This window comes from Podarcis melisellensis, assembly GCF_964234715.1.
Source record: "Podarcis melisellensis genome assembly, chromosome: 1".
Classification (NCBI taxonomy): Eukaryota; Metazoa; Chordata; class Lepidosauria; order Squamata; family Lacertidae; genus Podarcis; species Podarcis melisellensis.
Genome location: NC_138528.1, coordinates 126,991,672 through 127,534,319, shown reverse-complemented (window position 1 = coordinate 127,534,319; position 542,648 = coordinate 126,991,672). Strand labels below are relative to the sequence as shown.

The 542,648-nt window shown below is 46.0% G+C and overlaps 2 protein-coding genes, 1 long non-coding RNA gene and 1 pseudogene across 7 annotated transcripts in view; 2 read left to right on the top strand and 2 right to left on the bottom strand.

Moving 5' to 3' along the window:
- Positions 1–165,214: 165,214 nt before the first annotated feature.
- LOC309363394 lies at positions 165,215–169,595 on the top strand. The gene is made up of 2 exons (XR_014165320.1): positions 165,215–165,420; positions 167,815–169,595. It is a non-coding gene; the product is annotated as an uncharacterized lncRNA (long non-coding RNA).
- NRP2 (neuropilin 2) lies at positions 169,527–422,135 on the bottom strand. Of its 3 annotated transcripts, XM_081913720.1 has the most exons (17): positions 420,922–422,132; positions 377,670–377,847; positions 330,590–330,771; positions 319,748–319,978; positions 317,345–317,500; positions 315,535–315,704; positions 312,276–312,431; positions 290,603–290,747; positions 287,221–287,570; positions 283,409–283,553; positions 269,288–269,404; positions 263,567–263,719; positions 240,621–240,880; positions 237,109–237,205; positions 226,526–226,570; positions 177,901–177,969; positions 169,527–170,499 (listed from the first exon to the last, which is right to left on the bottom strand). In XM_081913720.1, exons 1-17 carry the CDS (start codon positions 420,992–420,994, stop codon positions 170,192–170,194), a joined length of 2,835 nt encoding a protein of 944 aa, XP_081769846.1. In that variant the 5' UTR covers positions 420,995–422,132; the 3' UTR covers positions 169,527–170,191. The 3 variants fall into 3 exon arrangements, with proteins under 3 accessions (XP_081769846.1, XP_081769847.1, XP_081769848.1); XM_081913721.1 differs by lacking the exon at positions 177,901–177,969 and having other exon boundaries at positions 420,922–422,135; XM_081913722.1 differs by lacking the exons at positions 169,527–170,499; positions 177,901–177,969 and adding an exon at positions 206,964–210,138 and having other exon boundaries at positions 420,922–422,134.
- A 59,771-nt stretch (positions 422,136–481,906) lies between these two features.
- Positions 481,907–482,810, top strand: LOC309378516 (transmembrane protein 11, mitochondrial pseudogene; annotated as a pseudogene). The gene is made up of 2 exons: positions 481,907–482,181; positions 482,578–482,810. The product of its transcript is annotated as a transmembrane protein 11, mitochondrial pseudogene (transcript).
- Positions 482,811–500,457: 17,647 nt separating this feature from the next.
- Positions 500,458–542,648, bottom strand: part of PARD3B (par-3 family cell polarity regulator beta) — a 582,358-nt gene continuing 540,167 nt past the window's right edge. For both annotated transcript variants that reach the window (XM_081906208.1, XM_081906209.1), the window contains one exon: positions 500,458–502,315. In XM_081906208.1, the coding sequence (XP_081762334.1) occupies positions 501,952–502,315 (364 nt within the window). In that variant the 3' untranslated portion in view covers positions 500,458–501,951. The remainder of the gene's footprint in view (positions 502,316–542,648) is intronic.

Sequence of the window (542,648 nt, the reverse complement as noted above, 5' to 3'; positions counted from 1 at the left end):
GTTTGAGGGGTTGCTGCCAGAAGGCAAAATGCACAGGCTGGGAGTGCAAAACAGACCAGTTGCAAAATTTGCAGCAAACCTTTCTGCTCCTTCTCAGTGATGTTCACAGCCTGTCTTTAAAAAGAAGCCAGCGTGGTTCTTGCTCACATTCAGGGCAAAGTCCTGCATGCATAACTTAACACAAAGACGCCAGCCTTCTGCATGTGACATAGTGGGAAAATGCACAAGGCTACAGCAGCTACACATCTAGGCGGAAGAGAGACTATAATCAAGTCAGATTTGGAAGCTCAGGTCCCTGTTTTGATCTCACAGCAGGATTTTACAGTTTCCATATTTCCCGTAAGGAAACACCATTGTTCGTATCAAAAGTGTCTTGCAGCAGATCCTGTTTCTCCATCGCATTTTCCTAATGCTGCTTACGTTACTAATCCTTCCCTTTCTAAACATCGCCCTTTTGTTCTCTCGTAGTTAAATTATGGGCCACAAATGTGCTGCATGGATAATTTCTTTATAATCTGTCTTGTTAAGAGGCTGGAATTTTCAGGGTTCCTAGCAAAATTCGGTTTAATTCGCTTTTAATTCACATCTCTTGTTCTTGTGAATTCGTTTTCTTTTAGGGAGTTTTGATCGTACCTAGTGTCATGACATGGTTTTCATTAATAGAGAACATGATGTTTCCATATGTGGTTAAGCAAGATGATGTGCGAGGATAAAATCCTCTAAAAGTAATTTCCCCGTAAAGTAGGAATGTCCCTCGGGGACATCATTTCAGAAAGTTTAATGAAATCGCTTGAAAAGAATGCCTGCTTAAGGTGTGGTGCTTGTATGAAACCCCTTTCCCCCCAAAAAAATCTTTATTCCAGGATGCTTAACTGTTTGTTGGTTCTCAATAAACCCTGCCTTATGAACAAAGACAAATAGTAACGTTTAACACACCTACTGTTTGTGTAAGCTAGTATTTTATGCATTAAGAAAAAGAAAGAGGTAGAATCGGTGGTTCTCTCCTCTTGATATCCAGGTCTGAAAGTAAGAACTTATTAACTTGCTTTATTTTATGTCTGTTGTAAACGGTCTGCTGCGTGAATCCTGTTGTTTTGGTTGTGTACATTGTAGATTTCCAGTTTAGAACTAAGAACACGTGATAACGCGTAAGAAAGGAACCAGCTTTGCATTGCCACTGGAGGGCAGCATAAGGAAAGTCTATAACACACAGTCTATAATTATGAAATATCTTTCCTAGAATGTGAGGGAACTAGAGTGAGAAAACTCAGGGCTGAAAAAAAGAGAAAAATAACAATTCAGTGCAACTCCTCCTTTCTAACCCCTTATAACACACATGCATGTATGTGTTCATGCGCGCGCACACACACAAATAAACACACTCTTAAATTGTATGAGCTGGATTAATACATTGAACTTGGTCTGCTGGTGTGTCTTCACTGTCTTGTTGGTTGGTGGGCCCCCAATTTTTTTAACCCCACAGTCATTGTCCCCAAATCTGTGTTGTCAAAAAGACAGTGCAGCTCACTCCTGGATTTTAGCATCTTAAAAGAAAACAAACTAGGAAATGGACCCAGCCTAGAAAAGATGGTCAGTTGTGTTATGCTAAGGAGTATCTCATTTCTGTTGAGGGAAGAGGGTTGAACCAGTTTCTCTGAATGGTGATTATCACTGTCCACTTTTGGGCATGTCTCAGGGATTCCTTGTGGAAATAAAGGCAGTTAAAATAAAAGTAGTTGCGAAGAAGAAATTTTTGCAGGAGAGCGTCATCAAAGCATGAACACCAGAAAGTGAATTCGTTTCTGGGTCTCATGGCCTGGTGGCTGTTCTCTTGTGGAAGCTGTGCTCAAGTCCACCGTACAAAATATTCCCCCAACCCATCCCATAATGCTTAGCTTTAAGCTTTTATTTAAGAACACCCCTTTCCCCTTCCTCCCTGCCTGCACCACGTGTGTTCAGAATACTTATTGTAGATTTTTAAGAGAAAAGGTATATTAATTTATGCTATTAACATCACCTCATAAATTATAAGTTTTATACTAAAAAGCTATTGAGTGTAATGAATTATGTTGCATATGTGTTTTAATAGCTATGAAATTATACACATTTTTTAAAAAAAGAACAATTTGCCCTTACCCTCAACGAAGCACCTTTTTACACTGGATATCTTTGCCGTGTCAAGGTGTACAGCTATTCTTTGCTACCTTGCAGATATAAATATATAAATAAAATCTAAAACATGTAAGGGGGAAATGGTCTCTCGCATCGACAAAACATAAAACCCTTCTTGACCCATATATTCTTCCTCTGAGGACGTTTGTTATTCTGCAATAATTTATCTGTGGTTTGTACCTAAGATGGTTAGGTGCTTTTAGTTACAGGGTAAGTAGATCAAATTTGAAATCCAATTACTGCAGCTGGGAATTGCGAACCAAGTTTGTAAGACTCCCTTCCCCTTCCCCTTCAGATAGATTCATTTCCAGTTAGCTCTGCAAGTTGGAAGTTCAAAGGTTGAAATGTTAAAATCTAGGGATCCACAGTGTCTTATTCAGGAAATCCCCCCCCCCTCCGTTCCTCTCAAAGGAATCCCCACTGTGACTTATAAATAGAACTTAGGTATCTTTTGTGCACGTATGTTTACTGTATACACACAAAATATGCATTGGGGGAACTGTATGTGTGATACATGAATGTGTATATTGTATGTAGGTTACGGGGCTTTTTTGTTTTTGTTTTGCTTTGTAAAGAGAAAAGTAGTTGAGGGGTGATAGAATATATCGTGGAAATGTGATCACTTAGTTGGGGCTCCTCTCGTGCTCACCGTTGTTCAAATAACCAAACTACGTATAATTTTCTGTTCCAAGGCTAACTCTGATATCATGTTGCTCGTTTGCTTGGTTTGTTTTCTAATCTCTGACTCCCAACTGCATTGAGCCCCGTTTAAATGACAGAAAATGCCATTTTTCCAAGACAGCCTTTTACAAATATTGATTAAATAAAGCGTGTGCTGATGAAGGAGAATTTAAAATGGATATATTTCTAGTGGGAATGTCAGCCATGGGAACCTGCTGTACTACTTCATGGTAGTCCTAGAGTTTTCTTCCTCCCGTTTTTAAACACTGTCCTTGTTATCAGATTATTTTGAACCTTCATGGTAGATGGGTTTTTGTCTCCATATTAGATGTTCACATCAAAGCTCTATATAGTGTATTTCAGAAGGAGATAAAGTGTCTGAAAAGTGCTTGGTTGGGGCTTTTATACAGGACTGATGCTACTTTCAATCCCAAAGAAACCCACTCTAATAACCATTTTAGTTACTGATATTTTGAGGGGACTGGAATTCTTACTTGGGCCAATGTGGGTGTAACTCTGGCTCCTTGCTAAGCATGGTTTGCAGAAGACTGTGCACATTTCTTTCCCCCTGACACATCCCATCGTGGAGAAAAGTTGCATTCCTCACCTCCTTTCATAGTATTTAAGCAGTTTGTCAGCACCAGTACTGATCCTGTTATTTATCCAGGTTCTCAAACTCACTTGGCACCCTTTCTAGTTTAAAGGAAACTGCAGATAGCCTTAACCACAAAAAGCATGTGGTTTGCACGCATCACTAAACACAAACATGTGGTTTGCGTGTCACACTAAACTGTAATTTAACATTTTGTGCATGATCTAGCTCTCTTCTCCTCCAGCACAGGCACAAGAAGGCTGGAAGCACCTGATTCCATTTTCAACTAACTGCAGTTTGTAAATCACCTGATTGGGATGATCATATCTTGACTTAATAAGCCAAGAAATGAACAGGCCTCTTGTACACAGATTTTTCATTCCACAGATTAAGCAACCGTACCAGGAAGGTTCTAATTAACCTCAGTTTCCTGTTTTGTCCAAACGGAGAAACTATTGTTAGCAGCTTCAGAACAAATGAGGAGCTTAAACCATGGTCTGGAGATGGTTTAGGACCCTGGCTTGTTCTGAAGCTAATAACCGTACTTTTTCCAGTTTGAATGAAGCAGGAAACTATGTTTAATTAGTCTTCCTGAAGAAAAAATTAATGGGGCTGTGGATGCAGACAAAAACATTCATATCTTGGCTTATCCAGATACAGACATCTGAACTGGGTCAATGACAAATCCCCAATAAATTGGAAGGGAAGAGCTACCATATGTGCCTGGGCAAAATACTTACTTATATCTTGACTTACTAAGCCAAGATAGGGTCATCCAAATATGGCCAATGTTCAAATCTGGAATGGTAGTAAGTATCATCTATTTAATCAAACCAGAATTATGAACCATCAAATTACAGAAATGTAGAATTGGAAGGGACCCCTCTGCCCCCTGCAATGCCGGAATCTCAGCTAAAGCATCGACAACAGATGGCCATCCAACCTCTGTCTGGAAACCTCCAAGGAAGGAGAGTCCACCATCCATCTTCCAAGGGAATCCATTACTCTTGTCAAAGAGCTCCTACTGCCAGAAAGTTATTCCTGATGTTTAGTTGGAATCTTCTTTCTTGTAACTTGAAGCCATTGTTCTGGGTCCTACCCTCTGAAACAACGGAAAACAAGCTTGCTCCATTCTCCATGTGACAGCCCTTTATATATCTGAAGATGGCTAAGTGCCCAATTCTCTTCCTTCCTTGTAAGGCTTGGTTTCAAACCCTTGATCATCTTGGTCACCCTCCTCTGCACACATTCCAGCTTGTCAGCATCCTTCTTAAATTGTGGTGCCCAGAATTGGACACAGTATTCCAAGTGTGGAGGCAGAAATGAGCAGAACTATTACTTCCCTTGATCTGGACACCACTGTCGATGCAGCCTAGAATAGTATTAGGGGTTTTTTTGCTGCTGCACCACACTGTTGACTCATGTTAAGCTTGTGGTCCCCTAAGGTCCCCTAGATCCTTTTCCTAAATAAGCCAGGTGTCCCCCATCTTATATGTGTGAGCTGCTTCTTCCTGCTTAAGTGTAGAACCTTACATTTGTCCCTATTGAAATCCCGATTCTGCCTTCAGCACGTTGGCTACCCCTCCCAGTTCGATGCCGTCTGGATATTGGTTGTACATCCCCTCAATTCCTCCATCCAAGCTGTTTCTAAAGATGTTGCAGAGCAGTGTGTCCAGGACAGTACTGTCCGGCACTGCGTTTGTCACTTTCCCCCAGGATGACGAGAAACGATTATTGAGCACGCTTTGGGTTCAGTCAGTCAACCAGCTACAAATCCACCTGAGTTACTTTGTCCAGTCCACATTTTACCAATGGCTCCACAAGAATATGGTCAGAAGTCTTACTGCAGTCAAGATAAACTACATCCACAGCATTCCCCTGATCTACCAAACATGCAACTCTATAAAAAAGAAATGACATTCGTCTGGCATGACTTGTTTTTGAGAAACCCATGCTGGGCCTTAGTAATCACAGAATACTTTTCTAAGTGCTCAAAGACTGTTCAATTATCTGTTCTGCAACCTTTCCTGGTATTGATGGCCAGCTCACTGGTTGGTAGTTTCCGGGGTCTTTTCCTGCCCCCTTTTTGAAGAACATTTGCCTGCTTCCAGTCTGCAGGGACCTCACCTGTTCTTTTCCTATCTCGGGCTGCAGCTCCCTCCTTACATCATTTATTCTGTTGTCACCAGGTTGGGCATCACTTTCCTTTTGGGTCAAGACAGGCAAAGTAGGTGTTGAGCAGTTCCGCCTTCTCTCTGTTACCCAACAGCATTTCTCCACCTTCTCCATGCAGAGGACCTACCACTTGCTTGTTCTTACTTTCAACATAGCCAAATAAATGTTATTTTTGTTATTTTTAACCTCTCTTGCAAGCCTGAGCTCATTCTGAGCCTGCGTGACATTCATCCTGTAACTCTTGGCGACTCATGTATGCTCCTTATTTGTGATTTCCCCTTTCTTCCGCTTCTTATATATGCCCTTCTTAAATCTATCATCTCTAAGCTCCTTATGCAGCCACACTGGTTTCTTTAGCTGCCTCCCACTTTTCCTTCTTGTTGGAATTGTCTGCCTTTGTGCCTTTAATATTTTCACCTTTAAGAAACTCCCATCCATATTGGACTCCCTTCTCTTTGAGTATTTCTGACCACAGGACTTCACCTCGTAGTTCCTTAAACTTTATGAAATCAGCCTTCTTAAAACTCCAGAGTCCATGTCCAACTACTTCAGACATTGTCTGAAACTGACTTGTTTCAATAAGCATTAACTATATGCTAACCGTGGTTTGTCCAGGTTCAGAAATGATGACAAATCACAGTTTGTTGAAAGTGGAATCAAATACTTCTGATCATTTTCTCTCAGCTGTGCCAGAAGGGGGAAAGGAAGTAGCCACGCCTGGGGATCAAAATGAATTATGGTCTAGTGTTTTGTGGAAACACAGCTTCTTTATGTGCTGACAGACAGCTTAAGTGCTGTAGAAGGCTGTAGAAGGTCACTCTAGGGAGATTGTGGGGAGGAAAAGTGTGTCCCAAGGCCCATTTTTGACATTGTTACTTTCACTTTGCAGGCAAGCCAATACAGTGGTACCTCTAGTTATGGACTCAATCCGTTCCGGGGTGCCGTTCGCACCCTGAAAAGTCCATAACTAGAGCGCCGCTTCTGCGCATGTGTGCGATAGAGCACTTCTGCGCGTGTGCGAAGCGTGCAGAACGCTTCTGTGCGCACGTTCCCAGTGAAACCCGAAAGTATACACTTCTGGGTTTGCCGAAAAGACGCAACATGAACCTAACGCAACACGAGGTATGACCGTACTGCATCTGCTCGGTCCTTAAAAATTGTGCTCAAGAGACCCAAACCATTTTCGCTCCGTCCCTTTCTCATTTGGATACACAAAACTGTAACACCCAAGCTGAAAACAGCTATGCCTTTTATGCTGCAAGTTTCTGGTGCTGTGAAAATCATGTCATTAAAACATCTCCATTCACCCAAATTACTCTTCATACACACATGTATATTACAGGGTTTCTGAGGACAGATTTCATTGCAAAACAGGAGATATATATTTCTTAAGCCTGATTCCCCCCCTTCCAATACCCCACCTCCCAATTATTTTTATGAACGCCATATTCTTTGTACATATGCATGCAGCGAAAAGAGGAAACGTGGGGTTGTTTATGGTCTTTGCTTCCTGTGAGTTGGGGAAGACGGGAAGTACCAGAGTAAATTTATTTATGGGGAAGTGTAGACCCCTTTTGTGTATACGTGTACAGAGAGTTGTATATCAGATGTGGCAGCACTTCGCTGAATGTGGAATTGCCCTTTCCATGTAGAAAAGATCATATGAATGTGAGACTTCTAGTTCTATAGATGTGTGCAGGTTTGTGTCCACATGCTAGATATACATGCGGCACACATATACAAGATATGTTACAATGAGTTATGTGTCTGGGATAAAGCTCTACGTGTAGAAAGCCGAAATTGTAGTTCCGTTTGAGGGGTTTGGGATGACTTAAAACTACTGCTTGATGGCCACTCCTTTTGTTAGCATGGACTTCTATTTTTGGATTTGCTTTTGTTTCTAAGATGAAAGCCTTCTAAGCTATTTTCCAGATTCCCCCCTCCTTTTCCATAGCTCTGGCCCTTCCCTCAGTGCCCCCTCTTTCATCTGGCCCTGTCCCAGTCCTGACAAACCAGACAGGAGCTTCCACTCAGTATAGTCCAAGTTACCGTATTTTTTGCTTTATAAGACGCACCAGACCACAAGACGCACCTAGTTTTTGGAGGAGGAAAACAAGAAAAAAAATATTCTGAATTTCAGAAGCCAGAACAGCAAGAGGGATCGCTGCGCAGTGAAAGCAGCAATCCCTCTTGCTGTTCTGGCTTCTGGGATAGCTGCGCAGCCTGCATTCGCTCCATAAGGCACACACACATTTCCCCTTACTTTTTAGGAGGGAAAAAAGTAAGCCTTATAGAGCAAAAAATACAGTAAGTCCAGTCTTGCTACTCCTTTCTTAAAGCAGCTAATTTTAAAGCCAGTCACTTTAACCAATCAACTTTTTTTATTTTCAAGACATATGTCTTGTTGGTTTATTATGCCGAAGCATAAATAAACCCAAATATATATATATTCAGATGTTTTTGTTTCTATATCCCCCTTTGTTTTCTTCAGGGCGTGCAAGAGGGCAGCCTTTTTCCTCTTAAAATTCCCAGTTCTTACAGTTACCTACTAAATACATTGCTTGGGATGTTGGAAATTGACCTGAAATTCCACCTTGAATGGAGGCAATATAAAGTCCGGGTCAATGATATTTAATATGGTTCAGTTTAGTTTTACACAGCTGCTTGTCTGCAAATATGTTCTTAAATTAGACCCTCTTGTGTTCGTTTTAAACTAAAGACCTGTTCGCATGGCCAAAAGGATAAAGCAGGACAGGGATGGTTCAAAATACATCATTACAGCGGGTCTCATCCTAGTGGTCCATGGCTTATCCATCTTTATTTTTCAGCACATGACAAAGGATTCATGCAGAAAAGAGAGCTCAGTTGTGTTGGCTGTCCAATGGACCACTTCCCTATGTTGCCAGATGTAATTCACCTTAAGCTTTAAATGTTGAGCCAAGCGGTCATGGAAAGATCACCTCTAAATTGGATTTCTGTAGTTCTCAATAGACGATCCAGCCCCTTCCAGAGCACATAAATCTCACTAAAATTCATAACCATTTCCGAAGTATAATTACCCCTTTACATTTTCTGGGCTTCAATGCTCAGGTCTTCCCATATAATCTGTATCCCACCCCCAGCACTAACAGTAACCTCTGGCCTCCGACATCCCATTGTGTCCATGCGCAACAAAAGAGTCAATATTGTAGGGCTAAATGTTTCTGTATATGTATATATAAAACACACACTATTTCAGGGCATAAATATATATGTATGCAATTCCCTCCCCCCCCCCCCAATCTCATTCTAAATTCACGAATACATGAGATTATAGCTATGTTTTATGTGGATTTTGGTCCAATTCTGACATTTAGCAAAATGCTGCCCCTTCTGGAGTAGCCAAGCTGCAGTTGCAGTTATATGTCATAAATGAAAGAAGAAAATATTTATGATTATCAAAAGCCATTTGAAATTGTCTCTTAACAAGGAATTTGATTTGTTAAATGCTGCCTGGTGTCAAAAGGGAAGGTGCCTGTTTCTTAGTGTGGGATCCCGTTGATTGTAATAAATTGCCTTTCATTTGAACCCTATTTTTAAAACTGTAAAGATTTGCATTTTGCTGTGAAGAATTTCCCTCCAAATTTTCCTACAACCGGCATGCTTCCATCAATGTATACCTTGCGCATTTATTAGCATTGGTTTCACTGAGGAGATGGTATATTTTGATGCTTCTACAGGAAAACAATATTGCCTCATTGTTTTACCGCAATTAACAACCCGTTCAAGGGTGCAGGTTTTTTTATTTTTTACAAAGAAATGTCCGGAAATGAGTCATACTTTTTATTCAGTCGGAAAGTTCTTCGGCGAGAACCGTTTCTAAGAATTTCTGGGCCCGTTTTCTACACCATCCTCTTATGTAGCTCTCTTTTCCTACGTCCAAACGGAACGAACTAGTGTGTTCAGGTACAAAATGATGGGAGGGGTGGGGATTTAAGAACGTATGCTTAAAGCACGGCCGGTTTGAGCCGTTCAAAGCCAAAATACCTTCACAATCCAGGTGAAGCTGGAATGGAGGAAGTCATCAAATAATTGGGCTGGCCAGAAAAGGGGAAGGGATGCTCTCGTCTTTTCTTAAGGTTGTCCTAGAAAAAGTGTGCATTTGTGTCATTTCAAAGCTAATGTCCTTAACAGCTTGATATCAGAAGAAGCCTCCTAAAACAAAAGCCACTTGTAATATGGAAGAAATTGCAGTGGGGAAAGCAAGGTGAGGTAGCAGCACCTTGTGGGTGGTGCAGCTTGCTAGCGCTAACATGTCCTCCAGAGTTAATTCCTGCACGGTAGCAAGGATTAGCAGCCTACGCCCATTGGTTCCCATCCCAGCACATGCTGATTTGTGTTTTTCTTAGCAACGAAAACCTTTAAGCAACTGTTTAAAGGGAGCCTACTCCGTTGACGTGGCACGCATTCACACACACACACAAAAACCGCAGATACGATGCCTAATCTAAATACGAGTGGATGGGGACAACAATCGAGAACAACACCTGTATCCCTGATAAAATTCCAGCGTGGCTAGAAATCCGCATTTTAACACAATTTCCAAGGCAGCATTCCAGAGGTGGATAACGAGGCTGCCCTTTGCGCTTTTTAAATTGGAAGAGCCACGTGTTCCTCTTACTTCTCAATGAATGTACTGTATTACCATTAAAAAGAGAAAAGAAAAAAAGAATCAATGAAATTATAAGATTGGTCTTTGGTTATCTGGTCCTTGTTTTAATTGGTTTAAGGGTTTTTGTATACAGAAGTTTACATTTTTATGTATATTCTTGTGTAAAAACGGATGTAATATGTGTATAAAACACTGGTATGTATTATCTGTATATAGTGTGAGAAAATGATTTTTCTTTCTTTCTTTCTTTCTTTTGGATGTATTAATAAATCTTGCTGTGAAGTAGCCTTGGTTTATTTTATTAGAGTGAAAACCTCACCTAAAGGATTTATAAGCTGCTACTTTGAAGGCCAGTCGTATTGCTCTGGTTGGCAGTGCTCAGAATATGCATAATGTACAAGGCATGCATTGGTAAGTGATTATATCAAAGAATCCTATGTATGTGGCCTCAAACTCCCTTGTGGGAGTCCTCACAGAATCCTGAGGATTTGGGGGTTTCATTATTTTCTTTTGTTTTTCTCCAAATTTCTAGCCCTCAGGAGAAGAAGCTGGAAAATGCATGGGCAAATTTTATGTTCTTGCACGAAGGGCTTACCTCAGGAGCATGTAATACAATGCAGATTAGCTATAGCAGTTCAAAGGAAGAGGCATATTTACTCCATGAGGGATTATAAAAGGCTGAAATGAACATTATTCCAGGTGAATAAAAGCACTTGAAACATTTATACACATTATGCAGCTCCTTCCCATTGCAGAACTTTAGCAGCCCCACATTTCTGGAATGATACTGAGCTGAAGTTTCAAAATGATCTTGAATTTCCAGTGGTCGCCCAGTTGCCATCCTCACCGCAACATATTCCAAAACTTTGAGAGCAATTTTGCCAGCTCCCCACAGCCTTTTGGTAGAATAAATAGTTCTACATCCGCACATGCCATAGCAAATATCTGGTATAGCTGTAGCCGCTGCCTCTGTTTATTCTGAAAGATAACTGGGTGTTGACCAATGATAGATCTATCTCTGTCATTCAGACATACAAGTCAATTGAGAGTTCCATGAGTTCTCCTAGAATGAAATTTCTAACTGCTGAAGTTCGTTCTGTAATATCATGGGCTCGTGCTGGTAGAAATCAAATTTTGAGGGGACTGGAAATCAAATTGCTGAATGGTGCAATCTTGAATGCTTCAATTTCTAGCTGGGACTAGAGTGCATCGTGCTCCAGTAGCAACAGTCATTCCAGATTGTCCCTCTTGTGCTTTTCAGTTTGGTGAGCTGAAAGTTCTCAGAAGACATGTTTCTGAGGAAACGTGTGGTTCTCTCTCCCCCCCCCTCAATCTGCTTAGAAAAAAGCCACTTTGTTCTCCTAATCACCTCCACCATTTATTTCATTTGCCAGGGAGGGGGAGTGGTGGCAGTGAGCTGCCATTTTCTTCCCAGAATGCTCTGGAGTGATGCTGGGTCCAGGCCAGTGTGGAGAATGCAAAATGGTGATGCTTGCAGCAGCAAAAACTCCCAAACCTTGGGGTGAAGGGAAGCTGTGTTGCTTCTAATAGCAAATTCCACCATCAGGAAACATGGACAGTTTTGCCTCCCCCCAGTGGCGTCGCAACGGGGGGTCATGGGGGCGGTACGCCCTGGGTTCCATGTCTGCGCGTGTGACAAGAAGTCACTCCGCGGGGGCTCGCGGCGGCGGGAGCAGCCATCGGCCGCCACAGCCTCCCCCTGTTCAGTGAACCAGTCTCTCCACATTCTCAGCCCACAAATAAGGTGGAGAATTTCCAGAGGTCATTTGTGAGAACATTCATTTTCGGATTCCTTCTCTAGGCCTCAGTCTGCACTCAAAGCTGCACTGCTCCATCTGGTACTTAATGAACATTTGAAGAGATTTCTTTTACCTGGTTCTGTTGTTTAGTTGTAGTCAGAAGTGAGGGAAGGGTGGTATTAATCCACCAGGACCTTCAAATTCTTTTTCATGCGGACATCAACAAACTTTTTGTCAAATGGGAAGTCAGTACAGAGCTGCGTGATGTTCCGAAACCAAGCAGGTGAAGGTGTTTCCTCTTTGAAGGAAAAACTTCAACTGCTAAATTTCTGCCAGCTGCTCTTAATGAGACAAAAGCAGAATCCATCATACAGTTGGTAATTAGATGATATAATGCCGGCCCCAAATCTATGTTCTTAATGGCAGTCTGAGATGCAAATATAAACTGAGGGGGATCTGCACACAGGCAAAAAAAGCTATAAATAAGTCAGAAATTATAACAAAGTAAAATTAAAAACCCTATGGGGAAAAAAGTATAAAATTTTCCTGCTCTCCGGCGCCATCTGGTGTTGCACGTTAATAGTAGTAGTAGTAGTAGTAGTAATAATAATAATAATAATAATAATAATAATAATAATAATAATAATAATAATATATTTATACCCCGCCCATCTGCCTGGGTCCCCCCAGCCACTCTGGGCGGCTTCCAACAAAACACTAAAATACAATAACCTATTAAACATTAAAAGCTTCCCTAAACAGGGCTGCCTTTAGATGTCTTCTAAAGGTTTGGTAGTTATTTTTCTCTTTGACATCTGGTGGGAGGGCATTCCACAGGGCGGGCGCCACTACTGAGAAGGCCCTCTGCCTGGTTCCCTGTAATTTGGCTTCTCGCAGTGAGGGAGCCGCCAGAAGGCCCTCAGAGCTGGACCTCAGTGTCCAGGCAGAATGATGGAGGTGGAGATGCTCCTTCAGGTATACTGGACTGAGGCCGTTTAGGACTTTAAAGGTCAGCACCAACACATTGAATTGTGCTCGGAAACGTACTGGGAGCCAGTGTAGGTCTTTCAAGACCGGTGTTATATGGTCTCAGCGGCCGCTCCCAGTCACCTGTCTAGCTGCTGCATTCTGGATTAATTGTAGTTTCCAGGTCACCTTCAAAGGTAGCCCCACGTAGAGCGCATTGCAGTAGTCCAAGCGAGAGATAACCAGAGGATGCACCACTCTGGTGAGAGTCCAAGCGAGAGATAACCACTCATGCACCACTCTGCACCACTATAGCACAATTAAATCGTTTCTTTACTAATGTATCTGAGTCCCAGCTTTTGCAAATGTTAATTTTTGTGCAAAAAGCTCTCCCTGCTTAAATTCTGTTTCACAGGCTACACCTGGAACCAAGGCCAGCACAAATGTTAGAAAACACGCCTCTTAAATATATTGCTGAATTGGCTCTGAGTGTGTTCTGCAAATAGGAGCAAACCACAACGTCGCTGAAGCCTGTGACGTAGGACTCCCAATTTAAGAGGTTCCAGGAAAAAAGGGGTGGGAGATGAACAATTAAGATGGAGGCAAGGAGGCAAGCATGTCACCTTGAAAAAGTACATATGCAGCCTGCCAGATGAGGAGAGAGATGGAGTTAGGATGGCAATAAGCAGCAGATGAGAGTGGGAAGGACCAGAATTCTAGCCATTCCCAGGACAGAGGAAACAGGACAGCTACAGAAACAATGCACCCGTTATTTGATGATGAGACTATTGGCTGTGATGGCTGTGCTGTGCCTATGGGGTTGGAAGAGTTGCTGGAAACTGCAGAAAGGGAGAGGGCTTTCATGCTTGGGTCCTGCTGCAGGCCGGCCCACCCCTGAGGCAAGGTAAGGCAACTGCCTCAGGCGGCAGAATCCACAGGGACAGCAGATCCCATTGTAGATCTTTATTCTTCCCTTGTTCATTCACCCCTTCCTCCATGGCAGGGAGGGAGGGAGGTGCCATTGCCTCAGGTGTCAAAATGTCTTGGGCTGGCCCTGGTTTCCCACCTGACAATCCAAATAGGCAAAGGTAAAGGGACCCCTGACCATTAGGTCCAGTCGTGACCGACTCTGAGGTTGCGGTGCTCATCTCGCTTTATTGGCCGAGGGAGCCGGCGTACAGCTTCCGGGTCATGTGGCCAGCATGACTAAGCCGCTTCTGGCGAACCAGAGCAGCGCATGGAAACGCCGTTTACCTTCCCGCCAGAGTGGTCCCTATTTATCTACTTGCACTTTTGGTGTGCTTTCAAACTGCTAGGTTGGCAGGAGCAGGGACCGAGCAACGGGAGCTCACTCCGTCGCAGGGATTTGAACCGCCAACCTTCTGATCGGCAGGTCCTAGGCTCTGTGGTTTAACCTACAACGCCAGCTGTGTCCCTGGAATTTAGGATAGTCCATGCCAAACAGTCCTCACCACAGATAGGGCTGAATTTATCAGTTTTGGTTTCTCTCAGTTTCTCAGTTTTCCAGGCTTAATTTCGGTTATCCTCATTTTCACATCAGTTTGCAATTAAAACAAACAAGCCAACCCTTGTGAAAATTCACCAGGATCTTAGAGTGAATTTTACTCCAACATGCACAATTTTATTCACAATTTTGCTTTACATATATGCATTTCTGTCAAGCAAGCTCCCCTGCTTTCCCCTTAAACATCCCAAATGTACGTTATTTCCACTAATATATGCATTTTCATGCACAGTTTCACTTGCATTGCCTGGCTGGGAATCTGCATTGCAAACTCCGTAGAAATGCTAAGATTGAGTGGTAGCTGTCCTTTGGTTTCCTGATTGTTTTGGAATGTTTGAATTAATGTAGCTTCGCCTTCAAACACAAACTGAATCAAATTTTCCCCCATCCCTACTCATAGGAAAGCCACAACATTGCGCTTGACAAGAAACGGCATCCCTAGAAATGTGTATATTTGTGTGTGTGTGTGTGTGTGTGTGTGTGTGAGAGAGAGAGAGAGAGAGAGAGAGAGAGAGAGAGAGAGAGAGAGAGAGAGAGAGAGAGAGAGATTTGAAAATAGTCCTGCAACGAGGAATTTCAAATGAGTGGCAGCATGAGAAGGAAAATGGTACTTTCAACTGTCACTTCTTGAATGGGCGTGCTAATGCTGTTTCTGTTATTTAAGCTCTCTAGCCTGTAATCATCCCATTTCTTGCCAGACAGAAAGTGTCTCCTGTTTTATTAATATTATTGCTGAATTTGTGGTTGTGAAAAGATGCTGAACTGACATCCTTGGGCACTGACTGGCTTTTATTAAATAAACAGAACGAATTTATTATAGCCCATAGACAGAGCTGTTGATATTCCAGCCATGGACACGAGCCAAAAAGAAAGAAAAAAAATGCCCCAGATTCTGCGTGGAGGAAGTTCGAATCCTGTCCTCAAAATAAATGGTGGAAACATGTTTCCTGCATGCAAGCGTGTTACCACCTTGTTCGGAACCTGATCCAGAGCAACTTTTACAACGTGTGTAATCTTTTTGGCAAGGAATGGGGTGGTGACTGTTATGTACTGAAGTTCTCACCTTGGGCCAGCAGGGGGATACTGTAGATAGTTTTCACTCAGGTCCACATATGCAAATAAGGGATCGAAAGTGACCTTCAGTGATTGGATAGTTACAGAAAGTTGTTACGGTTACGTTGTACTGGAGCTCTATATAAGCAGGCTGGCTGAACCCTTCAGTTCAGTTCTGTTCTGGCCTGTGAATAAACAAGAGCTGTTTGAAGAATTGCTGTGTCGTCTGATATGTTCACCCACAACTTAACAGTGACACTGGAAACGAACTGGTTCCAGAGAGTGGGGAGGCTGGGTATTTGCCAGACCAGCAGAGGAAGAACTGCTTTAACAGGGCTACCATGTTCACTTTTCACGAAGTGCCTACAAAGATCAGAAGCAGCCGAAGAGAAATCTCAGTCTGTTTGCCTCCAAATCCTGGAGCCAGCAGAGGAACGTGGCCAAAGCCCATGAGAGCAGAATCGACAGCTATGCGTAACGGAGGCCCTGGTGCTGTTTCGAAAATGATTTAGCAAAACGTCCTTCTCCTCCCCACCTCCAGCTGGGTTACTGTCCTCGCTGGTCCACTGATGGGCACTGATAGAGCGTGTTCTCATTCAAAGAGAGCACGTGTTGCGGTGGGAGCCAGCCAAGACACCCCTCTGTTGCCAGGCAGTTTGGGATGGGATGGCTTTGGCAGAGATTGGTAGCCTGAGTTGCTGGGTAATTTTGATGTTGCCAATTTGGGGGTGGGAACAGAGGTTTTTTAAACAGTGCTCACAGCAATCTGCTTTCTCTTACGCTGCGTGCACGGATCACCCGCCCTCCCTCCCTTAATTTGGGTCTTGTGCGTTGACCTTGCTATGCCTGTCATGGGGTCGTCGGCCGTTGGGGCAGGGGCCTGGTAGGAATTTTGCCCATTGGGCTGATTGACTGGTGCCATTTGGTTTTTGCCTACTGCGTAGCAAATCGTCACAACTTGTAAGGTTGCATTGGTTAAAAATGGTTGGAGGAGGGGTAAGGATTGGCTGTGCCTGCCCCTCCAATGCTGCTGCTGCTGCAAGGGAATTCCGTTAAAGGAATTCAGGGGCTCGCCATCCTTTCATCCAAACCCCTGGAATCGGGTTCGGGCCGCGTAAGCCCCTGGGAGCATGCGGGGAGAAGCTGAGGGCCTGTGGCGCAGCTCCAGTTTTCCCCAACATTGTTTCCCCTCCCTGACTTTCGCTGGAATCCGGAAGTCAGTTCTGTCCCCAGGCGGGGGTGCAGATAGTCCTAACCAATGCCTAAGCAACCACTCACATCCATGTATGTTAATAAAGCTGTGGCCAAAATTATGCCAAAAACCTTAAACAAAAATTCTGTGTGAAGTGTGTGTTATTGGGGTGGGGTGTCTTGGGGACCTCGACACGAACAAACCTTTCTTGCCAAGGAACAACTGGGAGACCCTTCTGATATCCGGTGATGGGCAGGTGGGCATGGCTTGAGGGAAACGGTCTCAGGGGTCAAATTGGGAGTCAGGCCAGGCGTGATTGGCAGACATGAGTGTGGCGATCACACAGGGTCCTCAGACGTTTCACCATCTATTGATCCCTCTGCCACCACTTTATTTCTCGCTGCCACCACCCAGGCCCTAACCTGGTACAATACTGATTCCAGTCAGGGTTAAATTGGAACATAAACTTCTGTTTATTTATTACAGTTTAACAAGCGTGTGGTTTCATAAACAGTATCGGTCAATTACATTCATGGGGTGCCTATCCAGACCTATAACTTCCGCTACCTGCTCTCACTCACTAAACCACCTCCCAGATATTTACTCGTCTTCCTAGCTCCTAACTGTTCCTGACTCAGCTTATTTCACTACACTAACTCAACCTACCCACAGACTCTATCCCAATTCACTCCCACTCCAACCAACCACCCATCTCCCAATGAACTCCTCAACGAACTCTTAACGAACACCCCCCTTTGCACCTCCCAGAGCTGGTTTTATAGTCCCACTGACTCCACCCCCCTGGGTCCTGACCAGGCAACCTGTTTACCTATTTCACCTCCAGCACTCTCTCATATGTTAACATCACAACGAGGAAATCCAAAAATAGTGTTTTCCACAAATCCAAAACCTGTATGGAATTACAGTAAAGGGGCTGCCCATTGTGTGGTGAGGCAGCGATATCTACTTAGGACACTTCTTGACTGTGGCTATTTTGGGGGTGGGATTCAGGCACATACAGGCAAATTCAGATTGTATTAAATTGTCGGGGATCACAGTAGCTTGATCTGATGTCATATATCACCTCTGTGCAAACAAGTAGGCCTGGACGCTCAGTGAAAAGGGATTGCTGTATATATAACCTCTCCACAAACTCTGTGCAAACGAAAAGCACATGCCTGCTTTTTGGGGGGAGAGCTGGTCTAGGGAAGGGGGAAGAAAAGTAACCAGAGGTGGCACTCCTTCAAAAATCCAAATGTGCCCATGGGTCTGAAAAGTTTGCTGTCCCCTGTGAGGCTTTCTGGGGCCAGATCAGTTCAATTGCCAAAAGACATCTGATTTTTTCATAATATTTTATGAAATGTGAGTTCTTGTTGGGTTTAATCATAACGCGAGTTGTTGTTGTGTTTGTTCAGATGCTAGTCTTTAAAACAGCATTAATTTCCCCAGTGCAAGGTTAGCCCAACTGTTGCCCTCCAGAAATGTTATTGGATTCTAGTTCCCACCAGTCCTAGCCAGCGTGGGATGAAGGGTAGGGTTACCAGACGTCCCCGGATTTGCAAATCTGTCCCCAGACAAATTCTGCCCCCGGAATGTCTCCAGATTTGCAAATCTGTCCCTGGGAAATGTGGCAGTGACAGCCTCAGCAGTCCAGAGCCACCCTGGTAGCGCAGTTGGCTCTGGCTGGCTTTAGGAGCTGCTGACTGCCGCCGCCGCCACTGCCCAAGGGGAACTGGGGACGTCCGGTGGTTCAGATCTCCTGCCCCCTTCCCCCTTTGTTTTGACAGATTGGGGGAGGCTCAGGAGTTGTGGGTGGGTGGCCGTTGCCCGGGGGGCGGGGCACAAGCTTTGCGGTTTCTCTGCCAGACAAGGTGCAAAGCCCTTCTTTCGCACCCTGTGAAACATAAATGTGCAGAGTTTTATAAAAACTGGGCAATGGCACATCACCTGCCCATGACTCCTGAGCCTCCCCCGATCTCCTGCCCCCTTCCCCCTTTGTTTTGACAGATTGGGGGAGGCTCAGGAGCTGTGGGCGGGCAGCCATTGCCCAGTTTTTTAAAAAACTCTGTTCATTTATGTTTCACAGAGTGCGAAAGAAGGGCTTTGCACCTTTATACCATATGCATGTGTGCTTGGGCCCAGGGTCTTTCGCCTCACCATCCCCACTACTGACTCCCTGTTGCTACTCAGCTTAAAAAAAAAGTGTCCCCGGATTCATTGAAAAAAAATCTGGTAACCACAATGAATGGTGCTGTAGTTCAGCAAATATGTGGAGGGACCCAATTCCTCCCTCCCCCCTTGCTGTCCTATGGTGCAACTCTGGCTTCTCTGCTCCATGGACAGCATTTCTGTTTCAGCGGCTGAATATGGCTGTCAAGAAAGCTACACAGGAGTCTTAAGAGAAGATCATTTTGCACCTCGAGTGTAAGGGGGATTTCTGAAGAGTTTGACACTGGTGCTCATTTTCGGAAGGAAGGAAGGAAGGAAGGAAGGAAGGAAGGAAGGAAGGAAGGAAGGAAGGAAGGTGTGGTGTTTGGCCTCCTAGGTGACATCATGCTGGGTCATAAGGAAAGGGTTAAATGAGTGTGAAGTGATTGGCCAGTGGGAACCCAAAGGGAGGAGTTAGGGTTAGAGTTGTTTAGGAGTCAGTCGGGTGTTAGAGAAGAGAGAGGGAGGATAAGTCTGTGGGTTGGGATAGTTTGTTGTGAGAGACTGAGAGAATCTGTTAAGAGGAGTCAGATAGACTGTTGGGATAATCAGTTAGAAGTTATTAGGAAGGTCTAGGCCGGTAAAGAAACTAAGATTAAGAAACTGACAAGAAAAATTATCTGAAACCATAAACTTGTTAATGCTTATAAAATAAACTTGTTTATTTGGTTTAATGTTAACAACTGTCTGGACTCAATGTGTAACTGAGAGAAACAGGTTGGTGGCAGCGAAAAAAGCAATCACAGTGGTGGCACAGGGATCAAACGTCCGGGGACCCTGTGTGATCGCCACAGTTGGTTTTGTGGATCAAGCCTTATTTGGCAAGCCCCTCTGCAGATCCCAGAGGATGCAAATGGGTGACCCACTTGTACGGGAAAGTCATATCGCAGATGCTCAAAGATAGGTTGCAGCATGACTTCTTTCCGTGCCAGTGTGGTGTAGTGGTTAAGAGCGGTGGACTCATAATCTGGTGAACTGGGTTCGCTTCCCCGCTCCTCCACCTGCAGCTGCTGGCTGACCTTGGGCTAGTCACACTTCCATGAAGTCTCTCAGCCCCACTCACCTCACAGAGTGTTTGTTGTGGGGGAGGAAGGGAAAGGAGAATGTTAGCCGCTTTGAGGCTCCTTCGGGTAGTGATAAAGCGGGATATCAAATCCAAACTCTTCTTCTTCTTCTAATGCAACCCCGCATGCACATTTGCAGGGGACGTGTGGCATGGTGGATTCAAGTCTTTTGGCCCAACGACAGCTCCTGTAGCAGCTGCAAGGGCTTGACCCCTCTCCCCACTCTGCTCAAGCCCCAAGAAGAAGATCTAACAGCTGAGGTGGCTTATCTGTCTCCCAGCACTTCGCTGAGCACAGAACCCACACGGCTTGGTCTGCCGCCCAGTGCCCTTGCCTCAGGATCCCATTTCCGATTGCTGTACGTTCAAGTTATTGACATGAGGCGGGTGCTGCCAATTGCTGGGAGCTTTGATTGGCGTCTTGGATGACTTTCAGCACATCCCGATCTTCCAACAATAAATATTCTCATGTTCCCACTAGCTGCCAACGCTTCCTTGCCTGCAGAAGGGACACCAAAGCTGCATTTACCATACCTTGAGGGTTATTTCTGGATTTCTTTCTTCTTCTTCAGAACTATTTTTACTCCAGTGTTTCCCCTGCCATATTCTTTCTCAGTTGATTCCGAACTTCTGTCTCACGTTTGCATATATCACTTTAACAGTGCTCACAGATGCACGCAAAGTGTGTTTGTGTAGTAGTTATTCACAGGCCTAGGTTCAAATCTCTGGATCACATGGATTTTGGGGTGACCTTGGGCCGGTTACAGTCTTCCTGCCTAACTGTATGGCTTGCTGCCCACATACAGTATTTGGGACCTGTCTCTTTCACTTCGTGTAATAAACCAAACTTTCTTTATTTCTCTGGTGTGCGAACTTCTTTAATGGCCACAAAGGGATAAGGGCAAATTCATAATGAATGTGTGTATTGACTCCAGCAAAAGATCCTAAATTTAGTACGATATCTGTAGATGGTCGACACGCTTGTAGGTTTGGATGTAACAAAGTCTAGACTGTTAAGTTGTGGGTGAACATATCAGACGACACAGCGATTCTTCAAACAGCTCTTGTTTATTCACAGGCCAGAACAGAACTGAACTGAAGGGTTTAGCCAGCCTTCTTATATAGCCCTCCAGTACAACGTAACTGTAACAACTTTCTGTAACTATCCAATCACTGAACGTCACTTTCGATCCCTTATTTGCATATGTGGACCTGAACTGTCTACAATATCCCCCTGCTGGCCCGGGGTGAGAACTTCAGTACATAACATAGGCCTGCGATTTCCCAGCCAAGTCACAATTCTGTACCACTTTTGCATGTCGAAAATACAAGTGATCAAAGGGACTCCTCCCATTTTTTCATTCTTGTGCTCCTTCAGATGCCTTTTCCTCAGTATTTATGTTTTTCCTGCCTAACAACAACTCTCCAAGTTGGCTTACAATGCATTGAAATGAAAACACAATGCATTGAAATGAAAACACAATATTTTTTTAAAAAAGAGCTGTTTTTCGTTAAAATTTTCAAAATAGCCCCCCTCCTTTCCCAAAGTGTGTTGCCTAGCAGCCAGAGTCACTGTACACCAGATTTTTTTGTTCCTCACCTGAGAATGCCTCACCTGCGCAGGTGAATACTCTGCAAAAACTTCTCCTTTTTTAAGCCCTCCACTCCAATTTGTTTTCAGTTGTTTCTGTTTCATACAAGGCCGGGTTAAGGTGGTTGGGGGTCCTGATGCAGTTCCAAAACTAAACCCCCATTCCCCAAAATAACACATGAGGTAAGGTACCACAAAGTAAAATATTTTAAAGGCTAGCATATTTATGTATTTATTATTAATTGATGGATGGATTGCCATTTAAGCTTTAAAAGTAGTTTAAAACTGCAAAGAGCCCCAACCACTAAAGATAGATGTAAAAGGCAGAGACCATTTCCTTCATTTATCAGATTAGTAGTATTCTCAAGGCTGCCCCAAGTGTAATAGGTAAAAGGTACAGATACCCCTGACTGTTAGGTCCAGTTGTGGACGACTCTGGGTGTGATGGCCTGGGAATCTGAATCAGAGGCTGAACCGGAGGAATCCCAGCCTGCACAGGAGTCCCTGCCTCCAGGGCCGGCTGAACTGGGGCAGGGCCTTGATTCTGAAGTGCCTGCACCTGTGCCGGATCCTCAGGAGCAGGCACCAGGTGGATCCACTCTGGCTCCGGAGGTGGAGCCCCTGGCCTCACAGAAGATAAAGGCCAGTTAGCCCAGTCCCAGGTTGCGGGAGCAACGTTGTTGAAGAGCTGTATCGGCCAGCACCCAGTCCTGTTCCCGCAGAGTTCCTGTCCTTGCCCGGCTCCTCGCTGTGGACCCCTCGTCGCCCATGGAGGACTGTCTGCCGACCCTCGACTCAGGTCCTGGACCTCGCCCCACGGTAGCCTCCCCCCTGGACCAGCACACTGGGGTTGCGGAGCCCATTTTGCTCTATAGGCCGAGGGAGCCGGCGTTTGTCCGCAGACAGCTTCCGGGTCATGTGGCCAGCATGACCAAGCCGCTTCTGGCGAACCAGAGCAGCGCATGGGAACGCCATTTACCTTCCTGCCAGAGCGGTACCCACCGTATTTTTTGTTCTATAGGACGCACTTTCCCCCCTCCCCAAATTAAGGGGAAATGTGTGTGCATCCTATGGAGCGAATGCAGGCTCCTTGGCTTCAGCAACAGCAACATGAAGCCTCCAAAGCACAGAGGGAGCGCTCCCTACGCGCTCCGGAGGCTTCGTGTTGCTTTCGCTGAAGCCTGGAGAGCAAGAGGGGTCGGTGCGCAGCGACCCCTCTCGCTCTCCAGGCTTCAGGGATAGCCGCCTGAAGCGAGTTCCCACTGTGATCCACAGGCTTCGGGTTCCTTTCGCTGAAGCCAGGAGAGCAAGACTCTCCTGGCTTCAGCAGAGACGGAGAGCTGCGCATCGCCCCTTCAGTCGGAGGAGAAATGGAAGGGGCTCCATTTCTCCTGCTGCTTCGCTGAAGGGGCGCTGAGCAGAGAGGGGGAGAATTTCCCCCCCTTGTTCTCTCCCTCTAAAACAAGGTGCGTCCTATGGTCCGGTGCGTCCTATAGAGCAAAAAATATGGTATTTATCTAGTTGCACTTTGTGCTTTCGAACTGCTAGGTTGGCAGGAGCAGGGACCGAGCAACGGGAGCTCATCCCGTCGCAAGGATTCGAACCGCCGACCTTCTGATTGGCAAGCCCTAGGCTCAGTGGTTTAGACCACAGCGCCACCCGTGTTCCTAAGTGTAATAGGATAAATCAATTTCTTTTGACGTGGGTTTCATAAAACAAAGCCAACTAAAAATAGGTTGAACCCCACCCCAAGTTAGGTTTAAATGTTTGCTATCGTGAAATTCGAGTGCCCATTCTCCTCACTCCTAACAATAAAAATGTGATGTGTTTTTGTGTGTGGTCCAGCTTAGTTGAATGGCTCTGCATGGGGCTTTGTATCTTCAGACTACCTCTATTTTAAATGGACGGAAAAGGCTCCTTTCTGAATTCTTGGAGACCCACTGCCAGTCTGTGCAGACTGAGCTGCATGATACAGGCAGCTTCCTATGTTCCTGTACATGACCCCCAAATGACCCGAGGACAGACGATAAGCAAAAGTTTCGCTATAGCCATGTCAAATGAGTCGCAATAACCTTGATATCCTTGGCCGTGTAAACAAGGCCTGCATGGAGTTTGTTCTGCTTTCAACCAGAGGAAAACAAAAATTGGTCCAAAATTCACATGCCTAACTATATTTTCCTTGGCAGTCGTATCAAAGGCTGAGAAAGGTCTGGGAACTGCATTTTGCTGCTGGCTATGGGTCAAACTCTGCTCCTGAGTTTACACTGCTGTTGCTGCAGAAAGCTGGCATGAGATAAGTTCAATCATTCCATAAAGCAATCTGCTTTGGTTTTTATCAACAGAGAGTCATCATGTATATTAATGAAGGTCATTCTGGGGAAAAGATGTTGCCTGTTAAAATTATTTTCAATTTTCTTCCTAACCTGCAGAATTAAACCTAACCGAGTACGAATGCCTTGAAAATTTGCCTGATTTGGTCCAAATTTCCTATGATGGAAGGCATACTTTGGACACAGTTTTTCAGCCCCTCTGGTGTGAAATATTTGAAAAGAGCTGTTCTGTTTTTATCATTGCTCTTGCCCAGGGCATTTCAGAAACATTTAATGTACATCCTTGTTTCCTATAGCCTGTTTTGGGCATTCTTTCCTGCTTCAGCTGACTGAATGTTGCCCTCATATGAAAAATTAGCTCAGCTTAATGATTTGTGTTGGTCTTCTTCCTTCTGTAACTGATCAGATTATTCCACACTGCCCCTGTTGTCCCTTGACTCTCTTCCTATATTTTATCATGATTATTATTGGATTGCTGAAAAAGAAATATTGACATATTTCATATTAGAGATCCCATCTTAAAGATATTTCTGTGAAGTGTGTTCTATTAACTTTGATGAAGATAACTTTCAATTAAGTACAGCTAGGTTTACACTGAAAGGGACACTGCGGGTTAAACCACAGAGCCTAGGACTTGCAGATCAGAAGGTTGGTGGTTCAAATCCCCGCGACGTGGTGAGCTCCCGTTGCTCGGTCCCTGCTCCTGCCAACCTAGCAGTTCGAAAGCATGCCAGTGCAAGTAGATAAATAGGTACCGCTCCGGCGGGAAGGTAAACAGCGTTTCCGTGCATTGCTCTGGTTCGCCAGAAGCGGCTTAGTCATGCTGGCCACATGACCCGGAAGCTGTATGCTGGCTTCCTCGGCCAATAAAGCAAGATGAGTGCTGCAACCACAGAGTCAGCCACGACTGGACCTAATGGTCAGAGGTCCCTTTACCTTTACCTAGGTTTACACCCTTATATCTACAGATAATAATGTGCTTCTGTGATTGCAAAGAGGGATTCTTTTTGTAGTCTTCCCTCCAACAGCACTTTTGCCCTCGGCCATTCTGAGAATTACACCGGACAAACGCCAGCTCCCTCGGCCCTGGCAGGGGAGACACCTTGATCATGAAAAGCGAGACGAGCGCCGCACCCCAGAGTCGCCATTGACTGGACTTAACCGTTCAGGGCGATAGCAAGACATACCCATCACATACCCTTTAACGTCATCCCTGATGTTGAAAAGCAAATGGCGCCTCTGACCCAACCCAGGTCAAGTTACATCGGGCGTAAGGCTGACCAGATTATTTTGGAGGGAAACGCCCAAAGCGCTTCTCCCTAGGCGTGAAATTACAACAGCACCAAACCAAAACAAATATCTAGCAATCTGCTACTGTATCATGACACCCAAAACCAGCACTGGCTCTCTCCAGATGTCTTGGACTCCTGCTTCCACTAGCCTCCTCCAGAGTTTGGACCCCAGCCAGGGATGATGGGAGTTGTAGTTCAAGACATCTGGAGGCTGATGGATTGAATAAGGCTGCTCTGTTTACCGGCAGGAATCAGGGCTGCCCCTGCCTGACTTCTGGTGACTTTGAACAAATCCTTTCCTTTCTGTTGGCTCCTTTTCAACTCTTCGAGTCGTTACAGCCCGAAAAATTCACTTTGGATTCTTCACCATGCTCTCAATGTCCTATTCCCCCCCACCCCAAGTCTCCTATTCTCTCGCAAACTTAGTGTGTGCCTTCTCTGCCCACCACGAAAGCTATTCCGCCCCCCAGTCTAGACTTTATTTTCTGAAAGGGCCTGATCAGTTTCTTTCACATTCCATTTCCCCCTCTTTTTAATAGCTTTTCATTATGTATCTAGGCTCAGAAACTATTGTCTGATGAATAATTCTTAAATCGAGCAAAAACTATACATAAAAAAGGGTTTCCTCCATCTTTTTTCTTTTTTTTTTGCATTATAAATCCTTCAGCGCCATAAAACACTCCCCCCCTCCAATATCATCCATAATTCAGTCCCATTCTGTCATCTTTCTTTCCCCATTAACTGCTCATGGTTTGATTTGCAGTGGAATGGTTTTATTTTGTTGATGTTTAGGGGTATACATACCAAAACAAGCAACATTGATCTCCTCTGCCTGGCAGTTTACATTTTATGTCCTTTCTAGGACTACAAAAGTAACACATCCAATATTATTTTCAGGGTTTTTTTGACGTTTCTGTCCGATTGCTTTCTTTCTTCACTTGATCCATCTGAAAGAAAATGTTTCCTCTGGTTTCAGTCCTGATGGGAAATTCTCTCGATATTATTTTGCTTTGGTGCATGTCGGAATTACTGTTTTATAGCTTCAATTTCTTGTGTGAAGTTGTCAGAGTGAGAAAGTGAGATCCTTTATTTTCCAGCAATGAATAATACATTCCAGAAGCTTGAATCGAACATGTGTGGCCAAACGGACCTGGACTCAGTTATTATACAGCTGCAAATAAAACGTTTTGAATGTGTTGTAAAGTGCAATGTACAAATGTGGCACTAGATGGCGAAAGTGAGCTACGCCACGTTTGATGTATTCTTCAAAACTTTTTTTAAAAAAGCATTTTCATAGCGTTTTTTTTATATGTGTGTAGATTCCACCCTGGATAGGCTCCTGTGAATCATAGACCACTGACACACTACTAACCTGACTGAATTTAGACTACAGAACTCAGTTAATCTATTGAGTGACTGACAGCACAATCCTACCCACCGATGTTGATATGGGGTGAGTAGGGGGAGTTGGCTTCCCCTGAAACAAGGTGTTTGGAGGCAGGGTACCAGAAGCCTAGAATCCACTGGATCCTGAGCCCTGTGGATCCCTCAGGGGCCTTAGCTTTCCCTAGCCTAATTTCAGCACCCTGTCTACCACACCACATCGCTCCTCAATCTAGCACCAGCTAGGAAGTTCTCTACCAGGCATAGGCAAACCCAGCCCTACAGATGTCTTGGACTACAACTCCCATCATCCCTGACCACTGGTCCTGTTAGCTAGGGTTGATGGGAGTTGTAGTCCCAAAACATCTGGAGGGCCGAGTTTGCCTATGCCTGTTCTCTACGGTTTTCTGGCACAGTGAATTTGGTAATTGAAATGGGACCCTGTACAGTGGTACCTGAGGTTACATACACTTCAGGTTGCATACGCTTCAGGTTACAGACTCTGCTAACTCAGAAGTCGTGCTTCGGTTTAAGAACTTTGCTTCAGGATGAGAACAGAAATCGTGCTCCGGCAGCAGGAGGCCCCATTAGCTAAAGTGGTGCTTCAGGTTAAGAACAGTTTCAGATTAAGTACGGACCTCCGGAACGAATTAGGTACTTAACCCGAGGTACCACTGTATTTGGTAATTTTATTTTCTCATCATCACAGCCTGGGGGTTAATGGCTTTATTTTGTTTTTTTAATGGACAAATTGTTTTTATTAAATGTATTTTTCTTTCCTATTAAGCTGGTTGCACATATCCTTTAAAAACAAACAAATAAATTCAGTTGGAAGCCGTCCCCAAATACTGCTACATCGTTTTTTTCCTTTTCTTTTTTCACTATTTGCAGTTGTAAATTGCAGGCACTGACTGTGATGCATCTAATTTAGCCTCGCAACTCGCTGTCCGTATTCATGGAGATGACCTTGCCAAAATTTGAGCAGAAACTATGAGCGTATCGTTTGTGCAGCCAGTGAAGTGCCGCGCCTCATGAACCAGTAGCTCCGTGGTTTTCAATCTGTGTTTACATTTCCCTGGGCTGAACAGTTATCAGAAGTCTTTGCAATGGATTTTTAAAATAAAAAACAAAACAAGATTTTGAATGGCAGTCCCTTGCCATCTAACAAACTGGGGAGCAAGCCTACCCTCCCCGCGTCCCCTGATCAGAGTGTCAGGGCCAGGTTCACAGCTCTGTGACACACACTGGCCAGGATGGAAGTGGGAGGCAGGTAGATTGAGGTAGGCACTGACTCAGCAATCAAGATTGGGTCCTGAGCTGGCTCAGCTACTCCCTTCCTTGCCCCAGTAAACTCTGCTGCGTGTTTGGTGGAAGGGAGGAGGAGCTGTCACAGAGTGAGTGTGCTGGTCCCGAGGGTTAACCGTGCGGTGAGGTCCGAGGTTGAGGGTGCAGTATGGAGGCTGTCCGTCAAAGCTGAAGCGGGGTCCAAGGCAGGGAGTCGGGTGAGGTCAGGAGCTCCGGCAGAAGAGCAGGACAGGGTGCAGGCAGGAACAGGCTACCAACAATGTTGCTCCCGCAACCTGGGACTGGGGCTAGCTGGCTTTTATCTGCCCCAAGGCATGGGGCGGCCACAGTCCACAGGTGACTCGCCTCTCCTGGCCTGGAGGCGAGCACTCCTCCTGCGGGAACTTAGTTCCCTCCGCCTCTCTGCCCTGAGCCTCTGCAGCTCAGGAGAGGCTGGAGGGTTACCGGACCCAGAGGCAACCTCCTCTTCCCCTGGCGGGGCTGAGAGTGGAGCATCTGCAGGCAATGGGTCCTCCATCACCTCAGGAGCCACAGCAGACTCAGCTGGTGTCTGCACCTGAGGATCCAGCACAGGTGAGGACCCTTCAGGCTCAAGCCCCAGCCCTGGCTCAGCTGGTTCTGGAGGAGGGGACTCCTGTGCAGGCTGGGATTCTTCAGGTTCAGCCTCTGAGTCCGAATCCCAGGCCATCACAGCCAGCAAATCATGCAGTTGAAGTTGGAGCTAACTCTTCATTTGCAAACACAGTATCTTCACAGACTTGGCAGAGTGTCAGGCCTAATTCAAAGTGTTGGTGCTGACCTTTAAAGCCCTAAACGGCCTCGGTCCAGTATACCTGAAGGAGCGTCTCCACTCCCATCATTCTGCCCGGACGCTGAGGTCCAGCGCCGAGGGCCTTCTGGCGGTTCCCTCATTGCGAGAAGCAAAGCTACAGGGAACCAGGCAGAGGGCCTTCTCGGTAGTGGCGCCCGCCCTGTGGAACACCCTCCCATCAGATGTCAAAGCGATAAACAACTACCTGACATTCAGAAGACATCTTAAGGCAGCCCTGTTCAGGGAAGTTTTTAACGTGTGATATTTTACTGTATTTTTGGTTTCTATGGAAGCCGCCCAGAGTGGCTGGGGAGGCCCAGCCAGATGGGCGGGGTATAAATAATAAATTATTATTATTATTATTATTATTATTATTATTATTATTAACCACAACAGTTTGTTTCCTGTAGGTCTTATTCAATGAAATCATTTGCTGAGACTAAAGGTCCCTGCCTCCCCACAGCCATCTGTCTCCTCCTCTCCAGGGCTTCTTCCAAGCAAGCAGAGACGGCACCTGCGTGCAGACGCCTCTGCTCCACCTCTTTCATGCCTCTCCTAGTCCTGGGAGTCAGGTGAGAAGGAAAGCTTGTCACAGCAAGACGGGGAGATAACCATGACTCTTCACCAGCCTGAATCATCGCTGCCTCTTGGCCTCCCTCCTTCTACTCGCTCAGTGTTGTTTTTCGAGAAAAATAGGTGCCAAAATTCACCATGAATGCCTCCCTTGTTCTCTTATAATGGCAATGGTGCCCACCTGAGAGGTGCCATAACTGAGTTCCGGTGAGTTCCAACTTTCCTGCGCTCTCCTGCTTCAGGTTCTGTCTCTGAATCTGCACTGTTGTCTGCCACAGACTCTCCCAGCTCACTAAGCCTTCAGCTCTTGACATCTTCCCTGCCTTCTCCCTCTAACCACTCATTATTGCCTCACCACCACTCCCCAGGCTGTCTGGAGCTCAGCAGGGCTGGGCAGATGGAGGCCTCCACCCAGTCGATCCCCAGCCCCATGCAAATAGGTTTTGGATCGCTCTGCTTGTTTTATTAATCAATCACCAGGCAGCCCAATCAATCACAGTAGGCTGCGGCAACGAAATCAAATGTTTCCACTATAATAAAAATGAATTTATTAAATCAAAATTATGTTTTGTCTTTACAAACCTCAGATGCCCCTTTGAGATGCTGAAGGAGGTAGAATATTTCTGACTGGTTAACAAACAAAATTGATCACTCATAGTCAGAAGGTAAGGCCAACCATCATATTTTCTTCCCGCTTTCCTAGTTTAGTATAATATGCCAGAACTAAAATAGCCTCAAAAAATAAACACGTCTACCCTTAATTTGCACCCTCATCAGTTAAAATGGGCTGCCACTAATTAATCAACTAGAGCTTTTGTTGATCAATCTGTCCATTAAACCAATTAACACTCTCAGCCCAGGAAATAGTTATAGTGACGGAGTTGTGGCAAAGCTGAAAGGAGGAGATAAGGAAATAGAAAAAGCCAGCCGGCGAAATATCTTTATTACTTTCTCAAAGAGTTGCCTGTGTTCATTTTTCATATTTGGTAGCATTTCCTGTCTTTGGTTGTGCTTTTTTGTTAGCTCCGAATTCCATCCAAGTACAGACTTCCTTTGCCTCCCTGTGGCAGGATTTGTTTTCCCGGTGGAATATTGCTGACAGTGTAAACACCACCGTGGAGAAGTCACACCTATCTCAGTCCATCTGGACTCTTTTCATCCTTCCTCTTCTGAATCTGCTGCTTCAGATTCCACCACCAACATCAAAACGAGGTTGCTTTTCCTCCGTGCCAGAGTGATGTATGTCACAATGTCTCACTAGAATCTCCCAATATGCAGGGAGCTCTGGAAAGAGAATATGCATTTCCCTCACTTTATCTCATTACTCTTTAGGAAATTGCTTCCCCCTCAATTATCTTGACAGCTTTTATTTTGATAGCTCTAACTTGCAGCAAAAGGTTCACTAGCAAGTAGGGAGTATCTCAAGTCTTTCACATCCATATTTTCCCTTTTTGTTCATTTGCATATGCTAAATTGCATGTATAGTTCTCTCAGGGCGAACTTAAGAATCACAGGATCATGTATTCATAGAATTTTGAGTTGAAGGGACCCCTAGAGTCATCTGGTCTTAATCTCTTGCGATGCAGGAATCTGAACCCATGACAGATGGCTATCCAACTTCTGCTTAAAAACCTCCAAGGAAGGAGAGTCCACCAGCTTCTGAGGGAGCCCGTTCCACAACTTTTATCATCAGAAATTTCTTCCTGATGATCAGCCAGAATCTCCTTTCTTGTAACTTGAATCCACTGGTTCAGGTTCTACCCTCCCAAGCAGGAGAAAACAAGCTTCCTCCATCCTCTATGTGACAACCCTTCAGATATTTGAAGATAGCTATCATATCTCCTCTCAGTCTCCTCTTTTCCAGGCTAAACCTTCAACCGTTCCTCCTTAAGGCTTGGTTTCCAGACCCTTGATCATCTTGGTTGACCTCCTCTGCCCACCTCCCAGCTTGTCAACATCCTTCTTAAACTGTGGCACCCAGAACTGGACACAGTATTCCAGATGTGCGTGTTCCTGTGGTCTGGCAATGTGAGAAAGTGCATAAATACTGGAGACAGCCTCTTTTTGAAAACAAAGAACAGGCCGTCCCTTGTCCGTTCTTCCCTCTGACAGTTGACAGGATGGCGGTTAGAAGTGGATAGAAGATGGAGTCACCCTCGTCCCTCACTGATGTCAATGGTAGTTCTGGTTTCCTTTCATTCATTCGCCTGGGGCACTCAAAGGGGGGAGGATGAACAGTGTGCTACAGTATTCCTCCTGGGATGTACAGAAACTGGGTTTGTACTGAGATTGTACTGACACACTGCCCAGTGGTGTTCACAGAAAGGGGGAGGATGTTAGTTTCTGTTTGCCACTGTGCAGTGCTTTGGAGTCACAAGACTCTGTTTACATTCCAGAGACATTCCAGGCTGTTGGAAGTCTCACGGAAGACAGGAGACGGATGTGACATTACTGGTTTCCTGTTCCTTCGTTTCCCCAGTTGCTCTCTGTTCTCACAGAGAGAGGGTGTATTTCTTTTCTGTCTGCGTAGCTGGAAAATAAAGCATAGCGATGTAGCCATAAATCTCATCACTTCTGCTGCTTTGATTCTCTATGTAATGGGAACTTGCCTGGAGGCCTCATCAGAGGCTCAGGTCGTTAATTATCACTGGAGGCGATTCCGGATGAGCTTTATCAGCTCGGTCGTTACAGAGATTCCGACACTCTTCTCTTTCAGATCAGATCTAGGGGCAGACGAAGAGTTATAGCATCTGGAACAGGTGGGCAAGGAACCTCCTGCCATATTGTTCTTCCCTCAGACATCTTGACTAGATGACAGAAGGAAGCACTTGGTGGTTTTAACCATCCTCCCATAGCAGTTCCCAAGTCTGTGTCCAACACTCTGTCCTCTGGATATGGAAGAAGTATCACTTCTTTTCTCGCCATCATTTTGCCACAGCTGAGAAGTCAAGGCACTGCTCCGTTTAAAAAGCAACCATTCTCCTCTGCAGTGGGTTTATCTTCTGTGTGTGCTTGTCAGTTCTTTGTACCATCCTGGTCAAAAGGTCCATCTTTTCCTTCCTTCCTTTCTTCCCTCGGACAATTGATCACATTGTGCAATGCAGGAAACAAACACTTTCAGGGGAATTGTACACTTGATTCTGCAGAACCTGATTTTGCAGTTTGGGGAATACGTGCAAAATGTCTTCTGAAATACTGTGGGCCTCTCCTTTTAGTTGATGCATGTAATATATTCTATAAAGAATATTTGTTCTTCTTTCTTATTCTGTTTCTCATAAACTAAAATAAGGAAAATAATAAGTTTCAGCAGTTTCAAGCCATCATACTGGAAGTATGTAAGAATCCAAAAAGCTTTGCTTCTTTTATGGTCAAAGAGCATGTCTTTGTGTGATGTGCTCTAGCCTTGGACTCAGAGTCGTAAATAATAGCTGGAATGTATTTGATGATGAAGTCTCTCCCGCCTCCCCCCGCCTCCGACAGGGCAGAGATGAGGTGGTTTCAAAATCCCTTTCATGTCTCTCCAGTTAGAGATCACATACTAGAAAATAACAGCAAACCTATAAATAATCTGACATTTTCCAAACTCTTTACCTTACTTAGAGATAGGACGAATGGATATTTTCATGGTTCACGTTTCTCTTTATCAAGATGTGGCTAGACACCCACAGATGGAATTGTAGATGTAAATGAATTTGTTTGCAACATCTTTGCAATTAAGCATGCAAGGAGTTCTTATCGTGGGACCAATTAGTACTTATGCTCCTAACTCTTCTCCCATGTATACACCTCTTCCCTGAGCATATTAAGGGCCAGAATTCGGAGCACTTGTCCAGATGTGCCTGCAAAAAGCAACTTTCAAAATCAAAAGTATAGTGGCTTAGATGAGTTCAAAAACCCCACTTTGGAAACTGAAGACTATGCTCTCATTAGCAGAGCAAATCAAAACGTGTCAGCATCTGCTGTCTCCCCCCTCCCCATCTGTTTCGCATGATTTCTCAAACACTGTATTGTTGTGACATGAAGACGAAGGCTGGAGGAGCGTGCAGAAGAGTAAAGGCTCCAGGAAGGGGTTGCGGTGCCAACCTTCGCCAGCCATGGCTCTCCGAAGCTTCAAGCCTGCTCTCTGATGCGTAAGCAGCTTCTACAGTGGGGAGCTTTTGATAGGGAAAGACTGGCTGGCGATAAATCCCTATGTGCATTTTGAGATGGCACAACTGAATGAGGGGGCCGTACCTCCCGAGCACTCCTGGGAATTGTGGTTCCTTAAGGATCTGGACCATAAAGAAGGCTCATCACCGAAGAATTGATGCTTTTGAATTATGGTCCTGGAGGAGACTCTTGAGAGTCCCATGGACTGCAAGAAGATCAAACCTATCCATTCTGAAGGAAATCAGGCCTGAGTGCTCATTGGAAGGACAGATCATGAAGCTGAGGCTCCAAGACTTTGGCCACCTCATGAGAAGAGAAGACTCCCTGGAAAAGACCCTGATGTTGGGAAAGATGGAGGGCACAAGGAGAAGGGGACGACAGAGGACGAGGTGGTTGGACAGTGTTCTCAAAGCTACCAGCATGAGTTTGACCGAACTGTGGGAGGCAGTGGAAGACAGAAGTGCCTGGCGTGCTCTGTTCCAAGGGGTCACGAAGAGTCAGACACGACTAAATGACTAAACAACAACAACAACTATAGCTCCGAGGGAGATAAACCACAGTTCCTAGGATTCTTAGAGTGGGGAGGCATGGACTTTAAATGTGACTGTGGCGTGTTGTCGTCATCTTTGGCGATCACTCGTAGCCGAGTAAGATTGTCTTCCATAAACACAGTTTTAGCAATGAGTCTGTAAGTGACTGTGGAGGCCAATTCTGGATCCACACGTCCTTCCACAATGGGGACATTGGTTTCCGGGTGGGAGTTGATCATGGTGAGGGTTTGCCAAGCCTGCCTTCCTCTTAGAACGTTTATCCTTTGCATACTGATTTCGAGTGTCTTCAAAGCCCATGGCGCCTTTGGTAAAGACTGTTCTCCAACTGGAGCGCTCTCAGGCAAGTGTTTCCCAATTGCTGGTGTTCATACTACATTTTTAAAGATTTCCTTGAGACAGTCTTTAAACCTCTTTTGTTGACCACCAGCATTATGCTTTCCATTTTTAAGTTCTGAATAGAGCAGTTGCTTTGGAAGATGATAATCAGGCATCTGCACAGCATGACCAGTCCAACAAAGTTGATGTTGAAGAATCATTGCTTCAACACTGGTGAACTTTGCTTCATCCAGCACACTGGATGTTCACCTGTCTTCCCAAGTGATGTGCAAAATTTTTCAGTGTGTACACAGTGTACACTGTGTGCAGTGTGTACACAGCCATCAGCGTTTCCCAACAATAATTCCTTATGTGCATTTTGAGGTGTCACAGTTTCTTGAGGGGTCCATGTCACTTGAGCACCTCCTTTGGGTGGATAAGACCCCAGGTTGAATCATCTCCACCTAAAAGGGTCTTCTTGGGCAACAGGAAAGACCTTTCTTTCCCTGAGATCACAGAGAGCTGTTGCCTGTTATTACAGGAAGTCCTGAAGGGTTGCTGGGCAGACTCAGTGGAAAGCAGGTTCATAGGCTCTCTTGAACCCCTGGATCAGCGCCTCTCTACAAAGTCCTGTTTGCCCTGCCGCCTCAGTACAGAGAGGAGCACAGGCTGCAACCCCTAAACCTCGCCGATAATTACACTAATTGACTCCATGAGTGGGGACAGGAAGGCGGAACAGAGAGTTCCCCGACCAACCTCTTTATCTCTGGACTCTCCAATTAGTAATCAGAGTCGGGATTTCAGTGAAACCTGTAATCAAGTTATCCAAGCCCATCCAAGTGCTCACGTCGCCAAATGAGAAATTATTGAACTCTTCTGACATACTCAGTAGTTGTTAGCGACACTCGTGCAATTTGTTGAGCACTTTCGGGGGGGGGGCATTACGTTTTGTACTTGCCTCTTGCTGCTGCGAAGAGACAAGTCAGAATTAGTGTGCTCATGTCATGATCACAGCGCCCGGCAACAATCGCAACGGCAGTCAGAAGTCTCTGGCTGGGATCTGTCCAGGGTTCTGGAGATCAGGAGACCATAGGACAGGGGTCAGCAAACTTTTCAGCAGGGGGCCGGTCCACTGTCCCTCAGACCTTGTGGGGGGCCAGACTATATTTTTTGGGGGATGAACCAATTCCTATGCTCCACAAATAACCCCGAGATGCATTTTAAATAAAAGCACATATTCTACTCATGTAAAAAACATGCTGATGCCCGGACCATCCTTGGGCCGAATTTAGAAGGCAATTGGGCTGGATCCGGTCCCTGGGCCTCAGTTTGCCTACCCATGCCATAGGAGGTCTGATCAGCTTCAGGTCAGAGGGTTGGTCCTTTAAGATCTCCACAAGGAGGCAGAGTCCAGGAGCGGTGGTCTGGTGGCGGAGACTCTAAAAGGCTCTGTTTGCTTTTAACGTTGGTTAGAGAAAGTTGCCCACTTTGGGTGGTATTGTGTCTCTAGACGTGCCTTGCTGTGAGATCATCATCGTCATCATTATCCTTTTTTTCTTCCCCCAATACATTTTTATTCAAGTTGCGCAAAAACAAAAAATATAACAATATAAATACATATGCAAACTAAAAATAAACGTAGATATACCAATAACTATATCAATATAGCAATAAATATAGATATAATTCATTTACATAAATTATTTTTTCCTTTCCCCAAACTATACAAAATAAAAATAAAAATAAAGAAGTCATAAAGGATCATAATGTTTTGGGCTCTAGCGAGCCTTGGACTCTCCTCCACCCTTTTGGTAAGTATCAAATAAATTCCACAATTACTTATTTGATTTCTAATCTTAAAATCAATCGCTGTTAGAATTGTTCTAACCCCACCAGTTCACTTTATAAGTTTGTTCCAATATATTTCCAATATTTACTCCAATTTTTCTGAAATTTCTGTTCATCTTGGTCTCGTATTCTACCTGTTAGTCTATCAAGCTCGGCGTAGTTTACCATTTTGACAACAACAACAGTTTTATTATTTGTACTCCAGCCACCTGACTTAGTTCTCTCCGCCTCTCTGCCCTGAGCCGCTGCAGCTCAGGAGAGGCTGGAGGGTTACTGGACCAAGAGGCAACCTCAGCTTCCCCTGACGGGGCTGAGAGTGGAGCACCTGCAGGCAATGGGTCCTCCATCACCTCAGGAGCCAGAGCAGACTCAGATGATGCCTGCACCTGAGGATCCAGCACAGGTGAGGACCCTTCAGGCTCAAGCCCCAGCCCCGGCTCAGCTGGTTCTGGAGGTGGGGAATCCTGTGCAGGCTAGGATCCCTCAGGTTCATCATCCAAGTCCAAATCCCAGGCCATCACAGATTGCATGGCTTTCTAAGCGGCTCCTTTGCACTGTCCTCCGTTAGATGCAAACCTAGTTTCCGTCAATGGTATTGGCTAGAACTAAGCAGAAATCAGCCAAGAGGGAACTGAGGCTTGTCTCCAACATTGTACATGGACAGAGGCAAGTAACTTAGTATAAATGATGCAAAGACATAATGGGTGCGCGACCCACTGACAGGTGCAATTAAAGCCTCAATGAATCAATGGAATGAAAGCCAACCGTGAAATGTTTGAGTCTCCTGGACTTCAGGGGAACGTAGAACTGGCTTACACTCTAAGCAGCAGCTATGTTTGCTGCCTGCAAACACCATATAGGGCAGGTTACTGTATCTAAGTATACTTGCCTGAGAAGCACAGCTTGCTGGTCAGTGTCTACCACATGCCTCTGAATATTTGTCAATGTGTACCTCTCCTTTTTTAAGGGACGTGGATGGCGCTGTGGGTTAAACCAGAGCCTAGGACTTGCCAATCAGAAGGTTGACGGTTCGAATTCCCAAAACGGGGTGAGGTCCCGTTGCTCGGTCCCTGCTCCTGCCAACCTAGCAGTTCGAAAGCACGTCAACATGCAAGTAGATAAATAGGTACCGCTCTGGCGGGAAGGTAAACAGCGGTTCCGTGCGCTGCTCTGGTTTGCCAAAAGCGGCTTAGCCATGCTGGCCACATGATCCAGAAGCTGTATGCTGGCTCCCTCGGCCAATAAAGCGAGATGAGCGCCGCAACCCCAGAGTCGACCACAACTGGACCTAATGGTCAGGGGCCCCTTTACCTTTAACAGCACTGAAAAAAATAGCACAGAAGAAATACGAGCTCACGTTACTTCCTGTATCATTGATAAAAATGTAATTGCATGACGAATACAATAAAGGGGTGCAAAATAAATATTGTTTACGGAAAGATTAACTGCTGAGAATGTTTGTGTCTAGGTTGTAACTTTGTCATCTGCAGCAATTATTATTACAGATTCAATCCTGTATACACTTCCCTGGGAGTAAGTCGGAACAAACCCAATGAGGCTTACTTCTGAGTAGGCATGCCTGGGATTGCACTCTTCAGGCTGTCACTTGATTGAGGACTTTTTGGCTGATTAATCACCTGTCCTTTAACTGATGAATTATTTCATTAAATTCAAATAAATTATCATATAATCAGAGCCTCAGCGAAGATGCCTTTTTGAGATGCTGATGGAGGCAGAGGAGGAGGAGGATTTGCAGTTTGATAAACTACCCACTGCTGCAAGAAAAGTCCATCTTTAATATGTGGTCTAAACCACTGAGCCTTGGGCTTGCCGATCAGAAGTTTGGCGGTTCAAATCCCCACGATGGGGTGAGGTCCCATTGCTTGGTTCCTGCTCCTGCCAACCTAGCAGTTAAAAAGCACATCAAAGTGCAAGTAGATAAATAGGTACCACTCTGGTGGGAAGGTAAACGGCGTTTCCGTGCGCTGCTCTGGTTTCACCAGAAGCGGCTTAGTCATGCTGGCCACATGACCTGGAAAAACTGTCCGTGGACAAACACCGGCTCCCTTGGCCAGTAAAGCGAGATGAGCGCTGCAACTACAGAGTCGTTCGCGACTGGACCTAACGGTCAGGGGTACCTTTACCTTTACCTTTTTACTCATTCCCTATTGCAGCAACAGACCAGAAGCAAAGAAGCTTGCAAAAGTGAACCATCCTTTGCTCCCATCGCTGCCAATTCCAATTCATCTTCAGCTAGGAATTCATTAATCTGAGATCGACTTGCCTGGCAACTGAAAACAATGGGGCTTACTTCTCCGTAGACATCCATAGGCCTTTCTGAGCTGGAGCTTGAATAAACTACCCAGATGTTTGGTATTTAACGTGTGCTTCCTTTAAGATGAACTCTGTTTTCTTTTTATTAAAACAAAACTAAGCTACTTGTGGGACCATAAAAAGCAGGTTGTAACACAAAGGGCCATTTACAACAATTAGGTATGGAAGGATCTGTAATGGTTATATGGGGTTGCTCGTGCGTAAGTTGCCGCCACTCCTGGCTAGGTAGCCTGGTTAAACCTTTCCTGGCTGGACAGCCCTTCACTTCGTGGCTGTTCAGTCGCTAGCAGAATCCGTCAGTGGGCGTTTCTTGAACTTCTTCCAGCAAAGAAGTTCTTTGATGCCAAGTCTATGCCTACTTTCCCTGCGCGGAAGTCTTCTGCACAGGGTGGGTGTGGGTAGCGGAGGACCTGTGCTCTCCCCGCTGGTCTCTCAGTTTCTCTTTCTTCCGATCTTAAATTCAGTTCTCCACATTTGTGATTATTTTTGAAAATCCTCATTAAAACTCATCAGCATTCAGTGTGAATTTCTCATTTTTATGTGTTTTGACTCAGGGACACATTTCCCCCTAGCGTAATGCATTTCTGTATGTTGTTTTCAAGAAGTTCTTTATTTTTATGCACACTTTCCTCTAGAAAATGTGTTTTAGTAAGCACTGGGTCAGATTCAACTAACCTGTTCTGAAGTCAGCACAATGACTCCTGCTAGTGTAAAGGGGTTTCCCTCCTCTCCCCCCCCGTGTGCCCACAAATCTCCCCCAAATCTGCTGGGGGGGGGAGGCAGTTTGGGAAACTCCCAGAACAGCACGCAGAGGAATAATCTGTCTATTTGACAAGCAGAAATTCCTCACAGAAGCATCCCCTTAGCACTATGTTCTAATCCACCCATGGTTTGGGTCGGAGAACTTCTTTGCAAAATTCAGGTAAGTGAAAATTTTGAAGGACGGCTCTGTTTCGGGCTTGCATATTGCTTGGGAAAGTGCCGATTTGGTAAATTTGGCTACCAATGCACAGTTTATCAAATTTCTTCTTCGTCCCTAAGAGCAATGCTGAGCAGTTTGTGTCTATATCTGGATGAAAGGGGCATGTGTTTGTGCAATTAGATTCCGCTCGTTTTCAAAAGCAAACCCACCTAATTTGCAGCTTCCGAAACAATATGCAAAACAAAACCCAGATATTCATTGAAATATCTTCCACAATGCACTTTCCAGCCCAGTAATGTATACTTTAGTCAAACTAATATACAAAAATCTGTTACGGGAGGGGAAATTGCTTTGCCAAAGTGTGCGCCTCAGGAGAAACTGTGTATAAATGTGTATATTGGGGAAGTGAAGACTGGAACAATGAGAAATTGAGAGATTTTTGACAGTTCTGCCCAGCCTTAGTTGCAAGGCAAATTCCCATTTACAGTAATGTTGAGAGGGGTGTGTGTGTGTGTGTGTGTGTGTGTGTGTGTGTGTGTGTGTGTATCTATCTTAAACATAGCTTCATTGGCAAATGCTGCAATAAATGGTTCTACAATAAATTGTAGAAGAAGGGGAAAGCCCACCCACCTATTGCTCCCTGAAAGCCAGGCTTCCTGTGTCTGCCAGTGTCTTACCTCATTCCCCTCACGGCATTTACACCCTCTGGTTGAGTGATTGCCCGAATCTCCTGCATCGATTTGCTTCTATGTGGCGCACTTGTCTCTGCTTTATCATTTCTGGGTCTTGGCTTAGTTCTGTGCCATGAAGCCTCTCTGGGACACTTGGTGTGAAAGATGGAGCGGAGGATAACATTTTGTGTCTTGCTTCCCCCTCTCCTTTCCCAATACCTCTCAGGAGTTGATTTACTCATTAATCCCATGGAAAAGAAAATTTCATCCCTGCTAGTTCAAGTGAATCACAAACTATTAGATGGGCTTTGTACTTGTCCCAAACTCTCTCTCTCTCCATCCCACCCCCGTTTTCTCTCACACACTGTGTTTGTATGCAGGTGTGTGTACATATGGATTTGAGTAGAATTTAATTGAGATTTGGCAGAGACTATCCTCATCTTCCATGTGCCGTTTTTACACCGGTTGAAAACCAGTGACTGGAGAAGGACTGTGGATGCTTTGAGGCGGGGGAACTATTTGCAAACGGGCTGTTTACTTATTTAGCAAGCTTTGTTTGCCAATATTATACCGCCTTGTGAATACGGATATTGTTTATATATTTTGTTACGTGAATTGTGTGACATGGTTTCATTGCAATTATTGCATAGAAAGAAGATAAAGATATAGATTGTGAACCGCATAATTATTATTATTTATTAAATTTGTCTACCACCCTACATTCGTAGATCTCGGGCTGGTTCACAACATAAGATAGCAAATGCATGCAGCCATAGATCAGCTGGTTGCTGATTCCTGGACCGCCCATAGGCCAGATTTAGAAGGCGATTGGGCCGCATCCGGCCCCCAGGCCTTAGGTTGTCTACCCCTGGGATAAACCATAATCTATGGCCCACTGTCCCTTTCTTTTATTATTTTTTCTTTTTAAATTTTATTAACATATAAAACACATACATAAACATTTACACAATATACAACACACTACCTCATTTTCATAACATAAAACATACCTACATTACTCTATATAATACCTACCTATACTGTACATATCAACATACCTACACACCTACCCCACACAGACACCCACCAAGTGACTTGACTTCCAGCCGTTCTTGTTACGCTACTTTATTTTTCCAACTAGCTTAAACGCATTTCATTATTTCTTTCATCTCTTCTTCTATCTTGACTTTACTCTCCTTTCACTGTCCCTTTCAAGAGACTCTGTCCATAATCTGACCTTATTCTATGTCATCCTTTCTGGGAGATCAACACAGCAGTGATTCCAGTTTGCCATTCAGGAAGGAAGGGAAAGAAAAGCAGATTTGAGTGTCATCTACTACACAACTGATGACAGAGATACAATTGTGATCAGAGAGGGCTATGTGTTGTCACCCTCTGACTGCTAGGTTAAGGCCATATAACTGAAGTGAGCTGAGTTCTCACCAAGTGCATTTTGTGAGTTATTATTTGATTTTGTTAATATAATGATTCACGTCACCTGTTCACAGTCTCTTAAGAGCCCACAATGAGATTGAGAAGTGGTTATCAGTTCACCAATTATCATCTATTAAGCTAGCCTCTTGTTCTATGTGATGATGCATAATGATACTTCAACCCTACATATGTGTTACACAGGAAAGCGAAATCTGTCGTACGCCATCTACTCAACAGCAATCAGATGTAGTAGGGCACACCCAAAACCACAGAACCGTTAATTTTGAGCAGGCGAAACCACCCTTCCCTTGTAGAAAATGATAGTTTTAAATTTGAAAAATATTTGTGATGACCAGACGATGTTTGTAGGTTTCCAAGAAGTTCTGTGAGGAATAACTTTAGAAATGTTGTAAAAATAGAGAAGGAGAGATGATAGATTAAGAGATGTGAAAGCAATATTAAGTTAGGAAATGCATAAGAAGTGATTAAGATGGAGGATTTATCAGAGTTGCTGATGGAAATCCAGTAAGAATGTATTTGTGATTAACTGTGTGGTATGTTTTATAATTTTGCATGTTAAAAACCAATAAAAATATTTTTAAAAAGAAAAAAAGAAAATGATAGTTTTAAAAAGGAATTTTCATTAATTTCAGTACATAAGAATATTCACTAGACTACAGCAGCACTCTGATTATCAAAGAAAAATGATTGTGGGAATCATTGTGTTTTAGACATTTTCACCAAAATTTGTACGGGGAGATTTTCATTACCCTGGCCTCTGAACCTGCAGCATCAAAGAATGGTTAATGAGTCTCAGCTGCAGCAATTTTTAAAAATGAATTTTCACCCAGATTGACATTGTGTTGGTTCCACACCACAGCCAGTGAGGGGACATACAGGCTTAACCCCCCCCCCTTCTCTGGGCGACTTCACCTAAAAACGTTCATGCGCACTGAGGCATTGGGCCTGAAGGACCCTGTTCTCCTCTACCCTTTCCCCTCAGCACACATCCTTGGGATTGGGAAGTCTTATCCTCACGCAACTCTTTATCTCGCATAGCACAACTTACTCAAATCATGCTCAAAGACGCCTCACCAGAGTCTTCCGGTTGAGCCTTATATGCAAATGCATATAACATAATGAAGTTCTGGCCGCTTTTGGCACTGCTGTGTGTGTGTGTGTGGATGAGAGGGGACCATTTTGTGGAGAAAAACGGCTGGCGGGGAAAGAGTCAAGCAGGGCCAGCCCAAGACATTTTGGCACCTGAGGCAAACCACAAAATGGCACCTCCCTTCCCAGTTGGAAAGAAAGAGTGAGTGAATACCCACTTCAGGAACAAGGGGTGGAATATAGATCTACATTGGGATCTGCTGCCAAGAGAGATTCTGCCACCTCAGACAGTTGCTTCACCTTGTCTCATGGGTGGGCTGGCCCTGGAGTTACCGTATTTTTCCGTGTATAAGACACCCTCATGTATAAGACAACCCCTATTTTTTTTTAACCCAAAATTAAGAAATTATGTTGTTTAGCTTTTGGGGTGGAGTGGGGGGGGGGTCACTTCTGCCAATGGCTCACCCACCCACCCACCACTGCTGATCGCTTGCCACAGCCACTGCCAATCACACACCTCACCGCAGCCGCCAATTGTCTACCCTCTCGCCGCCACCAACAGCCCACCTGCCCACTTGCTGCATCCGCCAGTCTCCTGCCCAATTGCCACAGCCAATTGCCAGCAGGCCTTGCCGCAGCCACCAATGACCCGCCCAATCACCGCTGCCAATCTCCTGCTTGCTGCAGCCATTAATCTGCATTCATAACAACAACAACAACAACAACAACAACAACAACAACATATTATTATTTATACCCCGCCCATCTGGCTGGGTTTCCCCAGCCACTCTGGGCAGCTTCCAACAAAACACTAAAATACAATAACCTATTAAACATTAAAAGCTTCCCTAAACAGGACTGCCTTCAGATGTCTTCTAAAAGTTTGGTAGTTATTTTTCTCTTTGACATCTGGTGGGAGGGCGTTCCACAGGGTGGGTGCCACTACCGAGAAGGCCCTCTGCCTGGTTCCCTGTAACTTGGCTTCTCGCAGTGAGGGAACTGCCAGAAGGCCCTCGGCACTGGATCTCAGTGTCCAGGCAGAACGATGGAGGTGGAGACGCTCCTTCAAATATACTGGATCGAGGCCGTTGAGGGCTTTAAAGGTCAGCACCAACACTTTGAATTGTGCTTGGAAACGTACTGAGAGCCAATGTAGGTCTTTCAAGACTGGTGTTATGTGGTCTCGGTGGCCGCCCCCAGTCACCAGTCTAGCTGCCGCATTCTGGATTAGTTGTAGTTTCTGGGTCACCTTCAAAGGTAGCCCCACGTAGAACGCATTGTAGTAGTCCCGGTGGGAGATAACCAGAGCATGCACCACTCTGGCGAGACAGTCTGCAGGCAGATAGGGTCTCAGCCTGCGTACCAGATGGAGCTGGTAGACAGCTGCCCTGGACACAGAATTGACCTGCGGCTCTGTGTTCAGCTGTGAGTCCAGAATGACTCCCAGGCTGCCCCTTTCTTCAGGGGCACAGTTACCCCATTCAGGACCAGGGAGTCCTCCATACCTGCCCGCCTCCTGTCCCCCAAAAACTTATGTCTTGTCAGGATTCAACCTCAATCTGTTAGCCGCCATCCATACTCCAACCGCCTCCAGACACTCACTATCCGTGTATAAGACAACACCCAATTTTTGCCTATTTTTTTTAACGCAAAAAAGCATTGTCTTATAGACAGAAAAACACGGTAAGCATTTTCTCGTTGCCACTTTTCTCCACCATTTTTGCCACCATTTTCTCCTCCAAGACCTGCTTTTCTCGAATTCCATTTAGCATTCGCTTCCTCCCTGTGGCACAGAGCCCTTATCAGAAGCCCCGTGATTTTAAAGCAGGCTATACATTTTGCTAAATAAATAATACTAATTGGTAGGGCCAACGTGAGAGGCTTCTCCTGCACGCTCCCCCCACTCTGTCAAGAGACTACGTAGCATCTTTAAGTACACAGAATATTGACATAATAATGAAACGTACCACATAGCTTAGTAAGTAGCATTTAATGATAACAAATTCATTAATAACCACGGATGCCAATATACTAGGCAGGCAAATCTACTATAATGGGATGCAAAAGGAATATCTTGCGATCCCAGCAAATTATGACTCATCATAGATCTATAAATATGATTTGCATTTATTAAAATTAAGAGCAGAAGTGATCAAATATTTGCATAATTCAAATAAGAAGCTCTTGAAATAATTAATGGATCATTTACTCACACATTTACTCCTACCTGAATTTATTCCTTTCTTGTTCAGTTGGATAGCTCAGTTGGTTCGAGGGTGCTGCTGATGATGCCAAGGTCACAGGTTCAATTCCCATATGGGATGGCTGCATATTCCTGCATTGCAATAGGTTGGATTAGATGAACCTCAGGCTTTCTTCCACACTACAGTTCTGTGATTCTATGATGTTGGTAAGCTTAATAACTAGAGAGTTCCAGAAAGACATCTGCTACATTGACTATGCAAAAGCCTTTGACTGTGTCGACCACAGCAAACTATGGCAAGTTCTTAAAGAAATGGGAGTGCATGATCACCTCATCTATCTCCTGAGAAATCTCTATGTGGGACAAGAAGCTACAGTTAGAACTGGATATGGAACAACTGATTGGTTCAAAATTGGGAAAGGAGTACGACAAGGCTGTATATTGTCTCCCTGCTTATGTAACTTATATGCAGAATTCATCATGTGTAAGGCTGGGCAGGATGAATCCCAAGCCGGAATTAAGATTGCCGGAAGAAATATCAACAACCTCAGATATGCAGATGACACAACCTTGATGGCAGAAAGTGAGGAGGAGGTTCTTACCTTTTAATGAGGGTGAAAGAGGAGAGCGCAAAATGTGGTCTGAAGCTCAACATCAAAAAACCTAAGATCATGGCCACTGGTCTCATCACCTCCTGGCAAACAGAAGGGGAAGAAATGGAGGCAGTGAGAGATTTTACTCTCTTGGGCTCCATGATCACTGCAGATGGTGACAGCAGTCACAAAATTAAAAGGCACCTGTTTCTTGGGAGAAAAACAATGACAAACCTAGACAGCATTTTAAAAAGCAGAGACATCACCTTGCCAACAAAGGTCCGTATAATTAAAGCTATGGTTTTCCCAGGAGTGATGTATGGAAGTGAGAGCTGGCCTATAAAGAAGGCTGATCGCTGAAGAATTGATGTTTTTGAATTATGGTGCTGGAGGAGACTCTTGAGAGTCCCATGGACTGCAAGAAGATCAAACCTATCCATTCTTAAGGAAATCAGCCCTGAGTGTTCACTGGAAGGAAAGATCGTGAAGCTGAGGCTCCAATACTTTGGCCACCTCATGAGAAGAGAAGACTCCCTGGAAAAGACCCTGATGTTAGGAAAGATGGAGGGCACAAGGAGAAGGGGACGACAGAGGACGAGATGGTTGGACAGTGTTCTTGAAGCTAACAGCATGAGTTTGACCAAACTGCGGGAGGCAGTGGAAGACAGGAGGGCCTGGCGTGCTCTGGTCCATGGGGTCACGAAGAGTTGGACACAAATAAATGGCTAAACAACAAATGTATTAGTGCCCATGTGCAAATGAAATCGAAATGAAGCTCCCTACCTTTAAAGCAAGCAAGCACACCAGAGGGAGCTGCCGAAGCTGCCAGGTGCTTCTCTCAGCCGCTCTGTGCAAAATGGCGGCAACTCGACTGCTCCTCTCCGTTCTCCTTCAACCCTTGTGCCAGGATTTTCTTTCTGGCTGCTCCCCAAGTCTCATCCCTTCCAGTGTCTGCCCTTCTCCCCCTTCCTCGGGGCTCACTTGGTGAGAACGCTCCCTTCTCCCACTATTTGATGGGGTGACCCAAGGGAGAAGGGCTGGCAGGACATTTCGCTGACTGAAGCGGAGCCCAAATGGTGACCCCCAACACAGTCGAGCCCCACCATCCCAATGGCAATTCCCTCTTTCGTCTACATCTCCCTCACGGTGCCCCTGAGGCAAGTCTCTTCACCTTGTTGTAGAGCAAGGCTGGCTCCGGAATGAAGAAGAAGAAGAGTTTGGATTTGATATCCCGCTTTATCACTACCCGAAGGAGTCTCAAAGTGGCTAACATTCTCCTTTCCCTTCCTCCCCCACAACAAACACTCTGTGAGGTGAGTGGGGCTGAGAGACTTCAAAGAAGTGTGACTGGCCCAAGGTCACCCAGCAGCTGCATGTGGAGGAGCAGGGAATCGAACCCAGTTCACCAGATTACGAGACTACCGCTCTTAACCACTACACCATGCTGGCTGCAGCAGGATTCTTCAAGGGCAAGGCTGGGGCTTCCAAACTGGGGCTGACGGTCTTTCTCCACCTCCCTCCCCTGACCCCTCTCTGCCATTGTTTGCTCGTTTAATTTTTAAAGTTTTATTAATGCGCTTCAACGAACAACAGCATAAATTACGTGCGAGAGAAAATACAACCACATACATAATAACCAGCCGCTCATTTTTGTAGTTCTTGGGCTTGGTACAATAATGTATCACCTTTACGTTAATTAATCTTATTTTCAAATTAATAACTGAATCATTTTTATACTCAATTTTTTTAAAAAAACAACAAACCCAAAGGCAAAACACCTCATCCCCTGTGGGAAAAGGCACATAAAAATCAAACAGACAATTAATTAAATTAAAGAGATGGATCACAGAAAATGGCATTTTACAGAAATGATCTCTGTAGTTTCGGGGCTGCTAAGGAGGTTAGATACTGCCTATCTTTCTCATTTGTGCATGAAATAAAGGCATGGAAATCTCTTGCCCTTCAACAGCCTCTCATTAATCAGATGTTATTTTTTTTCAGCCATTGTAGTTTTCCAAATGCCCCTTTACCACAGGGCTATGTTTAGCCATTGTGTTGAAAGTCAGGAGAAAATGGCCACATGTGAGTTCTTTAAAAACACACACACACAAAACAGCTCACGTGTCGCTGCAACTATGACATCCAATGGAAGCTGTGTGGCAGGATTCACTGGGCCAAAGATTTTTGGTATAATATACAGCTGAGTGATTGGGTAAAATTATGGGAGGAAGGTTTAAAATTGACTGCATGCAATGCCCTAAAAGAAAATGTGGTGAAAATGATGTATAGATGGTATATTACACCTGTCAAGTTAGCGAAAATGTATAAAGTCAGTAATAAATGTTGGAAATGTAAAGAAAAAGAGGGAACATTTTATCACATGTGGTGGGAATGTAAAAAGGTGAAATGCTTCTGGGAGATGATATATAATGAGTTGAAAAAAATGTTGAAATATACATTTATAAAGAAACCAGAAGCATTTTTATTGGGTGTTGTGGGGAGTGTCATTAATAGAAAGGAATGTAAGCTCTTTTTATATGCAATAACAGCAGCAAGAATATTATTGACCCAAAAATGGAAGCAAGAAGAGTTACCGACGATTGAAGAATGGAGGATGAAGTTAATGGACTATGCAGAATTAGATAAACTAACAGGAAGGATTTGAAACCGGCGAGACCAGAAATTCACGGAAGACTGGAATAAATTTACGGACTATTTGAAGACGGCGTTTGTAGGGTTGCAAGAAGTTTTGTGAGGAGTATTATTAGAAGTATTGTAAAAATGGACAAGGGGGAGGATGATTTGTTAAGAGATGTAAAGGCAAAGGCAATATAAAGTTAAGAAATGCATAAGAAGTGGTTAAAACGGTGGATCATCAGAGGTGCGGATGGAAGTCAAAAAAGACTGTATAAGCGATAAGTTTTGTGGTACATTTTATAATTTATATGTTAAAATTAATAAAAAATATTATAAAAAAGGAAGCTGTGTGACAGAGTGAGGTGCTGGATTTTGGCATCGCACAGGGCCAAGGTCTACCATTGCTGGCACCTGCAGGGTCTCCCTCCCCTCTGAAATTAGGCTCAAAAGAAGTGTTGTGCTGTAGCCAGTAGACTAGAATATATTGTGGTGTGTGCTTGGTTGAGGGGAAGGTACGATGTTTCACCTTTTTGCAAATGTGCCCACTGTCCCTCTCCAAAAATGTGGGCGAATCCATCGTCTGGATTCTCTGCCTTTACTGAGTAAACAAAATCAATTTCACCGAAAAGGGCTGGCGTAGCCAGGAGAAGAAAACAGCTGAGGTAAAATTTGAGGAATTTATTTGCTCTTGTTGCTGAGGTACCCTGACGTTTGGTACCCTGAATTATTGTGCCACCACATCCCAGATGGCGCTCAGTGGTCACACGTAGGCGGGAACCTGCATTTTGCGAGTTACAAAATGCAGCTTGAGTGTTAGGGGAAAGTGTGCAATAGAAACACAACCTGAAACGTAAGAGGAAATGTGTTCAGAGCATATAATTCTGCCAAGGAGCTGTGCGTCAAAATCCACTAAGGGACCTTTACATGCTATGCAACCATGAATCTGGATCTGCCACCACACATGAAATGGACAAGGAGCCCTCTGAAGGGCGCACTTTACTGAATCCTCTGACTACTCCATCACAGCATTGACACGTCATGCTTTTCAGTGTATACTTCAACAACTGTGCATTTTAGGGTGAACAATTGTAGCCTGAGGCCTGCATGCTGATGAGATGAATGATTTCTGGAAAGGCCGGAAAACTCACAGATTCCACTAGCCATCCTTTGGTGTTTTTCTATATAGAGTCCACTTGATGGAGCTCCAGGTTAACAGACTACAGATTCTCCAGTCCAGCTAATCAGCTCCACATCCTCTTGTTTTCTCCAGCTCTGGATAAAGCACAATGGCTGAATTATCGCCCATTCTTCCCGCTCAAGGCTTCATCACCATTTCTATTGATTACCACACACCACTGGAATGGAAGGCGCACATGCCCGTGTCAGTGAACCTGGTCCTCTAATTTTTGTGCTGATGACTAGCTAGCGTCATCGGTGGAATGGAGTGGAACATTTCAACAGGTATCCTGTTTTCCTTTAGCACGAAGGCAGCTCTCTTGTTGGGACTGGCCAGGTTTACATAAGGTAAAGGGACCCCTGACCATTAGATCCAGTTGTGGCCGACTCTGAGGTTGCAGCGCTCATCTCGCTTTATTGACGGAGGGAGCCGGCGTACAGCTTCCGGGTCATGTGGCCAGCATGACTAAACCGCTTCTGGCGAACCAGAGCAGCGGACAGAAATGCTGTTTACCTTCCCGCCGGAGCAGTACCTATTTATCTACTTGCACTTTGCTGTGCTTTCGAACTGCTAGGTTGGCAGGAGCAGGGACCGAGCAACGGGAGCTCACCCCATCGTGGGGATTCGAACCACCGACGTTCTGATCGGCAAGTCCTAGGCTCTGTGGTTTAACCCACAGCGCCACCCGCGTCCCGGCCAGGTTTGCATGCCTCACCTAAATGGTTTCCTGGGGGTGCAAGATTTAACGGTGATTCAGCTGCTGCTTTGTAGGTCAGGCTACCTGTTGCTTTTCAATATTTTACTTCCCACCATCTGCTCCTGACCTTCCCTTCCTGGATGTTAGGCACCGAGGAAATGGGACATTTATTTAAAATGCAGAAAACAATAAGCTCATATGTTTTAGAGGTACAAATCAATGGATGGTCGGGACAGCTAATAAAACGTCTTTGACAATTAAAGCGGGTTATAGATTGAAAGGATAACTTAATGGAAAACATTTCTCAACAGCCAAATCTCCCCCCCCCAAACCATCCTCCAGCCACATTCTGGCATGCCTGTTGCCCCCAAATTGGGGGGCCAGTTTTGTGGACTGGCCCCAGGCCTCCCTAGTTAACCAGCCCATCACAGGACAGATTGGCTTCTTGCCACCAAATGGGCCAACGGTGGCGGGGGTTAGGAGGCACTCCCCTGGGCGTGGGACCAGCCGACCAATTGTGACTGTTGGCGCCGTGCCCAGGGGAAGTTTAAATGCCTGGCCTGTGGGGCCTTTCTGTCTCTCTCTCGCTGTGGCAGTTCTCCTGTCCACCCTCCCTCAGATTAGGGTTTTTCTCGGACGGTATAACCTTGCTATGGACAATGTTGGTCGCCTAATTTTCAGGGGTCGGGCAGGAATTTTCCCCACTTGGCTAATTGGCACCACCATTTGGGTTTTCGCCTACCTCATAGCAATTGCCACAACTTGGGAAGGCGGATAGGCATTGGGTAAGCCTAGTCTTGGTTTGAGGTGAGGTTGTAGCCTCTGCCTGCCTCTCCACAGGTAAGGGGATCCTGTTAAAAGGATCTGGGAGGAGTGGCTCCTGTCCAATGTCCAGATGGGTGCCAGGGCCATACCACTCCTCCAATGAGGACTGCTTGGGGGATGCCCCGATTTGATGTAGGTCATAGGGTGTTTTCCCTCCACCAGCTTCACCCTTAGAAACACTCCCAGCGGGCGGAGGGGAGTGGCATGCGCCACTGCTTACCACAATGCCTATGGCCAAACCTCACATCTGTAACCAATAAAGTTGTGGCCTTATTTGATTCCCAAAACCAATATGCAGTGTGTTTTCTAGCTATTTGCATCTTGGGGAACAGGGTAGTCATGGGGCCTCGATACGCAAGTTTAGCTTTGAATGTTCTAATCACATTGCCATTGGTTTTCTTACATATTCCATTCTTACTCAATTCATAGCACCCTTGGTTTCCTTAATGGGCCTGATCTTCATGGCAGTATAAGCGCTGATGTCAGTCTTCCATTGGAATCTGGACGTTTTCCACAAGTTTCATCGCCCAATTTCACCATGAAGATTGGTGTAACGTGAAACACGAGCATGAAAACAGGCAAACATGCCATGCACACATACTTACATTTTAACAAGGCATGTTTGTATACAAGGAAGTTGCATAGGACTTTCAGCTATGCCTTCTCCCACATTGGTTCTCATTACACACTCACACACACCTTGTTAAGACACATTTATAGAGGGATTTAAACTTCGAACAGCTCCTGGAATTTTGTTAAATTTGGTGTTAGCATTTCATCTATTTAATGGCTCCATGCTCCTTCCCTGCCAGGTCTAAGAGATCCAAGTTTCTGTTGGAGAGGTCACTACTTTCCAGTATCGCTGGCAATTCTCTTTGCTCTTATGATCTCTTGCCCAACCAGTGTTTCCTCCTTCCTTTAATTCCTTAGTCAACACGAAGATCACTTAAATGAGCAAAAACTGATTTCAGCTTCATTAGTTCTGGAAAGGTGTCTTTGGTGGCTCTTAGCACCCCCAGGTACATGGCGTGATTTTGCAGGACTGTATGTGGGATGCATAGGGACGCAGGTGGCGATGTGGGTTAATCCACAGAGCCTAGGACTTGCAGATCAGAAGGTCGGCGGTTCCAATCCCCGCTACGGGGTGAGCTCCCGTTGCTCGGTCCCTGCTCCTGCCAACCTAGCAATAATAATAATAATAATAATAATTTATTATTTATACCCCGCCCATCTGGCTGAGTTTCCCCAGCCACTCTGGGCGGCTCCCAATCAGTGTTAAAAACAGTACAGCATTACAGTTTGAAAGCACATCAAAGTGCAAGTAGAAAAATAGGTACCACTCCGGTGGGAAGGTAAACGGCGTTTCCGTGCACTGCTCTGGTTCGCCAGAAGCGGCTTAGTCATGCTGGCCACATGACCCGGAAGCTGTACGCCGGCTCCCTTGGCTAATAAAGCGAGATGAGCGCTGCAACCCCAGAGTCAGTCACAACTGGTCCTAATGGTCAGGGGTCCCTTTACCTTTACTATGTGGGATGTATGGAGAACTCAGCTGACCAGCTTAGAGGGCAGGGAATGCATGGCTACTGACGTTCTTTTGGAGCTCATGAGCAAATGGAAACTTTCCTAAACAGTTTCAGGGAATGCCAAGTTAGCTGTTATATCTGACCTCTTTGTAGTACTTGTGGGAGGGAAGAGTTAAATTTCCCACAAGAAACTAGAGCCAGGAAGGAACAGGACCCACCACTGTTAGCGAACACAACAAAAGCCACTTTTACAAGGTAATCAACTGGTAGCTTTTGTAGATAAATCTCCAGAACATTATAGCATGCCCCTGTTCACTAAGACAGAAGTAGTTGTGGAAATAAATAGAAAAGCCTCACACATTCCTATCCCCTTATACAATTTAAACAAATGTCTGGCATCCAAAAATCGGTTGGCCCCCAGGATTTTACCTAGGGTGGGAGGGTCAAATTCAAACCTACCTTACAGTATTTATAATTTTCAAAATAGTACCCAAAGCAGAATGCAGCTTCTTTAGATTATGTGATGCAAGTCTCCAGTGCTCCTAAATGTGTACCAAAATGCATTTATTAGGAGAAAGTATGGATTGAAATGCATTTAGTAATGAAAAGGACATACAAACATGCGTTGCATTGGAGAAAAATGCTTGCAAAATTGCATATCGAAATGTGTGCATTAAGAGAAATGAGTGCTCAAATGCTGGCACATTTTTGCGACCGATTAAAACACACACAAACAAACAAATAAATAAATGGCAAACTGATGTGGAAATACTAAACAGAAAGCTTGGGAAAAGGAGGTGCTGAGAGAAAATGGAATTGACAAGAGGCGTCTGTTCCTAGTTCTGGCATAAGGAGCAATTTCAGAAGGCATGTAACTACAGACCCTTAATTATATATAAATGGCTGCAGGGATTTGCTGACACGAAGACTAATGACATGTTCACCAGTGTTTCTCAAACTTTACAAACCTAGAGCTCATTCCTGTAGTCCCTTTATTTTGGATAGACAGAGACTCAGCACCCATAATCTGTTCCACAGGTGATTAAGGGAGAGTCTCAGATGCAGTTGGCCGTATCCTGTTGCCTACTGCATGTGAGGTTCTGCAGACAGGGGTGCAAATCCAACATTGTCATGAGAAGAGAATAGCCTGCCCAGTAAGGGGGGGGGGAATAGAGAAAGGAACTCCAGTTGCTTGAAGAAAAACAGTATCTCCACCACCAACTCATTTCAAAACCACCCTTATGTAGGGGCATGGCCTGAGTACTGATTAGTGATACAGTGGTACCTTGGGTTACATACGCTTCAGGTTACAGGCTCCACTAACCCAGAAATAGTACCTCGGGTTAGGAATTTTGCTTCAGGATGAGAACTGCGGTGGCGCGGCAGCAGCAGGAGGCCTCATGAGCTAAAGTGGTGCTTCAGGTTAAGAACAGTTTCAGGTTAAGAACGGACCTCCGGAACGAATTAAGTATGTAACTAGAGGTACCACTGAAGTAGTGTGGTTTATGCACTTTGGGGAGAAAAAGCCATACCCAAGAGGAAGACTGATTCTGTTACTTTCCTAGTTTTGTGGTTGCTTCTCTGCCCTACCATTAGACAGAGTGAGGCAGTTGCTCTCCAGCAGCTGATCTGGGTGTCACGAAATAGCAACAAATGGTTGAGTTACTTCCTTTGACCAGGCTGCCATGCACCTCGGCTTGGAGGCCAGGTGCCATTGGCAGTGCTGCTTCAGGCAGCAAAATGTCTTGGGCTGCTTCTGATTGTGGAGCACCTTCTCAAGTATGTTCTTGGAGTTGAGTCTTGGTACATGAATGGCACAGTTAACGTGCCATGATTTGGGTTTGGTTGCTCATTCGGCTCTTTGTGATGAGGGTCAGATCTCTCCAGAAAGAAGGAGGCTGTTTCTAAGAATAACAACAAGGAGTCTTATGGCACCTTAAGGACTAACAAATGTAGTATATGGCATAAGTTTTCATGAACTACATGTTAAAGGTAAAGGTAAAGGGACCCCTGACCATTAGGTCCAGTCGTGACCGACTCTGGGGTTGCGACGCTCATCTCGCTTTACTGGCCGAGGGAGCCGGTGTACAGCTTCCGGGTCATGTGGCCAGCATGACTAAGCTGCTTCTGGTGAACTAGAGCAGGGCACGGAAATGTCGTTTACCTTCCCGCCAGAGCGGTACCTATTTATCTACTTGCACTGGCCTGCTTTCGAACTGCTAGGTTGGCAGGAGTAGGGACCGAGCAACGGAGCTCACCCCGTCGCGGGGATTTGAACCACCGACCTTCTGATCGGCAAGTCCTAGGCTCTGTGGTTTAACCCACAGCGCCACCCGCGTCCCGAACTACGTGTGTGTGTGTGTATATATATATAAATAATATGCCTTACACAAATAGTTGAATATAAATCTTTTTACCTGTCAGGCTGGCAACAATTGAACAACAAGCATTATTTACAGAATCACCAACCAACTCCAAACCGCCAGCTGTCAACTCCCAACTGCCAATTTCCAATTGCCACCTCCTTGCCCCAATACCATCTATTCTTTGTCAAATTTATTCCCAATGAGATTACATTACAAATACTAACACAACATTCCACTTGACCGAGTGCAAGTAGTAGTGGGGATGGCATTTGGGCTGATAGTTACATTTCCTGAAACAATATGCCATTTGTAGGGAAACTAAGGCCCGGGGGCCGGATCCGGCCCATTCGCCTTCTCAATCCGGCTTGCGGATGGTCCGGGAATCAGCGTGTTTTTACATGAGTAGAATGTGTCCTTTTATTTAAAAAGCATCTCTGGGTTATTTGTGGGGCATAGGAATTCGTTCATTTCCTCCCCAAAATATAGTTCCCCACAAGGTCTGAGGGACAGTGGACCGGCCCCCTGCTGAAAAAGTTTGCTGACCCTGCAAACAAAAATGCAGCAATCGTTGGAAGCTAGCACTTTTCGGAATGTGCGATGCAGTGTGTTAACCTAAAAGGTGTACACCAAAATACACATACTAGTGGGAAGTGTGCCAAAATGCATTTACATTATGGAAAATTGTATGCAAAAATACAAAAAACGTATGTATTAGGAGAAGTGCACTAAAATGCTGATATATTTTCATTACATCTTTTTTTTTTAATTGCAAACTGATGTTCACCTTTGAGAGGCTACAAGGCTCTTTGGTTGGCTTCGTTGCAACAGACTTGACACAGACAGCTCTCCCTCTGGGAGTTGTCTCCAAAATATATGGACACAAGCTGCTCGGAGCTTTAGAGTTCATGACCCGGACAACCAGTCTTTTGGACTGAGCCTTCTAAGGCTGCAGGAAGCCAAGTGCAGACTCTGGGAGCCAGAACCCCATCGCAATAGGTCCATGGTGGTCTGTCTCCTCCTTGAGAGCTACACTGATTGTAGTCTTCAAGTTGCCTTCAGTGCCAACCGCCGACATCAAGCAAATTATAGTCTTCAAGTCTCCGCCATCAATTGCCTTGGATCAAGTCATTTTCAAAAGGTTCCCTTTTTGATGGCGACACTTTCCCAGAAGCTTTTTGTAGGACTAAATGTTAAACCACATCTCTGACCGCCCCTACTTTTTCTAAAAGCAAAGCAATCTGACCCCCAGGGGCCAGGAGATGCTTTCTGAAAAGCGTATCCTTATTTGTACATCGTGCTGTTCCTCAAGGTAGGAAGGAATCACTAATGGAGATGCAGAAGGAGTTCCCGGGGTCGGCGCTGTGCGGGAAAGCGTTCCCTAAAAGCCACCAGTCGAATGCCACCAGACGGTTATCCTAAATCAAGCCTGAGTTCCCTTTATAGACATCTTCCAGCTGTGTTGATACATTATCAAGCTAGCCTGTTAAGTAGATCTATAGTCCTGGTAAGTGTTTTTACTTGTGTGTTACTTCTTCCCTCTCTCTCTCTCTCTCTCTCTCTCTCTCTCTCTCTCTCTCTCTCTCTCTCTCTCTCTCTCTCTCTCCCATTAATGCCTCCTAGGCTGCAACAGCAATCCATCACTCTTGCCTATCAAAGTTTGCAGTACTGGAACTAACACAGGTTTCTCCCACAGAGGAAGAAAAACAAGGAATGGAGAGAACACAGGAATAGGCTTCTGTGTTTCCTCCTGTGCATCACGGACCAGATCCTATGCAGATACAAAGCAGTGTTAACAACTCTGCCGCATTCGCTGCCCTGATTCACCCACCATAGTCCCGCCAGAACCCCCATTTAGGTTTTCTAGAAGTTAGACTTCCTTTTCTAAAGGAGGCGTTTTCCTTTAAAATCAAAACCTTTTCTTTTCACTAGCACTTCTCTCCGGGGACTTGTCAGCAGAGAGAGAGAGACCCAAATCTCCCGGCGATAATAAGTTTCCAAGTTATTATGCCAGCAGAAAAGAAATACAGAGATTTGAGCTTGGCCATTTTATTTCATTTTTATGGCGTTCCAGACCCGTTTTTTTAAACCCGAGTTTATGCAAACCTCAGTCCACAATCAGATATTTGGAACTGCGTGCGATGCTTCAGCGGTGGCAGACAGCCTCAATTACAGGGTTTGAATAAAGCGCTAAAGCTGACAAAGGATACACTTATTATAGCTGGGATTGAGGGATGTTGTACACAAATGCACACTCTACAAATGCACTGGGAGGGTGCCTGGTATAGTGGAAGGGTGATGGTTCACCCAAGAGCTGAATTCTGGCCACATCCCCGTTGCTTTGGCAAACGGCCTCACCTCTCGTTCCTTTCTTTCTTTCTGTCTTGCCTCTTTAGATTTTAGGCTCTTAAGGGGCAGAGCTGCTTCTTTTTGGCCAGGGTCTCTATATGCTGTGGCCAGACAAAGAGAGGCCAACCAGCAGGGGCCTTTAGGAGCTGCTCTCTGTGTTCAAAGTCATTCCTAGAAATGACAAGAACCTAAATCAGTTCTGCTTGGAGCCGTTAACTAGAGTGGTATGCTTTTCGGCGATTCAACGGAAATGCAGAAAAGCCACCCAATTTTGAAACAAGCACCCATTTTGGAATCCTGCAATATATCCTAGCACCGGCGGGAGCCCTTTCTCCAATTGCAGCCTGATAATTGGATAAGGGAGATGCAGGACTAATAAAAATGAAGCACCTTGCCAAGAACTGCCCAAAATTCCTTGCATAAATGGCAAGTTCTGCAAGAGGTTGGGATTGAAACACCTGTAGAAGCTGGACTCAGCCTAAGGGAAAGGGAAGATATTTATTCTCTGCTGATAGCCTGAATGATTTGCCCGTGCTGTGGCAATCTCAGCTAGGGAAATCCAAATTTACAACTAATTTTGAGAGGAAAGATTCACTGTGTTTCCAATTACGAGAAAAACAAGGTTCTTCAGCGGAGCTCTGTTCATTTTGCTTCTTTCGGCGCCGTGAAGTGCAACGGGCTGATTTTATTGAACACCTCATCAGCCCGAGTTGAGTGCTTAATCAGTGTTGCAAACTCTTCAGCAAGCTATGGAAGTGTATAGTATTGGAAAATAACTAGGCCTTTGTTTCAGCCTCTTAACTGTACTTAAGATGCTAAAGGAATTTTAACCCTTTGTACAGGGGGATCGGGCCAGGTGGCTGTTTTGTATTCAAACACATCTTGTTGGTTGTGTGTGGTGGTGTGGGGGATTGAGATGCTGTGAGGTTTTCCTCCATCAAACTCTCATTTGCAAGGGGGAGCAATACAGCAGCATTAATAAACCTGAGCTAAGGTTGCTCTGCAGGAGAGACCCCTATAGACTCCTAAATTACTAAGTAATTTCTTTTTGTTAACACACACATACACACACCACCACAAAAATAAAAATATAAAGCCAACTTCTGTTTATTGCAGTGGGCATCTTCATGCTCTTCTGTTCTCAATGTGTGGCATTTTGCTTAGAGCCTGGAATATGATAAATGCAGAATGCGTATCCCTGGGAATAACAAGCATCATTTATGAAGCATCTCAGAGTGTTCCAAGCGTGCCACATACACTAACTCAGTAAATCTTCCACAACCCCCTAAGCTAACTCTGCATTATTATCTCTCGGTTTCAGATTGGGGAGAGGCGCTGAAGCCAAGAGAGACTTTCAAAGGTAACCTGGCGAGCTCATAGCAGAGGTGGCATTGCATCTAGGGAATTCGTGGCTCATAGCTGACAGCATAGGCTACTAGATTGGAGGGGAAGGGCTAAGATTGGAGAGGAAGGGGGAGAGCATACACTTTAGATGCAGGAGATCCCAGGAGGAGATCTGGGAAAATCAGGGGACGGCACCTTCTGTGAGTGCAACTCTCTTTGGGGAACTTCCATGAAGAGGAGGCAGTGAGAAAGTTACCTTCCATTTTGAGGATTCTGAGGTCCAAGCCATTTTCTCTCTCTGCTTTTTATCCTTCAAGGTGCCAGAGGGCAACCCTGCTGCCCTGTCTTGAACTCAAGGTCAGGGATGACAGCTTCTAGGAGCTACAGGTGAGAGATGAGTGTGGGTTGGGGGCCAAAGGTGGACCAACTACCCCAGAAGGACCACAACGTGTCCTCCACCAGAGGTACTAAAAGGTAAAGGGACCCCTGACCATTAGGTCCAGTCGTGGCCGACTCTGGGGTTGCGGCGCTCATCTCGCTTTATTGGCCGAGGGAGCCGGCGTACAGCTTCTGGGTCATGTGGCCAGCATAACTAAGCCACTTCTGGTGAACCAGAGCAGTGCACAGAAATGCCATTTACCTTCCCGCCGGAGTGGTACCTATTTATCTACTTGCAGTGCTTTCGAACTGCTAGGTGGGCAGGAGCAGGGACCGAGCAACGGGAGCTCACCCTGTCGCGGGGATTCGAACCGCCGACTTTCTGATCAGCAAGTCCTAGGCTCTGTGGTTTAACCCACAGCGCCACCCGCGTCCCTCCAGGGGTACTACCTCTCCCCCAATGTCCCATACACAACCAGTGTATCAGCAGTGTTTTTGTACCCAGTGAACCAAAAGTGCTATAGGGAAGGGAGACTCAAGGTTAAGGACTAGCCTTCCAGCATCTTGTTTTTAGAAAGTGTTTGTTTTTTTAGTTATTTAAGTCTGGGGTTCACTGATGCTGCTGCTCTTGTTGTTGTTTTGCAGCAATTCTCCTGGTAGTCAGTGGATGTTTTATTACATTTTTCAGAGAAGGTGGCCAATAGATTTTGATTCGAATCAATATTACACTTTTGAAATAAATGCATGTGCAATTATGCACAATATGTGCATAAATCAAAGGCGTCTTTTCAGAGCTAATGAAGCAGAAATCTGTTTTTTGCTAATTTAAGTGATCTTCCTGTTGACTAAGGAATTAAGCAAGAAGAGAGAGAGAGAAAAGGAAAAAAAGGCGAGTTGTGGGGAGGGAGAGGGGAGAATTAAAAAGAACAAAAAGCATCGGTTGAAACAAACAAATGTATTAAGTTTTAGCCACTGCTTCTCAGCAGTGATTCTTACACCTCATCGACAATTTAGTTTAAAGGCAACTGAAGCTGTTTTGCTGAAATTTCGGTTTTGTTTGGAAGATAATCCACTTTTCTTTAAAACACATTAGGGCTGCAAATCATTAATGTTGGATAAAATCAATGTGCCAGATCCGCCATCTGAAAATGTTTGCTCATGGTGGTAAATATTTTGTATCATGCTGATCTAATTTGCATGCCACGGGGAGTCACAGGCTGTGTTAAAACAGTTTAGCAAGTCAGTATGCATATAACATTAAATTAAACCCTAGATGCACTGAGAAGTCTTCCCCCTTGGTCCTCAGAGGCTGCGGTCTACATCACTGGCACTAGGCCAGGATACACTCGTGGATAGTCTAACCTTCACCAGGCACCAGAGCCAGTGGATTCTGCACAAAGTTCTGCAGGCTGGCTCACGGAACTTCAAATCTCTGGGAAAATGAGTTCATGGGTACATACAGCCATTTTGTCTGTTCCACCGTGGTCGCTGGACAAACAGATAACATAGAATACCCTCCAACATTTCTCCGATGAAAGCAGGAATGCCTTATCATACCTCTGGTGAAAAATAGTCCATCCTAAGGAAAAGCGAGGGATGCGGGTGGCGTTGTGGGTTAAACCACAGAGCCTAGGACTTGGCGATCAGAAGGTTGGCAGTTCGAATCCCCGCGACGGGGTGAGTTCCTGTTGCTCTGTCCCTGCTCCTGCCAACCTAGCAGTTTGAAAGCACGTCAAAGTGCAAGTAGATAAATAGGTACCACTCCGGCGGGAAGGTAAACGGCATTTCCGTACACTGCTCTGGTTCGCCAGAAGCGGCTTGGTCATGCTGGCCACATGACCCGGAAGCTGTCTGCGGACAAACGCCGGCTCCCTCGGCTAATAAAGCGAGATGAGCACCACAACCCCAAAGTCGGCCATGACTGGACCTAAAGGTCAGGGGTCCCTTTACCTTTAAGGAAAAGCGGGACATTCCGGGATCAAATCAGAAACTGGGACAGCTGCTGTAAATCTGGGACAATCCCTGGAAAATAAGGACACTTGGAGGATCTGTAATAAGTTTAGGCTGAAGTAGCATACAAAACTACAAGAATTGTTATTAACTAAAAAGGTAAAGGGACCCCTGACTATTAGGTCCAGTCATGACCGACTCTGGGGTTGCAGCACTCATCTCACTTTATTGGCCGAGGGAGCCGGCGTACAGCTTCCGGGTCATGTGGCCAGCATGACTAAGCCACTTCTGGCGAACCAGAGCAGTGCACGGAAACGCTGTTTACCTTCCCACCAGAGTGGTACCTATTTATCTACTTGCGCTTTTACGTGCTTTCGAACTGCTAGGTTGGCAGGAGCAGGGACTGAGCAACAGGAGCTCACCCCATTGCGGGGATACGAACCACCGACCTTCTGAGCGCCAAGTCCTAGGCTCTGTGGTTTAACCCACAGCGCCACCCACATCCCTTTGTTTTACCTCTCAAAATGAGAGGGAGGGCAGAGGATGGTTACTGTGAGAGTTCCAGAGTGAAATATTCCTTTGCCCACCAACGCAGTGTGGGCCCCTCATGCCTTTGTGGGCCTAGGAGAAGGCATCACTGCCTGTTCCCAACCTCTGTGTTGGCCATGTTTCATCCCTTTTCAGATAAAACAGAAAGAATCCTTGGTTGGCCAGAAGACAATTCTGCAGTGGGAAGAAAGGCTTTTAAATAAAATAAAATAAATGAAGGAGCCCTCAAAGAAACATGGTCTTGGATTATCACCAAGTCTGGAACTCTTTTTACCTACGTTTTTCCCTCCGCAGAATGTCAGCAGCCTGTGAAAAGAGACGAAGAATGGATGTTTCGGTAATAATAACTTCCACTGCTACAGCGTTTGCGAGGAGGGAAAGTGCGGCAAGACTCACTTAACAACCTAGCAGCCTAGTTCATTGCTAACAGAACATAAAACAGATAGAGCTGTGGATGGGAAGCAGCTGGGGAAGCAATCTGTGAGCAAGTGGGCAGGAGAGCTTGTTTGCACCTGGGCTGCATTTGGGGGTCAAACAATGGGGATGCGCTTGTGTGTTGAGTGACAGTTAAAGGCCTTGGATATGGTATTGATGAAAATCCCGTTAAACCTCAACAGTTAATCGCCTAATTAATGAATGGGTGCTTTTAGAAGTAAGACCATCAGAAGAACTATACCGTGGTACCTCAGGTTACATACGCTTCAGGTTACATACGCTTCAGGTTACAGACTCCGCTAACCCAGAAATAGTGCTTCAGGTTAAGAACTTTGCTTCAGGATGAGAACAGAAATTGTGCTTCAGCGGTGTGGCAGCAGCAGGAAGCCCCATTAGCTAAAGTTGTGCTTCAGGTTAAGAACAGTTTCAGGTTAAGAACGGACCTCCGGAACGAATTAAGTACTTAACCCGAGGTACCACTGTATAAGGACTATATAAGAACTCCAGTGAAAACCAGAGGGGAAACCACTAATTTTCACTTATTTGCCCCATGTCCAGAACGGAAATCAACCCAGCAAATGCAACCAGCGTTTGCCATTGTTGTTGCTTCCCGTCTGCAAAACGATACCTAATTGATCACTCCTCCACACCTCATTTGCATTGCATTTCCTTTGCATCGAAATGGATGGGGTGAAACAGCATGCTGACAATGCAATTTCTGGAATTCATGTAATTAATTGCGTAAGTGAGGTAACTTCATCACGGCGGGCAGCGAGATGAATGGTGTGGTCTTTGGCTGAAGACAACCCGCAGCAGAATGGAAAGGGTTCTGCATGTGATACACAGGGAATGGAAAACAGGGCCCTATTGCATCCCCAGTTAGGATAGATCCAATTGCCCATCTATTCCAGCTAACTCGCCCTGCGTTAATTTGTCTCATTCCCCTTTAAAGCCATCTAAGATGGCGGCTTGGCCCTGAAGCACCACATTGAAGTAGCAATAGCAAGGTTAAAGCTATAATGACTTACTGTATTTTGGAGATCACTCAATAGCTCCAGTCAGAGTCTGGACCAAACCTGAACTGGTCATTTCAAGAGCAAACAGTTCAATCCTAACCATGTCTCCTCAGAATTAAGACCCATTGAAGTCCATTGGTCCTACTTCCTGATGAGTGGGTGAGGACATTCTGGCATCTTGGTGTGGCTGTCACAATCCTACTGTGGAATTAGTGGCAGTAGTAGCATAGAACTGTAGATCTGGAGCCACAGCAGCAAGAATTCTACTGGCCCAGAAATGGAAACAAGAAGAGATACCAACAATAGAAGATTGGAGACTGAAGCTGACTGATTATGCAGAGTTGGACAGATTAACCGGAAAAATTAGATATTTTCAAGACCAAAAGTTCATCGAGGACTGGGGGAAATTTGTTGAATATCTGAAAAGAACATGTGATGTGCAAACAACACTGGTGGGATTTCAAGAAGCACTGTGAAAACAGAGATATATTGTTAAAAAACAAACAGGAGTGGGAGGGAAGTTGAATGGCAATATAAACAGAGGAATGCGTAAACTGAGAAGTAATTATGGATGATTGCCAGAGAAGCTGAAGGAAGTCTAAAAAGAATCAATTTTGTGAAAATTTGGCATAATTGTATATTTGTGTTGGAAAATAATAAAAATTATTTTTTTTAAAAAAAGAACTGTAGATCTGGAAGGGACCCTGAGAATCATGTAGTTCAGCCCCCTGCAATGTAGGAATATGTATCTGTTCCTTATGGGGGATCAAACCTGGGCCTTATGAGTACCACACTCCGACTGACTGAGCTACGCAATCAAGGTTGTATTCACTTCACTCTTTTTCTCAATAACTCATCTTGAGGGACAAAAGTAAGTGTAGAAGAAGCAATTATGGGGCAGAAAGAAGTAGTAAAGGCCAGAATTTTGTTATACAGATGATAGAAGGTGCGTGTGTGGGGACTGTGGCAATAGATGGTCCTCAGTGTCCTTTGTTCCAGGGGAAGTAAGGTAAAGGTAAAGGGACCCCTGACCATTAGGTCCAGTCATGGCTGACTCTGGGGTTGCGGCGCTCATTTCGCTTTATTGGCCGAGAGAGCCGGCGTACAACTTCCGGGTCATGTGGCCAGCATGACTAAGCCGCTTCTGGTGAAGCAGAGCAGTGCATGGAAACACTGTTTACCTTCCAGCCGGAGTGGTACCTACCGTATTTTTCGCTCTATAAGACACACCAGACCACAAGACGCACCTAGTTTTTGGAGGAGGAAAACAAGAAAAAAATATTTCTGAATCTCAGAAGCCAGAACAGCAAGAGGGATCGCTGCACAGTGAAAGCAGCAATCCCTCTTGCTGTTCTGGCTTCTGGGATATCTGCGCAGCCTGCATTCGCTCCATAAGATGCACACACATTTCCCCTTACTTTTTAGGAGGGAAAAAGTGAGTCTTATAGAGCAAAAAATACGGTATTTATCGGTATTTAAGCCGTGTTCAGAAAGTGGTGGTGGGGGATGAGTGTTCAGACCCTTGGGCCCTCACTTGTGGGGTACCTCAGGGTTCCGTCCTCTCCCCCATGCTTTTTAACATCTATATGAAGCCGCTGGGAGAGATCATCAGGGGGTTTGGACTGGGTGTCCATCAATATGCAGATGATACCCAGCTCTACCTCTCTTTCAAATCAGAACCAGTGAAGGCGGTGAAGGTCCTGTGTGAGTGCCTGGAGGCGGTTGGAGGATGGATGGCGGCTAATGGATTGAGGCTGAATCCTGACAAGACAGAAGTACTGTTTTTGGGGGACAGGGGGCGGGCTGGTGTGGAGGACTCCCTGGTCCTGAATAGGGTAACTGTGCCCCTGAAGGACCAGGTGCGTAGCCTGGGAGTCATTTTGGACTCACAGCTGTCCATGGAGGCACAGGTCAATTCTGTATCCAGGGCAGCTGTCTACCAACTCCACCTGGTACGCAGGCTGAGACCCTACCTGCCCGCAGACTGTCTCGCCAGAGTAGTGCAGGCTCTAGTTATCTCCCGCTTGGACTACTGCAATGCGCTCTACGTGGGGCTACCTTTGAAGGTGACTCGGAAACTACAGCTAATCCAGAATGCGGCAGCTAGACTGGTGACTGGGGGCGGCCGCCGAGACCACATAACACCGGTCTTGAAAGACCTACATTGGCTCCCAGTACGTTTCCGAGCACAATTCAAAGTGTTGGTGTTGACCTTTAAAGCCCTAAACGGCCTCGGCCCAGTATACCTGAAGGAGCGTCTCCACCCCCATCGTTCTGCCCGGACGCTGAGGTCCAGTGCCGAGGGCCTTCTGGCGGTTCCCTCATTGCGAGAAGCAAAGCTACAGGGAACCAGGCAGAGGGCCTTTTCGGTAGTGGCGCCCGCCCTGTGGAACGCCCTCCCAGCAGATGTCAAAACGATAAACAACTACTTGACATTCAGAAAACATCTTAAGGCAGCCCTGTTCAGGGAAGTTTTTAATGTATGATATTTTAGTGTTTCCTGGTTTCTATGGAAGCCGCCCAGAGTGGCTGGGGGGGCCCAGCCAGATGGGCGGGGTATAAATAATAAATTATTATTATTATTATTATTACTTGCACTTTGAGGTGCTTTTGAACTGCAAGGTTGGCAGGAGCAGGGACCGAGCAACGGGAGCTCAGCCCGTCGCGGGGATTCGAACCGCCGACCTTCTGATCGGCAAGTCCTAGGCTCTGTGGTTTAACCCACAGCGCCACCCGCATCATGCCAGAGGAAGTAGCCTAAAGCAAATTTCAGGTCCCACCTCACCCCCATAGATCTCTGGGGCGAAACTTTGCTGCAGAGCTCTTGTTTAGTTATGGGGTTTTTCATGGGTAGCTCACAAACTTCACAGTGCTGGGGGAATTTCATGGACATTCTTATGCCAGCACTGCTTATGACGGCTTTATGTTTGGGAGCATCCTGCCCTGGCTATGCCATTGCAGATTCCTGAAGTCTCATGCTAGTCTGTTCTGTTAAGTGGGCCAGAGGAGAGAGGAATTTAAGCTGCACCCCAAAGGGTACTTACTAGGTACTTACCAGTAATCCCATTGAACTAGGTAGCACCTTCTCCCATGCAAACGTGTTTAGGATTGAAACATCAAACCAGGGTCTGCTAGGTCAAGAAATGGCTTGAAGACTTCACCTGAGGCTGCAAATTTGGGGCAGTGGGAGATGGCCAATAGCTGTTCACTCTCACCTCAGACATACAGTGGTACCTCGGGTTAAGTACTTAATTCGTTCCGGAGGTCCGTTCTTAACCTGAAACTGTTCTTAACCTGAACCACCACTTTAGTTAATGGGGCCTCCTGCTGCCGCCGCGCTGCCGGAGCATGATTTCTGTTCTCATTCTGAAGCAAAATTCTTAACCTGAAGCACTATTTTTGGGTTAGCGGAGTCTGTAACCTGAAGCGTATGTAACCTGAGGTACCACTGTAATTGCATAAACTCATATGAACAAAGAGAAGTCTACAGAGAAATCCTTTGAAGGGAAAATCTTGAAGGCTACGGACATGACTTGGCCCCAAATTAAGCCCGCTGATTTCAGTGGGGCATTTAAGCACCCAACAGGGTTCAACAGTGCTTAAGTCTGGCTGGATTGTGTCCTCTGTTTCCCATTCCCGAAGAGTTTCTTGTGAAATTAATCCAAGAGCGAAGCAAAACATGGAACTGTCAGGACGGATCCAGTTAATATGCTTATTTAAAGCCTTCCCCTTTCCGTCTCCTCCTTTTGACATCGGCAGAAAGAACTTATGCCAGATCCTGACAGCTTGGGAAGCAGAAAGCTATTTCTCCTGAAAGAGCTGGCCCTGATATGCTAAAGCACTAATGTCTGGCAAGGTTGGGGGAATTTGATGCCAATGTGTTTATTAAAATTCTGCTCTGTCTCTTATGCATGCAAAGGGGACCTGAAACCTAAACGAAGGTGTGTGGAGGCCTTTTACATCAGTTCAATGACCAGGATCCATGGCTTGCTCTGGATCAGAGGTTCTTGATTGGTGCTGCCTCAGAAAGGATGGAGATGTCCTCTGACCAAGAATAACTCGTGTGTGTGTGTGTGTGTGTGTGTGTGAGAGAGAGAGAGAGAGAGAGAGAGAGAGAGAGAGAGAGAGAGAGAGAGAGGGATTACAGTGGTACCTCGGGTTACATATGCTTCAGGTTACATGCGCTTCAGGTTACAGACTCCACTAACCCAGAAATAGTGCTTCAGGTTAAGAACTTTGCTTCAGGATGAGAACAGAAATTGTGCTCTGGCGGTGCAGCAGCAGCAGGAGGCCCCATTAGTGATGCTTCAGGTTAAGAATGGACCTCCGGAACGAATTAAGTACTTAACCTGAGGTACCACTGTATAGGGAAACCTCCTATTGCTGAACCCTCTGCCATGTTACCAAATTTCTCAGATTATACTTCTGTGAGTTTGTAGCCCTATAATTTATTCACTAGCGGAATCTGTCAGCTTCAGTGTCTCTTGGTTTCTCATTTTTTTTACAGTTCTTGTGATAATTTTTTTTAGACCTCATGAAAATTTGCGTTTTCTTTTTGCCGTGCAGTTTTGTCCGGCCATGCAAGTTACCCTAATATGTGATTGTCACTAATATATGCATAAATGCACGTGCACTTTCGTCTAATATATATATATTGTACACATTATTTAATTGGAGGACTACAGTGCAGAACTCAGAAAAGTGCAGATTATGAAGGGTGTCCGTGTTTGAGTTTGCGTATTGTTTCAGACAGTGCAAATTAGGTTGGTTCGCGCTGAAATCCTTACCGAACTGGATTTCTCCCCGTGACCAGTATTGTCAGATATTTGTTCTGCTGTAGATGTGCTGGAAGTCCTGTACTATGGCTGTGTATTGATGGATTGGCCTTAGCCAGGTGATAGCTTTCAAAATGTGTTCCTCGGGGGAAGCCTGGGATGGCCTCAGAATTTTATCAGGAGTCCTTCAGTGACAAAACCAGTAATAGCGGTCTTGTTTCCCTGTCAAGACAGCTTGTCTACTTCGACCAATCTTCTCCCGAACATGCAGCTACAGGGGAGACCTGGGTGTCTTACTGGACACACTCTTAATTCATGCCAGAAAGCCACTTCCAACATCAGGAGGAGGTGGGGTTGCGGGCTTCACGCCCCAACACACGCACGGAGGCTGTTTCCCACCCCTGCGCGATCAGGGGAATCCTCAGGCCACGTCATCCCCTGAGCCAGCCAATCAGCTGGCTCGGCGTGTGTGGCTTGCCTGATTTAATGCGAGCGTGGCCCTGGGATCTCCCTCTTTTGCCTGCACAGCTGCTCTTGTTTCGCACCCGCCCGTCCTTTAAGGTTTCTCTTTTGACCTTGCTATGGACCTCGGTTGGTCACTGTTAAGGGGCCTGGTAGGATTTTTTTCCACTTGGCATATTGGGACCGACCATTTGGTTTTTCGCCTACCTTGTAGCAAATCGTCACAACTCCTTTGGTTTTGGTGGTTAGGCATTGGTAGGGGTATTGTTATGTAGGGGTGATATGATAGCCATGTTCAAATATATAAAAGGATGTCACATAGAGGAGGGAGAAAGGTTGTTTTCTGCTGCTCCAGAGAAGCGGACACGGAGCAATGGATCCAAACTACAAGAAAGAAGATTCCACCTAAACATTAGGAAGAACTTCCTGACAGTAAGAGCTGTTCGACAGTGGAATTTGCTGCCAAGGAGTGTGGTGGAGTCTCCTTCTTTGGAGGTCTTTAAGCAGAGGCTTGACAACCATATGTCAGGAGTGCTCTGATGGTGTTTCCTGCTTGGCAGGGTGTTGGACTCAATGGCCCTTGTGGTCTCTTCCAACTCTATGATTCTATGATTCTAGATGTGTGTGTGGGGGGAGTGCCATCACCTCCCCCATATACTGAAGGGTAGTCCGGTAAAGGATTCCGGGGGGCGTTGCCTCATCCGAAGCCTATGGAGGTCAGGGCCTAAAGTGCCCCCCTGAGCGGTGACCCCGGGGGAGTACCTAGTTGATGTGCATCAGCAGGGCTCCCCCTGCTGGTGTTAACCCTTCCGGTCTTCAAGCAAACAGGCTTAAGCCGGATAGTCTGATAGGACCAATGCTTAAGCCAATACCACTCTTACCTGTAACCAATAAAGTTGTGGCCAATTTTAGCCCATTACCTAATACAATGTTGTCACATGTCTTTATTTCCATCGGGGGGAGGCGGGAACTCGTCACGCAATATGGCGAGGTTGAACAGTGGTCGCTTCCCTGCATCAGTGGAGTTTGCTCTCTAGAATGTTTCCCCAGAACACCCCAGCCCAAAACAAGGGTTCCTCTGCAGAAATGGCTGAGGTGGAACTGGTTCCTTGAAGGCAGGTTTCAAAACCAGAGAGACAGACTTCCTATATATCTACGGTCCCCTCAGAAGCAGCATGTAGTCTCTGTATACAGATGCAGTCACACGTGTTACTGTTGTGTAATAATTGCTATTGTCAGTTTAACGATCTGGCACAGTTATTACCTGTTGTCAAAAAGTACGTCATCATTAATTATTGCCTCTTACCATCTATGACATTTACCCAGCAGTGAGAAGTGGCACCTCTGACAGAGACCGATGATCACTTATGTGGACATATGTGCAAGTAATGAGGTAACAGATGGGGATGTATGGCAAGCCGAAGGAACAAGCAGTGTGCTTGCCGCTTACGCGAAAGAATACAGCATTCTTGCCCTGCTATAATAACAATGCATTCTGTGCACTGGTTTGTGGAATGAAGTAAGCCTTAAGTTGGATTTTCACAAAAGAAAACCCAGCTTAGGGGAGATAAATAACTCTCACATGTTATTTGTATAGGTGCGCTTGTGTGTGTGTGTGTCCTTCATGATTTCAGAGTGGCAACTTCTCCTAGAGGAGTTAAACACAAGGATTTTCATTTAAAAAGCAATATGTGGATACAAGCACTGGAAGAATTCATCTGAGGCAATAAAGATCAGGGCAGTTAATTGGTTACACTTCCGGGATGAGCAAATCCAACTGATCTCCATTCATGCCTCTGCCATGGGTCAAGTGGCCCAGTTGCTTGTAAGTATATTCGTGGTGCTCTGAAACAGTGTGCCCAGTGCTCCTAAAGCCAATTCAGTCATGGCCGCTCGAGTAATCCCTAGTAATCTCTTTGGGAATCATGGCTTTAGGACAGGGGTCAGCAAACTTACTGTGTCTCGGGCCGGTGTCTCCAGCGCCGATCACACGGTGGGCCTGAGGGCGGGGGAGCGTGTGCCCATATGCGTGTGCACACGCTGTTTCCAGCGCACTTCCAGGTCGGAGGAACACCAGAAATAGCTTGTGTGCATGTGCACGGGCCTCTTCCGACCCGGATGTGCACTGGAAATAATGCTTGCGCATGTGCAAATAATACTTGCGCATGTGCACAAGCTATTTTCGGTGCTCCTCTGACTGAGAAGTGGGCAGCCGCACAGCGCAGCACCGGTAAGAGTGGGTGGTGGCAGCGGGCGTCTCCGCAGGCCAGATAAACGAGTTCCTCGGGCCTTATCTGGCTCGGGGGCCTTAGTTTGGGGACCCCTGCTTTAGGAGATAGACCAGAAAGGGTATCTGAGAGACATGTATATTGAAACAATTATTCTGGGTCCCATGTTGCAAGTTGGGGTTAAATGTGGGCTCTGGGTCTGAACCGGTTGAAGACTTTTCGTACAGGGGGATCCGGGTTCTTGCTTAGCTTGCCCTGACCTCACAATGGCAGCAATGCTGTGCAGACATCAGCAAGAGAGTGTGCTGTTTCACAAGTGCTCAAGGCTCACAGAGAAAGGCCAGCATCATTCCATCTGGAGCTTGTGTCAATAGTCTGAGACTGAGTCAATAGACTGAGTTAGCAATTCAAGGCAAGAATCTATGGCAGAGTACCTGCAGGACCTTGGATAGCTCCCAGGGTCCTGTTAAGACAACCAAACATCTACAGGCAACTCTGGATCCGAACCCCTGTGTGCATATGCAAAATTGCGCAAAATGGAAAAGGAAAAAAACCAAAAACCCACCAATCAACTGTGTGAGATCTGTGCTGTCCCTCTGGCTCATGTGTGCAAGAGGAGGGACAGCTTGGCTCTCACACAGCTGACAGGGGGGCAAGAGGCTGCTGCTGCACTACCCCGCATGTCAGCTGTTAGGCAGGGAGGCCTCTTGTTCACAAGGAGACCCTCCTTACAGAGGATGTCCTCTTTGGGCTCTGGGAAGGGTCTCCTTGAGAGCTAGGAGTCCTCTCCAGAGTGCTCCCCATTTCTGGGATCCTGGCACTTTAAGGTAAAGGTAAGGTAAAGGAATGGACTGCAAGAAGATCAAACGTATCCATTCTGAAGGACATCAGCCCTGAGTGCTCACTGGAAGGACAGATCCTGAAGCTGAGGCTCCAATACTTTGGCCACCTCATGAGAAGAGAAGATTCCCTGGAAAAGACCCTGATGTTGGGAAAGACATAGGGCACAAGGAGAAGGGGGACGACAGAGGACGAGATGGTTGGACAGTGTTCTTGAAGCTACAAACATGAGTCTGACCAAACTGTGGGAAGCAGTGGAAGACAGGAGTGCCTGGCGTGCTCTGGTCCATGGGGTCATAAAGAGTCGGACACGACTAAACGACTAAACAGCAACAAAAGGTAAAGGACCCCTGGATGGTTAAGTTCAGTCAAAGATGACTATGGGGTTGTGGTGCTCATCTTGCTTTTCAGGCGGAGGGAGTTGGTGTTTGTCCACAGACAGCTTTCCGGGTCATGTGGCCAGCATGACTAAACTGCTTCTGGTGCAATGGACACCGTGATGAGTGCCAGAGAGCATGCAAATGCCATTTACCTTCCCGTCACATCTATTTACAATGGTACCTCTGGATACGAACCACCCCCTTTACGAACACTTCAGGCTACACACGCAGCAAACCCAGAAGTAAAGGAAAGGTTTCTGTCACCTGTGCCTGCGCAGAAGTGATCTACCACTGCCCACACCTGTGCAGAACAGCACGCCTCTGGATGCGAATGTTTCGGGGTAAGAACACACCCCTGGAATGAATTAAGTTCATATCCAGAGGTACCACTGTATCTACTCACACTGGTATACTTTGGAAATGCTAGGTTGGGACAGAGCAATAGGAGTTCACCCTGTCGTGTGGATTCGAACTGCTGACCTTCTGATTAGCAAGTGCAATTGGCTCAGTGGTTTAGACCACAGTGCCAACCGCTCTCCCAGCACTGTACTGTATCATGTCTGCAAACACCTAGACCCAACTGAAGCCCTATATGTGTTGACTGGGCCTGTAGGAGTTGGCTGGCTGTTAAAGAGTTCTCTCCTTATTTTGCAATCTTTGATTCTCAAGGGACTAGGGAGGCAAGGGAGAGTCCTCTACATCTGAGGACAGCAGGTCCATGTCCTCCAACTGGGGAAGTCCTGAGGAAGGTCTTGGTAGTTCTTCCCCTATGAATGGAATTGCAGTCTCGTCCCCCCCTTTTGCACAGGGCACAGATCATGGGTCATGACACTGGGTGTGAGGGGTCTGCTATGGGCTTGCAGGAGTCTAGAATACATTGGAATAGATCTGATGTATCTCTGACCATCTTCATTCATTGAGGGTTGGTGTGCCCTCGATGAAGCCCTTGTGTTATGCTGTGTTAACAATACATATGGGACACGCTTTTCATATATTGATCACGTAGCTATGACTAAGATAGCTTTGCAGCAAAGACCGGGTCTCCTTTCTTCTAAAAAAACACACACAAGGCTATAGGACTCTAACAGCCACAAGTCTGCTGAAATTTTGTTATCTGGCTACGTAGCGGATGAAGCTCACTGCTCTAGTCTTCACATAATGAGGAATTTCAAAAGATTAAAAATGAAAGAGAGCAAAGCTTATAATATTCAGACAGTCTTGGAGCAGGAATAAAGGGGAAAACTGTGCGGCTTAATAAAGAGCTTGGGCTGGATGAACAGATGTAAGTGCTGAATGGATGTGACATTGCTGTTTGGGGTTCTACATAATCGGAATGCAGTCAAAACTCATAAGGCCTCTATCCATCATGTAAGGAAATGCGTCTACAGCAACCTTGCTGGTACTTTATCCCCTTTGTTGGCCAAGGGCTTGTCATTTCAGAAGGACAAGAGTCACTTAGAACCTGTCTAGATGTTACATTTGCCCTGAATATCAGCACCCGCCTATGGCAATATTGCAGAAACGGGATGGAATGAACCACTAAATCAGGCATCGGCAAACTCGCCCCTGCAGATGTTTTGGCACTACAATTCCCATCATCCCTAGCTAACAGGACCAGTGGGCAGGGATGATGGGAATTGTAGTCTCAAAACATCTGGAGGCCCGGAGTTTGCTTATGCCTGCTCTAAGTAAATATAGTCGTACCTTGGAAGTCAAACGGAATCCATTTCGTTCAACTTCCAAAACGTTTGGAAACCAAAGTGCGGCTTCTGATTGGCTGCAGTATCTTGAAATGTTTTATACTGTGGTGCCAATAAAGGTATTTGATTTGAAGTGTGCCCTGTGTTGGACATGAAGGAGAAGGAGGTTTAACCTTAGGAGATGCAGATAGCTCTGGATTGAGTTAATGGATGAGGAAGCTTTTGTTATTCCCAGGGCTACTGGAGTCCAAACATAGGTATATTGGCAGTGAGCAAATGATCATGCACACATTTAGGCATTAGATTTTGCGCCTCTTGTTCCTACGAGGACAAACAATCTCTTTTTGGTGAGGGCAGACGGTTTATTCCAGAGGTCCTCTGCCCGTACAGTTACCTGCCGAATGAAAGCAAAAAAAAAAAACCTTCCAGTAGCACCTTAAAGACCAACTAAGTTAGTTCTTGGTATGAGCTTTCGTGTGCATGCACACTTCTTCAGATACACTGAAACAGAAGTTTCCAGACCCTTCTATATAGTGAGAAGGTGGGGAGGGGTATTGCTCAGAAGGGTGGTGGAAATGGGTGATTAGCAGATAGCTGTGATGAGCCTGTTGACAACTCTTAACGACTGCAATAGGCCTTACAGGAAAAAGCAAGGGGTGAGAAGGTGAAAAATGGCTTTGTCATGTATAATGAGATAAGAATCCAAGGTCTTTGTTCAGACCAGGACTCTCCATGGTTTTAAGTCTGCCGAATGAAGTTTAAAGGTCTCGGTCCAGTATACCTGAAGGAGCGTCTCCACCTCTATCGTTCTGCCCAGACACTGAGGTCCAGCGCCGAGGGCCTTCTGGCGGTTCCCTCACTGCGGGAAGCGAAGTTGCAGGGAACCAGGCAGAGGGCCTTCTCGGTAGTGGCACCCACCCTGTGGAACGCCCTCCCACCAGATGTCAAAGAGAAAAATAACTACCAAACTTTAAGAAGACATCTGAAGGCAGCCCTGTTTAGGGAAGCTTTTAATGTTTAATAGGTTATTGTATTTTAGTGTTTTGTTGGAAGCCGCCCAGAGTGGCTGGGGGGACCCAGCCAGATGGGCGGGGTATAAATAATAAATTATTATTATTATTATTATTATTATTATTATTATTATTATTATTATTATTTTGGGGCATGTGCAGAGTGTCTGATGACACGTGTACTTCTTGTGTTTGGGGGCCTTCCTGCTTATTTTGCTATGTTCCCTGCAATGCATTTTATAGGGAAGAGCTGGCGCATCTAGAACATACCCCATTAATCTTTCGTGAGAGAGGAAAGGGAACTCCATGGCAGAGGAATTGATGTGGGGAAAGGGGCCCTGAACATAAGATGCGTGAAGAGCCTTTATCCTAGCTTTACTCAAGCAGAGCTGCAGCAGCCTCTTACACTGGATGCCATCCATTTTACTGTTTTGCAAGGGCATCACTTTGCATAATGATATTGTAAGCCACTGGATTCCGCCTGCTGATTTTCAGTAGCAGTTGAGCCTTGCCACCGACATTCAAAAGCAAATAGAAACCAAAGAGAAGTGTTATGCGCTCAGCTGGGTGGTGAGCTAGGAAAACCAAGCGAAAAGCATGGAGAAGTGCCTGTTACATTTTCTGACACATACTTCTCCATAATTCGCCTGCTTCCTACAATGGAGCCACTTCTGAAAGGATAGTTCTTACACAGAGAGCTAAAAACTAGTCTTGACGATTTGTTTCCACTGACTTTAACTGGAAGAAGGAAAGAAATGTTTTGATAAGCAGCTCAGTATGAACTAGTCTCACATTAAAGACTAGGATAGTGGAACATCTTGTGCTAGAAGATATCCAGAGAAGTTCTAAGGGAGATCAGAAAATAAGAGTATATTTTAAAAGGCAGGCGACATATTCAACTCACGTTTAGGACCCATCACTTTGAAATTCTCAAGTTTTGTGACTTGAAAAATGTATGGCCTGAGAAAGGTACACAAAAACACACACACAATGCATTGCATTTGATGTTGTATCCAAAAAAGCAAGTATTTGCAGGAGCAGAGCATCTGAGACAAGGTTGATCTTGGAACCATGTAACACAAGTCACAGCTGGAGTCTCCTGCTGCATTTTCTTGTATTGTATTTCAAGACGGAGATGGAAATCAAAGAGACTTCAGAAGTGTGCAATAAAGGGTGTCAGATGGAAGGGGGTAGAAAGGGGTAGGGAATTTGTGGGCTCTTTGGATGCAATGGGACTCCAACTCCCACCAGCCCCAGGCAGCACAGCCAATGGGCAGGGATCGTAGAATCATAGAGTTGAAAGCGACCCTGGGTCATCTAGTCCAACCGTCTGCAATGCTGGAATCTTCACTAAAGCATCCATGGCAGATGGCCTTCCAACCTCTGCTTAAAAACCTCCAATGTGGAAGAGTCCACCACTTTCTGAGGGAGATGTTAGCTGAGAATCCTGTATTTTATTAGACCGTTCCACTGTAGAACAGCTCTTACTGTCAGGAAGTTCTTCCTGATGTCAGAATCTCCATTGTTGTAACTTTGAAGCCATTGGTTTGTGTCCTAACCCTCCAGTGCAGGAGAAAACAAGCTTGTTTCCTCTTCCACGTGACAGACCTTAAGAAATTTGAAGATGGCTCTCATGATGGGAGCTGCTGGAGGCCACAGGATTAGTCAAAACAAAACAAAATTCCTTCCAGTAGCACCTTAAAGACCAACTAAGTTAGTTCTTGGTATGAGCTTTTGTGTGCATGCACACTTCTTCAGATACACATACATGCACACGAAAGCTCATACCAAGAACTAACTTAGTTGGTCTTTAAGGTGCTACTGGAGGGAATTTTTTTTGTTTTGACTATGGCAGACCAACACGGCTACCTATCTGCCACAGGATTAGGTTTAAGTTTATTAAATTCCTCCAGCAAAGACTCGGAGCACTTTGCAGCAAGTAAAACACACAAATCACTCTCTCTGGTTTACTGATTGTCATGCTTAGTCTTGGCTAATCAAGACTGGGGGCTGGGAAAAGACCGTAATGGGGCTATCACCTCGTTATATGTGTAGAATCACACAATCTCACGTGTGACCAATCTGTCAGCTTGAGGTCTCTGGAACTGTGAAACCATAGTTAAGAGTCCCTACAAACTTCCAAACTCTTAGAAGAGAGGAGGGACTCTTTTCACAACTTTCTGCCAGATTGCTGGTCCCATTGTCAAGATAATCACTGCCCACATAATTTTTCTTTTCTTTTTTAAAAAAGCTTCTTGATGGAACATGACCTGCTTAGGGTTTCTCTAAATAATTTCTTACTTAGCAGAACAACATATATTACAACTAAGACATGCACCAATAGTCTGTTCTAATGCACCATTTGTCTTGTTTATAATTGATTCTTATGCAGGCCAAATACCCTGTAGATATTCATAGGGGACTTAAACTCTCCCAAACAGAATGACATCATCATCTTGTTTAACATGGTTCTTCTGAAGCCCAGTTGCTGATATACGGCCATCAGGGACAAAAAATTCTTTAGTCTCAAAGCAATTCTTGTTCCTCTCTCACTAGCTGTGGGATTACAGCAAAGCAAAGGTGGCTGCCATGTTATCAAATCCACATTTCTTGCACATACTGTCATGCTCCAGCCATGCTATAACTCAGTATTAAGCTATATTTAATTAAATCCATATCAAGAACGGCTGCTTCGGCCAAAAGGAAAGTATGTAACAATGCATACATATTGACTTTTGTTGTTGGTCAATGCCAAGATTTATGGTCTCTACTGGTAAATATTGAGTGAGGCAAACCCTTGCTCTATTATGTCTGTCTCAGTCAATAAATCCAGATGTTGACTTCAGTCGGACTCACCATCCATCTGTTATATTGCAGCCCATGCTAAATGATGCCATCTCATCAGTAATGGAGTCCTTGGTTAAACTGACACCATTTAGGCAGCATTGTTGACGCCGTTTAGACAGTGTTAGAACAACCAGGTTTTCTCATTACCCGCAATTCCTGTACAAGCTGTCAATTCCTTGTGCCGTCCAGTGCAAATTTAAAGGTTTACACCAGGTGTTGCTAAACAACATTAGGGATGATCCAAGGTTCTTTCAGGGGCTGTTGGAACAAGCTTGCTGTCTTGAATCATCAACTCTTGTTTACAAAGGCAAGAACTCCAGTTACTTCCAGCCAGAAATCATCTTGTTCTCATTATTATCAGTCCCCTCTGTGGGTCAGAACAGCATTGCAGAGAATCCTGAGCTCTGCTTTCCTTGTTTCGTATCTCCAAATAATGACCCAGCCATTGTTCTCACAGAGACCTATCCTGAAATGAAACAAGAGCAAGCAAGACCTCTCATTTCTTGGGAATCAGCGGTCGTCAGTGCTCACTGGGACAGCTATGGCAGGAGACAAGGAGACCACTGGTGGGTGGTGCTGGGGCCAATGACAGAGCTCATTAATTATAGTTTTGTCCTCATTTCTTTCCCTGTGGAGCACAAGAGGCAACACTGAGACAAAGGGGGATGAAGGGGGCTGGCAATTTCACCCCAGACTCTTGTAACAAGTGGGGGCCAGCTGAGGGCAGACTGGGTTTGATGGGCCCATCCCCCCCCAATGGACCAGTCTCCACTGCTGGGAATCTCTCGTTTCCATTAGACTAAAACAAATAACAACAAGGTATATGCTATACTATTAAACAGTGCCTACTAAACAGAGCCAGGTTCATCATCATCATCTTCTTCTTCTTCTTTGGTGATCACTCATAGCCGAGTAAGATTGTCTTCCATAGGCACGGTTTTGGGGTTTTGCATAGCTGTCAACTTTTCCCTTTTCTTGCGAGGAATCCTCTTCGGACTAAGGGAATTTCCTTTTAAAAAAAGGGGAAAGTTGACAGCTATGTGCCTGTGTGTGAATTTGTTTTATGTGTGTAGATCAGTGCACGCTGACCACCGCACATTCTTAACATTAGGGCTCTGTTCTGATGGCATGAAGTAGTCACGACAAACCAGTAGATTCCTTCTGCTGCAGCCTTCATCCGCCTTCACAGCCGTTGTAACATACTGCTTGTTGTCATCTGCCTGCTCTGCCATTGAGGACTTCTTGGATCATTCTTTGTCTAGCTCCTTCCCTTTGACCTTACCACCTTGGTTGACCCTGCTGGGAGTATAAGATTCCCGATGGCTTCGCTCACAAGGGTCACAGGAACATGCAAGCCCACTCACCACGACAAGGTGATGATCCAGCGAGAGGGAGCCTGGTTCATAATACTCTGCAAGCAGAGAGTCATAGAATCATAGGATCATAGAATCATAGGGTCATTGAGTCGAACCCCCTGCAATGCAGGAATCTCAGCTAAAGCATCCATGAAAGATGGCCATCTAACCATTGCTTCTGAACTGGGCCCGGGGGTAACCTGAGTAACGCGGTCCAGGTCCGATCCAGAATCCAAGGGTTCTGTGAGGAGTCCGTCCGACAGGGCCAAGGCAGGACACGAGGCAGGAAACCAGGCAAGCTCAGGCACAGGATCACAGGCAGGTTCTGACAAACAGCAACATAGCTCCCACAACCTGGGGCGGGGTCCAGCAGCCTTTTATCTCTGTCAGGGTAACGGCCGGTCCTGATCCCCCTGTGACTCACCTCCCTGTCTTGCCCAAAGGCAAGCACTCCTCCTGCAAGTACTCAGGTCTCTCCTTCATTCAGAACTCACTCTCTGCAGCTCGGGAGATGTCGGTGGGTTACTAGACCCAGAGGCCGCCTTAGCCTCCACTGACCCAACTGGTACCGGAGCAGCTGTAAGTGATGGCCCAGCTGGAGGCAACGAGGTAATCCCTGCATCTGGAGCCAGGGCAGGCTCAGGCCCCTGACTCGGCCCAGCTGGTGCTTGTTGCAGGGGAACCTGTGCAGACTGGGACTCTTCAGAATCAGGCCCCAGACTAGGTTCAGATGCCGCCTGAGGCAAAGGATCCGGTGCGGATTGAGACTCCTCTGGCTCTGAGTCCAAGCCCGAGTCTCAGGCCATCACAGCTTCAAAACTTCCAAGGAAGGATAGTCCACTACCTCCCGCTGTTGAACAGCTCTTACCTTCGGAAAGTTCTTCGTAATGTTTAGTTGGAACCTTCTTTCTTGTAACTTGAACCCATCGGTTAATGTCCTACCCTCCCGAGCAGGAGAAAACAAGCTTACTCCATCTTCCATGTGGCAGGCCCTCAGCTATTTGAAGATGGCTACCATATCTCCTCTCAGTCTCCTCTTTTGCAGGCTAATGTTGGACTGTGCCCAGTACCTCCACAACAAGGTATGCTCATTTAGTCACAGTTCCTCCAGATGGCTCCAGCAAAAAAACTGGAGTGTAGGTAACTGTACTTTAGAGAAGAAGAAGAGTTTGGATTTGATATCCTGCTTTATCACTACCCAAAGGAGTCTCAAAGCGGCTAACATTCTCCTTTCCCTTCCTCCCCCACAACAAACACTCTGTGAGGTGAGTGAGGCTGAGAGACTTCAGAGAAGTGTGACTGGCCCAAGGTCACCCAGCAGCTGCATGTGGAGGAGCGGAGACACGAACCCGGTTCACCAGATTACGAGACTACTGCTGTTAACCACCACAGCACACAGGCTCAAGGAAGACTTGAGTGTACTGTCACTTGAACCCCCTCACCTAATGTTCCTTCAGTGCAGGAGAGAGTTTTGGGATTGCACTAGTTATTCCCCCACCCAAATCTTGAGTGTGGAGGCATGCGACGCATGCACATCTGAAAGTGGCTACGATCTCTTCATATGGCTGCCAAGACATGCAGGTAGCCAGGTTTCTGTGAATGAAGAGGGCTCCCAAATGGAAGGAAGCCATCTTCATTCAAAACCTGTGGGGATGTTCAGGGATGCAGGAGAGGATATATTGTGAGATTATATCCTGATCCAACTTGTGTTAACAAGTTCCCAAAATATCAGCAGAGTAAAACATTCCCCTTTATTTAAGTTTGCAACGGCAGCGTGTGATCAGGCTTGCTTAAGCCTCTATAATAATCACTCTGGTAGTTTCCCCTTTATTCCCTCTTAAAACAGAAGACACGACACAGTCCTTTACAAAAGTATAAAAAGAGTTCACTCACATCCTGTTCACAATCGGATCCCAGAAGGCAGACTTAAACTTAGTGAAGTAATATACATTTGGATTCTATCTTATAAGAAGATAGTCCCTTTCTCCTCTCTTGGCTGGGAGCCAAGAGGGCATCTTTAGCTTAGGAGATGTTGTTTCTTTGATGGAAGAGAGGCAAGAGAGGTAAGAGAGTAAGAGAGAGATGGCTGCCCCTGCCTTGTGCTTTTATCATTACCTGCACAGGTGAGGCCACACCCACCTCTAGTCACATGCGGAGGAAGTCTGTCCCAGGAAGTTTACCTGCTGGCTGGACAAACATCCCTCCCCATGTCTAAACATGTGCACTCTAGGAATGTTGTAATTTACATCCCACAAAATCTTCACAACCTTTCAGAATAAAAAACCCCCAAGATTAAGGTAATGTCAAAAGGAAAGGTTGAAGGAACACAGTCAAATACACAACACAGCCAAAGCTCTTCTCAACTATCCGAAGAACCTGGATCATGCATGAGGGGCCAGGATAGGACACTCAAGGGTCTTAGAAAGTGGGAATGCCAGAGTTCCTCAGGAGAAAGGCAGCTCCGATATGCGGCAGAGATATTTGTTTACTCATTTATGGCATTTTATACACCACCCAATTAACCATGTCCTCTGGCTGATTGCCAAGTTAAAATCAATAAGACACAAATACAATCAACAATCAACTGCATTTATAGCTCAGCTGGTTAGAGCGTGGTGCTGATAATGCCATGGTTGCAGGTTCGAACCCTGTAAGATAGATAGATAGATAGATTCTTTATTGTCATTACACAAGTGCAACATTGCACAAGTGCAACGAAATTGGATGCCATCCCTTAAAAAACAAAACAAAAGCAAAACAACAACAACAACCAAACAAACCACATTCCACCCACACCCACACCCATCAAACTCCCAGGTCACACTATCGAGTTACAGCATTCAAAAAGGCCACAGCTCTTGGATAGAAACTATTTTTCAGTCTATTTGTCCTTGACTTGATGTTTCTATATCTCCTGCCAGAAGGCAGTAGTGCAAACAGACTGTATCCCGGGTGAGATGAATCCTGCAGGATGTTGTTTGCTTTCCTAAGACAACGGGAACCGTACAGTTCTTCCAAAGATGGGAGAGGATGACCAATAATCCTTTGGGCTGTGGTTATGACCTTCTGGAGCACCTTCCTCTCCCTAGCTGTACAACTGGAGAACCAAGCACAAATACAGTATGTGAGAATGCTCTCTATGGAGCCTCGGTAGAAGGACACCAGCAGTCTCTCACTCAGATTGTTCTTCTTTAAAAGTCTGAGGAAATAAATTCTCTGCTGGGCCTTCTTCACCAGAGCAGTGGTATTTGCGCTCCAAGTCATGCCCTGATCGATAGTCACTCCCAAAAACCTGAATTCCGCCACCCTCTCCACCCGTTCCCCGTTGATATACAAGGGCTGAATGTCCGCCTTTTTTTCCCTGTAATCCACCACCAATTCCTTGGTCTTAGCCGTATTAAGAGCCAGATTGTTCTCTCCACACCAAACACAGAGCCGCTCCACCTCGTCCCGATAGGCGGACTCATCCCCTCCTGAAATGAGCCCCACCACCGTAGTGTCATCAGCAAACTTGATGATTTTGTTGCTGGAATAGATGGCTGTACAGTCATACGTATAGAGAGTATAGAGCAGGGGACTCAACACACAACCCTGTGGTGAGCCGGTGTTAAGGCTAAAGGAAGATGTATATTCCTGCATTGCTGGAGGTTGTACTAGATGACCCTCAGGGTCCCCTCCCCTCCTCTTATCAGAAGCTGCACCTAGTACACAGACACACACACAAAAATAAAACAATAAGAAGCAGCATAAAACCAGCAAACGAACAGTAAAACCCAACACGAGGAAACACAATAGTTCTACAAGTTAAAATGCATCTAATACAGTGGTGCCTCGCAAGACGAAAAACCCGCTAGACGAAAGGGTTTTCCGTTTTTCGATGCGCTTCGCAAGACGAATTACCCTATGGGCTTGCTTCACAAGACGAAAATGTCTTGCGAGTGATTTTTTTCGCTTCCCCCCTTTTTCTAAGCCGCTAAGCCGCTAATAGCCTTTTAGCCGCTAAGCCAATAAGCCTTTAACAGCCGCTAAGCCGCTAATCCGCTAATAGCGCTAAGCCGCTAATAGGGTTGCTTCGCAAGACGAAAAAACCTCTAGACAAAGAGACTCACGGAACGGATTATTTTCGTCTTGTGAGGCACTACTGTATTGATCATTAAAAGGCCTGAGGGAACCAAAAGTTCTTCACCTGGCACCAAAAGGACCCCATCCCAGGCACAGGTGAACTTCTCTGGAGAAAGCGAATTCCCTAATAGGGGCACAGTACTGAAACGGCCCCTCTGCCTTGTCACCATCTGCTTCACCTCATTAGGTCCTAGGTCCTGGAGTTGTTTCACACAACTAAAGCTGAGGGCCTCTTCTTACATCACTTTTGAATACGGTGAGAGAGAAACGAGAGGCCTGTTTTTCAGACTGGGTGTACTCTGTAGCCAACACAGGCTCGACATTTGAAACGCAAAAGCTTAAGTGCCACTTGGTTTACAACAAAACGAGGATTAGGTTCAGGGCCAACTGAAACAAATATTGCCACTGTGGCATGGCAGCTGCCTTGGCACCGTTCCTCGTGTCTCTCCGGTCATGGAGGTAAACAAGCAGGCCATGGTTGGGGTGAGGTGGCAAGTTCCTAGACCGCCATCCTTTTGCTTCTCCCCCCCCCCCCAGTCAGAATTCACCGGAACTCAGTTCCATCACCTCTCAGGCGGGTGCCATTGCCATTCTAAGAGAATGAGGGAGGTGTACATGCTGAGTTCCAGCACCTCTTTTTTCTAGAAAAATAGCACTGGTCCCATCTACCCACACGGTGCTTGTTTACATGCATGACGGAGGGGCAGCACAGGACAAGACGATGCTGAAATAAATGGCAGCCACGCCCAAGGCAGGGGGAGACAACATGGTGCCCTCAGATGTTTTTGGATTTCAACTCTTATCCATGGTCAGCTCCCCCAGCTATAGAGGCTTTAAATCAGGCCGCACAACTGCTTCTGACAGGTCAGCGACATACCACATCCAATCCTTCGATTATCTGGTCAGGGAAATGCAAGCCCATGAATAACTCTGAGGGAGTGAAGGATACTGCCCAAATATGCCACACAAGTGTCATATTCTTCTCAAGCAATGCATTCCTTATTAAGACCGACTCAAAACCGTAAAACTCTTTATGAACCAAGCAGAGGGCCTTCTCGGTAGTGGCGCCTGCCCTGTGGAACGGCCTCCGGCCAGATGTCAAAGCAATAAATAACTATTTTACTTTTAAAAGACAACTGAAGGCAGCCCTCTTTAGGGAAGTTTTTAATGTCTAATGCTGTACTGTTTTTAACATTCAGTTGGAAGCCGCCCAGAGTGGCTGGGGAAACCCAGCCAGATGGGCGGAGTATAAATAATAAATTATTATTATTATTATTATTATTATTATTATTATTATTATTATTATTATTATTTGAGCCTGTTGCAGACCCTCCAAGTGTCCCTATTTTCCAGAGCTGCCCCTGATTTAGAGAATAATAATAATAATAAATGACAAAATTTTATTTATACCCCGCCTTCCCTGGCCAGCGCTGGGCTCAGGGCGGCTAACACCAAATATGAATTATAATAAAACGTAACTGAAAACAACAACAAACAATTAATTAAAATATGGCTTAAAATACAGCTTAAAATGCAGCCTCATTTTAGTAAGGTAAAGGTAAAGGGTAAACCATTAAGTCCAGTCGTGGCCGACACTGGGGTTGCGGCCCTCATCTCGCTTTACTGGCCGAGGGAGCCTGTGTACAGCTTCCGGGTCATGTGGCCAGCATGACTAAGCCGCTTCTGGTGAACCAGAGCAGTGCACGAAAAAGCCGTTTCCCTTCCCGCCAGAGTGGTACCTATTTATCTACTTGCACTTTGACGTGCTTTCGAACTGCTAGGTTGGTAGGAGTAGCCCATAAATCAAGACCATAAAGGGAGGGAACATCAGATATTCACCCGAGCCAGCTATTCACGCTGGTCCTACATGGGCCAGCAAAAAAGCCAAGGGAAAATTTATATACCAAATCCCATATAAGGGGTCAGAGTGAGTCTAAGCCGAAGTTGGGGTGAGTTGGGGTGAGAAGCCGCCCTGGTGTCTGATTTGATCTCAGAATGTCCCACTTTTCCTTAGGACGTCCCTATTTTCATTGGAGAAATGTTAGAGGGTATGGCATTATCCGACCCACAAGCTGTCTGAAGGCAATCCTGTATAGGGAAGGCTTTTTTTTTTTTTTAAAGGTTTAATGTTATATTATGTTTTTATATATGTTGGAAGCTGCCCAGGGTGGCTGAGGCCACCCAGTCAGATGTGTGGGGTATAAATACAGTGGTACCTCGGGTTACATACGCTTCAGGTTACAGACTCCGCTAACCCAGAAATAGTGCTTCAGGTTAAGAACTTTGCTTCAGGATAAGAACAGAAATTGTGCGGCGGCAGCAGGAGGCCCCATTAGCTAAAGTGGTGCTTCAGGTTAAGAACAGTTTCAGGTTAAGAACGGACCTCCGGAGCGAATTAAGTACTTAACCTGAGGTAAAGGTAATGGTACCCCTGCCCGTACGGGCCAGCCGTGACCGACTCTAGGGTTGCGCACTCATCTCGCTCAAGAGGCCAGGAGCCGGCGCCGTCCGAAGACACTTCCGGGTCACGTGGCCAGCATGACGAAGCTGCACTGGCGAGCCAGCACCAGTGCCGCACACGGAAACGCCGTTTACCTTCCCGCTGGAGCGGTACCTATTTATCTACTTGCACTTAAGGGTGCTTTCGAACTGCTAGGTGGGCAGGCGCTGGGACCGAACAATGGGAGCTCACCCCGCCACGGGGATTCGAACTGCCAACCTTACAATCAACAAGTCCTAGGCACTGAGGTTTTACCCACAGCGCCACGCGCGTCCCATTAACCCGAGGTACCACTGTACTAAAATTATCATTATAAGATGGGAAGTCCCTATTCTCATCAGAGAAATGTTGGAGGGGATGCTGTTGCAAAAAATGTACCCCCACCCCACTGAACAACTGGGTGAAGCAATGGGGGAGGAGTGTTTGTAGCATGGCAGCCCCAAGACGGAAAGTGCTAACATGTTCCACTGTCTGAAGTGGCAGCGATGGTTAAAGTGTCGCCAACTTCCACACCATGGTCCTGATCCAGACTGGGACCCTTGCACCTACAATTTATGTTTCCAAAAGCCCTGCAGGCTAGGGCTGACCACATCAGGACTAGCTTAAAAAGGTAAAGGGACTCCTGAGCATTAGGTCCAGTAGTGGCCGACTATGGGGTTGCGGCGCTCATCTCGCTTTATTGGCCGAGGGAGCCGGCATACAGCTTCTGGGTCATGTGGCCAGCATGACTAAGTTGCTTCTGGTGAACTAGAGCAGCACACGGAAACACCGTCTACCTTCCCGCCGGAGTGGTACCTATTTATCTACTTGCACTTTGACGTGCTTTCAAACTGCTAGGTTGGCAGGAGCAGGGACCGAGCAACGGGAGCTCACCCTGTCGCAGGGATTTGAACTGCCGACCTTCTGATCAGCAAGTCCTAGGCTCTGTGGTTTAACCCACAGTGCCACCCTTGTCCCCAGAACTAGCTTAGCTGTCACCTATTTATACTGTATATGATTTTACGAACACAACAAATTACCGCACAGGCCAAGTGCAGCTGCCGAGGCTTAGCAGTTGTGCAAACAGGAGCACGCACTTTTTTATGCAAAAGCTGTACGGAATTTTTAAAAACTCTAAATGAATGGGACGTTTGGCAGTGCCGTTCCATCAGCCGCTGCTGTAATGTTGTTGAGAGCTTCGATAGCATCTAAGTACTTTTATCGCGGTAATCCCTCTTGCCGTCTTGCAAGATAGGCTGGCGCTGTTAACATCCGCACATAATGCAGATGTGGGGTTGAGGGGTAGTGTGGATTGATTTATGGCTCTGGAACATGACACCTATTTACAGAACACGCAGCCTTGGTTTATTATCTCTGAGTGTCCATGTGTGCATATGGACTTCTCAGCCCATATGCTTAACCACCAACTCCAAAGGGAGAAGCGGCTTCTGCCGAAATTCTCTTTTGTCACGCTTAATCTGGCTACCTGAGGTTTTCGGGCAGACGTTGCGCAGGGAACAAGCCGGTGGAGGGCTTAACAGTGCGCATTAGGCTGACCCCCAGGTGGGGTGTGCTATTACAGACTCTTTGTGCCCCTTGCCAACTGTTTTTTCGCAGAAATGCCCTCTTTAGTCGCTCTCTGGGTAGGCGACTATGGAATGGCCAGGGGAGGGCAGATTGCTTGAATATTGTATCTGGCGCACAGTGCCTAGCTGGAATGCTCTTGGGTTACTATGGTGACCAAGAGGACGGTGTTCCTTGGAGTTCGCCACATAATTCTTCAGAAGAAGGGATTTGCAGAACAAAACATGGCGGGAGGCACCCAAACCTAATAAGTCTCTGGGCTGAAAGGAAGCCAGGTTTCTGTGAGGACACCACTGCGCTCGCTCGTTTTCGGGGCCTGGGAAACGTGCCAGTTTTGGGCCAGGCCTCTTCATTACAGCTTCGTTCGTTCGTTCAAAGAGCTCCCCCCCCCCCAAGCCAGCCAAATGACACCATTTTCTCACCTGGGTAGAAAACGCACCCGCTGCTATTTGAACAGGCAGATATAAGGGGAGGCTTCCCCCCCTCGCCTCCGCCCCCGCCCTGTTTAAACAACTTCCTTTTGTATCTGGTTTTTAATAACGCTGATGGAAAACAGCGTGAATATTGAACAAGATGCCAGAAAGAATCTTAAACTATCCCACAGTGTTTTTATCGAGCTGTGTGAATAGCAGCTGAAGAGATGGGCTCGTTAATCAAAGCAACAAGTGGCCAGAGGGAGAGAGGGGGGGAAAAGATGTTGTTCAAGGTTTTTTCTTCCCTCCCCTTCAGATGCATGATGTTTAAAAATAATTGTCTCTCCACTACCCGGCCAACAGGCACAGTTGTTTAAACTACCCTTGGATATATGAAATCAAACTTGCTTTCTTCAGGTCTCTATATCTGATTGCAAAAAAAAAGGGAGGAGGGAATTTTTTTTTTTTGTAGATCTTAGAACGGGGTGGGTGGGTGGGGGACTTATTTTTTTAAAAAAGAGAAAAAGCAATATTTCCTCCACAGCAACAAAACACAGCCTCTCTTTTAATGCACAGCACAGCAAAAATGAAACGTCTCATACAGAGATTGATTACACATGCTGCAATTGGCAGTTTGATCACATCTCATGGCAAGGAGGTTAGGTTAGGGTGGAATAATTTATCTGCAGACCAATTTGTTGCACGTCCTAAAGGCTACGATTGACATTGAGGCCCCACTTGGCTAGGTGGTAAATTTGAGGCTCGGGGCCACGCCACAGAGCACGAGACTCGACACCTAACACAAAATCTGTAAAAAGCTGAGCTCCCGTAGTGGCAGGGTTTTGTTCCTGTTTGGAAGGGCATGCTTCTAGCCCTTATTGTTGCAGAGTCAAATCTGGCACGAAGTGGGAAGCTTTGCGAATAACAGAAAGCGGGGAGATGAGAGTAGCAGAGGTCAGGGGAGATATTTCTACACGCGGCACAAATGTCTGCTTCGGTGCCCCTCTGCTTCACACAGAAATGGGCATGTCAGATACTGTACCACAATTTAAGAAGGATGTTGACAAGCTGGAACATGTGCAGAGGAGGGCAGCCAAGATGATCAAAGGTCTGGAAACCAAGCCTTATGAGGAACATCTGAGGGAGTTGGACATGTCTAGCCTGGAAAGGAGGAGACTGAGAGCAGATATGATAGTCATTTTCAAATATCTTAAGGGCTGCCATACGGAAGATGGGGCAAGCTTGTTTTCTCCTGCTCTGGAGAAACCAATGGCTTCAAGCTACAAGAAAGGAGATTGTGACTCAACATCAGGAAGAGCTTTCTGACAGTAAGAGCTGTTCAGTTGGGAGGTTCTGGTGCCTCCTTGGAGGTTTATATGAAAAAGTCGGATGGCCATCTGTCATGGACGATCTAGTTGAGATGCCTGCATAGTGGGGACTTGGGCTAGACGAACTCTGTGATCCCTTCCAATCCTACAATTCTATGATACTATAGCAAGTGTGGGTTTTAGATCTTTGCCCTTTTCAGTTTCTTTAATCATTTTCCTTCTTTAATCAGCAGAAGAGTTGACTCTCTGAATCTTCAAATGTGCAATGGATACCTGGTTGTCATGACCTGGCGCAGGAAGTACAGTGGCACCTCGGGTTAAGAACTTAATTCATTCTGGAGGTCCGTTCTTAACCTGAAACTGTTCTTAACCTGAGGTACCACTTTAGCTAATGGGGCCTTCCGCTGCCGCCGCATGATTTCTGTTCTCATCCTGAAGCAAAGTTCTTAACCCGAGGTACTATTTCTGGGTTAGCAGAGTCTGTAACCTGAAGCGTCTATAACCTGAAGCGTCTGTAACCCGAGGTACCACTGTAAGTCAGAACCCTATGCTCTCACCCTCTGTCACAGAACATGTTTTTGATACACAACTGCCCTCAGCCTGCTAAGTGTTGAGTTTGCATAAACACATTCTCACAGCCACAGCCACAACGTTATCTGTGCCATTGTCCTGTATGAAAGCAGATACCTAGCTAAGCAGAGATTTTTAATGCAATTGTTTTACACACTTAATGTCATGCTGATTAAGTCTCAAAGCTTGAAGTGCCCAGTATCATTCTGATCGTCTCTGTCAGTCGAGTAAAGGGAGGATTGAGACCCTGTTGTGTTCTTCCACTGTAGAGTCTGAATCATAGATTGGAGTTTTAAACTGTTTTTCTCTTCTCCATGCACACCCTCCCCCCATGAATAGAAGAAGCACTTTTGTCTTTTTGCTATCAAGCAGGACATCTCTCAGAACAATCACTCAGACTGACCATGTCATGTAACAGACAACCAAAACATTTTGCAGGAGACAGAAGAATGGATGGATTTACCGTATTTTTCATCCCATAGGACGCTCCGTCCCATAAGACACACCTAGTTTTTTTGGGGGGGAATAAAGGAAAATTCCCCCCCTTTATTCCCCCCCTCCAAAAGCAGGTTGGGGAAACCGAACCAGGTCGAGGAACAGCGGGATGACAGCGCTGCGCCTCCCTGCTGTCCCCCGAGCTTGTGGGGCTGGCCAATGTCTGCCCGGCGCGAGGGGCGCTCTGCTTCAGGGCGCCCTGCCCGCCAGGCGGCAGGCTGCTATATGCAGCATGGGGAGCCCTGCGGGGAACTCCTGCAGGGCTCCCCACGCTGCAGATGTCTGTCCGGCACGCGGGGTGCTCTGCTTCAGGATGACCCGCGTGCCGGGCGGCAGGCTGTTATCCGCAGCATGGGGACATCCCTGTGGGACCTTCTGCAGGGCTGCCTAGGCTGCTGATGTCTTCCTGAAGCCTGGAGAGCGAGAGGGGTCGGTGCGCACCGACCCCCCTCTCTCTCTCCAAGCTTCAGCAAAAGCCTGCATTCGCCCCATAGGACGCACACACATTTCCCCTTCATTGTTGGAGGGGGGAAAGTGCGTCTTATAGGGTGAAAAATACGGTATAACTTAGTTTGAAAACAATGTGCTGTTATGATAGTGTGTAGTTGGCAGAAGCATATTTTTGTTAGGGTTGCCATGGGTCCGGAATCTCCTGCACACATCCGGAATACTGTGATGATTGTCCTTAAAAACAGCTCAACAACTTTGCCCAAAGGGTGTTCACAGGTTGTCCACGTGCTTCGATGACCAATTGGAGCCATGGAAAGGATTGTTCACATAATGTTATAAAAGTGTCTTGAATTTTGTATTCGAGGTCCAGAATTTGGAGAAATCCTCTGCACCATTTTATGCTTTCCGCAGAGTGCAATAAATCTTATCTCTTTTCACAAAGATGTACCGTATTTTTCGCTCTATAAGACACACCAGACCACAAGACACACGTAGATTTTGGAGGAGGAAAACAAGAAAAAAAATATTCTGAATCTCAGAAGCCAGCAATCCCTCTTGCTGTTCTGGCTTCTGGGATAGCCGCGCAGCCTGCATTCGCTCCATAGGACGCACACACATTTCCCCTTACTTTTTGGGAGGGAAAAAGTGAGTCTTATAGAGCAAAAAAATACGGTATGTTTTTATTTGGTTAAAAGAACCAGCATCTTTGCAGACCCCTTTTGTAGGGTAACACAACAGAATAAAGCCATGATGGGGAATCTGTGGCCCTCCAGATGCTTTTAGGCTACTGGTCCCATCATCCCTCACCATTTCCATGCTGGCTGGTGCTGATGGGAGTTGGAGTCCAATGGCACAGGGTACCTGGAAAGGAATAGGACCTTCTTTTTAAAATTCTCCTAAGGCGGAAGTCTCATTTGATACAGGAGCAGCTGTGGAACAGTCAAAGCAGTTTGCATCCATGAGGATGGTGAGGGACCACATTTGCATTCAATTTATATTAGCGTGGAAGGCGATCTGTGTTCTCTATATAAGAGTTTTATAGTTTGCAACCTCGGGTCATTACAACAGCTCTTTGTGACACAGCGCACATCTTAAATTAGTAGATAAGGGGAGGCGGAGAAGAAACAACACCATTTTAAAGCATGTCGCATAGATGTTGGCACTTCCACTGTGGGTTTTTTTCCACAGGAACCAGCAATGACTTGTCGGTGAAGAGACTTCGAAGCAATCTGCCTTCTTGACTAATTAACAGGCTTAAGAATGTTCATTAGCCCTCCAGGAACTTGAAAAAAACCCGCACACACACAAGTCTGCAATGTCTATTTGGTCCTGCTGAGAGAGGAAGTGATTTGGGAAAGAATCCATAACCTTTGCTTTGCTCTTTCCTTTCGGCTGTAACTGAGGAGGAAACCATGTGTGATTGGCTATGTGGGAAAGTCTAGCCGGCAACTGAGTTAGAACTTAGGGACCAGTATAAAAACAGAGTGCCATCAAGGGCATATTAACTCTAGTGGAGCACTAGGGTTTTTTCTTCTGATTTTCTGTTTTTCATGCCTTATAATAGCAGTGGTGGAAGCCCTCAAGGCCCCTGTCAAATTTTAATCAAGGTGTGGTAAAAAGGTTGTCGATAGTTTCAGTCTTGTAAAAAAAGAATCTGCGGGCGACAGTTGTGAGAAACAGAGACCTCCTGCAGTTTAGATCTCTCTAGGTTTTGTTAAGCCCTTCTCAGGTTGCTTGGAAAATTGATTGAGGAAGGTGACCACCTTTGAGGGATCTGAGGTTGTGGTTCAAAACACACCTCAAGGCCCCGAAACACCATGTGAAGAACAGAGTATGTGGCTCCCCAGAATACAGACGTTTCCCACAGAGCCGTCTTTAACATATGTGCCACCGGGGTGCAAAGATCCGCCCAGTGCCCCCAAATTTAGCTTAGCCACCCCCAGATTTTTTTGGGGGGGGCAACTCAAAGTTTTTGAGCTTTTTTTGGGTAAAGACAGCCCTGGTTTCCCGTATAATATGGGGATAAAATAAAGGTAAAGGGACCCCTGATCGTTAGGTCCAGTCACAGACGACTTTGGGGTTGCGGCACTCATTTCGCTTTCCTGGCTGAGGGAGCCGGCGTACAGCTTCCGGGTCATGTGGCCAGCATGACTAAGCTGCTTCTGGTGAACCAGAGTAGCACACAGAAACGCCGTTTACCTTCCCACCGGAGTAGTACCTATTTATCTACTTGCACTTTGACGTGCTTTCAAACTGCTAGAATGGCAGGAGCAGGGACCGAACAACGGGAGCTCACCCCGTCACGGGGATTTGAACTGCCAACCTTCTGATCGGCTAGCCCTAGGCTCTGTGGTTTAGACCACAGCGCCACCCGGGATACCTGGGATACCAGGTATCATTGACCTATATGATGCTTTTCCATAAAGCTACCATATTTACTCAGATCTAATGCTCACCTTTTTTGGCCAAATTATGTTGCAAAAATTACGGTGCTACATTCAATCGCACATTTACATTTGCCAGCAAATAGTTGCTTTTGGTTTCAACGTTGTGAGGTGCGCATTAGATTTAATGGCCCATTAGACTCGAGTAAATACGGTATTTCAACTCAAATCAAACTGGGCGCCCTCAATGTCCTTTTTATTGCACATTCGCAATCATTCATGTTTGTGATGGTGTTTTGGGCAATTATACAGGATTCCATTTGCACCTGCAGAAGTTCTGGGGCCAGCATATTCCTTTATTTCCTGTTGGTGCCAACCTGATCTGCTGAAATCCTCTAACTGTTTATTCCAGTTCATTTTCTGTCCCGCTTTGGTTACACTAGAGCTCAAAAGCACCTCTCCAGACAGCAATCGCCGAACAACTAACAAAGCAGAATTATGTGTGGACGGTCCAGTATAAATCCATCATTGATGCACTATTGCGTGGACAGGCGGAGTCCCCAGGTCCCGAGCGCACCCCCGTCATGTGGAATAACGACTCAAGACAACGTGCTATGGGATTAAATTGGCCACAACTTTATTAAATTTCAAATGTGGGTAGACCTTGGCTCAGGCATTGGGCGTTCTCCCTCCCCAGTCCCCAGCCGGGGACCTAGGGAGCATCAGGGTTATCCAGTGTTTGTGTGGGGGATGGGCCGGCTCTGGAGAACATATGTTCAAGCAGAGGTAGCCGCCCCCGTTACGCCGCCGCCGCAGGGGAGAGCAATGACGACCTTTCGGCGTACGGTCAAAGCCTCCCTTCAGAAACCCCTTTAACAGGGAATCCTGGTATCGCCGCTGCAAGAGGAAGATGGACTAAAGGATTCTGCCCAAGCCCTGATCCCGCCAATTTTGACATTTTGCTACAGGAAAGGTGAAAAAATAAGGTACAGTGGTGCCCCGCTAGACGAATGCCTCGCAAGACGAAAAACCCGCAAGACGAAAGGGTTTTTCGGTTTTTGCGACGCTTCGCTAGACGATTTTCCCTATGGGCTTGCATCGCAAGACGAAAGCCCATAGGGAAATCTCGGGGACCTTTTTTTAAATGCTGGCGGTGGGGAGCAAAGCCTTCCCCCCCCTCCGGACTTCAGAAGAGGTCCAGGAAGGCCGGCGGGGGCGAAAGGCTTTGCTCCCCACCGCCAGCATTTTAAAAGCGGTCCGGGATAGCAGGGAAGCGCTTCCCGCTATCCCGGACGGCTTTTGAAGGCAGGCAGGGGGGGCAAAGACTTTTGCCCCCCCTGCCTGCCTAACCGGGGGCTTTTAAATCACCCCGGGACTGTCCGGGGCGATTTAAAAGCCCCCGGACGGCTTTTGAAGCCTCCCCCAGCCGCCCGGCTTCGGGGCATCGTCCCGATGCCGGGCGGTGGGGCAGGAAAGCCTCCCCCAGCCGCCCGGCATCGGAACGATGTCCCGAAGCCGGGCGGCCGGGCGGGAAAGCCTCCCCCCCCGCCCGGCTTCGGGGCATCGTCCCGATGCCGGGCGGTGGGGCAGGAACGCCTCCCCCAGCCGCCCGGCTTCGGGGCATCGTCCCGATGCCGGGCGGTGGGGCAGGAAAGCCTCCCCCAGCCGCCCGGCATCGGAACGATGTCCCGAAGCCGGGTGGCCGGGCGGGAAAGCCTCCCCCCCCCCGCCCGGCTTCGGGGCATCGTCCCGATGCCGGGCGGTGGGGCAGGAAAGCCTCCCCCAGCCGCCCGGCATCGGGGCATCGTCCCGATGCCGGGCGGTGGGGCAGGAACGCCTCCCCCAGCCGCCCGGCATCGGGGCATCGTCCCGATGCCGGGCGGTGGGGCAGGAAAGCCTCCCCCAGCCGCCCGGCATCGGAACGATGTCCCGAAGCCGGGCGGCCGGGCGGGAAAGCCTTTGTCCCCCCTGCCTGCCTTCCCAGGGGCTTTTAAATCACCCCGGACAGCGGAGAAGTCCTCCGCTGTCCCGGGCGATTTTAAAATGCCGCCCGCCAGAAGAGGTCGGGGGAAGGCTTTTTCCATAGGAACGCATTAATTGATTTTCAATGCATTCCTATGGAAAACCGTGCATCGCAAGACGAAAAACTCGCAAGACGAAGAGACTTGCGGAACGAATTAATTTCGTCTTGCGAGGCACCACTGTATTAACTGAGGGTGGGTAGGGTGGGAGAAGCTCTGGAGCCAAGTGAGGATTCCCAGGTAAGATCCTCCCTCTATTGTGTGGGCAGGTAATCCCTCCCCCACCTAGCCTGGTTTCCTTGGCAACGCTTCCCCCAGATGGGATTGGACAACTGACTGGGGTAGGCAGAGACCTCCAGGTATCCCACCTGAGGGAAGGCAAAGCCAAGCCTATGCTGAATGGAGCCGCTCCAAATCCAGGGGCCGCGTGAGATGCAACTGATGGACTATATGCAGCTGGCGGAGATGACTGGCAGAATCCGAGACCTGGGAGAAGAAAGGATGGAAGAGGACTGGAAGAAATTTAAGACTTATTTACAAAAATATTGTGATTTAATGGAATGTTAAAAAAGATGCTTGGTTATAAACAATTGGCCATCACTAAAATAGATCAGGAAATGATGACAAGAGAGATTAAGAGAAACAAAGTTGAAGGAGAATTATTTTAATGTATTTTATTGGTACACAAGTTGGAAATAAGATGATAGTTTGCTTGACAAAAATTCATTAACGATGTAAATGGGAGCGGGAGGCGTGAGGAAGTTTAAAGATGACAGGAAACTTTGTTAAAGCAAAACAATACTGTTTATTATTAATGTATTTTTTTCTTTTTTCTTTAAAAATCTTAATAAATATTTATAAAAAAAAAAACAAATCCAGGGGCCGCGTGCGTCCACGCAAAGGTCGCCCCCCGTTTTATGCGGGGAGCGGTCATTATTGCATCAAGGACATGTTGCAGAACATGCCTGCAAAACAAAGAAAGAAGCAAGCAAGCAAACATACAAACAAACAAACAAACAAGCAAACAAAAACTCACCAGTCTGGAAGGGCCCTATCTTGGGCTACAACTAAGAATGATCTATGCAAGAAGGGAGGGGCAGAGATGGAGAACTGTACACAATACTGACCTAGGTGGGTCACATGGCCTGGCTCAGTAAAAGACAGCTTCTTGTGAACATGTAGGTCTTAAACAAGCTTTCGTTCTTCCTCTGTGTCTTTTGTGCCGCACACCAATGAATGCTGCGAAGGAGCTGCCTGGTTGGTAGAGCAGCCCGTGGAAGTCGTACGCCTGCGTTACAGAGCAATCGAAAGCCAAAGGGGGTAAAAACGCCCTTACGACGCAGCCACGAGCTACTTGACCTAGGATCAGCCGCATGCACAATCGCTGGTTTTTAAAAAGCACTCTAAGCCATTCAAAGCTCTCTTTTTTAATATAAAGTGCCATGAGCTGAGTGAGAGTGATTAAAGCACTTGAAACGGTCACTTCCAAAAGACCAGCCAATTCCTGTGTGCCTCTGGGGTCAGATAAAAGGAAATTGGTGCAGAGCAGTGAGAAACCTGCCGGGTGTCTCCATGGACACAAGGCTGGTTGTGTCATAGCCACCTCACGCAAAGGCATACTCTCCATGCCTTTCAGAGCTGCACAACAGATAGAAATCCACAGGGCCTGTTAAATTAGCTAAGATTTATCATAAATGTGATAATCTATGCTGGAAATGTAAAGAAAAGGAAGGTACTTTTTATCATATGTGGTGGACCTGTCCCAAGGTAAAAGACTTCTGGGGAAAGATTTATAATGAATAAAAAAAAAATGATGAAATATACAATTATAAAGAAACCAGAGGCCTTTCTCCTTGGAATATTAGGTTCTGAATTGCCCAGAAAAGATGTAAAGGTATTTTTGTATGCCACAACTGCTGCATGAATCTTAATAGCCCCAAAATGGAAAACACAAGAATTATCAACCGTAGCAGAATGGCAGATAAAGATGATGGACTTTATGGAGCTGGTCACTGGGAGAATTTGTGACCAGAAAGAAGAGGAATATCAAGAAGACTGGAAGAAATTTAAAGATTATTTGAACAAATATTGTAACATTAAAGATCAGTAATTACTTGAAAGAACTAAATAGGCCTAGGATTAAATAAAGAAATGAGAAATAGAACGATAAGAAAAGTTTAGAAATTTGATCATAATTGGAATGTTGTTTTTTGAATAATGATATTGGAAAACTGCTACATTCAGTTACAAGGAAATTCAGATGGAAGAGATTAGAGGAAGTCAAGTAATATGTTTATGAAGTTGGAAGTTTAACTAATTAATTAAGTTTCATTGTAATTGTGTACATGGTCGTATTTTTGGTTTTATTGAAGTAATGTGTTTGTATGAAATTCAATAAATATTATTGGGGGGGGGAGAAAAAAGAAATCCACAGGGTCTTGCACTGCATCTCCATGCTAGAAAAGCTTCACCTGTTGACTGTAATCACACTATGCATCTGTTAAAGGCCTTGGCTTATTCAAATGCGGCAACCTCCTTTGCCACATGACCAGCCATAATAGCTCCCCATCAATCAAGCCAGCCATCCTCGTTGCGCTGCCAGAGCTGAGGGTTCTCAGGGCTCAGGGCTTAACCTGAACGTGAGTCTTCATTTCCTTCTCTTGGTGCTCACGAGAAACGCTTAAGTTTTATGGTTTCTGTTTGAAAGGGGAATTCTTGCTATCAGCTCTGCCTCTTTGTCCCCCGGGCTTTGAGTGACTCATTATGTGGACAGTCTTTTCCTTGCAGGGTTGTCCAGTCCAAGTTTAATTTAAAGGCCAATATGAAGGGAGAGCAGGAGGGACCTTGGGGGTTGCCCATCGACAGTGAGAACTTGGACAGAGCAGGCTGAGCCAGAACATAGATCACTTAGATACCATCTCTGTGTTGTCTTCTACTGTTTGCGTAGAAACTCACTATGTTGTTGTTGTTTAGTCGTTTAGTCGTGTCCGACTCTTCATGACCCCATGGACCAGAGCACACCAGGCACTTCTGTCTTCCACTGCCTCCAGCAGTTTGGTCAAACTCATGCTGGTAGCTTCGAGAACACTATCCAACCATCTCGTCCTCTGTCGTCCCCTTCTCCTTGTGCCCTCCATCTTTCCCAACATCAGGGTCTTTTCCAGGGAGTCTTCTCTTCTCATGAGGTGGCCAAAGTATTGGAGCCTCAGCTTCACAATCTGTCCTTCCAGTGAGCACTCAGGGCTGATTTCCTTCAGAATGGATAGGTTTGTTCTTCTTGCAGTCCACGGGACTCTCAAGAGTCTCCTCCAACACCATAATTCAAAAGCATCAATTCTTCGGCGATCCGCCTTCTTTATGGTCCAACTCTCATTTCCATACATCACTACTGGGAAAACCATAGCTTTTACTATACGGACCTTTGATGGCAAGGTGATGTCTCTACTTTTTAGAAACTCACTATAAGCTGAGCTAATGGTAGAACAAAACTTTGTTCTTGATGGAACCTAGGAGCCTTCAGAGAGCAGCAATAACTTCTCCAGCCGAGCTCTCCAGGCACACCACACCTCACAGCCAGCTCTCCAAATGTCAGATATTTAATTGATAACGCATCCTCTTAAAATATGCATCTCCAGATTTCTCAATATTTATCAGTCTCCAACATTTCCAAAAACTCATCTATACGTATAAATCAGCATATGCTCATTTTATGCAAATCTGTGTTTTCCCCAATTTTTTTTGCTTTACGAACTTTATTGGAGAATTTAAAAACAATGCCAAACACAAAGTGTTGTCTTCCAAGACAAATGCATGTACAGATGTTGAATCTTGTACACAGTCGTCCACGTGGCATCAAAACAAACTTGGAAAATCTCTTGCATTACGGATTCTGCTCACATCCGCAGGGTATATGCTTCAGTCTAAAGCATTAAGATAATTTCTCCACAGAGGCTGCTGCGATGGAGACAGAAGGGAGATTACTGTACTATTGTTAATAAATGATATAAATCAAAACCATATGGAGTCAAACCCATCTTTCTTTGCTTTCCCTCTTATCGCCCTCCAATGATGAGTTAAGCGCTCCATAAGTGCCATATTCCACACATCTTGGGTCCAAGTTTCCACGGTGGGAGGGGGTGTTTATTCTCAATTGGAAGCAACTATTTGTCTCGCTGCCGTCCAATTATTTATGCTCCACATCATTTCCCATTGACAAGAGGGCTAGCATGTGAGGGCAGAAAGTATTAGATGGAGGAAGATTGGCGAGGCTGGGAAAGCTGGTGACAGGCGTCCGCGGTCTGCTTTCCTGAAGGCACTGCCTAATGCCAGTCCCTGCTGAAAATCCAGCAAGGCAGAACCGTTCTCCTTTTTAATCTCCATTCAAAATAATAATAAATGTACTCCTGGCTATCCCAATCTTCCTGACCCCTCGGAGCCAGGACATGCCACCAGATGCTGCACTCTGAAAAGGAAAAGCTGAGCTCTTTGTTCAACCCTTTGGGAGAAGAAAAGCCATGCGGCGATATGGCTGGCTGGCTCAAAGGAGACACGGAGGAGCTCTCGCAAAAGCCACTTCTGATGGCCCAAATACTCTCTGATCCTGAAATAGGCTAGAGGATAAGAAGCAGGAAAGCGAAGGCTCCCAAACTGAATAATGCCTATTAGTTTGATGACTGCCCTGCTTTTTTTAGGATGGAACAGAGGGGTGGGAGGGTGGGATGAAGATTTCTGTGCTGGAAAGATCCCTCTAAAAAGTCTCTTTATCTGCTGGAGGATCAGGGGGACAGGAGAGAGGAACTCCACAGTTAGGGCTGCCACATTTTGAAGAGCATAAAAGAGGACATGTTTGCCGACTTCTCACTTTTAAACTATGGATCGCTATGACGACTCTACCCTTGAAAAAGAGGACATGTCTGGGGGAAAGAGGACATATGGCAACCCGACACAATATATAACCATGAGCTGGAATAGCTCAGTTGGTAGAGCATGAGACTCTTAATCTCAAGGTTGTGGGTTTGAGCCCCTTGTTGGGCGAAATGTTCCTGAATTGCAGGGGGTTGAACTAGATGACCCGTTCCAACTCTATGATTCTGTGTCTTGGTCGAGTTGGTTAATCCATTAGTCTTCTTCAGCTAATGGACCAGGACACTTTTAACACATGCATGCATTTATTTTACTTTGAATTTGTTGTGTTCATATTCCACCTTTTCCTCCAAGGAGCTCAAGGGGGCATATATGGTTCCCCTTCTCCCCATTTTATCCTCACAACAACCTGTGAGATAGGGTAGGCTAAGAGATGTTGAGTGGCCCTAGGTTACCCAGTGAGTTCACGGCTGAGAGGGAATTGAGGTCTCCTGATCTTAGTCCAACACTCTAAATCAGAGGTTTCCAACCTTTTTGAGTCCGTGGCTCACTTGACCAACTGCATTCTTTCTGCAGCACCCCTGTGGGGCTCAGGAGCCCAGTTATATCACCCCTTGCCTGCAGAGCCAGCAGCTCCTCGCCCCTTTTCGAACACCCTCCCTGGTTGAGTGTTCCCTCAACCTCTTCTCCTCTCCCCTCTCCTTAGGAGTCCTACAGGTAGCCACTGCAACCACCCCTGATCTCTGAGCTGCTCCCACCCGGGTAGTGGAATGCACATTTTTTTGATTGTCTGGATGGGTACCAGTGGAGGGTCCTTGAGAGAATGCTTCCATGCTTTCAATAAGAAGACTCCTGCCTTCCACTGCCTCTTCTCATAGTGGGCATGTGGTCAGGCATTTCTGGGTTTGTATGTGCACTTAAAAAAACAAACATAGGAAGCGTGCAATAGTGCAAGGCCAAAGATTGCCAGCCCTTAATGAAATGGGCACAATGGAGGCCTGTGGTTTTTTGGGCTGGGGGTTGGAGAAGACAGCATCCATGTTATTTGTTTTTTGGTGTTTGGGGACTTGCACGAAGCTGATGATTAGCTATACTGAAACTCCAATAAAGAGATCTTGCAGAAGACCTCTATCTCTCTCAACATTTTTCGAAAGTCCTGATAGATATATGCATTGCAATCAGGATCTCCAAGCTTCTTCAAACCGAGGTGCTGAAAATTCAGCAGGCCTTCAGCAATGCAGCAAACAGAAGATGGCATACAGGCCAGAAGCAAAATCTTTCAGTTGTGTTGTTGTTGTTGTTGCTAATACCCCACCTATCTGGCTGGGTTTCCCCAGCCACTCTTGTTGGCTCCCAACATAATAATAATAATAATAATAATAATAATAATAATAATAATAGAACATCAAACATTAAAAACTTCCCTAAACAGGGCTGCCTTCAGATGTCTTCTGAAAGCCAGATAGTTGTTTATTTACTTGACATCTGATGGGAGGTCGTTCCACAGGGTGGGTGCCACTACCACGAAGGCCTCTGCCTGGTTCCCTGTAACTTCGCTTCTTGCAGTGAGGGAAGTTCCAGAAGGCCCTTGGAACTGGACCTCAAGATGGGAACAACCAGAAGGAGGGTTGTGGGGACATAGATCACCCTCCAAAACATCACACACGACAAAACTGCCCCCCAAGTGCTAATGAGCTTCCACACCTACGGTGACTTCACTTGTGTTGTTGTTTAGTTGTTTAGTTGTGTCCGACTCTTCGTGACCCCATGGACCAGAGCACGCCAGGCACTCCTGTCTTCCACTGCCTCCCACAGTTTGGTCAAATACATCTTGGTAGCTTTGAGAACACTATCCAACCATCTCGTCCTCTGTTGTCCCCTTCTCCTTGTGCCCTCCATCTTTCCCAACAACAGGGTCTTTTCCAGGGAGTCTTCTCTTCTCATGAGGTGGCCCAAGTATTGGAGCCTCAGCTTCATGATCTGTCCTTCCAGTGAGCACTCAGGGCTGATTTCCTTCAGAATGGAAAGGTTTGATCTTCTTGCAGTCCATGGGACTCTCAAGTGTCTCCTCCAGCACCATAATTCAAAAGCATCAATTTTTCGGCGATCAGCCTTCTTTACGGTCCAGCTCTCACTTCCATACATCACTACTGGGAAAACCATAGCTTTAACTATACGGACCTTTGTTGCCAAGGTGATGTCTCTGCTTTTTAAGATGCTGTCTAGGTTTGGACTTCACATGTAGAACAAGTTAATCTTACTGAATGGTAACGAGGAAATCTAGATTAAAGGTAAGAAACCTCCACCCCATGGACTGGCATTGTGGCAACAGCAGGGTTGTGAGAATGCCGAGGAGTCCTTGTATGCACCAGCAGACCAATTCTACAATAAATCCTCATCTGGTAGTACCCTCTGTCTCTTGCCCTCGAGAGCCCCGTCTGCGCATGAAAAATGTGTTCTTTGACACAGCATGCAATCACAATTATCCTCGAAAGGGAAAAGTCAAATACTCTTTTCTTAAATCTCTTTTCTTAACCTCGTGCACTTTTTTCTTGATTTGTCTTATCCTCTGTATGTGTTTGTGTCATATTTTTTTTAATGCAAAACTTTTTTTTTTTTACACTGAAGTGAGTGAGGATTAATGAACTGCTGGAAGTGTCATGAAAAGAATCCTTAATGACAATGTTCACTTCATATGTGTGTGAGAGACAGTGGTTGATTTCAAGCTGCTTTTACTATTATGTGTTAGGAAGAGGGATTCATTAGATGTTGCCTGTGTACTTCAAGCTGTCCTAAACATCTCTGATCTGTGCCGATTTAGTCATTAGAGCTAAATACCACCCACATTTACGCTGGAGCATCCTGCCTCTTTTTTCCAGAGTATCCCTACAAAAGTCTCACTTATCTGAACACTTTGCTTTACAGTGCGCTCGTGTCAGAAATACACCTGGCATCCATCGGATGCAGAAGGTATATTCATATTCTTCACATTCAGTGTAGCAATTATATTTGCTGGGACTACACTGCTGGGACATCATTTTCCACTGAAGGCATATAATAGCAGACATGCACCCCTAAGCAACTGGGAGAATGTACCAGGGACCGCTGTTAGGGCTGGACTTTGGGAACAGGGCACAGGACCAAATTTGGCGCCCCCTTAAATATTTCTTTTTTTTTAAATGCTTTTTATTGGTTTTCACAAACAAAGAAAAAAAAGAACATGAAATGTAAATAAAAAAATATATAAAAAATAAAACAATCTTTTAAAGTCAACATTTTGTACCGTCTTCTTTACAAAGTGCATACTTCCCTCCTCCCCCACATCAGCTTTCTTAATACATATCTTCTCCTGCAGATTCTTATTCCCCTTCTATGCACATCACACGATTTATATCAAGCCCGCTACAGTTTTTAAGCTTCTGCAGTTTATCTTAATATACACAACAAACCCCTTAAATATTTCTTATTTTCATCATAATCCATTATTATTATTGTTAAGTTGTGGGTGAACATTTCAGACAACACAGCGATTCTTCAAACAGCTCTTGTTTATTCGCAGGCCAGAACAGAACTGAACTGAAGGGTTCAGCCAACCTGCTTATATAGAGCTCCAGTACAACATAACTGTAACAACTTACTGTAACTATCCAATCACTGAACGTCACTTTAAATCCCTTATTTGCATATGTGGACCTGAGTGAAAACTATCTACAGTATCCCCCTGCTGGCCCAGGGTGAGAACTTCAGTACATAACAATTATTATTATTATTATTATTATTATTATTATTATTATTATTATTATTCCCCTCTTGTTGGTAACCTGAGTGGGGAAGGCACCCACAGCCCCCAAAATCTGGTGCTGCCGCTGTGTTCAGTGCATATTTAGCAATGCACGCCTGCTGTTATTGCTGCAGCAAACACCAAGGTGGCCGAAGCAAACCCAACACATCATGGGAAATACAGCGTGGCTCTAAGAAGCGCTTAAGTGCTCTGTTTTCAGCAGTGCTTACAAATTGCACTTAAAAATAATGGGAAACACATGCACCTGGGATCATTGCCGGGGAGTTGGGGTTAGAACACGACTATATCAAGATGCTGCTTTTATAAAAAATAAAACGCTAACAGGGAAACAAATTTAGCTCAAAACCTTTGTTCTGCACAGACTTCCAAAAGAAAAATGGGAAACCCCAGTTTAGAGACAGGGAGGGGGAAACATAACAGCACATCTACTTGTCATGCGGTGACCTAGGCTGTGCAGGCAGATTTTGACAGGACTCGATAGCCCTTCCTCACAGCAACGGTTGGGCTCAATGACCTGTTGTCTCCTTCCAATTCTATGGGGCTTTTCCTGCGTCAAGTGTGCACCATCAAGCATGAACCGGAGATATTTCTACTTACTACAATATATCCTTATTCAGTGGCAATAGCCCAATATCTCCATTCCCATATAATAGGGGCAGGAGGAGAATAGCCTGCTGCTAGGGGATGTTGGCATCATGCATATAAATAATTATAAATGATAGCGTTGATGATACTAGTCACCATAAGATCCCAATGCCCTTCTTTACTGGGCACACTCAGTTTTCTGGTAAAAGGTAAAGGTAAAGGGACCCCTGACAATTAGAACCAGTCGTGGCTGACTCTGGCACTCATCTTGCTTTATTGGCCAAGGGAGCCGGCGTACAGCTTTTGGGTCATGTGGCCAGCATGACTAAGCCACTTCTGGCGAGCCAGAGCAGCAAACGGAAATGCCGTTTACCTTCCCACCGGAGTGGTACCTATTTATCTACTTGCACTTTGATGTGCTTTCAAACTGCTAGGTGGGCAGGAGCAGGGACCGAGCAACGGGAGCTCACCCCGTCGTGGGGATTCGAACCGCCGACCTTCTGATCGGCAAGTCCTAGGCTCTGTGGTTTAACCCACAGCGCCACCCACGTCCCCAGTTTTTGGTAAAGGCCCCTAATAAAGCACTGCCCCAATTTCCCTTTTCAGGGTCATCTTTTGGAGATGCCTTGTTAAAATGCTATTAGTGTGGCCTTTCATGCTTCAACCTTCATCCTCTGGTAGAAGGCGGTGGAGAGGTGCGTCTAGTTCGCATCCTGCACAGTGCCGAAAGTTGCATGGTCTCCAAGGTGGAAGTGGGATGGTTAAACCAGACTCAATTCTGGCCTCCTGAGGAAAAGGAGGCTGTCCTTCCCATCCCACTTTGAGCATGACACACTCATGTCAAGGCACACACATGAGCACTAAGGGACAAGCTACATGGCATGCTTACAGCTGTGAAATGTGGGGCAACATTCTGTTCTCTGACGGCTATTTGTGTTTGGTAAGAAAGCAGTGGCAACATCTCTCAAGTATGCAATTGTAAACACGCCCTTCAGCGCTGTGCAGTGCACAGCTTGCTATTTCACAAGTTGCAGAAAGCGCTGCCCCTGAGGAGATTTCACCCCTCCCATATCCAAGAATCTCCTGATGATCTCTGCTGACTCTCCAGAGAGGAGGAGCAGTGTTCTGCTCTCTACTTATTCTACTCCAGCACCAAGTCAGTCAGTCAGTCAGTCAGTCAGTCAGTCAGTCAGTCAGTCAGTCAGTGTGTCGGAGAGAGAGAGACTGAGTGTTACAGATCGTGTCTAGAGATAAGGTTGCTGCTAAGAGCAGCTGCAGACACTCAGTGTAGTGCAGCATTCATTTATGCTTAGAACCCATTTAGCTCTGTATATAGTTATATAATAGTTGTAGATAGAATAAAGAAGATATTCTACAGAGCTGCTCTCCGAGTCATTTATATACTCTGCTAGACTCTGCTATACTCTGCTGTGTGACGACTGTCTTTTTGTGGAAGTGAATCCGGTGCTCACAACTCTAAGCTGTGAGTCCACAGCACTTTGACCTGTTCCTGTCCAGAAGCTGGTCTCTGGAAGTGCTACCCAGCTCGCCTAGCCCAGTCGGGGCTGAAGTGGATGAGTCCAGTTGGTGGCACTGGCTCAAGGGCGATGCTGACAGCCCCACCCCAACTATATTGCTGAGTTGAATAAAGTGTGTTTTGGGGTGCCAATGTTGTGTCTTTGTGTGGCAGGGTGGCAAGATCCATTCAGTTCTCGTACTCAGAATAAATCCCTGGGCTCAGAATTCTTCAGTTCTAGATCCTTTCTGCCAGTAGGATTTCAGGTGGTAAATCTGCTGCATTTCTAGCAACAACAACAACAAAAAACCTGTTGAGAAAAAGAATGGTAGCAGGATCAGCACCAGCAGCTTTCTTTCCCCTTCGCGGCCTGTCAAATCCGCATGCCACAACAGAAGCCAGATAAACATAAGCTATTGTTTTGCCTTCCTGTTTCGAGACTGAAATGTTTTGCATCTCACGAAACGCCTCTTGTTCTAGTCTCGCGCCTGACAGTCTGGATTAGCAATTAGCTCTTTTTCAGCGTTGCATCCTTGAAAGGTCCCTTCCATGTATATTTCCAGGATCAAAGCGGCAAAAGATCAGATCCAACTGACCTGAGACCTGGGTGACCCAGGGCAAACGCCTGTCCTCACAACCTGTCCTCTGACACATGGGCGCCGCCACCGCAGCTGACCTAGGACTGCTCCGCGTTGGCCAGATGGCAAAGGCAGCCCAACCCACTTAACCCTGCCAGTGCCTCTGGTACAGCTGGCATGTCCGACAGCCTCTCCCACCCCCCGTGGCTTCCTGCTTATGGAAAACGTTGATGGACATGGCAAGGTAGACGCAGATGCCATCTGCAAGAGAGCAATTAACGTGGAATTGAAATCCTCCCTATTGGAAACATAACAAAATATGTCACGCTGGCACCAGCAGCCCCTCTGCTGCTTTCACGTAGGCACATATGCTGCTGTTAGCAAGTTAATTATTTGTACGGTGGCCAGAAGCACTCGTCACCCAGTGCCATCCCTTTCCCCCCAGGCTTTTTTATCTGGTTGCCTTAAATGGCGATTTATCCAGGGCGATAACAGGGCAAGGCAGCAGAGATGCTCTCCTCAGACAGCAAGGACAGCATGCCGGTCTTTTGGCTGGTGTGTGTGTTTCCCACAAAGAGTTGGCACGGAGGACTCGTTCCCCACTCCCAACCCTGGCGGGTTACGCTTTTGTCCGGACAAGAGGGAGGAGCACAGAAAAGGGCCCATCAGGCAGAACTGAGAGGGCACACTGTGCCTTGGCAGAAACTCCCTTGAGCAGATGGTTCCTGGGGAACAGTCACTGGCTGGTGTTTGGCAGCTGCCCCCCAGGGGCCCTTAAACGGGGATCGCGGTCCAGCCGCACCATCCTGCAGCAGGGGGAAGTGGCAATGGGCTTTCCAACCACCCAAACTGCCAGCCCACCTACTTTCTCCAAGCTGTGCCTCATATGTTTTGCAGCGTACGTCTCCTCCAGTTTCATTTTTATCGAACCTTGTCCCATATGGCAAGGCGAGGCAGGGCAAAATAATAATAATAATAATAATAATAATAATAATAATAATAATAATAATAATAATAATAATTTATTTGTACCCCGCCCATCTGGCTGGGTTTCCCAAAAATACACTAAAATATCACCAAAAATACACTAAAATATCACAGATTAAAAACTTCCCTGAAGTCTTCTGAATGTCAGGTAGTTATTTATCGCTTTAACATCTGATGGGAGGGCGTTCCACAGGGCGGGCACCACTACCGAGAAGGCCCTCTGCCTGGCTCCCTGTAGCTTTGCTTCTCGCAATGAGGGAACCGCCAAAAGGCCCTCGGCGCTGGGCCTCAGTGTCCGGGCAGAACGATGGGGGTGGAGACGCTCCTTCAGGTATATTGGACCGAGGCTGTTTAGGGCTTTAAAGGTCAACACCAGCACTTTGAATTGTGCTCAGAAACGTACTGGGAGCCAATGTAGGTCTTTCAAGACCGGTGTTATGTGGTCTCGGCGGCCACCCCCAGTCACCAGTCTAGCTGCCGCATTCTGGATTAGTTGTAGTTTCCGAGTCACCTTCAAACGTAGAGCGCATTGCAGTAGTCCAAGTGGGTCAGCAATTCCTATGCCCCACAAATAATCCAGAGATGCATTTTAAATAAAAGCACACATTCTACTCATGTAAAAACACGTTGATTGCCAGAACGTCTGTGGGCCGGATTGAGAAGGTGATTAGGTCGCATCCAGCCCACAGGCCTTAGGTTGCCTACCCCTGGCAAAAGGGGTTACATGGCGAGGTGCTCTGGAACTGAACAGCAAATTAAGTCAAGTCCTGATTTCATAGACTCATAGAATCATAGAGCTGCAAGGGACCCCCTGAAAGAGAACGCACGGTCCCCCATCTAATTTGAAACCATAGCAGACCCTGCTTAGCTTTGCAAATGTGCTAGCAGTTCACAATGCAGGGCAGAGGAGCAGAAAATTCCACATTGCCTTGATAGGAGGCTACAGGCAAGTTTTAGAGTCATGGTGGGCTGCTCTAGATCCTTCACCAGCACTGTTCAGTTGGGGCTGACCAGAAAGGACACCATGAGGGCCAGTGTCTTGGTCAGATTTGGTATGACAGGTGGCAAGTGTGTCTATTTAAGCTTTTTTTCCCTGGGTCACTAAGGGTCTTTTACATTATTGCCACACACAAGAAGGAATTAAACAAGCAATTTCTCCACCCCACATGCTTTTAATGGAAAGCTCCTGCCTGAACAGCACTCTAGATGGATAGCATGAGGCATAAATTTTGGGCAGCACCACCTCAGAATTTAAGGGGGAGTGTCTGGGTTCTCCTGTTATTAAAAAGCAAGCCAGCAAGCACGAGATGTAGCTTGCTCCCTGATAAATGGAGAGTTTTCCCAGGTCCACTAGTTTCCTTTATGTAGCAGTTCTTGTCCCCAGTCCTACCCCAGTTAGAGAGTATTTTAGTAGACAAATGGTCCTCCTGCAGGCTGAAGTGGTACAATCCAGAAGTAGTTCTTGTCATGTGTTGCAGGGACCCAATTAGCCACAGTTACTAAATCAGGATCCTTGAACGCTCAATGGCCCCTTTTTATTCACCACATCTTGATATTCACACATTCTCTCCGCTGGTCAAAATTGGGACACTCGTGGTTGTTTTTTTCTAGTCTCACCCTCTTGTTCATCTTTTGGTCTGACTCACACCACAGCAGGAGACCCCCACAATTGAACGCCTTTTCACCCAGCGCTTGCCTGCTGGTTCGTGCCAGAGTGGGAGACAAAAAAACACACGAGCACTTTTTGGTCCTGCGCTCTGGCGTGTGCCTGCTGACTTGCACGAGAGTGCTAGACAAAAGGGACATTCTGGGATCTAATCAGAAGCCGGGGTGGCTTTTGTAATTCTGGGGTGTCCCACTCAAACTGGGACTGTTGAGAGGTATGTTCCCAGCGACTGTTCCTTATTGGGCTCATCTTACTTTTGGAACCATCATTCTTGGGGCATATGTTTGCGGACCATCTAACAGGCAGCCAGAAGCGATGAACTTCAAGAAAGGCTGGCATAATTCTCCTCCTTTGTTGTTGTTGTTGAGTCGTTTAGTCGTGTCCGACTCTTCGTGACCCCATGGACCAGAGCACGCCAGGCACTCCTGTCTTCCACTGCCTCCCGCAGTTTGGTCAAACTCATCTTGGTACCTTCAAGAACACTGTCCAACCATCTCATCCTCTGTTGTCCCCTTCTCCTTGTGCCCTCCATCTTTCCCAACATCAGGGTCTTTTCCAGGGAGTCTTCTCTTCTCATGAGGTGGCCAAAGTACTGGAGCCTCAGCTTCACGATCTGTCCTTCTAGTGAGCACTCAGGGCTGATTTCCTTCAGAATGGATAGGTTTGATCTTCTTGCAGTCCATGGGACTCTCAAGAGTCCTCCTTTACCTAGATCTAAATACCTTCCTTCCCTCCTTTGCACCTTGGAGTCCCTGTTGCAGTTTGTACCAGAATTCCCTGGATATATTTTTTCTAAAATTATATTTGGATCAGTTCTACCCTGACAGACATTACCAAAAAGCCAGAGTCCTTCCAACACATGCAAAAGCTATACCTGTGATTTATTATGCAGTAGGCCCCTTTCAATCGGATTCTCCAGTATGCTGGCAAAGCCTTAGAACCAGAGCATCTGCTTCCTAATTAGTCATACTTGCGCAGGATTCTAGCCATGGGGTTGCTAGCCAGGACTTAGCATTTTGTCTCGGATTCGCCATGTCGCCGATAACTGACCCAGTGCGGTGGGTTCTCAAGTTACGAGGTCTGTGCCCTTGTAGATTTGCTCTGCCCGTGGCTCGCAGTTGAGCAAATTGGGCCAACCTGTCATCATTTGGATGAATTCCCTGCGCAGGTGTATTCACACGGTTCCCTTCCCTTGCGCCCTCCAATTGGTCCTCACTGAGAGCTGGCAGCATCTTGGGCTTTGCATAATGTCACAGAATGTGGTGCTTGATGAGTCATGCCCGCCCCCATCGCTTTGCGCAGCAGCACCCTGGCACGAGCCAAGATTTTGTACAGCATCGCAGACTGTACATAACCATTTGACATATGGCACCTGGGAAGGAGCCAGGGTTTTAAAAAAAATAGAAAATAGAAAATTCAGGTCACAGGATGCATTTTCGTGATTAATTATAAAGAACCTCGCAGGACTGAGAGAGAGTCCTGGCATGGCCCCAAATCTTTCTTCACCTACATTATGGGATTTGTGTGTATCAGTGGAGGGGGAGGGAAAAAACACTGGCAGTTCCCCACTGCTGATGACTCTACTTGTACAAATGTTTAACCTCACCAATGTCACCAGGAGATATTGATTATGCTAACAGTGGATCCATCCCGCTCCCCCACCTAAAGCTGGAATTCCCAAATATTTTCTCGTCCATGAAGCCACATTGCACAGCAACATTAAAAGCAACAGTGGAAACAAATAATATGTTTTCAAATCCCACAGAAGCCTTTGATTGGCGGGCGATAATTGTTTCCCTCCTCATGGTAGCTGTAGCAGCAACCAAGGCATGGAATCCGAATTTGGGGTTGATTCGTACATGCACATAATCGCTTGATTCATTTGACCTTGATTTCTGCCCAGTGATCTGGAGCCGAATGTATGAACTGATTCTACATGAGAGTTGTGTCCACAAGAACCAACTCCTAGGGGCTGAGGTCCTTTGGGCCCCTCTCCAATAAAATATTAGAGGGAGACAAGACACCCCCCCAAAAAAAAGTTAATGGGCATTGTCATCCAAATTGTGTGTGATCGATTATGTGGGATGGGACCTACCTGGGCCACCGCAATATTTTATTCAAGTTGGCACCCTTGGCTTTGTCTGAACTGTTAGATCTGTGATAGCTCATTCACACGTCACACATCAGCACTAGATGGTGTTGTTGTTGTTTAGTCATGTCCGACTCTTCATGACCCCATGGACCAGAGCACGCCAGGCACTTCTGTCTTCCACTGCCTCCTGCAGTTTGGTCAAACTCATGCTGGTAGCTTCGAGAACACTGTCCAACCATCTCGTCATCTGTCGTCCCCTTCTCCTTGTGCCCTCCATCTTTCCCAACATCAGGGTCTTTCCCAGGGAGTCTTCTCTTCTCATGAGGTGGCCAAAGTATTGGAGCCTCAGCTTCAGGATCTGTCCTTCCAGTGAGCACTCAGGGCTGATTTCCTTAAGAATGGATAGGTTTGATCTTCTTGCAGTCCATGGGACTCTCAAGAGTCTCCTCCAGCACCATAATTCAAAAGCATCAATTCTTCAGCTATCAGCCTTCTTCACTAGATGGTACAGCAACCCAATTATGACATGTGTTAGCCACCCGCTGGGTGTCATGGAAGGCAGTTCTTTTGAACTTGCAATGCATCGGGGGGGACACAGAGATGCACAGAACTATGTATTCTTTGAGCGTTCATCTTGCTCCTGCCAACATCATCTGAAACCAGGGACTCATCCTCCCAAGAAATATGGCTGCATTTTTAGAAATTCCACCTCAGACCCCATTGACCTTCATTCAGACATTGCTTTCTAAATCATTTTGATGCCTTTGAAATACTCCGGAGTGAAAGCACACTATGTAATGACTCAGCATATATAATCCAGCGCTTCGTCTTTCCTGTATTCCACTAATCAATTTAGAGCCTAACTACGTGCAATGCTAATTGTGTCGCTTGCAATCAAGTCTTCAGGTTTTTTTCTTTTCTTTATTTAATTACAGGTGTGAGGGGCAATTTTTATTGGGACACGGGTAAGGATTTAACCCTTCTCTCCCCGGCGGTAATCTAAAAAAATAAATCACAGTTATGGCCAGCAAAAAGACTTCCGTAGGTGCTAGTGGGAAGGCTATTTCTTTTTTAAAATGCCTAACTGCAGTGCAGTAAAGCCAATGAGGAGTAAACCATCCTTCTCTTTGCACTGCAGTCCCAATAAAAATTGCCCCTGTGCTTTTAAGGAAATAAAGAAAAAAATGACCATGCAGTTGCAAATGGAACGCCCTCCCTTCAGATGTCAACAACTACCTGACTTTTAGAAGATATCTGAAGGCAGCCCTGTTTAGGGAAGTTTTGAATGTTTGATGTTTTATTGTGTTTTCAATATTCTGTTGGGAGACAGCCAGAGTGGCTGGGGAATAAATAATAAATTGTTGTTGTTGTTGTTGTTGCTCTGTTCTATTATCTTTTCATTGGTAAGTGTCTCTCCTCTTGTTCCAAAGGAAGCAATACAGTGGTGCCTCGCAAGACGAAATTAATTCGTTCCCCAAGTCTTTTCGTCTTGCGAGTTTTTCGTCTTCCGAAGGCGGGCGGGGGGCAAAAGTCTTTGTCCCCCCTGCCTGCCTTCCCGGGGGCTTTTAAATTGCCCCCAAAATGTTCAAAAACCAAGGCACAGCTTCTGATCGGAGCAGGCGCCCCAGAAACAATAGCTGACAGCCGCATCGGATGTTTGGCTTCTGAAAAACGTTCGAACACTTACTTCCGGGTTTTCGGAGTTTGAGAACCAAGGCGTTTGTGAACCAAGGTACCACTGTACTTTTATTTCTCTTCCAAGATGGAGTTGAAAAGAGACAAACCCTTTGCATGTGATATACAGTTTCCCTTATTCTCATCCTCCCCATTCTTCACACCTCACATCTGCCGGATCGCTGGCACTCTCAACGTTCTTGTGCTGGAAACCAAATGACTGTCACTTAATTTCATATACAATGATATACAATGAATTGAAAAGGATTTTCAAAATAACTTTTATTAAAAAACCCCCAGAAACCTTTCTTTGGGGAATTATAGGGGGAAACTGCCTAAATTGCATAGAAATTGATTTATGTATGCTACTGCAGCAGCAAGAATGTTACTTGCCCCAAATTGGAGAGAAGAAGTCCCAGTAAAAGAAGAATGGATACAAAAACTTATGGAATATGCAGAAATGGCAAAACTTATCGGAACAATAAGAAATCAAGATAACAAACTTTTTATAAAAGAATGGAAATGGTTTATTGAATACAGATAAATTGTAAACAGATAAAAACATTAGCAGGATTGTTGTAATAACCTAAGTTTCACAAGAATATATATTTAAAGTAGATGAATAAATGAGCAAATTATGTATAGTAGATAATTAAATGAGCAGCGAGAATGAATTTGGATATGCAGAATATGTTTTTTAAAAACCGCAGAAAGAGGGGGAAGGAAGTCAAATTTTGAAATGTTAAAACGACTGTAAAACTAATGAAATGTATAAACTTGAAAAGTATAAATAAAAACTGTTTAAAAAAGAAAGAATGGCCTTTGCTTCCAGCAAGTCTGCAGGTCTGTGGAGCACAAGTCCATCGTTCTGGGTGACTGACATGGGCATTTTTGAAAAGCCTGATGTGTTTGGATTAAAGCAGCAACAAGAACAGCCTAGAGATCCTCTTTTCTTTGTTATACACCCACTCAAGTGCAACTCGTTCCGCTAACTCCTTCTGAACGATGGACTCATCAGTAGTTTAGATGAAAAGTAGGAACTGGCTGATGTCAACTGCACAAGCTCCTTCTTCGAAAGCTAATGAAAAGTCCTTACACTTGCTGATAATGCTCTGGTTGAGCGTTGGGGGGAATTCTGTGTGATTGTGAACTCGCCCTCTCCACTGCAGCTTGGAGAGATAATGATACTTTTTCAAAATTATTTGGAAATTTTACACTCGCCGCAACGTCAGCCGGCTTGATTGCCTGCCCTTTAAGGAGGCTGTGGCTCTGCCTGATGAATTATGTGAGTCTATAGTCCGCTCTGTTGCCTTTGTCCATGGAGTTTTCTTGGCAGGGATACTGGAGTGGCTTGCTGGTTCCTGCTCCAGGTGGATCAGGTTTGGTCAAAACTCTCCACTATGACCTGTCCATCTTGGGTGGCCCTGCACAGCATAGCTCATACCTTCTCTGAGTTATTCAAGCCCCTTCGCCACGGCAAGGCAGTGATCCATGAAGGGGAAGAAATGGAGGCAGTGAGAGATTTTACTTTCTTGGGCTCTATGATCACTGCAGATGGTGACAGCAGTCATGAAATTAAAAGACGCCTGCTCCTTGGGAGAAAGGCAATGGGAAACCTAGGCAGCATCTTAAAAAGCAGAGACATCACCTTGCCAACAAAGGTCCGTATAGTTAAAGCCATGGTTTTCCCAGTAGTGATGAATGGAAGTGAGAGCTGGACCATAAAGAAGGCTGATCGCTGAAGAATTGATGCTTTTGAATTATGGTGCTAGAGGAGACTCTTGAGAGTCCCATGGACTGCAAGAAGATCAAACCTATCCATTCTGAAGGAAAGCAGCCCAGAGTGCTCACTGGAAGGACTGATTGTGAAGCTGAGGCTCCAATATTTTGGCCACCTCATGAGAAGAGAAGACTCCCTGGAAAATACCCTGATGTTGGGAAAGATGGAGGGCAGAAGGAGAAGGGGACGACAGAGGACGAGATGGTTGGACAGTGTTCTCGAAGGTACCAAGATGAGTCTGACCAAACTGTGGGAGGCAGTGGAAGACAGAAGTGCCTGGCGTGCTCTGGTCCATGGGGTCATGAAGAGTCGGACATGACTAAACGACTAAACAACATAGTCCGCTCTCTTGTGTCAGAGCTGGTGTGGTGCAGAGCTGAGGTTGCTGGGCCATGAATCAGGAGGTCCCTGGTTCTACTCTTGCCCCGCTGTGAACTCACTAGGTGGCCTTAGGCAGGCGACTGCTCTCTTACCTTCTGCCAGTTGTCATTTAGGCTGCGATCCTAAGCATAGGGAGGCAGCAGGAGGCAGTTGCGTGGCAAGTCCCCCCAAGGACAAGTTATTTAAGGTTAATGGGCGTAAAAGGCCACAACTTTATTGATTGCAGGAATTGAGTGGTATTGGCTTAGGCATTGGTCCTATCAACTAACCGGGTTCAGCCCAATTGCATGAAGGTCGGTAAGGGTTAACCAATAGTGGGTGAGTCCTGCTGATGTACATCAACTAGGATCTCCCCCAGGGTCACCGCTCGGGGGCGTGCCTTTGGCCCACACCTCCATAGGCTTCGGAAAGGGTAACGCCGCCCGGAATTCTTTACCGGACTACCCTTTGCTTTGGGGGAAGGTGATGGCGCTTCCTTCCCCCCTTTATTTGCATAACAATACCCCTACCAATGCCTAACCGCCAATGCCGAGAAAGTTGTGACGGTTTGCTACAAGGTAGGTGAAAAACCAAATGGCTGGTGCCAATTTGCCAAGTGGAAAAAATTCCTACCAGGCCCCTTGACAGCGACCAACCGAAGTCCATAGCAAGGTCAGAGAGCTAAACCTAATTTCCCCATTTCTGGGAAATGATATATAATGAAATGAAAAAGGTATTTAAATATACCTTCCTGAAGAAACCAGAGGCCTTTCTCCTGGGCATGGTCGGCCAATTGGTGCCAAAGACGGATAGAACATTCTTTATGTATGCTACAACAGCAGCAAGAATACTCATCGCAAAGTATTGGAAGACACAAGATATACCCACCTTGGAAGCATGGCAGATGAAGGTGATAGACTATATGGGACTGGCAGAAATGACTGGCAGAATCCGAGACCAGGGGAGAGAGACAGCGGAAGAAGATTGGAAGAAATTTAAGGATTATCATAGGAAACATTGCAAAATTAATGAATGTTAGAATGTTGTTGGTTTAGAAATTAAGTGGTTTTCAGCTGTAATGATTAAATAAAAAGAAAAGAAAGGCTAAAAATTAAATGAAAATTAAGGGAGAGGATTTGCTGAACTAATAATCAGAAACTGGAATACAGAAAGGGGAGGTATGAGGAGGTCGGGGAAGTAAGTTATAAGAAAATAAGGGATTGAAATTATACTTGTTTTTGTTTTTGTTTTATTTGTATTATTGTTTTGTTTTTATATAATTTTTGAAACTTCAATAAATATCTTTTTTTTAAAAAAAACCTAAGGGAGGGCGGGGTGGGAAACCGGAGCAGCTGGAACGGGAAAGAGAGGAAAATCCTCGGGCACGCCAGCCTTAAATAGCCCAGGCCACCCCTCCCCAGCCAGCTGATTGGCTGGTCGGGGCGATGATGCACCTGAGGATTCTCTCACTCTCACGGGGGCTGTGAGCCAGCCCCCGTGTGCATGGGGAGGGTGTGGGCACGCAATCGAACCTCCTCTATAGTTCGGAAGTGGCTTTGTCGTGCTTCCTTCACTTTTTGCGGCGCTTCCATACAGTCCCATCATCCAATCCACTATTTTGCCTGCAGTTCCTCTATCTTTCCTTGGACTGCAGAGGATGCCTCTCGATGGGAGCTTTATATTGCAACAAATGGGGTGTCCAGATCTGGTTTTTCTGTGTGCCCAGTTGGCATGCGAACGGCCACACATTCCATTCTTTTCCATCACAGGTTATTTATAGCTATTCTTCTGCTTGCTACCCATACCAGTGGGAAGAGCTTGATGAAATACATCCATGTTCAGTGGTGATGGTGTCTTTTGTCCTTTCTCTCAATTGCTTTCCCCCCAATATCTGCTACTTTCCCCCCATTCTGGGCATACATGCTGGTATTTCTACTCCTATGTGCACACATTTGTTAAAATATTTCTCCACCATCACCGTTGAAAGAGGTATGCAAGATTATTTTATTTATTTTATTCTATCTATATACCACCCTATACCCGCAAGTCTCAGGGCGGTTCACAGAATAAAATCAGAACATGTAACCACAAAATGCATAATCACAATAAAAACAACCGCAGCCCAAGAGCAAACATCTTTAGTTATGTTTTGCAGCAGGAAAAATAAAGGCTTTCGTGTTTTGTGGACATGGGCAATATCCATTTCCTTAAAAAAAATAAAAAATACTGAGGTCTTGAGCAACGGTGATATTTAGTTATATTGATCTGCTCTTTGATTTGCTGTCCGGATCTGAGATGAGTGGCAATATGCAAAAGATTGCCCCCCAAACCATTAACAGCTCAATGATGCATTCTCCCCACCAATAGAACCACAACACCAATGGAATACTAAAGTTATTTACAAAAACCTCCTCAGGATTATTATTATTTTTAAAAGTCCGATCTGTTTATTGTGATCACGGGCTCCAAGGTAATCATCCATGTTTACTCTGTAGAGATCTTGAGAAAATAACTCCTCTGAACTGGTTCGTTAGAATCTGGGCATACCATTAAAGGTAAAGGGAGTCCTGACCATTAGGTCCTGTCATGACCGACTCTGGGGTTACGGCGCTCATCTCGCTTTATTGGCCGAGGGAGCCGGCGTACAGCTTCCGGGTCATGTGGCCAGCATGATTAAGCTGCTTCTGGCGAACCAGAGCAGCGCACGGAAACGCTGTTTACCTTCCCGCCGGAGTGGTACCTATTTATCTACTTGCACTTTGACGTGCTTTCGAACTGCTAGGTTGGCAGGAGCAGGGACCGAGCAACGGGAGCTCACCCTGTCACGGGGATTCGAACCGCCGACCTTCTGATCGGCAAGTCCTAGGCTCTGTGGTTTAACCCACAGCGCCACCCGCGTCCCTCTGGGCATACCTTTAGTGTATGTCAATTGGTAAAAAACAGGTGTTTTCCATTTAGTATTATGGGCCCCCAAGAAAAAATTGGCTCGGTTGAAACTAGAGGAGGAAGTGAGAGGTGGTGATAGCACCTGCTTACTCAAACATCACCACACAAGTGACCAACTGCCTATCCGCCTACAATGTATTAATGAGTTTCCATGCCAGAGGTAACTGCAGATTTATAGCAGGTTGTTGTGACTTATTAAATTGTTTGAGGTAAGGGGAAATCTGATTTAAAGATTTGGAAAGTACAGGCTGGCCTGTAGTTGCGTGGAAGCTGCAAAAACAAAACAAAGCCTTGCATGCATTAGCAAGGCTGATTCCAAACTGAACTCTCATCTGCAAACAACCCAGAATGTTTGGCTTTTTTCAGAAAAAAATATCTACGCATTTGAAAGACCTACATTGGCTCCCAGTACATTTCCGAGCACAATTCAAAGTGTTGGTGTTGACCTTTAAAGCCCTAAATGGCCTCGGCCCAGTATACCTGAAGGAGCGTCTCCACCCCCAACATTCTACCCGGACGCTGAGGTCCAGCGCCGAGGGCCTTCTGGCTGTTCCCTCATTGCGAGAAGCAAAGCTACAGGGAACCAGGCAGAGAGCCTTCTCGGTAGTGGCTCCCGCCCTGTGGAACGCCCTTCCAACAGATATCAAAGTGATAAACAACTACCTGACATTCAGAAGACATCTTAAGGCAGCCCTGTTCAGGGAAGTTTTAAATGTGTGATATTTTAGTGTATTTTTGGTCTCTGTGGAAGCCACCCAGAGTGGCTGGGGAAACCCAGCCAAATCGGCGGGGTACAAATAATAAATTATTATTATTATTACGCAATCACGGCAGCTCAAGATGCCTTCAGAATTGTTCTGCTTCTCAACCAGTGGCCGGCAGCTCTTGAGGTTGTGGAGGCTGATTCAAAGCTGAGATGTCTGGAGCTCTGGGGCTCAAAGTGGTCCTCTTTCTGCTCCAGAACAATGAACTGCATGTGATGAGGATGAAGGCCAAAGGATATAAAGACCGTAAAACATTCTGGAAAACTAGACATGCTGAATAAGTTTCTGGTAACAGGAACTGTGCTCTAATTCCCTGGTGTAGCCTTTTGGCTGCCATGGACCCATACAGGAAAGGAAAAAACAGCCCTGCCTTAGGACGAGAGGTCTTCGCAATGAACTTTCCACGTTTTGCCTCGTGCAGCCCGTTTCAGTTTTGGCTGACCTCGGACTCTTCTGATCCAGCTCCCACTCGCCGCCACCAGCATTCCAGACATTCTAGAATGTTTGAGAACTTTCTTTTCCATTTGAAAGGCTCTGCTTTCTAACTCTCTCTCCCCCCCCCCCGACTGCATGACATTGCTCACATTGACCATGCCATAGCTAAAAGTGTGCAAAGAATGCATCACGAGAAACACAGTACGCCATCAAGGCAGCCTCCAAATGCTGGACCAGAATTCCCCATCAGCCCTGACTGCTTGTTGTATTTTATATGCGCTGTTTTAATTTGTATAATCCACCTTGAGTCCCAGTCTGGGGGAAAGGTGTGATATAAAGATAATAATAATAATAATAATAATAATAATAATAATAATAATAATAATGGTGATTTATTGGATTTATATAATGCCCCATACCTGGAGGTCTCGGGGCAGGTCACAGAATAGAATCAAAATATAAAACATCAAAATGTTGTTGTTCTTTAGTCGTTTAGTCATGTCTGACTCTTCATGACCCCATGGACCAGAGCACGCTAGGCAAAAACATCAAAATACATAATCAAAATAAAAACAACAACCGAAGAACGCCCCCCAAACCACATTTTAAAAGGGTGTAGGGTCTTCACGAGGTTGGCAGTTCGAATCCCCGCGACGGGGTGAGCTCCTGTTGCTCGGTGTTATTCTAAAGCACCAAAGCTGCAGCAAGCAAAGGCTATAGCAGCCAAGACTGCTGCTTGTGGCTGGAAAGCCAAACAGGAAGTTTGTGACTGTTGCCATGGGAACAAAGGGGCTGTCCAATCTGTACTGAGCACCGGATGTTAGCTCAGTGGGTTTGTCATATGACCTGTACAGGATGTGCATGAGTGGAGTTTATTCTAACTGCTGATGAGTGCAGACATGTTTTCTCTGTACTGAAGTAAAAGACAGGAATAAAAGATGTAAATAGATTTCTGTCTGCTTCTTTCCCCTCCCTGGGGACACCAAAGGGGAGAGAGGAGCAGTTGGTGTGTTTTCCTCACAGCCTGAGGAAAATCGCCGGAACGGACCTCGCGTATGTTTTATCCTGCCGGGAGTCGCCGGAGGGAGGTCTAAAGAATTCAGCCGGTGCCTGAACAGATAGGCACATACCTCAAGACGGGCTAGAATTCCAACAGTGGTAGCAGAGGATGGTTGCTGTTTTCATCGACCTCTGCATCAAGAAGTGGCCTCCATGGACGCCTGAGGTGAGAAGGCTGATTCTCTGCAGCCAGAAGCTGACCAGAAGAATCTGAAAGCCAAGCAACGGAGCCCAGGTATGAGATTTTCGGGCTTAGAAGAGTGAAAGCAGATTGAGTTATTCTCTGCTTCACGGGGAGCAGCGTTTGGGTAAAACAGCTCCAGTCAAAAGAGAAACCGCATTCCAAACATTCCTGTGGTTAATCCTGTTCAAGGGAAGGAATGCTGTTGCTTAGCAACGAAGGCCATGCCTCAGAGAGGAGAAGTGAAAGTTAAAATGGAATGTTTTGACTACACAGTCTGAAGAGCTCTTGGAAAATTCCAACGCAGCTAGCGTTGAGAGCTGCCAGGTGCACAGAGTGTAAACAAGCCAGCTATTGGATTTTAGAGGCTTGTGTTTGAGAGTCAATGCAAGGACTCAAAATGGATGCCAAGAAGGGCAGTTTGCCTTCTCCGCCCCTTCTGACCAGTGACAATTATGCATCTTGGTCTATTAAGATGAAGGCCCTGCTGCAGAATCAGAGACTGTTTGGGGTGATTGAAAATCCCATTCCAGCAGCACCAACGCGTGCTTGGGAGTCACAGGATGTGAAGGCCAGAACTGCTATACTTCTGTGCGTGTCAGATTCGCAGTTGATCCACATACAAGATTTAGACCACGCGAAACATGTTTGGGACACGCTGAGAAGGACACATCAGAGAGATGCAGGTTCTTCAGCGTTGCTATATTTTGAGAAGCTGACCAACCTGAGGCTTGCGCCTGATGGAGATGTTCAAGCGCACCTGACGGAAATGAAATTTCTGCGTCAACAGATGGTGGAACGTAACTTCCGTCTGGATGAGGAAGTGTTTTGCTTCATGGTGATCAACAGCCTGAATCGGACTTACAAAACGGTTGCCAGTCAGCTGGGGTCTCTCCCAGCAGCGGATCTCACTTCGGAGAGGGTCTTTGCCGTGGTTCTGAATGAACATGACAGACTTTCCGCCCTGGAAGTGAAGGGCAGGGGGAGACAAGAACGGAGTTCTAACGCCCCTACTGCTGTTGCTACTGGAGGAGATGCTGTAGCTTTAAACGTTGTCCGATGCTACAATTGTGACCAAACTGGGCATCTTCAGCGGTACTGCAAGAAGCCACGTAAGAACAGAGGAGCTAAGGCGAGCTCCGCAAAGTCTGAGGCGTCAGACAAAGGTCACACCATCCCAAAGGCAAAGACTGCAAAGGCTTTGATGTCGCTAAAAGCCACACCAGAGGTGGGAAACTTCTTTGTCCTAGACACGGGCGCGACGGTTCACATGACAGGACACAGAGGACTATTTTCTACGTTTGAGAAGCAAAGCTTCGTGGTGCAACTAGCCAACGGTCAAAAGCTGGAAGCGACCGGAATTGGAACTGTGTATCTTAAAAGTCTGAACTTGACTATAAGCAATGTTTATTTGGTTCCAGAGTTGAAGTTTAATCTGCTCAGCGTTTCGCAGATTGCCAAGAAGGGACTAAAACTGTCCTATGATGATGAGAAATGCGAGATCTACAAAGATGGAGAGTTGTATCTTTCTGCCAAAGAGAAAGATGGACTGTATTTGCTGACTTTTGATCAAAGTGATTACATGAAATGTAATTCTTGTGATTCTAACATGATCTCTTTTACAGGTGTAGCCAAGAAGAACACCAAGCAGGTGACCTCGAGGGTCGACAAGGCTTTTCAGCGGGTGTATGCTGATGTGATTGGTCCTTTAGCACCATCTAGAGGCAATGCAAAGTATTACCTAATATGTGTTGATTCTTTCACAGGTTTTGTCTGGATTTATCTTTTGGAGAGACCGAAAGAAGCCTTAGAAAGGTTTAAAGACTTTTGTGACAAGGTTAAAAATATGCATGATGCTGACATAGATTGTCTTTGCACAGATGAGAAGCCAATTTTTCTTTTACAGGAGTTCCAGAGGTTCCTGAAGAAGAAAGGGATAAGACACAAAATTGCTAGTTCCGAAGAAGCTTGGAACAAATGTGTCTGTAGTAGGGTGAACAAAGAATTGCAAAAGGGAATGGAAGCGCAATTGCTTAGTTCATATCTGCCACATGAGTACTGGGCTGAGTCGCTAATGTCATTCTGTTACACGTGGTTGAGAAAGTTTTCAAAAGAGTTGGGATGTTCTCCTTTTGAGAAACTGTTCCACAGAAAACCTTCTGTTGCCCATTTCAAGGTTTTTGGGTCTCATGTGAGAACAGAAGCTCCAGGTGGAGTAAAGAATGCCAGAGGCATTTTTGTGGGTTATGAAAAGGGTCTCTACAGAGTAATTTTGTCTGAATCTGGTCAAGTGATTCTCACAAAATTTCTAGAGAGTGCTCCTGAACAGGAGAAAGTGATTGTTCCAACATTTCCCACAGGTGATGATGATTCTGATGATGATGAGTTTGATCTTATTGAGTTCAGTAGTACTGATGATGACAGCGATAGCTCAGACAGCTCAGTTGTCACAGTCATTGAGAGGAAATCTCAGATAATGACTAGACCCTCAGAAGAGGAGGATGAACCACTGATTAAGCTTAGTACTGGTTCTCCAGAGAGTTCAAAGGCTGAACCAGAAAGCAAAGAAGAGCAGCACCTCTTACGTAGGTCTGAGAGAGCAACGAAGGGTGTACCACCCAAGAGGTATTCACAAGAGTTTGCTAACTTAGCTGTTGCTGTTGTAAACGACCAAGGTCAGATTGAAACTGTGTCTGAGTCAGAGACAAAGGCACAACAGAGAGTTGTTAACCAAGGTAATGCAGAAGCACTCATTCCTTGGAAGTCACACAACCAGAGAGGTACATTGGTAAAACCAGTGGCGGGTAGTTCCAAGGGTGGAACTGAAACAACAGGGGAATGTTATAAGTATAACAACTGTTTGTTTTCTTCTCTGGATGACGCTTTGCTCGCAGCACGCATTGATACTTTAGGGGGAGTATGTTATTCTAAAGCACCAAAGCTGCAGCAAGCAAAGGCTATAGCAGCCAAGACTGCTGCTTGTGGCTGGAAAGCCAAACAGGAAGTTTGTGACTGTTGCCATGGGAACAAAGGGGCAGTCCAATCTGTACTGAGCACCGGATGTTAGCTCAGTGGGTTTGTCATATGACCTGTACAGGATGTGCATGAGTGGAGTTTATTCTAACTGCTGATGAGTGCAGACATGTTTTCTCTGTACTGAAGTAAAAGACAGGAATAAAAGATGTAAATAGATTTCTGTCTGCTTCTTTCCCCTCCCTGGGGACACCAAAGGGGAGAGAGGAGCAGTTGGTGTGTTTTCCTCACAGCCTGAGGAAAATCGCCGGAACGGACCTCGCGTATGTTTTATCCTGCCGGGAGTCGCCGGAGGGAGGTCTAAAGAATTCAGCCGGTGCCTGAACAGATAGGCACATACCTCAAGACGGGCTAGAATTCCAACATCATCATCATCATAATAATAATAATAATAATAATAATAATAATAATAATAATAATGGTGATTTATTGGATTTATATAATGCCCCATACCTGGAGGTCTCGGGGCAGGTCACAGAATAGAATCAAAATATAAAACATCAAAATGTTGTTGTTCTTTAGTCGTTTAGTCATGTCTGACTCTTCATGACCCCATGGACCAGAGCACGCTAGGCAAAAACATCAAAATACATAATCAAAATAAAAACAACAACCGAAGAACGCCCCCCAAACCACATTTTAAAAGGGTGTAGGGTCTTCACGAGGTTGGCAGTTCGAATCCCCGCGACGGGGTGAGCTCCTGTTGCTCGGTCCCTGCTCCTGCCAACCTAGCAGTTCAAAAGCACATCAAAGTGCAAGTAGATAAATAGGTACCGCTCCGGCGGGAAGGTAAACAGCGTTTCCGTGCGCTGCTCTGGTTCGCCAGAAGCGGCTTAGTCATGCTGGCCACATGACCCGGAAGCTGTACACCGGCTCCCTCGGCCAATAAAGCGAGATGAGCGTCGCAACCCCAGAGTCGGCCACAACTGGACCTAATGGTCTTGGGTCTCTTTATCTTTACCTTAGGGTACTCACGACATTTAAAGTAGGACAATTAAGAAACCTGGACAAGAGCCACTCGTCGGAAAGACCATGACCTCAGAAATGTTTGCAGCAATATTTATTGGCAACCGAATTGGCCAGATTGATGATGATGATGATGGAATGAATAACAGTCATGCCCCCAGGCATCTGGGAAACTGAGCCTTTAAAGTGCCACAAGAAACTTGATTGTTGCTTTCTCGCAGCAATAACCTAAGGTTAGGCCCATATTAGCACCCTAAGATGCAGGAAGGTCGTCCCTCCACTCCCTGCCCCCCCCACTGCATTTCAAGCCTTCTTTGCAAGGTGTTGTCACATTGGAGTCTGAGAGATGTCTTCACCCATCAGCCATGACCTTTTTGGTTTCCCTGCCCCTGCAACACCACCCCTGAACTCCAAACCATCCATGAACTTGCACATGAGTAAGGTCTGTCTCTGAGGCACAAATTGCCACTTACTCCACATGACTAAATGACTGGTTTTCTAGATGGATTGTAACTGGGTGGGGGTTTTGTGGTGGGGGGAGGGTTAAATGTCAAACAGCAGTATTTGCCAAGAAACGACAAGCTCAACTCTGAATGCGTGTGAATGCAGCTGTAAAAAACCAGCTGTGGTGTTATGTACTGAGTTGTATAGGATCCAGAATGCAGTAGTCTGATTGGTCCTAGAACAATAGGATTCAGAATGCAGCAATCTGATTGGTCCTAGAACAATAGGATTCAGAACACAGCAGTCTGATTGGTCCACAGGAGCCACCCAATCCAGCTACAAGTGGAAGGGAATCCGCAACCTGATTGGCCTACAGGAGAATCCCGGAATTAGCCAATCACGTGGGGCCCATTGTGTAAATAATGTATATAAGGCAGACATTCTGGGGGAACTTCCATTCCTCCTCACCATGGGAATGACTAGGTGCAGAGTTAAGGGTTAATGAGAGCAAACTCTAAAACTACAATCCTACTCAAACTTGCTTGGGAGAAAGCCCCATGCAACTCAGCAAAAAACGCAATAGATTCATCTGCTTGGCTTGAATGTTACGGACATTTCAATGGGGAAAGCTCGGTTGACCGTAGCAGGACTTACCCTAGAGAGGACATGCATAGGCTTGGCCTGCACCGTGACTATCCTTTAGGAAAGAAACAATGCAAACCCACAAATAAATGCCTTTGGAAAAGCATTGAGAACATTCCCTTTCGTTCATGAATACATGAAACCCTGGCCTCATCTCCCTCAACGACTTCTGAGCCCTCATTGTGCTGCCAAACCTCAACACACACACACACACACACACACACACAGGAAGTTGCCTTGCAATTTTAAACCTACTCCTTAAATGGCAATAAGCTGTCCAGTTTTCAGAGCAAGAATGTCGCAAGGCAAACGAGCTCTTCAACAATTTAATTATTAGAGGTGCATTCCAACAGCTTGTTCAAAAACTCTATCAGGGCTGTCCCTCGCTATTGCCTTGCAATATTTGCGACTTTTCACCCTCCTCAGCTTTACAAATCGACGATAGCAATATAATCAGCACCCCTGATGCCGGTAGAAGAGTGTTATCTGATTTCTGCAAGAGTCCAGATTTTGGAAAGGAAAGGAAAGGGAGGAAGGGTCCAGGAGGGCTGACCAAAGTGGGGGGGGGGAGACTGTGACCCTGCAGATGTTGCTAGACTACATGCCATGTCGTGCACACATCTCAGGGGGAGGCCTCCTTTGCCCCCACAACCTATGGGGGGGGTCACCCCTGCTAATAAATATTGAGGGGGCGGAGGGCAGCTTGGCCCTATAGAGTTGAGGGCAGTGTCACCATTCTACGCACACTTACTCAGAAACAAGTCGTAGCACCCTTCTTTTTGCCTGCGAAAACCCACTCTTTAAAGCTGAATCAGAGCAAACAGCCATCCATGGGGGAAAAAACAAATTGCCATTCGTTGCTTCTCAGCTTTAAAGAGCGGGTTTTCACAGGGAAAGGGTGCTCGGAGAAGGAGCTTTAAAGTGCAGACCATGCCTGGAAAGTACGGGGGAAAGCTCTGGGTCGAAGGGGGAGGCGGGGAATTGGACATGGAACTGCACTTGGAAAGAGCAGGGCAAAAAGTCAGCTTGGATAAGCCCTTGGCAAACGCACTGGGACTCACCTAAGCGTGTTTCAATAGGACCAAGCCATTCGCTGCCTGCCTGCATCAGAATCATAGCTGTCAGATTTGAAAATAAGGGACCAGCAGCCTTGAAAATAAGAGATCAGCAGCCAAAATAAGGGATCAGCAGCTATTTCCCAAGCACAGATATGTTCGACTTCTGAGCCGCACTGAGCCAAAGGCAGAAAGCGCAGCCAAACGAAGCCTCAAGCTGTGGTTCCCACAGCGCAGCAACCCGGCAAAGGGATACAGCAAGGAAAACCACCGTCACCTCTCCGCTGGGAAGCGCTGAGCAAAGGCGAGTCCCCAGGCAATGCGGCCGATTTGATTGGCACAAAGCATGCAAGCTCCACCCCCAGTTGTTCTTGGACTCCTTATTGGGTGAGTAACGCAGCCAAGCAACACAGTTGGAGCCTCCTTCCTCCCTGGCTGGCAGGGAGGGAGGGAGAGGAGCTGCTTCCTTTGAAACCTGGGAAATTTAAGGGACATCATCAATAAGGGACAGCAGTGGGAAATGGCACTAGAATAAAGGACTTTCCCACCAAATAAGGGATGGTTGACAGCTATGATCAGAATAGTGATCAGAAGTCTGGCTTTTATATGCACAGACATTTCCAGCTGTAAGTTTTGACCCCTTAACAATGGGGAGGGCACATCATATAGCACCTGAGGTATCTTTCGGCAGCCTAGCGGCTCCTCAGAGGCTATGTTGACAACATGTTTTTGTTTAAATGAAGCATCCATAATATGGGAGGCGATAGCTAATCCATGGTGGGCTTCTCTCCTTGCTGGTGGGCTGCCATTATGAGGTTGTTGCCTGAGGTGATAAAGAAACAGGGCCCCCATAACGACTGGCCATTATTATGTGATTGGGATGGGAGCAGGACGCAGCAGGGAGAACAGGTTTCTTGGAAAGAGCTGCTCTAGACCGGATCACCTCAGTATTGTCTACGCCGACTGACAGCAGCTTCTATGGGCTTTCAGACGTCCTGCTTAGAGCTGCTGGGGATTGAACCAGCAACAATTTCCAAGTTTTGCCTCTGAGCTACAGCCCATCCCTCTGTCCTGCTTGTGGGGTTTCCAGAAGAGTCTGTGAGGCAAAGGAGGCCGAGTTAGATAGGCCTCAGGTCTGATCCAGCAAGACTCTTCTGAAGTTTTGGGTGAAGATTGGCACCTGAGGCTCTGTGAGGTTGAATGAGTGGCTCTCCTTGACGCAGCCTTTTCGGTGGTGGCACCAAGATTGCAGAATTACCTCCCCTTGAAGAACTGTTCAGCTTGTCTTTTAGCATTTAGATGTTAAATGTCTTGCCTCAGCAAGCCTTTAGTTCTTGAATACAGTGGTGCCTCGCAAGACGAAAAGAATCCGTTCCGCGATTCTCTTCATCTAGCGGTTTTTTCGTCTTGCGAAGCAAGCCCATTGACAGCTTAGCGGATTAGTGCTATTAGCGGTTTAGCGGCTTTTAGCGATCAGCTGTTAAGCGGCTTATCAGCGGATCAGCTGTTAAGTGGCTTAGCGGCTTAGGAAAAGGGGGGGAAAGCGAAAAAAACCCCGCGGGAACTCGCAAGATTTTTTCGTCTTGCGAGGCAACCCCATAGGGAAATTCGTTTTGCGAAGCGCCTCCAAAACGGAAAACCCTTTCGTCTAGCGGGTTTTCCGTCTTGCGAGGCGTTCATCTTGCGGGGCAACACTGTATCTCTAATTTTCCTGCTTGGCTTCTCAACTTGCTTTTTAAAATAATCATTTTGAATTTCCGATGTGGTTTTTCTCTGCTGCCACCCCAAACTGATATTTTTAAATAATGATTGTTGGTTATTTTTGCTTTCTCAGTTATAAGCTTGTAAGTTGTTTTGGATGTCCATAGTTATATCCAAGGGTGCTAAAAATAATAAATCAACTTAAACAGAATCAGGATTCTTCTTCCAGCTCTGACTTCAGAGTGGGGGCAGGCAACTCTGTCAGTTTCACTTTCTCTTCTTTTCTTACCCCCCCCCCACATTTAAGAAGTCTAATTCTCCACATTCCTACATCAGTCCTCCTGAAAATTCACCAGCATTTTAGTGCAAATTTCTCATAATATGCACGTTTGTATGCATCTTTGCTTAAGATACATATTTTTGCAAAGCAAATTTCCCTAATATAATGCAATTTTTGCATGTTATTTTCAGTAATATTTGCATTTTTATGCACTGTACCCTAGGATATGCAACTTAGTACACACAACTTGTTTGAAGGACTGCATTGCAAAATTCAGAGAAGTGTAAATTTTGAAGGATGGCAGTGCTACGGTTTTGTGCTGGTCCTGGGGGGGTTACTGTGCGGTGTGGCCCATGTCCGGTATGAGGCTGAAGCAGGGTCCAAGGCAGGGAGTCGGGCGTGGTCAGGAACTCTGACAGAAAGCAGGACAGGGTGCCGGCAGGAACAGGTAACCAACGATGTTGCTCCCGCAACCTGGGACTGGGCGGGCTGGCCTTTATCTCCTCTGAGGCATAGGGCGGCCCCGGTCCACAGGTGACTCGCCTCTCCTGGCCTGGAGGCGAGCACTCCTACTGCGAAAACTTCCCTCCACTTCTCTGCCCTGAGCCTCTGCAGCTCAGGAGAGGCTGGAGGGTTACTGGACCCAGAGGCAGCCTCACCTTCCCCTGACAGGGCTGAGAGTGGAGCACCTGCAGGCAATGGGTCCTCCATCACCTCCGGAGCCAGAGCGGATTCAGCTGGTGTCTGCTCCTGAGGATCCGGCACAGGTGAGGGCCCTTCAGGTTCAAGCCCCTGCCCCAGCTCAGCCTGCCCTGGAGGCGGGGACTCCTGTGCAGGCTGGGATTCCTCAGGTTCAGCCTCTGAATCCAATTCCCAGGCCATCACAGGTTTGCATGTTGTTTCTTAAAGTTCTAATCATGCAGGGCCACCTTTAAATATGAACTGAATTGGATATCTTCCCCATCCCTACTTCAGAAACACCCTTCAGCATTTTACCTGAACGAAACCTTATATAAATGGTACTGTCACGGATTATAACAATAAACCCCTTTGAGTACTGATACTGGCTAAAATGTGAGGTATAAATATAACAATAACTTGATGTATGAAGAAAATGTGTGCACATTTTCTTCTCATCGAACACCTCCAGTCGCAGGTATCAGTGTTGGGGTAAAAAATGTTTGTATCTATCCCAAATAATTGGAACCTTATGCATTAGTTGCCAGGAAACAAACTGTCAGCATGAGGGATATAGTATATCTAAGTAAGATTTGGAATCATTGCCCTCAAATACTCTTTGATTCACAAGACCCTGCTGAGGTTTACTGGGTACCTAGTAGACAATGAATCACCTTGAAGGAATTGTTTTCTTACATTCCCAGATTGCTGACTAGTCTGTGATGAGCTTTGTGAGAGACAGAAAAATCAGAAGAGGGTAATATTGATACATACTCTGCATAAATCAATGTGGGTATTGATTCAGCATTTTCTCCCCTTAGAAATTTGCAACTATAACCTTGAAAGACAGCAGTCAATCTGGCGGTAGTGTGTAAATTTAGGGTGTGTTTCTTATGCGAGTAACATCGACGCTACAACTTCCACAAATAACCTAATGGCTAAGAATTGCTCTCTTGAATTAAGATCAGTGGCTCGTCCTCCTGGGGTTATTTTAAAGAATGCAATCCATATCTGTCTAGTTCCAGGGAATAAGGCCTGATTTGGTTGCAGGATACCTTGTGGTGCAATTGTGAGAGGAGACAAGTGCTTTTGTTTGCGTCTCCCAGGTTCTGCCTCCCTGGAAAAAAGCAAAACAACCTAAGTGTGCTTTTTAAGGATCAATTCGTAGTCTTTTCCTTTTGTGTTTCAGTCCACATGTCATTATTTTCCAGCAGGCACATTTTTCTCTGGCCAGTTGACCGGTTTCTTTGAGTTGCTGTTACAAATATTGGCACCATTTCAGATTTAGGGAGCAATGATTTGTACCAGCTCTTTGCTTTATTAAGAATTACAGCAAAATGTGTGGGGTGTTTTTCTAAGCTCGTTGTGGTTTTCCTTTCTTTCTACCTCTCATCTAATTACCATAGCATGTTATCTATCCTGCTCAATTAATTACCCCCTACACTTCCACCTTTTTAAAGTATCCTACCCTCAAAGGTTCATTTACTCGTTCAAAACAGAATTTCCCCCAATATTTAGAGCCAGGCACAGATAAAGGTGCTCCTGGAGGATGACGACGACGACAACAACAATTTATTATTTATACCCCAGCCACTCTGGGCGGCTTCCAATCGTGTGTTAAAAACAATACAACATGAACATACATGAAAACCAACAATAATTACATGAACATACATGGAAACCAACAACTGCTCTTCCACTCAATGGGACTGACTGCCAAGAGAATATGTTTAGGGTTGCAACATTCAACAATCCAGCCCCGTATAAGTATATCATCCTGAAAGCACAGCATTTGCTACTGTTGGAATTTACAGGAGTGGCAAGGCTTTCACAGAAACAGAGTATGTGCAACCTAAGTCAGGAGGAGACACATTAATTCGACCTGACCAACTGGCTGATGTTTGTATAAATTTCATTTTCTGCTCTGGGGAAAAGCAGGATCAGCAGAAATTAAATCAAGTGTATATTGATGATGGCTTCTTCTTCTTCTTCTTCTTTTCCATTTGCAGAGTATAGTATCGGTGACAGATGACTTTGCAGCTGACAGCTTTTCACCCAAACCTGGCATAAACAAGCTGTATCCGAGGATGGCAGTGGGCGCATCTTCAAGCTCTATATGTCCATTCTGCCTGGAGGAGTATTGAAATGTATTCTGCTCGGACCATTGCTAGCATAGATTTAGGTTCCTGTGTGTGTGTGTGCAGGTGTGGTCCAAAACCAAAACAAAATGCCCTTATTGTTCAGTCGTGCACAAAACATCTAATGAAATATATGCAGTAAGACACTAAACATTTTGCTAAGTGTAACAGAAAAGGGACGCGGGTGGCGCTGTGGGTTAAACCACAGAGCCTAGGACTCGCCAATCAGAAGGTCGGCGGTTCGAATCCCCGTGACGGGGTGAGCTCCCGTTGCTCGGTCCCTGCTCCTGCCAACCTAGCAGTTCGAAAGCATGTCAAAGTGCAAGTAGATAAATAGGTACCACTCCGGCGGGAAGGTAAACGGCGTTTCCGTGCACTGCTCTGGTTCGCCAGAAGGGGCTTAGTCATGCTGGCCACGCCCCAGAAGCTGTACGCTGGCTCCCTTGGCCAATAAAGCGAGATGAGCACTGCAGCCCCAGAGTCGGCCACAACTGGACCTAATGGTCAGGGGTCCCTTTACCTTTAAGTGTAACAGAGACGCCAAAAAATGTGCTAATCATAGCGGCAGGCAATTTCATGTCAGAACAACTTTAACAATGGAACGGCAGACATCTGTTTATCCCCAGGAAAGTTCCTCCTCTTGAGGCTTCCATCTCCTGTTACAACAATGTGGAATCAGGGCACCATTTAGGCAAATCTTTCACAAGGGTTCCAATAAAGAGTGCCTGGAAATCTATTTTTAAATTTGGTGTATTAAATTTGTTGCCCCTGTTCAACACTTCGAGTTCTTCCAGTTTGTGAATTCTGACCTCTGCATGGAATGCTACCAAGGAAAACTACCGCAGAGGCAACAAGACTGGTTAACTTAAAAATAAATGTTTCGTGCAGAATCTGTAGATAAGCTAGCATAATAACTCCTCAGTAGTGGGAGGCTGAGAAATAGTGATTTCCTGGTACATGATAGCATTGCTTACTAAGGTGTTACATCAAACAGGTTTCTTAAGGATAAATGAATGCTCATAAATTCCATGGTCTTGTTCTCTTTTCCCTCGTGTTCTAACAATGGGCCAGTTCATACAGCTATGTACATCCCTTGAGAAGTTCCAGGTGGACATTTGGGCTGACTATGAAAGGAATGCCATTGATATGACATTCTGGGAGCTGAACGCTCGATGTAGCGTTGGCTCTGTAATGTCTTATTCATGCCTGCTAGTCATTGCTTGGTTTTGCAGTTGTCAGATGATGAACACACCTGCTCCTTTTGGCCTAGTTTGTTCAAGCCATCTACACGTCTGTCAGGTCTGGGACATAGGGAGCAGTCTGAAATCAAGGGATAAGGCCAGGCCAGAGAGCAGCAAGAAGGACACACAGGAGCATGACAAGGGTCACAAAGACTTCATTGCTCAGGCAAGGCTCAGCTGGAACATCTCGATCGCGAGGAAGATCTGTTTGCGAACATGAGCCCATGTGCAGCAGCGGACAAAGCCTTTGGTGAGTGCCACCTGGCATTTTGTCACCTCCCTCAGTGGTGACACCCGGGGTGGCCCACACCCACCACACACCCCTTTCTCCACCCTTGCCCATGTGTTAGGCATTCACAACTTGTGGTTCTTGAAAGAAGAAGTTGCTTCTCCAGAGTCAACACTCCTTAAGTTCTACGAGGGACTAATGTATGACATAAGGCTACAGTTGCGACATAAGCAACCACGGAATATTTGGGTGTGTGTGTGAATTTAACATTAAGCACTGATGATGCAAAAGGCCATCAGAGATTGGATGGCCATCTGTTATGGACGCTTTAGCTGAGATTCCTGCACTGCAGTGGGTTAGACTAGATGACCCTCAGGGTCCCTTTCAACTCTACAATTCTACGATTCTATGACTTTCCACCCCCTTGCATGCCTATTCCACTCTATTAGGTTTTCTCTCCTGCACTTTTATTTAAGCTTCTGTGGTATTATGGGAGCATAGTTGTCAACTGTCCCTTATTTGGCGGGACAGTCCCTTATCCCAGCGCTGTGTTCCGCTGCTGTCCCGGATTGATAATGTCCCTTAAATTTCCCAGGTTTCAAAAGAAGCAGCTCCCTCCCTGCCGGCCAGGAAGGAGGGAGGCTCCAGCTGTGTTGGGGCGCACGCCCATAAGCACTCCAGGAGTTTGGCGGCGGTGTGACATGTCGGAGGGAGACCCTCTGCCGCCCCCTCTCTTTTGCAAGAGATGAGCGCGGCTCCCCACCACGTGACCTCGCCTCTGCCCAGACAGGGTCTCTCTCTTCTCTGCTCCCATCCCCGTCCAGTTTCTGGGCTGCGGGCAGCTCGAGCCCCGCCAACGTGGCTGGGGCCTCATGCCGGCTCTGCTGCTCTCCTCTAGCTTCCTGTCTCACGCCGGTGGCTCCGGCAAGCTGTGAAGGTCAAGCTCAATATTGCATAGATTTGCAAAAAAAAGAGACAAGTGGCGCAAGCGGGGCCCTAGCGGGCAGCAGGGTGCAAAGGGCGGGAGGTAGCAACTTTGGCAACGAGGAGTAGCAGAACTGTTGCTAATAGCTGAGCTCTTTACTTTGGGACCTGTGATCCCTTATTTTGGCTGCTGATCCCTTATTTCTGAGGCTGCTGGTACCTTATTTTCAAATCTGTAAGTTGACAGCTATGTATGGGAGGGGTGTTGTGGGAAGATTCAGTATCAAGCACGTCCAGTTCAGCACTTAATGTAAAACAAGGCGATTGTCTACACGGTTTGTTGATTAGCGTGTAATTTGCTTCAAGGGCTGAATCCGCTCTGTGTTGTGTGTGTGTGTGTAACAGGAGCCTTTCTGCAGTTGCCTGTGGTTCCTGCTCGCACCCCTTGCCGAGGCAGCCCTCAGGTATAGGGCAAACACTGCAGGCTCCTTATTTAAGCTTGTTAAAATGTTGTGTGTTTTTCCCAGGCTTACCGAGTCAGGGAGGCAGCTGCCGTGAGTCAGTGTCTCTCTCCACGCTGCGCATTTTATCAGCATCATCTCCGCTTCATCCCCAAGTATCTTGGGGAATCATCATAACTTATTCCAGAGTCAGGATACTGAATCTGTTCAATTTCGGCAACGTTGCTGCATTCATAACCTTGTCATTATCCAGGAGACGATAACCTAAGGCAGAGTTGTTCATTTTTTAAGTCATTGAGCAATGTCCTGCTTACCATACCCTTCGCTTCCATAAATATCAGACGCAGAGAAATCGTTCCCTCTCCCAGAATCACCTTTGAAATTCTCTGCTGCGAAGGGGGGGGGGGGCGTGCGGTACTGAATTCTCACCTGCAACACCTCCGAATTGGATCACAATTAAAGGGGGGGAGGGAGAACACCCCAGACCTGTTACAAAATCACAACACACCAGCATATTCAAAAGCAGGGTCCGTGAGGCAGACGGAGGAAGCCACTTTAGACCGCAGAATCCAAAGGGCAACTTTTGGGGCTCCCCCCCACCCCGCCGCCGCTAAAGAAGGGATGGGAAGCTGCTGTGGTGGCTTCCAGGTTCTGGAGAGGTTTTGCAAGAGCCCTGCAAGGTTGTGTAGAGGCCCCACATGATCACCTCACTTACCAGGATCTCAAGGGTGGCCTCTGTGGGGCTCTTGTAAGACGAAACCCAGAAGCCAAAGTCATGTCAAACGGCCTCGGCCCAGTATAACTGAAGGAGCGTCTCCACCCCCATCGTTCTGCCCGGATGCTGAGGTCCAGCACCAAGGGCCTTCTGGCGGTTCCCTCATGGCGAGAAGCAAGCTACAGGGGACCAGGCAGAGGGCCTTCTTGGTAGTGGCGCCCGCCCTGTGGAACGCCCTCCCATCAGATGTCAAAGCGATAAATAACTACCTGACATTCAGAAGACATCTTAAGGCAGCCCTGTTCAGGGAAGTTTTTAACGTGTGATATTTTACTGTATTTTTGGTTTCTATGGAAGCCGCCCAGAGTGGCTGGGGAGGCCCAGCCAGATGGGCGGGGTACAAATATTATTATCATCATCATCATCATCATCACCATCATCATCATCATCATGCAACCTCAGTAAGTGAGGCTTTGGCGGGGGGGGCAAGAGGGGTGGATGCCAGGCAAGCCGGGCAGGGTAGCCCCTTCCTGTTTTGTCTCAGATGACAAAATAGGATGCGGTGCCCCTGTTCGAAAGATGCCATCCTTCAGAGATTAGACGTAGAGCGTCTTAAGGTGTTTTTTTTAAAAAAACCAGATGAACCGAAAGCTTAAAACCAGCCCGCCAATCTCCACGCTCCCTTTACGACACTGCTATGTTTTTATGAACTTTGTAGATTAGATCGGTGTTGTAGAGTTGGGCGTTTGATAACCGGTCAGCCAGGCTCATTAATATGTTCTGTGCACAGAGTGCATTGCAGAATCGGAGCGCCTTCTGGGCTGACTTTGATAGCAAGCTTGGACTTCAGTCAAGATCTAAAACTGTTAGCAATCTCTCTAATGCTGCTTCAAATTCCAAACCAGCCAAAGCCTCCCCCCCCCTCCCGCTTTAATAAAATAAGTAGGAACAAATTCACGGCGACGCTGCCGCGTCTTCAACATTTCAAGTATTATTTGGATACAAAATCCCTTTGAAAGATATAGGTCTTCTTGGATTCATTTTTTTTAAAAAATGGACAAAGCAGTTTGAATTCACCCACCAGCATGAATTATGACAGTGCAAGCACATCTGTTTGGAAGTCAACCCCACTGTGGGGATTACTCCCTGGCAAGTGAGTTTAGGGCTGCAGCAGAGGCACCATCTTCTGAAGAACATTGAGGGAGCCTGACACGAAGCTTGACATTGCGCTGGCGACATCCCATGGCGTCCTGACGTCACACGTGCGACATCGTACAATGTCCTGATGTCGCCTGTGCAAGGCTCCACATTTAGCCTCAACAATGGGGGAGGGGTGGCTCCCTTTAAAAAAAGAGCTTTGGTTTCCTGCAGCCAGCACCTATGGACTGCAGCCTCCAACTTCCATTTTCCAGTACTACTGCTCCTCAAGGACTCATAGCTGTCAAGCGTCCCTTATTTGGCGGGAAAGTCCCTTATCCCAGCGCTGTGTCCCGCTGCTGTCCCTTATTGATGATATCCCTTAAATTTCCCGGGTTTCAAAGGAAGCAGCTCCTCTCCCTCCCTCCCTCCCTGCCGGCCAGGGAGGAGGGAGGCTCCAACTGTGTTACTTGGCTGCGTTGCTCACCCAATAAGGAGTCTAAGAACTACTGGGGGGTGGAGCTTGCATGCCTTGTGCCGATCAAATTGGCCGCGTTGCCTGGGGACTCGCCTTTGCTCAGCACTTCCCAGCGGAGAAGTGACGGTGGTTTCCCTTGCTGCATTCCCTTTGCCGGGTTGCTGCGCTGTGGGAACCACCGCTTGAGGCTTCGTTTGGCTGCTGGCTGGGCTTTCTGCCTTTGGCTCGGAGGGGCTCAGAAGTCAAACATACCTGTGCTGGGAAAATCCCTTATTTTGGCTGCTGATCCCTTATTTTCAAATCTGTAAGTTGACAGCTATGCAAGGACTCCAACCACCTTGGAAAGTGGGAGAGGCTTCCTTGCATCTTCCCAAGTCCTTTAGCTCTTCGGAAGAGGGCTAAAGATTGCACAACTAATCTTCAGTTGTTTGAGCTCTGGTGCTTCTTGATCACCTGAGCATGGGAGCACATTGCAGCCAATGTGTTCAATTTCTACACTTTTTCAACCAAGAACGACCCAGCTTTTTTTAAACATGCCTTTGATTAATCGTGCGTTTTTTGCTGGCTCAGTTCTGTGTTATTTTTGTGCCACTCAAATATGTGAAATGGATGTTGTTATGAGTTTGAAATATATATTGTGGGAGGAGTAAAAAAGGAAGAGAAAGAGGGTTGTGTTTGTTTGAGGGTAATGACTGTTTGTTAGTCAGCTTTTGTCTCTTATTTCATGCAGCGCCTGTTTCTTTCGTCCATTTGTCCTATCTTTCCCACCCGCACCGCCCTATTTTATTTGTGTTCCCAGTTGATTTATATGTCCAGAGTACACCTAGACCAAGGAAGACAAACAGTCAGAAGTTTAATTATTGATTGACAAACATCATGAACTTACAGTAGCTCCTGGGGTGCACTAAACACACACATTTGAGAGCGGGGCAACTGACGCCCTCCACATAAGAATTCACCCAGCAGCGAAAATAACATAAAATTGCATTCTGTTGGGGGGGTTGCTTGCAAATTCCATCCACTAGGAAAATTGTGATTGCAAAATCGCAGATATGTGCATGAAAATGCATGCAGATAGCTTGGTTTTCTTTAATGCAGAAATGGCACTAACTGAATGTAAGACTGGGGAAATGAGAAACCGAGATAAATGGAAATTGACAGATTTTTCCCTTCCCAATCTTCACATGGAAACGGAGCGATTTCCTGCAGATTAGGATGGTTTAAATCTTATCAAAACAAACATGGTTTACTGGACAAAAGCCGGCTCCCTCGGCTAGTAAAGCGAGATGAGCGCTGCAACCCCAGAGTCGTTCGCAGCTGGACTTAATGGACAGAGGTCCTTTACCTATACCTTTAGACATGAATAGGGTTTTGCTGGAAAGAAACTAGCACACAAGAACATACTCGCAATCTTCCTCCCAAGAGTTGAAAGAGGCATATGTGGGGTTGGTTGGTTGCTTAGCAGGCAGTTCGTTTCTTGTGGAGATGGGATGCAGTCTACTACTCCTGCGCTCTGGTTGCAGAAGTCACTGTGGCCAAGATCCATGGTTTCCTAGGTTACAGACATAACATCAGCTTGCAGAGTGGAGGAGTATAGCTGGAGCCATTTTGAGAAGAGAGACTACTGAATACACAGACAAATTAGGTCAGGCACCCACTTTGAACAAGGACTAGCTCTATAGCATAATTAGCGTAAAGTTTAATCTAGCCCAGAAAATGACAGATAGGAATTTTATGGTCTTAGATATATGGTAATGTTCATAAGTGTACCAACCAAGCACATGCATAGATCAGCACAGGAAGGCCAACCTGGAACCATTTTGATTCCTAAACTGACCAAATCTTTTCTCTGCAAGGTCAAAATGGAAGAGCCTCCCCATTGCCTTTTCCTTCACAAATCCTGTCTTAAGGGTATGTCTGTGTTTGAATAGGGTGTGAGCCTGTGACCTGGCCCAGGAACTAAGTATTTATCACTACAAAAGACTGGCCAGGCCAGGAAATCCAATCAAGTAACCTGCCAGACAGGATATAAACAATGACAGAAGAAAAACAATATCAAAATTTCTGTTTTAGACCCCCTTTTCTGTGATGTAGGTGTGATGTATCTGAGGGGTGCTCTTAGGTTACACCCCTTCTGTGATGTATGTATGATGTTTCTGGGGGTGGTCTTGATCTACAGGGTGGCAATTTCAAAAGTCTTTATAAGGCCTTGCACACCATTTTTCTGGGTCCCTCCTCTCTCCTGCAAGTGAGGGGAGCACCCTGTTGCAACAGATCAATAAAGGCCAAGCCTAATTTTTGTTGGGGATTGTAGGGAAAGACCTGCCAAAAAAGTTGAAAAACATCTTCATGTATGCGACAACGGCCGTGAGAGTTCTGGTAGCCCAAGGATGGAAGACTGAAGAAACTGGCAAAACTGACACATAAACTACGGAATAAGGATAACTGTGACTTTAAGGATGAATGGGAACCCTTCACAAAGTATCTGAAGATGCAACAAAGCAAACTGGACTCCTTGGCAGGTTTTGAATAAACATTCACAATTTTTTTACTGATAATAATAAGCTAAACAGTTGGAAGATCTATACAACTCTGTAACATGCAGAAAATAGCATTATTGGAGAAACCAAAGACTGGAACTGAGGGAATTCGGGGGGTGGGATGGGGGTGGGTTTTATGGGGGGAGGAAAAATGGGGGGGGAATAAGGATATGTTTTTGGAAAATATGTTTTGTTATAATTTTGAATAAAATTTATTAAAAAATAAAAATAAAAATAAAGGCCAAGCCTACAGGCTGCTGTTTTGCTCCAAGTTATCCTGGTTGGTGTCTTTGTTTTTTGTCCAAGGGAGCCCTCGGATTTTTCCGTTAACATTTCCCACTCTGGATATTAGCCCCATAACTGTAGGCGAGGGCCTTCCTTCAGTTAGGCAATTCCTCCCCAAAGGAGGCTTTACCCTGTGGACCTAAGAGCTGAAAAAAAATGTAAATTATCCATTGTGTATTTCTGCCACAGGTTTCACTCTGTTGCCGATTGTTGTTATTATTCTGGTTATCCTTGCAAGGCAGCAGAGTTGCCTGTTGCTGGTGAACCGTGCTACGAATGCCTAACTACGTCCCTTTATCACTGCGGCATCTAAAAATTCCCAGTGAGTTGCAGATTTAATCTTGCTGTATTCCTGCAAAGCGGGGAAGTATCGCACAGGTCAGAAACACTGGTATTCCAAAATGCGTGTAACAGGCACGCGGCCCGTGTGAGAATTCAGAATTTATTTAGAATCTCATATTTAAAACAATTGCCACTCTCCAGTTCTGTTTTTCGTAATGGAATATAACTTATGTGGCTTTAAAAGAATGAACACGGCTGTCTGACTTGGCTTCCACTGCTAATCCTGACCCAAACAGAGAATACTGAGCTTTTTAACTAGACAGTGAGAGGGAGCCTCAGGAATTGGGAGACTCAGGGACAATGGAAACACCAGTTCTGGTTCAGGTGGGCCACGGGTTAAAGGGGCAGATGATGTGGTTGAGGACAGGCTCAGTGCAAGAGCCCAGATGAAGCAAACATGAAACCCAAAACAGGAGATGTGGTCATCATGTCCATTCATGGTCAAGCAGACCAGGTCCGGTCTCCATGTTGCTATCAGGTGCTCAGACTACGGCACCAAGTTTGCAGCAAGAGTTACATAGGGCTCTTCCAGATACAGTGGTACCTCGGGTTACATACGCTTCAGGTTACATACGCTTCAGGTTACAGACTCCGCTAACCCAGAAATAGTGCTTCAGGTTAAGAACTTTGCTTCAGGATGAGAACAGAAATTGTGCTCTGGCGGCGTGGCAGCAGAAGGCCCCATTAGCTAAAGTGGTGCTTCAGGTTAAGAACAGTTTCAGGTTAAGTATGGACCTCCGGAATGAATTAAGTACTTAACCCAAGGTACCACTGTATAGAATTTGCCTCCCAGGATCCTCTTTCAACTGTTCTGGGTGAGTGTGGGCCCCACCCCATAGGGCAGGTAGAAATGGGCCTTGAAACAGGGAGCAGGTCTTCCTTCCATCACTCATGGTGGCAGCAGCAGCAGCGAGTCCCATTGAACTGAAGGGGGTTTACTCCTAGGTAAGGGTGCACGCTGTGGGTTGAACCAGAGCCTAGGGATTGCCGATTGGAAGGTCAGCAGTTTGAATCCCCGCAATGGGGTGAACTCCCATTGCTTGGTCCCTGCTCCTGCAAACCTAGCAGTTCGAAAGCACGTCAAGTGCAAGTAGATAAATAGGTACCACTCCAGCGGGAAGGTAAACAGCGTTTCTGTGTGCTGCTCTGGTTCGCCAGAAGCGGCTTAGTCATGCTGGTCACATGACCCGGAAGCTGTACACCGGCTCCCTTGGCCAATAAAGCGAGATGAGCACCGCTACCCCAGAGTCACCCACGACTGGACCTAATGGTCAGGGGTCCCTTTAGCTTTAGCCTGCAGCTACAATTCTGCAGCTGTGGGTAAGTCTGTGCAGACCTCTTTGCAAGCTGCCTGTGTGTATTTATAGAGCCAGGGCTGCCAGCTGTTGCATGCTAAGAGTATAAACCACTAGTATTTATTGATTCTCTACTCTTTCAAAATTCCCAGTGCGCATTATCATACAGAATAATGGCATTTGCCTCTCCCTCTCGCTGGACTTTCAATCATTTCTTCTTCTTTTTTAAAGTCTTCTGTTTGTTTATGCAGCTCTATGCAAAAATTGGACAAGCTATTGGGAAAGCAGAGGTGTTTGTATATTTGAAGTTGTTGGGGGGTTTTGTTTGTTTGTTTTAAAGCAGCACTCAACTCCATATAGCATATCCTTCTCCAGTAAGCATATTCTCTGAAGAGCGTTTTCTTCACTTAAAACGTTTGTTCTGGTATTCCGAGCTTCTCAAATAGAGGATAAAGACCTCTTATCCCCTAGATGCAAATAGAAAAGGGGCTCTAACCACAGCCATTTAAAAGAAAGGTATCCTAGCAGTGACTTTCAGTGATTCATTTTGAGTGGGAAGGAGGGCTGATAGTGTTGTACCTCGGGTTAAGTATTTAATTCATTCCGGAGGTCTGTTCTTAACCTGAAACTGTTCTTAACCTGAAGCACCACTTTAGCTAATGGGGCTTCCTGCTGCTGCCGCGCCACCGGAGCATGATTTCTGTTTTCATTCTGAAGCAAAGTTCTTAACCTGAAGCACTATTTCTGGGTTAGCGGAGTCTGTAACCTGAAGCGTATGTAACCTGAGGTACCACTGTACAGTAAGAACTTTGCTTCAGGATGAGAACAGAAATTGTGTGGCGGCGGCACAGCGGCCCCATAACTAAAGTGGTTCTTCAGGTTAAGAACAGTTTCAGGTTAGGAACGGACCTCCAGAACGAATTAAGTTCTTAACCCGAGGTACCACTGTATATGATGGTGAGAGGAACAATAATAATTCTCAGAAGGGGAGATTTGCAATCTGGTTTCAAATCCCCATTCAACAGGGATAACATCTACAGGGGGCCATGGGGGCCAGCTCCCCGAACATTTTGGGGGTAAAAGGTAAAGGTACCCCTGCCCGTATGGGCCAGTCTTGCCAGACTCTAGGGTTGTGCGCTCATCTCACTCTATAGGCCGGGAGCCAGTGCTGTCCGCAGACACTTCTGGGTCACGTGGCCAGCGTGACAAGCTGCATCTGGCGAGCCAGCGCAGCACACGGAATGCTGTTTACCTTCCCGCTATAAAGCGGTCCCTATTTATCTACTTGCACCCGGGGGTGCTTTCAAACTGCTAGGTTGGCAGGCGCTGGGACCGAACGACGGGAGCGCACCCCGCCGCGGGGATTCAAACCGCCGACCTTGAGATCGGCAAGTCCTAGGCGCTGAGGTTTTACCCACAGCGCCACCCGCATCATTTTGGGGGTATCCAACCCCTAATTCCACAGCGATCCTCAAAAGTACACACCAGGATGAAGTTGCTTGGCCTTGTCGTGCCTTTTTGAGGATTGCCAAGGACGCTGCAGGGCAGATCTCTGCTGGGCGATCTCTGCCAGCAAGGGTGCCAATTTGAATAAAATACAGCTTCAGGTTACAGACTCTGCTAACCCAGAAATAGTACCTCAGTTTAAGAATGTTGCTTCAGGATGAGAACAGAAATCGTGCTCCGGTGGCGTGGCAGCAGCAGGAGGCCCCATTAGCTAAAGTGGTGCTTCAGGTTAAGAACAGTTTCAGGTTAAGAACGGACCTCCAGAATGAATTAAGTTCTTAACCCGAGGTACCACTGTATTGTGGGGGCCCAGGTAAGCCCCGCCTCGCATAATCGATCACATGATGCAGTGCCCCCCCCCCGAATGGGAATGACGGGTTGGGCGGGGCAAGCCACAGGCTCCCCCAACACTTCATATTGAGAAAAGGAAAGATGAAGGTGTTGGAGAGGAGGGAGCCCCCGGGACCTATGCCATTCAACAATACAAATTTCTTATAAGGACATATTTTTTTTATTGTTCATGTACAAGGTAAACAAGCTATAGCTTAGGGCCCCACTCTCTTGGAGGCCCCACAAAAAATTAAAGGGAAAAAACCTGGATGTACATTTCCAAAATATAAGTTAAAAAACAAATAAAATAAAACCTACATACAGCAACAGTGTTTTGTTGTTGTTGTGTAGGCTCCTATTTGTTACGAGCACATGGTTTTAGATACCTATTAGGTCCATAAATTGGGACGCGGGTGGCGCTGTGGGAAAACTTCAGTGCCCAGGACTTGCCAATCGTATGGTCGGCGGTTCAAATCCCTGCGGCGGGGTGAGCTCCCGTCGTTCAGTCCCAGCTCCTGCCCACCTAGCAGTTCGAAAGCACGTCAAAGTGCAAGTAGATAAATAGGTACCGCTCCGGTGGGAAGGTAAACGGTGTTTCCGTGTGCGGCACTGGTGCTGGCTCACCAGTTGCAGCTTTGTCACACTGGCCACGTGACCCGGAAGTGTCTTTGGATGGCGCCAGCTCACGGCCTCTAGATCGAGATGAGCACGCAACCCTAGAGTCGGACGCGACTGGCCCGTACGGGCAGGGGTACCTTTACCTTTTTAGGTCCATAAATTACCATATAGCATATATTCAACACAAAAAACCAACGATTTGTTGTTGACAAAGGACAGCTGGACATATAAAGGGCCCTATTACCTTCAGTAACTTAGAGCCTCATCAAACCTAAATCTGGACCTGATTATCCTATATTGAAAGTTTTTTTGGCAGAAGGTAAACTATCAACAGAACTGTATGAACAACCATACATTTACAGAGCAAAATATCCTATTGAATTATATACCCAACACATGGAACGTCACAAAAGGACAATACGAGTGCCCTTACCACAGCAAAAAGACTGATACTGATGAATTGGAAAAATAAAAATGCGGCTCCCTTCTACGATTGGATTGAAGAGTTATACAAACTCGCAACAGATAAACAACTTGCATATAAATGCGGGCTTGCCATGGACAAATTCAATGATACTTGGAATCCATTCTTACAAATACTGTAATAGGTTAAGATCTGGTGAAGTACAGTAACAGCTTTGTAAAATAATAATAACAAAAATAAAATAAGGATGTATGTGTAAAAGTGTAGCCAACACCTACATACCTACACCCACAAAAGTTCTCAGAAAATATACATTTTGTATTTTTGCCACACACCCACTAAACTGTGTTGGAAGAGGAGAAGTTGATGGAGAAGGCTGGGCGGGTATTTTTGTCTTCCCTTACAGGAGAGCTGCCCACGATGACATTCACAGCTGACTCTTGTCTTCAGACGTGGGTTGCCACCCAAGAGCTGTGAGATGTAGGTGTGGTGAAGAACTGGTGGTCCTTCAGAGAGCCAGTGTGGTGTAGTGGTTAAGACCGGTAGACTCGTAATCTGGTGAACGGGGTTTGCGTCTCCGCTCCTCCACATGCAGCTGCGGGGTGACCTTGGCCTAGTCACACTTCTCTGAAGTCTCTCAGCCCCACTCACCTCACAGAGTGTTTGTTGTGGGGGAGGAAGGGAAAGGAGAATGTTAGCCACTTTGAGACTCCTTCAAGTAGTGATAAAGCGGGATATCAAATCCAAACTCTTCTTCTTCTTCTACAGATGTGGATCAACTCCAGCTCCCTTCCTCCTTGACCTTTGGCCATGCTGATGAGAAGTGGAGTCCAACAACATCTGTAGAAGCACAGGTTCCCCACGCCATCCTACAAGGAGGAGCTGGGGAGGCAAAAGCAGCAGCTGGACAAACATTCAGTCTCCCATGTGCCGCATTTATATCTGAAGCCGCTCACCTTCCCTGTGCAATAATTCAGCAGCAAACCATGTTTGAAGTCTAGACAAAAAGGTAAAGGGACCCCTGACCATTAGGTCCAGTCGTGGCAGACTCTGGGGTTGTGGCGCTCATCTCGCTCTATAGGCCGAGGGAGCCGGCGTACAGCTTCCGGGCCATGTGGCCAGCATGACTAAGCAACTTCCGGTGAACCAGAGCAGCGCACGGAAACACCGTTTACCTTCCCGCTGGAGCAGTACCTATTTATCTACTTGCACTTTGATGTGCTTTCGAACTGCTAGGTTGGCAGGAGCAGGGACCGAGCAACGGGAGCTCACCCAGTTGCGGTGATTCAAACCGCCGACCTTCTGATCGTCAAGTCCTAGGCTCTGTGGTTTAACCCACAGCGCCACCCACGTCCCTATTTGAAGTCTAGGACCTGTCACCAAAATCACATACAATTCCATCCTGAAGAGGCTCGGTTCACTTAGCTTATTCTCCTGCGTTTCCTGGGCCAGCTTTTGTGGACATTTTGACCAAATATGCACTCAAAACAAAATTCAGACATTTGACTCTGTATTGTGGCTTTCTTTGTGCATAGCTCACTCTTTTATGGTAATCAGATGTCCTGCCAACATTTTCTGCAGCTATGTACACCAGCAAAGGGAACCAGATGCTTCTTGTTTTCCTTCGAAATATATATCAGTGTTGGTTTTGTTTAGTGTTTCAGAGGATTGGCGAAAAGACAGCTTTTAATAAGCCTGGGCTGCATTGCCCTGTGTTTCCCAATGTACTAATAGTTTTGGCTGCAGCTCCTCATCTTGATTTAAAATCTGTCCTCATCTCTCATACAAATGAGCCTCTCAAAAAATAAAAAACAGGCTGGTTTAATTCATCTCACGTGTTTAACTTAGTTTTCATTCAGAATAGATGGTTCCATTTTTAAACAGGAAGGGGATGTGGAAAGTAACTAAGTTTCAGCTTTCTTTCTTTCTTTTCTTTTTTGCACACATAAGCCAATCAGAGATGGAGAGATGGAAAATTATTTGGCCCTCCTTAGGTTTAATGTTTGCTTCAAACAGCAGAAGGCTTTGAAAGAAGCTGCAACAGTATCTAAGGAGATGCCATGTTCTTCTGTCCTAGTTCGTGGTCAGAGAGCTTCCTTGTCAATCAACTGTCGTGTGTAAATCCTATCTTGTCATCACTAGCTGAAGATTCGGTGGGTTGTTGTTTTTTTAATCCATTGGAAAGGTTGTGTGTGCAGTGATATTTCCTGAGATATACAACACATCCCTAGGGAAGGCTTGACACCATATCCTGATCTTTATCCTAAAAGTAGTCTCCTGAATCTGAATCCCATTTCAGTTATTCCCATTTTACAGATGAAGAACTGAGGCTGAGAAGTGCAGCTTGCAGCTTGCCCAAAAGCTATCTACTGAATCAACAGCTGAAAATGAGTTAAATCAATACTATGGTTAGCTTTTCCACCACATTGGAACAAACCATTAAACAACAACAACAACAATTTATGTATCCTTTTCACTAGTTAGAAATTTGGCATATGTTCAAGAGGAGTCTAAACACTTTGGGAACCTTGGGATGCCAATTCTACCCTTTTCTGGTTCTATTAAAGGTAAAGGGACCCCTGACCATTAGGTCCAGTCGTGGCTGACTCTGGGGTTGCAGCGCTCATCTCACTTTATTGGCCGAGGGAGCCGGTGTACAGCTTCCGGGTCATGTGGCCAGCATGACTAAGCCGCTTCTGGCGAACCAGAGCAGCACACGGAAATGCCGTTTACTTTCCCGCCAGAGCGGTACCTATTTATCTACTTGCACTTTGACGTGCTTTCGAACTGCTAGGTTGGCAGGAGCAGGGACCGAGCAACGGGAGCTCACCCCGCCGCGGGGATTCAAACCGCCGACCTTCTGATCAGCAAGTCCTAGGCTCTGTGGTTTAACCCTGGCTCTATTGCCATGCCTTTAAAAGCCACATGATACCTGGAATCATGATACCTGGAAGCATAGCAGATGAAGCTATTCCCATCGTATCTTCATGTCTGTAGAAACATCACCCGCTGAATGTCTGGTTATCTGGTTATGTGCTAATGGCACAGGAGCAGGTCTAGTTTTTCAGCCTAGGATTTGTGCAGGCTGCTCCAACAGGGAACAACCTGGGAAGAGAGAGAGAGAGAGAGAGAGAGAGAGAGAGAGAGAGAGAGAGAGAGAGAGAGAGAGAGAGAGAGCGAGAAGCTTTCTATTTTCCTCCAAGAAAGCAGGCATACACAACTGCAACTGATCTGTTCCAGTTCAGGTACGAGTCAAAGACCGGAAAGATTTTAACTTCAAACGGAGCCATTAGGGTCACCGCCTCCATCTGATCTCCAAACCGATCTTTTCTAAACGATTTCAGCATTCCATTCGGCCCACCCAAGACCCAGGAGAGCATAAACCGTTGCTGCTCCCCTGGAAGAAGGCAGCTTTGAAGGGCAAAGCAATCTCTTTCATAGACATTCCAGGGCTCCCTCCTGCCCAACACCTTCATCTTTCCTTTTCTGAATAGTCAGCAGGGACATCTCCCACGTCCCGACTTCTACTTCCAATGTCCTGCAACGTTATGAAGTGCTGGGGGAGCCTGTGGTTTGTGGTGTGGCCTTGCACGCTCCTGCCCCATTGCTGTAGCTCGTTGTGGGTGCCTTCTGCCTGTGAAGGACTGGCTGGATGAGGAAGAGTAGTGGGTGCTGCCTGCCCAAGAGCCTGAAAAAAAAAATTAAGGTCTTATATATACACCGTATTTTTCGCTCTATAAGACGCACCAGACCACAAGACCGCACCTCGTTTTTGGAGGAGGAAAACAAGAAAAAAAATATTCTGAATCTCAGAAGCCAGAACAGCAAGAGGGATCGCTGCGCAGTGAAAGCAGCAATCCCTCTTGCTGTTCTGGCTTCTGGGATAGCTGCGCAGCCTGCATTCGCTCCATAAGACGCACACACGCTTCCCCTTACTTTTTAGGAGGGAAAAAGTGAGTCTTATAGAGCAACAAATACGGTATATAAAATAAATGTTCATAACTGCACATATAAACCACATGACTGAAACCCCACAGAAAAAGTCCTGAAGCCATTTTGTCCCTCCCTCAAATATTTCTCTGCAAGGTCGAAGGAAAATGGAAAAGCCTCCCCATTGTCTTCTTGTTCACAAATCCTGTCTTAAGGGCATGTCTGTGTATGAATAGGGTGAGCCTGTGACTTGGCTCAGGAACTAAGTATTTGATATTACAAAAGACTGGCCAGGCTCCCCAGGTAATCCAATCAAGTGACCATTAAGAGGTAACCTGCCAGACAGGAGATAAATAACACACTCAGATTTCTGTTGTAGACCGCCCTTTCTGTGATGTAGGTATGATGTATTTGGGGGGTGGTCTTCAGCCACACCCCTTTCTGTGGTGTATGTATGATGTTTCTAGGGGTGGTCTTGGACTCCAGAGCAGGCAATTTAAAATGTCTATATAAGGGCGGGCACACCTTTGTTCTGAGTCCTCCTTCTTTCCTTCATATTAGGGGAGCACCCTGTTGCAACAGTTAATAAAGATCAGGCTTACTAGCTGCTTTGCTTCTCAATATTCTCTGGATGGCCTCTGTTCTTCCCTCTGACCGATGGAGAACCTACAAAGGACTCTATAAGGACTCTTGTGTCCCCCATAAGGGAATAAGGGCAGATTTTTGTTTATTACAAGTCCCCCAGGAATGACTTTAACTTTTCACGGTCAGAATTTGGGGGGAGGAAGTGCAGCTTATATTTGGGCCAATATGGTAATTACTATTTCCCTCACATATTTCGCTTTTCATTTTAGATGATGAAATAGAACTGGTTGTGCTCTTTTTTTAAAAAAAGAAAAGAACAAAAATAATAGAGAAAATAAGTTACGAAAGTTTTCCCTAGGGGAACAGAATATTCATCACTAATCCCCCAACCAATGATAATTGCAAGCAGGATGTTAATTTAACATTGAGTAGCCAACAAGAACAGTAAATAGCAACTGGAAGTAAAGATTATAGCAGGATCTTGCCCACGAGGAGAGGTTCTGCTGGATATTATAGCTCCATATTAAGTGCTGTATGGAATCTTCGCTTTAATTTCCCTTTCTGCTTTAATTCTGCTTTATGAAAAAGCAAGGCCTCAGCTTTCCCCAAGGGCTGCAGCATGGAATGAGCCTTAGAAATCCTGAGGCACCATCTTGACGATTCAGCAATTAAAACCGAGCCAAGGCAGCCCGAGACATTTTGATGTGTGGGTTGGAAAATTCAAATGCTTTGGTGTTTCGAAATATACAGCTATAAACTAAGCAGTGGCCCATTCGCTCCCCTTCCCTTGTTCTGCAGAATCCGCTGCTTTACCATATCTAATTGGAGGATCACCTCTGAAACCTGGAGATCTTGAAGATAGCTTTTGCAAACAAGTGAGGGCCGAGGACAGATTTAGCACTTCAAAGAGCAAGTGCCATTAAAAAGAGAAATAATTCACAGATTTGTCACAGAAGCCTAAACATAATTGGCTTGATTTAAGGGTCCTCACTATGAGAACCTTTCCAAAACTTTATTCTTAAATACCAAGACAACTGGGCCATTTTTCTTCCTTCCATCTGCACTTTATTTATAATGGTTTCCCACAAGCCCTTCTTCTCCTCCCTCCATCTTTTTTTTTCAACTAGCCATTTTTTCCCCTGGAGAGGGTTCCACTTTGCGTTCATTTTCTGTTTGAGATTTATAAACATTGTCAAGAATTCCAGCTGCTGATCTCTGCTCGGTGACACTTTCCCCAAACTAGATTCTTTGCTGTTCTTAAGGATCCCTTAATATTTTAATGCTCAAAATGATAAATTTCTGGTTTCCTTAAGCTTCATCCCTCCTCAGACCTTTGAGGTGCTGTGATTTGTGGCTATTTTCATAAATTACTTTGCTGTGGATTTGTTCGGTGTATAGTTGGCCAAAAGAGGGAAAGGCGAGTTGTTGTTTTGTTGTTTTTTAAAAAAATACTCTCTCATGATCCATGATCCGCGAAGAAATAAAGAAAATATTAAAAATATCATATAGTAAAAGGCCAGAGGCATTCCTTTTAGGAATTAACGATATTCCAAAAGACAAAACTATTTTTTTCTTATACACAACGTCTGCAGCAAGAATCCTGATGGCTAAGTACTGGAAAGGGAATCAGTTACCCACTAGGGGAGAGTGGCTATGTAAGCTTTCAGAATACTTAGAATTAGCCAAATTGACAGACATAATAAGACAAAAACCAAAAAGTGAAGTAAAAAAAGAATTTGTTGTTGTTTAGTCATTTAGTCGTGTCCGACTCTTCGTGATCCCAGAGCACGCCAGGCACTCCTGTCTTCCACTGCCTCCTGCAGTTTGGTCAAACTCATGCAGGTTGCTTCAAGAACACTATCCAACCATCTTGTCCTCTGTCATCCCCTTCTCCTTGTGCCCTCCATCTTTCCCAACATCAGGGTCTTTTCCAGGGAGTCTTCTCATGAGGTGGCCAAAGTATTGGAGCCTCAGCTTCAGGATCTGTCCTTCCAGTGAGCACTCAGGGCTGATTTCCTTCAGAATGGATCGGTTTGATCTTCTTGCAGTCCATGGGACTCTCAAGAGTCTACTCCAGCACCATAATTCAAAAGCATCAATTCTTCGGCGATCAGCCTTCTTTATGGTCCAGCCTTCACTTCCATACATCACTACTGGGAAAACCATAGCTTTTACTATACGGACCTTGGCAAGGTGATGTCTCTACTTTTTAAGATGCTGTCTAGGTTTGTCATTGCTTTTCTCCCAAGAAGCAGGCGTCTTTTAATTTTGTGGCTGCTGTCACCATCTGCAGTCATCATGGAGCCCAAGAATGTAAAATCTCTCAGTGCCTCCATTTCTTCCCCTTCTTTTTGCCAGGAGGTGATGGGACCAGTGGCCATGATCTTCGTTTTTTTGATGTTGAGCTTCAGACCATATTTTGCGCTCTCCTCTTTCACCCTCATTAAAAGGTTCTTTAATTCCTGCTCAGTTTCTGCCATCAATGTTGTGTCATCTGCATATCTGAGGTTGTTGATATTTCTTACGGCAATCTTAATTCCGGCTTGGGATTCATCCAGCCCAGCATTTCGCATGATGAGTGCCTAAATGAATACCTCAAATGTCAAGGTTCCAGGACAGAAATCTGGCTGAGTCTGGAATAACCTTGTGAAGTGAAAGGATATGAAAGAGGGATTTATATCTAGATGTTAGGTTAGAGATGATAAAGAAAACAGGAAGACAGGAAGACACAATGAGAGATAAAGGAGGTGCTGTGGGATTGGTGGAAGTCAATGTCTTGCTGTTGTTTTAGTGTTTATAATATTAACTTGTAAGATGGATTTGTGTGTTTTTTGTTTTGTTGTTGTTGCTTTTTTAGTTTTTGAATGTCAATTTTTGTATGTTGTGTATTGTTATTTTTCGATATCTTTCGTGTTGTTGTTGATGTGTGGAAAATACTAACAATGTGTGGAAAATACTAACAATCCCACACACTCATACACCAAGTACTACAAATTAGTTTTGTTTCCGATATGCACAGACAATTCCTCATAACTTGACAAGGAATGACATTCCCCCTTCCTTCCAGGCTATGATTTGCTGAAGCCTTGTTGCGCTTAATTTTTTTCTTTATCACAAAGAGGACTTGGAAAATCTGGCTTTACAGCTGCCTAACTTCTTCTTTTAATAAATGCATTCCAAGCTTATGGTTTCCCCCTCTGATGTCAGCTAAGGGATATGTAAAGAAACAGACACACTCTGTCTCCTCTGTCTGAAATGTATATGGCCTTTTACTAAAGTTGCCCTTGCTTCTTTCTAGGGTAAGAGACGCTTTGGCTTTTAGAAACTTTTTTCACGCTGTGAGTTAATAAAGCTTCTCCATCGAAGAGGCCTGGGAAGGAAATGATGGTCAGGATTTTGTGCTACAATGGTGGATTATTGCTGAGCTATAAAGAACTCTTCAGCCCAGTTAAGCAACCTTTCGTGTCTTTCTAAAATATGGCTTTGAAGTTTGCTTGGCTGTCACTGCCCTTGAAGGAAACGAAAGGGTATCGTCACCTCAGCTTCCTTATTCAGCACTGCATGTGAGATAAATATGCTTCATAGGCCTATCTTTCGCAGAGCAACCCGGAACGTCCTGTGATATGACCTACGGTTTGTGCTGAGGCCAACATCTGCATGCAAAATGTTGTCAGGGTGGCACAGTCTTCGATTTGCAAGGTGTGTGTGGATTTCCTCTAGGGACTAGTCTAGGTAGATGATAGCTCAGTTGGTAGAGCATGAGACTCTTAACCTCAGGATTGTGAATTTGAGCCCCATGCTGGGCAAAAGATTCCTGCATCGTGGAAGGTTGTTGTTGTTGTTGTTGTTGGAGATTATAATAATATATGCATTGCAGGAGGTTGTCATTATCATCATTATTATTACTGGAGGTAATAATAATAAGAAGAATATATGCATTGCAGGTCCTGCCAACCTAGCAGTTAGCAAGCACATCAAGTGCAAGTAGATAAATAGGTACCACTCCGGCGGGAAGGTAAACGGCGTTTCCGTGTGCTGCTCTGGTTTGCCAGAAGCGGCTTAGTCATGCTGGCCACATGACCCGGAAGCTGTACGCCGGCTCCCTCAGCCAATAAAGCGAGATGAGCGCTGCAACCCCAGAGTCGGCCACGACTGGACCTAATGGTCAGGGGTCCCTTTACCTTTTTATGCATTGCAGGAGGTTGTTGTTGTTATTCTTGTTATTAGAATTTATAAGGTTGAACTAGATAACCCTTGTGGTCCTTTCCAACTCTACAATTCTAAGAATGAAACAATAATCCACTGAGGAGCAGTGATGGACTTGTAGAATTTCTCTAACCAAAGCGGCTGTGACTCCGCTATTTATTTCAACTGTTGTAACTGATCTGTGTGTCCACCCTATTGCTGCTTGAAGTTCTTTTCTTCTCGTTGAAATGAATGAGGTAAAAGCACAGAGTTGTAAGGGGCCTTGTTGTCCCAATTCCTTATCAGTGCGCAAACTCTAGAGTTATGGCCTCTCCAACCAGTGGCTTATCAGTTGCTGCTTGGAGACCTCCAGCAAACAACAGTGCATCACCCCTCTAGAAAATGGGTTCCGCCATCAAGATGTTTCTCCCAGTGTTCACCCAAAATCTACCATCCTTGAAATATACTCAGAGTCGCAAAGTGATTTCATGCTCTTTATTCAGCTCATAGTGGTGAGGAGGAATGAATGAAAGTCCCCTCAAAGTAACTGCTTTATATACATTATTTACACAATGGGCTGCACATGATTGGCTAATTCCGGAATTCTACTGTAAGCCAATCAGGTTGTGGATTCACTTCTATCTGAAGCATGATTGGGTGGTTCCTGCCAACCAGTCATACTGGTGCATTGTTCTAGGACCAATCAGACTGCTGCATTCTGAATCCTATTGTTCTAGGACCAATCAGACTGCTGCCTTTTGGATCCTATTGTTCTAGGACCAATCAGACTGCTGCCTTTTGGATCCTATTGTTCTAGGACCAATCAGACTGCTGCAGTTTGGATCCTATTCAACTCAGTACATAATAACCCTGTAACTTAAGTCCACCCAGTCTGGGGCAGCAGAAAACCAGTATTTTCCCTCTTCTACGTGCCAGCCTTGCCACATGGGGTGTGAGGGCCAGCCTAAGGCATTTTGTTTTCTGTACCAGAATAGGTACCCATGTCAAGTCGAGGTGCATAGTCCCCAAAGCTGTCCAAACTATTTTGGCTGCTGAGACAGAAAATCCCACAAGAGCCTCTTCCCAGCGTGAACATGCCCTGTTCCCCTCGCCTTCCCTCATAAGGCACATTTATTTCAGACTCCAGACCATCTTTGTTGTTCTTTCCCAGACTCATTTCAATTTGCGTGTGTTCTTGCTCAAATGTGCCACCCGGAACTCAGTGCGTTACTCCGGATGAGATCTCACGAGCGCAGAATAAAATGGAATTATTATTCCTTGTGATTTGGAAGCGACGGTTCGACTCGTGGAGCATAAAATTGCATTAGCCTTGTTTGCAGGCACATCAGACCGCTGGCTCATGTTCCACTCGCGGCTGACTTCAATTTGAGGTCCTTTCTCCGTGCGCTGCTGCTTAGCTAGGCACCCCACACCCGACGGCTGTGTGCTTTGTTATTTGTTTTTAAAATGCTGCGTGGGAAGGGTTAAACGGCTTTCATTCTAAATAAAGAAGAAGAAGAAAATATAAAACATCCCCTCCCCTTACTTTTCCACGGTCTGTTTGTTGCTTTCCTCATTTATCCTTGCAGTTGAGGCATAGAAACCTGAAAACAAGGAAAGGTGACTGGGGGCAGAGAAAAACACACACACACACACACACACACACACGACAATAAAGAAGTCATTGCAGATCAAGGAAAACAAACAGAAGCTTGGCAGATCAAGAGAGGGCTGCACCAAAGCAGCCAACCTCCCCCCACACCCTCCTCAAAAAGCCAAAACAGTAGTTGGAGTGGAGGATATCAGTTACCAAGACAAGGGATTGCAGGGAGAGAAGGCCACTGGGGAGAGGAGAGGCAAGGGTGTTGCCTTGTTCTTGCTTTGTTCTTCCGCGGATGTTCTTACAAGGGTTATTTTCCTCCATGGCCTGTTAAGCAGACAGCAAGATGAGAGAGCCAAGCCCAGCAACAGTTGCAGGTCCCCATCCTTCATCCCTCTCAAGGAGAATGATTGAACCAGGTACAGTGGTGCCTCGCAAGACGAAAAGAATCCGTTCCGCGAGTCTCTTCGTCTTGCGGTTTTTTCGTCTTGCGAAGCAAGCCCATTAGCGGCTTAGCGGATCAGCGCTATTAGTGGCTTAGCGGATCAGCTGTTAAGCGGCTTAGCGGATCAGCTGATAAGCAGCTTAGCGGCTTGGGAAAAGGGGGGGAAGGAAAAAACCCCCGCAGGAACTCGCAAGACATTTTCGTCTTGTGAAGCAAGCCCATAGGAAATTCGTTTTGCGAAGCACCTCCAAAACGGAAAACCCTTTCGTCTAGCGGGTTTTCCGTCTTGCGAGGCATTCGTCTTGCAGGGCACCACTGTACCGTATTTTTCGCTCCATGAGACACACCTGATCATAAGACGCACCTAGTTTTTAAAGGAGGAAAACACACACAATATTCTGAATCAAATGTTGTACTAAACTAATGCAGCAAAGTGGGCAGCTCCTGTCTGCTTTGCTGCTTTAAAGCGAGCCACGGAGGAGGGACAGACGGGAGCCATGGCTCCCCTTCCTTCCCTCTGTGGCTCGCTTTAAAGCAGCAAAGCGGACAGGAGCTGCTTACACGTCCCTCCTCCGTGCAGCATTCACTTCATAAGACGCACAGACATTTCCCCTTACTTTTTAGGAGGAAAAAAGTGCATCTTATGGAGTGAAAAATACAGTACAGTGGTACCTCGGGTTACATGAGAGCCAGTGTGGTGTAGTGGTTAAGAGCGGTAGATTCGTAATCTGGTGAACCGGGTTCGCTTCCCCGCTCCTCCACATGCAGCTGCTGGGTGACCTTGGGCCAGTCACACTTCTTTGAAGTCTCTCAGCCCCACTCGCCTCACAGAGTGTTTGTTGTGGGGGAGGAAGGGAAAGGAGACTGTTAGCCGCTTTGAGATGCCTTTGGGTAGTGATAAAGCGGGATATCAAATCCAAACTCTTCTTCTTCTTCTACATACGCTTCAGGTTACATACGCTTCAGGTTACAGACACCACTAACCCAGAAATATTACCTCGGGTTAAGAACTTTGCTTCAGGATGAGAACAGAAATCATGCTCCGGTGGCGCGGCAGCAGCAGGAAGCCCCATTAGCTAAAGTGGTGCTTCAGGCTAAGAACAGTTTCAGGTTAAGTATGGACCTCTGGAACGAATTAAATACTTAACCTGAGGTACCACTGTACATGCATTGCAGGAGGTTGTCATTATTATTATTATTATAGGTAATAATAATAATAATAATAATAATAATAATAATATATGCATTGCAGGTCCTGCCAACCTAGCAGTTCGAAAGCATGTCAAAGTGCAAGTAGATTAATAGGTACCGCTCCATAGGTACCGCAGTGGCGGTGCAGCGGCAGCAGGAGGCCCCATTACCTAAAGTGGTGCTTCAGGTTAAGAACAGTTTCAGGTTAAGAACAGACCTCCAGAACAAATTAAGTTTTTAACCCGAGGTACCACTGTACTTTAATAAGGAGAGAGGATGCACATGAAAAGTCCACTGAACCAGGAAGCAGGCAGCTGAAACACCAGTCAGATGAAACAGCTCCTCCAGTGCTCTAGAAGTTGGGGTGACCCCAGCCCAGTCACGGGGCCCGTCAATGTCCAGCCTCAGATCCCATGCTGATGGCACTTGCTTGCTAGCCAATGAGATTGTTCGCACTAGTCTCCGTACCTGTTCCTTAGAGTGATGTGGTTCTTTGCAAATCATCATCTGGTCTAGAGACCCCCGGGCTCGGTTGAAGCTCAACTCTGTCTTCCCCTTTCTGTCTGTCCTGTTCAATCACAGCCATTTATTTATCTTCTCTGGTGCTGGTGCTATTGTTCCCAAGCTAATGCATCTTTCCCTCCCCTGGAGTGAGCTGGGACAATCAGGAATCAAATGGGTAGCATGATGGTGTCATCCTGCTAGTACCACTGAGGGCAAGCAAAAGCACATTTAGTGCACTTGTGTGGTTTTTTTTTAAAAGTTAATAGCAGCTGCAGGGGCCTGGGATGATGATAATAATAATAATAATAATAATAATAATAATAATAATAATAATAATAATAATAATTTATTTATACCCCGCCCATCTGGCTGAGTTTCCCCAGCCACTCTGGGCGGCTCCCAATCAACTGTTAAAAACAGTACAGCATTAAATATTAAAAACTTCCCTGAACAGGGCTGCCTTCAGATGTCTTTTAAAGATAGGATAACTGTTTATTTCCTTCACATCTGAAGGGAGGGTGTTCCACAGGGTGGGTGCCACTACTGAGAAGGCCCTCTGCTTGGTTCCCTGTAACCTCGCTTCTCGCAATGAGGGAACCGCCAGATGAAACTTGCAAGGGCAAAGGGATAAAAAAATCCCATCGCTGTCCCCATGGTTTCAATGGCATTTATACAACAACACCACATTGCATGAAAAACATCTCATCTAGACTGTACACAGGCTTATTATCTGATATCTTTTTCAACCAGTCAGTTAGAGGTTATTGAACCCTGACTCCTGCGCATGCAAAAGAAGTCCTCTGCTGCTGCTGATCTATGGTCAGCCTTCTGCTCTGCAGGCTACTTTGCAAATAATTATGCCAGATAGATTCGGCTTCCCACCATCGCAGCACCCCATGGGTGCCACCCAGTGAAAAATCCCACAATAGCTAATGTTGTTGTTGTTTAGTTGTTTAGTCGTGTCTGACTCTTCGTGACCCCATGGACCAGAGCACGCCAGGCGCTCCTATCTTCCACTGCCTCCCGCAGGTTGGTCAAACTCATGTTCGTAGTTTGAGGACACTGTCCAACCATCTCATCCCCTGTCGTTCCCTTCTCCTTGTGCCCTCCATCAGGGTCTTTTCCAGGGAGTCTTCTCTTCTCATGAGGTGGCCCAAATATTGGAGCCTCAGCTTCAGGATCTGTCCTTCCAGTGAGCGCTCAGGGCTGATTTCCTTCAGAATGGATGGGTTTGATCTTCTTGCAGGCCATGGGACTCTCAAGAGTCTCCTCCAGCACCAGAATTCAAAAGCATCAATTCTTCTGCGATCAGCCTTCTTTATGGTCCAGCTTTCACTTCCATACATCACTACTGGGAAAACCATAGCTTTAACTATATGGACCTTTGTTGGCAAGGTGATGTCTCTACTTAAAAAACAGCAGCTAATAGTTTTGGACTATTTGCCCCAGCCAGCAGCCGGCACAGCCAAGCGTTGGGGTGAGGAGAACTCTAGTCTGTGGGGTTGGGTGACATCTAGGAGTAAGAGCCAAGCGCTGGCAATGTTTGTTTGATTCACCGGAATATTTGATAAGATTCCTTGCCTAGGTGTCAAGAAATTAATTAAAATGGGAACGCGGCAAGATCTTAGGAGAGAATGAGTAGCGCCGAGTCATAGGCTGGTCTACCTGCTTGCACCTGTTGGCAATTAATTATGGCTTCATTCATTATGCTCGTCTTTGGGTTTTCATCCGTCCAGAATATTTTTCAAAGTTGTTTTTGTAAGAGGAAGTTGCGGCGGGGAGGCGGGGGGGGGGAGAGAAATACTCTTCTGTAAGATAAGATTATAAACAGTTAAAAAAAAAAGGAAGGAAGGAAGGAAGAATGGGTTTGTCAGACTGTAATCAACTCTTGAGGGTGCTTTGGAAGAAACGGATCCCGGTCTCAGAGCAATCTGAACACAGAGAAATCACTTTCATTAAAACGTTAAGCCTTTGATTACCGTTGTATCGCATCAAATTGACTCCTATCATTTGGCAGCTGGTATTGGGAGACTCTTGATAGCACAGCTATTTGTCCCCCCCCCACCTCCCAATGTAAAAGTACTGGCTGTGTGTGTGTGTGTTTTGGGGCAGAGAGGAGAGATGCTGTGTTGGATCATTTCAAAATTTGCTTATTTATTTTGCCCCTTCCTCTCCCAACCCCCTCCCCAAGAAAATAAAAAAAGCGACGCCAGGGAAAGGCCCGTTCCGCCTCCTCGAGCTAAATGAAAAAGCTTTTAGGCTCCGTGAAGTGCGGGCCGCTCTGCTCGGCGCACCACCTGAGCCGTATCCCGATCTATTAGACTTTAAACAGAGCCAGCCAACGCAGCTGCTTCGCCTCTTGTTTTTCTATTACCTGCTTTTTAGCTCTCCCGTATAGTGGAGGGGAATCTGGAGCCAAAGTGATTTACAGGCTGTTGCAGGAGGACAGGCCTGACATTGATTGAGTCACTTATCTCTCTTTTCTGTGGCCGGCCTGATGACAGCCTTCCCCGCAGGTATCAATCAGCACATCAGTTCCCCGGGCCTAGGTGAGGGGGAGAGCTGCCAGGGTCGCATTTTGACTGTCATATTCATCTAAACTGCCAGCTGGCCCTCCTTGCTTAAGGAACCTCTCTCTTTGCCACACACATCGCCAGAGGAGGAGAATGGGGTGGGTGCAGAAACAGCACTGCCCCACTTTCCGTGGCGACTCTTCTTCCTCTGGACACCCCTGGCTCTCGCTTTCCCAGATGTCCCCAAGTTAACGTGCATCTTCCTCTCTGCCACATCCGCCTGTCACGGCAATCTTCAGAAACCCACGTTGTAATTTGCACAAAATAGATGTGATTAAAGCTGGAGCTGGAGTCGAGGGGTGGCGGAGCACAGCGAGCGAGAGGCAGGAGGGAGGGAGAAGATGGGGAGGCGGAAATCTCTTGTTTACGTGCGTCTTGTCATAAGCCAAGCAAGTAAGATGATTAAAATAACCGCAAGTAACTGGTTCAGGATTTATTCCCTGCTGATGAAGAAAGGCGGGGGGCGGGGGGAGCAGGCATGGAAGGAAGGACAGGGCGATGGTGCAAACAAGGCTGTGGATCCGAGCCACTGAATCCAGCCCAGACTTCATGGCGCTTTCTTCTCACGTCTCTGAGAAATGATAAAAATTGGGAAGCAGGCAACATGGTGGCCGAGATGGATGGCTTTTATGTCATGCTGCATATTTTAGGAGACTCCGAGAAAGCACTACAGATTGCTTTATTCCTAAAGAGATAGGATCTCACAAGAGGCAGGAGAAGGCAACATGATCTGGAGGGTGTATATTTAAGGCTTCACTGGGTGATGGGCTGTTGTTTTTCTCTTTTGCTGCTGGGAGGACCTCAGAATGGGAAGTTCTGTTTTTTTAAGCAGCATCGTACAAAGCAGGATAATAATATAATAATAATTTATTATTTATACCCCGCCCATCTGGCTGGGTCCCCCCAGCCACTCTGGGCGGCTTCCAACAAAACACTAAAATACAATAACCTATTAAACATTAAAAGCTTCCCTAAACAGGGCTGCCTTTAGATGTCTTCTAAAGGTTTGGTAGTTGTTGTTCTCTTTGACATCTGGTGGGAGGGCGTTTCACAGGGCAGGTGCCACTACCGAGAAGGCCCTATGCCTGGTTCCCTATAACTTGGCTTCTTGTAGTGAGGGAACTGCCAGAAGGCCCTGGGCGCTGGACCTCAGTGTCCGGGCAGAACGATGCAGCTGGTGTTTACAATCTTGTGTATCGTAAAGCTGCAATCCTAAATTGAACTATCAGTGGGACTTATTTTGGGGTGTACGTGCATAGGACTGTGCTATAAGTGTGTGTTTCGTGTGTACACACATATGCACACAAACATGCACATATATTATCAAGTTATGTGGAGGTGTGGTGCACTGAATTTGGAAAAGTGAGAAACCAGCATGGCCAGATTTGTCCATCCCCACTACAATCTGCACGACACTGTTTTCCTAAAACGGGCACTTAATTCATTGGGAAACGAAGAGATTTGGTCTTGTGTGAATGCAAGCATGGGAATGTAGGGTGGGAGGCAGGGCAGGGGGGGAGTGCCTATGTTCGAGTTGCAATGCAAGCCCAGATTATATTGGGGCAAAAAGGCAGGTTCTTCTGCAGCACAGATAATATTATAGCTAGAACAGGCGTGTCTATTTATATCTTTTTTTAAAACCAGGTTTCCACTACCTGCAGGGCAGAGGCAGGAATTTGACGGAGAGAGCAAAAAGTAGCAGGAATCATGAGGCTGGCACCAGCTGGTTGTGCAGAATCTGACAGAACAAAGGTTGGCTGCCTCCGATGCAGGACATGTGTTTGATTTTGACACCAGAGCAGGCTGATCAGCCTCTGCACACACAAGTGATATTTGAAGAAGCAGAAAAGGGAAGGGAGCCCTTTTAAGGGATAACTCTTGATCTCTCCATCTGCCTGTAGTTGGCCGGCTCTACCTGAACTTGCCCCCCTGGGGCAATCGATCCTTTGAGGAATAATCTAGGGAAATGCTAATGCAAGGGGAAAACTAATATTTGCCATCCGCGAAATGAAGCGCTTGACATTAGCAGCTTGGCTGAAATCGCAAACTCTGTTCCAGGCCTTCCCAGGCTCAGCAGCCATGTTGAGGACAGGAAGGAAGATTTGATATGGACAGGGCTGGGATAGACCGTGCTTTATCATCATTGTGGGCATGCGTGTGTGTGTGTGTGTGTGTCTATTCTAAAAAGCACAACTTGGGTTGTCTCTTTCTTAATTCCTGGTTTGCACCCTGCGGTCCCCCCCCCAAATGATTGAGGTACTCTCATTTTGACTCAAGAAAACCACCATCTTATAGTTCAAATTGGGGAAAATACCACACATCCACATTCCTTCACACATTAAACGCTCGCTTCCATCTGAGACTCAGGAAATACCGGGAAGGGAAAGGAAGTCGCCATCGGAAGTGGTAACAACGAAATGGACCAATGACTGTTTAATGTACTTCACACATTAAACGCTCGCTTCTGTCTGAGACTCAGGAAACACTCATACCAAGAACTAACTTAGTTGGTCTTTAAGGTGCTACTGGAAGGAATTTTTTTTTGTCAGGAAACACTGTGACTGGAAATGAGGCCACCTTCGGGGGTAGCAACAGAACTGACGATTCACTGTGCTAGAGAAGAAACTAAAATTTTTAGTTTCTTCTCCCGTTAGATTCACAAAATGTTTAGGGGTATGCGTCCCCCCAGAAAAAAAGCACTGGTTGCACCCATACAATAAATGGGTGCAACAGGCCACAATATAGAGATCATTCCCCTACGTTTGCAGTGCCATGAGATGCAACATATGGAAACAGATCTTGTCGAAAGAGAATGGAAAAAACCCTAGCTTAAAATGAGAACGAGGCGCGGAGAAGATCGCGCTTGAAGCTGGTTCACACCTGACGAGCACAATGTTCCGTGATGATTTGCACATGTGAGTGCTTTGCACACCAGATAGATTTAAGAATTTCATAGAGGTGTAGAGTTGGAAGGGACCAAGGGGGTCACCTGGCCCAACCTGCTGCGATGCAGGAACATAGCTGTCAACTTACCAATTTGAAAATAAGGAACCAGCAGCCTCGAAAATAAGGGATCAGCAGCCAAAATAAGGGATTTTAGTCAACCAGCAGCCAAACGAAGCCTCAAGCGGTGGTTCCCACAGCGCAGCAACCCGGCAAAGGGGATGCAGCAAGGAAAACCACCGTCACCTCTTCGCTGGGAAGCACTGAGCAAAGGCGAGTCCCCAGGCAACGCGGCCAATTTGATCGGCACAAGGCATGCAAGCTCCACCCCCAGTCGTTCTTAGACTCCTTATTGGGTGAGCACCGCAGCCAAGCAACACAGTTGGAGCCTCCCTCCTCCCTGGCCGGCAGGGAGGGAGGGAGAGGAGCTGTTTCCTTTGAAACCCTGGAAATTTAAGGGGCATCATCAATAAGGGACAGCAGCGGGACATGGCGCTGGGATAAGGGACTGTCCCGCCAAATAAGGGACGCTTGACAGCTATGTGCAGGAACCTCCCAAGGTGGGGCAAGAAACCACGCCCCTGAGATTAAGAGTCTTAGGCTCTACTGACTGAGTTATCCCTTCCGTGTTTCCAGTATTCAGAACGGATGTGGGTGGGTAGACCTCCTGCCTCTGAAAATACATCAGTATGCACAGGGTTCTCTTCAGATGTTCAAATGAGCACATCAGTAGGAGGTGAAGCCTCCAGCTGTGATGCTGCTCCCCCCTCCACTATCTCCAGTTCTGAATGCCTGCCAGATTTTCATATCCAGTGCTTTCCACACATTTTGCTGCCAGCCGACTGCAGAGAGCTGAAGCAATACGTGTGAACTATGCCTTTGTTCCAAGTGATATGTTTTGGTAAGAGGGCCGGCCATACGTAGGTGGCGCTGTGGTCTAAAGCACTGAGCCTCTTGGGCTTGCCGATCAGAAGGTCTGCGGTTCGAATCCCTGTGACAGAGTGAGCTCCCGTTGCTCAGTCCCTGCTCCTGCCAGCCTAGCAGTTCGAAAGCACGCCAGTGCAAGTAGATAAATAGGTACCGCTGCGGCGGGAAGGTAAAAAGCGTTTCCGTGTGCTCTGGTTTCCATCACTGTGCCCCGTTGTGACAGAAGCAGTTTAGTCCTGCTGGCCACATGACCCGGAAAGCTGTCTGTGGACAAACGCCGGCTTCCTCAGCCTGAAAGCGAGATGAGCGACGCAACCCCACAGTCGCCTTTGACTGGACTTAACCGTCCAGGGGTCCTTTGCCTTTACCGTTAGGCAGTGCAAGATGGCCGCCTCAGGCAGCAGATTTGGGGTGTCATGAAATGGTGGGACTTGCTCATTGTTTAATTTAATACCGCTATATTTTAGCTCCTTGGGAGAAGAGCTGGGATCTTAAGGCACCTCGACTGGGCTGAGTGAGGCCACTGCCCTTTGCTTTCCCACCTTATGTAGCAAAATGTGCAAATTTCCTGTTTCACCAGGATTGCTAGAGCTGTGCTGGGATGCAGGAGACCAGAGTCCAGTTCCCACTTAGGGGTGTTTGTGTGTATACGCATGTGTGCAGTAGCAGTTGAATTCCTGCATTCTGCATGGTACTTTTAATACCATATGGGAATAAAACACATGCCAATTTTGTTTGTTAGACAGTCAGAGCAGGAGGAATCTCTTAGTTTTGTTCTCATCAGTGGTGCCTTGTCTAATAAGGCTCCGATTCCTGTTCTTTTTGTATGCAGCTAGTTAACAAGGTGTTGGGGTTTTGTTTTGCTTGAGACTTGCTCCCTGATGGTACAAGTCAATTCTCTACCCATTAAGTCCGATCTGTTTGACTTTGCATCCCGGCGAAAGCGACGGGAGCTAAAACAGTATTTTGATGCTGAAAGGGGACATGCTTTTCTTCACTGAATTTTAAGGCTGTGTTCACTGCTGATCTAATCAAATCATTGCATCTGGTGGGCTCAAAACTACTCACCAGCAAGACCTCTATGCAGTGGGTGCTTAATTAGCAGTGAGCAAACGATGAGCCAAAGCAAAACCGGGAAATATTTGACCCCGAGACTGAGGAGAGCATTCCAAAAGGTCGCTTTCAAGCTGGGTCAAGATGACCCCATTCAGCATCACAACCTCAGAGATTGTACATTCAAGGCTCCTGCATTTTGGGCTGCAGTCCAGCAGTTAGCCACCCTTACAGTTTGAGCTTATCTTCTCCATGGTTGCTCAGAAGCAAGTTATACGGAATTCGATTGGGATTTCCCCCCAGTTAAAGAGAGATAAGGATTGCAGTCTGAAGGCCATGGAGACCAGTGGGCTTAAGTGAGTCTAACCCTGTGTGAGCACTTACCGTACTTTTCCATTTATAAGATGAGGGGTTTTTTTTAATTAGAAAGTTATGTTTTAAATTGTGGGTCATCTTCTACACGGATAGTTCATAGTAGGGACTTGGGAGTGGTTGCTGCTGCGAGCCAGAGATTGTCAGCGGCTATTGGGCATGCTATTGGTGGCTGTGGCAAGGGCTGGTGTTGATTGGCTGTCGCTGCGGCAATTGGGCAGGCGATTTGCGGATTCTGCCGGCAAAGGGATAGACGATAGGTGGCTTTTGCGACGTGTGCAAGTGGCAGCATCAGTTGGGTGAGCGATTTTTTGCAATCCCCCCCAAAAAAGCTCAGCAACTCTGGGCCACCCCCCAAAAAGCTCCACAACTATGGGCAATTATCCCCATTTTCTTAATTTGGAGTCTCCCAACTCCAAATTGTTATATACGGAAAAATACGGTAACTTCTAAAAAGAGAATTACTGGGTGCAGAATCTGCCTGAAAAGCATTTGTGCTCCAACTGGGAAGCTTTTTCTGGATAGTGGGCGAGATGATTGTGGTGACTTTGTGGTGTCATTCTGTAGTCTTAGATGCTAAAAGGCAAAAAAAGGTAAAGGTAAAGGGACCCCTAACCATTAGGTCCAGTCATGACCGACTCTGGGGTTGCGGCGCTCATCTCGCTTTATTGGCCGAGGGAGCCAGCGTACAGCTTCCGGGTCATGTGGCCAGCAGGACTAAGCCGCTTCTGGCGAACCAGAGTAGCGCACGGATACGCCGTTTACCTTCCCACCAGAGTGGTACCTATTTATCTACTTGCACTTTGCCGTGCTTTCGTGCAGGAGCAGGGACCAAGCAACAGGAGCTCACCCCATTGCGGGGATTCGGACCTCCGACCTTCTGATCAGCAAGTCCTAGGCTCTGTGGTTTAACCCACAGAGCCTCGTAAATAAGACAAGCGACATCACTCAGCCACAAACATGATTGCTAGTCAGCTTCTCAGTCAACGCACTGTATGTAGTCGCCCAGTACCATGTCTTATAGAAGTTTTTCTGCCCCCCCAAAATACAAAGCAAGTGGCCTGCACAAGAGAACCTTTGACTCCGTGTATCTCGGTGCTAACCCATGGTATCTGGAATGGGAACAGAGCCCGAGTCTTTGCTCAGATTAAAGAGTGGATGGTTCAGGACTAAGATTTGGCAACAGAAACAGGCTGCATAGTTCTGGTCAACCCTTCAGCATCCAGATTACAGGCATCGGGGGAATGAGAACTCAGTCCCACACGAAGGTATACCGAATTCAAACGCCCGGTCAAACACACATTCCTGCAGAGATCAGATGAACCTTCTTCCGCAGAGATACAAACATTCTGCAAGGTTTGATCTGGTTCCAGCAAGTGATATGCCTGAACGGAAGAAACAAGGATGGAAAGCCAAGTGTCACATCTAAATACAACAGGAGCTAGAATGGCCCCGGGATCCAGATGGCTCATGTTGCTTCCCAGCCGTTGATGCCTGTACCTCTTCCAGTTTGAAACCTCTGCCATGCCTAAATCTGGCACCATTTCCCACCGGCCTGTGTAAACATTTGTAGAGAAAAGAAAGATAAGAGGGAAATATTCTCTGTAAATAGCAGATAGCTGGGTGCCAGCAGGCATTATTAATACATTAGAAATGTCAAATATTTTGCTGCAAGGACATCGTGGTGCGGGGAGTAAATGTGAGGATTACAAGTTCGCTTCTGAGCCTTATTTCAATGCTCGCAACTCACCCCCGTACGCAGCATTGTGGAATTTTGTTTTTTTTAAATGCAGTGAGATTAAAGGGAAGGGCCCAGTTTTGACTTCCTTACTGCAAATAATTTGGAAGAGTACGGCGTTCTAGTAAGCACCATCAGGGATTATTAACCTGGAAAGCCTGGGCTGTCGTGCCCAAGAATGGGTTTGAAGGCAGGAATCATATTGGTGTTGGGTCTAGTGTGACCATTTTGTGTATGTGGTTTAATTAAAGCCAGGGGTGTGAATCACCGTATTTTTTTGCTCTATAAGACTCACTTTTTCCCTCCTAAAAAGTAAGGGGAAATGTGTGTGCGTCTTACGGTGCGAATGCAGGCTGCTTTCACTGCGCAGCGATCCCTCTTGCTGTTCTGGCTTCTGGGATTCAGAATATTTTTTTTCTTGTTTTCCTCCTCCAAAAACTAGGTGCGTCTTGTGGTCTGGTGCGTCTTATAGAGCGAAAAACACGGTATGTGTGGAGTTTTCACTCTCTGTGTATCTGCGTGAACCTCTGAAAGACATTCTTGGGCAGAATGCCTAACCTGGAGGGTGCTGGTCCTCTAAGAAAATGGGTGGGTGGTTGCATGCATGGAACAGCCTTCCTGTGATTTTTCTGAGCAGCCAAACGAAAGACACACCTGGCTGCTGAACAGCTGTGTGCTCAACTGGTCCATCCACATCAATGGCAGACATGGAAGTCAACTCTAGCAAGCAGATCTCCCTTGCTGGACCCAGGCGACAAGCCGCAAAAGAAATGAACTGAACACACACACACACACACACACACACACACACACGAGAGAGAGAGAGAGATAGAGAGATCTCTACTGTAATGTTTATTAAATAGTACTTTTAAAAGGCTTTTATACAAATAATAGAAACACAGTTTGAGTTTGTCTTTCCTTATACACTGAAGAATCACAGTAAAAGCTTCAAAGTCCACATGACCTGGCTCAGCCAGTAAATGGTCGAACTACCTTGAGCTGGTAAAATGTGAGAAATTCTGTTTTCCCTGCATACCACTTTTTCCCCCAATGGGGTTGGTTCTCTTTTTTTCGTTTCTTCATCCCCATGCTCCCTTGTCAACACCTCCCTGCAAAAGCAAGGATCGGCTACGCTAAAGCCTTCCCTCCTGTCAACCACAACAAAGAGGCCTTCGAGGGGGTGGGGAGTAACCTCTATTTCAACAAAGGCATTGGTAACGCAGGATTGGACTACTACTTTTTTTCTCTCCTCTGTGCACTTTGGAAAGGGGGGGAATTGCCCAAGAACGTGGATCAGCAAATATAACACTTTTCCTTTTTTTTGCAGGTGAAGATGTATTTGACATGAATGTATGCACCGTTTTTCCTTCCTTGCCCTGTTAAAAATACAATCAGTCAAGTTTTCTGCATTAGAACGCTAAAGCACCCAGCAGAGAGGTAAGTGAGGTATCAGCTATGCAGCATTTTGGCCTGATTCTGCTCAATGAGTGCACCCAGCCAAGCCCCTATAGCAACCAACATGGAATACCAAAGTACGGGACTTTCCAAGAGGGAGCTGGTTTTGTTTCTACGCGGTTTGCGCCAAAACTCCCCGCTGCATTCATGCCAAGGTCAGTAACGTCCTCTGGCCGCCGATTTAAAGGTACAAGTAGTCCCACGTAACCACGCACATACATAACGCATACAGAGAACTCACAAGCACGCGCAAACACATATGCGTTGAAATATATGTATACACGAACTCTCACTCTCTGCATGTCTACTATAGACAGCGACTCTACCTTTTAATATATCTATTAACTCCTGTCAGGTGACCTTCACGGATACAGCCTGTCCTCCTTCATACAAATATAAGAGAAATAAAAATTGAGGGGCGCAATCCTGCCAGAGTTTAGCACGTGCTTATCTCTCCCATTGAAATCAATGGGACCGAAATAAAGCTGCTACCTTTGGCCGGCTCAGGCCCCTTTCTTTAATGACAGTAGCAGCAATCTGGTCTGCAAAATGACCCTGTACATTACTCTCTGCGTTTCTCTTGAAATTAGGGGGGAAGAGGAGGGAAGTTTGTATGTGGAATATGCCGGAAAGACACAGGAATCCTCTATGAAAATGGAGTTTTTTATGGTGCTGCATCCAAACTGCTGGAAAGGCAGTGTTTTTCAAACTTTCTACCACCAGGGAAACTTCCACATCAGCTTCTGCCGAGATAGATACCCCGTGAGCATCAGCCACAGAACTCCTGCACTGAATCTCGAGGCCTGTTTTTTAAAGCACACACACAATTCGCAAGAGATGCTGGCTTCGCGTTGGTTACCTTGCTTGAACTGCGTGCATGTGCTCTAGGACAAAACCCAAGGCTTCCCAATGTTGTGGTGCAGTTTAGGAAAGATTTGCAGCAGTAGACCAAGTTGTTTTTCGGGTGTCTGCTGGTGTTACTGATGTATAATAATAACTCCTGCAAAGTTTCTAGGGAATCCCGGCGGTTCCCTAGGGCACGGTATGAAAAAGCACAGTTTTAAGGCCCAGGGTCTGCCACAGAATTAAATGCACTGGGAACATTTGAGTTCAAGGAAAAAACTCGGTTCTGGATTGTGGCATTGGCACGTCCCAGAAAATACCGTATTTTTTTGCTCTATAAGACTCACTTTTTCCCTCCTAAAAAGTAAGGGGAAATGTGTGTGTGTGTGTGTGTGTGTGTGTGTGTGTTATGGAGCAAATGCAGGCTGCACAGCTATCCCAGAAGCCAGAACAGCAAGAGGGATCGCTGCTTTTGCTGCGCAGCGATTCCTCTTGCTGCTCTGGCTTCTGGGATTCAGAATATTTTTTTTCTTGTTTTCCTCCTCCAAAAACTAGGTACGTCTTATAGAGCGAAAAATAAGGTAAGTGCTTTGCTCATCCACTTGTATACTGAAGTAAAGAAGCATCACACGTGCCAAAAGCTCTGTTCATTCTGCAAGATAAGCGTACATGCCAAAGCTGCTCTGAGAACCATTTCATATGTTACGCAGCAAGCAAATTCTGTTCACTATCTGGTGTGCACATGACAGGCTGCACACCAAAGAAGTGAAACATGGGAACTGGGCCCCAATGCTTGCTGACATTATGTGCCTAGGAGACTGCATCTCAACAGCTGTGCCGGCACGTCACAAAACATGCTATTGTGCCAGCATCCCAGCAACGTTATCCCGGCATGCGTGTTTACTGTTGGGTGTCACCCCACAGCAGATTTCTGAAATTTCTGCTGTAGATCACCACCCGCTGAGTCTGGAGATCCTTCCTACATAGCAGCCACTTGGATTTCTCCTAAAAAAGTCACTTGAAGATGGCTGAAACAAGAGCTGAAACAAAAGGCATTGGGGATCAAAACTTAGCATTTGTAAACTTCTCTTTTACTGGTCTGTGACACACCTCGGGCGTGACAGCATTAGAAATATATTGGACCAATTGAGAGGACAAAACTCTACCCAGTAGAGATCCAAGGACCACGATGATGATGATGAAGATGATGATCGTGAGGATGAAAAGGAAGAGGAACAGGGGAAAGGGCGAACGCCTCCCTTGTATTTTGATACAGCACACACCTCTAAGTAAAGGGAAAAATATTTTTCTAAGGCACTTGATTAAAAAAAAGATACACACACGTACGAACACAAAACCCTTCGAAAACAAACAATTTGCCTTGCAAATCACTAGGGAGCAAGTTGCACTGTTCCGAAGGGATAGGAAGGTGGCAGCGGACTGGTCCAGACCTTTTTTTCTGTTTCCCCGACAACCGCACTGGAATATCAGACGAGACTCGATACCCTGCAAAGGATCGTAATAGTTGCTTCCCACCCAAAGGCCTAACTCTGCAAAGAAGTGATGCCTCGGCTGGGCATAAAGCACCAGGGCTGTGCCAGCTGTGCATGTGCTCAAAACAGCGCCACTCAGAGGTGGGGGGAATCTGTCGCTGTCAGGATGTTGTTGGACTACCTTTATCGCTGACAAGTGGCCAGACATCTTTGCAGAATGAAGCCCTTAGTCCTAGCAAATGAAGAAACTTAAATGATGCCTGTTAAGAGGAAGGAGGTATCTGCAACCACTCTCCATCGGGGCTGGGTCGCTCTGTTCCTCCCTCCTCCCTTAAACTCCACTCCTCCCCCTCCCCCACGAGAGTAGTCACAGCATTAACAAAAATATATATAGCAGCCTGTCCTCCTCTCAAAGCATATAAAAAGCCATCTCCTGAGTTCCCGGGCATCTTATAATTGTGTCTTTTGTTTGCTGCGATTTTCTTATAATAAAAGGAATGGGATTATAAAGGGAAGTGCAGGTGTGGGGGGGGGGAAGGACAGAAAGAAAAGTAAAAGACAGCCCTTATGATGAAGGCCTCTGCTGTTTCAATCCATGATCTGGATTTAATAAATGGCTCTTATTCGCAAATCACTTTTAAGGCTCTTCAGCCTCACTTGAGGAGGCGCCTCTGTCGAATTTCGCACCTCAGGCTGCCTTTCTCTTTTGCTTTGTAATCTGGGAAGAAAGCACCGCTGCTCCCATTGACCCGCAAGCCTAATTCCTGATCAGAAAAAGGTAAAGGCAACAACATACTTTCTTTTTGGGGGGGGGGGAGTGGGGTGGTGTGTCTATAAACTGCAGCTTGCTGGGCTCGTCTTACCGACAGGAAAGAAGAAATCCCTTAAAATCAAGGAGCCTTTCTGAATGGCGATAAGCTGAATTGGGGTGGCGGGGGGGGGGGAGAGATAGGCTCGCATGTGTGGTTGTGTGTAATTTTTAAAGATTAGCTTGGCCACCGAAAAAGGAACCAGGGGTGGGGGGTGGGGAGAGTGGAGAGAAACTCTCTGGAGTTTTCTCAACTAGGGAAAAGAAGTGGGAAATAACGTTCAACATTCTGTTTCTCACTTCCTAAATGCTAACCAAACGTTTGGACTCTTCTGGATTTGATTCACTTGAATAAGACATAACAACGATAAGCATGGCAGCTCCTTTGCCCGCCCCAACCTGGTTCTTATCGTGAGAACAATAAGCCGTAGAGTTCTCTCCGACGGTCATCCTTCCCCCTGGAAAAAAGAAAGTTTACACCGTCCTCGTTTCCTCCTCCTTTTGTGAAACGGCAGGGCTGTCCGTGACTCCTCCCCACTTGCGTATACCAGCTCTGGCTTCGTATAAGATTATGGCATTCAGCTCCCATATAAAAAGTAATCTTCACCAGCCACTTTTGCTGGAATGAAATGTCAAATGTGATTCTGGTGCAATCAGTCATGCCTCAGAGCAGCACTTTTGGTGGTTCATTTTGACCTTGTGCTTGATGCCGTCATAAAGCTCAAAGTTGTAGTTCTCCAATGTGGTGGAGCTCCGAGAGGAGAGGCCGGCGTAGGAACATGTGCAGTACAGGAGTAGACCCGCGCAAATTGCCCCCAGGAGCACACCGAGGGAACTCATGGCTATGATGGTGACCAGAATGGGGTCCAGTGTGTACAGCCAGCTCTTCTCTTTTCCCATTTTTGGGGTGAGCGGAGAGTTTGTTGAAAACAGCGTGTTGTTGTTCTTCTCCGGGCCTAAGTAGTCTGAAACGTAATTGAAACAGGCGATTAGAAAAGCAGTTCTCTTCCTTTATTCTTTGATAACTCCAACCAGTGCAGTTAGGGAAAATGTACAAAACTAGTTCAAAAACATGTTGGAAGTGTAAGGAAAAGGAAGGGACATTTTATCATATCTGGTGGGATTGTAATGTAATTTTAAAAAATTTGGGAAATGACATACAATGAATTGAAGAAAATGTTCCATTTAACATTTGTTAAAAAACCTGAAGCATTTTTGTTAGGGATTGTAGGGAAAGATCTGCCCAAAAAGCTGAAAAACATTGTCATGTATGCAACAACGGCCATGAGAGTTTTAATAGCACAAGGATGGAAGACTGAAGAAACCCCAACTAAAGAATCATGGCAAGAAAAACTGATGGACCATGCAGAACTGGCAAAACTGACATACAAGCTACGGGACAAAGATAACTGTGACTTTAAAGATGAATGGGAACCCTTTACAAAGCGAACTGGACTCCTTTGCTTGTTTTGAATAAACATTCACAAACTTTTTATTGATTATAATCAGCTAAATAGTTTGAGGATCTATACAACTGTGTAACATGCAGAAAACAGCATTTTTAGAGAAATCAAAGACTGGAACTGAGGGAAGTCGCGGGGTGGGGGTGGGTGGGTTCTGTGGGGGGAGGGAGGAAAATGGGGCAGGAAATAAGGATGATATGTTTCTGGATAATATGTTTTGTTTTAATTTTGAATAAAAAGTTTAAAAAAGAAAAAGAAAAGGAGATATCTTTGTGCCCTATATGCTAGCTCACGGGCAAGGTGGTCCTCACGAGGGCTGGGCGATATCTTGTCCCAAACCGGTTTGAAGTCCATGATGGACTTTGCAGAACTGGCCAGATTGACCTGCAGGGTTCGAGATCAGGGCGATCAAAAATTTCAAAGGGATTGGAGTAAATTTATTGTATATTTGAATAATAATTCCAAAAATTTGAAGACCCTAGAAGGATTGAAATAAATCCTACAATGCGGACAATGGAAGTTAAAGAGCTAAATTGCGTGACAGGACTTGAAAGCGGAAAACCTGCTGAAGGGAAGTCATAAGCTCGGCAGAGCAGAAAGTTTGTTATTGTATCGTCAAAAATATTGTTTAAGGAGGAAAAAATAAATATATATTCTTTAAAAAAAAATATAAAGAATGAAGTCCATCTCGTGATATCGGTTTCATAATTTTTGACCTGGCAACATACAGTGATACCTCGGGTTAAGTAATTAATTCGTTCCGGGGGTCCGTTCTTAACCTGAAACTGTTCTTAACCTGAAGCACCACTTTAGCTAATGGGACCTCCTGCTGCCACCGCGCCACTGGAGCACGATTTCTGTTCTCAACAAAGTTCTTTACATGAAGCACGATTTCTGGGTTAGCAGAGTCTGTAACCTGAAGCGTATGTAACCTGAAGCGTATGTAACCTGAGGTACCACTGTATTGTGAATCATGATATGTGTGTGTGTGTGTGTGCTGTGTGGAAAACCACAATGTGAGGAAAACCGTGAAGCCAACCAGTGCCTCTACCTAGTTCCATCCTTATTTCAGACATCATGATATATCAGCTGGTGATATATATCACGATGTTGAAAACCAGATATCGCCCAGCTGTACTCCTCACATGATCACTTTAGGCGATGGGCTCGTGTAGTGAGAACCACCATCTCTGTGTGGGAAATATATATATATCTCCCTGCCCCAACTCTTGCTTCCAATTTGTACTCTTTGTGGAGGTATGGCTCTGGTAGGGGCAGCGTCACCCACACCTCCAAATCATCTCTCTTTGCGATTTCCCCATCCCATGTTTTCCTCTCTGCTTTTCTTAAAGAATTCCTGCGCAGTTCTGGCTCAGTGCGATGAAAAGAGTGCAAGATAGCATTCCCCCCCACAACGAATCAAAACTGTAGCTGTTGGTTGCCAAATTTCTATGCCTAATTTGTCCCTACTTTATGCTCCAGCTGATTTCTGTTCCTCTTGATGTATCACATCTGAAGGATGTTAATTCTGACGTGCTCACAGAAATAACAACTGGAGGGGGAGAATTCAGAAGAGCTTGTGAGTTCAAGTCATGGTTTTTGAAGTAACTTTCTCACACAGTGGCAGCCAGTTTGTTTACTGCACTCCAATGTATTAAGGCCCTGAGGAGAATGCACCCTCAATATTAACTATCTAGAAAGGTAAAAGGTAAAGGACCCCTGGATGGTTAAGTCCAGTCAAAGGCGACTATAGGGTTGTGGCGCTCATCTCGCTTTCAGGCCGAGGGAGCCGGTGTTTGTCCATAGGCAGCTTTTCAGGTCATGTGGCCAGCAGGACTAAACTGCTTCTGACACCGTGACGGGAACCAGAGCGCACGGAAACACTGTTTACTTTCCCACCGCAGTGGTACCTATTTATCTACTTGCACTGGCATGCTTTCGAACTGCTAGGTTGGCAGGAGCTGGAACAGAGCAACGGGAGCTCACTCCGTCGCAGGGATTTGAACTGCTGACCTTCTGGATGGCAGGCCCAAGAGGCTCAGGGGTTTAGACCACAGCGTCACCCGTGTCCCTTGTAACGATCTATACTCCATGTTGTCCTGGAATCTCGATAACTGCACCTGCCATTATCCAACAGGATGGAGGAAGTTTCTCCACCTGTGAAAAAAACCTTCCTTTCTGAAGTTTCTCTTCTTCTTGACCAGGCATAGGCAAACTCCAGCCCTCCAAATGTTTGGGACTACAATTCCCATCATTCCTGACCACTGGTCCTGTTAGCTAGGGGTGATGAGAATTGTAGTCCCAAACATCTAGGAGGGCCGGAGTTTGCCTATGCTTGTTCTTGACAACCAAAATGGTCAAAGGCCTGGAAACGATGCCTTATGAGGAACGGCTAAGGGAGCTGGGCATGTTTAGCCTGGAGAAGAGGAAGTTAAGGGGTGATATGATAGCCATGTTCAAATATATAAAAGGATGTCACATAGAGGAGGGAGAAAGGTTGTTTTCTGCTGCTCCAGAGAAGTGGACACGGAGCAATGGATCCAAACTACAAGAAAGAAGATTCCACCTAAACATTAGGAAGAACTTCCTGACAGTAAGAGCTGTTCGACAGTGGAATTTGCTGCCAAGGAGTGTGGTGGAGTCTCCTTTTTTGGAGGTCTTTAAGCAGAGGCTTGACAACCATATGTCAGGAGTGCTCTGATGGTGTTTCCTGCTTGGCAGGGGGTTGGACTCGATGGCCCTTGTGGTCTCTTCCAACTCTATGATTCTATGACTGTTGGGATTCTCTGAGGGCTAGGTTGTCATATGCAACTACTTCAGTATATAGTCCCAGCCATTAACAGATAAGTACCCCAGTATTTGCAGCACAGTCTATTTCTCAGGAAAGAGGTGTAGATCTGTGTCTCTGCAGGGCTGGAAAAGTCTTTGCCTGGGATCCTGAATAACTGTTGCCAGTGTCAACAACAGTTTGCTAGGTGGACCAATGCGATGACTTGGTATGCAACAGCTTGCTATGTTCCTGTGATGTACAGATTTACGAAGTCAAAACATGCTTCGGCCAACCGGGGCAGTAGTTATCAAAATTTGGTATGTTCCAGTGGTCCTTAGAGCAGTGATATGGGTGGTCAGACCAAATCAGATTGTTTTGTGATTCGAGGACCCGTCCCCCGCTTGGGAATAAATAAAAAAAACACACGTGGACATGGCATATAAGGTTAATGGGTAGAAAAAGGCCACAACTTTATTGATTACAGCATGTGAGATGGTATTGGCTTAGGCATTGGACAAGAGCAATTTGACTCTACCCACTCAGGATGAGGGGCGAGTCTAACGAGGGGTTAACCACCAGTAGGGGGAGCCTACTGGTAGAGACATCACCTTGCCAACAAAGGTCCGTATAGTAAAAGCTATGGTTTTCCCAGTAGTGATGTATGGAAGTGAAAGCTGGACCATAAAGAAGGCTGATCGCCGAAGAATTGATGCTTTTGAATTATGGTGCTGGAGGAAACTCTTGAGAGTCCCATGGACTGCAAGAAGATCAAACGCATCCATTCTGAAGGAAATCAGCCCTGAGTGCTCACTGGAAGGACAGATCCTGAAGCTGAGGCTCCAATACTTTGGCCACCTCATGAGAAGAGAAGACCCCCTGGAAAAGTCCCTGACGTTGGGAAAGATGGAGGGCACAAGGAGAAGGGGACGATAGAGGACGAGATGGTTGGATGGTGTTCTCGAAGCTACCAGCATGAGTTTGACCAAAGTGCGGGAGGCAGTGGAAGACAGAAGTGCCTGGCGTTCTTTGGTCCATGGGGTCACGAAGAGTCGGACACGACTAAACGACTAAACAACAACAACAAAGGGGGAGCCTGTTGATGCCAATACAACTATAAGCTCCCCCCTGATGTCACCGAGGGTCGTGCCATGGCCCCCCGCCACACAGGGCATCGGACAGGATCCACAAGCACCGGATTCCTTTAATGGAATACCCATAAGTGATGGGGTAGGCGATGGCCACACCTTGCCCTTCCATACACCAACAACACATTCCAATGCCTAACCACCAGATACCAAAAAAGTTGTGACGATTGCTACGAGGTAGGCGGAAAAAACCAAGAGGCCAGTGCCAATTTGCCAATTGGAAAAAACTCCTACCAGGCCCCCTGGGCAACCAGGGCGACCAGCCATGGGTCCATAGCAAGGTCAAGCGAGAAACTATGTACTAAAGGGAGTGATGGGTGGGTGACTCGCAGAAATCGGCAGGGCAATGGCAGGGGAGAGCTGGCGCGGCCGCATTTGAACGGCTAGACCATGCCCCCGTGGTGTCTCCTGATTGGGTGACTGGCTGGGAAGGAGGAGAGGAGAGGCTTTTCCCAGCCAACTAGTTTAGGTTCCTATCTAAAGCTGCACAGACCGTGATTGACTATCCAGTGGGAAATTCCAATAGCCATCCATCACTAGTTGGCTCTGTTGGAAGGTATTTCGAGAGAGGCAGGTGAAGCCAACACCAGGCTCCTCCTCCTCCGTGGCTGGTTTTGCTTTGCTTTGTGTTTCAAGTGTATGTTTGTAATGTATCAACTGCATTTTATAAATGCTGTGATCCGCTCTGGGAACTTCCATCAGAAAGCAGGGTATTAATCTGCTAAGTAAATAAATACGTCGAGTGTGACCTGACTCTCCATTTAAACAACTGGCCACTCCACATAATGAAAAATGGTGAACTGGGTACAGGAAGCAAAAGAAAAAAGGAAAGAAAGGCTCAAATATTTCTAAACGTGAAATGAAGCCTCGTAACATTTGAAGATTTTCACTACATCTCAATCCTCTTTAACGGTGTGACCTTTAATTTAAATGACCTTTGCTCAAGCCCACAAGTCTCACCCTCCCAGCCGTCCTGGGAATTACTTCCAGACTGAAATGCCTTCTGACATTATTTTCATATACTCCACATGTACTGTTCATACTTTTAAAGAAGGGCAGGGGATCTCTGGCCTGTGGGCCCATCTGAGAATAATAATAATAATAATAATAATAATAATAATAATAATAATAATAATAATAATAATAATAATAATAATAATAATATTATTTATATCCCACCCATCTGGCTGGGTTTCCAACAGAATATTAAAAACACGACAAAACATTAAAAACTTCTCTAAACAGAGCAGCCTTCAGATGTCTTCTAAAAATCAGAAACAGTGGTGCCTTGGTTTACGAACTTAATCTGTTCCTGAAGCCCATTCTTAAACGAAAGCGTTCTTAAACCAAGGTGTGTTTTCCCATAGCAGCGGGGGACTCAATTTACAAATGGAACACACTCAACAGGAAGCGGAACATGTTCTGCTTCCAAGGCAAAGTTCACACACCAAAACACCTACTTCCGGGTTTGCAGCGTTCTTAATCCAAGTTGTTCATAAACTAAACTGTTCTTAAACCAAAGTACCACTGTAGTTGTTTATTTCCTTGACATCTGATGGGAGGGCTTTCCACAGGGTGGGTGCCACCACCGAGAAGGCCCTCTGTCTGTTACCCTGTAAGCTCACATCTCGCAGTGAGGGAACTCCCAGAAGGCCCTCAGAGCTGGACCTCAGAGTCTGGGCTGAACGATGGGGGTATTCTGGTATTCTGGGCCGAGGCACCAACACTTTTAATGGCACTCAGAAACGTTGGTCTGCAAGGCTATTTCCGCCCAACTGCCCGTTCCCTGATGGCACCTATGGTAACAGCTGATGGACATTAGGGTGGGGTTGAAACCTGTTGATTATTCAGCTTAAAGAGTGGGGTGTTTTTTTGCCAACAAATTCATTCCAAAGCCTACCTATTCATTCCACTGAGCAAACAGATACCTTTGGGAATCCCAGAAGCAGGGCCTGAGTGAAAGATCCTTCTCTTGCTATTGTTCTCCAGTATCTGGTGTCCAGAGGCATGTTGGACATCCATACTATGTAGCCATCATGATTAGTATTCATTGGTTCCAACTTGTGGCTGAGCATCTTTGATAAAACGTATTTAACCCAGAACTTGAGTTTCCACTGTATCTCTGAGATACAGTGGTACCTTGGTTCTCAAATGCCTTGGTTCTCAAATGCCGAAAACCCAGAAGTAAGTGTTTCAGTTTTCAAAGGTTTTCCGGGGCACCTGCACCAATCGGAAGCTGCGCCTTGGTTTTTGAACATTTCAGAAGTCAAATGGATTTCTGGAATGGACTAGGTTTGGCGCTTTTGTTTTTGCTATTTATTTTGTGTTTTGGTTTTTGAGGCTTTTTTGGTTAATTTGTTTTTGTGACTGTGTGGAACCCAGTTCGGCTACTGATTGATTGATTGTGTGACTGTGGAAATGGATCATCAGTGCAGGTAAGAATTTTTTTTTTTTAATCATCTACAGTACTGTCTTATTTATTTAATAGTACAGTACATTGATTATTGCTTTCATTTTATGGATCAATGGTCTCGTTAAATAGTAAAATTCACGTTAAATCGAAGTTTTAGGGGTTGCTTTTAAAAGTCTGGAACAGATTAATCTGTTTTGCATTACTTTCTATGTGAAAGCGCGCCTTGGTTTTGGAACACTTTGGTTTTGGAACAGACTTCCAGAACGGATTAAGTTTGAGAACCAAGGTACCACTGTACTTTTCCTGGAGCTGCATAAGGTACATTGCTTTTAAAATACAGTGGTACCTCTGGTTAAGAACTTAATTCGTTCTGGAGGTCCGTTCTTAACCTGAAACTGTTCTTAACCTGAAGCACCACTTCAGCTAATGGGGCCTCCTGCTGCCGCCACACAATTTCTGTTCTCATCCTGAAGCAAAGTTCTTAACCCGAGGTACTATTTCTGGATTAGTGGAGTCTGTAACCTGAAGCGTTTGTAACCTGAAGCGTTATGCAACCCACAATATCTCATACTCACCATCTTCAGAGACTTCTCCAAAGTCTTCCCCGTTGATTGAAATGTCATCCTCTAAAGCTGGGAAATCGACTGGAATGAGAAATATTTTGTTGTTACTCTAAAAACCTGCAGCAATACACTTTTCATAAGATATGCAAGCTCAAGAAAACATTTTTTTTTGAGGCTATTCATAACCAGGGCCAACTTCCGCTAATATTCATGAGCACACAATGGAAGATATGTATATCATAGGAGCTCTTCTTTCATCTCTACCAAATAATCTGCTTTTAGGGAAAATGAAAGGGAGGGAGGGGGGAAGGAGTGGAACTAGATAATTCTGATTGCTGTTGAAACATTGTCAGTAGTGTCTTCATAATGGCTATAATTCATTAGCAACCGCGGACACAGGTATTATCTTTGTAACTTTCAACAATGACCATCATTAGTCACCATTAACACAACATCCATTTGGCACACTCTGCATGCCATCATCTGGCGTGCTTCTCAGCAGATGCGACGACCCAAATGACCCGCTTTCAACCTGGGCTTCATGTGAATTCAAAGTGATTTATGGAATGATGTGTATCATCATCATCACCTAGGTATTAATATAAAAGCCGGACTACAATAAGGAGATGCAGAACCCCACAAATGGGTATCAGGTATTTATGAAAATTATTTCCGTGACCCGAGCCTTTTAGTGTGGGAGATTTTTCTTTAGGTTCTTTGAAACATGTTAAAATATAGGTCCAGAGAGTACTGCCATCGGTGCTGGGTCTCTATCACAATCTGTATTTCATTGTATATCTCCTTGCGAAGTTGTTTTCAAAAGGCATTTTTTTAAAAAGGGGGGAGAACATGTACAGTGGTACCTCAGGTTACATACGCTTCAGGTTACAGACTCCGCTAACCCAGAAATAGTGCTTCAGGTTAAGAACTTTGCTTCAGGATGAGAACAGAAATCGTGCTCCGGCGGTGCGGCGGCAGCAGGAGGCCCCATTAGCTAAAGTGGTGCTTCAGGTTAAGAACAGTTTCAGGTTAAGAACGGCCCTCCGGAACGAATTAAGTACTTAACCCAAGGTACCACTGTATACATATGCAGAATATATAGTTTCAGCACGTTTTCTTTTCTTTCTTTCATAATAATCTTTATCGGTTTAAAATACAGACATAAAAAATTATTTACAACAGAAGCACAGAAGAAAAAGAAAAGAAAAAAGTCAAGGTAAAAAGAAAAAACTGTATACAAAAGGAAACTGCATCTTCTCGGATAACAATCAAATAAAAGTTTTGGATATAAAACTTCAGCACGTTTCAGTTTCAGCACGTTTCCAATGTATGGTTCTTTTGGGGTTAACATGTTCCATAATATGTTTCCTTCCACTGTGTGCATTGTCCCACATTTCCAGACATTTTCTAATTTCACACACGTGTGTATGTATAGTAGTACCTTGGTTCTCAAACGCTTTGGTTCCCAAACACTGAAAACACGGAAGTTGAACGTCCGATGCGGCTGTCGGCTATTATTTCCTGCTCTAATTAGAAGCTGTGCCTTGGATTTTGAACATGTCAGATGTCAAACGGACTTCTGGAACGGATTAAGTTTGGCGCTTTTGTTTTGCTATTTATTTTGTGTTTTTGAGGCTTTTGGGGTTAAATTGTTTTTCTGACTGTGTGGAACCCAGTGCAGCTACTGATTGATTGATTGATTGATTGATTTTTTGTGACTGTGGAAATAGATAAAAGCCCCCCATCCAAACAATGACTATCATCAGTGAAGGTAGGAGAAAAAAAAATAAATTTGATTTTTATCATCTACAATATAGTGGTACCTCGGGTTAAGAACTTAATTCGTTCTGGAGGTCCGTTCTTAGCCTGAAACTGTTCTTAACCTGAGGTACCACTTTAGCGAATGGGGCCTCCCGCTGCCACCACCGCACGATTTCTGTTCTCATCCTGAAGCAAAGTTCTTAACCCGAGGTACTATTTCTGGGTTAGAGGAGTCTGTAACCTGAAGCGTCTGTAACCTGAAGTGTCTGTAACCCGAGGTACCACTGTACAGTGGACGCTCGGGCTGTGAATGCGATCTGCATTTTTATTTATTTATTTATTTTTAAATATTTATTAAAGATTTTCTTAATACAATAAAGAAGAAAAAAAAGAAAAGAACAACAAAAAAGAAAAAAAGAAATCACTTACATCTTATACAAAAAGCATACCACAACCGAATCAATTAGATAATAACCATATTTTCTTCGCTTTTTGGACTTCCTCACATCTCTCGTTCCTGCGTTCCTGGTTTATAAAACTTTAACCAGCAAATTATCACCTTGTTTCAATTCTTATTTTATAATTTTCCAATATTGTATCCCTAGCTTTAGATACTTTTATCCAAACCTTAAATACTTAATTTAAACATGATATTTATCCAAAATTTATCTTTTCTTAAATTTCACTTATCTTCATAGTCTTTTCAACTAGCTTAATGGTGCCATGTTATTTACAATCTTGCATCTTTCTTAACACTCATACAATTTGCAATGTTTTTGTAAATAGTCCTTAAATTTCTTCCAGTCCTCTTCCACTGCTTCCTCTCCCAGGTCTCGGATTCTGCCAGTCATTTCCGCTAGTTCCATATAGTCTATCAGTTGCATCTGCCATTCTTCCAGTGTGGGCAAGTCTTGAGTTTTCCAATGTTTGGCGACAAGTATCCTTGCTGCTGTTGTTGCATACATAAAGAATGTGAATGCGATCTGTGCGGGATGCTCGTTCACAACCCACAGTGTCCGCAACCTGCAGTGGCACATCAGCGCACGCACAGGTTGTGATCCGGTGCTTCTGTGCATGGCGACCGCCGAAACCTGGAAATGACCCGTTCTGGTACTTCCGGGTTTTGGCGGTCTGCAACCCGAAAAAACGTAACCTGACGCGTCTGTAACCCGTTGTATGACTGTACTATCTTATTTATTTTATAATACAGAACATTGATTATTGCTTTCATTTTATGGATCAATGGTCTCCTTAGATAGTAAAATTCATGTTAAATTACTGTTTTAGGGGTTGTTTTCAAAATCCTGGAACGGATTAATCCATTTTGCATTATTTTCTATGGGAAAGTGGGCCTTGGCTTTGGAACGCTTTAGTTTTGGAATGGACTTTCGGAACGGATTAAGTTTGAGAACCAAGGTACCACTGTATACCACTTGTTCTCTTGGCACTTGATGGCTTACAGCTAAGGGCAATAGTTCTGGCTGTTTTGACACAGAATGGCCTGACTTATGTAGTAAGAGCAAGGTAAGGCAGTTTCGTTTTTAACAGTGCAAAGGGATTTGGGGTGAAAGATGTTTGACTTCCTGCAGCTGCTTAAGTGTTGGATTGGAAGGGAAAGTGCTCAAGAAGAAGTAGCTTTGGGGGATGTTTGCCACAAGCCAGGGGAAGTCTCTGCATTCCTTCCCAGATCTCCTTTCACTGTTTTCAAAGCATTCCCCTCTCTTGCAACACGACTGGCGTAGATCCATTTGAAAGCATAAGAAACTGAGACCACTATATCTAGCTTGGTCCTAAATGTGAGGACTGTCTGCAGAGAAGAATCTATCCGTGATCTCTAATTTGTGACGGCTTTCGCACATGCAAGTCATTAACTGAAGCCGTCAGGTGATGAATTTGGATATGTCACATGTGGTGGGAATGCCGACCTATTAAACAATTCTGGAATGAAATTTATGAAGAAATCAAAAAGATGTTTAAAATATCTTTCAGTAAAAAACCGGAGGCATTCCTTTTAGGTATAGTTATAAACGATATTCCCAACAATCAAAGGAAAGTATTCCTTTATGCAACGACAGCTGCCAGGATGCTTATAGCAAAAAATTGGAAAGGGAGAAAAATACCATCAATGAAAGAATGGCAAATTAAATTTTGTGAATATATAAATCTGGCAAGACTCACAGCATTCATAAGGGGACAATCGGACCAGAAATTATTAAAAGAATGGGGATGTGCTAAAGAGTATATGAAAAAAACATTATTCTGAAGCAAGCATATCGGTATGTAATGAATGATGCTTTAAAGGGTTAAAGAAAAAGAAAAATGGTGTAAAACAGTACAAAGATGGTAGAAATCTACATTAGACACAACTATACAGTAAGAGTAAAATTTTGAGGTCTTAGAACAAAGGAAGGAAGTATATGTATGTAATGACTAGATTAGAATGATGATATGGTTTTATTTGTAGATGTATGCTTTTTGTTTTGTTTTGGTTTTGGTTTTTATGTGTGTGTTCTGTTTTTCTTTCTTGTTTGTATAGTATTATTTTGGATTCAATGTTTGTAATTTTTGTTATGATGTTATGATTTTGCATTGAAAATAAAATAATTTTTTTAAAAAAGAATTTGGATGTGTCAACAGAGCCAAAGATGGATCCATCTCCAGTTGCTGAACCTCAAACGTCTCCAAGATTGAAGACAAAGAGCAGCACCATTGAATTTTTTGCCCTATGCTCTCTTAGGCTAAGCAACATGAATGGAGCCACCCCTACCATTCTAGGAAAAAATGTATTCTGCTGTTCGGTGTCTCTCACACAAGTCGAATCACAAACAAAAAACAAACAATCAGCCGACAATTTGTAAGGCCAATGAAGTGAAACCATGAATATGTGCCTGACAAGCATTGCACAAACAATTTGCCTCGCAAGCAATGTGGTGATATAACATTCAGGAATTACAAGCAATTATTAAAACTACAGATGTACTTGCCACAAGGAAAACTAGACATGAATTGCTGTGCAGAAATACGTAAGAGGCTCTGCTGCTGGAAGAGGCACCAGCTAAGTATGTCTCTGGAAAAGGAACGGTTCCAGCAGCTGGAGCAAAAAGAACTGATACAGCAGCTCTGTAGCAGCTGGGCTTTCAGGGATGAAGCCAGTGCCAGCCAAAAGCATCATGCTACCTGAAGCACAGCCCAAATGATAGGCCAAGGCTTTCCTAAGTCTTGCTGCTGTATTTAGTCACCGATTCCTCCCCCCTGCCCCTCGCGGTGTGTCCCGAAAAAGATTATTTCACCCTGCTGCATGGCCAGCACCAGCAACATCACAACTCGTCTCCAGGCAATGGCCCTCCATGCTAGGGCAGCTGCTACTTTTGTACTGCTCTGCTTGAAAGACCTACATACCGGTCTTGAAAGACCTACATTGGCTCCCAATACGTTTCCGAGCACAATTCAAAGTGTTAGAGCTGACCTTTAAAGCCCTAAACGGCCTCGGTCCAGTATATCTGAAGGAGTGTCTCCACCCCATCGTTCTACCCGGACACTGAGGTCCAGCTCCAAGGGCCTTCTGGCGGTTCCCTCACTGCGAGAAGTGAGGTTACAGGGAAGCAGGCAGAGGGCTTTCTTGGTAGTGGCGCCCTCCCTGTGGAATGCCCTCCCACCAGATGTCAAAGAGAACAACAACTACCAGACTTTTAGAAGGCATCTGAAGGCGGCCCTGTTTAGGGAGGCTTTTAATGTTTGATGTAGTAAAGGTAAAGGTAAAGGTACCCCTGCCCGTACGGGCCAGTCTTGCCAGACTCTAGGGTTGTGCACTCACCTCACTCTATAGGCCGGGAGCCAGCGCTGTCCGCAGACACTTCCGGGTCATGTGGCCAGCATGACAAGCTGCATCTGGCGAGCCAGTGCATTTTTTTTCTTGTTTTCCTCCTCCAAAAACTAGGTGCGTCTTGTGGTCTGGTGTGTCTTATAGAGCGAAAAATACGGTACACCAGACCACAAGACGCACCTAGTTTTTGGAGGAGCAAAACAAGAAAAAAAATATTCTGAATCTCAGAAGCCAGAACAGCAAGAGAGATCACTGCGCAGTGAAAGCAGCAATCCCTCTTGCTCTTCTGGCTTCTGGGATAGCTGCGCAGCCTGCATTCGCTCCATAAGACGCACACACATTTCCCCTTACTTTTTAGGAGGGAAAAAGTGAGTCTTATAGAGCAAAAAATACGGTAATTCCAGTTTAGTCACAACTGGAATTAGAACACAGCATGTATGGGGACTTCCGGGTCGGCGCCATCGCCGAATGGCGGGCTCCCTCCGAGCTCCGGAGGGAGCCTGCTCGGCAGGGGCTGGGTCCTACCGCACCGGCGATGCGGGGACCCTTAAAAACCACGGCCACGGAGGCCGTGGACATGGAGACTCGGCTGGCACCGTCAGCGCCCTCTCGATTCGTGAAGGAGCCTTTTTAAAGGCTACGGATCGGGTGCCGGGGAGGAGCGTGGTGCTTTGAGTCCTCTGCTATCCCTGCCGAGCGCAGCCGCATGCCATCCGGCGGAGAGCGCTGACTTCTTCTATTGAAAATTTGGACCCAAAAGAAGAACCCGTGAGTAATTGGAATATGGACTAAAAAGAGGGATAAATTTTTAGAATTTGGAGCGAACGGGGGAGGTGGAAAAAAGGAAGTCAGCCCCCCCCCAAATTGTAGAAGAGCCAAAACAAAGGACTGGATAACTAAGATCGAGAGGAACCTTATCTTGCCGAACTAGCAACTTCGCGAGGGAAATTTATAAGATTGAGCTGGAGGAGAAAAGTGGAATTCGTATTAAAAAGCAACCCCCCCGGAATCCCTGGAGCGATTCGTGAAAATGCCTGGAGAAGAATAACGGAGGTTTTGACAGCTGTCAAAGAGCTGTCAAAACGGAAGAATGAAATTGAGACTTTGTTATGAGGACTTTGCCGGTTACATTTGTTATAAATTGGAGATAAATTGTTTCAAATAAGGATTTATAAGTTATTTGGACTGGCGGATGTGATCTGGAAGGGAACTTTGTTATTGTAATCCACCTAGAGGAGCTGAGGGACATTGCATGTGTTTTCGACGGGAAACTTGAACAGTTGGATAGAACTTTTAATCTCCTGGGAAACTGCAGAAATGGAACATTATTTTGTCTACAGAGGCCTATACTTTACTGGAAACAATGGATTATGTTTTGCTCCTGAATAACAAGCCTCTGTAGAGACACTAGAAGCCTTTGGAAAAAGAACATTTCTGTGAGGGAACAGGGAAGTAAAAAGGAGGAGAGTGATTGACAAGAACAAGGAAACAACAAGAACTGGACAGAACTGGAGTGGGAACATTTGGGATATCCAGATTTGACAAGCTTATGGATATAAAATTGGAGTTTATACTCCTGGATATAAAAATCTGGATAGAAGAAATGGGCCCCCTTTGATAGACTCCTTCTATGATTGGACATCTGTAATTTAAAAAAAAAGACCGGTAAAGAACCAGAGGGATGTGGGTTTAGTGAAATGTGGGTTCATCAGGAAGACATTAGAAGTGGAGGGATAGGAGGAACGCAGCAGGGAAAGAGGGGAGGGAAATTTGGAATCCAAAGGTTGTAAAATTATTGTTTGTTTTTATTCTATTTTCATCTGTACTATATTTGAAAGGGGGGAACTCGTGGAAGGGAAGAGGTCGACCTTAGGGGATGGAAATTTGGATAAATTGAGTTGTTGATGATGAGTGTATTTTGGGAATAAGAATTTGTTGAATATTATTGCTTTTTTGGAAGATTTGGAACACAAGAGGGGGTGGGGAGGGGAAGTCCTGGATATTGGAAAAAGTTTATGAATTGGATTTTATTTGTTTTAATTTGGAAAACCTTAATAAAAATTATTTTAAAAAAAAAAATAGAACACAGCATGTATGGTGTTGTTGTTTTTTAAAACCCAACAAAAAAGTTGAAGCTCTATAACATTTGCAGGAAGTCATTATTTTAAAAGTGAGATCAGATTTTTCATCCCACTTCAGAACCAAGAGACCCAGATGGAAACATCTGCATCGAGAGCTGAAAAGTGCCTCTTGGAAGCAGAATCAAACGCGGACAGCATTACTGAGTAAGGGGAAGATGGGGGAGCTCAAGAGGGTGCCTGATGTGCCAGTTATACATTAAAAACAAATAGTGATTTTCAGCCTTGTGACCTCATTGGATCCAAGAGGATAGGATCAGCAGAAGGAACACGATCTATCCAAAGTTAGCAATTTTCTGTTTTAATGGAAGAGGAGAATAGTGTTCATGCCTAATGTTCCTATTATAGTAAACTGTGCTTGACTTGGGCTAGATTCCCCCCCCTTTTTTGGTGTCACCAGTGATTTTTATTCATTCATACTTTTCAAGTTTATACATTTCACTAATTTTACAATCATTTTGACATTTCAAAACTTGACTTCTTTCTCCCTCTTTCTGCGTTTCCTTAAATTTGTTTTGCATATCCAAATTAACTTAATTTACTCATTTATTCATACTCTATAATTCCCGCCCCTAATTACATGATTTGTAAATCCTTTATGAACTTTCACCTTTTCATACCATAAATAAGCGTGCCAACCAAAAATATTATCATAACCTTCTTGATCTAGAATATGTGGATTCTCTTAATGCCATCCATTCCTTCAGCCAACAAAGACAAGATGCCTCATAATATATCCAGCAGGGAAAAGCCTCCTCTTGGCTGGATTTCACCCCCTCTCCCTGTGGAACATAGTGGCCTTGCCTTCAGTGTAATATACTGAGCACGAGTTTTGGTGTGTTGTGCCCCAGCTGCTTACTGCAGTGCCAGTCATATCTCAATCAGATCTGTTCTGTGGCAGACAAGACCTTTAGTGGACATTCCAGCTGAAAGGAGCCTGCTGTCTTCATGGAAGGTCATGACTACAGCCATGTGGTTTGAGAAGCTGGGTGGGCAATTTTCGTCTTCCCACATCACAGGAAAGCCTACATTTCAGGGGGACTTGTCGGAGCACGGCACACGAAGGAATAATTTAGCAGATAAGAAATGCATCCCACCGCACTGGAATTTGTGAAATGCCAAAGGCTTGCACTCCAGGAATTAATTCTTAAAGCACATATTCAGAGGAAGAAATAAACAAAGAGAAAATTACAGAGTAGCCCTGTGGATTGAGGGCTGGGCCTGAGATCCGAGTTCCCTGCTGAGCTATAGAAATTCTGGTTGACGGGGCAAGTCACTTGCTGCCTCATTTTCCCAACTTAAAAACAGGAATTACAGCATCCTACATCACAGAGTTGCTTTGAGGACAAATCTGGTTTTGTATTAAAAACGAAACGAAAACAGAACACTGAAGTAGAGAAGAAAATAAAAGCAGTGGTGGGAACATGAACGAACACACACACACACACACACACACACACACACACAAACAGGCACCCCAAGATGGACCAAAATCTGGCAGAGGAATGCTGGAGGATACTCAAATCACACGCAAGGACAGATTGTGAGCAAATGACTCCTTCTAAAAGAATGCTAAGTTAATATGCAAAACTTGGGAGACTTCACATGCAAAATTAGATTCTATCCATCCATCCAGAATCTTGAAATATTTGGCATAGATTGACAGTCTAGTGTCTCGTTTAAAAAACTTAGATTGCTCTGTGCTCTTCACCTGAGCTTTTTAAAAGAAAATATTAGAACTGCCTAATTGGGATATTGGGGCTTGGGTGGTGCTGTGGTCTAAACCACAGAGCCTAGGGCTTACCAATCAGAAGGTCGGCAGTTCGAATCCCTGCGACGGGATGAGCTCCCGTTGCTCAGTCCCTGCTCCTGCCAACCTAGCAGTTCGAAAGCACGTCAAAGTGCAAGTAGATAAATAGGTACTGCTCCGGCGGGAAGGTAAATGGCGTTTCCATGCGCTGCTCATGACCTGGAAGCTGTCTGTAGACAAACGCCGGCTCCCTCGACCAGTAAAGCGAGATGAGTGCCGCAACCCCAGAGTCATTCACAACTGGACTTAATGGTCAGGGGTCCTTTTACCTTTAATTGGGATATTATGATTTGCATGCAAAGGACCTGCCGCTACAACATGCCCATGCATTCCCTCCATGTTGCACTGGATACTCTTGGCATTGCCACCCTTATCTGAACAGTGGTAGTAGCTTCACATGACTTGTCAGGAAAGGGTTAAAGGTAAAGGTAAAGGGACCCCTGACCATTAGGTCCAGTTGTGACCGACTCTGGGGTTGCGGCACTCATCTCACTTTATTGGCCGAGGGAGCCGGCGTACAGCTTCCGGGTCATGTGGCCAGCATGACTAAGCCGCTTCTGGCGAACCAGAGCAGCACACGGAAATGCCGTTTACCTTCCAGCCAGAGCGGTACCTATTTATCTACTTGCACTTTGACGTGCTTTCGAACTACTAGGTTGGCAGGAGCAGGGACCGAGCAACAGGAGCTCACCCCGTCGCAGGAATTCGAACCGCCGACCTTCTGATCGGCAAGCCCTAGGCTCAGTGGTTTAACCCCCAGCGCCACCCCGTCCCAAGGAAAGGGTTACCCATGTTTTAAAATAACTTCATATTATTAACCCAGTGAAGAGCAGCAGCAGAGAATTGTGGGGCAGAGAGGGCAGAGAAATGGCCGTGCTTTATAAGGGCCTGAGGTTCTAGGGGTATTTTCCACATTGTTTTTACATCACCAAACAGAACTGAACTTTTGCATGGCTTGAATTTTTGAAAACGCACAAATGTTCTTTTTTGAATGGTCCATTTTCCCTGGCAACTGCCGGTTTTGGGTCTGGCTGCCTGTTAACAAAAGCCCAGGCCTCCACCGTCAATGAAACTCACCACCAGCAAAATCTTTTGGGGTGCTTATCCCTTTCTCTACAAACCAGGTGTTGGGCAGTGAAGAAACACGCTAGCTAATTACCGTATTTTTCGCTCTATAGGACGCACTTTTCCCCCTCCAAAAAATAAGGGGAAATGTGTGTGCGTCCTATGGAGCGAATGCAGGCTGCGCAGCTATCCCAGAAGCCAGAACAGCGATAGCAACGCAAAGCCTCCGAAGCGCAGAGGGAACGCTCCCTCCACGCTCCGGAGGCTTCGAGTTCCTTTTGCTGAAGCCGGGAGAGCAAGGCTCTCCTGGCTTCAGGAGAGGGAGAGCTGCGCATCGCCCCTTCAGCCAAGTGGGAGGAGAAATGGAAGGGGCTCTGTTTCTCCTGCCGCTTCACTGAAGGGGCGCTGAGCAGAGAGGGGGAGATTTTTTTTCTTGTTCTTCCCCTCTAAAACAAGGTGTGTCCTATGGTAGGGTGCGTCCTATAGAGCAAAATATATGGTAATTGAGATGGAAGAGTTCTCTCCCATCTTGTACTCCATACCTTCCTTTCTGCCTCTTTGTTTCAGGCCAGAAATGTGACTCTCTCAAGTTTCTCGGTTCTTCTCACATGTTTAACTGGGGAGAAAAAAAATTTACTGCCCCAATTGAGCGAGGGATAATCTGTGCATGGAAAGCAATTTCTGAACGCAGACTTCCCACGATGAATGTACAAGAGGCTGCTACGAGGGAACAGAAAATCCCCTCAAATTGAGCGTGTGGGGCTTACTTGCTGTGCGAAGAACGTAAGACCACGTGCCTACTGTTGTACTGCAGTGCCCCCTCCCCGGTTTCCCACTTCCCACCAGTCTAGACCCTTCTCCTCCTCCTCTTCCTTCAAGAGCTGATGCTGAGAACCATCTGTTGGGTGCAAGGAAAGAAACTGCTAAGAACTGCAAATGTGTGGTTGGTGCAAATGTGACACAGTGACTTTGCTCTTCTCTCTTCTCTGCAGTTTTGTGTGTGTGTGTGTAAAGTCACAGGGAACTGTGTGAGGGTATCAGTTAATCAATGTTTTCTAAAGAAAATTCACTCTCCGGGCCTTAAAAGGAAAAAAAAAATACACTGGGGGAAATTTGAATAAGGAGAACATTTATACAAAAAGCTATTTACTCCGCTAGCAATTTTCTCTATTCCCTTTGCTAATGTTGCCAGCACTTGTGCGTTTGATCAAAAGCTGTATCCTTCACAATCCCATTTCCTTTCCCCGTTCAGTCCTGTAGTGAAGCCATAAGCTTACTTAGTGGGGAATTGTTTGGGGATTCAGGAACCAGTCCTTGCGGGGCACGATTAGCAGGCCAGGTCGTTCCCCTCCCAAATGAGCAAATCTTGTGATTTTGAATTGCCGCTGACTGTTGATACACGAGGGTTCCTGTCACCGTGGTGGCAACAGCTTCTAGCAGGCTTCATAGCCTGCCTGCTGTTCTTCCTCTAAATCTGGGAGCAATAGATGGGTAACCATCGATGCGGTTTCTAGCCGATTCATATCGCAGTGCTTGGGAATGGGATTATGCAGCACATTTGTTGGCCAGGACGAACACAATATAAAATCTGATCACCAGAGAATGGAGAGAGCGAAGGGTCAGCCTGCAATTACACTGTGATGCACATCTTTCCAATGCTATCTTTTAGTGTGATTTCTTTTTTTAACACAAAACAAAGGAGTGTTTCATTCTCTCAGCATGATCCAGCTTGCCAGTGCCGCCATGGTACCTGCATATGAAGGCAGCTTAATCCCACTGGCTTCGGGATAACTGGCAGGCCAATTTGTAATATTGCTGGAAGAAGCTATGCTGTTACCCCAGGGCTCAACATGGCTAGCACACATTGATTCACAGGCTGATGTAGGTGTCGCATCCTCTAACAATGCAATGTGTTGCAAAGAAGCATTTCACACACAGAAACATCTTGCCTATTGTTTTTCCTCCGTTTATTCCATAAGGTGGAGACTGATGTGAGTTTGCACATAGCCGAGCTGTTGCAAATCCCCTGGAGGACTTTGTTGCTTTTGCATCGGTGGGTCAAGATTTTTATAGGTTTCTACCCCCAAACATCCCATCTTAATGGGTTTGAGGATGTAGCTGGGAAAAGATCTTTCAGTCAGGCAGCCTCCATTCATAGATATAACATTCAAACTGTTAAGTTGTGGGTGAACAAATCAGAATTGATGCTTTTGAATTATGGTGCTGGAGGAGACTCTTGAAAGTCCCATGGACTGCAAGAAGATCAAACCGATCCGTTCTTAAGGAAATCAGCCCTGAGTGCTCACTGGAAGAACAGATCCTGAAGCTGAGAACAGTGTTCTCGAAGCTACCAGCATGAGTTTGACCAAACTGCAGGAGGCAGTAGAAGACAGGAGTGCCTGGCATGCTCTGGTCCATGCGGTTACAAAGTGTCGGACACGACTAAACGACTAAACAACAACAACATATCAGACAACACAGCTCTTGTTTATTCATAGGCCAGAACAGAACTGAACTGAAGGGTTCAGCCAGCCTGCTTATATAGAGCTCCACTAGAATGCAACAGTAACCATTTTCTGTAACTATCCAATCACTGAACATCACTTTCAATCCCTTATTTGCATATGTGGACCTGAGTGAAAACTATCTACAGTATCCCTCTGCTGGCCCAGGGTGAGAACTTCAGTACATAACACAAATGGAGCAGGACTCTGACTGACCAACAGGTTGTTATAATAATGCATTGTCCCCTCAAGATTTTAGTATCTGCATTAAACCCACCCGACACAATTTGCCTCTAACTTAAGCAACTAAGCACATGCATTGTTTCAAGAGGTAATGTGGGGAGTGGATATGTCAATCCTTTGTTGTTGTTTTAATAGCCGCTGCAAACATGTAAACATAAGACGTTAAGTGCAATACTGTTGCTGCTGCATGCATGAGCTGCATGCATGCATGCTGCTGGCACAGAAGATTTTCCCTTCCTCTCTTCCCTACAGCAACCCTCCGTGCACCCTTCAAAATCTGCAGCCACAAAACACTCACTCACTCACTCACTCACTCACTCACTCCAGGGGCTACAGGGGGTAGGATGGGAAATTCTATGCACATCACAGCATTAGATATAACCTATAAGCTGAAATACCACACACGTATTTTGATCAAATTCGGTTAATATTTCAAAACATATGACAAGGTTAGGAAGCAAAATTGAGGGAAAAATGTCATCAATATTATGTTTTTTTGGGTGGGGGGAGGTAGGGGGCTTCCTAAACATGTCATGAATTACAGCTGTTGAATGTTGGCTATCTGAGCAATAACAATAAAGCCATTATTAAGTGATGTCTTATGAAATGGCTGTTTTCCTGCTTCTCCTAGCCTTTCTCGAATCACTGGAAGGATCATTTATAAATCTTGAAAGGGAAAGGCTGCATTTTAATCCATACACAGGACACCTCCACAGTACATTTCACGTAGCAGCTGAAAATGGCTGGGAATATCAGAAAAGAGAGATAATGGCATTTGCATTAAGAGTGCCAAAGGTAGAAGGCTTTAAAACATCCATCTGAAAGCCAGGGAAAGGATGTGCAGAGCTGCTGTGCTGACCTCTCTAGATGATTTTCCTGAGATTAGGCTGAAATCATACACGAAACCGGCATGGTTTATAGCAAGACAGGTTGATCGCCTCTGACCTCTGGCACAGGATAATTTGACTCAGGCAGGCACCCGTGTATTCAAAACCAACAAGGTCAGGGGAACTGAAAAGAATGAGGTCTGTTGGCTCTCCCAATATTTCCCCCTCTTTAATAAAGGTGCTCTTCTTTTGAACTGTGTGGCGCTGTGGGTTAAACCACAGAGCCTAGGACTTGCCGATCAGAAGGTCAGCAGTTCGAATCCCCGCGACGGGATGAGCTCCCGTTGCTGGGTCCCTGCTCCTGCCAACCTAGCAGTTCGAAAGCACATCAAAGTGCAAGCAGATAAATAGGTACTGCTCTGGCGGGAAGGTAAACAGCGTTTCCGTGCGCTGCTCTGGTTCGCCAGAAGCAGCTTAGTCATGCTGGCCACATGACCCGGAAGCTGTATGCCGGCTCCCTCGGCCAATAAAGCAAGGTGAGCGCTGCAACCCCAGAGTCGGTCATGACTGGATCTAATGGTCAGGGGTCCCTTTGCCTTTACCTTTATCACATAGACAGCTTCCCTGATCTAAAGCACCCCCACTTCCACTTTTGTGAATAGCCTTCCCGGGCGCAATACAAGCCCCTATGTTACCTCCCTGCCCCCCAAAGAGCAGGGTTATTAGTAGCTTAGGGCTGCAATTTAACTGGGAAAATATCACTGGGAGGAGGACAAAGACAGAGGGCGGTTAAACACTCCCTACCCCAGCGCCAGAGTTCTGTGAGAAGGCACTGCACCTTACAGCTGCCCCTCCAACTGGGAAATGAAAAGGGTGTCTCGTGCCTTCTCCTGATCACCCCACACTCCCAAGCTGAGTGTTGGGAGAGCAGGCAGCCAAGGAAGCCCAGGGCAAACTTATGGACTCCCTGTTGGCCATCCCCCATATAGGGCAAAGCAAGACTTGAGCTGTCCCCCAATTATCAAAATCCAACACCTCGTTTGTGCCAGGGTTCACTAGGGATGAACTATCTTCAGTAGCAAGGCTGAAGCCCGAGTTGTGTGAAGCTGGGATACAGAAATGTGCTTCTGGGCATGAGATTGTCTCTTCTACCCTTGCCACCCCACGGCAACAACAGATCTGCAAACCCACGTGCCACTCCCTGAATGGCAGCTTTCTGAAGCATAGTTTATTTAAAGCAAACAGTATGGCGTGCCCTTCTCTGCCACGAAAATGTTAGGTGCTTCTTAAACCCCTGAATTAACAGCCCCTTTCTCTGTATCTGCTTTAAGTATGGTATGAGAGAGGGGCAGGAGTAACGTTCTTTGTCCAGAGTGCATGTGTTCCAAACATCACCATCATAATAATTTTATTATTTGTAGCCTGTCCAGCTTATTGGGTTGCCCTAGCGTTTCTGGGCAGCATCCAGCAAATACTGTACAAAAACACAGTAAAGCTTTAAAAACTACCTTCAGATGTCTTCTAAAAGTTGTACAGTTATCTCCTTAAACATCTGATGGGAGGGCGTTCCACAGGGAGCGCGCCACTACCGAGAAGGCCCTCTGCCTGGTTCCCTGTAACCTCACTTCTAGCAGTGAGGGAACTGCCAGAAGGCCCTCAGCGCTGGATCTCAGTGTCCGGGCTGAACGATGGGGGTGGAGACGCTCCTTCAGGTATAATCATAGCACTGCACCGCACAGTGGAGTAGCAACCAAAGTCCACCAGTGGGACTGGGATGGAGTCCAGACACTAGTGTACCAGTTGTGGTCCAGTGCAGTGCCAGATTTAGGACAGTGTGGGTGGTTCCACAGGGTGCCAAGCGAAGGGGGCGCCAAATGGAGAATACTCATAATTGTGATGATCTGTTTGGGGGTGTCAAATTTTGGCCTCGCACAGGGTGCCATATTGCAAAAAACCAAAGCCCGCCCCTGGCCCAGTGCCATGGGGCAGGACCCCCTTGCTCAACTGTGTGAGTTGCGGCAATGGCAAACTCAGCGATGATGACTTATAGCTGAGTATCGGACGCACTCCATCTGCTGTTATGGGCTGCCTTAATGTGGTTCAACTCAACATCAAAAAAAGGAAGATCATGGCCACTGGTCCCATCACCTCCTGGCAAATAGAAGGGGAAGAAATGGAGGCAGTGAGAGATTTTATTTTCTTGGGCTCCCTGATCACTGCAGATGGTGACAGCAGCCACAAAATTAAAAGACCCCTGCTTCTTGGGAGAAAAGCAATGACAAACCTAGAAGGCATCTTAAAAAGCAGAGATATCACCTTGCCAGCAAAGGCCCGTATAGTTAAAAGCAATGGTTTTCCCAGTAGTGGTGTATGGAAGTGAGAGCTGGACCATAAAGAAGGCTGATCGCCAAAGAATTGATGCTTTTGAATTATGGTGCTGGATAAGACTCTTGAGAGTCCCATGGACTGCAGGAAGATCAGACCTATCCATTCTTAAGGAAATCAGCCCTGAGTGCTCACTGGAAGGACAGATCCTGAAGCTGAGGCTCCAACACATGAGAAGAGAAGACTCCCTGGAAAAGACCCTGATGTTGGGAAAGATGGAGGGCACGAGGAGAAGGGGACGACAGAGGACGAGATGGTTGGACAGTGTTCTCGAAGCTACCAGCATGAGTTTGACCAAACTGCGGGAGGCAGTGAAAGACAGGAGTGCCTGGCGTGCTCTGGCCCATGAGGTCACAAAGAGTCGGACACAATGCAACAATGTGGTTCAGTCTATTCTGCATGCTTATTTGATTATTCCAGCACAGTCTGAGAGAATGAGTCAAAAAACAAATATTCCAGGCCCTCTGTTCAAGCTCTGGCTGCCGAACAGCCTGGGTTTAGTCACACTCATGTGATGCCTTGCAACATGCCCTGCCCACCGGAGAAAAACCTTATATATATGTGGCCATAATCTGCCGCAGAATGCAGAAGCAGCCGTAAAGAAGGCTGACTGCAGTGCCCTTGAGCAGATATCAGTGACTCCAGGGGCTGACAGAAACATGCACAGCACTGCATCTTCTTCTAGCATTTGGACACAAAAATGCAGAGAAGCTTTGAAGCTGCCGCAGAGTTCTGGGAAGCCTGCTACGAGAGCCTTTTAAAGCCATACAATTACCTTAATAAAATATAGCAGGGTGTTCTCGAGATTAATGGCCGAAAGAACGGTGATTTACAGCAGAGCCTTAAGCCAAGACTATTTTGCATTAGCAGGGAAATGGGCGAAGGGAGCGTTTGGCACCAGCCTTGCACCAGCAATGCAAGGGACTCTTGTCATCTCCCAAGAGAAGCTTCAGGAAGAAAAAAAAGATTGCAGAAAATTATTCTGCATTTAAGGGCAGAGGAGGAAGGAGAAAGCTGATACACCACAATTATCTTTCCAAACATGCTTGTTACAGATGATGTCTGTATTTTGTAGGTGTGCATCAGAGGTTAGAGGGAGGTGCATACAGGTCTTACCCTGAGATAATTATTTTTACATTGGGGAGTGGGGAGACAAAGAGAAATAATAATAATAATAATAATAATAATAATAATAATAATAATAATAATAATAATTTTATTTATATCCCGCCCTCCCCAGCCGAAGCCGGGCTCAGGGCGGCTAACAACAATAAAACAGTACAACAGTACAACACAACACTCTAAAATTATTCATTATAAAATTAATTCAAAACAAACCACTGGCAACCATTGGGCCAGAGCTCCGCAAAGATTGCCGAAGGAGGGAGTCAGGCTGTGCCCTGGCCAAGGGCCTGGTGGAACAGCTCTGTCTTGCAGGCCCTGCGGAAAGATGTCAAGTCCCGCAGGGCCCTAGTCTCTTGTGACAGAGCGTTCCACCAGATTGGAGTCACAGCCGAAAAAGCCCTGGCTCTGGTTGAGGCCAGCCTAACTTCTCTGTGGCCTGGAACCTTCAAGATGTTTTTATTTGAAGACCGTAAGTTTCTCTGTGGGACATACCAGGAGAGGCGGTCCCGTAGGAAATGAGTTCTGCCCATGCCATCTTTGGATTGCTGCGAGATGTTCCTCACTTTGGATGGAAGGAAATTACAGTGGTACCTCGGGTTACAGACACTTCCTTTTACAGACGCTTCAGGTTACAGACTCCGCTAACCCAGAAATAGTACCTCGGGTTAAGAACTTTGCTTCAGGATGAGAACAGAAATTGTGCGGCGGTGGCAGCAGGAGGCCCCATTAGCTAAAGGGGTACCTCAGGTTAAAAACAGTTTCAGGTTAAGAACAGACCTCCAGAATGAATTAAGTTCTTAACCCGAGGTACCACTGTAGTTTAAAAAATCCCCCACATAAGCACAGAGGCTACCATTTACTCAAGAGCAGCCCTATGGCTAGGGGAGACAACTGGAAATCTGCTTCTTTAGTTTGCACCTCCCTCCTTTCATTCCAAGGAGCTCATGCGTCCATTTGGGGTTACCTTCACGACAAACTTGTGTGTCAGCGCAGCTCAACACATTTGATGCCTGAGGCAGAACATGCAACAGGCCCTCGTTTTCCTCACTCCAATTCCAGGAAAATAGAAAATTAAATAACTTGTACACGTGCTGCTATTTATAGCAAGCTTCTTGCAGAAAGCCGTCTCACTTTTGTCAAATGGTAGAGCTCACCCTGCCTGTTACGCTGGGGAGAGGGCAGTTATCTGTCAGGTGCTGCTGGGATCTATGGTCCGCTGCCCCGTGTGGTGGGCCATTGAACTGCAGGTTGCAGTCATCAGGACCTGGACTGACTCCACCTGCAGAGGCTCACCCCCTTGGGTACTATAAGAGGGATTTCTGCTCCAGTGAGCCTTTCCTCAAGCAACACAGTCTTCCTGGTCTCTGGCATTTTCCTGCATCCTTGGTTTTGCCTCAGGCCTGCCTCTTGCTCCAGTCCAGATTAGAAGAGAAGAGTTTGGACCTGATATCCCGCCTTTCACTCCCCTTAAGGAGTCTCAAAGCGGCTAACAATCTCTTTTCCCTTCCTTCCCCACAACAAACACTCTGTGAGGTGAGGCTGAGAGACTTCAGAGAAGTGTGACTAGCCGAAGGTCACCCAGCAGCTGCATGTGGAGGAGCGGGGAAGCGAACCCGGTTCACCAGATTACAAGTCCACCGCTCTTAACCACTACACCACACTGGCTCTCAGATTAGTCGCTTGCCCAATGGCTCACGGCTCTCTGTAGACGGCTGCCCACGCCCATCCTTGTCTTGATCTCAGCACCATTCCGTGGACTCAGTGGCAGGGTTGAAATTTAAGCCTAGTTCTCCAAGGTCCATGTCTGACATTCTATTCAATATTCCTCAGTTTTTTTCTGAGAGCGATGGGTCAATTTCGGTTTCTCGAGTTCGGTTTCTCGTTTTTCCACTCTTAAGTTCGGTATTTGACATTTCCATAGCAGGTCGTAATTCCCCCCCTCATCCCCCCCCCACAAAGGTCTTCATGAAACTTCATCAGCGTTATAGTGCGAATTTCTCCGAATGAGCTCACTTCTGCAAGCAATTTTGCCTAATGCATGCATATATATTTTTGTCAAGCTGTTTCCCCTAATGTGATGCGTTTTAATGTTATTTTCACTAACAGATGCATCATATGGAAGAATGACTATGTGCCTATTGTTTCATACAGTAAGGTAGGTGCACCTTTCTATGTGAACTAGGCCAGACATTTCTCCCTTTTCTCTGAATGCCTGGAATGAATTGCAACCACACACAGAGATATTGTGTAATTCTCCTGTTGCGCAGGCTTAGCATTCGGTACAGCCAGATCAATGACAACCAGCTTTCTTTTTGCAAACTCTTTTGAGTTTATATAAGGGCTAAAAAAAGAAAAAGAAAACCTCTTGCCAAATTTAAATGTTTAAAGGAACCCAGCCAAGTTGAAATGTTTTGGACAGAGATTCATACAAAAACAAAATATTTTCGTGTCAGCCTGACAACCTCTGGGTTGTGCTACATACTGAGAACTTCCACATGAGATTGTCGGTCTCTCGGTCTCTATACAGTCATACCTTGGTTCTCAAACGCCCCGGAACTTGTACGTTTTGGCTCCTGAACAATCGAAACCCAGAAGTAAGTGAGCGTTCTTTTGGAAGCTGAACGTCCAACAGGGCTTCGACGGCTTCTGATTGGCTGAGGGAGCTCCCTGCAGCCAATCAGAAGCCACGCTTTGGAAGTCAAACATTTCGGAATACAAACAGACTTCCGGAATTGATTCTGTTTGACCTCCGAGGTACGGCTGTACATATAATCCACCTCAGCTTTGGACACAGAATGCCACCAACTCATAAAGAAGTTAGAATGTGGACAAAGCTGCTTTCTGGGACGCAGGAAAGGGGAACCTCAGGCCCACAGGAAAAATGTGGACCCCTGGTCTCTCTCTCTCTGGCCCCTGAAAATCTCTTCAGGGCACACCCAGAAGATATTATTTGGCATCACAGGGAACTGCCGATTGGCCGAGACTCCCTGTGTATCACACCTCCAGCAATGTATACTGCCTTTTCGATTACCTTTCCTGCCCCACTTCCCCCTGGGTCCTTTTGCCCCTGCCCTCCTCTCCCATCTGCTGGAGCAAGAACTCCCATTTGGCCTCAAGTCAGGAGAAAGGAAAGTTGGGTGGAAGACTTGGGAAGGAGCAGGGCCCAAACGCCAGGGCTCAATCTGGCACATTTGGCCCCTGTACTTTAGGAAAGCATGCCCCTTCCAGTCTGAAAATGGCCGGAGGAGGCCAACTCACAGGTTGGGAGCTCTGCTTGCAGCATCTAAGATTGCTTGAGCTGCTCCAAGCTAGATGCCTCCACAAGTTCTGTCAGCTCACTGTATTAAACAGAGTACTCCACCCTCTTCCTTTCCTTTATAGACTGTAAATGTTAAAAGGATTACGGATACCTGAAGCGTTAATGAAGCTAACCCCGTGCATCGTGAAAAACATACGGCCTTGTTTTATTTTAAATCTGCCATGTGTTAAAATTTGATTTTGATTCCAGCACATTTTTATTTTAAAAAAGGCTGCAGACACCACTTGCTCTTTGCAAACCGCTCATTATAAGTTAAATGCTGATAATTCAGTCCCACCACCTCTCGTCCAAGCGGAAGCTCTTCGTCTTTTTATCCTCTCCTACGTGGAAAGCATTTTGCAGCCAAGAATGTTGCCGTTGAAAAATTATAGCTGCTTGAAGTCTGACCCTAAAAACCCCCTTGCCATTCTGACTTCTAACACTTGCCCGTCAGAATTCCTCTAACTGCTCATATTTGTTCCTCGGGGCTGCCTCCGTCTCCAGAGTAATCAATCAAGTTCTTTTGGTGAATCCATCTAACATGCCTGAAGGCAGCGGGATTATGAAAATTGATACCCACTGAGAACATGACCATTTTTGTTCCCCATTAGCGCTTTATCCAGATTAAGACAATATGAAAGATGAAAAGCTAATTGCTCTAATGAACTGATTCATTTCATTGAACATGGAGTGGGTGGGTAGGAAGGGATGGGAATGTTTAAGACTTGCAAAAGGCTTTTAAATGCCGAAGGGTTGATAGGAATGATCTAGGTGCTTTCAGTTCATTCAGGCAATTTATTTAATATGACTTTTTCAACATTTATCCATTGGCCAGGGGTGAGATGCAACTCAACAGCAGTTTCCTTGCTAAAATGGGAAGTATGGCATATGGTGTCTGTAAAAAACGAAGTACAGATTCCAGATGTGTTAACCCGTGTTTCTTGGTAGCATATGAATAGGGAGGGTGCTGAGTCAACATATCAGATACCCCTCATACCCCTCTTATTTAGAATCACCCCTCTTAATCTGAGAAGTTTGTTGCCTTTGTAAAAACAGTCATCTGCTTTGAAATAGGTAAATTGATGTGGAATCAATTCTTATACCAGCTGCACTGGCTCCTGGTGGAGTACAGGATCAGGTTTAAGGTGCTGGTTTTAACCTTTAAAGCCCTATATGGCCTAGGACCCTCGTACCTATGGGACCGCCTCTCCTGGTATGACCCATGGAGGACCCTACGGTCTTCAAACAAAAACATCTTGGAGGTCTCGGGCCACAAGGAGGTTAGGCTGGCCTCAACTACAGCCAGGGCTTTTTCGGCCGTGGCCCCGATCTGGTGGAACGCTCTGTCACAAGAGACTAGGGCCCTGCGGGACTTGGCATCTTTCCGCAGGGCCTGCAAGACAGAGCTGTTCCACCAGGCCTTTGGCTGAGGCACAGTCTGACCTTCTGTAATCCTCATAGAGCTCCAGCCCAATGGTTGCCATTAATTTGACTCTGAAATGATTTTATAATGAATGGTTTTAGAATGTTGTATTATTTTACTGTTGTTAGCCGCTCTGAGCCCGGCTTCGGCTGGGGAGAGCGGGATATAAATAAATTATTATTATTATTATTATTATTATTATTATTATTATTATTATTATTCTCTTCTAAATAAAAAGTGACCCTAATAATCAATCCACAGCCCTAGACAAATAGTGCAGATTTGCATAAAGGGAGACCACACACACTGAGGAGCACAGAATCAAATGGCTACACTAGGAGTGAGGAACCTTTGACCATCCAGAGATGGTGCTAGACTACAACTCCCACCATCCTTGACCACTGGCTATGCTGGCTAGGGATAATGGGAGTTGTAGTCCAGCAACATCTTGAGGACCACTTTCCCCCCACCCCAGGGCTACACAGCATCCCATGGATGTGATCTATTCCAGTCCTTTATCCTAAGAAAAGGATCCTTCACAAATTCAATATGTATTTGTGCAAATTCATCTGATGGTTTTCATTACTCATTGATATTTTTGGTTTCCCGTGAAATTCCTCAGCTGTTTTGGCCGAGAAGGACATATAAAAGCCCTGACTTACCGGATGTATGGTAAAGGGTAAAGGGACCCCTGACCATTAGGTCCAGTCGTGGCCGACTCTGGGGTTGCGGCGCTCATCTCGCTTTATTGGCCAAGGGAGCTAGCGTACAGCTTCCGGGTCATGTGGCCAGCATGACTAAGCCGCTTCTGGAGAACCAGAGCAGCGCATGGAAACGCCATTTACCTTCCCGCCGAAGTGGTACCTATTTATCTACTTGCACTTTGACATGCTTTCGAACTGCTAGGTTGGCAGGAGCTGGGACCGAACAATGGCAGCTCACCCCGTCGCAGGGATTCGAACCACCGACCTTCTGATCAGCAAGTTCTAGGCTCTGTGGTTTAACCCACAGCGCCATGTACTTCACATAAAATCTCAGCGCCAACAGTACTACGAAGCCATCATTTGAGCTCTATCCCATTAAGGCACATTGAGGTGTGCTGCAGGTTAAGAATGAGGAGTCATTCGGGTCCCCATTGCTGTCAGGGTCAGCACAGCGCAAGGAATAGTTTCTCAAAATTGGGGTGCTGCTCTATTTTTTCCACATAATTCATTTAGGGCTATACAGACTATGCAGATCTGAAACGGCCGAGGCTAAGCTATTCCACACCCTCCACCCCAAAGAGGCATTTGACGGTGGGCAAGCTGGCCAGATACACATCCTAATTAGCAAAGGTTTTTTGCAAATGTGCTTTTTGAATGGCAGCTTCTTGCCTTGTTTTGCTGTAGCTGAGTTATCTTGAACCCTCTGGGATGTTTTGAAATGATGTGTCTCGTCTCCTGGGTACGCTCTCCTGAGGTATCTGGCATAATCACAATCAGTAACTGAACACTTTAGCAGAATCCCAAATGAATCATATGAGTTGGCTCAGCTGATCAAGATGATTATGTTCCTAACAAGCACTGACAGAAAGGAAAAAACCTGGGAGTGGTAAGCTATCACTGAGGCTTGAATCTTATGCGTAAATGGGGTTTGATCCTTGTCTGAGATTAGTCAGCAGAGCAACACAGATAAGAATTATGATCAGGGTTTCGTCTTCAACTTGGAACCCAACCCCATCCCAGATGTATGGATGCTAAAATAAGAATAATAAGAATAATAAGAATAAGAATAAGAATAAGAATTTATTTATACCCCTTTATACCCCTCTTGGTGGCTTCCTACAAAACTCTAAAATACAATAACCTATTAAACATTAAAAGCTTCCCTAAACAGGTCTGCCTTCAGATGTCTTCTAAAAATCTGGTAGTTATTTTTCTCTTTGACATCTGGTGGGAGGGCGTTCCACAGGGCGGGTGCCACTACTGAAAAGGCCCTCTGCCTGGTTCCCTGTAACTTGGCTTCTCGCAGCGAGGGAACCGCCAGAAGGCCCTCAGCGCTGGACCTCAGTGTTCGGGCAGAACGACGCAAGATATAGTTACTCACTAGTGAGGAGAAAACATTCTGCATATGGCTAGAGCAGTTCTTTTTCACCATTTGTGTCATTTTAGTGACACAACACTGGAAATCAGGATCTGGGTAATAAGCTTTAGCAATCTTAAATTAAGCCGTGTTTTTAGTTGTTGTTTTAAAAAACCCCAAGGATCTAGCCATTTGTCAATGCAAGTTTCTTCAAATTAAGGGTCCTACAAAATATCAGCACCAATTCCCCTTCCCAAAATTTGTCGTGGGGCGTGTGTGTGGCTTTCTTACAGCTGTTTCCAGCTTTCGCCTAGCTCTGCCAGAAGCTGATATTGGAGTAAACGTTGGCCCTCTCTACATCTAAAAATCAGACCTATTTTCTGCCATCATTTGGCTCACCAGATCTCAGAGCACATAAAAAAGGAACACTGTCAGATCTTCAAGTTTGGGCTGATCTGTAACTATGGACTATGGGCAGGGATAGGCAACCTAAGGCCCATGGGCCGGATGCAGCCCAATCACCTTCTCAATCTGGCCTGTGGACGGTCCAGGAATCAGCGTGTTTTCACATGAGTAGAATGTGTCCTTTTATTTAAAACGCATCTCTGGGTTATTTGTGGGGCATAGGAATTCATTCATTATTTTTTTCAAAATATTGTCCGGTCAACCACATGGTCTGAGGGACGGTGGACTGGCCCATGGCTGAAAAAGGTTGCTGACCCCTGGACAATGGACATGAGTAATATAATTTACCTGGGGATGAGTGTCATACCCCAGATCACCTTCTGTGAGCAGGATGTGTGCTGTAACAAAAAACGCCTTACCCACACAAGTTGATTTTCAGTATTATGCGTGCTCCTTCCTTCTCGGATAGATTGCTCACAATGAGTAGACTATTTGTGTGAATTGATAAGAGCCTTAAGTGACATACGAACCAGCCCAAGAGACAGGGTTCTGTAAGGCACCAAGAGTCTCAAACTGGGATTAGTTGTGACCAGATTTCAGTGCTACTGAGAGAGCCCATCTGATGAAGGAATTGTAGCCTAGACAGCATTGGAAAGCTCACCAGCTAATTCAGCAACTGGCCAGGTCATCCAGTGGACTAACACAGCTCTAAAATAGGTGGTTGACCTTTTGGGGCCTGGGGGTGAAGGAATGGGTTTCCCAAACCCAAAAACTGACTGTGCAGACAGTTTTGAAATGGGCACCAAAATACCTATTTTTCCTTAGCTAAAATCCAATGTATAAACAAAAACCCGGCTGTATAAACAAGTGCTCAGAGCCCTCTCCTTTATCAGTTTGTGACGGCAAGGATGACCTTGGCTGTTCCAGTGGAGTAGGGATGAGATGTCTGGGTCTTATCTTACCACACTCTGGCGCACAGACCTAGTCCGGGAACAGCGCCAGAGTGTGTTCTTGGAGTTGGTGACCTCTTGCTCCAAGATAAGAGTAGGAACAGGAATACCCTTTTATGGTCAGAAGTACAGGAAGGAATACCCTTTTATGGTCAGAAGTACAGGAAGGAATACCCATTTATGGTTAAGAATACCAGAGCAGGAACATATGTGATGTCAACCTGCATGTATAGGCTGATGTGGGTGGATTCCTGGGGAAGGAGGGAGAGGGTGCCTGGATGATATATATACTGCATGAAATTTCTCATTTCTTTGGACTTGCTGTGGACTGACCACGCAAGTGCCTTTCTGCTGTTCTGGAGAACAGAAATAAAGAACTCTTTCTCTGAACCAACCCTCGGTGTCATTTGACTTCCTTCCTCCTGTCCGGGAGCAACGCAGACCCAGTCGGTGAACTCCAATAAGGCTACAGAGGCGGCTCTCCAAAAGCCACATGCTGGTGTTGGATGTGGCGAACACACACCTCCTTGGGTGCACGCATGCACATGCACGCACACACACACACACACATTCAGACACGTAATTTAACTAGGCAGGCATATGCAAACTCAGATAGTCTCTGCCAAGGGGTGGGGACTTTCGGCACACCAGGCTTTGCTATGCATGGAAAAGCCTTCCACTTACCTTGCAAAGGAACCTCTTCTCCCTCTGACGCAGGGCCAATGGAGGGCACAAGCGCTTAGGAAACAGGAAGGAGTGTCCCTTCTGCACACTTCTGCTTCCTTCTTCATAACTTCTTGTTATGGACTGCTGGACTGGACTGCCAAGTGATGTGCAGCCAACAGCAAGCCAAAGCAAAACATGAAGCCATCTCTCGTACGGTGTTCAGTTAGGGCAGGTGTGGGCAACCTTTGCCCCTGCCAGCCGATGGTGCTGAACTACAACTCCCATCAGTCCCGACAAGCTTGGGCAATGGGCAGGGATGATGGGAGTTGCAGTTCGGCAACATCTGGAGGGCCAAAGGTTTCTCTTAACTGAATTAAACAGGGGAGAGGAGAGGAGAGAAGCAACAGCAGCACTTTTCTGTTGTACAAACTAATTATACTCTAAGATTCCTGAGGAAAACTAAGGGAAGTGGGCCGGCACAGAAAATGCCAGGGGGCTGTTTCCTCCCCAAACACTCACCAGCAACTTTAGATCCTCCTATACAGTAATGCGGGTGGCGCTGTGGGTTAAACCACAGAGCCTAGGGCTTGCCGATCAGAAGGTCGGCGGATCGAATCCCCACGACGGGGTGAGCTCCCGTTGCTCGGTCGCTGCTCCTGCCCACCTAGCAGTTTGAAAGCACATCAAAGTGCAAGTAGTTAAATAGGTACTGCTCCGGCGGGAAGATAAACGGCATTTCTGTGCGCTGCTCTGGTTCGCCAGAAGCAGCTTAGTCATGCTGGCCACATGACCCGGAAGCTGTATACCGGTTCCCTCAGCCAGTAAAGCGAGATGAGTGCCGCAACCCCAGAGTCGGTCACGACTGGACCTAACAGTCAGGGTCCCTTTACCTTATACAGTAAGCCCACAGCTTACGTGGGGATTACGTTCCGGGGATCACGCCTAAAGCCAACATTACGTAAAGTCCGTTGGGTTCAATGGTGGGTGGGATTACCCATGTCAATTTCCCCAGAAACCCGGCCCCTTTTAAAGTATTTTTTTTTTGCCATGCGCATAATTTGTGGGTTTACTGCATCCATAAAAATGTAAAGCCACAGAGGAAGATGGACCAAAGTTTTGACTCAATATCAGGCAGTGCCCTGTGATCCCCATATGCTTCTACAGAGCCTCTGAAATTCTGCAGATCAGCTGAAGACAAGCATGGGAAACACAACTCTATACTGCCCTTAGCGCTGTCAATGAACTACTCTTATGTGTAGTTATGTGGGAAGCAGCTTCCTTGTCCCTGTTGTTCAGGCTGCGTACTAGACACCATGCCTTTATAGCATATTTAAAGATAAAGGTAAAGGGACCCCTGACCGTTAGGTCCAGTCGCGGACGACTCTGGGGTTGTGGCGCTCATCTCGCTTTACTGGCCGAGGGAGCCGACATTTGTCCACAGACAGTTTTTCCGGGTCATGTGGCCAGCATGACTAAGCTGCTTCTGGCAAACCAGAGCAGCGCACGGAAACGCCGTTTACCTTCCCGCCGGAGTGGTACCTACTGATCTACTTGCACTTTGACGTGCTTTCGAACTGCTAGGTTGGCAGGGGCAGGGACCGAGCAACGGGAGCTCACCCCGTCATGGGGATTTGAACCACCGACCTTCTGATCAGCAAGCCCAAGAGGCTCAGTGGTTTAGACAACAGCGCCACCCGTGTCCCTCCTAAAGCATATTTACACCCCCCAAAAAGAATCCCGGTAATTGCATTTACCCCTCAGCACCCTTAACAAACTAGTTTCCGGTATTATCTGATGGCGTGTAAGCAGCTGCACACTCAAGATCAATTTGTGTGAAACAGCTATCCCACCGTCGACTTGAGTCATTCTCTGCATTCATAACCAAGAGCGGGTTTCGAATTTTTCAAAGTCCGCTCGGCATTCGCCAGGATGACCAAAGTGTCCGGTCTTTCAAAGTATGACTAGGGGTTATGTGGTGGCTGTGGTCTACCCTAGTGAGATGAAATCGGGGGCTATTTGTTTTATTCCTGGGATAACAGCAGCATAATCTTCGGGGGCGGGGGGAGTGTTGTGGTGATATAATCCAACTCCTCCAACCCTTCCTTCACTTCAAATCAGTGGCTTTAACGTATTAAGATTTAAGCCTCCAATTTCAAAGTGGAGGTGATCAAAGTGTTTTAATGTCAAGTTCTCCTGGAGAGGAGAGGGCTTCATAAGCTTCCATATTTCCCCACCTGGGTGTTGGAAATCCATAGCCTCACATTCCAGCGGTCTTTAGTCATCTTGCCTGGCCTCTTGCCCTGCATTTCTTGTTCAGTCCACAATAACTTCAGCCATGTTTGTGGTGCTGCAGATTCAGTTCCCCCCAGTCTCCAATCTTACACCTACCATTTGACCAGCTGGTCCCCCCCTTTGATTACCCCCCTCTCTCCTGGGTGAAACACACCGATAAGGCTCTAACCCTGAAAGAATAGATCTAAAGACCCCCTAGACAATACAGCCGCACACACATATTTGCAAATACATTTACGTTCAGACACACTGATCTTACAATCCGATCGGGAGGAGAAGGGGGACAAAAACCAAATATATCTATAAAAAATATCATCATTTTATTACATTCCACACAGTACATTGTCAAGAATTTCAAAATTCCACAAGATATTTTCACACACAGGCAACTGGGTGATGTTGACAATGTCACAGCTGTTAAGGGGCGGGAGTGAAAAGTGGCAGTAAAAATCACGGGAGGGTGACAGGGCAGTCTTTGGCGAATATCTAAAAATGGGATCTCTCAATCGGGTTAAAACACACCCAGGCTGAGCATATTTGAACTATTGTGAAATCTGGAATACAACTGGAGGTATTTACACTTGACTGCTGTTGGGGGTTAGGGTGGGGAGATCAGGAAAATCAGTGGGAGGGGAAAGTTTACATTTTTCTCGTTTTATTTTGTTTATTATATTTTTATCCCACCTTTCCTTCCAAAGGAGCCCAGGGTGCCAAATTCACTTTGGAGATTTCCAATCACACGTACCAGGGATACAGAAATTAAGGTACTTACTAACATTATTTGCTTCCACACTGGAAGATGTTCTCTTGGGACCCACAAGAACGAACAAATCACATCTCAAAAGGTGGCTTCTGCATATTTCCTGGCATAAGATGAAGTTGTCACCTTGCTCAGAGGCAAGGTGTCTCTCCCCTCCCCCCTCCAAAAAAATATTCTGTGATGTGGGACAGGTGATCGCTTTGCTCTCACAAATCCCTTCTTTCTAGATGCAGTTTATAAGCACACACACTCCACCCCCATATGCACTCTGCACTTTAAAGAACAATTTCCCTAATAAACAGCACTGTGTGGCATTTTAAACCAGCTAAGCAAGCATCTGGACAGAGTAAATTTGCTACATGCACTTAGAGCATGCTACCTGAATAACACGGGGCGGAAGGATGTGACATAGAAACCCCTAGATCAAAGTGTTCATTTTGGGGAACTTGGCAAAGAATATCCACTTTCTTTCATGACCCATGCCAACCCTGTACATACATAGGGTTCAAACCACTGGGAGTTTGTCCCGCACGGTTATATCAGGGACAGGTCTTGGGGCCAGTCCACACTTCCACTGTCCCATGCCTAGAAAGAATGGGGCAAAAAGAGGTGTGCACCGCCCCCAAGACACAGGGCCGAGTGGTTTCCCCCTTGCCCAGCTCCTTTCCCAGAGAAAACCACTCTCTAAATCAGAAGAAATATGTGGAAAACCTGATTGCTGTTTGCTCTGAATGAGCGCCAAAGAGCAGTTTTCCCCAGCGGGGAGCAGCAGGACAAGAAGAAACCTGGATATGCCCCCAGTGATTTTAGTAGGGCTTCCATAATGGAAAGCACTCATGACTTTCACCCCTAGTATTACAACGCTGCTATTCTCGCCTGAATTCTCAGTTTTCACATCAGGGAGAAACGGCAGACAGGAACTTTAAGAAGGATATAGCAAGTAGTCATGGCTGGATTTTTTTTTTTACGCAAACAAAGTGTTCAGTGGAGATGTATTTTGCCAGAAAATATGTCAGATTTAACCGTTCCAACCACCTTTGTGTGTTATCACTTGATAAATCCATATAAGGCATTTCCATTGCATTACTTCAGAGCAAAATCAATAGATAAAGGCTCCATTATACCATCTTTGTTAAAGATGCAGAGATAGTTGGGTTTTAGCAGGCCCTATTCTCGGGGCTTTGGTTGACAGATGTCACTACCAACATCTTAAGAAGCAACATGGCCATGAAAGTAAATTGTGTCAGGCAGCCATTTATGTCGACATGGAGAGAGAAAACAAGGGGGCAAAGCGTTCTTTGTGTCTTTTTTCAAAATTACCAGTAAAAACACAATGGCGGCATTTCCTTGCTCTCACAAAAAAAGAAAAGAAAAGAAAGCATCACCAAGAGTGAGGTTTACCTATAAAATGAAATAAACCTCAGATTCATGGAGCTATAGCATTTTTCAAAACCTTACATCTATTGGCATCTATGCATCTCTCTAAGGCTGGGTTTAACAGATAAACTGAACATTCATTACAAGCTTCTCTCTCTTTTTTTAATAAGGCAACTTGAAAAATATTTGTTTTGTTGAGGGATTAATTCCACTACCAAAACGATGGCTATGTTTTTGTGATTTCTGGGGGGGGGGGTGAAGGAACCCTATAAGACCTTGAAGTTGACCGTCTCCAAGCCTTTCTCAGTTCTCCCCCGTCATACACTGTGGCGTTTTGTTTTTGCCCTATCTTTAGGCTTGCCATTTGAAATTTTCCAGGGGCACAGCCTCTCTCCCCTCCCCCCCCATCAGTATGAACCTGCTGACGTTTTCATTAAGCATATCAAATGTAAACCCAGCCAGAGCTAGATAAGGCAACAAAAAGCATCGTTCACTTCTCCTAGTAAACAAATCAGTGTATCTGTCCTCAAAAAAAGGTGTCTGGGGCCTTCCACGAGGCAGGGCAGGGGGGAAAAAGCACTCCCTTGTGAAGGTCGCAGCGGCACAAGCAAGTCCCAAAAGACCTTTTCGAAATAGCCAACCAGCCAATTTCCCCCCACACATGCACACTTACATACATAGATAGGTAAGAGATAATACAAGCACACAGAAATTTACTCTGGCATACTCCTCCCGACGCGTTACTGAGTTTTCTTGCAAGTTGTCTACCGGGGACAAAAAAACCCCCCACGAGTCCTTGAGAAACGAAATAAAAGGAGCATTCACTTTCAAAGAGACAGGGGTGGGAGGGAGGCAAGTCTCCTCTCGCGATCCACGATGCAGCATTACCGTTTTTTAAGAGTTTTTTTTGTTTTTTTGTCAAGAGAACCAAGGGGAGATGTCTATAGAGTTCACAGATATGCTGGGTGAGGAGGAAAAGTGCAAAATTGAGGCAACGTCTCTGAAAGTCTCTTTTTTAAAAAAAGTTTTTGTTTTGTATGTTTCCTGGCTCCGCTCTCAGCAATGCGAACTGCGGTCTTGCTCTAGTTTTATCGTTAAGGTGGGCTCCACCGCCAGAGGGGCCCCGCTGGCATAGTGGGAGCTTTTGTAGGTGATGGAGTGATCGCTCTTCTTGGCCGCATAGCGGAAGCGGTGGTAGTGGAGCACAAGGGCCAGCACGACGGAGACCACAACCAGAACAGCACCTCCGGCGGCCATAACGTAATACCAGTAAGTTGGGATGGGCTGCACTGACACCGTGTCCACTGTGGGCTCGTTCCCTGGCAGAAGGGTGCCCCCTGGGGGAGAGACAGAAGAACGTTGCTAGCTGGCATGCATGCAGGCTCATCAAAGCATACACACACACACACATACATGCGTTTCAGAGTTCTCAGCAACTTAAATAAAGGTCTGCATGACCGAGCTTTCCCCTCCTGGGTGGGAACGTAATTTGGGTTTTTTTGACAAGCAGGCAATTTAAAGCATTTCATTAATTAGGCTGGGGAGGAGGAGGGGGGGAAAGAGGATATAAATGTTGTTCATAGCCATTATATTTGGAAGGAACGGCTTCCGCGCCGCCCCCCCTAACCCCCCCGCCACAGCCTTGCGCTCCCTGCCACAGCCACCCACAATCAGCTCCGTCTTGTTTCAGCGTGGCACTTGTTTGTCAAGCAATGACAAAACACGTCACTTTTTTTAAAAACAAGTGACAAGAGTTTAATTGCCAAGTACGAAGGAGGTTGTGACAGGATCACAGAAGAGATTCTAGAGATGAAAAACACGCTTCATTCCTATGGGGGGGGGGGGAGAAAAGCAGAAAAGGAATCCGCAGGCAAGACCTTCCGCAGGTCATCATGCTTCAGAGACCCAGAATTTTTAAGGCCATCCCCACCGCAATCCTATCTTCTATAATTCGGGCATGGCTTTCCAAATCACAGCTAAACCAAGACCTCCGGGCAGAAGTAAGACGCCTTGTGTTCGGTGAAGTTTACTCCCCAGTAAGTAATGCCTATGGTAACAGTCTCACACTGCAATTCTTTTCCTTCCTACCTGTTGAATTCAATAAGATTCACTCCCAGGTGACTGTAAATAGGTTTGCAGCCTGTGTGTGTGTGTGTGTTACTATTTAACAACTACAGTAAGCTACAAATTCAGGCTTTACGACTCTCCTGGAATCTCTGTGCAGTGGTACCTCGGGTTACATACGCTTCAGGTTACAGACTCTGCTAACCCAGAAATAGTACCTCGGGTTAAGAACTTTGCTTCAGGATGAGAACAGAAATCGTGCTCTGGCGGCGCGGAAGCAGCAGGAGGAGGCCCCATTAGCTAAAGTGGTGCTTCAGGTTAAGAACAGTTTCAGGTTAAGTACGGACCTCCGGAACGAATTAAGTACTTAACCCGAGGTACCACTGTATTTCCAATGTTTACGTTTTTTTGACCCCATCGAAGTTGTGTCTTGAGGACCAGAAGAGATGCGAAGAGGCCAACCACATTTACTTGTTCCCATGTCTTCCCCGTTCAGGTATAAAGCAGTGAATATAAAAGCTCCCCTGCTGAATCAGGTGAAAGATTAGAGAACTGGGCCAAAACAAACAAGATGAATTTTAACAGGGAGAAATGTAAAGGATTGCACTTGGGCAAAAAAAAATGAGAGGTACAAATACAAGATGGGTGACACCTGGCTTGAGAGCAGTACATGTGAAAAGGATCTAGGAGTCTTGGTTGACCACAAACTTGACATGAGCTAACAGTGTGACGCGGCAGCTAAAAAAGCCAATGCAATTCTGGGCTGCATCAATAGGAGTATAGCATCTAGATCAAGGGAAGTAATAGTGCCACTGTATTCTGCTCTGGTCAGACCTCACCTGGAGTACTGTGTCCAGTTCTGGGCACCACAGTTCAAGAAGGACACTGACAAACTGGAACATGTACAGAGGAGGGCAACCAAAATGGTCAAAGGCCTGGTAACGATGCCTTATGAGGAACGGCTAAGGGAGCTGGGCATGTTTAACCTGGAGAAGAGGAGGTTAAGGGGTGATATGATAGCCATGTTCAAATATATAAAAGGATGTCACATAGAGGAGGGAGAAAGGTTGTTTTCTGCTGCTCCAGAGAAGAGGACACGGAGCAATGGTTCCAAACTACAAGAAAGAAGATTCCACCTAAACATTAGGAAGAACTTCCTGACCGTAAGAGCTGTTCGACAGAGGAATTTGCTGCCAAGGAGTGTGGTGGAGTCTCCTTCTTTGGAGGTCTTTAAGCAGAGGCTTGACAACCATAGGTCAGGACTGCTCTGATGGTGTTTCCTGAGTGGCAGGGGGTTGGACTCGATGGCCCTTGTGGTCTCTTCCAACTCTATGATTCTATGATTCTATGGTCCAGCATCCTGTTCTCTTGAGTGGCCAACCAGATGTCTATGAAAAGCAGGTAAGCAGGACCTAACAGCACCCTCTCCCCTTGCGACAGTGGAGGCAGAACACAGCCATCCTGGCTAGCAGCCGCTGATATTCTTACTCTTCATAAGTTTGTCTAATCCTCTTTCAAAGCCATCCAGTTTGGTAGCCATCTCTATGCAATTAATCCAGAATTCGGCAGTTAAGACTGGTGACTGCGAGTGGCCGCCGGGACCACATAACACCGGTTCTGAGAGATCTGCATTGGCTCCCAGTACGTTTCCAAGCACGATTCAAAGTGTTGGTGCTGACCTTTAAAGCCCTAAACGGCCTCGGTCCTGTATACCTGAAGGAGCATCTCCACTCCCATCGTTCAGCTCGGACACTGAGATCCAGCGCCAAGGGCCTTCTGGCGGTTCCCTCATTGTGAGAAGCGAGGGAACCAGACAGAGGGCCTTCTCGGTAGTGGCGCCCGCCCTGTGGAACACCCTCCATTCAGATGTGAAGGAAATAAGCAGCTATCCTATCTTTAAAAGACCTCTGAAGGCAGCCCTGTTTAGGGAAGTTTTTAATAGTTAACGCTGTACGGTTTTTAACACTTGATTGGGAGCCACCCAGAATGGCTGGGGAAACAGCCAGATGGGCGGGGTATAAATAATAAATTATTATTATTATTATTATTATTATTATTATTATTATTATTATTATTATTCACTATGTGCCATGCGAAGGAGGACTTTCTTTTGCCTGTTCTGAATCTTCCAAGTTCCAGTAGTATGAGAGAGAAAATCTTCTCTATCACTCTACTCACACCATCACATCTCCTTTTCTCTAGACTAAAAAAACCCCAAATGTTGTAGCCTCTCTCCTCACAGGGCAGTTACTCCATCCCTTTGGCCATATTGAGTTATTCAGAAAGCTGCATGCTTCAGACAGTATATTTTGCATGGAATGCAAAGATGCAACGAAAACATGCCTAGCATTGTTGCTGGGAAGCCCCACAAGTCCCCACCCAGACCCCCTTGCCTGTGGGAGCAGCAGCAGGGTGCATCTATCATGGCGGGGAAACCATTTCTCTACCTTTGAGCGTATTCATTTAAGGGTGAAGGTAAGAGTACGTTTCCTAGCACAATTCAAAGTGTTGGTGCTGACCTTTAAAGCCCTAAACAGCCTTGGTTCAGTGTACCTGAAGGAGCATCTCCACCTCCATCATTTTGACCGGACACTGAGGTCCAGCACCGAGGGCCTTCTGGCGGTTCCTTCACTGTGAGAAGCAGAGCTACAAGGAACCAGGCAGAGGGCCTTCTTGGTAGTGGCACCCGCCCTGTGGAACTCTCTCCCACCAGATGTCAAAGAGAAAAATAACTACCAAACTTTTAGAAGACATCTGAAGGCAGCCGTGTTTAGGGAAGCTTTTAATGTTTAATAGTTTATTGTATTATGTAATATGTTTATTGTATTTTAGTGTTTTGTTGGAAGCCGCCCAGAGTGGCTGGGGAAACCCAGCCAGATGGGCGGGGTATGAATAAATTATTATTATTACAGTGGTGCCTCGCGAGACGAAAATAATCTGTTCCGCGAGTCTCTTCGTCTAGCGGTTTTTTCGTCTTGCGAAGCAACCCTATTAGCAGCTTAGCGGATTAGCGCTATTAGCGGCTTAGCGGCTAAAAGGCTATTAGTGGCTTAGCGGCTTAGAAAAGGGGGGGAGCGAAAAAAATCGCAAGACTCGCAAGACGTTTTTGTCTTGCGAAGCAAGCCCATAGGGAAATTCGTCTTGCGAAGCGCATCGAAAAACGTAAAACCCTTTCGTCTAGCGGGTTTTTTGTCTTGCGAGGCATTCGTCTTGTGGGGCACCACTGTATTATTATTATTATTATTATTATTATTATTATTATTATTAAGGCAAGATTATATTGCCTTGGGTCCAAAGGACCTGCCCAATCTAAGAGGACTCCACAACTGGGTCACTCTCTCTGAGCGGGTGGGTCACTGGGCAGCCCACACTCACTCTCTCTAGTCATGGAAGGGATGCGCAAAATTGAGTATTCCCTTCCATGGCTAGTTGCTGGGCTTCTGCAAGCAGGCCTCTTGTTTCCTCCTCAATCCAGCAACAGCAGTGACTGCTGCTTGGAAACCAATTGTACGTGCATTCTATACATGCTCTGAATTTTACGAGGGCGGGGGGGATAAAACAGGGAGGGCTGTGCATGGCTATAAACCCAGAAAAGAGAAGTTTCCCGCAAACAACCCTACTGAAACAAACTCTTCAAAAAAAAAAAAGCTGCACTCCTATGCACCGTTACCCGGGAGTAAACGCCACTGAACATAGGGGAACTTGCTTCTGAGTAAGCATGGGTTAGGATTATGTTGTACAACACCAGCAAGCTGCTTTCCATGCAGTAAGTAATTATTTTCGATGTGGTCTATCTGCTCAGTGGGCTGGTTTCTGGTTCAGCTGTCTCAAATGCCGGGCCCCCAAATTAAGTTTAAAACTACAGTGGTACCTCAGGTTAAGTACTTAATTCGTTCTGGAGGTCCGTTCTTATCCTGAAACTGTTCTTAACCTAAAGCACCACTTTATCTAATGGGGCCTCCTGCTGCCGCCACGCTGCTAGAGCACGATTTCTGTTCTCATCCTGAAGCAAAGTTCTTAACCTGAAGCACTATTTCTGGGTTAGCAGAGTCTGTAACCTGAAGCGTATGTAACCTGAGGTACCACTGTATATCCCAGAGCACGTGCTCCTCCAGAAACAGGGGAAAAAAATAAGCAGCCACTGAGGGATTTGTAATGGAGCAGCAAGAAAGATTCGATTTGCAGCACATACGTGAAATCCCCTTCTGGCGCGCGCAAGCTAGAAGCCACCATCTAAGCCATCAGCAATGACCTCCCATCTCCACAGAGAGGCCGTTTATTGGAGAGGGTAATGGAAAGGTGACCTTTCTTCTCGCCCTCCACCAGAGACGACCCCCTCAGCGGCTGACTGGAGTGACCCAGAATGAGAACGTGCGGCAAACCTTGCGCAGAGCCTGTTCCAGACATAACTAGAGAGCCTTGAATATTAAGACCCTCTCTGGCAGGTATCAGCTTGCAGGGTCCTCCCCTCAAAATAAAATAAAGAAAAGTTTAGGAGAGAGAGAGGAGGTTCTGTTCCTGCCTGTCTTCTTTCTTCGTCAACTGATAGGATTAAGAAGCAGAATGCTTGATGCCATTCCAGCTATTTCGCGAAGAGGCTTCTACAATCTGCCTCTTGCACTCATACTCACTCACTAAAGGTACTAATAAGAAGCTTGCTTTGCTTTTAAAATTGATATTGTGAGGGGTGTGGGCTTAGAATATGGAGCTGCAAACATCAAAAGCTGTCTAACTCCCAGTTCCCAAGGCAGATCACTGCATCTCAAAAAATCAATCGACCAAATTCAGGTCACAGTCAGGGAAGGAGGGTAGACTCTGCAGAGCAAACTGCTCCAGATGACTCCATGCCAGATGGGGAGTGTAGACTGCAAGGGCCTCGGGGGTAAAGGGAGTGACTCCTGAGAGTACGCATGATCCAGATTGTGCTGCCTTCCGTGGTTCTGGCTCCATCTCATGGCCATGTGCCCTGTTGCCTCTGGAGTCATGTCACTGGAGTCTGTAGCCCCTCCTGAACCCGTGCCCTGGCAACTGCCTAAAGTCAGGGTCATGACACGACTGAGCCAAGCCGTGCTGTATAAGCGAAGGCAACAAGGAAATCTCCTGACCCTAAATATGTGAGGTAGTCAGGCCACGATGGAGTGCTAAGTACATTTCACTGGTTGCAATTCCCATCCCATCAATGGGGGTTAAGATGGCGGAGGGAGCCAAATTCATAGCCAGTCTATGCACTGTGGGTTGTAGGAGAGGGGAGATATAAAGGTAATGGGACCCCTGACCATTAGGTCCAGTAGTGACCGACTCTGGGGTTGCGGTGCTCAACTCACTTTATTGGCCAATGGAGCCAGCGTACATCTTCCAGGTCATGTGGCCAGCATGACTAAGCCGCTTCTGGCGAACCAGAGCAGCGCATGGAAACGCCATTTACCTTCCCGCTGGAGTGGTACCTATTTATCTACTTGCACTTTTGTGTGTGCTTTTGAACTGCTAGGTTGGCAGGAGCAGGGACCGAGCAACGGGAGCTCACTCCGTTGCGGGGATTCGAACCGCCGACCTTCTGATCAGCAAGCCCTAGGCTCTGTGGTTTAACTCACAGTGCCACCCGCATTAATTCAGAGGACTTCCAATTAGCCTGATTCACACCCACCTTCTCTGCATTCCTTGCTTTCTCCCCCAAATGAACATTTGGTTCATTTTCTAGTGGAAACTTCCGTCTTGTTTCAAGAAAAGAAACATTAACAAAGGTGGCTATAAAACAACACTGGAGTAATAACGCTGCCTATCTCCTTAGGGAGGATGAACAAGTACAAACTGTCCGGCAAAGTGACAAATGATGTAAATATCTCTAGTTGATCTCCCTGCTGTGCCACCCAGGCAGCCCAGGAATGAAAAACACAAATGGCAGTTTAATCACCAACCTCTTGTAGCCAAGTCACTGGCACTTCAAGGTCTGAATTCTCAGAGAGAGCAATGCAACCCTATGCCAAGGGGGAGGTGGAAGGGTCCTTCCTGGCTCAATGATGACCTTTCTTCCTTCTATTCTACAGTTAAATGATTAAACCTTGCTGGAAAAGGATGCTCTTTCCCTTTCTCTTGCCTTCAGTGTGGGTAGAAGTCAGAGAATGAGAATCATGACTGTCAGGGAACTGCCATCGGAGCTAGAGGCGGAGGCAAGGCTCCCAAGCGATGCTGGAGAAGGGCCCAGCAGGGAGAGAGGCAGCTCATCGGCTGGGGAAGGAAATCAGCGTAACACCAGGGATAAAGGGGGGCAGATGGGGGAATTGGCGAGGGGGCTCCAGGACTCCTCGCCGGTGACCAGCGGGGAGAGCACGGGTCCTCCGCCCCCCACACCCACCCTGCGCAGAAGACTTCCACGCAGGGAGAGTAGGTGGAGACTTGGCGTCAAAGAGCTTCTTTGCTGGAAGAGGTTCAAGAAACGCCCACTGACGGATTCTGCTAGCGACTGAAACAGCCATGAAGTGAAGGGCTGTACAGACAGAAAAGGTTTAACCAGGCAACCTAGCCAGGAGTGGCGGCAACTTACGTACGAGCAACCCCTATAACCATTACAATGACTGAACTATATTCAGGTCCAGGGGAAACATGTGCATAAGGTAAAAGTAAAGGGACCCATGACCATTAGGTCCAGTCATGGCCGACTCTGGGGTGCGGCGCTCATCTCGCTTTATTGGCCGAGGGAGCCGGCGTACAGCTTCCGGGTCATGTGGCCAGCATGACTAAGCCGCTTCTGGCGAACCAGAGCAGCACACGGAAACGCCGTTTACCTTCCCGCTGGTAAGCGGTCCCTATTTATCTACTTTCACCTTGATGTGCTTTCGAACTGCTAGGTTGGCAGGAGCAGGGACCGAGTAACGGGAGCTCACCCCGTCGCGGGGATTCGAACCACCAACCTTCTGATCGGCAAGTCCTAAGCTCAGTGGTTTAACCCACAGCGAATCATGACTGAACTATATTCAGGTCAGTGGAAAACATGTGCATATCTAGACTCAATTAGCTGGAAAAATCAAGTTCAAGTGGGTCTTAGGTTTGGGGAAACCTCCACTGGGGGGCGGGGCAAGGTATTCTAGAGCTGTACAAAGAATGAGATATTTTAATGTTTTGTGGGATCTCTGGACAGAATGGAAGCAAGGAGACTTAAGTTCCTTATGGGGTGGAAAAGAATCCATACTTTTTCTCGCATAGTGTACCAGGGATCCGTATTTGTGCAACACTGCTTTCTGGGGAATGAAGTCTACAAATAAAAATGCATTTCCAGGGCATCACCTGGGTCACAGGCTAACGTTTTTATTTCATAAATGTACCTGTTTCCTTGCTGTCGTTTCACCTTAACAGACTTTCCAAGCTTCTTTCAGCTTCCTTGGGCCCTGGTACTGTGATCCTATCCTCCAAGACTACCATTTCAAAAGGGATGTATCATCCCAGAATTTTGGTGGTACTGATCACACTACCACCCCACCTTCCCCATCATTGAATCATGCTTCTGATGAATCAGCTGCAGCCGATGATGGACCCTAATATTCTGTGCCTAGCTGCTAAAGTTGCTTAGGGTGGTTTCAGGTGTGCCTGTGACTTCCTTTCTCTCCATTCCCCTTTCTTTTCAGCATGCAGTCGGGTGCAAGTACATATACCGTATTTTTCGCTCTATAAGACTCACTTTTTCCCTCCTAAAAAGTAAGGGGAAATGTGTGTGCGTCTTATGGAGCGAATGCAGGCTGCACAGCTATCCCAGAAGCCAGAACAGCAAGAGGGATTGCTGCTTTCACTGCGCAGCGATCCCTCTTGCGGTTCTTGCTTCTGAGATTCAGAATATTTTTTTTCTTGTTTTCCTCTTCCAAAAACTAGGTGCGTCTTATAGAGCGAAAAATACGGTACATAGTCATCTGGTGCGTCTTATAGAGCGAAAAATACGGTACATAGTCATCTCTTGTAACATATAAACGGATGCCACAGGGTATATAAATGTAGATATGGTACATGTGACCCCAAAGTGCCCTAATTCTTTTTCCTCTCATCATCTTCTATAGCGTGATAAAGCCAGTTTGGGGCCAACAGACTTTGTCACACTATCCTACTGCTAAAAATAGTTGCCCATTTCCTTCCGACCTAACACTGCAGATTCCATCACCTTTAGGATACACGTACCAAGACCAGCCTTAAACCAACGGTCCGTCCTGCTTTGTGCTACCAACTCTGGGTGGCAGCAGCTTGCAAGGAGCTTCGGCTGCTCTGCCACTCGGAGTCCCTTTGGGAGAAGCCGCATGTCAGAATCAATGCTGAAAATGGCCAACCTATGTCATGTTCTCTCTCGTCCTCCCCGCTCCCCCATATCCTAATGATCAATATGTTAAGCATTTCCCTCCCCTGATCAGAAATAGCCAACTATGTGAGCAGGGAAATGTTCAGTAGAAGGGTCTCAAGTAGCAGGGCTAGGAAACATAACAGGTGAAGTGCTTTAACAAGCGGCCAGGGGAGATGGATTGCTGGCCTGGGCTCAGCTACGGCTCCTTGTGTACGTTTCCTAAAGGTAACATGCCCTTCTCTTACAGGCTGAAACCAAAGTAACATAACAACAACAACAACAACGGGTTGATCTTTTAACATCCCTAGCGTTGAGTGGGAAAAATACTGGCAACTGTTTTAAGTACAGTGGTACCTTGGTTTAAGAACAGCTAATTTATGAACAACTTGGATTAAGAATGCTGCAAACCCGGAAGTAGGTGTTTTGGTTTATGAACTTTGCCTTGGAAGCAGAACATGTTCCGCTTCCTGTTGAGTGTGTTCCATTTGTAAATTGGGTCCCATGCTTCTATGGGAAAGCACGCCTTGGTTTAAGAACGGACTTCTGGAACGGATTAAGTTTGTAAACCAAGGTACCACTGTAGTTGGATAGGGGAGGGTTGTTGTTTTTTGTCTTGGTAATAAATAGTTCTGCCCTTAGGGCCACTTTATAACTTACGCTTTTTAGGGGTATGCCTATTTAGGTGAACATGAAAACATGCAAAGACCAAAAAATGATAAACAGGTACAGTCGTACCTTGGATCCCGAACACCTCGGAACTTGGGACGTTTTGGCTCCCGAATGCCGCAAACCCGGAAGTGATTATTCTGGTTCGCGAACTTTCTTTTGGAACACGAACGTCCGAAGGGGCTTCCACAAGCTTCTGATTGGCTGCAGGAGCTTCCTGCAGCCAATCAGAAGCCGCGCTTTGGTTTCCAAAAGTTTTGGAAGTCAAACGACCTTCCAGAATGGATTCTGTTCGACTTCCAAGGTACGGCTGTATTTGAAAACAACTGCAGATTTCTGTTGGGGGAATGCTTGGTTGAAAACCCAGTTTCGCTGTCAAAACTAAGCCCCATTGTTCTGTGGTTCCCCCAACCCTCTGGAGTACATTTGGGGACCACACAGGGGGAGGGGGAATCCCCTTCTCCTAGTGCCTATCCAAAAAGTTTGGTGAGCTGAAAAATCCCTGGCTGCTGCCTTGAGGATTCCCCCAACCAGCCTCAAATATCCCAGTGTATAAAGGTAAAGGGACCCCTGACCATTAGGTCCAGTCGTGGCCAACTCTGGAGTTGCGGAGTCATCTCGCTTTATTGGCTGAGGGAGCCGGCCAATAATCATGTGGCCAGCATGACTAAGCCGCTTCTGGCAAACCAGAGCAGCGCACGGAAATGCCGTTTATCTTCCCGCTGGAGCGGTACCTATTCATCTACTTGCACTTTGACGTGCTTTCGAACTGCTAGGTTGGCAGGAGCAGGGACCAAGCAACGGGAGCTCACCCCATCGAGGGGATTCGAACCGCCGACCTTCTGATCAGCAAGTCCTAGGCTCTGTGGTTTAACCCACAGCGCCACCCGCGTCCCCTATCCCAGTGAATACCTGGTAGCTAGAGCTTATTCCATTTATTTCTGCTGAGCAGAGCATGTGGGATCCTGCTTCAACTAGTCTGGAAAGGACATGCAGTGAAGGTCTGGGAGGAGAGAACTCTTGAGGTGTGGGGAGGGACCACAGCTACCTCGTCTCCCGATTCCCTGGCAAACTTTCAAAGCGCAAGAGGAAATCCCTGGGCTGCAACCTGGCAGTCCTGCTTAGTCCCATCAAAATGTTTACACAATCTTTTCTGACACAAAAATGGCCTGTGGAAGTCATCCCACGTCCTTCAGTTGCAACTTGCACGGGGGCCTGCGAATCGCTCAGAGCTGGGCTGATGTGGAATACAGCTGTGCCTGGTCTTCTGTCAGGTTAGGGTGCCTCATATATGAAAACACAGCAGAATGAAAGCACATCCAAGCCGTCTCATAAAATCCACCCCTCAGGCCATACAATCTCATATGTTCAACAAAATTACTTTTAGGCTGGTGTTTCTAAACTCTGCTTCCAGTAAACACGGAGCTTTAGTTTTGTTTTCATTTTCAAGGGTAACTAGCAATTTGCATTTGCCTTACTTTTTGTGAAGAACGTAAGGAGCATTCAATGAAGCATTTAATTTATACAAGGCAGAGGGCTGGCTGGCATTCAGAGTTCTCACTGTGGGGATAAATCTGTGTCTAGGGTGTACCAGTTCAGGGTTCATCCACACTTCCACTTGACCCATGCTCTCTAGGTCTGAGCAATTTTCTGTTTACCCGGCCACTATCCCCAGGAAACCCCACTCTTCAAGCACCAAATCAGAGCAAATATCAACCCACCAAAAACCCAATTGATGTTTGCTCCAAATCAGCAGTAAAGATTGGGTTTTCCCAGGGGAAAGCCGCAGGACAAGCCGATGTCCGGATGAGCCCTCAGGCTGCATGACTGACTATTCCCCCATATGAAAAGAATCTCTGCACATAGGAAACTAGCACATCAAGGAGAAGGCTGGATTAGAACACGTCTACTAGGCATCTAAAGTAAAGGTAAAGGGACCCCTGACCATTAGGTCCAGTCGTGACCGACTCTGGGGCTGCGGCGCTCATCTCGCTTTATTGGCCGAGGGAGCTGGCGTACAGCTTCCGGGTCATGTGGCCAACATGACTAAGCCACTTCTGGCGAACCAGAGCAGCGCACAGAAACACCGTTTGCCTTCCCACCAGAGCAGTACCTATTTATCTACTTGCACTTTGACGTGCTTTCAAACTTCTAGGTTGGCAGGAGCAGGGACTGAGCAACGGGAGCTCACCCCATGGGGGGGACTCGAACCGCCGACCTTCTGATCGGCAAGTCCTAGGCCCATTAGGTCCAGTCGTGACCGACTCTGGGGCTGCGGCGCTCATCTCGCTTTATTGGCCGAGGGAGCCGGTGTACAGCTTCCGGGTCATCTGGCCAGCATGACTAAGCCACTTCTGGCGAACCAGAGCAGCGCACAGAAATGCTGTTTACCTTCCCGCCGGAGTGGTACCTATTTATCTACTTGCACTTTGACATGCTTTCGAACTGCTAGGTTGGCAGGAGCAGGGACCGAGCAACGGGAGCTCACCCTGTTGCGGGGATTCGAACCACCGACAGGAAGTCCTAGGCTCTGTGGTTTAACCCACAGCGCCACCCGCATCATGTAGAAGGATTCCCACCCTCCCACAGAAGAACATTTCTGCTTGTGAAACTTCACTTGAAAGGATACAGCTGAGACACGAGTCAACCAGCAAGAGCTAGGCCAGAGTCATAGCTGGGTGTTTCTGCAATCACAGATTAAAATGCGGATCCCAAATTCTGTATCAGAACACGCCGTGGGGATGTGCAGCCCGGCCGCCCTCCTGTCTTTTGAAAATGTGACAGGATTGGACCTCAGACCGCCATTTCGGTCTCCTCCAACTGGAGTGAGAAGGGAGCATGCCTGAAGTAATATCCTATGGTTTATTAATAACTCTGAACAAATATGCCCAGGACTGGAGCAAGCACTGCCCTCAAAGAGGTGCTCTGCTGAGAGCCCAGCATGCTTTGCTTCATCCTGAGCATACTTTGAATGAAGATGGATTCACTGGTGTGTTCACGGCCTGACTGCTGTACCAGGGAACCTCCGCTCTGACTTCTCGCATTAAAACCAAACAAAATGCCAGAACCCTTACAAATAAAATATTTGACTTTTAAAAGCTGAGCTGCCATTCGTATGTAGCAGGGCTGCAATTCACTCTCTGGTCCATCTCTGCCTCCTCCCACTCCGACTGATAAAGGGCAGTATATAAATTGAAATAATAATAATAGTAATATGCTAACGCAAAGGCAGTGGAAGGACAGAAAGAGATTCCTAGCCTAGCACAAGTACAGCAAGCATAGAAAGACCTGAGATCATAGATGGTTGACAAATACAGCGGGATTTGGCCAATCATATTATGCAGATGATCACCTTGCCAACAAAGGTCCGTATAGTTAAAGCTATGGTTTTCCCAGTAGTGAGGTATGGAAGTGAGAGCTGGACCATAAAGAAGGCTGATTGCCGAAGAATTGATGCTTTTGAATTCTGGTGCTGGAGGAGACTCTTGAGAGTCCCATGGACTGCAAGAAGATCAAACCTCTCCATTCTGAAGGAAATCAGCCCTGAGTGCTCACTGGAAGGACAGATCCTGAAGCTGAGGCTCCAATACTTTGGCCACCTCATGAGAAGAGAAGACTCCCTGGAAAAGACCCTGATGTTGGGAAAGATGGAGGGCACAAGGAGAAGGGGACGACAGAGGACGAGATGGTTGGACAGTGTTCTCGAAGCTACCAGCATGACTTTGACCAAACTGTGGGAGGCAGTGGAAGACAGGAGTGCCTGGCGTGCTCTGGTCCAGGGGGTCACGAAGAGTTGGACACGACTAAACAACAACAACAAATTATGCAGATGACGACTCCAGTTACTATATGGAAGCCAAGTTTAACTATCTGCCATTCATGAATGAAGGCTTAAGGGAATTCCTGTTAACGCTACAGATTTGCTTGCAACGCCCATGCAACTTCTTTGTAATTTTAAGAACAGAAGACGAGCCTGTTGGATCAGCATTCTGTTCTCACCGTGACCAACCCGAAGCCCATGGGAATCCCAAAAGCAGGGCCAGAGCACAAGAGTGTCAGCATCATGTCAACAATGGCCAAAACTTGGGGTTGAACTATTGGGTCTGCTTCCTGTTAGGAAAATAATAAATGAGCCAGCAAAATCTAAGTATAAAAATAATCATAATTAGGTTGCTAAGGAACTTGGAAGCATTAACTTCCAGATCAAAGCAGAGGTTTATGGATGTCTGTGCACCTTTCACCCTTGGCCACAACAGATGCGCTGCCTCTCCGTGTTCAATGCCGGACGACTTTACAAACTACTTTTCAAAGAGAAACCACCTTCTCCCACCCACTGAGAAGGCATCTCTTCTGGAGTCAAAGCCAGCCGCTTTGGTGACGCGTCAGCAACGGCCTGAGAGATTGCTCCAGGAAGAGCAGTCTATCCAATGATAAATAAAAAGGAAATGATTTAATAGAAGCAGAAAGCTCTTGGAGGCGGATGCTCCCTGCCTCTTTGCCGCGCCGGGGTTTTCACCATCCCACAGGTGAAAAGAGCGTTACACAATGAAACGAAATGAAAAATCTCTGGAGCCGCCATGCTCCTTTCCCCACACCACAGCATCTCCACTGACTCAGAAACAAGTTTAATGAAGAGGGCAGTCTCTCCGAATCCCTCTCTCCTTCTGTTTCCCTCTGAAGGTTTTATCAACTCCAGGCATCCCATTTTCTTTTCTCCAGGCCAGAATTAAGCTATTAAATGCACAATTTCACCCTGCTTCTCTCTTACTAAATGTCAGCCTTCAAACTCAGGGTGACAGCTGCTCCTGTGATCCAGTCCGCTCCCCACCCTGCTGCTGCGGTCCCTAAAACCCCCACCGCAGCCCCTGCCTTGCCACTTTTTGGCTGGAATGCAAAACCTCTCTGTGCTAAATATTAATCATTCCCACCTCATTGCACTTCTAATTCGCCACTGATTTGGGGGTTAAGCCTCCCTGCGGCTGCCGTTCATTTCCCCAGCCCCACATCTTAAAGCTTCACTGCTCTTCCCTAGGCGCTGCAGAGGCACAGGGAGTTTATCTGTAGCCACATTTATCCCTGTTACCACTTGGCCTCCATTTTATTACATCCGGGCGAAGCTGATGCGTTAAGACCACGATCTAAAGCTTTCAGGTGTCCTTCTAAAGTTGGTTTGTGAAAGGCTTTTGACCAGGCTGCAGGGGGCACACCTGAAAGATCCAGGGATCTGTTGTAACACCTCTGATCTAGGCAGACAAGAAGTGGGGAGCTGCCCTTGAGACTGACCCAGAAACTCCAGTGGGTGCAGAATGCTGCAGCGAGACTCCTTACGGGGTCCTCGCTGCGAGATCACATTCACCCGGTGCTTTACCAGCTGCACTGGCTCCCAGTGGAGTACAGGATCAGGTTTAAGGCGCTGGTTTTAACCTTTAAAGCCCTATACGGCCTAGGACCCTCGTACCTACGGGACCGCCTCTCCTGGTATGTCCCACAGAGGAACTTACATCTTGGAGGTCCCAGGCCACAGGGAGGTTAGGCTGGCTTCAACCAGAGCCAGGGCTTTTTTGGTCTTGGCCCTGATCTGGTGGAACGCTCTGTCACAAGAGACTAGGGCCCTGCGGGACTTGACATCTTTCCGCAGGGCCTGCAAGACAGAGCTGTTCCACCAGGCCTTTGGCTGAGGCACAGTCTGACCCCCTCCTTTGGCAATCTTCACAGAACTCTATCCCAATGGTTGCCATCAATTTGATTTGAATTAATTTTATAATGAAATGATTTTAGAATGTTGTATTATTTTATTGTTGTTAGCCGCCCTGAGCCCGGCTTCGGCTGGGGAGGGCGGGATATAAATTAAATTATTATTATTATTATTATTATTATTATTATTATTATTATTATTATTATTTCACCTCTCTAGTCTGTGTCAGATGGAGATAAAGGCAACTCCAGCGCAGGAGAGCTCTGAGACTGTGCAGTCCGCAAACACTGACACCTCTCACAGGGTGCCTTTGCCATTAACATCCGGGTGACAAGCAGAAATACTGTATCTGGAAGTAGATACAGTGGAGAAAAAATGCACCTGTGGAACTTCAGCCTGTCACACTGCAGCTAAAGGCTTAAGAGGCGCACTTTTTTGAAAAACAAAACTAAAAAATGTGCATCAAGTTTCACATACTGAGCTGCAAAGGATATTGACCCAGGTGAAAGAAAGGGCACCTGAATTTCTTCCAGTTCCCCCTGGGAGCCAAAATGAAGAGTTTGCACTAAAGAGCAGCACAACTTATGCATCAATTAAGTACACCTATTTGCATTTCATTTGGGGGCACCTACAACTGACGTGAAAACTTGGAACAGGTTTTCGGTTGGGAAAACCTTCCGCGAGCTTTCGGACAACTTAGACGGATTCAATAAAAGCGGGAGAAAAACTGTTCTGTGTTTTATGGGGCAAATAACAGCCAAGCTACTTTTAGCCCCCTTGTCTGCAGACCGTATCTAGTCTAGCGCCACCTGCTGGTGTTAAGGGATGATGCAAATGTAAACATCTTGCATAGCAGCAGGTCTTGTGTTAGTTTTTCTGTTTCTTTCTTTTGCGCGCACACACACACACATTAATTTTTTAAAACTAAAATAAAAAAAACCATGCAGCAAGAAAGAAACTGCTAAAAGAAATGCAGTTTTACCTGAAATTTCAAATGTGTGTTCTCCAGGGAAAGCTGCGATGGGTTCTGTAAAGAAACAGGAGAGTTGAACTTTAGTCTGATCTCCAAGACAACAGATGAGAGATTCCCCAAAACGGCCTTAGCGGCATGTGATCCTGGCAACAATGCAGAAAGCTCAGACCTACAAGAGCCTCTTTGTGCAGCTTCCCCCAAATTGCCGTTTTAAATGATTATCCCCCCCCCCCTGAACTTAAGAACTCTGCTGGAAGTCATATCTCTAACAAAGCAATCCTATGTGTGTTTACTTGGAAGCAGGTCACACTGGGTGAAATGGGCCTTACCCCCTAATAATAAGTGTCTTTGGGAATATAGCCTGACTCAACATTCCTTCTAGAGCAGGGGTAGGCAACCTAAGGCCCGGGGGCTGGATGCGGCCCAATCACCTTCTAAATCCGGCCCGCAGATGGTCTGGGAATCAGCGTGTTTTTACATGAGTAGAATGTGTCCTTTGATTTAAAATGCATCTCTGGGTTATTTGTGGGGCCTGCCTGGTGTTTTTACATGAGTAGAAGGTGTGCTTTTATTGAAAATGTATCTCTGGGTTATTTGTGGGGCATAGGAATTCGTTCATTATTATTTTTTCCCAAAATATAGTCTGGCCCCCCACAAGGTCTGAGGGACGGTGGACCGGCCCACAGCTGAAAAAAGGTTGCTGACCCCTGTTCTAGAGACATCACGAGATCAAAGTGTCCAAGCATTCATTCCCTACGTACAACAGAGAACACATATCCCCTTCTGGAGTCAAGCTGAGAGATGTTTGGAAAGAGATTTTTATGTATAATATTAGCAGCTTCCGCAGATGCATGAGCCCGAAGGTTGCATGAATTCTCCCCTCCTCTTGCCCTGAATTTCACATAGTCTGTGGTGCCTGACGCTACATGTTTCATAGTCAAATAGGAGAGTGTTCATCCCAGCGTCTGACTAAGCGCCAAGCAACATTGCTATGTTACTCATGCTTTTAAGAAAGTATGCTTGCTGGCCAATTTCATTTTAGAGAAAAAATCAGGTACACAGCTCTGGTCTGCAATGTACGTCCGCTGCCGAAAACCCTCTTCTACCTCCACACTGCTTTGATCCTGCAGATGCTGTTGGCTGCAAATAACAGGCCTCGGGACAAAAAAGGAGCAGCGTTTTTCAGCAGGAAATTGGCTCAGGAGCCCAATCCAGATCAGAAGTATGTTCCAGAACATGATTCCGCAGCTGCTTTTTCCCCCTCCCCAGATTAAGCTGGCCAGTTTAAACGTGCTTTTTTCAAAAGTGTGAATAGCATACCATGCTATCTGACCACAAGATCGGCTGGTTTGGGATACATTAGACCAGTGGAACTGAGCTCAAAGGAACAGTCTTCCAAATGGGATGATATCAAGCACCAGTATACCTGAGGAAGCGTCCCATTGTTCAGCCCAGACACTGAGGTCCAGCTCCGAGGACCTTCTAGCAGTTCCCTCACTGCAAGAAGTGAGGTTACAGGGAAACAGGCAGAGGGCCTTCTCGGTGGTGGCACCCTCCCTGTGGAACGCCCTCCCATCTGATGTCAAGGAAATAAACAACCATCTGACTTTTAGAAAAGATCTGAAGGCAGCCCTGTTTAGGGAAGTTTTTAATGTTTGAAGTTTTATTCTGTTTTTCATGTTCTGTGGAAGGCCACACAGAGTGGCTGGGGAAACCCAGCCAGATGGGCGGGGTACAAATAATATATTATTATTATTATTATTATTATTATTATTATTATTATTATTATTATAATCAGTAACAAGCTGCTAGAAAGAAACGGGCCAGAGAAGCGGAGTAGAAATGATAAATAATAATAATCATCATCCTTAAAATGGGTTTATATTTTTTCGTAGACATTCTGACTCACTCTTAAACTGCCTCAGGCATTTACCTCTGATATTATATTACAAGGATTATGGTGGGTGATTCCTCCCCTCCCCAGTCGGGTCTTCTTTGCTTTTAAAAGCTTTGTTCCAAGCAGAAATTAATGTGATAAAGCTGTTCCTTAGCCCAGGGCAGCAATGGCAGCAAAAGCTTTCCCTGCTGAATTTTGCAGGCAGCCTACAACTCTTAAAGGCCAGAAAGATGTTGGCAACCATTTGCTGCAGTACCACTTTACAAGGCTGTTCAAAAGGAACCACATGATCCGAACATCTCTGGCATCCCAGAAAGAGGAAACCTAGTCAAGGCCTCTTCAGGTCTCCTGGCCAGAGTCAACACTTTACTGCAATTTGCTTACCGAAATAAAAAGCTATGCAGTTTTGCAAATGGGTAAAGGGACTTAAGTTTCCTCCACCTAAACTAGTGATGGGGAAGCTGTGGGTATCCAGGTGTTGATGAACTACTAATTCCACCATCTCTGACCACTGGCCATGTGGCTGGGACTGACACCTCTCCTTGGGCTACCTTTTCTGCCTCCCCGCTAGGCTCCCAAAGCCCTGGCACAAGCCAGGTGCCCACTGAAACAGAGACAGATAATTTTTTGTGTTTCTTATTTTATCTCCTGCTTGGACTACTGCCATGCGCTCTATGTGGGGCTACCTTTGAAGGTGATGCGGAAACTACAACTAATCCAGAATGCGGCAGCTAGAATAGTGACTGGGGGCGGCTGCTGAGACCACATAACACCGGTCTTGAAAGACCGACATTGGCTCCCAGTACGTTTCCGAGCACAATTCAATGTGTTGGTGCTGACTTTGAAAGCCCTAAATGGCCTCAAAGGCCCAGTAGACCTGAAGGAGCGTCTCCACCCCCATCGTTCTGCCCGGACACTGAGGTCCAGCACTGAGGGCCTTCTGGCGGTTCCCTCACTGCGAGAAGCAAAGCTACAGGGAACCAGGCAGAGGGCCTTCTTGGTAGTGGCGCCCGCCCTGTGGAACGCCCTCCCATCAGATGTCAAAGAGATAAACAACTACCTGACACTTAGAAGACATCTGAAGGCAGCCCTATTCAGGGAAGCTTTTAATGTGTGACATTTTAATGTATTTTTAATCTTTGTTGGAAGCCGCCCAGAGTGGCTGGGGAGACCCAGCCAGATGGGCGGGGTACAAATAAATTATGATGATGATGATGATGATGATGCAGTAACAAGCTGCTAGAAAGGAACAGGCCAGAGAAGCAACACTCAGAAAAGCAGCGCTCTGCGATTCCGTGATTATTTTCCTTCTGCATTCTGCCTGGGAACGCAGTCTCTTGGCTCCAGTGCAGTTTCAACGGAGTGCTCTGAAACAGTCACCCTTCCGCAGAATGCAAGTGACAGGTTTGTCAAAAGAACATAATAATAATAATAATAATGTGAGTTATTAGATCCTTTTCTCAAGTTGAAAAGGAATTTGATTACTTCTCTGGGTGACAATTTTGAAGCAGTCGCGTGCCACTCCAGTTGCTTCTTTTTTTGTAGTCCTGAGAGTGGGGGGAGATGCGCAGAACAGTTCTGCCTATGGTATTATTTCATATCCTGAATGATTCATCAGAAGAACCAGCTTCGCAGTCAAACACTTGAGCTCAGTCCCCCCCCCCCCCAAGAAGCTGCTCTCAAAACCCTACTTTGGAGACAAGCATCCCTGTGGGGCAAACAGGAGCTACAGGGAGGTGGGTGCAGGATTAAATCAGGAAGACAACGTGAGGGAGAGGATTAAATTATTGCTCCTCAGCTGCTGCAACCCCAATCTGAAACCTCTCTGGCTGCTTTTGCATTTTAAAAAAAGCTGCACTTCACAGATTTCCCGCCGCATCTCGTTTGATCCTCAGACAGGTTCGCATTTTACACAGCAGACAAAATTTGCAACTCGTATGCCAGTGCAACCTCAGTTTCTTTCTATGGGATGGATGACCTGCCTAGATCATGAAATAGCCATTGTGTGTTCAGTGGAATCCTAACACAATTAATTTTCCAGGCAAGGGTACAGAGATATCTAAGAACACATGTCTGTGGTTTACTGTATTTGGTCTATAAAGTGTTAAAAGGTAAAGGTAAAGGGACCCCTGACCATTAGGTCCAGTCGTGGCCAACTCTGGGGTTGCGGCGATCATCTCACTTTATTGGCCGAGGGAGCCGGTGTACAGCTTCTGGGTCATGTGGCCAGCATGACTAAGCCGCTTCTGGTGAACCAGAGCAGCGCACGGAAACGCCGTTTACCTTCCCACCGGAGTGGTACCTATTTATCTACTTGGACTTTGATGTGCTTTTGAACTGCTAGGTTGGCAGGAGCAGGGACCGAGCAACGGGAGCGCACCCCGTTGCGAGGATTCGAACCACCAACCTTCTGATCGGCAAGTCCTAGGCTCTGTGGTTTAACCCACAGAGCCACCCGCGTCCCTCTATAAAGTGTAGAACTGCACTAAAGCATTTTGTTTCTTGTTTAATTTCCAACAGTGAGCACGTATATGGGCCAAGCTTGCCTGGAAACTGAATGCTCTTTCTTTTTTCTTTTCTTTCTTTTTTTAAAAAAACAAGTATACTTGCTTTCCCCTCCACAAATGGCTTACCTATGTAAAAGCAAGCAAAAAAATCAGCAATGGCCCAATGATTAAATGCAAGCCCAGAGATTAAAGAATAGCCCCAGAAGTATGTTGCTTCGTCTTTGTGAAGTAAGACAGGCTGGGAGGTGCTCTTTGTGTTATTTACTCATGGGGAGAGCTGAAATCACCCATGTTACATGCCCTTACTCTGAACACGGGGGGATTCAGACGCATGGCAAAGAAACAGAACTGAGTCAACTCTTCTAATAACCAAGCAGCATTAGACAGAACAGCCAGCCGCAGACAAGACTGTGAATACGTAAAGCTCTTTAATCAACTCCAGAATTCTAATTCAAGGTATTTTATTAAATGATTCAAGATAAAGGTGTAAGAGATATCAGAAACCGTACAAAAGAAAATAAGCAGTAATTTTCCAACTAATTTTCCCTCTAATACAGTCCCTAAATTAGTGCACTGATGTTATGTGCGGTCAGGTGGAGCTGAATTGAGCGAGGTGAGTTCTCTCGGGCAGCAGAAACACACTCAAACCAACCCGGTTTTCATGTTGTGTGTTAGAAAAGTGATGATTCCTGGGTCAACCACCTAGTCCAAAGCGGGCATGGAGGTATGGAATGCCCCCATGTAGACTGGAACCCATGGAGATGGGTGCTTAGCACCAGCCCTTCACAGAAATCAGGGAAGGAGGGATTTAAATTGGGGAAGAACTCCTTTTGGGTTCTTGCTAGATGGGTTTAACTAAACGGGAAAACATCCCATTCAAGTAAAATGCAGGGCCTATACAGGCGTAGGCAAACTTGGCCATCCCGATGTTTCTGGCCTACAACTCCCATGATCCCTAGCTAACAGGACCAGTGGTCAGGGATGATGGGAATTGTAGTCTCAAAAAACATCTGGAGGGCCAAGTTTGCCTATGCCTGGCTTATAAGCACCTAAATTATTGTTATTGAGAACCAGGTGGAGGGCCTTCTCAGTAGTGGTGCCCACCCTGTGGAATGCTCTCCCATCAGATGTTAAGGAGATGAGTAATTATGTAACATTTAGGAAACATCTGAAGGCAGCCCTGTATAGGAAAGTTTTTTAAGGTTTATTGTTTTACTATGAAAAGCGGCTAACAATCTCCTTTCCCTTCCTCCCCCACAACAAACATTCTGTGAGGTGAGTGAGGCTGAGAGACTTCAGAGAAGTGCGACCAGCCCAAGGTCACCCAGCAGCTGCATGTGGAGGAGCGGGGAAGCGAACCCGGTTCACCAGATTACGAGTCCACTGCTCTTAACCACTACATCACACTGGTTCTCTCGATATATGCCGGAAGGTGCCCAGAATGTCTGGGGCAAACCAGTCAGATGGGCGGGGTACAAATAAATCATCATCATCATCATCACCCTATGTTTTGACTGGTAGACGATGGGTTTTCTTAAAGAAACAGAGTTTTGGACCTTTGGTTTTCATTACATATGGCAACTAGTTGCAATTATTTGGTGAAGAAAAGGTATTGTTCATGTGCTCCACAACATTCATAGTTAGTTCTTGGGAAATTATGGAAGCAGATCCCAAGGTGAAGCCTTGAAGAGCTGTGGTTCATAGCAACACTGGGAGCTGTCCTATAGCAGATCAGACTATTTGTCCATCTAGCCTAGTACTGTCTACTCTGACTGACAGCATCAGCAAGGGTCTTGCCCAGCACTCCCTACGTGATCCTTCTAACAGGAGATGCCAGGAACTGAACCTGGGACCTTGTGAAACATATGCTATGCTACCAAGTTATTTCAGGAATAATAATAGCACCTCTGTCCATTAGAAATGTATGTGTGTGTTTGTGTAGCTGCTTTTCTACCAAATATGACACCCCTAATAATATATGCAGGGACGCGGGTGGCGCTGTGGGTTAAACCACAGACCCTAGGACTTGCTGATCAGAAGGTCAGTCGTTCGAATCCCCGCGACGGAGTGAGCTCCCGTTGCTTAGTCCCTGTTCCTGCCAACCTAGCAGTTTGAAAGCATGTCAAAGTGCAAGTAGATAAATAGGTACCACTCTGGCAGGAAGGTAGATAGCTTTTCCTTGCGCTGCTCTAGTTCGCCAGAAGCGGCTTAGTCATGCTGGCCACATGACCCGGAAGCTGTACGCCGGCTCCCTCGGCCAATAAAGCAAGATGAGCGCCGCAACCCCAGAGTCGTCCACGACTGGACCTGATGGTCAGGGATCCATTTACCTTTACCTTACTCCTTGGCCTTTTCTTCTCCGAAAGCTATGTAGTAGTAGTAGTAGTAGTAGTAGTAGTAGTAATAGCAACAGCAAGAACTATCAGGGGTCCTTTTACCTTTTTAATAATATATGCACTGGGTATTTGTTTTGTACATTTCATATTTTCTCCTTTGGAAATACTGTAAAATTGTGGGGTGATCTTATTCATCGTGTTGTGGTGGGGCAGTGGAGAGATTAAAACTATTTGTCAAATGCAGACACATAATATTTTAACATATGGAGCATTTAACAAATTAAAGATCCACAGTAGCCAGCGGAGTTCAAAGAGCCAAAATCTAAAACCTAGCCTGGCAGCCGCTTTTCCTAGACGAGCAAAAGCTGAGTTACTGTGATGGAATTATCTTGCTACGCTTTGGAAATGTGCTGGAAGGGAAGGGCCCATTTGCACAGTTTATAACTTCCACTGGAGAGGAACTGCTCTGCCTTTCAGTCTGGCTCATTGACTTGCTAACACTCTGCAGGTCTTGGGTGTGAAGCAATTCCTCTGAGGTCAGTGGGAAGAATGCCACCGCTTATGGTAATTAGACAGGTACAAAGTATAGCAGTGGCAATTCTCCTAGACTTAAAAGAGGAGCCAACCTCCTTCCATGGACTCCTGGAAGCAGCAGAGAAAGGACTGCTGCTGCAATGTTAAAATCCATAGCAATGGGTATTGCGTGGCAAGTCCCCTCCCCCATGTGAAATGAAGACACTGGACACATTATTTAAGGTTAATGGGCATAAAAAGGCCACAACTTTATTGATTACAGAAATGAAAGGTATTGGCCTTAGGCATTGGCTCCTATCGACTACCCGGCATGGAGACCACAAGCCGTGGGAGTCCTGTTGAAGTACGCCAACTAGGATCCCACGGGTGTCACCCTTATCTCCCTATGTTTCGGACAAGGCAACGCCCCCCGGAGTCCTCTACCGGACTACCCTTTTCATTGGGAGAAGGTGATGGCGCTTCCTTCCCCCCATTCATTTGCATAACAATTAACCCCTGCCAATGCCTAACCGCCAATACCGCGGAAGTTGTGACGTTTGCTACGAGGTAGGCGAAAAAACCAAAAGGCTAGAAGTGCGCCAAATTGGAAAAATTCCTACCAGGCCCCTTGCGGCGACCAACCAAAGTCCATAGCAAGGTCATAGCTAGCTAAGCCTAAAGGGTGGGTGGGATGGGAAATCCGCTCAGCTGGAAAGGGGAAAGAGGGCGGTCCCTGGGCGTGCCTGGCCTTAAATAGGCTAGGCCCCGCCTCCCCGGCCCGCTGATTGGCGGGCAGGGTCGAAGACACGCCCGGGGATTCCCTGTTCACGCGGGGGCAAAAGGCCAGCCCTCACATGCGTGGGGTTAGCCCGCAACCCCCTCTCCTCCCAGGTCGGAAGTGGTTGAATTGGTTAACTGAGGCCGGTGTGTTGCAGTGAACAGAGCACCAGACTTTGCTGAGAGATACCCAGGTCAAAATCCTCCCTCATTGCTGACCTTCCCTGGTGGACCTTGAACTGGTCCCCATTGCTCAGTCTAGCATTCACCACAGAGCTGTTGCAAGGATATAATTGGCACAATCACAAGCATGTCACCCTAAGCTGCTTGGGGGAAGCGAGAGAACACAAAAGCAACATTTAAATAAAAAGCTACAGCTACTGATCATCTCCATATACACAAGGAACTGCAGACGAACAAGGCAGGCTGACGGCAAAGGAGAAGGAACGTTTTTGCGACAACATTTTAATTCATTTGTGAGGTATTCAATTTCAAATAAAATCACTGCTTGATGCTTGCAATAAAAGTGTCCAGTCTGGCTGCTGTCCCAGCTCGGAGACTGATAAATTCCAGTCCAGTGCAGGAAACTGTTTTGTTATTATTAATAATGCTCGAAGACGTCCTCACTGGTTATTCCTATTAATTAAAGGCTGGGGGTGGTTTGATCAGCCTTTCTGAGCATGTAATGCTAACTGACAGCTGTTTTCCTCTCTCAAGTGCTTTTCCTTTCGTATGTTTTTCCTTGGAGTCCCCCTACCTATTCCTCTGGCCATCGCCTGCCGTCACAGAGACTCACGGTGTTCTCTCAATGAGTTGATAGCAAAACCATCAATATCTGCTCCCTGGGCACTCCTGACTTCCTTCGGGAAGGAACGGACAAGCTAAGCAAATTCCTGAAACTTACCACAATGGAGGCCAGGGGTTCTGTCTGCTTAGCAACTTCAAAAACCAACTGCCAACAAGGAAGGCTGCTTTGTGGTCTATTCCCCACCGCTGCATTACAGTACTTCCCACATATTAACTATTCAGTTGCTATTTGCTACGGGAAAAGCTATTCCCATTTATTCTATGCCACCGCTGTCTTCTACTTACTGATGCAATGGAAGCCAGTGATATGTATCTTGCACGCAAAGTGGGCTTCTGCGTTTGAAACCAGGACCAAAGAGATATTGGGGGGGGGGGGGTAGATAAGGTGTGCCACTGCTACCTCTGCCCACCCTGGTTAGACTTCTGGTTTTCTGTTTATGGGCTGCATCAGATCGCCAGGGGGGTGGGGACTGCATGAGACTGAACACCATATGTAAATAAGAAGAGAAGTCAAAAGCCCCCCTACATATAAAGTAAAGGGACCCCTGACCATGAGGTCCAATTGTGACCGACTCTGGGGGTTGCGGCGCTCATCTCGCTTTATTGGCCGAGGGAGCCGGCGTACAGCTTCCAGGTCATGTGGCCAGCATGACTTAGCCGCTTCTGGAGAACCAGAGCACTGCATGGAAATGCCGTTTACCTTCCCACTGGTGTGGTACCTATTTATCTACTTGCACTTTGATGTGCTTTCAAACTGCTAGGTTGGCAGGAGCAGGGACTGAGCAACGGGAGCTCACCCCGTCGCGGGGATTCGAACCGCCAACCTTCTGATCGGCAAGTCCTAGGCTCTGTGGTTTACCCCACAGCGCCACCCGCGTCCCTTTCCTTACATATAGACAAGGCTTATATGTGCAACTTTCCCCGCCACTAGCCTCATGTGGAATGCTCAGCCATGAAATCTCCTCACCAAAAGTGGTTTCTACCCCCAATATGCCATTTGTGTGAATGAACAGTTTTTGCACAGGTAGTGGCAATGTTGGTCGGAACCCAGACTCCTGTTTTTGCACTCCGGAAGCCAGAATTGCCAGTTTTGGTTGAGAGAGTGAATTGTGGGTTATCGCTATCGTGGCCTGCAATGGTATTTACTGGGGGAGAGGAACAGGAACAGGAACAGCTAACTGCTTCTTTGCGTGAACCAGCTGCCCGCAGGAACACCACTTGGAATTTCTTTGTTAAAAGAAATTTTGCAACTCAGTAATTATTATTTTTTTTAATTGGCACCAAAAAAAGCAAGCATTTGCATCAGCGTTGTGGCTGTTATTTGAAGCGAGAAGCTTGCCGTGCAGATCTCTCCATACTTCCACCAAACACTCCAGCTGGCATTTGCCATAACAGAGAACAGTGCGCATCCGTGGTCAATCTGTACATATACAAATGGTTTGGCATGTGCAGCAGTCACCAAAATAGCCTCCACACAACAGCTGTTTTGCTTTGTATGAAGTGGATCTATGACATAGAGCACCCACAAGAATATAACCCAACAACAGAAGTGCCATGACCTGTAGGCTTAATGGTTGCATGCACCATCGCCCATCACTTGGCGCCAGCCATGCTGGTTATGCGCAACAAGACATGCCATTGCAAGAGCCTCAGTACAGATGGTTGCCTTTTAAACTTGCCTAGCCTCTGGCACACAAATGAGTTTTTTTGCTTCCTCCTATCAAACCGCTATAGATGCGATGCTTGTTGACTTACCCATACAGTTCTCCAAGGAGGTATCAGTGCCTATCCGGACATCATCGATGGCAATCTCACCCGAATGTCCTTTGCTTATAATTCCCTCGAACACAATCTAGGAGTGAATTCAAACAGAACAGTGATTGTTATGCTTCCAGTCCAAACAACTGTTGAATCCTTTTTTTTTTTTTAGGATATAAGGTAAAATATACTGAAGTTTGTGAAGTTTTTGCCTTTATTTAGCCAGCTTCCAAGTGACAATGGAAGTTGCGCCACTTTATACAATATTTTCTGCAAAAAACCCACAACTTATTCTGCCTTCACTCCCAAAACAGCCACAGTCGAAAAGGGGAAAGCAGTTTAGTTGCTCAGGTGTCTTAAGATGCACTCCCAGTTACTTCTGGATATGACCTGCAAATGTCTGAGAAGCACACTCAACAGTTACTAGGTGTCTACAACATGCTTAGTCATCATCTCTTTCCCTTTCTTACCCTCACAACACTTATAGAGGACATAATGTATAATGACTGAAAATTCCACGTTGCATCTTTCCTCCGATACACAAGCAGCCCCACTTGTTGATTTTGCACCAAAGAGCTGGCCAAATGCACGGGAACCTTGAATATAAGCTTGGTAAGATGACGCAGTCATGAAATTAAAAGACGCCTGCTTCTTGGGAGAAAAGCAATGACAAACCTAGACAGCATCTTAAAAAGACATCACCTTGCCAACAAAGGTCCATATAGTAAAAGCTATGGTTTTCCCAGTAGTGATGTATGAAAGTGAGAGCTGGACCATAAAGAAGGCTGATCACCAAAGAATTGATGCTTTTGAATTATGGTGTTGGAGGAGACTCTTGAGAGTCCCATGGACTGCAAGAAGATCAAACCGATCCATTCTGAAGGAAATCAGCCCTGAGTGCTCACTGGAAGGACAGATCCTGAAGCTGAGGCTCCAATACTTTGGCCACCTCATAAGAAGAGAAGACTCCCTGGAGAAGACCCTGATGTTGGGAAAGATGGAGGGCACAAGGAGAAGGGGACGACAGAGGACAAGATGGTTGGACTGTGTCCTCGAAGCTACAAACATGAGTCTGACCAAACTGTGGGAGGCAGTGGAAGACAGGAGTGCCTGGCGTGCTCTGGTCCATGTGGTCAAGAAGAGTCGGACACAACTAAACGACTAAACAACAAGAAGATGACGCCAGATTATTCTGATTTATTTTTGCCTTTGGGTTCCATCTTGCCTTGCCTTTCCTCTTCTGTCTCGGTACCTCTCCCAACCAAGTCACTTGGGAATGCAACAATGGTAGTCCTAGGGCTGAATTCTGTTTCGTTTTGGGCAGTGGCAGGAGGCATTGGCTACATAAGTGATAAGAGAAGCTTGCTCCTACTGGGAAGCCTGGCATGGCCTGCTTTGTTACTCAGCTGTAGCTTTCATTTCCTCGAGATCCAGAATAATGCACTGAGGACCACCTGGTCCTGCACATTCCCCACTTATGGACTTCATGGATGGAACTTTGGCAAACAAGCATGAGCCTCAAGGGCAGACAGTGGCCAAATCAGACCTAGAATGTCTTGCCTGGGGCCAGGGCCATCTCTTAGCAATTCTCATTGACTACTAAGAAGCAGAGCTGTTTGAACTCCATGCTAGGTAAAGGTAAAGGGACCCCTGACCATTAGATCCAGTTGTGACAGACTCTGGGGTTGCGGCGCTCATCTCGCTTTATTGGCCTAGGGAGCCGGCGTACAGCTTCCGGGTCATGTGGCCAGCATGACTAAGCCGCTTCTGGCGAACCAGAGCAGCGCACGGAAACGCCGTTTACCTTCCCGCTGGAGCGGTACCTATTTATCTACTTGCACTTTGACGTGCTTTCAAACTGCTAGGTTGGCAGGAGCTGGGACCAAGCAACGGGAGCTCGCCCCGTCGTGGGGATTCGGACCGCCGACCTTCTGATCGGCAAGTCCTAGGCTCTGTGGTTTAACCACAGCGCCACCCGCGTCCCACAGTGCCACCCATGCTGCACAAATCCAAATTGTGGTACTGTATGTGGAAATGCAAACTCGGCATGAAGCGGGGGTGGGGGGGTAGAGTGAAACAAAATTAATTCCATGCCCCGGCTAAATTATGCAACTCACTGCAATGTATGCAAATGCGCTTGTCAGGTTTAATTTCCATGCTTTATTCTCAAGCTGATAATTGGCGTTTTTACGGGATTTTCTGGCAAGTAGCAGTGCGAGGAACAGAAAGACAATCTGGGTAAACGGGAGGCAGTAAGGGAAAGGGGTGAGGATAACATGTGTGAAGCAGTGTGGTACAGGCAGACAACCGTGGTGGACACAGTAGGTCTGACCCATGGATGATCCAGATACGTCTGATGTTTCCTCAGCTCAGATCCACTGTTCAGACTTAAACTGTTTATAACTATTCTGTTCCCAGGAAACCCTGGAAATTGTAGTTCTCTGAAGGTGGTGCTAGAGATCTCTAGCAGATGATTCAAAGCATCCTCATAAACCATAAATTCTAGGAATCTCTGGAAGGGAGAACCATGATTGTTAAAGTAGTACTGTATTTTTTGCTCTATAAGACTCACTTTTTCCCTCCCAAAAAGTAAAGGGAAATGTGTGTGCGTCTTATGGAGTGAATACAGGTTGCACAGCTATCCCAGAAGCCAGAGGGATTGCTGCTTTCACTGCGCAGTGATACCTCTTGCTGTTCTGGCTTCTGAGATTCAGCATATTATTTTTTCTTGTTTTCCTTCTCCAAAAACTGGGTGCGTCTTATGGTCCGGTGCGTCTTATAGAGCGAAAAATGCGGTATATGAAACAGATTTAAATAGAAAGGGCCACAAATATTTCAATCATCCTAAGCAGATTTTCTTAAGAAATGTTCAAATCAGCTCTGGAACTCAATTTCCGTGTGGGATTTTGAATATAAGAAGCAGAGACAGTGTTTTAGTTTTCTTTCCTAAATTATTTATTTGTACTCGGCTTCTGCTGTCATATAAGGCGTCTGAGCAGTAGAACCTCATTTCGCACAACCCTACGCCCCAAATCGAGGAAGTGCTAATTGCTTCCATCCTTCCTCCCTCCAAAACAGCTCTCCCCCCTCTTTAAAAAACAACAGCCCTCAAAACAGCATAGACAAGCTCTTACACAGCCCTTTTCCTATCTGCACGATGCATCTGTGCTTATCCCTCATGAGTTTTCCAGTTCCCTGACAGAACTACCTGATAATCATCTAAGAGAAAATGGGTGGGGGGAAAATATTTGCAGAGGAGAGATTTTAGGAACATAAAAGGCAACCGTATGAACAAAGACCTAAATCTATGTATAAAATAGGCAAATTCTGAATAACAAATACAGTGTCATTTAGTTACTATAGCAACATGGAAAAACACAATGAAGAAGAAAAGGCCCTGCTCAACAATGTTCTCTAATGATGAATGAAATGGGTTCTGTTGAAGTGCATGAAATGAGAGCACAGCAGAAATACCCACTTGAATCTTGAACCAAAATCTCCAAGCTCACCTGATATGCCATATCGTAGCTGGGCAGAAGGATCCGACCTTCTCGCCACTCGTCCCCTTGGTCTTCCCGGATGATCCACAGTGGCTTGATCTCATGTGTGGCTTCCCGACGCACCTGAAGCATCGCTCCGAGGCCGGATACCTGGTATCGGAACATCATGCACACGGCACTCCTGGGCAAGAAGACCCTGGGGCTGATGAGACGGGCGTGTTGCTTTTCTCTCCTTGCGCTGCTCTGCAGTCGCAAATAATTCTTGCCATCTGTTGAAGGAGGAGGTTGATAATAAACTACCTAAACCAAAGCGGTAACAAGCTTACCGTGTTCCCTTTGATAACAGGAGCAATCTCTACGGTTCACAACTCCTCCCATTGTGGACCTCTTTTCTTTCATTTTTTTGGGGAGGTTTTTTTTTTTTTTAAAAAAAAAATCAATTTTAAAAGCAAACAAACTATTGACTGATTGTCCTCACCTTCTGTTCCGTACACCAATACAGTGGTACCTTGGTTTGCATACATTGGTGTTATCTACTGAAGTTCTCACCCTGGGCCAGCAGGGGGATACTGTAGATAGTTATGCAAATGAAGGATTGAAAGTGAGGTTCAGTGATTGGATAGTTTTTATGCAAATGAAGGATCAAAGTGACGTTCAGTGATCAGATAGTTTTAGAAAGTTGCTACAGTAACATGGTACTGGAGCTCTATATAAACAGGCTGAGCCCTTCAGTTCAGTTCTGTTCTGGCCTTTGAATAAACAAGAGCTGTTTGAAGAATCGCTGTGTCGTCTGATATGTTCACCCACAATTTAACAGTTTTGGATTACAAACATGTCAAACACGGAAGTGTGTGTCCTGTTTTGCAACCTATTTTTTGGATTACAACCTATTATTATTATTATTACGAACAATTTTTTTTGGGAGGCCCCATTGGCGAAAGCGCGCATTGGGTTACAACCTGTTTTGGTTTACAAATGGACTTCTGGAACGGATTATGGTTGTAAACCAAGCTACCACTGTATTCACTTATTCAAGACCTGTTCCTAACTTTGCACGTAGCCCCTTACAAAGATGTCTTTAAAAGCCCCACATCTATCCTTGTCCAGATATTGCAAACCACAGCAAAGTCAGTAGCGCATCGAGGAGAGCATATTAACCACAGCTTACAAAAATAACGCCACTAAGAGCAGCCCACTTATCACTGGGGAAGGAAGGAGGAGCAGGCTGCAAACGAGGTACAACACAGAAAGCCCACAAAGCAGGAAAGAAAGAAGCCATCGCTCATTATGAGACAAAATATGGAGGATTTCACGGTTGACATGAACCAGAAGAGACACAGGAGCATAAAAAGGGAGGTAGTCTCAGCATACTTGGACCAAATAGCTAGCACACTGCAAAAACAAGGTCAGAGCGAAACATGCTACTTCAGCACATTGTCATTTGCTCCTTGAAGCCAGGGACTCGCCTCCTATTTTGTTGTCCTGCTCGATTCCTATCAAGGTGTGTCGCCTACAGTTACAATGCAGACTCCTATTGTACCTAAGATCCTATCTATGGGGTGATCTAAAGGAGGAAAGAGTACCTGCAGCAGCTGTGCAAAAGAGGAGATTTTAACAGGATACATTTGTCATGCAAAAGGGACGTGGGTGGCGCTGTGGGTTAAACCATAGAGCCTAGGACTTGCCGATCAGAAGGTCGGCGGTTCGAATCCCCGCGACGGGGTGAGCTCCCGTTGTTCGGTCCCTGCTCCTGCCAACCTAGCAGTTCAAAAGCACGTCAAAGTGTAAGTAGATAAATAGGTACCGCTCCGGCAGGAAGGTAAACGGCGTTTCCGTGCGCTGCTCTGGTTCGCCAGAAGCTGCTTCGTCATGCTGGCCACATGACCCGGAAGCTGTCTGCGGACAAACGCCGGCTCCCTCAGCCTATAGAGTGAGATGAGCACCACAACCTCAGAGTCGGCCACGACTGGACCTAATGGTCAGGGGTCCCTTTACCTTTTTATTTGTCATGCAGGGATTCAAAAAGCTATACCTTTTAACATTCCCTCTTCTAAACAACCATTAAAAGTCCACAAACCCTATTCTCCTTTGTAACAGCAGTGTGGCATTGTAACACACTGTCTCCAGCTCCTGCACTCAACACGGCACACTAATGTTTGAGGGAAGATGCAAAATATTAATGCAAAATTGGTTTCTAACCTTCTTGACCAGCAGCAAAACTCCTTTGGGCTTTCCTGCATCTTCCAGCACCAAAGGAGTTGGCAATATCTGAGAGCTGGAAGCCAAATCCTACAAACCTACCTACACCTCTGTTAAAGCAAAGGATTAGGTAAAGGGTAAAGGGACCCCTGACCATTAGATCCAGTCGTGACCGACTCTGGGGTTGCGGCGCTCATCTCGCTTTATTGGCCGAGGGAGCCAGCGTACAGCTTCCGGGTCATGTTGCCAGCATGACTAAGCCACTTCTGGCGAACCAGAGCAGCGCACGGAAACACCGTTTACCTTCCCGCCAGAGCGGTACCTATTTATCTACTTGCACTTTGACGTGCTTTCAAACTGCTAGGTTCTACTTGCACTTTGACGTGCCTTCAAACTGCTAGGTTGGCAGGAGCAGGGACCGAGCAATGGGAGCTCACCCCATCACGGGGATTCGAACCGCCGACCTTCTGATCAGCAAGTCCTAGGCTCTGTGGTTTAACCCACAGCACCACCCACGTCCCTCAAAAAGCAAAGGATTACTTACATTGTAATAGGTCCATCCAAGGCTCCTATATCTTTAACAGCTGTGCAACAAGCAGAAATTCGGTTTCCGAAGCTTTCTCCATCACTCCATTTGCACATGCGGAAAAGTTCACCTGCTCACTTTCTGCTTATTGCACAGATATTAAAGACATGGTAACTTTGGGAGGGAAACAGATTCTGCATGCGATTCTACATGCTGGAACTGACTGAAAGAAAAATCCTTAGACAGAGCAAGTAGATATACATAGGATCAGGCTGTAAAAAAACGCCAGTCTTCAATTTTTGAAAACAGCAGTGTTTTGAGAAAATATGGCCTCCAGAAAATATGGCACAGAATATGTCATCATAATTAATGGAAGAAAATGAGATATGTGTGCCACACAAATTATGATGCATATGTTGGGCTTAATTTATTTAAGTCTATTAATTACGTATTTACTATTTATAACTCTCTAACCTGGTACATTAAATTATTATCAGATATATGGTAAAAAGAACCCTTCAAAATGGTCGCCAATACTTTGCGTGGAGGACTTTGTGCAAAGGGTCCCATATCTTGCAATAAAATCGCATCTCAATGCGATTCAAATGTTTCTTGTCTTCCCTCTCTCTTAATATTCAAAAGACAATGGGCCACTAAATAATAATAATAATAAATAACAAATTTTATTTATACCCCGCCCTCCCCAGCCGAAGCTGAGCTCAGGGCGGCTAACAACAATCAAAATAATCCAACATTCTAAAAACCTTTCATTATAAAAATTAATGAAAATCAAATTGATGGCAACCATTAAGCAAAATTCTGTGCAGATTGCCAGAGGAGGGGGTCAGGCTGCGCCCTGGCCAAAGGCCTGGTGGAACAGCTCTGTCTTGCAGGCCCTGCGGAAAGATGTCAAGTCCCGCAGTGCCCTAGTCTCTTGTGACAGAGCGTTCCACCAGATCGGGGCCAAGACCAAAAAAGCCCTGGCTCTGGTTGAGGCCAGCCTAACCTCTCTGTGGCCTGGGACCTCCAAGATGTTTTTATTTGCAGACCGTAAGTTCCTCTGTGGGACATACCAGGAGAGGCAGTCCCATAGGTACGAGGGTCCCAGGTTGTATAGGGCTTTAAAGGTTAAAACCAGCACCTTAAACCTGATCCTGTACTCTACCGGGAGCCAGTGCAGCTGGTATAGTACCGGATGAATGTGATCTCGCAACGAAGACCCCATAAGGAGTCTCGCCGCGGCATTCTGCACCCGCTGGAGTTTCTGGGTCAGTCTCAAGGGCAGTCCCACGTAGAGCGAGTTACAAAAATTCTGCTTCTATTCCCCCAAGATTGGCATCTTGCATCTCAAGGGCTTAAATTATTTTCTGTATTTTCCCTCCTACCTCCTGTTGCTTATACAGTGGTACCTCGGGTTACAGATGCTTTAGGTTACATACGCTTCAGGTTACAGACTCCGCTAACCCAGAAATTGTACCTCGGGTTAAGAACTTTGCTTCAGGATGAGAAATCGTGCTCTGGCAGCAGCAGGAGGCCCCATTAGCTAAAGGGGTGCTTCAGGTTAATAACAGACCTCCAGAACGAATTAAGTTCTTAAGCAGAGGTACCACTGTACTTCACACCATTCTGAATGACCTCAACTTGTTTTTGTAATAATTTGTAATAATTTAATTTAAAAATTTGAGAATCAAACATACTAAAACATAGTTGGTAACTTGCATATGACTTTCGGTTTGAACCCAACCTGTTGGTTAATGTAATAATAATAATAATAATAATAATAATAATAATAATAATAATAAATTGTACCCCACCCATCTGATTGGGTTGCCCCATCCACTCTGGGCAGCTTCCAGCATATATAAACACATAACAAAACATTAAACCTTAAAAAGCTTCCCTATACAGGGCTGCCTGCAGATGTCTCCTAAATGTTATCTCCTTGACATCTGATGGGAGGGCATTCCACAGGGTGGGCACCACTACTAAGGCGGCCGTCATAAATGTCTTGCCTGTGGGTTATGAATCCTTTTTGTTTGTTTTATATCTTGCACAAGCCAGTATAGGGAGAGACTAGTCTCAAGAATATCCACTGGGTGTACGGAAAGGCGGCAGATTACATTGACTGAGACAGATCAGTAAGGAGAACGTCTATTTCACCAGCAGCCAGAAACATGGAAGTCGGCTGATTAAGACACCGAAAAGCTTAAGGCAAAAGATTGACATAATTAGGACAAGTGAAAGTGCTGTAATCGGCAGGGGAAAATTGACTCTGTAATCATGACATTGGTGGTGGTGGTGCTCATATTTATTCTGCCTCAAATTTGCTCCGCTTACGAGTCAGAAGCTGATCCCGACCCCTTGCCAACATTGCAAGAACGAGGAAGGCGAGCTGGGAGGAGGGGACCTCTCCCTGCCACTTGTGGTCTCCCCCCAACCCACTCCCATCACCAGCAGCAAATACTTTGCAATCAGAGCCTGGCTGACAATTTCACTGATGACACACGAGGGAGAATGAAGCTCATCATCTTTCCCTTTCTCTATCTCCCCACTTCTTCATATTGCAGATGACTGGCCACCCCGAAGCATAAACAGCGTGGCGAAGGCGTTGCCATCTTTGATCTAAGTAAAGGTGATTCAATCAGGTGAAGCAGGGGTTCAGGGCAAAACAGGGCTGTTTTTAGGTAAAACAACTCTGCCCCCTCTAGTAGCCATGGCCAGTTGGCCATCGTTTCTCCACAGCGTCCCTTAAAAAAATAAGTAGGCAGAGGCATGGTAACATGGGAGGTGTGTATTGCTGAACTTCTACCCAAAAGATAGCAACCCAAGGTGAGGCGATTTGAGGAAGCACGTCTAGGTGGTGGACCGACTGAAAGTAATTTGAATTTGACTTGTCAACGTTTGAAATAGGAATAGCAGCTGATCGTGCAGTTGAGCCTGGGGCAGCAGAGACTCTTTGCATTACTGAAACTGCTATTACAATTAAAAGGAGTGTGTGTCCCCCTCAATTGTTGACCTTGTATACACACTGGACACAATCTAGGTGTGCTTAAGCAAGTTTGAAAAGCAATGACAAACCTAGACATGTAGAGACATCACCTTGCCAACAAAGGTCCATATAGTAAAAGCTATGGTTTTCCCAGTAGTGATGTATGGAAGTGAGAGCTGGACCATAATGGAGGCTGATCATCGAAGAATGGATGCCTTTGAATTATGGTGCTGGAGGAGACTCTTGAGAGTCCCATGGACTGCAAGAAGATCAAACCTATCCATTCTTAAGGAAATCAGCCCTGTGTGCTCACTGGAAGAACAGATCCTGAAGCTGAGACTCCAATACTTTGGCCACCTCACCTTCTCTCATGAGAAGAGAAGACTCCCTGGAAAAGACCCTGATGTTGGGAAAGATGGAGGGCACAAGGAGAAAGGGACGACAGAGGACGAGATGGTTGGACAGTGTTCTCGAAGCTACTACCATGAGTTTGACCAAACTGCAGGAGGCAGCGGAAGACAGGAGTGCCTGGTGTGCTCTGGTCCATGGGGTCGTGAAGAGTCGGAGACAACTAAATGACTAAACAACAACAACAACAAGCAAGTTCAAATCAATTGGACAACTAACTAACTTGGTGTTGGGATGGAGTTGTCACATCTTGAACTATCTTTGGTCGTAAAGAAGAAGAATTGTGCTTCTTTTCAGGGCTGCCAAGTGGCTAGTGTTCAACGCTTGGTCTTAAATGCGATGCCTCTGCTAAGCAGGCAAATAAACACTGACCTTATATTATTATTATTATTATTATTATTATTATTATTATTTAAATTTCATCTGAAGATCACAGGGTGGCTTACAGCATAAAAACAAAAAATGCATAATATTTAAATGAATTGACTATATGCTACAGAACCATGACCAGATTCAGAGACATTTTTGTTTTAATGTCCCACTATGCTGAGAGCTGGACAGTAAAGAAGGCTGGTCGCCAAAGAATTGATGCTTTTGAATTCTGGTGCTGGAGGAGACCCTTGAGAGTCCCATGGACTGCAAGAAGATCAAACCTCTCCATTCTTAAGGAAATCAGCCCTGAGTGCTCACTGGAAGAACAGATCCTGAAGCTGAGACTCCAATACTTGGGCCACCTCACCTTCTCTCATGAGAAGAGAAGACTCCCTGGAAAAGACCCTGATGTTGGGAAAGATGGAGGGCACAAGGAGAAGGGGACGACAGAGGACGAGATGGTTGGACAGTGTTCTCAAAGCTACCAGCATGAGTTTGACCAAACTGCGGGAGGCAGTGGAAGACAGGAGTGCCTGGCGTGCTCTGGTCCATGGGGTCACGAAGAGTCGGACATGACTAAACAACTAAACAACAACAATGCTGAGTGAGACTTGTTTGACTCCTTCAAGCCATCCTTCATATGCTTGTCATGCATTCTAAAGGCTATGGTGTCTTTTGATAACTTCGTTTTTTTATTATATTATTTTCACTCCAACTCATCTGCAGGTGAATTTCAGACAACAAATTTTCTTAACGAGATGGACTTTATTTCTTTTTGCGGTTGATGCTTAGTAAGATGGAACTAAGAGGAACCGCATTAACGTGTTCAATGCCTGGTACTCATGTTGTCAACAATCTAGATCTTCAGCAAGGCAAACCGGAAGCCACAAAGTGGGAACTAAAAATAATAATTGTTAAGTTGTTAAGACATTTGAATCCAAATAATCACCATATGATGAGATGTTAAGTCACCCAAACACGGTTAAGTCATCCAAATACGCAACGTACTTCAGCTGGGGTTGAATTCATATCCAGAAGAAGCTGATTCTATGTACCCTTACCTAGTTCAATAAGCTGGATAGCTCATGGTAGATTTTGACTTGACTCAAGCTATTTTTCATAATTCCCTGCCTTCAAAAGTGAGTGACGTCTAGGCTGATGAGAGCTCAGATACCAAGAAGTACATTTTTCAAAGGCTCTTAGGCACTTATCTTCCAATGAAATTAATAGGTGTCAGACACTCGAGTGTCACTCTGGCATCAAAAAATTCTACATCCACGCAACTAGTATCATAATGTAGCCCTCTTCATTAAAAACATGTAATCAAAGTGTCACTGGATTTAGAGGAGCCGTATCAAGGGAATCAAATGAAATTTGTCAAGACTCTCCACCACTTCTGAATTTCCTGCCAGTATGACCAATAGGAGGGAAACACTTCCAGGAGATTAGAGCAGCTGTGCAATAGTGGAACAGGAGACCATCCCCCAAAGCGTTTCTCTGTAGAAGCTATGTGCTACAGAGAAATTGTATTATGCTTGTCTACTATGCCCACAGATCGTGAAGCTGAGGCTCCAATACTTTGGCCACCTCATGAGAAGAGAAGACTCCCTGGAAAAGGCCCTCATGTTGGGAAAGATGAAGGGCACAAGGAGAAGGGGACGACAGAGGACGAGATGGTTGGATAGTGTTCTTGAAGCTACCAGCATGACTTTGACCAAACTGCGGGAGGCAGTGGAAGACAGGAGTGCCTGGCGTGCTCTGGTCCATGGGGTCGCAAAGAGTTGGACACGACTAAACGACTAAACAACAACAACACTATGCCCACTGACCGTATCTACAGTCATACCTCATGTTGCATCTGCTTCATGTTGCGTCTTTCTGCGTTACGTCCTACAGCAACCTGGAAGTACCGGAACAGATTACTTCCGGGTTTCGCCGCTCGCACATGCGCGGAAGCACTAAATCGCGCCACACGCCTGTGCAGACACAGCGCTTCGAGTTGTGGCCATTTCACGTTACGGACGGGCCTCTGGAATGGATCCCGTCTGTAACACGAGATACCACTGTATCTTGTCTCTGGCCTTGCTAAACACTCAAACATTGGGTGTTAACATTTGCACAGTGCCTAAAAAGTCCATGGGTGGTACCCAACATTTTCTCCAACTCTCTTCTGCAGCCCACTGCACCTCCCCATAACCCCCTCCAGAGGGTTGGGGGTCCTTTGGAGAAGATTGGGGGGCAGGACAGGGTGGGAGAGGAAACAAAGTGCTGTTGCATCAGTGGAACACCACTAGTGCTCCTTTGGCTACAACCCCATAGGTCAAACTGCACAGTCATTTCCCAGATTGTGTGGGTTAACATCTATTTAGGGCCTATGCAGGACCTGTGAGAATGCAAGGTGGATATCCTTCAAACCCAGAAGTAGTGAAACACACTAAAGGAATGCACAGAATTCTGCTACTCGGTCACATGTAGCCTATGGGACACATTTGCCCAACTTAAAAAGGCTTTCTCAAGTAGAAATAAACATGGACAACACAGGGGTGGTTTTGCCTTTTGCCATATGTAGCATCCCAAGGGTAAAGATGCCTTTAATCCCCATTGATCTCCCTGTTATATTACCTAACACAACTGAGCGTACTGATCACAGTACGGATAAAAGGAAAATGGAAAAAGGGTGAGGACACAGCAAACTGGCCATCTCCTGATGGAACTGAGGCATGAGGAGTCAGGGAAGAGCCCCTTGATAAATGATTATGAGGGTAAAGCTCCAACAAAGGTCCTTGCCAACAAAGGTCCATATAGTAAAAGCTATGGTTTTCCCAGTAGTGATGTATGGAAGTGAGAGCTGGAACATAAAGAAGGCTGATCGCCGAAGAATTGATGCTTTTGAATTCTGGTGCTGGAGGAGACTCTTGAGAGTCCCATGGACTGCAAGAAGATCAAACCTCTCCATTCTGAAGGAAATCAGCCCTGAGTGCTCACTGGAAGGACAGATCGTGAAGCTGAGGCTCCAAGACTTTGGCCACCTCATGAGAAGAGAAGACTCCCTGGAAAAGACCCTGATGTTGGGAAAGATGGAGGGCACAAGGAGAAGGGGACGACAGAGGACAAGATGGTGGGACAGTGGTCTCGAAGCTACCAACATGAGTTTGCTCAAACTACAGGAGGCAGTGGAAGACAGGAGTGCCTGGCGTGCTCTGGTCCATGGGGTCATGAAGAGGGGGACACGACTAAACAACAAAAACAAAGCTCCAACGATGCTTGGGTTGTACACTGAAAACCATTGGTCAATAGTGTCTTAGGCCATCACCCGCTTCAGGTTAAAGTTCAGCAGATCAAAGAACTTTTGACCACTTTGCCCAAGATGCTTTGACCACTTTGCCCAATTCTTTGGTCAAGCAGATCCCAGGTCAACTCTTGCATGGAGCCATCAGGAGTGCATATTAGGCTCCTCCTGTATTGAATTTTTTAGCAGGCTCTGCTGAAGGCTCAGACACCTTTCAATTTGGGTGTTGCTTTCTATGTGTACCAGAGGAGTAGGAAATGCCATCTGAATACACTCTTGACTCATTCGGATTGCAAAATGTTGCAATGAGACAAAGATGCCTGGGCAGAGCATCAGCTGTGGAAGCAAGAACAAGTTGTAGCTTGCTTTTTATTGAATTTTTTTTGCAACGAAAGGAAAATAAAGCAAAAACATTGACCGCTGACATTAGCCATAAGAACGTTCTATCAATCCTAATTCAAACATAGTGATATAGGCAGCCCATATGTCCAAATAGGCATCTAAAGAAGATTAATGATTATAAACCATATGTTGAAACCTAGAAATGGCACATGAGATCCGCAGTAGTGGAGGGTGGGTGATTGTCCCTTCAGCTTTGCAGTGCAAGTCTCTTTTATTTTAAGATAGAATATCAGCCTTCCTAAGGAATGATTAAAACAAAAATAATAAAAAACCAAGCAGCAATCTTATGGTTACCTTGAGTACAAAACTGCTTTGCCAAGCAAGACACAAATTTTGAAATGCTATGCTATGCTATGTTTTTTCTTAAATCCACTATCTTCGTTTCCTTGCTCCGAAGCTTTAAAAGCTATCTGCAATTCAATGAAGATTAGTCAAGCCAGACTGTTAGCTTCCTGCAGCAGAGTCCAACGTTCTGTAGAGTGCTTAGCAAAACTTATTTAATTCTCACGTTGTCACAACAAATGGTATCACCTATGCACATACACATAGCCACAGATACAGATGTTTTAGAGTTAAAATGGTATCTGATGAACCCTTGGTCGAAAATTAACCACTTAACCTTTTGGAGGAAAATGAACTCATTGCGAATTGCTGCGAAAAACAGTCCAGCATTATTTCACAATTTCTGAGATCTACACGTTCATTACTTGATGGCTGCACCATTAAGCAACTTATGTGAATGCAGATAGAATACCGCAAAAAGAACTTTGGTATCACTAGACACAAAACTGCTCAGTAGATCATTTCGTACATCCAGCTGCCAGCCATCATATGTAGAGCAATTCAGCATGGAGAAAGTAGATAAAAGGTAAAGGGACCCCCGAACATTAGGTCCAGTCGTGACCGACTTTGGGGTTGCGGCGCTCATCTCGCTTTATTGGCCGAGGGAGCCAGTGTACAGCTTCCGGGTCATGTGGCCAGCATGACTAAGCCGCTTCTGGCGAACCAGAGCAGCGCACGGAAACACCATTTACCTTCCCACCAGAGCAGTACCTATTTATCTACTTGCACTTTGATGTGTTTTCAAGCTGCTAGGTTGACAGGAGCAGGGACTGAGCAACGGGAGCTCACCACATGGTGGGGATTCGAACCGCCGACCTTCTGATCGGCAAGTCCTAGGCTCTGTGGTTTAACCCACAGCGCCACCCATCACCCTTACTATACACTCACACTGTACCTGAATTTCAAAGCTCCATTCCTAGAGCAGTCAGATGAGACAAGGCCAAGCATGTGGGATATAGAATATTTGGAACTGGGGAGACACCTGTGGCATTAAGGAAGGGAAAAAGGGGGCGAAAGAATATCTAAGGGCAGCCACAGAGATTGCAACTAACCTTAAATACAGATGTAAACCTATCACAAACAGATATCATATGGTCACAAAAAAAGAGAGACATGATGTGTTTCTTTCTCCCCTAAAATGATTGATTTTGACTTTTGGGGCATCCCAAATGCTTTGATGGGCAGACGCTTATTCTTTGGGGAAGACAAGGGGAATCTGTACACAGCTGCGGATCTGGTTCACCGTGCTTCTGAGCTTCAGAATATACTTTGGAGAGGTGAGTACAGAACAGGCAGCAGGTATTACCTGCTCTCGTGTAATTTTAAGTATTAAATTGGTGGGTCTCTCGAATGACTGGAGGAATCTAATGAAAGCCTTGTGGCCAAATAAACAAGACCAGCCGCAGAGCTAATTGCCAAAGCAGCTTGCCTCAACCAAGCCATTCCAGTAATTCATATTTTTTTGACACAGCAAACGGAAAGATAGTGATCGGCACCAAAGGTAAGGAGGTACCTGAATTGAGGGGATGTGGGAGATTATTACTTTTTAAAAAAACCTACCTGACACCTAACCTTTTGAAGAAAGCATTTTTGCAGCAAGTTTCTGATCAATACCTCTGGGATCAGTAGCACATTTTAGCCCTCGGCTGACTCTTTGGTTTTAAAAGGTATCTGTTCTTAGTAAAGGGATAGCAAAAGCTTCCACTGAACTGGCACCCAGTGTTCAAAAGGGTGATCCTAGGAACTGAGGGCAAACCAGTCTCAGATTTTCTGCCTGATTCATACGGAGATTGATGGGAGCATCCGGACCAGGGGTCAGCAACCTTTTTCATCGGGGGCCGGTCCACTGTCCCTCACACCTTGTGGGGGGCCGGACTATATTTTGAAAAATATAAATACCCTGCAAGCTGGTCCCGCAGCTGCCTCCGGAGCCGGGGGGAGGAACGCACTGTGCACGCGCTCAGGAGTGCATCTTGGTGCCGCCTGTTCACCAGCATTGTTCACGAGCAGCAGCCACTCCATTGACCCGTCCCCACGGAGCTTCCAGGCGGCATGCACCATGTCCGTTCAAGGCCAGGTTAGCGGACAGGCGGCACACAGATCACCCTCCAGCTGCACCACCAGCAGCAGCACCGAGCCGGGCATCAGCAGGCGTGCCAAGCTCCGGCTGAAGCCCCGCACACGCCCATCACGATGCCCATGGCGCAGCCCAGACCTGCTGCCCGCCCGCCGGACTCTCCTTCCATAGCCGCACCGGCTTTACCTCAGTGCGCGGGTGGCGAGTCTTCAGATTGGCTGCAGGAGCTTCCTGCAGCCAATCGGAAGTTGCGTCAGCGTCGCCGCCCGCCCAGAAGCATCTGCAGCTTTGGATTGGCTGCAGGAGCTTCCTGCAGCCAATCCGAAGCTGTGCAGCGTCGCGGAAGTCTGTCCCCGCGCAGCAAGGCGTTTGCTGCTTCTTTTCAAAGAAACGCTGTGCCGTGCTGGTTTAGATCAGCGAGGACTGACCGAGTGGGTGGTAGGGTTAGTAGTCTGGATTTACGAGCTTGCTGGGCCGCATCTGGTCCCCGGGCCGTAGTTTGCCAACCCCTGATCTGGACAAAGCACTTTCTAAAAGATATAGTAGATCGACGGGCTGACCCTTATGAAATATGAGTGGCTGGAGTTTAGCTCGTACAACATAACGGAAGTGTTTGATCGGTGGGCCCAGTGTCTGTTCTGGCCAGGTAAAGTCTTTGGGGGGGCATTTTTACACAGGACTCTAAAGCTGTTTTTGAACTGCTGCTCCACAATTTACACACATTTTTTAATTGTTCGGACAGAAGGGGGAAGAAGTGTACCCTCCAGCCGATGCTAATATTACAGAGAGAAGGTCCAAGGATCCACCGTTCCTCAACTCCTTCCTCTGATCTTCAAAATGAGGACAACAGATCCATAACTCATGGCTTCTGGCTGAAATCCCTGAATGGTTTTAATGATCTTACAAAACAATAAATACACAACAAGGCCAACTGAAGCTGGTGCTTTAAAAGTTATACCTTTTCTGTCTGTGTGGCATCCTTCTTAACCTGCAGTAGCCTTCCTTGGATAAAGATGGATCAGTCATCAATAAATGTGATATTTATACCAGGTGGGCATCTTGCCTCACAGGGAAAACCTTCTCAGTTCAGTTACCTGTTAATTTACTTGCCAAGTCATCACCATTTTATTTTCTAAATAAAAATCCATCTATCAGGCAAATCAATGAAGACTTACAGCACTGCAAGTCGGCACAAAATCAAGCCCTTAATCTAATTTAGGGGAGCCAGTAAGATGATCAGGCCCATCGCTTCAATCACTTTTAATTAAGCTTGCTTTCTCTGAACAGCAACTGCAGCTCCCACTACGTTTAGCTGTGGTCCTTCTGTTACCATAACTTATTTCAATACCTGAAAGATCAGGCTAACATCCCTTGTTGTGTGATGTTTACACTAAATGCAAGCTGTCCTCCCTCTGCGAGGTGCTGATCACCTGGAAGAGGTTATGTTCCCAAAAACTAGAAGGCATGGAAGAACATGGCCAGGACACACTAAAAAAGCCATTGGTCCCATATAGCTACGGAGAGCTCTGTGCCTAGTATTTTTTTTACTGTCGTCCCCGGTTGTAAAACATCTAATTACCTAATGCAGAGGAAGAACTTCAGCTCTGCAATGTACTTTACAGTAATGGCTAGGAATGGGAGCCAGAAAGTCCTTGGCTCAAATATTGATTCAGCCATGAACTAGATGGCATTAGGCAAGACACTCTCTCCCTACGCCCTTACCAAACTCCTTGCACCCCATGCTGTGCAATGCAACTTGAAGATAAGATCTACCTTATAAAATTATTATAAACAATATTGCAATGATGCATACAAACCCCTCTGAACCCCTCTAAGTACGCTATAAATGCCAATTCTAATAATACCGATAGTTCTTGCTGTTGCTATTACTACTACTACTACATAGCTATGGGAGAAGAAAAGGCCAAGGAGTAAATGGACCCTTGACCATCAGGAGAAAGTAGATAAAAGGTAAAGGGACCCCCGACCATTAGGTCCAGTCATGACCGACTCTGGGGTTGCGGCGCTCATCTTGCTTTATTGGCCGAGGGAGCTGGCGTACAGCTTCCTGGTCATGTGGCCAGCATGACTAAGCCGCTTCTGGCGAACTAGAGCAGGGCACGGAAAAGCCATTTACCTTCCTGCCAAGGTAAATGTATTGCTCTGTTTTCCTTTGGAGTTGGACCATGTCAGTGAGGCTGAGAAGGTGGTCTGGTCATCTGGGAAGCCCAGGACCTCTATACACTCCGCCCAGGCTTGTGCCCCAGGGAGGTCACTTGGTTGCTGCTAACACAGCGGTTTGACTTCACCCCTGAAGGCCCACTCCATTGCCTCTCGAGGCAGACAGATGCCAACACCAACATAGCAAGCTGGCACATCCATCTAACTCGGTACTGTTGCCACAGATTGGCAGCAGCAACCCAGCATTCCTGTCCTGCCCTACTTGAAAATTCCAAGGATTGAACCCAAGGCCATACAAAGCCTGTTCTACCACTGAAACTAATCCCCCAAATGATGATACTAATAATACCACTACTGTACCACTCTTTGAGGTCACACTCCATTTCCCACAAAATTCTGCCTAACTACTACCGTATTTTTCGCCCTATAGGACGCACTGTTCCCTAAAGCGCACCTAGTTTTTTTTGGGGGGGGGAAATAAAGGGGAAAAATTATTTTCCCCCCAGGCGCGGGGCTGGGGCGGGGGAGGCTCGAGCTTCCTCCAACCCCAGCCCCCAAACAGGCAGCTCTCTGCAAGCCGTGGGAGCCCAGCGCTGGCTCCCGCTGCTTGCTGAGAGGTCCACAAAGCCTGGATGCGCTGAGCTCAGTGCGCGCAGGCTTCTGCATGCAGGCAACTCTCCACAAGCAGCGGGAGCGCTCCTTCAGTGAAAGCCTGCATTCGCCCCATAGGACGCACACACACTTCCCCTTCATTTTTGGAGGGGAAAAAGTGCGTCCTATAGGGCGAAAAATACGGTAAATGGTTATACAATCTAACTCCCAATATCCTCCTTGATTTACTTCTGCTTCTTCTCCTTCTCCTTCTCCTTCTGTTTATTGAATTTATATACCACATAGAGGTCTTCTACTTCACAAGGACAATTGTGGACTTTGAGAGACCAACTTCGATTTCACTAGGCAGTCTTTCATTACAACTAAGAGTGGAATCTGTTTGCCTACGGAAAGCATGTGAAAATCCATAGGGAGAAAATGTTTGCAATCCCTCCTGGTGGCGTGAGGACTGAAGGTTGCATATTCCATTGCCTTGGATAACAGCTGGAGCTCTGATAGGGTGTTGGGGGTGGGAGGGAGACGGGGGTGGGGTGGGGGCGGATATGAATGTATGAATGACCTGCCTGGCTCCCTTTTCACCAACAGGGGTCCCAGAATTTGTAACAGGAGCTTTCAGGAGGATGGCATGGAGATAATCTGTGAAGCTGGAGGTACAAGGAACGGGGGGCTAAAAAAGGAAACATGAAGCCGCCTGAAAGACTATCTTGGAAAAAATGGAATGGAAGCAGCGTGTGTCTCGAGGAGTCATCCCCAATGTCAAAGGAGAGCTGGAGATGGGCACGTACGCATGAAATGGAAACCAAAGGACATAGGTAGGCTGAAAGCTCCCTTCTATAGACTTCGACCAGTAAATGACAATTGCGGCACAATTTTTCCCTTCTCCATCTCTCCACACCTCATCTGCATTTGGTATGACCTGCCAACTCTCCCTTTTATTTCTTTTAAATCAGATACTTGTTTTGTATCGCTGGCTGTGAAGAATCCAGAGCGCTGTCTGAGTGCCTCTTAGAAGCGGACCATGTGCCTACAGAGTTTGTTGTTGTTGTTTTTGTTTAGTCGTTTAGTCGTGTCCGACTCTTCGTGACCCCCTGGACCAGAGCACGCCAGGCACTCCTGTCTTCCACTGCCTCCCGCAGTTTGGTCAAACTCATGCTGTTAGCTTCGAGAACACTGTCCAACCATCTCGTCCTCTGTCGTCCCCTTCTCCTTGTGCCCTCCATCTTTCCCAACACCAGGGTCTTTTCTAGGGAGTCTTCTCTTCTCATGAGGTGGCCAAAGTATAGGAGCCTCAGCTTCAGGATCTGTCCTTCCAGTGAGCACTCAGGGCTGATCTCCTTAAGAATGGATACGTTTGATCTTCTTGCAGTCCATGGGACTCTCAAGAGTCTCCTCCAGCACCATAATTCAAAAGCATCAATTCTTTGGCGATCAGCCTTCTTGATGGTCCAGCTCTCACTTCCATACATCACTACTGGGAAAACCATAGCTTTTACTATACAGACCTTTGTTGGTAAGGTGATGTGTCTACTTTTTAACAGAGTTAAAGAAGAGTTTAGAAGAGCTCTAACCTGCAACTGCAGGACCTTTGACCCTTAATAGAAGGAGGACCTTTAACACTTCAGAACCGCAGCATCTGGCCTGGGCATGGACTGAAAACAGCTGCTGTCCTTTGCCCAATGGCTTAGCAGGGAAGTAGGGAGAGAGGGGGAAGTGGGGGTTACAAGATTTCAAGAACTCTCCAACCAGAAAGACCTTTTTCATCCTTTCTTGCCTGGGGCCTGATGCTGGTTTTATAGGCATGGAAAGGGGGTGACCAGAAAAGCCTCTGAAATATGTGAGAGTGTGAACTAGACAATATCACTATTCTTCTTCCAGCTAGCATAGTACAAGAGGTTCTTTTTATAACTAGAAACCTGAGGGAGCAGAAAGGCACATTGCCTTTCAAAAAAAATCTGCAAAAATGATCTAATAGTTGCAATGTAAATAGGAAAGCCTTCTGCCTACCGTTTCTTAAAATGAACGCCCTTGCATCTTGGCACCTTGTACCCTCCAAGCAAAATATGATGTGCGCAGCCCACAGTATCATGTTATTACAACATGAAGGGACCTGGGTGGCGCTGTGGTCTAAACCACTGAGCCTCTTGGGCTTGCTGATTGGAAGGTCAGCGGTTTGAATTCCCACAACGGAGTGAGCTCCTGTTGTTCTGTCCCAGCTCCTGACAACCTAGCAACCCACCACGTGGTCTGAAGGACGGTGGACCGGCCCACGGCTGAAAAAGGTTGTAGGGCATCTGGCGAGTGGGGCCTGACGTGGGCAGGAGATCCCATCTCTTCCCTTTTCTGCTGCCCATTTCCCCCTCTCCTTTCCCCCTCCTTGCCACCCGCATGAAATTAGGCTGAGGGTCACAGCCTTTGGGTCTGCAGGTTGTCCACCGAAAGGAACATGCATCTAGGGTGTGAAGACTCATAATTTGATGGTGCTGGTGTGACCCATTATGACGTGTCCCTTGCCAGAGGGAGGCTGTTGTGATGCAAATCTAATACATTCCCTGTTGAATAGTGGGTAGACATGGCAGACGACACAGCGATTTCTCCAAAGCAGCTCTTTATTTCATAAGCTGGAACAGAAAACTGAACAGCAAACAGCTCAGCCGGCCTGCTTTTATAGGCAGCCAGCTATCAACATTGTAGCAACAACAACCCAGGGTTTCCCGCCTAAAATAACTGACGTGGACCTGAGTGAAAACTATCTACAGTATCCCCCTGCTGGCCCAGGGAGAGAACTTCAGTACATAACATTCCCATTCTTGTGATACTGCGCTGAGACTCTTAAACAGGGGTCAGCAAACTTTCTATTCATGTAATAACACGCTGATTCCTGGACCGTCCGCAGGCCAGGTTGAGAAAGTGATTGGGCCGCATCCAGCCCACAGGCCTTAGGTTGCCTACCTGTGCCCTACAACCACCAAAAGCAAGTGGCCCAATAAATTGCTCCAGAAAAAATGCCACAAAAAATGGTAGACCATATTGTGAGAAAATTCCACAAAGATTTGGCCAGGTGGTGGGAAGTGATGAGAAAATGAAAAATCTCAGAAGTTGTTTTAGAAAACTATCTTCTGGGAAATTTTACACTGGATATGGCAGACGTTTTAAAAAATAAAAATGGAATAGAATTGAATGGATAATAATAATAATAATTTATTATTTATTCCCCAGCCACTCTGGGCAGCTTCCATAGAAACCAAAAATACAGTAAAATATCACACGTTAAAAACTTCCCTGAACAGGGCTGCCTTAAGATGTCTTCTGAATGTCAGGTAGTTGTTTATCACTTTGACATCTGCTGGAAGGGCGTTCCACAGGGCGGGCGCCACTACCAAGAAGGCCTCTGCCTGGTTCCCTGTAGCTTTGCTTCTCGCAATGAGGGAACCGCCAGAAGGCCCTCGGCGCTGGACCTCAGCGTCCGGGCAGAACGATGGAGGTGGAGACGCTCCTTCAGGTATACTGGACCGAGGCCGTTTAGGGCTTTAAAGGTCAGCACCAACACTTTGAATTGTGCTCGGAAACGTACTGGGAGCCAATGTAGGTCTTTCAAGACCGTTCTTATATGGTCTCGGCGGCCGCCCCCAGTTACCAGTCTAGCTGCCGCATTCTGGATTAGTTGTAGTTTCCGAGTCACCTTCGTAGAGCGCATTGCAGTAGTCCAAGCGGGAGATAACCAGAGCATGCACCACTCTGGTGAGACAGTCCGCAGGCAGATAGGGTCTCAGCCTACATACCAGATGGAGCTGATAAACAGCTGCCCTGGACACAGATTTGACCTGTGCCTCCATGGACAGCTGTGAGTCCAAAATGACTCCCAGGCTGCGCACCTGGTCCTTCAGGGGCACAGTTACCCCATTCAGGACTAGGGAATCCTCCACACCTGCCTGCCTCCTGTCCCCCAAATGTGTAGCAGTGTGGTTAGTGTCTCCCCCAACATAGATCCCATGCGCTGCAATGTGCTGGAAAGGGTTTTGGTGTATCACTCAAAGGCTGAGATGCATAAGGAGAACATTCTAACTAAGCATACAGAATAATAATAATCTGTACCAGACTAATCTAAAGCAAATTGCTTCTTTACCCAACATATGTAGACATAAATGCTTAAAGGGCTGGGGAGAGGGAAAATAATTAATTATAAAAAGTGTCCGGGGAGAGGAAATGGATTGAAAAATTGACTCTTGAGTTATAAAAATAAGTAATTTTGGCGACCTTGCAGGAGGCTTATTATATTAAATAAACATTATTACAGCGAATGAGTTGGGGAGGGTTATGAAGTCTTGGGGTTGGCAGTAACTGTTCTCTCCTGTTGCCTGAGGCCCCAGTCATCCTCGGATATTAATCTTCTAAAGTACTCTAAATGCTGAAGAGATAAACACTTGAAATATGAAAATGGTTCTCCGACCCCCTACCCCCACAGTCACAGACACAGTGACCCTGTGTCAACCCGAGATATTTGCTAGATGCCCAGACATCCTGCGCTTCTCTCTAAACCAGGTTATTCTTTAAGTGATACGGTGGCTTCAAGGTGCAGCGGCAGCGGCAACAACAACAACAGTGAAAAACGCGTGCAAGAGTCAAGGCCAAGCCAGGAATGTGTGTGTTTTGTTACACACATACTCATTGGTTTTGCTATCAAGAGGGTGCGGGGGACGGGAGACTACGAAGCAGGGGTGGAATAATACTTTTACCACCAAATAAACTGTGCAAAGGACACACACCGACCTCCCCGCATTCTGTACTTAACACCCCTCTCCAAGCTGAGCTCTGAAACTACTGGGTTGGGGGTCTTTAAGAAGCATTGCATGGAGGATTGGGGGGAAAGCAAATTTCACTCCTTTCCACTGCACACACTTCATTTAGCAGTACACGCCCCCCCAAGCATATATGGTTTCACCCTTCATGAAGTTTGTAAGGGACCCATCTCCGTGTGACATTTTGAAGCATACAGAGCAGTAAGCATTTTTGTTGTTGTTGTTTAGTCGTTCAGTCGAGTCCGACTCTTTGTGACCCCCTGGACCAGAGCATGCCAGGCACTCCTGTCTTCCACTGCCTCCCGCAGTTTGGTCAAACTCATGCTGGTAGCTTCGAGAACACTGTCCAACCATCTCGTCCTCTGTCGTCCCCTTCTCCTTGTGCCCTCCATCTTTCCCAACATCAAGGTCTTTTCCAGGGAGTCTTCTCTTCTCATGAGGTGGCCAAAGTATTGGAGCCTCAGCTTCAGGATCTGTCCTTCCAGTGAGCACTCAGGGCTAATTTCCTTAAGAATGGATGCATTTGATCTTCTTGCAGTCCATGGGACTCTCAAGAGTCTCCTCCAACACCATAATTCAAAAGCATCAATTCTTCGGCGATCAGCCTTCACTTCCATACATCATTACTGGGAAAACCATAGCTTTATAGCGGCATATATAAAAACACACATGGACATAAAGCCATGTTGCGCAAATTGGTTCTTTGTATAAATCTTTTCATAGAAAAGACATAGGTGGCAACTGTCCCCAAATCCCAATTATTCAGTTTTCTCTACCAATGTATTGGATGGGTGATAATTTTGTATGACATATTTTGACATGCATGAGCCTTAGAAACCTCTCCGGGAAAAGGTTAAGTTGGAAAGGACTGGAAAAGAAGTCTGTATAGAGTTCTCTCCCCTCCCCCCCCTTGCCCAAGGCTCTGATATTTCAATTCAACACATTCAATTCTGCCCTCCCCCCAAGATCTCCAGAACCAGATCCCAGATTCACCTGGAAAGTCGATCACCCAGAAGCAGTGGGGATTTAGTTAGAAAACAAATCTTTCCTTCAACCACCGTGAAAGGGAATTCTGTGCTCAGTGGCATGTCAAGCTGTGTTCCACTTAGGAGTTACTCAATGAGAAGGTCAGAGAAGCTTTCCTGAGAAATATCTTCCCCCTACTGCAGGAGAACATAATAGGGGGTTTGGGGCACATTCATGAGGGGAGAAGATGAGAGGCCCAACAGTCCAAGGCCAGTCCCCCAGAACCTTCAAAACCTTCTTCGAATGCACTGGGGTTCTTTGGCAGATACTTAAGAACTCGTGCACCAGAAATGTCGCATGAAAAGTGTTCCTTGAAACCAGAAAGTTTGAAACGCACTGCTGCAAACAAAACAGCCTAACCAGCCAGAAGTCAAATTTATCAGAAGCGCTCTCCTTTATATACAAAACACACGTTTCTGATCAGCCAAGCAGGAGGCATTTGCTATCCTCCCTTTCAAAAACCAGTCTTGTTATCTCCACCAACAAACAGCAATCAAGAAGAAACATCAGTCTAGTTTTCAAAAATGCTGCCTTTTTAGTCAAGAAAGATCCACTGGAAAACTGAGGGGAATGAATTGGGTTCATCAAATTCCCACGCTCATCACATACAGATGTTACAATGATCAGTACTAGCGTCTGCAGGCAGCTGGCGGGGTGTGTGTGTGTTGAAATGAAGCAGTGTGAAGGATTCCCCTAAACAGCAGGCCCACTCCTAGTATCCTTGGATCCGGGGTGTAAAATCTTAATGCATGTCTATGGAAACTAAGCAAGTCCAGGCAAGCATTTATTTGAAGCTAGCAAACCTCTCCTGTTCTTTCGCAGTCCCATTCTGGAAGTTTGCGGAACAGGGGAGCATCCGTCTAGTCTAGTGCAAGAAATGGTACCTCTTTGCAAACCTGGGTTTTCCTCATTGCACTAGAACTCATATTGCAATGGCCTTACGAAAAACAACAACCCAGTACTTCAGTTCTTTTGCCCGTGAGCCCGTGCCTCTGTCTCAGAAAAAGCCTAATATCTAATGCTAATTTCAGGAGTTTAGTCCGCCCCCTGCCCCACACTTACAGGCCCATGTTGAATTCCAGGCTTGGGGATAAATGTACAATCACATAGAGGAAAAGCTGCCCGGTTCCAATTTAGCAACTATAGCTGGAGAGAAGATACTAAAGGAGTTCAAATAACTGTGCCAAGTCCTGTGGCCTGAGTTAGAAACTACGGGCCAGAGTTGCAAACTCTTCTAAATATTGGGAAATTCAGAGTGAGATATTCCAGCTCAAAGCTTTTCCAGAGCCATTTCAACAGAAAAGACAGATAGTTCGTTTTCTTTAGTTAGGAGAATACCACCATTCAACATGCAAGGTCGGGAAAGACTGCATATTATATTAAATTGAATACTGCTTGGTGACAAAAACACCATGTATGTGGACGGCTCACATATATCACCGTCATCTCTTTGACATGCAATGACTTAACTTGCAGCAAATTTGCCCATGTGTCAGTATTCACAAATGTGATTTCCGGGGAGGGCTGTACTATGTATTCCTCCCCCCCACCCAACATATAAAACTGAATGACAATCTCTGTCTGAAAGCAGTGTGGCATCTCTTCAACCGTATAATAACTCAGAATCCCTATTCATAGAATTTTAAAGGTATGTCATATTTCAGGAACTTACTACTTTGTTCCATAGATTGTGTGTCATACATTTCTTCCTTTTGGGATTACGTGAATTGGCTTACCCGGATAGGCCCCAATGCCTGGTCCCGAATGGCCCGTCCAGGTGTTTCTCGAATGAGAGATCCATGTAAATCCTTTAGATGTGTCGTGAGTCCAACCACAAATATCTCCAGGAAGATCAAAGTTGCAGTTGAATCCCACAGGGATCTGGAAATCTGGTAACAAGAACAGAACAACATAAAAACAGGATTAAAGGAAGGCCAGTCCCAGAGAAATGCTATTTAATAACTAACATAGTTGGCAAACCATAAATAGCTGAGGAAGTATGAAGTCTCTGCCATGTGTGCTTGCATGCTCTCTCTCTCTCATGATACTTTTTACATGTCTCATGTTTCGGCAGCTTTGGGAATCAGTCTTCTGTTCCAAATCATCAAAATGTACATGCCCACATCCCTCAACTAAGTAAATATAAGCAAAAGCACCAAATGTTTCCATTCTCTCCTTATCCTCCAGAAAACCATACCCTTCCAAATGTCAAGGCTGTTCTCCAGCTGCCCTCCACCACTCTATTGTGGAGTAAAAAAGAAAGAGAGAGAAAAGAAAGGAACAGTAAGAAGCCTCAGTATTTCTGGTTACTGAATAATGATCAAAACACTAAGATTCCAGCCCAAGATGGTAGCCTGAACAGTAGCAATTTTTGGAGCGCTAGAATCCTTCTTGCATCCTCGGTACAGGATCCTTTCTTGGGGGCGAATGTTCAGTCATTTCTGCTCATTACTTGTTTATTTGATGTCAGAACTGTCTTTGCTGTTTCTGCGTTCTGGTCTTCTTAGTCCACAAATCAAGTACGCAGAGCAGGACTAAGAGACAGCTAGTCAGACTGTGAAAAGGGCTATGCATTCAGAGACCTTGCAAGATGATGCAGTGGCACTTTTGCAAACTATTGCTGTGTCAAATCTGCAGGACTTGGTGAACAGGTTAAACAACTGATATGGTAGAGAGGACATGGGGGAGTCAGTAAAATGGAGGCCACAGGCACATAACACTGCTCTCAAGCCAAGTATTAGGAACAATTTCAGAACTTGGGGGTTTAGAGCAAGGAGAAGAAGGGAACTCTAGCAATCTTTTCTGTGAGCTCCTGACATCGCTGAATGATTATTCATTCGCCTGAGGGCCTTTATAGTGGAGATTATCAGGTTCCGCACTAAAGAAGATCGCTTAAAGTGTGCAATGGGTAAGGATAAACCGAGCACTGGCAGAATCCTGACCTCTCCAGAATACGTAAAAGAGTTCGCTGAAGCCCAACATATGAAGGATAAAGCTGGTTCCTATCCATACTTATGCAGGTATGTCTTACATGAGTGAGAAATGCCAATGACTTGATCCTCCACAGATTTCAGGCTGGTTCAGTGCTCCTTGGTTAAGCAGAACATCTGTTTTATCTGCGCCAGCACTTCTTCAAGGTGTTTGCCTGTGTATATGGCAGGATGACTTGCAGAAGTGATCCGATACGAGATAGAAAGCCATCCTGGCCCTCCCATGAAGGATAGAACTGAAGGCCAAACCAGATGTGTACTTGTTATGTAGCAGACAGCAGATGCTACATTTTTCCTTAATAAGTAACAGGGGTAGAGGACTCCAATTCTCACTGTGTAGACAGTGCAACTGAAGGAGATCTTCCCCACCATGGGGCTTGGAGCCTTAGAGGGGAAAGTTCTCATTTATACCAATGGGGACTTCTTTTCCATTCCAATCTCAGTGGGAAACGCCTCCCCTTACAATGGCTGCCTTCTCAATAATAATAATAATAATAATAATAATAATAATAATAATAATTTATTATTTATACCCCGCCCATCTGGCTGAGTTTCCCCAGCCACTCTGGGCGGCTCCCAATCAGTGTTAAAAACAGTACAGCATTACATATTAAAAACTTCCCTGAACAGGGCTGCCTTAAGATGTTTTCTGAATGTCAGGTAATTCTTTATCTCTTTGACATCTGATGGGAGGGCGTTCCACAGGGCGGGCGCCACTACCGAGAAGGCCCTCTGTCTGGTTCCCTGTAGCCTCACTTCTCGCAATGACGGAACCGCCAGAAGGCCCTCGGCACTGGATCTCAGTGTCCGGGCTGAACGATGGGGGTGGAGACGCTCCTTCAGGTATACAGGACCGAGGCCGTTTAGGGCTTTAAAGGTCAGCACCAACACTTTGAATCGTGCTCGGAAACGTACTGGGAGCCAGTGCAGATCTCTCAGAACCGGTGTTATGTGGTCCCGGCGGCCACTCCCAGTCACCAGTCTAGCTGCCGCATTCTGGATTAATTGCAGTTTCCGGGTCACCTTCAAAGGAAGCCCCACGTAGAGCGCGTTGCAGTAGTCCAAGCGTGAGATAACTAGAGCATGCACCACTCTGGCGAGACAGTCCGCGGGGAGGTAGGGTCTTAGCCTGCGTACCAGGTGGAGCTGGTAGACAGCTGCCCTGGACACAGAGTTAACCTGCGCCTCCATGGACAGCTGTGAGTCCAAAATGACTCCCAGGCTGCGCACCTGGTCCTTCAGGGGCACAGTTACCCCATTCAGGACCAGGGAATCCTCCACACCTGCCCGCCTCCTGTCCCCCAAAAACAGTACTTCTGTCTTGTCAGGATTCAACCTCAATCTGTTAGCCGCCATCCAACCTCCAACCGCCTCCAGGCACTCACACAGGACCTTCACTGCCTTCACTGGTTCTGATTTAAAGGAGAGGTAGAGCTGGGTGTCATCTGCATACTGATGAACACCCAGTCCAAACCCCCTGATGATCTCTCCCAGCAGCTTCATATAGATATTAAAAAGCATGGGGGAGAGGACAGAACCCTGAGGCACCCCACAAGTGAGAGCCCAGGGGTCTGAACACTCACCCCCCACCACCACTTTCTGGACACGGCCCAGGAGGAAGGAGCGGAACCACTGTATGACAGTGCCCCCAGCTCCCAGCCCCTCTAGACGGTCCAGAAGGATGTTATGGTCGATGGTGTCAAAGGCCGCTGAGAGATCCAGCAGAACTAGGAAACAGCTCTCACCTTTGTCCCTAGCCCGCCGGAGATCATCAACCAGCGCGACCAAGGCAGTTTCAGTCCCATGGTGAGGCCTGAATCCCGATTGGAAGGGATCCAAATGGTCCGTTTCCTCCAGGCGTGCTTGGAGTTGTTCAGCAACCACCCGCTCAATCACCTTGCCCAAGAATGGCAGATTTGAGACTGGGCGATAGTTGGCCAAATTGGCCGGGTCTAAAGATGTTTTTTTAAGAAACGGTTTAATGACCGCCTCTTTCAGCGCGTCTGGGAAGGCTCCCTCACAGAGGGAAGCATTCACCACCCCGCAGAGCCCATCGCCCAGCGCTTCCCGGCTCGCTTTTATCAGCCAGGATGGGCAAGGATCAAGGAGACAGGTGGTCGGTTTCACTCGTCCAAGCAGCCTGTCCACATCCTCGGAGGTAACAGATTGGAATTGATCCCATATAACAGGACCAGACAGAACTCTAGCACTCTCCCGCCCTGGCCCTGCTCCCACGGTGGAGTCTACCTCCTTCTGAATCTGAGCGATTTTATCTGCAATGAGAATCTGAGTGAGAAACACAAGTTGGAGCTGCAGGCTACTTGGAAAGGACAAATAAGAGAGTTCTACTAGGCCATGCTTGCAGCAAAGCAAATAGCCCTCCAACACTGGAAATCAGGGACCACACCAAACACAGAAAATGAGGTGCAATGCCTACCTAGTGCAAGAAATGAAATCCTTCCAACTCAAGAGTTTGCTTTGCTGGACACCATACACAACTCTAATTTTATATAGAATGTATAAAATGGCTGCATAGCGGAAAGGTATCTACTATTGCTAAAAATTAAAATAAAATAAAGGAATGAGTGGAACGAAGGGAGAGAAGGCACAGGATGGAGAGAAGGCGCTGAGAGTCTTTATTGTAAAAGACTATCTATCTATCTGATTTCCAGTGTGGCGCTGGAAATGGGTGGCGCTGTGGGTTAAACCACAGAGCCTAGGATTGGCCGATCAGAAGGTTGGCGGTTCGAATCCCCGTGATGGGGTGAGCTCCCATTGCTCGGTCCCTGCTCCTGCCAACCTAGCAGTTTGAAAGCACATCAAAGTGCAAGTAGATAAATAGGTACCGCTCCGGTGGGAAGGTAAACGGTGTTTCCATGCGCTGCTCTGGTTCGCCAGAAGCGGCTTAGTCATGCTGGCCACATGACCCGGAAGCTGTACACCAGCTCCCTCGGCCAATAAAGTGAGATGAGCGCCGCAACCCCAGAGTCGGTCACAACTGGACCTAATGGTCAGGTGTCCCTTTAACTTTATCTATCATCTATCTATCTATCTATCTATCTATCTATCTATCATCTATCTATCTATCATCTATCTATCATCTATCTATCATCTATCTATCTATCATCTATCATCATCTACCTGCTGCCTCTCTGCTCTAAATAGATAGATAGATAGATAGATAGATAGATAGATAGATAGATAGATGATAGATAAATAGACAAACAAATAAACAAATCCCTGCATGTAGAACACTAGCACGCCAAGGAGAAGGTTAGGCTGAAACATGTCAATGTAAATTACCCAAATAATGTGGATGCTCCCAGACCATTTGATAAATGAGATTGGAAGGGAGCATTCTCTCAGAAGCTACTCAAGGCAATCTCTGGATAAGCTCTGGTCGATATAGGTTGAACATAAATACATCAGTCATCTTTTTTTATTTTTTTTAAGCAACCCTTAACAATACAGTAAATCAATGCAGCATTTTGTGAAGTCACTCACTCCTTGCCATTAAATAAGATCAGACTTCTCTAGAGCTTCAGCTGTCACTAGTAATATCGTCCCGCAATCTTCAGCTTTCCTGGCTAAGAAGCTCGAGGAAAAACAACAAGGATCACTTAGCAGCAAACTCATTATTGACAACAATATAACTGGAATGGCCAGACTGAAGCTCAGGGCTTAGCTGTGCTCTCAAGAGGTTCGAACCTGACTCCTACCCAACTTGAGGAAGAAACAGTTCACAAAACAATTTGCTCTATCCCAGCCAAGGAGAGGAGAGGGCAGGAGCCAGGGAACATGGTACATTTTATAGCCGCCAGGGCATGGGTGAGGGCAGGTGCGTGGTATATGGGTGCCATTCCTCATGGCCTTGGCATGACAAAAGTAGCATGTGTCCTGGCCCTAGGACTGGTCAAGCTCAGAAGAGAGAACGTGGCAAGACATATTGGTGATAGTTCTTGTCAGGAAGACTGTATCTTCCTTGGAAATGTGAGTGGTCAGTGGAGGATGGGGACAAGAGACTCCCAAACTGAGCTGTGTAGGAATTATGGGATGGGTGAGAGAGAGGTGCGAGGCAGCAGGCCAAGAATCTGTGCTCACCATACAGGAAATGGATGGAAGAGTTAGGGAGGAGGGAGGAAGAAGGGGCCCAAGATACCCAAAGTTGTCTCCTGACTTTATGGTGAGAAAGGTGAAATTCCAGCATTAATTATAAAGACCATTTCTTCATCTAAGTTGCTGCAGGCTGCAAGAGAGAGCTCCCAAGAGGAATGGCGAAGTAACCGCTTCTGCTGAGGTCATTCTTTCTGCTTCCCTGCTCAGGCTGAGAACAATGTTTGAAACCTTTGCAAGGGGCAAGTTGTGGCTCTTGGCCAAACAGACATTTTTTTCCAGCTGCGGCTTTTTTGCTTGGGGCCCCTGCGCATCCTTTTCAACGTAGGAGAATAATATTGGCCCAGAAAATACCTGCGTTCTCCAAACAGCCTTCACCACAGTCGGTTGCTTCTTCGTCTGTGGGAAACTGAGTGGTGGTCTCCTCGCTCCTCAAGGTGGGCTTCAGGGTCTCCGCAGTGGACTTGACATCTGCATTTAAAAGAAGGCGGGGGAGGAGAGAGGGGACAAAGAGTGATCATTTCACTGGATTCGGAAAGAAGAAAGCAGACAGGCTAGCAACATAGCACGCGGTTTCACTCACTTGAGAGAATGCAGCAGGAACTGTGTCCAAACCCCAGTCATGAGGCCTTTTGTTTACAGAACAAAAAACCCTCTGTATTTGTAAAGTTCTTAATTACACAGTCATACACCGGATCGTTATGCTAAACTGTTCCTCAGAAAACCTTTGTTGTACGGAGCGCAAAGTTCATCTTCCCTTTCTGCCTGTGGGTGGACGATGCAAGCGAGGGTTCTACAGTAAAAGGGTCGATGTGGTTTACCTTTGAGGAAAAGTCTTACCTTACACAGGGAGTTGGGAAAAGATCAGTTTTGCTTAATTGGATTGCCAGCCAGCGAGCCTCAGGACCCTAATTTGCTGTCCTGGAGGTAAAGCCCAAGACCAGTCAGTTGCTATGCACCTAACCACCAGCTGCTCTCTGCTTCTGTCAACACCCCAATCCTTGAAACCTTATTTCCTTATGGCAATTTGCATCTCAAGCATCCTGAGACAGTATATTGGCAAGAACTGTTGCACTCATGCGAGGTATGAAGCAATGGGAAGAGAAAGAGGTACCGTATTTTTTGCTCTATAAGACTCACTTTTTCCCTCCTAAAAAGTAAGGGGAAATGTGTGTGCGTCTTATGGAGCGAATGCAGGCTGCACAGCTATCCCAGAAGCCAGAACAGCAAGAGGGATTGCTGCTTTCGCTGCGCACTGATCCCTCTTGCTGTTCTGGCTTCTGAGATTCAGAATATTTTTTTTCTTGTTTTCCTCCTCCAAAAACTAGGTGCGTCTTGTGGTCTGGTGCGTCTTATAGAGCGAAAAATACAGTAGATATTTAGAGAACAAGTTGCCAAGAACTGAGGTGGCCATGATTCTATGCAGACAGAACAAATGCTAGGATTCTGCAAGGATATCAACAAAAGGAGTGACGTTGATCTCAAGCACAGGAAGCACACCGTGGAAATAGACCAGAACTAAATTTTAACCGTCAGAATAATGAATTCAGACTCACAGCACTCGAGTCACGAAACTTAACAGAAAAGCTTCCTTATGTGCAGGGTAATAAGGTGAGGGAAGAAAAGTTTCTCACATGCCACAGATGTCAACATGGCTCAAGTCCCTTGTAAAGCTTGATTTATGGATGTAGAGGAAATAAAGAATTCTTTCATGTTTGGACTCCAGTGGACAACAATCTCCTTTGTACTTAGGTTCCTACTGATTTTGGTTTGGGTTTTATAAAGCAAGGAGGTTTGCTACAGCTTCGTGAAAATTGAGATCACAAGGCAACACATTTATTTCCCTTCTTTACAGAAACGAGACATGGAAAAGACCAGCACCCACATAAACACCCTGAACATGGCAATGTAAAGGAACAAGTCACTCAACACCAGGAATGATGCAGCTACAGAAGGGAGCAAAAGAATTTCTAGTGTGGTGTGACTCTTTGCCGAAAAGCATCTGGCTTCACACTTCAATTGTGAACTTTATCCCACCGCAACTTAAAAAAAAAGACCCCATGAAACTACCTAATGGCAGGTGTCATGGGCAATTTAAGCCACAAATGAATGAAGTTAAGATCAACAGTAACTTATATTACAGGCACTTACTGCTTCACTTAAGGAGAGAATTAGGCTGGAAAAGCATTTTGAAGAATCTCATTATGCTCCCAAGCTTAGAGGAAGTTGGTGTGATACATGACTGTTCAAATGCAATGCCAAAACAAACATCAAAGATGTTGTGATATGGAAACAGGAATTCTGAACTAAGGAAACACAAATTCTGTGAAAGAAATAGACTGTGAAAATCAATGTGCCTGGTAAGAGTTTCATTGCTTTGCATAAATGCGTTCAAGGCTTTTATCATGTGCTCAATTAACTGAGCTTTTGCATTAGTTTTGGGACTGATGAAAGGGAGAGAGACATATGGGTAAGTCAGAGGCAGGTGGATTTTAAGGAGAAGAGAATACACATGGACCAGTACACATGAGCCTTTGCACATGCTGTCTTGTGGGTCAAGTGAGAGAGTGCATTGCAGACAGGTATTAGTAAAGCACCTGTCACGGCCACCCAGGACTGGTCCCAGCTCACAAGAGACCTCACTCCGTTGCAGCTTATTTACAGGAAAAGTTTATTGAAGATTTCTGCTTCTCATACAGTTCAGCATTGTGGCCGTACGTCTGCCACGTTAGACCGCTGAAGTCCCCTCTGACTCCTCCCCTCTTCCGCACCAACTTAATAGCCTGGCTCTAGACCACCTCTTCCTCTCCTTTCTTTTCCGCAGGGTCTTCCTGCCCCCCTGGGTTCCCTCTCTCCGTGACTCGCCTGAGGCTGAATCCTCTGCCGCCTCTTCCCCCCTCTTTCTGGCTTTAGGGCCGGGCTCCTCCCCTGAGCTCTCTCCACTTCCGCGCGCCTCTACGTTTGAACTTGGCGCGCGTACGCTGCTGCTGACCTTTCTTTCGACCGCTACACCACCCCCTGCTCTGCTCTCCACCCTTTCCGGCTGAACACCCTGCTCCAACCCCCTCTCTCTGTTCTCTCCTAATCCTGCTCCCTCCGAGAGGCTGACGACTCCACCCCCTTTACTCCGTTCCGGCTGAGACGTCTCTTGCTTCCTCTGTCTTCCACTGGGCTCCTCTCCGCTTCTCCCTTCTCCTCCCCTTTGCTTGATTAAGGTAACCCCCTTTTGAGAATCCTCTGACTCGCTGCTCAGACTCGTGGATTCCCTCAGAATTCCGTCATCTTCTTCCTCATCCTTCTGCCCCTCCTCCCACTCGCTCTCCGTCTCCTCTGTCATCTCCTCCTCTCTCCCAGAAACCCTGACATCCATCCCCCCCTCGAAGCCCCCCCTTCCCCCCTCCCGCTCGCCGGGGACCGGTTGTGGAAACTGCGGCTCTTCGGGGGTAGGCTCAGGATACAGGTCGTCTACGTCAATGTTCTCTGCTGGCAGTTCTGTGTACGCGTATTCGAAGTCGGGTTCTTCCCCCAAATGCTTCTCAGTCTCTGCTTCCATCGCTACTTCCTCCGGTGCTGCCCGCCAAGGACCTATCAGCCACCTCTTACGCCATTCCTCCTCTGGCTGCTCCTCCCACCAATAAGGGGTTTCCGTGTCCACCCCCGAGCACGATCCCCTGGGCGGGCTTGATTCTGGTGTTCTTTCCTCGGGGGAAGAGAAACCCCTGAACGTGCTATCTGACAATGTGGGTGTGAAAAGCCAGTCATCAAAGTACTCAGCTGGCATGGGTCTATGTGGGAAAAGTGCATGGAACTCTTCTTTCAAAAGGGGTTCGTCTAACTCGTAGCCTGGCACCCAACTATTAGCAGCGGCTGGTGTGCCCTCCCTGGCGAGAAAGTATTCAACTCCCTCCTCCCCCCATCTCGAGTCCAGTATCTCTGTGACCTCGTTAAGAGGTCCTGGTCTTGGCGATTCCCCCCTCTCAGGCGCCCTCCTACGTGGCTCTGGGGGTGCTCCTGACTCTTGAAACCTGTGTGGGGTTTTGTAGGGAGTGAGCACCGACCTATGAAAGACCGGGTGCACCCTGGAACCTTCCGGAAGGGCTAGACGAAAAGCCACCGGATTGATCTTAGCCTCAACTAGATATGGCCCTAGCTGCCTGTGTCCTAACTTCTTCTTGGCCAATGACCTGGCCGGCATCGCGTGGGCTGCTAACCACACCCAGTCCCCAACCTGGATGTCCTCTCCCGCCCTCCTGTGCTTATCGGCCTGCACCTTATACGCCTGTTTTGCCAGCTCCAAATGTCTCCGCAGCTCCTCGTGCACCTCTTGCAACTCCGCTGCAAACTGGTCGGCATCTTGAGGCCCCCCCCCTCCTGGTGCCGCAAATCTCGGGAAGGTTCTGGGATGACGGCCATTGTTCGCGAAGAAAGGCGTCACCCCGGTGGAAGCGTGTTTCGTGTTGTTGTAGGCGAATTCAGCCATCGGCAGATAGTCCACCCACGCCGCAGGTCGCTGGTTGGCGTAGCACCGCAGGTACTGCTGCATGATCGCGTTGACCCTCTCCGCTTGACCGTTGGTTTGTGGATGCCTCGCCGATGTCAGGTTGATTTTGACGTGCAAGATGCCCAGAAGCTTTCGCCAGAAAGTGGAAACAAACTGGCGCCCCCTGTCGGACAAGACGGACTGCGGAAGTCCATGCACTCTGAAGACGTGATCGATGAAGAGCTTTGCGGTCTGTTCTGCCGTCGCCACCTTGGCACAAGGGATGAAGTGCGCCATCTTGGTGAACAAGTCCACCACCACTAACACCGCCGTCTTACCTCTGGAGCTGGGCAGGTCTGTAACAAAGTCCAACGCTACCCTCTCCCACGGTTGCTGCGGTGTCTCCAGCGGTTCTAGCAATCCCGCCTGCTTCTGGTGCACCGGTTTGGACCTCTGGCAGATATCACACCTGGCGACGTAGTCCGCCACCTCTCCTCTCATCTGGGGCCACCAAAAGTCTCTAGCCACCAACTCCAACGTCTTCTCTTTGCCGAAATGGCCTGCACTAGGGGCGTCATGCAACTGTTGCAGAACCTTGGCTCGAAGATCGTCGGTGGGCACGTAAAGGGCACCCTTACGAGTCAAAAGTCCATCCTGTAATTGAAACTCATCGGTGTGTCGCGACCCTCCGCGTAGCTCCTCCATCTTAGACTGTGCAAACTGATCCCTTTGCAACGCGCGTCGCACCGCGTCCAGGTCGACTGCGATGGTAGCGCACGTCCACGCCTGCGGTGCGAAAATGTGCTTTGCTGCGATTGGAGCTGCTTCCTCCCAGTATTGCGGCTTTCGGGACAGCGCGTCTGCAATAACATTGGAGTCTCCTGGGATGTATTCTATTTTGAAGTCGAAATCCGCAAAGAACTCCGCCCAGCGCATGTGTCGCTGGGTCTGCAACTTAGCCGTCCGCCAATACTCTAAGTTCTTGTGATCCGTGCGGACCTGCACCGTGTGCTTGGCTCCTATCAAGAAGTGTCGCCACGCTTTGAAAGCTGCATGAATGGCCAACAACTCCCTGTCCCATATGGTATAATTGCGCTCCGTCTTGCTGAGCTTCCGGGAGTAGAACGCACCCGGTCGCCAGTTGCCTTGTGAATCCTCTTGCAAAAGAACGGCCCCAACCGCTCTATCTGACGCATCGGTCTCTACCCGCATGGGTCTGCCGGGATTCACGTGGAGCAGCTGCTCTTCGGAGGCGAAAAGACCTTTAAGCGTCCGGAAGGACCGCTCCGCTTGTTCGGTCCAGACGAACTTCTTCTTCTTGGAACTGAGGGTGTCAGTGATCGCCGCCGTCGCGTTCGCAAAACCTTTAATAAACTTGCGGTAAAAATTGGCAAAGCCGATGAACCTCTGGACCTCTTTCCGATTTCGAGGGCTTTTCCAGTCCAACAGCGCTTGAACCTTAGCCCTGTCCATGGCCAGTCCCTCGTCGGACAACTTGTAGCCAAGGAAATCAACCTCTCTGACATCAAACTGGCACTTTTCCAACTTGGCGTACAGCCTGTGTTCCTTCAGCCTCTGCAGGACCTCCCTCACGTCCCTATCGTGATCCTCCGGCGATTCCGAGAAAATCAGGATATCGTCGAGAAAGCAGACACACTTCTTGTAGAGGAGACCTGCTAGCACGTGGTGCATAAATGCTTGAAAAACGTGGCTGCCATTTTGGAGGCCGAAAGGCATGACTCTGTATTCGTATGTGCCCAGAGGGGTGAACATGGCGGTCTTCCACTCATCCCCTTTCCGGATGCGGATGAGATTGTAAGCTCCACGTAGGTCCAGCTTGGTGAAAATCTTGCCCCTCCTGACGGTCGCTAAAAGGTCGTCAATCTTGGGCATGGGGAAAGCTTTGGGCTTAGTCAAGCTGTTGATGAACCTGTAATCCACTATAAGCCTTTTTTGGGGCGTGTCCTTCTTCTTCACAAAGAAAACAGGGCTGCCTCCCGCTGCTTTAGATTCCTGGATGAAACCTCGCTTGAGGTTATGGTCTATGAACTCCCGAAGCTCTTGCATTTCGTCCTCCGACATGGAGTACAGCTTGGCAGCAGGCAATTGCGCCCCTGGCACTAAATCAATCGCGCAGTCGTAAGGTCTATGAGGCGGCAACTTGTCAGCTTCCTTCTCACAGAAAACCTCCAAGAATTCCTGGTACTTGTGAGGCACTGTTTGCACCATACCCAGATGCAATGGCTGCTCAGCTTCTCCTCCCTGATCGGTCTGAAAGCAATGCTGAGCACAATACGATGAACAAAAGTTGATCTGCCTCTGGTACCACGCAACCGCGGGACTGTGCCTCTCCAGCCAACTCATGCCTAACACGATGGGTGTGTCCGATAAGTGGGTGACATTGAAACTAATAAGCTCTCGATGGTTGCCAATCTGCATCATCATGGGAGGGGTTTGCTGCACCACTTGCCCCCCCAGCAACTTCCTGCCGTCCACCGTGACCACGTTCAGAGGCGTCGTTGCAGGCAGGAGCGCCATGTTGTGCTGCTTAACGAACTGCAGTCCCATGAAGTCGGCGTTGCTTCCCGAATCGATCGTTATTGGAACCTCGAGGAGTCTCCCATCAGGCAACTGGAGTGTTGCTGTGAGCAGAACTGCCGGTTTGGGAGGCAAAGGGTCCACGCTCTGCAGTGATGCTGGGGGCTTGTCTACAGATCCGCCTGGCTGAGCCCCAGTAGCTCTGCTTCCAGCCAGGCACTGTCGTTTCCCTGAAGCTGCTCCCCTGGTTGCACCTCTGCTGTTACAGTTGCCAGCGCTGCAGTGTGCTTCTGGAGCCTCTGGGGGCACTCTTTCGCCATGTGGTGCGCACTGTCACAGATGTAACACTTCCTGGTTCCTCTAGGAGGCTTCGCTTTGGCTGCACCAGGGACAGGGCTCTGGGATGGCTTCTGAGCCCTAGCACCACCAATCTCCATTGGCTCCTCTCTGTCCTTCCCCATTGGCGAGGGGTGCGCACGGCTGAAGTCCCTGTGCACAAAAGGGAGAGTCCTTGCTTGCGCACGCGCTTGGGGCCCGTCCTCCTCGTGCCACGGACGCGCCTCATGTCGAATTCCAAGAGCTAAAGCCCGTTGCACCACGTCTTCTAGGGTCTGGGGTCTGTCCCCCCTAGCGATCTCATCCTTGATGGGGGGGCTCAATCCCTCCCAAAAAAGATCTCTGACCGGTTTACTGTCCTTTGGCCAATCTAAGGCGGTGAGCAATGCAAAAAATTTAGAGTGGTATTGGCGCACAGTCGCTTTCCCCTGCCTCAGCCCGTGCATTTGACGGCGCGCAATGTCCACATCCACAGAGGATTGAAAACAAGAATCCATCGCTTTGATGAACGCAGTTGAATCGCGACGGGCCGGTCCATCTTCGCGCCACAAATTGCGTAGCCAAGCCCTGGCCTCCCCATGCAGGTGCGAAACAATGAACCCCACTCTCTCCTCCTCATCTTTAAAATCGTGACGGAGTAAGTGCAGTGCATATACAACGTCCGCTCTGAAATTGGGATAGTCTTGCAAGTTGCCATTAAAATGCGGAACTAGGGCACCCCCCCTTCGTCCAAGCGCAATGCCCTCCGCTCTGGATCCTGGGGCCCCCGCCTTGTCCGCGCGCTCCCACCTTGCCTGCAAATCCTGGCACGTCTTCTCCAAGTCGTCATTCTTCTTCTGCGAAGCAATGACTGCCGATGTGAGAGCGGTAACCTGATTCCGCAATGCAACCAGCTGCTCCTCAGCGCTCATGGCTGCTCCCGTTCGTGAGCTTCGCAAAAAAAAAAAATTTTTGCTTTCAGAGAGGGGACTTACTGTCACGGCCACCCAGGACTGGTCCCAGCTCACAAGAGACCTCACTCCGTTGCAGCTTATTTACAGGAAAAGTTTATTGAAGATTTCTGCTTCTCATACAGTTCAGCATTGTGGCCGTACGTCTGCCACGTTAGACCGCTGAAGTCCCCTCTGACTCCTCCCCTCTTCCGCACCAACTTAATAGCCTGGCTCTAGACCACCTCTTCCTCTCCTTTCTTTTCCGCAGGGTCTTCCTGCCCCCCTGGGTTCCCTCTCTCCGTGACTCGCCTGAGGCTGAATCCTCTGCCGCCTCTTCCCCCCTCTTTCTGGCTTTAGGGCCGGGCTCCTCCCCTGAGCTCTCTCCACTTCCGCGCGCCTCTACGTTTGAACTTGGCGCGCGTACGCTGCTGCTGACCTTTCTTTCGACCGCTACACCACCCCCTGCTCTGCTCTCCACCCTTTCCGGCTGAACACCCTGCTCCAACCCCCTCTCTCTGTTCTCTCCTAATCCTGCTCCCTCCGAGAGGCTGACGACTCCACCCCCTTTACTCCGTTCCGGCTGAGACGTCTCTTGCTTCCTCTGTCTTCCACTGGGCTCCTCTCCGCTTCTCCCTTCTCCTCCCCTTTGCTTGATTAAGGTAACCCCCTTTTGAGAATCCTCTGACTCGCTGCTCAGACTCGTGGATTCCCTCAGAATTCCGTCATCTTCTTCCTCATCCTTCTGCCCCTCCTCCCACTCGCTCTCCGTCTCCTCTGTCATCTCCTCCTCTCTCCCAGAAACCCTGACAGCACCCATCTCATTGCTTCATGGCATGTCCAACGGCTCAGCACATGAGATCTACTTTACCCAAGCATATGCAAAAGGTTGTGTGAATACGTCTATGACTGGAAACCAGGGGGAGATAAAAAATACACTGACGTTTTGTTCCTTGAACATTGAAGCCATTATCAGATATTGCCTGCACTTTTCACATATATACCCACCACCATGAAATATAAGAAATCTGGGATTGCTTGTTTTTTAAAAAATGGAAGCAGAGATTCTTAAGAATCAAAATCCGGCGGCAGATAAAACACTTTTCATGGGAGTCAGCATGAAAGAAGCTGGCAAACATTTCACTACTAATTTCAGGTTATCGTTAAATAAAATTGAAAGCTGAAGAAAATTGCTTTAAACACCTTTCCTTTAGCTTGGAGATTCTAGACCTTCGCCTCTAAATAACCTTCCAAATAACCTTCAACCATCTCCTCTGGCTTTGGGCAGAATACTTTGCAACTACAAACTTGCCAAAATTACAAGGTCAAATCTCTTACAGTGCCATCAAACTCCAAAGGCATCTGAGTACAGGTTACATGCAAGGAATTGAAGCATTTGAGTACTGAAAACTCCCAGGGAAAGCAAAAAAAGTCCAAAGCTGAGTCAGATACAGTAAACCGTTTCCCCTTGTGCACTGATTTACAGTAGGAACACAACTGTGTGAGAGATCTTTGAACAGGAAAAGCCACACACTGTGCTGGCATCCTCTGCCGCTGTAATTTTAGAGTCGCTCCAGTGTATTGCATAGTCAATAGAGCTGTACAGGTTTCACGGCAGAATAAAGCAAAATTGCTCCAGCAGCAGGACAGGCAACATGCTCTAGGAATGAAAAGTGAGGGAAAGGTGGCCTCTCTCCTGCCGTGCCGTGTGTGTGCTTGCAAAAGGCATCTGTGGATCCTGTTACAAAGTTCTGTAGCAATGGGAACCAGATGTTTGGAAGTTCAAAGGAGGGAAGACCAGTCACGAGCTCGTGTTCGTCAATCTTCAGAGGGGGAAAAATGTTGGCAGGTCCTTGAAGCATGCCAGCTGTTGACCTACTGCTTCGATTCCACCCCCCAGTACCAGCCAGTCCTGGACTGGAGGTTCTCTACTGGAGCTACTTCAGCTATTACTTCTTGTCCTCAGGAACAAACGCCTGTGCAAGTTCACATCTTTGAAGTGGTCATTTATTGCGTAACTGAATCAATGAGTACTACTTGTCTTTGGCGGCAAAAACGAGGCCCAAGTATTGCCATGGCTCACAGTTCCTCAACACCAGGCATCCCCAAACTTGGCCCTCCAGCTGTTTTGGGACTACAACGCCCATCATCCATGACCTCTGGTCCTGTTAGCTAGGGATGATGGGCATTGTAGTCCCAAAACAGGTGGAGGGCCGAGTTTAGGGCTGCCTGCTCCACACCTAGCACTGTGCTGCACATCTACTGTTGTAGTAGATATCAAAGCACTGATATTTGGAATTCACAATCAATTTTTGCAGGGGTTGGTTAAGTCGGTTAACAGGCCTCATAATGTGAGGGGTAGGTATGGGTGACCGAAAGGCAAAGTACGAGGTCTCTACTCGGTGACTCCACTCGGGGTGCAGCTTCATTAAACCAGAAGGCAGATGACCACTTCTCTATTCCCACAAGGGCATAGTACTAACAATGTTGGTAAACCTGTGGCTTGGCTGTACCACTTAAGGTTGTTGCTCACTTGACTGAATTGCTCCACATAAAACCCATATCGCTTATACATTTAGTTTTCCATGTTTGGGGGTGAGACAGAGGTTAAACAGAGGACCACTTGGTCCCAATCTGATGCCTGAAGTGGTACAGTCTAGACACTGGGGTACCACTCCAGTGAGAACAAAGCTGAAATAGGAGGCTGTATCATAAAAGTAGAGACATCACCTTGCCAACAAAGGTCAATATAGTTACAGCTATGGTTTTCCCAGTAGTGATGTATGGAAGTGAGAGCTGGACCATAAAGAAGGCTGATCATCGAAGAATTGATGCTTTTGAATTCTGGTGTTGGAGGAGACTCTTGAGAGTCCCATGGACTGCAAGAAGATCAAACCTCTCCATTCTGAAGGAAATCAGCCCTGAGTGCGCACTGGAAGGACACATCGTGAAGCTGAGACTCCAATACTTTGGCCACCTCATGAGAAGAGAAGACTCCCTGATGTTTGGAAAGATGGAGGGCAGAAGGAGAAGGGGACGACAGAGGACAAGATGGTTGGATGGTGTTCTCGAAGCTACCAACATGAGTTTGACCAAACTGTGGGAGGCAGTGGAGGACAGAAGTGCCTGGCGTGCTCTGGTCCAGGGGGTCACAAAGAGTCGGACACGACTAAACGACTAAACAACAACAACAATCATATGCCAGCATCGTTTGCCAGCGCAGGGGGGGGGGGAGCTGAACAGCAGCATTTTCCCCCACCCCCACCCCAAGTCTTTGCTCCACCAGAGTCCGCCATCCAATAATCTTAAAACAAGCAAGCTTTATTCCTCTTCCTTTTTTCATTTTGCCTAACCTTCACGGTCTCATGACAAGCCCTGCCAGGAACTCTGCCTGTCCTCGTTATAACTTAAGGCTTTATTTACATATTTTGAAGCTTGTGAGGCAACTGCCCCAAACCACCCTCCCCCATTCATAAAGTGTTGGCAATGTGTTTCTAGGTAGGACCACACTTCTCTCTATCAGGGCAGCGTGGGAGAAGCCCACAAAAATTCATGAGCAAGAAGGGGCATGCTGTGATGTTAAGCCATTTTAGGGTTGTGGTGCAGCCATTTCCTGTAGAATAGATAAAAACGGTCAAGGAGACTTGTCCCAGTAACGTGATTGTGAGATGTACAAAGAGGGAGGTTCACCTTCTGAAATCCCTCTCCAGGCAGCTTATCAATTTGTGTTTAAAGCTTTTAAGTCTCCCATTATATTTTTTGTGTGTGTCATAATTTGATGATGAACGCTTGCAGTATGTTATCTTGTACAGCTTAATTATTGAAAGGGTAATAGCAACCGAGTGAAAGGCTAGGCATGGACTCTTCCGTTTGAGCTTCTTGCAGAAGAAGCCCATGCAAAAACGCTTTTTACAGATGTGGTTTCTAAATGGAAATCAAGCCTCTTTTAGCAGTGACATCTGGAAAGCAGATTGAACGTTACGACGCATCTTAACAAAATAAAGGAGAAATAATAACTTTCCGGCAACAACAACAACAACAAAAGATTTTGTTGTCATTGGTATATTGTGCTTATTTTTTGGTCATTTCAGATAAGCGGTGGAAGCTAGAGAGCTAAATTCAGCTGACAGTTCTCATGGGTTATAACTGCACATATCGAAAGGTAAAGATGAACAGTTCTTTTATTTTTAAAGAATCTAATGGATGGAAAAATAACTGAACCTCAAGAACTTTCGGAAGTGAGAGCTGGACCATAAAGAAGGCTGTTCGCCGAAGAATTGATGCTTTTGAATTCTGGTGCTGGAGGAGACTCTTGAGAGTCCCATGGACTGCAAGAAGTTCAAACCTCTCCATTATGAAAGAAATCAGCCCTGAGTGCTCACTGGAAGGACAGATCCTGAAGCTGAGGCTCCAATACTTTAGCCACCTCATGAGAATAGAAGACTCCCTGGAAAAAACCCTGATGTTGGGAAACATGGAGGGCACTAGGAGAAGGGGACGACAGAGGACAAGATGGTTGGATAGTGTTCTCGAAGCTACCAGCATAAGTCTGACCAAACTGCGGGAGGCAGTGGAAGACAGGAGTGCCTGGCGTGCTCTGGTCCATGGGGTCACGAAGAGTTGGACACGACTAAATGACTAAACAACAACAACAAGAAGAACTTTCAGGTGCGAAGGCACTGCACAGTAGCTCACAGGCTATCTGCACCTAACAGTAAACTCAGGTGGGGACTGCCAACAGAAATGGAGTCCATGTTGGGCCACAGGGAAACAGGAAGGAGGAATCGGCACTTTCAAGGAAATGCAAAAGCACAAAGAAATATATTTTCGAAGTCTAAGGCGGCGAAACCAAAACCATCCAGCTTGCCAACATGGTCTGGACCACATGGCCAGCAGCCAATGAAAGTTGAGTATCAGCTCAAAAATAAAAACGGAAGTGGGAGAAGGATTGAGGTATCCTGCAAAGCAGGGCTAGCTGGCTGGCAACTCTTGTCAGGGGAAAGGACACACTGCAGATCCTGACCTATCTTCCTGCCTCCCCCCCTCCCAAAAAAATTAACCCACAAAAGTCATGATGGTGAGGAGCATAGAGTGGCAGTGGAGGTTAACCATACCCTCTCTGCTTGGGTATTATTCTTCCATATATTCAAAGAAGGCATGGAGAGCAGCACCCGAACACCAACATCCTATCACTGCCGGTGCCAACTCTTCCTGTATTGACCAGGAAGGTCTTATGGGAGATGAACTGGTGCACTTGGCTAAATTCTCCTTGTAATCAGAAACGTCCCCGCAATCGCAGATCCCAACAGGAGGATGGATCTTCCAGTCAAACGTCCAAAGAATTCCCATTCAGACCTCAGGCACCGAACGCGCCAGGCCTGAGGCTGCAGCCAACAGGGACCCTAGGAGAGGGACTGGTGAGTGTGTGAAGCTCTGCCCATCCCTCCATACGGACACAAAGGGCTAGCGTGTCTTCAGAAAACAGTGTGGCAAGTAGTTCTACTAATTATGAATTGAGCAGAGAAGAAGAAGAAGAGTTTGGATTTGATATCCCGCCTTTCACTCCCCTTCAGGAGTCTCAAAGCGGCTCACATTCTCCTTTCCCTTCCTCCCCCACAACAAACACTCTGTGAGGTGAGTGGGGCTGAGAGACTTCAGAGAAGTTTGACTGGCCCAAGGTCACCCAGCAGCTGCATGTGGAGGAGTGGGGAAGCGAACCCGGTTCCCCAGATTACGAGTCTACCGCTCTTAGCCACTACACCACACTGGCTCTTGTTCACAAAGAGATCGTTCACAAAGGAGTGCTCGTTTGGGGGAGCATCCTTGACATGACCCCCACAGCCCTTACAGCAGCCACCCCCAAACTCGGCCCTTCAGATGTGTTGGGACTACAGTTCCCATCATCCCTGACCACTGGGTCCTGTTAGCTAGGGATGATGGGAGTTGTAGTCCCAAAACATCTGGAGGGCAGAGTTTGGGGGTACCTGCCTTATAGCATCCGAATGGTTTTCCCTATGCTTCCTTCCCTAAGGAATCCTTTTATTCTGCATGGATTTGTCTCTCATCATCAATAAGGCTTGTGCTGCTGTAAGTTCACTGGTGGATTCTGGGAGGAGCTGAATCATACGTTCTTGTGATCAAAACAGCTGCAGCAGTCAGTTAATTATATAGGTATATTCACAGGATCCTTACCGGTCCAATCACACCCCAGCACCTCCAATCGCATCCCGATCCCTGCGGGAGACCACCTTTCTGGGTGAACCCTGATGTACTGTGCAGGAACAGGATCAAACCTTCGAACCTCTGGAGTATCGTAGTGCATGTTTCCTTCAAAGATCTTGGAGAGAGAAACAAAAGGTTAAGCAAGAACCTCCTTGGCCGCTAGCCACACAAAACAAATCGCCGGCACTGAAAGGAGCCGCTGCATTCTGGGACAGCGGCCGCTCATTTGAACTTTTTATGTTCTATTGAGCAACAGCGATGTCTGCTGTAATAAATCAAGACAACCTGCAGAACGCATGCGGTTACAAAACCATCACTGGGAAGAGAAAATGTGAGAATGCTTTAAAAACAACAACCAGTTAACAGTTCCAACTCTATTTGCTTTATTTAAAAAAACAACCAAAACCCCTTCTCTGTTAGCTTTAACATTGTACAAAAGCTCTCCATCAAACATAGGCATTTTTAGACCAAAAACAAACAGCCCTGGAGTCTGCCTTATTTACATATCCAGGCTTGGAGCATTTTCAGGTTGATCTAAGGACAGGAGATGGCATGAGAGCAGATTTTTGATTTTTTTTAAGCATCTAAATCATGACTATAAAAAGAAACAGTATAGTTATTTACCATCGCCTCTGAGGTCAAAAAGCAGAGGTTGCAAGCTCTACCGAGGTTGGCTAGAATGATCAAAAACATTTCCTTTACCTGTAGGTAAAGGGATGAACAATGGAGCCAAGCTAACTAGGAAAGCTGTACCATCTCCTTGCTGGGGATTTTTAAAGCTGAACCTGGCTGTTGCAGGCGACAAGGTGAACGACAAACATTTCCTTGAACTGTATCAACCCGTGAAGATCCTATGCAGGCTATGTTAATCTGATTACAGTTCAGTAAGGTGTGCCCAGTGGAGAGACGGCCTACAGCTTGGGTTTTCAGATCAACGCTGAAAAGGGAGCACAAACTGAGTTGGGCACACTTTTTGACTCTTGATTTTGTTCAAGGTGCACAAGGACCCATGTAAGAAACAAAAGAGACCCCAGTGACTTAGCTGTGAGAAGAGAGTCACGTGTAAAACACAACAGACAAAGCATCATTTTCTGATATTTGTAGTTAAGTAAAGGTAAAGGGACCCCTGACCATTAGGTCCAGTTGTGGCCGACTCTGGGGTTGTGGCGCTCATCTCGCTTTATTGGCCGAGGGAGCCGGCGTACAGCTTCCGGGTCATGTGGCCAGCATGACTAAGCCGCTTCTGGCGAACCAGAGCAGCACACAGGAACGCCGTTTACCTTCCCGCCGGAGCGGTACCTATTTATCTACTTGCACTTTGATGTGCTTTTGAACTGCTAGGTTGGCAGGAGCAGGGACCGAGCAATGGGAGCTCACCCCGTCGTGGGGATTCGAACCGCCGACCTTCTGATCGGCAAGTCCTAGGCTCTGTGGTTTAACCCACAGCACCACCCGCGTCCCATTTGTAGTTAATGGCTGTACAAAAAAACAAAAGAGAACCTCACAGTGTTGTGCCCAAAAGGTTATATTAAAATAACTTTGATCTGGAATGCATGCATTTGAGAGGCAGCCTAGACTGTCGAACTACATCGGTGTAACTTTGAATAAGGATTAAGCAGTGTCTCTCCTCCTCCTCCCTCCCTCTCACCCCAACCCTACCAGAGGTTGTGGCCAACTTAGTTTTATACAAGAGAAACATATGCCGTTGCCAACTATGCAGTCCATCTGACAAAACCACACAGCATGCTTTGGCACGAAACATACGTCCTCCTAGCCAGATCCTGATCCCAGATACACTGACTCAAATCTGGTATAGCTCTACTGACATCTTGTGTAAATACAATTGGCTTTTGACTCTCTGTTTTTTAATGGGCCTTTCCCACCACACTTCCAGAGCACTCCGTCTCCCTTTGAAGCCATATGTACTAAGTCAAGAAAGAAGGAATTCTGTTTCTGTAGGAATCAGATCTCCGGGTCCTCCGGATTAAGGTTATTACAACGGTGCAAAAGTTCAGATATTTCAAATCCTCTACAGATAAGGACATTGCTCAAGGGGACTGGGGGGTAAGGGGTGGAAATTAAGCAGAACCTCTTCAATATCCTCAAGCATTCCCTTACATGCGGTACCTAAAACATTTTCCCATTGGACCTAAGAAAGAGTACAGCATGATAACACGGTCAAGTGTCTTAATTTGTGTGAAGACATGGCTGCTCACCAAGAAATATTTGTCCTTCTGCGCTCACCTAACAGTCCTGTTTCTTTGTAGACTCCTCATCCGCTACCAGAAATCTTGTTTTAAGGAAGTAACTTTTCTCCCTTTACCTCAACATCATCACGGAAAACAGATGAAGCCAAGGGATGCAAGAATACTTCAGATTTCGAAGGTTCCCCATAATAAATAGGAAACAGTAAATCTGGATGATTTACAAGTATGGGTAAAATTACTGGACTATCCTAGTTTACTGAGCATACCCTGCATACATCGTCAATCAGTGTGTGCCATTTTGACACATTTTACACTTTAATCTTTCCATTTCCTTGTAAGGGAAAAGAAGATATTATATTCCTTGCTTGCAGCCTAAGGTCTTATTGCCTCCTCATCCCCACCACCACCTGCACCATGAACCTACATCTGCACTGTACAAAGAACTAGATTCAACCAAAAATCCTTTCCAAGAAGTGTGAAAATTTCTTTCCATTGTGTGGTGGCACCATGAAGCACTCACAGTGAAGACAAGTAATCCTGCCTTCACTCCTAAAGAACTGACTGTCTCGCCAGTGGTGCATGCTCTGGTTATCTCCCACTTGGACCACTGCAATGTGCTCTACGTGGGGCGACTTTTGAAGGTGACCCAGAAACTACAACTAATCCAGTATGCGGCAGCTAGACTGGGGACTGGGAGCAGCCGCCGAGACCATATAACACCGGTCCTGAGAGATCTGTATTGGCTCCCAGTACGTTTCCGAGCACAATTCAATGTGTTGGTGCTGACCTTTAAACCCCTAAACGGCCTCGGTCCTGTATACCTGAAGGAGTATCTCCATCTCCATCGTTCACTGAGGTCCAGATCCGAGGGCCTTCTGGCAGTTCCCTCACTGCGAGAAGTGAAGCTACAGGGAACCAGGCAGAGGGCCTTCTTGGTAGTGGCGCCCGCCCTGTGGAACGGCCTCCCATCAGATGTCAAGGAAATAAACAACTATCTGACTTTTAGAAGACATCTGAAGGCAGCCCTGTTTAGGGAAGTTTTTAAATGTTTGATGTTTTATCGCTCTATTATTATTATTAGTAGTAGTAGTTGTAGTAGTATTATTCTGTTGGGAGCTGCCCAGGGTGGCTGGAGAGGGTCAGTCAGTGGGCGGGGTATAAATAATAATAATAATAATAATAATAATAATAATAATAATAATCCTCTCACTAGGATGTGTCCAACCAACGGTAAACTTCACGATGAAGAAGAAGAGTTTGGATTTGATATCCCGCTTTATCACTACCTGAAGGAGTCTCAAAGCGGCTAATATTCTCCTTTCCTTTCCTCCCCCACAACAAACACTCTGTGAGGTGAGTGGGGCTGAGAGACTTCAGAGAAGTGTGACTGGCCCAAGGTCACCCAGCAGCTGCATGTGGAGGAGCAGAGACGCGAACCCGGTTCCCCAGATTACGAGTCTACCACTCTTAACCAATACACCACAAGAAACAAAAACAAGGAGGGCACGAAACAGCTACGAAACAGGCATGCAACCTTTTTGTACACCTTGCGGCATTTCCACTGAAAGGTCTTACCTTAGGCTGCAGCGTTTTGGAGTCCTGTATAAACTCCCAGTCCTTCCCGTTCATGCTGTAGCTGACTTTGAACTTTTTCACGAAGGCTCGAGCCTCTGCCACGTTGATGCTGTCCCCACCTCGGGCCCCTTGGATAATCACGCCTTTCACATTCTTGGGGACGCCCAGGTCAACTTGCAGCCACTCCTCCCCGGGCTGTGCTTGAGGGATGCGAGGGAACCACCCTGAACGGCTGCTGACCAGGCGTGCTGCACTGGGAACCCAGTGATATTCTCTGGTAGAGGAGGCTGAGATCTGGGAGTCCGGAATGAGCCCAGACAGCATCCCCAGCATGTTGGAACAGGGTGAGTCTGTGTCAAAAGAAACAGGGAAGGGGGTAGAATGAAGCAAGACACACAAAAAAGCAAGTTTGTGATATAAGCACAGGAGGAGAAACATCCCACCGCGACTAACTGCTAGGTACCGAAATGTCAAAACACTTAAGCCTGCTATGCTGTGCTTTATAACAGCCATCGCAGCCCGCAGGAGCCCTTCAACAGATCCTCAGGACACCCCTGCTATTACAATCTTCATCCAAATTGCTCTTGCTTGCTAGCCGGCCTTGTCTTCCCAGCCCCCAACCTCCCAATGTCAGTAGAAATCGCATCCACTAACAGCATCCTGGCTGCTGCTCCAGTCCTCTTAAAAAAATAAATATCAGTTAAGGCCATTCGAACAAGAGATAAACTGCAACTGGAGACAGTAATATTAAACAGTTCGGCTGACGGCCTGGCTCATAAGGCTTTTTTTTTTTTTTACGTGGCAATAAAATACCACTGGAACCACAACCCCTAATGTAGGGAAGAAGCAGTCCTGAATACACTCCACTGAGGCTACAATCTGAGTTACGGTTCAGGGCCCAGAAGTTTCCATACATGAAGGTAACGTGTGCATTGAGCTAAGAAGAGATGCTTGGGCAAACTTTGCATGTCAGAACGTTTAGGAGTCCCGTCACCATCAAATAATGAATCAAATTTTAAGTCGGACAAGGCATCATCACAGATCACCAACAGACAGAATGGGAAGCGGGGTCCTTTCCCTGTGAGTTGTCCCTCTTTTTGTTACAAGTCTCCCTCCATCCGAGGTGCCACCTGGACAACCAACCAAATGACTGGATGGAACAAAAAGTTATCTAAATAACTTCCATAATCCCCTCTTCTTAATGGCCTCAGTTTAAACATTCCGGTTTAAACTAAGAGGTGTCAAGCACTGAGAAACTGAACACCCACAAATGCATTTAGAATATTCTCTTTCACTCCTTTCAAGAGATCTTTTGGCAGACATGTTTCTCTTCCATTTCATCGTCCAGCACGGCACTGTTTTAGAAGACGCGAACTTTTGTATTTTGCACTGTTTTATTGGTATTTCATTTTTTGGTTGTCGTTGCATATTTTGATGTTTTTATATATGGGAGAGATCTACAAATTTTAGATTTGCAGGGTCCATTAGCAGAGCCATCCCAGCTGATGACTGAAGAAGGTGGACTTCCATAAGTGACATCGCATAATCTGGGTAGCAGAGGAGAATAAGTCTGGGCTGTTGAGATGTAGAGAATCCTGCTTTAGCGCAGGACTGGCAACATCGTGAACTGCAGTTGTGGTGATCAGGAATGTGGTGGAGGCCAAGCGCTTTAAGCCTCCCATTTCCCTGGCATGATACCAAACCAAGCCTCTCTCGCTACCCCATTCCCCTCACTGCTGCCTGTTCAAGAAAGAACAGAACAACTATGCAAGGGCAAACAAAGCAACAAGCGTCACTTCTGTTTTGAGGCATGTTCTGAACCTGGCCCTTTCCGGCTCACACCCAACGAAATCATCCTATTAGGACGAGAACGGCTGCTTGCACAACTTCCAACCCTTGTGTCTCCCTCTCCCCCACCTGCTCCAGAGGGTTGACGGAGGCCCCAGAACAGATTTCAGGGTGCACAGGGAGAGCGAGGGCAAATTCCATTAAGCAAACACCCCATAGTCAGGATCGTCCACCATCTTCCCTTCTGGGAGTGGGGGGAAATTCCCTCCAGAAGAAAGATATTTGTGGACTACACACAGTTTGTGAACTATGGCCTCAGGCTAGTTGCTGCTTGGTTAGCTCCCAAGTCTTTAATTCTACAGAATAAGGTAGCTGAAGGGGACGCGGGTGGCGCTGTAGGTTAAACCACAGAGCCTAGGACTTGCCGATCAGAAGGTCGGCGGTTCGAATCCCCGCGACGGGGTGAGCTCCCGTTGCTCGGTCCCAGCTCCTGTCAACCTAGCAGTTCGAAAGCACGTCAAAGTGCAAGTAGATAAATAGGGACCGCTCCGGCGGGAAGGTAAACGGCGTTTCCGTGTGCTGCTCTGGTTCACCAGAAGCGGCTTTGTCATGCTGGCCACATGACCCTGTCTGCGGACAAACGCCGGCTCCCTCGGCCTATAGAGCGAGATGAGCGCGCAACCCCAGAGTCGGTCACGACTGGACCTAATGGTCAGGGGTCCCTTTACCTTTACCTTTAAGGTAGCTGAGGCACGTCCAACAGGTAGATCAACTGGACGTCAGTGGTAAATCATTGGCTCCCCCCACAGAAGCTGAATAACTTTTGCTCCTCTAAAAAAACTCAACATTTTTCCTCCTTCCTAAAGGAAGCTGTACAACTTTGACCTGACCCCCCCCAAAAACAGGCTTCCCTTCCTAAAAAAAAAGCCCAACAACTTAGTCCTGACCCCCCCTCCAAAAAAGGGGGTAGATCACTGCCAGTTTTTAACTCTGTGAGTAGATCGCAGTATCTTGGCAGTTAGCCACCCCTGAGCTAGCTGAATTACTCCCACAGCATTCCAGGTGTCTCTGCACAGGAGGCCGTTGTGACAGTGGTTGCAGGTGGTCAAGTTCTACATTTAGGTAATCCACAGCTGGTGATCTCTCTTCTGTCAAACGCAGCAGTCTTGTTCCCCAGATCAGTCTATTTCTGGTCTGTGTCGATTGTGCACATGCTTATTAACAATTTCATTCCATCCCAGTTCTGTTGTTGTTGTTCTAATCCATGCAAACAACTGGGTTTAAAATGCAATTTTGGGCAATTTTTTTTTTATTGTGTTACAATGCGCAAGCCGGACAAATTTTATCTCAGGGTATGCATATTTAAAGGAATTTTATCCCAAAGCATGCATTTGTTTATGGATTTTGGTACATGTTTTGAGCCCAAAACTATATCATAGAATTTGAAGAAGTGCAAAATCTAAAGAATAATTATGTTTTGATCCACACATTATAGTCTGGGAGGTGTGACTTAAGTCAGAACAACTAAAAATGCGGGCCAAGTGAGATTTTCCTCCATCCCTGTACTCAGGAAAGGACAACTAAAAATGCAAACCTGTGATCCGACAGCCATACAGTTCCAAACGAAGTGCAATTCCGCTGTGCCAAACCTGGGGGCGGATCCTGACAAACCGAGTCAGCACTGGAGCATGGATCTTGTTCAGAACCACTTCCGAGGCATCGGTGTTAGCCTGGAATACCTGGAAAGGAGAGAGTGCAAATATAGCGTTATCCTTTCCTATTCATCAGAACAAGAAAGCCTGGAATGTGAAAGGAGAAAAATGAGAAATAAAGATAACTGCCTGAATGGTTGCACAAAATGCCAGTGAGGATAACTGGCTAGGGCGAAGGTTGTCAAAGTTTCAATTAGTCTCTATTTCTTTGCCTCTAACAACAACCTAACCTGCACATTCGGTGTTTGCCAATGGTTATGTTTAATTCCTGTTGTCTTGAATTAAAGAACCTTTCAATGAGGGTGAAAGAGGAGAGTGCAAAATATGGTTTGAAGCTCAACATCAAAAAAACGAAGATCATGGCCACTGGTCCCATCACCTCCTGGTAAATAGAAGGGGAAGAAATGGAGGCAGTGAGAGATTTTACTTTCTTGGGCTTCATGATCACTGCAGATGGTGACAGCAGCCACAAAATTAAAAGACGCCTGCTTCTTGGGAGAAAAGCAATGACAAACCTAGACAGCATCTTAAAACACAGAGACATCACCTTGCCAACAAAGGTCCGTATAGTTAAAGATATGGTTTTCCCAGTAGTGATGTATGAAAGTGAAAGCTGGATCATAAAGAAGGCTGATCGCCAAAGAATTGATGCTTTTGAATTACAGTGCTGGAGGAGACTCTTGAGAGTCCCATGGACTGCAAGAAGATCCAACCTCTCCATTCTGAAGGAAATCAGCCCTGGGTGCTCACTGGAAGGACAGATCCTGAAGCTGAGGCTCCAATACTCTGGCCACCTCATGAGAAGAGAAGACTCCCTGGAAAAGACCCTGATGTTGGGAAAGATGGAGGGCACAAGGAGAAGGGGACGACAGAGGATGAGATGGTGGGACAGTGTTCTTGAAGCTACCAGCCTGAGTTTGACCAAACTGTGGGAGGCAGTGGAAGACAGGAGTGCCTGGCGTACTCTGGTCCATGGGGTCACGAAGAGTCGGACACGACTAAACAACAACAACAAATGTTTAACTCCATAGCATGAACATCTTCGCCTAATCCTATCTTCTAACTTTTAAAGGAAAAAAGAATAGCCCAAGATAATTTTCTCCGTGTCAGTTGGTACCTCAGTTCTATCCTATTCTGTTATGACAACAGCTGAAATGCCAACCCAGACAAACCAATTAAATAAAAAAGAGCTTCTGATTTCAGATGGACAAGCCTGAAACACTTTGGCGCAATTCCCAGGAGAGCAAGATGTTCAAATCTACAGCCCACTTGCCTGAAATAGAGCAACAATTAGCGTTATCAGTTGAACTACTGACTTTACCCACTCGTTCTTCAGCTTCAATATTTACAAAGTGGGCGTAATAATCATCATAATTCTCTTTTGTAAGCATTGCCGATTCAAAACCAGCCCATTAATGAATGCTGCCATTGGAACGCATTCGTTTCCTCCATGGAAGTAGCAACCTCTCCGAATAAAAGCATGTCAGTCACTTCCCTTTAATGCGCACGTGCAAACACCAGAAATAAAATAAAAACATTTTTTTAAAAACAAGACCTTTATTTGGTACAAGGCATGTTGCGGTATTATTCAAACAAACGGCTGTCTTACCAGATGGTCTTAATCGATAATTACCATATGGACCATTCCACCACCATCACCACCCCTTCTGCTATTTTAATAGCCTGTGTAAGTGTCAGCAAATTTTCTTTGGGGGCTTCATCTTCTACGTGGGGAGAAAAAAGACAAAAGAGATGTTCCAAAAAGAAAACTGCTACGACCATCGTGGGACACACACTCCCTGCATGCCAGAATCTGAGGGGTCCTCATGGATGAACTCTCATCTGTTTCAGACCAGAGAATCCAAGTTTTTTCCTTTTGTGAGCTTCGGTAGGTGTGCAAATCTCCACTGACCTTGCTTGTGGCTTCGATGCTGGATTAAGCAGAATTGAATAGGACTAGCACTGAGAAGCTAAATCACTTAATCTTTAGAGTCCGGGGATTCAAGAAAAGGCTCTTTTTTTGAAGATCCAACTAATATTCCAGGGGAGCCAGCATTAAAGGGATAATGCAGATGTTTCCTGGGTTTGTAACAATCAACTTTAATCATCTTGGGGCAGAAATAGTTTGCCAGAGTCCATGTATCACAACTGCAGTGTCCTCTATGTGAACTTGCTCTCTGCAGGAACGCAAGGGGCAGTCGTTCCCACAGCATCAAGCGTGGGAAGAGAAGCCCGGATGCAAACCACCAAAGATCACAACATGGAGATGGAGTCCTGGTGGGTCTTTCAGCAAAAGGCCATCAGTGGGCCCTCCTAGTCCCAAAACTATCCTTTTTTAAAAAAAATAATAATGTATTTTTATTTTTTACTTTTCAAGATTATACATTTTTGACATTTCAAAACTTGACTTCCTTCCCCCTCTTTCTGCAGTTCCTTAAATTCATTTTTAATATCTTCTGCATATCCAAATTAACTTAATTTGCTCATTTATTCATCTTCTTTACAACTGCAGGTTATTACAATAATCCTGCTACTGTTTTAATCTGTTTATAATTTATATGTAAATATTCAATAAACCATTTCCATTCTCTCTCTCTCTCTCTCTCTCTCTCTCTCTCTCTCTCTCTCTCACACACACACACACACACACACACACATATATATATATATATATTTGCTTTCGTAGATTTTCACGGGTACAGGAATGCAGGTTTTGGTGTCCTCGGGTGTCTTCCCGTGTAAAAGTTGGGGTGTCTAGGCGACGTTTCGACGAGGTCTCACTCGTCATCTTCAGGCTGGTGCTTTCGGCTTCTTGTTACTGGAACAGAGCAGGATCTCAGTGTTTGAGTTCCTATAAATACTGTTGAGGGGGTGTGGTGTATAGCCTCCAATGTTCTGGGCAGAGAGGAAGTTCCTAGGCTAGTGTGCCTTTTCTTCTTTTGTTCCTTAATTACTTGAGGGATATCTTGAGTGATTTCTTGAGTGATATCCTGAGTACCACTTAGGTGGGTCATTAGGTGTGGATTAGTTGCTAAAGTCTTTGTGTCTTGACCTCTTGAACTTTGTGAAGTGTTTTTCTGAGAAGATGGCTGTACTGCACTTAGTTGTGCTCTGGCTTGGCTTCGTGTATAGGGGCGAGCTGTGGTTTTGTGGCCTGTGTCAGCCAGATCTGTGTAGGGATTGCAGGGGGGTGCAGCATCCGGAGGTGCCACCATGGTTTGGCTACTGGATGGTGTCTGTAATTTATCTGTGGAGAGGGTCTGGGTTTGGGTCTGGTGTGGTTGATTGGTGATAGCGTTCTGTGTGCCTCTGGATCTGGTGTCAGTTTTTGTGGGGAGGGCTAATTTCCAGATGTCTGGCAAGCGGGATGTGTCGTCACGCTTGTTCATGTTGTGAGGGTGTTTCTCTATCTCGATGGCTTCCATGATTATTCTCTTGTGGTGATGTTCCATGTTAAAGAGCAATTTGGAATCTGCAAAATTAATTTCGTGTCCTGTTTCTTTCATGTGTTGGAAAAGAGAGGAAGTTTTTTCTTCTTTTTTGACGGCATTCTTGTGTTCTGCGATACGAACACGCAGAACACAAGAATGCCGTCAAAAAAGAAGAAAAAACTTCCTCTCTTGCCGTATCGCAGAACACAAGAATGCCGTCAAAAAAGAAGAAAAAACTTCCTCTCTTTTCCAACACATGAAAGAAACAGGACACGAAATTAATTTTGCAGATTCCAAATTGCTCTTTAACATGGAACATCACCACAAGAGAATAATCATGGAAGCCATCGAGATAGAGAAACACCCTCACAACATGAACAAGCGTGACGACACATCCCGCTTGCCAGACATCTGGAAATTAGCCCTCCCCACAAAAACTGACACCAGATCCAGAGGCACACAGAACGCTATCACCAATCAACCACACCAGACCCAAACCCAGACCCTCTCCACAGATAAATTACAGACACCATCCAGTAGCCAAACCATGGTGGCACCTCCGGATGCTGCACCCCCCTGCAATCCCTACACAGATCTGGCTGACACAGGCCACAAAACCACAGCTCGCCCCTATACACGAAGCCAAGCCAGAGCACAACTAAGTGCAGTACAGCCATCTTCTCAGAAAAACTCTTCACAAAGTTCAAGAGGTCAAGACACAAAGACTTTAGCAACTAATCCACACCTAATGACCCACCTAAGTGGTACTCAGGATATCACTCAAGAAATCACTCAAGATATCCCTCAAGTAATTAAGGAACAAAAGAAGAAAAGGCACACTAGCCTAGGAACTTCCTCTCTGCCCAGAACATTGGAGGCTATACACCACACCCCCTCAACAGTATTTATAGGAACTCAAACACTGAGATCCTGCTCTGTTCCAGTAACAAGAAGCCGAAAGCACCAGCCTGAAGATGACGAGTGAGACCTCGTCGAAACGTCGCCTAGACACCCCAACTTTTACACGGGAAGACACCCGAGGACACCAAAACCTGCATATATATATATATATATATATATAAATGTTATCTTAATTTCTTATTCTTTCGGTAAGTTTCGCCATTTCTGCATATTCCGTAAGTTTTTGTATCCATTCTTCCTTTGCTGGGACTTCTGCTTCTTTGCATTTTGGGGCAAGTAACATTCTAGCCGCTGTAGTAGCATACATGAATAAGTTTCTATACATTTTAGGTAGTTCTGTCCCTATAATTCCCAAAAGAAAAACTTCTGGGTTGTTGTTTTTTACAAACGTTATTTTAAACATCCTTTTCATTTCATTATATATCATTTCCCAGTCCCAAACTGCTCCTCGGTATTACTTTATCTCTGCACAACCATAAAGGTAAAGGGTAAAGGGACCCCTGACCATTAGGTCCAGTTGTGACCGACTCTGGGGTTGCGGTGCTCCTCTCGCTTTATTGGCCGAGGGAGCCAGCGTACAGCTTCCGGCTCATGTGGTCAGCATGACTAAGCTGCTTCTGGCGAACCAGAGCAGCGCACAGATACGCCGTTTACCTTCCCACCGGAGTGGCACCTATTTATCTACTTGCACTTTGATGTGCTTTCGAACTGCTAGGTTGGCAGGAGCTGGGACCCAGCAACGGGAGCTCACCCCGTCACGGGGATTCGAACCGCCGACCTTCTGATCGGCAAGTCCTAGGCTCTGTGGTTTAACCCACAGGGCCCCCCTCCCATATGCACAACCATGAGGAGCCTCAAAAAAGGCTTACATTAAGGGGAGTTTACAGAGCACCCTTCCCTGTAAGCGTTCCTGGGACTTATTTATGAGACCCACCTCTATAGATCTCACCAAGTAAATGGCTGTTGATGTGCAAGGAAGATAGCGGTGAGGAGTGACGATGTGCCTCTTATTCAATTGTTTCTCAATTTGATCCTTTCACACGGTTTTGCATGTTTTGTGGTAATTTATGCATTGTGACTTGGCATTATAGTTTAGTAATTCTTCATTGCAATTGTTAAGCTGTTTAATTATTATTGTGTGATATTTAATTTTACTGTTCACTATTATATTGTAATAGATTTTTTTAATACGTCTTTATTTGATATAAGTTGTTTATTTTAAAGTGAGGTTTTTATTATCACTTATTTGTATTGGATCAGATTGTTAATAGGTGTGTGATCATTGTTGTCTATTTTTTTCTATTTTTTTCAGCTTGTAAAAAGACTTGTGTATAGTAATATGGAAAGGGGATACACAAATGAAAAGTGAAATGAAATATAAATGCTCGACTCTGACCACTGCCGAGAATGGCCATCCACAGAAACTATTATAATGGGAGTCACCATTGGTAGGGCATGTTCGGATGAGTTGCTTATTGCTCCTATTACATCTTATTATTGCTCTTACTACTACCGCATCTGAAACTTTAAAATACTTAAAAGCCTATAGAGACAACTCAGCAGCGCATCTCTCTCGGGATTCTGGCACGCCAGCAAATGGAGGTTGTGCTAGGAGGAGCTGAATAAACTCCTTGCTAAATCCATGAGCCCCCTTTTCGTCAGCAACAACTGTGCCACAGTCGAAACAAGTGTGTGCGGTGGTGGATTCCTGTCTTTAGGACAGCAAAGTCAAGCGAGATGTATAGCAAGGAAGTCTTTGCCTGCAAAAATCTGTGCTGGTAATTGGGATCTGGAGCAGGTTTAGAGTTGAACAGAAATGCTAATCCAGAGAATACGGATCACGCTGGTACCGTTTAGAAACACAGCGTGGTTGATGTGTTTTTAATATCCTACTTTTATCCCAGCAGACCCCTCCTTCCTCCTATCCCTTCGCCTGCTCAGCAGTCGCAGAATACCCTTTCTTCAGCAGGAGGCCTGGAAACATCAGCGTCTGCTGTGAGTGGCCTTCATGTGTGCCAATATCCAAGATTCTGTGTGCCAGGATATATTTCGCCACTGAAGCTGAAGCCTGTAGCTTTGTGTCAACCCACAAAGCCGATCTGAAGCATGTCATCGAAGAACCGAAGACAAGAGGGACCCCACCTGCTTCCCCCCGCATCTGCCCTTATTTCAATTTCCCTCCTAATCCTACTTCTGCTGCTTTCACAACTTCTGCTGCAAAACCTTCCTTCTCCAAACACGTATCTAGGTGTCTCTGAAATTTATTTATCTTTTCCCCCTTTCAGCCACCTCCTCCCCTGATTTGTTCCATATGGTGATCACTTCTAATTCTGTCTTGTTTCTTCAGTCTGCACACCAATTTTATTTTATTTTCCAAGCCTCCTTTGCAGTGTGAAAGTTATAGGGGGCAATGCTTTGTCTGAAGCAGTGGGTTGCTGCCAATAACTTTAGCAACTCTCGCTTCCTCGTTTACACCCTTTCTCTTTTTATGGCTTCACCATCTTTATCAATCCTTTCCGGAACGCTGATAAACAGCCTTTAGGTACAGCCTCTTATTTCAAAGAGGGAAGGGGGAAAATATATAGTGTTAACAACCTTAGCTGCTGCATCACAACTTCAGGCTACATTCATTCATTAGATTCAGCCAGGTGTCTAATTCCAAACAGATGGGCAGGCCTAAAGATTTCGGAATTCCTCTTAGCCTGGCCTTACCTCCAGAAATGGCAGGATTTAGGTATGCGTAACTTGCAATGAAAATCAAACAGAGCGCTCCGAAACAGGCTGTGTCATTTCAAAGGCCAGGGAGCAACCGCTGTTATCCAGGGCTTCACTCTTTCCTGTGCAATAACAGTCCCTGCTACCTGCACACAGAGTCCAAAGTGAATTACTTGTGGTATTTCTTCTGAGGGCTTTAAACGGTAACAAAATTATCTCCTAAATTCTATAAAGCTCCAGTATCTTTGTTGTTCCGCTTAACAGTGCCTTTCTCATGAACTATTGCCACTGAAAGCCCCCCAGACATTATCTTGATCACATCCTCTACTGCCCTAAGTCTACTTCCTAAATTCAAGATACAGATTGCTTCAAATATCACTCTCCTTGATGTTTAGCCTCCTCGACAAAGGACACTTCCAGTCTGATGGCCTTCTTCCAACTGTTGGGTATTATGGGTTTGGAGTACCTCAAACTCCTAGCTGCCCTGTGTTGCACAAAAGGACTAGAGCGTGTCCTTTGTCAAATTATTCTCATTCAAGTAGCCCATAAGAAACTACCTATGAGGGCAGCCAATGTAAATGCCTAGATTGCAAAATGGCAGCTCCACTATTTTCCCTGGTACAAAAATACAGATGTGAATAACATCTGCCCCTCTGACTGGTTTGAGTATCCCTTCCTGAAGGGAGAGAAATTAATTAAACAACAATGAAGCAAGTTGCTTGTAATTCGGAGTGTTTGGTATCCGGATTTGATCTTACTGCTCAGTGCACTCAGGACATCACAACTGTTTCAAGTCTCTTCAGAATTTTCCTCAAAAGCAAAGCACGTCTGAAAAACTCAACTTCTGGTTTTTCCCTGGGAAATCTTTGCACTTAAATCTACTGCTGAGAGCACACTGCGAGGCAAACCTCCTCGTTTTTATTGGAACTAAATGCAAACAGGCAGCTTCCCAAGGCATAAAATAGCACCACAATGTATTATTAATGGAAAACATGCAACGCTCAGAGCTTCTAGAAAATAACATTTTCGTTGTCGTCTCACAAACATAAAAAGTTTGAAACTGCAATTAATCCAGAATGCGGCAGCTAGACTGGTGACTAGGAGTGGCCGCCGGGACCACATAACACCGGTCCTGAGAGATCTGCATTGGCTCCCAGTACGTTTCCAAGCACAATTCAAAGTGTTGGTGCTGACCTTTAAAGCCCTAAACGGCCTCGGTCCTGTATACCTGAAGGAGCGTCTCCACCCCCATCGTTCAGCCCGGACACTGAGATCCTAAACGGCCTCGGTCCTGTATACCTGAAGGAGCGTCTCCACCCCCATCTTTCAGCCCGGACACTGAGATCCAGTGCCGAGGGCCTTCTGGTGGTTCCCTCATGGCGAGAAGTAAGGTTACAGGGAACCAGGCAGAGGTTCTGACTATCTGACGTTTAGAAGACATCTGAAGGCAGCCCTGTTTAGGGAAGTTTTTAATATTTAATACTGTATTGTTTTTAACACTTGATTGGAAGCCACCCAGAGTGGCTGGGGAAACTCAGCCAGATGGGCAGGGTATAAATAATAAATTTATTATTATTAGCAGTAGTAGAAGAAGAAGAACTTCACACGCTCGTCCATGTTTCACGTTTTTCATCCCAGCTATACTCTGCCATTTCAGATCCTTAGCTGCCTCAAAACTATTTTCCACGCCCAGTATACATCAATATAAGGTGGTAGGGGGCATAATAAGACTTTAGCAATGAGCCACTCTCAAGAGGCGAGTGGCCGAGTAAGAGCCATCATGAGCCGAATGCAACTCTCAAGCAATTTAAATACTGCTTTAGTTCAAGGCGGCAGATGGAATTGAAAGAAGCCCATATTGTGGTGCAGGATCTACGGATCTTGTGCTCCATCAAGCCAACCCCAGTCTTCCCAACCACTTCCTGTGGCCTGGACTACCATGTTTCCTGCTGTCCCAGGAAACCAGCCAAAACAGGAATCCTGGGAGGGCTGCTGTCTGCTTGGCAGATCCTGATCGCAGCTTATGCATGCGAGGAAAACGGAGGTATAGAGAACTGCCCTTCCAAGCCTCTTTTCTTTCGGCATATGGTGACCAAGAAAGGAGGGGTTGAAGCCACACAACAACAAAAATCCCAGGATTGGAGAGGAGGACCAAAAGGAACATTTTCTGGATGCTGTCTGTGGGGTTTGGGTTGTGAAGGTGTGTTGTGGAGGAGCAGAGTCGTAAACGGTACATAATAAACAACTATAGTGGTACCTCGGGTTAAGTACTTAATTCGTTCCGGAGGTCCGTTCTTAACCTGAAACTGTTCTTAACCTGAAGCACCACTTTAGCTAATGCGGCCTCCCACTGCTGCCGGAGCACGATTTCTGTTCTCGTCCTGAAGCAAAGTTCTTAACCTGAAGCACTATTTCTGGGTTAGAGGAGTCTGTAACCTGAAGCGTATGTAACCTGAAGCGTATGTAACCCGAGGTACCACTGTATTTCAATGTGTAGTTTTCCCAATTTGTAGCTTTTAACCCAAATGAACGGCTTTATCCCCCCCTTTCCTTTTTTAACTGCTACTGCCCCCCCAAGACATACATACACCTGCCTTTCACCTCATGCATATACTTAACATTTACCACTGGTTCTCGCTATCTGGCGGGTCGACATGTATCGATAGTCAATAAAGATCTGACCTACATAATTAATTTGCTTTAAGACGCCAAGGGAGTGCGCAGAATGACATGGCCGGATGAAGGGCCTTTATCCCCCCACCCCCCGTTCCCTTCTCTCTCCCCCCCTCCCAATTCCCCTCTACTGGATTTCATGGCCAGGCTGCTCTTCCAATGTTAAAATGTCCCACGGCAGTTTGGGGAGTGTGTGTTTTTTCAGTTCCAGTGGGTGTGGGGGGGGGGGACCTGCCAGCGACATCATCAGCAGGGAAAACAAAGCAAAAAAAACAAAACCAGGTGGGTTGAGAGCACATTATATCCAAGAAGCAGTTTATGATCCCAAAGACCCTTCGCCTTATTTATTTTTACTTCTGGTTTTCTCGTCAAGAGTTTCTGAGGCCATTAAAAGGGAGAGGGGTTTGTGTTTTCTGGGAGGGGACCAGAGTTTGGGAGAAGGTTCCCGTGCATAATTCATGCGTGCTTCGGCCTGTCTCCCTAGACCACTTGGATTAAGTAACCCCCCCCCCCCGCGGAGACAAAAAACACTAACGGGATTAGGGGGTTCAGGACATCAGAGGGAGATTATCTTTCTGCTACAGAGAGACAGGGCTTCGGGTGGAGAGCAGGGAAACTTCAGGCACGCGACGACTCAGAAGGAAAGAGGAGCAAGGAACTGGCCTGGCTTTCATTATATATGGGTGTAGATCCGACCGCTTAACACTTCAACATGAGTGGTGCACTTACATGAGAAATGACCGTACATGATAGACCTTACAAACTTCCATGCATACAGTGGTACCTCGGATTACATACGCTTCAGGTTACAGACTCCACTAACCCAGAAATAGTACCTCGGGTTAAGAACTTTGCTTCAGGATGAGAACAGAAATCGTGCTCCGGCGGCGTGGCGGCAGCAGGAGGCCCCATTAGCTAAAGTGGTGCTTCAGGTTAAGAACAGTTTCTTTTTTTTTTTTAAGAAATATTTATTAAAGTTTTACAAAAGCATAAGTACAAAAATACATGGGGAAAAAAAATACAACATACAAAAGACAAAAAGAAAATAAGAAAAAATTAAAAACAAATCCGTTTTTTATAACTTTAAACTCATTTGCTTGTTTCCTTGACCTCCTCTCACCTCCCCTTTACATAATCAAATCAGCAAATCCTTGCCCTCAATCATTTATCTTAACTCTTAACAGTTTCAGGTTTGTTGTTAGCCGCCCTGAGCCCAGCTTCGGCTGGGGAGGGCGGGATATAAATAAAATTTATTTATTATTATTATTATTATTATTATTATTATTATTATTATTATTAAGAATGGACCTCCGGAATGAATTAAGTACTTAACCCGAGGTACCACTGTACAGGCTTCCTGCAACTGGTCTCCGATTTTACAGGGATTCCCCTTCCACCGGTCTTTAGAACAGGCCAGGCACAGTTCGACGAGTGTCTGAATCAGCCCTTATCCACTAACAGTGTTTCCCAAACTTGGGTCTCCAGCTGTTTTTGGACTACAGCTCCCATCATCCCTAGTTGGCAGGATTATGGGTCAGGGATTATGGGAATTGTAGTCGAAAAGCAGCTGGAGACTCAAGTTTGAGGAATCCTGCACTGGAAGCACAATCCTGCACTTGCAAGCAATTTAACATCACGCTCACATGACCAGTCCCCTCTGCACAGCTGTCAACAGTTCCCTCTTTTAAAATGGAAATTCCCTTATTCCGAATAGGATTCCTCGCGAGAAAAGCTGACAGCTATGCCCCGCTGGGCACTGACAATGGTAGCACCAGATGTCTACCCCATTCACATCTAAAGCAAGGGGTGAGGGAGGCTCCTTGCATTCAGCTGTCTCCAAATTCTTTACTCCTGTCCTGTCTTGAAGAAAAGAGATTGAAGTGACAGAGGAAATCAAGGAAGGTAAAGCTGTGTGTGTATGTTTTTTTCTTTTCTTTAATATTTATAGCTCAATTTTCTTCTCCAAACAACACTGAAAGTGGTCTATGGCATGGATTAAAACAATAAATGCAGCCATATCAAGACGACGTGTGATAAAATGCATTTATCTAATACAGTGGTACCTCGGGTTAAGCACTTAATTCGTTCCGGAGGTCCGTACTTAACCTGAAACTGTTCTTAACCTGAAGCACCACTTTAGCTAATGGGGCCTCCCGCAGCTGCTGTGCTGCCGGAGCATGATTTCTGTTCTCATCCTGAAGCAAAGTTCTTAACCTGAAGCAGTATTTCTGGGTTAGTGGAGTCTGTAACCTGAAGTGTATGTAATCCGAGGTACCACTGTAATAGTAATATCCCCAATTCGTCTGAACTTTTCACGCCGAACGAATTAAATAATATAACAGAATTAAACAACAATTAACTAAGTCATCCAGTCCGCTGTAACCTTGCTCCCACCCACACTTTTGTGTAAATAATTAGGACCTCCCCACCCCTCTACATGTGAATAGGGAAGACACATGAACAACCAACATGGCTGTCCTCTTCAGCTCTCATTTGGCCCTTTGTAGAGGTTCAACAGATTTACAGTGGTACCTCGGGTTACATACGCTTCAGGTTACATATGCTTCAGGTTACAGACTCCACTAACCCAGAAATAGTACCTCGGGTTAAGAACTTTTCTTCAGGATGAGAACAGAAATCGTGCTCCAGCAGCATGGTGGCAGCGGGAAGCCCCATTAGCTAAAGTGGTACTTCAGGTTAAGAACAGTTTCAGGTTAAGAACGGACCTCCGGAACGAATTAAGTACTTAACCCGAGGTACCACTGTAACTGGAAATCACATGCTCTCTTCCTTAGCTCCCTGCCTATTGTCCTGTACATTAAGCAATCACAGGGAGACGTTAACTTCCAGATGTCCACTATAGCAGTATTTATATCACTGATCCAATGTGGAGTAGCAGCCAGAACAGGCCTGCACCACCAAGCCAAGCACAATCTGCCAGCTGTATATTCACAGCCTCCCGGAGTGTTAAGAAAGGGACACAGTTCAGGAGCCTGACAATACCGCCTCGCTGCTGTTCTCCAATATATTTCAAAGCTCGCGGGAAGGGTATCTTTGCCTCATCTCTTAGCGCAAGGAACTGAGGCACAGAGCGAACTAACTAATTCAGCCTAAGCCACAGCAAGCACCAAGGTACTGTCTGGCCTTGGAAATGTCACTCTGGTTCCCTGTGCACTACACAGCCCTGTATGGTTGCTAAATGCCAAAATGTTAATTTGCACAGAGACTGTGAAACCCATGAAAGGGAAAACAGTATATATATTGAGGGGGGGTCTTTTCAGCAGCTACAGCTAGCACACTTGGCTTCCTTCTTCCAGGTTTTTCATTTTTTTACTGAGCACTTTATTTCATCCTGGTGAATTTCTACAGATAATGGTTTTTTTTATGCTTGGTTTTTACTGCTTCTCCTGTCTCCTCCCTTTCGGGTGGTTGTTCCGCGATATTGTGATTTTAATCCAAGCCACCCTGGCTGGGGACTTTGCACCAGAAGTGTGGAATGTAAATATTTTAAGAACTCAAATAAATTAAATAGACCCCTCTCAAATGAAAAACAAAATTAAAGCCCTGACTTTTAGGCTGTTTACGTAATTTGGTTTGTTGCATATAAAACAGTGCAGTGCAGTGTAAGCAAATGAACTGTACGCAAACTGCCAGGTAGTGAAAGTCCAGATACTGGACATTGCTGAGATGCGCCCCTGAACTTTTAATAATAATAATAATAATAATAATAATAATAATAATAATAATAATTTTTATTTATACCCTGCCCTCCCCAGCCAAGGCCAGGCTCAGGGTGGCTAACAAGCAATAATAAAAACAAGTTGAATGAATACAACTTAAAAACAAGATTAAAATACATTAAAATATTGAAACATTAAAACATTAAAATGCAGCCTCATCACAGGAGGAGAAAGGAAAAAGAAAGAGGGGGAGGGAATCAAATTGGCTCCAAGCCAAAGGCCAGGTGGAACAACTCTGTCTTGCAGGCCCTGTGGAAAGAAATCAGATCCTGCAGGGCCCTGGTCTCATGAGGCAGAGCGTTCCACCAGGCTGGAGCCAGTGCTGAAAAGGCCCTGGCTTTGGTTGAAGCTAATCTAACTTTCTTAGGGCTCGGGACCTCTAGGGTGTTGCTATTTATGGACCTTGAGGCTCTCCGTGCGGCATACCGGGAGAGGCGGCCCCGTAGGTACTAGGGTCTTAGGCTGTGAAGGGTTTTAAAGGTCAAAACCAGCACCTTAAATCTGACCCTGTACTCTACCGGGAGCCAGTGCAGCTGGAAAAGCACTGGGTGAATATGGTCCCATAGCAGAGACTCCTTGAGGAGCCTCGCTGCAGCATTCTGCACCTTCTGGGGTTTCTGGCACAGCTTCAAGGGCAGCCCCGTGTAGAGCAAATTACAGTAGTCAAGCCTAGAGGTGACCATTGCATGGATCACTGTGGCCAGACATTTACACAATGTCTCTCAGAAAGATGAACAAGGCCAAGTCCAATTATTTTTGCTGGTCCCCTATAAAGCACTTTGGCATATTCCAGTTCTGGACCTACAGGAGATGGTTCCTTCAGCCAGGGACATTAGGGTCCCCCGACGCATTCATAAAAACATTTTTAAAGACACACACATACCCCACTTCCCAAACATCAAAGGTCACAGGGACCAAGCAGGGTGGGCCATCAGCCAGCTGAGGGCTGGCAATAAGGATGAGAGCAGTGACAGATGTCTAGCCAGATCCCATTGGCTATGGTTCCAATGCCTGCTCTCCTTTCTGGAACAAAGGATTTGCCTGGGCAGCTGTGGTCAGACAAAGTTGGAAGGGAGTGGTAGGATAGCTGCCACCCCTTTGGAATCTGGAGGTTATTTGGGAGTGGGAGATGTGCCAAAGCCATTCCACCTCATCTGCTTTTTGAAATTGGCAGATTCACCCATCCCTTGCTGGCAGAAAACCACTTCCAAGCTGAGAAGGAGGACGGCTTGGGGAATCAACCACCACCTCCTTGCTCATCTTGGGCACTTTCTGGCTTGAGTAGAGGGGCTGCAAAGGTAGTGGCTGTCCTCGAATCCAGTTCTGGGGGTGGGGAAATTAAGGGAAACAAGAGAAGATTTCCTCCTCTTTGTCCCCCATCAGATCCCACTTGCTGAAATGTATTTGAATATGCTTCATGCAGCTCTCAAGGCATGGCACTAATAATTTAAGTAAGGGTAAAGGGACCCCTGACCATTAGGTCCAGTCGTGGCCGACTCTGGGGTTGCGGCGCTCATCTCGCTTTATTGGCCGAGGGAGCCGGCATACAGCTTCCGGGTCATGTGGCCAGCATGACTAAGCCGCTTCTGGCGAACCAGAGCAGTGCACGGAAACACCATTTACCTTCCCGCCGGAGTGGTACCTATTTATCTACTTGCACTTTGACGTGCTTTCGAACTGCTAGGTTGGCAGGAGCAGGGACCGAGCAACGGGAGCTCACCCCATCGCGGGGATTCGAACCGCCGACCTTCTGATCGGCAAGTCCTAGGCTCTGTGGTTTATTCCACACAGATTTTTAAGGGGGGGGGACTTTGCCAAGATGGGCAGAACAGTATTTTTTTGTGGGTGAAAACACTCTCCTCTTCTTGAAGGACCTGAAGATCGTTCAGTGATGCTGATGGCAGAGGTGAGGTTTGGAGAATTCAATCAGTTCAGCTCAGGTATCAGGTGTGCAAATCCCTTTCCACCCCACTCCGTCCCTCCTTCTCCCCGAAAGCAGCACTGCTCTTTGTGAAAAACAACACGACCATCCCCTTCTGCTGAAAGCTCTTGCTAATCTTGTTTTCCCTCCTCTTTATTCAACTTATCCCTAGTCCCCCGCCTTTGGCACACTGCACCAAGACTGCCAGGGAATTGGAAGTGTACTGGTCTTCACAGCTTATAGAAATCCCCAACAACACCAGTTCTTTTCGCCTCCCTTGGTACCAGCGATGACTGAAGGCGGGGGCTGCTCTCTTACTTTCTGGGGGAAATATAATCTTTCCTTTCCAGCTTTGCTTCATGCAGCTCTCCCTGCCTCTTTGGCTCTCTCTGTCTCAATTTCTTTTATGAAGATGTCGATGTTAGTTGACCTGTCAGTAGCACCAGTTAAATTTGGCTCTGAGCCCAACTTACAGATTCAGCAGAGAAGGGACTCACTGCTAGCACAGAGACACACACGTATGTATGTATGTATGTATGTATGTATGTATGTCTCTGTGTGTGCACATATATACATGCATAAGCAAAATTTGACAGAGTCCTCCTCTCTTCTCTTTCCCTGCACTCCATGGCACCAAATCACACTGCGGCAGAATTGACAAATCTATTTGGCATGGCGTAGCTATTTCAATTTGAACCATGCAGAGTGCGGCACTGAGGCACCACAAAAGAAACCCAGCATGGAATCTGTGCATTCAGTTCAGAACTTTGGGGGCTTCCTGACAGGAGAGGAAAGTACCCTGGAAGAGAGAGGAAGAGAGAGAGAGGGGGGGGGGGTTGTGCAATCAGCTTCCCCCAGCGAACAACACATTCAGTCCATTTTCACTTAAGCCAGCTTCTTCCTTCCCTGTACCTGAACATCAAATATGAAACCCGCAGTGGCACAAAATGAGCATTTTGCTCTACCTCTGCTCTCTCTATCCCACATTTCATACAAGAGTCAACTCCCTCTGGGTTTATTTATTTGAAAGATTTCCATCTCACCCTTCCACTGTATTCCCAGAACAATTTTAAAATAATAAAATGGGGGCGAGAGAAAGGATTAAACGGTAACAAAAATAATAAAAACAGAGGTAGGTGCAACAAATCAAAGCAATCCAAAGTCAATGGGTTTGGTCACCAGAAGACCATCGACCTGGCAGGTCACACGCTTGCCAGAACAATAATGTCTTGGGCAGAAGACAAGGGTGCAGAAGACAGAACTAAAGAGGGAGGGAGTCTCAAAAACTAGGCATAGTCACAGAGGAGCCCCACTCCCATGGTCCATCCAGTTGCGTCTTGACCACCCAAAGGACACCAAGTAAAACCACTTGAGTAGATCTTCATGAAAGGGGCAGGTGCTGACAGAACGAGACATTCCTTCAGATATCCTAGGCAACAGCCATATATGGCTTTAAAGGTAATGACCAACACTTTCTTAAGGAAGGGCCCCATGGGTCATCTCAAACAACCCCCTGCAATGAAGGAATCTCAGCTGAAATCATAACAGATGCCCATCCAACCTCTGCTTAGAAACCTCCAAGGAAGGTGATTCCACCACCTCTCGTTGGAGTCGGTTGCACTGCCGAACAGCTCTTACTGTCTGAAAGTTTTCCCCGAATCTCTTTTCTTGCAACTTGAAGCCATTGCCTCGAGTCCTACCCTCCAGAGCAGGAGAAAACAAGCATGCTCCCTCTTCCATGTGACAGCCCTTAAAAGTATTTGAAGATGGCTATCATATCTCCACTCAGTCTCCTCTTTTCCAGGCTAAACATAACTAGCTCCTCATAAGGCTTAGTTTCCAAACCCTCGATCATCTTGGTTGCCCTCCTCTGCACACGTTCCAGTTTGTCAACATCCTTCTTAAATTGTGGTGCCCAGAATTGGACGCAGTATTCCAGGTGTGGTCTGACCAAGGATTTGAATTGTGCCTGGTAATGGGGTTGTTGTAAAATTGAGCTCCCTTGCCGCCACATAATGGGGCTTGAAAATACTACTTCCAGACCAGCTTCTGCCACATTCAGCCTGCAACTGCTGAACTAATCTGAGGCTAGCTGCTAAACAGGGGTGGGGAACAATGTACAGTGGTACCTCGGGTTAAGTATTAATTCTTTCCGGACGTCTGTACTTAACGTGAAACTGTTCTTAACCTGAAGCACCACTTTAGCTAATGGGGCCTCCCGCTGCTGCTGTGCCGCCGGAGCACGATTTCTGTTCTCATCCTGAGGTAAAGTTCTTAACCCGAGGTACTATTTCTGGGTTAGCGGAGTCTGTAACCTGAAGCGTATGTAACCCGAGGTACCACTGTAATCAGCACAACTTGGGATGGGGGCCTTAATCCTTTCCTTGAAGGCTGCTTTTCCTCTGCAACCCCTTCAGCCAGTGTGGTGTAGTGGTTAAGAGTGGTAGACTCGTAATCTGGTGAACCGGGTTCGATTCCCCACTCCTCCACATGCAGCTGCTGGGTGACCTTGGGCCAGTAACACTTCTCTGAAGTCTCTCAGCCCCACTCACCTCACAGAGTGTTTGTTGTGGGGGAGGAAGGGAAAAAGGAGATTGTTAGCCGCTTTGAGGCTCCTTCGGGTAGTGATAAAGCGGGATATCAAATCCAAACTCTTCTTCTTCACAATCCACCCAAGTCTCTGTCCCCACCCAGCTGGACCAGGTTTTTCAATTTAGGTGGGAAAAGGGACTGGAAGAAGGAACTAAAGAGGACGATCGACAGAAGGTGGGGAGCAGACTTAGGTGTTGTCCCTCCTGCCTGACCTTTCTCTCCTGCAGATCCCATGTCAACTTTTCTTTCCCCCTTCCCCCAAACACCACACTGCCCTGCCCACGATTCCACATTTGCTGTCAAAGGCCAGCCTGAGGCCAGTTTAAAATAGGGGCATATTTTGTTTAAAATGGGGGTGGGGGGAATCTTGAGTTTGGTGGGTAGGGAGGGAATAGCTTTGAAGGAAATTAGATTTCTGGATTAATATCAAATGATGGGGTTGCTCAGCTGGGACAAATCAGCTTTCGAAGTCACTGGCTCCACCCTATTTGCTCCAGATGAGAGCAACCAAGACTTACCATACTAAATGGGCTAAGAAGAAGCAGAGAACCAGATGTGACAAGAAAGACTTATCAAAACCCACCTCACATCTCCATTTGCTGTGAGCAGCAAATTTCCTACAAGTGACAATCTCGAGTAATTTATGGCCCTTTCTTCCTGAGCATGATTTTTAACTAGTTCTCCAGATCTGTGAATGCTGCAGATATAATCTCGCATGAATCATCTCCCTCCAAATCCTGCCAGAAGGTTAACCTTGGCTCAGGTTCATCCAAAGGGCTGATGATGACAACTCTAAGGATTATTTCCCTTCCTTTAATGAGATCTGCATGGGAGCATATATATATATATATATATATATATATATATATATATATATATATATATATATATATGGGTATGTACCACTGGGTTAAACCACAGAGCCTAGGGCTTACCGATCAGAAGGTTGGCGGTTCGAATCCCTGCAACGGGGTGAGCTCCTGTTGCTCAGTCCCTGCTCCTGCCAACCTAGCAGTTCGAAAGCACAAAGTGCAAGTAGATAAATAGGCGGGAAGGTAAACGGCGTTTCCGTGCATTGCTCTGGTTCGCCAGAAGCGGCTTAGTCATGCTGGCCACATGACCCAGAAGCTGTATGCCGGCTCCCTCGGCCAATAAAGTGAGATGAGCGCCACAACCCCAGAGTCGGCCACGACTGGACCTAATGGTCAGGGGTCCCTTTACCTTTACTTTAAATGTAACTAAGATAAAACAAAGGCAGGTAGGTTTGGTGGGTGGGTGGGCATTAAAGGAAGGAGGGAAAGACCACATCTCACTGAAAGCCACTTGGGCATCGTAGGTGCTTTAAATCATGGAGCCCAGAAGAAACAAAGCATGCACTGAAGCAGAGGGAAATCTGCAGCCAATGAAAGACAAGAGGCAGAGCAGCACTCAGAACACCTCTGAAAGTAGAGGTCTCACATCCTCAAGCCACACCTGGGCCTTTCTATGGAGGCCAAAACATCACCTCTGATAATTGCAGTGTGTTGCTTGGGAAACCTAACCTGTTACTCCAAGGAAGGGTAACAATTAGGGCTGGGCAGAATATCGAAAACTGAGCATCCAAAACTGGTTTGGAAATCCATTTTGTGATATAGGTTTCATAATTTTTGATCATTGTGTGATGCTATACAAAAATCACAATGTGGGGGAAATCATGAAGCCAGCCAATGCCTTTACTTAGTTCCATCCTTATTTCAAACACTGTGGTATATCGGTATACAGTGGTACCTCGGGTTAAGTACTTAATTCATTCCAGAGGTCCGTAGTTAACCTGAAACTGTTCTTAACCTGAAGCACCACTTTAGCTAATGGGGTCTCCTGCTGCCGCTGCGCCGCCGGAGCACGATTTCTGTTCTCATCCTGAAGCAAAGTTATTAACCCGAGGTACTATTTCTGGGTTAGCGGAGTCTGTAACCTGAAGCATATGTAACCTGAAGCGTATGTAACCCGAGGTACCACTGTAGTACAATGTCTAGTGGTGATATATCACCAAGTTGAAAACCAGCTCCATCCTTATTTTAGACATTGTGGTATATTGATACATCGCAATGTTCAGCTGGTGTTATATTGCAATGTTGAAAACCAGCCCGAGAAAACAATACAGCAATCTTCCCTATAGCGATCCACAAAAACAGTCCCACTTGAACTCCCAGCTCTGGATTACAAAATTAGACGGGAGGGAGTTTGAAGGTGCTGGGTTCTGGGTGGAATTACTTGCTGCTTGGTTTGGGCGGAATTGCTTGTCTCGGGATCACAGACAAATGAAGAGGGAATAAAAGAGGTGCGCCAAACCTTCCCCTTGGCAGCAGCCAAGCCGAAGCTCCTATCACTCCTCGCTGCATCTTTGAGAAGCTTCCCTCCCTCTTAGCTTAAGGTGGGTTTTCTCTGGCAAAGTTTGAATTCGTGTTCTACAGTATTCTGCAGCGGAGAGCACCGAGGGTCAGTTCAGAAGCGCCTCCACAACAAAGGGAAAGATGAATGACAGCTCCATGCCATCCCAGGAGCAGAGACAGCTTTATTATAAACAGCTGCACTCCATGCGGCCTGCTCTCTCGCACACCTGCCCAAAGCACAAAGTAAGTGCCTTCTCTCTCCCCCACTGAGCAAACACTAAGCATTCAGAGGTTGAGGGATCAGCAAGGGTCAACACAGCCATATTTATAGACAGAGGAGGCGCAAGCAGAGAGAGGTCAATGCATCACTGCCAACCAACGGCTGCCGCCGCCGCTGCAGATCCCCTATCCCTGACAAACCGAATTGCTCCTCGTTATTTATCACCGGGCTTTATTCTCTAGGACACTGTGATCCCCTCTCAGGATTTGTGCCCTTTCATTTTCTAAGCCTCGATAACTCCTGAACTGCAGTTTCATGCGGTTTTGTGATTGTTAACCCAGCATGTGGACGGGGCTCGGGCCATAAATGCTCAATGAATCTTCTATGGCAAAACACGGGCTGCAGAAGCATTTTCTCCTTCATTTGCAATCCACAGACGTACCGCAGGCTCTCTCCACTGAGCAAGGCACAACAGCAGCTGGATTCCCCCCCCCCCCCGTCAAGGAGGGACACTGTTTCCTCACCCCTCAAGAGATAATAAAGATTACTTGGGGAGGGCGACGGCTCCATGTTTTGCATCTTGGCATTAAGCAAACGAACAAAAAAAGGCAGCAAAAAAAGCAACAACTCAAGTTAATTTAGACCTTCCATTCGACCATCAACAGAATCCTTTGCAGTCTGGAATTATTGCCGTATTTTTCGCTCTATAAGACGCACCAGACCACAAGATGCACCTAGTTTTTGGAGGAGGAAAACAAGAAAAAAAAATATTCTGAATCTCAGAAGCCAGAACAGCAAGAGGGATCTCTGCGCAGTGAAAGCAGCAATCCCTCTTGCTGTTCTGGCTTCTGGGATAGCTGCGCAGCCTGCATTCGCTCCATAAGATGCACACGCATTTCCCCTTACTTTTTAGGAGGGAAAAAGTGAGTCTTTTGCGGGGAGGGGGTTGTGGGGAAGAGGAAGCACTTACCTTGTGGTTTTTGCCATGACGGTACATCATCCAGTCCTCCCCATTTGTGCTGACCTCCAGTTTGTATGACCGGACATAATAGCCGTTCTGGGTTTCCCTGGAGATAGCACCCTGAGTAGCAATGGCTGTCAGGACCGTCAGAAAGCGGAGGTCCACCTGGGGGGGGAGGAGAGGGGAGGAGGGCGAAGGAAGAACGACAGGAGCTTCATAAGTTCAGCAGTAATAAGGTAGACCTGCTCTGCTTGAAACATTGGCAGATACAACCTTCCTGAAGCAGCGTCTGCAGATGCCAGATGAGACAAAACTGCAGATCAAGAGGGTGAGAAAGAGGAAGCCGACGACACAGAACTTGCAGTGAGCACATCCTTCGACAGCAGTCGTGAAGACTTATGGGTTTGGTCTGAAGGCACATGAGGCCACCACTGTTCTGAAGCAGGTCTGGGACAGGTCAATGCCTGGATCGATGGACATGATTCCATGTACACGGCCTTGGGTGCCAATAAAGGCAGGCTATACAAATGGGTGGCGCTGTGGGTTAAAGCACAGAGCCTAGGACTTGCCGATCAGAAGGTCAGCGGTTCGAATCCCCGTGACGGGGTGAGCTCCCGTAGCTCAGTCCCTGCTCCTGCCAACCTAGCAGTTCGAAAGCACGTCAAAGTACAAGTAGATAAATAGGTACCGCTCCGGCGGGAAGGAAAACGGTGTTTCCGTGCACTGCTCTGGTTCGCCAGAAGCAGCTTAGTCATGCTGGCCACATGACCCAGAAGCTGTACGCCGGCTCCCTTGGCCAATAAAGCAAGATGAGCGCCACGACCCCAGAGTTGGTCACGACTGGACCTAATGGTCAGGGGTCCCTTTACCTTTACCTTATACAAATGGAATCATGAGCCACAGTGGATCTCAGCATTACAATAGTAGTGTGTTTTGCTAAAGGCATTCTTCAGGACTCGCCATGTTGGGCTGCCGCTGCTTCAAGAAGACTATGTTTGAAAGTAGACCTGAGGATCGGGTGCTCAGCTGGTATAAATTAGCATGGCGGTATTTCATTTCTAGTAGATCACTGTGACGCCGCTGTAGCTTTTGCCACTGGCCATGTTTAGAGTTGCCTATTCTGTCTAAGCTCTGTTCCAGTATAAGAACTTAATAGGATCAATTTTCAGACCAGCTGAGTTAACATCCCTAGATGTGGCAGCCCGTGAGCCATAGAAGGAAATGTTTTCAGCCTGCCTGGTTTTGTTGCAAGGTTCATAATTGAGGGAGGGAAGCACATTTTGAAAGTGCCCCCCCCCCACTTCCCGTTGCTTCGTCAGATTGAACGGTAAACATCTCTGGGATGAAATCCTTACTATGTCTCTTAAAAAATGCCCAGCACAACTGTGTACCAGCCTCAGTTGCAAGCCATGATGAAAATTATGCATTGGAGTGGAAGCAATTTGAGCAAAAACAGGCTGTGTGCCCCTTTACCATTATGTCATTAATCATACAGAGTGGGACCGCCCCCCCATGCCTTGCTAAGTCTGTTGCAAGCAAATGCCGACAGATTTCAGGAGTGAAAAAGCATTTTTCTGGTTCAGGCAAGGCATGTGCTCGTATTGTGTTGGGAGCGACCTAAGCTGAATAAAGAACTTTGGCTTTGAGGTTCTTAAAACCCAAATAAAATCAAAGCTCAAACTAGAGAATCTTCACCCAGATTAAGTGAAGCAGTGGAAAAGAGGTCAACATGCATTGTTTTTTTTGGGGGGGGGGATGTCTTTTCACATGTAAAATTAAGTCGTGGTGTCCAATTTGTGCTTTTTGGAGATTTTTAGTGATACAGCAGCTTACGTTTCCGAGCACAATTCAAAGTGTTGGTGCTGACCTTTAAAGCCCTAAACGGCCTCGGTCCAGTATATCTGAAGGACTGTCTCCTCCCCCATCGTTCTGCCCGGACACTGAGGTCCAGCGCCGAGGGCCTTCTGGCAGTTCCCTCACTGCCAGAGGCCAAGTTACAGGGAACCAGGCAGAGGGCCTTCTTGGTAGTGGCGCCCACCCTGTGGAACGCCCTCCCATCAGATGTCAAAGCGATAAACATCTACCTGACATTCAGAAGACATCTGAAGGCAGCCCTGTTCAGGGAAGTTTTTAATATGTGACATTTTAGTGTATCTTTCATCTTTGTTGGAAGCTGCCCAGAGTGGCTGGGGAAACCCAGCCAGATGGGAGGGGTACAAATAATAAATTATTATTATTATTATTTATTATTATTATTATTATTATTATTATTATTATTGAGACATGCTTGCTTAATAACTGCACCATGAAGATTCAGACAGTTGCTCCATTTGCTGCAGTACTTCCCGTGTTGAATGCCCTTTAGCACATCCCACCACCATCCAATCTATAGAACATTTTTGCTGCCATGAACTGGCTCTGTGCAGCCCCTGCTAAAGCCTTCCATCTGTATGTTCCTGCTGGTTTTCCCAGCTGCTGGTATGCACCGAGATTCCCCGGCAGGATAAATATTGTTCTAGCTGTACTCGCCTAGCACACGCGGGAAAGCCCCGCTCCTTTCGATCTGTCGCGGAGTCGACGGGGCATGTAAGCAGCAGCGTGTTCTCTCCTCTTAGCCCTCTGGAAAAAGCCCATCAAGGTTCAGGGGCCACGAGGTCAAGCCGAGGCTTCTGTAGGAATGTTAATGGCCTAACAGTGCTGCCTTCAGTTCATGAAGGCAAGAGTCACGCCACCTTTGCCAAACAGCAGCTCAATGCCCTCCTGCTGATTCCCAGCATGCAACAAGGAGATTCTACAAGCTTCATGTACTGGGGTCAATTTGACAGCATGGCAATCAGTTTGGTTTAAGGAGAAAGTGTGTGTGTGTGTGTGTGTGTGTTTGTTTGTTTGTGTGTGTGTGTGTGTGTGACCTGAAAGTCCAGAGGGCAGTGGCAACTCCCTGCCAAGACAAACCATGTGTCTAAACAAAGACACTTGTTCCCCTCACATCACCCTGCCAAGCCTGCTCCCATGGACACACAGCATGCCAGCCCATGCCAAGCCAAGCTTTTCATAGAGGAGAATGCTAGCTGGGGACTCTCGCTGGCCATGTGTTTGATGACAAAGGCTTGAACATCAGATCTCACCAGTTGCCTGGCAATTCAACTGTTGCTAAGCCGGATATTATGGTTTCGGTACCAGCCTTTCTGAATCGTGCTGCTATCCCTCCTTAGTTACCGAGTACCGTTTATCCTCTGCCGATTGCTCTCTTGGAACTGGGAATACATACCTGCAGGAATTCCTTGTTGTTATCTACATTAGGAGTCCACCCGTTGTCATCGCTATTGAGCCGGCTCTGCTGTGGGGTCCACCTGCCATCCGAGTAAGTAGAGGAGGCCGTGATCTGCTCATTGGAGATTCGGCCGGTTTCCATCCCCAACGGGCTGTTGCACTGAAAGTCTACAGCAGGTGGAGAGTGGATTAGAAGAGAAACGCGTGCCCACCCCCCAAAAAAAAAATCTGTGCAGCTCCGCTAAGGGAAACGCCGCTAATGGCCTTGTAACATCCTATCAAATGAAATAAGAATTAAAAAAACATGTGTCTGCAAAAATGAGCACAAAATAGAATTGTCTCCATGCACCTATGAAAAGCCGATGAAATATTAATGTTCAGAAACAGCCAGGGAAGAGCTCACATCTGGAGCTCTATCAAATCCCTTCTCATCTGCATCAAAGGGCTGCAACTATGGCAGGTCGGGAACGTTCTTGCCTGGCAATCTCCTGCAAAGTGCAAGGAAAACTGGAATTCTTCACTAAAAGCCTGAAGAAAGCCCTACATTTTCCAAGTGTGATTAAATATATTGCAGCTGTGCATAGCTAATTTCCAAATCAACTCTAAACTTGGGTGGTGTCCCCCCCCCGCAGCATTTACAGTTTTCTTATGCTGTTGTTGCCCTGCAACAGGGGTGGACAACCTGTGGCCCTCCAGATGTGGTGAACTCCCAACGCTCATCAGTCCCAGCCAGCATGCTCAATGGTCAGGGATTGTGATGGGATTTATAGTCCAACAACTTCTGAAGTAGCACAAGCTCTGAACCATGACATAAAAAGAATATTTTTTAAAAAACCTAGATATGACGTCACACACTAGAGCAGGGGTCGGCAACGTGCGGCCCATGGGCCAGATGTGGCCCACGAAGGCCGTTTTACCGACCCACGAGCCACCCCTGAACCGAGCCGCCCGCTCAGCGAGTCCCCCATCCGCTGTGCTAAACCGGTGCAGTGCGGCGACACACCAAGCGGTGCCAGAAATCACGTCTGTGCACACGCAGATACCGGAAATCTCTTCTGCGCATGCCCAGACGCTGAAAATAGCTTCTGTGCAGAAGCGATTTCCGGCGTCTGGGCATGTGCAGACACGATTTCTGGCGTCGTGCTGCACCAGCCCAGCCCACAGAGGATCTCCATGGGAGGGATCCGGCCCATGGCTGGTAAGCCTTGCTGCTGAGCCCTGCACTAGAGGAAGAGACAACTGTTAAACATTTTAATGGTTCAGATTCATGCTTTTTCAATATGGCTTCAAGTGCCTGCCTTTTTTTCTTTCTTTCTTTCTTTCTTTCTTTCTTTCTTTCTTTCTTTCTTTCTTTCTTTCTTTCTTTCTCTCTCTCTCTCTCTCTCTCTCTCTCCTTCCTTCCTTCCTTCCTTCCTTCCTTCCTTCCTTCCTTCCTTCCTTCCTTCCTTCTCCTATGCAGAGCATACCCCAAACTCCAATCTGAAACATTTCTGAACAAATTTATTTCACAAAATTTTGACATTTTAATCTTGGGTTTTGTGTTTCCATAGCAATTTCTAAATCTGCCGCGGAAGCTTGGGTGCTAGCAGTGAGCAAAGATAACAAAACAAATAAGAGAGGCTCCAGATGACCAAATTTTGAGCTCTGCTATGAAATTAAAATGGCAAAACTAAAAATAATTCTGATGGGGAATTCAGAAAAGTTACCCACACGTGGCTACATGTTTGTTTTATTCAGGCTCCCCAGTGCAGAATCTGGAACTAGAGGAATACTGGCGAACCCTCGAACAGAACAAGATGCCAACTTACTCTCTGGCACTTCCTGCGGAACTAAGTAATAGCGAGCAGAAAAACCATCCTTGGCCACTGCCAAATCTGTGTGGAACGTGAGTGACAAGATGCCAGTAGTCGAGTGGATATCCGAAGGAGTTTTAGTTCCACAGTACCTGCCAATCAAGGGGCCAACTGTAACAGAAACAGAAGAAAAGCACAACTCTCAGTTAGATAAACTTGTCGCCATCTTGCCTACGTTGCTTGGTAAGGTTTGAAGGCACGAGTAAGCCATCCATATTATCAGAGGCTACAAGATGAAAATCAAAACATGCAGGGATGAAAACCCCTCGCATGTGCAAATTAATTGAAACAAACAATGAATTTAGTACAGTAGTTTATTGTACAAAACTCACATATACGTGCATTAGTAATGGATATGACCTCCGCTATTTTTAAACAGGATTTGAACACGGTTTGGCATGGAGTCTACTCGTTTCGAACCGTCACTGTTGATTTTCGGATCCCTGGACCACACTTGAATTAGTGCCTGAATGAGCTTCTCCACAGTCGTACAGTCTACAGCACGGAGGCGACTTCTGCATATAGCCCACAAATTCTCAATGGGATTTACATCTGGGGAATTCCCTGGCCAATCAAGTATCTGTATTTGCTGCTCTCTCATGAATTTCTTCACCGCTTTCGATGTGTGACAGGGGGCTAGGTCCTGCTGCAGTATCCCAGTACCGTCAGCATGACTCCTTTCCAGCTCTGGAATAACTCTCTTTAGTAGAACCTCAATATATTGTGGCGAGAGCATCATTCCTTCTATTGGCTGTCGGCTTCTGACACCATAATAACAAGCATCCCCAAATCATCATCTGTTGTGGGTGCTTGGCATAGATGTGGCATAGAAAACATGTCTTTTTTTGATTAATTTGCACAAGGGTGTCTCCGTACCCCAGATTTGCAACAGCTCTTCTCTGAAAGAATACCAGCCTAAACAGATGATTAAGCTTCATGGCTGTTGCGTAAAATGCTGCCTGCAGCAAATTTTGTGCCTAGGTCAGTAAAGGTAAAGGTACCCCTGAACGTTAGGTCCAGCCGCGGACGACTCTGGGGTTGTGGCGCTCATCTCGCTTTACTGACCGAGGGAGCCAGCGTACAGCTTCCGGGTCATGTGGCCAACAGGACTAAGCCACTTCTGGCAAACCAGAGCAGCGCATGGAAATGCCGTTTACCTTCCTGCAGGAGCGGTACCTATTTATCTACTTGCACTTTGACATGCTTTCAAACTGCTAGGTAGGCAGGAGCTGGAACCGAGCAACGGGAGCTTACCCCATCGCGGGGATTCAAACCACCAACCTTCTGATTGGCAAGCCCTAGGCTCTGTGGTTTAGTCCACCATAAATTTTACCAGCCCATCTACCTACAATCTGGTTATGGGGCCATGAATGATTATGGCTGCAGTGCTCCACTCACTGACCTGGGAGTACGTCCAATTGAACTCAATGGTGCTTACTTCTGAGCAGACATGTCTGGGATTATGCAATAAAGAAATCACATACAGTGGTACCTTGGGTTAAGTACTTAATTCGTTCCGGAGGTCCGTACTTAGCCTGAAACTGTTCTTAACCTGAAGCACCACTTTAGCTAATGGGGCCTCCTGCTGCTGCCGCGCTGCCAGAGCACGATTTCTGTTCTCATCCTGAAGCAAAGTTCTTAACCCGAGGTACTATTTCTGGGTTAGCGGAGTAATTTCTGGAAGCGTATGTAACCTGAAGCATATGTAACCCGAGGTACCACTGTATAGAGAGCTCTCCTGCCTGGTCCCCTGGTGGAGGTTCTTATTCAACGCAAGTAATCATGCATGTTCATGCCATTGGAAAGCCTAACCTTCAGCTATTTTCACTTTTAGTGCATACGTTGTTTCGCCAGCAGGAAAAACGGTGACTGATCGATTGATGGATAACATTTCTCGGCAACTTTTTCATAAAAATCATGCTCAGGGTGTCGTACAAAACTTTTCTGTATGCAATCAATGTAGAAAATGGTCTATTCTACACTTTCTGGCTAAGGGAACCTCTGAGACCAGAGTTCTTCAGAGAACTCTCAAATATGCCAACTTCTGAACTTAATGGTCTGATTATATGAATCAGGTTGTTTTAAGGCCTTAATGTATTTTTAACATCACCTGAAGTTACACTGAACCAGTAAGGGTGCCATGCCGGCACAGGAAATAGAAAGGAACTCTATCACTGTTCAATTTAAGCTCTGGTCCCTGCTAAGGACAAGGCAACAACATGTGAGATTAGATGGAGCCGTAAAGTGTTAGCAATTTATGACCTTTATGGAATTCCGCAGACTCAAAATTGATGCTGTTAGTGTGACAGTAGCCAGACACGGAAGCGAGCCTTGGCGATACATCACTTTAATCCTTACCTTGAGGAATACCGTCCCAGATGTCCAGCCAGTCATACTTGCAATCTCCCTCCCCGACTTGCAAGGGGTCGTGCTCCAGGTCAAAGGTTAGAAACTGAAGGATGATCTCCATCTTTGGCTTGGCCATGATGGTGAAAGCACAGTCCAAATTGTGAGGATACTTATCGGGGAAACCCGGGGATTCAATAGTACCATTCGAAGTGGTGAAGTTTCTGGAACAATCTTCAGAGCCTATAGCGAGAAACAAGGGGACATTAACATACCGCATCAACATTAACAGTAGCCAAGCTGAGAGGCGTAATTCATAATTGTGTGTGTGGTGTTTTTTTTTGAAAAAAAGCACTTAAATCCCTCATGCGGAAAATTGCTACAGCCTCGCAAAAGTATTAATTATTAATATTGCTGTCCCCGTTTTATTTTCCATCAGAGTGGCAATTAGCAAAGCAGCCTTACTGAGGTGACACCTGAAATCCTGCGTCTTAAGCACTATAAAAATGGAAAATAAATAAGTTGCAGCTTGCACAGTGGCTTAGCTTTAAACAGTTTTTGGGGGGTAGGAATGAGGGATTTGGTCAAGAGGACAAACAGAACTGCCTTTCTCACTTGTCCATGCTAACCGCCAGAAATGCAAGTTATTTGCATCCTTATGGAACGCTTTCAGACTGCCAGCAGCACAGACAATATTACCACTTATTTAGCGGTGAACCCAACACTGCCCTCCATTGTGCCCCAGCCGGCTAAGTGCCTTCTATTTCTTGCTGACCCAAGGTGCCTTGGGGGAGAAAGGGGTTGCATTCTGTTCAGGCTATGACTGCATAGAAACTATCGCTCTGTAGGGACCAGACAATTAACAATTGAATTCTCCAGCCCACGGGTCACTGAGAGGGGAGGGGTTGGAACAAGGAATTTTACAAGACCCCGAGGTTCCACTGCTTTAACAGAGGATTAACTTTCACAACTGTTCCGTCTTTTGCTTTATTACACAGACGTTGCTCAGAAAAACGCACAACTCCAACTGTGAGCAATTCCTAACACACTGCTAACAACCACCGCAACAGAGCTGCATGGGTGTGCGTTTGTGCTATATTTTAGAAGAGAGAGAGAGAAAAAAGATTCGGCCCCTTTAAGGGAGATGAAAGATGGACAATGGCAATGTTAAACTAATGGCTATGTAAATTAATTTAATCAGATGACTTCCAAAATGAGTGGGTCTTAATTGGATTGCCTGGCAATGTAGACTCTAGTTGACCAGCTTAGATATAGGCATCTGAAAACAAATCGCCAAATTTGCTAACACAACAGACCACACGTAATAGGTTTCTTCCCATTCTCCTTTCATTTCAAAACCATTACTAAAGGGCACAGAACAGAAGACCCTGCGCGACCTGTATATACTTTGAATATGTAATTCAGAGATAAAGTGCTTTGATATTTAAATAACATTTTGTATTCCTAAGAGGAGGAGGAGTTGTTTTGATTTCTTTATGTGTTCCATTTAACATTTGTTAAAAAAACCTGAAGCATTTTTATTAGGGATTGTAGGGAAAGATCTGCCAAAAAAGCTGAAAAACATCTTCATGTATATGACAACAGCAGCGAGAGTTCTGGTAGCACAAGGATGGAAGACTGAAGAAACCCCAACTAAAGAATCATAGCAAGAAAAATTGATGGACTGAGTAGAACTGGCAAAACTGACATATAAGCTACGGGACAAGGATAACTGTGACTTTAAAGATGAATGGGAACCCTTTACAAAGTATTTGAAGACACAACAAATCGAACTGGACTCCTCGGCTGGCTTTGAATAAACATTCACAAACTTTTTATTGATAATTATCAGCTAAATAGTTTGAGGATCTATACAACTGTGTAACATGCAGAAAACAGCATTTTTAGAGAAATCAAAGACTGGAACTGAGGGAAGTCGGGGGTGGGGGTGGGTTCTGTGGGGGGAGGGAGAGGGAGGGAGGGGAAATGGGGGGGAAATAAGGATGATATGTTTCTGGATAATATGTTTTGTTTTAATTTTGAATAAAAAATTATTTTTTAAAAAAGATTTCTTTATGTGTGTGTGCATAGCTATAGATATTGGATTCCACAGTGTAAAGCGACCTTTCTCAAAGTTGGGTCCCCAGATGTTGTTGGACTACAGTTCCCATCATCCCTGACCACAGTCTTGCTAGCTAGGGTGGTTGGATGTTGTAGTCCAACATCTGGGAATCCAAGATTGAGAAAAGCTGGTAGTGAGGGAGGAGAGAGAGGGGCTGGCGGGTGGGAGAGAGAGACTGTCTGGGATATTGAAGAATAAAACTTGGGATATTATCCCAGTCACTGAATGACTCTCTAGTAAACTACCGGGTGACCGAGTGCATTTGAATTTCTCAGTTGTGTCCCAGGCAGCCAATGCCCTTTTCAAAATGAGTTGTTTTCCCTATGAAGGAAGTCATGATCGCTAAGAACACAACACCGCTAGTGCTGGGCAATATATTGATATATCACCCATAACTAGTTTAAAGTCTATACATCATAAATCATGATATGAGTTAGAACTGGGTGGTATATCATCCAAAACCAGATTCAAGTCCATATCATGATACTGGTTTCATGCTGGATATGTGTAAGTAAAAATGTGAAAACAAAATAAAAAATTCCTTCCAGTAGCACCTTAAAGACCAACTAAGTTAGTTCTTGGTATGAGCTTTCGTGTGCATGCACACTTCTTCAGATACATCCAGGGAGAGAAGGTGTATCTGAAGAATTGTGTATCTGAAGAAGTGTGCATCTAAAGTGTATCTGAAGAAGTGTGCATGCACACGAAAGCTCATACCAGAAACTAACTTAGTTGGTCTTTAAGGTGCTACTGGAAGGATTTTTTTTATTTTGTTTTGACTATGGCAGACCAACACGGCTACCTAGCTGTAACTAAAAATGTGAACTTACATATGATGATTAACTGTCCAATAATAACATCATTTTGGTGCGAGGTGAGGAGATATATATATATATATATATAGCAAGAGTAATAAAAAGAAATTGTTATTTGGGGGATTTGAATTTAACTTCTAAATTATATACCGGAAATGTGGGAGATTACAAGGGGTCAAAAAAAATGGATGTATCGCGCCATACTAGAAGCAAAAAAACTTGTCTTGGTGAATTGGAAGAGCCGCAAAAAGATCCCATTGAGCACATGAATTGACAATATGGACAGACTAGTTACCTACGAACGAATTGCCTATCGACACAAATTAAGAATGGATAAATACGAAGAAATCTGGAAGAAATACTTAAGCGATAAGGCAGACAGTGGTGGGAATTAGAGGGAGGAGAGGTGGGGAAATATTGTTAAAAAGGTGTAGTCATAGGTATATCAGTACTCAAATCTGAATTGTTAAATTGTGTTAGTAGTGTTATTGTGGTTTTTGTTGTATATGTTTTTTTGTTGTTGTTTGTATTGAAAAAACGATTAAATAATTTTTTTAAAAAATGATATTGGTTTCATCATTTTGATCTGGCAGTATTATATTGTGACTCAAAATTACGGGGGACACTATAAAGCCAGCCAATGCCTCTATATCACGGGTCAGCAAGGTTTATCTTGCCTGGGCTGGATCGGTCCTGCGGAAATCCCTCCTTGGGCCGAATCGCGCACGCCTGCGATTTTCGGCGTCTGAGAGGACGCGATTTTCGGCGCCATGTAAGAGAGGCGTCGTACTGTGCCGGTTTAGCGCAGCACGCGAGCAGGCAACTTGGGGGCAGCTCGTGGGCCGGTCAAGTAACCTCCGGGGGCCCCTTCCAGCCCATGGGCCTTAGGTTGCTGCCCCCAGCTCTACATTTGTTGTTTGTTGTTGTTTAGTCGTTTAGTCGTGTCCGACTCTTCGTGACCCCATGGACCAGAGCACGCCAGGCACTCCTGTCTTCCACTGCCTCCCCCAGTTTGGTCAAACTCATGTTGGTAGCTTTGAGAACGCTGTCCAACCATCTCGTCTTCTGTCGTCCCCTTCTCCTTGTGCCCTCCATCTTTCCCAACATCAGGGTCTTTTCCAGGGAGTCTTCTCTTCTCATGAGGTGGCCAAAGTATTGGAGTCTCAGCTTCAGGATCTGTAATTCCAGTGAGCACTCAGGGCTGATTTTCTTCAGAATGGAGAGGTTTGATCTCCTTGCAGTCCATGGGACTCTCAAGAGTCTCCTCCAGCACCATAATTCAAAAGCATCAATTCTTCGGTGATCAGCCTTCTTTATAGTCCATCACTACTGGGAAAACCATAGCTTTAACTATACGGACCTTTGTTGGCAAGGTGATGTCTCTGCTTTTTAAGATGCTGTCTAGGTTTGTCATTGCTTTTCTCCCAAGAAGCAGGCGTCTTTTAATTTTGTGGCTGCTGTCACCATCTGCAGTGATCATGGAGCCCAAGAAAGTAAAATCTCTCACTGCCTCCACTTCTTCCCCTTCTATTTGCCAGGAGGTGATGGGCCCAGTGGCCATGATCTTCATTTTTTTGATGTTGAGCTTTAAACCATATACATAGCTCCATCCATATTTCAGACACTGTGATATGTCAGTATATCGTGATGTTTAGCTGGTGATATATCACAAAGTTGAAAACCAGCTCCATCATTATTTCAGACATAAAAGCACTTTGGACATAATCTTAGGTGAGAGGAAAGTAGCAGAACAATTCTTGGAAAATGAGACTTGGCAAAGACTTCCTTTCCTCCTTCCTTCCTGATCAACTGCAGAACACCCTTGGCAAATGTAACAAAGGAGTCCAAAAGTAATTGGAGGAAACCAAAGGACATTATGAAGCCACATGACTCAGTTCTGTTGCTAAAGCTAACTAGGGCTGGACCTGTATAACATGAAACAATGTGGATATAAGCCACTAACAGTAAGGTTAAAGTGTAATAAATAAGTAGCTGGAAAGGTTGTTCTGGGGGTTTCTCGCACCTACAGAATTGAAATGGATATTATTATTATTTTAATTTATTATCCGACCTTTCACCCTGAGGTCCCAGGGCAGGTTAGAACAATTTGAAATACAACATTAAAAATGCTAGCCTGCCAGCTTCTCTTTGTAGTTGGTTCACATTTGTTTTCCTCAATATACAATTAGCTACACATGTATCTGCAAACGCTAGGAAGCAATATTTGTGTTAGGGCTGGAACCCAGTTGAATAAATCTTGGTTGATTAGTCATAGGGGTTTTTAATTAAGTATTGATTAAAACTGCATAAATTTGCATATAAATAAAACAAACAGTTTGAAACACTCTATTTTTAGACGATGGCAGGCATACATGACAAAGGCGCCATCTTTGATGAGGCACCCTCTTCCTCGTGACAGAACCTGCTACATGAAGGGGCATGTTTCACCTTACAGTTTTTTACAAATACTTTGAAAGTAATGTAATTTTACATGAAACTCTGGTGCCTGAAGATTCGAATGCACTTTTGTTTAGCTGACCAAAAGCAGTTTTGAGCAGTTAAACTAATCAGTTAATTAGCCAAAGAGTACAATCCCGACTAGTGTAAAATGAAGACAGCTTTCAACAGTTCCACAATCACAATACCATGTCTTCCTAGCCACACAACCATTTCCTGCAATTCCTGCAAATGGGAATTGTGGTGGAGGAATCTGCCAAGATCCGCCAAATGTTAGCCCATGCTAACATTTCTCCCAGCGAGCTGCATTCCGGAGGAGGAGGCACAGCTGATACAGGAGAAACCAAACAGCGAATTTCTCCATGTCACGAAAGATATTGTTCAAGCCTCCCCAAATCGAACCAGAAGTCCAGACATGCTGGTTTTATTAAACTCATGCACTAGCACTCAAGTCGGTGCACAGGGACAAGAAATAAACAACGTGAACAGCAGTCCACAAACATAAAAACAAATACAAATGAAAGTTGCCAGCTGAACTGGAGATGGAACAAAAAATATGCATTTGGCACTCCTCCCCTCAATAAGGCTAATAAAGAGGAAGGAACCGCAGATCTGGGGAGGTGAGTTCATTTCGCAGCCTTGGGACAAGTGGTATAAAGACCTTTCCACAACCATGTTTCCTTTGCATACAGCAGGGCCCAGTGACTTCTTAGCTAAGTGCCAACTACTCAAATTGAACCCAGAAGCATCCCGAAGGCCAGTGCAGCTGTAACAATACTAGTTGAATATGCATGTGCTGACTCACATCTTCAAGGAAATGCATGGCAGCAATTTACAGTAGTTGAACCTTCTGAATTGCCTTTATGGGAAAATCTATTTACGGCACTTAAAACAGTGCTGAAGCCTGAACTTCATGGATTAGAGTTGGAAGGGAAACTCAAGTTCAAACAAGACCAGGAAGGCCCAAGTTCAAATCTTCACTCATCTGTCAAGTTCAACGGGTGGCAATGGGATGGCCTCTCTTTCTCATTGCTGTCATGAGAATGAATGGAGGAAACCATCACTTATGCTACTGAGCTTGTTGGATGAAGTTGTTGTTGTTTAGTCGTTTAGTCGTGTCCAACTCTTCGTGACCCCATGGACCAGAGCACGCCAGGCACTCCTGTCTTCCACTGTCTCCCGCAGTTTGGTCAGACTCATGTTTGTAGCTTCGAAGACACTGTCCAACCATCTCGTCCTCTGTCGTCCCCTTCTCCTTGTGCCCTCTATCTTTCCCAACATCAGGGTCTTTTCCAGGGAGTCTTCTCTTCTCATGAGGTGGCCAAAGTATTGGAGCCTCAGCTTCAGGATCTGTCCTCCCAGTGAGCACTCAGGGCTGATTTCCTTCAGAATGGATCGGTTTGATCTTCTTGCAGTCCATGGGACTCTCAAGAGTCTCCTCCAGCACCAGAATTCAAAAGCATCAATTCTTCGGCAATCAGCCTTCTTTATGGTCCATGTTGGATGAAGAGCAGGTTACAAATGCAATTAAGAAATGTATTTAAATATATAACTCAGGGGTTTTGCAAAGGTATCAGGTACACCTACAAAACTGATCCCAGAACTATAACATCACACATGAGCAGACTCACCTAACAATAAACTATGGATTATCAATACATGAATGAGCCTTGATTGCACTCCCCTTCCTTCCTCTGGCACAGCCAAAAGGAGGAGCTCAGAAGCTTTAAGTTTCATTCTGAACTAGCTGCAGTTTAGTGGCACTGTGGGTTAAACCACAGAGCCTAGGACTTGCCGATCAGAAGCTTGGCGGTTCGAATCCCCACGACGGGGTGACCTCCCGTTGCTCTGTCCCTGCTCCTGCCAAACTAGCAGTTCGAAAGCACGTCAAAGTGCAAGTAGATAAATAGGTACCGCTCCAGTGGGAAGGTAAACGGCGTTTCCATGCGCTGCTCTGGTTCACCAGAAGCGGCTTAGTCATCCTGGCCACATGACCCGGAAGCTGTATGCAGGCTTCCTCGGCCAATAAAATGAGATGAGCGCCGCAACCCCAGAGTCGGCCATGACTGGACCCGATGGTCAGGGGGCCCTTTACCTTTACAAACCTGAACAAACTGTTTTTTAAGAGTTAATTATGGTTTACTGAAACAAGCCATTCTTCAGACTTTGATTTATGAAGCAGGTTAGTTTCAATAAACGATAATTAGGATTTGCCACAGTTTAGGTTCAGACTCTAATCTGAAAACTAATCTGCTCCTCACCATTGTGTATGAGAAAGAAAGGGGAGTGTAGGAGCATGCAAGACCAAGACTCACCCAGGCTCATTCACATAAAAATAAACCATACTTTAAGTTCAAATGCAGTCTGAAACTCGGCTGAAGGCAGTTTATACTTTTGCCAGAGTTTGAGCTTCTTTGACATAGCAGTGATGGATAATGGTCATTCACCATGTTTTAGGAACAAAAGCCCTATGCCATAGCACATTCCTGAAAACTCTGATCTGGAAGGCACATGAGGGACAGGAAAAAATATGTAAATTGTGTATGATCAGCACCTGCAAATTTATTGGCATCAACCTATGCATGGACCATAGTGATGTGGGTGGCGCTGTGGGTTAAACCACAGAGCATAGGACTTGCCGATCAGAAGGTCGGCGGTTTGAATCCCCATGACAGAGTGAGCTCCCGTTGCTCGGTCCCTGCTCCTGCTAACCTAGCAGTTCGAAAGCATGTCAAAGTGCAAGTAGATAAATAGGTTCTGCTCCGGGGGGGAGGTAAACGGCGTTTCCGTGTGCTGCTCTGGTTCGCCAGAAGCGGCTTAGTCATGCTGGCCACATGACCCGGAAGCTGTCTGTGGACAAACGCCAGCTCCCTTGGCCATTAAAGCGAGATGAGCGCCGCAACCCCAGAGTCGGTCACGACTGGACCTAATGGTCAGGGGTTCCTTTACCTTTTTTTATGCATGGACCACACAGCGGAATCTCTTGTGTGTCTCTGAATTTATGCTTCCACCATTTGCTAAGGTTTCTGAGTAAGATTAGGAAGCTTGTTTGCCGCCCCCCCTTATCTCTCTCTCTCTGTGTGAGAGTTTCTTCATGTTCTACTTGTGACATAAACCTCCCATGCAAGATGCTAGGAACGGAATGTCTGCCAACCCAGAGCCCTCGCTATCCTTCTTCAAGACACAGCCAGGCCTCTCCTTGATCACTTTAAAACATCGCCTCACCCACGCTCGCAGGCACAACACAAGACTATTTTTAATTCTCCAAAAGTCTCATCCCCACACCCACCCATCTGACAAATATTTAGACAGAGCCAATTTAAAAAGGCCTCTGATTAGCTTTCCACTTTCTCCAAGAATAGTTTTGTATTAGAAAGGCATGATGAATAGTTCCTCTTATACGGAGCTCAAGAGGCACCCGTCTTGCTCCCTTGATGGCACTGCCAACAGCAGCCCGTTTCAGCCAACGTTACAACCAGTTGCAAAACCCTTGGCTTCTTGAAAAGAGAAAACACAAGGCTATTGATCTGTGCTTGAATCACATATTCACAGGAGAGCGGGGTGGGGGAGAGACCTCACTGCAGATCTAAGAGAGGACCACTCTCGCTTAGCCTTGACTTTAACGAGCTTTTTAATATATGCCACAGAGAAAAGATATACTGTTTGTAGTTCTAGACCGTACGGGATAATTTAATGAAGAAGCTGGCTTTCCATGCCATGGTAAAAAAAGAAAAACACATCGTTAATACCGCACGTTGCTAAAATATTTTACATCCTTGGAAATGTTGTGGAAACAGATAAGGGAAGGGATGTAGTACAGAGGAGGGAAACTTAAAACAGACTGTGCTGATATGGCCTATATGGCTATTTTAAGGACTCTCAAACTTTGTCTCTGTGAATCTACGAAGGATCAAAGTACCCCATTCTGTACATGTTTGTTCACCGCTTGGATATTTCATGACTGAGCGGTTTATAAATTTTCGCATAAAATAAATGAATAAAAGTCATACTCGCCTTTCTGTGTTTACATTAGCAGCTCACTGGGCTGAGTGAGGTGCAAAGAATGACTCATGCTTTCCAGGATACTATAAAGTAGATTATATATTTAAATAAAGCTACCTTAGCCTGTTACATGTTTTAGGGCTTTTCCAGGAAAGCAAATCATTCTGGACAAAAACGTGGTGGGGGAGGAACATTTTGGTCCCCCCCCCCCACATTAAAACCACAGCTTGTTCCATCAGGATATTCAAGTAAATGTAGAAAAGTTAAAGGACCCCTGGATGGTTAAGTCCAGTCAAAGGCGACTAGGGGGTTGCGACGCTCATCTCACTTTCAGGCCGAGGGAGCAGGCGTTTGTCTACAGACAGCTTTTCCGGGTCATGTGGCCAGAAGGACTAAACTGCTTCTGGTGCAACTGGATACTATGACGGAAACCAGAGCACATGGACATGCTGTTTACCTTCCCGCTGCAGCGGTACCTATTTATCTACTTGAACTGGTATGCTTTCAAGCTGCTAGGTTGGCAGAAGCTGGGGCTGAGAAACGAGAACTCACCCCGTCACAGGGATTCGAACCGCCGACCTTCTGATCAGCAAGCCCAAGAGCCTCAGTGGTTTGGACAGCAGTGTACATAGGGTTCCACTGCAGCCACCCACCCAGGCGCTGACCAGAACTGGATCTGCTAAGCTTCAGCAAGGCTGCTTTATCATATGCCCTCAGACCATGCCCTAGAAGCTGTTCCATTGGGCACCAGTTCTGTCAATCAACATACAACGAGGAGAAGACAACTTGGCTCAATCAAGGCACACGTAACAACTTGGTTGAGGGGCATCAAGAAGTTTGGTGTTTTCCTGCATAGCTGTCAACTTACAGATTTGAAAATAAGGGACCAGCAGCCTTGAAAATAAGGGACCAGCAGCCAAAATAAGGGACCTGCAGGCACTCCACTCTTCCTGTCCTTCTGCAGTTTGGTCAAACTCATGCTGGGTATCTTCGAGAACACTGTCCAACCAACTTTGTAACCAGAGGTTCAACTGAATAGAATCTGAATCACATGCACCACAAGGCCTATGCAGCCTCAACTAAAGATGGCTCCCCTGCCTGGCTTTGCACTGCAAAGTTTGCAGCAGCACGTGCAACAAAATGGCGTCCAGCATTCAAAAAACCCCTCAGCTTGCATTAACTAGCCACACACAAGGCATGCAAGCTCCATTCTTAGACTCCTTATTGGGTGAGCAACGCAGCCAAGAAACACAGTTGGAGCCTCCCTCCTCCCCGGCCGGCAGGGAGGGAGGGAGAGGAGCTGCTTCCTTTGAAATTTAAGGGACATCATTTAAGGGACATTTAAGGGACATCCATCAATAAGGGACAGCGGCGGGACATGGCGCTGGAATAAGGGACTGTCCCTTCAAATAAGGGACACTTGACAGCTATGGTTTTCCTGAACAGTTAGGTACCAACCTGTCTTATAGATCTCATAGCGTAGAGAGAAGCCGGCACCTTGGCGTGCATAGTCTGAGGTGAATTTAATATAGAGAGAAGGGCCTGATGATGTGATGGTAGGTGGAGCGATGTTCCCACAGTGCTTGCCCAGAAGGTCAGCTGATTCACTGTCTCCATCCCGAATCTCAATAAAATCGTATCTGTCAGTGGGGGGAGAAAACAAAGCAAGAAACAATTAAGAGAAAAATCTACCATGAAAATATAGTTCTATTTTACAGATGGCTTATACTTTGAACATGTTGATTTATCTCATCTGTCATGCCAGTCACAGCTCTATAAAATGTTTCTTTATACGTATTTCTTTACACATTAAGCAAAAAGCATTGTATTCTAATTAATAAGTTATCACGCTATTTCACATCTGACCTGCGATCAGTATATGCTGATCAGAATTCACTTCGTTTCTTCCAAATACCTTGAAAGCAACAAAACTTTGAGAAATCTTCCCTTCTGCTCATTGTATTCAAAACATTTCATTATCTGAAAGTTTTAGATGCCCAACGAGCTATTGTGATGAATAAAGTTTTATAGCCATCATAATCTGTAAAACATACAGAGCCAGAGAGATCTCTCGCTCTTCCTACAGTTCATAAATCTTTGGCCTTGCTATTTACTTATCTATCAAAATCACTCCCCACCCCTTCTTTATAATCCAAGCTGCTTGTCTTTGCCAAATCTTTGCGTGCAACATTCATAATCCGCCATAGAAGCTTGTCGTTCATTAAAAATAAAATTTTAAAATCACATTTTCAAGCACTGCGGCTGTAAAGGCATGTTCTGAACTTGCTGCAGGAAAATAGTGAGCACATTTTTGAGGCTCGATTTGAGCAGAGCAGTTTATAGTATAGAGGGCAACCCAGAACTCATAATCTGTCAATGCCCTGGAAAGAGTTTTGATGAAGAAAATTGGCTTCCAGGTGGAAAAATCAAAATTAGAAACAGAGCTGTTAGAACCTAAAACTAAGATTTTGTCAAAGATATATAACTTGCTGCTGAAATGGAACACTCAGGATGAAACGGTGAAATCTGCTATGATTAAATGGGCACAAGATGTTGGACATAATATTATGTTTGCAGATTGGGAACAGTTATGGACCACAGGTATGAAGTTTACGGCATGTAATGTCTTAAGAGAGAATATTATGAAAATGATTTACAGGTGGTACATGACCCCAGTCAAGCTTGCAAAAAATTATCATTTGCCCGACAACAAATGTTAGAAATGCAAAGAAAATGAAGGTACATTCTTTCACCTTTGGTGGACGTGCCCAAGGATTAAGGCTTTCTGGGAAATGATATATAATGAAATGAAAAAGGTATTTAAATATACCTTCCTGAAGAAACCAGAGGCCTTTCTCCTGGGCATGGTCGGCCAATTGGTGCCAAAGAAGGATAGAACTTTCTTTATGTATGCTACAACAGCAGCAAGAATACTCATTGCAAAGTACTGGAAGACACAGGATCTACCCACTCTGGAAGAATGGCAGATGAAGGTGATGGACTATATGGGATTGGCAGAAATGACTGGCAGAATCCGAGATCAGGGAGAAGAGTCGGCGGAAGAAGATTGGAAGAAATTCAAAGACTATTTACAGAAATATTGCAAAATTAATGAATGTTAGAACGATGTCGGATAGAAATTAAGTGGTTTCCAGCTGTAATGTTTAGGAGATATGGAAAAAAGGTTTAGAAGTAGGTTAAAGCTTATTGATAAGGATTTGCTGAACTAACAATTTGAATTGGAATACAAAAAAGGGAGGTATGAGGAGGTCTGGGAAATAAGTTAAAGGAAAATAAGTTATGGAAAATTTGTGTGTTTTTAATTATTTTTATTTTTGTATTTTTGTATTTTTGTTAAATTTTTTCTTTTTTCTTTTTGATTTTTATTGTATTAATATTGAAAATTCTAATAAATATCTTTTTTAAAAAAAAGGAAAGAGTTTTGATGGGGGGGGAGGCACCCTCTTGCCCAGCCCTGCCAGCCCCACCGGTAAGGATCACCAAGCTAGCACTGGCAACATCCCGGGTGGTATATAATTATTCAGTAAATTGCCAACCCTTCACCTGCAAGTGCCAAGGCAGGTTATAACAATTAATCCCAATCTAATCGTGGCCAGTGAAAACTCCCCAACTGAGTGTGGGGTTTTAGGGTTGGTGCTGTGGTCTAAACCACTGAGCCTAGGACTTGCCGATCGGAAGGTCAGCGGTTCGAATCCCCACTATCCGGTGAGCTCCTGTTGCTCAGTCCCAGCTCCTGCCAACCTAACAGTTCGAAAGCACGTCCAAGTGCAAGTAGATAAATAGGTACCACTCCGGCGGGAAGGTAAACGGCGTTTCCGTGCGCTGCTCTGGTTTCGTCAGAAGCGGCTTAGTGATGCTGGCTACATGACCCGGAAAAACTGTCTGCGGACAAACACCAGCTCCCTCAGCCCATAAAGCGAGATGAGCGCCGCAACCCCAGAGTCGTTCGTGACTGGACTTAACTGTCAGGGGTCCTTTACCTTTTTAAGAGAAGACAGTATCTGCTGAATCCTGAGCCAGCGCTGCTGCCATCATGTGACAACAGCAAGCCTAATATGAGCCTCTTCAATGCCTGGGACCTGGCACAGAGGAGGAGAAATTGCTTCTCTGCCTTCCCCTCCCCTAAGCTTCCATCCTGGCCGGGATGAGCAGAGATCTCCTGCCTCCTCATCATGAAGATCTCTCTTCCCTTGCCGTGCCTTTGTTCTCTGCTCCAAGCACACAACTGATCTTTCCTGGGCCACGTTCAACTGCTCATCATGCTGTCACACACTGTGGTCTTGCGCAAATTTCTCAAGGAAGCCCATGGTGGGGTTCTGGATTTGAAGAGTGTTGCCATATGCTTCTTACAGATACGTTATCATATCCCAGCAGCTAAGCAAACCCCAAGTTCCTTGTGTTAACCAGAATGTGCAAGATTACTCATATACACTTGTATTTTGTGTGTGTCCTTAACAGGTATTGTACAGACACTAACGTATCAATATAATTATTTGAGAGAAAGGTCTATATAAAAACTTATGGTGCAATCCAATCCCAGGTAGGGGGGTCACTAAGCTGCATTAAGAAGCTAATAAAGTGGTACCTCGGGTTAAGTACTTAATTCGTTCCGGAGGTCCGTTCTTAACCTGAAACTGTTCTTAACCTGAAGCACCACTTTAGCTAATGGGGCCTCCTGTTGCTGCTGCGCCACCGCTGCATGATTTCTGTTCTCATCCTGAAGCAAAGTTCTTAACCTGAGGTACTATTTCTGGGTTAGTGGAGTCTGTAACCTGAAGCGTATGTAACCTGAGGTACCACTGTAACAGCAATATAAGCTTAACCAGGTCTTTTAAGGTCTTTCTTTACACTTCCAGAGACAGCAGTACAACAAGTGAAATGCTGGTGAACAAATTACCTAACCAACCATTTTGGCAGGTGTTGATTAGAAAATACTGAGATAACAGAAAGCAACTAGCAGATAAAGCACAAGGTGAAAAAGCCTATAGGACTGGTTAGCTATATCAAGGTTGATATGAGAGTGGGTACAACTCATATTTTCAACCTCTCGCTTAATATTTCCGCAAAACTGTAGGCAACAATTCAATCATGGAGCAAAGGTTATTGGGCAAGCTGCGTAGGCAACAATAATTACAAAGTTCATTTTAAACTAAGCAAAGCGCTAGTGAGAAGGCTTCTGGGATCACAATCAATCAATTTTCCTCTACTATCCATGACAAGAGGATAAAAGAGGATATTCTCCTCAGAATAAAGGAGTAGACTGTGGATTTTCATGTGTGAAGACACGACCAGTTTGCTGGCATATTTTTTCCAGTTCATCTGAATACCATGAAGTCTAGTGGACTCTCTGACATAAACTTCTCCAATTTGTACTAACATGAATACATATTGTAAGCACTTTTGCACTCACAATAACACAATTTGCGGGAGAAGGCCAGTCTCCCTTCCTGTATTTATTTGCATTGTGTTGACCTGTTTAAAACAGCATGTTACCAATCTGCTCCTCAAAGGGGCAGAGGAGGAAAGAAAAGTGATACACTGCCAGGATTCTGGCTTTGTCACAAGATCCTCTATCTGCAAATCAAGAGTTGAAAGGAAAAATAGCTTGCTGGACAAGAAACAAATCTCATGTGACTCATTCCTTTTCCTGCAAGACACACAACGCCAAACAACCACTCTAAACAAACTTGCAAGGACTCATTGTGCTACCAGAAAGGCTGGCCAACGGAGTAGTCCTCATTTCAGTCCTTTCAGGGAGTTAATCAGGCTTCACTCCAGAAACAAATGCCTGAGGCAAATATACTCTCTGTCTATAGGTTAAATCCACACTCTCCGCTAAGAGATTTATCTTCTGAAATTGCTGGCTTGGTGAATAGCAGGAAGTATCCCCACCCAGGACTTGGGCTCTGAGCCTGTAGGGACAGAAGAGGTCACCCTTTGGAGTGGCAACCATCTCCCAGCATTAGATACAGCTCTCTTCCTCCCTCCCAACCCACCAGCCAGGATAGGGGCCTAAAAGGTATGTCCCTGAAGGGTGAAGAAGGGCAGTCTGCTCTACGTTACAAGGGATGGCCCTCAGTTGAGTGGCACACTTAAGATGGGAAGCTACCAGAAAGAAGAAGAAAAGGAGTTTGGATTTGATATCCCGCTTTATCACTACTATCACTCAAAGCAGCTAACAGTCTCCTTTTTCCCTTCCTCCCCCACAACAAACACACTGTGAGGTGAGTGGGGCTGAGAGACTTCAGAAAGAAGTGTGACTAGCCCAAGGTCACCCAGCAGCTGCATCTGGAGGAGCGGGGAAGCGAACCCAGTTCACCAGATTACGAGTCTACCGCTCTTAACCACTACACCATGCTGGCTCTCTAGAAAGGATGGGAGACAGCAGGACAACACTTTGGGGCAGATGCCCAGATACCCCAATGGTATGAGCACCAAATGCAGCAGAGATGGCTTTCAAGATTTGGAAGTTACCAGATTAATGCACATAACCATGGGGAAAAGTCCCACCCTGACCTCACCTTAAGTCCAGAATCTAAAATGACCAAACCGCTCCAATTCTGCAACACTAGTAGTTAAGTTCAGGAAGTGTGCATTACCTGCCATCAAGAGTCAACATGAAGCTGCTCCTGAACATGGAGTTTCTCTACTCTGGAAGGATGCCCCGCTGCTAAATCACAGGCCTCATTCAGGCAGGCAACCTTGCTTTAGTTTGGGGGCTGGCCTCGGGGTACTCTCTGGAATCCTAAGGATCCTTCTTGAAAATAAGTAATAGTGATAACCGAGCAAATTCATTTTGCAAACAGGTTTGGTGCAGAGCTGCCAATCGTCCCTTATTTGGCGGGAAACTCCCTTATCCCAGCGCCGTGTCCCGCTGCTGTCCTTATTGATGACGTCCCTTAAATTTCCCGGGTTTCAAAGGAAGCAGCTCCTCTCCCTCCCTCCCTGCCGGCCAGGGAGGCTCCAACTGTGTTGCTTGGCTGCGTTGCTCACCCAATAAGGAGTCTAAGAACTACTGGGGGGTGGAGCTTGCATGCCTTGTGCTGATCAAATTGGCCGCATTGCCTGGGGACTCGCTTTTGCTCAGCGCTTCCCAGCAGAGAGGTGACGGTGGTTTTCCTTGCTGCATCCCCTTTGCTGGGTTGCTACGCTGTGGGAACCACCGCTTGAGGCTTTGTTTGGCAGCTGGCTAGGCTTTCTGCCTTTGGCTCAGAGGGGCTCAGAAGTTGAACATACATGTGCTTGGAAAATCCCTTATTTTGGCTGCTGATCCCTTATTTTCGAGGCTGCTGCTCCCTTATTTTCAAATCTGTAAGTTGACAGCTATGGTTTGGTGTGGTGGTGCAGGCAAGGGGGAAGACAACGTACAGCCTCTTGGCTGTCCAGAAATCATAGAGGAGAGTGTGCTGAGACTTAAGTACCTTTTTAAGGAAGTACTAAATTTCCTGCCATACAATCTGGAAGTGCTCATTAGGGACAATCAGACACTGGTCTCAGAGTAAAGGAACAAAATGCACTAGCTACTTAGATCTAAAGTACAGCATGCGGAAGGAACACCCCCCCCCCAAGCTAATGCAGACTTGAAACTGCTGCCAATCTATAATCAAGAATCCTCTCCAAAATAAGGAGGAGAGTCATCCCTTATCTGGTTTCTCTGTGGAATGGTGATAGCTGCTGCTCTGTAAGCGCTGAGTGAGGGGGGGGGGATGTCCTCATGATGACATGAGGTGATGATATATGTATCCTCACAACAGCACTAGGAACCTAAAACCAAACCTCACAACTGCTGTATCCATGCAGCAGCTCCCACGATAGGACCAGTGCTTTTTTCCCTTTAAAAATGTTTAGGGGTACTCTCGTTTTCCTACTCCTATGGAAATGTTGTTGTTGTTGTTTAGTCATTTAGTTGTGTCCGACTCTTCGGGACCCCATGGACCAGAGCACGCCAGGCACGCCTGTCTTCCACTGTCTCCTGCAGTTTGGTCAAACTCATGCTGGTAGCTTCGAGAACACTATCCAACCATCTCATCCTCTGTCGTCCCCTTCTCCTTGTGCCCTCCATCTTTCCCAACATCAGGGTCTTTTCCAGGGAGTCTTCTCATCTCATGAGGTGGCCAGAGTATTGGAGCCTCAGCTTCAGGATCTGTCCTTCCAGTGAGCACTCAGGGCTGATTTCCTTAAGAATGGATAGGTTTGATCTTCTTGCAGTCCATGGGACTCTCAAGAGTCTCCTCCAGCACCAGAATTCAAAAGCATCAATTCTTCGGCAATCAGCCTTCTTTATGGTCCAGCTTTCACTTCCATACATCACTACTGGGAAAACCATGGCTTTAACTATACGAACCTTTGTTGGCAAGGTGATGTCTCTGCTTTTTAAGATGCTGTCTAGGTTTGTCGTTGCTTTTCTCCCAAGAAGCAGGCGTCTTTTAATTTCGTGACTGCTGTCACCATCTGCAGTGATCATGGAGCCCCAGAAAGTAAAATCTCTCACTGCCTCCATTTCTTCCCCTTCTATTTGCCAGGAGGTGATGGGACCAGTGGTCCCATCACTGAATAGGACTATTAGCCTGCAACCCTATGCCCACTTACCAGGACGTAACCCCAGTGAACTCCACGGTAGACACATGGTTTGTCATTTATTGTGTGTTTTTGTTAGCTACTACGTTAAAAAAAAAAAAAAGGCCTTCAGATACTGGGTGCGTTTTGGGAATGTGAAGTTGTTGTTTTTGGTGGTGATGCTATTAGCACTGGTAAGATAAAGCCATCTGCTTGATCTTCCGACTATTTTGATTATTTGTATGTGCTTTCCATATTTGTCAACAAACCTCAAAACCAGCAGAAGGCATGATTTAGACTCCCCACTCCCCATTCTAATTGAAACATTAAGATTTTGAAAATCTGCTGATTGACAGTTTACACGCAGAAGGAAAGCCAGATTTTATCATCGATTTGCTACATAGCTAGATTATACCCTGACTCCATCCTCACATCCCTCCTACTGCAGAGCAGCCGATTCTCAACAACAAACGGTTGCACAGGCATATGGAAATTAATATGCAGAAGGGTCCCAAAAAACAGTATTCATACCACAGCTCAGCCCAGCAACACACAAAGTACAGTGCTCCCTCAGGTTACATACGCTTCAGGTTACATATGCTTCAAGTTACATACTCCGCTAACCCAGAAATAGTGCTTCAGGATGAGAACAGAAATCGTGCTCCGGCGGTGCAGCGGCAGCAGGGGGCCCCATTAGCTAAAGTGGTGCTTCAGGTTAAGGACAGTTTCAAGTTAAGAACAGACCTCCAGAACGAATTAAGTTCTTAACCTGAAGAACCACTATATTCAACAATAACAACAGTCGAGATTTGGGGAGCAATCGATAAAACACAGGGCCTCCAAACCAACTACAGTCATAGGTAAGGTAAAGGGACCCCTGACCATGAGGTCCAGTTGTGACCGACTCTGGGGTTGCGGTGCTCATCTCGCTTTACTGGCTGAGGGAGCCGGCGTACAGCTTCTGGGTCATGTGGCCAGCATGACTAAGCTGCTTCTGGTGAACCAGAGCAGCGCACGGAAACGCCGTTTACCTTCCCGACGGAGCGGTACCTATTTATCTACTTGCACTTTGATGTGCTTTCGAACTGCTAGGTTGGCAGGAGCAGGGACCGAGCAACGGGAGCTCACCCCGTTGCGGGGATTCGAACTGCCGACCTTCTGATCGGCAAGTCCTAGGCTCTGTGGTTTAACCCACAGCGCCACCTGCTTCCCTTAACTACAGTCATACCTCGGGATAAATACGCTTCAGGTTGAGCGCTTTCGGGTTGCGCTCTGCGGAGACCCGGAAGTAACAGAGCGTGTTACTTCTGGGTTTCACCGCTAGTGCATGCACAGTCAAAATGACGTCATGCGCGGAGGAAGCAAAATGCAACCCGCTGATGCGCTGTTGCATCTTACGTTCTGTTCAGGATGCGAACAGGGCTCCGGAACGGATCCCGTTCGCATCCTGAGGTACCACTGTAAAGTTAAGTCCTAATGGTTTCAGTGAGGTTTACATTAATCACCACTAATTTGTACCATCCTTTTAAAAAATGGAACTGAAGCATACAGGATATTGTGACTCACTTCCATTGAACAGGAAGGCAAATCTCCTACAAATGTGGGGATAAAGGACCCTCAGGACAGGAAGTGCGGGGCCTGGTGAAGCAGGCTTCCTCCTACCGTCCTTAAAAAAAAAAGATGAGTATGTGAAAAGCTAAATATATCAGAGAGATGAGATGGGGGGATAATGGGTGGATAATGATCTCAATGTCCAATATATACCAAATGTAGCAGTTATGTAAACACAGCCCCATTTTCTCTCCCTTGTTTTTTTGTCCAGCTCCTCCAGTCTTCATTCGCTCAAAATTCTTCAATATATATTTTTAACACACTCCTAAAGAGATCTGCATGGTGAGAGACAGCCTCTGTCATGAAATTACTGCTGACAGAGGATGCTGTCTAGCACCTGCATAGAGATTATGTGCATTTCCTCCAGGAGGGAAAAAAAATGGGGAGAAGAAGGAAAGAACCCTTTCATTCCCAAAGCCTGGGGAAATATCCCAGTTTGTTTTCAACATGCAATGATTGCTGCTTCATGTTTTAGCTTTTACAAACACACACACACTGATGTCACTCTGCAAAACCACATCAAAATAGGGTTTTTCCTAGTGCTCATATGGTTTTGTTTTCATTTCTCAGTCTGCAAAGGAGAGGGAACTACATTTATTTTATTTTCTGTTTTCAAAAAACTATGATTCAGTTCACCCATTGCTGGGTGGAGTAACTTTGTTCCATGATGGGATCCAAAGCTAACTCAGCCAATCACGAGGCAGCTCAGTTCAAGTGAAAACTGCAGAGCCATTGGTTAAAACCGGTGCTTACTTTTCAAAGTAAAGAGTGCAAGAGTGCAAGCTTGCCTGGAGCTATTCTTCTCCACCTACTGCTCCTCCTCCAGCTGGAAGGTGAATAGCTGTGATTTCTCACCAATTAGGAGGGTGTTGAAATATACTCTAGAGTCTAGAGTGGATTTCATGCTCTTTATTCAGCTCATAGTGGTGAGGAGGAATGGAAGTTCCCCCAGAATGTCTGCTTTATATACATTATTTACACAAGGGGCCCCAAGTGATTGGCTAATTCCGGGATTCTCCTGTAGGCCAATCAGGTTGCAGATTCACTTCAACCTGGAGCTGGATTGGGTGGCTCCTGTGGACCAAGCAGACTGCTGCATTCTGGATCCTATTGTTTTAGGACCAATCAGACTGGTGCATTCTGAATCCTATTGTTCTAGGACCAATCAGACTGCTACATTTTGGATCCTATTCAACTCAGTACATAACAAGTGTGCTCAGAAGAACTCTGGTCAAAACATGAAGCAAAAAAACAAAAACAAATCACAGCTAACCCACAGCAGGAAAGACCCTGGCTGGGCAGCAATTATGGAATATGTTCCACTCTGTGACTGATAGGACCAAGATACAAAGCACTGAGATCAGCTGAGATCAAATCATGAGTGCAATGACTGTTGCTCGGTCCCTGCTCCTGCCAACCTTGCAGTTCAAAAGTATGTCAAAGTGCAAGTAGATAAATAGGTACCGCTCCGGCGGGAAGGTTAACGGCGTTCCGTGCGCTGCTCTGGTTCGCCAGAAGCGGCTTAGTCCTGCTGGCCACATGACCCGGAAGCTGTACGCCGCCTCCCTCGGCCAATAAAGCGAGATGAGCGCCGCAACCCCAGAGTCAGTCACGACTGGACCTAACGGTCAGGGGTCCCTTTACCATTATCCTGAAAGAAGTGTCTCCTCTTTTGCAGCCATCATGGAAATGCAGACTGGTTAAAAAAATAAAATGCTGCAGGCTAGTGACTTCTTTAGGCTTATTTACAAGGCTGCCTTTATCAACTACATTTTTCTTTGAAGGGAAAAACACCTCCCCAAAAAATATTCTGGAGATGAGGTCACACAGTGAAGGACAAAGCAACATTCCTCCATGGACACACGTCACAGTGGGCTCTTGAAGAACAGAACCCAACGTCTCTCATGCTTTTAACCAGGAAAGCATATCCATATCTGATACTCTGTTTTCTTCTTATTCAGAGCAAGCCACTTCTAATGTCTCTTCCATCTCTAGTGGCTAACACTTACCCATTTCCCAGAAATTCATTCCTCTGTTTTCTCCATTAGCCCTGAAAACATTCTAGGCAAAAATAAAGGAAACAAACAAACAAAGCCATTTATTTGTTGCTCCAGTTTATAGCACTCAGGAGAAAAGCCGTCACTTCATTTCGGCTTGGTTCTAGCGCATCACCCAAGCAAAATAAAAAGAAACGCACTATTCTCTTGCAAATGAACTGAAATCTTTCCCACACATTCAGGGCTTATTGGCAAGAATTATGTAGCCAAGCACAATGGCTAAACTGTTGTCTTCAGATCTTTGATATGGTGCCACGTTGTCCAAATGGAAATCAGAACTTGGAAGTTGAGAGAGGAACCCACGGACCTCTTTTCTCACCTTCATTCCACTTCAGGATAACTGACCACATGAAAAGAAACTACAAAAATGCATATAGAATTTAATATTCTATGTTGGAAAGCAGGTCTTTGAACCCCAACTGTAATCTGAAATACGGCTCCCTTGGTTCTTTTCTTGTTACAACCAAACATAAGATAAAGATAAATCTGATGTAACAACCCTAAAAACAATTTTGGAAACTCAGTCCATGTAAAGAATGTGCAATGAACGCAACAACCTGTCTTGAACCAAACTGCCAGCTTGCATAATTAAATGTCATTCAACAGAGAGAACAACTGGGAGTCCTTTATCTGCTTATTTTACCAAACTTGTAAAGCAGTTTTCAACCGTAACGATTGTCAAAGTGGTTCACAATAAAGAAACCATATTTAGAGGCAAATCATATTGCCTGCGCAATGATAAATCTGGAATACCAGGTGTTATTGACAACATCAAAAATGGCATCATGTGGATCCCTTTTCTGCTCTCCGCAAAAGGTGCTTGGTCGGAGGCAAAGGCAAGTCGGATTCCTCTCCTAATCTACCGGCTGCTCCAGCTGAAAACGCTGCTCAACGGAAAATTAAAACTGAACCACCAGCCATTTTATTTTATTTTTAAAGAAGAAGCTCCTACACGGGAGTGGGTTGACACACCGAACTCACACTGCTTAGACAAAAATGAGAAGTTTAACAACCCTCTTCGCACCTTCTCTACCTCCAAATCCTCACCCTTGGCCTTCACTTTTGAAAACACAGCCATAGGAAAATCAGGACTTGCTTGCATCAGCTTTCTGAAAGTCTGCCTTAACCTATTCTTCCTTAACACTTCCCATCCGTCTTCACTGGTAAAAGTATAAAAAAGCCAACCTGCTGCTAAAGATCTCCCATGAAATATAGCCTTTCCTAGTGCTTCACAGTTTACTGCTCACATGCAGGAGGAGAAATGAGATAAGATGTGCCCTATTATTTCAGTTACCCTGTCTCCAGAAATTACATAGCCTTGTTATCTCGTGGAAGGGAGCAAGCCACACAAATGTGTATCCCAACTTTTCCAGCCATTTATTGTTATTACTTTTATCAGCAAACATTTATTTCTGTGGCACTTGTCGCTGCCTTAACTGAGCCCACGGCAAACATGAGCGAGTTTATCCTCGCAAAACCTCTGTCGAGGGAGGAAAGAAGACGGGGTCAGTATTTCGCCCAAGGTCACGCAGGAAGTTTGCGAGAGAGACTGAAATAGAGCAGAGATTTGTTCTGACATATATTGTGGGAGACTAAGCCCGTGTCAGATAAGCAACAGAAAACAGAAAGATTAAGGTACTAGGTACCAGTTAAACCTTAATCTTGCAAGTTTCTGATAACTGTTTGCACTTCTCAATTCTGCAGTCGGAGCTGGATCAAAGGGCATCAAAACATGTGATAGTGCCAAACGATGTATGCCACACTCCAAGAGTGTGGTGTGTGTTCTGCGCTTTTGTACAGTACTGTGCCAGCACAGAAGTAGGCAGTAGCCAGGATCGTGAAATATCTCAGGGCTACCTTTTTTTAAAGTAAACTTCTAGCCCACAGCTCAGTACATGGGGCAATACCCTCTCAGATTTCAGAAGCCAGAGGCAGTGGAGGAGCTTCATGTTCCAGCACCGGAGGGCAAAGAGCAGGTGGGGGTGGGGGTGGCGTGCATCCTGGGGGCATGGCAGCCCAGAGCGGGGGGGGGGGGCAGCCGCGATGGCACCCCACCAGGATCGCGCTGCCGGGGGCGGTGCGCTGCCCCCTTACCCCTCTTCCTCAACCAGTGGCCAGAAGAACATCAAGTGGTCAGGGTTGGATTTGGTTGTGCCCATAGCAAAATGAATTACGGAGAATTCAGTACAAAAAAAATTCCTTCCAGTAGCACCTTAAAGACCAACTAAGTTAGTTCTTGGTATGAGCTTTCGTGTGCATGCACACTTCTTCAGATACTTCTTCAGAATTCAGTAAATATGCATGCAATTCAGTCTTCAGAATGCGACTTGTTTTGACGAAAGATCTGAGGCACAGTCTTCTTTACACATGTAGGTGAGGCATCTGTGCATGAAGGGACCTCACAGGGCAAAACATCCAGCACTGTTTTCCCACATCACACCTTAGAATACATGTTCAAGGACATGCGCACCATATTCTTTATGGTGCAAGTGAGACTTTGCGCTCCTCCCATCTCCCCATCCAGTCACCCTCTATCCTCCGTCAAGGAGCACAAGATACAGGAGATGCCATCCAGTATCCCCACCCAGATACACCTGTGGGTTAAACCACAGAGCCTAGGACTTGCTGATCAGAAGATTGGCGGTTTGAATCCCCGCGACTGGGTGAGCTCCCGTTGCTCAGTCCCTGCTCCTGCCAACCTAGCAGTTCAAAAGCACGTCAAAAGGCAAGTAGATAAATAGTTACCGCTCTGGCGGAAAGGTAAACGGCGTTTCCGTGTGCTGCTCTGGTTTGCCAGAAGCAGCTTAGTCATGCTGGCTACATGACCCAGAAGCTGTACGCCGGCTCCCTTGGCCAATAAACTGAGATGAGCGCCGCAACCCCAGAGTCAGCCACGACTGAACCTAATGGTCAGGGGTCCCTTTACCTTTACCTTTATGCAGGCTCTGAGTGGAAAATGAATGCACCCATGGCTTTTTTAGTGCAAGGAGGAGACCTGGCAATATCCTCCTCTTAATCCTGTTAATACTGTATCAGAGTAAAACAGGATCCCTGGTTCTGCCCCCTAAGCTATATAGATAATGCAGCACCACTTACATTTCTGTACTATCCAGCATTTCCCCAACACCACATCACATAAGAGAACATCCATATTCTGACCTCTGGGTGGAGAAGAGGCAGTCTCTAATACACATATGACCTCCGACGATTACACAGGTATGTGTAGAGCCCTTCTTTTTCGTAATCTAGGGCAAGACAAGAGAGTAAGGGTATCCCAACAGACCCTCCAAGTGTCCCAATTTTCCAGGGACGGTCCCAGATTTACAGAAGCCGTTCCAGTTTCTGATTTGACCTTGGAATGTCCTGCTTTTCCTTAGGACGTCCCCGTTTCCATCAGAGAAATGTTGGAGGGTATGGAGTTATCCGACCCCCGAGCCAGCTGAAGGCAGCTCTGTGAAAACTCACCATAAACATGATGAATTCAGCCTTACCATCATTCTTTCAGTTTACTGTGGAGTTATCAGAAGTTTTGAGTTGTTGAAGCAATGGCAAAAAGCTGTTTACCAGGGAACAACTGACCATGATGCGTCTCTGTGGCCACTTGGTATGCCAGTCCCTCTATTTATCGTCCTGCAAAATGGTGAGTTTTGCCACATTTTTTTGCACCTGGCCAGAAATCTGGAAAAGCAGTAAAATCCCCCTGTTGACTCAGGACAGCAATTGTGGCAAATTGCAGTACAGGGGTACCTTGGGTTAAGAACTTAATTCGTTCTGGAGGTCCGTTCTTAACCTGAAACTGTTCTTAACCTGAGGTACCACTTTAGCTAATGGGGCCTCCCGCTGCCGCCATGCCGCAATTTCTGTTCTCATCCTGAAGCAAAGTTCTTAACCCGAGGTAATATTTCTGGGTTAGTGGAGTCTGTAACCTGAAGCGTCTGTAACCCGATGTACCACTGTAAACAGAATCCACCCACATGGCATGTTGAATCAGACCTAGTCATGTGCAGATTTAAAGGAGGCTGCACATGGGCATGATAGAAATCAGAACGAGGGCATCATTAAACATTGCTTTAATTTTGTCTCATGAAATTTCATTTTCAATTCAGTTTAGAGAGAGAGAGAGGGAGGGAAGGAATAGCTCCTCTTTCATTTTTCCTTTGCGGCTCATTACTTTCCTTCCAAATTCCCTCCATCCCTCTGTTAGGCTGTGCTCCAAGGGCACTGCTGCCAAAATCCTGCAAAGTTGGGCAAAAGAGGAAAAGACTGCTCTTCTCTCTCACATGGGACACATTTGGGAAACTGTTCAGCAATGCGGTATATGGAGACATGGTACAATACCACACGTCTTCGGGGTTTTCTGCAACTTGTCATTCCTGAGTAATACGTGGCTGGGTAATGCTATTTGCATCCATAGAACCCACGAAAGTGCTCTTTCCTTACAAGAACTCTTCAGGAACCGAACTGGGCCAAAATTAAGAGCTTGTAAATCAAATATACTTCATAGAACGCTGCTATTTCCACATTATTCTGATTTCTGTAACATAAAAAAGAACAGGCTCCAACCTCTAGTCACATTTGAAAACACAACTCTCAGAATGATATGGCGCCTCAAGAAACCATATTTGCACCTTCCTAGTGCTACTGCAATCCATTTGTGGAGAAAATTGGACTTTGCTTTCTATTTCATTGCACTGTCACTGCTCAGTAGCACTTGATCACTGAAAAGATGCGGAGGGGGGGGGGAACCCACAATAAAATATTATATGAATGTTCACCTCTGAACAGTACCAAGGCAACGGATCGATGACAGTCCAGTTCAAAATAACGTCCTCATCATATACAGGCCCAGTTCCCTGTCACAGAACACTTCGGAGGAACAGGGAGATTTTTATTCAGAAGAGAACTTTACAGCACCAGAGGACTTTTAGCAGTCGGCACCCTTTCACAGAGTGCGGGTGGCGCTGTGGTCTAAACCACAGAGCCTCTTGGTCTTGCTGATCGGAAGGTTGGTGGTTCGAATCCCTGTGACGGGGTGAGCTCCCATTGCTCGGTCCCTGCTCCTGCCAACCTAGCAGTTCGAAAGCACGCCAAACTGCAAGTAGATAAATAGGCACCACTCCGGTGGGAAGGTAAACGGCATTTCCGTGCGCTGCTCTGGTTTCGCCAGAAGCGGCTTAGTCATGCTGGCCACATGATCCGGAAAAACTGTCTGCAGACAAACAAAGTCTCCCTCGGCCCCAGAGTCGTTTGCGACTGGACTTAACTGTCAGGGGTCCTTTGCCTTACCCTTTCACAGAATATTCTCCACTTCCACAGCCTAAACTGCACAACACGGTTTGCTGTGCTGCCTTGACCCTCTCATCAGCAGATGTGAATAGGGTGGTCACAGATACAACCGGCAAGGATTCCTGTGATAGTACCTACATCAGGGTTGCCATATGTTTGGGGAAACCCAGACATGTCCTCTTTTGGGGAGCCAACATGCCTATCTGGGTGGATTTTTTACATTTTAAAGGAAATGTCCAGGTTTTGGGGGCTTGGGCTCAAGCTGCTCCATGTGCCGTGGATGCTGCCAGCCCGAGCCAGCGAAAGAAGCAGCCCCACATACCCCACACCCCCTTCCCCGGATCGGGCTGTCCTCTTTTTTTGCTCTTCAAGATATGGCAGCCCTAATCTATATGCTTGTTGACACACTCAGAGAATTCTAACAGACTGGAAAAGTCCAGGTTCAAAATCCCACTCACCGCCGAAGCTCCGCTTGCGCCAGCCACTATCTTTCAGCCTAATATGCCTCACAGAGTTTCTACGAGACTACAATGGAGATAACAGTGTTGGTTTCTGCTTTCTTCTCTGTGCAGCGAAGGGCTTGTCACGAGACAGGTGTTTACATTCCACAGAGTCTGTACTGTTGGGTTTCCCACGGGAATAGGAGACTGGATATGACGTACACTGGTTTCCTGTTTTTCACTGTTCTTTGCAGTTTCAGTTTGTGATTCTCTCCGTGCTTTTTGAGGAGAGATGACGCTTTCTCTGCTCCGGCAGAGGGAAAATGTTTTTCTGTAACTTACCAGCTTTGAACTGTAAATAAAGTAGTATAGAGCATGTTGGCTCATACTTTTCATCATTCCGCTGTGCACTGGACACTGCTTATCTCCAACATTTGGTTATGGGCCCAGAAAAACGCAGTGTTTTGAGAATGGACTCCAGAAGTCGGGCTCCTGGCAAAGCAACAAAGGAGCAAAGAGGATCGGAATGCAGAGAGACGGAACGCACGGTATCTGCTCTGCGCGTCAAAATGATTGATGAAGGTATGTGCTACTGCTCCGGGCAGCCTGCCAGCTTCTAATTAATGGCTTTATGGCTGGACTTTGAACTTTTAAAGCCGTTTTCCATGGCACAAGCGTAGTGGCTTGGATGGCTGGGAAAGTGAAAGTAACTTTGAATTTGCCTTTGGAATGCAGTTTGAAGCAGCTGCAGATAAGCAAAGCAGTTAAGCAGAAGAGCAGCACAGGCAAGGCAGAGGCTGTTTTGAGATTGCCTTTGGATTGAAGCAGCTGTACACAGAAGCAGCATGTATACAGCAGCTTGATTTAAAGCACCATAGATGACGCAAGAGGCAAGTGCCAGAGTCATGATGGCTAGCTGCACAAGGCTGGATGAAGCAAGTGGGGAATTTGATACCACTGATCAGCCAAATGCTCAACTCACAGTAGCTTGTGATACTGCCATGATTCAGAATGAAGCAGATCGCCGGGGTGCTGGCTGCATGGGAAATGGGGAGACTTCACAGTCGTCATCCCATAGTGCAGTGGAACCACCAGATGGCGCCAAAGCTTTGAAGGCAGTGAAATGCTACTCGTGTGGACGTCTAGGCCATATGAAGAGGGAATGCAAATATCCCAGGGCCAAGACAGAGCAGCGCAGCGGAAGCTCATCGCGTGGAAAAGGCCAGAGCAAAGGCAAAGGTCCGGTGTCCAGGACAACGCAGCACAAGGCAATGGTCTCACGCTACGCTCCAAAGGTTACAAAGGTTGCAGAGGTTGCAGAGGTCCAGAAGACGTCTAGATCTTTCTTCGTTGTTGATTCAGCGGCGACCCACCACATGTGCAACGATAAGAGACTGTTCGTGTCTTTTACACCGCAGGAAGGTGCAATTCACCAGGCGGATGACCACACTATCCCCAGTAAAGGCTACGGAACTGTTGTTCTTCACAGTTTGGACTTATCGATACAGGATGTTCTTTATGTGCCGGATGCGAAACATAATCTGCTCAGCGTTGGACAGCTGATTGAGAAGAAGATTGACGTTTCCTTTAAAAACAATAGATGCATCATCACCAAGAAAAATGATTATCAATTGTATGCTGAATTTGTTGATCGTTTGTTTCTTTTGTATTATGATGATGTTGTGCAGGATGACACTTGTTGCATTGCAGGTACTAACAAAAGTTTGCATGCAGAATGTATTCACGATTTTCATCGAAAATTTGGTCATTTGCATTTTGAGGCAGTATCTAAAATGCCTGCCTTGGTTGAAGGTATGACTATTAAACCCTGCAGGTACCACATGAAGTGCAAGGCATGCGCAGCAAACAAGGTGAAAATGGCTGCAAAAGGTAAGGTGTCTAGTAGGCAAGCTACAGAACCATACCAAATTGTTCATGCTGATTTGGTTGGACCACTAGCGCCCTCTTTGGGTGGGAATAGGTACTTCATGGTTCTTATTGATGCATTTTCCAGGTATATTTATGTGTACAATCTCAAGCAGAAATCAGAGGCTTTTCCTAGGTTCAAGGAATTCTGTGCTTGGTTGGGAAATGTGCATGGTAAGAAGATAAAGATTCTTTTCACTGACCGGGGGGGAGAATTCACTTCTCAGCAGTTTGAAGCTTTTCTGGCTGAGAAAGGAATTCAACACGATTTGTCTAGTCCTTGCTCGCCATGGCAGAATGGACTTGCGGAACGAGCAAATCAAACATTGCTTCAAGGGTTAAAAACCTTGCTGCATGATGCAAATCTTCCAGAGAGTTATTGGGCCGAAGCTCTCTCATGTTTCACTTACAGTTATAATCGCAGGTTATCTTCAGCGATTGGTTGTACCCCCTATGAGAAGATGTTTGGCAAGAAGCCATACATCAAACACATGAAAATTTTTGGTTCGGACATGTGGGTTCACTCACCACAACACTCCAAGTTAGACAAGCGTGGATTGCATGGTATCTTTCTAGGTTATCAGAAAGGGTCTTACAGAATAATGATGACTGACTCTAAGGAAATTAAGCTCACAAGAAGTGTTGAGTACAATGCAAAGTGGGGGGAGAATGTGGGAATTTTCCAATGTTATCCTGATGACAGTGATGAGACTGAGGATAGTCAAAAGCAACCACAACAACCCACACCCACTGATGAAGGTTCTGTTTCTGAGTCTGAAACTGAAACTGAATCGGATGATTCAGAGGATTTCAAGAGTGCGAAAGCCTCTATGCGACCCTCTGAAAGCTCTGATCAAGAATTGGAAGAACCATTGTTCACAATAGGTCATTTTTCTCCCAAGAAGGAAGAAGAAAATGTTGAAGACTTAAGGCTAATTCGCAGGTCACAGAGAGCCACAAAAGGCAGACCTCCAAAGAGATTTGCTGATGAGTTTGCTAAGATAGCAGTAACAGCTGTTAAAAGCTCCAAGAAGGTTTTTGAACCTTCAAGTTTCCAAGAAATCCAGGATTTGGATTCAAAGGAAGCTGAGCCATGGTTAAATGCCATGAAGGCTGAGCTTGATTCCTTGGAAAGGAACAAAACATGGGACCTGGTTCCAGTAGTTCCAGGAATGAAATTGCTTGGAAGCAAATGGGTCTTCAAAGCGAAGACTGATCAAAATGGCAAGATAGTCAGACACAAAGCCAGATTGGTAGCCAGAGGATTTGCTCAGGTACCAGGTGAAGATTATCACGAGACCTACTCACCTACAGTGAGGTATGAGAGCATTAGGCTTATGCTCAAGCTAGCTGCAGAAGAAAATCTACACATTAGTCACCATGATGTGAATACAGCTTTTCTGTACGGATCTCTAGGTGAATCACTTTATATGCTTCCACCTGATGGCGTACAGGTAAAACAGGGATTTGTTTGTGCTCTGAAAAAGTCCCTTTATGGTCTCAAACAAAGTGCACGGTGTTGGCACACAAAACTCACTGAAGTATTGTTTACTCTAGGTTTTAAGCAAGGGAAAGCTGATCCATGTGTATTTGTCAAAGAGGAGGGGCAAAAGAAACTGTATTGTTTGTTTTATGTTGATGATCTTTTATTCTTTTGGAAAGATGTCACAATGTACAATAACGCCCTAGCTCAACTGAAAGAGCACTTTGACATGAAAGATCTTAGTGAGGTAAACAACTACCTATCTCTGGAAATAGAGAGAGATCAAGATGGTAACATTCTAGTACACCAGTCACGGAAAATTGCTGATGTGTTAAGCAAACTAAACCTGATGGATGCTAACCCTGTGGACACACCGATGATAACAGGTTATCAGGTAGATGACACTGAAGAAGCATTTTCTGACACTACACTGTACAGAAGTGTGCTAGGCAAGCTAAACTTCATTGCCAGATGTTCAAGACCAGACATTGCTGTTAGCTGTAATTTGCTAAGCAGACAAGTCAACAATCCCACTGTTAAGGATTGGAAAGCTCTGAAACGCATAGCGCGGTATTTGAAAGGCACTATGCATTACAGACTGAGATTTAACAATCAGAAGTCTGGTGGTCTTGAGATATTTGCAGATGCAAGTTTTGGAAGTGACACTACAGACAGGAAAAGTACGTCTGGAGTTTGCTATAAGTACAATCAGGGTCTATTTGATTGGTCATGCAAGAAGCAAACAACAGTTAGCTTAAGTACTTGTGAAGCTGAACTGAATGCACTGTCTTATTCACTTAAGGATTGTGAATGGTTGTTACAATTGTGCAAAGACATGAAAATTCCTGTCAAATGTCCAATCCAGGTTTACCAGGACAACAAAGCATGTTTGGCTTTGCTAAATTCTGAAGGTTGTAAGCAAAGCACGAAGCACTTGCAATTGAAGTTGCAACATGCTAGGGAACGTATTCAGAAGGGACTCGTAACGGTGTCCTATATGCCAGGTAATGAAATTCCTGCTGATGTATTGTCCAAGATTGTATCAAGGGATCGACACTGTACCTATGTGCAGAAGTTGGGTTTGTACTGATATTGTACGAACACGCTGCCCAGAGATGTTCACAGAAAGGGGGAGGATGTTGGTTTCTGCTTTCTTCTCTGTGCAGCGAAGGGCTTGTCACGAGACAGGTGTTTACATTCCACAGAGTTTGTACTGTTGGGTTTCCCACGGGAATAGGAGACTGGATATGACGTACACTGGTTTCCTGTTTTTCACTGTTCTTTGCAGTTTCAGTTTGTGATTCTCTCCGTGCTTTTTGAGGAGAGATGACGCTTTCTCTGCTCCGGCAGAGGGAAAATGTTTTTCTGTAACTTACCAGCTTTGAACTGTAAATAAAGTAGTATAGAGCATGTTGGCTCATACTTTTCATCATTCCGCTGTGCACTGGACACTGCTTATCTCCAACAAACAGAACCACCAAGGCTCCCTTGAGCTCCCTTGGAAGAAAGGAGGACTATTAATATAATCAAATCTCGTCAGAACACACCCAGAAAACAATGGCTGTTACAGTGGTACCTCGGGTTAAGTACTTAATTCGTTCTGGAGGTCCGTTCTTAATCTGAAACTGTTCTTAACCTGAAGCACCACTTTAGCTAATGGGGCCTCCCACAGCTGCCGCACTGCTGGAGCACAATTTCTGTTCTCATCCTGAAGCAAAGTTCTTAACCCGAGGTACTATTTCTGGGTTAGCGGAGTCTGGAACCTGAAGCGTATGTAACCTGAAGCGTATGTAACCCAAGGTACCACTATATAAGAAGAACAAATAGCAAGTACATTTTGGCTATTGATGGAGATGTAATTATGTACCCTCTTGACTCAGTGACAAATGTGTCACCTTCCCCCTTAAAATGTTCTTGGCTTTGCTATGCAATGGATTAAAACAATCAATAAGATATTCGTAACACCCCCAACTGCTGGAACTGGCATAGCCCCAAATCCTAGCCCTCAATAGGCAGACCATCTTATTCTATGCAATGTCTTGAACAGGTTTTATACATTAAGGTAGGTAGCCGTGTTGGTCTGACGCAGTCAAAATATATAAAAAAATTGTCCGGCAGCACCTTAGAGACCAACTAAGTTTGTTCTTGGTATAAGCTTTCGTGTGCATGCACAATTCTTCAGATACACTGAAACAGAAGTCACCAGACCCTTTATATATATATATAGGTTACTAGGAGATGGGTGATTGACTCAATGGGTATGGTAAACCTGTTGACGACTATTAATGACCACAATTAGTCCTACAGGGAAAAGCAAGGGATAATATGCAGATGATTAGCATATGTAATGAGACAGGAATCCAATATCTCTACTAAGACCAGGTCTCTCCATAGCTTTCAGTTTAGTGATAAGTTGTAATTCAGCAACTTCTCTTTATACAGCTTAACTTACACTAAAAGTATCACTGAGTAGCAATATAAACTTTGAGTCCCGGTCAGACACAGGTGTTGTGGGTAAGTGGTTCCGGCGTCCAGAAGATGGGAAGGTGGTCTGTTTTGGTTGGGGGGGGTCAAACGCCCTCTGATGGAGCAGGTACACAGCCTTGGGGTACTTCTGGGTTCATCACCAGTGGCTGTGAGTGCCTTCTGCTAACTTAGTAAAGCAATTTCCCAAGGTTTACTTTAAGCTGGAGAGGCACTGCTGAGGCACCTTTTTTCCACAAGATGGAAGGCTTTTAGTGCAGAACTAAATGTTGTGGAACTCCTTTTCCTACTACTATTAAGCAAGCACCATCAGTATTGTATTTCAGATGCCCGCTTAAGGCTCTTCTGTTTCCACAGGCCTTTTCTGATGTAAAGCTCAACCATCGATTGTTGTGTACCACCGTCCAGAAGTTGACTAAGTATTTTTAATGCTCTTTTATGGGTGCATTATGCCCACTGCCTACATGGTCCGTTTACTGTGCAGTAAGTAAGCCTATAAATAAACAAATAAAATATCCTCTAAAAGGGAACCATGAAACTCCCCACGATGCCTTCATTGTCGGAGCAGTTTGTTTCTCTTTTTCCTTTTTCAGTGGCAGGGCAGTGAAGAGGGTTGCGAGGCATCTCCCAGTGGCTGGTTTGAAGAGATAGCTTCTTTCGTGTTCAGTAATTTCTTTGCTCTCTTACTGTTTGCACTCTTGGCACCTCCTTTGCCGGATGAATTATGAAGACATTGTTCTGGCTGGGTATAAAAGGCAGTCTTGACACAATAAGACTGGGCTGGAGATTTACATTTTTCCCCTCCCAGGCCCTAGGGAGGGTTGGAGACTGGTTGGACTTCAAGCAGTAGAATACAGTAAATAGTTTCTTCTATTGTTCAGATCGCTTATCGTATTCTGCTCCCCCCCCCATAAATAAATAAAATAGAATCGCATCTTTATAACATTTAAACATGTATTTTTTAAAAAACAGGAAAATATGCTGACCATCTCAGTCAATCAAAAGATTGCTGGGCTGCAGAGATACAAACACAAAATGACTAACGTATCTGCAGAATGCATTCTGGCTATACATTGTCTGAATTTCTGCCTGATTTAGGCAGAGGGTCTAAATGTCAAACGCAGCCCAAGCACAGGCTAGAAGTCAGGGAGCGGAAGAGGACAATGTTGATCTGTTTTGCTGAATAAAACAGTGGCACCTCCTATTAGTGATACAATTTTCAGATTATTGACCATACATAGCTGTCAACTTACAGATTTGAAAATGAGGGACCAGCAGTCTCAAAAATAAGGGATTAGCAGCCAAAATAAGGGATTTTCCAAGCACAGGTATGTTTGACTTCTGAGCCCCTCTGAGCCAAAGGCAGAAAACCCAGCCATCAGACAAACGAAGCCTCAAGCGGTGGTTCCCACAGCGCAGCAACCCGGCAAAGGGGATGCAGCAAGGAAAAACAACGTCCCCTCTCCGCTGGGAAGCGCTGAGCAAAGGCGAGTCCCCAGCCAACGCGGCTGATTTGATCGGCACAAGGCATGCGAGCTCCAACCCCCAGTTGTTCTTAGACTCCTTATTGGGTGAGCAACGCAGCCAAGCAACACAGTTGGAGCCTCCCTCCTCCCTGGCCGGCAGGGAGCTGCTTCCTTTGAAACCAGGGAAATTTACGGGACATCATCAATAAGGGACAGCAGCGGGACACAGCGCTGGGATAAGGGACTTTCCCGCCAAATAAGGGACAGTTGACAGCTATGGAGGGAGCAGAATAGACTTGTCAGTCATGCATGACAACTCAATGTCCCTGGCAAGGCAGGGAATGGTTATTGGGTGGTTTCACCCAATGCAGAAATTTAATCAGCCACGAGAAACCTTTTTAAAATGCAGAGTTACTAATAACACCACTGGGTATTATTTTCAACTTTTGGAAAGTTCAAAACTTCCCTCATTATCTCAGCATTCCTTACAACAGTTTAGCAAAGCATCATTATTAATTTTTCCCCACATTGCAGATGGGCTTAAGAACATCCTGTAGGTTTACGGCAGAAGGTGAACAATTGTTTTAGCATTAAAAATCATGCTCTATTAACCTACCGCTAGTGGATTGCAGCATAAATCAAGTAGTAACGTATGAACTGAAATAAATTCTCATGAAACTATTCTGCAAGACAGACAGCTAGCATCAGCGAAGTGAACAGTGAAAACACAACTGCGACACTATCAAAATGGACATGCAGCGTCATCATTTCCACCTTACCTGGCCTCATCCTGTCCATCACCAGCTACAGATGAAAGAGACAGTCGGGGGCAACCAGAATACCTCACCCCAACCTGCCAAATGGCCTATCCTACTCTTATGCAGATGATCGCAGGTGTGGAAGGGACGAAGTGTAGCACAGCAATAAGGACCCCTGACCATTAGGTCCAGTCATGACTGACTCTGGGGTTGTGGTGCTCATCTCACTTTATCAGCCGAGGGAGCCGGCGTACAGCTTCCGGGTCATGTGGCCAGCATGTGGCTTCTGGTGAACCAGAGCAGCGCACGGAAACACCATTTACCTTCCCACTGGAGTGGTACCTATTTATCTACTTGCACTTTGACGTGCTTTCGAACTGCTAGGTTGGCAGGAGCAGGGACCGAGCAATGGGAGCTCACCCCGTCGCGGGGATTCGAACTGCCGACTTTCTGATTGGCAAGTCCTAGGCTCTGTGGTTTAACCCACAGCGCCACCCATGTCCCAGCACAGCGATAGAGTTTTGCATATAAAAAGTTTTATCCCAGGCAACCCCATTTAAAAGCATATTGCGAAGTATATCCCTCTCTGTGGAGAGCTCTGCTGCCAGACCAGGTGGGAAAACTGAACTAGATGGACCAAGACCCTACCTCACTATAAGGCAGCTTTATGTGTTAAAAGTTTGAGGAATACGGTGGAAACACATGGCACCCTGAAGGACAATTCTTGTTACAAACCAATAATCTCTCTAAAGTTTTATTGGGAAGTTTGCGCATTCCCTGCTCCTGCCAACTAGCAGTTCGAAAGCACACCAGTGCAAGTAGATAAATAGGTACCACTCTGGCGGGAAGGTAAACGGCGTTTCTGTGTGCTACTCTGGTTCGCCAGAAGCGGCTTAGTCATGCTGGCCACATGACCCAGAAGATGTACGCTGGCTCCCTTGGCCAGTAAAGCGAGATGAGCGCCACAACCCCAGAGTCGGTCACGACTGGACCTAATGGTCAGGGGTCCCTTTACCTAACATGGGGATTAGCAGCTAATAAAAGTTGGGGGCTCTTTTGTTCAGGGCTTCCATCTTGTTCCACCTTGTGGCAGGTGGGAGTCCTGTGGCGACAGTCTTCAATAAACATAAATGTATGAAATGTGAGAAGTTGTGATAAATATGAAAATTGTCAGATAGGCTGATGGAAGTCTAAAAGAATGTATAAGTTAAATTGGATGTTTAATTATAAATAGATCGGTTATTGGAAATTTGAATAAAAATTAATTTCAAAAAAAGAAAGAAAGAAAGCACACCAGTGCAAGTAGATAAATAGGTACCACTCTGGTGGGAAGGTAAACATCGTTTCCGTGTGCTACTCTGGTTTGCCAGAAGCGGCTTAGTCATGCTGGCCACATGACCCAGAAGATGTACGCTGGCTCCCTTGGCCAGTAAAGCGAGATGAGCGCCACAACCCCAGAGTTGGTCACGACTGGACCTAATGGTCAGGGGTCCCTTTACCTTTACCTAACATGGGGATTAGCAGCTAATAAAAGTTTGGGGGCTCTTTTGTTCGGGGCTTCCATCTTGTTCCACCTTGTGGCAGGTGGGAGTCTTGTGGCGACAGTCTTCAACAAAGACCAAGCCTACTGGCTGCTGTTTTGCTCTGGTATTCCTGGCTGGTGCCCTTGTTTTTTTCGTCCAAGGGAGCCCTCAGATTTCTCCGTTAACAGTGCTCTGTAACTAAGGGAGGTTTGGAGCCTTCCGCAAGCCAAGCATCTCACTCTCTAGCTCCTCACTCTCTAGCTCACAATAAAAGGATCCTGACAGTGCCTTGTTTAGTGGTAAATTCCCTTTTTTGTGTAAAAGGCAATGCTTCCCGGATGTCTCTCCTCCCACTCCTAAGTCTGGTTCAGATCCACTGCCACCAAAGGCAAAATAATTCTAATGCAAACGTTTTCTTTCTGCGCCTGTGTGTCTGTCAGTCTGACCTGCCTGCCTCTCTGCCTTTGTCTCTATCTCTCTGTGTGTGACAGAAATCAATTACTCCCTCCGCCCGTGCCCGAAACCCTCTTACAACTCTACCGCTTCTTGAGATTACAGATGAAAAGAGGGAGGTGAGGAAGACGATTCTCAGAAGAAATACCTCCTCCTGAATGGTTAGACATCACAGGAAATACCATATTTAAAACACGCAAAGAGCCCATACTTTCCTGGGTCATCTGCTATTTAAAACACCCAGCTCTGAACTCAAGATAGGAGCCTCCTCACGAAAACATTGATAAAAATGGAGAATATTTAAAGAATATTTGAAGAACCATGGTATAAATAGTAATCTCCTGGCAGACCTAGACTGAGCCTTGTAGTATATAAAGGTAATTGACAATTTACATAGAAATACGATAAAAAATAGAAGAAATAAGTAACTGTGTGGTAAAAGTGTATTTAACAGATAACATACAATGAGAATGTTTGGAAGTCTCAACTACTTTTTCTTCTTCTTTATTTTTATTTATTTTATTTATTTCACTTTTTCATAAATTGTAGTGTCGTGTGTATTGTGAGGTATACAAAGTATCTTTGCTTCAGTTGCTATCAATTTCTTTTTTGTTACAAACGAAAACAGAGAGCGTTGTATAAATGTTGTATAAATGTTTATTGGGGAGTTAAAAAAAAAATCTATAAAAATTGCAAGGCGTTCGGGATCCAAGGTACTGATTTCTTTCGAGAATCACTGAAGCTGCCTCTTCCTTAATTTGTTTCTCTGCTCTCTGCTCTCTATTCCTCCTCCATATGCTGCTGATGTTTTGGCGGCAGCAGGCAACATGATGGGGCAGAGGCAGCTTACCTGACCTCCCAGCAGGTGAGTCGCTGCTGCTTACAGGGAGAAATGGGGCAGCACTGAGCAAACGCGGCGGCAGGAAGACCAAATGGGCTCCATTTGTGTGTTTGCACCACACGGAGGTAGGTTACTGCTGCATTGCTCCTACACTTTCCAGTAAGCAGTGACTTATCTGCCACACGACTGTGCTTTGATATCTCTTTAGTCTTACACGAACATCCCCTTGCTGCCAACGGTGCAAAGTGAACTCAGCAACTATTCATACTCCTTTTTCGAAGCACAGGGCCAACGTTGCTCCTAGCATAATGTGCTTTTAGCACAGAACCAACTCCTAATTCCAAAAAACTACTGTGAAACTATCGCAAGAAAAGTACACATGCTGCTATCTGCTGACTTTTCACATGCACCCACAAATCCCACATAGAAAATCCCACCAAAAGAGGAGAACCACAGAATTTTATAGGTTCCATCAACTTGTCCTAGGGTTGCAAACTGCAGAAGGGAGCAGGCATCTGAAAGATAATAATCTCCATGCCAATATTTAGAAAGCTTCTTGAGTTAACGCCACTTAATCCTCAAGTAGCTAGAAAAGAGCAGTGTGCTAGGATTAGCTGGGAAATAATTCTATTACCACCAGAATGTTCCCTCTTACAATCAGTAGAGAATAGACAACCAACAAGTGCCATAAACACTGGCAAATTTCTCTAGTGGTATTAAATAATCTCAGTAATTGGTCACAGATTGTTACAGGGTTGCCACATCTAAGACTGCACATCTTAGATATTTCTTACAGTGAAATATCTGGATTTCTGTAGCTGCCTGTTTAATATGGGGTTTGTTTGTGTAATCAAAACTAGACTCCCCCTCCCCCGCATGTTTGATATCTGATGCGCCCAAAAGATGTTAAAGCAAAGATTATGGGATAAGGCACACAGTGACTTGCGATCTCGATCACACGCACTCTGTAGTCCGCTGGCAGTAGGAGTACAATATGGGTATGTCTTTAAGTTAACGTCTTACATTAAAAACCTGACAGTACCAAACTATCGAAGGCTTTTCACCAAAGCCAGACTAAAGGTCTTTCCTTCTGCAGTGTTGGATGGCAGGTTGAGAGGTGTTCCCTATCAGGACAGACTTTGCTCGTGTGCTCAAGACATCGATTCCACAAAACATCTCTTGTTGCATTGTGCAAAATATGAGCAAGCCAGGGCTGAACTGATACTACCCTTGCTGGTACCTTTCCCAGGAAAATCACAGGCTCACTATGTCAGGTTCCTATTGGAAGACCGGACAAATGCTAGAACATTAGCAGTGGCAAAGTTTTTATCGGTGGTTGCAAGAACAAATAATCCCTATATTCTGAACAAATGCTTGTTTAACCTGGAGGTAGGCTGTATGAATTGTGTATTGCTTTGTAATGATTTGTTGGGTCTCTGGACCGTAATAAAGATTGATGATGAAGATGATGATGATATCTGATGAATTACAAAGATTTGCATTGCCTGATCATTTCTACACATCTTCGTCCAGAACGAGATGCTAAAACGGTAACTGACAGGCTACTGGCAAAAACAGCAGCTTCACATCTTATTTTGCCCACCTCCCGGCAGTATTTAGTAATGCAAAATGTGTGATGACACCACTGTGTTCCAAGTTTCACCATATCTGCTTTACTTCACTGGTTAGTGGTAATAGGGAAGAGAAACCTGCAACATGATGGTGCCATAGCTGTCAACTGTCCCTTATTTGGCAGGAAAGTCCCTTATCCCAGCGCCGTGTCCCGCTGCTGTCCCTTATTGATGATGTCCCTTAAATTTCCCGGGTTTCAAGGAAGCAGCTCCTCTCCCTCCCTCCCTGCCAGTCAGGGAGGAGGGAGGCTCCAACTGTGTTGCTTGGCTGCGTTGCTCACCCAATAAGGAGTCTAAGAATGACTGGGGGGTGGAGCTTGCATGCCTTGTGCCGATCAAATCAGCCGCATTACCTGGGGTCTCACCTTTGCTCAGCGCTTCCCAGCAGAGAGGTGATGGTGGTTTTCCTTGCTGCATCCCCTTTGCCGGGTTGCTGCGCTGTGGGAACCACCGCTTGAGGCTTTGTTTGGCTGCTGGCTGGGCTTTCTGCCTTTGGCTGGGAGTGGCTCAGAAGCTGAACATAGCTATGCTGGGAAAATCCCTTATTTTGGCTGCTGATCCCTTATTTTCGAGGCTGCTGGTCCCTTGTTTTCAAATCTGTAAGTTGACAGCTATGGATGGTGCCTAACTAAGCATTACTGGGGGTAAGAAAAGAGACAACACATCACTGCTATCAGTGGCAGTTGTGACTCTACTATGCATAAGCCTGGCGTTAAAAATTGGTATAAGAAAAAGAAACACAAGGCACAACCCTCAAGGGTCATGTCATGTCACACACAGAGAAATCTTACAGGTATTTTACATGTAACCAGCTTCATGTAGTTTCTCAAATGCAGCAGTTACACACAGAGAACTCAATCTAGATATAGTTGCTTTCAGTACAGCATGCACATCCCATGAAAGTACAGTGGTACCTCAGGTTAAGTACTTGATTCGTTCCGGAGGTCTGTACTTAACCTGAAACTGTTCTTAACCTGAAGCACCACTTTAGCTAATGGGGCCTCCTGCTGCCGCCGGAGCGCGATTTCTGTTCTCATCCTGAAGCAAAGTTTTTAAACTGAAACACTATTTCTGGGTTAACGGAGTGTAACCTGAAGCGTATGTAACCTGAAGCGTATGTAACCTGAGGTACCACTGTATCAGGAAATATGGATTCCCAACCATGTTGCCATGAGGATAGAAATGCAGGTTTTAAAACAACAACAACACAGAAGGGTGTTTTACTGCAGTCCTATGCATAGGGACGCAGGTGGTGCTGTGGGTTAAACCACAGAGCCTAGGACTTGCCGATCAGAAGGTTGGCGGTTTGAATCCCCACAACGGGATGAGCTCCCGTTGCTCTGTTCCTACTCCTGCCAACCTAGCAGTTCGAAAGCACGTCAAAGTGCAAGTAGATAAAAAGGTACCAGTCGGGCGGGAAGGTAAACGGCGTTTCCATGTGCTGCTCTGGTTCACCAGAAGCGGCTTAGTCATGCTGGCCACATGACCCGGAAGCTGTCTGCGGACAAACGCCGGCTCCCTCAGCCTATAGAGCAAGATGAGCGTGCAACCCCAGAGTCTGTCACGACTGGACCTAATGGTCAGGGGTCCCTTTACCTTTACCTGTTCTATGCTATAATGTGGAACTTGCAAATTTAAATTTAACGACTATATATACATGTTGATTTAGTAGCATAGTGATACACAAGCCAGTTTAAGCAGGTTCACAACCTCTTTATGTTTAGGATTTAGCAGCTTAGCCCCAGATATACTTGTTTAGTTGTATTTTCCAATAAAATTAGGGGAGAGGAATATTCTGCTAATATTTCAGCGGCTGGTTGCTACTTAAATGGTACATTTTCAATAAACAAATCAAAGATTTTGGAAGATGCTCGTTTTAATAGTGGCAATGCGGATAAACCATAATATGTTCAGTTTCATCTACTTGTCCAAATGAACCATGAACAATATGGTTGAAAGGTATCCTTGATAGGTGCTGCCTTGTAGACAAGTGTTTGGAATGTTATCCATTAATTAACAATTTTGCCCAAGATTTATATTCTAGGAATTATTTCTCTATTCCAAAACTCTGCAGTGTGGCAAAAGGAGCTTGCCACTTCACCCTGTTGAAAGCTTTTTCTGCATCAATGAACCTCAATGCAGCAACTTCCTTTGTCTCCTTGCATTGGTTAATTATTGATCGGCCTCTTCTAGTGTCGGCTGATAATTGTAGCCCTCAAAGCCAGATTGCTCCTAATACACATTATTACCAGTTACGTATATTGTTTAACACATTAGCCTACAGCAAGATATATTATAATCCGGACGTAAAAGTGAAATTTATATATGTGTTAGGGTCTTTCTCTGGTCTGTGTAAAAACATAGTTCTTCTTAACATCATTTCAGAATGCTGAATCTCTCCAAACATTTGTATGGAGTTTTGTTGGTGGTTGATTCAAAGTACAGTGGTACCTCAGGTTACAGACGCTTCAGGTTACAAACACTTCAGGTTACAGACTACACTAACCCAGAAATAGTGCTTCAGGTTAAGAACTTTGCTTCAGGATGAGAACAGAAATCGTGCTCCAGCGGCGTGGCGGCAGCAGGAGGCCCCATTAGCTAAAGTGGTACCTCAGGTTAAGAACAGACCTCCAGAATGAATTAAGTTCTTAACCTGAGGTACCACTGTATCAGAAAAGGTTTTAGAATATTCACAAAGCAAGCCAACCAATTCACAAGTTACAGTATATTGCTTTGAGCTTTAGAATGGTCGGAGACCTCTGCCTCAACTAAAATTAAATATAAGAAGCATTTATTAATATTATTTAATCTAGGTTGGGGAAAAGCTTCTAATATTTCTTATATCAGTAGTATTAGATAGATACAGATCTCTATTTTTTTTTTATAAAAAAAAACACCAAAAAAGAACCAATGATCATTTTTTTCATTATTCTGCATTGGCCTCTGCGTCTTACGATTTCTCGTAGCATGAAACAGTCTTTTTTCATTCTTTGGTAATAAATATATTGAGCTAGATATTTTCCGCTTTGATTCCATTTTCAAATAATTTTTGTTTGACTAAGCTCAATGCTTTTGCAGTTCTGTATGTGTTGACTTTACATACTTAAAACATAACTTTAGTTCATTGGAGATTTTAGAATCAACTTTCTAATTCTATAGAAATTCTATGGCTGATATCCAATATTATTCATACTCAGACTAAGAATTCGGTTGGTCCTCTCTGGATATGACTTAGTTGGATACCATCCTAAATCTTCAATTTTAGATATGAAGTTTTGTTCATTCTATTTATGTTACTTATTGAAGTAAGCAAATATATGAATAAAAGGCCTCCACCAAAATAGGTTTTGTTTGCATCACAAATTAACTCCCGTCAAAAGTATTCATGCACTTTTCTAACTGATTTCAGAACAAACTTTTGTTCTTCCAACAACAATAACAAAGCAAAAACCACTTTCTATCAACAGCAGCAATTTTACAAATTATACACTTAATATTTACATGAACAAGATCTGGCAGGGCGGGCAGGGGGACACAAACCAGTTTCCACCAAATTTATACGAACAAAAAGTTCTATGTCACATCAAAACAATTTGTTTAAGTTTGGAAAACACACACACAGAGAGTATATATATAACAAGCCAGATGTTTTCTTTAAAGCAGGGAGAAAACTCATCTCATCTTCAGTTGTATGGTTTATATTTCTAGCAGCAGTTCCATTTCTAGAGATGAATTTGTATTGTTTCCCAAATGTTTACACATCAGCTAATTATTCATCAATTTCCAAAACAGGGACTAATTATCCACCAGTAATTACTGCCTCAACTGCTCTTTGACCTGAGCTGCTGGAAAGAAAACCGTTTGCAACAGTGCCTTCTTGTGTAGAAAGGATCCAGCAAACGCTGGATGGTCTGAAATTATAATCATCAGCTGATGTCTGGGTATGTGTGTGTGTCGTCAACTCATAACCATACTTCTCTGACTCACTATTTTATCTTCCGCTTCCTTCCATTTAAGCAACGTAAAAAGGGTAACAAAAAACAAAATCCAGATTTACATAAGATGCACCCACAGCCATGTTACAAAACTGGTATACCAGGACTTCCTCTCTTCATATGTCCTCCTCGGAGACCCTCCATCAGCTCCATAGGGTTGGGGAGCGGGGAGGGGACCCCCAGAACAGATTTTGGTTGTGTGCAAAGGGAGGAGAGAGAAGATATGTTGTGGAAGTGGAAGTCCCACTGCAAACTGGACAACTTCGCTGCCTACAACCAATAGTATCTTAGCAATTCTTACAACAATCCTGTAAAGTAGGCCAACTCCATATCGCAGAAAAGTGAGGCTGGGAGATAATTACTTGAGTTCACTTCGTGAGTTCATTACACCTCTCTTATTACAGTTTTCTCACCTTAGACATGACTTACTTACTTTATCAAACCTTTATTAGGCATTATGGAAATAAAACCTTAAAAGAGAAAGTAACATATAAAAGCCTTGAAATATATATAAAAAAGGCAGCAGTTTGCTAAGTACATATATATATATACATATAGAGTCAGTGGTTTTCCTTGTTAACCTGCTCCTTGGAGGACTGCTGCCAAAAACTCGGCTACCCCCGCCGTTACCCTTTGGTCAACGTCGGATAGGTAGAATCCCACACATTCACCTTGCTGCGGTTCCAGACCACCCAAAAGAGGGGACAGCACGTGTTGACGGAGCGTACTGTACAATGGGCAATGAAGGAGAATATGCTCTACAGTGTCCGGGACATTCATAGAGCATCTGCAGAGTCTCTTGTTTCTAGGAATGTTTTGATATCTTCCCCTGACAAATGCTGAGGGAAAAACATTCAAGCGGGCCAGCATAAAAGCCCTACGTTGGGCTGGGATTATTAGTTTGGTGACGTAATTGGCTCTGCTATCTAAGATATTTAATTCATAGAATATGGGGGAGCAAATTTTGTTTACAGCTGCCATAATATTTTGTCTCTCGACATCCTTTAGTCTAGTTAGGATATTATGGGAAATATATTGCTCATTAGAATTGTACAGGGACTCCAGCTCGACGCCTAAAGATTCAATCTTTTTTTCGAGGTGCTGATACCATCTTGATTTATAGGAGTCTTTGAGCAAATCAGCGAGCAGACTTGATGGAGGGCAGCGGAAGTGGCAGCGTAACCAATACTTTATTGAGGTGGACCATGCCCAATATTCCATTGTGTGTATGCCTATTTCTGCACACATTGTTTCATATTTGATCATAGCTGGGAGTCCAAGAATACGTCTCAGAAAGCTAGAGTGAATCTTTTTTAAATCATTGTTATATGCTTGGACCCATAGCGGGATTCCATAGAATATCTGGGATTGCACTTTTGTTTGAAATATCTGATTTGCCGCAGGAATAAATTGAAATATATGCCTCTCATTGGGACGCAGGTGGCACTGTGGGTTAAAGCCTCAGCGCCTAGGACTTGCCGATCGAAAGGTCGGTGGTTCGAATCCCTGCGGCGGGGTGCGCTCCCGCTGCTCGGTCCCAGCGCCTGCCAACCTAGCAGTTCGAAAGCACCTCCGGGTGCAAGTAGATAAATAGGGACCGCTTACCAGCGGGAAGGTAAACGGCGTTTCCATGTGCGGCTCTGGCTCGCCAGAGCAGCGATGTCACGCTGGCCACGTGACCCGGAAGTGTCTCCGGACAGCGCTGGCCCCTGGCCTCTTGAGTGAGATGGGCGCACAACCCCAGAGTCTGTCAAGACTGGCCCGTACGGGCAGGGGTACCTTTACCTTTACCTTTATATGCCTCTCATTGCAATGATGACGGGGGAGAGAGCCCGCTACTAGCACTTTGTGTGTGTCAAAGTAAAGGTAAAGGGACCCCTGACCATTAGGTCCAGTCGTGACCGACTCTGGGGTTGCGGCGCTCATCTCGCTTTATTGGCCGAGGGAGCCGGCATACAGCTTCCGGGTCATGTGGCCAGCATGACTAAGCCGCTTCTGGCGAACCAGAGCAGCGCACGGAAACGCCGTTAATCTTCCCGCTGCAGCAGTACCTATTTATCTACTTGCACTTTGACGTGCTTTCGAACTGCTAAGTGGGCAGGAGCTGGGACCGAGCAACGGGAGCTCACCCCGTTGCGGGGATTCGAACCGCCGACCTCCTGATCAGCAAGTCCTAGGCTCTGTGGTTTAACCCACAGCACCACCCATGTCCTTGTGTCAAACTACCCCTCAAACAGAAGAAAATGGCACAAATAGGCTCCAAAGCAACTTCAACATTTGTCAGCAACTGGAAGAGGTTACAACATCTGGAAATCAGTTATGCCATTCTTTCGGAGAGAACATTTTGCAGACGTGGGCAGTCAGAAAATCGTCACCTCATTACTTTTAAGTAATGCCAGTGCAAATTGCTAAGGCATTCACCAGTTTCTGTTAGTTTTCGGCGAAAGGTATGGATTCTCTAGAGCCTTCTCTATTGACTTCTCAGAGCTTGCAAACGACAGTCCTCTTTCAGCAAGGCTTCTAAAAAATTTATACCATCTGGTATCTGCCTTAGAACTGAATCGATTTTATGTATCTGCTATTGGGTGTTTTGAACGGTTTCTATATTTCTATATATTTATAACTGTTTTTATATCTGCAATTGTTTTAGCTGTTTTTATACGGTGGTACCTCGGGTTAAGAACTTACTTCGTTCTGGAGGACCGTTCTTAACCTGAGGTACCACTTTAGCTAATGGGGCCTCCCGCTGTCGCTGCACCACTGCCGCACGATTTCTGTTCTCATCCTGAAGCAAAGTTCTTAACCTGAGGTACTATTTCTGGGTTGGTGGAGTCTGTAACTGTTAAGTTGTGAGTGAATATATCAGATGACACAGCGATTCTTCAAACAGCTCTTGTTTATTCCGAGGCCAGAACAGAACTGAACTGAAGAGCTCAGTCAGCCTGCTTATATAGAGCTCCAGAACAACGTAACTGTAGCTACTTTCTAAAACTATCCAATCACTGAATGTCACTTTTGATCCTTCATTTGCATACAAACTATCCAATCACTGAGCGTCACTTTCGATCCTTCATTTGCATAACTATCTACAGTATCCCCCTGCTGGCCCAGGGTGAGAACTTCAGTACATAACAGTAACCTGAAGCTTTTGTAACCTGAAGCGTCTGTAACCCGAGGTACCAGTGTATACGCAACTGTTTGATGTATGCTATTGTAGTGTGATTCACTTTGGGGTACCTTGTAGAAGTGATTCCTCTGCAGCCTCCCCTTTCCCTTCACTGGGATGTGACACTACCTTAAAAGTTGGCAAAGCCTTATAATACTGGACCTGAAAAAACTACTGTTGCAAGACTGGATCCCGTACCGGTGAAAAATCACCTGGGGAGAGGAGCTGCAGAGAAACAGTGGGAGAAAAAAAGGATGGGAATTCTTTTATCTGTGTTTTGCCAGCATTTGACGACTTCTCTGTTTAAACAAGCCTTTGATTTGGTTGCTGCTTAATTTTATTAACAGCTCGCCTTGGTCTATAAGGCCCCATATTAAATGCTCTTTTTGTTCTTAATTATGGGAAGGAAAGCTTGGGCAATGGATCGTTCCCTCCCCCTTCTGCAGTCCCCACAACTCACCCACCCTCCAAAAATTAAACTCCAGAGGATCAGGGTGAACTATCCAATGTTGTGAGCTATGTCGTACAGGGCTGCAGCAGAGGGGAGAGGGAATTGGCCCAAAATCAGGGACAAGAATGTGGCACTCTGCAGCAGCAAGATACCTCCAACCTCTGTGGGATGCGGGTGACGCTGTGGTTTAAACCACAGAGCCTAGGGCTTGCCGATCAAAAGGTTGGCAGTCCGAATCCCTGCAATGGAGTGAGCTCCTGTTGCTCAGTCCCAGCTCCTGCCAACCTAGCAGTTCGAAAGGACATCAAAGTGCAAGTAGATAAATAGGTACTGCTCCAGCGGGAAGGTAAACGGCGTTTCCGTGCGCTGCTCTGGTTCACCAGAAGCGGCTTAGTCATGCTGGCCACATGACCCAGAAGCTGTACACCGGCTCCCTCGGCCAAAAAAGCGAGATGAGCGCCGCAGCCCCAGAGTCAGCCACGAATGGACCTAATGGTCAGGGGTCCCTTTACCTTTTACTGTGGGGCAAAGTTAAAGATCTGCTGTGGGAGCTACCTGCTACTTGCCAGACACTGAGTACGGCCCTTTTTAAAATTATTTTTTGTAGTTTGTTAGCAACTTTGGGTGCATCCTTTCAGAGGGGAAATGTAAGATATGAATGTTTGCTTGTATGTATAAATGATTGAGCGGTGCTCTCCCAGCTGCCTTGGAGAAGCAGTAACATGCATTTGGAGATACGTGGGTTGAGACAGAACATGTAGCTCAGTGACTATATGGTAACAGTACTCTCAACGATTTCCTGCCCTATGCCGATAACATCTGCTAGTGAAATCAAAGCGAGCAGTAGGACTTTATCATATCAAGGAGGGCATTTGAAGAAATGGCTTCCAGAAAGCTGTTATAGCTCAGTTGGTTCAGTCAGAGGCTTCAACAGGAATCTTGAGGAAGTCATTTATATACCTAAGAGCTGGACATGTTTCTTGGAGTAGACCTTACCGACTTCAGTCTGACTCACTTCCAAATTAAAATGCTGAGAATCTCACCCTCTCTCTCTGTCTTTGTAAACAGCACCCTGCCTCATTGGATTCAATTTTCCCATGTATGAACCTTGGGCGGCAACACTGTGTAACTCAGTTGTGATGTGTTGGCAAACTGTGAAGACTGGATGTTGTGAGAGAATCGGATACAGAGCCATAATAAGATGCAATCTAGTGCAGCGATGGGACGTGGGTGGCGCTGTGGGTTAAACCACAGAGCCTGGGACTTGTCAATCAGAAGGTTGGCAGTTCAAATCCCCGCCACGGGGTGAGCTCCCGTTGCTCGGTCCCAGCTCCTGCCAACCTAGCAGTTCAAAAGCACGTCAAAGTGCAAGTAGATAAATAGGTACCGCTCCAGCGGGAAGGTAAACGGCGTTTCCGTGCGCTGCTCTGGTTTGCCAGAAGCGGCTTAGTCATGCTGGCCACATGACCCGGAAGCTGCACGCCAGCAACCCCAGAGTCGGTCACGACTGGACCTAATGGTCAGGGGGCCCTTTACCTTTAGTGCAGCAATGGGGAACCTGTGGTCCTCTAGCTATTTCTGGACTACAACTCCTATCATCCCTGACCACTGGACATGCTTGCCTGGACCTGATGGGACTTAGAGGGCAACGGCATATTGGGAGCCACCAATTTGCAATCCCTGGCCTAGTGGATGGGGTCCAAAAGAATGGCCAAAAAATGACAGCCACAGAATGCCTCTTCCTGTATAGCTTTCCACACTATCTACAATATACGGGCCCTTAAAACAAGCTGGGATGGAATAATTAAGCAGCGACATTAACACACTGAAAGAAGAAAGAGATTGGGTTTTAAATCAATGCTGTTAATATACTCTGGGGGCAGCTGATCTATTTTCCAGGATCAAGACAGCTGTTTTAAAGAACAATGCATTATATACCTAATGCAGGCTACATTCAAAGTCTGCTTTCTCAAGCCTCAACACTACTAGACTTTCAAAGATTTGGTCACTAGACAGCAGCATGATGTGCAACATAATTTTCGTCCTGGTCCTTTTAACAAAAGCACACTTCTCTTTGGGGTGAACACTCCTGTCTGGAATTCCCGACGGAAGTCACCAACTTTTCATCTCATAATATCCCTTTGGCTATAGCCACCCATTCTCAACAGCCCTTTGGGGAACCTATGGTCCCGAGAGATCATGTGTCCTCTTTTTGGCATGTTACCACCAGAGGGGGCTGCAAGCTACACATGTGAGTAGGAGAATTCCAGAGGCAGGGTGGACGCTGGATTGCTCATAACTCAATTGAATGTCATGTTCGGTAAATGATGACGGGGGGGGGGGCATGCTGGGCTGTGTGTTTTTTGTTTTTTTTAATGGATCCGTTCTTCGAAATGTCTTTGTTTGCAGAGAGAGAGATTGAGAGAGAGACTGTTCCGCTGTGATGTGGCATGAGCATGTTTATGCAAGGCAGACTTGGGATGCAAAGCCCACTGAACACCCAATACAATCCTTCAGCAGGATGATTAGTCTAGTGTGGAACAGTGGGTGGCACGTTTCGGCAACATTAATTCAGAAATTGGACGGGCGGGGAGGTGGGCTGAGAGGAGCGATGATGCACACACAGGAATGCCAAAGCGAAACTTTGAATTTGAAAGATGCTGTGGGTGGGAGCGAGGGAATGGAAAAGGTGGGCCCTTTCTGTGCAGTGATTCACATACGGATGAGGTTTCAGAGTCAGATTTTCCAATGCTGGCAGCGGGCAATGGACCAAGAAGCAGCGATCACAGAAGAACTGACTGGGCCGGACAGCTACGTGACCAAGCGGGTCTTTCTTTTGCGAAAGGGGGGCAAATAAGTCGCCGCCGTCCCCCTCACCCTTCTCCAGGGAGGCTTGCCTGAGCCTCTCCCGAGATCAAAAATAAACCTTGGCATGGGGCTTTTTTGCCCGATGTAACGTGACAGAATGGCAACCTTTTAAAGGAGCAGAATGCTCTTTTCAAACTCCCGGTTCAAATAGCAGATACCCAATCCCCACGGCACGGAGGGGGCTGAAGAGCAGCCGTAGGAAAACGGCAGCTGCACTCGCAGGGAGAAATGGCAAGCAGACAGGGGCTATTACAGTTATTTCCGAATAGTTTGGCACGCCTCTAATCAGAGCTTCTGTCCCCCCCCCCCCAATCCCCTTTTGCTCTTGGTTTACTGCTGTGTCATTGCTTCTGAAGGGCAGCAGTGCAGACAATGGCTCAGCTTCCAGCCTTCATTTGAGAAAAGTGCCCATCCTGCAAATATTAAGGGTCCCGGCTGCGCCGATCGCGAACACACACAGGGCACAAGAACAGGAGGAAGCCAATTTTCTTGGTTTTTGAAGTGCTTTCCAAAACTAAGGAGCTTTCCTGGAGCAGAAATGGAAGCCGTGGGGGTGAAAGTTGCTTTGATTGTGCCAAGTTGATTCCATTCATGGTGGGGAAGGGGAAGGCAAGAGTCTTTTCCTAATAGAGAACCCTCCCCTCTGAGATTAACTGTTTGAATGAATGAATGAATGAAATGTGCCCCCATAAAAAAGTGGACCCAAAGGGGAACGTGAATAGCACACTCGATTTAACCTGCGATGGCAGTCGTGCAAATCGCACCTTTGTCTGCAGAGAATGCAAAACTAGACCTGTGCCAACTATTTCTCAATCTGTGTTTTTTTTATTAGATGGAAACCATTAAGCCATTTTGACGGGGTGGAGGTCAAAGCCATTTTGATGGGGTGATGTCACCTGGGGCATGAGGTTGCTTGAGATTAAGGGCAAATAAACTAAACACTTTGCTGAAAATATGAAGCCATTTTCTATTTAGCCATAATGAAAACTACATTACATTTATTTATTTGCTTACTTGCTTGTTTACTTACTTACTTACTTACTTATCTATTTATTTCCCACCCACCCATCTGGCTGGGTTTCCCCAGCCACTTTGGGCGACTTCCAACAAAAGATTTAAAATACATTAAAACATCAGTCATTTAAAACTTCCCTAAACAGGGCTGCCTTCAGATGGCTTCTAAAAGTCAGATAGTTGTTTATTTCCTTGACAGGAGGACACTCCACAGGGCGGGCGCCACCACCGAGAAGGCCCTCTGCTTGGTTCCCTGTAACTTCACTTCTCGCAGTGAGGGAGCTGGACCTCAGTGTCCAGGCTGAACTATGGGGATGGAGACGTTCCTTCAGGTCTATAGGGCCGAGGCCATTTAGGGCTATAAAGGTCAGCATATCTTGAATATCTTGTAATATCTGATTGCAAGTATTTGTCTTTGAAGGATTAATATCTTTATTCTATGAAACTATACTAATTACACGCAATCACATTGCAGCCCCAACGCAGCAAGGCCAATTAACATTTCCACAAGCGAATGAGTCCCTCATCATAGCACCGCAAACAGTATCAGATAAAGTTTAACAGCAACTTACAGTGCAGTTAATACACAGGTGTGCTTTTTAAACACTTTGCATATGTGTTTTGAAAAGGTAAACAAGGGCACTACCGAAGCAACATGAAATCTTGCAGTGCCCACATGACATCTGCTTTATCAAAATGTCATCTCCTATTCCACCACCACCACCCGCATTTGGATTTACTGTTTCCATTGGTTTGTTGTTGTTGTTGTTGTTGTTTACCTCTCGAATTTTCAAAGGAAATAGTAAAACTAGATTATATGAGAAAATTACACTGTCTGGCATTTTGATTAAGGTAACACTGTGGAAACACGGCGCCAAATCTGCATCCATGAGCAGCACCAAATTCTCAAGAAATAGCCATGTCAAAGTGCCGCAAAGTGAATTTAACAAAGTTGAAAGGCCACAGATTTATGCTGACCACATTAAACCCAGATACGTTAGACAGACCTTCTGTAATAAGCTTCTCTTCCCACTAGGATCACACCATCCTCTCCCAACAGACATTCTCCCACCATTTCATGAGCTTCCTCTTGCATTACGTTTTAAATTTAGTTGTCAATTCTTTCTTTAGTGCCAGAGTGTAGATCTCCCATTATTCTTTGTTCTGAAAAGGGGAACAGCACCATAGCAGCAAAGCTATACTTGAAACTGTAAGAAGGATAGGATGCTGCCAGAGGTTTATCAGTCCAAACCTTAACTGCAGTTTGTCTGAATTGACAAACCATGGTTTGTGATCCACCAGTAAATGAGAATGAGAAACCATGGTTTGAAACTGGCTTGTACACCACAGTTTGGAGCAACTATAATTTGACATGTGTGAACTATATCATAGTTATGGCTGCTGTGCCGCCTCAACAAGATTTTGATTCGTTGACAGGAGAGTGCTGAACAGCTTTAAATCATGCTTTGTGTTGGTGTTTTTTCCCCCCTGTCTTTAAAAAGATATTTATTGAAGTTTCAAAAGTTATACAAAAAAAGTAATAAAAACAAAACACAAACACAAAAAATAACAAATATAAAAAACAAAATACAAAACTAAAAACCATTTAAAAACAAGTAAAGTTTCGTTCCCTTATTTTCTTATAACTTACTTCCCCGACCTCCTCATACCTCCCCTTTCTGTATTCCAATTTCTAATTATTAATTCAACAAATCCTCTCCCTTAATTTTCATTTAATTTTCAACCTTTCTTTTCTTTTTACTTAATCATTACAGCTGAAAACCACTTAATTTCTAAACCAACATCATTCTAACATTCATTAATTTTGCAATGTTTCCTAAGATAGTCCTTAAATTTCTTCCAATCTTCTTCCGCCGTCTCTCTTCCCTGGTCTCGGATTCTGCCAGTCATTTCTGCCAGTCCCATATAGTCTATCACCTTCATCTGCCATTCTTCCAAGGTGGGTAGATCTTGTGTCTTCCAATACTTTGCGATGAGTATTCTTGCTGCTGTTGTAGCATACATAAAGAATGTTCTATCCTTCTTTGGCACCAATTGTGTTGGTTTATGGCAGGGGTAGGGAACCTAAGGCCCGGGGGCCGGATGCGTCCCAATCGCCTTCTAAATCTGGCCCATGGACAGTCCAGGAATCAGCGTGTTTTTACAGGAGTAGAATGTGTCCTTTTATTTAAAATGCATTTCTGCGTTATTTGTGGGGCATAGGAATTTGTTCATTTTTTATTTTTTCTCCCAAAATATAGTCCGGCCCACCACATGGTCTGAGGGACGATGGACCGGCCCACAGCTTTAAAAGGTCGCTGACCCCTGGTTTATGGTTAGCAGAAACCATGACTTGATGTCTGAAATAAGCCCATGTTCTTGCCATGTAGAAGAACCCCCCCCCCCTGCTGTTTTTACTTGAATTGCCTTTGGTGGTTCCTACTAGTTTTAGAAAGGTCCATATAGTAAAAGCTATGGTTTTCCCAGTAGTGATGTATGGGAGTGAGAGCTGGACCATAAAGAAGGCTGATTGCCAAAGAATTGATGCTTTTGAATTATGGTGCTGGAGGAGACTCTTGAGAGTCCCATGGACTGCAAGAAGAACAAACCGATCCATTCTTTAGGAAATCAGCCCTGAGTGCTCACTGGAAGGACAGATTGTGAAACTGAGGCTCCAATACTTTGGGCACCTCATGAGAAGACTCCCTGGAAGAGACCCTGATGTTGGGAAAGATGGAGGGCACAAGGAGAAGGGGACGACAGAGGACAAGATGGTTGGATAGTGTCTTCGAAGCTACAAACATGAGTCTGACCAAACTGCGGGAGGCAGTGTAAGACAGAAGTGCCTGGTGTGCTCTGGTCCATGGGGTCACGAAGAGTCAGACACGACTAAACGACTAAACAACAACAACAACTAGTTTTAGAACAGAGATCAGGACACTATGGACCAGAGCCAGGTTTTCTGCAACCATTGCACTGTTTCATATTTGGATTGGAAGATGAGAGAGAGAGAGAGAGAGAGAGAGAGAGAGAGAGAGAGAGAGAGAGAGAGAGAGAGAGAAAATTGGTGTAGCCTGCCCATCAATTACTATTTCCCACTCCTTTAAGAAAAACAGGATGCAAAACCACATAGAAAAGACTGCAAGATAACACCCAGTTGTAGATGCACAAGAAAAGCTGAACATTTTAGACAGCCTCTCGACCACAGACGTTCTAACAGACCCAAGGGACTACCTCATTAATTCATGCTTTTAATGGTGCTCACTGAAGCTGTTAATTATTTCTTACTAGCTGCTAATTGTTTTTCTTGGACATCCAGCTCCCCAGTCTTACATTTCACCAAATGCAGCAGAATCTGTCGTATTTGCGATAGAAAAGAGGAAACACCTTGTCTTCTTATGGGAATACACATTATAGCAGCAGAATCTACAAGCAGCAGGGTGGAGGGGGACGGGACGAGCAGAGCTCCTGAATTTTTGATGATTAAATGGGCACAAGATATTGGACACAACATTATGTTGGCTGACTGGGAACAGTTATGGACCACAGGTATGAAATTCACGGCATGTAATGCCTGAAGAGAGAATATTATGAAAATGATATACAGGTGGTACATGACCCCAGTCAAGCTTGCAAAAATATATCATTTGCCTGATAATAAATGCTGGAAATGTAAAGAGACTGAAGGTACATTCTTTCACCTTTGGTGGACGTGCCCAAGGATTAAGGCTTTCTGGGAGATGATCTATAATGAAATGAAAAAGGTATTTAAATATACCTTTTTGAAGAAACCAGAGGCCTTCCTCCTGGGCATGGTCGGCCAATCGGTGCCAAAGAAGGACAGAACTTTCTTTATGTATGCTACAACAGCAGCAAGAATACTTATCGCAAAGTATTGGAAGACACAAGATCTACCCACCCAGGAAGAATGGCAGATGAAGGTGATGGATTACATGGAACTGGCGGAAATGACTGGCAGAATCCGAGACCAGGGAGAAGAGTCGGTAGAAGAAGACTGGAAGAAATTCTTTTTTTATTTATTTATTTTTTAGAAGACTGGAAGAAATTCAAAGACTATCTACAGAAACATTGTAAAATTAAGGAATGTTAGAAGGATGCTGGAATGAAGTTATGTGGTTTTAGCAGTAATATTATAAAGGATTAAGTAAAAATGGATTGTCAACAGGTCAGAATGTAAGTTACAATATATTAAGATAAATTATTAAGATAAAAACAAAGATGGAAAGGATTTGCTGAAATAACTAATTGAACTAGAATACAAAAAAGGGAGGTGTGAGGAGGTCAAGGAAACATGCAAATGAAAGATAAGATATGTAAAGATTGATTTGTTTTTAATTGTTTTTATTTTTCTGTATTTTGTACTTTCTGTTTTTCTTTTTCTCTTTTTTATTTTTGTAATTTTTTTGAAACTTCAATAAATATTTTTTTTTAAAAAAAAAAGAGCAGAGCTCCTGAATTTTTGGTTTAGAAGAAGAAATCTTGGCAACTGCAGCTTTTCTCACTCCTGAATGACAAGAAGCACTTGCTTTAAAAAATAACAATAACGCTCTACCCTTCTGGTATTTGGTAAACCCTGCCAGAATGTGATTGTTGCAGCGAAGAGTTACAGCAGGGGTAGCCAATGGACTCCAGCCACCAACACCTCCAGCCAACATGGGCAGTAGCCATGGGTCATGAAAGCAGTAGCCCAGTAACATCTGAAGGGAGCAGCAATGGCTACCTCAAAGTTAGAAGGCCATACAATACAGGGGTACCTTGGTTCTCAAACGCCTTGCTACTTGAACAACTTGGAACCCAAACACTGCGAACCTGGAAGTAAGTGTTCTGGTTTGTGAACTTTTTTTGGAAGACTAACGTTTTGAGTGTTAACATAGAGGTCTGTCTGGCTTTGCTATTTCTTTTGCGTTTTTATTTTTGCAGGGGGGCGGTGTGTGTGTGTGACTGTCTGGAACCCAGTTCAGCTACTGATTGATTGATTGATTGATTGATTGAGTGACTGCAGTACATTATGTGAACGGAATTATTCAAAGCATGGTATTCAGCTCTGCTGAACTCCACAGGATTTACTCCTGAATTGCTGCTTAGGATCAGAGCATGGGTAGGCAAACTAAGGACCGGGGGCCGGATCCAGCCCAATCACCTTCTAAATCCGGCCCGCAGACGGTCCGGGAATCAGTGTGTTTTACATGAGTAGAATGTGTGCTTTATTTAAAATGCATCTCTGGGTTATTTGTGGGGCATAGGAATTCATTCTCCCCCCCCAAAAAAAATAGTCCGGCCCCCCACAAGGTCTGAGGGACAGTGGACCGACCCCCTGCTGAAAAAGTTTGCTGACCCCTGGATCAGAGTATATATTTTTAAACAAACAAACAAACAAACACCATGCTTCAACAATAGGGCTTCCAACCAAATTGGGGCCCTTACTATGATGAGATTCTATACCAGCTGCGGGGAACACCAGATACTGCCGAACTCCCATCATCTCTAGCCCATGGCCATGATTGCTAGGGCAGATGGAAGTGGCTGTTCAGCAACATCTGGAGAGGCAAATGCTTCCCCACTCCTGCTCTATCCTGAGCCGCTGATATTTCCCTACAGCTCAGAAGAAAGTGGCTTCTCCCTTCTGACATCTGTTGAACAGCCGGTTCCCAGCCATGAGAAAACTGGAAGTGCCGATAACGTTCGCCGAACGTGGGCAATTTGAGGCCTTCTAGACACAAGCGCTTAGTTGGACAAAAGCAAAAACGAGCGTTTAAGGGGCGCCGGCATTTCTGAACGCAGAATGCGGTCCCACACATTTCCCTTTAATCTCCATCCTCCTGCAGAGCAGAAATGCAATCCTGGGTTGCAAATGCAGCGCTGGAGTTTACAGCTTGAGCGTGTGTTGCGGAAGAGGCTGATGAGATATAATAATGGCTCATCAGACACCCCTGTGCGTATTTTTAACAGTGCACCATATGTGATATATCACAGGCAACTCCCATTTCAGTTCCAACCTCACACACACGTTTACTCCAGTTTTTATGGGTAGCACAGTACTCCTTGTACTGCAAGATTAAAGACAGCAAAAAGTCCCAACAGCAATACATACACACACACACACACACACACACACACACACACCGTATTTAATCTATAAGACGGTATTTAATCTATAAAACACACCAGACCACAAGACGCACCTAGTTTTTGGAGGAGGAAAACAAGAAAAAAAATATTCTGAATCCCAGAAGCCAGAACAGCAAGAGGGATCGCTGCGCAGTGAAAGCAGCAATCCCTCTTGCTGTTCTGGCTTCTGGGATAGCTGCGCAGCCTGCATTCGCTCCATAAGACGCGCACACATTTCCCCTTACTTTTTAGGAGGGAAAAAGTGAGTCTTATAGAGCAAAAAATACGGTGTGTGTATGTGTGTGTGTATAGGAGTGGTGGTGAGTGGGGGGCGGGGAGTAAAGGGAGAAGAGAAAGAGGATGTGGGGTAATCTCTTACTTGCAGTCATGTTTCTCAATTTCAAAGTGAGGGTTGAAGTTCAGGAAAATCTTCTGGTTGGGTTCCGGAGCATAAATGATCCACTCACAGTTCTGGTGGGAGGGGTAGTCTTGCGGATACCCAGGTGAAGTCACGTAGCCAGCATCTTTGGAATTCAGGCGGCCCCCACATGGTTGCGCTACAAACAAATGGAAAACAAAACCTAACGTAAGAACAGGCACTGAATTTCAAACACATTTATGGCTTATTCTTCTGGGTTTGTACCAGCAGATGCCTAGGTTCTGGGCTGCATTAAGGGAGAAAAAAGTGTGTTGTTGTTTTTTAACAGACATGTATATTACAACCATGTAAATTTCCCAAGTACAAAACAAATCTCTGGAAGGTGATTACAACACGCCACAGTCTTCCCCACACACAAGCACATACCGCTGCTCAGACAGACCAGAAAGGGGGTGTGGGGAGAGGAGAACAGCTATAAATGGGCCCAAACTACTGTTTTGTTTTAAAGAGAGAGAGAGAGAGAGAGAGAGAACACAGACATCAGATTATTTGGAAACAGAGTGAACTGCCTTTACATCCTCCCTTCCGCTAACTCTTCTACAAGCATTCCTGTGGCATTCTTCCACTGTTACCCTAACAGCACCTCACAAACATTGCTAGACCCAAGCTCAGTGCTGCCCTAGCAAAATCTGAAAGAGAATCCCATCCTTGCAAAACAAGGACAGTCACATGAAGAAGCTAGGCTAACCGATGTACGTTTGATGCCTGTCCCTGTCTTCCAAACTCCAGCGCCTGCCTGCTCCCTTCCCTGAGTTACGTGACAGCACATAATTGGGTATCCCTCACATAGCAGTCACTTCCATGCTTCAGTGCTGCCATTTGCTTAAGAAAGGGGTCTCTCCCATGGTTCCCTAGCACTGAGTCTACTAACCTTCATCATCAACCAATGTTCTGCGGACCACCTGCCAGCTGGGTGCAGCCACTCTGTACTCTCACAAGCACCCATGGCTAGGACACCCAAGAAAACCAGTCTCCATAGAATCATAGAATCATAGAGTTGGAAGAGACCACAAGGGCCATCGAGTCCAACCCCCTGCCAAGCAGGAAACACCATCAGAGCACTCCTGACATATGGTTGTCAAGCCTCTGCTTAAAGACCTCCAAAGAAGGAGACTCCACCACACTCCTTGGCAGCAAATTCCACTGTCGAACAGCTCTTACTGTCAGGAAGTTCTTCCTAATGTTTAGGTGCAATCTTCTTTCTTGTAGTTTGGATCCATTGCTCCGTGTCCGCTTCTCTGGAGCAGCAGAAAACAACCTTTCTCCCTCCTCTATGTGACATCCTTTTATATATTTGAACATGGCTATCATATCACCCCTTAACCTCCTCTTCTCCAGGCTAAACATGCCCAGCTCCCTTAGCTGTTCCTCATAAGGCATCGTTTCCAGGCCTTTGACCATTTTGGTTGCCCTCCTCTGGACACGTTCCAGTTTGTCAGTGTCCTTCTTGAACTAGTCTCCCTTCTTTAGTTTATCTGTGCGAATCCAGCCTCCCCCAATCGATCGATCTAATGTCTGAGAAGGCAATCCCCCATCCCCATCAGGGTCCTGATCCCACCAGGAGGAGTAGGCTTGCTCTCAATATTTTTCCTTTCCTTTTTGCCATAACCCAAACTGGGGGTGGGGGAAAAATGTTTGAGGAACTGGATTAGGCCCCAAGGCCAGGGTTTAGTCACCCCTGATCTAAACGCTTGAAGATTCAAGATGGGAGGAGAAAGAAATTTCTATAGAAGGATTGCAAAATGGCATGTGATTTTTTTTAAATGATTACAGCAATGTGATCAGCACAGATTGAACAGTCTTCCTTTTAAAACATACACACACACACACACAGAGAGAGAGAGAGAGAGAGAGAGAGAGAGAGAGACCCAAAAGGATTTCATTTTTATCTCTCCATTTCTTCCAAGAATGCATTACGGTTTACAGGGCTCCGCATTTTACCCTCAAGAAAACACCACTAGGTAGCTTAGGTCAATGTTGACATCATTAACATCCTGGTCAAATGGGGAGTCAAATTCAGGTCCTCCCTATTCCTAGTCCAACACTCCAACAACCATTACAGACCAACGGCTCTTGGCCATTCTACCAAATAATATTCGCCTGTTCAGTTTCTAAGGCCAGACGTAGGCCTGAATGGAACAAGAAATGAAGGTTCTCCACCCATTGAATAATCATGTGTGGTTTGAGACAAACGCCGCCCCTGCAAACTTTGAACTGACTGAGAAGCAACCCAAGCAATTACTAAACCACACGGTGGCCCTTAGGAAAGCAGCCTCCGCCCCGTCCAACATTAGGGCTTTGTCTGTGAGATGGTGTGCATGTCTCATGTAGGTGGGCCCACACAGGCAGCTTCTGGCACCACTGAAAAAATGGCTTCCAGATCGCATTACGACATCCCTCGTTTCTGTTCCAACCACAAGACCGAGTTTGCACACCCGTATCTACCTCCTTTCCAAATCTCCCTCTCCCTCTCGGCTTTGCCTCCATCTCCTCCCTGCCTCCTCCAATGTTCCAAGCCAAGCTAAGCAGTTGGAATTAAAAGACTGCAATAATCAACAGTGGTGGTTTTTGTGGTGCAGGCCCACAAAAGAGCCTGGTAACAATTACATCTCGAGCGAGCGAAGCACTTTCAGCCCTTGGTTATAACAAGAGACCCAGGAGGGCGATTTCATCTTCAAGTAAACATTTCATCTTACGAATGCCACAAATCTGATTTACTATTTCATTACTGGCTAAGGGACGGGGGAGGGAATCTGCATCATATACACAATTGATAACATACTAAAGAATGCCAACAATGCCCCTTCTCTTCTCTCCCTTTTCCCACAGAACGTCCATCTGTATGGCAGGTTGCTTTCGTTTTCACTGGGTCTTGACTGCACCACAGCCAACAGGCCCTTGTAAGCAACCTGTTGAGGTCCTTAGATGGTCCTTAGTCTTCTGCTTCCATGATAGACCTCATGGCTAAGGATAATGGAAAGTCTGCCTAGGTGGTTCTTGAGAAATACAGTCACCTAAGAGTCGAGAGTGATCTACGTTTCCGAGCACAATTCCAAGTTTTGGTGCTGACCTTTAAAGCCCAAAATGGCCTCAGCCCTGTATACCTGAAGGAGCGTCTCCACCACATCATTCAGCCCAGACACTGAGGTCCAGCAGTTCCCTCACTGCTAGACGCGAGGTTACAGAGAACCAGGCAAAGGGCCTTCTTGGTGGTGGCACCTGCCCTGTGGAACACCCTCCCATCAGATGTCAAGGAAATAAACAACTACAGCGGTACCTTGGGTTAAGTACTTAATTCGTTCCGGAGGTCCGTTCTTATCCTGAAACTGTTCTTAACCTGAAGCACCACTTTAGCTAATGGGGCCTCCCACTGCTGCCACGCCGCCGGAGCACGATTTCTGTTCTCATCCTGAAGCAAAGTTCTTAACCCGAGGTACTATTTTTGGGTTATCAGAGTCTGTAACCTGAAGCGTATGTAACCCGAGGTACCACTGTACCTGACTTTTAGAAGACCTCTGAAGGCAGCCCTGTATAGGGAAGTTTTTAATGTTTGGAGTTTTATTCTGTTTTTAGTGTTCTGCTGGGGTCCACCCTGAGTGGCTAGGGAAACCCAGCCAGATGGGTGGGGTATAAATAAAAGAATTATTATTATTATTATTATTATTATTATTATTATTATTATTCCAGGCAGGCTCGACTAATTCTTTTCTGCAAATCATTTTTTGCTAAAATTTGGCACCCTCTCACCGGGTTTGTTGTTGCACCCGCCCCACCCCGAAACCACTTCTGGGCTAGGCCTAAGATGTAAAGAGCCAGGCGCTTGTGGGGCTTTTCTGCTCCCGCCACAGACCCTTCGAGCACCACCTCCCTAGTCTGAAAAGCAACGAAAGGATTCGAAAGAGCTCGTCCCTTCTCCTTGTACACCTCAGCTTGCCGCATGGGCACAGCTAGGATTTTTGTTTGGGGAGGGGTGCAGGCCTTTTGTTAGGGGGGAGAGAGAGCAAACCTGTTAGTTATGTATTTTTATTGATTGGGGGGCAGCTGCCCCTCCCTGGCCCCCTTTTGCTACACCCATTGTTATGTACTGAAGTTCTCACCCTGGGTCAGCAGGGGGATACTGTAGATGGTTTTCACTCAGATCCACAAATGCAAATAAGGAATTGAAAGTGACGTTCAGTGATTGGCTAGTTACAGAAAGTTGTTACAGTTGCGTTGTAGTGGAGCTCTATATAAGCAGGCTGGCTGAACCCTTCAGTTCAGTTCTGTTCTGGGTTCTGTGAGTAAACAAGAGCTGTCTGAAGAATTGCTGTGTCGTCTGATATGTTCACCCACAACTTAACACCCATGGTTTGCCTGTGTGAGCCAAGCCACAGGTACATAGGTAGAACTTTGCCCTAGCCTAGGTTTCTGCCCATACTAAGAGGGGAAATCCTAGAGAGAGGGGTTTCAACAAGAACATAAGAACAGCCCTACTGGAATCAGGCTGAAAGCCTACAGTGGTACCTCAGGTTAAGTACTTAATTTGTTCCGGAGGTCTGTTCTTAACCTGAAACTGTTCTTAACCTGAAGCACCATTTTAGCTAATGGGGCCTCCTGCTGCTGCCGCACCGCCGGAGCACAATTTCTGTTCTCATCCTGAAGGCAAAGTTCTTGACCTGAAGCACTATTTCTGGGTTAGCGGAGTCTGTAACCTGAAGCATATGTAACCTGAAGCGTATGTAACCTGAGGTACCACTGTATTTGCAAAGCAGCAGCGGCAGCCCAGAAGCTCTTTGGGGACCCACCTGACCCACAAATGCCTCACTCTGGCGGGACCCTAAGTCATGACGTAGGGCTGTTTCCTCAAAGCCCCACACTGAGAGCTGGCATGGCCTGGAGAGGCACCATGTCTCTCATACCAGCTGTGAGGCTACCTGTTCCGTTTGTCTGCCATAGACTTGGGAGCCATGTTTGAAATTCCCATTGTTCCTAGATGCATTTTGCAAGAGAGGATTTCATTAATGTGAGCGGTTTCTGAGCTCTGGGCGCAGTACTGCGCCTAAGATTTCAGATTAAAACTGTTAGGTTGTGGGTGAACATATCAGATGACACAGCGATTCTTCAAACAGCTCTTGTTTATTCACAGGCCAGAACAGAACTGAACTGAAGGGTTCAGTCAGCCTGCTTATATAGAGCTCCAGAACAATATAACTGTAGCAACTTTCTAAAACTATCCAATCACTGAACGTCACTTTCGATCCCTTATTTGCATAACTATCTACAGTATCCCCCTGCTGGCCCAGGGTGAGAACTTCAGTACATAACAAAAACTGCAGTCTCTAGTCTCTGGAGAAGAGACCCACTTAAGAATATTAGGGGGGTGCACAGGGGAAGGACAAGACCATGTGGAAAATGAACGTAATATTTTCATTCATTTTCAGCTTTGTATTGTTGTTATTAAAAAAGGGTGCCTAGACATTCTGTTGTTGTGCCCATAAACCAGGTTCAAGGTGCCATTTCGCTCCAGTTTTCGTATCTCAGTTTCTAACACTGCTTATGAGCTCTACCTTTCCCACCCAATCTCTCTCTGGCAATGGCTCTAGTTCCACAAAGACACAGCACTCTAGAATAAGGAATATATTTTAAAACAAGGAGCACCAAGAAAAGCTTAATTGCACGTTCCCTGCATTCTGCTTTCCCAGCACAGCCCTGCAAAAATAACACTCCCACTTTCCCAAACCTCTGATTACCCAAATGCATCGGGTGACCTCATGGCCCTCCAGACACAAAATGAGGATGAAATATATATATATATATATTTCGGAGTGGGGGGGAGAAACGTCGCTTCGGCTGGATAGACGTCTGAAATTGGAGCCTAGCAGAAGCTACTGTACAATTATGCAGTGCCTGAAGTGCCCAGGTTTGGCCAATTTTTAACGTCGAGAGCTTCAGCGGACCGCAGCGAGGAGAGGAAGGAGAAAGGGTGAAGAAAAGAAAGGCTTCAGAGATTTTGCTCCTCTTAACGTCAGTCATGCTTGAATATCACCATCTGCGTGAAACAGCATGGCCTTGTGAATTATATATTACTTCTCAGCAGCCACCTCTCAATAGGAGGACCGGAGGGGGAGTTTTCTTCCCTATAGGTGCCATTTCACTCGCCCCCCCCCCAAAAAAAAACCCTGAGAGAGTGATTGCCTCCAGCATTTCCAGAGTCTAGTGCTGAGGGGGTCGAGATACAAGAGGGGAAAGGAAAAGATGGACTCTGGGTACCACAAACCTCTCCACTTTCTTGTGGCCGGGTCTTTGGGGGGATGGGAACCCGCACAGCCCCACTATAAAGCTGAGAACCCCGGAAATGATCTCTTTCAGCTTCTGCCTTCTGGAAGAAGGTATAGGGTTATAAAGGCCAGGACTAGCCGCCTGAGAAACAGTTTCTACGCAAATGCAATTCTGGTTCTAAACGCAGCATAAGGGGTCTCTATAGTATAGTGTATTTTAAAATGGGGTTTCAGGGTTTTTAGGGGGTTTTGAATGTTTTATGTAGTTTTTATGTAGTTTTTCAATTTCATTGTTCTGCATGGGGCAAGGACAATAAAGATATCTTATCGTATCGTAAAAAAAAGGTGGTAAGCTAAGCTGCCTACTAAATCACATAACAAAATCAGGCCACCGCCTTTAATGGTTGAACACAATCCTCTACTTAGTGACAATGCACAGAAGGGAGTCTGCTCTCTGGCACAGATTTACAATTACACCGCTTCTAACACAATGGCAGAGATATCAAGAGATAATTAGCTCCTTGCAAATCACCCCGCTTCTGATCAACCAAGCTCCCTTTCTCTTCATGCTGCCTCTGACCGTGCCCCCCCCTTCAAATCCACCGCAGGTTGCAAGCAAAACCAAATTATTATATATATTTTTTGCCTGGGCACTCTCCCCTCAATACCAGAAAGGGTGTGTTTCTGAAACCAGAGAGAATGGCCAGGCCAAAACACCTCCGCTGGCTTCCGAGCCACACGCTGACTTCACTCAATCGGGATCCGCTGGCCCTTCCAGGTGTAACCCAACAGGGAGGTGCCAGCTGGCTTTCAAGCTGCAGAGGGTGTAATTTTCCAATTTGTATGCTCCTCTGCAAAAAAAGCTGGCAGGGAACCCGCAACCCTGGAGTCAACATCCCGCATGCCATGGCGAGACCAAGGAGAGCGGCAAAGCCAGACGCCAACACCCTCAGGAAAGGGAGCCAGCAGGGCCTGCAAAGCTCTTTAAACTTTACAAACTGCTTCGCTTCTCCCCACCCACCCCTCCCCATCCCTGCAAGGGATCTCTAGGAGAAAAATCACACACCCCCTTCCTAAGAGAAAGGCACCCCGCTTTGCACAGAAGCTGCGAAAGGGAACAATGGCAACAGGAAACGGCATCGCAGGAGGGTCCCTCCCTCTGTCCGCCTCGCCAGGGAGTCATCACTTCCTATCCCAGAAATGACTATTTTTATCTTTCACAAATAAAGCCGGTCTTCCTTTGCATGTGTGTGTGTTGCTTTGTTCTAAAACACTCGGTTTGTTTGAATACTTTCTCCTCTTCACATGCCATTGCAATAATAACAATAAAAAAGTGACACGACTTTCCCCTTTCAGGAAAGAGGTGGAGATTAATTCTACAGAAATCACGAGAAAGTATTTAAGTACTAAATGTTATAAAAACATCTGGTTTCGTTCCACAGAGAGAACTTTCTCAAGGCAGAAACATTTTTTTATACAAACCCACCGTTCTGACTAAAATCTCTTCCCTTTGCTTGCAAAGCAAAGCACACAGTTTAGATTTCACGCAGGAAAGCTACACGCCCATCTTTCAGCTAACTCGAAGGGTGCAGATGTATATGCAATTTACACCTCCGTCCTGTACACACGTTTGCACCCTCCTCGTAAAAACAATCACTTTCTATTTGGACAAGCAAGAAAGCCTTCCAAGAAAAACATTAACACAACGTTTTATGTTTTGCTTGGAACAGGGCAAAGGCTTCGGGCAAAGTGTTTGCACTTTCAACACTCCATCATCCCTCACAAGGTCATAACAGGATTCCCACGTACTCTTAGAATATGAAAAAGGAAGTCTGAAAAGTGCTTTTGAATTCTGGTGCAGGAGGAGACTCTTGAGAGTCCCATGGACTGCAAGAAGATCAAACCTCTCCATTCTGAAGGAAATCAGCCCTGAGTGCTCATTGGAAGGACAGATCCTGAAGCTGAGGCTCCAAGACTTTGGCCACCTCATGAGAAGAGAAGACTCCCTGGAGAAGACCCTGGTGCTGGGAAAGATGGAGGGCACAAGGAGAAGGGGACAACAGAGGATGAGATGGTTGGACAGTGTTCTCGAAGCTACCAGCATGAGTTTGACCAAACTGTGGGAGGCAGTGGAAGACAGGAGTGCCTGGCATGCTCTGGTCCATGGGGTCATGAAGAGTCAGAAACGACTAAACAACAACAACAAAAGTCTGAAAAGTATCTTCCCTGTCACAGGTCAGCCTGAAACTCCAAACCACTTATTCCTAAGCAGTTCTGATTACTTCCTTGGGTACTGGGCTATAAGAATTCAAGATCCATCAGGTTTTCTCTCTAAAGCATTTAGGGTGATTCAGACATTCCACAAAAGGTTATTCAAGATTATACCCTCAATAAGCATAGGCAATAAATCTTGACTCCTTAAGAAGCTTATCTGTATAACAGTATGAGCTAGAAATGGGAGAGGAATTAAATTCAGGTCTCATGAAAAACTGAATCTACGAAATCCACATTTTCTGAAACCATGAGTAAACTGAAACACAGCTTTCCATTGAAATCCACAGTTATGGGAATTTTGTTATGCAGTTCTCAAACCAATGTTACAAAAATGCACATATTAAGGAAAGTGTGGCTAAAAATGGATATATTGGTGAAAACATAAAGCAGTATAGAAATGAAATAAATAAAAAATAGCACAGACAAATGCATTTGATTAAAGGAACTTGCCTGCAAAAATGTGCACATTAGTCAAAACTACATATAAAATGTATTAATGGAAGAAATTCATAAAATGTGAGTTTTTTTAAAAAAACGAAAAGCTTGCAAATTGGAAATTGAATTTATGATTGGAAAAACGAGAAATGGAGAGAGCCAAAAATGACAGACCCTTTGATCTCTAGTCATGACCACAAACAACATGATTGCTGCATCCACAGTTTACATTTTTAGTTGTTATACAGGCATTCAAAAAATGTGTGACCATGCACGTGTACATCGCTGCAACCCAGAAGTGGTTAGAAAAGGGGGCACAACGGGCTTATATGTGCTACACCGACACACACAGGGTCAGGGAACAAAACCCTCGTGGAAAACAGTTGTGGCCACTACTTAAAACCGTATTCGATATACAATGGATGCTCGGGTTGCTAACGTGATCCGTGCGGGATGGACGTTCGCAACCCGCAGCGGCACGTCTGCGCACGTGCGGGTTGCGATTCGGCGCTTCTGCCCATGCGCGACCGCCAAAACCCAGAAGTAACCCATTCCGGTACTTCCGGGTTTTGGTGCATCTGTAAACTGAAAAAACGCAACCTGAAGCGTCTTTACCCCGAGGCATGACTGCACCTCAAAAGATGTATTGTTTGAAGAGGCCTTGATTGGCGCCTTAAACCTATAGTTGTACATGCGGCCATTAGGAAAGTTTGGGGATGCGTGTCAAATTCCAGGTTCTGCTCAAGGCAAATGAACCTGATGACCCAGGTGCCAGGAGAAAGGACTCAGCATAGCCCAAAGGGAATGGTCACCATAAATAGAATACACAGGATTCTGCATTGTTTATTTTATTACCATCTCCCTAATTGAGAGTGTGTTCCAGCAGTTGACTCAGGAGACAAACTATGGCTTTTAGCAGACGTGGGGTGGCTACATTCTGGGAGAGGAAAAAAAATTCTCCCCTCTCCTTGTGACACGGAGTGTCACTTCCTCATAACATGACGTCGCAAAATTGGGCATTCCCCTCCAAAAATAGTCAGTCGCGTAGCGGAGGGAATGCATGATTTTATGACATAGCTACATGGGGAAGTGAAACCACACTTTTATAAGGAGAGCACATAGGGCTGGCCCAAGACGTTTTGTTGCCTGCATGCAAGGGGGTTGCCCCAGCCTCTCTGGGTGGTTTCCAACATATATAAAAACATTAAACATTAAAAAAAACTTCCCCATACAGGGCTGCTTTCAGGGGTCTTCTAAAGGTTGTATAATTATCTCCTTGGCTCAGGGGTCGCCATGCCCTCCAACCTTTCTCTCATGAAAACAGGGGTATCTAAGGAAAAGCAAAACATTCCGGGTTCAGATTAGAAACCAGGACAGCTTCTGTAAATCTAGGACAGTCCCTGGAAAACAGAGGCAATTGGAGAGTCTGATATCACTGGTCCCGTCATCTGTTGTGTGCTCTATATTACCTGCACTGGCTCTCCACAGTTCAAGACTGGGAGACTCTCCTGGCAACTACCTGGGATAGGTAAAGGTAAAAAGGTAAAGGACTCCTGGACAGTTAAGTCTAGCCAAAGGCGACTATGGGGTGCAACGCTCATCTCGCTTTCAGGCCAAGGGAGCTGGCGTTTGTCCACAGACAGCTTTCCAGGTCATGTGGCCAGCAGGACTAAACTGCTTCTGGCGAAACAGGATACTGCGACGGAAGCCAGAGCGCACAGAAAACCATTTACCTTCCCGCCGCAGTGGTACCTATTTATCTACTTGCACTGGTGTGCATTCGAACTGCTAGGTTGGCAGGAGCTGGGACAGTGCAACGGGAGCTCACCCCGTCATGCGGATTCGAACCACCAACCTTCTGATCGGCAAGCCCGTGAGGCTCAGGGGTTTAGATCACAGCACCACTGCGTCCCATCTACCTGGGATACCAGGGACCGAACATGTTCATAGCTTACCCTACCACTAAGCTATGGCCTTTCTTCACTCTAACCAACAATAGGATGGCCTTGCACCATGAAAACTTTTGCACTTTGACCACAGTCACTTTTACCCTTCGGCCCCTGAAATGCTGACCATAGGTCAACGTGGCCCTTGGCCCAAAATTTTAGCCACCCATGCTCTAACCACCTCATTAACTATCTTGCCCTTCCCAGAGCGAAGTTAAAAGTATGGAAAATGGGAGACGGGGCATTTTAATTCTGGCCTTTTACAGTGCTACCTCAGGTTAAGAACTTAATTCTTCCTGGAGGTCCGTACTTCACCTGAAACTGTTCTTAACCTGAAGCACCACTTTAGCTAATGGGGCCTCCCACTGCCTCTGCACTGCTGCCACACAATTTTTGTTCTCATCCTGAAGCAAAGTTCTTAACCTGAAGCACTATTTCTGGGTTAGGGGAGTTTGTAACCTGAAGCGTATGTAACCTGAAGCGTCTATAAGCCAAGGTACCACTGTATTTCAAATGTATTAACAAAAGTGTTTCGGCTACCTAAAGCATTTTTGAAAGAACTTTCACCACCACCCTTTTCATGGCGTGAAGAAAAGATTTCAGTATTTTAGTGAATAACAAATCTGTGTTAAATGATCTAATGAGTAAAATATGCAAACTGCTTCAGAGGGCATAATCCTTCCCCTACGTGACCTTAGCAGTATTCCCTTCAGCACTTCTCAAACCTCCTGCAACCTAAAAAGCTTACATTTTAACTATCACAAATCTGTACATATTTCCTGGGTGTCGCACATTTCATTAAAACATATATATTTGAACCCGTACGTGCCATCAAACTTGCGAAACTCTCTCTTGTAAATGCCCAGATGGCTACGGTTATTTGAGGACAGTTTAAGAGACCAAAAAAGAAGAAGAAAAAGAAGAGTCAAAGGCTCACGCTTCCTAACAATTCAGGCAAGGTTTCTGGAGGAGCTAAATTGCTTGAAATTTATCCCGTACCAACTTATTATAGGATGGAGTGGGCATGGGGAGAGAGAAAAAAGCGTTGCCTACTGCTAAGCAACTGCGTCAATAGCAGCCAATATGGCACTTTCCACAGGCTGTTAAGACTGACTCCCATTGGCCCCAGTGAGCATTACCAATGGTGAGGAATGATGGGAGTTGGAATTCCAATTATCGCCTGGATGGCAACACATTGGCTACCTCTGTACTAGGGTCAAGAGTGGCTCAGATGCACATTCCATTGTGGGAAGAGGACAATGTGCATATAGTTTTGCAGATGTATGCTTTGCTGTGTTTCACGCCCCCATGTATAACACATCCCCTATTTTGGGGGACTCAAAATTAAGAAAATGGGGAGGATTGCCCACAGTTGTTGAGCTTTTTGGGGGGAGGGGGGGAAGAGTTGTTGAGGTTTTTTTAGACCAACAATGTCACCATAGCAATCCTCCCATCAGCATAAAAAGACACAAATCAACTGCCCAGTTGCCGCAGCAATAGCCAATCAACAATAGCCATTGGAGCAGCCACCAATAACAATCTCCAGCTTGCGGCAGCAACCTATCCCATGGCCCCACAACGCACTACCCATGTATAAGACGACCCCTAATTTTGAACACGATTTCGCCAGGGCCCCCAGTGACTTGGCCGGGCTCAGCACCACTGATCCCTGCCCTGGGTCTCCAGCAATGGTTGGCTATGAGCTGCCATTTAAAACTTCCCTCAATGCCCCCCAAAACCATGGCATTCTGGATCCCTACCACTTCCACTGCCACCAGATAAACCAATCGTCAACACATCCACACAGGAAGGGTGTACAAATGGCGCTTTGCCAAAGGAACACCCTGTTGGAGATTCATTCCCCGTGTCTGCAGTCATGAGATTGTTGTCCATCACATGTTGGTGTATGTTTTCATTCCACAGTGTGGGAAGTGACGGAGACAGGATGTTTGTGTTACTATGTTCCATGAAATGGGATTGTTGTCCTTTGTTCTCTCTCTTTGCTGTCTGATGAGAAAGAACCAAGTCAGAATGCTCCGAGTGTATTGTATGTAAATAAACGTAGATTAGCCAAAATGCTGAGTTGCTGAGGTCTGTTACGCCAATTGCGAAAACTCTGCGGATCCCCGAGTGTGCTGATGTCTGTAGGTATCAGTCGCTGTGATGTTCAGGCAGAAGAAAGCTTTTGAAGCTCCCGAAGGATTGACCAGAAGGGAGAGAACATGCCAGTCAGGCATGTGTCTCTGCCGGGGTCCTACACAAGAGTAGGATGATCATAACACCATCAAACCCGGAGCTGGAGCTTCTGAAACGAGCATTTCACTTTGGTCCCAGGTGGACACAGAAGTGCTGCAAGTTTCCGGATACCTGGAAAAGATATCTGGCAGATCAAGCCCTGTGGGCCACATACATGGGAAATGAAGGCAATAGCTAGTCAAAACTCATCAGCCGCAGTCAGACTCTCACAGATGGGAAACACATTGAAAGCAGATCTTATATCAGGGCACCTAGGAATGCAAGGCCAGGGAAAGACTCTGCACAGTCATGACCACAGGGTTTTGGGAGAAGATACCACAGGCATGCAAGGCTCCTTGTGGATGTAGCCAACGTCCAATGAGATTCTCTGTAACTCCCTGTGTGCCTGAGTCACCCTGTGCTATCTGGTCTGAGGAACCAGAAAGCCAAGAGTGCTGCTAAGCGCAAAACAAAATGGTCTGGCTCATCTGCTCCACAAGTCATCAAGCGTTTCTTATACTAAGAACAACCATATTCTAAGTGTTTCTAAGAGAAGTTGTTTTCTTTTCCTCCAGACATAAAGGTAAAGGGACCCCTGACCATTAGGTCCAGTCGTGACCGACTCTGGGGTTGTGGCGCTCATCTCGCTTTACTGACCGAGGGAGCCGGCGTACAGCTTCCGGGTCATGACTAAGCCACTTCTGGCGAACCAGAGCAGCGCACGGAAACGCCGTTTACCTTCCCGCCGGAGTGGTGGCTATTTATCTACTTGCACTTTGAGGTGCTTTCGAACTGCTAGGTTGGCAGGAGCAGGGACTGAGCAACGGGAGCTCACCCCGTTGCGGGGATTCGAACTGCTGACCTTCTGATCGGCAAATCCTAGGCTCTGTGGTTTAACCCACAGTGCCACCCGCGTCCCTTTCCTCCAAACGTACCAACTCCCAAAGTTACAGAACTTGTTAAAACAAGAGACGTTTATAACCATGTCAACGAACAACCAATACAGAATCCTATGCAAAAATAGAGGAAAAAGAAGAGATTGCATTGGATTAGCAGCACTTCTAAGATGAGTGGGTTTTCTTTTCCTACTAGATTGAAAAACTAGCACATTCTTGGTGCATTTCTGCATTAAAATCCCCAGCAAAAATCACACACATAAAAAAAATACTATTAACATGCACAAGACAAATACCTTTTGAATAGACAGTCTTTTCCCTTAAATCTCACAGCCTTACTTGAAAGGCCTCCCAGTAATTGGAGACATAAAACTACTAGATGATTTTTGTGTTATTCTTTCGGAGGAGGGTGAATTGGATAATGGATTTAAAGCTCCTTGCAACTAACTAGTTAGCATCTGTTAAACAGCAAAGAGTTGCCCAGGTGTGGTGCTGGAGATTCAGATCCCAGGTGCTGCTCCACCCATTCCCATAAAATGCACATATCAGCTGACCTAAAAGAAAAGAAACAATAGCCAAGTGTGCAATTAAGATTTATTGGTTTAAAGCTTGGTATAAGAACCCCCCCCCCAAAAAAAACCCCACCTCTCCTAGAAATTATGGCAAGAAATACAGGCTACCGAGGATGCTCTGTCCAAATGCTCGGAGTGTAATTGCAAAGGAAGAAAAAGTACAGAAAGCAGAATTTCTGAGCAGCCAGAGCTCCAACCCCTTAAGCTGAATTCCTTATTTACTCTTTTCTAAATGCCACACACATTCGGGTTCACACTCAGCTCCTACTTGCCTCCCAAGCAAAAAGGAGATTTTCTGCTCATCGCAATTCAGCACAGAGCGGGAAGATTTCCCGAAGGCAGATTTCTACACCAGCACGGGTGTCCATTTATAGCTCACTATAGACTTCATCCAGTTAAGGCTGAGTGCCTCTTGCAAAAAAAACCACACAGAAACAACTCTCTAGGCTGGCAGTGAGGCTGGAAAGTGACCAGCACCCCAACCTGATCAGGCCTTCCAGCGCCCTTCTCTTTTGCAAACCATAAACTTTCCTACCACAGCTCAGAAATCACAGATGCATAGAAGTGTGCTTAAAGCTCTGTGAATCAGTAGCTTAAAATCTCAATCCCCCAGCACTGTTCTGCACGGCACTTAAGCACCTATTTGCTCATGGGCAATCCGTATGTCACAGCGAAGATGCAGCTTGACCGCAGATTTTTCCATGTCTGGAGGGGTTTTTTTTTTTTTGGAGGGTATTTGGAAGTACGAAACCACACAGGGAGAATATGCCCACATGAAGTCACAATTTTCAGAGATGCAAACACTATTCAAGCGTTACTGAAGAGATGTGCTAAACCCGTAACTTGGGAAGGGGTCTTTTTTTAAAGATAACCAGCACCTTATAGATTTAGCAAGTTTGTTGTGGAATAAAGACTCCTCCCTCGGACGCTTTCAGAGTCATCTTCCTCTAGTACAGTCGTACCTCGGAAGTCGAACGGAATCCGTTCCGGAAGTCCGTTCAACTTCCAAAACATTCAGAAACGAAAGCGTTGCTTCTGATTGGCTGCAGGAAGCTCCTCCAGCCAATCAGAAGCCATGGAAGCCGCATCGGACATTCGGCTTCCAAAAAAAGTTCGCAAACTGGAACACTCACTTCCGGGTTTCAATCATTCGGGAGCCGAAACGTTAGACTCCCAAGGCGTTCGACAACCAAGCTACGACTAGTTTTCTCTCTGTACGTGATAGAAGAGCGTTATGTAGATGATCTGTCAACTGAAGGTAAACACTGCAGGCATCCCAGAAAGTGTGCTCTGGTCCACGTAAACCGGTGCCACCATGAACTTGCTGGCCTTTAAGGTGCCGCAAAACTCCTCTGCTGTTTTTGCTGCAGCAGACAGGGTCATAGATGTCAACTGCCCCGTATTTGGCGGGAAAGTCCCTTATCCCAGCGCTGTGTCCCACTGCTGTCCCTTATTGATGATGTCCCTTAAATTTCCCGGGTTTCAAAGGAAGCAGCTCCTCTCCCTCCCTCCCTGCCGGCCAGCGAGGAGGGAGGCTCCAACTGTGTTGCTTGGCTGCGTTGCTCGCCCAATAAGGAGTCTAAGAACAACTGGGGGGTGGAGCTTGCATGCCTTGTGCCAATCAAATCGGCCGTGTTGCCTGGGGACTCACCTTTGCTCAGTGCTTCCCAGTGGAGAGGTGACAGTGGTTTTCCTCGTTGCATCCCCTTTGACGGGTTGCTGCGCTGTGGGAACCACCGCTTGAGGCTTTGTTTGGCTGCTGGCTGGGTTTTCTGGCTTTGGCTCGGAGGGGCTCAGAAGTTGAACATACCTGTGTTCGGAAAATCCCTTATTTTGGCTGCTGATCCCTTATTTTCAAGGCTGCTGGTCCCTTATTTTCAAATCTGTAAGTTGACAGCTATGGACAGGGTACAACAAAATCTGAAGAGACAGGTGGCAGCCACTCTGCAAACATGAAGCGGGCATGTTCCGTTTGGCTGGGATCTGTCCCCTAGATACACACTTGCCTTGAATTCCTTGATGGAAGAATGGCGAGATATAAAAGGTACTAAGCTACAGGGAATCAGACAGAGGGCCTTCTCGGCAGTGGCACCCTCCCTTCAGATGTCAAGGAGATAAAGAACTGCGCAACTTTAAGAAGACATCTGAAGGCAGCCCTGTATCGGGAAGTTTTTAATGTACAATGTTATATTATCTTTTTGGAAGCTGCCCTGAGTGACTGGGGCAACCCAGCCAGATGGGCAGGGCATAAATGATAAAATTATTGTTGTTGTTCTTGTTGCTAAATTATTTAAATAGAAAGTAAACAGAGCTACCCCTCTGGAAGTGATTTTCTGAAGACTTTTGATTTCAACACGGCCATCTTGGGGTTGCTTACCAAGGAAAGGAATCTTGGGGTGAATTAGCCACATTCCTTTTGTTAAACTAAATACTAAATAAATCATTTGCCTTGTTCTAAGGCGGCTCCCGCGATGCCTGTGACAAGATGTAGGAACTGGTGATCTAGGTTTCCGTATATTCACTTAGAAGTATCAGAGGCAAAAATATTCTAAAGATCACAGAGACAAAATCCCAACAGAGAATTGCAGCCTAGAGGCATGAACAGGGATCGAATAATGTAAATTTGACATCCTCTGATTTAAACAACAGCGCTTATGAAAGTAATTTATCAAAGAATGACACCCAAGACAGGAGTCACTAATAAGGTAGAGAAAAGACAGTTTCAGGCTTGATGGCAAAGGTCATTTTTAAGAGACGTGTCGCGCTGGTTTAATTTGAGCGGTGGGGTAGTTTTTAAGAGACTTCTGAAACAAATTAATAACATGGGGTGGGGGTGGAATAAAGAAAAAGAAATACTCCCAAACGTGTTACACTTTACCAATGTCACAAAGTCACAGGCCTTTTGTAACCAAATCAGAATGCAAGGCAGCATATATAGAAACACAACTTTCCATTAGCAGCTTACAAACTAGAAATCCAACCCGTATTGCTAATAAATCCTTCAGACAGATTTTTAACTTAATTTCATGCTAGGGACACAGCTAAGCTGATTTTAAAGGGTATTCCTTTCCTTCCAGTCTGAAGTGGGATTCTGTTTTATTCAAAATGACTTCAGTCTGCCACAAGACAACCTCATAAATGCCATGTCTGGGATTTGGGGAGAGGAGAGGAGCCAATCTATCAGAACAAAAATGTGGCCGTTTGACCACTTCCTAAGGCAATCTAGGAAGGGGTATAATATATTCATTTTATAGCACAAGATAGCGGGGGGTGTAAATGAACTCCCTGAAACCTCAGCATATGGCTTTATTTTTCCTGGAAGCTTTCAAGAACAGGAATCAACTTAAATCTTCTTTTCCAAAACAAAGATAAAAAGAACTCTTTTTTTTTAAATAAAAAAACCAAAACACAAGCCACATTTTCTTACGAATTTAATATCCCATTCTTACAAAGACTTGGGCATGCTTATTTCAACCAGTTTTCAAAGTATGAATGTATTCGTTTTCATCCCAAACTTCACGATGTTTACATAAACTTTCGAGGTGAGATTGGCCCCAAATCACCCAGCGTGCGTCATACCGATGGATGGAGTACAAATATGATTAAGAATAATATCAACAAGGGAAATTCATCTTCCTCCCAGATCTGAGAAAGAATTACAATCCTGGGAGGGATATTTCCCAGTGATGGAGCAAGCTTGTTTGCTCCTGTTCTGGAGAGCAGGAGCCGAACCAATGGCTTCAAGCTACGACAACGGAGATTCAAACTCAGCATCAGGAAGAACTTTTTGACGGAAAGAGCTGTTCGGTCATGGAGCAGACTCCCTCGGAAAGTGGTAGACTCCTTGAAGGTTTTTAAGCAGAGATTGGATGGTCATCTGTCATGGATACTTGAGATTCTTACATTGCATGGGGTTGGACTAGATGACCCTAGAGTCCCCGTCCAACTCTGTGAAGGGAGTTCATTTTATCTTTAGCCCTACATCTGTAAGGCTATGTATAGTACCCAGTGCCGGATTTATGTATAAGCTAAACAAGCTATAGCTTACGGGCCAACTCTCTTGGGGCACCCCCAAAAAATGTAAAGGAAAAAAACCTGGATGTACATTTCCAAAATATAAGATAAAAAACAAATAAAATAAAACCTACATACAGCAACAGTGTTTTGTGTTGTGTAGGCTCCTATAATGTAAGTAATGGGCCCCGCCTGCTAGCCTGCTCCCTAAAATATCACTGCTTTGCTCATTTCTATATATAGGGTGCCTACATTCTGCATGTGCAAATGGTTTTAGATACCTATTGGGTCCATATATGACCATATAGCATATATTCAACACAAAAAACAGCCACAGTTTGTTGTTGACAAAGGACATATAAAGGGCCCCATTACCTTCAGTAGCTTAGGGCCTCATCAAACCTAAAACTGGCCCCGATATTAGCTAGCATTCTACGTTGACACATCAGCACACTGTATTTGGAATTTCTTGTTGTTCAGACAAGTGTGAGTGCCTACATACACACACACATACTCAGGACTTGCAACTTTCGGCCAACGGACACCTAAGCAAGAAACTTCTCGCTGGCTACATCTACAAAGCACACCTGCAACCCGTAATCTGAGGTGTGAACCTGTGCAAGAACGCTTCAATGGCCATATGTTTGTTTAATAAAAAAAAGTCTAATTTGGGAAGGGTGGAATTTAGAATAGTGGAATAGAAGAATACTTTCCCTTTCCTCCCCACCTACCAAAAAGCCATTTTTGTTCTCCAAATCTCTCCCCAGTTTCTCAACTCCGGAGAGTTCCATCCATGCACTGGCAACAACAAACAAGCCTTTTGAACCTCCCAGGGTAGAAAGCTACTGGGAAGCGTAATATGCACTGGGGGGAGGACCAAGGCAGAGAAAGAGTTAAGTATTCTCCTGCTTCCACACTTTTAAATGTTCCTTCTTCCGAATCTTCTATTCACCGAATTTTTAGAAAGCTGCTGAGAGTTGTGCGGCTCGATATACTTGTGTATAATGTGTAGGTTGGCCATTACGGAAGTCAATGGCGTAAAGCCATTTGCAGGAAGCTAGAGAGATAACCCATAATTTATCTTTTAATATTCACATTTTGCTTTTTAACAAATGTAACCGATGCGATTTCACATCCTGAGTTACCCACAATGCCACCTACGCTAACATCGTTACCTGTCATCTTATATCATAAACAAATGTAATTCCAATAGGACATGTGATTTCGTAAGTGTTAATTTGTATTTGTGTCCACTATTGCCCAAGCATTACTGCAAATGCAATTCTGGGGCCATTGCTGATAGTTCTGGAATTACAATTTGTATCAACACCATCAATCATTGGTTCTGCCTTAACACAGAGCAGCTCTGATGCCCTGCACAATTTCAGCTCTCAGAGTTCACGTACTTGCAGCTTCACCAACATGGGTGATGCTGAATCCAGAGCTGCTCTCCTAAATTTTGCTCCAGTGGGTTGCGGGAAACCCGTAGAACAGATTTGGGGCAGGGGGAGAGGAGAGGAGGGACGTCCTCTTGCCCTTAGAGGGGGCACATTACTCAGCACAACTTTGGATACAACCTCAGGTGTGCAATAGAAATAGACAGTTCAGAAACAGCAAATGAAATCTCCTGCATTTTGTGTTCACCTGCGATTCACTTGCAAAAAGATACAATCAAAACCACATACAAATTTATTCTTTGCTGCTATAACAACAACAACAACAACATTTTGTTATTTATACCTGGCCCATCTGGCTGGGTTTCCCCAGCCACTCTGGGCGGCTTCCAACACAATATTAAAATACAATAACCTATTAAACATTAAAAGCTTCCCTAAACAGGGCTGCCTTCAGATGTCTTCTAAAAGTCTGGTAGTTGTTCTTCTCTTTGACATCTGGTGGGAGAGAGTTCCACAGGGCAGGTGCCACTACCGAGAAGGCCCTCCGCCTGGTTCCCTGTAGCTTTGCTTCTCGCAGTGAGGGAACTGCCAGAAGGCCCTTGGCGCTGGACCTCAGTGTCCGGGCAGAACGATGGGGGTGGAGACGCTCCTTCAGGTATATTGGACCGAGGCCGTACTGAGATATGCTTCTCAGTGCCATTTGTGGCCTGAACTTGGGTTATAGGTTATCTGGTAGCCAGCATCTTGATGGTGCAATCTGAAACACTAGTAGCGGAACAAAATGGGACTGAATTCGGAGTAAATACGCTCAGGACCGCATTGCGCAATTTAGCTTGCATTTAGAGTGTTACACCTTTGCGCTGGGGTGCTCAGCAAAACTTCTGAGGCAGTTGAGGCGACACACATCGCTTCTCTAAAAAGAGCAGGGATATCACCATTTCCACATGACCTGTCCTGGCTTACTAAGACACAGGTGTGGACATCAGCATCAGCTGGAAGTTGCAATAAATAATAGAACTGGAGACTGAATGGTGTCAGGTGGGGATGAGGAAAATGGAGTCCTCCATATGTTACTGGACTCCAACTTCCATCAGCTCCAGCCACCAGTCAGTGGTCAGGGATGTTGAGGACTTGGAAAAGTTCAGTAACATCTGGAAGGTCACAGGTTCTCCACCCCTGGAATAAAAGCACTTTCTACCTTTCACCAAATATGGTCTGAATCACAACATCAAAAAAATGAAGATCATGGCCACTGGGCCCATCACCTCCTGGCAAATAGAAGGGGAAGAAATGGAGGCAGTGAGAGATTTTACTTTCTTCGGCTCCATGATCACTGCAGATGGTGACAGCAGCCACAAAATTAAAAGACGCTTGCTTCTTGGGAGAAAAGCAATGACAAACCTAGATAGCATCTTAAGAAGTAGAGATATCACCTTGCCAACAAAGGTCCGTATGGTAAAAGCTATGGTTTTCTCAGTAGTGATGTATGGAAGTGAGAGCTGGACCAGAAAGAAGGCTGATCGCCAAAGAATTTATGCTTTTGAATAATGGTGCTGGAGGAGACTCTTGAGAGTCCCATGGACTGCAAGAAGATCAAACCTCTCCATTCTTAAGGAAATCAGCCCTGAGTGCTCACTGGAAGGACAGATCCTGAAGCTGAGGCTCCAATCCTTTGGCCACCTCATGAGAAGAGAAGACTCCCTGGAAAAGACCCTGATGCTGGGAAAGATGGAGGGCACAAGGAGAAGGGGACGACAGAGGACGAGATGGTTGGACAGTGTTCTCGAAGCTACCAGCATGGGTTTGACTGAACTGTGGGAGGCAGTGGAAGACAGGAGTGCCTGGCGTGCTCTGGTCCATGGGGTCACGAAGAGTTGGACACGACTAAACGACTAAACAACAACCTTTCACATATTATACGCAGCACTTTCTATAGATCCTGTACTGACTCATAACAAGGACCTGATTTTTCCCAAGATTCTGTGTTCAGAACTTCTGCATATTCTTGCTTTTGCAAGGGGTTGGACTAGATGATCCTGAAGGTCCCTTCCAACTCCACAATCCTGATTCTCGTCAAGAAATACTGTCACACCAAAGTTTGCTCGTTCCTCCAGTCCAGAACCACAACATCTGGGCAGGTAATGCCAACAATCTAATCAGCAACGTTGATCCCAATTCGAGAGAAACGCGAATTCTACTAAGAAACCCCTCCTCTCTTTGTTCAGCTTTTAACATATGATTCTGCCATATGCTTTAGGGTTGCACATCGTCAAGGTTTTGCAAGCACAGGATAAAGCTCCTGGATCGACTCCAGTTCAGTATATACAATGTACGGAGGCTGTGCCAATATAAGTGCACTTTCCAAAGGAAACACAAATTCTCTGCCAAGGAAGCTGGTATACCATGCTTGAAACAAACTATAAAAATCAATAGAATGCATGCAAATCTACCTGCCTTGCATTGACTTGCTTAATATACATGAACTTGCTTTGTAACGACTTCTAGATCCGAGGATTTAAACTCCATAGCAGATGGCCCACTTCACAGATATGGGCCAATACACACTGCACGTTTGGTACTTTGATACGGATGCGCGAGTACAAATTACATGTGCTGGCAAGGCATCAGCTATGGCTGGTGCAGGTGCACTGTGCAACTGTTCGAATTATCCCACGACATCTGTGGAAACAGGGCTTTGGCCTGCTGTTTCGGGATTTGTTGCAGGGAAACCCAGTCACTTAGGCTAGAAGCACATTTTGCAGCGGACTTTTGGCTGCTGCCTGAAGTGGTGGCCACACTCATTCCTCTCTCTTCTCTTGTGGGGGTGGAGAAACTCACCAGACCATGTTGCCATGAGAAAGAGAGAGAGAATGTGGAGTGTCTGCTTTTCCGCTACGCACATACATCAGACATAACTTTTAATTCCAGACACACTCACGCCATTCAAAAAGGGCACGCTGAAAGTCTCCATGCCTAAGTAATATAACATACAGTGGTACCTCTGGGGATCCGTTCCGGAGGCCCGTTCGCAACATGAAAAGAGCGCAACCTGAAGTGCCGTATCTGCGCAGGTACACAGCACAATTTGGGGCTTGTGCGCAGCACGATTTAGCGCTTCTGCGCATGCGCGAGTGGCGAAACCCAGAAGTAACCCTTTCCGGTACTTCTGGGTCGCCGTGGTATGTAACCTGAAAGAACGTAACATGAGGTATGACTATACCCCAAAATATAATAATGTCCGAATCAGCCAACTGGAAAAGCAGTAACACATATAACTAGAAGCAATTTTGCAGAACACTCTGCCCACTGAACCTGACCACCACGAGAGCTAGAAACATACAGGAAAGAAAGCAAGATTTTGCTGAACCTGGTTTCTTTGGCATTGGCCCAATCCTCCCCACTAGTAAACAGATGTTGTGTGCCAACAGTATTCTAGGTGCGCATGCCATCCCAGGTCTGCACAATTCCTGCATTGCAGCGGGTTGGACTAGATGACCCTTGGGGTCCCTTCCAACTCTATGATAATCCTTGAAGGTTTATGCATTGCTGGGTTTTTGAAAACCTCGCCTATTATAGCGTGACTCTGTTCTTATTCGTCACAGGCGTATCCCACCCTCTCCCGAGGAAGTCCAGGTGGGCAGTCTGAGTTGATATTTGGAATAGCCCAACAAACTTCATGTCTTGAGCATTGATTTGAACCCAGATCTCTCTGCTCCAAGCCCAGAATTATCTGCTGCTGCGCTACTCCTTATGGGGTCCTCGCTGCGAGATCACATTCACCCAGTGCTATACCAGCTGCACTGGCTCCCGATGGAGTACAGGATCAGGTTTAAGGTGCTGGTTTTAACCTTCAAAGCCCTATATGGCCTAGGACCCTCGTACCTACTGGACCGCCTCTCTTGGTATGCCCCACAGAGGAACTTACAGTCTTCAAACAAAAACTTCTTGGAGGTCCCAGGCCACAGGAAGGTTTGCTGGCCTCAACCGGAGCCAGGGCTTTTTCGGCAGTGGCTCTGATCTGGTGGAACGCTCTGTCACAAGAGACTAGGGCCCTGCGGGACTTGACCTCTTTCCGCAGGGCCTGCAAGACGGAGCTGTTCCACCGGGCCTTTGGCCAGGGCACAGCCTGACTTCCTCCTTTGGCAATCCTCACAGAACTCTAGCCCAATGGTTGCCATTAATCTGATTGGAATTAATTTTATAATGAAATGATTTTATAATGTTTTATCATTTTACTGTTGTTAGCCGCTCTGAGCCCAGCTTCGGCTGGGGAAGGCGGGATATAAATAAAATTTATTATTATTATTATTATTATTATTATTATTATTATTATTATTACTCAGAAACACTGGCATGTCAAAAGAAAAAACCCAAGACTCTGAGAATTTGAGAATTGCTATAATGGGAGGATCAGCAACTTACACACTTCTCGTTGAGCATTTGGAAGGCTGTCCAGCAGGCAGATCAGCAATGTGCTAATGTGCCACTATGGAGATGCTCCCTGTAGCCATCTTTGCTTTCCCCATCCCCCAGCCCCAACTCTGCTGGAAGAGATTGGGGCTTTTCTGTGGAGACACAGGAGGAGAACGGATTATTAAGAGCCTTGCTGGGCAGAGAGCTATTTTGTCTTTTATGATGACTTTCTCCAATTCAGCTATTGCTCGGAGCCTCAATGCCACAGCAGAGTTTATTACACATTCTGCCTTAAACACACCGCTTCCCACTGAGCAAACTCACAGTAACAGGAAGGAAATAGGAAAATCAGGACGAAAAGGGAACCAGGAAAAGGAAGGGTATTTTTGCTCATCCATGGATGCACGTTCACAAACCTCTCTCCATGGTTCCTCGATGGTTGTTTCAGGAATGAACCTGCAGGCTTTATCTTACCGGGCAATCTTTTAACATGTTTACTCAGAAGTAAGTCCCGCAGAACTCAGTGGGACTTACTCCTAAGTCAGCGGGTGCATATCAGCTCAAACGTGTGTGGCAACCAACCATAGGTCTTGAAGATCTGGGTAATGCCATTATTGGGACGTGGGTGGCGCTGTGGGTTAAACCACAGAGCCTAGGTCTTGCAGCTCAGAAGGTGGGCGGTTCGAATCCCCACGACGGGGTGAGCTCCCGTTGCTCAGTCCCTGCTCCTGCCCAGTGGTGTAGCGTGGGGGGTGCAGGGGGGCCGGCCGCACTGGGCGCAACGTCTGAGGGGGGTGCGCGCTCGCGCTCGCACTCGCAGCTCTCTGCCCCCTGCTAAAATCCACGGGTTAGGGGGCGCAAATTACTTGCCTTGCCCCGGGTGCTGACAACCCACGCTTCGCCACTGCTCCTGCCCACCTAGCAGTTCAAAAGCACATCAAAGTGCAAGTAGATAAATAGGTACCGCTCCAGTGGGAAGGTAAATGGCGTTTCCCTGCGCTGCTCTGGTTCGCCAGAAGCGGCTTAGTCATGCTGGCCACATGACCCGGAAGCTGTACGCCAGCTCCCTCGGCCAATAAAGCAAGATGAGCGTCGCAACCCCAGAGTCGGCCACGGCTGGACCTAATGGTCAGGGGTCCCTTTACCTTTACCTTAATGCCATTATCACTGCAAACTACTTCTGAAAACGATTGCAAACTGCTGCACAACCAAGCTGGGGGATCTAGTGTCCAAAATTCATCAGGCGCATTTTGCACCCGGCTATCAGCCACTTGTGACAGAGCGAAGATGCCCGGGTGCAAGGATGGCGCCTGACGTCTCCACCCTCTGGAGGTGCATCCCTGGGGATCTTCAGATCTTGACAGTTTTCGAATGCCAGCATCGCTTCCTATAGAATTCTATCCATCATATTTCATCTGCACATTTGGAATGAATTTCAGGAACCCAAAAGCCGTACTGAAAAATACAACTTTCATTTAGCCCCCAAATGGCAACTAGGCGTTGTATTTTGGCGACTGCAACCCTGGTCTAAGGAGCCATTTGGCACCTAGCTTATATACTGTATCTGAGTTTCTAACACTGCCTTGCCCAGACATCCCTGATCAGTACAGTGGTACCTTGGTTCTCAAACTTAATCCGTCCTGGAAGTCCGTTCCAAAACCAAAGCGTTCCAAAACCAAGGCACACTTTCTCATAGAAAGTAATGCAAAATGGATTAATCCGTTCCAGACTTTTAAAAACAACCCCTAAAACAGCAATTTAACATGAATTTTACTATCTGGCGAGACCAGTGATCCATAAAATGAAAGCAATAAACAATGTACTGCAATCACACAATCAATCAATCAATCAGTAGCTGAACTGGGTTCTACACAGTCACAAAAACAAAACAAAAAAGAGCCATAAAAACAAAAAACTCAAAGTCCAGTAGTACCTCTGGTTACATACCAACCTCCTTGCGAACGCTTCGGGTAACACGCTTCGCTAACCCGGAAATAGTTGCTCCTGGAAGCGAACTTTGCCCCAGGAGGCGAGTGGAAATTGCGTGGCAGAGATGCGCACATGCAGTGGAAAACCCCATTAGTGAAAGCACACTTCAGGATAAGAACAGTTTCAGCTTAAGAACGGACCTCCGTTAAGTTCGTAGCCGGAGGCACTACTGTAGCAAAAACAAACAGACCTCAGCGTACCACTCAAAACGGAAGTGTGGCACTCAAAATGGAGCACGTTCAGCTTCCAAAAAAGTTTGCAAACTGGTTTGCAGTGTTTGGATTCCAAGTTGTTTGACTACCAAGGCGTTTGAGGACCAAGCTACCATTGTAGTAGCCAGCAGGCCTAGGCAGGGGAGGATGTGTTGCTCTCCTGGCCTTCTCAATGCTGCCCATGGCCGCCATGCGAAAAAGGGGAAAGGCAAGGAAGGGGGGAGTTCAGCATGGTGGGGTCACAGCGTTGGGAGCATAGGATCAGCTGACGCTGATGAGATTTGGACTCCATCAACGTCTGGAAGCCACCACTTTGGCTACCCCCATCCTAAGCCTTTTCCTCAAGAGCCAGAAACGTTCCAAAATATTACAAAAGTGGCTTTGGGCCCAGAACCTTGACACCACCAAAAGCCTGAGTTCTGGCGAGAGAACCATCGCTCCTCCCAATCGCTTAGCTCACAGTCTGCCTAAATGTTCAGGTCCCAATCCAAACCCTTTGGCAATCTTCGGCAGGAGATCATGTCCGCAGACAATGGCAAGTGTGCCAAGAAATCGGGGCCAGCCCTCCCATTAGGCGGAGCGAGGAAGCAACTTGATTTTGGACGTCGTGAAAGAACTGCAAATTTTAGAAATAACAGTTGTCCTTATTGCGTTTTTACCGCCAGGGAAGAGGAGATTTTTTAATATAATTTTGTGCCTCGGGTGCCAAAATCCCACCTACCGGTACCACCTCCAGGGGGCCCTGGGGTCCCAGGCACCCCCATTTTATTGCCGTGGGCTCAACTAGATTGGGGCCTGCACCTCCACTGTGGGGGCCCAACAGTGAAGGTGCAGGCCCCAGTTTAGCTGCAGCATCAGACAGAGCATGTGCGCTGTGTCCTCGTGATGTCTTTACAGTGCAGCGCAATGCTTGCAGACATTGGGCACCCACAGTGTGTTGGGCCCCTTATCCCACTTACCCAATATGTGGGCCAGCCTCTTATCTGAGCTTGGAGATAAGCAGTTTTGAAGGATCATGAAGTGTGAGGGGAGGAAAGCATTGTAAGAGCATGATGCCGAGAGTTCACGATTCAGAGAAAAAATGTCTCCCGCACCGGGAGAGACTTTGAAAGAGGAGAAAGAAAAACAGGATAAGAACCTTGTATTTGAAAGTATACACTGATGGATGCCAGCCCATTCTAGAAGACTTGATTAAGGCAAACTCCTACCTCACTCGTGTGTGTGTGTGTGTGTGGTTTTTCTGTCTGTAATTACACATCAAGAAGCACAAGGACATTGGAGCCGGTCCTTTGAGGGTTCGATTTGACTTTGACTTCAAAGGGTCTCTGCCCTTTATTTTACAACATGGTGACTAGAAGAATTTGTGCTTCTGCTAAGCGCCAGTATTAAAACCATGACAGGAGCTGCAGTGATTTACAATAGCCGATCACGGCTAGCAGGAATCCAGGATGTGGGGAAAGGAGAGGAGTTGTTGTTTTTTTAAAAAAGTTGTTTTTGAGGGTTGATGCTGCTTTTGCAAAGAACCCAATTCTCCTTTGGCTTGCAAGTATATTAATTAGAAGTGTCAAAGGGCTGCGGCGAGGGTGAGGGGAAAACTGAAATTGGTTATTGCCCCCTCTCTCCCTTGGGCGTGCCTTGGCTGTCATCGAGCCACACTTTCCGGATTAGACTACTGTAATCTGGGACCTCAAGGGGGATGAGTAGAGAGAGAGGCTTTAGCAGATTTCCAGTTTGTTGTGGTGTTTTTCCCCTCTCTCTCTCTCTCTCTCTCTCTCTCTCTCTCTCTCTCTCTCTCTTCTTTAGGACAAAACCGCACCCATCCTCCATCATAAGGGATAAATTGTCTGCTTTGAGATGGGATCCTTCTCCGCCCCCCCCCCCAAACGCCCTGCATTCCCATCCCCAGGTTCTTAGAGATCTGCAATTTGTTTTCATACCGCTGCTGGTCTGCCTAAAGGTCACATGATTTGGCAGCCATCCCAGTTGTTAAAAATTAATTTTTCCTTATTAATACTACTGGGGGTCCCACAGGATAGGATCCCAGGCTTATCTGAACCTGACAGCTTCCTAAACCCTATGAAGGATGTTTTATCCTCTAAGGCTATCGGCGGAACAAGGCCGCTGTGTCCTGAAACTCAACTGCTCTGGAATCCTGTTAGGAAACCAAAGCAAATTCCTCCTTATTCTTATTCATTTCTTTAATTTATCTACGCGCGCACAATAGCTGTCTTCTAGAGAGGGAAGTGGCTTCTGGGTGATGCCTTGAGGTTGATCTATAATACCCCTATGGCCTTAGCCACACACCCAAAGCACACGGCGCTAGAATTATGTGGAATTCATCTATACAGTGGTACCTCAGGTTACATACGCTTCAGGTTACATACGCTTCAGGTTACAGACTCCGCTAACCCAGAAATAGTGCTTCAGGTTAAGGACTTTGCTTCAGGATGAGAACAGAAATCGGGCTCCGGTGGCGCGGCGGCAGCAGGAGGCCCCATTAGCTAAAGTGGTGCTTCAGGTTAAGAACAGTTTCAGGTTAAGTACGGACCTCCGGAACGAATTAAGTACTTAATCTGAGGTACCACTGTAATAGCAAGGTTTTCTTTTTTAAAAAAAAAGTTTTGAGAGAGAGTGCAAGTGTCTAGCCCTGCAAAAGTTGAAAGTGCAAAATCTACACAGCTCTTTTGTGTATCAACACTCCCCTTCACGACGAGAAAAAGCCGAATTACAGCACAATCCCAGCCATGTCTACTCGGAAGTAGTTTACTGTCGTGCAGGAGACTTCCATGAGCTCCTTTACTCTTCCTTGCCTACAGCTGACCAGATGGGGCTGCCACTAGGAGCTGTTCCAGTGCCACGTGGGTGTGAGAAAACTCACTCCCGTATCTTAAACATGTTGTAAATATAATACAGAAAAGGGTTTAACATGCATAATCCACTCAGGGGTTATAAGGCAGCTGCCTACGTCCATCTCTCCTAAAAGGCACTCCTTTGGCAAAACTCTAGCAGCCGTTTCCAGTATTAAGGCGCCTTCCCTGAGAAACGCATTGAGTGATGCTGTTTTTCCTACACAACTTTTATTATGCACACCTTATGAAATCGGTGCGCAAGGCAGTCACAGTAAAAGCACTTTTTAAAAAATTCACATTTCCAATGAGAGCGATTTATGCAGGCACATCCAACTCTCTCAGGTCCTACAAGTGTTTTGGAGGAAAGTACTCACCATGAAGTTATTACAGTAAGTGCCACATATTTAATATTATTTTGGGGGGGGTACCGGCACTGCCTACCCATGGGGACTCCCAGAAAAAAAGGACTGGTTATGCTCTCCTGTGGAAGCCTTTGACACCTTTAAAAAAGCATATTTGCCAGCTATTCAAAGAGCTGTTCAAGTGTGGACAGAGTTTCTGGGGAACAAGGAAGGTGACAAGACTAAACCAAAGGCACTATCAGTAGTTTCCGAATCAGGGCCATGCCCATTTTAAACCATATGGGGAATTCCGTCTCCTTGCTTTTGCAGCTATCCCTACTCCAGGGAAGTTAACAAAGCAAATATCGCTGACTTAATAAAGTTGATTAACATTCTTAATTAAAGGCAGGCTAGGTTGTTTCAACGGTGCTTCCGACAGCTGTCCATTTTCTGTTGCGATTCCTCATTTCCATTTTTTTTTTTAAAAAGCAAATCCCCTCCGTACCAGGATTTCGGAAGCCGCAGAACCAAACTTACCAGTTAGTGTGTACAAAATATTTGCTGCAGGCCTGCCTGCCTCTCTGCAGCAATATGTTCTGCTAGATTTAGTGGAGGCCATTTCTAAAAATACTAGCTTTTAGCAAAACATTTCGAAGTCTTTATGAGTGCACATTGCTCAGAGCTGCATAAACAATATCTCTGCTGTGGACACCCAGTTTTCCACCCTCTCCTTCCTTTTTCTAACTAGCCCAGAGAAATGACAAAAACACCCAGTTGTGTCCAAACACCTGATTTTTATCCTTCATCTCCAACGGGCTGCTTTAAACCGATGTCCTAACTGTTTGCTTGACTACATACAAATTGGCAGCTGAACTGTTTACCTCGTTTTTTAAAAAGGTTTTTTTTTACGTATATAAAATTGCAGAAGGCATTTTTCTCTTGATGTACATTACCATATTATTGTCTATTTAAAACTCTTTCCTCTTCTCATCTTACATCCCTTTGGGGAGCTGAGACAGGCTTTCATAATGGAGGAAAGCTTTCAAACACACCAGATTTTGACATAAATTTATCTACCTCCAGCATGTTTTCTTACTCTGCTTTGCTAATTACCAAAGCCATCTGTGGTGAAGTCAGGGCTTCCTCCTTGTCACAATTTATCTTTATCTCCTGCTAGATTATGTAGCGAAGTCACATTACAGTATCTCAGATATCGCACTCATTTCTTTGATGATGGAGCCCGACCGATATAAACAGGATTAGGATTTAATTACCAGATCCAGCACTAGGTCAATACCTCCCCCCCCCCTTTATTTCAAATAACAGGAGACTGGCAGGGGCCCAAGAAAACAAAATGGCATAGCAGTGGGTTAGAAAGAGGGCCACAGTTCAGAAGGAAGACAAAACAGGAAGCCCCACATTCACCAGCCCACAGATGACTGAAAACCAGATGACTCACAGCTGAACATGGGAAGTGATTTCATTAATAAGGTACCACGTGATGAGACAGCAGATAGCAAACTGAAGCAATTCCACTTCCTGTTCCTATCTAGTCAAGAATTCCACCCAGGACTCCTCTTCTCTCTCTCCAGACATCAATAACCTAAGGCTGCTACCCTCTCCTCTGCTCGTCTAGGTTTCATAAACTTTGCCTCTTCCTAATGGAACATGCTCCTGCTACCCTAGCAGTTCGAAAGCACATCAGTGCAAGTAGATAAATAGGTACAGCTCTGGCGGGAAGGTAAACAGCGTTTCTGTGCGCTGCTCTGGTTCGCCAGAAGCGGCTTAGTCATGCTGGCTACATGACCCGGAAGCTGTACGCCGGCTCCCTTGGCCAATAAAGCGAGATGAGCGCTGCAACCCCAGAGTCGTCCACGACCGGACCTAACGGTCAGGGGTTCCTTTACCTTTAATGGAACATGACCGGCTGCAAAACAATAACGTAAGCCTGCAATTCTATGAGTTCTACACACAATTCTGCTTTCACTGGGCAAAGATCCTTGCCGTATTTTGCAAAGAGATTGTCTCCATTCTGTTCTACAGTCAAACCTCGGTTTTCGATAGTCTCTGTTGCCGAATGTTTCGGCTCCCAAACGTAGAAAACCCATAAGTAAGTGTTCCCGTTTTCAAACGTTTTTCGGAAGCTGAATATCCAGCGTGGTAGACAAGAGGCTTCTGATTGGCTCTTCCGATTGCAAGAGCCAATCAGAAGCCGCGCCTTGGAAATGGAATGTTTCGGAAGTCAAACATCCTTCCAGAACGGATTACATTTGGCTTTCGAGGTACCACTGTAGTTCTTTCTTTAACAGAACTAGGTTGGAATGGACTGCAGAAATCTCAACTAGATCATCCATGACCGTTGACCATCCAACCTCTGCTTACAGACTTAAATAGAGCAAATCTCGTTGCGTTTGCCAATGCTTCAAACATCCTTAGGCGTGCACTGTGATTCTGCCATGACCGACAAGACTACCCTAAAAACTTAGGTCACACTGATTTCAATGGAACTTTATTCCAAGCCGATTGGTTTTGAATCACATCCTCATCGCACCACCAAACAGGCTCCCACCGTTTCCTGCCTTACACACCGTGTGCTGGCAAGCCAAGGAAGTGAGGACTGCTTCCTTTTGGTTTCCTATTTATTTAAATGTAACTATTCACTCATTCCCACAGTGAGGCAGCGGCACTTGGCAAAGAAAGCTACTTGAAGTAGATTTGCTGGGAATGTTTACATTTGTTCTTGTAAAATATACTGAGCCTTTCATGCAGTAATGTGTTGCGCTTATAAATGTTGCTTAACTGCAGGGTTGGAATGGGAGAGTGGAGGACTCAGGGGAAACAGCACAAGGGAGCTGTGCGTTTTCTAATATATACATTCCAATTTCTTGGAATTATATAGTAATACGTTTGGGCCTTCTGGGATTGCATTATTAACAGCTTCTCAACTTCCCCCCCCCCTCCTTTTTTTAAAGAGTCAACAGTTTCTGAATTTCTCCCATCCTTCTTCAGAAAGACACTGGGCATTTTTTAGACCAAAGAATCCTCAATATTTGGAAACCTCAATCACCTTACAGGTGCGTATCCAACAATATCAAGGACTCCATCCTTGAAACATCACTAAAAAGTTAATATCCCCCCCTCAAAAAAATCTAATAGGCATGTCTGAATTTGGAAAAATACAACTTCCCACATTACAATTTATTGCTGGTTAAATAGTTTGGTGGTGCTGTGGGAAGGGACGCGGGTGGCGCTGTGGGCTAAACCACAGAGCCTAGGACTTGCGGATCAGAAGGTCGGCAGTTCGAATCCCCGCGACGGAGTGAGCTCCCGTTGCTTGGTCTCTGCTCCTGCCAAACTAGCAGTTCGAAAGCACGTCAAAGTGCAAGTAGATAAATAGGTACCGCTCTGGTGGGAAAGTAAATGGCATTTCCATGCGCTGCTCTGGTTCGCCAGAAGCGGCTTAGTCAGGCTGGCCACATGACCCGGAAGCTGTACGCTGGCTCCCTCAGCTAATAAAGCGAGATGAGCGCCACAACCCCAGAGTCGGCCACGACTGGACCTAATGGTCAGGGGTTCCTTTGCCTTTAAATAGTTTGGTGAAAATTTGCAGAGCAACAATAATATACTAATTGGGGATTGCCCTCTCAGGAATTCAGGGATGTACACTGAGTGCAGAATGACAGGCTTATAGAACTGGAAGGGACCATTAGAGTCATCTAATCCAACCCCTGCAATGCAGAATTTTTCGTCCGATGTGGGGCTCAGACCCATGATCCTAGACTAAGAGTCTCATTTATGGATTAATTAAAGATTTGATAGAACTGAAGTAACAGATGAGATGCAGGAGGAAAGGTTGAGATGAAGACCCACAAAAGTTGAGGAGGGAATTTATTGATTATATCTTATTTGTTCCCTTTGTGATTGTTTGTAAACTTGAAAACCCAAAAAGGAACTATAAAAAAGAAATTAAGAGTCTCATACTCCAGATTTTTCCCTTGGGGGTTTGGTGGGAGGTGGGTTAGAAGAATTCTCCACCCGACACAAAGAAGCAGCTATTTATACACAGCAACAAGACTGCTGAACAGAGCGCTGGTTAAAGACGGGATGCAGAGGAGATTAAGGAGTGCAGAATTTCACGTATTGATTCCAACCAGCCATTGGTTTCTAGTTATTAATAATCATCATCCGATGTAACGTTTTTACTGTGCAAAATGCATCATCGTTATCACTCCCTTCCATACCCCATGCATTTCAGCAAGACTAGTCGTTATTATTCCCATATGATAGATGGGGAACTGAGGCTGAAAGAGAAGGATTATTACTGAAGCCACCTATCAAGGCCATGGGATTCAAAGCTGAGGCCACACCTGCCTGGTCTCAAATACAAACATACCCTCCCCCCTTGCCTCCTATTTGAATGAAACAAAATGGGGAACGGGGCACAGGGACCACCAGACCTGCTTCATATAATAAGGTAAAGGGACCCCTGACCGTTAGGTCCAGTCGTGGCCGACTCTGGGGTTGCGGCGCTCATCTCACTTTATTGGCCGAGGGAGCAAGTGTACAGCTTCCGGGTCATGTGGCCAGCATGACTAAGCCGCTTCTGGAGAACCAGAGCAGCGCATGGAAACACCATTTACCTTCCCGCCGGAGAGATACCTATTTATCTACTTGCACTTTGACGTACTTTTGAACTGCTAGGTTGGCAGGAGCAGGGGCTGAGCAACAGGAGGTCAGCCCGTTGCGGGGATTCGAACCGCCGACCTTCCGATCAGCAAGCCCTAGGCTCTGTGGTTTAACCCACAGCGCCACCCGTGTCCCAGGCCCAAATTAAGTGTTGGTATTTAAAGTCCCGCATGGCCCGGGGTTCCAGGTATTCGGTGAAGCACTTTCTCCCCTACCATCCATTCTGGGTCACATGATCAGTAGGGACAACTCTTATTGTTGTCCCGTCAGTGGTCTTGGGCTGCTACATAGCGACGTGTTCAAGAGCCTTCTTTGTTGTGGCCCCACAACTATGGAATTGTCACTGTATCTAAAGTCCAAAATGGCAGAATGGATGATGGAAGCTTTGTTTTCATTTGCTGGCGGAAATCCATCAATCTCATTCTCCCAGTCTTCTGTAGCAAATCAGTAAGACCACCCACTGGTGTTAAGCGCTCTCACGCTGTTGGTCCTATTGGTAGTTTCGCTAATTGATTATTTTAATTGCTGTTGTGTATTTGATATATCTGTTGTGTGTGTTTTGATAGTGATGGAAGAGCATCACTCTGATGCTGCGAAGGGTGGTCTACAAATTTAACCAGTGTAATAAAAAAAAGTATGTTTTAAGCATTTTTGGTCATTCTGGAGGAGTAACTGGAGTAGGGAAGGAACTTCCCCAAGTTACATCACCCCTAGAGATATCTGTGCTGACTGACAAGTCGGGCCACATTGTTGGTCTGGCCTTCATCACTTGGTCCTCCTCCTTCAACAAAAATGGCTGCCTACACCTTCTCATACATCGCAGTGCTGTGCAATTGGAACAGTCCTACACCAGAGTGCTTGTGAGTGTGAATTTCTCTGCCAGAAACTGCACCTCACATGCTGCTGTTGCAGGAATATTATGACCCAACAGAAGTGGTGAGATTAAAACCACAGCCTCGCTCCCCGCAAATTAATGTGTGACTAGGCCTGCAGCTCCTGCCAACCTAGCAGTTCGAAAGCACATCAAAGTGCAAGTAGATAAATAGGTACCACTCCGGCGGGAAGGTAAACGCATTTCCGTGTGCTGCTCTGGTTCGCCAGAAGCGGCTTAGTCATTCTGGCCACATGACCCAGCTCCCTCGGCCAATAAAGCGAGATGAGTGCCGCAACCCCAGAGTCGGCCACGACTGGACCTAATGGTCAGGGGTCCCTTTACCTTTAGGGCTGCAGAAGAGGGCTTCGTTTTTGCTTTCCCATTGCAGCACACAGCTATGTCATGCAGACATTTTTCTGCCCTTTAGTCGCTTTTCTCCACTTTCTCCTCTCTTGACCGGAGCACCCTGCAGGGTTGAGATTCAGAGCCACAGGTGGCCACGTGGGCTTGCCTTGTAACAAGGGGGTTGGCCAAATGGTAGCTTTTCATCTCTTCAAATTGTAGTAATCGGAGACGCAACAGGGACAGGACCAGGCCGTCACACCCCCTGCTCCTTGCTTCCCCTGTGGATTTAATGTAGGTCATATGCTTTTCTAAAGGCAGGGAGCTTCCGAGTTACGAGACATTTCTTTATCTTCAGTAAATTGAGTAGTCCGGGCTCAAGTTCTGGAGCTTGAAGACCAGCACCGCACAGACAATCTCCCCGAACTGAATACTCCACGAGGGGTCCTCCGAGTCTGCACCCCATTCCTAAACCAGCAGATGGCCTCTTTGCTACGAGAGCTACATTGGAAGTGTGAGCCAGAAGGGCAAGGGATAAACAGCCCTGGAGACAAAACTCCCACCACCACTGCCTTCAGATGTGGTCTGCCTGGGTCAGGACCAGGGCAATAAAAGAAAGCCACCGACTTCCTTCTGAAGAGAGCAGAAAGAAGCAGGGGAGGGAAGGAGCAGCAGGCGGGGAGGTTGGGCTTCACCTTCCAGGGCTATCAATCAGACCGCTTTCAATAAACACTAAACGCAAATTGCTGCAAAGACAAATCTCCACCAGCAACAAAGGACCTCCAATGCCTAGCTTGTAGGGTGAAAGGTGCCTATAGACATATACATATACACATACACATACACATACACATATACATATATACATATACATAATGTGTGTGTGCAACACTTTATAAGTGTGTGGATTTATAAATATTTAAATTAAATTAATCAAATAAATAAATAAGTGTGCTATTCTCCTGGGTTATGAGTTTTCACATTTGCTTAAGCAGGGAGGTCGAGTTTGAAGCGTTCCCCCCCCCCCTTGGCAAATCAACTCTTTACTGACTCCCCTTTTACTTACAGTTATAGCCAAGCCACAGAGGAGTTGCCATCGCTACCTTGCCAATTCTGTATTCACAAATAAAGAACCATATTTGGTTTACGGGCACTGAAAAATAGCTGGGGATCCCACCTAAAACTACCCCCGTGCAAGTCCGAAAGAGTGAATGCACTGCCTTAAAGGATATAATCCTCAACCACATTCGATTATCTTGAATCTGCACCCCTGGGGGGGGCGCCTTGCCGAGTAACTTTTACACAGGAGTAGTTCCACTGATGTCTACCGTATTACACCAGGTTGACCTACAAGCTGCTCCCTTCCTCCTCCTCCTCCTCCTCCTTATCATTAACAGCTTTGCTCATCCAAAGCAAGTTTTGGGCCTCTTTGATTATATTTGTAAAGAACAGAGATTCAATCAAACTAAGTCAAGCGGCTGGGGCGATATAGCTTAATCACAGCTCTGCTCCCCTCTATTAACTTTATGCCGGTATTAAGGAGAAATCAATCAGCTGAAATGAAGCATTAGCCACAATTTCCTCCTCACGTGGGAAAAGCAACAACAGGCAGAGGTTCATTTGCAACTGAAATTGTTCCTGAGGGTGGCGAGAGATCGAGAATGGTTCAGCTCCAAGAATGAGGGAGTTTCCTTTGCGATACATCGCCCCCCCTTCCTTGGGTTCCTAAGCCCCCCTTACACTTACACTGAAAGCCAGGGCTGGGAATTTGCTGAGCAGAACCGAAGGCCATGGTGAAAACATATCGTAAGCCGGAGAGCCACACACCATCGTTACATCTAATTAATGCAATCTGCATATCATTTTCACAAACACGGCAGATGCTAAACTACAGTTGGTGGACATGTTGCACAGATTCTTGATCTGAAGCTCCACTGGGGGGGGCGGGGGAGAAATCTTGCAGCAGTCCTTGAAAAGTCTTAATATGTCTTCTAATCTACGAAGCTGAAAGTTGGGAAACCTAAAGGCGGCAGGCTTCTTTTGTTTTTACTTGCATGCTGGAATCTGAAAGCTTTCACATCTGTTTGCCAGCAGCATCTAATTTATCTCTGAAACCTTGAGGACTAGGCAGTCCAATCAAAATTGGTGCAAGGAAAGTTTCCCTAAAAGCAGCAGCAGCATTTCGTAGGCTGCAAACAAGCCAGCAATAACTTCGGACAGCAAACACAGATGCTGCCCAGGCACATTCGCACAGGACACCCCCGTCTTATTAAAATTAAGAAATCCTTCTTATATGATGTTAGAACTCTCAGCTCAGCTACCGCGGCTGAACAATCGCTAGTCTTCTTTCCTGCATTCCAACTTTGCTGTTCCAACCCTTTACAGCTCCCATAACCATAATAAGCCTCAATCCTGTATGGGAAGCCCATTAGAAGGTACCACTTAGGGACTCTGAGCTGATTTGTCTTACCCGTGTTCTTGTATTTTGTTTGGGTGGGTAATCTTTGTCTTAATAGAATTTTTATGGATTGCCTGGGTTTTGTTTCCGCTTCAGCGGCCTAAGCAAATCAATGCCAAGTGGTAAAAAGAGATTGTTCTTCGCTACAAACAGGGACAGCAGCAGCCCTCCCTGCCTGAAAGGAAAGGAAAGGAGCGCCAGTCACAAGGACTGGACTAAGCACGAGAAAACCCCTGGAACCACAGGCCAGTCTTTATGCGCCGATACATTTCGGCCCACGAACAACGTGGGAAGCAAAGTTAGCTCTTGTCTTCTCCAGCAGCCGCCACGAAGAATCCAAGCCACCTGTTCTTACACCTCTCCCTAACTCTTGTTCGCAATGCCATTTGGTTTGCATCAGGCATTAGCTGGAAGTTAAGCATACAGAAAATCCCCCCAGAGCGGCCGGGAGAAAAAGTTACATCATTGCACTGCGGCGGGGGACGGAATCCTGACACCTGCAGTTCTGCCAGCAAATCTCTCCACGTGCGCCAGAGAGGGCTCTCTGAACACCACAGCTGCAGAGCCCAAACGGAGATGCTTCTTATTCACAGAATCATAAGCGCTGGGAGGGACTCCAAAGGCTGCTTCGGCCAATCCTGAGCCTCCATTCAGCAACCTCACCTTCTCCCCCTACCCCCCGCACATCTCTGCATCCCGCAGTGAGCCATAATCAGGTACATCTGATGCAGGCAGCCCTAGCAAGCCATCCACATGCTCAAAACCCAGAAAAATCACATTTTTGGTATGCAATTACGTTTTTATTTGCAAAGCTAAGCAGGGTCCGGTTTGGTTTCGAATCGGGTGGGGGGACGGCGTGTCGAGATTCCGGCATTGGCGGGGGGTTGGCCTAGATGACCCTCGGGGTCTCTGGCAATTCTACGATTCCGTGAATCCAACAAAATATACGCCGCAATCTTCTGTTGAGGTTCACAGGGCACAACACGGAACAGACAAGCAACACCTGACTTGCCGAAAGCAAGTTTGTGCCGTGGCAGATCAACCCGCCAAGATACCCCTTGCCACACTTTCCAGTTCTCGCCAGCCATGCTTGCCCCCACACATGCTTACAGATCTTGTCCACGAAGAGCTCTGGGGCCTGCCCCAGAGAGCCAAGCAGGAAGGGGGCAGACAGCTCTGATGAGGCTCCTCCACACAGATTGCTCGGCAGCTGTTGCGCTCTGCCTAAATGGGTACTCTCCAGGGCTCAACAGCTGGGCAGGGAGGCAAGGGTACTACTACTGCCTGCAATTCTTCACCTGACACCCCCAGCCCTCCCCACCCCCTTACTTCAGCCTGCCTGTGTGTGCTGGGCCTCTGGGAAAGTGGCTTGCTAGGTTCCTGGCGGCTGCCAAACAGAGGTTCCACTGCAGTCTCCAAGACTGGAGCCGTCTCCGCAGCACAGCACGAGTGCCAGGAATCCAGGGACAAGCTTGTATTTTACTACCGCTTCCCCTTTTCTTCGCCCCCCCCCCGCCTCCATTACTTCAATCACATGTTTCTGCTTCCCCTGCCGTTTTCACTTAAATCATCTGGCGGGGTGGGGGTGGGGGGAGAGGAGCGGATCCCCTGGAGGGATTCCACAGCACAGTGGCGATGAGATGGCTCATAATCTACTTAGAGGAGAGGGGTTTTTGCAAGGGAAAATACAGCTCCCGGCAACCACCTTGCTTATCCCCAGGAGTCAAAAATCCACTCTGGAGCAGCTCTTGGGAATGTGCACATCAGCTTTTCAGAGGTGACTTCAGGCAAGGATGCTAAACCGAGGTGATTGCTATTGCTAACAGCTCCGGAGAGCAAGGAAGCGTGTTTCATTATCCCGCATCACTTTTACCCCATATGCCCAGTCGGAATGGGAGAGCAAAGCCCCTTTCTGCTCCCGGCCTATTTCCCTCCCTTCCATTCCTTTGGTGCCCTGGTTTACTCTCTGAACAAATGAGCCACTGAAGCAAGTTAAAAGCACCCTTAAGGGATAACCGAAGGCAGAAACAAGAATCCGGACTGAGTCTCCCTCCCCCAAACCCTTCTGCCAACACTTATGCTTCACACTCTACCCTCTAGATGTTGTTTGGGTTGCCTGGTTGCTGGGTGTGGAGGCCTGGGCATGTTTCAAGCAGTTTTATGCTTTCCTTTTTTGGGAACCAAAGCGATGTAGCCATCCCTCACCCTGGGCCACAACTGGGTCTCTTCGGCCAGTCCATTCTCATCTCGCCTGTTTCATAGATCATTTAATTCATCTATAGAGAAGGCTCCCTTCTCTATATACTGTAGTAGCTGGTCTTTACAGCGACGAGAGCGGAGTTTGCAGCTAGCCACACACAAGGGAGAAAAAACATGGCAGGCCAGGCGGGCATTCCCATCCATCCATTCTCTCTCGCCCTAGCAGGGGCAAAGATCAAGCCGGCAAACCTCTCGCCCTGCGAGGGGAAGCCGAGGTGCCCACCCCTGCCTTCAGCAAGTGAGCTGGTAACTTCTCCTAAAGGCGTTGTTTTTGCAAAGGAAAGCTGCGGGGTTGTTTTTAAGCGAGGGGCGGAGTGATGGTAGAGCGGCTGGCGTGGAGAGGGCGGAGGGGGGGGAGAGAGAGAGAGGCTGGAAGGAGGCAAAAGCAGCCTGGCAAAGCCAGCTTCTCCTGACGGGACTTGATGCATTTGTTTACACGCCGCCCAGCCGAGGAGAGGCGGGCACTGCCGCAAGGTTCAAGCCTTGCCAAAAGGGAGAATCTGCTGCTGCTGCTGGCGGCGTGCAGCACGCTCTGCGCCCGCCACACCAAGCGCCACCGGGAGAGACCCGGGAAGAGCGCGCTCGCTCGGCGCCGGGCGTTTTACGCACGCGGCCCTGGCCAAGGGACCGGCCGGAGGCTTTGCAGCTAGGCGTGAAACGAGTGAGGGTTGGGGTGGGGGGAGAACGTCCAGAAATACAAAGAGAAAATAAGTGTGTGGGGGGGTATAATATACAGCTTGCATTTAGAACAGGGCGTCCGCCCACACACCAATAAAACGCTTCGCTTGCCTTGCTGCAATCGGCTGCCGCCGCCCTTGGATGCTAGCAGGGGTTTCTGTGGCCAGACAAACACCCACCGGGTGCCAAAGCTGTCCAGTTTAACACTTTGGGACCGCCGCCGCCTGCGATTTGCTGCATGGGTTCAGATCTCGCCTAGGGGGTGTTTTCTCTCTGGTTTTCCGCCATGCCTTCCTTGTCTAGGAGAGGGGCCGGGGCTCAAACCGACTTAAGGAGCCCAGCCTCTGAGGCGGAGACCGCGCGCTCTCCGCCTCTAGTTGCGTTGGCCGAGGTGCTCTGCGAGAAAGGCACTCTGCTTATGCTCAGGGCCGCTCCCTACGACTTGATTTTCCGGGGCCTGGAGATCCCCGGCTCAAGCTACACCCTAGTTTCCTCACCAGCAAAATGGTTTCCCCGTCTGTTTGTTTTTTAAAGCAAAATTAAACACGCGTACCCCTCGCCAGGATTCGCGCGAGGATGACCGGCTGAGGTTACGCTTGGCACCGTGGTGGGCGCAGTTTACCTGGGGGTCAGCCAGACCCACAGAGCTCGGAGAGGCTTGCTTGCGCGTTACCGTGCGCAGGCAAGGGCCGCTGAGATCCTTAGCACGCTTACTCGCCAGGAAACCCCAATGAACAGAGCGGGGCTCTGAAGAAGACAAGCCTGGAAAAATCGCGCGGCGGGGAATGCCGACCACTCGCCCCAAGCTGCAGGGATAGCGCGGGCTACGAGCGTCGTTCCCTTGCCTTCTGAGCGCCTCTCCAAGGCTGGTACTGCCTCGCTCGTCTTCCCTCCCTCTCCCAAATCCTGTTGTTTTGCTTCTAATCTGCCTTATCTGAGTTTTCACTGCCTGCTCGGTGGCTAATTCGGAGGAAATGAGTGTCAGCTCTCCGATGGAGTAATTAAGGCGGACGGGTTTAGTGCGCCCTCTTCGCCAGTAAGCGGGGATTAGCTCCAGACTCCTTTTTCAGTAACAAGACTGGAGGAGGAGGTTTTTTGTTTTTGTTTTTAAAGAAACAAGACCATTTTACTTTTTGGTAATAATAGTTCATTGCGGTTTGGGTTAAGCAGTCTCTCCTTATCTCTGCATGGCCTTGCCTTACTTATTTCTCCTTCCACCCCCGCCTGTTTTTTTTTTTGGGGGGGGGGGTTGGTCAGCTCCACCAAGAAAAGTTTACATCCTACTTTGCAAGGTTGTCCTGCTGCCTGTTTGTCTGTGCTTTGCTGATAATGAGTTCTCTTTAGCGGGCTCTTTTCTGCCTCTCTCTCCCCCTGTAAGCAAAGCCACAGGACCGGGTGTTGTAGAGGCTGGGAGACACCAGCACTTTCCCCAGTTACTGCAGCTGTCAGATACCAGGCAGAAAAGGTGTGATGTTCTTACTCTCCCCTCCTCAACTCTATTCAGAAAACGCCACCAGCTTTTCGACTTCTGGAAGCCCGCTGGTTCCCCCTTTTCATTTGCAAGAGATGAAAACGTGGGGAATCTGCGAAATGCATCCCAAACGTATAAATGATTTATTATGTCTTTCTGCTCAAAGATAGAGAGCTCTTCTGGGCAGCTCTCCGGGGAATTACGCTCCGCATAAGCGGAGTGACGAGGGGGTGGGGTGGGAGAAAAAGAGTCTTGCCTCCGCCCCCGGAAAAATTGCAAGTCGAGGAGACTTTGTAGTATTTTCAGACCTTTGATTTATTCCATATGTGACAACAGCATTATAAAAGGGAAACCCTAAACAGCCTGCCTCCTGCCTATTGCAAGGCGTACTATCCCCGCTACAGCCAACTCTACTGGAGGTGAAAGTTGGATCTGGGGGAAGGAGAAGAGTTCTGGGTTCGTGGGTGTCAGCAGATCCACTGGAGAAATTTGGCGGCGCAAAGGGGGCTCGCTCGCTCCCCCTCACCCCCAACCCACACCCCTCAAATATGAAATCGTTGACAGGAACGTTGGGAATACTCTGGTTTGCCTTACCTGCTTGCCCCGTGACTCCGGATCCGACCAGGTGCAGAAGCAGAAGTGCCCAGAGGAGAGGAAACGTATCCATTTTGGGGAGGAAATGTTCGGCGGCAGAAGGGCGATTCCTCCCAAGCGGCGTGGGCTCGGCGACGCGGGTGGATGCGGGGGGGAGCGAGGTGTTCGCAACTCCCTTCTCGTCCTCTTCCTCTCCGAAGGGACACCGAGCCGGAGACTCCCCTTCGCCAAGACTTCGAGTCCCCTTCGGTGCTCCCTGCGCGCCGCTCGCTGATTTAAACACACACTCACGCGCGCGCGCAAAACCCACTTCCAAAAAGGATCAGGACGCCGGAGGGAAACTCCTCACATTCGCCAGAGGAAGGAGGCGCAGGCAGCTGCTCGGGAAGCCGCGCGCACCCGCCCGAATGGCACACGGCGCCGGGGATCAAGGCGGAGACGCACGCGCGCACGCCTTTACGCAGGAGAGGGAGAGCGCGCCAGTTCTTCAAAGTGGCGTTCCCTTTAGCGCGGCGGCGCTGCCAACGCTCCGAGCCGAGCCGCCGTCAGAAAGGTGCCGCCTGGGCATCGCCAGCAGCCGGGCTCAGCCTCAGATGGACGTCCACACGCACACAATCCGGAGCGAGATGGCAACGGGTCTGGCCAATGCTGCTGCTGCTGCTGCTCCTCCTTGCCAAGCCCCGGAGTCCGGCGATGTCCCTTGTCCCTCCTCGCCGCCTGCTGCCCCTTTGCGCTCAAGGGCTGCTGCTGCTGGTGGTGGTCAGTTTCACGCTAGAGGCGTTTTCCGGATGCAGCTCCGGGAAGGCAGGAGAAAGTGCTGCTTGCTGCTGCTGCTGCTGTTGCAGCCGCCGCCTTCCAGATGCAGAAATCCCCGGGCTGGCGCTCGAGTTTTGCTCCAAGCCGCCGCCTTGCTTCTCCTGCTGCTCCTTCCTCCTCCTGGGCTTTGCGCGGCTTTCCCCCTCCGGAGCTGAGCGTTGCCGGCGCCCTGTCGCCTCGCTTTGCCTGCCTCTCGGCTCGCTCGCCGCCTTTTCAGGCAGAGCGGCATGTGCATGTCAGACAGAAAGGCAGAGCTCTCCGATTACACGCTCTCGCAGGGCCCGCCCCTTCGATGTTTCTCATTTAAGCCCGACGCGCCGAGAGGGGAAGGGGGAGAAGGAGGCAGAGCCCCGGGAGCGCCGAGCAGGCCACGCTCGCAACTCGGCCGCGATCCAGCGAAAAAGGAGAAGGAGAGGAAGAGGGAGGGTGGAGAGAGGAAGAGCCGAGGTAGCAGAGCTCTTCTGGATTCCCTTGCAAGATCAAAGCGGCAGTGTGCTCCCCCCCAACTCCTGCGCTCCCGGCTGCAACCCGCGCCTCGCCCTTGGCAGAAGCAACAAGTCCCGGGCAAATGCTCCTCTCGCTTTGCACACAAACGCACACACACTACAGCATCCTGCGCTGCGTAGGTAGCTTTATATTGGCGGCTGCTGTTGGGCGATTCTTGCAGGGCTACCCTGGTTGTCGTGGCTTGGATCTGCGTATGACACGCTATTATGTAGATGGGATTATTTTTAAGAGCACATTCTTTTTACGCCCGGGAAACGGGGCTATAGGAGGGAGAGAAGGGGCGAGGTGATCGCGCTGGAATGCAAAAATGCGAAGCGCCTTGAGCTCCAAACACCCGCCCACACGGAGTGAGACACACAAATAACACTTAAGAGGCTGGCAGGAGACACGTTATTTGCTATAACACCGTGGAAGGGTTTTTACTTAAAACTTGCCAGCAGCAGCTCAATAAATAAATTTACCTCTGGGATAAGGCCAAGTATGTAAAGACTCAGCCTTATAAAGAGATTGAGACAGAGTCTGCATGGTAAAGGAAGAAAACTGAAACACGCCAATAGTTGGTCCATTAAAGGGTAACACTGCGCAGGCTTTCCTGTTGCACAGAGCTCTTCATCAGGCAGAAGGGAACCATAGAATTGGAAGGGGATACGAGGATCTAGTGAGTCCACCCTCCTTGAGGCTCAAACCTGCAACCCTGAGATTAAGAGTCTCCTCTCCCGACTGAGCTAGCATGAAAACCTCAGTGTAATATGGAAATGCGTGCATTCTTATGCCTAGGTCTCAGTGAAGTGGCTTTATCTCCCATTCCTTCCACAATCCTCAGAGCCATTGACCTGCAATTAAACCTAGTCATAACTGGTAGAACTTAAAGGAGGACTAAGGAACCCACGAAAGGGACATGGGTTAAACTACAGAGCCTAGGACTTGCCGATCAGAAGGTCGGTGGTTCGAATCCCCACAGCGGGGTGAGCTCCTGTTGCTCGGTCCCTGCTCCTGCCAACCTAGCAGTTCAAAAGCAAGCCAAAGTGCAAGTAGATAAATAGGTACCACTCCAGCGGGAAGGTAAACGGTGTTTCCATGCGCTGCTCTGGTTCACCAGAAGCGGCTTAGTCATGCTGGCCACATGACCCAGAAGCTGTATGCTGGCTCCCTCAGCCAATAAAACAAGACGAGCGCCGCAACCCCAGAGTCGTCTGCGACTGGACCTAATGGTCAGGGGTCCCTTTACCTTTACGGAACCCGTGACCCCCTCAGATGATGTTGGACTATAACTCCCATCATCCTTGGCCATTGACTGTGCTGGCTGGAGCTGATGGGAGTCAGGAGTCTCTTGCAGGACTACAGATTCCCCCGTCCTTGACTTGGGAGGCTGGTTCCCATAACCACATCTGATCCACTGAAGGGATCACGTGAGGCAGGCTGACTTTTAGCAGGTCCCTCTGTGCTTTAGGAGCACCTGGCTGTGTCCCCAAAAGCAGTGTGCGCCATCAGCCAGACGCACAAACTCTTCCACATATGGCGCTGGTGGATGGAATTTAACATGCACTGTAGCCAACTCCAGCCCAAGACATTCTGTTTTTGTTTTTAATATTTTCAAATTTATACATTTCGTTAGTTTTTACAATCCATTTAACATTTCAAAATTTGACTTCCTTCCCCCTCTTTCTGCAGTTCCTTAAATTCATTTTTTCTATCCAATTTCATTTAACTTACTCATTTCTTTATCTACTGTAGATTTTATATACTCATATAAAACTGCAGTTTATTATATTAATCCTGCTAATGCATTTATCTGTTTACAACTTATCTGTAAATATCCAATAAACCATTTCCATTCCTTTATTAAAAGTTTGTTAGCTTGATTTCTTATTCTTCTGGTAAGTTTCGCCATTTCTGCACATTCTATGAGTTTTCTTCCTTTACTGGGACTTCTGCTTCTTTCATCTTTTGGGCAAGTAACATTCTTGCTGCTGCAGTAGCATACATAAATAAATTTCTATATAATTTAAGTAGCTCTGTCTCTATTATTCCCAAAAGAAATGCTTCTGGGTTTTTTTACAAACATTATTTTAAACATCTTTTTCAATACATTATATATCATTTTCCAATAATCTTTAACCTTACTACAAGACCACCACATATGATAAAAAGAACCTCCTTTCTCTACGTTTCCAACCCTTGATTTAAATTTACACATTTTTGCCAATTTACTTGATGTTCAATACCATGGATACATCATTTTCACATAATTTTCTCTTAAGCCGTAACATGCTATAAATTTTATATCCTTATTCCACAATCTTTCCCATGCTTCCATATCAGCTAAAGACATTCTGGCACCTGAGGCAAACCACAAAATGGCACCCCCACACCCTTGTCACCAGGGAAGAAGGGGTGAGTGAAGCTCAACATCAGGAACAGGGGTGGAATAAAGATCAGCTGCCCCTGTAGATCCTGCTGCCCGAGGCAGTTGCCTGACCTTGCCTTATGGGTGGGCCGGCCCTGACTAGCTACCATTCCTGAGATTGTGATAAGAACTTGTCCTTGGACCTGCTCAGTTTCCATCAGGCGTCCCTCCGCAATTCTCCTTGTGAAATGGTAACATGAGCAATTAATGTCAGCAATGGCAATGCTTTTGCACACCACCAAAATACTTCCTAGGGGGCGAGTGTTCAAATCAGTATGTGGTTGTGCTTGCTGCTCATACATCATCAGAAGCACAGAGAGCATGTGAATGGACATTTAGGCGCAAATCACCTTGCCAACAAAGGTCCGTATAGTTAAAGCCATGGTTTTCCCAGTAGTGATGTATGGAAGTGAGAGCTGGACTATAAAGAAGGCTGATTGTCGAATAATTGATGCTTTTGAATTATGGTGCTGGAGGAGACTCTTGAGAGTCCCATGGACTGCAAGAAGATCAAACCGATTCATTCTGAAGGAAATCAGCCCTGAGTGCTCACTGGAAGGACAGATCCTGAAGCTGAGGCTCCAGTACTTTGGCCACCTCATGAGAAGAGAAGACTCCCTGGAAAAGACCCTGATGTTGGGAAAAATGGAGGGCACAAGGAGAAGGGGACGACAGAGGACGATTTGCCTGGACGGTGTTCTCGAAGCTACCAGCATGAGTGACCAAACTGCGGGAGGCAGGAGTGCCTGGCATGCTCTGGTGCATGGGGTCACGAAGAGTCGGACACGACTAAATGACTAAACAACAACAAACCAGAACGGTTAAACAGGCAATTCTGAATGCCCTTTCTGGGGAAGAAACTCTATTGAACTCAGTGGGACTCACTTCTGAATAAATATGGATAAGTCCAGGCTGCACATGTGCTTAAGGGGTGCTGCGCTGGGTACAAGAGGTGGGAATCGACCCATCATCCTATAACCTGGGGTGAACAGGCACCATCTGTCTTCTTCTTTGGCAATCACTCGCAGCTGAGTAATCATAATAATAATAATAAATTTATTATTTATACCCCGCTCATCTGGCTGGGTTTCCCCAGCCACGCTGGGCGGCTTCCAACCGAATATTAAAAACAATACAGCGTCAGACATTAGAAACCTCCCTAAACAGGGCCGCCTTCAGTTGTCTTTTAAAAGTAAAATAGTTGTTTATAGCCTTGACATCTGCTGGGGGGGCGTAAGATTGCCTTCCATAAACACAATTTTAACAATGAGTACCTAAGTGATTGTGGGCTAATTCTGGATCCACAAGTCCTGCCACAGTGGGGACATTGGTTTCCGGGCAGGAGTTGATCACGGTGTGGATTTGCCATGTGTGCCTTCTTCTTAGCACATTTCTCCCTTGCATCCTGAGTTTGAGTGTCTTCAAAGCCTTTGGTAAAGGCTGTTCTCCAACTGGAGCACTCGCAGGCCAGTGTTTCCCAATCGTTGGTGTTTATACTACATTTTTTTAGATTTGCCTTGAGGCAGTCTTTAAACCTCTTTTGTTGATCACCAGCATTACGCTTTCCATTTTTAAGTTCAGAATAGAGTAGTTGCTTTGGAAGGCGATAATCAGGTATCCGCACAACATGACCACTCCAACGAAATTGATGTCGAGGAATCATTGCTTCGACACTGGTGATTTTTTCTTCTTTCAGTACACTGGTATTAGTTCGCCTGTCTTCCCAAGTGATGTGTAAAATTTTTTGGAGACAGCGTTGATGGGTCATGTGACCAGTATGACTAAGCCGCTTCTGGAGAACCAGAGCAGCACACGGAAACGCCGTTTACTTTCCCGCCAGAGTGGTACCTATTTATCTACTTGCACTTTGACGTGCTTTTGAACTGCTAGGTTGGCAGGAGCAGGGACCGAGCAATGGGAGCTCACCCTGTGGTGGGGATTCAAACTGCCGACCTTCTCATTGGCAAGTCCTAGGCTCAGTGGTTTAACCCACAGTGCAACCAGCGTCCCATGCTGAGAGCTGTTAGGAGACCCTTAATCCCCTCCCAAAGATGCAAAGCTCAGAGTTGCTTAACAGTCAATCTCTTTCCATCCAAGGGACCTTCCTGACTTGGGCTCACTCGCAGGGACTCAGATCCGTTTCTTTGCCCTTTGAAGCGAAAGGTAACACAGCAGCATTTAATACTAATGAGCCACATAATTAAAACCTTGTTTGTTATTGTGATAAGGACATGCATTGATTCACTGCTGCCCTGGGGTCCTTTGGGAGGATTGCTAGGATATAAATTTAATAAATAACTTACTGTTGCATGCTGTGCGCTCTCTCTCTCTCTCTCTCTCTCTCTCTCTCTCTCTCTCTCTCTCTCTCTCTGTGTGTGTGTGTGTGCTTAAACATATGCTTGGGGAAGAAAAGGATACCTTTGCCAAGCCAAGGTTTGGGTTGGCTCTCAGTGGAACAATATAAAACGATACCATTAATCTGAAGGAAAAAGGAATGCAGCTAACTCAGACAGAAATTAATACGGGTAGAGGAGGGTGAAATAGAAATGTGAGAGAAACTCTCCTTTAATATTTTTTTATGGTGATATGGTATTCCAAAGATAGACAGCTTGTACCTACCAAGTATTTTTAAACTGTGTGGGTGCATGTGTACATTTCACAAGTTCACACAGAGACCCAGGGCTAACAGATTGGAAAACACTTCAGCTTCCCCTCTGAATACCGAAGCGAGACTTGCGGGTTCCCAGCAGCCTTGCTGCATCAGACAGACATAAATACTGAGATTGTGTACACGCTATGCCTTAACAGCACATTCAAATCACGTCTCCTCCTAATTCTAGGCCCTGTAGTTTACTTCTCACAGAGTTACCATTGTGAGTCGAGGACCCTCTATCCACATAGGATAATAATAATAATAATAATAATAATAATAATAATAATAATAATAATTTATTATTTATACCCCGCCCATCTGGCAGTTTCCCCAGCCACTCTGGGCGGCTCCCAATCAAGCGTTCAAAACAGTACAGCATTACATATTAAAAACTTCCCTGAACAGGGCTCCCTTCAGATGTCTTCTGAATGTCAGGTAGTTGTTTATCTCTGACATCTGGTGGAAGGGCGTTCCACAGGGCGGGCGCCACTACCGAGAAGGCCCTCTGTCTGGTTCCCTGTAACCTCACTTCTCACAATGAGGGAACCGACAAAAGGCCCTTGGCGCTGGATCTCAGTGTCCGGGCTGAACAATGGGGGTGGAGATGCTCCTTCAGGTATATAGGACCGAGGCTGTTTAGGGCTTTAAAGGTCAGCACCAACACTTTGAATTGTGCTCGGAAACGTACTGGGAGCCAATGCAGATCTCTCATAACCGGTGTTATGTGGTCCCGGCGGCCACTCCCAGTCACCAGTCTAGCTGCCGCATTCTGGATTAATTGCAGTTTCCGGGTCACCTTCAAAGGTAGCCCCACGTAGAGCGCATTGCAGTAGTCCAAGCGGGAAAGACACATTATTTTAGGTTAATGGGCAAAATTAGGCCACAACTTTTATTGGTTACAGCATGTAAGTAGCATTGGCTTAGGCATTGGATGAAACAGCAATACCAGACTCCACCCAGCACAGCCGGGAGTCATATCAGGGTTAACAACCAATGGGAGGAGCTTATTGATGCAAAGAAAACTGGAAGCTCCCCCATGACGTCACCGGGGGTCGTGCCATGGCCCTAGCCACCAGCAGGGCATCGGACAGGATCCAGGACCGCCAGATTCCTTTAGCAGATTACCCAAAAGAGATGGGGTAGATGATGGCGCATACCCAATCCTCCAACACAGCACACCTATTCCAATGCCTAAGCGCCAATACCAGAAAACTGTGACGAATTGCTACGAGGTAGGCGAGAAAACCAAGAGGCTGGTGCCAATTTGCCAAACGGATAAAAAAGTCCTACCAGGCCCCTTGGGCAACCAAGGCAACCAACCAAAGTCCATAGCAAGGTCAATACGCAAAAAGAAGCTGACCTAAGAGGGAGGGAGGGAGATCCGAAGAAAGCAGGAACAGACTGGGAGCAGAGCGCTGCCGCGGCTGTTTAAATGCATTTAAATAAAATAAAATAAAACTTATATACAGCAACAGTGTTTTGTGTTGTGTATTACTTTGATAAAATACATCTTTTGTTATGTGCAAATGGTCCATAAACTACAATATAGCATATATTCAACACAAAAAAACAGCAACAATTTGTTGTTGACAAAGGACAGCTGGACATATAAAGGGCCCCATTACCTACAGTAGCTTAGGGCCTCATCAGACCTAAATACAGCCCTGAGTGGACCCAGCTCCCCTCCCCTCCTGCCAGTTTCATTTCCTTTCCTGCCTCTCTCCTCAAATCCCACACAGCCATTTTCTTCTCACTCAAAACATGTTAGGTTGTTTTTCTAGGCGTACCATCTGGGGTGCAATGGGTCTGCAGCCTGTAGCAGGAGATATACTTAGGCCGCCTGTTTGAATTAGTATGCCGGTGGAGAACCGTAGCTCATTGGCAGAGCATCTCCACTGCACACAGGGTCCCAGGGTCGGATCCTGGCAACTCCAGGTAGGAGCTTGGAAAGGCTCCTGCCTGAAACCCTGCAAACCTCTGCTACCTGTCGGTGCGGAGAGTGCTGGCTTTGATGGACCAAGGCTGTAAGGTAGCATCCTACTCTTGCCAATGTACTACCAATACGGTCTGGTGCACAACAGCAGCTAAAACTATGAATTAAGAGGTCTTCAGTTTCACAGCCAAAGAATCAGTAGCATGGGCAGCCCGCTCTTCTCGAAGCCACTGCCCTCCCTGAGTGCAAGAAAGGAAATCAACAATAGAGGCCGACTACTTACTGGGATAAGGGACGCGGGTGGTGCTGTGGGTTAAACCACAGAGCCTAGGACTTGCCGATCAGAAGGTCGGTGGTTCAAATCCGCGCGACGGGGTGAGATCCCGTTGCTCGGTCCCTGCTCCTGCCAACCTAGCAGTTCGAAAGCACGTCAAAGTGCAAGTAGATAAATAGGTACTGCTCCGGCGGGAAGGTAAACGGCATTTCGTGAGCTGCTCTGGTTCTCCAGAAGCGGCTTAGTCATGCTGGCCACATGACCCGGAATCTGTCCCTCAGCCAGTAAAGCGAGATGAGCGCCACAACCCCAGAGTCGGTCGCGACTGGACCTAATGGTCAGGGGTCCCTTTACCTTTATGTCTGGAGGAAAAGAAAACAACTTCTCTTAGAAGCACTTAGAATATGTTTGTGCTTAGTATAAGAAACACTGGATGACTTGTGACCCGGAAGCTGTACGCCGGCTCCCTCGGCCGATAAAGCGAGATGAGCGCCGCAACCCCAGAGTCGGCCACGACTGGACCTAATGGTCAGGGGTACCTTTACCTTTACTTACTGGGATAATATAACATTTGAAATCGGTAGGAATATATCAGGAAGAGTGTTGCGGTAAGAACACAGCATTTATACAGCACTGTAGAGTATTTAAAGTGCTCGCTCGCGCTGAAACCAGCTCCAGGCACAATATAATGAATGAGATGTTATAGGCATGGGATCTTTTACCTAACCATCTCATGAAGAATCCTATGGCAACTTCAAAGCACCAGATTGATGGTGTCACAATAAAGCTTATGTTGCAATAAGGCTGCAATCCTATAACGCATACCTGGGAGGAAGTCTCATTGAGCTTAATGAGAACTTGCTTCTGAGTAAACATACACAGGGTCACACTGTCATTTTTCTTATCTTTAAGATGCCACAGTAAACTTTATGTTTGCGGGCACAGACTGGCATGGCTACCTCTCTGAGATATTCATGAGATCACCGGGGATCAGTTCAGCTACTCTGCAAGTTGAGAAAAATGACGCTGTAAGCATAGCTGTCAACGTTTCCCTTTTTTTAAGGGAAATTCCCTTATTCCGAATAGGATTCCTCACAAGAAAAGGGAAAAGTTGACAGCTATGGCTGTAAGAGGTGAGGTCAGCTGAACATGAACGTGAATTAAATTAGTGCCCACGTTTTTTAAAAAAATCTGTGACCAAATTTAATTGCCAGCACAATCCCATTGAGTCCAGTGACATTTACTCATAGGTAAGTGTGTTTAGAATCGCTGCCCGGGTCTCTTGCAGTTGGTTCAAGCGGTGAGAGTTTGGTAGGAAATTTCTAAGTCTGGTGGCAGTATCTCAGTGGACTACTTTCGGACTTGCATCTAGGCAGAAAGAGTACGGGCCTTTGAACAGAATAACTTTCCAGTGGATTGGGCCCATTGTAAGTAGAGTTATCTGTTGCAAGTATTTCCCTAAAGTATAACATCTGATAGGGCATATTTTTGTCTTCATTACAATCTACACCTGCTCACATTTTTTAAAAAACTGGAAACTTTAGTCGATCACAGATGTCTAAGGATAATTTTTAATACATCGCAATGCCCAATTTTGTTCTCATTTTGAAAACCAGGAAGAACTGGAGAATGGTGGGGACACTGAGAAAGTTTCTCAGCCATTAATATAACAAAATCCGCTGTGTCTCAAGATGGGTCACATGCTACTTTTTGCCCATGAGTAGCAAGAAGTCAGAGACCTGGAAGCTCTGTGGTGATATGGATCCAAATCATGGATTCCTTGGTGGTTGAGATATTTTTAGTTCCTTTCGGGGGGGGCTGTGGTCCTCCAGATGTTCCTGGACTTCAGCTCCAAGCCAGTAGGGTCAGGGATGATGGCCTGGGAATCCGATTCAGAGGCTGAACCGGAGGAATCCCAGCCTGCACAGCAGTCCCCGCCTCCAGGGCCGGCTGAACTGGGGCAGGGCCTTGATTCTGAAGTGCCTGCACCTGTGCCGGATCCTCAGGAGCCGGCACCAGGTGAATCCACCCTAGCTCCAGAGGTGATTAAGGACACAGTGCCTACAGGTCTCCTCTCCCGGCCCTGCCAGAGGAAGGTGAGTCTCCCCCTGGGTCCAGTAACTCCCCAGCCTCTCCTGAACTGCAGAGGCTCAGGGCAGAGAGGCGGAGGGAACTGGTTTCTCCCAGGAGGAGTGCTCGCCTTAAGGCCAGGAGAGGCGGGTCTCCTGGGGGCCGGGACCGCCCATGGCCTCAGAGAAGATAAAGGCCAGTCAGCCCAGTCCCAGGTTGCGGGAGCAACGTCGTTGTTGAGTACCTGTTCCTGCCCGGACCCAGACCTGACCCTCCAGTGTTCCTGTCCCCGCCCGGCTTCCTGCTTCGGACCTCGCCCCGCTCCTTGTGAACTGTTTCCAGGCTAGTGACCCAGGACCGGACTTTGGCTACGCCAACGGTAACCTTCCCCCCGGGACCAGCACAGTCAGGCATGATGGGAGCTGTAGTCTAACAACACCTGGTAGGCCATAGGTTAGCTACCCCTGTCTCAAAGACTGTTCACAACCAGGTACAGTGCACCTGGAAAGAGGAGAATCAACCAGTTTACAATTTTTGAGTGCCCAGGTGGCATAGCTGTCAACCTTCCCTTTTTTTGCGGGAATTTCCCTTATTCCAGTACCGTTTCCCGCTGCTTCCCGCTGCTATCCCGGATTGTTAGATATCCCGTAGACAGTCCCCGGGACAGGTGAGGCTGCTGATCCCTTATTTTCAAATCTGAAAGTTGACAGCTATGCCAGGTGGAGACCCCCCAGCACCGAGAGACCACCAGAAGGAATAATGACTCGTGACAACATGTTATTGAATTAAAAATGTAAAAGGTCAAGGGACCCCTGACCATTAGGTCCAGTCGTGACTGACTCTGGGGTTGCGGTGCTCAATCTCGCTTTATTAGCCGAGGGAGCCAGCGTATAGCTTCTGGGTCATGTGGCCAGCATGACTAAGCCGCTTCTGGCAAACCAGAGAAGCGCACGGAAATGCTGTTTACCTTCCTGCTGGAGTGGTACCTATTTATCTACTTGCATTTTGACGTGCTTTCAAACTGCTAGGTTGGCAGGAGCAGGGACCGAGCAACGGGAGCTCACAACTTTATTAAATTTCTCAGAGTTCAAAACTGAGGTTTGTCGAGAACCTCCAACGACTAACACAGGGAGGGAGGAAGGCCAGCCCAGTCAGCTGGTGGGTCCTGAGGGGCCGCAGTGCTGCGCGCAGTCCCGCAAACGGCGCCCACAAGAAAGGTGTGAGCGCTCATGTTCTACAAAGTAGCTTCAGAAATACATGCCTAAACTAAAGTTATCGGCATTCGTTTGGATTGATGGACAAAGGTTGTGAATTTTGTTGCTTTATTCAAGTTAATAATATCCAGATATTGCCATGAGCCACCATAAACAGAATGTATCTTTCTGTTTCTAACATACAGGCTTTGCTTCATGTTGAAGTCAAGGGATTGCTTAGGCCCAATTTGTGAGATAATTATAATTTTTAACTTGGCTCAGTGGTATTTTTCTACTTGGATTCCTACAGACGCTTCAGTTTGGGACTGTTTCACTGACCACCTGTAGCAGTCATTAATAAAATTTGGAACATAATCAGGTCCTTTATTCACCAAATTTTCAGGATGGAAACGTGTGACTTTTTAATAGCTAGCTGATGGCTAAACAACTATCAAACTAGTCAAGAGGCTGGTTTATTTTAGTATATAAATCACTCCTGGAAACCATAACAGAGCTGCTTGTGTGTTCTATATGTTCTATATAATTGCACAACCTTCGAAATCCCTATTTGGATACAGATGTGCTGGCGAAAAGAGAACGTGGGACTAAAATGAAGGGAATCGAGTCTGAAACATATTGGCACGATCTCCAAGTATTTCCAACAGGCTGGCAAAATAAATACCTCAACTGCAATGGGAGTGTTACCATGTGATTAGAAAGGCACGTACATAAATTTAGCTAGAGCAACATGATGCATCTGCTAAAGCAGGTAATCAGTAGCTAAAACAGAAGTTATTAGCTGATATCCAGTGTTCTCCTCTAGTTGGTAGCTGTTCTTGGAAACTATGGTTAGACAGAAGCATGCACCATGTCACTGTGGTGTTAACAAAACACATATAGAACACATATGTTCTGCTGAGGCTGAAACATTGTTCCATTTTTAAAAAAAATACAATTGTAGCTGCTTCATTTGTTTTTATAATTGTACATTATATTGTTGTAGCATGCCCTGGGACTTTTTTTGGCAAAGGGCAAGTAAGAAACCTCATAAATAAAAGTAAATAAATATACTTCAGGGCCCTCCAGATGTTGTTGAACCCCCAACTCTCAAGAGCCCCAGCCAGCATGGCCAATGGCCACTGATGATCATAGAATTGTAGAGTTGCAGGAGACCAAAAAGCAGGTTCCTCACTCCTACAATATATCAGCAGCTCACCATTGGTGGCAGCCACAAAACAACCGGATTTTAATGAGCCACAATGCTGCCATTTGTTCCTTTAAATTGACCATGTGCTAATGAGAACTATTCATATGAATGCTGCCTCCGGCCAAGTTAGAGCGTTGGTCTATCCAGCTCAGTATTGTCTACTTTAAAAAGCAGAGACATCACCTTGCCAACAAAGGTCCGTATAGTTAAAGCTATGGTTTACCCAGTAGTGATGCATGGAAGGGAGAGCTGGACCATAAAGAAGGCTGATCGCCGAAGAATTGATGCTTTTGAATTCTGGTGCTGGAGGAGACTCTTGAGAGTCCCATGGACTGCAAGAAGATCAAACCTATTCATTCTGAAGGAAATCAGCCCTGAGTGCTAACTGGAAGAACAGATTCTGAAGCTGAGGCTTCAATACTTTGGCCACCTCATGAGAAGAGAAGACTCCCTGGAAAAGACCCTGATGTTGGGAAAGATGGAGGGCACAAGGAGAAGGGGACGACAGAGGAGGAGGTGGTTGGACAGTGTTCTCGAAGCTACCAGCATGAGGTTGACTAAACTGTGGGAGGCAGTGGAAGACAGAAGTGCCTGGCGTGCTCTGCTCCATGGGGTCACGAAGAGTTGGGCCCGACTAAACGACTAAGCAACAACAACACTGTCTACTCCAGAGATGTCCAACTTCCAAGAGACTACTCCCACCAAACCAAACCTGGCAGTGATCTACCCATTGTCTTGAGCTTTTTGGGGGGCAGGAAAACCCAAAGCTGTCGACCACAATCTACCCGGGACGCTCCGCAATCAGACCAGTAGATCTGACTGACAGTGGCTCTCTATTAGATTTCCCACTGCAGCTGACAGCACATATATAACTCAAGTGATTCCCCCCCCATACAATTAAAGAAATGTTTTCCGTTCAACAACCAAAACCATTCAACAACCATTTGTACTTAGGTGTGCTTTTTATTTTTATTTTATTTTAAAAACCAACCACCTTATCCCCCCCCTTTGGCAGAATTTAGGGGGCAGGAAGCCTGGAATACCACAGAGGTGGCTGAAGGCATCTACTGCTGGAGGTGTGGGGTAGGTACAGATTGGCAGGTCCTCTAAGTGGGGGCTGGTAGCTATACTGATGCTCTGTTTCTCCCCCAATGTTACAGCTGCCAGCATTTTTCCCTCTCTCCCCCCCCCCACCCAGCACCCTCCCAGATATCTCTCTCTCCACAACCATGAGAATCTTAAAGTTGTCTTTAATGAATGAGAATTGAGATCCTCTGGAATCTCACTTCTGTGCCAGATCCCACATGGGATTCCATGCAAGAGGAGCCACAGAAAAGGGAACAGCTGTTGCTGTAGGACATTATCTACAGCTATAGAAGAGAAGAGATCTCTATCTGCGTTAGGCATGTATCTGGTTTACTTTCCCTTTGTTGGCTGCACAGAGCTAAAGACCCTTTGTTGGCTTCCAGTAGGTACCAGCTTTGCCTTGGAATCAACGGGCTACGGATGTATCAAATGGAATCCAGCTGTGGAGGTGGCAGCTCAGGGCAACCAGTCTTAATCTGGTCCCGGATTCTGCTTTTCCACTGACTTCAGCAAGAGCACCGCTTACAAAGGCTAGAGGAGTTCTAGTCCCTTCATGTTATTTCCACTGGAATGCAGAGGCTCAGCAAATGTTATCAGCGCCCTATTGGAAGCTGAAGTCTTCCTTCTGCAACCCATGCCCCTTCTCAGTATATGAGAAACATCCACAAAACCTCACTGAAAATAGGACAATCTGTAATTTAATTGCTCTTTAATAGTTTGTTTACTTCGCCATCTGCATTAAATTTGGTTGGAAGAATTTCACAGATGAAGCGCTGGCTGCAGTTTGCATGGGATGGAATTTCCTCTCAATGGAGGGGTGGGGGCGACGGCAAGGCTTCTTCAAGTATGGAACCTATTTTCCCCCATTATTCTCTATTCCTGTCCTGAGAGAAAGGATTTCCTCTTCCAGCATCTCACCTTTCTTTTCTTCCTGTCTCTTAAGAAGTTGCGGTGAGAAAGTTTTCTCTCTGAATGGTGCCATGCCACTCTGTGACCTCACTTGATAGAAGACAGAAAAATTGCATTCATAGAAACTGGCTCCGGGACTTATATTTTGTGTCTATATGGCTAAAACAGAGATTGGGAACCTCTGGCTCTCCAGATGTTGTCAGACTCCTGTTCTCAGCACAGCCAACGGTAAGTGGATATCATGGGATATGCAGTCGAACATCTGGGAAGGTGTCACTTTCATATACCCAACCTAAAACAGGCTGGTTACCCTATGGAACTGCCAAGAGATGGACTTTGCTGTAAATTGTCCATATCAGTGTAGGACCCAAGCAAGACAGACAGTGTCCGTGTCAGTATGGGACACAAGTCTTCCCTCCCATGCTCAGTCTATGTGGCTGTGGTGATCTAGGCATTAAAGGCTGCATTCCCTGCCACCACATGGGACAAGTTCCTTACAGAAGGCCTTTGCTCCCAAATAATCCCTTGACATCGCAATGGTGGCAAGCAGCAGCTTGGGAGAAGGTTCTGGGAAATGCAGAAGTGTGGGGTATATTGCCCCCAGAACACCCCTAAGGGGAGTGGCAATGGTTTCACTGCCTGCTTGCCTGCCCAAACAGGCAGTGGCAATAGCGTGGGTTGCCAGAGCCCAGGGCTGTGCAGAGGAAGGGAAACGGACAGAGTACACATGTGTATTCAGGAGATTGCAGCTGCAGAGATAAGAAAAGAAGAGTCTTTATGTTGTCTGGAGAGGTTACTTCCTCGTTCGCATGGAGAAGCCATTTTCAACGGAGTGCAGCAATGGAAGCACACAGCTGTATTGAGGCAGTGTCGGGTGTTGAATTTTTGTGACGCTAACAATTTTGCAGGGGACACGGGTGGCGCTGTGGGTTAAACCACAGAACCTAGGACTTGCTGATAAGAAGATCAGCGGTTTGAATCCCCGCGATGGGGTGAGCTCCCATTGCTCGGTCCCAGCTACTGCCAACCTAGCAGTTTGAAAGCATGTCAAAGTGCAAGTAGATAAATACCGTATTTTTTGGCCCATAGGGCGCACCTAGTTTTTTTTTTTGGGGGGGGAATAAAGAAAAAAAATTATTTCCCCCCCAGGCGCGGGGGCGGGGGAAGCCCGAGCCTCCCCCAACCCTAGCCCCCAGAACAGGCTGCTTTCCACAAGACCCCCTATGCGCACCGACCCCTCTCGCTCTCCAGGCTTCAGCGAAAGCCTGCATTCGCCCCATAGGACGCACACACATTTCCCCTTCATTTTTGGAGGGGAAAAAGTGTGTCCTATAGGGCGAAAAATACGGTAGGTACCGCTCCGGCGGGAAGGTAAACAGCGTTTCCATGTGCTGCTTTGGTTCGCCAGAAGCGGCTTAGTCATGCTGGCCACATGACCCGGAAGCTGTACGCCGGCTCCCTCGGCCAATAAAGTGAGATGAGCGCCGCAACCCCAGAGTCGGTCACAACTGGACCTAATGGTCAGGGGTCCCTTTACCTAACAATTTTGCACCCGGGGCAACTGCCCCTGTGCTCCCCCCCCAACGCCACTGCAAACAGAGACCCTGCAGGGAGGGAAAGAGTTGGCTTGGAAGTATAGAGCGGTTTTCCCCAAACCTGGTTCCCTCCCAATGTTGGTCTCCAGAGACTCCCATCAGTCACAGCCAGCATGGAAGAGAGTGGGGGATGATGGGAGCTGTAGTTTAGTAACATCTGGAGGGTGCCAAGTTGAAGAATTCTGGGATGGGACAAGGAGCTGAAACTTGCGGGGAAACTTGCATTCTTATATTCGTTATTTTGATATCCTGACATTTCTCTGTGGATATCAGAGTTGCTTGAAGCCTCACATGCAAAATAAGTTCCTTATAGAAATCAGGACTACGCCATGCTTTCGAGGCCACAGAGCCCAGATAAGCCGCTGTTATGTCACACCACATCTTGTTTCTATCACAGACCCTTGACACCATTCCAAAGCAGCAAACAAAATGGCAGGGCTGAGATTAGCGCGACCGAAAGCCAAACACAAGATTCGCTTGGCCACAAAAATGTGCAGAGCTGAAACTTCTCCCTCTGGCAAGGAACCAGAAGCAACGTAGCAGTGAGAGCACGAGGCAAGGAGCCAATGGCAAAATTATGGGTTTCAAGTCATCATCTAACCTTGAGTCCATTATGTGAGCTTAAGTATCAACAGCCTCAGCTTATGAAACCAGATCTAAGGGAACCAAGTTTCCCCTCTAAGACTGTATACTGTATTTTTCGCTCTGTAAGATGCACCAGACCACAAGACGCACCTAGTTTTTGGAGGAGGAAATCAAGAAAAAAAAATATATTCTGAATCTCAGAAGCCAGAACAGCAAGAGGGATCGCTGCGCAGTGAAAGCAGCGATCCCTCTTGCTGTTCTGGCTTCTGGGATAGCTGCGCAGCCTGCTTTCGCGCCATAAGACGCACACACATTTCCCCTTACTTTTTAGGAGGGAAAAAGTGAGTCTCATAGAGCAAAAAATACGGTACATCATAATGCAGTGTTGCTGGAAGAACTCAAAGTATCATAGCAGAAAAGTAAGACACCAATACACAGACCCACAAACACATACCAACACACACACACCAAATAAGGACTGAACATGCTTATCAATGCTACCTGGCCAGGTGGTAAGCTGCAAGGCAAACTGAAATCTTCCAACAAAGAGTTGTGCGCAACTTTAAAATACAGCACTCTTTACAACAACTAGTAACACACGAAATTTTCTGAAATGCGGCTTGGGGGAGTCAGGGTTAAGGGAAGTGCCTGGTTTGACTGGCATTGTTAGGATACAACTGGGGCCCGGAGCCGTTGCCAATTTGTAACAGGCTCGTTTTAAAAAAAAGAAATTAATTTCGGGTGCTCAGCAGGTGACCTCTTAATTAAGCTCGGTTTAAATGGGCCAATTATAAATTAGGCTCAAGAAAGGCTGCCCGACTCTGTTCACCCTCTGTGGCTGATCCAATTGGAAGGCTAAACATTAGTTATTTGGAATTACCATCTGCTGCTGGTGTGGTTTGAGGTGGTTAGAGCTAGTGGAATAGGACTGGGAAGACCCAAGTTCAAAAAGCCATGTGATCATGAAACTCTCGGCTGCTCTCTCTCGGCCTAACCTACTTCACAGGGTTGTTATGAGGAGACAAGGGAAGGGGGGCGATGTGAGTCACCGTGAGTTCTTTGAAGAATGTAAATTTCACAAGGAGAACCCTGAGGGTCATCTAGTCCACCCCCCCCCCCCGCGATACTGGAATCTTTTGCCCAACGTGGGACTCAAACCCACAACCTTAAGATTAAGAGTCTCACGCTCTAGCAACTATCCCTAGCCAGTAGTTTGCCTGAGGCCACCTGGTGCTGAAAGAACGATCTCCTCCTTAACCAGCATGCTGCCTCCAGTCTTCACTTTGCAACGGACTAGGAACTTGGACTCGCATTTATCATGCTAGTTAGTTCTGACTTATTGGGTTCTGGGTGTCCAGAAAACCTCTGGCTCCTGGAAGTCACATCAGGTCAGGTGTGTTTTCACTTTCTTTCTTTATAGTAATGTTTGCAATGAAAGAAAACAACTTTTTTTTAAAGTGCATCTGAATGCAATGCTCCCTACCTACAGTTCAGATGAGTTAGCATTATTAGAAGTCCATATTAAATATAGTTTCTTGTCCCCCCCCATTCCAGGGTTTTGAAGCTGTAATGTGCCCAGGAACCATTAGGGGGCAGCTGTGACCAGAAAAGAGCACAGCCAGAGTAATGGAGTGGGGGGGGGGGATAAGTAAGAAAAAAGAGGACAGAATGAAGTATTAAAAGAAAGAAACATGGGATAAAGTTATATATATTAAAAGTACAGGGAATATCTACAGAAAGAGGAGATGGAGAAGGAAAGGGAAAAGCGAGACATGAATAGAATAAATACAACGGAATGAAAAAAACAGCAACAAATTAATAAGAGGCAAATGGGGGGGAACCCTCTGAATTAATCAGGGTGAAATATGCAATCATATTAGAGGAAAGGAATTGAGCACAGCTGAACTGGGAGGGCTTAAGTCTTTCGAGAGGGTGGAGTGGGGAGTTAATAATAATAATAATAAAAGCTTTCCCACCTTAGCAAGCTGGCTCAATAGGGCTGAATAAGAAAGGTGCCCGTGTTATTTCTCTCAATACCTCAGCAGTTTAAAAGGAGGCGATGGATCTTTCTTTTCTTTTCTTTCCCCTTTCTTTCCTTTTTTTTCTTTTTCAAGGCAGCTGCTGTATAATCTGAAGCTTTCAAGATGTACTTCATCCCAAGCCCTCTCTTGGTTCCAGCAGGTTAACTTCATTAAAGGCTCCCTTCAACCGCTTTCATGTTTACGGGGATTCCCTACTGGGTGGCTACATTAGGCAGAGAAAAACCCTCTGTGGGATGATTGTAAACGGATGTTTTACACCGGGGAAATGGAACGCATGGGCGGGTTGGGAGGGGGAGAGAAATGGGGTCTTGGAGGACAGGAGAGGGGATCCTCCAGGAGCTATTAAGTATAGTCCGCAAAACAAGGCCCCGGACCCTTAGAAAGACGCAGCCCTGGGGCTTGGAGATGTAACTGAATGGGAGAATCTTTAAAAAACTGGAATCTACAGAAGGAAGAGACTCGCTAGGCAATCTGCCACTGACCTCTTTGTGATAAGGAATCTCAATGGATGGTATTTCCCTTCCAGTTCCACTTATTATTATTATTATGCAGCAGCTGCGGCCTCAAAACTTTATCTCACTGGGCTTCCTCGACTTTCTTCTCGCAGAGATTGGGAGAGAAGGTGTGGGTTTTCCTCTTGTGCGAAAAACTCACTGCATTCCTTGGAGGAGAGCCTGAAATCTAAAGGATTGTTGGGACGAGCAAATTAGTCCCCTCGCATTTCTAGCCACCAATAGTCATGTAGAGACGCGGGTGGCGCTGTGGGTTAAACCACAGAGCCTAGGACTTGCCGATCAGAAGGTTGGTGGTTCGAATCCCCGCGACGGGGTGAGCTCCCGTTGTTCGGTCCCTGCTCCTGCCCACCCAGCAGTTCGAAAGCACCTCGAAGTGCAAGTAGATAAATAGGTACCGCTCTGGCGGGAAGGTAAATGGTGTTTCCGTGCACTGCTCTGGTTCGCCATGCTGGCCACATAACCTGGAAGTTGTACACCGGCTCCCTCCGTCAATAAAGCGAGATGAGCACCGCAACCCCAGAGTCGGCCACGACTGGACCTAATGGTCAGGGGTCCCTTTACCTTTTATAGTCATGTAAGCAAGCAACCCCTGGTTTGCGCTAGGGGGTTGTGTTCCGGGGCATTGTAGGCTTGCGCAAAATCACGTGCAATTGAAACACCCCATTTCCCCTCCCCCTCCCCGTCCCTCCCTTTTAGTGACATCTTTTATGACATTTCCAGGTCACTTCTGGGTTTGGTGCTGTGTGCGATTGTGCACATATTTTTCGCGCCTCAAATGGGGGTTGCCTGTACGCTAGGGGCTGTACTCTGGTATAGGGACCTCTAGGTATATAAATTCAATAAATAATATAAAAATAGTCGTCCCCCCTGGCATTAGCTCCCTAAACTTCGCCTTTCCACCCCATGCAGTTATTAGGTATGCCCTTCATGGCCCCTTGGGTTTTTCTTCATTCAAATCCAGGATTTTGGTGTGGTAATTGAAATCCTCCAACGTGGGCTACGTGGCGACAGCCTTATATTTATATGTATACAGGAAGATACAGTTAAGCTTGGCTTCCCATGACAACCAAACTCAGTAGCATGTTTTTGTTTTGTTTTGGTAAACTGCTTTGAGAATTTTTTTCCAGTCAAGCACTGTATAAATGTTATTAAATAAACAAACAAATTGCTGTTCCCTAAGAAGCCAGGATTGCACGCTGGCCTTAAGTTACACTTTGTTCTGGTGCATTAAGGAACAACAAATCAGGACCCCTGATAAACCATAGTAAGCAAGTTGTCGAGGCTCCTGCCCCAGACATAGCAGCAGAGGCTCTTACCTGAGAGTAAAGCAGAGTACAATGCAGGTGTAACCAATGCTTTTTTCCTCTAGAAAAATGTTTAGGGGTACTCTCATTTTGACTCAAGAAAATCGCCATTTTATAGTCCAAATCAGGAAAAATAAATACAGTAAATGGACAAAAGTACAAAGATTCACAAAATGTTTAGGGGTATCTTTGAATGTATGCTCTTTATTCTTGTTGACTAGAATAGGAAGAAAACTACACTGTATAAATGCTTTGACATCCAGTGCACCTTTAATGAGACTTTGGGTTTGACATCTTTGTCACCAGCACTCAGCAGGGTTTACCAAATCTGCAACCATAGGTGTGTTTTTTTAAAAAAAAATAGTAATTAAAAATACAACAACTTCTAATTGCAAAGGCGATTGGTAAAAGGTAAAGGACCTTTGGACGGTTAAGTCCAGCCAAAGGCAACTATGGGGTTGCAGTGCTCATCTCGCTTTCAGGCTGAGGGAGCTGGCGTTTGTCCACAGACAGCTTTCTGGGTCATGTGGCTAGCATGACTAAGCTGATACTGGTACAACGGGACACCGTGACGGAAACCAGAGCACACAGAAATACCGTTTACCTCCCTGCCAAAGTGGTACCTACTTATCTACTTGCACTGGTATGCTTTTGAACTGCTTGGTTGGCAGGAGCTGGGACAGAGCAACAGGAACTCATCCCGTTACGTGGATTCGAACTGCCGACCATCTGATCGGCAAGCCCAAGAAGCTCAGTGGTTTATTGCGAGCATTGCCCAGTACGGAACCTGCTTTTCTTCTATATATGTCCTGCAGGCTGCCTTGCCATCAATACTGACCAGAGTGAGGGCCCCATCACGCAGAGTTCCCATCAACAGGGAATTCCAGCTACACAGTCAAAAAGGAGAAGTATTGCTCAGGACGTGAGCATGTGGCTGCCCTTGTGATACGTTACGAAAACACTGTGGAACAGGAAGTAATCTATGATTGTATGTAACATTAAAACCCTTTAAAAATATGTCACAGAATCATAGAATTGGAAGGGACCCAGAGGTGATCCATTTCAACCCCCTGCAATGCAGGAATCTCACCTAAAGCATCCATGACAGATGGCCATCCAATCTCTGCTTAGAAACCTCCAAGGAAGGAGAGTCCACCATCTCTCTTAGGAGTCCATTCTTCCTGATGTTTAGCGGGAATCTCCTTTCTTGAAACTTGAAATCGTTGCGTTGGGTCGTACCCTCCAGTGCAGGAGAAAACAAGCTTGCTCCATCCTCCATGTGACAGCCCGTAAGATATTTGAAAATGGCTGTCTCGGTCCCCTCTTTTCCAAGCTAAACATCTGCATGAATAGGGAACTTCTCGACCACTGAGTGTGGTCAATGGCCATGTGAACATCCACTGGACTCATTTTGAGGTATTATTATTATATTATTATTATTATTATTATTATTATTATTATTATTATTATTATTATTAAATTTGTATAGCAACCTCCATCCAAGGATCCCAGGCAGTTCACAACAGAAAAATACAAAATCCGGCAAAAACAAGCCAATATCCACCTTCCCTTTGTATAAAACTCCTTTTTAAAAGTATGGGCCCTGGGAATGATCTGGGTGGGGTGAAGATGGACAGACAGACAGAGAGAGGGAGCTGTGGTTGAGTGAAGACCTATCAGGTGGTTGAATGAACGATACCTAAACTGTTTGTGCCCCACACTCCTGAAGGCAGGGAATACAGAAATTCAAGCACAAAGCAGTACAGGCACAGAAACAAAGCCAGTAGCTGTAAAGATTCTTTTTTCAAAAAACACACGCACACCATATTCGCTTTTATAAACAGCCTTTCATTTTCTGCAGCAGTTCCTGCTACTGTTCTTAGAAGGAACAGGCTGCCTTTGATTTAGCTGTGCTCCTCGCTGCATTTCACGTCTCACCGTCTCTTCCCGGCATTCCAGGAGGCCACCCTCCTCATTTCAGAGTCCAGGGGCAGAGAACTAAGTGCCAGAAGGTCTGCGCAGTATTTTATTTTATATTTATTTTTCTGCCACCAGCCCTGTTATAAACACTGCCATAAAAAACAGGTCCCTAAACCAAATTATCAGAGGGATATTTCATCTCCCTCCTGTCTGAAACTTAGCAAATAAATTACCGGGCCAGAAGTGATTCCCCTCCCCTACTCCCCCCATCTTTCTTCTCCTCCATCCCCTCCACCCCTGCTTTTTTAAAAAAGTGTGATTTGCAGTGTTTTGACTCTCCATTTGATGGGCCCTGGCAATAATATCTACATATATTTCAACGACCTTCTCTTCATCTCTCTTCCCCCCACACCTCGTTCCAATTTTGCTATGTTTTCGTTTGCGCCCCTCATCTCCCCAATATTTGCACACATTTTGGAATATATTTCCATCCGACCACACTCAGATAATGCATGGCCGTTAGTAGAAATTAACTCCATTCATGTTACTAGAAGAGGCTGTGAAACACTTCCCCCAGTTTCAGGGCACAAGGCTCTCAGCTTCTTCCACCAGTAAGGACCATTGGATTTGGATTTGATATCCTGCTTTATCACTACCCTAAGGAGTCTCAAAGCGACTAACAATCTCCTTTTCCCTTCCTCCCCCACAACAAACCCTCTGTGAGGTGAGTGGGGCTGAGAGAAGTGTGACTGGCCCAAGGTCACCCAGCAGCTGCATGTGGAGGAGCGGGGAAGCGAACCCGGTTCACCAGATTACGAGTCTACCGCTCTTAACCACTACACCACCCTGGCTGCATTGCCTAAGCAAGAACAATTCCCCGATCTGAAATGCCACCCCTGCTTGTTATCTCTAGGGGAAGGGAGGATGCTAAGTGACATCTTCACTTTCACAGTTACTCAGATAATACATTTAAGGATTTCTTGATCCATCTTGTTTGGAGGCAATTTCTCAGCATTAAACACAATGTCACAAACTAAGTGTGAAAAGAGGGGAAGAAAGCAAAGGGTCCCCGGAGGGAGCTGTTCAAATTCAAGAAAACACCGAAGAAGCTATAGATATTTATGCTTGAAAACAGAAAGGGTCATCACACACACACACACATACGCTAAAATACGTTACAAACAAATGTGCTTGTTTTGCAGTACGCTAACAGGAGGTCTGTTGTATGCTTCTGAACAAAACAAATTAGCTACTCCTGTGGGATGCCATACCAAAGTTGGTCAAATCAATGTTGAAACACTAACCTCCAAATCCATATTGCTCAAGCCAAGGGGGAAATTGTCACATTCGGATCTTGAAATGGTGTGTGTGTTTTCTGAAAATTGTTGTGTCTCCGTCCATGTGTGTCTGTGTGTGAACTGGACCCATAGTTTAGTTTGGACTGCGCACCTGAAATATACTCTGAGTCCTGTAGTGATTTCATGCTCTTTATTGCAGCTTCTAAAACAGTGATTGAATTGCACCCCCAAACCTCAGGCTTTTATATACATTATCTACACAATTAGTCCCGTCTGATTGGCTGATTCAGCTTCCCTCCTGGAGTCTGATTGGTCTTTTCCTGCAGGCCAGACAGTTGTTGCATTCTACAATCCTACCAGCCTAATAGGCTGATTAACTTCCTCCTGGAGCCTGATTGGTCTTTTCCTGCAAGCCAATCAGTTGTTGCATTCTAGGATCCTACTTGCCTATTGTTCTAGGACCCAAGCTTATCACATAACAGCACCTATTCCTTATTTGTTAAGTGTTGAATGGGGTCATACATCTTTAGGCGCCAGACAAAAATGTTCCTTTTTAACCAGGCCTTTGGTTGATCTTAAGGGACACGGGTGGCACTGTGGGTTAAACCACAGAGCCTAGGACTTGCCGATCAGAAGGTTGGCAGTTCGAATCCCCACGACGGGGTGAGCTCCCATTGCTCGGTCCCTGCTCCTGCCCACCCAGCAGTTCGAAAGCACGTCAAAGTGCAAGTAGCTAAACAGGTACCGCTCCGGTGGGAAGGTGAACGGCGTTTCTGTGCGCTGCTCTGGTTCCCCAGAAGCGGCTTAGTCATGCTGGCCACATGACCCGGAAGCTGTACGCAAGCTCCCTCGGCCAATAAAGTGAGATGAGCGCCCCAACCCTAGAGTCAGCCACGACTGGACCTGATGGTCAGGGGTCCCTTTACCTTTACCTTTACTTATGTGCCTAGTCTGCTTCTTTCCAAACCGGGTGAACATGCAGGTTCTCTGGATGACCCTGGGCTCTAGAGAAAGAAACGAGAGAGAAAGAGAAACTCCTCTCTAGCCGCCCCCCCCCAGCTTTACTCACCATTTTTCTGTACTAAAAAAGTCCCTTGACTCACAGGGGAATTCTAGTCCCATGGTTGGTTCCGGTTGCCCTTTTCTGAAAAATTTCCAGCTCTACAATAACCTTTTTGGAGCTGTGATGATCTCAGCTGAAAACAGCATTTCAACACTAGTCTGAGCATGTTGCTGTTGTTGTTGTTTAGTCATTTAGTCGTGTCCGACTCTTCGTGACCCCATGGACCAGAGCATGCCAGGGCTGATTTCCTTCAGAATGGAGAGGTTTGATCTTCTTGCAGTCCATGGGACTCTCAAGAGTCTCCTCCAGCACCAGAATTCAAAAGCATCAATTCTTCGGCAATCAGCCTTCTTTATGGTCCAGCTCTCACTTCCATACATCACTAATGGGAAAACCATAGCTTTTACTATACGGTCTGAGCATAGGTTTGTATAACAGCAGGGTTTTCCCCACCCCCCAGTTCCTTTCTGAATGATTTCTCACATGTAATGCACCTTTTTCTCAGCTGCCACGCACTGGGCAGACATTTCACTATCCACCACAACTCCAGTATCTCTTTCCTGGTCAGCCATCACCCAGTTCAGAACTGGTGCATATGGGATGCTAGATTATTTATTTATTTCCACCACAGCTGCATCACCTTATACTTGTTTACATTGACATACCCTCCAACATTTCCTCTGATGAAAATTTGTTGTTGTTTAGTCATTTAGTCGTGTCCGACTCTTCGTGACCCCATGGACCAGAGCACGCCAGGCACTCCTGTCTTCCACTGCCTCTCACAGTTTGGTCAAATTCATGCTGGTAGCTTCGATAACACTGTCCAACCATCTCATCCTCTGTCGTCCCCTTCTCCTTGTGCCCTCCATCTTTCCCAACATCAGGGTCTTTTCCAGGGAGTCTTCTCTTCTCATGAGGTGGCCAAAGTATTGGAGCCTCAGCTTCAGGATCTGTCCTTCCCATGAGCACTCAGGGCTGATTTCCTTAAGAATGGAGAGGTTTGATCTTCTTGCAGTCCATGGGACTCTCCAGAGTCTCCTCCAGCACCAGAATTCAAAAGCATCAATTCTTTGGTGATCAGCCTTCTTTATGGTCCAGTTCTCCCTTCCATACATCATTACTGGGAAAACCATAGCTTTTACTATACGGACCTTTGTTGGCAAGGTGATGTTTCTGCTATTTAAGATGCTGTCTAGGTTTGTCATTGCTTTTCTTCCAAGAAGCAGGGACGTCCTATTCCATACCTTTCAACATTTCTCTGATGAAAACAGGAAAATCACATTCTGGGTAGAATAAGAGAACAAGAAGGACTTACATTTAAAGAAGATTGGAAAATGTTTATTGAATATAGGGAAATAATTGTGTACAGTTGAAAACCCTGGCAGCATTAAGATAAATTCAACAGTGCGAAGAAGTTTTGATGGATGCAATAATGCAATAATGAATGATATAGGGTTTATTTTGTAAAATATGCAGGGATTTATGTTATGTAGAATGAACCATGGGAACAGAAGAAGGGAAGTCACTGATATCTTAAGGATGTAAAATCTTAAACTGTAAAACAGAAAATTCAATAAATATTATAACCACATTGATTTCTGATCAAATCAGAACCCGGAATGGCTTCTATAAATCCAGGACCATCCCTGGAAAATAGAGGGTCTGCACTGAGCCACATTTACCATTTTAATACCTATCCCACCCACCCCAATCCCATGCCACCCAATCGAGAGAGATTGTTTTTGGAGCTCCTCTAATCCAGTTCAGCTATACAGGATACCACATTTCCAGCAGAGTGGTGCTCAAAACGGTTTGCCAAAAATGACACTCTAAAATGCAATGATACAATAACGGTGATATGTAATTCAGTTTAGTATTTTAGTTTCACTGCAGTTCAACAATTAACAAGCCATTTAAAATATATAAAAGAAAATTAAGTGAGCATGAAGCTTACCAACAGGCCAATTAATATCCCAAAGGAACCCTAAAGCTAGTGACAGTATTAACTAGCAACTCCATACCCTCGAACATTTCTCCGATGAAAATAAGGACATCCTATTCCATAATCACCACCATCATAATTGTATTATTTATACCCTGCCCGTCAGACTGGGTTACCCCACCACTCTGGGTGGCTTCCACCATATATTAAAGCATGATAAAACATTAAACTTTAAACAACTTCCCTATACAGGGCTGCCTTCAGATGTCTTCTAAAGGTTTTAAAGTTCCTTATCTCCTTGGCCCAGGAGTTGCATGACTCCATGCGTTTCTCTGATGAAAATAGAAACGTCCTAAGGAAAAGCAGGACATTGTTGTTGTTTTTACTTTTTATTAAATACAGTTGTACAAGAGCAACTACTTATTCATTTGTCTGGCATTTGGATTGGTGCCTTTGATAGCAAGCTGAGCTGCACTTTCCACAATTACCTTCCGATTCTTGGATGAAACATTGTGAGCAATCTCTGCACAATAGGACATCAGCAGCACCTCCAGCTCTTCGATGTTGTGGACAAGGAACTTTCTGAATCCTGAAGGCAACATGTGCTTTGTCTTCTTACTGCTACCATACCCAATGCTGGGCATCAAGATTTGGCCCTTGAACCTTCTGCGGACTCTGTTGTCAATACTTCTGGGCTTTTGCCAGTTATGCTTAATTTTGACATAGCGATCAGATTGATGGCGGATGAACTTCTTGGTCCTCTTCTTGACGATCTTAGGCTTGCTGAGGGGTCTGAGTGTTAAGTTGTGGGTGAACCTATCAGACGACACAGTGATTCTTCAAACAGCTCTTGTTTATTCACAGGCCCAGAACAGAACTGGACTGAACGGTTCAGCCAACCTGCTTATATAGAGCTCCACTACAAAGCAACAGTAATAACTTTCTGTAACTATCCAATCACTGAACGTCACTTTCAATTCCTTATTTGCATATGTGGACCTAAGTGAAAACTTTCTACTGTATCCCCCTGCTGGCCCAGGGTGAGAACTTAACACTGAGGGCTGGCATAGTGTCTGCTGGAGAATGGTGGCACCTGTGCAGGGAGGGAGCGTGGAGAGAAAGAGCCAAAAAGCGGGACATTCTGAGATCAATTCAGAAACCAGGACAGCTTCTGTAAATCTGGGACTGTCCTTGGCGTAGCTGTCAAGTGTCCCTTATTTGAAGGGACAGTCCCTTATTCCAGCGCCATGTCCTCCTGCTGTCCCTTATTGATGGATGTCCCTTAAATTTCAAAGGAAGCAGCTCCTCTCCCCCCCTCCCTGCCAGCCAGGGAGGAGGGAGGCTCCAACTGTGTTGCTTGGCTGTGTTGCTCACCCAATAAGAAGTCTAAGAACAACTGGGGGTCGGGCTTGTATGCCTTGTGTGGCTAGTTAATGCAAGCTGAGGGGTTTTTTGAATGCTGGATGCCATTTTGTTGCACGTGCTGCTGCAAACTTTGCAGTGCAAAGCCAGGCCGGGGAGCCATCTTAAGTTGAGGCTGCATAGGCCTTGTGGTGCATGTGATTCAGATTCTATTCAGTTGAACCTCTGGTTACAAAGTTGGTTGGACAGTGTTCTCGAAGCTACCAGCATGAGTTTGACCAGACTGCAGGAGGACAGGAAGACTGGAGTGCCTGGAACAGGTGAGGCTGCAGGTCCCTTATTTTGGCTGCTGGTCCCTTATTTTCAAGGCTGCTGGTCCCTTATTTTCAAATCTGTAAGTTGACAACTATGGTCCTTGGAGGGTTTGCAACTCCCCCCCACCCGCTGCCCCATGACACTTTTATACGATGAACTCAGAATGTCAGAAACCTCCCTTACAGTTATTTGGGCAGCTCTGTCTTTCCAAAGGCTCCTGAGAACATGGCTGGTGAAAACAGCCATCCCAGGAATGAAAAACACAGCCTCTTTCCCCTCCCTCTCTTCCTTCACCCACCTGCCGAAGTGGGTTGAGCAACGCCTGCTGTGGAGCCTCGTGGTGGGCAACTGGCCGAGTGGCCACTTAGCCATGGTTTGAAAGCTAATCACTATCACTACCCGATGCCTGGGAAGGCCCATCGCCCCACCGCAGAAATGTTTCATGAATCAGCTTGAAAGGAAAACTAAGATGAAACACTTTGCTTCTGCCAGCCTAAGGGGAATCAGGAGGTTGCTCTTTCAAATTACGTTTAGAGGAAAGAGCTCAATTCAGACCCCAATTTAAACACCTCTGAGGGTTAGGAAAGCTTTAGTATGCAGTCGGTCTTCAATATAATACATTAACCATCCTATTAGCTCGTCTTGGGGAGGGGCCATGGTTCGGTGGTAGAGTGCAGGCATGCACCGCATACAGAACGGCCCGGCTTTGCTTCCAGTTAAACGGCTCTCAGGAGGCAGAGGCTCCTTTCTCAGCAGGAGATCTTGGAGGGTCCCTGCCACTACAGGTAGAGCAAAATGGTCTCACTCTTTTTTTAAAAAATAATATTTATTAAAGTTTCAAAAAGGTTACAAAAATGAGAAAGAAAAAATGAGAAAAAAAGAGAAGAAAAAAGCAAAAGATACAAAATACATAAAAATAAAAAATAGGAAAAAAAGAGGGGGAAAAAACAATTGAAAATAAATCAGTCTTTCCATGTCTTGTCCTTCATTTGCTTATTTCCCTGACTTCCTCACACCTCCCTTTTTTGTATTCTAGTTTAATAGTTGTTTCAGCAAGTCCTTACCCTTTTTGCTTTGATCTTAATATTTTATCTTAATATATTGTAACTTTACATTTTCACCTGTTAACAATCCATTTTTACATACCCCTTAATAACATTATTGCTAAAACCACATAGCTTCATTCCAACATCCCTCTAACATTCCTTAATTTTACAGTGTTTCTGTAAATAGTCTTTAAATTTCTTCCAGTCTTCTTCTACCGACTCTTCTCCCTGGTCTTGGATTCTGCCAGTCATTTCCGCCACAAAATGGTCTCACTCAACTGTTACCACTGGTTTCTGGAAGGGTAGCTGTGTTAGCCCCCAGCAGTCTGTTGGCGTTGTGAAGACTGGCGACTTGTTGCGGCATGAGCTTTTTGTGTGAACTTTATAAGATGCATGAAGTGGTTAGCCTGAGTTACAAGGGGTGTGGAGAGGGGATTGGGAAGGAAGGAAAGGAAATGCAGAATAGTGTAGTGTTGCCATGTGTCCGGAATTTCTTGGACATAGTCAGGATTCGGTTGTCAGAAAGTGTCGGGGTGGAAATCTCTGAAATGTTCAGGAAAGTCTGGACGATTCGCAATAGATTTTGGCAAATTTCCTTGGAAATAGCTCAAAGTTTTCTTTTTTGAGATTTTTGAGCTCAACTACTGTGCCAAAAAGGGATGCGGGTGGCGCTGTGGGTTAAACCACAGAGTCTAGGACTTGCCGATCAGAAGATCGGTGGTTCGAATCCCCGTGATGGGGTGAGTTCCCGTTGCTCGGTCCCTGCTCCTGCCAACCTAGCAGTTCGAAAGCACGTCAAAGTGCAAGTAGATAAATAGGTACCACTGTGCCAAGAAAAAAGAAGTCCAACAACTTTTGCGTCCGGATAGCAACCCTATGATATGGCACCCACTCACTCCACTTGTGTTGATAATGCAGGCATTCTGGCATTGGTAAACCAATTAACACTTGTAGGGTGAGATTCAACTTATGGGTACCACTAGCAGAAGCCAGTGCAGGGGCTCCAGCTAGTGCAACAAAGGGTTCCCCTCTCTCCTCCTTCTGCACCCCATGTCCCCCCTCTGTTGGCTCTGGAGTGGCACAGAACAGTGTGTGGTAGGACGAGAGCTGGCCGTGAAGATGCTCACCTCCTGTGGAGTCATGCCCCTGATCTGAAGATACATGTTCTCTCCCCAAAGCTGAAGCAATTGCAGATGATTAAGAAGTGGTGGATTTTGGCAGCTAAATACGTGGGCAGCACAATCAGGGGTGATATTCTGGGTGGCCTACAGTTCACCTTTGTGGGGAATGGTGGGACAAAGGGCCTCAAAACTCAAAATAACCAGGATGGTGTTTTCTAGGAGGTTGTCAGTGGCGTTTCCTCAGAAAGTCAGTGGAATCCCATAAGTAACTTGGGAGTACCTGTGGCATATGATCTGACGACGGAGGACACTCTAGGTGACTCGATGGGCCTCTTTGGGGGTCCCTGACTGCTTGGACAAAAGCTCCTAACCTTTCACAATCCGCCAGCATCATACGACAGGAAGGAAAAGGTCCTGGTAGCAGCAGGTACATTAGGGTTCAGTTGCCAATGACTGAGAAAATTGATTGGTTGACCACAAACTTGACATGAGCCAACAGTGTGACGTGGCAGCTAAAAAAGCCAATGCAATTCTGGGCTGCATCAATAGGAGTATAGCATCTAGATCAAGGGAAGTAATAGTGCCACTGTATTCTGCTCTGGTCAGACCTCACCTGGAGTACTGTGTCCAGTTCCGGGCACCACAGTTCAAGAAGGACACTGACAAACTGGAACGTGTCCAGAGGAGGGCAACCAAAATGGTCAAAAGCCTGGAAACGATGCCTTATGAGGAACGGCTAAGGGAGCTGGGCATGTTTAGCCTGGAGAAGAGGAGGTTAAGGGCTGATATGATAGCCATGTTCAAATATATAAAAGGATGTCACATAGAGGAGGGAGAAAGGTTGTTTTCTGCTGCTCCAGAGAAGCGGACACAGAGCAATGGATCCAAACTACAAGAAAGAAGATTCCACCTAAACATTAGGAAGAACTTCCTGACAGTAATAGCTGTCCGACAGTGGAATTTGCTGCCAAGGAGTGTGGTGGAGTCTCCTTCTTTGGAGGTCTTTAAGCAGAGGCTTGACAACCATATGTTAGGAGTGCTCTGATGGTGTTTCCTGCTTGGCAGGGGGTTGGACTCGATGGCCCTTGTGGTCTCTTCCAACTCTATGATTCTATGATACCAGGTTAAGGTTTAACACCCCCTCCAAAAAAGCAGGCCTACTATGCCTTTCTTTACCTGTTTCCATGCCAGGCAGAAGTTCAAGAGGTGAAGCCTGTCCCCATACCTCCATTCCGGGGAAATCTCTACCACTTGAATCCCTGCAAGTCACAAAGCTGTTAAACACACAGTAGCCTTACCAGGAACAGAGGTTCCAACTACCAAGGGGTGCATTTTTAGAAGGAAGTGCAGGAAACAGTCATTTGGGAACGAGAGTTTATGAGGCGTTGTCCAACCCAGGGATAGGAAACCCACACGCCCAAATGGCTAGTTGCCAGAGGACTGCGCGTCAGGCTTAGGAGCCGATTCAAATGCTGTTGGCTGCCAAACCAAGGCGGCTAAAATGCTTCCATCTGGCAAGTTCTTCGTGGGGAGCAGAGGGGAGGCTGCGACAAGCGAAAGCTGCTCATTATGTGTGGGTCGCCCTAATCTCAGTGACAGCCACAATCGCATGGTAAATGATGTAGAGACTCTAACTCAGGGGTGGACCCACAACTCCTACCATCGCTGGCCATTGGCCATGCTGTCTGGGGCTGCTGGTGGTTGAAGTTCAGCAGCAATTTGGGAGGCCACAGGTTCCCAACCCTGCTCTAAGTGGGAGAATTCCTATGGGCAGCAGGTTTCAAACACGAGGGCCGTTTTCGTTGGCAGCAAGTGGCCCTTGACGTGATCAATGGCCACAACGTGATTGCCTTTAGCATCAGGAGTGCCCATTTCTGACAGTCCTGGTGCCATCTTTCTTGGGCAAGGCTTACAGTCAATCTTACAGTGCCCAAAGGAGGGTAGCCAATGGGTCTCAAGCCCTCAGTGAGTTAGGGACATGCCCTGCATGTGAAGACAGGCTCCAGCAGACTGAGTAAATGAGACCAATATTGGGTCCAACCGTCAAGAAATCAGTTTCTGCATGTGAGGGACAGATGGGACTCGTCAACTTGGGAAGGTAGCCCATCTAGGAGGAGGAGGAGGAGGAGGAGGAGGAGGAGGAGGAGGAGGAGGAGGAGAAGAAGAAGAAGAAGAAGAAGAAGAAGAAGAAGAAGAAGAAGAAGAAGAAGAAGAAGAAGAAGAAGAAGAAGAAGAAATTTATCGGAAATGACTGGCAGAATTCGAGACCAGGGAGAAGAGTCGGTGGAAGAAGATTGGAGGAAATTTAAAATCTACTTACAGAAACATTGTGAAATATTTGAATGTTGATGACATTGGAATGAAATGAAGGGGTTCTAGTAATAAGGTAAAAGATTATGCAAGAGTGGATTGATATTAGATGAAAGTTTAAAGTTAAATATGTGAGAAAAAATAATTAAGGATAGACCAATAGGATGAATTTGCTGAACCAAGTCTCTAAGTGGAATACAAAAAAGGGAGGCGCAAGGAAGTCAGGAAAATAAGTTAACCAAACTTATGTTAATTGTTTGTATTTTTGTATTTTTTGTATTTTTGTGCTTTTGTATTTTTTCCTGTGTTTTTTCCAGTTATTGTCTTATTCTGAAAATTCTAATAAAATATCTATTAAGTTGTGGGTTGACATAGCAGCCGGCACAGCGATTTCTTCAAGTAGCTCTTTATTTTGTAAGCTGGAATAGAACTGACCGCAAACAGCTCAGCCGGCCTGCTTTTATAGGCAGCCGGCTGTCAACATTGTAACAACCACAGCCCAGAGTTCCCGCCTAAAATAACTGCCGCGGACCTGAGTGAAAACTATCTACAGACCTGAGTGAAAACTATATACAGTATCCCCCTGTTGGCCCAGGGTGAAACTACACTACATAACACCCCTCCCCACCGAGATAAGGCGTTAGTTACAATCGTAATGGTTTCCTTATATACAGCACTACGCGTAATGGTTCAATTAGGCACAAAAGCATATCGGTTACACTTCCCATACTTAGACCAACAGTGATACATGTCCAACAACATAGTCCTTTAAATAAGTTGGGCGCTTGGAAACTCTGCCAGACCGCCGGGGACTGGTAGCCAAGTCCGGAGGGCCACACAGTTCTCGCTGAGGCTGTGGTGCGACCCTAGGTGGCGTTGGAACCAACTCCCCTGGATCCGCTGCTGTGGGTGGAGCCTCCGCAAGTGGAGTGGTCTGAGTCTGTTCTGAAGCAGCTTGGTTCGGCTCCACGCTGGCAGTTTGCGAGGGAGGTGTAGGTGGGGCCTCGCCATCTGTACGTGTCTCTTCTGGAGCTGCAAGCGCAGTTGGGGGCACCTCGGTAGTGTCCAAGTTCCCAACCCTGCGCCTAAGCTGGTCTATGTGCCGTCGCCACAAGCGTCCATCTTCGAGTGCCACCTGGTACGAGCGAGGTCCAGTGACTCCCACTACTGTGGCTGGCACCCAAGGAATGTCCCCCACATAGTTCCGGGCAAAGACCTGGTTTCCTGGGACAAATGACCGTGGCGCGTTGGCACAGCCTGGGGGTTCAGCCACGGCAAAGTCCGGGTGTAGCCGGTCGAGCGGTGACCTGAGGCGGTGGCCCATAAGCAGTTCAGCAGGACTCCTCGCTGTGGCCGCATGAGGGGTGATGTGTTGCACGAACAAGTATTCGGCAACCCGCTCATGCCAGTCTCCCCGGTCCAGGCGCGCCAGTGCCTCTTTTGCCGAGCGCACCATTCTTTCCGCTTGCCCGTTGCTGGATGGATGAAAGGGTGCCGTTAGGGCATGGCGGATGCCCAGTCCCAAAAGATACCGCTCAAAGGTGCCTGACGTGAACTGCGGTCCGTTGTCAGAGACAAGGACATCAGGACACCCATGCGTTGCAAACAGGCCTCGCAGCACCCGGATGACAGCTTCGGTAGTGGTGGAGGGCATCAGGGCGACCTCCAGCCATTTGGAATAGGCGTCCACCACTACCATAAAGGTCCGGCCGTGAAAGGGGCCAGCCAGATCGATGTGCACCCTCGACCAGGGTGTCTTTGGCGTCTCCCAGGTGTGTCCCTTAGCTGCCGGTGGTGCAGGCCTCGACTCTTGGCACGCTTGACAGGCGGACACCCAGGCAGTGATGGCATCGTCCATATTAGGCCACCAGACGTAACACCGAGCCAATGCCTTCATTTTGACAATTCCCGGGTGGCCAACGTGCAGAGCCTCCAGGACGCGCTGACGGAGTCCCTGGGGAATCACGACGCGGTCTCCCCACAGCAGACAGCCGCGATGAGCTGAGAGTTCATGTTGTCTGGTTGCGAAGGGCTGGAACTCCGATGCAAAAGGCCCTTGTGGCCACCCCCTCCACACCCAGTTGAGCACCCGGCTGATGGTGCGATCCTGGGCAGACGCGGAGGCCACAGTGGTAGCTGATACAGGCGCTGCCGGAAGATCCTCAATCAGAAGGAGCGATGAAGCTGGAGCCGGGTCTTCCACAAATGCTGGAAGAGGGCAACGGCTGAGGGCGTCGGCATGGCCCATCGATTTCCCCGGGCGATGGATGAGCCGGTAGTGGTAGGCAGCCAGGAAAACAGTCCATCGCAGCATGCGTGGCGAGAGGACCGGTGGAGTTGGACGATCACCGGCGAGGAGGCCCAGGAGTGGCTTGTGGTCAGTGATGAGGTCAAAAGTCCTGCCATAGAGGTATTCATGGAACCTCTTCACTCCAGCCACAAGTGCCAATGCCTCCTTGTCGAGCTGGCTGTAATTCCGTTCCGTTGGAGATAGTGTCCTGGAAAAGTAGGCGAGCAGTGCTTCTCTTCCATCTGGAAAATGGTGACTAAGGACAGCACCGATGCCAAAAGGTGAGGCGTCGCAGGCAAGGACCAGCGGCCTGGATTCACTGTACTGTACCAGCACACTGTCTGAAGAAAGGAGAGCCTTGACCGCGTTGAAGGCCGCCGTCTCCCGATGACCCCAGGCCCAAGGCGTCTTAGTGCTAAGGAGTCGGTGAAGAGGCTCAGCCACTGTGGCTTTGTGGGGCAGGAACATGTTATAAAAGTTCAGCAGCCCCAGGAATGCCTGCAACTCCGTTTTGTTCTTTGGGGTGGGGGCCTGCTGGATAGCGCGGATCTTGGATGTGGTTGGGTGAAGGCCGGAGGCATCGATAAGATAGCCCAGGAACTCTACCTGTGGAACAGCGATCTGGCACTTCTCCCTCTTTACCTTGAGCCCGGCCTCTTGGAACCTGGTCAGCACGGCACGGAGGCGCTCGAACAGCTGCTGGTGTGAGTCTGCAGACACCAAGACGTCATCAAAATATGGTACCACGCCCGGAAGCCCTTGCAGGAGACGCTCCATAAGGCTTTGGAAGATTCCAGGAGCCACACTCACCCCGAACTGCAACCGGCGGCAACGGAATGCCCCCCGGTGGGTGACGATCGTCTGGGCTTCAGCAGTGGCATCATCAACTGGCAGTTGTTGATATGCTTGGGCAAGGTCCAGCTTAGCGAAGACCTTACCCTCACCCAGGGAATGCAGCAGGTGTTGGACAACAGGAACCGGATAAGCGTGCTGCTGAAGTGCCTTGTTGATCGTGCACTTGTAGTCAGCGCAGATTCTCACCGACCCATCTGGCTTGACAGGCGTGACGATGGGGGTTTCCCACTTGGCGTGGTCAACCGGCTCCAAAACTCTTTGGGCAATCAGTTTGTCCAGTTGTTCGTCCACCTTAGCCTTGAGAGCAAAGGGAACCCGGCGTGGCTTTAGCTTGATGGGGGCGACTTGTGGATCAAGGCTAAAGGAGATGGGCGTACCTGTATATTGCCCCAAGGTGCCGTCAAAAACCTCGGCAAAGTCTTTGACCAGACCCTCAGTCTCTGCGTTAGAGATGCAGTTGATGCCGGTGACTTCCAGGCCGAGGGCATCAAACCAGTCTAGCCCTAGGAGGCTTGGCCGCTGACCTTCGACCACCACCAACCGGAGCAGGCCCGAAAAATCATTGAAGGCGATCCGGAACCGGCCAACACCTACCACGGGAATGTCGTTTCCCTGGTAGTCTCTCAGGTGTACGCGGTGAGAGTTGAGTTGCCTCTTGGACACTCTGGGTACCAGTCTTTTGATGGTGCTCCATGACACGATGGACAGGGCAGACCCGGTGTCGATCTCCATGTCACATGGAGCTCCTTCAATGAGCACCGTGACGTTCAGCTTGTGTCGCGTAGGCGAGTCGGTTTGGCCAATCGTGGTTCCAGACGGGCAGCGGCAGTTGGTGAGAGCGAAACAACTTTCCTTGGCAGACTGGAGTGAAGACTTGGACTTGCGAGTCGATGAAGGGGGGGTGTCAGACGGAGCCGATCGGCAGACCTTAGCGATGTGGCCCCTTCTGGAACACTTCCTACAGATGGCGTCTCTGAATCGACACTTGGCACGGGAATGGTTGCCTCCGCAGCCGGCACATTCCGGTTGGCCCTTGGACTTCTGTTGGAACTTCCTGCGCTCCCGCTTTGTCTGGTGCACGTCATCGTCTTCACCGGAGGATGCCTCATCACTGCTGGCCTCTTCATGATGCACCGGAACTGGCTCCCTAGCAGGACGCGGGCTGCTGGACTTGCGGATCTCCTGGGCGGAGCGTTCAGCAGCTTCTGAGGCCACAGCCTCCTCAATGGCTTTCTGTAGCGTGAGGTCTGGCTTGGCTAGGAGACGCCGTTGCAGATGGATGTCCCGGACCCCGCAGACGATTCGATCCATCAGGGCATCGTCTAAGTCTCGGAACTCACAGTGCATTGCAGCCTGTCGCAGGGCGGTGGTGTAGTTGTTGATTGACTCCCCCTCTGCCTGGTTCCGGTGGTAGAACGCATGGCGGGCAGCAATCTTGGACGGCTTTGGTGCATAGTGGTTGCGGAGCTTCTCTTGGATCGTGTCCCATGGTGTTGCCTGGACTGCTTCAGGCGCAACCAATGCTCGGGCCGTCTCAAACACCTCAGGCCCACAGAGGCTGAGGAATAGGCCCCGCTTCCGATCCTTTGATACTGCTGTCAGCTCGTTGGCTTGGAGGTAGCAGTCGAACCGAGCGAGGTAGGAGTCCCATGATTCAGAGGCTGGCGCAAACGGCAGTAGAGGCACAAGTGAAGCCATGATTCCGATGCCGGCGTGAAGGGCGATGGATGGAACACAGTGCTCTAGCCAGAACAGTCAGCTCTGAATTGGTTCTGCCCAGTGATTTCGCTCAGTGATTTCGCTCTGTGATTCAGCTCAGTGATTCAGCTCAGTTCAGAGGCTGGCCGCATCTGGCTGTGCTCTGATGTCCATCCATCCCACCTTCGTCGCCAGTATTAAGTTGTGGGTTGACATAGCAGCCGGCACAGCGATTTCTTCAAGTAGCTCTTTATTTTGTAAGCTGGAATAGAACTGACCGCAAACAGCTCAGCCGGCCTGCTTTTATAGGCAGCCGGCTGTCAACATTGTAACAACCACAGCCCAGAGTTCCCGCCTAAAATAACTGCCGCGGACCTGAGTGAAAACTATCTACAGACCTGAGTGAAAACTATATACAGTATCCCCCTGTTGGCCCAGGGTGAAACTACACTACATAACAATATCATTATAAAAAAAGAAGAAGAAATTTTATTTATACCCCGCCCTCCCCAGCCAAGACTGGGCTCAGGGCAGCTAACACCCAATATTAAAAACAAATTGATTGAAATACAACTTAAAAACAAGATTAAAATACAACATTAAAACATTAAAATACAGCCTCATTTCAATGGAAACTCAAATCAAAAACTTTTTGGGGGATGAAAACGTCAAGTCTTCAACAAGGCTAACTTTCCAGATTGGTCCTACATGGGCCAGAAAAAAGCCAGGGAAGTCCCCAAATAGGAGTTCCATCACAGGAGGAGAAAGGAAAAGAAGAGGGGGAGGGAATCAAATTGATTCCAAGCCGAAGGCCAGGCAGAACAACTCTGTCTTACAGGCCCTGCGGAAAGAAATCAGATCCAGCAGGGGCCTGGTCTCATGAGACAGAGCGTTCCACCAGGTGGGAGTCAGTATTGAAAAGGCCCTGGCTCTGGTTGAGGCTAATCTGACTTCCTTAGGGCTCGGCACCTCTAGAGTGTTGATATGTATGGACCTTAAGGTCCTCCGTGGGGCATACCGGGAGAGGCGGTTCCATAGGTATGAGGGTCCATATATATTTTAATCTGACTTCCTTAGGGCTCGGCACCTCTAGAGTGTTGATATGTATGGACCTTAAGGTCCTCCCTGGGGCATACCGGGAGAGGCGGTCCCGTGGGTACGAGGGTCCTAGGCCGTGAAGGGCCTAGGAAACTCTGATCCTAAATCTCTGCTGCCTTGCAGGATATCTTCAGGAGAAGAAAAGAATAAGGAATAAACCCTACACAAATCTGGAGTGGAGTCCCTAAGATGGTTGGATGGCTCCGTGTACAACTCCTTCTGGCAACTCCTGCAGCCAAGCTGGTGCCAAACATGTTACTCTGCTTTCCTTTGGACCACATCAGCGAGGCCGAGGGGGGGGTCTTCTCATCTGGACAGCCCAGGACCTCCAGCCCAGGTGTGCACCTTTAGGTCACTTTGGTGCTACTGACGCAGAGGTTTGGCTTCACCCCAAGAGAATAAGAAGAGTTTGGATTTGATATCCCACCTTTCACTCCCCTTAAGGAGTCTCAAAGCGGCTAACATTCTCCTTTCCCTTCCTCCCCCACAACAAACACTCTGTGAGGTGAGTGGGGCTGAGAGACTTCAGAGAAGTGTGACTAGCCCAAGGTCACCCAGCAGCTGCATGTGGAGGAGCGGGGAATCGAACCCGGTTCCCCAGATTACGAGTCTATCGCTCTTAACCACTACACCACACTGGCTCTTGTGCACTCCATTGTCTCTTGAGACGGACGGATGCCAACAACACAGGAAAGCAGGTCCGCTGCATCTTTGTGCTTCATTACTTCCACATGTCCGGCAGGAGAATGCAAAGCATTCTGCTTTCTTGTCAAAGCACTGCCTTAGTGGGATCCAGCCATCAATATTTCTAACCAGGCAAAGTTGGTATAAAATCTGAAGCTTGTGTGTGTGTGTGTGCTGGTTCGATTGTAAGCCGGAGGATCATTACCATTAAAGAGACTGTGGAATGGCAGCTTTTAGTAAAACAAACGAAAAGCTGTATTTAGTGTCTTTTGCCACATTGTGAGAGGAATGAATAAAACACTTTATAATATATTTTACAGCTGCCATTTCTTAGGGTTTTTCTGCTTCACAATAGTGAAAGCAGCTCTGGCTGGGGAGTAGCTGTAAAAACATTTTGTTGTTCTACTGCTCTATTGAAAGAATGCATATTAATTGCCTCATCATTCCTGAAACTGTTGTTGTGGAGAGTTTGGGACCAGGGGTTTAGACGGAGGCAGCAGCTGCAGCTGGGAAGGAGAGGCTGGGCGAAGGAGGGCAAGTTCAAGGTAGTGTCATGGGTGACTGGCAGAAGCAAGGAAGCAGAGAAAACAGTGACTGGCCACTGCCAAAACAAAGAGAGAGAAATTTAGATAGATTGCTCTGAGCCAGTCTCTGAGCCACAGGGATCCCGAAGTACCAAGGAGCAGGGAAAGAAGGAGGATTTCAGGGAGGTGTGTGGAGAACAAAGGAGATAAGGTGTGGGGAGCAAAGGGAAACCAGGGGAGAAAACCTGGCAGAAAAGATTAGGAAGGCGCCATTTTTGGAGGGCCATCCTTCCACACCTTGTGTTTCAGACCATAAGACACACGTGTGAAAAGTGGGGTTTTGTGTGAGGAGCCCAAACAGGGGGGAGAGCAAAGCTGAAGGAGGCAGGAATTGATGGCGTTGGGCCCTTGTTTAATCTTCCTGGAAAAGCGTGAAGGACTAAAATGGCCACCTTCTCCAAAGCAGCTTGGGTAGTGGCAGTGGCATAGCAAGGTCAGGTGGTACCCGGAGCGGAAAATTTCTTGTCATCCCCCACCCATTGAAATTTATTTATTTATTTATTATTTTGCCTGCAGAAATGGTTTGACTTTATTTCATATTTTTGGGGGGAGCTAGAGTTTTTGAAAGCTCAACATCAAAAAAGCTAAGATCATGGCCACTGGTCCCATCACCTCCTGGCAAATAGAAGGGGAAGAAATGGAGGCAGTGAGAGATTTTACTTTCTTGGGCTTCATGATCACTGCAGATGGTGACAGCAGTCACAAAATTAAAAGACGCCTGCTTCTTGGGAGAAAAGCAATGACAAATCTAGACAGCATCTTAAAGAGCAGAGACATCAGCTTGCCGACAAAAGTTCGTATGGTTAAAGCTATGATCTTCCCAGTAGTGATGTATGGAAGTGAGAGGTGGACCATAAAGAAGGCTGATCGCCAAAGAATTGATGCTTTTGAATTATGGTGCTGGAGGAGACTCTTGAGAGTCCCATAGACTGCAAGAAGATCAAACGTATCCATTCTGAAGGAAATCAGCCCTGAGTGCTCACTGGAAGGACAGATCCTGAAGCTGAGGCTCTGATACTTTGGCCACCTCATGAGAAGAGAAGACTCCCTGGAAAAGTCCCTGATGTTGGGAAAGATGGAGGGCACAAGGAGAAGGGGACGACAGAGGACGAGATGGTTGGATAGTGTTCTCGAAGCTACCAGCATGAGTTTGACAAAACTGTGGGAGGCAGTGGAAGACAGGAGTGCCTGGCATGCTCTGGTCCATGGGGTCACAAAAAGTTGAACATGACTAAACAACAACAATTGTGGCCTTAGGTTCTTATTGCAGTATTGAAATGCCTTGGCTCTAGGCTTGAGGGAGGCTTTGCATAACCTGATATGCAAAGTTGGGGCCAGTGGGGCAACCCATTCTTTTGAGTGGAAGTGGGAATGGGTTGCACATCCAAGTCCTTCGCTATTTATTTCCATGGTCGAAAGGCAGCTAAGGATTTATCTTTCTGAATCACTGCTGTTAAAAGAGGGAATTTTCTGAGCATCCGTCATTGGTTGCCAGTGCAGACTGTTGTTGCGGGGTCACTGACCAGCTGAACATTACTGTTTAGCCCATTAGTATTTCCATTAAAAAATACCACTCGGAATAACTCAACTTATTCTTAGGGCAAAAGAATCATGCAATCTGTCTCTGCAATTACAGTTGCTAAGGAATTGGAATGGAAGCTGCCGTCATATTACTGTAACTCATTACGGCTACTAATTGGACACTCATCTGACAAGTACCTTATTGCTTTACTAGGGAGAAAAAGACAATTAGAGACAAAACAAAATTAAAAATCTCTTTATGGCTGTAGGTACAATCAGGTTGCTGTTGTGTGTTTTCACCCTGAATGGTTACATACTTGTACATTAAGATGCAACAGCTAATCAGATCTTGTTTCGGCTTTTTGTCTTCGATGCTTGAATCTGATTCCCTCCCACTGTTGTGTCACATCGCCAGAGATAAAGCAACAATGACTTTCAAAGGTGCTGATTGCATCAAAGAACCGTGGACTCCATCAGAAATGGCTGGTTCCCAGCACATCTGAAAACCAGCCTAGAAAGCCTTTGAAGAGTTTGCACAACAAATATGTACTATCATTTTTCCTTGGCTTAGGATGCCATCGCCTTGCTAGGAAGAAAAACTAAAGGAAAAATAAAATGCTTGTTCCCCCCCCCCCCTTTTCTGCAGTAAATCACAAAATATCCAACAACCAGCGTTACCAGAATTCAGTTTTAGTTCTAAGGCACGTGTCCCTGGCTGTGCAAAACACATAAACAGCTGTCATTCCAATAGATATTAATTTATATTGTTTTTCATTCTAGCCCTCGGTGCACCGGCTCACAAAGCGAACAGGGTGGCACTGTGAGCTTTACATAAAGACATCTGCTTGAAAGGCTCACAGTCGCTGCAATGGGAAAACTGCACCTGGACTTCTGCTTCTGTTGTTATTTATTTATTTTCAAACACGGCGACGGAATTGCTTCTTGGCTCTCCGCTTTGCAACCCACCTCAGCTCTCAGTCCTTCTGTAGCGCTCCCTGCTACCCCCCCACCCCCACCCCCCAATTTCTTTTCCATCAGTCAGAAGGAAATTACATTCCAGAACGCGTTCTGGTGCCACGTGTAAAGGGAAACCAGGATTTCGGTGCCATGTGGATTTGATTCAAAACAACACCCCCCCCCCAAAAAAAGAGGCAAGTGGGGGGGGGAGAGGAGGAGGGGGAGGAGGGAACAAAGCTGGTTGTCTGGAAATCGGTAGCATCCACCCAACTTTTTAAAAAGGCTTTCTGACAATTAAGTGCTTGAAAATTCCCAGGGGTGGTGGTGACCAGATCAGCAGCCTGACCAGCTGTTTCATATTTCAGGGAAAGCAGCTCTCCTTCAACCCTCCCTCCCTCCCATCCTCCTTTTCTTTGGGTTTAGGATTTTCATGGGCCAAAGGAAATCTTGCTGTCTTGTCAAACTACAGCAGGAAATAGGAGGGGGAGTTTAAGCACAGCTGATCAGGTTGGTAGGAGGACCTGCTCTGAGCTATTGGCTTCAGGTGTGGAGACAGGGAAGCTGTGAAAACAGGAAAGGAAACCCCTTTGGCTTCTGGAGATTTGGGCAGCTCCAGATCCTTCACTCTTTGGGGACCCCAGCAAGAGAACCCTTAAAATGGCACAGAAAGAAGAGTCTAGGTGATCAAGGTAGGGTTTTCCCTGGTGCAGCGGTGCCATTGTGGGACATAGTATGTTTCTTTTTCTTTTCTTTTTTGAATTCTTTTTTATTCATTTTACAATACAAAAATATAAAAACAGATAATACAATTTTTCACAAATACATTTTTTGGAGTTCCCTCAGCTCTTCTGCAAATCCTCCATTTTAATCCTTCTTCCGCATTTCTTAATCTAATATTGCCTTTTATTAAAAACCTCCTCCCTCTTATTCCCTTTTTTACAATATTTCTAATATTATTTTCACAGAGCCTCTTGCAAACCTACAAACGTTAATTGTTCATCGCAAATACTTTTCAAATAGTCTACAAATTTACTCCAGTCTTCAGTGAATCTGTGGTCTCGTAGGCCTTGGATCCTTCCTGTTAGTTTATCAAGTTCTGCGTATTCCATTAACTTCATTCTCCATTCTTCCATCGACGGTAATTCTTCTTGTTGGGACATAGTATGTTTCTATGTGTGTTGGAAGCCGCCCAGAGTGGCTGGGGCAACCCAGCCTGGTGGGGTAATAATAATAATAATAAATAATAATAATAGGCCTAAGAGCAGGTGGTTTAACCCCACTCCAGAGTCAATGAAATAATTCACATTGCCATCTGAAAGGTTGTTTCTCATGAGACGATTAGGACTTCCTTTCTTTTTATTTATTTAAAGTTTTTATTATTAAAATAATTCAGCATCAATACACACATATTGCGAATATACAAGCATACAAACATACATTTCATACAATCCTTTAAAATGTTCAAACATACCTACACTCAATCCCACAGATAATTCCTTTTCCCGTCACCATCCACCACCCCTCACCCCACATTTGTGTTATCTACTCAATTGCAATTTCTTTCCACTTCTATTACCGGTACTTTCTTTCACACACCTTTAACCTAATTTCATGCTCCTTTTTTCTATTACACATTGTTATCCATCTTATTTAGTATTTCAGTATTTAAAACGGAACTTGTTTATTCTAATAGGAGTTCTGATTTTTCAACATGGTTTTGCAAGTATCCTTTAAACACCTTCCAGTCCCTGTCTATCTTCTCTTTTGAGATCCTTCCAATTTCTCCCATTGTTTTGGATATATTGTAGTACTCCAATAATTTGGCAAGCCACTCTGTTTTTGTCGGTATAATGCCACTTTTCCAATTTTTCGCAATCAATAGCCTAGCGGTTACTGTTGCGTATAAATATAATGTCTTGTCTTCTTCCTTTAGACTTCCTGGTACTATTCCCAACAGAAAACCTTTTGGTGTTTTCCTAAATGAATATCTGAACATTTTTTTCATTTCGTTATATATTGTTTCCCAAATTTGTTTGATGTTTAAACAGTTCCACCATATATGCATCATAGTACCTTTTCCAGTGTTGCATCGATGCAACAATGCAAGACGATTAGGACTTTCAAACTATCCAAGAGTCAGCGGTGGAGCTTCATGCTCCAGCACCGAGGAGGGGGGCGGAGAGCAGGTGGGGGTGGGGCTGGCGTGCGTCCTGGGGGCATGGCATGCCACTTATGGGGGTGTGGCACCAGCGTGGGCAGGGAAGAGCCACGATGGCACCCCACCGGGATCACGCAGCGCTCCCTCTGCACTCCTCTTCGTCTGCCACTGCCAAGAGTGCCACCAGGGGTAATAGGGAGACCACAGGGTCAAAGTTCTAATAGCTGTGACCTGCTGGGCAACCCCAAATGCAAGAGTTTTTGTTGTTGCTGTTTTTTGCAGACCAAGATGAGATGTGATGATGCTGGCAATCAATTTAGGGTGGAAATGGGAGGCTGGCCGGCTGGCTGGTCATTTGCTAACACTCGCAAACCCTCCCTTGTAGGTGGGGCTGGAGCAGGGGTCGGCAAGGTTTATCTCGCCTGGGCTGGTTCACTCCAGCGGAGATCCCTCTGTGGGCTGGATCGCGCGTGGCCACCCCACAATTTTCAGCATCTGCTCCTGCGCAGACACAATTTTCGTTACAGCAGAAGCGAGTTCCTGTGCTGAGCTAGTTTAGCGCAGTGCGCAGGGACTTGCAGAGCAGGCGGCTAGGTTCAGGGGGGCTCATGGGCCGGTTAAACGACCCCTGTGGGCTGCCTTTGGCCCATGGGCCTTAAGTTGCCTACCCCTGGGCTGGAGGGATCAAGCAGGTGAACAGCCCAGTCTCAAGTGGGCACTGCAAGCTCCCTCTGCACCAGAAGTGGGGAACCTCAGGCCCAAATGCAGCTCCTGTTAGGCCTCTCTATTGGTCTCTTTGGACTCCTCCCCAGAGCACAAACCATCTCCCCATTGGGCATACCCCCTTACCATCATTGCCTAACTCCACAGTGGGACAGAAACCCTACAACATGATCTGGGCAGCTTAATCCTGTGAGAGAGAGACATTGTCAGTACTGTTAGGAGTGTGTGAATGTGTGTGTGGGGGGGGAGGGCTTTGGGAGTTGTGTTTTTATAGCCCAATCTGATTTATGCAACTTAAGTCAGGAGGAAATCCTGACTGAGCTCTGTGGTGTTTATTATTATTATTATTATTATTAAAATTTCTATACCTACACCTGTAGTTCTAATTGCGGTTCACAACATTAAAATCCAAGATAAAATCACAAAATACATAATAAAAAAACAAGAACAAAATACACAAACTAACCCCTCCCCAAACACATTTAGAAGGGGTATAAGGTATTATTCAGCCAAAATAATAATAATAATAAAAAAATTTATTTATATCCCGCCCTCCCCAGCCGAAGCTGGGCTCAGGGCGGCTAACAACAATCAAAATAGTCCAACGTTCTAAAAACATTCATTATAAAATTAATTAAAATCAAATTAAAATCAAATTAATGGCAACCATCAAGCAAAATTCTGTGCAGATTGCCAGAGGAGGGGGTCAGGCTGCGCCCTGACCAAAGGCCTGGTGGAACAGCTCTGTCTTGCAGGCCCTGCGGAAAGATGTCAGGTCCCGCAGGGCCCTAGTCTCTTGTTGAAGCCTGGTTGAAGAGGAACGTCTTTGCTTGGTGCCTAAAGGTGAAGGCGCCAGACAAGCCTCCCCTGGGAGAGCATTCCACGAATGGGGAGCCACTGCAAAAAAGGCCCCTTTTCATGTTGCCACTCTCTGGACCAGGCATAGGCAACCTCGGCTCTCCAGATGTTTTGGGACTACAACTCCCATGATCCCTAGCTAACAGGACCAGTGGTCAGGGATGATGGGAATTGTAGTCCCAAAATATCTGGAGGGCCGAGGTTGCCTATGCCTGCTCTTGGACCTCTTGTGAAAGAGGCACACAAAAAAGGGCCTCAGAGGATTATCTCGGGGTCTGAGTAGCAGGAATGCCAAATTGGCCCTGCGACCATGGGTGCCATGCAGCGTGCATGGCCCTGGCTCCGAAATTTGGGGGTGCACGGCCTCTTCATGGGGAAATTTGTGGGTGCTCGGGCACCTAGGGCCCCAGGAGTTGGCACCTACGCTGAGTAGGTTCATATGGGGAGAGGTGGCCCTTGAGGTTTTGCGTTCTTGAGCAGTTTAAGGCTTTATAGGTCAAAAACAGCACTTTGTTTTTTTTATAAGATATTTATTAAAGATTTTCTTAGTACAATAGAAAAAACAAACAAAATAACATATAACTTTACAATAACCATATTTTCTTCGCTTCATTGGACTTCCTTGCGTCTCTCGTTCCTGCGTTCCAAGTTTATCAAACTTTATCCAGCAATTTATCACCTTGTTTCAATTCTTATTTTCTAATTTTCAAATATTATGTCCCTAATTTTAGATGATTTTACCCAAACCTTAAAAGCTTAATTTTGACATAATATTTATCCAGAGTTTAACTTTTCTTATATTTTCACTTATCTTCATATTCCTTTCGACTAATTTAATGGTGCCATATTATTTATAATCTTGCATCTTTCTTAACACTCATACAATTTACAGTATTTTTGTAAATAGTCCTTAAATTTCTTCCAGTCCTCCTCCACAACCTCTTCTCCCAGGTCTCGGATTCTGCCGGTCATTTCTGCTAACTCCATATAGTCTATCAGTTGCATCTGCCATTCTTCCAGTGTGGGTAAATCTTGGGTTTTCCAGTGCTTGGCGACTAGTATCCTTGCTGCTGTTGCAAAAACAGCACTTTGAATTAGGTCTGGAAACTTAATTGGCAGCCAGTGTAGCTTGTGCGGTACTTTTAAGCAATGGTGTGCAGGCATGAAGCCATAAGCCTTCAGGCAAATTGTCAGCTTGGCAGCAATGGGGACGAAGGGGAGCAAAGCAGGAACAGCTCACCTTCCTATGAGTAAGAGGGTGGTCAGCACCCATGAGGTGGACTGAAAGCACCCACAACCCTAAAGCCAGCCTTGCCCCATCTCAAACTGCTCTCCTGTTGGCCAGGTTTGCCTACCTAACTACTGTATTTAGATTTTCTGTCCTGTATCTAACCCCAAGCTCTGGCTGAAATTTTGGCAACAATTCGTGGAATGGCTCTTGCACAAGAAAGGCCCACAAGGCCTAAATCAGTGATGTCCAAACTTTTTTCAAAGAGGGCCACATTCGATGAAGTGAAGGGCCGTGAAGGCCGACTAAAGGGCCAACCAAAGTTGATGACCCTTTTTTAGGATTGAAATTCTTGAGCTTTTTTTTTTTTAGGATTTTACCCCCTTAGCTGAGCTTTTTTTAGGACTGAAGTTGTTGAACTTTTATTTTTTGGCTTGGAGTTGTTGAGCTTCTTTTAGGACTGAAGTTGTTGAGGTTTTTAGGATTTTACCTCAGGAAATATATTGCCACGGGGGTTGGATTAGGCCCCCGAAATGGACTTTGGACATGCCTGAACTAAATGGATAGCAAACAATAGCACAGGACAGCTGAGACGACAGGTTTGTTATTGCAGGAGTGTCTTGGTCAAAGTTCACCCTGGCTGCAGAGAAGAAATTTTCAGTGCCAGCTCCCAGTGCTTCCGTCCTTTTGATTCCTAACTTTCTAACCAATATTTTCACCATATGAGATTGAGGAGTGGGGATCATCTGCAGGAGAGAAGTGCGGCCTGAAGGCGCTTAACCCTCACCTCCACCAATTCACCCCTGCAAATGTCTCCCAATTTGGGAGCCGGAGTGTGTGGTGATTATTGTTGTTGTTGGACTAGGGAAGTAAAGTCGTGACCAACTCTGGGGTTGCGGCGCTCATCTCACTTTATTGGCCGAGGCAGCCGGCGTACAGCTTCCAGGTCATGTGGCCAGCATGACTAAGCCGCTTCTGGTGAACCAGAGCAGTGCACGGAAATGCCGTTTACCTTCCCGCCAGAGCGGTACCTATTTATCTACTTGTACTTTGACATGCTTTTGAACTGCTAGGCTGGCAGGAGCAGGGACTGAGCAACGGGAGCTCACCCCGTCGCAGGGATTCGAACCACTGACCTTCTGATCGGCAAGCCCTAGGCTCTGTGGTTTAACCCACAGCGCCACCCGCGTCCCTATTCTGGACTAGGGAGGCCCACATTCAAATCCATGCTCCATCATGGAGCTCAACAGGTGACTTGAATCAGTCATACCTGAGAAGGTCGTTTTGAGAACGAAACACAGCAGACCACCAGGTATGCTGTGCTGAGCAACTTGGATATCAATGCAAAAGAAAACAGATGCATGTTAAGTCTTTTTCCCAGCCAGGCTCTTAAACCAGCTTTTTGATGGGGAGGGCAATAATGGGGGGGGGATGGATAAGCATTTGTCCCCCGCATTTCTGTTGTCTTGGCAAAGGAAAATTGGGGGGAAAGGGTTGTTTTTCTTAAGGCAGCATGTAGATGATTTCCTGCATGCTTGTTTTGTCTTGTTAATTTATTCCAATGGCAGGATTTGGGTCCCTTTAAAAGAATTTTGCCTCAGGCTCATGATAGTAGATTTGACACCAAAGGGCTTTAATGCTCCCCTAGCCCTTTCCAGCCTAGACCTCAACTCTGTTAATTATTGCTCCAATTAATGGAGGTGAACAGCAGAGGCCGGTTGTTAACAAAGTGGACCTGTGCAGAGATTCTTGGAGGAATAGTTGGAAATGGGCTGCTGGCAGGAGGATTGTCACTAGACCCAGATGGAGTGATGAAGGGGGGGATTCAACCTTTGTTGTTTTTGTGTGGGGGGCAGCAGCAGGGGAGCTTGTATGAGAAGGAACCCACAAATCAGAAAGAAAACACCAGACTGTGTCTTGCGATGAACAGATGACTGAAGCCCTCTTGGAGATGGGAGAGAAGGCACCCTCCGCTCTGCTTTTGCCTTGCCTCCAATCTGGTAGCAAATTAGAATCAAACTTGGCCGGGCCACTTTGAAGTCTCCCTGTTTGAGGTTATTACGGTAAAGGGATAATGAGTGGATGAAAGGAGCCTCTTTAGCCGAGCTTGTTTTCATGGAGACATAGATGAATTAACTTCAGAAGCAGGGAGAGCACTTTGCAATGCCCTGGAAACAGAGGGCACCCGGCTGGCGTTTGCCTGCAGCAGTGGATTAGAGGGAGCAACGCCCCCCTCTCCCCCCACCCCCACCCCGCCAGGAAGGAACTTCACAGGGGATGCTTCAGTGTCAGATGCTGGAAAGCCAAAAGCTGCATCTGTGGGAGATTTCAGAAAGGGGACATGCAGGCAGTTCAGTGGGGTGCTGGGCAGACAAAGTGCAGCTGTATTGCAAAGCCGTATTATTGTCAAATCTGCAGGTATGTGAAGCAGGGTATAATGGCTGTTCAAAGCTTCTGTGAAGCATCTCTACTTCTCGTTCCAGCTTTCACCCAATGGTATGTTCCCATCTTGGGGCCTCCACCCACCCACCCTTTTATCAAGCGTAACTGTTGCCTTTCCTTGAAGCATTTGAGTGGGAACCCGAGTCTCTTGGTTCTGTTTTACGTTGCAGGTGACTGGGAAATCTTCCCCCCTCCCAATATTGCCACCCCCACCAATATATTGGGATGTTGTTGTTGTTGTTTAGTCGTTTAGTCGTGTCCAACTCTTCGTGACCCCATGGACCAGAGCACGCCAGGCACTCCTGTCTTCCACTGCCTCCCACAGTTTGGTTAGACTCATGATCTTCTTGCAGTCCATGGGACTCTCAAGAGTCTCCTCCAGCACCATAATAAAGGGACCCCTGACCATTAGGTCCAGTTGCGGCGCTCATCTTGCTTTATTGGCTGAGGGAGCCGGCGTACAGCTTCCAGGTCATGTGGCCAGCATGACTAAGCCACTTGTGGCAAACCAGAGCAGCATACGGAAACACCGTTTACCTTCCCGCTGGAGCGGTACCTATTTATCTACTTGCACTTGTGCTTTCGAACTGCTAGGTTGGCAGGAGCAGGGACCGAGCAACAGGAGCTCACCCCTTCATGGGGATTCAAACTGCCGACCTTCTGATCAGCAAGCCCTAGGCTCTGTGGTTTGACCCACAGCGCCACCCGCATCCCCATTTGTTAGGTAGGATAAGGCATTGTCCTTGAGGCAACAGATTTCATAGTTGGGGGGAGCATCCATCCCTTTGGGAGTTCTGCTTGGAGTCACAGAATATCCTGAGCTGCCTCTTCAACCTTTCCTTCTTCATTGCTTCCAAACTTTTGCCTTTCTCCTCTCCCATTTTGACACCTCCTGTGCTATTATTGGATGCAGCTAGAACCCGTTTCCCTTAGCTGAATGCACCCCCAAGCCCAGTCCTCCCCCCTCCTCCAGGCACAGGGAGCTCTAACACCCATGCTGTGTTCCTCGAACAAATTTTGTACTCCATTCCCCTGGCCTCTCCAAAAGCTATGAAATGCATTTGCAGAATAACTAAAAGACCAGCATTATTTTTTTTTAATATAAGAAATGTTTCAAAGCATGTTAGGGCATGGATGTGCATATATTGGGCATTTTGAATTGGGAACAACATACGAGACTTTTCTCCAACTGCCTTTGTTGTTTGTTGCAACACATTTGTGTGTGTGTTTGTGTGTGTGTGTGTGTTGCTTTGATGGCTCACTTGGGTGTGAGATTCCCTCCCGCCAGCTTTCTCAAACCAAGAGATTTTGTGTTGTCCTTATCATCCAGCGCATAAACATCACATTGTGGGACTGTAAACACAGGAAAAGTTCAAGACAGAAATGAATTCAGGATGGTGCTGTTTTTGCCAGGACATTTTTGTTCCTAACAGGATATAGCCTTATAAATCTTTAGGCACGTGCATATTAAAACCATTTAAAATGTCACTGGGCAATCTGGGAACTGAAAACTCAGGGTGCAAGGCCATACAGTGCCAGATAAGGCAATGCTAAATTCACTGGAAACAAAACAAGTATGAGTTCAGAAGATAAATGTTTGGCTTGTGGGCTCAAAGTATGCTGTGCTAACGAGCCATGTTGAATTATTATTGCTTTAAAAACTCTGTATTTCTCTGGGGAAAGGTTTATAAGACTGCAGAGAAAAGGAGAGGGGGAGATGGAGGTCGCTCAGGTTGAAGATGTTATTCTCAGCCCCTTTGTTATAAGAATTTTAAGGTCTTATATATATATATATAAAGTAAATGTTCATAAATGTACCAAGCAAGCGCATACATAAATGTATAGACCACATGACTGAGACCCACAGAAGAAGTCCTGAAACCATTTGTCTCTTCCAAATTGACCTCAAATATTTCTCTGCAAGGTCGAAGGAAATGGGGCGCTTCCTCATTGTCTCTTTGCTCACAAATCCTGTTTCAAGGGCACAGTTAAGATATGAATAGGCTAAGCCTGTGACCTGTTACCTGGATTCAGGAATTGAGTAGTTATCATAACAAAATAGTGGCCAGGATGCCCAGGTAATCCAATCGGGTAACCTGGCAGGCAGAATAAAAGCAATGCACTCAGATTTCTGTTGTAGTCCGCCCCTTCTCTGATGTACGGATGGTGTATTGGAGGGTAGTCTTGGGCTAAACCCCTTCTGTGATGTATGTATGCTGTATGGAGGGGTGGTCTTGGGCTCCAGGGTGGGCAGTTCAAAAGTCTATATTTGTTGTTGTTTAGTCGTTTAGTCGTGTCCGACTCTTCGTGACCCCATGGACCAGAGCATGCCGGGCACTCCTGTCTTCTACTGCCTCCTGCAGTTTGGTCAAACTCATGCTGGTAGCTTCAAGAACACTGTCCAACCATCTCGTCCTCTGTCGTCCCCTTCTCCTTGTGCCTTCCATCTTTCCCAACATCAGGGTCTTTTCCAGGGAGTCTTCTCTTCTCATGAAGTGGCCAAAGTATTGGAGCCTCAGCTTCACGATCTGTCCTTCCAGTGAGCACTCAGGCCTGATTTCCTTCAGAATGGATCGGTTTGATCTTCTTGCAGTCCATGGGACTCTCAAGAGTCTCCTCCAGCACCAGAATTCAAAAGCATCAATTCTTCGGCAATCAGCTCTCACTTCCATACATCACTACTGGGAAAACCATAGCTTTAACTATACAGACCTTTGTTGGTCCCAAAAAGTCTATGTAAGGGCTTGCAAACCTTTGTCTGGGGTCCCTCCTGCCTTCTATTGCAACAATAAAGATCAGGCTTTTGTATATCCTGGTCTGGTCTCTGTTCATTTCCTGACCGGTTTGAACATTAAAAGGTACGCTCTCTCCGAAGGTCCAGTCTTCCTTAAGGTGCTGAACCCCTTGAAGGGACCCCTCAATATTCTTGTTTCACCATTACTTACAAAGAAATTATGGGGCGGGGTTGAATGGCATATGCAAGATGAACAAGTGAAATCTGTAATGATTGAATGGGCCAGGGATGTGGGGCACAATATCATGATGGTGGATTGGGGGAAATAGTGGAAAAAAGGAATTAAATTTACAGCTTGTAATGTATTAAGAGAAAATTTGATGAAGATGATGTATAGATGGTATTTAACACCAGTGAAGTTAGCAAAACAGGCCCCCTCTATCTGCACTTTTTGGAAATTTTCTAGATTTTACTCTAAGAAGGCTTCTCAGCTGGATGAATAGGTCTCTACTGTGGGTGTCTACTTCGTAATTGTACTTTTAACAGCTGCAATTTTATGTATTATTTTAAACCCTTTTTTCTGTCACTGCATTCTGTACGTTGCCTTGAGACTTGCCTGGAAGGTGAGTTAATAAATACAGTGGTACCTTGGAAGTCGAACGGAATCCATTCCGGAAGTCCGTTCAACTTCCAAAACGTTCGGAAACCAAGGCTCAGCTTCCCATTGGCTGCAGGAAACTGGAACAATCACTTCCAATTTTCAATCGTTTGGGAGCGAAAACATTCGACTCCCAAGGCATTTGAAAACCAAGTGTCAGGGAACTGCCATCAGAGCCAGAGGTGGAGGGAAGGCTCCGGAGGGATGCCGGAGAGGGTCCCAGTAGGGAGAGAGGCAGCCCATCTGCTGGGGAAGGAAATCAGCGTAACACTAGTGGAGAAGGGGGGCAGATGGCGGAATCGGAGAGGAGGCTCCAGAACTCCTCGCCAGAGACCAGCGGGGAGAGCACGGGTCCTCCGCTGCCCACACCCTCCCTGCGCAGAAGACTTCCACGCAGGGAGAGTAGGAGGAGACTTGGCATCAAAGAACTTCTTTGCTGGAAGAAGTTCAAGAAATGCCCACTGAAGGATTCTGCCAGCGACTGAGACAGCCACGGGTGTGAGGCTGTCCAGACAGAAAGGGTTCAACCAGGTAACCTAGCTAGGAGTGGCAGCAACTTACGCACTAGCAACCCCTAGAACCATTACACCAAGGTACGACTGTAAATGAACTAGCTTATAGGGTAGGGCTGCACCTTCTTTGCCCTCCCTTTTGGGGGAACATCTTGCTTCCCAACAGCTTCCCAACAGAGGACTGGGAGAACTGAAGCAAGGTAGCCTAAACATTGTTCCTTTGTGTTGCTTTGAAGTGGCTAACTGCTTTCAGGGTATCGCATGTTCAGACCCAGAGATCTCCCCCCTAAATAAAGACACATTTGACTCAAATTTTAGTTTTGGTTTTTGGCAGAATTTAGGCCACAACTTTATTGATTACAGAAAAGTGAGTGGTTGCATAGGCTCTGGTTCGACTAGCTCCCTGCACCGTTGCAGGCAGCGCTGACCCAGGGCACCAGCATAGGTCAGCCAAGGGTGAACACCTGAGGCAGGTGAAAAGCCTGGGAACAGACTCTGTTCACTCCCCAGATGCTCCTCTGGACTCAAGCACAGGCACAACTCCCTTTCGGGGGTTGACCAAACCAAGTTGAGTCCCTGGATTCCTGGATTCGGAATACCCTTCACATAGGGATGGCGAGAGTGTTCTCCCATCCCTATCACACGAACCAGTGCCTATCCACAACCTTACAAGTTGTGACGAATTGCTACGCGGCAGGCGAAACCCAAATGGCCACAGCCAATCAGCCAAGTGGGGGAATTCCTGCTCCTGTCCCAACAACAGATGACACACGACGGCATAGCAAGGTCAATCGCAAAAGGCTCTAAAATTAGGGAGAGGTGGGCAATGTTCCGATGCACGAGCCAAAAGAGGAAGCTCTGGGTCACGTGCATGGGTTTATATAGGTCCCTCGATCTGTTTAGACTGCACCCCATTGGCCAGATTAAACCCAGCAACGAGGGACCAACCAATTGGGAGTTGTGGCCATCCAATAGACCCACCCACAACCAGGAGGTCAGTCTCCAGGTCTTACCGCAACACATGCCTTCTTTTATGGAGGTCATGATTTATTATTATTCTATCAGATTGTACCACCTGCATATTCCTTCCCATCCCAACACTGCCTGCCAAATCTCAGCAGGGAAGACGACAGAAAAACAATAGGAAGGTTTGGACATAAGTCTTATCTTAAATCAATACTAGGGGGCTCACAGTGGGATCCTTTGTGACTACAATGCTTTCTGGAGGAGGCTGCTGCTGCTGCTGTTGTTTTCCCCCAGCACCTGCTGATCTTGCAACCCTCCTCAGCAGAGAACAGGAAAAGTGCTGCTCCCTCAGTACAGAAGGAGAAAAAGAAGAAGAAGAACTTCAGCCAAATATCTCAGAGCACAGAGCAATGCCAGTGTCAGTTCAAAGGTTTTTCAGTCCAGGCTTGAGGGGTTGTGGGGTGTCTGACTTGCCCCAGGGGCAGCTGCTCCTCCATTTCTGACTCCCCAGTAGGTAGTTTTGGAATGCAATGCAATTTTTTGCAGCTGTGACGTTCCTGCAGGACTCAAACCCAAGAGACGCAACGTGGGCTCTTGCATGTTACTTGGATGAGTAAAGGGGAGAAGTGAGGGTGACCTGTGCTTCCTCTTTTGGCACAGCTGGTGATGGCAGAAAGTGAGGAGGTATTAAAGAACCTTTTATTGAGGGTGAAAGAGGAGAGCGCAAAATATGGTCTGAAGCTCAACATCAAAAAAACGAAGATCATGGCCACTGGGCCCATCACCTCCTGGCAAATAGAAGGGGAAGAAATGGAGACAGTGAGAGATTTTACTTTCTTGGGCTCCATGATCACTGCAGATGGTGACAGCAGCCACGAAATTAAAAGACGCCTGCTCCTTGGGAGAAAGGCGATGGCAAACCTAGACAGCATCTTAAAAAGCAGATATATCACCTTGCCAACAAAGGTCCGTATAGTAAAAGCTATGGTTTTCCCAGTAGTGATGTATGGAAGTGAAAGCTGGACTATGAAGAAAGCTGATCGCCGAAAAATTGATGCTTTTGAATTATGGTGCTGGAGGAGACTCCTGAGAGTCCCATGGACTGCAAGAAGATCAAACCGATCCATTCTGAAGGAAATCAGCCCTGAGTGCTCACTGGAAGGACAGATCCTGAAGCTGAGGCTCCAATACTTTGGCCACCTCAGGAGAAGAGAAGACTCTCTGGAAAAGAGAGGAAAGATGGGGGGCAGAAGGAGAAGGGGATGACAGAGGACGAGATGGTTGGACTGTGTTCTTGTAGCTACCAGCATGAGTTTGACCCAAGTGCGAGAGGCAGTGGAAGACAGGAGTGCCTGGCGTGCTCTGGTCCATGGGGTCACGAAGAGTCGGACACGACTAAACAACAAGAACAAGCTAGCAGGAATGGATGTGCAAGCCTTGGAGGCAGAACGGAGTTCACACATCTCTCCCAGGAACTCTGTTTTTCTCTGCTGCATCAGTTACAGGCAGACAGAAAGCTCAACCCATTCACTCCCTTGCGTATGCACACACCTTTGGAATACATTTGTCTTTGACTGAATCAATCACTCCTTAAAATGCTTTGATTATCTATTAGGAACCATACAGAACTCTTCCCCGGGCTGAGAATTTCAAGCTAAACTTGTCTCTGCAATGTACCTGGCCATTCTGGTTGGCCATGAATCCAAATGGGTAGATGCTGGCCAACTCATGCCTCTCCTTTTTCACATAATTCATGCATTGACAAGATGATCTCATGCTTAGGGTGGCTCCAGACAGTCACTATTTTGTGGGAGGGATTCAATCACACTCCAGAACTTTAAAGGTAAAGGGTAAGGGGATCCCTGAACATTAGGTCCAGTTGTGGCTGACTCTGGGGTTGCGGCGCTCATCTCGCTTTATTGGCTGAGGGAGCCGGCGTACAGCTTCCGGGTCATGTGGCCAGCAAGACCAAGCCACTTCTGGCGAACCAGAGCAGCGCATGGAAACGCCGTTTACCTTCCCGCCGGAATGGTACTTATTTATCTACTTGCACTTTGATGTGCTTTCAAACTGCTAGGTTGGCAGGAGCTGGGACCGAGCAACGGGAGCTCACCCCACTGCAGGGATTTGAACCCCAACCTTCTGATCGGCAAGCCCAAGGCTCTGTGGTTTAACCCACAGTGCCACCAGCGTCCCTTTCCAGAACTTTAGGTAAAGGTAAAGGTACCTCTGCCCGTACAGGCCAGTCGTGTCCAACTCTAGGGTTGTGCGCTCATCTCCCTTAAGAGGCCGGGAGCCAGCGCTGTCCGGAGACAGTTCCGGGTCACGTGGCCAGCGTGACGAAGCTGCTCTGGCGAGCCAGCACCAGCGCAGCACACAGAAACGCCATTTACCTTCCCGCTATAAAGCGGTACCTATTTATCTACTTGCACTTAGGGGTGCTTTCAAACAGAAAAAGGAGAAGGCAGTACAGCATCAGTACCCAGTAACAAACAGTATTCATGCAATCCTGAGATGAACAGTATGTAACCATCAGGTTCACAGCAGGGGAGAGGGGGATTAACCCTTTTCTCCTCTGCTGTGCTCCTGAGGAATACTGTATATTTTGCTCTATAAGACTCACTTTTTCCCTCCTAAAAAGTAAGGGGAAATGTGTGTGTATCTTATGGAGCGAATGCAGGCTGCACAGCTATCCCAGAAGCCAGAACAGCAAGAGAGATTGCTGCTTTCGCTGTGTAGCGATCCCTCTTGCTGTTCTGGGATTCAGAATATTTTTTTCTTGTTTTCTTCCTCCAAAAACTAGGTGCGTCTTGTGGTCTGGTGCGTCTTATAGAGAGAAAATGCGGTACTTTTCCTCTGATGTTGATGACTATGGGGGTTTTCCTTTCCATGCAAATAGTGCATTCAGAGGACATCGCATAGCAAGCTTGTTGCTTTATGCCAGGGGTGTGGAAAAGGTAGATCTGGATCTTCTGATAGGTCTCTGGGTGATTTGCAGTAGATTGGCAAGGGTTTCTCACTACCAGATCTTTAACAATAGCAACAATAACTTGTAGTCTCTACCTCAGTAGGGCTGCTGAGATGATGAAAGGCAGAGGTAACCAGGAATGGATTTTTGTTAACACAGTGTAACACAGAAATAAATCCCCAAGTGAAGCAGCAACATGTTGTTTCACAATTCTGTCCTTTGCACTTGGCTGTAGCTGGTGGATCTCAGGGTTTTGGTAAAACACAAAAATTCTTTTCCTCCACCAACCCACTCTATGCCAGTTACAGAGGCAGGTACTTCTTAAAGGCCTCTTTTCAGATTAGGAGCTACCACAGGGGATATCCATACGTTGGCTCCCAGTATGTTTCCAAGCACAATTCAAAGTGTTGGTGCTGACCTTTAAAGCCCTAAACGGCCTCGGTCCAGTATACCTGAAGGAGCATCTTCACCCCCATTGTTCTGCCTGGACACTGAGGTCCGGTGCCAAGGGCCTTCTGGCAGTTCCCTCACTGCAAGAAGCCAAGTTACAGGGAACCAGGCAGAGGGCCTTCTCTGTGGTGGCACCCTCCCTGTGGAACGCCCTCCCACCAGATGTGAAAGAGAACAACAACTACCAGACTTTTAGAAGACATCTGAAGGCAGCCCTGTTTAGGGAAGCTTTTAATGTTTGATGGATTACAGTGGTACCTTGGGTTACATACGCTTCAGGTTACATACACTTCAGGTTACAGACTCCACTAACCCAGAAATAGTACCTCGGGTTAAGAACTTTGCTTCAGGATGAGAGCAGAAATCGTGCAGCAGTGGCTGCAGGAGGACCCATTAGCTAAAGTGGTGCTTCAGGTTACGAACAGCTTCAGGTTAAGAACAGACCTCCGGAATGAATTAAGTACTTAACCCGAGGTACCACTGTACTGTATTTTAATATTTTGTTGGAAGCTGCCCAGAGTGGCTGGGGAAGCCCAGCCAAATGGACGGGGTATAAATAATAAATTGTGATGATGATGATGATCTTATCACAAGGAGCTCAGGGCAGAGGACACAGGGTTATCACCCCTTCACTCTGAGTTTGTCCCAATAACCTGGTGGTGCAGGTTTGGCTGGGAGGTAGAGACTGGACCAAGGTCACCAAGCGAGATACATGACAGAGTGGAGTTTGCCCTTTGATGTTCCCAGTTCATTTTTTCGCCCATTATAAAGCATCTCCTGGGCCCCTGATAGCCCTGCACCAGTCAGGTCCATTACAGCTAGTTATGGACATTAAAGATGTGTAATATGGGATCTGTACTGAGACCTAACATATAATTTGCTAACAAGTCCATTTCCCTCCCCCCCTTGCGTCAGTACTTTGAGCTATAATAAAACCAAGAGATAAAGGGAGAGTCGCTGATGGAAATTGTTTCACTATCTTAGGTTTTACATCTCTACGGCCACTTTGTGCTGGGGCTGAAAATGAAGCCATAATGCTTTATGATATCAGAGTCGTTTTTATTGCGGTAGACGGTGGGGGAATTGCTGGAGAAAGGTTAACCATATGCCACTTTTTTAATTAGAAGTCACCTCCAAGTAACTGAGGACTGTACCGGGATATCTGTCTGATTTTTACTAGTGTGTTCTTCCAGGTTCCTTAGAAAACTCAGGCTCTGGCAACGGGGGCCACTCCCTCTGCAAGTGGGTACAAAAGACCTTTGTTTTGAGCTGGTTAATTCAGGAGTGAAGAGCAACTCTGTAATGTCTTCAAAGGAAGGCAGGGGATTAAGGAGGACTCTTGTTATCATCTCTCCTATGACAAGTAGGAAAGGCAAGCCTAGAGATAGGCCTTCTCATTATTGAGGCTCCGGGAGCTAAGCTCATTTCAAGAGTCCTTGTTGTTTTACAGAAGAAATTAAGCGTGTTCCTGTCATTAAAGCCCCACAGAGACTTCCTTTTTTGCCATTGAAATTAATGGGGCTTGTTATCAGGGTGAGGCTGCCTCCGGTTTGCAATGACATCCCGCCAGCAGGAGATGCAGACCCCATATTACTTATTTATTATTATTAATTTAAAGAAGGCTGATCACAGAAGAATGGATGCTTTTCTATTATGGTGCTGGAGGAGACACTTGAGAGTCCCATGGACTGCAAGAAGATCAAAACTCTCCATTCTGAAGGAAATCAGCCCTGAGTGCTCACTGGAAGGACAGATCCTGAAGCTGAGGCTCCAATACTTTGGCCACCTCATGAGAAGAGAAGACTCCCTGGAGAAGACCCTGATGTTGGGAAAGATGGAGGGCACAAGGAGAAGGGGACGACAGAGGACGAGATGGTTGGACACTGTTCTTGAAGCTACCAGCATGAGTTTGACCAAACTGCGGGAGCCAGTGGGAGACAGGAGTGCCTGGCGTGCTCTGGTCCATGGGGTCACGAAGAGTCGGACATGACTAGATGACTAAACAACAAAAATTAATGTACCTGCTCTTCGCCCTAAGGTCCCTGGGTAGGTTCCAACATGAAAACACAATATTTAAAACAGTTTTAAACCACTTATATGCGATTTTTCCGAAGCGACTCTCTCCAAGATGGCGGCATGGGGAAGGAGACACGTGGTCCCCGGCAGGTCCAGCGGGAGGGAGAGGGTCACCTTTTCTGCCACTGACTGTTACGTCGTTTGCAAAATCTACAATGGCAAGAATGCTGTGGACCTGTTTGAGTGGAAGCTGGAGCAGGCCTTGGAGGCTCAGTACAAATACATTGTGATTTAACCCATGCATATTGGGGAACGAGACTGCCTGCTGCACAGCCTGCCTTTTCACACACACCCCGGCTGTTCCCGTCGATTACTCCCATTACAGTGGTACCTCAGGTTACATACGCTTCAGGTTACAGACTCCGCTAACCCAGAAATAGTACCTCAGGTTAAGAACTTTGCTTCAGGATGAGAACAGAAATCACGCGGTGGCCGTGCGGCAGCAGCGGGAGGCCCCATTAGCTAAAGTGGTACTTCAGGTGAAGAATAGTTTCAGGTTAAGAATGGACCTCCGGAACGAATTAAGTACGTAACCAGAGGTACCACTGTACATCTCTTTGCCTGCCGGCATCCTCAACATAGTCTGCTGCAGCCTTTGTGGCAGGCATGGCCAAACGTGGCCCTCCAGATGTTTTGGGACTACAATCCCCATCATCCCTGACCACTGGTCCTGTTAGCTAGGGATGATGGGAGTTGTAGTCCCAAAACATCTGGAGGGCCGAGTTTGCCTATGCCTGCTCTATGAGATTTCTTGGCAATTCGACCCCTGCTGCAAGTACCAAGTGGAGTATGATGCCTATAAAGTCTTTGGCCTGCTTCTGCACACACTCGCCTCCTTCACTCCCGTGGTTTTGTTGAGGAAGGACAACCTGCACAAAAAAAGATGGCATAACGCGATAGCACTCGCTGCTCTGTTGTACTGCATAAAGATGATTTATGAACTTTATGTCGTATGATTGCAGCAGAGGAAGAAGAAATCCGCAAAGATTTGGGGCGGGGGGTGTATTAAGTCTCCCACAGTGACATTAAACTTCTCTTCTTGAAGTGGTGCTTGGGAAGCAGTTTGGTTTATCCATATATATGTATATTTTGTTAATTTTAGAACAAAGGTAACATGACGAGGGAATTTTCAGTTTTCTTGCACCTCAGACATGGATCTGCAGTGAAAAGGAAGTCAATAATGGAATGTCAATGAATGGAAAGAAACCTAAGAGGAAGAAACCTTTAAGTATATTGTTTAATTGTATTCTACAGAACCAGCTCAAAGTTATCACTGACCATTCATTAAAGGATGAGAATTTCAAACAAACAAACAAACAAACAACCACTTGTGTCTGTGTGAGAGCCTTTTGGTAGTGCCCAAGTTGGGGCTGATTGAATCTTGCCCAATGCCCTGAGCATGGTGCTGAGCCTAGGGGGTCCAAAATATTATTTTATTTTATTTTATTTTATTTTATTTTATTTTATTTTATTTTATTTTATTTTATTTTATTTTATATTTTATTTTATATTTTATTTTATTTTATTTTATTTTATTTTATTTATTTTATTTTATTTTATTTTATTTTATTTTATTTTATTTTATTTTATTTTATTTTATTTTATTTTATTTTATTTTATTTTATTATTAATACCTATATTGATATGGGTACCTACTGAGAAGATCCATAAAAAAGCAAATGAATTATTGCAAAAATAAGAAATATTGGGAGGTGGGACCAAATCACCATATTACCAAAGCCCACCCAAAAAACTGCAAAACTTAGGTACGGGTTTGGCGAGGATCCCGAATTTGGGAGTTTGTAGTTAATGGGTCTGGTATCTGTGAGGAAAGAAGGAATTTCAATTTGTGTGGTTTTTTTTGGGTGCGTATTGGCCACAGCAGACCTTTTCAATGACCTGCAAATGAAGCAGTAGTTAGCATTTTCACCAGTCAAGAGCTTACCTTTTTACCACTGAAATTCCACAGCAGGGTATTATGAAGGGGCAGGTTTCCCCCCCTTTATTGTTTATATGCCATACCCTCCAACATTTATCTGATGAAAATAGGGACATTAGGAAGATTCCCCCGCTTTTGATCTCGCCACACACATTTGATATGCACATTTGCCAGTCACTTAGAGTCAATTGCAACCTCTCCACTGAACCTACCTCACAGGATTGTTGTAAAAAAAAATGTGAGGAAAGGGATTGTGTAGAACACCATCCACACATAAATAGAATGAAATAAAAATTTAGCTGTGAGCTGCCTTGAGTCCCTGTCAGGGAAGAAGGTACAATATAATAATAATAATAATAATAATAATAATAATAATAATAATAATAATATTATTATTATTATTATTATTATTATTATTATTATTATTATCTGTGACAATGCTCAGGGACATACAGTAGTAGAGTGTAAATTCTATTGAACTCAGTGGGACTTACTTCTGAGTAAAATGCTTAAAATTGCAGCATAAGGCTGCCCAGTTACCTGGAAGTAAGCTCCACTGAATACCATGGGACTTACTTCTGAGTAGACAGTGACGCTGTGGTCTAAACCACTGAGCCTCTTGGCCTTGCCAAGGTCGGTGGTTCGAATCCCCGTGACGGGGTGAGCTCCCATTGCTCGGTCCCTGCTCCTGCCAACCTAGCAGTTCGGAAGCACATCAAAGTGCAAGTAGATAAATAGGTACCACTCCGGCAGGAAGGTAAACGGTGTTTCCGTGCGCTGCTCTGCTTCACCAGAAGCTGCTTAGTCATGCTGGCCACATGACCCGGAAGCTGTACGCCGGCTCCCTCAGCCAGTAAAGCAAGATGAGCGCCGCAACCCCAGAGTCGCCTGCGACTGGACTTAACTGTCAGCAGTCCTTTACCTTTTTTAGATAGTGTAAAGCTCCATTTACAATAAAAGAATCAACACTCCCTGCATTTCCTAAGAAATGGCTGGCTGCTGAAGCATTTCAGTTAAAGAATTTAAAGTATATTGGTATATATTATATATTATTTCCTTCACAATGATAGGAAGGGCTTCATATGCCAGCAACGCCATTTCTTTCATTTGGCGCAGGTATCTTATTTTCAGGATAAAGAGGACTCCATTTTTTTTTCATCTACCCACACGGTTGCTTGGTCAGGCTACACTTGAAATAAAAGATGCCTTCTATTCCCCCTGTTCTTTCAACCAGAAATTCTGTTAAGAGCCCTTTTGCTGAGCGACTGGCGACCGTTACTTCTCTGAGGTCTGGGCAGGGTATCCCCCATCCCATAGGTGCTGTCCTGATGTTGTTGAGCTCCAGTTCCCATCCTGACCATCTGCCAAGCTGGTTGAGGTTGATGGGAGCTGAGAGCCCAACGAGATCTGGAAGGCAACAGGCCAGGGGAAACTGCTACAGGCAGCGAATTACAGGAGTAATTCTTCGGCCCCACATTTTGCAACAGACCAGGGTGGCAAACACTTCTGCAATGAATACAATTTAAATATAAAGTAAAGAAACCATTATTGAAACATTTAAAAACTGTTTAAAGCATCTAAAAACAACAAAATGTCTAAAACAGATTTAAGAACAGGTGTAACAACAACAACAAGAAGAAGAGTCTGGACAGGCACACCAAAACAGACAGGTATCTATAGTGATGGTGCTTGCCTAATTGCCAATTTGACATTCCTGGACATGTTTGTGGATTGGCACCCAGCTATCGGTTGGATTAAGCATTTCTCCGGATTTCGAGATGCTAGTTTGGTCCCAAAAATGTGCCCAAAGAGGTGTATTTTAAGTTTAAAATGTGTGCAAACCCCCCCCTGCTATAGTGGTGAAATGCATGGAAACACCTGAAAACTGCTATTTTGTAGGAAGAGTGCATACAATTTAGATAATTGTGTATGTGTGTGCACGCATATTCTTTTTGAAAAGTCTTCAGGGGGAAAACCCCGTTGGAATGGACCTATGGTGGCCATGGAACAGATTTCAACTGGTCTGGTCTTCCCTAACTTGTAAAGGTGGTTCTTTGCTTGGGTTTTGAGGATGTTCATGCCGGAAAAATGGATCCCCTGCGCTTCACAGCAGGCCATAAACCAGGCAAATTACATCACTTTCCCACTTACTCAATACGGTAGAAATTACATCAGTGCTAAACAGGATGCTCTGATTCAGCGAGAAAAGGAACCGCTACTGCTCTCACCTGCTTCTGCTCCACTTGTTCTGCCTGGATAAGCCAACAATTAAGGCTCCGAGTGAGAAATATGCAGTGAGAATGTTATTTCTCTTATTATTTTCAAAGTCATCTTTTCAAATCACTTTCCTGTTTCTAGAGGAGGAGAAATACCCTCTGGGGGCTGCTATGAAACAGAAGAAGCTCCTGATTTCGCAGCATTTCTGGGTAGATTATCACTTGACTCAGGTGAAGCTTGGCAGGAAGACCACCTTGTTGTTGTTTAGTTGTTTAGTCGTGTCCGACTCTTTGTGACCCCCTGGACCAGAGCACGCCAGGCACTCCTGTCTTCCACTGCCTCCCGCAGTTTGATCAAACTCATGCTGGTAGCTTCGAGAACACTGTCCCACCATCTCATCCTCTGTCGTCCCCTTCTCCTTGTGCCCTCCATCTTTCCCAACATCAGGCTCTTTCCCAGGGAGTCTTCTCTTCTCATGAGGTGGCCAAAGTATTGGAGTCTCAGCTTCAGGATCTGTCCTTCCAGTGAGCACTCAGGGCTGATTTCCTTAAGAATGGATCGGTTTGATCTTCTTGCAGTCCATGGGACTCTCAAGAGTCTCCTCCAGCACCATAATTCAAAAGCATCAATTCTTCGGCGATCAGACCACCTCGCTCTCCCCTAAAAACAAGTGCGGAAAGTTTTCAAAGAGTGGAGCGGATCTTAGTGCAAGTTTACTTCCCCCTTTTCCTAATGAATTTTCATGGCGGCGTTCGCCCCAGCCGCTGCAATTCATAAGAGAAAATTAAAAACCTGCCTTGAAACCTGGATGACAATGCCGCTAACATCTTGCAGTAGCTGGCATTATCCTTTGAGAACCTTTCAGCTCCATTTCTATGCCCCATTGTTTTCCCTCACAAAAACATATTTTAAATATGAAACATTGAATGTTCATTGCTTCTTTATATCATTTTATTATTATTATTCATTGTGTGCTGGAGGCAAAGGGCATGGTTTTATATAGAATCCACCCAGAGTGTCTGATTTTGCATTTTCATTTGACGGCGCAGATTCCCTAAGAAATTTATTTTCTTTCAGATGCAGATGTTCTCCTGGGAACGGGAGTTATAAGTTTCTACGGAGGGTTACCAGGTCCCTGGAGACTCTGAGAGAAGAGGGCAGGGCACTGTGGCAAGTTAAGGAGGCAGAGCCAATGGAAAGAGCTCTCTCTCCCTTCAGCCTGCTGTTGACTTGCTCCTCTAAGCCCCATGTCAGATGGAACTTGCTGGCTGGCATTCCTCTGTCTTGGGAGACAATGGAGGAGTTCTCTCAGTGCACATGCACCCCGACATTTCTTCTTTCTGCACTCCTCCCTGACTACCCGTCTCCACACACCGCGGTAATCTGCAAGGGATTCTCACACAGTGGGGTTGATGTTGCCAGACTTCATGTCACATGTCAAAGAGCAAGCCAGCAGTAAACCACACCATTCAAAGTTGGCTTTGCATGTACTTTGCATGCCCTCTACAATGTATGTTTACAATAGGTGGGCACAGTTGTACCTTGGATCCCGAACGCCTTGCGAGTTGAACGTTTTGGCTCCCAAATGCCGCAAACCCAGAAGTGAGTGTTCTGGTTTCCGAACGGTCTCTGGAACCCTGAGAGCCAGTTTGGTGTAGTGGTTAAGAGCGGTAGACTCGTAATCTGGGGAACCGGGTTCGCGTCTCCACTCCTCCACATACAGCTGCTGGGTGACCTTGGGCCAGTCACACTTCTCTGAAGTCTCTCAGCCCCACTCACCTCACAGAGTGTTTATAGTGGGGGAGGAAGGGAAAGGAGAATGTTAGCCGCTTTGAGACTCCTTAAAGGGAGTGAAAGGCGGGATATCAAATCCAAACTCTTCTACTCTTCTTCTTCCAAACATCCGACATGGCTTCCGCGGCTTTTGAATGTTTTGGAAGCCAAACGGATTACCCAAACGGATTCCGTTTGACTTCCGAAATACTACTGTATTCTCTGTCTCCTGGATTTGGACCTTGTGTCTTTTGAAGAACAAAGGAAAGCCAAAATGTGAATTCTATGTTACTTCTTTCTTCTTCTTTGGCGATCACTTGTAGCCGAGTAAGATTGTCTTCCATAAACACAGTTTTAACAATGAGTCCATAAGTGACTGTGGTGGGAGTTTTTCATGGTGAGGGTTTGCCAAGCGTGCCTTCCTCTTCCCATGTTTCTCCCTTGCGTCTTGAGTTTGAGCATCTTCAAAGCCCATGACACCTTTGGTAAAGGCTGTTCTCCAACTGGAGCACTCACAGGCCAGTGTTTCCCAATTGTTGGTGTTTATACTACCTTTTTAAAGATTTGCCTTGAGACAGTCTTTAAACCTCTTTTGGTGACCAGCAGCATTATGCTTTCCGTTTTTAAGTTCGGAATAGAGTAGTTGCTTTGGAAGATGATAGTGAGGCATCCACACAACATGACCAGTCCAACGAAGTTGATGTTGTAGAATCATTGCTTCAACGCTGGTGTTCTTTGCTTCTTCCAGTAGCATTCTGTGTACCTCACTCATTGTATATGCATTTTGCCTTTTACTATGGTGCTCCCCTTCTCTCAATGTGTAGTTTTTTAAAAAAAATTTTTTACAGCAGGTAAGATTCTTGAATTCCTTTTCTGCTGGATTTCAAATCTGCAAGAGCATATGCCATATAATTGAACCTTTGGATCAGATCAGCTGGTGGGACACCCCATTCCACTAAAGGTAAAGGGACCCCTGACCATTAGGTCCAGTTGTGGCCAACTCTGGGGTTGCAGCACTCATCTCGCTTTATTGGCCGAGGGAGCCGGTGTACGGCTTCCAGGTCATGTGGCCAGCATGACTAAGCTGCTTCTGGCGAACCAGAGCAGTGCATGGAAAGGCTGTTTACCTTCCTGCCAGAGCAGTACCTACTTTATCTACTTGCATTTTGACGTGCTTTTGAACTGCTAGGTTGGCAGGAGCAGGGACCGAGCAATGGGAGCTCACCCCGTTGCAGGGATTCAAACCACCGACCTTCTGATCGGCAAGTCCTAGGCTCTGTGGTTTAACCCACAGCACCACCCGCGTCCCATTCCACTAAAGGGGGAAGTAAATCCAAGACTCTCTACATTCTTACTCTTGATATATGGTTATACTTGAATACTTTGTATGTTTCTTTTTCTGATTCCACCCCACCCCTCCTTGGCCACCTTCCTATTTCAGACATCAATCTCCACCAGGAGTTTGAACTGCAAAGGCATATACCATACTTTTCAAGGAATACGACAGGCCCTGCCTACAGGTTTGCAGTCTAATTAATGACACAAGATGGAGGAAAGGGGAAAGGAAGAAGGGTTAGACAGGAACAGTTGGTGGGGGGGGGCATGAAGGAAGAGAGGTGTCTTAGGGAAGTGTATGCATTTGATAACAGAGGAGGAAGCAAATGTCCGGTAGTAAAGATATCCTGGTCTTTGGTTTAATTAACAAATTGGTGCCAGTGGAGTGGAGAGCCCAGGAAGAGAAGGAAAATACAGAATAATGCAACCAGGCTCCTGAGAATTATGTACAGGAAGCTCAGATTGAAGATAAGCAGAAAAGAGGAAGTTGATTGAAAATAATTCTTCTCAGCTTTGCAGTTCCCCAAGCAGTGAGAAGTTCGAATGGAAGCACTGTTGCTTTGGGGTGTTTGGTTAATGAGAATAAAAGGAGAATTCCCTGTATGCCTAGATTCAGGTTTGGGGCAAGTACTTTTTGGTGAGAGTCCCAACAAAGATTTAAAATCACAAAACATGCAGCAAAGTAAAGAATGGGAATATAGACTGTTAGATCTTTAAAACATCCCCTTCTAAATTTCTTTCCAAATCTTTCCCTTAATTCCCTTGGTACCGAAAGAGACCGATGTTTGGTAAATGTTAATAGTGGTTTACTTACAAACTCTCAAAGTCATATTCATGTGCTTTTCCATACAACAGCAAGAAAACATAGGCAGCAAAACTTATGTTTCAAAATCGGTAAAGGTTTCTAGAGAAACACAAATATGACTTGCTAAAGCCACATGGTCTGGGCTTAGAGTGATCAGCGCAGATATCTTTTCCGGTCGGCTTCACATGGTGGAAGAAAGTGAACAAAGACTTTTGACAAACATTTCTCCCAAACTGAGGGCTGTGCGACCTAGCTACATTTGGCAGAACTGCTACTCTATGGTCTTAACTCTTTCATGCATTAACTAGTGCTAAGCATGCTGGTTATATGAGGCTGATATTTATCCCACAAGCATGATGTGCGTTTGGTTTTCATTGGCTGAGAATGAACTGGAAGCTTATAGCATATCTGAAACATTTGCTTGACAATCTGCCTCAATGTTTGAATGAATCCCAAGAACCAAGGTGAAGTGGGAAGCCTCTGAGGGATTTTTTTGGCTTGTTTTAAGTGAAGCAGGATCAGTACAAGGGGGAAGTAGAAGTGGGGACTCTTGAAGAGGTTTGTGTGATCCTCAGTGATCCAGATATTTTCAGCAAATGCTGGAGACAGTCATCAGCTGCAAACAAAAGCAGTGTCTTTAAGCTTACCATAACTGGTTGGGGTGATGGAGGAAGGGACAACAGACAATTTAGAGTGGTGAAAGGGAGAACTCCATGGTCCCTTTTAACCAGAATGATTTTACCTGGGAAGCAGATCCTTTCTCATTCTCCCCACCCTTCTTGACTTTGGCAGGATTCACCACCTTACAAATGGCAACCTTGCCATTGAATTTTATCCAAATACACCTAGTTTTTAATAATAAAGTTAAACAAGCCCCCCCCCTTCTTTAAAATCAAACTGTAACAATGTCTAGCATAAAAGCCCCGGGGCCTACAGTGGTACCTTGGTTCTCAAACGCCTTGGTACTCAAACAACTTTGACCCCAAACACTGCAAACTCAGAAGTAAGTGTTCCGGTTTGCAAACTCTTTTTGGAAGCCGAATGTGCTCCACTCCATGTGTTATGCTTCCGATTTGAGTGCCACACTTCTGCTTTGAGTGTTACGCTGAGATCTGTCTGTTTTTGCTAAAAAAAATTTGCGTTTTTGCTTCTTTTTTGTTTTGTTTTTGTGACTGTGTGGAAGCCAGTTCAGCTACTGATTGATTGGTTGTGTGACTGCAGTACATTGTTTATCGCTTTCATTTTATGGATCAATGATCTCGTTTGATAGTAAAATTCATGTTAAATTGCTGTTTTAGGGGTTGTTTTTAAAAGTCTGGAACGGATTAATCCATTTTGCATTACTTTCTATGGGAAACTGTGCCTTGGTTTTGGAACGCTTTGGTTTCGGCATGGACTTCCAGAACGGATTAAGTTTGAGAACCAAGGTTCCACTGTACTTGCTTGTAATTTGGCAGGCTTTGCCTACTTTGAAGGGGTACATATGCCTGCAAATTTCATCTGCTTCTGTCAAAATGGTGTGGGGAAGTTACAGCTGTTTTAAAATCTCTTAAGAGTAAAGAGGGACATTCTGAACTCAAATGAACCCCAAGCTGAATCAGGCAGCTTGCAGAGCACCTAATGCAGACTGTTTTCCAAAACACTGAACTTTGTGGCTGGTGCAGAGCCCTGAACAGTAGTTATGTAGGACATCCGCGGAGAGCCATCAAGCATTCCTCCCTTCAAGCCCCCCCAGAGAGCAAGCTGGTCAGCCCTCCAGTCTGTGCCCCCAGGTTTCAACTAATTCCAGCTAAAAGCTCTTGGCTCTCTCCCTAAGGACATAGGAGATAAATGAGGAGCTATTTTGAGGTGGGTCCCCGTAGTTTTAGGTTGTTCATGACTGGACAAATTGTGCTCCATAGTCTGTTTCTGCTTGATCAGAGGATGTATAGTGGAATCCCTTCTAAAAATCACACCAATCTAGTGCTCGCTCTTTGATTTTAGTAGCGCAATCACCTACAGCAACTGCACAACAAAGTTGGAATTGTTCAAGCTTCTGGTCTCCTTATAATTGCCACTAGAGGTTTGTGCCACTCCAGCTGTAGCTGTGTCCCACGGGCTGCAACTTCTTCAAGAAATTTGTATTTCTATGTTTGAGAACTGTTTCGAATAAAAACCAACATTAATCTAGATTGTAGAAACTCTTCCGGCCACTGACACACGCAATTCAACTCGATCTGCCATGCCAAATAACTTTTTACAAAGTTCTGTGTCTATAGACTATAATTCAAACTAGGGTGCTCAGGATATAACAGGATAGGTAAACTCCATCAGTTTCCTTTTCCGGCTACAAACTTTTTTGTTGGTGATCCCAGTCTTGTCTTCTTCCAGGCCTCATGCATGTTGGAATTTTTCTTATAACATGGGCCAAGGGCTCAGTCAGAACAGTATTCTAGAAGTTGCTCACCTTTCTGGCATCTTGTTATATTTAAAACATAGGGCATAAGACCAGTATATTGACATGGTGGGGGGAAAACAACAACCCAGCCTCTCAGAAGCTGCATGTTGGCTGAGTCATCTGGGCTCATCTGTCAGCCTCTATCTCCATCTCCTCAAGTTCAATCCCACTTGTATTGTCCCTGCATTCTGGTATGAGAGAGCATCAGTCCACCTTCTGGTCTGCTTATCTTATGCTCCCTCACCATGTAATTAAGGTGAGTTGGCAACACACTATCTGTATAATGCCCAGGGAGATTCCGCATTTTTCGCTCTATAAGACGCATCAGACCACAAGACGCACCTAGTTTTTGGAGGAGGAAAACAAGAAAAAATATATTCTGAATCTCAGAAGCTAGAACAGCAAGAGGGATCGCTGCGCAGTGAAAGCAGTGATCCCTCTTGCTGTTCTGGCTTCTGGGATAGCTGTGCAGCCTGCATTCGCTCCATAAGACGCACACACATTTCCCCTTACTTTTTAGGAGGGTAAAAGTGAGTCTTATAGAGCAAAAAATACTGTATACTGCCTATCTCTTACTGAGTTTGCAAGTCCTGGGTCATACCACTTCAGACTGAATGCCTCACTAAAGCCTTCTGTTTCTGGCTGCACAAGAGAGATTATCCAAGCCAAAACTTTGTGCACAATCACGTGTGAAAATGGCACGAGTGCTCACCGTGCAACGATTAAACGGTCCACTGATTTGCTGTCATTTTTTTTTGGCTGGGATTCTTAACGCAACCCTTAGCTTGCTGCTGAAGCGAAGGCAATTTTCAAGGATTCTCTCTTTCCTTAGCATCCGCCGTGCAGATTGTTCAAGGAGACACTTTGACCCCTGTGCAGGGGACAGGGACTTTTCTTCTCTCAAAGTCCTTGTTAACTTATCTCAACATCCAAGCTTCTGTTTTTGTGTGTAGAGGCAGCATGGAGTACAGCAGATTTAAGAGCAGCTTAAAAAGAAAAAAAGCACAGTCACCAGGTTCTTTGTGCTTAAAAGACTTCTTTTGTTTCCTGTTCTCTTGATTCATCTGTTTATATCATTAGCGGGGGTGGGGGTGGGGAGAAGGGGAATTAAAGCCTTAGAGCTTTATCTACCTATGTAGATTTAGCTAAAAGTGCAACACACTTGACAGAAATCCCCTTCAAAATTGCTGTCTACACGGATTATCATTTAATATGTGCTAAAACCAACTTAATGTTGCCTGTGCCTTGGGTATAAATGTCAAACTCTGCATATATATGTCCTGGATTTTCTTGAGCACTGAATATGTTTTAATGAATCCAGTCACAACCTTGATAGATTTGAAGACCTTCTCATGTTCCAGGGCTGAGGTTTCGCCATCCTTCAGTTTGTTCGCTGAATATCATAAAGGAAGAAAGGCTTTATTTAGTGTGGGAATAATCTCTTTACTGACTGCTACAGAGGATTCCGTTTTCTTTTCTGCTTCTTTGAGGTGCTTTTGCCAGGCCGCAACATCTCAAATAGTGGCTCTAACTGTTCAAAGATGTGGACCTGTATTATATATTCCTTTGACATCTGTCTTGACTGCTTCTCTTTAGTGTGAAATCTGTCCCCTTTCCCCCCCTGTATCTACTTTTAAAACATCCACAACCTCGCTTGGTGGTTTTACTGATTACAAACCACAGAGCAGAAGCTTACAAGACCAGAAGGGAAGTAATCTATATGTAACTGAGACTACATGAGGGATTTGGGCAGATAAAAAGCAGTCCCAGGCTGGACGATGCCAGACCACATCTAAACTCCTGTAAAAAGTGACAGAGGCTTAGGGTAAGAGAGCTAAACTTGGCAGCCACTCATGTTAGAATGCAATGTCTCTGTCACATGATTAAGCCCATTCCATATTTCTGAAGAGTGAAGTGGCGGTTTGGAAACGATGTATTTTATGCAGAAGGAAAATGTATCTTCTGAACACTGAAAACAGTGACAAGCTCTTGTGCATTTCTGTCACCCTTTTTCTCTTTGCCTGATTACCCTCCCAACCCACTGAACTCCTATTGCACATTAAAGGTAAAGGGACCCCTGACCATTAGGTCCAGTCGTGACCGACTGCGACGCTCATCTCGCTTTACTGGCCGAGGGAGCCGGCGTACAGCTTCTGGGTCATGTGGCCAGCATGACTAAGCCGCTTCTGGCGAACCAGAGCAGTGCACGGAAACACCCTTTACCTTCCCGCCAGAGTGGTACCTATTTATCTACTTGCACTTTGAGGTGCTTTCGAACTGCTAGGTTGGCAGGAGCAGGGACCGAGCAATGGGAGCTCACCCCGTCGCGGGGATTCAAACCGCAACCTTCTGATTGGCAAGTCCTAGGCTCCGTGGTTTAATTCACAGTGCCACCCGTGTCCCTATTGCACATTGCTTGCTGCTTATTCTGCAACTCTGATATCTGTAAATTGACCGTGCTTTCACTTTTGTAAAAAACAAAACCCCTCCAATACTTAAAAAACTCTCTTTCCCCAATTTATCTGGTTGTCCTTAAAGAACAGAAGCAACTCGAACATATTCTGCAACATTTACTGTTACATACGGTCAGTGCTTGCCCCCCCCTAAAAAAATGTTTAGGGGTACTCTCATTTTCCTACTCTTACTGAAATACTGCACCTCAATGAGGCCAAATTCAAGATTCACAGAATGTTTAGGGGTATGTGTACCCCCAGAAAAAAGCTCTACATATGGTGCTCTCTTTTCCATCCAACCTGCAATTTTATGGGTCAGCCCAAGTAACATATTTGTAAAGGTAAAGGTAAAGACACCCAACCATTAGGTCCAGTCGTGGGCGACTGGGGTTGCGGCGCTCATCTCGCTTTATTGGCCGAGGGAGCCGGCGTACAGCTTCCGGGTCATGTGGCCAGCATGACTAAGCTGCTTCTGACGAACCAGAGCAGCACACAGAAACACCATTTACCTTCCCACTGGAGTGGTACCTATTTATCTACTTGCACTTTGACGTGCTTTCAAACTGCTAGGTTGGCAGGAGCAGGGATAGAGCAATGGGAGCTCACTCCATCGCGGGGATTCGAACCACCGACCTTCTGATCGCCAAGTCCTAGGCTCTGTGGTTTAATCCACAGCGCCACCCGCGTCCCTTAACATATTTTTACATTTGGGCTAATGGTGCCATAGCAATTAATGCCCTGTGCTTAAGCCATTGTCCTACTTAAGCCATTTCTTGCACTTGTTTCTAGGAGGCTGGTATTCAGAGATACAGTGCCTATAATGCAGAAGTACCAGGTAGCTGTTTGCCCAACTCCACAGATGATAGTCATCTGTTCCAAGCCTGGATTGAAGAACCATCCTGGAACAGGGAAAGTTGCTCATCAGGTTAGTCTTCTGCCCTATGCTGAGATGTACTGTATGTCTATTTAAATGGTAGCAATTAATTCAAATGGTAGCAATTGGAGAGCCAGTGTGGTGTAGTGGTTAAGAGCGGTGGACTCGTAATCTGGTGAACTGGGTTCGATTCCCTGCTCCTCCACATGCAGCTGCTGGGTGACCTTGGCCTAGTCACACTTCTCTGAAGTCTCTCAGCCCCACTCACCTCACAGAGTGTTTGTTGTGGGGGAGGAAGGGAAAAAGGAGATTGTTAGCCGCTTTGAGACTCCTTAGAATAGTGATAAAGCGGAATATCAAATCCAAACTTTTCTTGTTCTCTTCTTCTTCCTAAATTGGTGTTTATACATATACCAGGAAAAGGGACAAGAAAATCCCTATAAATAAGGTACTACTGGCTTCAGTTGAATCTGGTATCCTTAGATTTGCTTGGTATCTGTGACATTCACAAAAGCAGTTTTGAGCAGCTTCGTTAACATGTGACAAGGTTGGATTTGGGGACCCTGATTTGCTGTGTCAGTTACCTGGTTTGGGGTGGTGTGGTGGCAAAAAACTCAGGGTTCGTGGCACAAAAATGGTACTGAACTTTGGCATCAGGTTTTATTTTTGGGGGAGATCTGGAATTTCGGGGTCACACTTTAATGAAGCTGTTTTGAGCTAATCCTGCCGCTGGATGAATGCAGCCTGGAGGTTTGTGGTGTGCAAAACAATGGCAAGAAGGAAACTAGCCATTCTCGCAACTGCCTGCATCCCCCCCCATTATGTTTCTTCTCAAAGAGCGTCTCTGTTGAGGGCTGACCACAGTTGATGGGGATCAAAAGATCAGACAAAAAGAGCCCTTGGCAATTGTTCTTAAAGCCTTTATTTTAATGCAAAATAAAACTGTTCAGCATTTATATTGTGATATGTAACAAAAAAAAGGTGAAACAGTGGTACCAGATGATCTCTTAACCCCCCCCAATAAATTTCCCAAACTTTTAAACAATTTTAAAAAAGCACACACAAATATAGGCGCATATGCGCAACAACAAGAAATAATAGAAAAGGACAGCGGTGTGCAAACGAGCAATTCCCATTACCGTTCGTGGGATTGCGCCAGAAATAATCTGAAATTGATGTATTGTGAATGAAGGCTTAAAAATACGTATGTATAAGAAAAAGGTTCTGGTTTCTGCACTGAGAGGCAAACGTCTCTCAAGTAAGTGCACAGATGGCTAGAATGCTCTTGCAAAAAGTTGTACGCGAGAGCCTGATCTGGGAAAGCTGTCCGTGCATCTTAGCTCCCACAAGGGAGAGGATATGTTCACCCCAGAGCACATCTACCATGGAACGTCTAGTGTTTTTAAAAAGGCAGAAAGAAAGGAGGTAGCATTTCAACAGTATACAAAGATTAGGCAGCACGTGAAGCTTTATATCTGGCTAAGGGTAGCACTTGGAATGTTGGGGTTTTGAAGAGAATCTGGAAAGCCGACTTTCCAGGGCCTCTCCTTGTTTTTTGGACTACTCGCCCTTTCAGTTGCTGCAGTCAGAGTTGATCCTCCATCCCACCAGCTAATAATGTCAACAGATGGTTCAGGGAACTGTTGGGTGTCTGCACGGAGCACCCAGTCACTCAACAGTTAACGCGTCAAATCTAGTTTTCGTAACAAAAATAAAATTAAATTAAAAAATGCAACAGGAATTTGCTCCAAAGTACACTGATGTTTCCAGTAAGTTCAGCGGGCTTTCAGCCAGGCTTCTGTTCCAAATGCAATACCGAAGCCAGCTCAGCACTCGGGGAATAAATGTACAAAGCTGTATCTAGCTGTTTTGACTGCATGGTCTGAAACCAGTGTTATGCAGCCCCCATCCCTAGTGCTGTCCTTACGATTTCCCTGCTGGCATGCACAAAACCTTTGCCCCTCTTCGCAAGGGAGCCTTGTCCTTTGAAGATCCAGCCTTTGAAGAAAGCATATCACACAGTTGGCTAGCAACTGCAATGTGCTCCTTCTTAGCCCTTTGGGGGGGTTAAGGTGGGAAGGAATAGATGGGTTGTGCAGCTCATATTTGTGGCTTATGATATGACATGTTCTCCCTACCTCTTGTCAGGATACGGGCATGAATCTGGTCATCCATCCATATCTGTTGGCTTGAGCTTCATCTCTCAAGCAAGGGGAAATTGGGACTGCGGTAGGAGGCACCTGTCTTCTTCACAGGGTGGGGCTGACACGGCAAACCTAATCAACAAGCGCACTGATGCCCATTTTTGAACTTCCGTGTGAAAATGCATCCCACAGGGGCAGATCAGAGCCACCCAAATTCACTTGCGATGGCTTCTGTCAGATTGGCACGTTATCGCGGACATTTAGCACGCGAGGCCTTTGTGAATAGCAAAGAACCCTCTCAGATCCATTAATATTCGCAAACATACGGGCGCATGCGAGAAAAGAGCAACTTGTTTTCTTAATGGCTCGTGTGGAATTGTTTTGCGTGCAAGTGATATATATTTTGATCCACCAGCTACAGCACCTTGTGATATGTGTGTGTGCTACACATTTGTCTGCAATATGGTGCCGATAGTTTGTTTTGCGTTATTCCAGAGAAGCAGGATATATATACATATACATGCGTGTGTGCACACACCCACACCCACACTCTTCTGTGAGTCACTTAAATCAGCCAACTGCTCTCCCTCCCCATTAGAAGCATGGGGGCATTTCAGACTGATGGGAATGCAATTCAGTTTCCTTTGCTCCTGTCCCCCCAAAACCAGGCCAGGAGTTTTTGCTCCTTTCAGCAAAGCATGAAGCATCTATATAGCACTGCATCTATTTTTTTTAAACCAAAAGGAGGAAAAGTCTCCTATAGCTTTGAAATCAGAAGCATAGTTGAATACCCCATTGGCTAAGATTAACAGCTGAGAAGGGTCGTCTCTTGACCTGCCTTGTCCTACCAAATGGAGCCGCTGCAGTCAATGGGAGTTTTAGAAGGGTGTTTCATGTTACATGGAAAACAACTGAGCACGAGCTTCAAAGGCCATAAATAATCCAGACAGGCTCTTTCCATTCAATTTGGATTTATCCCTAGCTCCTGAAATGCTGTCAGTTATCTCTGTGAATGGGAATGAAATGGCACCAGAAAGGGGTTAGGAGGCAGGTGATTTATAAGGCAGGAGCTTATCTTCCAAAGCTTCCCTTAATTGTGATCAGGCTAGAGATAAAGCCACTGTCATCAACATTAGCTTCTTCTATTGGAGGATCCAACGTATCGTAGGTTATATTTGTACAAAGTGCATTTTAAAATGTTCACCTCACTCCTAGTGGCCTTTCTGCACTCCTGGAACATCTGCCTATCTTCATCTGTCTTACATATGGTCTATTTACAGAAATCTTTGAGGGGGAAGCACTAGTACAATACCCCAAAGGGGAAATGAATGGGGTGGTTGTTTGAGAGTGGCCTTCTCAGTATCAGTTTTGCTTCAGATCCAAAGTTGAAGCTTATCTCAATTAAATGATTGCCTGCATACACCTGAGACGAAGGTCCACCTCCATACTCTTCAAAAGAGTTCACAAGGCAAGGGATAAAGCCAAAGAATTTCATCACAGAGATATTGTTTGGGAGCCACCAGGCATTCCAAGTGACCTAAAAAATGTCACACATTTGGGGTAACTTCCACTGTTGCAGGTGAAGCTGTAAATACCAGCAAAATGGCTGGCACAGGGCCACAGAAGACAGAAAGCAATCTCTTTTTTCATAATGAACTCCACCCAGTGTTTCTCAAACTTGGGTGCCCAGCTGTTGTTGGACTACAGCTTCCATCATCCCTAGCTAGCAGGACCTGCGGTCAGGGATGATGGGAATTGTAGTCCAACAACAGTTGGGGACCCAAGTTTGAGAAACAAGGAAGAGCTTTGTCCTCCCTCCACCAAACCAGGACGGAAGAATGAAAGTAACATTTTAACATGATTGATCTAGTTTGGATGACCAGTCACTACACCAGTGATAACAACAGGCCATTATTTCCTGTCTTCTGTGTGGTATCTTACCTTGGTTCAGATATGAAACAAGATATTCAACAGGAACTTAGGCTTAGCAAGGAGTAAACAATTCGACGTTCACACTCTACTTAAGCCTGCAAATGTTAAGGAAGACACGACTGCACTTACTGGGAGGGACTTAGCTGCTCATTTAAAAGTGGACTGGACAAAATTTAAAGGTATTTTATACAGATACATTTCCCAAAAATATCAGCCTCTCAGCTTACTTATTCAGAGCCACTTGAAATTCATCTGGTGGAAATAGATATTGGCCTTTACATGGCTATAATATGTATTTGCCATTTTAGGAACAAGCAGTCTGAGAATAATTACAGGGAAAAGTCACTCCCTGGTGACGATTTCTTGTTGGAATTAATGGTAGAAACACAACTGTCCTCGCTAAACTGTTTCCTGCTTAGTCCTGCCTAGAGAGTAAATGACCTAGAGAAGGCTATGAGACACACAACCTTGGATCCCAACCCTGCTATTTGCTACTCAGGGACTTTGAATCTGAAGCTGTTAGGTTTGGGTTTTGTTCCTTTTCATATTAAACAAACAAACAAAAAATCAATTACTTATATGAATATTAATACTTGTGACAACAATGTTAGGCCAGTGGGTTCAATGCGACACCATAGAACCTTTCATGGGCAATGGAGGAGCTCGTCCTTTCAAACGCAGCAACACAAATTTGTGTGTGTGACAGATTCACTAAGCGCCAAGTCTCTAGGGGCCAGCGGGTATAATGAAGCCATTTCAGAAAGGGTAAATGATAAATGGCTGTGCCTGGTAGATGACCCCTCTGTGCAATATATAATAATTATGAGGCGACCTGTGTAATGAATCCTGTTAATTTGCTGCATACCAAAAGGAAACCAACAGCTCCTTCTGTGGCCAGGCCCCAAGGTCTTTTCCTTGAAAGGAAAAAGGCTATGGAATAAATAGCCTTGAAAGCCATCCAAAGGAAAGGATTATTTTTTTATTTTTAACTTTTTTAAAAAGGGGGGTGTTTTAAAAAAATGATACTGGAGCTGCTCAGAATTCCTAGCTCATCCAAGTTTCAGAGGCTTTGTTAGACAGGGTGGCAAGTAAAAATAAACAGAACCAAAAAGACCCTCCACGTCCCCCGCAGTCAAACAGGACCATCTCCCTCAGAAATGCAAACTAGAGGAAGACCAGGGACCACCTGAGCTTCCTCCCTTCACTGTGTTTTTGTCTTCTCTCTTAAAATGACCATCTGATAATCCACCATTTTAAAACAGAAGCCTTTGCTACAGGCTCAGCAAGCCCTGGGTGCTGCAGCCCTGCAGAATTTCTGCCAGGCAACAGGGGTCCTGGTATCCCCTGACCTTCCTTCCTGGGGTGGGATCTGAAGAAGAATAGGCTTCACAGGAGACACTTTGAAGTCAAAAGCCAATGCAAGGATAGCCGGGTGCTGTGCCTGTCTGGCCAGCAACTGTTTGTACGGGAGGGGCAGACTCCCACTACCACTCCTGCAAAATTGGGTGCTGGGGGCAAAATTGTCTTACATAGCCACTGCCACCCTCCCTACAACCCTTTCGTCTCTGAGTTGGCAACTGGGGAGAGCAAATAAGATTCTTCAAAGGGTCTCCATGTGACAAAAACTGAAGAGGGGGACAGAAACAGTGAATATCTGAAGGGGCAATTAAAAAATATGACCGGGATGAGAGCAAAACAGTATTTCCCTAGGACAACAGAGAGAAATGTCAGGGCACACCGTGAGCCCATCTCCACTCTTAAAATAATTATCCAATCAGAGGTCATAGAAAAGAAGGGTCTGCCATACTGGGGGCACACACAGTGGCACCCATGGAATACTCTTTCTGAAACAATGTCCAAAATAGTTCCCTGCAATGTGGGCATCTAGCATGTGCTTGTGTATTTTGTTGCAAACAGCCCTGAGTAGCACTTTTAAGGCGTGCTTAGAAGAAATTCTGCTTACTCTTCATCTGCCGCCTTCTATGTTTGAGGAAGCGTTAAAACACACACTCCGATATACTGGTGGTACCCAAAAGTCACTGTACCGCTTTTTGCGAGCTCGCAGTTATGTTCACGAACGTGTTCTGGGTGCAAACTGGACAGGCTCAAACGACATCTCTCCCCTGGGGTAGGCAAGATCAGTGGTAACGGCTGCAAGGTGAGATATCGACAGGAGTCCGGCTTTAGGCTATACGGCCGCGGTCATAGGGTCCTTCTGCCTAGGATCTTGATGCCTGTATTGGTACTGATCTGGGCCGGCTCGGCGATGAGCGGTTCTGCCCATTTCATGATAAGGCAGCCCCCTGTGGCCTTGAGGCGGGGAGGGTGGCACATCTTGGCGGAGGGGTCCTTTGTGCTGGCCTACTGGTTGTTGTGGGAGACCACACTGAGGATACCATATCTCTGTTGCCCTTGGACCATCTTGTGGGAGAGCATAGCTCCCTTTGGAGAGATGTACTGGTGGGTGGCTAGCTTGATAATAAGGAAGATCTCTGTCTTTATACATCACCCGTTGTCCTGCTATATACTCCATGGGTTCTATGGGTCCATGCCTGGGAGGGAAAGAAAAGAAGAGAGCTGTAAATAGAAAGCCCCCACGTCGCTTCCATTTGAAGTTCCCCATTTGTTTGGGACAAGAAAAGCCACCAAGCTCTAGCGACTGGCCAACGTGAGTCAAGACAGAATAAAGACTTCCTGGCAGATGCATGCTGCTAGATTGGTAAAACACATGCCGGAAGCTGGCGCAAAGGTCCAGCGCACATCACAGCTCCTTTAGAAAAAGGCACCACTGGAACCCTCCGCCTCACAATGCGAGCTCCTCACGAACCTCTTGCAATAATGGAAAACAAAGAGCCCTTTCAATGATGTGCGTCGGACTGTGTCTTATCTAGCCTGAGGATAAACAGATGAGTTGGGTCTGTATCCTGGCGAGCCCCACAAGGCTCACGAACACCAATATTCACACCTCAAAGCTGTTTCGCCAATTTTCTTGTCTCAGACATGTCAGTCCATAAAAACTCTCCAAGCCTCGCAGTTGGAAAGCCTGGAACTCCCAGAAGAAAACAGTACGGATATGAGGATATTGTATCTGCATTTAGTGGGCTAGCTGCCAACACCGTTTCAGTGGAAAAGAGCAGACTCAAACACACATGGGCGTGAGTAGGAGGGCCTAAATCTGTAACGTGTCTGCATCAATAAGGATTTGACAAGCTCTGGTGCATGTGAAAAGCAACATGTGTGACCATGTAATGCCAGTGCCAATTATGGAGTAATTTCTGTAGTTTTCTCTGTCTTAATTCCAGGATTTACATTAATGAGGGGATTCTCCCTAATAAGGGTAAAGCCGGGATAAGTGTTACACGGAATAAATAACTGTTTTATGTAGATGTCAACCCGGAAGCCACACATACACACACAAAAAAAACCTCTGTGTGATTAGAGATTGTTCTCTTCAAGGCTAAAATATTTCTTCAGTTACAGAAAGAATGCTGACTAGCTCTGAAGAGAACTGTTGACGGCAACATTTTTTCAGATGCAAAAATAGATACCATGCTTTCTGGAGTGTGTTGGTTTTTGCAGACCAGACACCACCCTGCAATGCAGTGCTGAATATTCCCCCCCCCCCCACATATACGCTTTCTTTTTTGGACCTGCAATGATCTGGCTTCTATTTTTTTAATGTGCCATTTAAAACAAAACAAAAGCAAATGCTGAATCTTTGCAGTCACAGCCCTTCTCCTCTCCCCCATAAATCTGGTCCAGCTTCCCAGAAAAACATGGGGAACCTTGGAACAAGCCAAGCTTATCTTCCACCTTAAGCAATCTCGGCACATGGAAACTCTGATATACGGATGCCAATTACAAGCAAATTGGAGGCAGCCTCCAATAGGAAGGAGGAGAGGCAAGACTCTAGCCAGGGAGATATTTTTGGTCATTGTTGTTCAGGCCAATTGTGGAAAAACTTGTATCTTCTGAAATGCCGCACAAGATATAACACACACAACCGGGAAGCAGAGCTCAGACAGCGACAGATCCCTGGACCGACCTTGCTCCTTGTGCATTCATGGAAGATCATCAAAAAACAAAACAGAAAAACCCAGAGGAACCCAAGGTGCAGCATACGACCATTTAAAATCATATTAAAGGTAAAGGTAAAGGGACCTCTGACCGTTAGGTCCAGTTGCAGATGATGCTGGGGTTGCGGTGCTCATCTCGCTTTACTGAGGGAGCCGCAGACGGCTTCTGGGTCATGTGGCCAGCATGACTAAGCTGCTTGTGGTGAACCAGAGCAGCACACGGAAACACCGTTTACCTTCCCGCCAGAGTGGTACCTATTTATCTACTTGCACTTTGTGCTTTTGAACTGCTAGGTTGGCAGGAGCTGGGACTGAACAACGGGAGCTCACCCCATCGCGGGGATTTGAACCGCCGACCTTCTGATCGGCAAGTCCTAGGCTCTGTGGGCACCACCCACATCCCTTTAACATCATATTAGTATCAAGTAAAATTGGTAAGAGTGAGCAATAAAGATTTACACAACGGCAACCTAAATCCACAAAAGGAAAGGAAAAGCCAGCAGATTCAAGAGGTGTGGGAAATTTAAAAAGTTTTCACCTAGGAAGAATCTAAGAAGAGTTCTGCTTGATCAGACAGTTGGTAAAACTTTTTTCTTTTCCTTTCATCATTCTGCCATACAAGCTGAGCCCTTGTGGAGAAGAGTCTCACCCCCTCAGCCTTCACTCTTCTGAAAATTCAATCCCACCCCAATTTCAATTCCTGCAGATAACACTTATGTTTTCTAATAGGAGAACAGCAGCAAATACTAGCTCAGGAAGCAAAGAAACCACAGCAAATCACCACCAGGATATATATGCACCCAGAAGAACACATTTGCTGTGGACACACATGGCCATTTTACAGATACTGATAAAATGTTTTGAGAGTACCGGTGTAAACGGAAAGAAAAGAAGTGTGAAATGTTGCTGATTTCGCTGATTCATCTCCAGCTCATTTTAACTTGGTTACACAAGGAATACGCTTAAGTGAAAAAGGACAGTTGTGCTTCCAGTTTGTGAAGTAAGACATAATGGAAAATTAAAGGTAAAGGGACCCCTGACCATTAGGTCCAGTCGTGACCGACTCTGGGGTTGTGGCGCTCATCTCGCTTTATTGGCCAATAGAGCTGGCGTACAGCTTCTGGGTCATGTGGCCAGCATGACTAAGCCGCTTCTGGCGAGCCAGAGCAGCACATGGAAACGCTGTTTAACTTCCTGCCAGAGCAGTACCTATTTATCTACTTGCACTTGTGCTTTCGAACTGCTAGGTTGGCAGGAGCAGGGATCGAGCAACGGGAGCTCACTCCGTCGCGGGAATTCGAACCGCCAACCTTCTGATCAGCAAGTCCTAGGCTCTGTGGTTTAACCCACAGCGCCACCCGCGTCCAATGGAAAATTAAGAGCTCATATATGTGAACTGGCATCCCTTGGGTACCACAAGTACTATACATCTCCTGTTCCTAGTGATTTGCTTCTACAAATGCTGCAGAGACTGCAGCGAGGAAATTGAGTCCTTTGCCCATCAGGAATAGTGCTTGGACTAATCCAGTTTTCAGTCATCTTCATTAGGCGCTGGCCATTGACATCTGAGTAGCACAAGTTTTACGGTGAGGGGAAAAAACACCACATGACAGCAAGGCAGAAAACAAAACACTGCAGACTCGCGATTTGATGCAATTCAGCTTGTGGTACTATCTACTTCCACCTCACAGGCCTGCTGGTATCAAAGCACAGCGGGCAAAGCCAATGTACTGTTGCTGCTCTTTCTTTTGCAGTTCCAGCAGCAGACTACAGTGAGAAATAAGGCTGAACATCCACCCACTCACCCCTGCAAACTCCTGGCTCAGGTTTAGTCATCACTAAAGCGACAGCTTTTACTTGACAGATCTGAGTCTGGTCACCCGACAGAGCCAGATATGCTGTAAATAAGAATGGATGTGCGTCCCTGTGCCTATGGAGGGCAAAGTCTCAAAATAGTATCAATTGGTTGGAGCAGAGAACGGTCCGCCTGGCATTCAGAATATCAGGGGAAAGCACATCATCCTATTATTTAACACCTCAGTGGTTTTATTCATAAACTGTCAAGGAGGAATGAGATGGGCTCCTTCGCCAGTGAAGCAAATGAGCTCTCGGGCCAAAACGAATCCTTCCTATTGTCTCTCAAGGAAGCCCATAAGAGGGACTTTGCAAAGGAGCTCAGTCACCAAAGACTAAATAGAGAGCTCGGATGATTATGATTACAGCCATGCCAGTCATTGACATTTTTCATAACCCCATGGAATGACAAAGAAACAAAGCTCAAGATAAGCAGGGCCGGCTCACTTATGAGGCAATACGGGGTGAGTGCCTCAGGTGGCAGGATCCACAGAGGCAGCAGTAGCAGGGAAGCTGTGGCACACACCTCCGGAGACTGCATCTGCTGCCTCCTTGGCAGCCACCCCACAAATACAGCCTCAACAGTAGACTCTCGGTCCTGGTGAGGAGACACCATTTTGTGGTTTGCCTCAGGTGCCAAAATGTATTGGGTCAGCCTTGATGATGAGACTGCTTCATATTTGTTTGTGTGTGTGGAGGCACAAGCTCTCTGGTTAGCCCTTTCTCCTGTTACTCTACCAAGAGCAAGCTCTGTTTGAAACTGTTCTGCCACGTATTACTCAAAATTTTCCTGATGCAGAGCATGTGGAAAGTTTTGAGGCGTCGCTCCTGACAGTTGTAAGTGGTCCACCAAAAGCAGCATGCTCAACATGCAAGCCTCGTAGGCCTTCATCTTCGTAGTGAACATTAGCAACTCATTCTCTTTTACTGTTTTGGAGAGGTGAGCCATTGCTGTAGCTGCCTTGCTAATCCTCTCGGCCAGCTCAGCATCAATGTGTGGAACTGAGATGAGTGGAACCCAGTGACACAAACCACCCCAAGTGTGTGATCACCATTGTTGATGGTGGGCATCGCCCTAAAGACCTGCAAAGGCAACTTGGATTTCCCTATTTTCCTCTTTGCATGCCCAACTGAGGCACATGGTATCACTATCACCCCTCCAAGTCCTCCAGGGATGATAGCATCAGTTGGAAGGGACCCCAGGGGCAATCTAATTCAACCCCCTGCAATGCAGGAATCTCAACTAAACATCCATGACAGATGGCCATCCAACCTCTGCTTAGAAACCTCCAAGGAAGGAGAGTCCACCACCTCTGTTCCACTGTCCAACAGCTCTTACTGTTGGAAAAAGCTCTTACTGTCAAGGCCATACAGTCAAGGTTCCAGAGTCAACATGACCTGATAACACCAAAATTAAGGCAGGCCTGGGTGACAAGGGCTTTGCCTTTTTAGCAACCACAAACAGCCCCCGGCCCATCTCTGCCGAAGCTGCACCAACGTGACATGGTTTGTGGTGACCTGTTCCTGAAATGGCCACAAAGACCCACTTGCCCCAAAGCCCTATGAGCCCAGCAGTCAAACAGAAAAAGCACATAAAACCGATTTAGTAATAATGGAGCACCCGGATGGTTTCCCAGCAGTGGTTGGTGCTCTTGTGTCACCCATTTTTGTGGGCAAAAGTCTAAACTTCAGCAGCAGCTCAACTCTTATCAAATAAATGCATGGAATGAATACCCCGCTCTCCGGGGCTGGCCACTAGTTTCTCTAGAAGGGGAGTGTTGTGGGCAGATGGCTACAGATCCCTAGACTGGAAGGGACACACGGAAGAAGAGAAAATTGAGATGATTCATAGCCCTCCTGCTCCACGTGGGGCTGCCTTCAAGGGTGTTTCCAGATGTGGATATAATATTGTGGGGTCATTCAGTTACCACAAAGGGGTCATTGGCAACAGTGGTTTAAAATTTTTATCAAATTGGGGGCAAAGTATTTCCATCACACTATGAGAAGCACATGTTGCTTCAAAGTGCAGAAACTGTTTTGGTTTGGGGGTGGGAGGAGTTACTTACTGTTTTGGCTTGCAATCCTAAGGAGCAAATCCTAGTGAACTTTGCTGTGAAGATCTCACAGTAAATATGCCTAAGATTGTGCTCTAGTCCCTGACCCAGAATATCCTTAGGGCTGCCATATTTCAAAAAGTAAACACCAGGACACCCCAGAAGTTGTTGAGCTTTTTAAAGGAAATTCCCCCTGTCAATTCCGACTTCAAAATTTTAGTGATGTATGGCAGCCCTAATCTAGATGCAGCAAGCATCTCCAGATAAGAAAGTTAACTTCCCCTCTTCCATTAATCTCTTAGAAAAACACTTATATGGTAAAAAGTCAACATGAGCATTGACTGAACCTGTCTGGATCCTTCCACCAAAATATATATTTAACAGCAATAACTCCAGATATTAGACCAGAATGAGCTTTGTGCCCTCATGGTCTCTCCTCCTTTTCCTACCAAGCCTTAAATCAATACTTAGAAGGTTTGTTAGACCATAGTTTCTCACATCTGAAATGGGAAGCTTTGGTTTAATCAGACTACAAAACCAGATTGACCCATTTGGCAACATACTAGTAAAAAGGTAAAGGTAAAGGATCCCTGACAGTTTAGTCCAGTCGCAGACAACTCTGGGGTTGCGGTGCTCATCTCGATTTACTGGCTGAGGGAGCTGGCGTTTGTCCACAGACAGTTTTTCTGGGTCATGTGGCCAGCATGACTGAGCCGCTTCTGGCAAAACCAGAGCAGCACATGGAAACGCCATTTACCTTCCCGCCGGAGCGGTACCCATTTATCTACCGTATTTCCCCCTCTATAACACGCAGATTTTTTCTCCTAAAAAGGAAGGGGAAATGTCTGTGCGTGTTATTGAGCGAATGTGTGGTCCCTGGAGCCAACTGGGGCGAGTGGAGGCAAAAATCAGGCAAAAATCAAATCGGGAGTCTCGGAGAAGGGAAACCTGAAAAGAGGAAGCGGCTGCTTTCCTGCATTCTGCCTCAGGGTCTTACTGCCCACCCTCCTTTGTTTCCTTGCTGTGTTTGCTCAAACAGAACAGAGAGAGAGAGAGAGAGAGAGAGAGAGAGAGAGAGAGAGAGCGCTGGCTGGCTTGGGTGGGTAGGTGGAGGAAAACTTTTGCCTTCCTTTCCTCCCTCCCGTTATACCCCTCTCCTGCATTCTTAGCCAGCTGCTTCTCTGCACACCCCTCTCGTGCTCCTTGACCCTTCTGTGTTTTTCCTTCCCTCCCCACTTAAAATGTGGTTACAAAGCATGGATCCACATGGATCTTCAGGATCTTTGCATTGGGTCACCCCAAATTCACCATCAGATCACATAGCATGTCCATGGCTACAGCCTGCCCCCCAAAAATCACGCACCCACTGTTGCCTGGGGCTGCAATGGTGCAAAAACGTGGTTACAAAGCATGGATCCACATGGATCCTCAGGATCTTTGCATTGGGTCACCCCAAATTCACCATCAGATCACATGTCTGTGGCCACAGCATGAAGCACAAAAATGATACACCCACTGTTGCATTCAGAATGTTTTTTCCCTTGTTTTCCTCCTCTAAAAACGATGTGCGTGTTATGGTCAGGTGCATGTTATAGAGCGAAAAATACGGTACTTGTATTTTTGGTGTGGTTTCGAACTGCTGGGTTGGCAGGAGCTGGGACCAAGCAAATGGAGCTCACCCCGCCACCGGGACTTGAACCACCGTCCTTCTGATTGGCAAGCCCAAGAGGCTCAGTGGTTTAGACCACAGCGCCACCCGCGTTCCTTACAACACTAGTACTCTGTCTGATAAACCATGGTTTATACTGTATTATCAAGTCTATTGCATCTGATCTAGCTCCCCACGTTAGCTGGGAGTACTGCACTACAGCATCTCCCGTTATTTTGTATGCCAGTGTGGAAGAGCCGTTCCTTTTCTTGCAGCTAAAACATAAGCTTCCTCATCTTAATGAAAAGAATATGACTGGACAATATTACTGCTTTTGTCCACCTTCGGTATGCAATAGAAATAAAATAATGTCCCACGCCTGCTGCTGAAATGTGGGTTTTGTAGCTGGCCCTGGTAGGGCAAGCAGTGATAGTAGCTGTCTCAACAAAGTGTTTACACAAAACCAATGAAATTCCGTGAAAATCCCAGAAACGAGAAGTAATCGACTAGAAATATTATCTTATAGAATTAAACTAAATAACAAAAATCAAAAAGTTTAAGGGAAAAAATTATAAAAACCTAGAATTGAACAAAGCCTTAACAGGATACCGGCAACAAACCTCGTTCCACTGAACTATTCAGTTTCCTCAGAAGGAAATAGAGAAATCATAAACCTTAAATGATTTTAAACAAACTCAAGAAAAGGGCTGAAACGCTCCCCTGAGTTTACAAAAAAGGTTTGAAAACTTAAATGGCAAGTTTTAGAAACAGCCCTATTTAAAGAAAGCCAAGCAGTAGTAATAAGAATTTGAGGACTCGGCTGTGAAAACTCTAGTATTGCCTTTCCAAAAAGGTTTCAAAAACCTACATAGCACAAATTCAAAGAAAGGAATACAAGATAAGCTGTTTTAGAGTTTAAACAAACTGAAGAACAGGGCTGAAACGCTCCTACATGTTACTGCTGATGTTAAAGACTGATTGTTTCAGGGATTTTCATGGTATTTCATTGGTTTTGTGTAAGTTTTTGGTTCTGTGACTGTCTTTTTTCTACTGGTCTCCACAAAGTGTGGCTTCAGAGTTCTTCAGCACTTTGTCTGGAGTTTTTCATGCAGTGGCTGGGAGGGCCTGTCTTCTGTAACATTCTGTTTTTAAAGTGAAAAATCTCTGGGGAAGGACAAGGGTCCTGAAAGTCCAAGGCCTGGAATTCTTCGCCTCTCTCTTATTCCACTTTAAACAGGAAACGTTTGCACAAAGCAATTCCAGGGGGAGAGCGTAGGTTCATTTCAAGGCAGATAATGTTGGTACATTGCCTACATCGGTGATCTGTCCTGTGGACTTAAGTGAGCGGGGCAGCGGAAAAATGCACCTTATGTTTCACTTTGTGCCAAACAATTCTCAGTGAGACGGGGGCACAGGTTAGATTATAGTACACTCAGAGGTGTGTGTATGTGTGGCAGGGGCGACACATTACTACACAAACAAGACAGACAGTGGAGGGCAAAAAGCAGGGAACAACCAACAATTTTCCTTTTCTTAAAATTATTATGTTGTCAACTACGGAATATTTTTAAGTCCACAAAGTGCTCAGCACCGAGAGCAATTTATCTAAATGGCAATGCGACTGGCTCATAATTGTCCTCTCAAATCAGAGGTCACTGAGATTGTGTTTTTGCAGTAAACTACATTCTGTGCAAATGGGACGCGGGTGGCGCTGTGGGTTAAACCAGCCTAGGATTTGCCGATCAGAAGGTTGGCGGTTCAAATCCCTGCGACGGGGTGAGCTCCCGTTGCTCGGTCCCTGCTCCTGCCAACCTAGCAGTTCGAAAGCACGTCAAAGTACAAGTAGATAAATAGGTACCACTCTGGCAGGAAGGGAAACGGCGTTTCTGTGCGCTGCTCTGGTTCGCCAGAAGCGGCTTAGTCATGCTGGCCACATGACCCGGAAGCTATACGCAGGCTTCCTCGGCCAATAAAACGAGATGAGCGCCGCAACCCCAGAGTTGGTCACGACTGGACCTAATGGTCAGGGGTCCCCTTTACCTTTACATTCTGTGCAAAGGCAAACAAGAGGGGGTTTGGGGGGGGCAGTGGAGGGAGAGTACAAAGTCCCACTAGTCTATTCAGGTGGATGACAAAAAACTAGGCAGCTGGATTAACGGGGCTTGTGGTTATAAACGTGAAACATGAACATTGACCCTGGGTTGTGTGTATGTGTGTGTGTTTATGAAATAGAGCAAGGAAGTCTATTTAAGCCTACTGAGAGCAGGAAGGCTCCCAGGATGGACTTTGCAATCCTTCTCTTGAGTGGTTTGATCAAAATCTCATCATGGCCCTGGAGATCCAGAACGACCTACTTGTTTTTATTTCTCTCTGGGACCATAAATAAGGCCCAGTGTCAAGTGTCCACCTGAGCTAATTTGGGCAGGAAGTGGATCTATTAACCTTTGCTGCTTGGGAGGGATTGGGAATGTCACTGCTGTTATAAATGCGTTTTCTAGAGGACTGTGACATCACAGGAAATCTTAATTCTGGCTGACTCCTTGAGCACAGATAATGCAACATACTTCTCACAGACCCCCGAGAGAATAAAGAAATCACTGGCTAGGATAAGGAAGTGACTGCTTGGAGCCCCCAAACCATGATTGCATTGAATTTCAGCCACACGTGCTACTGACCCTTGCGAAGGCCACGGCGGTCACTGTATAGGCATTTGCTCTTAAATTCTGCACCGAAGTTGACTTGTATAAATTCTGCCTGTTTTTAATTGCACCGCAATGCTATTAAAATGCACTTCAAGTGTGAGTAGTTTTGAGTGCACTCTGTGTAGAAAAAGGAGAGGATATAAATATTTTTTTTATCAAAACCCTTTTTTTTGGCATAATATTATTTCTCTTAGATGTAGGAAGACACAAAGCACTACACGGTACACTCCCTGACCCCAAATACTGCCCAGGCTTTTCTCTGCTTTTTTTTGTATATATTTGCAGTATATCTTCCTCTTTTTTAAAAGTGAAAACAGATTATTTGCAGGATGCTAAATTCAACACAACTGAGGAGCTACGGCAAAGCAGCCCTCTATGGCAAACGCAGAGCTGGATTACGTGAGCAAAAATCCACATGGTGACAGTTCTATACCCTCCCTGTACTTTTACTTTCAAAATCACCTTTTTTTGCACAGCGCTGCAAACCCAATGCTCTGCTATGGCTTCTGGGAAGGTCATGAAGTTGAAACTGTTAAAATCTGCGTCTGGGGTGGTTCGCCAACTCTCTCATCATGTCCTACTGCTGACATCAGGACATGCCTTAGCAGAACCCTCTTTCTGTCCATTTCAAAAGGAAACACAATACAGTGGTACCTCGGGTTACACTCCGCTAACCCAGAAATAGTGCTTCAGGTTAAGAACTTTGCTTCAGGATAAGTACAGAAATCGGGCTCTGGCGGCACAGCGGCAGCAGGAGGTCCCATTAGCTAAAGTGATGCTTCAGGTTAAGAACAGTTTCAGGTTAAGAACGGACCTCCAGAATGAATTAAGTACTTAACCTGAGGTACCACTGTAGGGGTCAGCAAACCTTTTCAGCAGGGGGTCGGTCCACTGTTCCTCAGACCTTGTGGGGGGCCGGACTATATTGGGGGGGGGTAATCAATGAATTCCTATGCTCCACAAATAACCCAGAGATGCATTTTAAATAAAAGGGCATCTAAAAACATGCTGATTCCCAGACTGTCTGCGGGCCAGATTTAGAAGGCAATTGGGCCGGATCCAGCCCCTGGGCCTTAGTTTGCCTACCCATGCAATAGGGGGACATTGTTTTCTGCTGCTGTTTCAGTTTGTGTGTGGCCTGCAGTGTAGTCCTGACCTCTGATATCAAACAGAAAATTGAGATCAGACTCCACTGAAAACAGGGGAAGCGCTGGGGGAGATTTACAAGCAATCCCCACCCACCCCGGTCAAAAGCGATAACAGGATGAATCTGTAGAAGTGCACACTACTACTTGGCCTTGGAAAAAGCCTAACTTGTTACTTACTTTTCCTAAAAACTAATCACACACTCGCACACATGTGCATGCCTTGGTCACCACCATTCCAATGATTGATAAAACATGGACTGCATCCTCTGTCTGAGGAAGTCCTAATGAATTTTGCCCCCACTTTTTGTTTTCGTTGGCTCCTGGGGAGCTCAGAGTTCAGATGCTTGGTTCATGCCTCTCCAGTGACCCATGATTTGGAGGGTACACATGTCTGCCAGGCCAACATTGAGAAATGGAAAATTTGTGACCTCTGGGCCACATCCAACCTGGCTGTTTCAAGGTATACTGCAAAGATATATCCAGAAGGTATGCGGGGAACGTTATCTGTAGTAGGAAATGACGAGAAGTGTCTGTCCTTCTTCAATTTCTTTAACTAAAGCGTAGAAAGGGACTGGATGCAAGCCAAAGAGGACATAGGAAGATAGAAAGCTGTCTTATACAGAATTGGTATTGGTCATTCCATCCAGGGTCTCAGGCAGAAAGTCTTCTCTTTCCCTTTGCTCAAATGCTAGGATTGATCATGGCACCTTTATGCATGAAGAGCATGGGCCCCAACACCATTGTGGGTTTGACTTCCCAGATGAATGGCTGGAAAACTGCTAGGCTCTTCCAATTAGATGGTTATAACCATAGAATCTGGACCATAAAGAAGGCTGATCGCCAAAGAATTGATGCTTTTGAATTATGGTGCTGGAGGAGACTCTTGAGAGACCCATGGACTGCAAGAAGATCAACCCTATCAATTCTTAAGGAAATCAGCCCTGAGTGCTCACTGGAAGGACAGATCCTGAAGCTGAGGCTCCAATACTTTGGCCACCTCATGAGAAGAGAAGACTCCCTGGAAAAGACTCTGATGTTGGGAAAGATGGAGGGCACAAGGAGAAGGGGATGACAGAGGACGAGATGGTTGGACAGTGTTCTCCTTTTTTTCCCCATAATGTTTTTATTAAATTTATAAAATACAAAAACAAAAACCAAATTACAAATTCCAGCGAATCTGGTGAACTTCCCCACATCTTCCAAACCCTGCATTCTCTGTGTATACAAAACATCAGCAATTTGTTAACTTATTTCAAAACTTAATGTATCTTTCGTTTTATCGTGTTACCTAATCTCAAAAATGTTATAACCCAAGTCTTAAAAGTTTTAAATTCAACACAATAAAGTTGTTTCATTACTCCACCTCTGGCTTCTTGTACCTTACTTTCCATTTCATTAATTTACAATTGCTGAGGCTATAGTTTCCTAAAGAGAACATTTTTTAACATTCATACAGCTTGTAGTGTTTTTTCAAATAGTCCTTAAATTTTTCCCAGACTTCCTCCGTTGTTTCTTCTCCCAAGTCTCGAATTCTGTCAGTCATTTCGGCCAATTCCATATAGTCCATCAACTGCGTCTGCCATTCTTGGACAGTGTTCTCGAAGCTACCAGCATGAGTCTGACCAAACTGCGGGAGGCAGTGGAAGACAGGAGTGCCTGGCGTGCTCTGGTCCATGGGGTCAGGAAGAGTCGGACATGATTAAACGACTAAACAACAACAACATCAACCATAGAATCACTTGTCTGTCAGGCTGGCAATACAGTGGTACCTCGAGTTACAAACGCCTCAGGTGACAAATGCTTCAGGTTACAAACTCTGCTAACCTGGAAGAGTTACCTCGAGTTGAGAACTTTGCCCCAGGATGAGAACGGAAATCGTGTGCCTGCGGCGCAGCGGCAGCAAGAAGCCCCATGAGCGAAAGCGCGCCTCAGGTTAATAACAGTTTCAGGTTAAGAACAGACCTCTGGAACGAATTAAGTTCGTAACTAGAGGTACCACTGTATAGAGTTAAGCTAGCAGTTGCACTAAGCAGGCAGGCAGTGATTGAATGGGTTTCTGAGATCAAGGAGCCAGCTAAAACGTTGGCGGAAAGACAAAGGTTACATTCATGCCACACACCTTAAGCACAATGCTTCCCTCAGTTGTGGGAACCGCAGTCAACCCTTTAGAATTGTGGATTTGGAAGGGATCGTGAGGGTCAACTCGGTCAACCCCCTGCAATGCAGGAATCTGTTGACCGATGTGGGGCTCAAGCCCACAGCCCTGAGATTAAGAGTCTCATTCTTTACCGACGGAGCTGTTCCCAGCATCTTTAACAAACTAAAGTGCCTAGGCTACTTTGGGGGAAGTCATGTGCCTTGAAAGTATGGTGTTTGGATGTGACCACCCATGCCTGGATGTGATGATGATGATGATAATTCTAATAATACCTTTATTGTCAATGTACAACCTGTGTACAATGAAATTAACAGAGCCTCCCTCCCCCCCCAAACACTCAATCTCATTGCATTCTGTGTGCTTGTCGCACAACACACCAACCCCAAAAGTCAGTTGCCCTATATTATTCTCCGTTCAGCAGCCTAACAGCCCATGGATAGAAACTGTTTTTTAGCCTGTTGGTACGACTGATTATGCTTCTATATCTCCTGCCCGAGGGTAGAAGATGAAAGAGGTGCTGGCCGGGGTGTGAATCGCCCCTGAGAATTTTTCTCACTCTCCTAAGGCATCGATCCCATGCAATGTCATCTAGTGGGCTCAGGGGACAGCCCATGATATCATGTGCTGTGTTCACCACCCTCTGTAAAGACTTTCTGTCCGTGGCTGTCAAGCCAACGTACCACACTGTGATACAATATGAGAGGACAGTAGAAGGAGGTCATCAATTGTTTAACATTGTTGTTTCGCAAGACCCTGAGGAAATGGAGTCTCTATTGGGCCTTCCTGAGTGGGACGCGGGTTGTGCTGTGGGTTAAATCACAGAGCCTAGGACTTGCCAATCAGATGGTCGGTGGTTCAAATCCCCACGATGGGGTGAGCTCCCATTGCTCGGTCCCTGCTCCTGGCAACCTAGCAGTTTGAAAGCACGTCAAAGTGCAAGTAGATAAATAGGTACCGCTCCGGCGGGAAGGTAAACGGCGGTTCCGTGCACTGCTCTGGTTCGCCAGAAGCGGCTTAGTCATGCTGGCCACATAACCCGGAAGCTGTATGCCGGCTCCCTTGGCCAATAAAGCGAGATGAGCGCCATGACCCCAGAGTCGGCCATGACTGGACCTAATGGTCAGGGGTCCCTTTACCTTTTTAACCACCCGAGTTATATTGCTTTTCCAAGTGAGGTAAACTCCCAGGAATTTAAAGGAAGAGACTCTCTCCACACAACTCCCCCAGAGTCCCTGGTCTGAGCCACCTGGGGCTTCACACTGTTGTGTTGCAACAAAGGTTTGCCCCTCGCACCCAACAGAGATGTGCAGGTAGAAATTTACAGGTGCAGCTCCCCAAACACTCTGGCGAAATGGGGAAAAGAATTGTGCTGCGACCAAAAGCATCAGAAGGGCGGCAGATGAGTGACTGATCTGAGGATCCGCCTGTAACTTTGAGATTATTCACATATGCAAAGGACTAATCCCCAAAAATCCTGTAGCAATTTTTTCCATTGGTGGTAATAGCTTTGGGTTTAATACTCTTCCCTCCAACACATGAATCCCACAGCGATAAAAACACAAAGGGAAAACTGCTAATCCTATGCTCAATGATCTTCCTTCCTATGAAAGGTTTTAGTAGGCTGGGCTTTAAACAACATGGAGATGACATGATGCTTTCGCTATTAACTTCTCCGTGCCTATTGAAAACCACCCTTAACCAACAAACCTTTTAAGAGGAGGTTTTTAACACAGCACGTCTCTGTATTGGACTTGAAATTGTTTCCAATATATGCTTTTGTTGTCAAGTTTCTTCAGGATGTTTTTCATAAGAAGCAACTCATAAATTAAACAAACATACAAACAATAATAACCAAGAACTGCTGTTTCTGGAGGAAGAAGCCTAGCTGGAAAAGCCTGATTTGGCCTGATTCACTCACCATTTATTTTAATGAAGTGAAATGCCTATTTGTGTGTGTTTGTGCGAATGCACATGGGAAAGAGAGAATGACTGCTCTTGTGAATGCACCAGCAAGAACTGAGATCTCAACCAGCCCTTTTCTCAAACAGAATTCGAAAAAATCTTCAAGGCTGGTGAGTCAGGAGCCACTGCTGGTCACCGTCTGATCTAAGGTAAGTCACAACATTAGCATTACCACTAAAAATATATATATAGCAAAAAGTTAAGACATGGGTCCCCAAATGCATGTTTGGATTAAAGGTGGGTCCCAAATTTGAAAAAACAAACAAAACGCTTTAAGGTATTTTCAAAAATCAGTTCAATTAAAATGGTAAGCCATGTTCTCCAATGTACATTACAGCATTCACAACTTGAGGTGGGGGTTTTTTTCAGGAGGGGTATGGGAGCATTCAGTACCATGTGAAACTGTCATGTGAATCTTCCCCCACACCGCAAGATTGTAAGTTGTAAAACCAAATACAGTGGACACTCGGGTTGCGAACGTGATCCATGCGGGAGGCACGTTCGCAACCCGCAGCGTTCGCAACCCTCAGCACCGCATCTGCTCATGCACGGGTTGTGTTTGGTGCTTCTGCGCAAGTGCAAAGAGCAATTTAGCACTTCTGCACATGCGCCGAAACCTGGAAGTAACCCATTCCGGGTTCAGTGCAGTGCGCAACCCGAAAATGAGCAACCTGAAGCGTCTGTAACCCAAGGTATGACTGTAAAAGGAAACAGTGGCTCAGGCACCTTAAAAGCCATTTCCACTAATGCATTCATCTAGAATTTTGAATTATCAAGAAGAGTCGGACACGACTAAATGACTAAACAACAACAACTCCTGGAGTGCACTAAAGTGGCAAGAGAACTCGTTAGTTCCAGCAGTAAACCAGTTGTTAGTTCCAGCAGTAAACCAGTACGCTGCCCAATACCTGCTTGCATTGCATGCACACAAAAGGCACAAGATGTCTTTCCAGAACTGCTCTGGAGCACAGCGTAAGCAGGTGCTGACAAACAGCTCTGATGGCTTAATAACAGCAGCTGTGTGAAAAAGGAAGCATCTCTCTTCTAGACGACTATTAAACTCACAGGAGCCTTGGTTCTTCTTTGCATCTCATTACACTACCAGAGCAGAGTCTTCTTCCGCGTACTGAAGTTGGTTAGCATTGAGTTTTCAAATCCTACGTGCCAACCAGCTAAAACAGCTGCACTGGTTGATTTTTATTTGACAGCCCTTAATACGAAGGGTTGTCACTGTTTTTCAGTTTTCTTTTTGTAGTCAGGAACGAGAAAATGATGCAAAGCATTTTGGAGCTGAGATGTTTTTTACAACGAGAGTGTGTTAGGGATGGCCGTGGAGCTGCAGCTAAGTGCAGTTTTGTCAATTGGGAGTCCACCACTTTATCGATCAGCTTGGCTAAAAATGTGTCCTTGCTTGAATTAATTACACCGCTGGCAAATAGTGAGGGAACTTCAGCTCCATGCAACCCAAAGCAGGTAGCATAAGTAAAACCTTTTTCTCTTTCACTATTTGTTTTCCACTCAGTGCTTAGGTCATCAAATGACCATTATTTTTTATGGATGTGTAAAGCCTAAAGAAGGCAGAGCTATGTAATACATAACGTTGCAGAGTGGTCCGCTAATCCTGCTCAACCACAGTCGTGCCTGGGACCAGGATTTCGGCTCTGGTAACTGGAAATCTGACACGCTAGGAATTCCGATTGCAATCCTCAGACTGAAAACAGCTCCCCTGCAGCCAGGCCTGTGTTGTGTGAGAGCCCTGGGATTGCATTAGTTTACATTATCGGGTAGGGGAAGTTAGCCACTCGTTGTTGATAAAGTGCAGGAGAAGAAAGCACCTTTACCAGAGCAGCCTATAAATAATACGTGTGTGGCATGTGCTGGAAATCTGTTTTGTAGTCTTTCTTCGACATCAGCAGTAGCAAAAAGAACAGGGCATCGCAGAACACGTTTTCCTTTTAGCACGGCGAGTCCGTTTGTGTTCCTGCAATTTTTAAAAATGCAAAAAGCAAAAAGCATGCCCTTTGTTCTGTAAATGTTGTTTTAAAATTACTAAAACAAAGAGCACTTGATGAATAGCAGGCCAGTATCAGAGACTTCTTGGGTTACAAAATTGATTTTAATGAGCTGTGGCCAACAGTCTTTTCCCTACACACACATTGGAGACTCCCTTTCTTCTTACCGAGACGATTCACCCACAGAAATTTTCTTTTTGTTCAGGTTCAACCTGCCAATACAACCCCCTCATTCAGAAGAAAGCTCCTTTAAACTCCGGGCTTGTGTTCTTCAACGTGAATTAGCAGAGGTCTGGCAAGGATTTCGCAACCTTCTGGCAGGTTCTACCCCACTACCGGGAAATCTGTGCTCTAGAAACAGGCCTCCCCCCCCCCCCCGCCCACAAGTTCCTTCCCCCAAACACAAGCGGTACTTAATCTGAGATCCTGTTCTTATTAGGGTAGTAACCTTTTAACTGCAAGTGCAACTCACGTGACTGACTGTTTAGTCGTGTCTGACTCTTTGTGACCCCCTGGACCAGAGTACGCCAGGCACTCCTGTCTCCCACTGCCTCCCGCAGTTTGGTCAAACTCATGCTGGTAGCTTTGCGAACACTATTCAACCACCTCGTCCTCTGTCATCCCCTTCTCCTTGTGCCCTCCATCTTTCCCAACATCAGGGTCTTTTCCAGGGGTGGAGCGAAAATGTAGCAAAGGTCTCCCGCCCCCTCAAAACCCCTTCTCTTCCTTATAACACCTCAACACAAGTGAGTGATTGAGAGCCAGTGTGGTGTAGTGGTTAAGAGCGGTAGTCTCGTAATCTGGGGAACCGGGTTCACGTCTCCGCTCCTCCACATGCAGCTGCTGGGTGACCTTGGGCCAGTCACACTTCTCTGAAGTCTCTCAGCCCCACTCACCTCACAGAGTGTTTGTTGTGGGGGAGGAAGGGAAAGGAGAATGTTAGCCGCTTTGAGACTCCTTAAAGGGAGTGAAAGGCGGGATATCAAATCCAAACTCCTCCTCCTCTTCTTCTGATCAAGCCCAGGAAGTCAGAAAGACACCTTTTACTTAACACTGACAACCCCTTTCCTGTGTTTGAGCTGCTCAAGATGGTGGCTGGTGTTCTACTGTCACCCTCCTTGACACAAAGGCAATAATGAGATTTACATAGACTCTGGACACAAGAGAAAGTGAGCGCTCTGCTTACCTCCCTTAGCCTACAGATCATCTCAAGCAATGCCGGGAGGTTGCGTGGAATTAAAGAACCCATTGAGCAACGTGAAGCTATTTTGCGACCTTCTCAAAAGCAAAAGGGGGGCAAAAGCAGATTGTAATGGCAGGCTACTTAAATTAACAACATGTGTCATTTTGTATGTTGCACATTATTCCGCCCTGCGTAATACCTTGAGAGTCATTAACCTCTTGGCACCACCGGCTCCTGTCTCCATACTAACTAGTCACGCCTTTTGTGTTGCAGCCCCTGTTTAAAGAGCCCTGGGATTAGGATTTGGGGTCTCTGGCCTTTTGTTCCTTGGATCAGCAGAGGCTGAGATCTTTATGTAGAGAAAAACACCCAGTCTTGTGAAAAGGGTGCTTTGCATCTCATTGAATTAACCTTTCCGCTCAGCCTGCTAGAGAAATCTTACCCAATCCCTTTTAGCTAAAGGGAAGGCATTTTTCTGCAGCGTGTTTGGGGCGGCGAAAATTCTTTGGCTGCTAACTGGAGCAACTCTTGCCTGGAACCTACCTTTGGGTACCATGTTTATGAACATGAAATTGTAAGTAATAGGCAAGGAGATGGTATCAACTTGTTGGGACCTTGATCCCAAGGGGGATGCTGATAAATTCACGGTGCATGTCCTCATCACGCAGTATTGTTCTTGACCAGGAGTAGGCAACCTAAGGCCTGGGGTCTGGATGCGGCCCAATCGCCTTCTAAATCCGGCCCGCGGACGGTCCGGGAATCAGCTTGTTTTTACATGAGTAGAATGTCTGCTTTTATTTAAAATGCATCTCCGGGTTATTTTGGGGGCAAAGGAATTTGTTCTCTCTGCCCCAAAATATAGTCTGGCCCACCACATGATCTAAGGGACGGTGGACCGGCCCATGGCTAAAAAAGGTTGCTGACCCCTGTTCTTGATGGGAAAAGTAAGTAGAAAATATTCTTTTTTTGGACGCGGGTGGCACTGTGGGTTAAACCACAGAGCCTAGGACTTGCTGATCAGAAGGTCGGTGGTTCGAATCCCCGCCACGGGGTGAGCTCCCGTTGTTCGGTCCCTGCTCCTGCCAATCTAGCAGTTTGAAAGCACGTCAAAGTGCAAGTAGATAAATAGGTAGCGCTCCAGCGGCCAGGTAAACGGCGTTTCCGTGCGCTGCTCTGGTTCGCCAGAAGCGGCTTAGTCATGCTGGCCACATGGCTCCCTCGGCCAGTAAAGGGAGATGAGCGCCACAACCCCAGAGTTGGTCACGGCTGGACCTAATGGTCAGGGGACCCTTTACCTTTTACTTACAGGTCCAAGATGGGAGAATGCAAGATTCTCCTGCACCAAAATGAAGTGAAATGTATTCCCTTGCTGTATACCTTCTAGTCCAGTAATTTAGGGTTGTGGAGCTTTTTTTTTTGGGGGGGGGACATAGCAAAAAATTAACTTTGGTGACTTTAAACATATTTTTTTAGTTTTTGTTTAATGAAAAAAATATTTATCCCCCTTGCCATATGTCCGGGTTTTCCTGGATAATTTTTGCAGATTTCACAAAAATCCACCCAGATGTCAAAATGCTGCCTGATTCCCAGATGTGTTCAGGAAAATCCAGACCTATGGCAGTCCTGAGTAACTAAACACCTGACCAGAAAAGATATAACTAGAAGGACAAGCTGTGTTACACCTCACATTAAATAGAAGCAGATGACAGCAAGCAAGTCCAACAGATCAGGAAAGTGCATGCTGGGATTTGCCCAGATTCCAAGGGGATGTTGCTTCTGTATTTAAGACAAGCACTGCTGGTGTGCTGACGAAAACCATCCTCTCACATACGAAGGAAATGAGCAACCCTGGGCCTAAGGAATGAGACTGATGAAGAGCTATGCAATGTATGTAATAATTCTTCCCTTTGCCTGTGTATTCACTACATTGCAAGTATCCAAATCATTCTATAAAGCACTTTGAAAGTCATATAAAAAACACATTTTAATCAGTTCTCATTCCACACATGAAATGAATTTAAAGCACAATGAACATTCAGCCACATTGTTAAAATGATTTTCAAGAAATAATAGAAGCCATTAGAGAGTCTCCTTAAGTAATAACAACTGATGCAGAGGTTCTAGCTATTCAAATATTGGATTACTATTAATACACAGCCTGATATTTAGGGGCTGTGTAAAGCAGCACGAGAGCAGGTTATTAATGCTATTACACAACTCTTATTTTTAACATTATCTTTCATCTAAATCAAAGCATTTTCCCTCTGTTTTCCCTCCTTGCTGTCAGTATTCTCCCTCCTTAGCTATATTCTGTGATTAAAAGAAATACGCCTCAATAAATTACAAAGATACAGAGCCAGAACAGATTGTATTTCCCTTCTGCTTTATTATTTTATTTCTAGATATACTAACTCAATCGAACTCACTGAAATGTGCCTTTTTATTTTTTCATCTACGCGGTAAAAGAAAACAGTTTAAGCTCAAAGGAAGTTCACAATCTTTTTTTAAAAAAAGTTTTTTCATTGGTTTTATTTAGATATTACCGTCCATGCTTTTGCCTAGACCTCAAGTGTACAGCTGTGCCCTCAAACAGGTAACACAAACAATTAATCATGTTTCTATTTCTGCTAGTTAGCGTGTCATTCCTATCTTGCAGACACACCAAAAGGTGTTTTGTATATACAGTGGTGCCCCGCAAGATGAATGCCTCGCAAGACAAAAACCCGCTAGACGAAAGGGTTTTCCGTTTTTCAATGCACTTCGCAAGACGAATTTCCCTATGGGCTTGCTTCGCAAAACGAAAACGTCTTGCGAGTCTTGCGATTTTTTTCACTTCCCCCCCCTTTTTCTAAGCCGCTAAACCACTAATAGCCTTTTAGCCACTAAGCCGCTAAGCCTTTAATAGCTGCTAAACCACTAAACCGCTAATAGCGCTAATCCGCTAAGCCGCTAATAGGGTTGCTTCGCAAGACGAAAAAAACGCTAGACGAAGAGACTCGCGGAACGGATTATTTTCGTCTTGTGAGGCACCACTGTATGAAGGTGTTTTGGAAGGTAACAGCACTCTCTAAGCGTTATACAGCCATTTTTCTGGTATTCCAACACATTCTTGTAGATACCTGAACAGTCCACCAATCTAGTAACCAGCTCCCCCCCCCATAATTCAAGAGAAAGCAGTTCCAATGAAAGCCAAACTAATGTTGCTCTAAGCATCTACTGAAAGCAAAGCATGTTCTCCCTGAAATGAGAGCACGTGTTGCGGTGGGGTCTGCCAAGCCAAACCTCTGTTGTCAGGCAGGTAAAAGTGAGCTGGCCTGGGGCCACGATTGGATACCCGGGTTGCTGGGGCAAATTGCATGTTGCAATGTGGTGGGTGGGACCAGAGGCTTTAAATTTTGGGGCACTCAGCTTTTGTTTTCTCTTTCGCTGAGTGTATCGGATCACCCGCCTGCCCGTCCGCCCGCCCTGAGTTCCGGTTGACCTTGCTATGCCTGTCATGGGGTCGTCTGCCGTTGGGGCAGGGGCCTAGTAGGAATTTTGTCCATTTGGCTGATTGGCTGGTGCCATTTGGTTTTTGCCTACTACTTAGCAATTCGTCACAACTTGTAAGGTTGCGGTTACAGATAGGTAGCCGTGTTGGTCTGCCATATTCAAAACAAAAAAATTTCCTTCCAGTAGCACCTTAAAGACCAACTAAGTTAGTTCTTGGTATGAGCTTTCGTGTGCATGCACACTTCTTCAGATACACAACATGTATTGCAACATGTATCTGAAGAAGTGTGCATGCACACGAAAGCTCATACCAAGAGCTAACTTAGTTGGTCTGTAAGGTTGCAGTTAGGCATTGGTTATAAAAATGGTTGGAGGAGGGGTAAGGATAGACTGGGCCTGCCCCTCCAATGGTGGTGTGTAAGGGAATTCTGTTAAAGAAATTCAGGGGCATGCAATGATTTCGCCCAATCCCTGAAATGGGACCAGGGCCAGCAAGCCCTGGGGAACATGTGGGTGAGCGGTGAGGGCCTGTGACTCAGCTCCATTGCTCCCCAATATTGTTTTCCCTTCACTGGCTTCCGAGGGAGTTCGGAAGTCAGTTCTGTCCCAGGTCGGGGGACAGATAGTCTTAACCAATGCCTAAGCAACCACTCACAGATTATGTATTTCAATAAAGTTGTGGCCAAAATTATGCCAAAAACCTTAAACAAAAATTATATGTGAATTGTGAATTATTTTGAGGGGTGGCTTGGGGACCTCGACATGCAACCACTGTTTGCCAGACCCCTCCTTTGTCCATCAGAACCACGATTTTCATACTTCTCTTCTACTTTCACACCAGAAACGGTTTCATGGCTACAGCAACCAAAGAGTAGGTTCCCAATCTCCCCCGCCCGCCCCCCGCAATCAGGCAAAATTAAGATGGTAGCGTTGAAGAGAGGGAGCCCATTCACCTTTGATAATTCACTGATATTTACAGAGCTTAATTTGTTAAAAGAAAACTGATTGCATTAATTAGCAACGATATACCAATGTTAATAACGACAATCAAGAAGCATTAAGTGCACCAGTGATTCGTGATTGGTACATTTAACCACTTTGGTCATCAATATGCATCTTTGCACTAACCAGAGAACACAGCTGGAGGTTTCCTGAGAACGCAGAGACTCTCGTTGTTTTACACTGGTTAGAATTTCTGTAAGCTGCTTTGAGCAATTTTTCAAAAGGTGGGGTACCTATAGTTAATGAGGTGGTAATTTTGGCCTCTAGAACTTGCTGATTTATCATGAAATGTGTTGCATAAGTGTGTTTTGGAGAAAAAACAGCCCTAGCTGAAAAGCTAACATGAAAGGTATGGCCAGCAAGAGGAACAAAACATGAGACATTTTTGCTCAAGGTGAACCTTACTGGGGACAGGTACCACACTCCAGCAAAATAAAGGGGAAAGAAAGTCATCATTAAATCCATATATTGCCAGAGTTTGCACTAATATATGCATTTCATGATAATTTATTTCTGTATCCTTCTCCTCCTATTTATAGATATGTGTGCCATTATTACGTGGAAATTACAAGGGTGAAGATATCTCCAGAGTTGGGATGTGAGATTTTTTGTTGCTGTTGATTTTGATTGTGTGGTTAGTGCTACAAGGTACAATGTTCACCCCAACCCAGAAATAATAATAATAAGAAGAAGAAGAGGAGGAGGAGGAGGAGGAGGAGTTTGGACTTGATATCCCGCCTTTCACTCCCCTTAAGGAGTCTCAAAGCAGCTAACAATCTCCTTTTCCCTTCCTCCACCACAACAAACACTCTGTGAGGTGAGTGGGGCTGAGAGACTTCAGAGAAGTATGACTGGCCCAAGGTCACCCCGCAGCTGCATGTGGAGCAGGGAATCGAACCCAGTTCACCAGACTACAAGTCCATCGCTCTTAACCACTACATCACACTGGTCCCTTGGTTCTCAAATGCCTTGGGACTTAAACAACTTGGAACCCAAACATGCAAACCTGGAAGTAAGTGTTCCGGTTAGCGAACTTATTTACGAAGCCGAATGTGCTCCGTTTTGAGTGTTACACTGAGATCTGTCTATCTTTGCTATTTATTTTGCTTTTTGTTTTTGCAGCTCTTTTTGTGACTGTGTGGAGCCCTCTTCAGCTACTGATTGTGTGTGTGACTGCAGTACATTGATTATTGCTTTCATTTTATGGATCAATGGTCTCGTTAGATAGTAAAATTCATGTTAAATTGCTGTTTTAGGGGTTGTTTTTAAAAGCCTGGAACAGATTAATCAATTTTGCATTACTTTCTATGGGAAAGCGTGCCTTGGTTTTGGAACGCTTTGGTTTTGGAATGGACTTCCAGAACGGATAAAGTTTGAGAACCAAGGTACCACTGTACTTGCTTGTAGTTTGGCAGGCTTTGCCTACTTTGAAGGGGCACATATGCCTGCAAATTTTATCTGCTTCTGTCAAAACGGGGTGGAGAAGTTACAGCCGTTTTTACATCTCCCAACAGTAAACAGATTAAGTTTGAGAACCAATGTACCACTGTTCTAGATTCAGGTAGGTAACCGTGTTGGTCTGACACAGTCAAAATAAAAGGGGAAAAAATAAGGTACCACTGCATCTGCCTTTATTGTGTGTCCCGCACCCATATATACTGGTGTTGCAACTGCTGCTCGTTTCTGGTGTCTCCTGTTTCTAAGCAGGAAACATCTCTGTGTGTGCCTGTGTGTGTGTAGAGGTATTGAGGATGAGTGAAGGGACATGCATTGATACACTCCCTTCAAAGGACTGCCTCCAAATTTCAGTCCTTTCCCTCTAAAACCTGCCCTGATGTCCTCCTATTTAGAAACTAGGCCAGAGAGGATCAAGGTGCCAACAATATGATCCCTGCTACATAAAACACTGGACAGATTTGATTCCTTATAACCCTGACACACAGTTGGCAAGTTTCCTTGCTGATTTACATATAAATAGTTGCTATGCCATAATCTGAGGGTTTTTAGAAAAATCTTGGTATGAACTTGGGGCAGATCTACACTCGTGGTTTATAACGTTAAGGAAGGGTTAAGGAATGATTTTCATAACGTAGATTACGCTTTGCTTGAAACGTTAATAATGTGTTATTAAAGTTTGACACCAGAGGGTGCTGCAGAACAACCAGGAACTAATAATAATAATAATAATAATAATAATAATAATAATAATAATAATAATAATAATAATAAATTTATAAGCCGCCCATCTGACTTGATTACCCCAGCCACTCTGGGTGGCTTCAAACAATAGGGAAACTGCATTGGTATGAAAAAAATAAGGTGAGGAATGGTTTTGTTTTACCAGTATCTTTTGAATGTGGTTCTAGAGGGCCCATTAGCTAAAGTGGTTAAGAAAGGTTTCAGGTTAAGAAAGGTTTCAGGTTAAGAATGAACCTCCAGAACGAATTACGTTCTTAACCCAAGGTACCACTGTATTTGTGCAACTGTTGGTTTAAGAAGGCAAATAGATTCATCGAGGGGGAAAGGGGTTTTAGTTAGTTTCTCTTTCAACTGTTTAAAATGTTTAGCAAATCGTGTAGGGAACACACCATGCCACGACATGGTATCATTCCCAATAAGTTATCCTCAATGAGGAATGCTGCGTGGATAATGCTTGCTATCATTTATTCATTCATTCATTCATTCATTCATTCATTCATTCATACATACGATTAAAGGACGGAAACCTATTGCCATCTTGTATCTATCATAGAGAGGGATGCGGGTGGCGCTGTGGGTTAAACCACAGAGCCTAGGACTTGCCAATCAGAAGACTGGCAGTTCGAATCCCTGCGACAGGGTGAGCTCCCGTTGCTCAGTCCCTGCTCCTGCCAACCTAGCAGTTCAAAAACATGTCAAAGTGCAAGTAGATAAATAGGTACCACTCTGGCGGGAAGGTGAATGGTGTTTCCATGCGCTGCTCTGGTTCGCCAGAAGAGGCTTAGTCATGCTGGCCACATGACCCGGAAGCTGTACGCCGGCTCCCTCGGCCAATAAAGCGAGATGAGTGCCGCAACCCCAGAGTTGGTCACGACTGGACCTAATGGCCAGGGGTCCCTTTACCTTTACCTATCTATCAGAGAAGCCCCACTTTATCCCGAGTCCGGGAAATCCATAAAAATCCCAGCCTCAAAAAACCTCTATGAAAATCACTTGGCAAAACATTTCAGCCCAGCACCCCTTCGATGTGCTTTGATTATTCTGCTGCTGCTATTATTACTGGCTTGCTACCTGAAACTTTGCATGCTCTCTTTACAAACAGACATTTCTTTTTGCAAGACTACATGTTAAAGAGGAACAATGTCTTCGCTGTGAGAAGCATGGGGAGGGTTTCCCCAGTTTGTCACACTCCTAAATGGTCTTAATAAAATAAAATAAAATTGGAAGAGAGCACAAGGGTCATCTAATCAACCCCTCCAACGCGATGCTCGAACCCACGGCCCTTATATTAAGAGTCTCATGCTCCACTGACTGAGCTATGCCAGCTTGTTTTGCAGCAGAAATGGGTCATATTGGAACAGTAGACTCTATGAAAAATAAGCAAAACAGAAAGAAACATTCCCAACTCTCTCTCAGCTACTAGACATCTGTGTGAGACACAAAGACTTTGAAATCTGATTCTAGCCTAGAAGCGTTCATAATATTTTGTCTGCCTGCTCCATAAAAGCATACAAGGACACAATCGGCTCTGCTCACTAACAACAGTCTCAGAGTTTCTGACTGCACAGTTTGGCTTCTTTTGAAGGGATCTTTGCTTTCTTCAGAACGGTACAACTTTTTCACTGTCCTAATGCCGATTTCCAGATGTCTTGAGGGCTGACAGTACATAAGAGATGTACGTTACAGACACCTCAGCTCTCATGGAAACACAGCCTGTATTTGGCTATTCCAGGATGTTTAGAAAGACGCTTCTATATAAATGTCAGGTGATATTATTTGAATTCTCTCTGTTTCTAAAAAAAGAGAGTTTTATTAAGCAACAGAAAATATTGCCCATAAATGAGATGTGGATTTCCTTCTTTTCACTAGGTTATCCACATCAAAGTGCACAACATACCTTTTTCATGTTTGTTTTCCTGCTACTTCAATAAAAAAGCTCTCTACTTTATTTATTTTTTTAAAATGAAAATGGATAACTAAAATGTCAAATGCTGTCATATAATACAGTTGCTGTGGCACCTTGATCCAAGTAAAAAGTCATTTGCACCGAGTTTCAACTGTGAAATCCCACTGAGATTGCCTACTCTTGCCAAATGTTGTTGCTATCTATAGCCGCTCGCTCTACAGAACACACCTTGTTTCGCCCAGAAAGCAAAGGTTCTGAGTGAAAGCAAAAAGCTTCCGTTTAATTTCTCATGATACACCCCCGATTCCCTGGGTGCTCCCCCAAGCCCTCTTCTCCATCAGGAGCCAATCGGAATTAATACACACTAGCTTTTGCCTTCCTCGGCTCCGTAGATTATGCCGAGCCCATTTCTAGAACACGGCCTAACAGATAGCTGAATGTGCATTTTGCATTCTCCATACTAAATTAACTTTGAAGTGGAACAAAACTGGTAGGTAACTCACTTTCCTTCAAGGGTAACACCCTCCTTCCTCTCACTTCCTACGGCTGTTAAGTCGTGTAGAGCATGTTATGCTGTTTTTTCAGCTGTTGCAAAAGCACCGGATATCAATTACTTTGCTCACGAAGGATGCTGACCTGAATAACGTCTCTCCATTTAACATTACTTCTCACCTCCCTATCAACCGCCTTGCCATTTAAATTCATGCCTCCTGGACTCCTCTTGAGTCAGGGCTTCCTGACTTCCCTTTCCCCCTTTTATTTTACTGGTTCAGAGGGGATTAACTCTTTTTAAACTAACATTTGTCCAAGGGTCTCCCAGGATTGCATGCATTTCAGTCTTCTGAGGCCAAAAGAAGGAGCGAAAAGCCTAGTAATGCGAGACGCACATCACTATTAAGAGATGAAAGTTAAGCAGCAAGAACTTCGTTAAGAATGCACACAACAGGATAAAGTCGCACTTTAATTTAGTTACATGTCACCTAAAGCTTTTCAGCACGAGAGCACACTCCTGCCACCGTTGCAAGCTCTCAAGCATTTATAAATTTCTACCTTTCATTAGGAAAATGGCTAAAAAAAGGGGGAAAGTGAAATTGAAAACAGTGCGCAACAGCACATGCATGCTGAAAAATGTATCATAAATGCAGCACTTGGCATTCAGGTTTGACTCAGGTGATCTTTGAAATGGAGACGAAATGGGTCCAATAACACTGGAATCACAGAAACATTTGCAAAACAGGTGTCAAACTGAGTGTTATTTTTGTGAACTGTTTCTCCATGTATCTCAATTCATTAAAAGATTCAACTCTCTCTCTCTCTCTCTCTCTCTCTCTCTCTCTCTCTCTCTCTCTCTCTCTGTGTGTGTGTGTGTGTGTGTGTGTTGCCTTGATGCCCCTTCTCCATTGATTTAACCATGTGGACTGATATTGTCCTGAATCTTCACCCTCCCAAAAAATTTCAAAGTATTCTTTTGGATGATAACGTCACATCACACAGGGTAAACATCTTCGGCCACATTCCCACTATACCGTATCTTTCTGTGTATAATACAAGAGTGCAGACAATTGGTGGCTGTGGCGATGCGTATGATTTTCATTGGCGGACAGACTGTAGAGCGATTGGTGGTGGTGACCCCCCCAAAAGCTCAACAACTCTGGGCAGTTCCCCCCTCTCCAGCAACGCCCCCACGTTTTTGTTGCGGTCCCAAAAAATAGGGGTCGTCTTATACATGGGGCGTCTTCTACACGGAAGAATACGGTACTTTTAACGCATTACGGCACCACTTGAAACAGTTACGGGTTTTCTTGGAGAATTCTGGGGGCTGCAGAGTTGTTAAGAGTGCTTAGGCGACCCCCTTATTCCCCTCGGTGTTGTGTTTAACAGCAAGCAGTGCTCCACAGAAAACAATGTAGACTGTCTCCTTCTTGCAAAGCCCATGAACCTAGAGAAATATATGCTATTCTGTACAGAAAGTACAGTGGTACCTCGGGTTACATACGCTTCAGGTTACATATGCTTCAGGTTACAGACTCCGCTAACCCAGAAATAGTACCTCGGGTTAAGAACTTTGCTTCAGGATGAGACCAGAAATCGTGCTCTGGCAGTGGGGCGGCAGCAGGAGGCCCCATTAGCTAAAGTGGTGCTTCAGGTTAAGAACAGTTTCAGGTTAAGAACAGACCTCCAGAACAAATTAAGTCCTTAAGTACCACTATACAGGAAAAAAAAGCATCAGAGAGCTTTGTGTCCTTGAGGGTAATGGATCTTGACTAGGGTTACCAGACATCCCTGTTTCCTGGGGACAATCCCCAGATTTGCGAGTAAGTCCCTGGACAAATTCCATCCCCGGAATGTCCCCGGATTTCATCTAATGTCCCCAGGAAATGCAGCAGCGGCAGTTTCAGCAGCTCGGAGAAGTTGGCTCTGGCTGGCTTCAGGAGCTGCTCAGAAGTCCCCATATGATGGTGGTGCAGGGGCTCTAAGATGCAGCTTCCGGGCTGCCTCCACCTTCCCTGACCCCAGCAACTAAGCTGGGAAGGGAGGCTTCACGCTGCCTATCAGAGCTTGCGTGCAAGCAGGAGGGGGCAGGGATCTCTCAGTTAGGCAACGGGAAGCCTCCCTTCCCAGCTGAGGGACCTCCACCCCCTCCTGCTTGCACGCAGGTAGGAGTTGGGATGGGGCTATTCCAAAAGACAGGGATCCTCGCCTCCTCCTAAAGGTAAAGGGACCCCTGACCATTAGGTCCAGTCATGGCCGACTCTGGGGTTGCGGCACTCTTCTTGCTTTATTGGCCGAGGGAGCCGGCGTACAGCTTCCAGGTCATGTGGCCAGCATGACCAAGCCACTTCTGGCAAACCAGAGCAGTGCACAGAAACACCGTTTACCTTCCCGCCAGAGCGGTACCTATTTATCTACTTGCACTTTGACATGCTTTTGAACTGCTAGGTTGGCAGGAGCAGGGACCGAGCAACGGGAGCTCACCCAGTCGTGGGGATTCGAACCGCCGATCTTCTGATCGCCAAGTCCTAGGCTCAGTGGTTTAACCCACAGCGCCACCCGCGTCCCTTTCGCCCCTCCTACTTGCACGCAAGTAGGAATGGCATTGGGGCTGCTCCAATGGGAAGGGATGCATTGCGCTGCCCAAGCCTCACCGCCGCTCTCGGCCCTCCTTCTCCACCTTCCATGCCTGACCCACCGCGCACCACTTCCCTACCACCACCACCGAAGAACCAACAACTCAGGGGCTGCCCAGGCTCATGGAGAAAGGAGATAGAAGCATCGGAGGAAGGGGAAACATGGTGGTTGAAGTCAAGGCGGTGGCTGCCCCTCTGCTACCGCCACCGCTGCAGCATCAACGTCCCGAACATGTAGTATTTATTTATTTATTTATTTAAAGTGTCCCCAGTTTCATTGGAAAAAAAATCTGGTAACCTTAATCTTGACATCATGGTTCAGTGCTGGATTAAACCCTGTGGAGTGCCCCTAGGAAGTCAAAATCTTGCCCCCCCCCCCAATTGCAAATTATCTCCCAATATGTTTTTGTAATTTTCTTTCAAGATCAAATCGATATTATCTTGATCTGTTGTTTTGGGGCCCCTATAGGCTGGTGCTTTCTTTGCCTTTTGGCAATCTGGCACTGTCATGTTTCAACTCAGGGGGAAGGAAGACCCCCAGATTACCCTGATTTGCCTCACTGATTGGTTGCCACACTGACCCAATGCACAACCTTTGGTCCCTTTTGACATAAAGGGGAACATGAAACCAGGTCTCCTGCATTCAACCCTCAACCCCTACACCACAATACTCGAGATAGCTGTTTCACTCCACTTCCAATTTTGCACATTCCCTTCAAGCTGGCCAGCTGAGCTTCTCAATCTCCCATCTCCTGAGTGATTTCAGTATCTGCGCTATCCATGCCAAGGTTGCGCTTTGCAGCACAGCTCTGTATTCTCCACACACCAACCTCTTGATGTATTCTATGGGACAAACGCTTTTGTTTTTTTAAATTTGATCTTTCTCTTTTTAATCTGCATCCAATTTTCTTTTTCTTTTTTAGAGAGAGAGAGCGAAATCCTTCCTTTCGACTAAAAGCATTTTCCATTAAAATTTGTGCTTCTTTCTCTACCATAAATGGTTTGTTTTCAAAAATAATTTTTGCTCCTGTACTTCTGTGGTTACATGCTCTCCTTTTCTTAATGGTTTAATACTTCTATAATTTCTCTATTTATATGTACCAGCATGCCTTTCTGTGGAGAGCGCTCTTTTCCTAGATCTCTTCAGGGCTGATCTTTTCCCCTACCTATGCTTAAGAGTTAGCTCTGAGGCCATGAGGGCCATATGCCAAGATAGACAAAACCGTTCCCCCAAGAATTTCACTTTGTACAAATGTACTACTTAGGGAACCATTTTCAACATTTGTCTCCTTTTCTATTTATTCAACTGTTTAGTTACAAGGAACCAACCGACTTCTAAACCATCTCATTTATATCAACGGGCTCTTTCTGAGGTTGAGTTGAGAGCCATTAAGAGTAAAAGGTAAAGGGACCCCTGTCCATTAGGTCTAGACGTGACCGACTCTGGGGTTGCAGCACTCATCTCGCTTTATTGGCCGAGGGAGCCGGCGTACAGCTTCCAGGTCATGTGGCCAGCATGACTAAGCCGCTTCTGGTGAAACAGAGCAGCGCACGGAAACGCCGTTTACCTTCCTGCTGGAGTGGTACCTATTTATCTACTTGCACTTTGACGTGCTTTCAAACTGCTAGGTTGAGAGGAGCAGGGACTGAGCAACGGGAGCTCACCCCGTTGCAGGAATTCTGATCGGCAAGTCCTAGGCTCTGGGGTTTAACCCACAGTGCCACCCGTGTCCCATTAAGAGAGCCATTAAGAGAGCAACGGACAAAATCCAACTCTCTCTCTTTCTCTCTCTCTCCCTTTCTGATCTTAGTCTACATCTCCAAAGTATTATTCTGGAACAACTGGTTTTAAAGGGTTCAGGGAGCTTTGTTTTGTTTCAGTTTTTAAAAGAAAATGTCCTCATTGATACCAGGACACCACTGCCCCTCCCGCAAGTTGAAATTTCTTTAGTTACTCCCTTGGAGATTACAGATCTGGTTGAACAGCTGCACTCCATGACTTGATGCTTTGACCTTGTGACCTCCTTGACTTCCTTCAAAAAGAATGCCTTTCAGTATAAAAGACCCAATTCAGCTTTCAGAAAAAACGGCAACTTGTTAATTACAGGCTTTGCTCCACTTTACATTAAGGAAGCACAAATTATTCCCCTTCCATTATCGGCGTCAAGCCTTTTCCCTTTTTTGTTCTTGTAGGTTGTATCAAATTTCTACTTCCCCTTAAAAGAGAAAGTCTTTCGGATTTCAGATGCAAACACACCTGACAATCTATGCATGGAGGTCTCCGTATTCAATAAGTGTCTTTCCCTGTTTTATGTTTGAGCTGAATACCTTGATCTAAGGGAACTTCCTTACAGGAGAAGCCAGAGAGTTTGGTCACAAATCCAGGCCACTTCTGTACTTACAAAAGCATGTTGGTTGTACAGCTGGATGCTGTTTAAAAGGCTGTAAAGAGTACAGCCCATAGCAGTGGTGACCAAACTAGACACAAAGTTACTTGTGTGAATGCAGCAGTTTTTAAAACTTTAAATAGCAGACAGGTAGTGGTGGTGTCAGGACTGGGACTACAGCGTACAGCAGTTTTTAACCACCCTCCCCACACCTTGTGGTCAGAATGAAAACCACCACTCTCATTCTACCATATGTGGTGGACATGTAGGAAAATACAGGTATTCTGGGAGAGTATACATGCAGAACTGCAAAAAATGCTAAAGATCTCTTTCAATAAAAAACCAGAGGCCTACCTCCTGGGAATAACAGATTTGGATATTCCACAAAAGAGGAAGGGTATCTTTTTATATGCGACGGCGGCAGCAAGAGTTTTGATCGCAGCAAAATGGAAGAGTAATGAAATCCCCTCTATACAAGATTGGATCCAAAAGCTGACAGAATATGCCGAATTAGATGGTTTATCAGAAAAAATAAAGAATAAATCAAAACAGGAATTTGTTTCTAAATGGGAGGTTTTCAAAGAATATCTGAAAAATAAATATAGTAGTTTAAATTCTGTTGCAGCATTCGAGGAACTTCAGTAATAGTTGCTAGGTAGATAGAAGAAATTAGATTTATTGAGAATAAGTTTAATTATGAAAAAAAATGTGTATTGGCAATAAGTAATATGAATTTGAAATATGGAATAGACGGGAGGTTGGGTCTTTAGTGTTAAGACCAATAGATGTTTTATTGTTTGCCAAGAAAATTATGTGTCTATGGTTATTTTTGTAATTTGTGTGTAATTTGGTATTTGTGTTTTTTTTGTGTGTTTTTTTACTTGTTGTATAAATAAATTTTCAAAAAAAGAAAAAAAGAGAAAACCACCACTCTCGAAACTGCATTTCATTCCAATAATAAATCTTGCTCTTGGGAGGGGAGAGGGGGAGGGATATTTCTTTGCCTAGACCATGGTGGGGAAAGGGTTAAACCCCACTCCTAGTATGCTGCAGGCCTGATCCTGACTGGCGGGCTCTGCAGCTGCCATTTAAACTTTTTAAAAATTAGGCATGGGTTCACACACTTAATGTCAGGTCCAGTTTGTGGGGAGAAAAACGGGAAGCTGTGCAAGATGGATCTTATGCAAAGGGGTGCACATATGAGGAAACCTAGAGGGTCTTTCGGCCTCACTTAGGTCTGGCATTCCTGTCAGTTTTGTGCTCAGCCACTTGTACTAAATGCTCGCTCGCAACTTTCATCCTAACACAGAGGGCACCAAATTGCTCCACAGTGGAGAGCCTCCCTTCTTCATCTCAAAGTAGTTTGGGGTTAGGTAGGGGTAGCTCACAGGGACGCGGGTGGCGCTGTGGGTTAAACCACAGAGCCTAGGACTTGCCGATCAGAAGGTTGGCGGTTCGAATCCCTGCAACGGAGTGAGCTCCCGTTGCTCAGTCCCTGCTCCTGCCAACCTAGCAGTTCAAAAGCACATCAAAGTACAAGTAGATAAATAGGTACCACTCTGGCAGGAAGGTAAACAGCGTTTCTGTGTGCTGCTCTGGTTCGCCAGAAGTGACTTAGTCCTCCTGGCCACATGACCCAGAAACTGTACACCTGCTCTCTCGGCCAATAAAGCGAGATGAGCGCCGCAACCCCAGAGTCGGCCATGACTGGATCTAATGGTCAGGGGTCCCTTATGTTTACCTAGGGGTAGCTCACAGACCATGACTGATCTGGAGGTGACTGCATTTCACCCTGCTAACCAGTCCATAGGGTGGCTCTGGCTGTCAGCTTGTCCCTCCTCCGCCTCACTGTTGCCCTTGCAAAACTCAGCAGAAGTCGACTCTCTCTGGCATTGTCTCTCTGGCTTATCCCTACTGCTGTGCTCCTTGCTTCTTCCTTCACCAGCACCAATGGGCAACAGCCACCTCTGGTGTCCTAACCCATGACCACATCTCTAAAACTGGTCTAGATTGCTTCCAGTTCCTTCTAGCTTGCTTAGCAACTCTGCCACAGTTCTGGCCCTAGATCTTTACATTCCTTTCAACAGCAATTGCTGTTCTTTCCATCCTGGACCAAGTTTTTGCAAGCAGATGGAACATAATACGGATGTTGGCTTCCACCCCTTGCACTCAGTTTAAGAGACAAAGGTTCAACAAAAAAGGCAGACACACACACACAAAAGAAACAGTGTGGTATGCCCAACATGATGAATGAAACATCCTAGTGTAAGCAAAATCAAACTGTCTTTGAGCTTGTAAATTTGACCCATGTGGAAAAACGATGACATGGAAAGCTGTGGTTGGACTGCAACACCTTCTCATAGCACTGTTGAAATGACTTGGTTAAGAATGTGATTTAATGATGACAGCTCAGTCCCATGAACTGTGCAGATGTTCCCCATTATGTGAGTATAGGGAAATAATAGGAAGCTGCTTTATATCAAGTCAGGTTACAACTCCGTATCGTCTTCACTGGCTGGGACTGCCTCTCCAGGGTTTCTGATAGCAGCATTCTCCAGTCTGACTGAGAGACATCAGGGGCTGAACCTGGGAGTTTTTGCATGCAAAGCGCAAGCTCTTCCATTGAGTCCTTTCCCAACAAGCAGAGGGTGAGGGCAAACCTCTGGCAAGCATTCCCTTCAGCCAGTAACAGCTAGCCCTGGCCCAGATGTTGGTCAGAAGTGTCTTAGATGTCACTCTAACAGGAATCTGCCTTCAATTAAACAGAGAAACTCGGAACTGGACTGTCAGCATGAGGCTCAGTGGTGGGATCCAAACAATTTCACTGTTGCCAAGTACTTTTGGCTGCGCAACACAACTTCCCCCTCCCTTTCCCTTTCCCTAAATCTGATCTGGAGGGCTAGGGGAAAACCCACAACACATTTAGGAGGTATATGGGAGGCACATAGAGAGAGGGAGAGGAAGTTCTGCCACACAGCCCAAAGTACTTGCACTAGCAGAACGACTTCGTTTAAGGTTACCAGATTTTTTTCAAAGAATCCGGGGACACTTTTTTTAAAAAAAAGAGAGAAAATAAAGTTATTTCAAAACAAATATTTTTAAAGAAATGAAGAAGTAATATCTTCTCTTCTGTGGTCTCCTCTCTCATGCGGCCTTCCTCTGGGCCCCAGCCTGATCTCTTGGAACACTATCTGCCATGGAGTAGGCTCGGGTCGGGCCACATGTCCTTGCCCTCCCGGTGCTCTCCTACCTCTCCTCCTCAGGGGCGGCAGCAGCGAGGCAAGGTTGGGGCTCCCCTCTTTTTTTTCCTTCCTCTTTCACTCTCTTCCTTCTCCTTCTCCTGTCCTCCTTCTCCCTGCGTCAGCTCCGGCGTTTTACTGGCCCCAGAGCGCCGCTGGGCAGTCGGCCGGGTGGCTGGGCGCTCTCGCTCCCGGCTCAATTTGGCTCATGGGGGGAGGTCAGCGGTTCCCCCAGTTGACATGCTGGGCATCCCTGGTTCCCCTTCAGCAGCGGCAGTGGTAGCAGCAGTCTCAGCAGCCCAGAGCCAGCCTGGTAGCTCAGTTGGCTCTGGCTGGCTTCAGGAGTTGCTTGCTGCCGTGGCGCCTGCCATTTTGCCTCGCCAGATATCCCCATATGATGTGTCTTGTGCCATTGAACCAATCATGCAACATTCATTCCCTACTAATAAATCTACAACACTTAAAATATAAATCCGGGGACATTAAATGAAATCCGGGGACGGATTTTGTCCGGGGACAGATTTGTAAATCCAGGGACTGTCCCCGGGAAGCGGGGACATCTGGCAACCATAATCTTAGTTTGATACAGCCCACAAAGTCAATAAGCATCGGTTTCAAACAGGGGACCCAGCATTTACTGGGGTGAAAAGAAGCTGAGCAAATATAAATTTACTGCACTGTTATATATCAAGCCAAACAAACAAACAAAAAATTGCTAAGGAAGATATATAACAGATCTGTCAGTTTGGCGATGGCAATGAAACACTCAGACTGGTGGCTGTTATCGCAAGCTTACATCTGCACGTAACCTTGCAAGGAAAAAAAAGTAATTGCAAACTCTGCATCTTGCTTCAACCTCAAGGGGAATATTCAAAATGGTAAGGTGACTCCAGAAGACAAATGCCTTCTACTGAGCAGATTAATTTTGCACAATGGCATGGGAGAGGCTGGATGGGAAGGGTGAATGTGTAAAAGAAAGAACATGAATCTAAGAAATCTCAGGGTGATTATGGACATGAATTAATGCATTCTTTCAAGGTTTGGCAAGGATGTCGAATTTATGCAAATACAGCAGTTGTATAATAGTGTTGACTACCCTCTTTGTCAAGTTATTATTTGATTCGCTCCTCTTAAATTACTGTAACAAATTATGCTGCAGGGAAGCGTCTGGTCCCTTGGGACATTTCACTTATTTAGTAGCCGGGGGAAACTAAAGCAGCCATGGCAAGTCCTGAATGTCAAAGGCATGAGCTACTGCAAGACAAACTATTTATCTGAGATAAGTCTAGATGTCCTTTATTAGGCCCATCTTAAACTTTAATGAGCCTGTGAAGATGGGAACATAGTAACTCCCCTCACCCATTTTCTTCACTGCTCCAGAAGTTATTTTCACAATGAGATCTCACCCTTTAGTCTTTCCAGTGTCCTTTATGGTACAAAATGTTGTTCTTGAACCAACACAAGGGCTGAGAAGAATCGAAACATTGATTTTTTAAGAATCAGCATTTCTTGCTAGAAAGGTGGCCAAGGTGCAGGAGATACATCATATTAATACCGATCATTAAAGGTCTCAGTGACTGACCTCTACTTCTGGTTAAGAGTCTATTTCTGGGTCCAAAGGAGAAACTTTTCACATCTAAAGGCACCAACAGTTCTCTAACTTGGAATGCTCCTAATTATCCCTTGTATAGAAGGAGTCTGCAGTGGAGCCAAAATCAGGAAGCAGGCTAATTTTAACTAGAGATAAAGGCTGGGTGACATTCAACATCAGTCATACTCAAAGTACACCCAGTGAAATAAAAACTTAAATAACTGAAGTCCATTGATTTCAATGGGTCTACTCTTGAGTATGAGCGACAATGGATAATGTCCATTAAATGGAAACCATTCAACGTATTTACATGTCACAGATGGAACCAGAAAACAGTTTGGAGGGGGAAGATTTTCAGGTATATTAACATTACCTTGCCTTATGGTCAAATTCACGGTACCAAAAAAGCCCTGCAGGTCTGGCAAGAATCATGGTATTTTCTTCCTAAGTGGGAAGCTTTAACATTGCTGAGTAACATTGCTCTATTCACCTTAGAGCCCTAGAGCAACTAGCGAGTGTGAAGATCTCTTATCTTTCCTGCAAATCCTTGGCTTTGCCTTTTACGCTTTTCCTTCCCTTCTGGAGATTAAATAACACAATCCGGTATAAGAATAAATATCCATCACTCCTGAGCCCTTGGGAAGGTCTGACTTAGCAGAAAGTTTCCCATACAAGGTTGCCAAATTATGACTTTAAATTTTTATTAGTATTAGGGCTTTTAAAAAATAAAATAAAAAAGACACGTTTGATTTGATTTGACTCTTGGTTATTTTCCTTTACAGCTTTTCATAACAGAGAACCCATGCCACCCTAGGACTCATGTTCCATTAACACTGATGCTTATTTAAAAAGTCAACGTTATTTAACAACCAGAACCTCCAAAGCAAAACAGCTAACTGAATTAATCAGCATGTTTATTTGCTTAGGAAGAAGCAGGCTTCTCCCACCTTCCTGCTCCCTGCCACCCAACCATTGGTATTAAACTGGGATAGCAATCTTGCTGATTAGTGGGCTGCAAACTGTCACAGCGCGCATCTGGTATACTTGTTATCTTTCCATAGAAATACCACCAGGCTGCACAAATGGCATTGCCAGTGGATTTTGGCTTCACTACATTCCCGCCCACTTTAATAGGGTATGACTGCATATCTCCACCAGCCACTTTCATAGCTAAGAATAATCCTTCATCAGGCTTATTAACTATGTGTCAGCGACAGGCTGGAAGGCAAAGAGTCGTGGGCGCTGTGGGCTAAGTCTCACAGAGGACTAAGACCCAGGTCAGTGGAAGGGAAAAGTTGGGAGGTGAAGGTAGCAGGACAGGGCTGAATGTCAATGGTCAATGTGAGTTCATACTTTGGCAGAGGGGAGCCAGAAACTGCTTCAGCCCCTCTTCAGCTGGCTCTCCTCCTCCACTGACACCCAGATCATGAAGAGCTTTGCACATTGCCCAGAAGAGGACCCAGGACCAGATTTAGGTCTGATGAGGCCCTAAGCTACTGAAGGTAATGGGGCCCTTTATATGCCCAGCTGTTCTTTGTCAACAACAAATTGTCGCTGTTTTTTTTGTGTTGAATATATGCTATATGGTAATTTATGGACCTAATAGGTATCTAAAGCCATTTGCCCATAACAAAATATGTACCGTATTTTTTGTTCTATAAGACTCACTTTTTCCCTCCTAAAAGGTAAGGGGAAATGCGTGTGCGTCTTATGGAGCGAATGCAGGCTGCACAGCTATCCCAGAAGCCAGAACAGCAAGAGGGATTGCTGCTTTCACTGCGCAGCGATCCCTCTTGCTGTTCTGGCTTCTGAGATTCAGAATTTTTTTCTTCTTGTTTTCCTCCTCCAAAAACTAGGTGCGTCTTGTGGTCTGGTGCGTCTTATAGAGCAAAAAATACGGTATTTTATCAAAGTAATTGTTTGATATACAATTAATACAGGTTTTTTTCCTTTATTTTTTGGGGGGGCCCTCAAGAGGGTGGGGCCCTAAGCTATAGCTTGTTTGGCTTATACATAAATCCGGGGCAGATTTGAGGGTAAACCATACACAGCACGGGTCTGTCCTTGTGGCTCATTGGAAGTTGAAACTGCTTCACATGTACTATTACGTTGTCGTCTTTATGAGGATATACGTTTGACTTTTATTACACCTGTTTTGCAAAAGTCCAGGAAAGAATCGGAATACCATAGTTTAAAACTACTGCTAGAGGACAAGAATCCCAAGACTACATTAAATGTAGCTAAATTCTGTGCGTCTGCAATCAATCGCAGGAAGCAAGTGGTATCCCATAATGTTCAAACCCCTAAATGTTAATTACAAGGGACACGCTAACAATTAATTTTAATTTTTATATTTAAAGCCTTGTTATATTCATATTGTCCCTTGTATTTCTGATATTTTTTATGATCTGTGATATTGTGTGTGTTGACGCTGGTCTGTGACCGTATTAATAAATTCATTCATTCATACATAAATCCGGCACTGGGGGGATCCCTCTCCCTCGACAGAGTCTACGGCTGCTTGGGAGGAGTCCAGAAGGAGAGGGCTAGAGATGGACACAGAGACCAAACGCCAGCTCCAGCAACACCTTCAACTAGGGCAAACTAGCCTAGATGAACTCCGTTGTGTTTTTACTACAGTGGTACCTCGGGTTAAGTACTTAATTCATTTCGGAAGTCTGTTCTTAACCTGAAACTGTACTTAACCTGAAGCACCACTTTAGCTAATGGGGCTTCCTCCTGCTGCTGCTGTGCCACCACTGCACGATTTCTGTTCTCAACCTGAAACAAAATTCTTAACCCGAGGTAATATTTCTGGGTGAGCGGAGTCTGTAACCTGAAGCGTATGTAACCTGAGGTACCACTGTATTGTGAACAAAAGCCGATTGCCATTCATGTCATCTTCGCCTGACCTGTGGATGAACCTGCATTCCTGACAGTCCCTGAATGCTAATGAAAGGCAAAATCTGGGATTCCCTCCGAACTCGTGCCAAAGTATTGCAGTCATTTTGCAGCTCCCCAAAACAGAAATTGATCCATCAAACTAGGGTTTGTAGTTAACACCCCAAAACCCAACAGTGTCCAAATCATTTCAAACCAGTGCCAAAGTTCGGCAACAGTTTTGCAGCGAAAACTCCACAATTT

Bases quoted from the DNA above. Each gene is read 5' to 3' on its own strand.
- NRP2 (XM_081913720.1), bottom strand. From the start codon at position 420,994: ATGGATACGTTTCCTCTCCTCTGGGCACTTCTGCTTCTGCACCTGGTC. The intron at 290,748-312,275 runs GTAAGTGCTTCC...TCTCCTTTCCAG, and splicing joins GTCATGGCAAAAACCACAAG to GTATTCCAGGCTAACACCGA. The intron at 177,970-226,525 runs GTAAAACTGCAT...TTCTCATTCCAG, and splicing joins ACACACATTTGAAATTTCAG to TCGATTTCCCAGCTTTAGAG.